Consider the following 411,207-nt stretch of genomic DNA (forward strand, 5'->3'; position numbering starts at 1 on the left):
CACAGGAGCCCAGAGGTGGCTTTTCATCAGGGGACAGGACAGCTGCAGTCCTAACCCCTGCCCCTGCCAGGCGATGTCAGTCTACAAGGGCAGGCAGGGACCATTGCGCCCCTTGGCACAGTGTGTGCAGCTCAGTAATTGCCAGAGATGGAGTGGGCAAGTGACCGCGTGGGGGCCGTGGACTGCAGCTCATTCATAATTAATAAAGCCAGCTGCATGGCCTCCATTCATTTCCGCAATGGATGGTGGCGAAAATGATTCCTGGGGGACAGAGAGAGAAAGAGCTACAGCAAACCTTGGTCCTTTCTTCCCAGTGCTCTGATTTAGAGCACAAACTTCAAAGGGAAACAGCTGTGCTTTGGAACTACAGTGAACCCCAAACCTGTGGGAACAGGTGAGGCAGGGAAGGTGCTTCAGTCTCTGCCACTTCCGTTCTCGTTCTGGGTTTTCTGGGAACAGAAGTCTCACCTGCTCTCCTCAGGAAGGGAGCAGCTGTACCTGTGGTCACCAGGGCAGGTGCAGCCCCACATAACAGCCTAAGGGAGCAAGACCTCCAGGTAAAGGGGGCAGAAGTGCCAGGCCTGAGTGGGCTCGGGCAGCCTCTCTGCACTCAGCAACTGCCACAGAGGGACGGGAGGAGGTGGAGGCTTGTGTTGTGAGGTGGCAGCCAATGGCTCATTCATACAGGTGCTGGGTACAGGGATGGCTGAGGGAGCACTGAGGCTGGGCAAAGAGACAGCCTCCCAAGGGCCTGACTACGGGTCTCAGCTTCAGCCCTCCATGGTCCAGAAGTCTTAATTTCTTCATCTGTATAATGGGAATAAACCTCATAACATTCCTCCGTGTTGTGAAGAATAAGGATTACACACTGTGTGAGAGATTTTCCAAATGACGAATGTGAGTTTCGCCAAGATGTCTTCGCTGCTGTAAAGGAGTCAAAGTTCTACACCCAAAGGTCAAACTCTAGTCAGAAGCTCCTCTGTGCAAAGTGCAGGAGAAGGTAGCATGCAGATGTAAGCGGTCCAGGAGCCTGCTGTCTAGGGCAGGTGAGGTACATATTTTAGTTCTAGGCATCCCATAACCAGCGTCACCTCATGTGAGATAGGCAGGGAAGTGTGGGCTCAGAGAAAGGACTCCATTTGATTGGGAGAGGTAGTCAGGGAAGGCTTCTTGGAAGCAGTAGCTTTTGAACTGATCCATGAAAAGTGGACAAGATTTCAACAGGAAATTTTAGAGAAAATGGGAAGGAAAGGATTTCCAGGCAGAAGAAATAGCAGGCTCAAAGCCCCAGGAGTGGGGGAACGTGTGTGTTGGGAGGAGACATTAGAGTATTTGCCTCTGAGCTAACCAGGCTCTGTGGCCTTTTCCCCAAGCCTGCCCTCTGAGGCTCTGTGGGGCCACTGGGTCAGGGCAAGGGCTAACCTGGGCTCTGCATGCAAGGGAAAGGCTAGTCCGGTCTCACATCATTTCCCAGTAGGTAGGGCTGCTCAGGGAGGAGGAGTGGGGGAAGGAGAGCAAATGCTGGTGGAGGCTGTGGAGGGGGTGAGAGCAGATGGACTTCTCGTCCCTCAGACCTGCTGGCCTCTGGCTGGTGATTCTTCTGGCAGATTTAACATTGCTGAGGCTCACAGCAGTCTCTGGAAGAGACTGGTGACCTGCCGAGCCTGAGGGGAAGGGGCAGCCAGCTCGGGAGCCCCTGATGGCCTCTGTGATTTGGGACCATTGTGGACATTAACAACACCCTGTGATGTTTTTGTGATTTTTTTTTCCCCCTTATTGGTATATACTGATTTTTTTCTTCATTGATTATGGCCTTATGCACAATTTTAAAATACATTTAAAAAAATAACATAGTTGTCTTGGCTTAGTCTCACCAGCAACACAAGCCCACCTCAGACCTGCCCTGAGGGCATTTAACAAAGAGCCTTCTGGTATGGTTTTCTTGGCTGCATAACGCAGTTCCACACTCAGACTTAAGCAACACCAATTTGTATTCTCACAATTCTAGAAGTCTATGACCAAGGTGTGGGCAGTGTTGGATCCTTCTGAGGCCTCCCCTTGGCCTGAGGATGACTGCCTCCTCTTGTGCCTCCATGCGGTCAGCCCACAGTGTGTCTGCATCCTCCTCATCTCTTCTTATAAAAGCACTAGTTGTACTACATTACGGTTCACCCTACTGACCTAGTTTTATCTTAGCTACCTTTTAAAAGATCCTGTGTCCAAATGCAGTCCCATCCTAAGGCACTGAAGGTCAGGGCTTCAGTGTGGGAATCTGAGGAGGACACTATCCAGCCCGTTGCACCACAAGAATAAAGACAGCCCCAGATCCAAGGCCAACCTGGATGTGCTCTTCACACACAGACCCTACCTGGAGACCCTTGCCATCTCCACCCAGGAACCCCCATTCCTGTCCATCCACGCTTCAGCCCCCCAGTTCTCAACTCCCCAGGAAGACCCTTCCCTCCCACTTTATATTCAGATAAATTCCTGCTGGATTAAAGAGTTACTTTAAAGTTGTTAATAAAACTAGCAGGGTTATAAATACCTACATATCTTAGATGTAAGAATCTATGAGTACTTACCTAAGAAATGCTACTTTAAAAGCTTAAGCAGATACGAAGTCTCAAAGGAAAAAGATTGACCTATTTGGCTACTCAATTTTATCTTTATGTGTCTTTAAAAAAAGAAGAAAATACAAAGGTAAATAACTTGGAAAAAAAAATGTGTGATAATGTCCCAAACGTGAAAAATATTTGTGTCCTCCGTAGATACAGGTGAAGGACATGTACAGAGAGTCACAAATGGACAATGCTGAGTACTAACACACATTCACTCCAACACTCCAACACAATTCAACTTCACAAGGCTCTTTTTGAAAGAATCCCTGGGAGCCAAATATGGTGGCACACATCTTTAATCCCAGCACTCAGAAGACTGAGGCAGGTGGAATACCAGTTCAAGGCCAGGGTGGGCTACATACGTGGCAAGACCCTGTCTCAAAAATGAAAAATAAATAACTAAACCCCATCAGTCCAGGCTGGTGAGGGTGCAGAGAAATGGTGCCCCCCCTTGCTGCTACTGAGCCTCTGACAGCAATCATCTCTAGGCCCAGTGCTGTAACCAGGGTCACCGCAGGCAGCGGGACTTCAAAGAGGCAGAGTAGGGATCCTGTGCTTTAGCTGATCACCGCAAGGTCTATGGATTTTTCGCAGGCTGGCTGCCCACGGTAACAGCCCAGGTCGGGAGGGAAACCATGGTGTCTCAAGCCCAACAGCGTCATCTGGAAGGGCACGGAAGCAACAGCAGTTCCTACATTACCCACAAACATGTGTAAATATCACGACGGCTGTAATGTAACCAAGAAAATCACTTCCCGTTGTTTCCCCTTCAGTGATATTTTCTGCTTGGCTGAGTTTGCTTAGCACACTGGAAAGGCCAACTCATCAGTTCTCGTTGTTAATCAAGAGCAGTAATTGTCCAAGTTCAAAGCCTCCTGACTTAGACTCTGCTGAAGCATAAGTGCCTCAGCATAAGTTCCAAAACTGCTAAGTAGTACTTTCTATAAATGGTGCACCCCCCCCTCCCCCCCGCTTTTTTTTTTAATAGGGAAGGTCCTTGAAGAGGGTTTGGAAAGAAACCCTGTCTGTGAAGTGGAATTAAAACATTGTGCATACTTTACAGAGCATGGCAGATAAACTCTGCAAACTCCCAGAAATTCTGAAAGTATGGCCTGTGTGGGTGCATGCTCATTTTCTCATGTACAGTGTGAACTTGAACTTTCATATTGGTTAAGACAATGCCAGCTGATGTAGCAAACATATTCCATAACTCCAATGATCACAAGATAAACACCTGGTTTTCACTCACATACCTGGCCTTTTAGGAAGGCCACACAAGGTGACTCAGGGATCCAGGCTCCTTGCTGCTTTGGGTGTTGTCATCTTAGAATGCAGCTTCTAAATCCACCTTGTTTGAGAGCATCAGAGGAGAGAGCTGGGGCATGGTGCCTTGGGAGGTTCTCACGGGCAGGGCTGGAAGTGGTACACATTCCCACTCTCTCTGTTGGCCAGAATTTGGTCCCCCGGTGGCCACATGCAAGTGCAGAGGAGACTGAGAAGTGTAAAGTAGTCAAGAAGAGGAAAGGGTCTGGGGGAGCACTAGTGTGCTGTCTGTCCTTGACACCCATGAATTCCAGGGAATTTCAGCCTCAGCTTCACTCACATCTGGGGCAGGGAAGGACAGAATAGAGGAAACAAAAGAATGGCACGAATATGCCCTGCTCTGCCCAGCTCCTCACGCCTCACCTCTGCCCCACCCTCGGCAGAACGCGAGCAGACACCAGGCTGGGACAACAAGCTGACTCCTGTCCTGGATGAACTGAAGGTGTCTCGTGGCTTGCTATCAGCAACCCTTCCCCCCAGCCCCCCTGTCCTAATCTGCTCTGATCTTCCCTGCATGTAAACACAGGACTCTGGTTGATCTGAGAACAAGAATACCTGTTAAGCATTTATTGAACACTAATTGTTTACCCGACACTTAAGCTTAAAGGAATTCTTCCTGTTGTCCCAGAATTGCACAGCCAAGGCCACAAATTGAAGCCAAAAGTTCATGGAGCCTCCAAAAGTTGGATATAGACACCTCCTACAGTGCTGAGAGGTGACAATTCAGAGGCTGGATCTGGCCACTCAACAGCGCCCCCCTCTGACCACCACCACCATTACCACAAATGCAAGCAGACTGAGGACAGGGAGGCAGGTGCTTGGGGAACTGAACCCTTCCCTCCCTGTAGGCAGGGCTGCTGCTGCTTTTCTCCAAGCTAAGGGACGATGGCTTTAAGAAACTCCCGTGGGAGTGTGGAGGCCTCTCAAGAAGGGGAGACTGGAATTTCACTTCCAATGCACACATCTTTGTCACTAGCTGATTTGGTGACCTGCCCTTTGTTTACCAAAGCAGGGAGGATGGGTAGCTACATGCACATGCCTTATAGGCCTGGGGACTTCACTAACCATTTTTGCACATTTTTTATGCTGCTAACCATTTTACACTGCAGTGTAAAAATGGGATTGGAACCCAACCCCATAGAGCCTTTCCCTAGCAAGGGGACATGTGAAAGCTGCAGTTTGTAGGGTGGACAGCCTTTGGTGGGGGTTGGGAGAAGGAATAGAAGAAACAGAGCAAAGAGATTCTGCAGAGGTAACTAAAGACCCTAATAGGTTGACTTTAAGTTAAGAAAAGGACCGGGCCTGGTGGTATGTGCCTGTAATCCCAGCTACAAGGGAGGTGGAGACTGGGAGGATAGCAGTTTGAAGGCAAAAAGTTATCAAGACCCAATGCCTGTGGTCCCAGCAATGCAGGAGGCAGAGGTAGGAAGATCATGGTCTGAGGCTACAAAACCCCATCCAAAAAATAACTAAAGAAAAAAGGCTTGGGGGCATGGCTCACATGGTAGAGCATCTGCTTAGCATGCATGAGGCCTTGAGTTCATACCTAGGGCTGCAAAAAAAAAAAAAGAAAGAAAGAAAGAAAGAAAGGGAGATTGTTCTGGGTGGGCCTGACTTAATCAGACTGTTTCTATAAGACAGAATGTGGAGGTGGGAGGGCAGACGCCCTCCTTCTGGCCCTGAAGGAGCAGTGCCATGCTGTGGACAGGGTAACATGGCAGGGAACGGTGGGTGGTCTCCAGGAGCTGAGTTCTAGAAATCAAGTTCTGTCATCAGCCGGTGAATCCAGTTCTAGCAGCACAGGTGAACGTGGAAGATGACACAGCAGCCACGAGCACCTGGCCTCTGGGCCTTGGACACCAGCTACGTCACGGCCAAACTCCTGACCCACAGAAATGGGAGAGGAATTCCGTGCGCTGTGGTGCCGGTCACGTAGCAATAGGAGATGAATGGCTGGCTTCTCCTCAGCCCTGGGAGCCGCAGAAAGGGCCGGCTGGCTGTGGAGGAGGAAGAGACACTACCGGCTTTGCATTACGTTTCAAAACAAACAAAACTGAAAGCTAAGTACCCAGATGAAACTGTTCTAAGAACTGGAAGTTACTAGAACGTTCTGGAATCTGACCAATATGTCAATAAAAGTCACCATCCAACCAGAAATGGGGAAGGGGTTGTTTCACGTGGTACAACTGGGAGAGCTGAGCTGAAAAATTAATTCATGTTTTTTATACTCCAAAGAGTTGGGCGCCTTAATAAATCTATATCACATGTGTCATCTCACTTAATTCTTACCAGAGCGCTGTGAGCTCGACTGTTACCGCCCTGGCTTTTACACGTGAGCACACTAAGACCTGTCACACAGATAGCAGGCGGTGTGGCCAGGACTTGAAGCCAGGCAAGGTGACCACAGATGGAGGTCCCTGACTGAAACCCCGACCACACCCACACTGCTGGAGCGCAGCGTGCAGCCAAGACCTGGTGGGGAAGCCAGGGGCTTCTCGTCCTTCCCGGGCGGAGTTCCCACGGCTTCTCGTGGGACACACCACTGCTGTCCTTGGCGTGGCTCACAGTTGGAAGTAGGAAAAACTAAAATCCAATAAAAATCATGAATCAGCTGAGGGTTCTTTCTTTCAGTTTTTTTTTTTTTTTTGAAACACGGTCTCACTTATTGAGCTCAGATTGGCAAAATGATGATCAAAATGGTAATCCTCCTCCCACAGCCTCCAGAGCGCTGGGATTACAATTGCACACAACCACACCCTGCTGGATGTGCATCTTAAATGTGTTACCAGTTTTCTTCTTGTTTCTCCAGCCAGCACACACTCTTTGATCTCCACTTTATGCCAGAATCTCCTCTGGGCACAGGGGCTTGGAGGACAGAGGTGAATTGGGCCTGGTCCCTGCCCTGGAGACACCCCTTCTGGCGGGTGGGGAGGCAAGTCCGAATGAGGACAGTGGTTCAGGAGCAGAGTCTCTGAGGTACATGGGAAGGCAGGACCAGCCTGGAAGGATATGTGGCAATAGTCAGCACCTTCATGGAGCAGGTAGGATGTGACACACCTGCCAGGGGCTTTTCAACAGCCCTGTGAAGATCACCTATATCTCCCCAAGATGAAGAAATGGGTTTAAGACGCCTGGCATACCTGTCATTTTTCTCCTTTTTCAGGTAAAGCTGTCTGGGGAGATGGTGAGTGCCCTGTCACTGAAGTGGATATCCACTTGGTGACTGGGGCCTCTAAGGTGTAAAATGAGCTTTCATTTGCTTTTTAATGTTTGTGGGGTTTTTTTTGTTTTTTGTTTTTTTGCTACGGTACTGTGTCTTGAACTCAGGGCCTATGCCTTGAGCCACTCCACCAGCCCTTTTTTGTGTGTGATGGATTTTTTTTTTTGAGATAGAGTCTCACAGACTATTTGCCCAGGCTGCCTTTGAACTGTGATCCTCCAGATCTCTGCATCCTGAGTAGCTAGGATTACAGGCATGAGCCACAGGTACCCAGCAATGTTTGTACATTTTTTAAAAAGAGAGAGAGAGAAGAAAGAAAGAAAGAAAGGGAGGGAGGGAGGGAGGGAGAGAGAGAGAAAGAGAGAGAGAGAGAGAGAGAGAGAGAGAGAGAGAGAGAGAGAGAGAGAGAAAGAAAGAAAAAGAGAAAGAAAGAAAAAGAGAAAGAAAGAAAAAGAGAAAGAAAGAAAAAGAGAAAGAAAGAGAAAGAAAAGGAAGGAAACAACACGTGACAAAAAATTCAAACAGAACAAAAAAGTAGGCAGGTGGGTCTCACTCCCTCTCCAACCCTGAGACGCCCAGACCTGTTTCTCATGACTACAGCCTCTGTGCACCCTCCCAGAGGTGATCTATGCATCCATTAGATAAGCATATGTCGAGGGCGTATGTGCATATGTACACAGATCACTTTATTGAAAATACTTTCAGCTAGAATCTAGTTTATTAGTAACAGTTCCTTTTGAAAAAGTCCAATTTTTTATTGGCAAAGCTAAAAAGCATAGGACTTTTCTTCAAATCCTCGTTAAATATTTATTTTACTGCCTGTGATCATTAGAATTAGATCAGCTATGAACAGCTGGCAAATCCAGAATAACAGTGGCTTAAACAAGACAGATTATCTTCACTCACATATGGAGTCTGCAGGTCAGTGACCCGTGGCTGATATAGCAACTTGGCTGAGGGGCCCGATAGGGAGCAGACTCAGTCATCCTTGGCCCTCCTGAGGCTGCATCCCTCAGCCCTACAGCCCAGGATGGCACATCAGAATTCCAGGGAGCAAGGCAGAGGAGATAAAAGGAAAAAGAACCAGCCATCCCTTGAGTAAAGTTCCAGGAAACGGGTAGCTGTCACTTCTGTGGGTATCCCAGAGCTGAATCACAGAATGTGGTGACATCTAGCTGCAAGGGAGGCTGGGAATGGGATCTCTAGCTTGAGTGGCCCTGTGTGTCCAGCTACAAATTCTTTTGCTTTAGGAGAAGGAGAGAGAGGCTTTTGAAACATAACTGCCAGTCCCTGCTGTATCTCCATCACCTAGTTGGTTCAAACTAGAGACACGTTCCTTCATTTATTTAATCATTCATTATTGAATAAATGTTGGTGGAGTTCATTGCAGGGCAATGGAAGATGGGGTGGACTGTGTGAGGATGTCAGAGGACCTGGACCTGCTCAGAAACTCACAAGGAGACAGCTGAGATCTTTCCTCCAGAGGACTGTCATCCTCTTGCCTGATTCCTCCCACAGCTATATCAGAATGTCCTCACCCGTGCCTCTTCATCTGTGGGAAGAGGGCATGAGGTTGAGTCACACCATCACCAGTCTTTCCATCTCAAAAGCCCAATGAGTCTGTGGTTCTAAATGAATCACAAAGGACCAAGCATTCACCATGAGGACTCAGAGTCAAAGGTGATAGACCTGAAGGTCACTTGGATCTGGGATTCTCTGCAGTGGTCCTAAGACACCCCTCAAAGACCCTCTGCAACCCCAACACACTATCTTGCTGAGGGAGTGAGAGGGCCCTCAGTGAACACTGGCAACCACCAGAGGAGAATGCAGTGGCAGAACCCTCCACAATGAGGGACCTGTCATTGGAAATAACCCTCAAGCCAAAGTGTTGGGGTGCCAGTAGCACTAGACTGCCTGTCCACAGATGTTTGCAAGAGGAACCATTAAAAATGGTGACTTGGGAGTCTATGAAGAGCAAGCTTTGAGGAGCGAGGAGGGTGGCTCTGCAAAGGTTCCTGATTCTTGAGGCTCTTTGGAGGAAAAATGATGTCCAGAGAAGAAAAAAACCAAAGGATGTTATTGTCCAGGCTTTGGAGACATTCCACAGGAAATCCACTAAAACCATCAAGCTTTTCAAGGAGTAGGGGACATTTCCTTGTGACTAACCAACTGGCCTAGGGAAAGAAAAACCAAATGTACGGATAAACAGACACTTCTCTGAATGGAATAGAATAACATTACCTACTTCTCTAGAGACTGGGATTAACTCATTTTAGATTTATTTGACAGCTATTGGGGGAGAATTCCTTGTGAGGAAGTTAATCCAATTGCAATTAAATCCTTGGGAGAGTTCCCAGGCTACCTGGAGGTTTGAAATGAATCAGATGAGCTTCAGGGGACAAAAGAACTAGCCTTGGATTTGGACAAACAGAAGACACAGCTCAGGAGCCATGTGGCGATTAAGGCTGCTCAGGAACTGCCTAGTCAAAGAACTTTAAAGATGAGGAACATTCTTTTGCAATGTTTGGCTAATCGTGGCCCTGTACATAGACAATCACAGAGGACAGGAGACCTACTAACACCTGCTGTCCGTGGTCCTGAAGCATCCTCCAGTCCCAGGCCAGACAACACATGTTCTTCCTTTTGCCAGGACACAAAGGTTTCTGTCCAACTTTCCCAGCAATTCTGAACCTGGCGAGGGTTTTAATTTTCTATCTTGATGAAAAATGTGTGGTTTATACACTGTCACAGAACAAATAGAATTGGGATTTATGTTCTGCAACTTACATGGTTTGTTTGGATTTTTTTCCATATGTCTTTGACAGTCCTATCACATTTCTGACAGTTACAATTTTTTTTCTTTCTGGGAAGTTGGGAAGAGGCAGGGAATGTTTTCCCTCTTTCTCCACACTTAGTCTTTCTTGGGAGTGTCTGTGCACAATATATGGGCTTATGCATGTGTGTCTTGTTGAGAGAATATTTGTACATATGTGCTTGGATGTGGGGTTGTACATTTGTGCGTGTTGTGCTGGAGTACAGTATACCCACAGCCACGTGCATATGCTAGGTATAGCCTACATATTTGAATATGTGTTTGTGATGTGTGGTGGTAATGTGTGCACCTACAATAAAAAATTAGCCAATTAGATACTATCATAATTCAGATGTCGTTAATGACAAGCCTTTTTCCTCACAATGTCAGGCACTGATTTGTATTGGATTTGCCAGCAGTTGGGAAGGAAGGGTCAAATTGTTCTCTATGAAAATTCCATGAGTTTTCAATTAATTTCACATCTGTGTTTGTAAGTATGGTGCCTTAATTACAGAGGTGAAGAAAATGTCTTACTCCCAATTCTTAATGGACGCACATTCCTTCCCACAGGCTGCAGAGTCTTCATCACGGAGTGCTAGTAGGCATGACATCAATCCCAATAGTTTGACTAATTCCATTTTCATTATTAGAACAGATTTACAACTTTGGAGTCAGGGTGTTGGGGTTTTTTTCCCACTAGAAAATTCATCTGTATCCTAGAATCAGCTTGTAGCCCAATGTAAATTCAGTGTAGAATTTAGTCAGTTATTAAGTGGATTTAAGTGGCTGAACCCTGGTGTAATCTGACCAGCAATGCATGAAGGAAAGAGTTGGAGGTGTAAAAAATGTCAAATAGCTTTCTCAGATGCATTAAACTATTAATAAAGATAAAACGATCTTTATGTTTGGGGCTTAGAACATCTCTTTTATGATAGCAAGAAGCCACTTTGATTCACGACTCGTTGGTTTCAAGGTCTAGTGTCATAATTCACAAGGTGTCAGGAAGAAACGGAGACAAGCTCCTCAGCAGGGGGAGAGGTGAGAAAGAAACTGGGAGTGTAGTGCTGCTCTGGACCAGCCGGGTTGGCTGTGTTGACAGTGAAGACATGAATACAGAAGGCAGCTGATGATGGTGTCCACACCGTGTGGGCATCTACTTTTGGTCTTGAGATATAAATTTCTTAGGCTCCTCTTGGATGAACATAGCCTCCCTATAGAGGGACTGGCCTGAAGCACCATGTGGGGTGGGTACCCTCCACTTACTTCCCACCTGCTCCATCACCTGCTTTGCCCTGCCCCGTATCCCAGATTGAACTCCATGGACTACATTACCCAGTCTCCCCAGCCCTCTGGCTTCTGATTGGATGAGTCTAGTTAACGGGAGTCATCAGCAAGAGACTTGAGGGAGAGAAGAATAGGAGGTCAGAGGATGAACCCTCCACTCCCTCCTTGCCTCCCCGCGATTCTTTAGTGGGCTGCCTTCTACAGTGATACCTTCTTACCGCTCCTCTTCCTAGGTTTTCTCCAGGTTCTCGCTACCACATTCCCTGCCTCTGGCCCTCAAGCCTGGGGGGGGTCACACCTCCCCACTGATGCCACCCCATCCCGTGTTGTTCCCTGAACCCCACGTGGCTCATAATTAAACTCTTTCTGCTAAACTCTTTGAGAGGGGCTGCCATTTTCTCCAGGGATCCTCACCGAATCAGAGAAGACTTCCACGTAAGCACCAGGCCCTGATCTTTCCAGAGCTGTCTGTGTAAGTAGAGGACAGATAGAGGCAGCGGGGTGAGGAAGAGTGGAGTCATATTATTGGCAAAATATGTTTGTCCTGTGAGGAACACTGCTGCATGGCAGGTGCCTTGCTGCTGTGCTTTCTCTATTGTTTCAGCAAATACAGGCTGGGCACCTTTCAGGGCCAGGTTCCATGCTAGCCATGCTCTGCCCTCATAGAGTTTACAGTCCAGCAAAGGATGCAAACTAAGAGCCGGCTTGATCCCATGTGTTAAGAGCTACTGTAGGGAGGGCTCAGGCTCTGAGGAGCACATAGGAGGGGAGGCACATAGCAGGCCAGGAGAAAGGTTCCCTGGAGGAAACTGAGAACCTGCAGGATGAGAAAGCTGTCTGAGGAAAGGAGTTAGGGGAGGGGCCTAGGGACAGTGGTATTCCTGGCAGAGGAAACAGCATGTGCAAAGCCCCAGAGGTGAGGAGAACTGGGGCGTTTGACAGCTGCAAGGGTGCTGGGAGCTAAAGTGCAAAAACAAAGGAGAGGCTGCCAGAGAGAGCGCTGGAGGGTGGACAGTGCTAGACCCACAGACCTCTGCCGCCCCCCTGCTCAAACCCTAAGAATTCTGCCTTTATCTGGTGCCACAAGGGGCTTTGGATACAACCAGTTTTACATTTGCACAAGAGCTGTAGGTCTACAGTATGCAGAATAGACACAAGCTGGAGGCTGAGTGAGGCAGAAAAGCTGGGGTAAGAGGGTGTTGGCAGGCAAGTGAGGAGAAGTGAAGCGGCTGACTTGATCTGATCTGAACCCTTCACTTTCCAGATGGGACATGTGGCCCAAAGAGGGGTCAGATTTTGCTCAGGTCACAGAAGGAGACAAGTACCTCACGATTTAGGCTGCTGAAATCAGGGCGGGAGGGAACAGCCAGGGTCTGTCTAGAAGTTGCCTCATTCTGAAGAAAGACTCATGAAGACGTGCACAGTAGAGGTGGGCACTGAGGCTCTGACCTCTGAAACGAGTCCTGGCAGAGCCAAGTGGTCTTTGGATCAGAGAGATTGCTTCCTGGCAGTCTGGACCCTCACCTGCATGCGCCCTGGGCACCTCTACCCAGTGCCCAGCTTGGCATAGGTGACTTGTGTTTCCACCGAAATCATGTGAATATTAAGCTAATCAAAGCCTTGCTTCGGAAGAGATGGGGCAGGGAAGGCGGCCCTAACGAGCTGCGTGTCACTCCCTCCACCCCGCGCGTCTTGCGCTGTCCCATTTGTCTGGCTGTAATCTACATTTCAAATGATTACATGGGAAGCTGAAGTGGTAGTGACAAGGATAAACGAAGCTTGTTAAACTAATAGCTGCACTAATGCCCAAATATGTGAACTTCCCGACGCAGGCCGCATCCCAGCCTGGCGGAGCTGTCAGCCTGGCTCCCCCGGGCTCCGCCGCCAGCCGCGGCCACAAGATGAATGGCCCTGTCGACCAAACTCATCCGGGGCCCAATTAAACAGGCAGAAATGAACTGGAGCCGTCAGGCAGCCGGGGAGGGGGGAAGCTGGATGGGGGAAAGCTGAGCCAGACACAGAGAAAAGCTGGGGGTGGGGAAAGGAGTCAGAGCAGATTGAGACAGGGAAAGGCAGGGAGAGAGGGGTGGAGTGGGCCAGGGACTAGGGGGTGGGAGAAGTGGAGCGGCCCAGGAGAAGGGAGGAAAGAGAGCTTCCAGAGAGAAGAGACAGCAGGGTGGGAAGGGGAGGAGAGACCGACAGACAGGCAGAGATAGAATGAGACAGAGGGACTGAGGGACTAAGAGGGCAGAAACAGGAATCCACAGAGACACAGAGAGGTGGAGAGACAGTCCGAGACACATGGAGACGAAGTGCACACTGCAGAGCGACAGCAAAGGAGAGGCACCTGAGACCTGTGGCCCAGCAGGGAGGGCAGTGTCTGGGATGGAGGGAAGGATGGGGGTGGGTGGAGGAGAAGAGCAAGTGAGAAGAGAAAATATGTCCCCTGGCAAGTCATGGCAGCTCGCAGCGGCAGGGAAGTCGTTCTGTCAGAAAATGGTCATTTAATGGTTTGCCGAGCCTGCGACAGATATGTCATGTGAGGCTGCTGGGCGGCAGTCCCAGGGCATTTCATTTATTAATTACCAGCTTCCAGCGGCTCCCTCCATACCTGCCTCATGCTCAGCAGAAGCTTGGCACCCTGACTGGAGTCCCCCCTTTCCCCACTGCCAGGCACCTCGTCCCATTTTCCGGAGGAGGTGGCCCAAGGCCAGAGAGGGACAGGTCGGATGGCAAGCCTGCCTGTGGGCCAGCCTCCTTTCCTGCCCAGAGCTGACTGAAAATGAACTTCCTGGGACAAAGGGTGGTGATCCCAGTTCCTCCCCACCCCAGGCTGAATGAAGCAGGTGGTCTTGGCCAGACTCTTCATTTTTCTTCAATACACATTGCACTTCTTAACTGACAAATATAACCATATATTGCTTGTATTATAATTTTGTGCCTTTTCATTTATTTATTTATTTTTGGTGGGACTGGGGTTTGAACTGAGGGCTTTGCACTTGCAAAGCAGGCACTCTACAGCTTAAACCATACCTCCAATCCATTTTGCTCTGTTTATTTTGGAGAAGGGGTCATGTGAACTCTGCCTAGACCGTCCTCAAACAACAATCCTCCTCATTTCAGCCTCCCAAGTAACTAGGATTACAGGTGTGAGTCATTGACGTCAGGCCATGCTTTTTTTTACTTTTTATGTAAATTCAGTTTTACATTTTTTCCCCCTTCTCCGCAGTTCCTAAGCTTTTTAAAGGTCCTGAACTCTAATTTCTTTTCATTAGACCCAATGAGCTAGTCTCCATTTTTAGGCAGAAGTAAGGCTAGTACTTGCTCAGGTGGCCCCATGTCCACAAGAGTGCTTCACTAGGAATGTTTAGTTAACCAGAAACGCCCACTCACAGATGTGCTCATGATAAACCTTACTCCCTGGGCAGTCTGCAAGAACTGGCACCTACATGGTCAGCTTCTTCTCTCTCTCTCTCCCCCTCAACCTCCACCCACCTTCCAGTGGCCCAGAGCTGTCACGGAGGAAGGGACATTGTAGGAGAATCTCATTGTTCCCAGAGAGTTGGCTCCTCTTCTGAGCTGCCCAGACCCTCAGTCGGCACCCCCCAACATAGGCCCTACTAACCCTTCAGGACTGTTTGAGCAAAAGCCCTCCTCCCAAAGGAAGTTCCAGAAAGGAAATGGAGTTCCCGTTTTAAACAGAATGCTGCTCAGAAACCAGTGGACCCAGATGAGTCTCTCAGAGGCCCAGGGGAGGTAAGACACTATGGAAGCCTCTCTGGAGCAGACATGTATCTGGGGATTGGTATGATCCTCTTACCTCTGCTACTGTCTCCCAAATAGCCAGATAGCAGCATGTGCTTCACATGTGCCCTACGTGCCCAAATAAGCTTGCCTCCCTAGGTTCTCCTTCTAGCCAATGGTGCCTGGCTCCAACCCGGTACTCTATCGGATGCTGCTCTCCAAACTTTCAGTCTCCTCACGGTCTGTCTCCATCCACCACCCAGTGTAGTGTTCGTTGTCCCCCCAGGTGTACACATGGTACTGAGAGCTAAGCTTCCAGGCACCAGCTGGGCCTTCCCGTCCTCCTCGACACCACAGCCAGGGCCCTGCCAAGGGTTTCCTTCAGGGGACAGAGTTCAGACTCTTCAGCATTTGCTGCCCTGCCTGGTTTTCCTGTTACTGCCACTTGGTCAGTGTCACAGTTGTAGTGACCTTTTAGTTCCCTGTGGCAGGGGGGAAAATGGGTGTCCCCTGCAAAGTAATTTAACCAAGACAGAGCTGGTGCTACAGGAATGGGTCCTAGTCCATGAGATCTATCAGCAGACCCCTCTCTCACTTTGATAAATGGGTAAACTGAAGGCCAGAGAGAGGAAAGGATTTATCCAAAATCACAGCGGGAGCCTGAGGCAGGCCCAGAGCCCAGGCCACTTTTCTACCAGGGCTCCTCCAACATCACAGAACACAGTTTAGTTCCTTTTGCATTAAAACCCCACAAAGAAATAATTAGACCCCTACAGAAAGCAGAATTAATATCATCATATTCAAATTCTTGATCATGCTTGCCTTCAAAAGATCATTAAAATATATACACTATATGTAGTGTATATGTTGTCTATATGTAGTATACATGGCATATGTATATATTTTATTAATGTATAAATTATTATTGTTCTCTCATTAAATGATCTGGACCCCTAGACGTCTGGATGGGACAATCTTCTTTGTAAACACTCTCCCCTGAATCATTTCCTCTACAGTAGAAGCCTGAGGAAAGAATCGGGTGAGCTCTTGGGTTATTTTTCTCAGCTCAGATTTGCTTCCATTGTTGCTCTGCTCTCTTTCACTGTGGGTGATTTTTCTGGGGCTGCCAGTCAATCTTAGGACAGGCTTGACCAACTGTGTTTCTTCTGGCAACAGTGATTGTTCTAAGAGATAGGCATGTGACCTATCAGAACCAATCAGAGCCCTTCCCTGGGATTTATATACATATAAACACCCTCTTTCTGCTGTAGTGTAAGACAAGAGCTTTCAGCAGGTCTTTTCTTTACCTGAATAAAGGAAGTTTCACTACAGTGGGGAAAATAAGGCCAGTATAAAAATGGAAGCAAATCCAAGAAATGGAGAGAGAGAAAGGATACAGAGAACTTGATTTAAGCCCTGGATTCAACTGCACCTGAAACCAGTGCCATCCTCTGGAGGTACCCAGTCCCATGTGCCAATTGATTCTCTATTGATTGTGTTGGGATTTCAGCACCTGAAAAAGTCACAAACGTAACACAAGACCCTTTCTTGTATCAACAGCTGACATTCACATAGTCCCTCTGCTGAGCCACTTTGAGTACAATGCTCACTCATACATTTGCTTGTCACTGGAGAAGAAGGCCCCAGTAGAGAAACCTTAGCACTCCTTCCTTTCCTGCACTGTCACCTCAAAGCCTTGGGACAGAGGAAAACTGACCACTGGGGCCCTCTTCTGGGCTCAAGGGTAGCCAGAGGCTCTCAATCTTTGGGGTTATGTACAAGGCTGTCTTCAGGGAAGGTGGTGGAAAGCTTTCTCATCTGAGTGCTACAATCATATCATGCTCCCATTCCACAAACTCAGTGACTTCCTACTGCAATAAGAGAAAATGCAGACTCCTTGACCTGGCATTCGAGGCTCCCCATGGTAGGCTCTAGATTCCTCATCCTCTTTTCCCTGCTCCCCCTCCCCACTCTTAAGTACCACCTATGCAAGTCCTTCCTGTCCTTCTAGGCCCAGCCCAAGCAGCACTCTGGTAGGCCTCCTTCTCCCCTCCCTTAGAAACACCACAACTGTCCTGGAACCACTCCCTGTGTATGTCTTCCCCTCTTTTGTGGCTCATCATACAATATGTCTCGTATTGAGTGCGTTGTTTCTTTTGCCAGACTCTCTTCTCCCCCAACACCATCCAACCCCCAGACTGGGGAACTCGGAATTTATCCTTTGGGTCTTATCTCAATGTCACTTGCTCAGAGAAGCCTTCCTTGCCTGCCTTCCCCTAACGAAGTCTGTTACTTTTATTTTCTTAAGCTTGCAGCAGTCTAAATTACTCTTCAGTAGTGCTTATCACATTTTATGATAAAATATTTATTATCATGAATATTTGATTCATGTTTATATCCCTCTATTAGAACATATGCTCCCTGAGGGCTGAGACTTTTTGTAGCTAGAATGGTACTTGGAATATCAGTCAGTCTTAGTGGAACTGACAGTGGTAAAATCAGTGACTGAATAGATGTATGAATGAATGAATGAACGAGGTAATGAATGAATAACTGTCTCTCCTAGCCTTTTACTTGCCGGAAGCTAGCTGGGCAGGGACTATGTAAGCAATTGTCACACTCCTTGTTATTCCCAGAATATAGTCACTGTAAGTGGACAGAGAGCATGAGTTTAACCATTGTAGGTGCATAGTTTATGGGAATTCCCAGGCTCTATTCATAGCTATATCAGGAGCCAGGAAACCAGAGCCCCATCCCAATCTGGGCCAAGAATCCAAACATTTTAATAGCCACAGAGAAGATTTCCTAGTCCAGGCAAACTAAGGCTGCAGAAATGACTGAAACAAGCCCTCTGCCCTTGGGGAGCACAGAGCACACATTTCCTGAGTGAGTTGTTCTGACCCATCACCTCTCCAATGGGCTATGACATCGTTCTCGAGTTTTATTGCTACAAGATGGGCTTATTCAACTCCTCAGTAAACAGCATTACACAAGCACCATGCACACACATGCAAATCCAGAGTGGACAATAACCCCAGGCGTGTTGGAGTGTTTGATGAAATGACCACGGGAAAGCAAGCCAGGAGCCAGCTTTAAAAAACAATATTTATTTACTACAATTGGTAGAGCAATGGAGAAAATTGCCGCTTAGATAGAATTTTACATTTTGCAAAGCATTTTGTAATCAGCACAATTTCTCCCAGCAATTCTTCAGGACAAGATCTCTTTGTCATTCTCATTTGCAGGCAAGGAGAAGGTGGTGGAGGAAAGGGAAGTGCTGTGCTTTTAATTATGCAGAGCACATCCTGAAAGGAGAACTCTAGCTTAATTGAATGCAAGTTATCTTTAATGTCTACCATGTGCTGGGCAGTAGAGGTCGTTTCCACACAAGAGCTGCATAAGAGTCTGGCCTCTGGCTTACTTTTGGTTTCCCTGGGGGTGTATACCCTTTGTCTCACCAGAGAAGAAAACAATGTGCTGTCTTACATTGCCTCTACTTATCCCTTTGCCTGGGCATCTCTCTTTTGAAACTTCACGCAAGTTGTGTGAGTCAGGATGGGACAGGTGATGCTGCTGTAGCAAAGAACCCCAAATTTTCAGTGCTTTCAAGCAACAAAATTTTACTTCTATCTCAAGCCACATGTCCATTGTGGGTAGTAGGAGTTCTGCTAATTACAGGTGCTCAGAGATCCAGGCAGATGGAGTAGTTTCATCTTAAGCATCATTGGTTAATGTACTAGACAAAAAAAGGTTGTGGGAACTCATTCAATTCCCTGGTGCAGAAGTGACACACAGTGCAGCAATGCTCACTTCTTGGTCAAAACCAAACACAAAGATCCACCCAGCCACAAAGCATCTGGAAATTGCAATGCTTTTTGTCAGGTGAAGAGGACTGGAGAAACTTGTCAATGAACACTAATAACTTCTATGTAAGTTAAATCTCATCCCATGCCAAGAAGAAAAATTAAAGCCAAGTTTCTGAGCTTTTCTTAAGTCCAGAAAAATGCCAACTCTGTGAGTAGAAGGGATTTTTGAAATCTATTAGTTGTAAGTTTTTTTAGGGAGGCACAAAAAAAAAAGAAGAGAAAGAAGGAAGAAGTGAAGGAAGGGAGCAATGATGGAAGGAAGAAAGGAAGGAAAAAAAGAATGGCAGAAAAATAACCTGAGACCTCTGAAAAGACTGACTTTCACCAAATCAAGATATTTTATAGGGGAAAAAACCTAGGTAGCACAATATGACAAGAAAAATAAATAAAAGACATACATATTACAAAGGAACAACTAAAATTGTCTCTATTTGTGACTGACATGCTCATGTGCATAGAAAAGTCTAAATAATCTAGAAAAATATAGTGAAACAAGCTTACTAATAAATGAATTTAGAATATCACAACATACAAAATCAACATAAAAATCAATTGCATTTCTATAAATTTGGAGCAAACAATTGGAAAATGATGGTAAAATAAATACCACACATAATAGCATTCAGAAACATCAAATACTTCAGTGTAGACTTAATAAAAGATTGTGTAAATCTATATTGAAATAATAAAATAATGAGGAAAGAATGGTGTTAAAAAAAGACCTAAGTTGAATAAATTAAAAATTGAATTCAAAAGTCATGGGTTGGAAGACTTGACATTTTCTGATATCAGTTGTACTCAAATTGACCTTAAGAACCAATATAATCTCAATCAGATACATTTTTAAATATTTTTGGAAAGGCAAAGGACCAATAATAGCCAAAACAATTTTGAAAATGAATTACAAAATGAAGAGATTTATCCTATAAGGTTTTAAGAAATGCTATAAAACTGTAACAATCAAAACAGTGTGATTTTGGTGAAAGGATACACAAATAGGTCAATGGAACAGAAGAGGGCCCAGATCTGGGTCACCATGTATATTGTCACTTGGTTTTTGACAAGGAAGCCTAAGCAGTTAGCAGAGAAAAGCAAATGCCTTTGACAATGGGACTCGAGCAATAGATATCGATGAGAAAAACAAAGAATCTTGACCCCATCTCGTACCACACACAAAAATCAATTTAAGGTGGATTACAGTTCCAAAAGCAAAAATAATAAAGTTATTGAAAGAAAATATAAAATATTTTTGTGCTTTGATGTAAGCAAACATTTCTTAGAGAGGACATACAAAATATGAATTATAAAAAGAAAAATGAGAAAATGAATGATCAAGATCAAAATGCATATCCGTCAAAAAGTTCCGCAAAGAAAATACTCATGGCACAATTATCTCCCAAAAGGCTTGTATCTAGAATATTGACTCCCACAAGTCAATAATAAAGAAAAACAGCACAAATTATAAAAAGAAAAGAGCAAAAGACTTGGACAGACTCTTTATAAAAGGGATGTGTGTGTGTGTGTGTGTGTGTGTGTGTGTTTAAATGGCTCATAAGTGCACAAAAAGTCATTTAACACTAGTTATCAGGAAAATGCAAATCAAAACCACAGTGGCCAACACTCCATATCATCTCGAATGGCAAAGATGGTAACAAGTGACAACTCCAGATGTTGGAAAGGATGTAGCGCAACAGTAACTCGCATACTTTGCAGTTTGAAGTGTAATATGGTGCAACCACTTTTGAAAACTATTTCATGATTTCTTCTCTCTTTTTTGTTGTCAGTACTGGGGTTTGAACTCAGGGCTTCACACTTGCTAGGCAGGTGTACTGCTTGAGCCACACATTCAGCCCAGAGTTCTGTCTCAATATGCATTCATAAAACTGATGGAACACACACTTAAGGTGTGGAGAGTTCACAGAATGCAGATTACACCTCATTGGTCAGCCCCTATCTGCAAGGGAAGCTGGGCAGTGACATCCTCTAGGTGCTCCAAACAAAATTATCCATTCTATCACAGAGCACAAGGGAGAATGGGTCTCAGACAGGCAACTGTACACTCACTCATGATGCCACACCTTGTTCTCAGAGCATCATACATCAGCTCATGTCTTCCTCATGAGGACCATTAGCATCCCCATTGTACAGTTGACAGATCTCTACTACAGACAGTATTGGCACATGGAGACTGGTTAAAGGGCTGGGAGATGTTTAGTCCCCAAAACCTAGAAAGACTCAAGAGTTGATTTCAACATGAAAGTTCCTCTGGGTTCCCCCACAGGGTGGAGTGAAGATCAATGAAAAGAAGAAACATGGTATCAGAGTCCGGTTCAATGAGAAGAAAAACATTCCCATGAGCACAGCTACCCCTTCCTCAGAGGCCCCTCAAGAGTCCAGGGAAGGAGATATAGCTGATAGTATCCTCATTCCACCGACAAGAAGACTGGAACCAGAAGAGGTCACGTGAATTGTCACATACTCAGTGAGAGATCCAGGGTGAGAGCCTAAACTCCTTCTTGATCACTCAGCCTGTCCCCACTTGGAGTCAAGGAAGCAGTATTGCTCGGGAGGTAAGTGTGGAGACTCTGGAGTCACACAGCCCTTGGCTAGTGCGTCTACTACTAACAAACTAGGGGACTTTGGCTTAGAGACCTTCCTTGGTTTCAGTTTTCCCATCTGTAAAATGGAAGTGATAGTAACGGCAGCTATCTCTCAAGATTGACATGGGGACTAATAGAGAAGACACAGGTGAAACAGCAGAGCATGTGGCACAGAGTAAGTGCCCAGGAAATAAAGTTTGTTCTTATTTGCCCTGGAGACGCAACTGGTGGCATAGTATCCAATACTTGACCTGGCCTTAAGTTTACATCCTACAAGATGGAAAACATCTGGAACCTGTGTGTGATGTTTGCCATACCAAAGAGGGCTGGAGGCCTAATTAAAATTGCTACTCTGTTTGCATTATCAAATGTCAGGGTGGTTTTTTTTTTTTTTCTTCCCACAGAGCAAAGATTTTTCTTATCAAAAATCTATTCACTAAAATGCTAATGATCGTCAGTGATTAGAAACTGCTGCTCAAATTTTGAAAGTTCCCAGTGGGCCTCTCAGACATGGCTTGTAACTTGTCAGTTGAAGAAATGTTCTCAACAAATCAAACTTTGCTGTATATGTTAAAAAAAAAAAATTTCATTTCCTTAACGCTTCACTGTGCGGGTCCAAGAGGGACTTTTGAGTTAAGTGACAGAGACTACGTTATTACTTGTGGACTCAGTTCTAACAGAAGTCTCTCAAGGCAACTTATTCTCAGATAGGCCCCAAAAACTGCTCACTAAAGTCTGTCAAGCTTATCTTAATTCCAGTGCGCATTTGTTTTCCAAAAAGAGGCACAGTGAGCAGTTTGCTTTTTCTTTTTCTTCTTCCTCTTCAGGAGGAAATATCTACAAGGCTGTGTCCCTCAATATGTAGACAGGATTCCAAGGCCATCAGCTGTCCTATGTGGTCAGACCTGGATACCAAGTCCACAGAGCCCCAGCAGAATTGGATGGGCTAGTGACATGTAGCTTGACTTGTCCTAGGCTCCTGGCTACCCTGCCCCATGTGGACACCATCAGAAGTCAGAGGACTTGCCCACACGTTACATCACATACTGCTCCCTTGGCCTCTCCAGTTTCTTGTAGCTCCCTGGATGTACAATGGGATATATTGGGTTGGTGTCTGTTTACCTAATGACCCTAGGCCAGTCCAGCTGGCAGGTGTGGAGTCAGAGGGTTTGGTACTCAGCAGTGTGTAGAATATGGATTCAGTAATCAGACAGACTTGGGTTTAGTCTCAGCTCCACAACTTTACTCATTCACTCAAGAAATAGTTGGCTGGTGGAATGGTTCAAGTGACAGAAGGCGTGCCTAGCAAGTGTGAGGCCCTGAATTCAAACCCTAGTAACCACCACCACCACCACCACCACCAACAGCAAAAAATTCTGTTAGGTTCCAGAAATTATGCTGGGAGCCGGTGATGGAGAACTGAGCAGGAGATGTGTCCTTGCTCTTCTGCAACGTACGGTCTGGTGAAAGCGACAGTAGTCAATGAAGCAAACAAGTGCATTACATAATTACAGACTCAGAGTAGTATTTCAGAGGAAATAAACACTGTTATGAGCAATGCACCACGCTGTACCAACAACACCTGCACCACTGGGTCCCTGTTAGAAATGCAAATTCTCAGTTCCCATGGCAGACCTGCTGGACAGAAACTCTGGAGTGGGGCACCTTAATAAGCCCTCAGGTCACTCTGGCACTTGCCGGGCTGTGGAATCCCAGGCAATGAGGAGCTGCTTGGCTGAGGCTGGTCAGAGGAAGTGGCACTCAGTGAGGAAAAGCAGTGCTAGCTGTGTGGATTTAGGCCTCCCATCCTAAGGTCGCGTGAGGACTGGGAAATGCCAAAATGTGAGCTCTCTGTTAAGAATTATTTTGATCATTTAGAACATGATTTCACTAGGTCCTAGCTCTTGAGTCCCCAATATTAAGAAGAGGACAAGAAAGCTTTTGGGAGGCCCCCATGCCAGCCTGAGGCCCAGCTCCCAGCAGGTATGTGATGGAGTCAGGGCCACAGACAGAGCAATGAAGTTTCCAAGGCTCTCACTGCAGGGGTTAACTGGGCTGCTTCCACCAAACACTGCCCCCCCACACCTGCCGCGATTTCTTCTGTTTGCAAAGAACTCCAAAGTACCAGAGACCTTGTACATTTTTAAAGCAGCACAGATTCTGGCAGACCATCCCAACGAGATGGCAGGGACATTTCCACCTTCAGCAAGAAGGCTTGGTTAAAAAGCCGAGACGTCCCCTCCACCCAGCCAGTCAGGTGCCACCATGTGAATCTTGCTGGAGAGTCTACCAGGTGCACAGTCTCTGACTTCAGGGGGTTTGTGACCTGGTTTGGGGCACATAAGTCACAGGAGCAGCTGCTCAGAACACGAGGTAGAAAATGCTATGAAGGTGATGTCGGGCGTTCAGGGGACAGGGAGATTGATTCCCGCTGGGGATCTGGGGATACCTGCCTGGATAGATCTTCCCTTGGGGGACATCCATCATTTCTTACAGAAGCTTCCAAGTCTAAAGAGCTTATTACTTCCTCCTGTACCACGTTGCTCTTGGGACTGTAAATCAAAAATTCCAGTTAACAGAAGTCCTCAATTTTTTGAGCAGATGACAGAGAGGCTCCAAGTTGGTTTAACCTCGCTGTCTGCCCTTTGGAAGGGGAAGAAGATATTTGAAAGCCATGTGTCAAGACCAGGAGTTCCTTAGGAAATAACCACGCAGTTCTCCCCCTGTCCAGAGGAGGCGCTGTGGCCAGTGAAGGAAGGGATGGTGCTGAGGATTTATGTGGGGCCAGGACCTGGGCTGGGGACCGGGATGCTGGCCTCACATGGCGGACGAGCTGGGAGGGAAAAAGTCTACTTGCAAACACTGATCTAGACTTGTCCCCAGGAGCTCCTGTCCACCTGTGCTGGGTCTTTTTGCTGTCAACTATTAGTTCCGATTTCTCACCCTAAATCCAGAGCCCAAGCCTGCCCACCATCAACTGTCCCTGCACCCAGACAGCCAGATGAAAGCCCAGAAGCTGAGGCAACAGCCAAATCTCTTCCAAACCATCCTTTCTGTGTTTGCCCTGTGATGACACCTCTCACCAATCCCTTACCTTTGACCCTGGGCATCAACCCCTAAGGATCTGGACCCTTTGGGGAGGAATGCTTTTAGGTTTCCCATTTTACAGATAAAGCAATTGAGACTTGAGTTTCACTTGGTTAGTTTCACATTTTACAGATAAAGCAATTGAGACTTTTAGGTTTCCCATTTTACAGATAAAGCAATTGAGACTTGCGTTTCACTTGGTTAGTTTCCAACTATTTCTGTTCTCATTTCCCTGTGGAGACAGTCTAGACTAGTCTGGGCAAGTAAAATCTAGAAATAAGCTGAGTCACTTTAAGAGCCAGGAAGTGAGTCACCCTGCCCTTTCCACACTGCTTTGGTCATTGCAGAAGCAGGAAACAAAAGAAGTTTCCATGACCCTGTGTTCTGGAGTTACTCCCATGAATAGAACCTCCAGCAACCTTTAAAGAACAGGTAGCAACCTGCTGCTAAGGCATCTGTTCCATCCACACCCAAGCTCATCTGATTCATGCCCCTGCTGGATCCTCCTTCACCCATTGCTCCCACTCACCCCGAAGGACCTTGGCTCTTGCCTGGCTCTTCCTGCCCCACAGTGATGTGCCACCTCCCTTGCCTCCTGAAGGATAAAATTCTACTCAGAATCAGAAAAAATGACCCCACTTAGCATTGCTTTAGACTCAGGGAAATTAACAGAGTTACAAAAGAAACACATAAAGTTGCAGGTTTAACTAATGAAAATTATAGTACTTAGAATCGATGGCGTGAACTAAGGTTCATTGATCGTCCAGGTAACAGTAATTATTTGCTTCGTTATCATGTGTCAGATTAGCTTTGGTATGAGTTTAATTTGATGCTGCCACTGGCCTCTGGTAAAGGACCCTGGGCCTTCACATTTGCCATGTGGCTTTGTCATCTGCTCCCAGTTTTCAGTAAGGAGGATGCACGAATGGAAAAACATTTTGCCATAACCAGTGATCAGATGTCACATCAGTTGTTGTTTTCAGAAAATCGTTCTGCAGAAGCTATCTGAGTGAACTCAAGACTGAGGAAGGAATCTTACCACACCTCTCTAAGAGTGGTCACCTGGTCCATTCTTGAGGATTTCTGGTGACAGAATTTTACTACCTATAAAGAACTCTGTTTGGGCTTTGAGCAATACCAGTTGAGGGGACATTCTTTCTTAGGGAGAGTCAAAATTTGCCTCTTTGTGGCTTACATCATGGGCCCTGTTTCTTTTGATTTAAAATTTAGTTGGAAGTATTCCTGTCATTGTCTTCCTGTGACAGTTCCTCTATTGTTTTAAGACATTGAGGTTGCTGGGCCCCAAGATGCAGTATGGTATAGTGGCTAAGAACCTAACTACTTGGAGTCTGCACTTTTTTTGGCTGGGGAGAGAGGGGATGGGGGAGATACCAGGGTTTAAACTTGGGCTTCATGCTTGCTAGGCAGGCACTCTACCACTTGAGCCACTCCACCAGCCCAAGTACCTAACTACTTGGGATCACATCCTGGTTCTGCCACATACTAGCTGTTGTTAGCTTGAGAGAGTTATGTGATCTCTCTATACCTCAGTTATCTTAACTGTAAAGTGGGGATAAATCTTGTGTGGTCCCTGAGAGGATCAATGAGCTTGGGTGCCTGGGTCATTATAAACACCACCTACCTGTTAGCTGGCATTCTTTCCTTAGCCTCACAGTCTAAATATCCTCCACTTATTCACCTTTTTCCTCTCACAGATTGCTCAAGACTCCTTTATGGAAACAAATTGGGTGTCCTATAAGTTTCTGAGATCAGGTACAAAAACCAAGAAAAGGTTGTTATGAAAATTAAATGAGTTATTTCAGTTGGGTACCTGTGGCTCACCCTTATAATTCTAGCTACTCAGGAGGCAGAGATCAGAGGAATCACCGTTAGAAGCCAGCCCTTGGCAAATAGTTCGTGAGACCCTATCTGGAAAAAACCCATCACAAAAAAGGGCTGGTGGAGTGGTTCAAGGTGTAAATCCTGAGTTCAAATCCCAGTACCACACACACACACACACACACATACACACACACAAAGAGTTATTTCAAAGAAAGTATTGAGTGCAGTGCTTCATCCATGGTGAGCATGGTACCTATTTAACTATTCTAAAATAGAGATGAGAAAGAGTTTGATGATATACATGTCTGAAATCCGACTGACTTGAATAACTTGGATGTGTACCTAAGTGAAATGTCTTAAATAAAGATTAGGCATGTGTGCCAAAAACTGCTCTAATTACTCAGCTCATGCAGACACAGCCCCTCTTTGGAGACTTGCAGTCTCAGTTCCCGTTTCCCCCCAGGTAATGCGCTTCACGGTGATGAATGGGAACTGATTCTTGGAATAGAAACGCTACTTCCACGCGGCCTCCCCCGCAGCAGGAATGTTGTTAGTTGGTGTTTGAAATGCACAGGCTTGGTGAGAAGCCTGCCACAGCCTTGGAGAACGCCCCCAGCTCAGCCCGGGACTCTCGGAGGACAGGAAAGCTTTCCACTGGCAGGAGTTTCAGCAGCATCGGGGACTGTACGTGGGTCACACATAAAGCAGCAGCTCCCACTACAGCTGTTCCAGGCACAGCAGGTTTTCCTGGGCCAGTCAACCATGCTGTCTAGGAAACCCCGAAAGCAACAAATGCTTTTCTTTCCTCCTCTGGTTGCCCACGCTTGTTCTTGTTTGGGGCTGCCATTGCTCCAGTGTGACTAATTTCATCTAGTCTGTCGTATGCATTACCTTATTAGGCTTACGGTGCCCATCTGCAGTTGGTGAGTTTATTCCCATTTTAAAGATAAGCCAATTGAGACTTGAGTCTCCTTTGGGTTATTTGCATCTATTTCTGTTCTGGCTTCCCCACACCCTGTGAAGATAGGCACAACCAGACTAGTTTGGGCCAGTAAGATTTGAGTCGATCACTTTAAGGACGATCACCTTAAGAGCCAGGAAGTATCATCCCGCCCTTTTCACATAGCTCTGGTCATTGTAGAAACAGGAATAAAAAAGAAACTTCCACAATCCTGTGTTCTGGAAGCTCCCGTGAATGGAGCCTCCAGCAAACTCTTAAAAATCAGGTAGCAAGAGATGGACCTCTGTCATTTCTAAGCTACTTAGATTTCAGAGCTGTTTGTTATTGCAGCACAACCTAGACTATCCTGACTGATTACAGAAATGTTGAATAATATGCCTAAGGTTATAGAGTTGGAATCTGGAGCCAGGTTTGTGTGATTTAAAGCTTGTGCTCTAACCACTACTTAATACACTGCCTCCCTTCTTCTTGCTCCCTGGTTTTCTATCCCATGGCCTTCCAGGCCCCACCCTGCTGATTGGATAACTGCTCCCAAAGGTAGAGTGGTCGTGCTCCACTGTCTAGAAGGAAGAAATTCCTAACTCCCGGAAATGGTTTTTACAAAGGCAGCCTGGATCAGGTCAGGGAGAAAGTGAATGGAAGTGCCTTTGGGAGAAAAGGCTGCAGACGGCACACCACGAACTGGTTCCTTCTTCCTTCCTAGTTATTACTCCTGTCTTGCTTCTGCATGGGCTACCATGCATGGAGAACTCACATTCCCTAGACCTTCCAGGCACAAACGTGTAGGAATTGCCCCCTCTCTGATCCTTTCATCTTCTTTGCTATGCACATACGCCTGCACACATGCACACAAGCACATCCGTTGTTCCCTTTCTGCATCCCCCAACCCCTTCTCCACCACAGCATCAGCCCCTCTGCACCTTTCTCATCTGGGCATGCTATTCCCCCCCCAAGACTGAGGCACTCACAAGAGGGACCACATCTGATTTATTTCTGAATCCCCAAAGACCCCCCTCAAGGCATGATCCAGAATGAAGGCTTCTATCATTGCAGTATAGGATGTTAAACACCAGCTACCCAAAACCCGAGCCTCCACAGTGGACAAAAAAGGGCCTTTTGCAACCTCCTGTCCACCTCCTTCGAACAAGATCCAGCTGCAACAAACAAAAACAAATAAAACGTGTTCTTTTTTTCTGAGCCTCAGACTGGGTCTCCCCTGGCACTGTGCTCTCAAACATCATCTGCTTTTCCACCCCAAGGTCTATCTATCATCTTTGCCAGAAGCTGTCCCTGAGGGGCTGTGGCACGAAAATAGTCAACATTTAACACAATCAGAGCTTGTTCCATCATGGTGAGAAGTGTGAGGTGGGGGAGGCTGGCAGGCTGAGCACAGCTCTTGTCTTCTCAAAGGAGCACAAATGCCTACAGATGGGGCTTCTCTCACGTGACCCTCTTCTTTCCTCTTTTCTATTCTTCTCTTATTAAGGAGATAGGACACAACAAATGCAAAAGAAAGGAAAGAAGGGAAGGAAGGAGGGAAGGGAGGAAGGAAGGAAGACCCCTCCAACACACAATGGCCACACATCCTGATTCTGACATGTTTTGGCACTGTGTAAATGTTCTCACCTGAATATAGGCTCTTTGCACTTCCTCGTGCCTTTGGTAGCAACTGTGGTACCTGAACATTCAGTTCATAGAAACATAGCTCACAGTGGAAAGCCCTAGCCTAAAGAATGCCCATGGAACTCCTGCTTGGCTGGCATGCTGAAGGAGGGAAGAGAATGGAGTCAGGGATGGCAAAGGGAGAGGTGAGGCCTTTTACATAGTATCTATGTTGAGGATCCGTTTTCTTCCAGTCTCTGGCTTCTGGTTCCAACACCTGTGTTTGTGGGCAGGGAAGCAAGGACAAATAGGTACTGGAGACTCCCCTCTAGCATTCCTCCACAGCAACACCCATGTCCAAAGAAATACTATTTCTGCACTTGACCATGGCCTGGAGCGTGCTCAGGAGCAACGCAGCGTAAGTATCATGAAATGGGGTTTGGAGGGAAGGTCTAGAGGGTCTGTGGCTGCCTCCTGGAATTCCCTTCCACCTGCTCTTTGCCTTTCATGGTAGACATAGCCCTATCTGCTCAGGAGTTCCTCCCGCAGCACTGAGATGTGTCCACAGAAGCACCCATAGCACACCCTCATCTGTCATCTGTAAATATCCCCAAACATAAGGCTGAGACTTTTCCTCCTCCTCCTCCTTCTTCTCTGTCTTCTTCTTCCTTCTTTCCTCCTCCTCCTCTTCCTCTTTCTCTTCTTCCTTTTCCTCTTCTTCCTCTTCTCCCTCCTCCTCCTCCTTTTTCTCCTCCTCCCTTTTCTCTTCCTCATCTCCTCCTCTTTCTCCTTCTTCTGGTATTGGGGTTTGAACTGAGGGCCTTCTGGTTAGTAGGCAGGTACTCTAGCACTTGAACCACACTCCCAGCCCCCGAGACATCTGCTTAAAGCTACTCCTTCCTTGTAGATGTCTGTTTTGAGAGAACAGAAAAAGAATAAGGCAATCAGTGAAGCAGGTACTATCCCCAACTTTTCTGCAAAAACAGGCAAGTTCTCACAGCTCTGCTCCAGGTGAAGCTGAGCCTGGGTCTTTAGAGAGGGTGGCTTCCCCCAAACCACCCAAGCACTGGCTGATTGATCGAGCTGAATTCATTTTCCCTCCTGAATACAGAGACAAGTGCTGACAAATTGAATGAAATTGATGCAAAGTCTGCAAGTGAAGTTATTCAATTTTCAACAGCCTCATTCTGAGCCTTTAACATGCTCCTCACAGTTTTAGGGCAAATAATATTTGTTTTCTCCCTGCACAAATATAAAAATGTTTCCAGCACTTCGAAAGCCCCTCTTTTGAGTATTTGCACTGAATCCCATTTCTGTGCGCATTTGAGCAGGCGTTATTAGTGCAAATACCCAGCAGTTGGCTGACATTCCTTGAGTTTTATGTGCCAGGCATTTTTACTTGTGTCATCTCATTTAATCCCTAAGGGGACATTGTTTCTGCTTTGTGGATGAGGAAACTGAGACCTGGAGAGATGGAATGACTTGCCCAAAGTCAGAGCCTATCTGCAAAGCCACAGCCTCTTGGTGGCAGCTCCCCCATGAGACTGTGCAAGGCCACAGCAGGAAGTCATCCAGCTACACTCCAGCTGATAGTGAGTCATCGGGCCCTGCTGGATGAACGACCAGTGAGCGAGTGAATGAATGGACAATTGACTGAATCTCTGCCTCTTAGGACAAAGCTCCTGTCTCTTTCACCCCATGCATCTCAGCCACTACTCTAGAAGCCTTGGACCCAAGACACCATCACAGTCACATGCCTCACCTTACAGGCCACCAAGTGGTTATGCAGCACACAGGGACCTGAGCGCCAATAGCCCCACTGGAAGGAAACCTGTGAAGAACTGTCTCTACTCTCTGGGAGCTCACTGTTACATGTGATGAATGGCAGTCCCAAGACTGTGGTTTGAGGGTGGGTTGTCCCCTCAGAAATTCATGCTGTGGTCTGGGGGTGAGACCTTTAAACGGAAGTGATCAATACATTTCTCAAGGGAGTGAGCTCTTGCTCTCACAAGACTGGATCAGTTGTCAAGAAGGCAGGTCGTTAAAGTGAGACTGCACCTCAAGTGTTGCCTCCGCTGCATGTGCTGCTTGTCCTTTCACCTTCCGCCATGTTGTGACACCCTCACCAGATGCAGCACCATGTCCGTGGACTTCTGGGTTCCAGAACCAGGAGCCTAAATAAACTCTTTATAAATTACCCAGCTTCAGGTATTACTTTATAGCAACAAAAAAATTGACTAAGACGCTGGGACAATGTGGCAAGCTCCTTTAGCCAGGCCCTAACAGAGCTTTCCAACAGCTTGAGGCAGCAGGAGAGGAAAGTTTCCCTGTGTGAGCAGAGGGGCAGCCACCCTCAGAGGAAGGCCAGGTCACAGCCCTGGGGCCAGGTGTTCTGATGCCCACCATGCTCATGCAGGCCTCTCCTTCATGAGACTTCTTCTTTTCTGATTACCAAAATCATGAAGACCCACTTGCCCTAGTCCCTGGCTTGCAAGTGGCTTATGTTTCAGTTAATAAGAAGGATTATATGATTGATTAGTAATGTCTGCCATGAGCGAAAGCCAGAGTGACACTAGAGGTGAAGTATATTTATGGACCTTTCTCCAAACCCTAAGCAATATGCCTTTTTCTTCTCCAAAATAAAACAGTTTTGAAATTACCTCCTTCTTCCTGTCTCTAGCTCAATAAAATCTTCTGACCTAATGGCCAGGAGGTGGGAAATTTCACCTGAAAGCTCTGGGAAGGAAGGGTCTGGTAAACAATTTAACATTGACTGCAAGATTGCAAGGGGAGTGTTTAATTTGCTCCAGAGACTCACTGTCCTCAAGGGCTCCAGTCCATTATCTTTTGTCCAACTAATGACAAGTGAGTTTTCTATATTCATTAAAGCAGACTTGGGATTTGGCTTGAGGGGCAGTGAACTGGAGAGGAAACAACGCCAGACTCAGGAGGAATGTTCTTGATTGCTTGCTTGTATGTTTTGAAAAAAGAATAAAATGGTGTTTTCTAAAATCCTTGAAAGTCAGACTTCCCTCTGATACAGATTGGTGGAACTGCCAATGGAAACCAGGGTTCACCCACGAGAAGGTTTTCAGGTCAATTCAAACCAGCTGAGCTCAGCTCAAATGACCTCACCATCTGCTTCCTGTGTCCTCCCAGCAGGCTGTGAGGGCAGAAAGGTGAGAGACTGAGCTTTGCCCTGGAGAATTCACAATCTAAAGGAGAAATTGAGGCAGCACCCTCACCTCACAGGTGAAAGCAGTGAGGGCAAGCCTATGCCAGTCTCTGCTACTTGAGCCCTGAAACCCTGCCTCTCCTGCTTAGGCTCCCAGAATTCAACTAGTCTCAGCGCAACACATATTCACAGAGATCCTAGCAGTCTAGGTGCTAGAAGTCTTGAAAAACAGCACAAGATGGCACCATGCTGCCCCTGGCCTATCCTCTGCCTCTTTGCTTTTGAGTGGTGGAGTCTGGGTTTTTCCCTAACCCCCTCTGCTCATAATAACTCCCAAATGCTTACAGAATAAGCTCAGGGGGTTGAAATTGATGGTAGTCCAAATAGTTTTTGCGTAATGAAACTGCCCCAAATTATCAGGATTTGGGGGAACAAATGACTTTCTCAAAAGAATTTATTGAAGACATTATATTTTTGGTGTAGGGGGGCTCCAGCATAAGCCAGAAAACCTGCTGGACAAATTCTAAAAGAGCTGTGACACCTTGAAGACATTTCTTATAAAGGGGTGGCATGGTTAGTAAAAACCAGCAAAGGATGGTCAAACATCCTAAAACAGAGGGGAGCTATCCCATTCTTAGACCTAAAGGGACATCGGGGGAAAGCAGTTATGAAATCCCACCACAGACATCTGGGGAGGGGCCACTGACACTGGGGTGCACTGTCAGGCCAACAGGAAGGAAGCCAGGGACTAAGTGTTCCTCCTGCCTCTTGTGGTGCCTCCTAACAGCTAAACAAGGAGTCAAAGAGCAGGGAGGCTTCCCATGCTGGCCGTGGTGGCTAGCCTTGCAGGGCACAGAGCCGAGGGGAAAAGGGTAGAGAGCAGATCTAGGGGCAAACAGAGATGGCAGGACTAGCACCCCTTCCTCCAGACATCTGCTGCCATCTGCCGGAGTGTGATGATATGCAGTTCCTTCTACATTCCCTTCTACTCCACGATGCTGTGGATGGAGGGCCAGGGTTGGTCTGCATGATCCACAGTGGGAGGTTTGCTGCAGCAATTACGACTGACCCTAGTCTTGCTTCTGCCCCACTCAGCCTGTTCTCTGCAACTCCAAACACCTGACGGAAGCCTACCAGGTCCTTCCATATGTCCACATAAGCCAATCTAGAAAGTCTAGACTGGGACAAATGCCTCCTCCTTGAAGCCTGCCTGATTCTTCCAACTGAGAGCCATGTCTGCTTCCCTGGGGGTGAGCCAAGCCTCCCACAAACTCCTCCCTCTGCAAGTCTATGTCATGATGATGATTCACAAAGGGCCTCTCTACTCTGCTGCTTCTCTCTTTCTCTCTCTCTCTCTCTCAAACACACACACACACACACACACACACACCCCTGGCAGCTCTTTGGGAGTAGAAAGTGGGGCTGGCTCATTCCTGAATTCAACTGAGTCCCTTCAAACAGCTAAGGCTCTGTTCCAAGGAGAACATCCAACAGGCTGTTTGTCATTATGTTTCTGTCCACACCCCCTCCCAGGCCCATGTGGTGATGGGATAGAAGGAGCCCTACCGGTTTCCCACTGGCTTTAGAGTCCAACAGACAGGATGTGAGCCCCCGGCCAAGTAGCCTTTGGTTTTGAACAGGTCATTTCACCTCTCTGAGCCCCAGTTACCCTCTCATGGGAATAATATGCCTAATTTATTATTTCATGTGGCATTTACTCAATGACAGACTAGGAGTACCTGGAGGGCAAGGAGGGCTCCCCATGACTTTCTCAGGTGCTTCAGCTTTCACAGGGCCTGCCACTCTGGGGGTGGAGTGGCATAGTTCAAAACCTCTGGCAGGTTCCTGCATCACCTGTGTGCCCTTGGACAGGTTACTTGGCCTCTCACACTCTGCTGCCTCATCTTTAAAGCAAATACTAGAAAGGGTGGTTATACCCCTAGCTAATCCCATGCAGGACTCACTGGGTGCTGGCTCCCCTTAAGGGCACAGATTTCATGACCTCGTTGGATCCCCAAGCACTGCACCAGCTGATATGGTCGCCTTTCCTGTTCTCCTAACACTTCCAGTTCTCCTTCGGGGACCTAATAGAACCACCTCTTCCTGCCCCCTTGGAGCGAGATGTGGTCATGTGACTTGCTTTGGCCAATGAAATGTGAGTAGCAGTGCTGTCTTATCACTTCCAGAGAAAACCTTAAGAGTCCATGCACGATCTGCCACTCTGTCACAGTGCCCAGCACTGTTCCACATAATGGTTGTCCTGTCAGTCTAGGCCCCTGGCTGACAATGACAATAGCATGGACCAGTGCCCCTGGCTGATCCAGGAGGGACACAAAATGCAATTGAGGCCACTGAGACCAGGGTGGTGCTTATTACCACAGCATAACAGAGTTGACCCTGACTGATCCCACGGGGCCTAAGGCCATCCTTCTTTATAGGGAAGAAACTGTGTATGTCTTGCACAGATGTGACTAAATGTTACACAGCTCCGATCACATAAGTGGGAATATCATCAGTCCTTGAAAAATGTTTATTATGTGGATACCCCTATCCTAGAGAGCCACAGACATGTCCAGCAAGTCTTTCCAAGATACTGCCCAGGATAGCCCTGAGCCCTCAGCCTGGAGGGAAGGCCAAGGTCTCAACAGGCCCCACGTGGTTCAAGTTTGCTGCTGTACTGGAGGCCAGAGCTTAGGAATCAGCAAGCCTAAGTAAATGCCAGCCCTTCCTTTGGTTCTTCACATCTGTCTGGCCATCGACCTTGACTCTAGCAATTGCTGCTGGCTGTGCTGTGAGCTGGCAGTCATGGATTTTCTTTCCTTCTGGGTTAAATTTCTTCCATCAGTGGGTGAGGTCTATTACCTTCAGCTCACCTGATCTGGCAGAGCCTGGAAGAGCTGGGAGGTTGGCGGGGAGGGGTTGTGACAGCCACAGAGGCAGGTACCCTGGTTACTTTCCCAGACCCACATTCTCTGGAACAGGCTGTGTTCACACATATTATGTCTTACTCATTCTTGATTGACGAAGAAGGACATGACTGGCCATTATATTTGTGTCATGTCCCCCAGTGTACCATGAAACATTTTCCTTTTCTTTATGTGCTCAACCCTCTCTGGGCACTGGGCACCATAGTAGGCTGTGGTCTGGGTCCCCACCCACTCACAGATTAGTAACCACAGCAGCAGCACCAGTAGCTGACCTTTTGAGTGTCTCACCTGTGCCAGGCCTTGGCTAAGTGCCCTACAGTCTCCTCCATTTTATCCTCCCAAGAAGTATATCAGATACACGTCAGGGATGATTAGCATCCTTTTATGGATGAAGAAACTGAGGCACAGAGAGCTTTTGTAACAAGGCCAAAGATGACTGGAAAGTGGTGGAGCCAGGATTCAAACCCAGCTTGGTCTGACTCCAGAATCCAGTGTCCTAACAATAGTGACTCTAAAGAGCTGCGAGACGAGGAGAAGGAAGGTGGCATCTTTTTTACTTCCCACAACAGATTTTATTGTTATCATTTTGCAGGTGGAATTATCAGAGCCAGAGATAGAAGGATCTTACGCAAAGTCATAGGCAAGCAAGTGAAGGATGAGGAGTGTGCATGTCACCAAAGCCTGCTCTTTCTAGGAAGTCACCAGCTATCAAAAGTAGAGATGAGTTCTGAGTGCCAGTGGCTCACGTCTATAATCCTAGCTACTCAGGAGGCAGAGATCAGGAGGATTGAGGTTCAAAGCCAGACCAGGCAAATAGTTCATGAGACCCTACCTCGAAAAAATCCATCACAAAAAAGGGCTGGTGGAGTGGCTCATGGTGTAGGCCCTGAGTTCAAGCCCCAGTACTGGAAAAAAACAGTAGAGATGAGCTTGTCTTGCAGAAAGGCACCACAGGCCAATAAAATGTTTAATGGGGACATAAGCAGAGTTTTAGGAGTGGATAGGAGTGAGTAGCTAGTTCTGGGGTAATCAAGGAAGGCTTCCCAGTTGAGGTGGCATTTGAGAATCCAAAAAGAATGGTGCAAAATCTATGTGCTATCATACCAGAGTCTAACACCTGGGATCAAGGTAACCTCAGGTTGGCATTACCTGTGTCTCATAAAGGCTGCCACTCTAAGAGCCCTCTTGCTGATTTTCTTCTTTCCTTCATTCTAGATATTCAAACCACACCAATGAGAGGGGACATCTCAGGCATGCTGATCCCCTGTGCCCAGGGCATTGAAGAGAGGGCTAGCCCTGGGGGGGGGGATACTGTGAAAACTCAGAAACACACCTGTTGAGACCTGGACAAATTTTCCAGCCACATCCACTTTCCCCACTGCATCCAGATTGATCTTCTTGCAATTTAATTCCAGTTTCATTGATTTGATACCTGCCTGTCCCCATCTGGAAGGAAATTGGGCAAGAGTAAGAAGGGAATAAAATAATAGGCACTTTCGAGTCTGGAGCAGTTATTAAATGCTCTCTTCACCCATCAGACTGGTATTTAAATGGAGGAGGGGTCTGGGGTGGGCAGAGAGCATTGTTAACAACTGCCTCAGTGTGGCAGCAGGAGACAAGAATAATAGACTTAGTGAGTGTTTTCCAGATTGTGCTGAGGTGATGAAAAACACTGGGTCCCAAAATGGAAGCACTGTGCACAGAACCTCTCCCTGGATCCAGCAGGCAGCGGCAGAAACTCCCAGCCTTGCTCCTTTTCTAACAGGACTGAATTAATTCAGGGGCTGCGTGAGCCTTGTACTCCCATTTCGATTACAGACAGACCTAGTTTTTGCAGAACTCATTAACTTGCAAGTCTGTGGGGACCTGGGCTTCCAAGCCTTGCTGGACAGGCCTCAGGAGCCGGCTTCTGAGGAATCCAGAAGGGTGTGGGCCCGCCTGTGTGGAAGGCTGGGCCTCAGAGGGCCCCTTCCTCTGATCTTGTGAGTCTGAAGGAGGTCAGTGTGTGCAGAAGGCAGGAGGACCCTGGACAGGTTGCTTCCCACCAGCACACAGGCTGGGACCTTAGGGTCTCACACAGGATGGCTTGAGCTTTGAATTTCCTGTAAATGACATCCTTACAGTAAGTGACCTAGCTTGTCAGCCCAAGGAAGGAGGACACTGAAACCCAACAAGGGCACATGTGGAGACATTCAAATGCTGCCTGGCTTTCAAGGTTCAATCTAGCATTACATTATCAAAGAAGCTTCTGTGACACATCCCTTGGCTAGGGTCCCTTTGCTCTTCTGTTTCTGTTTCTGTTCCTGTCCTAGACAGTACACCCTTCATATTATACAGTAGTATTTCACCCATTTCACACCTCCCCACTGAACCATAAGTTCCCAAGGGCAATCTCCTTGGTGGCTCTGCACATAGCATGTTGCATATTTGCTTGTTGAATGAATAAATGAATGAAAAGACGTAGTGACTGTAGGAAAAGAAGTTAAAAGAATAGAATATTTCACCTAAAGCTTCCCAACAGCTTCATACTAAACCAGCTGAGTGGTCATAGACATTCCAGGGAAGACTCTGGAACCAGATAGGGGCAGGATCTCCATGGGGGTAACAGAGCATAACAGGCAACCCAGACTCCACTGTCTGATTGCTTAGTACATTTCCCAGCTCTGAACTTCAGAGCTCCGTGACTTTGGCCAAATTATCTATCCAAATTATCCATGTCTTAATTTCCCTCTGTAAAGTGAGGGTGATAAAATGTACTTTCTTCATAGCGTTGTTATTTGCAAAGTACTTAATGTGGTGCTTAGTACCAAGTGCTGAGTCATTCTCTCTCTCCTGGGTAACCCACTCATAGGCTGCTGGGTTTCTCTCTCATCCTCCCTCTGACAATCACAAACACCCTGGGTCTAATGCCTCAGAAACCAGGCTGCACTGTGTCAGTGGGGACCCCTGGTGGCTAGGACTGGAACTGTCGGACCATTGTTTCCTCACCACCTTCCTTCTTTAACTCCAGGGGAGAATGTTGAATTGACGAAGCACCCCTTCTCCTTGCCTCTTTCTGAATTGTGAAATTCAGTTTGTTACCTCAGATGCCCTCTTACACACAAAAACACACCCTCTCAAACTTTGGTTCAGTTACCTTTAATTAAATGTCTTCCTCTCTTCCTACCACATTGTTTCAGGCCAGAGCCCCAAGTCTGTCAATGCTAACAAGCTAACAGCAGTGCCATACTACAGTGCCCAGCATGGCAGCCACCAGCCACAATTGGCTATTTATATTTAAATTTAAATTCCACACATTTAGGTAAATTCTCTAAAATTAAACAAAATTAAAAATTTGGTTGTAAGCCAGGCACCAGTAGCTCATGCCTGTAATTGTAGTTACTTGGGAGGCAGAGATCAAGAGGATCATGGTTCAAAGCCAGCCTAGGCAAATAGTTCAAAGGCCCTATCTCAAAAATACCCAACACAAAATGGGTTGGCAGAATGGTTCAAGTAGTAGAGCACCTGCCTACAAGGGTGAGGCTGAATTCAATCCCCAGTACCATAAAAAAAAAAAAAAATTTTCAGTTGTTTTACCACCCATATTTCAAGTGCTCAATAGTCACACTTTGCTAATGGTGACAGGATTGGACAATGCGGTATGGAACATTTCCATCATTACAACACTCTCTATTGGACCACACTGCTCTATGTTCTTCTAAAGTAGACAGAAATACAATTTTCAATTTCCAACTTCCAAAAGGAAAAAAAAACAAAGAACCAGATGTTTCCTTATATATCTCTCTGTGCATATATTTATATATACAATATATTTTTATACATTTATATATTTTATATATTTATATATATTTGGTACAGATATATATGTCATATAACATATGAAAGAGGGGTTTCCATGCATGATAACCTTGAATCCTTTTAAAGACATTTGGAGGCCCTCCAGAACTTTGTAAAGATATCTATCATCTCTCATCTAATTCAACCTCCTTTTTCTTAACTATTGATATTCAAAATAAACAACACTGGTTCTTATGTAGCTCTGTGGCCTTACAATTCTGTTTCCTTACTGGTGTTCTAGCTACATTTTTAGTTCAGTTGCAATCCAGCCCGAGGATTTTGAGTATATTCCTTACTCCCCTGAGCTCACAGAAAAAGGATGATTGCAGAGGATTATGAAGAAGAGTTCCTTTTTAGCTCTAAGAAAAGTTTGGCTTCTAGATTTGTCCTTGTCATCACATAAATGCAGAGGAGCTTGTATTAAATGACCATTAGGGTCCTCAAAGGATTTATTACATAGCCTGTGGGCTGGCCTGAGAACCAAATGACCATTTAATATCTGTTTCTACAGGAACGTGTACTCTGGGGTGCAAAGGCTGACTGTGTCTCAGTTGGGGCAGTCAATACTTAGAGTCCAGTGCCTTAACCTCAGGCACCTGGGAACCCTAGTGAGGATGATTAATGGCTCTGCCTGGCAGGGAGGAGGAAGGGAAGAAGGCCCTCCCGTCATTCCTACTTCCAACATAGTCTAAAACATTCTATTAAAATTGCCTGATTTGCTCAAGAGAGAAAAAGTGTTTTTCTCTATCACTTTGTTAGAGAAAGACAGCTGCTCCTGCCCTTTTTAAGGTCTTCATGGTGTGTGAATATTCATTGCACTGACCACAGTGCTCCCCTGGGGAGCTCAAATCTTTAAAAGGCAAATGTAAGGTCCACAGCACACATGGCAGCCCAGGAGATGATGTTCTTCCTGCTGGAGAAGCCTGGCATTTCCTCTCTACCTTTTCTTGAAAAAACTGCTTGGAAGGGGACAGTCTCACAGTATATGAGGGCCTGAGGCCTCCCCTGCTCCCAGCTGATTGGACTAGCGGTAGACATTTCACCTAAATTGACCTATCAGTCTCTCCCCTGAGAATGTGAAATCAGGACACTTGGCCACTGGTCAATTAGCTGCAGGGAATGGAACAGGAAGCCTCGCAAGTGTGAGGGCTGAAACTCCCCTTCTGTGGAAGCCCTGATGAGCAGATGAACAGCAGAAAAGCCAGTGTTCCAGCAAGCAGAATGAAATGAGAAGCCAAGCATTCCATGGTGGAGGGTGGCAAAGTGAAAATGTGGGGGGGAGGGGTTCAGGTCCTGTGAGGTTCACCTGTGCTTCTTGTAACTGGGGGTCCCCAAAATTCCCATTATCTTCATGATCCCCCTTTTCTAACCTGAGCTCCCAGTGGGTTTCTCTTTCTTTTTCTCTCTTTCTCTCTCTCTCTTCCATTAGGTGAAGAACCTCCATCACACACCATGGGTTCAAGCAAGCATTGACTTAACCCTCTGAAACTGTGAGTCGAAATAAATAATTCCTCCTTATAAGTTGTTCTCTCAAATATTTTGATCACCAAGATGTAAAAGTAACCAATACAGTCTTCAACAATGCCATGACATTAAAAATCAAGTCTCCAGAATGCTCCAGAGTGTAACTGGACTCAACTCACTCATTTTACAGATGAGGACACTGAAGTTCAGAGAGTAACTGATGGATGTGCATTGACTCTATGTCTCCCACACTCCTGGAGTGTGACTACCCTCACTCTCCAGGAAGCCATCTCTGGTGTCCTCAGTTGAAGTGAGCATCACCCCTTCCTGGGCAAGGCCTAGCTCTTTGAGACGTTATTCCCTGCAATGACAGGCAGGGAGGGAGTCCCACATGAAGAAGCAAGAATTCCCAGTGAACTCTAGATGGCCAGTCTGTATGGAGATTCCTGAGCAGGGGTTTGGGCCAGTTTCATGGCTTGACCGATTTGCCCACTGGAGCAATTGCTGAGGCATAATTTCTCATCCATTTGGGTCTATAATGCGGGGAGTTCGAACATTCGTCTATCTGCATTTTCTCATGGTATTAAGGGGTAAGGGACAATTCAACATGACCTCCAAGAAAGTGGGCCATCTGCCGGCCCTTTAAGTTTATGTTGTTCTAATTAAATCATTGTACACATGATCAAGTGTTTATCACCAAACACTATGAAACACTGTCATGACAGGGGCCAGACAGTCCCAGAACACAGACCCTGGGAAACCTATGGCATAGTTACGGTGTATACTGAGTCCTAACATCACTCAAATACTCACGCTGGTTAAATTTTGGCTGCCTGTTCTAGATCAAGTGTGGTAAATCTGTCTCCCCTCACTTGCCAATGGCAGTCGCTAGAGCCTGTGTTGAGGATGCTAAGGACCAGAGTAAGTGATGATGGATGACTTGGATATCAGGGTGAAAATTGGGACATTGAGGACGGTCACTCCAGGCAAAGGGGCTAAGATAGGCAAAGGCTTGACCACATGGTCCATCTATGGGAACATCCACACCAAGCACCCTGGGAGCATTTGGTTCTTGATCCAGAAAAGACCAGGAAGCTGGGTATGGACGTGCAGAGCAATGAACAACAGCTGGGAAATTTGAAGTGAGAGTTTCTGGACGTGAAAGCACGCTTGGAGGACAGTGGTGGCTCTGAGGCCCCTGTCAGCTATGATGGCGGGAAACCCTGAGGAAAGCCAGCTGCAGTACAATTCTGCAAGGTCACTGTGACCCCTCCTGCCAGTGGCTCTCTCTTCTAACCCAGGGGGTACAAGCTTGTGCTTGCTTCATCAAGAAACTCAATGTTCATTAAGGCTGCAATTCCCAGCCTGGCAGACAGTGCCAGCGTGGTGGTCCCCAAAGCCCTTCACACGTCTGCCTATCCATCCCAGAAACTGTCTACGTCCCCAGCTCAAAGAAAGCCAGGACTATGGCACTGTGGCCCAGTCCCCAGAAGGCTGATGCGGCAGAGGATAACCTCTCACCTTTGACCCACAGCACTCTTTCCTTCCCATCACTTCCCTCCACTCTCACACCTACAGGGGAATGTTCAACTCCAGGCTTTGAATAAAATAAAAACTGACAGTGTCGAGCCATGTTTAGGACTGAGCTACAAAGGAATCCTGCAATTATCTTTGTCAGAATTCATTTTGTCACTGCCCCTCTGCTCTTCAGGTTGCATGCTACTAATATCTTTGGGAAATTTGAGGAGACTGAGAATAAAATGAAGGAACACCAGGAACATCTCTATGAGGAAGTGGCTCCAGAATGGAACAAGCCAGGCATAAAAAGGGACAGGGGAAAGGTGCTAACACAGAGGGGTGACAAGAGAGGAGCCTACAGAGCCACAGGAAATCCCAGAACTGCTGCGGGAAGCAAAACCTTTGCCCCAATATCATAATCTCTTTCACAATCTCCCCCCAGTTCAGGGACCCTTGTGCCATCAGAGCTCAGACCACACTCATTGGGCAGAGTGTGGTTACAGTGTTTCCTCAGAGTCTGGCCTAAAAGTGACCCCTTCCCACCAGGATTCAGCCCAAATCTAGAACAATCCAGAAAAAGGCAGGCCTATGTCTGAGATAGCCACACATAGGGTATCCCAACCATTCCCCATATCTTTCACACATGCATGTGTATGCATGTGTCCACTTCTGCATGTGTGCACATGCACACACACAAACATCCCTCCACCAATGGAAAATCTAGATGCTCATGTCTCCCAAACCCATACATCTAGCCGGTACGTCTACCCTGGATTCCTGGCTTGTGTGTCCAAGTGTTCTGGCCATGCCTCCTTAGATAGCTAATGGACACCTTAAACCTGGCACATGCAAAACTGAGTGCCCAACCTTCTCTCCAACCTCCTCTATACCTAGGCTTCCTCACCTCAGGTAGTCATGACTGTCTTCAAGTTACTCATGCTAACTTCTAAGTGTCACCCTTGCTTCTTCTGCTTCCCTCAAACCTCACACCAATCCTACAGTTCTGCTTTCAAGACAAATCCAAAATCTAACCACTTCTCACCTGGTGCTGCTACCCTGGTCCAACCATCTCTCACCTGGATTGTGTGCAACTGGCTCCCTGCAGGTTCTTCTCCACCCTGCAGCCTGAGAGAGCCTTTAAAAACCAAAGTGCAGCTGTGCCACTTCTCTTCTCGAAATCCTCCAGTGTCTTCCTGTGTCACTCAGAGTAACACTGGGGTCCTCGCATTGGTCCACAGGCTATGGTGGATGCCATGACACACCTCTAGGTCTCCCCTTTGGGAGTAAAGAAATAGTGACCCCCAGATGCTAAGAGTAACATAACCAAAAGCCAGCCCATCATCCCATCAGCTAAAGAAACTCCCTCATTGAGGACACACCCCCTTCCTGAGGCCACCTTCACACAGTGCCTGATCTGCTCAGAAGTGTGAGGCCTGGGTGTCTCACCTCACTCTGCATCTTCACACCTCCCTTCAGGGTTGGCTGGAGACTCTACAGCACTGCTCAGCTTCTCCTTCCCCTCCTCCACTTCCCTTCCCTCGTCCCTTCCCCTTCCCCTTCCCCTTCCCCTTCCCCTTCCCCTTCCTTCCCTATGAGTCTATCCCAAGACCACTGCTCTTGGCCCACTACTCTTTATTCCCGGATCTGGGTTCCAGTAAACCCAGCCTATAACAAAGACCCTATGAGACCGGTCCCTCTTTTTCCTCTCTTACCTTTTCTCCACCCCTCTTCCCTCACTTACCCTGCTCCAGCCACACAGGCTCCCTCGCTGTTCCTCAAACATGACAGACACACACTCGCCTCAGGGCCTTTGCTTTTTCTCTCCCCTCTGCCTGGGAGGCTCATCTCCTAGGTATCCACATGGCTTACTCCTTAGATCCATCATGCCTTTACTCAAGTATTTCAGCTGGAGAATGGACCAAGGTAGACTTCTTAGAAGAGCTGCATTGTTGCTGTACCTGGAAGGACAGGAGAATTTGAAAAAGGGAAATGGAGGGAGGACACCCAAGCCAAGGGGAAGATAGGATTGGGGAGGATAACTTGAAAGGGACAGAGCTTTGGAGGACCCTAGAAGAGACTACTGGAGAATGTCATGTCAGCAGATGAAGACATCAAACATTTACCCTTTGGACTCTAAAGGTATGTGGCAAAGGACTTAAGTAGTCACAAATACTCCATGCTCCATGCTGACAAGGAAGTCATCAAAGATGGAGGAGAAGGCCTAGAAGGGACATCAAAAGTTGTGTGGAAGTGGGCACTCTGGTGGCTCACACCTGTAATCCTAGCTACTTGAGATACTGAGATCTGGAGGATCATGGTTCCAGGACAGCCTAGGCAAATAGTTCCTGGGATCCCCCATTTCAACCAAAAGTAGGATGTGGTGGAACATACCTGTTATCCTAAGCTACTGGCAGGCTGAGAATGGAGGAATCACTGTTCCAGGACGGCCTGGGCCAAAAACTTTTTGAGACTCCGTCTCAACTGAAAAAAGTTGCACGGGGTACCATGAGCCTATCATCCCAGCAAGGGTGGGCAGTATGTCGGAGGATCACAATTCTTGCCAGCCTGGGCAAAAAGTGAGATATTATCCCCAAAACGGCCAGACAAAAAGAGCTAGAGACCAGCAAGTGTGAAGCCCTGAGTTCAAATCCCAGTATCACCAAAAAATAAACTAACACTTGGGAGGTGGATTGTATAAAAGGAGCACAATTCAGGGTCCAGAGAGTTGTGCTGCAGTCTGGTCTCCCTCTAATTACGCAGGTGATATTTGTTGATATCAAAGCACCTTTCCATATTCTTGGCCCCATGGCACCTGTCATAGAGTTCCAGAATCACTGAGCTGCAGGGACCTCAGAGGTCATCCAGTCCAGGCTAGGAAACTCCTGGCTAGGAAATCAATTTACTGAGCTGAGTGTTTTTAAAATGAAATAGAAGAGAAGGGACAATGTCAGAGTGCATCACGTTCAGTAAAAGAAAATTGCTTTGCGAAACTTTTGTTTCAAGTATGTGGGGAGAGGTATGGGGGGGTGTGTGTGTTGGTTCACATTATAAATCCATGTCTGTGGTCAACATTTCAAATACTTGAAAATCACTGATTTGCACCTCTTCACCCTCATCCCCCACTCCACACCTTGTAAACTGCCTTTATGACTTTCTCAATGAAATGCATGGCAGCTCTCATTCACCTCCAGATAGGAAGCCAACAGCCTCCTAAGGGCAAACTTCCTCCACTGTCCACTGCTCTCTCCCAGGATGCCCTTCCTCAAAGGGAACTCAAATTTGCCTCTTGTTCTCCCTGCCAGTGGTCTTCTCTCACTCTTTGACCACCCTGCCCAAATAAACCCAATACCACTTCAGTGATAAAGACGTTGAGGACAGGCCTATGGGAATCTCAACCATAGTCTTTGGAGGTTCTAGTGTTCATCATTTTTTCTCACCTGCCCAGAACCTTTTCTCCAGGAAGCAAGGCCTGAGGCTTCATTTTGGACAACTACCTCTCCCCAACTCGCAATCCACATGATTTGAGAGGGACTGAGCCAGGCTCCAAATTCAGAGATGGCCAGTGTGAGTACCACAGAGTCTGGCTCCAGAATGGACACCTGGTCCAAGCTGAGCCAGACAGAGCCAATCATGGACTTTTGATGAAATTTCTAGAAAAAAATGGTTAGATGCTAAGACAGCAGACTGTTAGCCTGGAACTCCAATGACCATCTTGCCAAAGCCTAGGGAAATCTGCTGATACAAAGAAGAGTAATGAAAGGGGATGGGGAGAGAGAGGCAGAGGGAGGGAGAGAATAACAGGGCTTTCCTATTACAAGCTGATTGTGCTCCCCCCAAAAAAAGATATGTTGAAGTCCTAACCCTCCGTTCCTGAGCAGAGGGTCTTTACAGAAGTAATCAAGTTAAAAGGGGGTCATTAGAGTTGGCCTTGATCCAATATGACTTATTAAAAGGGGAAATTTGGACACAGAGACAGACACAGAAAAAGAAAAGATAGTGTGAAAGCACCCAGGGAAAATGCCAGACCATGACAGAAGGTTGGAAGCAGGTATCTTTAAGCCAAGAAAGTCAAAGTTCACCAGATCACTGGCAAACTCAGAAACTAGGTGGAGGCAAGAGGGGATTTCTTTACAGGTTTCAGAGGGAACATGGCCCTGCTGATACCCTAACTTGGGACTTGAATTATGAGACAATAAATTTCTACTGTTTTAAGTTACCAAGTTTGTGTGCTTCGTTACAGCAGCCCTAGATACTAAAACAGACCCTTTCACTTACACAGGGCCTAGTATGTATGCCACACTGGACGTTCATGGGGCACTTTAGGGAACTGGACATGAACAAAGATAAGGGGATAGATTTGGAGAAAATGTGAAGAAGAGGAGAAGGAATGGAGAAGAAGGAGGAGATCTCTTTAATATCCTCCCTCCCCCACAGGCCTCTCCAAGCCCTGCCCACCATTTCTGCCCAAGCATCTGTCCCGTCTGGTCCTTTATGTCCTACAAGAAACTCAGAGGATGAGAAGTCCCACAAAAATCCAGTTAAAGTGCTAAAGGGGAGGGAGGCTTTCAATGGGCAGTAGAACTTTTCCACTGTGGGCACCACAGGCTGGAGAACACAAATAAGATCACTCTGCAAAACCCAGAGAGCTACAGAAGAGCCACGGGGAGCCTATCACCAATCCCAAGCCCACATGAGTAAAAGATCAAGTTCCAAGACAAAAAGAAAAAAAAGCTATGAATAAAACACAGGTGATTCATTTTAATAACTCAGGATCCCATGCTGTCAAACCACAGTACGTAGGACTTAGGGGTTTCAGAGGCCTCTGACCAAGATGGTTTGGTAAAACCTCCTGGTCTTAGTGTTGGTGACAGATAGGGGTGGATGAAAGGCCAAAGCAGGGAAGAGGCAGGAAGCCAAAAGGGAAGACAGGAGACAGAGGTAATGAGACAATGGAAAGAGAGGACAGAAGGGACAAATGAAATGAAAGGCAAAGACAAGAGGTAGAAGGGGACAGAGGGGCTGGCAAAGTGACCCATACTATAATTTACAGGGCAGAATGACACATAATGACCAGACAAAAGGAGGCATCCACCCAACAGGGGTACGCGAAGAGAGACGTGGGTCCCTTAGGAATGGTGGAGAGGGGTGTGGAGGACGACAGGTGCTACTAACACACGACTGTCTCGGTTGATGGCCCTCCCTAGACAGAACTTCACAAATGGGTCATTTGAATTTCCAGTACTTAATAGATTTCAAACTAGAACAATTATTTCTGATGTAAAGGATCGAAACATGGTTTCCTAAGTGGACTCCCAAGGAAGTGGGGACAATTCCAAAAGGACAGGTAGGATTAAAATACCTTCAACACCAAATAAACACGGACATTGGGCATTACTTTTTAAAGTACTTTTTTGTAAGGCAAAGGTTAGCATTGTAAGGAAAAGCAGGATGAAAATTAATCTAACTCCCTGTGACCTCCTCGAGCTGGGTTTGAATTACATTTCCACGTGGCCCGTGAAGATCTTTCTTGTCTCTCGCTCCATTAGTTGGTGTACTTAGCAAAGGTCAGGGAGGAACGGACGCACTTTTCTAGCCAGAACTGTCCAACAGCCTTTTGCTGCCTTCTCTGGTGTGGTTCTGCCAGAGGTCCTCCGTTGTGGGTGTGAGTCACCTCTGCAGAACCCTCATCCTGAGGGTTCCTGGGAAAAATGGATTTTAACTACCATTGTCACCACAGTTTGGGGTGGTTCCCTAGTTGTTCTAGCGGCCAGGAAGAATCTAAGAGATGTCTTCAAGATTCTTTTATTCCTAGGGAAAATCCAGTACTTTTCAGGGGACTTCTTTATTTCAAGCCAAACTCAAAAGTCAAAAGGAGGAATTGGGAACTTGTAGACTGGCTCAAGCAGTAAGAATGCTTGCATAGCAACTGTGAGGCCCTGAGTTCAAACCCCAGTACCACAAAAAAAAAAAAAAAAGGAGAAGACAAGGACAGGCACGGCACAAGGAGGAGTAGAGAAAATGGCAAGGGAAGTCAGTGTGATTAAAAAAAAAAAGCTTAGGTCCCTAAGAGCTTTCGGGTCCTCCTTGTTCTACTCTTTAACCTTTAGAGTAAGATCAGAATTCGCTCCTTTCACAAAGTAGCAATGACCAAGAGGAGGGCAAAGCTCTTGGTGACAATAACAATATACTCCTGTTCTTCAGGAACTAGCCCTTCCTATTGGAGGGATACACAGAGAGGAACTCAGTTTGGTCTTGCCCCCAAGAAGCTTAAAACTGAGGGAGGCAGAAGGGTGAATCTTTGGCACATGTGAGCTCTGGGTGGGCTGTTCGGACCTTCCCAGTTCCCAGTTCCCCTGAGAGGCTGTACCCCAGACTTTCTGTGGCCAGGTGACAATGTTCAACCTGTTCATGAAATAAAGTTCAGCCTTCTCTCGCTCTCTTTCTCTGTTACCTGCTAAGGACTGTCTTAAGTCAAAAGGGAATGGGTTTCATTTTGTGTGTGTTTGGAGGTACTGGGGTTTGAACTCAGAGCCTCACGCTTGCTAGGCAGGCGCTCTACCACTTAAGCCACTCTCTCCAGCCCTGGCTTTTGTGTTGTGTATTTTCAAGACAGGGTCTCATGAACTATTTACCCAAGCTCGCTTAGAAACACAATCCTCCTGATCTCTGCCTCCCAAGTAGCTAGGATTACAGGCATGAGACACCAACACCTAGCTTGGGTTTGTTTCTTTGTTTAAGACAGGATCTTGCTATTTACCTTAGGCTGGCCTCACCCTCACAATCCTCCTGCCTCAGCCTCCTCAGTACTAGGATTCCAGGCATGAACCATCATACCCAGTTTGAGAATAAGCATTTTTATTCTCCTGCTTTCACAGTCCCCGCATCCCAAAACTCTTTACCTAGACTTGTAGTTTCCAGATACAGAAAAGGCATTGTTATTTGTTTAGTTTATACCTGTGTGAAGTGGTAAGGAAGGTATGGGTGAGAAGATTGTACAGAAAAGAACAAGGACAGGAGACTGGGATCCACTTGCAGATTACGGTTCAATGGTGGATTGTTGCCAGGATAGTGATGGATAAGTGTACTAGTCAGCTTTACATTACTATCACAAAATACCTGAGATAACCACCTTAAAAAGACAACAGGTTTGTTTGAGCTCACAATTTTAGAGGTTCCAGTCTGGGATTGGTTGGCTTGGTTATTTTTGGGCGTAGTGAGGCAGCATGTCATGGCAATAGTGTATGGCAGAGAAAATCCCTTACCTCATCAGTCAGGGAACAAAGAGAATAAGAGGAAGGGGCTGAGTACCCACAATCCACTTTGGGGGAACATTCCTCCCCCTTTTTTCTTTTTGGCAGTATGGGGCTTGAATTCAGGGTCTCACACTTGCTAGGCAGGCACTGTATCCCTTGAGCCATGCCCCAGGCCTTTTTGCTTTAGTTATTTTTTGGATGGGGACTCATGTTTTTCCCTGGGGCCAGCCTCAAACTAAGATCCTCCTACCTATGCCTCCTTACTAGCTGGGATCACAGACATGTGCCACCATACCTGGCTTATTGATTGAGTTGAGGAATCTCGCTAATTTTTTGCCCACACTAGCCAGGAACCAAAATCCTCCCAATCTTGGAACACCCTTAATGACCTAAAGACCTCTCGCTAGGCTCTATCACCTCCCAATAGCATCACCCTGGGGACCAAGCCTTTAACAGTGGGCCTTTGAGGGATATTCAGTTTCCAAACTATAGTGATCTCAAGAACCCAGGCAAAATCTGAGTATTCAGGTAACCAAAGACCTTGCCACTCAGCTTGCCACTCAGCCTCCCAATCTTAAGAGAGAGTGGAACTTCAGGTCACCTGCTTCCTGCGCTCTGGCTCCTACCAGTCCAGTGACTACATGAAGAGTTGCCCTCTTGAGAACACCTCTCCACCATGTCCCAGTGACCCAGCATGCAGCAAGGAGGGACTCCAGGCTGCTCTCTAGGATGGGCACACCAGAGCAGCCAGCACTGAGAGAGCTCAATCGACATCAAAGATCCTGAGCTCTCTCTTTTCCTCTCCATCCTTTGCCTTTCCGCTTTACTAGGCCAAGGATCACACCAGTGGCAAACACTCCCAAGGGAAAGAGCCACTGTGAGATGAGAGGTGAAATGAGATAAAAGGCAGAACCAAAGCCTGGGCAATCTTTCATCCCTTCCAGAAAGCCCTTTGGAGGGTCTACCTGAGGCCCCAGCTTGCCAGCTCTTCTACTAACATTTGTTATTCTTATAGAGAAAATGGATATAAAATATGTCTTAATCTCTAACCAGGACCTAGAATGATCTTTTAAAAATGTACTTTGGATGGTTCTTCCCCTGTATAAATCCTTTGATGGCTTCCTGTGTCCCTTAGAATAAAAGTCCAATCCCTGTGCCATAGGGTGCAGTTGGTTGCTGTCTGCTTCTCTCACCTCATGGCAAACTATGCTTCTCTTTCTCATCACATCCAGCCCTACATGGTGGTTGCTCTGTACCCTCCACCTTCTTCTCTCACTACTGGTTTGCACCTTGTACACAAGCTGCCCACTCAGCCCAGAATCTCCTCTCTCCTCTGTTCTTGCCCTGGCTCACTCTTCATCCACCTAATTTCAACTTCAATGTCACCTTCTTAGGGAAGCATTCTCCAGCCACCTACTGAAATTATAGACTCCCTCCTCCTCTCTAGTTTCTTGGCCCAGCACCATCTTTTTTTCTCCCTGGAGCACTTGCCTCAACTGTATGACCCGTGCCCATTTCCATCTTTCCATGCTGAAAAAATCCTACTGTTTCCCCAGCACCTAGAACAAAGCCAAGTACATAAAGTCTACTTGATAATTATTTGTTAAATGAATGGACTAATTTATTAAATAAACACTCATTGAGCATTCCAAGGTCATGATGAAGATCCAGTGAGATAAAGCTATGAAAATATGAGCAGTTATCACCAGCTGCTATTTCTACCTGCAATAAACCAGCAAGCAACAGCATGGGCCAAGCCAAGCCTGTTTTGGGTTATTTCCAGCACAATCTGAACAATAGCAACTGTGGAAAAGGTCAAGGTTTCGCCACACTTTGCACAACAAGGATCATTTACAGTCCAATCATTTGGATTAATCTCCTGACTGAGGTCGGATCTATTTTTTTGTCAAGCAAGCAAATATATATTGATATTTGCAAAGAGGCTCACGCATGTGGTGTTTACTAAAATATGGCTGCATTTTCCATAGTAATTGTCTCTGGAAGCTCATTCCCAGCTGCGCTGGCTCATTTAGCTAATCTGCAGTAAGTATGGTATTGATCCAAGCAGCCAGGGAGGAGCACATTAGCCTGGCCCAAGGAACAGTGATTACTTTGGCTGAATGGTCACTTCACAGACTTGGCTGAAGTCTAAAAGCCACGCTGAGACAGTCTAGAAGGCAGCCCTCTGCCCTCACCACCCCCAGTCCCCCAACACACACACACACACACACACACACACACACACACACTCACACAAGCAGGATCTGAGCTGGTCACAAGAGATGGGAGCATCCTAAGGAGATATTGTCACTCCCACGAAAGGCTCTTGTCATTCATTCCTTCATTCATTCATAACCAATAATATTTTACCAACTTGATAATACTCAATGCTTGCTAAGATGAATTAAAATTGATATTCTTATATGCTGCTTATGAAAATGTAAATCATTTGAAAAGCCAATTTAGCAGAATATATCCAAGTGTTCATACTCTCTGACCTTGTGATTCTACTTCTCTGACTACATTCTTAGTAAGTAGTCATGGATGTGCGGTATTGCTTTTAGTAATCATAAGTGTTCCAAAATAAAAAATTGGTTAGCTGAATAAAGCAATTTTGTGTCTTTTCAAACAACACTTTTTAACTATGGAAAGTATTTGTGATTGATCAGGTGAGGAGGGAAGCAGCTTTCAAAACAGCATAGACAATCTGCCCATCAGCATCCCAAAGTGTTTAAACTAACTTTGCAATTAGACATAGAAAAACTAGTGGATTGGTAAAAGGAGGATGGGTATGCTGAGGAATGTCACACCATTCTCTGTTCTGTCGGTGCTCGAAATGTTTCATAATAAAAAGTATTGGAAAATACATATTTAAAAGATATTATATACATGTATAGAAATATCACAATGAAAACCCTTTGTACAATTAATTAACACTAATAAAAAAAGAAAGACAAGATATATACCAAAACTTTGATAGTCATGTAGGATTTCAGGTTATTTCTACTTTTTTTTCCTGAGATTCTGAAGATTTTCCAAATTTTCTAGAATGAACTTGTGTTCTTTTGGGGATCTAAAAAGAAAAAGAATAAAACCTCCTTTATGAACAAGGCATACACACCTAGCTCATGGGCACTTGCCACCTTGGGCCTTAGACGAGGCAGAGAGCTAGAAGGGGAAAAAGAATAGGTATCCCTGAGAGGAGGAGGAGATTAGGCAAAGGTCTGGAGAGGGGAAAAGGCGTTAAATAGAAAAGGTAGTGAGTCCTTCTGTTCGACTGGCTTAGGATCCAAGAACGGTATGGTGGGAGATCAGACTAGAAGGATTGGGAGCACCCAGAAATTGGACACTTGGGTGCTGTAAAATGAGGGTGGGATAAAGGGCAGCCGTATATTGAGGCCTCTCTGGGTTAGCATAGTCCTTGCAGGATGGAGTAAGACCAGTGTCTTGATGGTCCATTCCTTGCCCATCAACCTTGACCTGGCACAGGCTCCCTGGGACAAGGCGAAGACTCAAGCTGAGGCACCAGACTGCCTGAGTTTGACCCTGGGTTCCCCATTCACCAGGCAGCAATTGCAGCAAGCTATGTAATCTCCCTGCCTCAGTGTTTTTCTCTGAATGGTGGGAATAATAACACTGTGTCCCAGAGCTGCTGTGAGGACATAGTGATTTTATAGTAGCAACAATTCAGGTTAACCAGCATTGTTCCCTTGGACCTGAAGTCTACTGGTGGTGCCCTGAGAGAGGCATGTTGGCTGCAGGACAGCTGTATCCAAGGGCACACAACTTGAGCTGTGCCTTTCCAGCTCTTCTCCCAAAGTTGTCAAATAGTTAAAAGTGTTGACAAAATCAAGATCAAGGAAAGGCTGGAAGGAAGCTGTAGAAACAGTTGATGACCCAGCTTCTGGTCCCAGCTTTGCCATTAATTCCCAGAATTAGAAGTCAGGGTGAAGGTCAGTGCCCTGGGACAGAATTCCTCAGCTCCTGCCTAATGGAGTGCCCTTGGACATGGCCTCCTATATGGGCTCAAAACCCATTTATTGTGACTCCACCATCAGTCTGTGGCCACAAAGAAACTTCCCTCATTGAGACAGACTTTTAACAGCACTGTCCTGGACCAAGTTCCATCCATTCCTAAAGAAACAGACAACTCCAGTTACCAGCCATGTACCCTTCGCATCCACTAGTCCCTAATCCAAGTTGTAAGCAGCTTCTTTAAAAATAGAAAGGTTAGAGGCAGAGCTGCCTTCAGTCTCAGTAGACAAGAGAGGCGAGTGACAGGAGCCACACACCCCCAACCTCATCTCCACTCCTATTTCCAGAACCACAGAAGTGATAAACAGGCTCATTACCAGCCAAAGGATATGCACAATCAATCCACGCCTTTAGGGCTGGGCTACAATTTAAAGAGAGGAGAAGAGAAGATAAATAAAAAGGCCTATTTTCAAGAGAGCCATTTAAGCCCAGAGAGAGGCAGTAATAATGTGCACACCAGCTCTGCTTAATTCGTCCCCAGCTCTCTCAAAATTGCCCTGAGATAATCAAAAGGAAGTGAAGAGGAACAACCCAGACTCTGATTCAGAAAAGGATGTCGTAATTAGCACCAGGAGCCTGGCCCTCCTGTCAGGCAGAGCAGTTGGCCACTGCCAGGCCTCCTGCTGGCTTCCACTGGCAGAGGGCACTTCAGTCCTTCCTCTCTCACCCTTAGACTGGAAAGCACAGAAGTGACACATTCATGACTATATTTCTAAAATCATCTCTCAAAGAGATAAATGACTTCCTCCAGCTGATGTGGTCCAACCCGGATCTGGGAATATATCAATTCATTTACTCGGGGCCTCCGTTTTTCTCTTATCGCCATCCATAATCCCATCTCTTTCCATGTTTGAGACACTCACTGTGATGAATGTGCCCCAGTCACAGGGAGGGAGGAAAATCCTTCAGGGGAGAAGCGGGTGGCCAATCACAGAGTTCAGTTCATGTGACAACTTGCTTTCAGGGCTTGTTGGGCTAAGAAGCCACAACGCTTCCTTCCAAACAGGAATTCTCTCCTCTCCTGACCAGGCCTCTCTTCTTGGGGGCCTGGGCAGCAGAAGCCTGCCCCAAAGAATGTCAGGGCCCCTTCTATGTCACCTGCAGCAGGAGACAAGGGCTGACTGGGATCAGAGGAAGGCAAGACAGGCAATCTGATCTTTGCCAGATCTTCCAAACCCTGGGCTCCTGCCAGAATTAACTGGGCCTAGAGAAAGATTTTCCAGGCTGGGCATGGTAGTGCCTGGCTATCATCCCAGATACTCAGGAGGCAAAGATCAAAAGGCTCAGATTTGAGGCCATTGCATGCAAAAAGTTAGCAAGACCCCATTTCAGCCAACAAACCGGGCATGGTGGTGCCAGCTACTCAGGAGGCATAAGTAGGAGGATCATGTTCAAGGCTGGCCATGGGCAAAAAGCAAGACCCTATCTGAAAAATAGTCTATAAAGCAAAAGGGACTGGAGGTAAGCCTCGATGGTACAGAGTCTGCCTAGCAAGCACAAGACCCTGAGTTCAAACCCTGTACCACCAAAAAAAATTGTTTTCCATTGCCAGTTTTGTTCCTGGGAGGACTCACAAAGGAAAGTGATCCTCTTCTGTCTCTTCACTTCCTCAGTTTGCTCGAAAGCCTCAGTTTCCTCAGCCATAAAGAGGAGATCTTAATTCCTACTCTACGAGAATGTGATGGAACCGAGGCCATACACTGATAAGACATAAGGGCTCTCATTATTCTGTCCTAACCAAGCAGGTCATGGTAAAATACTGACCTGGTCCAGCATGTCCCAGCCTGGGCTACCTGTAACGTCACTGGGGAGCTGTAAAATTAATAAATAAATAAAATATGATGCCCAACCCCAGTGTGTACCAATTATACCTGATCTCCACCAGTAGAGCTGGCACCAGTATTTTTCCATGTGCAGCCAGGGCTGAGAAGCTCTGGCCAAGTTCACTCACCACACTCATCCCTTTCCCAGGCCTCAAAATCAGCTCCTTGCCAGGAACTAAAAGGGTAATTTGTGATTGGGTTCTGTGGGCAAGGGGCAGTCCCAGCAGTGACATTCACAAGGAGAGGCAAAGAAATGATGACATCCAGGTTATGGTGCGTCATCAGGGACCTGAAGCAAAGACAGTGAAGCAGATGTTTATTGAGTCTGAACTGGGTTCTGGCCACTGTGCTGAGTGAGTGTTTGGCGTAGATGGTGTCTCTTTTTATCCTCATCTGCATACCTGAGGTGACACTGTGAGGACGCCAAGTTTACTGATGTGATAACTGAGAAGGATCAATAGTTACCAAGGGTCACATGGATCCTATGTGGCAGAAGATTTCACCTCTGGCCCTTGGCTGGGACACAATCCTCTCCTTACCTCTGAGTGTCTGCACCTCACCTGGGTTAAGGAGGGAGCACAGAGGAGTCACAGCCCAGAAAGCTTGGAAGTAGCTACACTGTAGGGGAAGAGCATGTGCTTAGTTGGCAGTCCCATATAGACTGACACCCTGCTCTTAACCTTGCCTAGGTGCTGGATTTCAGCAGATGGTAGCAGAATGAAGAAGATTGCAAATTGGTGACCCAGATAGCAAGGGGCCTGACCCCAGAGGCCAAGATCCTAACTGTTGCACACAGACTTGGGCAGAGATTAGGCTATGGAGGATCTTCCTTATCAACCCTTGACACTGGCCCTACTGTGAGTGTGTGTGGCGGGGTGGGGGGGAGAACGGGAGGAGTGGGGCAGTTACCAATGGAGCTGGGAATCTGAAACACTGGATTCCAAGAACAGTGCACCTGTTCTTAAAATAGGGCAGTACGAGAGCCTTTGGCCAATGACAGGTCCTCGCCTGGGCAAGTGGTTCATGATCTAATTTGGTCACTGGACTCTTGGCCTTAGCTCAGCCTCATGGTGGCATGGTAGAAGTGGCTCAGTACTCAATATGCTTTCCTTCAGGTTGACTTTCCCATACAATGAGTCAAAAACTACATTGCCCAGATGCCCCAGCAACTAAGACATGATTTATGTTCAGCCAATCAGATGCACTTTAGTAAACACATTTTGTAGGTGAAGGTGAGGCAGGGCCTGCACTTCTGCTGCTTCTGCTCCTTCAGCAGTATTCAGAAGTATTTGCAGGAGCTCCAGTACATCTCGAAGCAGAGCCCTGGCTGTCCCATTTTATTCTTATAGATCTGGCTGGTGACTGCTCCCAGATTCCCCCACTTTCCTTGTTGTGGCAAAGGTGGGGGCTCCCCTGGTAAACCAGTTTGCAGTATGATTCCAGGACTCATTTCCAAACATCCAGCTAAGGCCTGCTCCTCTAGCCCTTCTGAGATTTTGTAAGCACTTAGTCCTGTCTTAAATTCCCTTTCTTCTTAAGAAACAAATGTTACTTCTACTATCTTAAGCAACTAAATGAACTCTGATTCACAGAGGTACACTCCATCAACTTACCTGGCATTGCACTGAACCAGGGGCCAGAAACAGAGAACTCTGCTCTAGCCTGCAGGGCACGCTTGCATGAGCCACTTGCCCAATATGAGCCTCAGGCTCCACAACTGTGCAGTGAGGACAGCTGTGTGCCCCACACCCATCAGGTTTTCATTGGGCCAGAACTTTCAGATGCTTAGTCTGAGAAGGGGGCTATACATAAGACACAATCTTTTTTTATTATTATTGTTTTATTATTCATATGTGCATACAAGGCTTGGGTCATTTCTCCCCCCTGCCCCCACCCCCTCCCTTACCACCCACTCTGCTCCCTTCCTCTACCCCCCACCCCCTCGATACCTGACAGAAACTATTTTGCCCTTATCTCTAAGTTTGTTGAAGAGAGAGTATAAGCAATAATAGGAAGGGACAAGGGTTTTTGCTGGTTGAGATAAGGATAGCTATACAGGGAATTGACTCACATTAATTTCCTGTGCATGTGTGTTACCTTCTAGGTTAATTCTTCTTGATCTAACCTTTTCTCTAGTTCCTGGTCCCCTTTTCCTATTGGCCTCAGTTGCTTTTAAGGTATCTGCTTTAGTTTCTCTGCATTAAGGGCAACAAATGCTAGCTAGTTTTTTAGGTGTCTTACCTATCCTCACCACTCCCTGTGTGCTCTCGCTTTTATCATGTGCTCAAAGTCCAATCCCCTTGTTGTGTTTACCCTTGATCTAATGTCCACATATGAGGGAGAACATACGATTTTTGGTCTTTTGGGCCAAGCTAACCTCACTCAGAATGTTGTTCTCCAATTCCATCCATTTACCAGCAAATGATAACCTTTCGTTCTTCTTCATGGCTGCATAAAATTCCATTGTGTATAGATACCACATTTTCTTAATCCATTCGTCGGTGGTGGGGCATCTTGGCTGTTTCCATAACTTGGCTATTGTGAATAGTGCCACAATAAACATGGGTGTGCAGGTACCTCTGGAGTAACCTGTGTCACAGTCTTTTGGGTATATCACCAAGAGTGGTATTGCTGGATCAAATGGTAGATCGATGTCTAGTTTTTTAAGTGGCCTCCAAATTTTTTTCCAGAGAGGTTGTACTAGTTTACATTCCCACCAACAGTGTAAGAGGGTTCCTTTTTCCCCGCATCCTCGCCAACACCTGTTGTTGGTGGTGTTGCTGATGATGGCTGTTCTAAAAGGGGTGAGGTGGAATCTTAGTGTGGTTTTAATTTGCATTTCCTTTATTGCTAGAGATGGTGAGCATTTTTTCATGTGCTTTTTGGCCATTTGAATTTCTTCTTTTGAAAAAGTTCTGTTTAGTTCACTTGCCCATTTCTTTATTGATTCATTAGTTTTGGGAGAATTTAGTTTTTTAAGTTCCCTATATATTCTGGTTATCAGTCCTTTGTCTGATGTGTAGATGGCAAATATTTTCTCCCACTCTGTGGGTGATCTCTTCAATTTAGAGACCATTTCTTTTGATGAACAGAAACTTTTTAGTTTTATGAGGTCCCAATTATCTATGCTATCTCTTAGTTGCTGTGCTGCTGGGGTTCCATTGAGAAAGTTCTTACCTATACCTACTAATTCCAGAGTATTTCCTACTCTTTCTTGTATCAACTTTTAGTTTGTGGTCTGATATTAAGATCCTTGATCCATTTTGAGTTAATCTTGGTATAGGGTGATATACATGGATCTAGTTTCAGTTTTTTGCAGACTGCTAACCAGTTTTCCCAGCAGTTTTTGTTGAAGAGGCTGCTATTTCTCCATCATATATTTTTAGCTCCTTTGTCAAAAACAAGTTGGTTATAGTTGTGTGGCTTCATATCTGGGTCCTCTATTCTGTTTCACTGGTCTTCATGTCTGTTTTTGTGCCAGTACCATGCTGTTTTTATCGTTATTGCTTTGTAATATAGTTTGAAGTCAGGTACCATGATACCTCCTGCATTGTTCTTTTGACTGAGTATTGCCTTGGCTATTCGTGGCCTCTTGTGTTTCCATATAAATTTCACAGCAGATTTTTCAATCTCTTTAATGAATGTTATTGGAATTTTGATGGGAATTGCATAAGACATAATCTTGACAAATGATCCTACAGTACAGAGGAGGCACAGTTTCTGGGAGTCAGGGACGCATTCGTAGATTGAGGAGCCCATCATCGAAGCCAAGACACCCAGTGTGACAGTCCTGGGAGTTGGGAAACGGTGAAGTGTAGAGAAAGAGTAAGGGCTGCTGGACAGCAAAAAGTCATCCAAGGGACAGAGCAGATCCTCTGGGCCAGGCTGCAGAGCTCAGACTTTATCCTGAGAGTCTCAGGAGCCACGGTAGCACCAGATCAACAGCCACGGTAGCACCAGATCAACAGCCACGGTAGCACCAGATCAACAGCCACACCTGCCAGCATCCCAGCCCATGCCTCTTCACAGCCTTAGTACCCAATTTACTAAGTGTTGCAACATCTGCAGCTAACTATGAGATGGGAAGCAAGTCATAGGTATGGAAATTGAGGCTCAGAGGCAGGAGGCTGACCAAGTTCACTCAGGCAGTTCATGGGGGAGAAGGATGAAGCCAGATCTCTTTGATGTCTGGTCCAGCTCTTCTCCACCAGGTCCCCATCAGCTCTGCAGAGCCTGGGGACAAGGGGTGGGGCTGCTTTCACTGTGTTGGCTTCAGGCACACAGAGACCTGATTTCAGGACTTCCTGGGTTTCTGCACGAAAGCCAAAGCCACAAGGACTGAGTGACCTAGAGTGAGAGCAGCATAGGGCTCTGTCTAGCCCTGACCCCAAAGTCCTGCAAGTCTCATGGTTTTAAGAACCTGGAGGTAGAAGATTGATCCCAGCTGATGCTGACACCAGGGCAGGCTCATCTCTTCTCTGAGTCTCAGCTTGTGCATCACTGAAATGGGTATGGTAAACCTTGCTTTGCTTACTCCTGAGGTTTTTTGGAGAAATGAAGTTATAAGGGACATTAAAAGCCCCTGGCCAGCCATCAGAAGTCTAAAGTCCTCAATTGAGGTCTGAGTGACACACCCCAGGGTAGTAAAGGCTGTGAAGAGGCATGGGCCTTGATGCTGGCAGGTGTGGCTGTTGATCTGGTGCTACCATGGCTTCTTTCTCCCCCAGAGTGAGGCATTTTCCCCTTTCTCCTTGTTTCCTTAATGACCCCCTTCCCCCACTCTGTTTGGCATCTCCCTGATGCCTCCTTCCTGTCCTTGTCTTTGTCCTTCCTCAGGACCCTTCCCTGAAGGGAGAGGCCAGAGTGCAGAGGCAGACGGTTGCAGCCAGACAGTAAGAGGAAAAGCGCTCCACAGAAGATGCTCCTTCCTGTTCTCAGGCAGCAGAGCCTAAAAACCCTGTAAGCTGGGTTTCATGGTGACCCTGAATGGCTGAATTGTCCCCTTTTTGTCTTTAGCATCTCAACACCGTACAGCCAATAATGCCACTTCTCCACCAGCCCTGTGAGTTCCATCCCATTAATTCCTCCACATCTCCGTGGCAACACAGGCTCCCAACTCTCCCAAAGACAGGAGTCAGGAGTGCCAGCAACACCAGGGTGGGCCTGCACCCTATCTTTAGACAAGTGGGGAGGGTAGAAACCTTCCCTTGGGCAGCCAATATCCTGTGCTCTCACTATGTGCCCATGGCCACTGAGTGTGTCAGCAGATGGCTTTCAGCTTATTTTAGGTTTTCTTCAGGTTCACATACCTGCCTTCTCTCTCCAAAGCACCAGAATCTGAACTGGTGCATCACACACCAGGCACTTATACCGTGATAGAACATAGCAGCAGTAACTCAGATTTTCTCATTGACTCGCCAGTGTAGACTTCTCAAATACATATTGTGACTCCTTTCATTTTATAGGGGAAATTGAAGCCCAGAGAGGGTAAGTAACGCGCCCAAGCTCACAATGCCTTAAGTGGAATGCGTAAATTTTGAATTCAGGACTGTATTTTACTCAGTATATTTAATACATATGTAGTTCTTACAATGTGCCAGTTTTGTGCATATTAACTCTTTCAATCCTTGTAATAATCCTATGAAGTCAGTATTATCAATCCTCACCTGACAGATGAGGAAATTGAGGCACAAGTACATTGGATGAATTGCCCAGAGTCACAAAAGATGGAGCATGAATTCAAGCCCAGGCAGTCTGGCTCCTGAGTTTGTGACCAAAACGACAATTCTCAGTTTGATTAGAATTTGCTTTACTCCCAGCTGCACCCTACTCTACCCAGAGGTGAAAAAAGTGACAACTTGACCATCTCTCCCATAGCCACACCTGGCTCTCACTGACTTGGCTGGGCTCTCAAACTGACCGGCTGGCTAGTGTGGAGGAGTTTATCTCCCAACCATCCTGCTGTTTTCTTTTCCAGTTTCCCCTGCTCTCAAAGGGAGCTTGGGTTTCCACTCATTGCGCTGAGTTTTTAAAGGCTTCCATTTGGAACAACAACCAGGAATCGTCTTCCTTCCAAAAGAGCCTCACAGGGGAAGTCCCCTTGTCCTCCCTGTCTCCAAAGACCATTAACGCAATCACTTAAGAGCCCAGCTCTAATAGAAAGGAGAGGAGGAGCATTGTTAGTGGTTTGAAGGAGAGAACAAATCATAAAATCCATCAAACCTGTATTTGTCTCATTAAAAGTGTTTCTAATTTATAATGTCCTGGAATGCAGATGCCGCCCAGCTGTGCAGGCCTGGAAGTACTGCCTGGTGTACCCCCCCTTCACACTCCTGAGCCCCCTCTCCCACCTCACTGGGACTGCCATCAATTTCTGCTCATCAGCGGCACTTACAGTAAATGGATTCATTTGTGGCAATGGGAGCTGAGAGACAAAGGTGACAATATAATTAAGGTTTTTAATTCTATGCCTGAACAGTTAAGTCCAGAACTCATGATAATTAGCTGGCTGTAATGAAAGATCTTTAATCGTTATTTTCCCTTTGTTTCCTATAATTGTTCATTTTGGCCAACTACATTTGTGCTTTCATTTGAATCTGGCTGCACGGTTCTGTGTCACTTCTATTATTCCTACGAACTCCAAAGAGCTGGTCATTTACAGAGGCGGTGGCGAAATGGTCCTGGGAGTTCGTCTTTGCACAACTGCTGATGGGATCCATGGCTACTTTCTGGAGAAGAAACCTGGGCTCCAGAGATCCATAGGGCTGAGGATATGTCTGCACGAGAGCAAGCTCTGGCGGGGGAATGAGAAAGCCATGGTCCCTCCAAAGCTGCGTGGGCCACAAGTCTCTTTGCAAACTGGTTCTGGAGGGATGTTTGGGATTACATAAGTTTTTGATTCTGAAATGCATGTGTTGTTGCTTTTTCACATTTTAGAAAGCTGTTATAAGGATGTATCTTTTCATGGCATATGCTTTGCATTTCCTGAAAATCTATAAATGGATTGACAGTGTTTCTTGCAGTTGATGTCAACTTGGAGTTGAGAAAGCCTGGTGGAAGCACCATTCACAAGTGAATATTTATGGAGGACTTGCACCCTTCCAGGCAAAGGGCTGGGGATGATCCAGTGATGGGTAGAAACTGACCAGCCACTGCTCTCATGGTCTCTGTAATCTGGAAGACCATCTACTCAGCCTCCTTTCAGCTGCTGCTGACTGGTTGGACACCATGTTTTTCCATGAGCTGTTTATACTCTGTTTCAACCAGGAGTCCCAGTGGTCAGATTTCTTATAGGTAAATCCTTCTCAGAAACCAGAACATCAAAGCAAGAAGGCTTCCAGCAAGGAAATGGAGGAAAATGAGAATTAAGAGTTTGATCTTGAAGTGGCCCAAGACTGGAGAAGAGCCCAGAATTGTGGGATTGTGATAAGAAAAGAAAACTGATCCCAGACCAAATATAAGGAATACATTGGGATGGGGGGAGGAGAAGACCTGGGCAGACCTGTGTAGCTTGTGAGACACCCCAGGCCTTTCTCCCCTCCCTCCACTCCTGATCTAAGTCCTGACAGTTGCTTGCCAGAGGTCACATGGTGAGCTCGGATATTTCTGGAAAGGATAAGGACCACCCAGCACCTCCTCTGAGGCAGTGCCTTTCAACCCGAGCTTCTAGATGTTGCCCCAAGTTCCCTTTAATTACCATGAAGAGGAAAATTAGACCACCCCACTAAAACGTTCTTGCTGTTCCCCAATCTGTTCTACATACAGAGCGATTGTGTGAAAGTCACATGGTGCTTCCCTGTAAAAATCTTCATTGCCTTCCCCACATCCTGAAGGGAAAAAATCGCAACTCCCTGAGGTTAGCCTGGCCCAAAAGACCAAAAATCGTATGTTCTCCCTCATATGTGGACATTAGATCAAGGGCAAACACAACAAGGGGATTGGACTATGAGCACATGATAAAAGCGAGAGCACACAAGGAGGGATGAGGATAGGTAAGACACCTAAAAAACTAGCTAGCATTTGTTGCCCTTAATGCAGAGAAACTAAAGCAGATACCTTAAAGCAACTGAGGCCAATAGGAAAAGGCGAACAGGAACTAGAGAAAAGGTTAGATCAAAAAGAATTAACCTAGAAGGTAACACCCACGCACAGGAAATCAATGTGAGTCAATGCCCTGTATAGCTATCCTTATCTCAACCAGCAAAAACCCTTGTTCCTTCCTATTATTGCTTATACTTTCTCTACAACAAGATTAGAAATAAGGGCAAAATAGTTTCTGCTGGGTATTGAGGGGGTCGGGGGAGAGGGAGGGGGCGGAGTGGGTGGTAAGGGAGGGGGTGGGGGCAGGGGAGAGAAATGACCCAAGCCTTGTATGCACATATGAATAATAAAGGAAAAAGGAAAAAAAAAATCGCAACTCCTGACAACAGTCAAAGGAGCTCAGCAGCATCCTTCAGGCTCAGCCCAGCCCGTAGCAAGCTTCAAGACTTTAGTCCATGGAGGGTGGAGAGGGGAGGTGGCCCAAATAATGCATACACATGTAATTAAATGTAAAAATGATAAAGTAAACCAATTAAAAAAAAAACCTTGGTCCCAGACGTTGCTGCTGCCAAGGGGAGGTCTCCCCCTCCCCCCACCCAATCACCCTCTGCTTGGTAAATGGTGTCCTTCTCTCCAGTCCTGCTAAAATGTCACTTTCCCAGTACTTTTACTGAAATTAGGGCACTATTATTTTGTTTCTTGACGAGCTTCTAGCAATGCGCAGTTACAGAGCAGACTGAGAGAGTGTTTACTTTCTGCTTTCGGCCTTGGACTATGAGGCCCATGAGGTCAGGGTCTGAACCTGTAACCTCAATAGAGCACCTGGTACCAGAAAAGCTGGATGCATTTGTTAAGCAAGACTCACTAAGCTAACCCTTAAAGGCCTCAGCCTAAGTGACAAGGCGCCAAGATGATGGAGACGCCCCCGAAGGAAGGCAGGTGCTGTTGCCCAGGAAAGCAGCTGAGCATCCAGGAGCATCCCTGGAGAGCAAGGGAAAAGGGGTCCACCCCATGCCCGGCGGGGCCTGGGTGCAGCTTCACCAGCGGAGCAGTGCAGACCAATCAGCTGAGGGCAGTGCCCATTTCTGGAGAGGCTCGGCCACAGTTTGCCTCCTCATTGGTCACTCGCCTGCCCAAGGAAGCCCCACCTTCTGGACTGTGGGCGGAGGCTCTACCCACGTGATCCCCGCATGCAATGTACTTCCTCCTGCCCAGAGTCTCCTAGAACCACACAGCACCTCATCCACGAAGTCCAGGCAACCTCTGGACCCCAGTTCACACACTAACCTCTGTTTCTGCCGTCTTCCTGCTCTAGCTCCTTCCCCTCAGGTAGGTTAACTGCAAGGGGAAGAGTAGGTTCATCCATTAATTAAACACTCAACACCTCCTGTGTGCCAGGCTCTGTACTAGGCACTGGAGCACAGGTGAAACCCTATTATTTTTGTCCATTCTCTCTTTGGGCTAACTCGGACACTCTTGGCCCAGTACTGCTGACCTGCAAGTGTGGAAGATTCTTGTTTGCCCAGCTATCCCTCCTAATCTCCAGTCCAGCAGGGTACTTGTCCCACATTCCCTCTTCAGCAAGCAATCACTCATTTATTGGAAATATTTAGTGATCACCTGCTATGTGCCAGACACTGCTGCAGGAGCTGAGGGCAGTGCTGTGAATCCCTACTTTCTTCTTTCCTACTTGGGCAAAGACAAAAAGGAAATGTGTGTAGTCATGGTGAAGGAAGGAATGCTGAGCCCACGGAGGAGGCCATGTTTGAGCAGACATTTCTGGTCAGAGAAATGTCAGCTCTTCCCAAACTTGTTCCTCTTCTATCAGTGACATCTTCATCTCTGATTTCTTGACCAGAAAGCCCAGAGTCCCCAGCTTGGCCTGTTGGCCCTAGCCCTCTTGCAGCAGCTCCTTCCTTGCTCTCTTTCCTGTCTTTATTACCTGGTCTCACCCCTCTCTTCCTCCTGTCTCATCCCTATCCCCTTCTAATCAATCTTCACCCACCGCTGCCAAATTTGCCTTCCAGAAACGTGCTTCAGAATGCATCACTTCAAGCAGCAGCTTGAAGACAGCAGTGGTTAACAGGGTCCTCTCAGTTCCTAGCTTGATAATCAGTGTCCTCCACAATCTTGCTCTAATCAAACACCCCAACCTTATTTATTTATTTGGGGGGGGAGTGCGATACTGGGGTTGAACATGAACTCAGGACCTTGCCTTTGCTAGGCAGGCACTCTACCATTTGAGCCACTCTGCCAGCCCATCCTAGCCTTATTTCTCATGACAATATTTTGTTCCTTTAACACTCCAACCAGTATACTCAACCAAACAGTATATTCACAATATTTTACCACCTCTGTCCCTCTGTTCATGCTGTCCTCCTTGTCTGGAATGCCTACCCAACCCTTTGTGGCTGTGCTCCTGTCACCTCCCCCATGACTCTTTCCTCATACACACCACACACCACATACACCCCCATATCACCCCACCCCACATCACACCCCACATCACACACATACACACACGGACACACACCATTCCTGTCATTGTGGTCCTGCTTCTTTCTTGGAAGTCCACAGCCCTTCGCCTGTACTTCTCTCAACCCCCAACAGAGGCTGAGCTGCTTCGGGACACAGCACTTGCTGGTGCATGTGGCCCTCTGTGTCAGTGGGATGGGAGGGAGTGACCAAATGGTAGGAGCAGACTCTTGATTCTGCTGCTTGTCAGCTGTGTGACATTGTACTATTTCAGCCCTCTAGGCTTCAGTGTTCCCATCTATAAAATAAGGGTTAACTGGGTTACCATCTAAGTACTTAAAACAGCACTTGACACACCTGCTAACCAGTGCTATTCTTGGAACTAACTGTAAGCATGAGTCAGAGAGACTGGACAGGAACAGGGCGCCCAGACCTCTGGAAAGGCCTTGAGGTGGCTGTCCCCAAGCCAGGGTCTCAGAGGTTTCCCCTCCTGGATGACAGGCTGATAGGTCAAGGAAGAGACTCAGCTGGATGTCCGCCTCCCCCTAAAGAAACTGGGAAAATGTGTGTTTACACACACACACACACACACACACACACACACACATTCTGTCTCTTCCCTATTATTGAGCCCTACTCTCCCACTCCCACCAGCCCCCTTTAGCCTCCTCCAGAGAAAATGCATCTTGAGCAGCTGCAAGCCAGGCATTTTCCTCAACTGTTGGAACTTGAGGAAGTAGCCACTCCACTGCCAGTACCTGGCCCACTTAGACGGGTTATGCAGGTGAGGGCTTGGGCTTCCACCCTCCCCTGGATAGATGGGGTCCATGCACCAGCAGCCAGGAACTCAGGCCCATCTCAACTGAGTGACAGAGGGCAAAAGTGCTCTTGTTGCTGCCTGCCACCCTTTGTGTGACAGAATCTGCCACAGGTGACTTCAAGGTCCTCTGGGATCCCCACAGAAGAACTCTGGCCTGCCGCCCACCTCCAAAAGAAAGTTTAGCAAGTCACATTGTCTCCTTCTGTGAAAAAGGAACACCCAACAGCCTTGCCTCCCTCCCCCACAAAGTCACTGGAGAAAGCTGGGGAGTTGGAGTGGGTGTGGGGTGGGGTGGGGGAGGTGTGTAACAGAGACTCTATCAGAGACCACTCACCTTAGAGGATTGAGGTGCCAGGTCACTCCAGTCCCCCATCCCAAATCCTGCTTTGGGAGACAGAGAGCTGATGTTCAGGGGAGGGTGCAGTCTGCAGCCTCCTCTGTCCTCAGAAGTCCCAACCCCCTGCACTGTCTGCCTGTGAATACTCAGCAGGTCAACAACAGTCCTTTGCAGTTTCTGAATGGTCTGCTGAACACTCAGTGTGTGTTTGTCCCAATAGGAAGACAAGGCGATGAAGATCCCAGGAGTGACCAGTAATTGAACACCTCTATGTGCCAGACGTTTTCTAAGCTCACATAGGCTTCATGGCAGTTGTAAGAGCTGCATCGCTATCAACCCCACTTCACAGATAGAAAACTGAGGCTCAGAGGTACAAAGTCACCTGGCTTCTGAGTGGTGAAAACCTGGACGGTCTTATTTCAGAGCTTCAGGATGCCCTGGGTGGTCTACTGCCCTCAGAGCACTCTTTTCAGAAATCACCTTGAACAGAATCAGGCAGAAAGTAACAAGATGCCTGATGGAGGCAGTGATTGAAGACTAAATGTTGTAATGTGTGTGAGAGCAGTCAGATAGTGCCAGGCATGAGTGTGTTACCTCTCCTAAGCAGCTGCTAGTCCCTGTCCTGGAGCAGCTCCCTCAGGTAGACAAGCACACCTCATGCTCCTGACAGTAGTGCAAAACCAAGAGGGACGGCTGCTGATTCACCCCGGTGGGACTGCAAGCCCTGCTCCACCACCTGGCTCTATGACTTTGAGAAAGATACATGAGAGACCATTTCTCCCCAAAGTCAGTAGAGCCTCCAGTTTTCCATTAGAACCAGTGGGGAGGAAAGAATAACTGTCCTGCCTGGATATCAGATGTCAAAGTCCTTTGTGGGCTAAAGAGGAATTATTCTAATCACAGCCACCAGTCCAGGGAGTCAACTGGGTAGGCTGAACCAGGTTTGTGTCTGCCAAGGACTAATAGTGGAATCGGACACAGAGAGAGGGTGCGGGATGAGCAGGGTCACAGATGTCACCTGAACAAGCAAGGCTTCAGTGAGTTTGAGGGAGTGAGGGAGAGGGTGCAGACTGCTGAGGTCCCACCCTCTGAAGGCCGCTGCTGTGTCCCCAGGGCCTGCCAAGATCACTATGACAGTAGGTGTCGCTCGTGACGACTCACCCTGGCCGCAAAGCTGTTCCTATGCCCTTGAATCTGTTAAACTGAGCAATGTAATTAATTATTTTACTGTCTTTATGGCGTCAACTTTAACTGGCTTCACATTCAGATTTCCAATTACATAAGCCAGAGTCTTAAGCTTGGGAGGACATGTATTATTGAACTATTTATAATCAGAGTTTTTCAGAGCAGAAAAAGCTCTGCCAGGCAAGAGCTACGCAACCAAAATTAATGATTTGGAGACTCAAAGACAATCTTTCCATGATCAGAAGGGTGTGGGAGGCAGGCAGGGAAGAGCAGAGAGGTTAAGTCTGAATTAATGATTGCAAGTCATTTTCCACTGAAGGACACAGACCCCCAAGGGGAAGACAAGATGGATCAATTGGTGAAGGGAAACCAGGGGAATACCCTCATGCAAAAAAGCAATCAAATGGCCAGGTGTGGTGGTTCATGCCTGTAATCCCAGCACTTGGGAGTCTGAGGATCATGAATTTATGTGCAGCCTTGGCTACATAGTGAGTTCAAGACCAGTCTGGGCTTCATATCAGCCTTGACACTCAGGACCAAGCTCCCAGCTCATGAATCCTTGGGAGACACATTCAAACCATATCCTAACCATAGCAAGTACTAATCCCATTCATGACGCTCCACCCCTGTGACCTAGTCACCTACCAAAGACCCCACCTCCTAACACCATCATCATAGAGATTAGAATTTCAACATATGAATTTGAAGGCCTTTGGTAAGTTCAAAGTTACGAGTCTCCCTCCTGTTGCTTGTTTAAGAACATAAAACTCCACAGTTCTTACCAGGATTTTGCCTAGGAAAAAATACCCTCAACAGAGATGAAAGAAATTCTTGTTTGCTTGTTTTCTGCAAAGGAAGCAGAGAGAAGGACCATCATTAACAAACATAGGTTTGTGCCATCCTAGAGTGTGTATTTCCTGAAATAAAGCTGTAGTCTTAAAAAAAAGAAAAAAAGTGTTCCTCAAAAATGCATTGTGTTGCTGGGCATCATAGCACAGGCCTGAAATCCCAGCACTTAGGAGTCAGATCACGAGTTCAAGACTAGTCTGGGATATGTAGTAAGTTTCAAGCCAGAAAGAAAGAAAGGAAAAAGAAGAGAAAATGCATTACGGCTTCTTTTAAAAGCCCCTCCCTCCTTTTTTTCTTACTAATTAGCTATGCCCGAAACTCCTTCTACTTCTTCCAGAGTATAGAGCTAGCCTGCATTTCCCAGCCTTTCTTCCAGTTACACATGGCCATGAAACGAGAGCAGAGCTATGCATGCCACTTACAGCTCTGGTCCATAAAACCCTCCCCCATCTGATCCTCTGAGTGCCTTCACTTTTCATCAGTTTGATGCAAATGAGTGTCATGACCTTGGATACAGGTTGAAAGTGGCAAAGCCAGAAAATAAAGGTGCCTGAGTTCCTGAATCAAAATTGAAGGAGGACCACTCACTATCTAGAGTTGCCAGGGTTAGCAAAAACCAAAACATGACACCAACTTAAATTTCAATTTGAGATAAGCAAAGAATACCTCATTAGTTACAACATGACCCAAACCGGGCACAAAGGCAACCCTGCCACCTTTCTGGACCAGTTCTAGGTCTGTAGGATCCTTTGGAAACTACTTGAACTTTTAAAATCATGCACTGTTTACCTTAAATTCAAATTTAACTAGGTTGTACTAGTTTTATCTGGCAGCCCTCCACCTATCAGAGCCTCTGTCTGGCACTTTATGAGTGAGACGTAAGTGTGTGTTGAATTTGAGCCATCACATATCTGGGAATTTGTCACAGCAGCTAGCATTACCTTAACCATACAACCTCACTCTCTTGAGGCAAATGAGCCCAGCCTACACTGGTCAGTATTCACACAGGCAGATATCTTGTCACCAGTTCTTCTTGCCTGGCCTGTACTATCTGAGTAGACCTGTGGAATTGTCTTCCTTTCATGGACACATTTGGAGCATGAGGAAGGAAGAAAGAGCAGACTGTATTTGCCCCAAGAGTCCTCCACTAATAATTCTGGTAGGTCCATGAACAAGTGCAAACTTAGGCTGAGAGAACCCAGAGTCTAAGTAGTTCAAGGATAAAAGGGATGTGGGAGGGCCTTGGGAAAAATAGAAGCAGTACTGAGTCCCTCCTGGAAAATAGCAATAGTCACCAGCTCTGTCACTCACAGCAGAAGCGCCTTGGTGGGTAAATGACCATCCAGTACATGTCCATGCTGGGACTGGAAGGATTAGAAGTGTGGCAGCTCAGGGCATTGGGAATATGGAATCTTGTAGTCAGATCCTGGGGCTGTGGTGGGGGATCTCAGGGAGTTATCTCCAGTGTACCCCAGAACAAACAACCAAGGTTTGAAGCTACATAGACATAGGTTTGAGTCCTGGCTTTGCTTTTTAACTAAATGGTCTTGGACAGGCTATTTTGCCTCTCTGAGCCTCAGTTTCCATCTCCATAAAATGAGATAACACCAAGCCAGTGTTATAAAATCACCCAAGGTAATATTACCTCCCAGTTGATACCTAGTAAATGAAACTTCCTTCCCTGATGGTCTGGCAGCCCTTGGAGAAAAGGGGTGAAGAGGAGTCTACCTTTTCAATCACTCTCCAGTTTCCATTAATATGCATGTCCCCCACCTCCACTTCTGTGGACAATCGCCCAGAGACCAGTGCAGCCAGGGTTGGATTGAAGGTATCTCCATCTTTCTGTCCCATCAGGAACCACAGACTTTTCATCACCATAGAAACAGGGTTTCTCCCGGTCAACCCCAGCACCAGCCTCATTCATAGTATCACTAAAACCTTGTCCCTTTACTTCAGAATAGACTTGAAGTGGGCTAGCCTTGGAACCAATCACTATTTCTAGCCTTGTGTCTCCAGGCCTGAGCCTGGCTCCTTCAGAAGAGGCCCCCTGGGAGCCTCACACCCCAGGGATAGCAGGAAGGACCTGAGCTCCAGCATCCAGATGCTGGTTTCCAGTACCCATCACTTACCTGCTCCTGGAAACGCTCTCATCAGCTCCTCTGGAGCCATCACCATTCGTCATGTTTATCTGCATTTAAGTGCAGTGGGGATTCACACACTTCGATCTGTCTTTGCTCATGAAGCAATGGCCCAAAAAATGGTAATGACGCCTCTGACACTGCAGTACTACTGCGTTCCTCATGCCTAGGGCCGCCAGACTTAGTAAATAAAAACAAGGACACCAGTTACATCTAACCACACAGAAGCAACGACTCCTTTCTTTGGTATTTATGTGGCCCGTGCTTGTGTGGGGCATACTTACCTTACCGTCCGAAGTTCAAGTGTCACAGGATGTCTGGATTTATCTGCCTGTTGCCTGGCTCATGTCCAGCTGAGAGCAAGACCTGGGGTGTCGGGAGTGTCCTCTTTGGCCAGATACCAGCCTTCTTTCTCTGATCTCCACACTCACCCTCCACTTCAGCAACAAGACTGTCTTTTCCCTAGAAATACATTCACTGTCCTGCCTCCAGCCTTTGCCCACACCGTTTCCCCTGCCCAACTGTCTGTTTCTCTCTCTGTGTGTCTCTCTCCTCCCTGTTCCTTCAGAGCTGTTTTCCTGGCCACCTTCTCCCAAATACGCCATGTTTCCCAGCTGACTGACTGCTCTTTTCTCTGTCCCTCCACACATGTATCTGCCACTCTCTCAGGGCAGTGAGCATTCACTGGAGTGGCTTCTCTGTACTGTGCTCTGTGCTGGGCTTTGCAGTACTGTGAGAGCGAGGAGGAATCAAAGCTTCATTTCATGGGGGGGGGGCAGAACAATAAAAAAGGCTTCCTGCAGGAGGTGAATGGGTTCTAGTAGGATGAGTAGGCGCTTCAACAGGCAGGGAAGGTCGTTCTAGGAAGGAAGGCAAATCAGCAAAAGTGAGGAGATGCTGAGGACTTTGGGCAGGGTGTGCTTTAGGCCTGGAGAAGTGGTTTGGGAGGGGTGGAGACAGATGGGTGGACTGACTGAGGGCTAATGTCACACCTCACATGAAGACAAAAAGCTCCCAACTGGAGCTGGGCAGTAAGAAAGGGTTTAGTTAGCCTGCCTGGGTGGAGCCCAACACCACCTGAACACACAGCTTCCCTTGCTTCCCCCAAAAGCACCAGCAGGCTTTGGAGCATCTTCCCTGAACACTATCAGCCTCACCTTCCTCCCTCAGCTGCCACCGTGCCTGTGAGGGGACAGAGCTGTCCTTGAAAGAGAGGATCCTGACCCCAACTTCTGCCCTTAGGGTGGCCAGAAATCCTGATTTACCATGACAGGCAGTAGGGAGGTTCCCAGGACTTGGATCTTTCAGTGCTACCACCCAGTGAAGACACCTGTAAAGGACACCTGTACTCAAGGGTGACAACTGGCAGGCACTAATCATTACAGGTGTCCCAGCCCTCAAATACTTTCACTTCCTGATGGTGCCTGGAAGGAAGGGTCTGTTTTTACTGTATCTGAATTCAAAGTAGATGAGCTCAGTCCTCAGCAGTGAGGTGGAGACTGTGTGTGACTCTGTGTGTTTCTGTGGCGTGTGTGTGTGGTATGTGTGTGTGTGTGCATGTGTATGTGTGTGTGTGTCAATGAGCACAACAGCTGTGTTTGGGATGATGTGGAAATATTCTCAAGTGTTCATGGGAAATAAATATCCTTATTTATTCTAAGGTAATAAATAAATGAGGACAATCTGAACATCCAACAAGAGGAAAGTTGTTAAGATATGAAACTCATATGTCATTAAAAATTATAAAAGAATATGTGATGACAGTGGTAAATATTCATGATGCATAAAAGTTAACAACTCAGTGTATTTGATACTATCCTACTTTTTAATAGACTCTTTTTCAGAAAGGTTGGGTTCACAGCAAGATTAGACAAAAACAGAGATTTTCCAGGCATAGGATAGACAAATAAGTTAGGGGGTGAGCATGACCACCCACCCCCGAATTAGTTACTCCTCACACACTGGATAAAGGCACTGGGCCTGGAGAGAGGAGAAGGAGCTTACAAGTAAGGCTGTAGTCAGTTGTTGGGTGGGAGACCCCTGAAATCTGCCATCTCCCACTTTGGGTCAAATCTCATGGGAAGGTGGAAGATGCTAGAAGCCCCAGGGCAGAGAGAGCTCCCATGCTATTCACAAGGCAGCCATTGGAGAACAGAGGGGACCATAGAATGTGTAGATGCGAGATGTAAGAGGGGCAGAATTTCTTTCACTTCAAGAAGTTCCCCGTGACTCCAGAACTGCATGAGAAGGCATTCAGCACATCCTTGTGGCTCTCAAATGTGGCACAGATATTGACTGGAAGAGGTCATGGGCCAGAGAGAGGTTTATGCCTGAAGAGCCCTCCTGAGGGAGTCATAGGCAGGTACAGCCACACCTGGGGTGTTTTCTGGTCCAAAGGGGCGATGCTCTTCCCTGTCCTCCCAACTCCCTGCCACAAGGAAAGAGGCAAATGGCACTTAAAATCAGCCCAGAAGGAAAACTGTGACAGGGAAAGCAATCCTGAGAGTGACAGAGCGCCTGAGTGATCACAGCTTCAATGATGACCTTCTGCATCAGGCAGAGCAAGGGCACAGATGGGGAAAAGCCCAATTAATGGAAAGAGCAGGTTATAGCATGGTGTTCCTGCCCACGGATCGCCCATGCACGCACTCACCTCTCACTGGGCAACCTGCCTTAAAAGGTCAGCTGTGATTGGTGACTGACTCCCCAAGGAAGGCAAGTTTCCAATAATTTTATGTATTTTTTTCTTTTTTCCAGGACCTCCTTGCCATCTGGCTTCTCTGAAGTCTCCAGAGTATGATGTCAGGACAGAAGCCAGACTGACTGTTCTGCCTCAGCCTACAGGAACAGGTGTGGTCACACACAGACACACACACACACACACACACACACAGAGGAGTGAACTTTCCAGAAGGATTATCTAGGCCTAACCTCTGCATAGCATCATCTTTTCTAATTCCCACCCATGAACTACCAACCCACATTCCATAATAAGCAATGGGAAGTATCAGCAAGAGAAGCCAAAAGACTAACCCAACAAATGTAGCCTTCATCCCCAAATCAGAGATATGTGCCCTCCAAAGTCTTGACCAGTGACCTCACAGGACCACATATCACCTTGTACCATCGTGATCAGAAAGTTCCAATCGGGATGCTCCAGAGCTATGGGGATCATTCTCAAAACCTACACTTGGAGAAGAAGCACTGCTAGAGTTGCACAAAGGTAGCCCAGAACAGACCACTTTATTCCCCTCTATCTCCAAAGAGGGCCACACAGTGTCCTAAAATGAAAAGATGAGCCAAAATAACAGTAAAGCTGTCTGATATTGAGAACCAGGACTCCCAGGTCTAGGCAAGTTGCTCTGTGCACTTGACCGTCTCATCCTTACAACAGCTGTTACTGGCATTTCCATTACCACTTAAGTGCTCACATCTTCTGGCTTGCCAGGGCCATCCTGGCTCATACCTGTTGTTTTCCCATGCTTGAGAGTGCCCTCTCTCAATAGTGTCCCCATCTGGATGACCTTAACAGTCACCGTAACTGTTATCCTCCTTCAGAGATGAAGAGATGGAGGCTCAGGTCATCAGTTAGATGAGGTTGAGACTTGGACCCTGTCTGTCCACCTCTGGGTGACACTATGGAGTGCAGGTGTTAGTAAGCAGTAGGAGAAAGTCAGGAGAAGGGCAGGGAAAGGACCACCAGCCAAGTGGAAAGACAAGGACAAGGTTACTTCCCTTTTGGCATCATTATCCCAATACTTCAAAATTGATATGTAACCCTTTCTGTAAATCTCCTCATGAAAATAAAAACCTGTACAGTTAGTGATGGGAATGCAGACAAGAAGAGGGGACATTAGCGGGAAGAAAGGAATACCATGCAGGTGCGTCGCCTCAGGAGCTCAGGTCTAAGATGATGTGAGCGAACTGCCTCCTTTGCTCAGCTCAGGGCACCTGGCAGGGCCCAGAACCCCCATGCATCTCACAGCCCATGCTTCTCCCCTACACCTTGGTGGGGAAGAGATGTATCTGAAAGCCCTACAGGATGGCCCTGCAGGGTCCCCTCTACCCCTCCTCTCTGGGCCACATCTCCCCACCTGGGAAATGGGCATGATAATCCAGGTCTGACCTGCGTCCCTGAGTCCTACAGAGAAAACCCAAGTTTTCTCTGAGCTTAGTAAGGGTATTCTTTGGGAGCTCAAGTCACATTCATTGCCCAGTGGACAACAGCCAGCTCCTGTGAGCAATCACCAGGGCCCATGACCCCAAACACGCTCAGTGCCTAGCTGTCAGGTGCAGTTGGTTTTTAACCTTGGAGTCAATTTAAATGTGGGCCCCACCTGGGAGGAAAAGAAACTGCAGTACTTAGCTCAGGCCAGAAACATCAGCCTCCAACGTGCAAGGGGAAGTAGAGCTGAAAGGAGGTCACTGATGAGGACCGGGTGCTACAGAAATGGACGTGTGACCCCACTTCCAAACCTTCCCCTGGAACCTGGCCTGCCAAGCTGAGGCAATGCACACAACAGTGGCCAGACCTCCTGGAGATAGGGTTCAGGGACCCTGGGCTACTGCTGGAGTATCTCTCTGCTTGAGAGATAGCCTTTGTTTCTATAAACAGCAGGTAAGGCTGGCAATGATGGGAGTGCTTGGTTAGGAATCCAAAACCCCAACTCTGGAACACAGAAGCTGTATAACTTGACCCTGAAGCCTCAGTTTCCTCATCCATGAAATGGAGTTGTTACAATATGCCGACTACATGCCGGAGTGGCAAAGACTCTCTGTAGTCATTAACAGGTAGGGAAACTAAGGCACACTGGAAGGGGTTGAGCGATCCACCTACCCCCTTGTCCCCCTCCTCTTTTCATGTTTGCAAAAGAGATGCCCTGTTGCTTTTATCCCCAGAATACTGTTCCTGTCCTATCTGTCATTTGTTTAAAATTAATTTAGACAGAAGATCTTCAGAGCCATTTTGTTTTGTTTTGTCCCCTCAAAAAGAGTGACAAAGTCCCACTCTTCCCACTCACAAATTCCACACTCATTCAGTGAGAACTGGCTTGCCCCTTCTCACCTGCAAACCACCTGAGGCCAGACTTTGCGAAGATCCCAGTACCACTGCAAGGGCAAGGCTCAAAAACAAAACCCTGTGCTTTTACCTGCCAAAGAAGTCAAGAGCACAGGGGGATAGCTCCAAGGCAACACCATTACAGACAGCCCTTAACAATGACAAGAGCAGGGCAATGACCTTCCTAGAAAGCCCTCGTAGTAACATTTCAGCCCTGGCCCTTGACAGGCTCCACTGACTCCTGGACATAAATTACTTGGTCATTATCAGCCCGACACGGGAAAGGACGTAGGCGGCTTGATTGTGTCCGTGTTCGGTGGCAGGCATTTGCATGCTGGGCTGCCCTGTCCATGGTCCTGTTTTACATGGTCCCATGCTGCTGCTTTCAGGCCTTAAGTCCCCCACCAGCTTCGTGCTTCACACAGGCAGCCAGAGAGTCTTAGGTGCTGGGTGGCAGGCCTCACATAAGTGCTTACAATAGGGGCCAGGGGTAAATGGAGATGAAAATCTAGCACCCATTTCAAGCCACATAGAGGCTGACTTGAGCTACTACTGACAGCAGTAACTTATTGAGCCCTTGCTGTATGCCAGGTACTGTGCTGGGCGTGTGTATTAGCTGGGATTCTTTGGTTGCAAGTGACAGAAATCCAACTCCAATCCAAATCCAGCTTAATCCAAAAGGGAATGTTATGGCACTCACTCAAGTAGTGAAACCTCAGAAGCACAGCGTGACTCTGGACTAAGCTTATAGTCGGGGCTATCTTTCTTTTCACTGCTCCGCTTCTTCCAGTTGTTTTCTCTGGATGCTCAGCTGCACTCCCCCCACCCCTGGCTGGAACCCTCACCATATCAATGTCAAGCCTACGTGGCGGCGTAGCTTTGCAACAGAAAAGAAAGGGCCCTTCTTTGCTTAGCTAGAGCATAAAATCCTAAGGATAGACACTGATTGGCTCCACTTGATCACATGTTCTGGCCAGAGAAGAGTGGAGCTGCAAGCTGCAGCCCTGAGAACAATGGGGAACACTTTTCAGAGAAGGGTGACACTTGGCTGGGCAGAAAAACAATAGAGGTCCAATCAGATGTCAACACACATCCCATTAGGCACTAGTATGGTCCCCACTTTGCAGGTGAGAAAACCAAGGCTTAAGAAGATTCAATGATCTGCCATAGAAAGTGGCAGAAGCAGGGATCAAATCCAAGATCAAGTCCATGTTCTTTCCCTCCACACATGAATCATTCACCTTCTCAGCCTTAGGAAGGCAAGGGGTAGGGAGGCGAGACAGTTTGGCCCAGAGACAGGAGACAGCTTGACCAGTGTCCTCTCAGGCTGCAGGCCTGGCCCATCACTTCTGGATTGGGTCTCTGCTATTTGCTCTGAAGGGATTGGCTGGCCAGAGATCAAGCCCAACCGATAATAGCAAAAAGGAGCTGTGGTCTTGATTCTGTGGACTCCTCCAAGCTCTGCAGGATATGGCCTGTGTAGAGCAGAACTTCTCCCACTGAGCACCCTTTGCCTGCTGGAGGCCTACTGTGTGAATAAGAAGTGCTCCTAAGAGGTAGGCTGAGATGAAAATAGGAAAAGCCCACCCTGTCAGAACCTGGCCACAAATGCTAGGATGAGCAATGCTGTAACCCACCCCCATCTCCACCCACAAGATGTCCCAAATTGTCACATCTGCCTCCAGCCAACCACAGGCTGAAAGAGTAGGGCATAGTTCCTTTGACAATTTGGCTATGACTTAGAAACTGTCTCTTCCACCACCACACCCTCATACCCCCTCTCCTTCTTGGTCAGCTGTTTTCCTGGAATCAGCACTTCACACAATCCCAGGGAGGATTCTATAATGGAGAAAACTAGGGCTCAGAGAGGGTGTGACTTTCTCAGGACATAAAAATAGTGAGTGACTTTGATATTTTTATCATCTTCTCTTCCCAGCCAAAATACCAATAATGTATTGGTCACCTTTTCATTTCTATGACAAATACTTGAAATAATCAACTTAAAGGGAGAAAAGCTTTATTTTGGCTCACAGTTCTGGTGGCTTCAGTCCATGGGCACTTGACCCTGTTACTTTGGGCCTTTGGCAGCACAGTACACCACAGTAGGAGCACATAGTGGAGGAGGCCTGCTCCCCTCTACTATGTGCAGAGAAGAAAAACAGAAGGAGGCATGGTACCCAGGAGCCTCATGGGCTCCCTGCAGGTGACTCCTGACCACACTGACCCTCCTAAGAGAGCTGCCAACAGTGGCCACCCCACATTGTGTGGCTGGCAGAGGGTGTTATCAGAGAGTCCCTGGGCCAAGCAAACCCCACAGTCCCCAAACTTTCTACTTCCATAAAGTGCTCTGATCTTGTCAAATTGCTACCAGAGGAGTCATAGCTGAGTGAACACTTGCCAGGTTCCTGCAGCTCTCTTGAGAGCTGTCACTGTTCTCATCCATCATAATTGAAGCAGTCCACCTGCTCCAAGCCCATCTTTCAACGGCAATGATGGCTGAGATGCGATAGATGTGTCTTGTCATCACCTTGACATTTTTTTTGGAGAACACAAAGGTCAGAAGGGATCGTATAGCAGGTGAAGGTGCCACAGGCCCACCTTGGTACAAGCCCTGATGTCAGGGTGGAGGGCTGGCTGCTTCCCCACTGAGCATGGCCATCTGCTACGGACCACTGGCTACTTCTTTCCATCAGGGCCAGAGGAAAACTGGAGACTACCTTTGCCCCAAGACAGGTTCCCATACCTGCCTGCCATATTCAGTTCTGCAAAAAGGGAGGCTCCAGAGGGTCAATGGGGATTGGGAGATACTGGCTTCCATTATACCCAGACATGGGACCAACCTAAGATACAAGCTTTTATATTTGCCTCCTCCCAACCCATACTCATAGTCACTGGCCTTGGACCTGTGTGTCTGGGAAGAGAACCGGTTATTACTGGTTTTCTCCCTTGAGGTTCATGAAATAAGGCAGTGGTTGTAAACAGGTACAGAGAGAGAGATAGACAGGCCTCAGGTGGCCCTGAATCTAGGACTCAGCCAGACTGGCCCTGTGCCATGTACTGGTCATGGTCCTCTTGCTCAGAAGCTGCTGGGGTCCCCTCTGCATGCAGAACAAAGACCAGACACCTTGCCTTGGCACTCAAGACCCTGAGCAGTGTGGCACCAAAGAAGCAGGCAGTTTGAGTTGTAGCAGAGCCTTAAGGGAAGCTGTGCCCACCTATTTGAAGAAAGAAATTCATTTTTATCCATCAGAGATGGCCTAAGGCTCAAAGGGATGTCAAGGAGAGAATGAGCTCCCCGCAGCCAGAGACATTCATGTGTGGCCAGAACATCCCCAGGAAGGCCACTGCTGAGGCTCTAGAATGGGCTCAAAGAGAGAAGAGACTTGAACTGGGCAGCTCTTTATGTCCCACCAACCCTCAGCTCCCTGGCCTTCTCTCTTCAGCCTCATCTCCCCCTGACCACTTCCCATGAAGTTTTCTCAGTCTGGAGAGGTCCTTCCCCTCCTCTGCTCCCTGTAAAATCCTATTCAGCTGTCTTTTGATTCAACAATCCACCATATCAACACTGAGCCAGGGACACAGATCACTAAAACCTTGTCTCTGATCTCAAAGCCCCCACCCAGCTTTCTTCTTCTGCCCTACTGGGGGCTGTGGAACACAGCCAGCCGATCTTGCAGGCCTAAGCAGTCCAGAATATCCCTTGTTCTGCCCACACCCTTCCATGTGGAACCACTGGCCCTCTTCTGACATCCCTCAGGGTGGGAGGAGGCAGAGGTTCAGGCAGAGGTGGGCAGGAGTATGGCAGGTGGCAATTTAGGTGGGATTTGTCACAGAGAGCCAAACAGCCCCATATCTTGGGTTTATATTGGGTCACTTCCACGCCTCCAGATATTCAAGACCCAGACCTCTGGTCACACTAGTGGTTCAGTGACAGCAGGCAAACCCTGGTTTCTTCTCCTCAGATCCGGGTCCCAGCCCCTTGCTTTGTCTCTAGAGCTCACCCCCTAATAGGCAGAGGAAACTCTGAGCTTTAAAGACACAACATCTTGGGAACTTGAGCAGTTTCTCTTAGCAGTAGGATTTTCATCTGTGAAAATTTATTCTCATTGGTGTCACTTCCTGCCCACTTGTGCTACCCAAGGAGACACCCACAGGCTGGTAGAAGAGGCAGAATAAGAGGGGCTTGGCCAAGCAGTCTCTTTCCCTCCTCCCGTTTCTGGTGAGAATCACTTACAGCACAGCCCAGGAGAAGATTCACATCTAGAAGACCAAACACGTCCAGGCCAGAGCTGTGCTCCTGCGCCTTTTGGAGACAACTGGGGAAACCTTGACTGCCAGCTGCTGTACCTGTGGAGTGAGTTCAGGATCCCTGGCATGGAAGCTTTCAGCTGGCCTTGGAGAGGGGCACAGCAATGCCCAAAGTGAGACTGGAGACAAATGAAGATGGGTGAGTGAGAGGGTGGCTTTGAGTAGGGACTTTTAAAGTGTCAGCTCCATGCCTTCTGTCTCCTTTTGATGTGATAGACAGAATGCTCAGCAAATTTTCAGAAAACAAATTCAACAGAATCTACAATTCTTCTGAACCCTGACTATCCCACCCACCCAGAGTCTACATCCCAAAAAGGGAAGCCTTGACATTCACTCCCATCTCACTCATTGAAACAGCAGAACAAGTCATCTGGCCATCTCTGACGGTCCATAACATACTTCAGAAGCAGTGTCTGACTCACACAGTACTTAATACATTCCCATGATTATTATTATTGTCCCCACTTTTAAAATTGGGACATTGACGTTACATCTAACCTGGTCTGGGATTGCACGATAAGTGGAGGAGCCAGAATTTGAGTCAGGTCTGACTCCAAGCTCTAGACTATGCTAATAGTTCTGGGAGCACAGGTTCTTCATGTGGTCAGTTCCTCCACTGATGGCATGACGGGAGAGATAGACACCCTTTCCAGGTGCAAAGGCACGTGTGAATGCTTATCTTGGTCCCTGCCATTTTTTCAGGACATACCGCTGACCTTGTCTCTGCCCTGCTGAGAACACTGCATGACTGTCACTCTCGGCAGGGTCTCCAAGACTGCACATCTGGCTCCTATCTGCCTTTCCACCCCTGTACCACCCTACTCTCCCACCACCAGGCCTTCCCCTTGCTGTCCCCTCTACCTTTGATACTCTTCCTGCCATTCCAATCCTCTGTCCCTTCAGGAGATGATGCAATGCTCCCTCCCCCACAAAGCCTTCCCTGCCATGACTCTTTTGCCTTCTCCCAGGCAAATACTACGTCCATATGATGGATGAAAACACTGAAGTTCAGTGAGGTTAAATGCCCACCTCCTGAACCCCTACCCACCTCACATAGCTAATCAGTAGCAGGGCCTGGCTAGCCCCTTTCCAATGATAAGTTTCACCACAGCAAACTATCCAGGTATGGGTAGAAATCTTTGAGAAACACCAAGGCACGGGAATGTTGGCTGACAGCGGTAGTCTAATAAATAATATTCTTGGGTGGTTTTGTTTGGCTGGTTTTTTTCCTTGCTGGGACTAAGGTTTGAACTCAGGACTTTGCGCTTGCAAAGCAGGTGTTCTACCTCTTGAAACATGCCTCCAGTTCACTTAGCTCTGATTATTTTGGGGATGGAGGTCTCTCAATCTCTTTACCTGAGCTGGCCTTGAACCATGATCCTCTTGATCTTGGCCTCCTAATTACCTAGGATTTATAGCCATGAGCCACCTGTGCCTGGCTTATTCTTATTTTTTAAAAGGGAAATAAGGGGCCAGAATTGTAGTTCAGGGGTGGGGCTCTTGCCTAGCATGCACACAGCCCTGGATTCCATCCCCAGCACTGAAATAATAATAATAACGACAGAAATAAAAGGGAAATAGGGAAGTTGGCCTGAACTACAGACCAGTGACCTTGACGTTGGTTGGAAGCAGCGAAAAGTGGGTATCAGAAGGAGGTGGCAGGGCCTGGGTGAGACCTCTGCATCCACATGACCCAAAGTCAAATTTCACTGATGATTACAACCACAAAAATCTGTGACCAGGAAATAGAATTAATATACTTTCTGGTCAGTTACCTTTGGTTTCTCCAAGTCCCCCGGGTACTGTCCCTTCCTGCCTGCTAAATGTTCTGTGTTTCTCTCGGCCGACTTCATTTAACTGTGTCTGTAAAATCCTCTAAATTACCTAGTGCTGGCCACCCCCACCATGGGCTCAGGTTCTGTTTCTTAATGATGATTGATGGCTTTGAAGATACAGCAGATCAATAGGGTCTGAATTCCTAAACTCTTGACAGGAGCTGAAGAGAACACACGTCTCAATGCCTGCTGCAGGAAAGCAGATGGGGGCCCAGTCCCTCGCCCTCCTGCTTCCTCCATGGTCAGATCAGCCAGAGATGGGGCCTTATGGGGTCGCTGAGAGATTTGCTGCACTTGGTCCACAAAGTGGCAGTCAGCTGCTTCCTTCATTCAGCAGACATTCAACCATGTTATCTACAAAGGATTGGGCTTGGTGTTAGGGGTCAGGAAGGAAATGGGAGCTCCAGAAAGAGATGGTGAAGTCCTGGCCCCTGTTCTCAAGGGCCTCATCCAGGGCAGGCCAAATACTGGCCACTCAGAGTTTCTCGGTGGCAAGCGCCACACCCAGCTCTCTGCAGTGTCCTCTCATTTGGTCCTCAGGACACCCTACAAGGAACGAACCCAGAAGACAGAAACCCACATGAGGTCATTTGGCCAAGGTCACAGGACTGGTGGTGGGGGGCAGGATTGAGGCAGGGTCTTTACCCTGGCACAGAGAGAGCAAGCTTCCCAGAAAGTGAAAATTACCTGGATGTGGAGGGAAAGGAGGTGTAATCAGAGAACACGGAGCTGTGAGCCAGATCACCAAGAACAAAATGGATTTCGAAGAAGAAAAAAACAAAAGCGAGAGAGAGAGGGACAGCACTCTAGGTCGGCCCAGTAACTGAAGCAAGGGCAGGTGAGGCAGACATAAAAGTTCAGGAAGGAGGCCAGTAGCTCGGTTAGTCTAGAACAGAGGCCACCCAGACAGCAGGACAGGTGATTTAAGGGTGAAACGAGACGAGATCCTCCTCTGGCGCCGGCGGGGAAAGGGAGGATATTTTCCCTAGCGGGGACTAGGGAGCCACAGAAGGTAAGGTCCCTGTGCAGGAGAGGGTCACAGAACAGAACAAGCTGAAGGCGGCATCCACGGCAGGCTGCTAGGAGAGGCGCAGGCTGCGGGCGCGGGCGGCGACCGCCCCTCGACAGGTAAGTGATTGGATTAAGAGGCCTGTCTGACAGGGTGTCCGTTCTGCCGCAGAGGCTAATCAACTTCCCCATCCTGTCTGCTAATAAATCCTGCTCCGGGGACCACTCTGCCTGATGATCTGTCCTCGGGGACCGCCGCCGACTCCTCTCCCGCAGTCTATTAAGGCGGCAGCTCGCGCCTGTCAGGGCCTCGGTCCCGGGCGTCCCGCGAGGTGCCCATCACCCAGGTGCGGCGTGGCACCAGCCATTGTTCCGCCGCCGCGGGGGTCTCGGGTGGGCCCCGTGCGGTCCGACAGCTCGCCCCGGGGGTCCCGTGTCCCCCTCCCCCGCGCCCCCGCCCCGCAGGCTGCGGCCTCGGGACCCCGCGCTCCGCAGCCCGAGCTGCCTGCCGCAGGCTCGCGCGCATCAATTAGGAGGCAGCCGTCGTTGGATCCAGAATATCTGTAGAGAAGATGTATAAATAAATTAAAACTTTAATTATTTTCTTGCATTCTCTGCAGCTCAGGAGAGCTGGCGAGCAGAAGGCTGTCGGGGAAGCGGCTGTCCTGTGCTTAGTTAACTATACCTTCTTTTTTTTCCTTTTCTTTTCTTCCATCTCACCTCACCCCAACCCCCATCCCCAAATGGCACAGGATGAGGAGTGCAGAGAAACAATTTCCTTTGTTGCTCAAGATAAAAAGTACAAGTCTTTTTTGACTTACAGGCCCTGCTGCTTCCAAAATAGGATCATCCCCCTCCCCCCACCCAACACACACACACACACACACACTCACACACACACGTCTGTAAGCAGGGTCCATAGGCAGAGTTCAATCCCACATTTTCATCAGACCTGGAAGAACTTCCAAGGGCATTATTAAATATGTGAAATACGCCAGAAATATTCAAGCAATCCCCATCTGGCCCTGGGAGGGAGAAAGAAAGAACTGGGAAAGTAATAAAGTGTGTTTATTTTTTAATCTAGATGACATGTTTTACATCATTAAAGAGGACAATTATTTTTAAAATTCAGCCTGCACGCTTCGATAGTTCCGGAAGTCTGCACCATGGAATCCATCAGAACCTTCCTCCACAGCCAGGCTTCGGTCCACCTTCAAGGCCAAGTTGTATTTTTAAACATTCAGAATCATAGATGCAATTGTGAGTCCTTTAAAAAGGAGCGGGAAAGGCAAGGACCATTTTATTATTGATTTACCTTTCCCGAAAAAAAAGAGGGCCTTCTCATCGGAAGGCTCAGGGGATCTTAAGCTCCCACAGAGTTTCAAGGCTTGAGGGAAGGGCTCAAAATGCCCAAGCCTTTGCAAAACAATCAATGTCTTGGAAACAAAATACCATGGTCCCCTCATGAAATCCCCTCTGATTGCTCTCCAGATCATTCATGGCTTCTCTGTGCTGGAACTGGTCCTGGGCCATCCCTAATAAGAGATGCAGTTTGGACTTCTGCTAAACCCAGAACCTAACAGCCAGCTCCTAAAACTTACCTCCTCTCTCTTGATCTGCTTTGGACACACACCGGAAGGTCAGTGTGCTAAGGGTAGGCTTGCTTAACAGCATGCATTGCTTTTGACTTCCAAATGTAATCCTAGAAGTAATAAAAAAAATTTCAAAGATTAGTATTAAGGATATTCATCACTGTGTTATTTATGTCAGAAATTGCCATTTCTTAGGTCTAGAAGAGTCAAACGTCAGAAATTTCATAACAAAATTAAGACTTTAGGAATACCTAAGTGTCCAATAATAGGGGATGGTCAGCTACATGTCTGCACCTACTGGAATACTATGTGGCTGTTGGAAATAATGTTGCAGAAGTGTATTTAATAAAGATTTTAGAATTATAGGAATTGAAAAATAATGTATGCAGTCTGATTCTTTTTCTGTAAAAATGAAAAATTCATATGAAAGGATAACGTTAGACCTTAGATACTAAGCAAGGCTTTCTCTTAATATTAGCATTGTGCGTGATTTTAATTTTCTTCTTTTTGCTCATCTGAAGGACTAGTTCATCTTTGGTTGCAAATACCACAATACCAGACGAGGCTTTCCTTTGGCTCATGATGCTGGTCCAAAGTTGAGGGGTAGAATCTGGTGGCAGTCTTGCTGGCAAGTCCTGAGGTGAAAGACAGGGAGTGTGTATATGAGTGTACTCTCTGTCTCTTCCCATAAAGCGCCAGGTTCAATCCAAGATCTCCACACTGAGTACCCATCTAATGCTAATCACCTCCCAAACACCCCACCTCCAAGCACCATAGTAAGACTAAGTTTCCACCCTCTTCCTGTCACACAGGAAACTCCAACATGAGTTTCAGAGGGGACAAACCAAATTCAAACCATAGCACAGTATTCTCTGACTCTGTTGTTTTGTTTTGAGACAAGGTCTTGCTTTGTAGCCCAAGCTGGACTTGAACTCATTTTGTAGCACTAGCTAACCTCAAATTTATGATCTTCCTGCCTCTACCTCCCAAATGTTGGGATTATAGACATGTACCACCATGCCCAACTTTTTCTAACTTTTTTTAAACAAATGTAGCACTACTTGTATATTAAAGGATTTTTTTAATTATAAAAAGAAGTGTGGAGCCCAGAGTAGAATCTGAGGTACTGACCTCAGACCTGTGCAACTGAGGAGAAGACCTGTGCAACTCCCACCTGAGCTACATCTCCACCCCTTTATGACTGGCTGGAGGAGTCTCTTTATGACCAAGAGTCTGGATGAGGGCAGTAGGTAGGGGACATGCTGAATCCCCCTCTTTGACCAAGTTATTTGGGCAGCTGTCAACCTTATAGCAGCCCAGGTTCTGGCCTTAGAGGAGAAGCAAGTGGAGTTAGGATGTACCTGAGGGAGGATGAATTCCCCTAAAGAAAAGTAAGAAAAGTTGAGCTTCAGGCACCTTGTCTTTTTTGTTTTGGTTTTTGTTTTGCAGTGCCAGGGCTTGAACTCAGGGCCTTCACCTTGAGCCACTCCACCAGCCCTTTTCTGTGATGGGTTTTTTCAAGATAGGGTCTCATGAACTATTTGCCAAGGATGGCTTCGAACTGCAGTCCTCCTGATCTCTGCCTCCTGAGTAGCTAGGATTATAGGCATGAGCCACCGGTGACTGGCCACTTCATGCATCTTAGAGAGAAAGGCAGAGACCTTGGACCACCCAGCTCCCAGGGCCAAAAATGCTCAGGCCACTCACTGGGTGTCCTACCTGTTGTTTTCTTATAACTTTTGTCTTGCCTCAGTCAAATTTAACCACAGACGATAAAATTGTTTTAGTAGAATCCGAGAGCAATGACAAAGACAGAAAAAAAATAGGGCATGAGATAAAAGGACTGAGAGCAATGCATCATTTGTCAGGTCAGGTTTTCCCCACCCAAAGGACATTAAGAACTCCCACAGCCAGGAGGATCCAAAGCTGTGGAGGGCATCCCTGAACGGGGGCCTGCAGGGAGAGCAGAAGTCTCAGTTGAATTTGGAAAGCTCTGAAAGTAGGAGAGACCTGGGCCACTTCCCTGAGGAAGCCACAAGCCAGGTGAGTGGAGGGAGGGACCAAATAGAAATGGCTGTGAGAGGCTGGGAATGCCCTGCCATAATGCTGGCCTTGGGGGAGAGCAGCTGGATTTCCATGCTCCTGAGTAGCCAAGGTAGCTGAGACGACACCACTTCTGGGAGAGGCTGGCCTTGGGAGTGAGGGACCTGAGAGTGGGTAGTGAAGCAGCAAGACTATGACTGAGGGGCTGCTAGCAGGGATGGGTGTCTTCTCCAGAACACGAGCTACCCCCAGCTCTCCTGCCAAGGCACTAAGTGAACCAAAAGCTGAGACCCACTGTGGTGGATGAAGAGGGGAAAGAGATCACTTGCAGTTCTCAGATGACCTTCTTGCTGGGCAGGTGAATGACTCCAAAGAGAAAGCAAGGCCAGAGAGAGAAAGATAAACACCATTCTCACAAACCCAAGTTCGTGGCCTGAGACCGGTGACAGGATGGTGAGGTCCCAATGAGCACCTCATTCTGAGGCTCTTTGCCTTCCAGGTATTTAAGCAGCCAAGAGGCAAAGAAAGACAGAGGCAGAGAGAAGAGGCCAAGCAGGCCTCCACCTGGAAGCTCCCTTAAACTATTGTGTCCAGTCTTCTGGCTAGAGAGGTGAGGAAACTAAGGCAGAGTGGAGCAGGGAGTAAACCCATGCATAGCCTGATTTGGGTCCCAGCTCTTTCTACTCACCCCCCACCCCCAAGCACCACAAGTGGCCACAGAACAGAGTAGGAAAGAGGGCTGGGTAGACAGAGCCATCCAGAGAGCTGTGGCTGGCTGGATGACAGCCCCCCAGTCCAGGCTGCTTTCAGGGTCCAGGCCCTGGTTTAGAGTCCACGTGCTCACATGCACGCTGAGCCAGCTCATTTGCAGCCATGGTAGCCTGTTAATAATGGCACTGTCTCCACACACGTCAGCACTAATCTCCCACACAGCCTTCCAGGACCTGATTTATCAGAAGGAAGGACCCACTCTTAAAGGGTCACAGCCCACCGTGGATCCAGCTCCTTTAGCAATAAGTGGAGGACCATATTTTCTCTGCTAACTCCACTGTATGTTACAGGATAGATTATTTTAAGAAGCAAGTCTAAATTGAAAGCAGGCAGGCTTGATTTTCTTTTCCCCAGGACCATAGGAAAGATCATCTATCAGTGTGATTCTGGAGAGTGACTCCCGGGCTGAGGGAGTCCAGTGACCTTGGGCAAGTCACCTACCCTCACTGAACCTCAGCTTCCTCTCGACAAAGTGGGGATCACTATCTCCTGTCCTGGCATACCAGATGGTCTAACAAATCTGCCCGAGACACCGAAACCACTGATGAGTGTGCTGGGGACATTTCCGCAGGAAATGTACACATCCACATGGCCTATAGACACAGAAGAAAATGCTCCAAATCTTTAGTAATCTTAGAAATACAGATTCAACCAGTTGGAGACCATTTTTAATAATCAAATGGACAAAGGTTCCAAGGAGACAGAAGTCAGCATGGGGTGACTTCTGGGGAGCATGGGGAGCAGACACTCCCGAATGCTTCTGCTGGGAACAGAGATTAGCACAACCTTCATGGGGCACAGATGTGCTGCTAAAATGAGCCTGCCCTTTGCCACAGCAACCACAAACCCAGGAATTTGGAAAAAATAATTAGCTGAGCAAAGAGGTAAGAATTTTAGGAATTTTATTCCAGATTCTGCTTATAGTCATTTAAAAAAAAAAAAGATAAAGGACCTGCTTTGCAAGTGTGAAGCCCTGAGTTCAAACTCCAGTCCCACCAAAAAAAAAAAAAAAAAAAACCCAAAAGAGAAAGGACAAAGGAAAAACAATCTGGTCATTAGGGATTGACTAACGTATGACATGGGATGGTATATGTGTCCACCTTAATATTTAGTTCTAGAAAACCCGATCATTAACTAATCATTGTTCGGTTTTCTGAGTACAAACTACAAAACAATATACAGAATGAAATCCATGGGGAAAGTTGTAACAGAAGGAAATACTGAAATACTGACCAATGGAGTAGTGAGATTACAACTGGGCTCTGGGATGGTAAATGACTTTTATTTTCTTCTTTTTGCTTATTTGCATCATGTACACATTCTGCGCTGGTCATTACAGCCTTGATTTTAAAACAACTGGAGTTATTTGTGGTGATAATAATGGTTCTTTCTCTTTCTTCCCCAGGTGAGGTGTGAAGAGCACCCTGGAGGAGCTAATGACACCGGAGCCCACAGAGGATTGAAGTCCACTGTGCTTTTTGAGACCATCTCGTTGCTTGTGTCTGTCTGCCCGTTCTCACCAAGCACTGCCTTGTCTTAGAGTTATTTATGCCCCCCATCCCACCTTGTGGCCTCAGAGATCATTGAGCATTTGGATTTCTGTGCCTTGCCATTATGCCCTGATCATTTGGTACCCGGAAAATGTCTGTTGAAGTAACCGGCATAGTCACCAGTTGCAGCTGGACAGCTTTAGATGCACTCCTGTCTACTGGGCACCTTTGGAGGAGGCAGGTGACCTTCTCTGTGCCAGTGCCAAGCAATGATGCCACCCACAGCCCCTGCTCTACCACCACTCTTCCTAGAAGGCCACTCACAGCCTGAACTACCTCAATTACTATCCCTCCTCTGGCCAGTGGTGTACAAAGGCTCTTCCAGATCTGTCTTCCTTGGAGCCCCTTAAGTAGGGGACAGGTCAAGGACTCTGAGCTCCATTCTACAGATAAGGAAATTGGAATTCCTTGCTCCCTGACTCAAGTGCGGTGCTCTGAGGATGTGTGCCATAGCACACTGTTTAGCTCAGAGCAACAGAACCTCAGAAGCCTTCAGACAGTAGTGGATTTGCTTCCAACGTCGCCAGACACTTAGCTATGTAGTGTTGGGCAAGTCACTCTCCATCTTTAAGCCTCAGTATTCCCATCTGTAATGTGGTCCTAATCATCTCTGTCTCTGAGGGTCATAGACAAGCCTCTTTCAGAGGGGCTGCTCCTTGCACAGGGTTTAGCTGAGTATTGCAGTTTCTTTCCCTGGTTGGATGAACCTTTAACAAAGGGCTTCCTCGAGACACAGTTGCAGGCTGGGTCCTGTTCCATTTATCCACAGGAAGGTTCTACCTTCCATGTATCTTGAGCTCAGAAAGATACCCAGAAGGCTGATGGTAGACAGAGCCTCCTCTTCTTTCCCTGCCTCTATTTATCACACAGAAAAGGACTCCAGATTCTTTCTCTAACTTCTTTTACTGTCTGGAGAGGAAGAGTGGAGACAAGAACAGTAAGGGAGGAGAACACCAATGGACAAGGCCTCTGCTAAGAACTCATTGTACACGCATTATTTCTATAGCAGGCTGGAAAAAGGCCCTTCAAAATATCAGATTTCTTGTGGGTATGATTAATTAAGAATTTTGAGAGTCTCCTCAGTTCTCTGGAATAAGTGGCCTAAAAATAGTAACACAATGTCCTCACAAGAGAGGGAGAGGGAGTTTTAACACAGAAGATAAGGCAATGTGATCACAGAGTGAGTGGAGGTTGCCACAAGCCAAGGAATGCTGATGACCACCAGAAGCTGACAGAGACAAGAACTGACTCTCCTTGGAGCTTCCAGACAGGCTGTGGCTCACACCTTAATTTCCACCCAGTGACGATGATGCCTGCCTCTCTGGCTCTCAAGACTAAGAGAAAAAATTTTGTTGTTTGAAGCCACCAGGTTTGTATTTGTTACAGCAACTACTGAACACTGATGTGAAGCCCATGTGAAAGTTCCATAAATCCCACATGCTAAGCAAAGTTTTTGTTTTGTTTTGTTTTTTGGTGGCACTGGGGTTTGAACTCAGGGCCTCTGCGCTCTTACCACTTGAGCCACTCCACCAGTCCCTAAGCAAAGCTTTTCATTACGTAATGAAGCAAGTCACTCACTTCTTACTTCTGGATTGGTACGTATAATTGTTTGACAGCAAATGTCACCCTTATTGGAGCTAAAAAGCCAGTGCAGGATGGAGCACAACCTCGGTGTCCTTGAAGCAGCCAGGAATTCTCAAAAGGACTCCACTAAGCCCCAGATCATCTGGCTGGCACAGCTTATCTGTACTCATTTTTTATATAAGGCTTTATATTTATTTTCATTTTTAAAAAATGCGTTTCGGTCCTTCAAAAAAGAAATTGGTTTTGACACAATCCCAATGAATGTGACATTTGGAAGTTATTCAGCAGTAGAATAAATAACAAAAAACCACTAGACTTGTCAATGCCTTCCAATCCAGACCATGAAACTAGTGCCCAGAGAGGAGAAGGAACTCCTTAAGGTCATACAGCCAGTCAGCAGCTGAGATAGTGCTCCAACTCAGGCCTTGCTACACACACACACACACACACACACACACACACACACGGATTCCTAGTACAGTGAAGTTCACCAACTTTTATCCTCAGAGAGTCAACTGTCTCAGTTCCCTAAGGCTGCTGCAAAATTGCCACAAGCTGGGCAGCTTAAAATTACAAAACTTACCATCCCACAGCTCTAGAGGTTGGAAGTCCAAAGTCAAGGTGTCAGCAGGCCACGTCCTCTGTGAAGGCTCTTGGGAAGGAACCCTTCCCTACCTCTTCTTGCTTCCCCTGCTCCTGGCGATCTTTGCCATTTCTGGCTTGCAATGCATCACTCCATTCTCTGCCTCTTCCTCCCATGGTTTTTCCCCTGTGTCCCTCTGTGCCTCTGTTTTCTCTTATTAGCAGGACACCAGTCATTGAACTAGGCCCACTGGGACGACCTCACCTTAATTAGCTTACATCTACAAAGACTCCATATCCTTTTCACAGCTCTGGGCAAACAGCATTGCCCAATGGCTGGGGGCACTTTTCTACCCAGTGCACTTCTACTAGAGATCTCTGTGTGATCTACTAGAGATCAACTGTGAGTGGCGGGGGTTTGAAAGCCCCAAAATGCCAAACAACAAAACGTCAGAAGTATCTTTTCCATATCTCTCTTTCTGCATGATATTAGCCTGTGGCTGGTTCTTCTGCCCCTTCTAGTTGTACATGTCTCAGGACAAAACTGGAGTCCCCAGTCCCTAATGTAGCCCTGGCACAAAGGAGAACTGGCAATATTTGCTGAACAAATGAATGAAATGAGACATTTGGGAGCACAGTCCAAAGAATGTAATTTCTGGAAGTGAAGTGGCAGATGAGTGAATTGTAACAGTGACAGCACTCACTTCTCAATCTCTTGTCATCTGCTTGTTTCACAAAGAGCAGTTCTAACTCCCCCAAATTTCTCAGGAGCAGGACTGGCATCTGGCAACAGGCCAGTAGGGGGCAGTGTGATCTCAAGGACAGAACCCCAGAGTTGCACTTGGCTCCATTTCAGCAAGCCAACTGCCAAAACCAGAGCATTTCTCACTGCAAGGACTCTGAGAACATGGCTAACCCAACTCCCTTTGTACAGATGGAGAAACTGAGGCCCCAACAGGAGAAGGACCTTGCCCAAGCTCACAGAGAGAGTTGGGAACCAGATCTCCAGACTCCATTCCCTGGGCCAGTTCTATTGCTCCCTGCATGTGTTGCTCTCCCTGGGACCAGTCTTTCACAAAGTTTAACAAGCTTCTTAGTTCAACCTGGGGCCTTTTAAGAGACCTTCCCCCCCCACACTCCTGACTTAATTACAAGAACACAATGTATATCCACTTTGACCCAGTGATGTCCCTTCCAGAAAAGTGCTCCAGATGTGCGTGAGGATGTTCACTGTGGTGCTGTTTATAGGAAAGAAATATGGAAATGCAAAACTAAACCAGTACAGGGCTGGTTTAATAAATGACGATATATCTGCTTTATGGAATATTGTATAATCAAACAAAATTCTAAAGCAATATTTATTTTAAAAAATGTTTGTGCTAGAAAACTGGAGGAAAATATATTAAGTACATCCCTAATATTGTCAAATTCCATTTATATGCATATACGTAGCTAGGTAGATAGATGGCTGGATGGATTGTGGTTCCAAAGATACTACATATGTATAATTAGACCTGGGCAAGTACAGTTCATGCCTTTGGCGCCACGGTCAGGGTCTCTGTATTTATAAACCCACACAGACAGTGGTGATAGAAGACACGGGCTCTTCTGCTAGCTGGGATCTGGTTGCATATGTTGCCTAGCGTAACCCTAAACATCGACTGAGGACAAACATCACCCAAGCCCCAGGAAATGTCTCCTACTCCCACTCTCTGTCTTTGAGATGAAAGGGACCAAATCCCAATGCCACAGCCCTGTGTGGCTTGCCCTGCTGCTGACACCTGAGGAAGGACAAGGCTTCAGAGTTCAAGGAAGATTTAAGCAGTGGATGTGTATAAACACATAAAAGGCAAATTAATTTGTCTAATACCTTCTCTCACATAGCATGAAATGCAAGATTTTCCCACATAACAAAATATCATTTCCCAATAGAGCCAAGTGTCCATTTCCTTGCTCTTCTTCAAGTTCTAATTCATGGTGCCAAAGTTACCCACTAATTAGCAGGATATTTGCAACAACTGCACACAACAGCTGAGGAAATTTTGCAACAGCCAACGAAATTTTGCAACAGCCAACAATTCATTTTCTCTTCAATTTGTCTACACATAGGTCCAAAATGCATAAAGCCCAATACCAATTCTTTATGCTGAAAACTAGATTGACCCTGGCAATCAAATAGCCCAGAGTTTTGCTATTTTTAATATTTAATTGGATTTAATCAAATGTTTAAAAAATAAATTATAAATCTCAGCTCTATTGAAATAATTTTGATCTAAATTTTTAACACTTAACTAACTCTAATTTGAATTTTGTCTTTTCATCTTCATAGATAAGCTTTGACTGTTTTAGAAAAAAAATGACCCTTTAGAAAAAGTATTTAGATATTAAACATTTAAACATGATTGATAGGACTCCAATCGTATTCTTGCCCTGAGCTGCATTTATGGAAAAAAGGAGAGTGACTAGATTGTGGATTGTAATTTTTTTCTTTTTAAATTTGTACTTTCCTTGATTCTGTGCAATGAAAAGTAGCACTGTAGTAAGGGGAGAAAACCCACCAAAATGAGTATTTTCAAGTGTCACACCAGCCCTCCAGCCCTGGACCCCACCTCAGGCTGGAATGAACTTCTTCCTCAACTAGGGTCCTGGAACAGGTTTCTACCTCTGTCCCCAGTCCTCACAACCAGCCCAGACCTGCAGCAGGAGGGCCCATGGGAGCCCCTCTTAGCAGCACTCCTCTCCACCCCACCCCCATCTCTGTTTTGGAGTCAAAGATACAGAAAGGGCCTCTAAGAGCCCCGAGGACCAGTGTCTAGACGACAGCCTTCTCAGCCTGGGATTGTTCTCCCTGCGCTCTTAGCTCAGGGAGACTTGAGGGCAGACAGTGGCCACTGTCCCCCACGTTTGCACTGACCTTACACACCTCCATCACGGGGTGGAAAGAGGTCCAGATTTGTTGGAGCCCAACAAATAGGGTTTCCCCATAAAGGGAACCACGATGAAGGAAAAACCTTCATCTGTGTGAGAAAAGGCAGGGGGAAGCGAGGTAGGGAAGTCGGGGCGTTTTCACTGGTCTCCTCTGCACCCCCTCTCTTCCCAGTGCCAGCTTCAATCTCTACTGGGAGTCCCCCATCCCATCCCCACCCCATCAACCTCCACCCTCCCACTCTGGCAGTGGGTGGCACTGCCCCAGGAGAGCTACATTCCCTTGTCAGACCATGTGACTTGTAGGAAGCTCTTTTGGAAACTGGAGGAAGGTCCTCTGCCACCCTGTCACCCACAGAGCCCTGGAGGTGGCCGCCTGGAGGGCCTCAGAACTAGAACCGACCCCCCTTTACACAGGAGATTCATAAAGATCACTGTTGGGAGGTCACATAGCAACCCTGTGGCAATTGAGCCAAGAACTTTCTCTTCTGCACCTACACACAGCCTGAAACTTCCCCTCACATGGTGACATTTTAAATTGAACACAGGGTACCTGCCACCTTCCTAACAGTCTTATTTACACTTCAGGAGTTTCTAGAAAAGAATCTCCATCAGGAAGCTTGCACTGAGCTGCAAGTAGAGCCAAGGAGGAGGTTCCCAGTGCTATCCCTGGTTCATTTTTCTAAGGTGGTAATTTTTTCACAGTTTAACGTCTCTGAAATTGAGCTATAACTTGCGCATCGGTGTATAACAGGTTCAAGTGTAACTGGCAGCATCTTTTTCCTTAGTAGTAGCTCAATCTTTGTGCAGCATACAATTAATTGATAACATCATATATTAATCGATAGCATGTTAGGTTAAATGAAATACAGTCACAGTGACCAAATCACATTTGTCAACTGAATGAATGTGCCAAGCACTACGCTAAGGCTTTATATACATAGCATTTTAATCACCCCTCCCCAACTACCTCATATGAAAGAAGCATTGCTATACCCATTTTACAGATCGAAAGACTAGAGCCAAGAGCAGTGAGGACACTTGTCTAATATCATCCAGCAATGTGGAGTGGGAATCGACATCCGACTCTTGGTGGACGTAGTCTATGCTACACCATAGATACATCTATCTTTCCAGGAGACCACAGTTCCTAGTCTCTGAGAGGGCTGACCAACCATCCTGGCTTGCCCTACTCTCAGCAAGTTCCTGGAGCGTGGGACTTTTCAGTACTAAAACTGGGAAGTCCCTGACACAACGGGAGGGCTGGTCATCCAAGAGTCCTCCACTCCTCCTGCCCATCTGCCTGCTCGCTCACACTGCCTGTCTCTTCCGGGGTCTCCATCTGAACAGGCCTGAGACTCAGCTCTTGTGCCCTGAGGTCTGCCCGCCCTCTCTGAACGAGCGACCCCTCATTCTTCAGTGCAGAGAAGTTGTCATGTCCCGCCTTTGTGGAGTCTCCACCAATGCAGGCCACATCCACAGCGATGGAACATCTGGCCAGGTTCTCACAGCTTCACTGAAATTAGGTACCAGGCTGGAGCACCTTCATTCCTGTTTCTGCTGTTACATGGATTTGACAAGAAGCTTGGTTGTTTCAGGTTCTGGGGCACTGCTAATATAAGCACATACAGACCTGGCAGGGAGGATCCTGGCCTTCCAGAAGCCTCCAGCTTCCCTGAGCTGCAGGAATCCAGAGAAAACTCAGGTTTATTCAAAAGACCAAATTGCCACCGCGCAGTGCTTCTCTAGGGGAGCCCCATTCCAGAGCTCTTATGACAATGTAGGTTTCAGGACTCGGTCTAAACTTGGCTGTCAGTCTCCAGATCTGGAAGCCAGATGCCTCCTGTTTCCCCGGTGCTTCGGATACACACTAAAAGCTATGAAGCACAGCAGAAGAGAGTTCCGGAACATCAGAGTGGCCCCTGCTCCTATGTGCCTCATCAAGACCCTCCTACAACTGGGCCCCTTTCAGGTGGGTGCAGAATCCTAACACTTCCTCCCTGGGACCTTAACGCCAGCTCCTTCCTCCTGGGCTTGTCACTGCTGTCCCATGTTTAGACAGCAGGGTGTGGCAGTTCTGATCCCACTGTGGGTGCGATGGCCACAGCCAGAATTCACAGCATAGTGCAAGTACTCATGGGAGAGTATTTGCTTTACTTCCCACACGCAGGCATCTCAGAAGTCCTTCTCCTGCCACGTTTCCATGAACATTAATGGGGCTTCCCACCCACTCTGCCCCAGCCACCTGTCTCTGCCTACTGCTCTCTCCCTGCTCCTCACCTGGGGAAGCCCAAGAGATCCCTAGATTCAGGACATTGCAGAATGACACAGACACTAGACTTTAGAGGGTGCTGAGAGTCTTGCCACTAGGCTTTGTTTCTGCTTCTCCTTCTTGGACATTTTACATGACTAATAAATGGACATATGTCACCATACCATGCTCATAATGCCACAAATACAGAGACAGGGTCTGGATTTTGCTGTCTACTATATCCCCATGCTTACTACAGAGTGCGACACATTGTAGCGCCCTAATGAATAACACAATATATGAATATGGAAATAAATCCTAATATGACCCTGGGAAACAGGAACTATTATCCTATTTTCAGAGTAGAGGAACTGAGGCACGGAAAGGTTAAGGAATTTATGCACGGTGCTCAGCTGTTAATGGGTGGAACGGAACAGGAACCCATCCCCCGCAGTTCCACCCTGCTCCAATCCCCCCTGGGAGTTCAAGACCTGGGTCTCGTTTGGCAGCTGGTTTGCTTCTGGCCTGAATCTACACACTATACAATCTCTTCTCTGTTCCAGCTGCTAGACTCACCGTTCTGCTTCCCTTTTTCATCTCTCCCCTCTCTCTTCTCGGATCTTCCCTGCCCACTGTGTCCACACCCTGATAGGGTTGCAAAGACCCAGTGAGACTTTCTGGGTAACGTCTCAGAATAAAGGCAGACTCATGCTAGAAACAGAAAAGGCCCAGTGTCACACCCAGGTGATTCACTAGCCTGGGTGAATTGGAGAAACAAAGGCAAATAAATATCTAAAAGAATTGGTACGTTTTTTCTTTTTAAGTCTGTCTTCCACAAGAAGGAGAAATAAACTGAAAAAATAAATAAATAAAAACATCTCCCAAAGATGAAGGAAATGAATATTTGGGAAACTGAGAGAAACCAATATAATAATAATAATAACTAGAAACTGGTTTCCAGCCTTTATAGCAAATCCTGATGAGATTCATCCTGAAGTGTAAACAGATTTGAACAATAAACTTATTGAACCATATACAATTATTTCTGGAGAGAAATGGATGAGCGGTTGGTTAGACAAATGGAAGAGGTATGAATGATTCTTAACACTCTGATCTGGCAAAATGGTCCTTGGAAATTAATGAAACAAAAAATTATACCGGGCAAGAGAAGCATCATCAGGAGAAAGCACTAAACATAGGAACCATGAAATGAAAATGCATTCTTATGAATAAGAAAATAATGAAATGAATTTAAGAAAAGGTCAAGATGGGCTACAGCTCCACAAAGCCCCTAATTCACTGTGGCATTTGAAACACAGGACTTTGGATATACAAAGTCCCTGAGAAATCATCCATTCCATGAGCTTTGTCTATTCACCAGGGACCTCCACTCCAGCGAGGGTGAGTGACTTGCCCAAGGCCACACAGCTTGCTGGGGACTTTATCTGCAGTAACAGGACATGAGGACTGGGGGAGTCACATGCCTCCATCTACCCTGGATTGTTTTTAGAGACAGCTGCTATATTTTAGAGAGGGCTGAGATGTAGTCAACAAGCTTGCTCCAAGTCATCAAAGCCACACTTTCTAGAGTCAGTGAAATCTGGGTTCAAATGCTGTGTCTACTAGTGACCAGCTGAGACCTTTCTGAGCCTCAGTAAAATGGGGCCAGAATTACTGGCTTTGCAGAATGAAATGAGATTCCCCAGGAAAAAAAGCACCTAGTACATAATAGAAACTCAGTAAAAGTCTAGCATCCAATTGCCTTAAAATTCTAAATTTACTCCCCAAAGAAAAACATTAATTGGCAACAAAAGGAAATCAAAACATCACAGCATAATGAGGAATATGACCAAAAGAAATCAGGGGAGGGTGGTCCCAAAGCATCTTACCTTTCTTCTGTGAAGTTGAATGGCCCAGGATTGCAAAAAAAAAAAAAAAAAAATAGAGTTGGTATATACTTACAACACAGGAAGAGCTGTGGCTACTTCCAGAGTGGTTCCTAAGATGCTGTCCTTCCCCAGGTCCTGCCCCTGGGAGACCTGGGGAAAAAACTCCCTCTATGGAACATTCCCCTCATAACTGGTAGTAGAGGAGTCTTTGTGTCAGCCCCCCACTTGTCTGACAGTGGTTCAGGGAACAGGAGCAAAGGGCTCTGGTGAGGAGGCTCCACTTCCTCCACAAGGGGGCACCAGAGAGGCACGGTCCACCCAGGGAACCACCCAGGGAGCTGTCCTGCACAGGCTACCTGTCTAGAATCCAGGATTGTGTGGATGAGTTTGGTAGTACCCCTGGGGCTGCTTCCATCTCCAGGTGACAGCTTAGCAGTTTCCCTGAGTGCTCCTGCTTGCAAGGGAAGTGAGGAGAGTGACCTGGTCAAGAACTAAATCTTGTTCTAATCCTACTAAGAAGCCAAAGTGCATTTAGCTGAAATTATTTTCATAAAATGATACCATGAACTGCATAGTATTTTATCACCTGGTAAATTATTTAGCTCAGAGATCTGCATAGCAGAGCCCAGGAGTCACTCAGTCAGCAGCCCAGACAGGCTTGGGAGCCACAGTTCTCTACATCCTTCAGATCAAGCTGCCTGTTTGGACTGAATTAACTAAACAGCAGTGACTTCCTGGTTCAAATCCTGCCATGATGTTCCCTGTCATCACATACTCTTTGTGATTTGGGGCAAGTTATTTGATAGCTACAAGTCTCTGTTTTCTCATCTGTGTAATGGGAATAATCGTGCCTACTTTAAATTGTTGAGGGAAGGATTAGGTGAGATTATGAAAAAGCTGAGGATATTGCCTGGCACTTATTCAGGACTTAACACACGGCCACTATTATTATGGTCTTCCTTAGTCTGGAATGAAGCATCAATCAGGCTCACAGTTAAGGTCAGGCTTTGTGTTGGGCTCTATGGATTTGGGGTCCTAGCTCCAAAGGGGAAGAAGATTTGGTGAATAATGAAGAGCTCCCCAACTCTGTCTGGTCAGCACCATGGACAGCTCTGGCAGCACTGTTACCCCACTGTGGAGCTGTCCCAGAGGTCACAGCCCCGCACACTTTTTAGGGGATACTCAGTACAGATAATCTTAAAGGAATCAATATCCTGGTTCTTAATTTCCATATGAGTTCTTTTGTAAAACTACCTGCCTGTGCAGAAGCATCACCCCTACTCTCCATTCTGCCTTTCCCATAACACCCTTTCCTCTACTGTGCAAACAGACTCACCTTTTTCACCCTGAATCTTATTGCTGTGAATTTTCCTGTTGAGTCACAAGTTCTGGGTTCAAATACAGAGAAAATTTGACAACAGCTATTCTCAATGACACCTTTAATCAAGGAAATATAACCACTACTCCCCAAGTCCAAGGCTACCACACACCACTGTGGAAGTTGTCCACTGTGAAACTCTAGAGGCTACCATTTGTATCACAGTCAATGTGAATGGCTGTCTTTGGACTTGTGCAGCCCACAGTCCGCATGGTTGTGTGAGGCAGTCCCTCACCACAATGTTTCTCATTAGGAGAAACATTTTTAATAAAATTTAACTGTTTCATAATTATTTGTCAAAATTTGCAGTAAGTTTATGCCATTTTTATCATTTGTGTTACTAATACTTGAGAAGATAACTCAATCTAGAAGAATTTGTTTTAATTCGTGGAGACTTACATTCTTAGATGAAATAAAAAAAAACAATTTATATACATCTTTTTGTTGTGCAGAAGCATGATAGGAAATCAATAAAAGACTTTCAAGCATAAAAATACATTATATTACAATAGAATTCTACAGAGGAAGTGGATTGGAAATACATTTCCTACTGTTAAATAAGCTTATTTGTATATTTTTCAAAAGGATGGTAATATCAAATTGCTTCGATATTTGTATTTTATTGGATATATTTAAAACAACAATATTAGAATTTTATCTTATAAAGTCCATATTCATAATGTACTCTATGTTACAGCCTTTGTAATTGTTTAAAATATTCTAGATATCAATTTTTAAATGTTTAAGAATGGACATAACCAGGCTCACGTTATGGACATAACCATTCATGGCTCATGCCTGTAATCCTAGCTACTCAGGAGGCAGAGATCAGGAGAATTGAGGTTCGAAGCCAGCCAGAGCAAACAGTTCACGAGACCCTATCTTGAAAATACCCTTCACAAAAAGGGCTGGTGGAGTGGCTCAAGGCGTAGGCCCTGAGTTCAAACCCCAGTACCGCAAAAAAAAAAAAGGAAAATAAGAAAAGTATGGACATAGAGCAGGGCATGATGGTTCACACTTATAATTCCAGCACTCAGGAGGCTGAGGCAGGAGAATTGTGAATTGAAGGCTGGCATGAGCTACATAGCAAGATTCTGGCTCTAAACAAACCATGAAGAAGGGAGATAGATTTTCAAAATTATTTTCAGCCAAAAAAAAAAAAAGTGATTAGCCCCACTGGGGCTGCCAACCCATTTTAAATGTTGGCCTGGTCCAACAAGTGGATGCGGCTTCTGCACAGGTGAACACTTGTCCCCTTTGGGGAGCATTTGTTCTTTGTTTGTCTTGTGACTGATCTCAGGCTCAGGGGCAGGGATGCTGCTTTGTGGAAGGATGGTCTTTAGCTACTAGATCTGCCTAGCTGTCTGTCGTCCTTCCTTTCCTTGATGAAGAACTTGGGTTTCTTTCTGTGTGACACTGAGCAAGTGCTTGCCTCACTTTCAACCCCAGCAGTCTCCCTGTCAGAGATGAAGGGGGCAGCCAGGCCTCTTTCCACACCTACCCAAGGAGACTCATGTGGCAGTTTGGGACTCTGGTTTCTCCTCCCCCTCACAGGCTTCCTCACTGCACATAGTGACACCCCTAGCACATAGTAGGTCTACAACGAATATGCCTAACTAGATAACAACCCCTTATATGGACAAATCTACCTTTTCCCAATGGAGAATTCCAAAACAAAGCTTTCAACCAACTTGCATATATAAACTTTTAGGAACAGAGGTGAATAATCAAAGATCCATGTAATCTTTAATTAACTGAAAATGTATAGTTATACATGCATTGAAAGTCACTTACATAAAATATATATGGTACATCAGCATAGGGACTATAAATTAATATGATCACTGGAAATCAACATATTAATATAAAGTCTTACACAAATGACAAGCATATTTTGAAGAATCTCTTTTTTGCCATGTTCCCTTTGAACTCATGAAGCAATTGTATTCACTCTTCACACACATCTTTGACATTGGTATCTTTGTCACCACCAGAGCCACTTCTCTAGTCATCTAGCACAGCTTTCCGGAGCACAGCGTCTTCGCTTTCATCTAAGTCATTTAAGACACACGACGTTTTGCATCCACGGGTGATGCTGTCACTGGAAATTACACTCCCAGCCCCAAGTACCCATTCTCTATTCATGAGCTCTGCAAACTAACCACTTAGTGCATTGTTTTTCAAGGGGATCTTTAAAAAGCTTGTTTACAACAGCCAACATTTGCAATTATAAGGAAAAAATGACTAAATCCGTGTGTAGTGTTTTTGTCTCTATTTTTGCTCCAGTGAGTGAACTTTATAATCATTTGAAACAGCAATGATTGAAGCTATTTTGGAGTAATATGTTGTTCCCAAATAGTGCTTTGTGGGTCAAAATTAAGGGCTGGAGAGTAAGCCCTGAAACATGAGGAATTTAGTCAGAACTGAAGTAGAAGGCAGTCTCTCTTTTCTGAGAGTCAAGGGGTGAGTGGATGAGCAACCCCTCCACCAGCTTGGGGGTCAGGGGTGCTGCCCTCCAGGGACTCATATCACCACCACCACTCCACTCAGCACACACTGGGCTCCAGCTTGGGCAGAGGCCAGTGGCAAGAGCTGTAGGTCCTACCCAGGCCTAAAAAAAGGAGCCTCGGTCACCAGGAGCTTCCTCTGTACAAACTATGCTAGAGCCTGCTTGCTTTCTCCCAGCTCAGCCTCCCTGAAGCCTGAGGGCTATTTACCTAACCGTGTTTTGCCCTGAGGAAACTGAAGCTCTAGGCATTTTTCAACTCCATTTATAGAGACATGAAAAACTGGCCAACAGTCAATCTCTCAAGTGGTTACCAACTTCTTCCCAGTGGCTCAGAGCTAGCTTTGGAGTGAGTCACCCTGGGTTTAAATCCTTGCTCTTCCACTTACAAGACATATGACCAGCAGCAAGTCATTTAATCTTCCTGGGATCCGCTTCTGTTACTTATAAAATGGGAGTGATAGTGTCTACACCATAGGGTTGGCATGAAAATTAAAATAATGATTCCTGGGCTGGAGATGCAACTCAAAGGACGAGTAGGTGATAGCCTCTCCTTACCTGGGGGCAGGGCAATGTGGGACCACTCCCTCCACTTGACAGATGAGAAAACCAAGGCTCACAAAGAACCAGTGGCTTGCCCAATGTCACTGGGTAACTGGGATTCCTGCCTCTCTCTGCCTCCCAATCTCTGACAACCAAAATACCTTCTATGGGTTGGTCCTATCCCACTGAGAGTCACTGAAATACATAGAAGACGCAGCAGCACCCAACCCAAGTGTTCTGCGCCCCCAGCACACCAACTTCCTGAGCTTCCTTTGTCTGTCCTTGTGGAGAAGTGAAGCTTTCAAAAGATGCTGTTGCCTCTTTCTCCAGGAGTGGTTGGGCTTAGAGGGAGCACTTAACCCAAACTAGAAACTCTGATCTCCTGATCCAAAGTCTCTCTTTATCCTGCCTCCAACTGAACGCCCAGTCTTTTCTCTTTTCTTTGCAATGCTTGGGCTCAAACCCAGGGCCTCATAAAAGCTAGGCAGAAAACCAAGGCAATTTCATTCTGATCACTGAAATCTTGAAACTATTGCTATTTATTTTCTTACTGTCGTTCATACAGTTCAGTGGTGACAGTGGGGTAGAAGCAACCTCAAGAAGGAATTTTGGCAGAGATTGGGAGGAAGGGGCAGGGTGCTAGCCCCTCCCTGGCCCACTCCCCACCCCATCTCACATCTTCACAGCAGTTCAGTTTTAACAAGAAATCCACGTAGGTCAAAACCTTTTAGATTATCTAAATTTAGAATTGAACTCCATCTTATACAAACACAAAGGATAGTATGGTTGGTTTAATTTATAATGACTTTTCCAGGAATGTAACCAACATGGAAACTGGGTTTTTAAGAGATCATTTGATTTTCTTCAACTGGAGTTTCATCATTTCAGAAAAATTACATAATTAGCAACACCATTTATGGCATTTGCATCACAGATACTACTTCTGTATCAGTCTGTCTTTGTGGCTGTCACATTCGATGTGATTCTAAGTCTGTTTACCAATGAGTTTTTTTAGCCCATATTTCAAAATGTCAAAGATAAAGAGAAAATGTCATCAGCATTCAGGTGGATATTATCTTTTGTCTTAAATTTAACATTCATTGTAAGTAAGACTAAGTGCCTGAGTGTTCTACTGTGCTTCCTTGCATGGTTATCACCAAACATTTAAATACTGAAGTACATATTATTTTATTAAATTACTCTCCTTTTCTTTGTACATTATATGACAGGAAAAATGCTACATTGATTTTTAAATTATGTGAATAAATGGAATATCGTGTTTATGAATTTAATCTCAGGACATTAAAGGTGAAATTCAGAAAAATTATGTAATCAATGGTCCAACTGTGTTGAAATCAAGATTTTGGCCACCCTCCTGGCTACAGGACCATCTCCATGAAGGCATTTGCCCAGCATCAAGAGTTTCCCTTTTCTGGGGCCGGTGGCTCACGCTTGTAATCGTAGCTACTCAGGAGGCAGAGATCAGGAGGATTGCGATTCAAAGCCAGCCAGGGCAAATAGTTCCATGAGACCCTATCTCAAAAAAAACCTTTCACAAAAAAGGGCTGGTGGAGTGGCTCGAGGTGAAGGCCCTGAGTTCAAGCCCCAGTATCACAAAAAAAAAAAAAAAAGGAAAAAAAAAACAAAGAGTTCCTCTTTAATGATGAGAAATGAAGAATGATGGACACATTCAAGGCCCTATAAAAGAATTTGAGTACAGAAGATATTTATAGCCTGACACGAAGTGATTAGGTAAGTTTCGTGAAATTCTTTTTCCCCAGGTACAAATCTGGGTAGAACCCTGATGGGCCTGGAGGTGGAGAGGACTGCGGCCCAGTGCCTGGCAGAGGGGAGGGCTGAGTCACCATGGTTGTGGTTGTCATTATTAAATTCCTCAAGCAGTAAACCTTAGCTCTCTATTTTCAACTCCACCTCCCTTCTCTGTTCACAATCTGTTCACTGTTGTTATTAATCTATGTTCCTAAGCGCCTTTTATCCATTTATTTCCTCCCACCTCCCCTACCCCAGGCCTAGGCCATCCTCAATAATCTCGCCCTAATTGGAAATTGGGGCTGTCAGGGATGACCTTCCTCTCCCCTTCCCGATTCTCACCTTAGTCTCCGTCTCTGACAGATGCAAACCTCCCCACAGCTCCAAGCAGAGACCACAGGCGCCATGGTGGGCAGGTCTGTGCCCCAGACTTCAGCTGCCACACAGGGAGTGGACCTGGCACTGCTTGGGTGATGAAATGCACCATCCCACGGGAGCTGTCTCTGGCCTTCCACAGTGGCTCTCAGGCAGGTTTATCACGCTGGCTGAGAGAAGACATAATCAATTCCCCAGCTGGCACTTTGCACTGAATACCCACTTTTTCAGCTTGATAGCAGGACTAAATTAGTTATTTAGCAACTAGGCCCTAATTTAGAGCGAGCGAGAGCCTTGACAAGGATCATTGTTCAAGGCCATCCCCCCTCTGCCTTCAGATAGGAGGCCCACAAATCCCCAGAAGGTGATAAATAGACAATTAGAAAATAGATATATTTGGTTAGATCTACAAGGCTCCCCAAGTGCTGTCAGGCTCACAATGAAGGGGGCCAGGGTAAATTGGTGGCCAATGAACACCAGCTGCACGGCAATCCGTCCTGCAGACACTCAGCCATATGTGGCCATTTACAGGCCATCCTGAAGAATAGATCGGACCAATAAGACCAGAGGGAACTAAAAATACTTGACAAAGTTGGCTGCTCTTCATTTAACAAGAATAAAATATCTAATGGGGTGTAATGGAAGCCATCAATCACCTACTCAGATCTGACCGTAATACCACACTCTTAACTATTAATGCAACTTTTTTCTTGAATAAGTGGGACAGACACATCCAGTTTGTACACCGGGTAGGTGTTGGGGGGGGGTGGGCAGAGATGAATAAATAGGAGATGCTGGAGGGCTGTGCAGAGGATGAATTCCAGCTTAAAAATAGGGGCGAGATTGTAGACTGGAAAATGGTGCAGCTGCTTAGGACAGCACTGTGGCCACCCTAAAAGCTAAACATACAACTCCCATATGATACGGCAGTTCCACACCCAGGTAGAAACCCTAAAGAATGGAAAGCAGGGATACACGCAGAATTTGCATACCCAAGTTCATAGCAAGACTACTCACAATACAAAAAAGGTGGAAACAGCTCACCTCGCCTTTTCCCTCCATGCATGAGAGATACACAAACTGTGGTATATACGTGCAAAGGAATATTATCCACTCTTTAAAAAGATGGCAATTCTGACACATGCTACAACATAGATAAACCTGCAAGACGTTATGCTAAGTGAAATAAGCCAGTCGCAAAAAGACAGATACTGTAAGATTCCGTTTACATGTGGTACCCAGAGTAGTCAAGCTCATAGTCATAAAAAGTAGAAGAGCAGTTGCCAGGGGCATGAGAGAGGCAGGAATGGAAAGCCTGCATTTGATGAGTACAGAGTGTCTTTGCGGGGTGATGAATACGTTCTGGAAATAAAGATGGTGATTGTAAAACACTGGGAATGTACTTGATGCCACCAATTATACACCTAACGTGAATAAAATGGTAAGTCTTATGTATCTTTCACTGTAGTAAAAAAGAAAAAAAATCCATAGAAAAGGAAGTGCAGACAAGACATTTGAATCTCCTGCGCAGGTGGCAAACGCCACACTCAGCAGCTCAGGACTGTTTGGTTATTTGTCCCAAGCCCCCCTCTGCGGAGAGCCAGGTCCTAGGATGCAGGATGCATGTGCACCAGGCCATGCCTGCCCGCACCCACTGTCATTCTGCGAGAAGAAGCAGACACAGGCACAGAGACTGCTGAGAATTGCAGGGCCCAGCAGAACTTGGAAAGTGAAACTGGAAAGGGGCAAGGCACCTTGAGGAAGGACAGAAGAGGCCGACGGGGAAGCCCTGGCCCTTAAGGACAGGTAAGATCCACCCTGAAAGAGCAGAGGAGAGGCTCTTCCTGCAGAGGAAAAAAATGCAGATGACAGGAAGAGCCTGGTCCGCCTGACACACCCTCCCATTTGGCTAGGTGCATAGGGAGGAGAGGAGGAGCAGCCCGTGAGGTGGATGAAAAGGCTTCAAGTCATCAAGAAAGCCTTCGTTCATGCTCATTTACTCTGCAAGGACTCTCTGACTCTGATTTATCAGATACTGAGATTTGTGGAAGAGAAATACAGATATTAAAAAAAAGGTTTTACTAGACAAGGCAGTACATACCTTTAATCCCAGCTGCTCAGGAAGCAGAGGTAGAAGAATTTCAGTTTGAGGCCAGCCTGAACAAAATTAGGGTAAGACCACATCTGAAAAATAAACTGTACAAGCAAAAGGACTGGGGTGTGGTTCAAATGGTAGAAATGATAGAGCACTTGCTTAGCAAGTGGAGGCACTGAGTTCAATCCCCACTATACACACACACGCACATATATATATATTTTGGCAGTTGTGGGAGTTGAACTCAGGGCCATGTGCTTGCTAGGCAGGCGCTCCACCACTTGAGCCACTCTGCCAGCCCATAAATAACATTTTAAAACAAAGGTTTCAATTATTTTTAATAATCCTCCCTCTTGGCTTTATGACATCAGATTTAAGAATCATCTTATGACACACACTGTCCCATGACTCCGTCAGTAAGGAAAAGCCTAGAACTACTTGACCCTCCAAAAGAAAGCTGGACCCTGAGTCCTGCAATACAGCAGGACTCAATCTTGGTTAGTGTGGAGGAGGAGGAGGTAAGAGAAGCTTAACCCAGCATGGGTTGGGATGCTCTCAGCAGTACAGAACGAGCTGGCTTGAACAAGGAAAGGCATTGGCTCCCATCATTGGAAGCCAGAGGCAGAGCAGGCTCTGGGTGGGACCAGCCTTACCAACCCATATCCCAGACCTCTCTGTCTCTGGTGGAGCCTTCATCCATTTTCTCTTTTCCAGAGTAAATAGCTAGAGGACATTTGCTAGCCTTCCTAGTTGCGTGTGAGTGGGTTCCAACTAATGGAAGGTGGGTAGAAGTGTGTACCACCTGCAAGCCTGGCACACAGAAACCTCCTCCCCACATAGTCCTCCACTGTGCTTTCCCTCGTCTGCCAGCCAGATCAGAGGACCCTACAATCCAAAGGGAAAGGAGGAGGGGTAGGTAACTCCCTGTATTACCTCACACATTCCTTTGCTAGGACTGCTGTAACAAAATACCACAAAATGGGTGATTTAAGTACCAGAAACTTATTTTCTCAGGCTGGAGTCTAGAAGTTCAAGATCAAAATGTCAGCTGGTGTGTTTCTCCTGTCTTGTAGATGACAGCCTGCTGGCTCTATCTTATGTGGTCTTCTCTTCTGTGCACGCCAGCCATATTGGGTAGGACCCACCCTAAGAGCCTCATTCTAACTTATTCAACTTTTTAAAGACCTTCTCTCTCCTATCTCACTTTCTGAAGTACTAGGGGGTGGGAGTTCAACATGTGAATTTGAGAGGGACAGAATTCAGTCCATAATGCTACATGAAAGTCTTTCCCAGGCTTCCAATTGGTGCTCCCATGATTGAGAAGTAACCGGCTGTTAAGACCTTGAGATTTGAGGGGAGGGGAGGGGAGGGGAGGGGAGGGGAGGGGAGGGGAGGGGAGGGTGAGTCAACCGAGAAGACTGATCTTTGGGCAAGTTGTACTTTCTTGAAGCCTCGATTTCTTGTCAATAGATGATGGATAATAGCTCCTGGTCCCTCTACCTCCCATTGCTGCTGTGAGGCCTATATGAGTCATTAGGCATCCTCTGTAAACTAGAAAGCTCTATTGTCTCATGTCAGTCTACACCCCCTTCCAGCCAGCTAAGAAATGTTTAAGAAAATCCACTGCAAATGCTTCATCCATACAGACTGAGCTGTCAATCTGAAAGATCCATGGACTGGAGAGCCGGGGCCCCACAGATGGAGGCCAGACCCCGTCCTCAACCCACCAACCACTCGGGAGGACCCACTTGGCTACTGCTGGTTTCATGCATTATTCAGTCATAAGAGTCACCCTACAGTGGCCTGGTAGTGTCCTTCACACAGTCTGAAAGTGTCTCCAGGTAGGGCAGACAGGAAACAAGGAGCTGGATGACTCTGAATGCACCTGCAGAATGCAGATGAGCCAGGTGCTTTGGCAGCGTGGGACTGAGCATTCTTCGTGGGGAAGGCAGATGTCTGGGATTTAGAGGGGACAATGACAGCTACAGAATGTGGCCATCAGGTCCTTGGTATGTCCGTGCTTTGGACTTTTTATAATCTTTGTTCCCAGAATGACTCTTTGTATTTGTTAATTTATTTATTTTGGTGAGTTTTAATTTTTTTTTTGGAAGTACTAGGGGGCTTTGACCTTGCTAGGTAGGCAGGTGTTTTACCACATTAGTCATGTCTCCAGCCCTGTTTTGGTTTTTTTGAGACAGTGTCTCACCATGTAGCCCAGGCTGGCCTCAAACTTGTGATCCTCCTTGTCTCAGCTTTCCAAATGCTGGAATTTCAGGCATGCACCACCACACCAGCTAATCTTTGAGGTTATTGTAAAACTTGACTCTGTTTCAGTTTTACACCTATTGTATTTCAGTTCACATTCACACCTCTTACCTCACTTGATCCTCAAAACCATCTTGAACATAAAGATTGAACATTTTCTTCTCCTGAATCCAGCATGCTGTGTTTGAGACCGGGTTCACTCACTCTGAATTCTACTCAGTCCCTCTGCTCACTGTTTTGTGTACGTTCATGAACCCAAATGCCCTTGGTCCCTTTGCTCTCCACTTGAATCATGCTTAATAATTAATTCACTTAGTAAATTATTTTGGTTAAGACTCACAAGAGGAAAACCAAGTCCAATGAAGAGAAAGTTATTCTAGAGATGAAAAAAGAATTTTACGGAGCTCAAGAACAGGACTATGCAAAACCCAGGAAGCCCAGACACTGCCTGGCTGGGCTAGGTACAGTCTCTCCCTCCCTCCCTCCCCTCTTTCTCCATTCTTCCCTCCCAGATCAATCTTCTCCAGTTCTCTGGTTTGAAGAGAAAGAAATACAAGTTCCTAAGCTATGCCTCTTATATTTCTAGCCACTGAGAAGAAATAAATATGGCTGTCCTTCTCTCCCAAAATTTTAAAACCCTGAGTTGCTTGAACCACACCTCTAACCCAACATCTTATACTTTAAAAGTCCAAGATGGATGGCCAGGGTTGAGAATTGAGCTAGTAAGGAGTTTTTTCACTGTATGTAACATGTAACACAGCACATTCTCATCCAAGTGCTTATTCATAGTGAGTCCAGAGATGGACCGTCAGAGGTGGGCTAGCATCAATGTAATTAAGGGCTATTGCCATACTCACCTGCTTTTTGCTTTAACTCACAGCATTGGTGATGTGTCTGCTCGTAGTCACAAGATGGCTGCAGCAGCTCAGAGCAACACATCTACTGTTAACAGAGTCCAAAAGCAGGAAGGGAGAGCAGTGAGAGAACTCATCCTATTAGTCTTCCTTTATGTTAGGAGCCAAGTCTTTCTCACAAGACTTCAAGTAGACCTGACATCTCACTGAAAGAATTGGGTCACATTTCCAGGAGATTGGAAAGTGGTTACCTTGGATCTGCAACCTTTATCATGCCAAGAAGATGGGGAGAGGAAAGGCCTGTGGGCACTCTAGAGAGTCCAGACTCTATTGTTAGTAAGCAAGGACCATGGGCAGGTCCCTTAATCTCCATAAACTCATAGTTTCTGGACAGCACTTTTGGTCAAGTTTGAAGGCCTTACTTATAAAGACTTGTCTGGAGATTTCAGGACATCACAGCATACCAAAATCCAACAAAGTCTGCAGTAAACAGAACACTTTATCTTTTTTTTTTATAGTCAGTCCCACTTTTCCAAAATGTATTTGACACAGGACCTTCTTTATCAATCAGAACCCTGTTACTATGCTATTGACCCAGTGTTCTATGGGATTCTTCAGGAAGCACTGTTGTATGGAAAGACAGATTTCCCATCTTTACAGTTTCAGAGCACTCAGTAGTGTCCTGCTGGCTGCAACTCATCCTTCAGTCCCACCTTCAACCTCACCTCCTCCAGGAGGGTGTCCATCCATCTCATCCATCTGGACTCAGTCAGATGATGTATCGGTCTCTCTCTGTCTCTTCTTCCATCTCCTGACCTGGCACGGTGGCTGTCCAGCCTGTCCTCCTCTTCCATAACTCCACAGTGGCCATGCACTGTCTGACAGCAAGGGTAGCATCTTGTTCTCTGCATCCTCTCCAGTGCCCACCACAGTGTCCAGGACATAACAGGTGCTCAATGCACACTTTTGAATGAATGCATGTCTTACACATGGTAGGCTATAGAAACATCTGTGTAATGGACATGTTTGTTTTGCCTCCTAGCACCAATTCCCCACTCTTCCAAGATTTATCTAGGATTACTCCCTGAGTTCAAACCCCAGTCCCAACCAGATGCTGGTGGCTTATACCTGTAATCCTAGCTACTCAGGAGGCAGAAATCAGGAGGATCGTGGTTCAAAGCCAGCCCAAGCAAATAATTCGAGAGACCCTATCTTAAAAAAAACCCACCACAAAAAAAGGGCTGTTGGAGTGGCTCAAGGTGCAGAGCCTGAGTTCAAGCCCCAATACTATAAAATAAATAAATAATCCATATGTTAATTGAGAATGTCAGCATTTTTACAGAGCAACAATTATTCATTTGTTTTCCATAAGGCACTGATCCACCTGTGGATTTTAAAAATATAGTTGCTTATGCCCTGACCTACACAGATTGAACAGAATTTCTGGGGGTGTTGTTCACTCATCAGTACTTTTTTTCACTTCCAAGATTATTCTAATGTATAGTCAAGTTTGAGAATCATTGTTCTAAGAACTTAGAAACAGGAAAATATTATGATACATGGAGAGCAGATTCTGAAAAGCCTATGAGAACTGGACGTAAGCAAGGCTTAATTGCTTTCATCTGTAGGCCAAGATAAGCACAGCCCTGGCCACGAAACAGAAAAAGCAGAACAGCTGCGTCTCCTAAGTTTGCGTTCAAAGAAGCAGGAACGCTGGTTTCTCCTGTTACAATGTCATGCCCTCCCCGAGAGCCTCTGCTCCACCCTGTTTGCCACTGTTTATAAAAGTCCCGCTGAAGGAGGGTTTCAGGCTTTTTGCTTTTTTGTCTTGGGCTTTTGGGGTTTGGGTTTTGGGGGGTTTTGGATTGGGCTTTGGCTTGATTCTTTTGCTTTGGGCTTTTTGGTGTGGGAAGCTTTGGGAAGGGAAAAGAATTACTGAAGGGAAAAGAATTGCTAAAGGGAAAAGTATGGCTAAAGAGGAGTTGATAGGAAGTCTGCACAAGAACTTTAACACAGGCCTTAGAAAAGCAAAGCCAAAGAAAGAATTTTAACATAGGCTTTAGAAGCTAAAGAAAAGCCAAAGAGAACATGGGACAGTGCAAGATAGAGGACCAAGACATTGCAAGTCTGAGCACAGAGGCTTTAAGAGAGTTAAAAGAGAGAATGCTAAAGAAAAGCTGCAAGCCTGGGGGCAAAAGACTTTAAGAGCGATTAGGCTAAAAATAAACTAAGAGAAAACAGGGGAGAGTGCGAGTCTAAGGAAAGAGGTTTGAAGCAAGGTTTTAAAGAGCTGCAAGGAGTAAGGCCTTAAAGAAGCAAGTTAGAGAAAAGAAGCAATTAGAGTTCTGACCCCACTTTCTGTCTGTCTATCCTGTGTCTTTTCAGAACCTCCAGTCACCTCTAGTTAAGCCCAGTTAAGTTCGGTAATAACCAGGAGCAAGTGAGAGAAAAAGCTCGCTCTAACAAAGGAGGGAGCGAAAAAACAGTGCCCCCTCCAATGATAGCAATAATTATGAAATCCTCTAATTTCTATTTTATCTTGGCTACCAGGAAGCTCAGCCAAACTTATAGTAACTCTCTTGTCCCTGGCTTTTACTTCAATTAACTACCTCCTTTCTCCAGATGTCCAACACTCCTTCTAGTATCTTAATTTATTTGTATTTCAATAAGGTTCTAAATTGTCTGTGCCCCATTTCCCAACCCCACCATACACACACTGCACACACATCAGGATTTTGCTTACTCCTCGAAGTCCCACATTCTGCTTTTGGCTTCATCTTTTATTTTCCCCCATCCTCCAACAGTTCAATTGCCTTAAGTATGTTCTACAGTGGTTAAAACCTTAACTAGGGCTGACAGAGTGGCTCAAGTGCTACAGCACCTGCCTAGCAAACATGAGGCTCTGAGTTCAAACCCCAGTGCCACCAAAAAAATTATGTGCAAAAACCTTAACTAATCCAATTTCCTAATCAGAAGTATCAAATATTAATATCAACCTACTTTCTGTGATGAAAAAAAAAAGATAACTTTACTTTGGGGACAAAACATATGGGCTCACTTGAGCCTGAGTTTATCAACTCAGTTAAATTTTGTGTGTGTGTGGTCTTTTCATTGGAGCTGACAAAACGATGCTGAGTTAGACACCCTGGGCACTGTTTCTTTGCTCTAATGTGTAAGCTGTGCTCCACTAGAGGGAATAAAATAATCCACTGTCATTTCTGTTTCTGTCATGTTCATGTTGGCAGGGAATCCATTCATTCTGCACTACATAGTCATTTATGTGCTACTTTCTCGCATTTTTGCATTCCCTGGAGGATGTGCCATTAAAACTCTTAATGTGACACCTCATATTTTTAGTAGACTAGAAAATAGTTACAATTTTAATTTAAATTGAAATGACTCTGTAATAGCTGGACAAATCAGCTTGAGATCCCCAGAGCTCTTAATTGTAATTCTCCATTGTTTTCTATGCATAAATTTCTCTTCCAAAGTGCTCATTTCTGAAATACTCACTCATTTTTTTCAGCTGTTCTAGCTCATTCCAAACTTACTTACTTAATAATTTTCTCTGGTTAACAATTTCATGATTAAACTTTAATGTTAAATATAAATGGTTGAAATAATAAGCTTTATTGGAGTGTTTAGGAAAGAAAGGGGATTCGGCATTTAAGGAATGATGAATGTAAATAGCGAGTGTAAGAAAAGGAGGTTCAGTCTGGCTGAGAACAAAGCAGAGACATATTTGATTTGGTGTACAACAGTAGACAGGAATGTCTAAGGTTCCTCAGGCAATGAGGAGATCACACTCAGGCATAGAAACAACCTTGAAAATACCTAGTGTGACCCACTCATTTAACAAGTGAGAAAAAATCAAATTCAGAAAAGAGAAGTGATTGTTTTTTTTCAAAACCAAATGATTTCTTAGCCAAGACTGAGAACCATGTAGTAAACTAAAAAGAAGAGAAAAGAATTCTACCAAAGGCAGTCAGTCAGGCGGCCTCTTTCCACTGTCCTACATCTACCAACGCTAAGCGTCAGACGAGCAATACATGTCACAGCCTCCCACTGGGGTGTCCTGGGCAGAGAATGTGTTTCATGGCATCTGATTCTTGGTTTAAAAACAAAACCACGGGCTGAGGATGTAGCCCAGAGGTAGAGCTCTTACCTATCATACGCAAGGCCCTGAGTTCAATCCCCAGTACTGAAGAAAAAAAAACTAAAATAATCCTGGAACAATTCTTGAATAATCCCTAGAACATGGCTGAAAGCAAGGAGCATCTATTCTTCCCCTTGGTGCCAAACTCCAAACCCCCAGGACAGGACACAGACACACAGACACACACACACACACACACACACACACACACACACACACACACACACACACGAGGGCCTAATGGAGGCTGACTTCTGAGCTGTCCTTCTGCTTCCTGAAGAAGATTTAAACCCCTAGAAAAGCGCCTGCAGTAGGCTTCTGGGGAGGTCTCACGCTGCTTTCCTTAACTGCCCATGTGACGACCTGGGTCCATTTTCCACAGTGGGCCTCAGTTTCCTCTGCTGTACGGCCGCCTCTCTGACTTTCCACAGTGTCTAATTCTATCCCTTAATTCCATTTTCATTATTATTTATTTGACATTCATTGAGCAATGCTGTACTTGGCACTGGTGAGTCAGAGCGGATAAGACCCTGCCCCCACCCTCCAGGGGCACAGAAGTGAGACAATGCAGAACCTGGCGGTAAGCCAGAGGGAGTTGAGGATAGACGTGAAGTTTCTGGTGTGGGCCTTCCAGTAGGTGGTCATGTCATTATCCAAAATGGATAGAGTGGACACTTTTGAATTAAAAGGGGGTACTTGATTTTTTATTTTAATTTTTTCCCATTTTTATTAGGATATATTCATTGTCGGGGGATTCACTGTGACAGTTCCGAATAGCATTACATTGCACATTGGTTTGATCACCCCCACCGTCAACCCTTACTGCCCCACTTAAAGCAATCGCAAGAGGTTTCTTTGTTCTATTTCATATTTGAAACCCATCAACCATATATCCTCACCATCATCACCTTCATTCACCTCCCTGCTCCCACCAGTAATCCCCTCCCAACTGTACCTATTTTACAGTCCTGTTTTGTGTCATTAATTCCAAAGTCAGTTTTCAAAGGGGTTTCTCGGTGTATCCCTGCTGTGAGTGTACTTTGGTCAGTTCAACCCTTCTGTTACTCTCCCTTACCCCTTACCTCCCACCCCCCATTACTCAACAGCTTTCGATACCTATCGTTATATCCTCCACCTGCACAGAGGTAATGCGTTTCAATATTGTTGACCCTCTACCATTCTCTTTTCCTTTCAAAAGGGGCTATTTTAATAGTGATAGTGATGCTGGGACAACAGGCTTAAAGTGAGATTATCCCAGGCAGCCCAGGACGCATGGTCACTCTACAGGTGGGGCCTATGGAAGAAAATAGGCTGGTGAGGACAGTAACTTTGGGTCTAGGAATGTGACCTGGTAACTGCCTATGGAACTTCCAAATGGAGCCAGGCAGTGGACGTGGGCTTGGAACTGAGCACTGAGGTCTGGGCCACAGATACAGATTAGAAAGCCGTCAAGAGCCAGAGGACAGATTAGATCACCCAGAGAAATGAGAAGAGGGCCAGAGTTGGAAGACTGGATGGAGTTAACCTTCAAGGGCCGGGCAGAGGCTCCAAGGAAGCCAGGAAGGAGTGGTAGGAAAACCAAGAAAGAATAAGATCAGAAGCAGGAAAACCTCCATACAGGGGACGCTCCATCAGTGGCAGGGCCATGAAGATTGACTGCCATTCAACAAGTGAGTCACTGGAATCCTGGAGGCCTCTGGGCCGCCTCCTCCACAGTCACCCTAACATCCCATTACACCAAAAGACTTCTTGCCCTCCCTTTTGCATGGAGTCTGTGCATCTGAAAAATGGAGATAGATCATAGTCAAAGGCTGCCTAGAAAAGCACTTTGCAAACTATGAACACCGTCCTGAAGTTCTCCCTCTCTCCCCAACCCCCAAAAAGTCTTCCTACCTGTAATGGAAAGTAATGGCTCCTTGTCATCTTCCTTCCCTCCTTGCCTGCAATTTCCATCGGTCTTACTAGTCTGACCTCCACCCAATCATTTTTGCAGCCAAATCCACGCAAATGCTCTAAACTTCTGGGATCCACTCCCCAGCTGTTCTCTTGTCCTTAGAGGTTGAGCTTCTGTCCCTCCCACACTCCGGGAACTGCCCTGCCTCCTCCTGGACAGCCTCAGGGCCCTCTTCTCCTCCCTGAGCCTGCTTGTCCTCTGCTGACTCTCCCACCTTCCAGTGTCTTTGCTCTTGGCTGTGATGACATGTTGTTCTGTCTACTTTTTAGAGCCATGGTTTACAATGGCTAGGTCAGCCATTGTTCCTACAGTTTATTTCCCTAGGGCAGGGGAAATGCTTGACTTTTGGAAAGGGCACTATTTATTTCCCCTTCCCAAAGCCAGAGCCGAAACTTGAACTTTTTTTTTTTTAAAGAAACCCCAGAGGCTTCCATTTTACAATCCTAAAATCTCAAGTTAAGAACCTCAAATAAGCTGGGCACTCAGCAGGCGGGTGCAGGAGGATCTCAAGTTTAAAGCCAGCCTGAGTTACATGGGGAAATTCTGTCTCAAAAACAAACAAAACCCAAACCAAATCACCACCACTACAACAACAAAAAGGCTCAAATAATTATTGCCTCTCAAGGTTCAAGGGAAACCTCAAGTGATTTAAACCAAATGTCACCAAATCCTTATAACTGCTTATCAACAGTCCCAGTGCAGAGACTCTTCTACTTCTGGGTGAGTACCCCGGAACAAGGTACGTGTCGCTTCAAGGAAAGTGTCTTTCCTTTCCAGATAACTAAGGAAAAAATCCTGCCTCTTAGGAGCAAAACCTGGCTTCTTATACCCATGTGTTTGATCTTCTTTACACCCATCGGTGACCTAGCCAAGGTCAAATCCCTCTTCTACAGGTTTTTAAGATGCCTCAGTCACATCTCTGTAAAGCTGGGCCACCTCCATTTCTTCCATCACTCCTCATACCAACCAGCTTCAAATCCCCACAAAACTCCAGCCCACTTAGCTGAGTGTAACCATCTCCAATAGTGAAGAGTGTGTGTGTGTGTGTGTGTGTGTGTGTGTGTGTGAAGTGAACAAAGGGAATTTCTTTTAGTTTTCCTTTAAGTAGTTCATTTTTGCAAACATCAAGGAACAATTTCAGAGAGACAGCATGACATATGGTGACAAAGGAACAAGGTTATCCTGAGCCCAGCAACATCAGACAGTCTGGAAAACTCTTAAGTGAGGAATGCTCGTCTCTATGAAACCTTGATAATTTAAAGGGGACACTGACTATTTGGAGCAGTCAAGGTCTCCGTTAAATCTGGCGAAGCTAGGTGACTGGAAGGGGGGAGACGGCTCATGCAAGGGGACCCTTTGGTCTTTAGCGACATCATTATCTGTGGGTTATTATCATTACTACAAATACTAATACACTTTTATTAAGCACTGGCAATGACCCAGGGCAAGTGAGTTTAAGTTCATATTATATCCATTTTCATTATCCAGAGAAAAGAGGAGAATGAACAAAGGACAATAATGTGAAATTGTAAAGTAGGAAAAATGAAAAAAGGTTAATTAAAAAAAAAATCTCACAGAGTAAAGAGAAAGGCTCCAACTGTTCGTGGTCAGGAGCCATGATGGATGGTGGATCTTGTCACCCTGGACTTGTCCCCTGTGATTTCTTTCCATCTCTCTCTCTAAAAAAAAAGATCCTCGGCTCAGGTAAGGACACAGCAGGACAGGAGGGGGCAAGGAGAAGGGAAGTAGACTTTCCTCTCCAGGCCTCCTTTGGACTCTGAAATACCACAAATCAATGTTTCCCACTTCTAATATCCAGCACTGAACAAAGTCAAATTTATTATTAAACATAAATGTTTAATAATATGTAAGTAAGATAAAAATAGAATTAAACTAGGCCTGGTGTCATGGGCTTCTGATTCCAGCACTTAGAAAGCTGAGGCAGGAACATCCCAAGCTCCATGCCAGGTCAAGCTGCTCTACATACAGAGACCCAGTCTCAAAAAAAAAGAAAAAGAAAATTAAAATATTAAACCTTGACAGACAGCCCTTTCCCTGGAGCCTTTGTGTGTGTGTACTTAAAATATTGAAGTACCCTGGCCTTCTGGATAGTTTCTATGTCTGAGGACAAAAGTGAGACATGTCCTACTAACCTCCATACCTCTTTGAAAGATAGAACTTCCTGTGCAGTTATGTGGCTCAATGGTAATTCGGATTCTGTTTCTATGCAAGTTATTTTTCTCCATGAAGCTGAATGGCTGAAGTTCTTCCGAGTGTATAAACCGGTCTGGGAATTCAGAACATTCAACATAGAAGAAACAAGATGTCAGGCCAGAGGGTCCTTGACAGGAATTTATGTGCTGAGTGCCCCTTTATGTCACATAGCGAGGGATTTGGAGTCATCTCAGCAGAACCTTTGATCCACCGTTCCAAATTCCCAATTACCTTGATGTCATCTGTGGTGTCACTGGGAGGGGCCCTAGGCTAGGGGTGTATGAGTTTGTGAGTATATGTCATGTTTATAGAAACCTGCCTAGACTTAGGTGGTGGCCTTTCTGAGGTCACACAGCAGAACATACAGGGCTCTTCTTGCTAAAGTGTGGTCTCATGACAGCGCTACAAAAAACTACAGCTGGGCTTGGAGAATTCTTTACAGTGCCTCAATGTGGGAGGCAGAGGTCACACCACAAGCGCTTGTCTTCATATGCCACAGGAAGCACATCCCTTGGAAGGCTGGTTCAGAGTGAGGATTGTGTCAGATAGAGACGCGTACCCCTCCCTGCCACCGTGTGACCGCGTTTGCATGTTGGTGCTTCCCTGACTGTTTCTTACTGAGGTCCTAAGCACTTTGGCAGCAGGATAATGCACATATCCTTCCCTTACCCCACCTTGAACCAGGTATGAAGTTCAAATTCAATACCTGTTAACTGAATAAATGAAGTTAGAAGTGAGTTAACCTAGGTGGTGGTGCACAGCTGTAATCCTTCACTCAGGAGGCTGAGGCAGAAGAATTGTGAGTTCTGGGCCAGCCTAGCAAGGCCTATCTCAAAACAAAACAAAAAAAAAAAAATGAAGAGTCAAGAATGAATATTCAACCAATGGTACTGGGTTAACTGCTAACCATTTGGGGGCAGTTAGGTTTAATAATGAAAGGATTAAGGGTGGGAATACATATCAGATTTGTGTTTTGGAAAGATAACTCCACAGTTAGGAGGATAACTGTGACCTTTAGCAGTGAACCCTGTTCACTTACATCTTCACTAGTCTAACAGCCACTATTTGAAGAAGGCTTTCCATCCCATAACTGAGAAATTAAAACATTACAAAGACCCCCAGTTGCTCAAAGTCACCCTGCTTGGTGTGATTTAAACACCTACCAACAATACCATGTTCTCTTCCACTTAGGACACACTCCCGTCATTGTGGGTTTTGTTGTTTTTTTGTTGTTGTTTTATAGCTTCCATACTTTTTTGCAGTACCAAATATTCCAGGCTTATCTTGCATATTTTGTGCTGTAGTCCTAAAATTATCCATTTCTCTAAGGACCCCTGATTCCTTTTACTGGAGAACGGTACTAGAAACCAAGATGGTGTCACTAGGTGTGATTGTTGATACAGGGATGTCTTTTAGGCCTTCTCAACAGTGTCTACTACAGTGTTTAGCTACATGCCTATCAATGTCTATGTGTAGCCATCTGTGACTGTATTAAACTAAACATGTGGTCTTACTGATATTGTCTACTGAAACCTATCACCTCATAGGTCATTCTAGCCTCCTTCTCTTATCTATAAAGTCCCCTCCCTCTCTTATCTGTAAAATCCCCTCACCCTTCTGGTGAACCTGGCTTCCACCAGCTCCCATCTTTTTACTTATTTACTCAATTCCATATATATATAAACTGTTAACCTGGACGCCCATGTGAAACAACCTTAACAACTAGAGTGCAGTGTGGCTTCTTTTGCCTAAGGACTCATTTCTCCAACGTTGCTTAGGTCAGTACCCTTCTCTACTCTCCTCAGTGAGGTTTTCATAGAGTTGTACAGTTAGATTATGTATATTCTGTCGTCACCATGCATAGTTCTTCCTGTTACTGGGATGACAAGTGTGTGCCACCATGCCCAGCTTTTACCACTGAGATAAGATCTCACAATTATTGTTTTGTTTTTGGTTTTTTTTTTTTTTTGGTCTGTGCTAGCCTGGAACCACAATCCTCTGGATCTCAGCCTCCTAAGTAGCTAGGATTATAGGTGTGAGCCACCAATGCCCAGGTTATGGGACATTCTTACACATTCTAATTTCTTCATAAAATTACTGCCTCAAGGACATTAGTTTCATATGTGAACTACAGCAATTACAGAGAGATAAAGAGACTCAGCCTCTTCTGACTAATAAATTGGCAGGTACCAGCATCACGCCCTGCCACATAATGTCTCCGTATTCCTTACACATCAGTCCAAGATCAGAAAACTACCAAGGAATAAAAAAATTCAGGACTAAGGAAAGAACTTACCCAGGATCAACTGATCCTCCTGTCACTGTAGCCATGTCAGGTAACATCAAGTGTTGAAGGAGGTATCCAAGTGACTGGAATTCCTCTTCCTCACTCCATGTTCCTCTCCTTCACCCCCAGACTTATAGTTGAGCCCATTTCTCTAGATGAGTATTGAGGGGTATGACCTTAAGCATGAGGTTAAAGCCTAGACCTGACTTCCAGATGCGCCAAGCCATTCCATCTGGGTGTATGAAGTTTTCCTCAAACTCCCCTGCTCAAGAAGAAGGTTTCTTACTCCAGTTCATCTGAAGATCCAAGGCTGAGAAAGAACCACTCTGGATTTTGATGATGCATGATCCTTTCCTGGAATCCTAGGTCCTCTTCCTTTTAGCTTTGGTTGGACCAGATGTCATTTTAGCCATCCCCGGGCACCAGTTTTTCCCAGAGGCAGCATGTACTTTTTCTTTCAGGTCCTTACTCTGAGCCTCTTCCACTCCACCATTCTGAATTTTCTTCGTTTGAGCTTCATCCCCCTGTCTAATCCATTTTCTTCTAAGTTCCCTTAGTTTTTTAGCATTTTGCCAGCACCACCAGGCTGCCTGGTTCTGAGTATATATATCCCCATGACATCAGGACAGACAGACCCTCCCAGGGTTCAGAGTTCACAACTGCATGTTAACTATCTCCATCACCTTATCCTCCTGCTTACAGTGTGTGCTCCAGGTGCCTCACTATGGATTCAGAACCATCTGGGATGACATTATTCAAATATATTAACCTTCAGGCCCTTGCTTGGGGTTACTCCAAATACTTTTTTAGAAGTAGAAGTGGGGGAGGTTGGCAGAGGAAGAGCTTTTGCCAGAGTAGCAATCAGGAGTTGTGTCATAGCTCTAGTAATAAGCTTACTCTCCAAAGAAAGGTGCCTCACAACCTTTAATTCTAGAACTCCATGAATACAGCTCCCAGTATCATGGCACCTTCATTTCAATCTCTTTTCAAGTGTCTCTCATGCCCTTCCCCATATCTTCTTTCAACTCCCTCAACTCAAAAACAAGCTAAATATCTGTCAAGTTTCACTCCAAATCCTGCTGGAGAGCTTGCTGGGTGAGCATTGTGCAGTCCCACCTACCTAGGAAAAGGAAGCAATTGGGCAATATCTGTATCTCAAGCACAAACTAGAGAGGTGAGAAGTTGGCTTGAAGAACAATAACAAAAAACTAATAATGCCACCAACACCTGATATTCAAATATCTTCTTTATCTTTGTGATATTTAAAGTATCACTATATTCACTATCTTGTTTGATAGGGAAAAGATTGTTTTTATTCTATTATAGAGTTCAGAAAATTGATGAGGAAAGAGATAACTTATTTAAGATTTCAAGGTAAGGGCTGGAGACATGGCTCAAGCAATAGAGTGCCTGCTTAGCAAGCAGGAAGCCCTGAGTTCAAACCTTAGTACTGCCAAAAAAAAAAATTCCAATAGTAAGTGGGGATCAGAGCTAGAAGTTAAGTCTTTCTGACTCCTTATCAGTGCTCTTTCTGCTGTTCTCTGCTAAATCTGTTCTTCTATGGCTTCCTCATTTTGTTTGTAGAGCCCCCAATATACACTTTCATTCAGATGTATGTATACATATTTCAGAGTCAGTAATAATTATCTGAATTATCAATATATTACCAACAGTGAGCAAACTTTCTCTCTTCAAAAAAGAGTGGAAGAGGGCTGGAGTACTAGCTCAAGACCAAGGACCTAGTTCAAACCCTAGTACCTACAAAAAAAAAAAAAAAAAAAAAAAAACCTGAAAGAACTGCCAGGTTACATTTTTTCCTCAGGAGGCTTATAGGTAGCCTAAATAAATGAAATCACAAAACCTTACTAGATTTTAAGGTTAGAAAAAGAGATAAATCAGACACACAATTAAATATTTAAATTACAAATCATCAAATAGTACTTACTTAATTTTAAATACATAATTCCACACAAGATCTCTGGAAATGCATGAAATTATGGTGGAAACCAGAAGCTGAAAAATCTTGCAATTCTTATTTTCAGAGCAGACTTTATTCTTATTACTCAGAGGAAGACCCTTTGGACTTGTTATTTACTAAGAGAAACATATAACACATTGAGCTATAGTAAGAGTAATACGGTCTGAATTAGTGAACATTCCTGTATCTGAGACAGTTTGTATAAGGCCACTGCTAGGAAAGGTGACAGTCATCATGTACTTATGTGATATTTCCGAAACGCTGCAGCTTCAGGAGGGAGTAGCTTTCTGTTTCTAGTACTGGAAAGAACATGGACTTTGAAGCCTGCCGCACCTATTGGAAATTCGATGTACTTGCATGACCTAGGACCTTGAGAGACTTACCACATTGGACGTCTGAGCCTCGGCTGCCTCCTCTGTAAAAAGGTGTGCCACCTACCCTGCAGTTAATGTAAAGATTAGTTAGCACATGTAATACGCATGGTTGTGGTGGTAGCTGGAAAGCACCTACCTAAACCACAGCCAGCTGTGTAAAGGTCCAGGTAGTAAATACTTTGCAGGCCACACAGGCTGTCAAAAACACTCAGGTGTGCTATTGGCACAAAAGCAGCCATAGACCATAAACTCTTACCACAAAGGCCACAAGCTAGACCCTGAGATACAGTTTGCTGCCGTGATGTAAATCAGTAGTGTAGTGTCTGCCACATAGTATGTGCTCAATATATGACAGTTACTGTGATCACTACTTTATTTCTCCCCATTACAGCCAACAGACACAGTCTTTCACCTGTCACCAGCTTCTCACTGAATTTAATTTTCCTGCTATACTGTCACCCAGACCAAAAAATAAGTTCAATACTCTCCTTCAGGTGACGGCAGTTTAGATATTTGAGAGTAATGCTCTAAATCCTCCAGGATCCAAATTCACAGATCCCTCAACTGTTCTTTACAAGTTTCTTTATCACCCCTTCACACTGTCTTCCTCTGAGTATAAATTCACAGACAATCTGTAAAGAAGCTGGGGGTTGCTGGTCAACAGGGTGGCACAGACCAACAACTATGCAGAATCTGTGCAACACCAATGACCTTAAACCATATTTGCTTCTTGGGAACTAACGCAGACTCATTTATGTGGCTAACACCTATATCCCTTTGATTTTTCAACTAGTCCTATGCAATGAGGGCAATGATAGATTTCAGATGATATGGCAACCACTGACATTTTGTTTTCCTAAGAGAAAAGCAAGTTTTAGTTTAAATAGCAGTTTGAGTATCCATTTTTACTTGCTCTAGTCCTGTGGGTAGTAGAACTAATAAAATACCATTTCTAGGCTGAATTGATGTTGCAAATAACTAAAAAATTCATGAAATTGACTTGGAAACTTCTTCCTATTCATTAATGAATAACAAACTCACATCTCCAAGTCTCATTTCTCTCATGGGTTTCAAATGTTTCTTTCTGCATACTAGAGATGTCTGCTCAGGAGTTGGGCATGGTGGGGCAATTCTGTAATTCCAGCACTGGGGAGGCTGAGTTAAGATGATGTGAGGCCAGTCTGGGCTATGTAGTGAGATCTATCTCAAAAAAAAAAAAAAAGGTTGAAATCATGAATGCTTATAATCCCAGCACTTGGGAAGCTGAGGCAAGAGGAACACAAATTTGAGGACAGCCTGGGCTAAATAGTGAGGCCGTACCTCAAAAAAAGGGGAGGGAGGAGGTTGGGGACATGGCTCAGGTAGTAAAGCACTTGGCTAGCAAGCACCAGGCCCTGAGTTCAAACCCCAGTACCACCAGAGAAAGAGAAAAAAAACTACTAAAATTGTTTATCTATCTATCTATCTATCTATCTATCTATCTATCTACCTATCTATCTATCTATTTATTTTGGCAGGCTGGGGTTTGAACTCAGGGCCTTACATTTACTTGGCAGAGCAGGCACTCTACCACTTGAGCCTCTCTACCAGCCCTGTTTTGTGTTGGGTATTTCCAGATAGGGTCTCATGAACTATTTACCAGGACTGGCTTTGAACTGTGATCCTCCTGATCTTTGCCTTCTGAGTAGCTAGGATTATAGGCATTAGCCACTGGCACCTGACTAAAAATTTGAAAAAAGTAAAATAAAAGAATGTCTCTCTTAATGTCATATGGGCATCTCAAACTCAATGTGTACAACAATGAAATTAATCTCAAGTCTCTAGAATAGATCCCTCTCCTATACTTATTCCACCATCTTGGTGGATGGCTTGCCTATCTACCTAGACATGTGAGCTAGAAACATCAGTGCATTCTTTTTTTTTTTTTTTTTTTTTGTCAGTACTGGGTTTTGCACTTACTAAGCAGGAACTCTACCACTTAAGCCCTAGTCTCAGCCACAGCACATTCTTTATTACACCATCTCATTCTGTTGACAACCAATCACTTGTTAAATTCTGGTAATTTCACCTGCCTCTTGGATTTGTCTCACTATAGTTATCCTCTACGCTACTTCCTAGGCAAGAGCAATAGCTAACTTCCCCATTCAAGACCAGAAGCGTCTCCAGCAGTGTCTCTCTAACTGGATAAAGCCCGAGCTCATCTCTCCACATCTCTCCTCTCCAGTATTTTAGTTATTCTAGTGCTCTCTGATGCTTTTAAGCAAAAGCAACAACAAACACATTTAATCCAGTTTTTCTAATAATTTTCAGGAACATTAATCTGCCACAAACGGTTCCATCTTTCCTATAGACAGAAGTCCTATTTTATTCTTAAATCTGCATGTTTAAGCTATTAAACTTATCTCATCCCAGCACTCAAGAGGCTGAGGCAGGAGGATTGAACTTAAGGCCAGCTTGGAGCACCTAGCAAGACTCTGTAATGTAATAAAATAAAAATATATGTGTAATAAAATAAAGGGGGCTGGGATGTACTCAGTGGTAGAGCACTTACCTTGCATAGGCAAAGTCCTGGGTTCTTATAGGAAACACTAGACTCACAGGGCTTGCTAGTCAAGGTAGAAAAATCCACTCCAGCATGCCCTAGTCACTGAAAACAGTGACCTCTGCAAACAGAGCACAAATGAGCCAAGGGGACAATTAGAATAGGTAACAGACCTTAGAGTTCCTCCGTAATATGCTCCAAGAAGTTCACAAGTAAGCAAGAAGCAAACAAGTCAAATCCTGGAAACTTCACACCCTTCTTCATTGACCTAAAATACCTGCTAAGTTCGCATGCACTGCTTGCAAATAAAATGTCCGTGGGAACTGTGGTTGGGGTTGTGGTTGCTTGATTAGCCACAGCTCTGCCTGGTTGCTCGGTTCACTTGCTTCTGTGTCTGTGTCCATCACATCAGAGTCATCATGGGTTCTATACTCAGTCACACACACACATGGGTACACACACAGGTGCACACACACATATATTTGCAAATTCTGAAGAGTACAAAACTGGAAGCAAAAAAATAAAACCAAAAAATAATCCAAACCAATGGAACAGGTCTGAGGAGGAAAAACATAGATTTTGAGACCTGCGTGAAGCAGGAGTCCTGATGAACACAGGGGTTCTAGGTAGAAAGGCCTGCATCAGCTCTGTCTGATGCAGTTGAGGTGATGACCCTTGACCATGGCTTCCTGAGAAAACAATGATGATCTTTGAAGAAGGCATCCTCCAAGGCTTTGACAATCTTTAATACACATACCTAGAACTCAATAAAGAATTACTAGACAGACCAAGCAACATGGTTTAAAAGTGGAAAAAAAGAAGATTCTGGTTTTGGAACAATTAGACAAGGACTTTTTTTTTTTTCAGTACTGGGGTTTGAATTCAAGTCCTACACCTTGAGCCCTTTTTTGTGATTTTTTTTTTAATAGGGTCTTGAAAATGCTTTGCTCAGACTGGCTTCAAACTGCAATACTCTAGGTCTTTGCCTCCTGAGCAGCTAGGATTACAGGTGCAAACCACTGGTGCCCAACAAGAACTTTTAAAAGTTCTAATATATAAATTCAAGAAAACAGAAGACAAGATGAAGAAAATAGAGGAAAAGACAGAGACTATCACCAGATAATTGAAACACATTTTTTAAAAAGAATCAAAATTTAAAATTTAAAAATATAATTACCACATTTAAGAATCAACAGATAGACATTACTGTGCATTAGGCACAACAGAAGACAAAACTAATGAACTGGGAGACATGAGAGAGAACAAATTGAAGAACATGGTGAAAAACAGTGGAAATATACAAAAGAATATAAACAATATGAGGGGCACAGCAAAAAGACTTAACTGTAACTGGAGTTCCGAAAGGAAAGAGATATTGCAGCAGAAGCAATATTTTGAAAGATAGGAGTTGAAAAATACTTAAAAACCTGCATCATAATCAACTTACTGAAACCAAAACCAATAAATAAATAAAATTGTTAAGCAGCCAGAGGAAAAACAACACCTCTCCAAAGAAACAAGATTGATGGCTGATTTCTCAAAAGAAATTATGGAAGCCAGAAGATAATGGAATGACATCTTAAAATTGGTGAAAGGAGAGGAAAGTCAATGTGCCCACTCAGAATTCTGTTCCCAGTGGGAAAAATCTTAAAAATGAAAATACAACTAAGATGCCTTCAAACAAAAATGAAACAATTCACCACTAGCAGAACTACACTAAAATTAATATACAAATGAGTTCTTTAGGCAAAGGTCAAAGGCCAAAAAATGACCACAGATGAAAATATGGAAATGCAGGAAAAAAGAGCAATAAAAAAAGGTAAATGAAGCCAGGCATGGGAGCTCATGCCTGAAATTCTAGCAACTCGGGAGGCAGAGATCATGAGGATCATGGTTTAAGGCCAGCATGGACAAAATAGGAAATCCCCATCTCAACAAATAAACCAGGCATGATGGTGTACACCTGTGATCCCAGCTATGCAGAAGGCTGCAGGTAAGAGGGTCATAGTCTGTAGCTAGTCTTGGCAAAAACTGTGCAACTCTGTCTGAAGAGTAATTAAAGCAAAAAAGGGCTGATGGAGTGGCTCAAGTGGTACAGTACCTGTCTAGCAAGTGTTAGACCCTGAGTTCAAACCCCAGTGCCACAAAAAAGAAAAGGCTTAATGTGTGAGTAAGTATGAATGAGTAGTGATTGTAAAACAGTAATAGTATTTTGAAACTTAAAATGAAGACAACACTAATGCAAAATGCAAGAGGGGATAATGTATTCACACTAGATTTTTGCTCTGTTTGAAAGGTGCTATGGCAGACCAAACTGAATGGTAGATGCTTGCAATCTAGCAGATCCACTGAAAAGAAAGTATGAAGTATCTGACCCAAAGCAAGACAGGAAAGAAGAGAAAGATGGATATAAAACAGGTGTTAAAGGAAAAGAGTAAAGTGGTAGCTATAAATCCAACTGTATCAGTACTTACATTAAAAGTAAATTTGCTTTTATTCACCACAAATTTAAAAGAAAAAGCTTATGACCACCTCAGTGTATGTAAGAAAAGCATATGACCTTGAATTCTGCACACAGAAAGAGAAAACAATCAAAACCATGAAAGGGTTGGCAGTACCAAACAACCAGAGAAGAAAAGCAAGAAAGTGGAGAATAACATTGATTCAGCTACACACAACCAAACTAGGAATAGTGGTGTTCTTCCTTGGCCTGATAGCAAACACCCCCGAGAAGCCTCCAGCTGACACTATGCTTAGTGGTAAGATCATGGCTTCCCCCGATAAGGTCTCTCAATATTTTATTTCAACATCATAGATGTGGAATGGGGTTTCTGGCCAATGTGATCAGGTAAGAATAGAAATAAAAGCATATGGATTGAAAGGGAAGAAAATGCCTTTATTCACAAATGATGTAATTATTTACACAGAAAATCCTTAAGAATCTATACCCCCCCCAAAAAAACTAGAACTAATAAATAAGACTAGGAAAGTCACAAAATCATGTGGTCAATATACAAACTCGATTGCATTTCCATAAATAATGAAATAATTGAAACTGAAAATTTTAAATACCACCTTCAAAGCATCAAAAACCATGGACACATTGATGAAAGAACTGAAAGACCAAATACCAGTTCATGGGTCAAAAGAATCAATATGATTAAGATGCTAATTCCCCCAAATCAATCTATGATTCAATACAATTGTAAACAAAATCCTAAACTCCTCTCCTCTCTCTCTCTCTCTCTCTCTCTCTCTCTCTCTCTCTCTCTCTCTCTCTCTCTCTCTCTCTCTCTCTCTCTCCTGGGGTTTTGAATTCAGCCCTTGTGATTGCCAGGTAAGTGCTTTGACACTTTTTGCTTTAATTATTTTTTCAAATAGCATTTTAAACTTTTGCCCAGGTCAGCCTCAAACTCCAATCCTCCTACCTCTGCCTCCTGTATAGCTGGGATTACAGACATGTACCACCACACCCTGGCTTGTTCTTTGAGACACAGTCTTCGTAATTTTTTGCCTAGGCTAGCCTCGTACTTCAATTCTCCTGTCTCTGCTTCCAAGTAGCTGAGATTACAGGTGTGAGGTATACATCTGGCTTGATAAGCTGATTCTAAAATCCATATGGAAACACCAAAACAACTTTGAAACAGAAAGTTGGAAGATTCCTGCTAGTTGGCTTTAAGCTTACTGTAAAATTACAATAATTAAGACACTATGATGCTGGTGTAAAGGCAAATACTAGAATACAGAATACAGTCTAGGAAGAGATCCATACACATACACGCAATCGATCTATGACAAACATGCCATGTTTTAGCACCACCAATTGGTATTAAAACAATTGAACACTATGCAAACATAAAATCAACCTTGACACTTACAACATCTATAAATCTCAACTGTAAATGTATCACAGACCAAAATACAAGAACTAGCATCATAAGTATTTCTGGAAGAAAAACAGGAAAAAATCTGACATCTTTTCAATAAATGTGTTTTTCTTTCTTTCTTTCTTTTTAAACCTTATGAATGTATTTCTTTCTCTAGAAATACAATGCCACTTAAAGGGTTGGGGGAGTGGTTCAAGTGGTAAGAGCACCTGTCTAGCAAGCATGAGGCCTTGAGTTCAAATCCCAGTGCAGCCAAAAAAATAATAATAATGCCAATTAAAGAGTGTGTCTAAAAAGAGGGAAAAAAAACCCTGCTAAATTGTTTTCCAAAGTGGTCATACATTTTGCATCTCCATATGCAATGTGTCCACAACACCCAGTTAGAGGTTTCTCTGTTGCAACTCTATTCATGCAAACTCACAAGTATGCAGTCATATTTACATTTGCACTTACATATATAACATTTGCATGTTATGGTCTCTTATCCCTTTAAAAAAATTAATGTACTGGTGCCAGTGACTCACTCCTATAATCCTAGCTACTTGGGAGGCAGAGAGCAGGAGGATCGTGGTTTAAACCAGACCAGTCAAACAGTTTGCAATACCCTATCTCCAAAACATCCACCATGAAAAAGAGCTGGTGGAGTGGCTCAAGTGGTAGAGTGCCTGCCTAGCAAGCGTGAGCCCTTGAGTTCAAACCCCAGAGCCGTGCAAAAAAAATTAATGCAAGTGTACTATCAGCACTGTTCTCTTCCTTGCTCCTCTCATTCAGTAATATACCTCAGAAATTATTCCTATCAGTAAAAATCTTCCTGATTCATTTTTACAACTGGATAACACTCCACTATCAGGATTCCTTCAACTAGTACTGTATTTGGGTGTTGGCTCATTTGTGATTCTTCCTGTTACACAATGCTTCAACACACGCGTTATTACTCACAGGCACGATTTTTTATAGTTTCTTCCACACACACTGACCACATGATTCAGCAATTTTACCCAAGTGAAATGAAAACATATGCAAACACCAAAACCTATGGCAGGCTATAAAAGTCCAAAATGAAACTCAGAAGTCCTTCAACTCATGACTGGATAAACAAATTTTGATACAGGTTGAGGATCCTTTATCTGAAACAATTGGCCTTAGAAACATTTCAGAATTTGGAGTGTTTTGGATTTGGGAATATTTGCATAGAATTTACAGGTTAAGCATACCTAATCCAAAAGTTAGAAGCCTGAAATGCTCTGAGATCCTAAACTATGTGAGCACTGACAAGGTGCTGAAAACATTTCAGATTCTGGGGCATTTTAGATTTTCCAATTAGGATGCTAACTGGTAGATCCAATTGTTGGACTATAATTCAACAATAAAAAGCAAGATACCATTAGAGATGACCACACAAATAAATCTCAAAATTGTCATGCTAAGTGAAAGAAGTTATGTAATGGCCCACAAAGCATGATTACTTTATATAGTACTCTGGCTGAAACTAAACCACTGAGGCGGCTATCAGATTAGCAATTGCCAGTAACTGGGAGGGGGAAAAGACTGATGATAAAAGAGAAAGATGAAATCTTTTGGGGTGAGGAAGATGTTCTAATCTTGACTAGGGTGGCAATTGCATAACTACATATGTCAAAGTTCATCAAACAGTACACTTAAAAGAGTACATTATGCTATATGTAAATTATACTATATGAAGTCAATGTAATTCAAAGCCCAATTTAAAGATTACAGTTGTCAGACCAGATGGTTAAGAGATAAAACAGAAAACAGTATCATTAGCTGGGCATGATGGTACATGCCTGTAATCCCAGCACTCTTGGCCTGAGGCAGGAGGATCAAGAGTTCAAGGCAAGGGCTGAGGGCATGGCTCAAGTAAACACACTTGCCTGTAAGTGTCAGACCCTGACACTTCAAATCCTACTATTGCCTGCCCCCCACCTCATCGAGGCCAGCTTGGTCTACAGAACAAGACAAGGTCATAAATAAATGAATGAATAAATAAACAAATCACTTGTAAGTAAAGCTAAGCAATATCTCTCTCTCTGTGTGTGTGTGTGTGAGAGAGAGAGAGAGAGAGAGATCACAAGTCATTAGGGAAATGCAAAGTAAGACCAAAATGAGAAACTACTAATCTACAAGTGCTTATGTTTGTGCACATGTGGTTTATCATAATACATTTTGAGACTCACTCTTCCAGACCATGCCATCTCCCACAGTTGGAAAAGTGTTCCTTCCCTTATGTTTTTTGTTTTGTTTTGTTTTGTTTTTTTAGCCATACTGGAGTTACGAACCTGAGGCTTTGCACTTGCTAGGCAGGCACTTCACCACCATGTCTCCAGTTCTTCATTTCTTTTTCTTCTTTGTGGTAGTTGGGGTTGAACTCAGGGCATTGAGCTTGCTAAGCAGGCACTTCACCACCTGAGCCATGCCCCCAGCCCTTTGTTTTTGTTCTTTTGAGACAGGGTTTCAGCATATAGTCCATACTTGCCTTGAATTTATGATCCTCCTGTCTCAGAGTCCCAAGTTTTTGGGATTACAGGCATGAACCACCATGACTGTTTTTTTAAAAGGGTTCCTCTTTCCCTGCATCCTCATGAGCATTCGTTGCTCTTATTTTTTTAAGCACGTATCGATTGTACAGGGTGAGGGGTTTCATGTACTGTTTCTGTGCATGCGTGTAATACACTTTGATATATCCTTCCCCTCTGTTACTCTTTTTTAAACATTTAATTAGCATATATTAGTTGTCCAGGAGGGGTTCACTGTGACATTTACTATGTGCTTACAATGTTCCTTGATTAAATTTGCCCCCTTATCATCCTCCCTTGTCCCCATTCCCTGCTTCTTAAAACAATCTCAACATACATGAAACAAAGTACATTCGCCCTCTTTCACCTCCATTTACCTTCACTCTCCTGCTGGTACCCACCCTGGACAGGACCTGCTTTACCTTCCTATACTTTATGTTTTTAAGTGTAGATTAATTGTTTAAAGGGGTTCAATGTGGCATTTCACACATGAATATATTGTACTTGTGTTACAGGAGGGCTCAGACAGAGAGAAGGGGCACCAAAGCTTCCAGGACGCAAGTTTATTTATTTATTTTTATTATTATTATTAATTTAAATTTTTATTTTATTCATATGTGCATACAATGTTTGGGTCATTTCTCCTCCCTTCCCTCTGCCCCTCCTTACCTCCCCACTCCCTCCCTTATACCGCCTTACCCCTCGCTACCAGGCAGAAACTATTTTGCCCTTATCTCTAATTTTGTTGTAGAGAGAGTATAAGCAATAATAGGAAGGAACAAGGGTTTTTGCTGGTTGAGATAAGGATAGCTATACAGGGAGTTGACTCACATTGATTTCCTGCACATGTGTGTTACCTTCTAAGTTAATTCTTTTCGAACTCACCTTTTCTCTAGTCAGGATGCAAGTTTATTAAGCAAGCCAGCAGTGAGGTAGGGAACTCATGTCCAAAGGCTGAGCCCCGAGAACAAAGGGGGCTTTCCTTATATACCATTTAGAATGGTTTACCGAAATGGGGGCAGGGTACAGCTTGTCCCATACATGGTCACATCCTATTTCATTGGCTATTTTAACCTCTGGGGCGAGTTGACCCTGCTCTGGTCTCACCCCAGGTGCTACTTGACATTCCTCAAATCGGGTTTTTTTGTTTCACTGTTGCACTTGTTATCTCTCATTAATCTCCCTTCCCCCTCCCTGCCTTTCTGCCATATTCTCCCCTTTGATGCTTGGACCCTCTTCTGGGTCAAAGAGCTTCATCTTGATCTGGGGGTTTATTTATATTTTCACAGCATCATTACATGAGCAGCTGTCTTCCCGGCACATATACTTATCATTTGACATGTAAGTTTTCTCCTAGGCTAGACCTCTGCAGTTGTTTCCAATACCCTGAGGTCAGTAGAGTTTTTAGCTATTATGGTGCACACATCAAAGTACATAGATATTGGCCTTTTTGGGTTGTAAACCTGTGTCTGGCTAATAAGCTCCCCAGTGCTGGTGAAGCTTCAGTCCTCTAACCATTGCTCCCAAGGGCAATAGATAGTGTTAAAACAGACATACTGACTATCATAAGAGCACATTGAGGAGGTGGTTTGGTTGTGGGTATATGACCCAACAACTGTGCCTGCACAAAAAAAATAAGTATGGAAATCCAGAGTTTTGGTAACAATACCTTCTACTCATGTAGTGCACATACATGAGTCAAAGTCCAAGGCCTGGGAGTCCCCAGGTAGAGAGCTGACCAAGATTAGCAAGAAGAAAACACAGAAGGGACTCATCCTCAACGGTGAGATGGGCGACTCCTCAAGCTTCTGCCATGTGTAGACTAGTCAGCTTCCAGAGTGACTGGTGCAGGGCTGACATCTTGTTGTTCATGGTCTCCTGTTTTCTCCTGGGAAGCAGGGTCCTGCTGGGGAAGGGTGTAGGTGTTCTGGAGGGTGATCCTTGCATGGTGAGGCTGGGTCAGGGATGCACTCCCACTCGGGGGAAGCTGGCTTCAATCAGCTGTGGTGGATCCAGGGAACACCTTAACTGTGGTGGGGGTGGTTAAAACAACGACAAAAGGGCCCCTCCAGTGGGGCTTTAGTGGTTGAACATTCCATTTCTTTACCCAAACAGCATCCCCTGGTTTATAAGGGTGTGTGGGAGTTGTCAGGCTAACAGAGAGTCTCTCTCTTACCCAGTTATTGATTTTCAAGAGAGTCAACCCAAGAGCCTACACCTGTTGTCTCAGGGTGAGGTCACCCATTTCCTTAAGGTACCCTCACAGGCCTTTGACTAAAGGGGTTGGGCACCCAAAAAGAATTTCAAAAGATGAGAGACCCATCCATTTGGTGGGGCTGGACCTGATCCTGAGCAAGGCTATGCGCAGTAACTGATCCCATTGTAGGTGGGTTTCCTAGCATAGTTACCCCAATTGCAATTTTAGAGTCCTGTTCATACATATTACTTTCCTTGAAATCTGAGGGCAGTAAGCCATGTGTAGCTTTCAATTTATTCCTAAGCCCTTAGCCACCAACTGTACCACCTTAGCCACAAAGGCCAGCGCATTGTCCAATCCAAAAGACACAGGTATTCCGAACTGAGGGATGATTTCCTTTAACAAGGCACCTGGCTACTTCCTGGGCTTTCTCAGTCTGAGTAAGGAAGGCTTCCACCCATCCTGAGAAGGTGCAGACAAACACCAGAAAATATTTACATTCTTTGGCCTGTGGCATCTCAGTAAAGTTCACAATCTGGTTTTCAAAAGGAGTTCCTCCAAGACTTTGTACTTGGGGTGGTGCTCTTGACTGTTGTCAGGGATTGTTTTTGGCACACAGACTTCACCTTTCACATACTATCTTACATATGCTGGAGAGCTTGGGGACATAAAAATGCTGAGCCAAGGTGGTCTCCAGAGCTGTTCACCCTGAGTAAATTCCTTCATGGAACTGCTTGACAAATGTGGGAGCTAGCAATTCTGGAACTGCATCCGCCCAGTAGAAAATTTCCCTCCTCAGTCTTAAACCAAGCCTGTTCTTGTGATAAGTACCATGGGTCCCATGTAGCTAAAGGGCTTGGGAACAAGGCAGCTGTCAGTGAAGTTGAAGTTTGTCCTCCTGTGAGAGCTGCTCATTTGACTTTCCTATCAGCTTTTCAGTTTCCCTGAACAGGTGTTGTCTCCCACTTCTGGTGCACTTGGCAGTGTATGACTGCTACCTGCTTAGGGGCCCATACTGCTTCTAGCAACTTTTGAATTTCTTGTCCATACTTTAACACTTTTTCCTCTTGAGTTAATGAACCCCCTTTCTTTATATAGGGCTCCATGGACAATTAACAGTAGTAATGGCATATTTAGAGTCCATTTAGATGTGTAACCACACTCCTGCAGCAAGCTGGAGTGCACGCGTGAGAGCAATGAGCTCAGCTTCTTGTGCAGAGGTCCCGACTGGCAGATGCGCTTCAGTGACAGCGTCCTGAGTCACTACTGCATATCCAGCAAAATGTGTGCCACCCCAGACAAAGCTGCCGCCATCTTTGAAATGCTCAATATCCAGATGACTGATGGGCACTGATCAGTCAAGTCCACCTGGCTGGAAAACACCTAACCCATAATCTCTAAATAGTCATGTTCCAGGAAGCCTGAATCAACCAGCAATAGGATGGCCAGGTTTACAGTCTTAACAAACTTCAGTCAGATATGCATTTTTTTACATAACATGCTTTGATATCTGACCATTTGGGAGTTTATCAGCCAATAATTTCCTTTATATTCCATAAGACTTAAAACAGAATGGGGAACTTGGACTGTGAGCTCTTGTCCCAAAGTAAATTTGTCTGCTTCAGCCACAAAGGTGGCATTGGCCACCAAGGCACACAGGCAGGGCAGCCAGGCTTGGGAAACTGCATCAAGTTCCTTTGATATTAGGGTGGTGCCAGGAACCTAGCAGCCAGGTCAAGACTCCTACAGTTGTCCCCATATAGGAATAAGGGCTTAATCACATCTGGCAGGCCCATAGCAGGGGTGTTTGTGAGTGCCCTCTTAATTTTTTAAAGGTTTTTTTTTGATCCTCTCCCTATACCATAGGTTCCCGTTCTCTTCACTATGTGGCTTCATAAAGGGATTTTGTCGAGAGAGCAATTGGGGATCCAGATCCAGCAGAAACCTGCAGGTTAGATATTCTCTAACCTGTTGACAGGTTTTGGGGCCAGAATGGAATAGACAGCCTGTTTATTCTCAGGGCCCAGTCTACATTGTCCTTGTGACAGGTGAAACCTGAGGCATTTAACAATATCCTGGCAAATCTGGACTTTCTTTCAGGAAACCTTATATTCTGCCTTCCACAAAAAGAAAAGAAGGAGGTGAGTCCCTTCCATACAATCCTCCTGAGTTGGTCCAGCCAACAGAAGGTCATCTATGTACTGGAGGAGTGTGCAGCCATGCTGGTGGGCCAAGAAAGCCTTTAGGTTGGATGCCAGGGCAGTCCCAAAGATGGTAAGAGAGTTTTTGAAGCCTTGTGGCAACTGAGTCCAAGTCAATTGTCCCTTTTCTCCAGTACAAGAACTTTCCCACTGGAAGGCAAAGATGGGTTGGCTCTGTGGGGCCAGGCAAGTGCAGAAAATGTGTCCTTAAGGTCCAGGCAGGTAAAGAACTTTGCTTCAGCTGGGATAAGGCCCAAAAGTGTGTATGGGTTTGGGACCACAGGATGTAAAGTGACAGTTTCTGAGTTGACTGCACAGAGGTCCTGGACTGGCCTAAAGTCTTCAGTCCCTGGCTTTTGGACAGGAAGCAAGGGGATGTTCTAGGGAGACTGACAAGAGTGAAGAATCCCATACTTTAGATGTCTGTCAAGATGCTTTTGCATCCCAATTTGAGCCCTGCAAGGAATGTAGTATTGCCTCTGGCTAACAGGAATGGCTCCTGGCTTTAATTCTACCACCACTGGAGGTATGTTCTGAGCCAGTCTGGGGGAGTTGTCCTCAGCCCATACTTCTGGAATCTTAAAGGGAAGCTCAGGCATCTCAGGAATCTCTTTCTTAGAGGCACAGAGTCACCATTCCTCCTTCTACATAACCGTGAGAGTTAGAATCTTGGCTTCATCCCCTCTCAGCTTTAAGGCTGAGCCAAAAGTTATCTCTGCCCCTAGTTTACACAAGTCTCTTCCCCATCAAGGCCACAGGACAATCAGGAAGGTAGAAGAATTCATGCCTTACTTCATGCTTTCCAAGATTGCATTTTCTGGATATGAGGAAGAGGCGGTGAGTCTGATCTCCCAAATCCCTGACAATGTCTCTGTGAGAGAGGGCCCACAGGTTGGGTTACAACTAAATGGATCATGCCAGTGTCCACCAATAGGTCAATGGGACAGCCCCTTATCTACATTTGGACCATAGACTCTTGGGTCCAGTAGAATGGAGCCTGGTCCGTCCTCATCCTCCTCATAATCCTGAAAAGTGTCTAGCCAACAATGTCTTCCTCCTAAGGGCTGTTTCTCCCCTAAGCAGGCTGATACTTTCCTTCAACAACTCAGCCTCTGCCTCTGGTCTGGGGGGGCCTTTTGGGGACATTCATTTGTCCAGTGTCCTTCCTGATGACAGTAGGCACAGTGATCTTGCCTCAGTTCCTCTCTAAGGTGAGGCCATTCTGGGGGCACTGACCACACTGTCCACAGGGATATCTTTTTCCTCTGCCATGGCCTGCATGCCAGGGCCTGCCTGACTGTTTGGCTAGAGCTACAGCAAGAAGATCCATTTTCCTTTTCATCTTCCTATCAGCCTCCTGTTTGGTCTCCTGATCTTGATTGACAAAGACTTTTGTGGCCATCTTCAGAAGCTGGCTGGAGTTCATACCAGCAAATCCCTCAAACTTTTGTAATTTTTGCCTTACGTCCCCCTGTACCTGGCTGATAAAGGCTGCATTAATCATCCTCTGGGTTTTGGCCACCTCTGGGTCAAAAGGGGTGTACAGGTGGAAGGCCTCACATAGTTGCTCATAAAACTGGCAGGGGCTCTCATTTGGCCTTGGAGGACTTCTGTTGTTTTACTCATGTTTATGGCCTTTTTTCCTCCTTCCTTTATGCCTCCTAATAATGCCTCCTGACACCATTCAAGCCACTGGTAATCTCGGTCATCATTAGGGTTCCAACAAGGGTCCTCCTCAGGGAAGTGACCTTGAGTGTAGGCTTGAGCCAGTTTAGAGTGCCCACAGGAGCATGATCTTCCAGCCACCTTAGACACCAAGGTTATATGGTGTTACTCAGTATTAAATAGAGTCAGAAGTTGTTGGAAGTCTGTCCAGGTGAGTTTGAGTTTGGATGATGGACTGCACTAGATCAATCAGAGCCTGAGACTTTTCTGTGAAGGAGGGGTATGGTGCTTCCAATTTAGGAGGCCTGTGGTGGTAAAGGGCTGGTAGACAAATGTCTGCCTTCCTCCTTGTATCTGACCATGCTGGTCACATCAGACACTAGACCTCTCTCAGGGGCATCTGCAGGGCAGTGGGTACTGGGGAAGAGGCCAGTCCCATATTAGGATTGTTCAAATGTTCCTGGTTGAACCTAGGGGCCAGTATTGCAGGGAGTTGCAGAGTGAGGCTTGGTGGGCTCGGAGTGAGCATGAGGTTCATGGGGCCTGAGGAAGATGAGGTTGTTTCAAGGACTCCTCAGCCTGGTCTTGTAGGCATAGTTGCTGCTGGGGCTTCCTGGTCTGATGCTACCTCCCTTTCCAAGGGTGGAGGCGAAGGGGCAGAAGGTGGTGGGTACAGTGGCACATAGGGGGGTGGGGTCTCCTCAGGGTCCCCCACTAATATGAGTTTTTCTGGCTTTTTACATTTTTCCCTGCTCCTGCAAGCTGCTGCCACCCTGGCTACCATGACCCTACATGCTTTTCCTAGGTGGGGCTTTAGCCATGTGGGCTAACTGAGGACTGCATCCTGCCAGCAGTCAATAAGGAAATTGATCAGGGTGTCCAGGATCCCCTACAACCACTTTAAAAACTCTATTGACTATGACCTATCTACTGATCACTCCAAGGGCTGTCCTATACCAAAAGCAAGCCAGTCTATTTCACAGACGGTCCTAAACTTGTCAGGTGTCAGCTTGACCCTGTAATTTCCATTAAATACCCTTTTAAAGTTCTTAAGCATGCACTCTAGGGGGGTGTTCTTACTCTAACCTCCTCCCATTTCTCCTGTTACCAGATGTCAAGATGGAAGAGATGAGGGCTGTGGCAAGGAGGTAAGGGGTCCACACAGAGGAAAACAAATAACATCTCTGCTTTATCCATCTCTGACTACTCCCCTCACAGGGATTTAGGTGTTTCTTAGCCATAGTGAGGCTATATAAGCCCAGAGGCCCTGTTAGGGCTCACCCTGGACCATGAGTTCACCATGGACCTGAGGATCAGGACTCAATATTCACTTTGCAACTGGGTTGCGTCTCAGGTTCACACTTTCACACATGCTCACACAGCACAGTACTTCCACCCCACTCCCTGAACCTGAGAGACATGGTTTCACCCCAAAAGGTGGTTACTAGGGTGTCTTACTGGAGTTGATCAGACTCCCCTTCTGCCTCCAGAGGCAGGCTTGAATTCAAACCCAGGTTCTCACCAGTTTGATGAGCACAGGGTTTCCAAGTTGGTTCCCAAGACTTTCTGGGTGACTTTGTGTGACTGAAACTTGCCTCTTTGGTTCACTGGGAGAGAGGCTTCCTCCCCTCAGATCAACATGTCCAGTGGTGCCCCTCCCGGCAGGCCGGGGATGCTGAGCCAGCAACAGGGAGGTGAAAACACCATCCTCTGAATCCCAGATGAGCCCACAGAAATGTAGGATGGCTCAGAGAGACAGGGCACCAAAGCTTTTGGGAAGCAAGTTTATTAAGCAAGCTGGCAGTGACTCAGCAGACAAGAGTTCAAAGCCCAAGAACAAAGGGGCTTTCCTTATATACCATTTAGAGCACGTTACAGAAATGGGGGCAGGGTACAGCTTACCATTGGCCATTTTAACCTCTAGGGCAAGGTGACCCTGCTCTGGTCTCACCCCAGGTGCTACCTGACATTCCTCAAATCCAGTCTTTTTTTGTTTTACTGTTGCACTATCTCTCATTAGCTCTCTTCCCCCTCCCTGCCACACTTTCATCAGATTCACAACCTCTATTATTCTTTCTCTATTACCCTGCTTCCCAATCACCCCCTCTATTACCCTTTCTTATCCCTCCCCTCTTCCACTCTCCCTTTTAAATCTTTCTTGCAATATTTTAAATGAGTTTCATTGCAATCTTTTCACATACACATATGATGTACTTCGATTATACACCCATCCACTCTCTTTTCTTCCATCTCCTGCTGGCCTCTCCCACTTCCCTTGTTTTACAAAAATAGATAAATTGGACTTCAGAAAGTTAAAATTTTGGTTCCTCAAAATACATCAGCAAAGAAGTCTAAAAATCCACAGAATGGGGAAATATTTGGATATAATTCACAATCATATCACTGTCGTGTACATTACATATTATGATACAGTTGACAATGGATTTATATCTAGAATATTTAAAGAATTCATACAACTCAATAAAACCACAACTAAATATGGGCAACAGATCTGAACAGACATATCTTCAAAAACAGTATACAAATGGCCATTAAGTATATGAAAAGATACTCAATATCTTTAATCATTAGGGAAATGCAAAGCAAGCCCACATGTCGCAACTATTAGGATGGCTAAAATTTTTAATTTTAGGATAGCAAGTGTTGGTGAGAATATGAAAAAATTAGAACCCTCATCCATAACTGGGAGGACTGTAAAATGGTACAGTAGCTTTAAACACAGTTTGATGATTCCTCAAAGTGTTAAATGACCTAGTAATTTCACTCCTAGGCATATCTGCAAGAGAACTGACAACATGCCCACACAAAAAGTTAAGATACAAATGTCCACAGCAGTAGGATTCATAATAGCTGAAAGGTGGAAACCAAATGTCAAGCAGCTGATAAATGGATGGGATACAGCCACCCAATGGAGTTATTACTCAATTGTAAAATGGGATGAGGGCTAATATATATACATGATAAATTCTTAAAATGTTACGTTAATAGAAAAGGCCAGACCCCAAAGGCAGCATACTGTATGATCCCATTTACACTAAATGTCCACAAGAGTTCATCTGTAAAGACAGAAAGTAAATCAGTGGCAAGTTGCCAGAGCTGTGGGGTAGGGAAATGGAGGGAGTGTTTCCAATGGCTATAGGGTTTCTTTTGGGATGAAAATCTTATAAAATTGATGGTGGTGATGCTTACACAACTCTGAATACACTTAAAAAAACACTGAATTGTAAATATTTTGAAGGGGTGGATCTTACAGTATGTGAATTATACACCAGTAATGCTGTTATAAAACAATTTAATACCCTTTGAAGCTTTCCCTTGCCAGAGCATTTATTCAGAGACCATGACTTATTTCTACATACACTTTTAAGCCTCATCTCCTATTTGCCCTGCACCACCAGCTACATCTACAGCGAACATTAATGTCACTTTACAATCCCATGCTTCTGCTATTACTCCTGTTAAGAACATCATACTCCCCTCTTCTCTTTCTGGCAAACTACTGTGTGTTCTTCAAGAATAAATACTGTTTCATCCAAGAACTCATTCCTGCCTTCTGACATTCCCTCTACACTATAAATACTATTTTGTACATCTGCCCTCAACAGCACATCCTTGAACTCCCTGAGTTCACTAGCCAGTATCATTTTCAGCTCCAGAACCTAATGCTTGTAAGCACTTAGTAAATGTTTATTGAATAAATGAATGACAAAACACTCCCTCACTGCTGACTAGAAACTGCTATTTTTTTCTCCAACTAGTTTAATTGGTAAAAATCCATACAAATGTAACTTGAGTTCTGGCCTTTAGAGACCAATAAAATGAAATAAAAATACAAATTTGGGGCTAACATTGAGACTTAGGAAAATTAACATAAAGTAACATTTCATGGGGGTTCATAGTTGGGAGACTTATCATTGTTGACTGAATATAGTTACTGAAGTCAATACTCTTTTATACAACATATTAAATGTGTTGTTTAACTCTGGTAACCACAGCTGTGACTTAGTTAACGATCTCAATAAATCCTACTTAAATCAGAGACAGGAAAAAATTATGCAAATGAATTCTTATCTGTTTTTCTGCCCAAGGCATAGTTGGTAACAGATAAAACACACTCCAAATAGTCTCTACTTAATAGTCAGGAAGCCATTTGAGGTTATTTTATTTGGATCAAAATCAAATACAAAAAAAAGAGAAGCCTGGTATATTCACTCATGGTTTTATTTCAGAAAGAAATCAGACATTAAAAGGAGTTATAGTAAGAACTTACATTCTCTTATGGAAGTCAATTTAGAAATGTCAAATTACTAATACACAAAGTCACATGATTAGAAAAGACAGTGACAGATAACGATGGATAGGCTTGTCTTATATTCACCCACAAAATAATACTTTTTGTTTAACAACAAAAAGGTATCGGTCTTTAAGACAGCTCTTTAGAAATGAGTCTGTAGTTCCAATGGACTTTCAAATCAAACCAGTCATACCAGTCTCCACATAGGCTGCATCATGCCCACATTCATTCTGGCAGGATGGAAACCATCCATCAATTACACCTTGCAGCTAGACAGAATATCTTCCACTAATCTCTTGTAAACCCAGGCATCACCCTTGAGCCGCTGTCTCCTGATACCCACCACATCGGGTTTTTGAAGTTGGCACACTTCTAGTTCAAATTGCATTGTCACTTTGCCAAAATCTGACTGTGTTTGACACTTCAGTGTATAGCTGTGAAAAAACAAGAAAAGATACCAGTTAGTAAGAGAACCATGAATATTCTGGATAATACAAGAGGTTTCTCAGCTTCTAGGAGGCTGGTGGGGAAATGAGGCATTATTTTACATTAAGCAATGTATTACTGTTTACAGTATCCAAATGGCCTAGCTACGCTTTAGTGATGGAGTATGACTGGTGTTTTCCCAGGAGCTGAGTAAGGATCCTATGAAAGAATAAGGATGAAAAGGCTTTACCAGGATTCTCTCTTGCTCCAAAAACAGCTCTTTCATGGATGCACATGCCATTCATATTCAGGAAATTTGGCATTTTTTTTCTTTATGCAACCCTTTCAATAGGGTAATCCAGGGAATGTGAGCCTGTTTCCACAATGTTCACAATAAAGGAAAGTTCAGGGAAGATTAAGAATGTTTTGTGTACATGCACCTTATCAGAAACTTCTGTCTTTTGAAAGGGCTGGAGAAATGGCTCAACTGGTAGTACGCCTGCCTAAGCAAACATGAGGCCCTGAGTTCAAACCTAGTACCACAAAAAAAAACAACAACAACAAAAAAAAACCCTGCTGTCTTTCATATAAAGCCAAAGCCACTAACCTGTCAGAAAGCCCAAGGAAGTGGTACATTCCCACTGTACATTTACAGTTACAATAGCCAAATTACCTCCCCTGACAACAAAAGGCCCAATCCAGTGAAACTTTAAACTCCTCTTAAGAGTAAGACAAGTTTATAAAAATGAGTTCATGTACTAGGAAAGTCGAATAAATTGAATTCGTGTAAATAAAATTATTTTTAATTACATTATAGTTTTGTCTTACTGATCTTAAATAAACAACATAAATAATAAGCAATAGGATTGATTTTAAATTTCAGTTCTCTAAATATTTAAGGGCATATGTTTGGGTACTATTCCTGAAAAGGGTAGAGAACTGTATTTTATTTGTTATATATTAGGAGGTTTCACCAAATATCACTCACTGTTTTCCTTAGTTACATGTTTTGGAGGTGTCATCCCTTAAAAATAAGCAGTCATTATCAGAAATACCAAAATGAACACCCATAGCTAAGTTCTTGATAGGAAGAAGCAGCAACTTCAATTAGAACGATTTAGTTATATGGAAGATTAACAGCAATTCATCCTTATTAGGAAAAAAAACATGGAACATTTACAAAATTAATAATATCACACTACTGAAATACAACTTTTGTTTTTCTGCTTTGTCACAAAGAAAGTAAAAACAAGTAGAAAGTAAAGGAAAAGAAAGGAGCCAGGACAGAGCCCTTCTGGTTGTCAAGAAGTTAAGAGGACAAAGTATTAGTTAGCATCCAGGTGGTGATCTAAGGGAGAGAGCTCAGGCTGAAGAAAATTCATCCAAAGGCCTGTGATAGAGATTAGGTCAGAGGTTCTGGGGCCATAGAAAAGCCTATAAGCATAAAGACAAAAATCAGAGCGAGATGTGTTCTAATGAGGCCAAAAGAAAAAAACCAGGATTTACATAAGTAATGTTTGCCAACATTTACAGAGAGCAAAAAGTAAAATTATATTTGCAAAAGATTGTAGACTCTTCTATTTACATGTTTTTGGTAAATTTATTAATGGTTCTACTTAGCTGCTTTAATAAAGAAACTTTAGAGACATAAATGAGTGGAAATGCTTAGAAATATGAACAACTTGAGTTACCAGAAGAGGTCTAGCTACTCAGACCACGTAGCCAAAGGGCCTTTGATAGTAGTTCACACTACAGCAGGAAAAGTATAGGGGTAAGAACTTCCTTTACTTACTGAAAACCTAATTCTGTAAGACAGTCAGTCAAAAAGAGGATTCTCTAAAAATCTTTGATCAGTTCAAAGTGTCCCACTCATTTAGATTATAATTTATAGATATTATTGTAAAGCAAAAAATTAAAGGAAGTTGAGCACTTATAGGAAAACTGGAAGTTCAGATTTTCCTATTCTGAAAGTGGTGACAATATTGGCGTTTAAAACTCAAACAAAAGAGAATAAATTATGAACAATGACACTACCATAAAAGCTTTTTAAAAAGCGGTAGGAGAAAAGTCCAGGACCTGATGGATTCTCTGCTGAATTCTATCAGACCTTTAAAGAAGAACTGATACCAACCCTTCTTAAACTGTTCCACGAAATAGAAAGGGAAGGAAAACTGCCAAACACATTTTATGAAGCCAGTATTACACTTATCCCAAAACCAGGCAAAGACACCTCCAAAAAGGAGAACTATAGGCCAATCTCCTTAATGAACATTGATGCAAAAATCCTCAACAAAATAATGGCAAACCGAATTCAACAACACATCAAAAAGATCATTCACCACGACCAAGTAGGCTTCATCCCAGGGATTCAGGGGTGGTTCAACATACGAAAATCAATAAACGTAATAAACCACATTAACAGAAGCAAAGACAAAAACCACTTGATCATCTCAATAGATGCAGAAAAAGCCTTTGATAAGATCCAAAATCATTTCATGATAAAAGCTCTAAGAAAACTAGGAATAGAAGGAAAGTTCCTCAACATTATAAAAGCTATATATGACAAACCTACAGCCAGCATTATACTTAACGGAGAAAAACTGAAACCATTCTCTCTAAAATCAGGAACCAGACAAGGATGCCCACTATCTCCACTCCTATTCAACATAGTACTGGAATTCCTAGCCAGAGCAATTAGGCAAGAAGAAGGAATAAAAGGAATACAAATAGGTAAAGAAACTGTCAAAATATCCCTATTTGCAGACGACATGACCCTATACCTTAAAGACCCAAAAAACTCTACTCAGAAGCTTCTAGACATCATCAATAGCTATAGCAAGGTAGCAGGATATAAAATCAACATAGAAAAATCATTAGCATTTCTATACACTAACAATGAGCAAACGGAAAAAGAATGTATGAAAACAATTCCATTTACAATAGCCTCAAAAAAAATCAAATACCTAGGTGTAAACCTAACAAAAGATGTGAAAGACCTCTACAAGGAAAACTATACACTTCTGAAGAAAGAGATTGAGGAAGACTATAGAAAGTGGAGAGATCTCCCATGCTCATGGATTGGTAGAATCAACATAGCAAAAATGTCGATACTCCCCAAAAGTAATCTACATGTTTAATGCAATTCCCATCAAAATTCCAATGACATTCATTAAAGAGATTGAAAAATCTACTGTTAAATTTATATGGAAACACAAGAGGCCATGAATAGCCAAGGCAATACTCAGTCAAAAGAACAATGCTGGAGGTATCACAATACCTGACTTCAAACTATATTACAAAGCAATAACAATAAAAACAGCATGGTACTTGCACAAAAACAGACATGAAGACCAGTGGAACAGAATAGAGGACCCAGATATGAAGCCACACAACTATAAGCAACTTATCTTTGACAAAGGAGCTAAAAATATATGATGGAGAAATAGCAGCCTCTTCAACAAAAACTGCTGGGAAAACTGGTTAGCAGTCTGCAAAAAACTGAAACTAGATCCATGTATATCACCCTATACCAAAATTAAGTCAAAATGGATCAAGGATCTTAATATCAGACCCCAAACTCTTAAGTTGATACAAGAAAGAGTAGGAAATACTCTGGAGTTAGTAGGTATAGGTAAGAACTTTCTCAATGAAACTCCAGCAGCACAGCAACTAAGAGATAGCATAGATAAATGGGACCTCATAAAACTAAAAAGCTTCTGTTCATCAAAAGAAATGGTCTCTAAACTGAAGAGACCACCCACAGAGTGGGAGAAAATATTTGCCAGCTATACATCAGACAAAGGACCGATAACCAGAATATACAGGGAACTTAAAAAACTAAATTCTCCCAAAACTAATGAACCAATAAAGAAATGGGCACGTGAACCAAATAGAACTTTCTCAAAAGAAGAAATTCAAATGGCCAGAAAACACATGAAAAAATGCTCACCATCTCTAGCAATAAAGGAAATGCAAATTAAAACCACGCTAAGATTCCACCTCACCCCTGTTAGAATAGCCATCATCAGCAACACCACCAACAACAGGTGTTGGCGAGGATGCGAGGAAAAAGGAACCCTCTTACACTGTTGGTGGGAATGTAGACTAGTACACCCACTCTGGAAAAAAATTTGGAGGCTACTTAAAAAGCTGGACATCGATCTACCATTTGATCCAGCAATACCACTCTTGGGGATATACCCAAAAGACTGTTACTCCAGAGGCACCTGCACATCCATGTTTATTGTGGCACTATTCACAATAGCCAAGTTATGGGAACAGCCAAGATGCCCCAGCACTGACGAATGGATTAAGAAAATGTGGTATCTATACACAATGGAATTTTATGCAGCCATGAAGAAGAACGAAAGGTTATCATTTGCTGGTAAATGGATGGAATTGGAGAACATCATTCTGAGTGAGGTTAGCCTGGCCCAAAAGACCAAAAATTGTATGTTCTCCCTCATATGTGGACATTAGATCAAGGGCAAACACAACAAGGGATTGGACTATGAGCACATGATAAAAGCGAGAGCACACAAGGAAGGGGTGAGGATAGGTGAGACACCTCAAAAACTAGCTAGCATTTGTTGCCCTTAATGCAGAGAAACTAAAGCAGATACCTTAAAAGCAACTGAGGGCAATAGGAAAAGGGGAACAGATACTAGAGAAAAGGTTAGATCAAAAAGAATTAACCTAGAAGGTAACACCCACACACAGGAAATCAATGTGAGTCAATGCCTTGTATAGCTATCCTTATCTCAACCAGCAAAAACCCTTGTTCCTTCCTATTATTGCTTATACTCTCTCTACAACAAAATTAGAAATAAGGGCAAAATAGTTTCTGCTGGGTATTGGGGGTGGGAGAGGAAGGGGGCGGAGTGGGTGGTAAGGGAGGGGGTGGGGGCAGTGGGGAGAAATGAACCAATCCTTGTATGCACATATGAATAATAAAAGAAAAATGACAAAAAAAAATAATAAAATAAAAAAAAAAGACCAGCCTGAGCTACACAGCAAGACCCAGTCTCCAAAAAAAAAAAAAAAACAGAGTAACAATTTGTTAAAAATGAGAAAACATCAGACTGGTAAACTCAGGAAATTTGCATAACACTGAAACAGTACTTATAAGACTAAATGTGTAATTTTCATAATCCAGTAGTGCTGCATATTTATGTTATAATGCAAAAAATATTAGGAGCACAGTGCATATATGAAATTTTTATATTGAAAATGTTTAATAGTGCACATTTTCTTTTAAGGAAGTGCAACTAAAAAGCAACATGGTATAAAACTTATATTCCATCCATTTTGACTTTCTGTTTCATAAAATTAATATGTATCCAATAAAACATTAAAAAAAAAAAAAAAGCGGTAGGAAGGTTTTTTTTAAGTGGCAAGGCAGGAGGAGAGAATCAACCCACATATGTTTCAAGTCCATAAGACAGTAAGTATGGTTCTTACCCCTTCTGTACAAAGTCAACATGCTTCTTTGGGAGAACAGACATTATTTCATTTAAGAGTTGATCAGGATTCACTAATTTGGTTGTAGTCACATTATAGTGAAGCTTAAAAAAAAAAAAAAAAAAAAAGAGGTGAGAAGTAAATCCTTACATCAACACAAAAGACCACTCTACTGGACCCAGAGTTGTAAAACTCCTCAATGTAACACCTTTTCAAACAAATATTTCAAGAAAATGAAGGACTAGACAGTCAGCTCTCAGGTGGATTAGGACAGAACTGGGGCCATCAGGAGAAATGACATTTATGAGGAACTCCACCCATATTATCCACTTTATATGTTCATCTTCCTCTCCTCTTCATCTTCTTTTCAGTGAAGTAAATATTAAACGGCATCAAGCTATCCATCTGTCTGAGATTTCCCTGTTTCTCCCTTCCCACACCAGGACAGAGACATTAATAGTCCTGAAATGTAAACTGTGGGAAGATGAAACAAATGCCCTAGAAAGTTTGCTTTGTATATAGTCGGATATGTTTTCTGGATTATTTAAAGACTATTACAAAATTTCAGGAGTTGACTCTATGAAAATTCTACAAGGAGGTGAATATAACTTTTTAAAAAGTCAAGTTATTTTCCTCTCATTGAGAACACAAGAGAAATAATTTTTCTTTCTTTCTTTTTGTTGTTGTTGTTTTTTTAAGACAGGGTCTCACTATGTAGCCCAGGCTGGCCTCAGACTCCTGAGTCTCCCTGACTCAGCCTCCCAAATACTGGGAATACAGGTGAATGCCACCGTACCCAGTTAATTTCTTTTTGGTGGAACTGGGGTTTGAACGCAGGACTTCATGCTTGAAAAGCAGGCAATCTGCCACTTGAGCCACACATCCAGTTCATTTTGGCTTGGTTATTTTGGAGATGGAATCTCTTGAACCAATTGCCTGGACTATTCTTGAGCCACAATTCTCCCAACTCAGCTTCCCAAGTAGCTAGGAATATAGGTGTAAGCCACTGATGCCCAGCTTAATTTCATTCTTAACTGGTATCCATCCTTTAATTCATTCAACAACCACTTATTAGCTACTTACTTACGTGCCAGGCACTGTTTTAGTAGGTCCTGGAGAAGGACAAAAATCCCTGCTTTCCTAGTAGTTGACTACCCAACAAAATCAGTTTCTGTGACTCTACTTTTTTTAAGAAAGAGTTACTCACACTGTGATATAAATCATCAGTGATATACAAGAAAACTCTAAGTGGCAAAAGGAAACATATTTTTTCTTGAATATTTATGTATTTGTTCCAAACTGACTTATAAAAATATAATTGTGAAGAACTAATGATACATGGTTTCCTTTTAAATAAATTTAAGTTTAAAAAGTTTAACTGTCTTGACAGTGGTGATTGTAGTGCTTCATGTGTGTGTATGTGCAATATCAAAGAACAATTGTGCATTTTAAATATATAGGTTTAGTGGGGGGGGAGAGGGAGGGGACAGAGTGGGTGGTAAGGGAGGGGGTGGGGGCGGGGGGAGAAATGACCCAAGCCTTGTATGCACATATGAATAATAAAATAAAAATAAATAAATAAATAAATATAGGTTTATTGTATGTCAATTATACTTTTATAAATCTCATTTTATAAAGAGGGCTACCAATGTATTTCAGGAGAACAGTGCTTGCCAAGCATTCCGAAGGTCCTTCATTGTACCTCCCAAGTACAGGAAAATAAACAACAGTGGAGATGATGTGCCAATGTGACAGACATTGTGAAGGTGTGGCAAATGGCCACACTCATTTTGAACTCAGCCTCAAGTTCAAAAGGGAACAAGCAGCACAGCCCAGATGGAACTGACTTCTAGTTTCACCAAACTAAATTGGCTCTATCAAGAAATAATTAATTGAATGCTTCTAAATCACAATTTAAATTATGCTTTTGTAAAGTAAAGAATAATTCCTAACTGAGTATGTAATCCCAGCATTCAGGAGGCTGAGGCAGGAGGATGGCAAGTTTGAGACCAGCTTGGGCTACAAAATGAGACCCTGCCTCAAACAAATAAAACAAAGGAAGAGGAACCCTAATTAATTATTCAAATTTTATATTTTTATACACCACTTCCTAAGAGAGGGCTTAAAGGCATATGATTTGTGATCTTAAAATCTAAGGTGTTCATCATACTATTCTTTCAACTTTTCTGCAAGTTTATGATTTTTTAATGTTGGTGGCTAGTGGTGTGGCTCAAGTGGTACAGTGCCTGCCTAGCAAGCACAAGGCCATGAGTTCAAACCCCAGTATCACCAATAATAATAACAAAAATAATAATAATAATAATAATATATACAGAGGTTGGTGGAAAAGATGAGACTAGTTTCCTAAAGCAAGTCCTTCAGTTCTGCAAAAACTTAAAGCATTAAGATGAGTTAAAAGTCGGACATGGTGCAGTACATCTGTAATCCCAGCACTTGAGAGGCTAAAACAGGACAAGTTCAAGGCCAGCCTGGGCTATACAGACTTCTTTCCAAAGTTAGATCAAGTTTCAGATCTTTAAATTTGTGTAATTAAGACTGTGGCTCTTCTAAATTGGGGTTAAAATACTGAACACTGAGGTAATAATGATCATTAATGTTGGAACAACATGTTTTATCAGTAGTGTTTTAGATGCAATACAGCAACCTGTTTGTAGATGTCTCTGAGAGGTTGCCCCAGTAGTCACTAGCTCCAGATTTCACCAATGGAAAAGAAAAAAAAAAAAAAAGGAGAAAGTCAAGTATAAAATGCTACTGCTAGAACCCTATATGTAGGAAGTACTGAGCGACTACCTAAAAAGTCAATTAAGGCTGGGCACCTGTGACTCACACCTATAATCCTAGCTACTCAGGAGGCAGAGATCAGGAAGATCACTGTTCAAACCCAGCCAAAGCAAATAGCTCGAGAGACCTTATCTCAAAAATACCCAATACAAAACAGGGCTGGTGGAGTGGATCAAGTGGTTAAAGCACCTGCCTAGCAAGTGTGAGGCTCTGAGTTTAAACCCCAGTACTGTCAAATATGTAAAAATTTAAAAAGTCAGCTAACACCACAGCAGTCCCTACAATGCATTCAGGTTCCAAACAATTTACAAAGGGGAACATTTTTAGAACATTACCTATTAGAATTTGATAACTGCTTAGGTTCTCAGTAACATATATACACACACACACACACACACACACACACACACACACACACACACACACACACACACACACACACATATATATTTGAGCAAGTTTCCTTAAATTTATTTAATGTTTTTCAGTGAAATGGTACCATGGTTTCCTAAATCTCAAAGTTAGGTTTTGAAATACTTCCTGTTTCCAACTACAGATATCTCAGAATAAAAGGATAAAATACACCTAACAGCCACATATAACTTAAAACTCCTCAGTGCGCTACTAAATTCAACAAGGCAAGGAAAACTAATGGGTAAGTGCTACCTTCTATTTTGAGATGGGGAATAAGTGGAATCTCAGAACATTCTCTTCTCAAGCACCCTTCTGTCCAATAGCTCAGCATTTTCTATTCTCCAAACCACTGAAAATTGCTCAATATGAGGCTTGTGCAAGAACTAATAAATACGGGCCCATCCCCCAAATCATAAGAACCCTACTACAATCTTAACCCTTTTCTGGGATCCACCCTCTTAGAACATGCTTTTATTATTCAGCACCAAGCTAAGGGTCAGAACAATGTCCTGGCCTGCTTTCATCGCTTTGCTATGAGTTCCTCAAGCGCATGGGATGCGTTTTATTTACCCTTTCACCTCTTTCTTCCTCCACTTTCCCCAGACACAAATGTCATTCATTTGATGTTTGAATGAATGCTCAGAGAGAACTCAAGAGGAGAGGAAGTATTTTATATCTTCTAAAAGCTTATTTCTCCTTTCCTTCCCCACCAAATTTATTGGGAGGGGAGGAGAGGGAAGAAAAGAATTCCAGTCCACTTACCTTTAGCCTTCTTGGCCCATCTTTGACAGAGCCCTTCCTTTTGCTCCTGGTAAGCACAGTGATAACCTTATCCAATCCCCTTTCAAGGCTCCCAAACACTTTGGTTCCTTTTCTTTTAGGAGTATCCTCCATATGTGCCTGGTTGAGATCCAATTCCACTGAGCGGCACCTAAAAAAAACAATAAAGCATGAGTAACTCTGGGCTTCCTACTTTTATTCCTTTAAAAACAATGGTGCCCAGTCAGGAATGCCAGGACCAGACCATCTCCTCCTCAGGGGGAATAAAATCATCTCCCACTAGAGAGGACCCAGTCCTTTCCCCCACCCAACTGTCACTTAGTAAAACTATTTTGCCCTTCCTTTTTAAAATTCAAATGTCAAATATAGAGAAAAGTGGGAAGACTATTACAATGAAATTCGTATGTGCTCCTAGATTCAACAATTGTTAATATTTGGCTACACTGGCTTTCTTTATGTATATAGATAATACATAAAATACATATATATTTGCTGAATCATTTGAAGATATTATGATACTTCACTCTGAAATACTTCAGTATACACCTGCAATGAAAGAGAACTTTTCCTTTTTTTGGGGGGGTTAGAATTCAGGGCTTGTGCTTGCTAGGCAGGTGCTCTACCACTTGAGCCATACGTTTAGGCTTGAACATTTTCTTATACAACCACAATACCATTGTGGCATCAAGAAAATTAATATATTTCATAGTATATATTACGCAGTTCACATTCTAAACCCCTAAATTGTCCCCAAATGGACCATGATCAAAAAAGTTATGAAAGACAATGAAGGGTCATTGATGCCTTGGAACTTTTCAGTCAAAATATCTGGGTTTTCTTTGAAACAACAGTTAGTACCTTTTTATCACTGTGACAAATACCTGAGAGAAACAATTTAAAAAGAGGATTTATTTTGGCTTGTGGTTTTAGTCCATCATGGCAGGGAAGCATGGCAGAGTGTAGCAGCTTACCTCATGGTAGCCAAGAAGCAGAGAGACAGAATGTCTACAGTAACAGGCTTTCTCCCTTTCCCACTTTTGCCTAGGGGATGGTGCCACCCACATACAGAGTGGGTCTTCCTTCCCAGTCAATTCTCTCTGGAACACCCTCAAAGACACACCCAGGGTGTGCTTCACTAATCTAGGCACTTCTCAATCCAATCAAGTTGACAGTCAAGATTAGCCATCTTAGTGCCTTACTATTTGGGGAATGCCGTATATTAGTGAATACCTATACACTACTGACAGAAAAGTAGAGGAGGGTGGGCCTCAGAGAGGGAACTACATGGCTGGAGGCAGAGCCACTGTCTTGCCAGCTTGCCAGACCAACTGCTGATCAGTTTCATGATTTTGTTCTGTAAGGATAGCACAGGCAACAGCTCCAATAATGATCATAGACCGTCCTCATGCAACAGACATTTGTGTAGTCTCTAACAACATCTATGTCATGGTTCTCCTTAATCAGGTTTTCATACATGAAAAATCTCATTACATACACTAAAGAACAAAGAGTCTGAAAAATAACACTTACCGCCTCTCAGGGCTAATGACACCTGTCATTAACTTGTCTGTTACTGCTGAATTTACTGGTGTTTTAATTGGGGTTTCTTTCAGGCACTGGTTTCGAGCTATTAGAAAAACAAAACAGACACAAACCATATGTAGCTGACATATTATGTTCCAAAATTTCTATAGGATTCTTCTTTTACCATAAATTGAAGCCATACTTGTTTTACTATAAATACCATGAATACATCTAAATAGATCATATAAATATAGATTTCATGATTAATGATTCTCTCTCTCTCTCTTTTTTTTTTTTTTGGTGGCACTGGGCGGGGGGGGTTGAACTAGGGCCTTGTGCTTATTAGGCAGGCACTTTACCACTTGAGCTACTCCACTAGTCCTGATTCTCCTTTCTATAAATTAAAGTCAATCTGTATTTCTGTAAAGGCCCAAGTTATGCCTTTAATTGATACAGTATCAAAAGGTGCTAATTCAAATTCACAGCCCTATTTAGCTCATGTTAGGCAAGGAGATCAATCCCCTGGAAAAGCTTGACAAATTATTTAAGAGGTGTGAACTTTGTTTGGTTTTTTTCTTTTTGTATGCACTGTTCCAGAACTTTGCTCTAGTATGGTATTTTCACCCCAGATAGTTTGGAACAAATCTGGTTGCCAGTGATTAATTTTTGTTCTTGATCTAATGGTTTTATACACTTTAGAGATATTTACTTTATAATAACAAAGATATGACATCAAGTTTTCAAAAGGAGATTTTTTTAAATCTGGGGTTTGGTGTTGTTTATAGCTATTAGGCTCTACTCTATTCTCCCTAGTTTTATAAGTACTAGAAAATAAGAGCCATCAGAAATACTTGCAAAAAACAGTCCTCATCTTTGCGTATGGGAGTGTGTACTTCCATCCAGATGCTCTCTGACAGCTACTATTGACTGGATTGTACAGGAGTCACAAAAATGAAATTAATGCTTATGTCAAAAATAACTCACAGCAAAAGTAAAAAGCACTAATGGAAGCTATCTATTATAGCTTCAGCCACTTGCTCCCTTACCCAGCTCTTATGTTTAAAGAAAAACAGCCAATAATAGCTTTTGACCAACACAATCTTATAGGGACAAGATGTGTAAACTGATGACACTTCAAAGATTACAAAGTAAGTTCTAAACTACCTACATACATTTAAAATCTTCAGTAACATAAAAAGTTATATTTACGTACGTATGTATAATGAAAGGAACTGTATTGTCAAAAGGTTAAAAAAATCCCTAAGGTGCATCTTATCTCCCTCTCCAACTCCATGACTCATAAAGGATGTTGTACTTATATTAACAGAAATAACAAAAAAGGGAGAACACCTCACTGGCAAAAGATAAAATAATAGCTACTCGAGGCCCTACTGTGTGTAGATGTATTATCTCAATGAACCCTCATAACAAGCTCACATACACAAGGACCCAACATCATACCAAACTGGCCTCACATTTGGGGGAAAGTATTAAGAGCTTATGAAATAGAAAATGCCATTTACCATAGTAATGGAACCCTAGCAAGCATCTAGGCAAAGTCTTCCATAATATCTTCATGTGAAAATCGATCTCTTGAACTGCCTATGAGTCCTGTTAGCAAACTAGAAGCACAATGGTAGGAAGTGGCTTAGCTGTAGTTCATATGGCAATGCTAAGAGTTTGTGTTCATTAGTATTTAATATAACTCAAGAGAAGGCCACAATTGCTGGGGAAAGGGGTAATAAAGCTTAAGTGTCATTTTAAAAGTGACACAAGCTAGATCAAGTATTCCTTCATTTAGCAAATATGACCCTACTACATACAGTGAAAGGCTGAAGTAAACATGGCAGAGTCTCTGCTGTCATGACGTGTATTGTCCTATCTGGGTGAAACCCTATCCTAAAAAACAAAGTTTACTTCTAGACATTGTATTTTAAGAGGCACACTGACAAAGTAGAATGTGTCCAGATAAGACCAGGAACCACAAAACACTAAGTGCTATAAAGGAAACAGTTTAAATAACTGGTGATCATTACACTGAAGAGGAAACCAAAGGAAATGAGAGTTGTAATATCTGGGAGAGCATCACAGCTTACTCTGCCTGCTGAGTTTAGGCAGTATTCCAAAAGAGCAGAACAGAACCAGAATCCAGATCCATCTCAGAGATCCAGATGAGTAAGAAGGACTCAGCAGATACTTAGGCTAAATGGGGTAAATAAGCAAGCAAAGCCTAAACCTGGCTGCATGACCTTAAGCAAATCACTTCAATCCTCTGAGTCTCAAGACTCTAATTAGATAAAACTCTAACTTGCCTTTCAGTTTTAATATCCTGTGGTACTATCATTCAATTTTATAAATGTGAAAGAGAAAAACAGTATCATTTGAGAAAAATCAGAAGTATTATGCTTCCATTCTAACTAATGCATATAACATGCTAAAAAGGCAAGCTGACTTCCAAAAACCCCTAAGAGCAATGCTAGTAATCTTTGGCCCACTATTTAACAAAGTAAGAAAAATGAAATTTGAAGCTGCTGTGTGTGTGTGTGTGTGTGTGTGTGTGTTAGTGTTACCAGGATAGAACCACTTGAGCCAAGTTCCCAGCCCCTTTTAAGTTATTTTTTGAACAGGGTCTTACATTTTTGCCCAGGACGAACCTGGACCACTATTCTCCTATGTAAGCCTTGCCTCATAGCTGGGATGATAGGCACAAGCCACCACACCTAGCTTTACTAGTTGAGATGGGGTCTTGCTAACTTTTTTTGCTTGAGCTAACCTCAAACCTGATCTCCACTTCCTAAGTAGCTGGGATTATGGACATCAGCCACCACACCTGAAGCTTCTTAATCATTGCTTAATTCATTTAGCAAATACCTTTTGAGGGTGTAGTGTAACGATTTGGTGTAGTGAGTATTTCTCTTTTTTGCTGGTTCTTACTAGCCGGAGTCTTTGGCTCAGGAAATACAAAGTACTCTTCATTCTTTATAGCCGATGTAGGAGTATATACATTCTCTTTGTTCTTTAATTTATTTGCAGATGCTCTACATAACACAGGAGTTAATGATTTAGACTCCTGACCATTTGGTTCTGTCCAATGCTTGGTAAACTGGAAAAAAAAAAGTTACTGGATAAAGCACAGTGAAGAAGAAAAGTCAATTTCTTTACAACATGCCTTAATCATTTGCAAATTACCTTGTACTGTTCTTATTAAAATTAAATATTATCAAAAGGATGTTGTTGGCAAGACCAGGAAATTTGAAAAAGTATATTCCATTCCCTCAAGTAGATCACTTTAGCTGTTTTACTAACAGGTAACTTTCTACATGTTTCAGGCTGAATATTTAAACATACTCAGGATACTAGACAACACTGAGAACAGCCTAAAATAATCCCTAAGAAATACTCCCGACATCTAGATTTTATTTTTTGGTACATTGCCCAAGCAGGGCCTGGACCACAGTTCTCCTACAGAACAAGTTGGGATGACAAACACAAGCTACCACACCACCTAGCTTTACTAATTGAGATGGGGTCTTGCTAACTTTTTTGACTAGATTCAAACTTGGATCCTCCTGATCTCTACCTCCCAAGTAGCTGGGATTACAAAAGGGTAATAGGTATCTAAAAATAAAAGTTTAGTCATGTTAAAATATTCTAACAGAAGATAGATAGGGCTGGAGGCGTGGCTCAAGTAGGAGAACCCTTGCCTAACAAGCATAGGCCCTAAATTCAAAACCCCAGTGTCATCCCCAAAAAAAGGAAATGATGGGCAAAAAATATATCAATCCTTTAAAATTTAGAGCTTATCTTATAAAAGAGTAAAGAGAGCCCTCAGAGGCCAAACTAAAGGCAGGTGCATGAATACAAAGAGGTAACCAAGGTTGAAACTGCTGCCCTAAGTGCATCTACCTACACTTTGATAAATACACCCTGGGTTTTAAGAGCTGGGGCAACCTTAGGTCTCTACAAAATAGTTAAGTTAGAGCCAACGCCCTCATGTGGAGACAAAACTAAAATGAAAAGGTGAATTAAACAGAAATATCCTCTTCAAAGGGAGTCAGCAGGGAAAAATATCTTTCTTGGCCTTGGCTCTGGGGAAGAGATGGGGGAGAAAAAAAAGTCTTCTTTAATAATGAGTAAGTAAGTACAGGACAATTGTCACATAAACTTAGGGTCCAAATTCATACTAAATCTAAGGTCTCAGAAATCTTCAGCCTAAATTTAGTATAGTCCTAATTGGTTGTGCCCCGGGAAACTGGTAAGAGCAAACATGATTTCTATCTTTAAAAAAAGGTTAAATCCAATCCAACCCACACCTTCAACACTTAACACAAATCTCAAAGAATTCCCTGAGTTCAAAGAAAAAGGAGGCTATGAAAAAAATTCCAGTAGAGCTGTAGTAAGGCATGTGTATAATCCCACCATTCAGGAGGCTAAGACAGGAAGCTCTCGAGTTTGAGGCCAATCTGAGCTACATAGCAAGACTGTATCTCAAAAAACAAAACTAAAACCTTCAGAATCAGGCCATAAAAATGTTAGCTATTAAAGTTATCAAATACAGAACATTAATATGCTCACATTTAAAATCATGAAAGAAATCAAAAATATGAGAAGCGACTAATAAATATGTTCAAATAGATTGGAAAAAGAATTTCTAGAAATAAAATACATAATGGAAAAACTCAATGGACATGTCAAATAGCAGACTAGATAGAAATGAAAAGAGACTTTTTGAATGAGAAGATAAATCTGAAAAAATTATCAGGAATGTAGCCCAGAGGGAAAAGGGGATGTATGAAAGATGGTATAAGATAAACAGAAAATGAAGTGGGATGATCTACAAATCCTTACTGATAGGAAGCACAAAGAATTGTGCTGTACAACTCCAGAGGAAACTAGTCACCCAGACACCACACGGGTGGTGGATGGTGTGTACTCTTTGGAGTTGTGCAATACAACAGCCCTAATAGTGTAACTATAGAGTGCCAAAAATGAAGAAGATCCTAAAAGGAACCAGAGAGAAAAGACAGACAAACTAGAAAGGAATACTGACACTGATCTTTCACTAGCAATGACAGAAGCAAGAGAGGATCTTCAATAATGTCTTGTGGATCCACAACTGTTTCAAAATAAAAAGCTATCCAGGCATGGTGGTACATGGTTGTAACCCCGTGCTGGGGAGACTGAAGCAAGAGGATTGTGAGCTTGAGACCAACCTGGCCTACGTAGTGAGACCTTGTCTCAAAAAGCAAAAGCAAACAAACAAAAAAGGATCTAAAAAAAATTAGATAACCTAATACTGGACACATCAAGTGGTAATTTAGAGATTCAGTGTTCTAAGGACTTCATATTGCTTAGAGAGGAAATAAAAGTACAGAGTAACTCTGTATGTGGCTAAATTAAACATCATGTTCAAAAGTAGAGTAAACATTCAAACAACTGAAATAAAACAGAAACCAATGGAATGAGGAAATTTTACCTTAAAAAACAAGAAATACGAAACAAGGAGAAAATACAGACAAAAACGAGGGAATCAGAAAGCACAAGATAAGGTTGCAAATACATGTTAAACATATCAGTACTTAAAAAAATAAAGTGGTAAAGCTCTCAAAAGACAAAGATTTTTAATTTGCACACCCAATCTTGCTATGCTATTTTTAAAAGGTAACATAAAATATAAGAGTAAAAAACATTTCATTGGCTTATTTATACTGGTAACTATATACCTTACCTTCTCTTATTCCACAGTAGCACTTACTTCTGCTTGGTCAATTTCCTTCCATCTTGTTCTTTGTTTTTTTACAGTACTAGGGTTTGAAGCCAGAGCCTACACCTTGTGCCACTCTAACAGTCCTTTCTGTTTTGTGAAGGATTTTTTTTGAGATAGGGCCTCACAAACTATTTGCCCAGGCTGGCTTCAAGCCATAATCCTCCTGATCTCTGCCTCCTGAGTAGCTAGGATTGACAGGCGTGAGCCACTGGCACCCAGCCTCATCTTGTTCTGGAATATTTTAGTGATTCTTGTGCCTTTGCATTTGCACATACATTTCAGAATCACTTTGACAAGTTTCACCCAAAAACTGAAATTACATTGAATTTAATATGTCATTTGGGAAAAAAAATGAAATCTATACTTTCAAGGAAAACAGCTAAGTAGGAACAGCATGCTTTGTGATATTCTAACTTGCCCTATGTCCATCCTCTTCTCTCCAGCTCTGTGATAGCCTTAGAAACCAACAGCCCACAGTCATAATGAAAGCCAGCAGTCTGGAGCTGCTGGAAAGGGCAAATCAGACTAGAGTTCCTTCACAGCTTTTATACTGAAAGAACTGTCATTATCTCATCTATCTGGTAGTTCCCTAGAAGACCCCACTCTGCAGGGTCCATTTATTTGACTTTACTCAGAGCCTGCTCAGTGTGAACAGCCTTCTCCTTAGAGGCAGCTGTTAAAAACAATTACAGGCAACTGAATGTAGTGAAGCAGTAGGCAATAGAAGGGAGACAAAACCTGACAAACCAAAAAGCTTAAAAGGAAAATCTACAGAATGAATGGGCTGTGCAGAGTGGCTTTGAAAAGCTCCAACATATACCTGGGAATCTAGAAGGCCAGGTATATGTATAGAACTGTGCTCATACCTAGAGCTGTGTACTTGCTTCTACCTCCCACAGACCTTGAGGCTCTATGCAAACAGGAAGTGAAAGTTAAGGCAGAGCTGAGAGTTGTAAAAGTACCCCTAGATGTACACAGAAACCCTTGCAAAGACTGGGAGACTTACTGATTCCTGGCATCTAAGAAAATCTTGACCCAGGCATTAGCTGATCACTACACTAACTGAGCAAAAACTTCAACAGCCACATATGACAAAGAACAGACTTTACAGAATTAGCTCAAAAATATCACTAAATACAAATACTAACAGCAACAATCCTAGAGAGGGAGGTAACTTAAATCTGATTACCAGAGTTGCCACATTACCTTATTTAAAATGTCCAGTTTTTAACAAAAAAAAAAGATTTTAAAGATGTAGTATGTGGGAAAAAAGCAATCAACAGAAATTGTCTTTGAGTAAACTTAGATATTGGACTTACTGGGCAAAGACTTTATATCAATTTTTAAATATATTCAAAGAAAAAAAGGAAAGCATGTCTAAAGAACCAAAGAAAAGTATAAGAACAAAGTCACAACAAATGGAGAGTGTCACTAGAGATAAGATTATTTAAAAAAACGATTCAGAAATACCAGTATTGAAAATACAGTAACTGTAAAGAAAAATTTGTTAGTAGTTCAGCAGCCAGAAGAAAGGAAATCAGCAAATTGGGAAACAGGTTCAATGAAATTATCTAATCTGAGGAACAACAAAAAAAAAAAGAATAAAGAAAAATGAGCAGAGCCTCAGACACTTGATAATAGCACCAAGTGTGCCAATGTAACACATAATAGGAGTCCTAGAAGAAAGGGGAAAGGATGGGGCAGAAAAATTACATTTGAAAATTAATGGCCAAAAACTTCCCAAATTTAATGAAAAACATTAATACACATACCCAAAAAGCTCAACGAACTTCAAGCAGAATTAAAAGATTATCAAAAGGAGAGAAAAACAAATTGGTTGCTACCCAGAGATAAGAGAGGAGAGCATGAGAGAATTCTGGGGCGAATATGGAAATGTTCTATTATCTTAATTTTTATGGTGGTTACATGTTGTCAAAACACATAGAACTATGCACTACAAAGGGTGAGTTTAACTTTCTAAGCAGATGTAAATTATATCCTTTTTTTTTTTTTTTTTGGTTAGTGCAGAGGGTTGAACTCAGGCCCTTTTTGCCCTAGATTTTGGGGTTTGTTTGTTTTGGTTTTTTTTTTTTTTTTTTTTAAAGACAGAGTCTCACTTTTTGTCCACAATTTTCCTACCTGTACTTCCTGTGTAGTTAGGTCCATACACACAAGCCATTATGTCTAGCTTGTTTGTTGAGATGGGGATCTGGATAACTTTTTGTTCTGCTGGCCTCACACCTCAATGCTCCTGATCTCTGCTGCCCAAATGAGCACCAAGTGAGACACCATGCTTGGCTTATATCTCATTTTTTTTTGTTGTTGTTTCTTAAAAGAAGGAACAATAAAATGCTCCAAAATAGAATCTTGGCTTTCTTAAATTTGGAAATAACTGACTTCCATTTCATTCCTATTTCAATATTCTCTCATTAGAGTTTTCAATACTTTCGAAATCCAGTAAATTTTCAAGCACATAACTGATTTCATGTTGGTCTAAATGTTTTTATAATTGACACATATATTCTACTTTAAATAGTAATAAAAACGACCAACCTGTGGTGTATGCGGAGTTGATAAATTGTCCTCAGACCATTCACAATCTATTAATCCAGCCACATAATTTTCATCACTTGTAGTCACATCTTCCAGACTCAGATTCTTTGACTATTCAATTAAAAGACAGAAGTTAGAGGAACACAGAAACATAATTCAAATTTTAAACCAATATGTTATAGGCACAGGGCAAGTCCCTGGAGGCAGAAGCAAATGGCAGACAGGATACAGAATGACCTCACCATCTAGTACAGAGACCACAAGTCAAAAGATTTTAGTTCCAATTATCAGGAGACTCTGACTCTCAATGTGTTGGGAACTTTCTTATGCTATATGATGTACTACTTACTTAGCTTAACAAAATAACTATCACACAATAATACCAGACAACTCATTGGTAACTTTGCAAATAAAAAGCACTGACAAAGCATAAGATGGGAAAGAAATGACTTGAAATTTAGATCTTTTAGTTTTAAGAACATTCAGAGCAACTAATCATTTCTACCAGGAATAAATTAGCCTTGTAGAAAGTATCTCATGGACAAGACACTCGAGGTACCATACTAACACCACCACCACAGTAACTTACTTCTCCTCATTTTTTTCCCCTCAAAAATAAGTAAGAGTATACTAGAGATTTCCTAAAGTCTAAGACTATGGGGTATTACTGGATTTATTTCTCCCTCCTTCTTTTCCCTGAACATCTTCTTAACCTGGCAAAACAGGTTTATTTGAATTTCTTATACTTTATCCTTCTTTTTCAGACCCATTGCTATGCCCTAGTTTAAGGACAGTTCTTCTTATAACTAGACTACTCAAACAGACATGATCTCTACCATAAACCTCATCTTCTCAACTAGCAGCAACAGAGTTTAGGATTAGCAGTTACTGTCGATTAGTACTGGCTGCATGGAGAGCTGGGCTGAGAAAAATACTAACGCTAAGTCTAGGCTCAGTAGAGAGGAGCTCAGAGTTGTATAAACAACGGCCGTCATGGACTACAGTAAAAACAACAGCTCACACACCGTCACCAGTTGATGGTTGTGTACACCATTAGATGAATTTTCCAAAAGCAGTCCTGTTTCAATCTTGCTCAAAAAGTCAATGGTTTCCTACTACCTAATGCACAAAGTTAAAACTCAAGACATGGCAGTCCAAGTCTTTCTTACAGTTCCAACTCACTTGTTTTTTCTCTCTCACTCTTCCCCTGCTTGAACTCTTCATTTTAATCAAACTAGTCTAGCCACTGTAACAGAATATAGCAAGGTCCCTGACCGTCCCACTAATTCCAGTTAGCTTGCCCTGAACACTGTGCTCCTTGCTGACTTTTCTAAATTCAAACTCAACTGTTGGTACAGTTTGGACCTCTAACGGTTATCACGCTCATCCTCTAAAGTCCCTGCAGCACAATTCTAGGCACTTATCTGAAACCCATGATCTGCTACAATATTGTGTGTGTGTGTGTGTGTGTGTGTGTGTGCGCGCGCGTGTGTGTGTATCCTGTCTCAGCTTGACTGCTAAGAAAGCACGTACCAGCCGGGTGCTGGTGGCTCATGCCTGTAATCCTAGTTACACGGGAGGCAGAGATCAGGAGGATCACAGTTCAAAACCAGCCTGGGTAAATAGTTCTCAAGACCCTATCTTGAAAAGACCTATCACAAAAAAGGGCTGGTGGAGTGGCTCAAGGTATAAGCCCTGAGTTTAAACCCCAGTACCACAAAAAAAAAAAAAAAAAAAAAAAAAAGAAAGCAAGTACCACACTTTATACAGATTTGTTTCCCAGGATCTACCATAAGACTTGACAATGCTAATGACGTCAATGAGGTATAATCTTTTGTGGCTCTTGGGTCAGACTGTATTATTGTTTCACTGAAAGCATCATCAACTGACTTATTGACAATTCAGAATTACTACTTTCTTATGAATAACACCCCCCCAAAAAGGGGATGATTCATTAAGGGACAGCATGGTAAAAGAGATTATGTGGCTTGCTGCAAAGCCAAAGCTCAATGATTTGTATAGAGATCAGAAAAATGTTGATTCCTACTTTATTTCTTGTCATTAAAATGTGTCTGTTGTAAAAGTTGACTCAATAATGAAGTTATTAATGTAAAGACTCATTATGTAGTAGATGGAAGACAAGAGCAAATATTGTCCCAGATATCTTCCACCTGGATACTTTACAGATCATATAAACAGCTCAACTGAGACCATGCCAATCGATGTAAGAAAATCCAATGGCTCAGGAAAATGCCTTAGACCTCTTAGCTGCAGTGTTCTGAGTTTAAAATTTTAGCTGAAGTGATTATTTTTAGAGTTATCTGATATGTTTATCCAGTTACCTTGACCAGAAGCAAAGCTCATGCTTTTGTGTCATCTTTGATCCAAAAGAGTCTGAAAGTTTAAAGGGTTTGACAATTCAAGCAAGAAGGACAAGAAGACTGATTCACTGAACTCTGGGGCAAAAGATCTACCTGGGCATGGGGTATTCGTTCACCAGCCCAATAAAACTTCCAAGATAGATCAGAATGCCATTCGAGGAAGAAGATTACCTCACATCAGCTATTTCTTCACGCAACAGCCGCTTATACTACTACCTTTTTTTTTTTTTTTTTGGCAGCACTGGGGATTGAATCCAGGGCCTCACACTTGCTAGGCAGGCACTCTTACTGCTTGAGCCAGTCTGCCGTCCAATATTGCTACTTTCAGTAGCAGACCAACTAGGGAGGCAAGATGGGAGGCAGATAAGGTCTGGAAGAGACACAAGACCCATGATACTGATGAGGGTCAAAAGAGGTCAAAATGAGGTGTTAAAGAAATTTGAGGAGAGGGAGGATCCAACTAAAAATAATAAAAGAGGTGGCATTTTAACATTTTTTACAGTTTTGAAACCTAAAGAAAAAAAGTCAGCTCATTCATATCATCATTGTGAATTCTACAAGAGGCCCAACTACCTCTCTCTGAGGATAATAACGGTAGTTTCCTAATGCTAGAGTCATTTAAATTGCAACCTGAATTAATTTAAGGGAACATTACATTACAAAATTCCATACCCTTCTGACAAAATATTTGGCAGTTGAATTTGAGGCAATGGGAGCAATAAAGAATCACACAGAAAACAGACTAATCCAAGCAGTTAGGAATGACATGTTGCTTCCAATGTGTAAAGCTTCTCCACCATTGTAAATGTCCATGACAGGGTTGGACATGGTAGTGAACGCCTGTAATCCCAGCTACTCAGGAGGCAGAGAGACAGAAGGATCACAGTCTGAGACAGGCCTGGGCAAACTCAGCTTGAGATCCTATCTAAAAAACAAAAGGGCGGGACACCAGTGACTCACACCTATAACCCTACTTACTCAGGAGGCAGAGATCAGGAAGATGTGGTTCAAAGCCAGCCCAGGCAAATAGTTCAAGAGACCCTAGCTCAAAAATACTCAACTCAAAAAAGGATGGTGGAGTGGCTCAAATGGTAGGGCACCTGCCTAGCAAGCATGAGGTCCTGAGTTCAAATCCCAGAACCACCAAAAAAAAAAAAGACTGGATGCACAGCTCAAGTGGTACAGCATGTAAAGCCTCGAGTTCAATCCCCATACCACAAAAAGAAGTCCATGACAAAGAAAACTGAGATAAAGGCAAATCATATAATAACAATTTATATACAACCAACTTTCATGGAAGGAATCTGAATTGCATGAGCTATAGCTACTGCAAAAGCCTAAACCTAAATTTTATTTAAAATTTAATTTTATTTTTGAATTAACATATTAATAATACAAGTGGGGGGCTCACTGTGATAATTCCATATATGTGTACAGTGTACTTTAAAAAGTTCACCCTTTCATTATATTCCCATTTTCCCCTCTCCTTCCCACTTTTTCCAAACAGTAGGATGTTTTCATCTCTCTCTCTCTCTCTCTCTCTCTCTCTCTATATATATATATATATATATATATATAAAATATTACTTCAATCCTCTTCATCCCTAAACCCAAACTCTTAACATAAATTATCAAAATATTTCGTGTCATATAAAACCTCTTTCACGGGTCTTATTTCCAACAATTTTTAAAGCTGTTCTCTACAATTCAGAAATACTGTGTCTGCATGTACTTGAATTATATAAACAAGCACATAAAGCCTTGAGTTCAAAACCCAGTACCATCAAAAAAAAAACCAGGAAAGAAACAGTAGAATATTAACTATATGATCTATAGTGTAGACTTATAGGTAAGTCCTATTTTCCTTTTAGCTTATCTATTCTACAATAATCAGGAACTAGTTTATTGGGGGGAAAAAAGGAGTAGTAGTTTTAAAATGCCATGTTAACATTCAAACTTTTAGAGTTCAGGTTCAGAACATCCCATTTTTCTCAAATCATCCAGGCTTGGTGATACATCCCTGTAATCCCAGCACTATAAACGTTGAGGCAGGAAGATCTCAAGTTCAAGGCCAGACCAGGCTACATAACAAGACTCTGTCCCAAAAATAACAACAACAATAAAATGCCTTGCTTCCTTGACATCAGAAAGTTAACATTTGCAGTGATGTGTTCACTCACGGACAAGGTAATTCATGGCAAGACTAGCAGGTCAGACCAAGGATTCTAGCATTTACCTTTGGTGTAGCACTGGCAGGTCCACAAGCAAAAGAAGGAAGCTGTAAACGAACGGGTTTTCCCCGTGCCTTCTTGGCTAGAAGCAGAAGATAGGTGGCCGTGAGGTGATCATATTGCCACTGGAGGAAAAGGAAATCAAGCTGTTTAGAAAACTAAAATTGTTTGCTGAAATAACGTTCATTGTAAAATTAACTTTTTCCTCAATGTAGACATTCAGAATTTTAAAAGTCAACAGCTTTACAAAGATATATAATGACAAATAGTACAGGTCTATATGCCCACAACTCTGTATGCCCACAACTTCCACTTCACAGAAAGAACAACTTCTAAACACTCTGAGCTATGTCTTCTGCTATTAATTCCATCATTTTAAATTCACTGCTTACACAGCTTTAAGTTTTTTTCAGCTTCAGATATTGCTGATAGATGTTGTAGTGTAGAATGTGAGAATTTAGCTCTAAAACTCCCTCCCTTCCTTGCATGGCTCCTCCATGCATCCTCCCACTTTATCATAGTTTTTAGCTAAATCAACATTTACATTATGAGTATGTAAACAATATTCACAATTAAGTAATGTTCTAAATATTTAATTGGTATCCTAATACCACCAACCAGAATGGAGGCCAAGAGGTAAGTAGGATTCTGGGGGCCTCTGGCTATGGCAATTATTAATCTTTTAATTGTGAAATGTAGGGCTAAAAACATTAGTTCAGTGTAGAGCACTTGCTTAGCAGGTGCAAGCCCTGGGTTCAACTCCCAGCACCACAAAATTAAAATTAAAAAATTAGCTGGGCACCAGTGGCTCACACCTGCAATCCTAGCTATTCAGGAGGCAGAGATCAGGAGGATCTTGGCTCGAAGCCAGCTCAGGCAAGTAGTTCAAGACACCCTAATTCAAAAATACCTCACATAAAAAGGGTTGGTGGAGTGGCTCAAGGTATAGGCCCTGAGTTTAAGCCCCAGTACCACAAAAATAAAAAGGCTGGTGGAATGGCTCAAGGATAAGAGCGCCAGTGACTAGCAAGCATGAAGCCCTGAGTTCAAACCCCAGTGCCGCCAAAAAAATAAATAAAAATTAAAAAAAAATAAAATAATTGTGGGATGTGGTGCACCGGGTGTCTAGGAAAAGTCACAGAGAGTACTCACAACAGTCTATTTACCAATCATTATATAAGTATTCCAATATTTTAACAACCAATATGACCATCCTGATTATAAACCCAGCAGCTAAATTACACAGGGCTAAAGGGAAAAAGATGCAAAAACAGAAGAGAAAGGGCAAGAAAGATCCAACATTCTTTTGTTTTGCTTTTGTTTTTTGAGATGGGGTCTCACTATATATCCTAGACTAGCCTCAAACTCATAAAGATTCAACTTTCTTAAATTTCCTTTTTTGAGAACTTTAAAAATTAAATAGACCATTATGCTGTGTACTAATTCAACCCACATACTCCAACACTCTTGATCTCTCAATGTATTCACAGGACATCAGCTAGCCTGCCTCCTTCCTTCTAGAGACATTTCACCTGATACCTTCATTTCAGGCTCCACCCTGGATGTCTTCTTTCCCACCTGCTACCTAACAGTCAGTTTAGTAATTCCTTTCACTTCTATCCTACAATGTATCCTGTTTCCTAGATCCTAAGTCTTCCTCTTTTCGGATTTACACTCTCGCTCTGCAGAATACATCCTCAGTAACTTTCTGAGGGTGCACCCGTGGGAGGTAAATTTTTGAGATCAGCATTCTGTCCTCACACCTGATTCCAGTTTGGTCAAGTATAGAGTCCAAGGTTGATAATAATTTTCAGTTTAGAAGGTACTGTGGTCCTTTTTATCCTAGTATAGCTACTGATAAATCTATTTTTTGACTCACAAGCCTTTGTATGTGACCTTCTATTCTTGTCTTAGAAAACTTCTTGGATCTTTTTCTCCAGTTTTCTGAAAAGGCCTTCATGTAGGATTTTTTTTGTCCATAACTAAGCCTTGGATAATCCCTGCTTCATTCTTAGAAAGTCATGTACTTCAGTTCTGGAATATTTCAGTTTTTTCCCCCTCTTTCCTCTGATTTATCTTCCCACAACTTCTATTAATTTTATGTTGGCTCTTTCTTGTCCCTTCTCTGTTGTTCCATCTTTTTGTCTGTAGGTTCTACTTCGGAAAGATTTCGTATTAGCTTCATTTTCAAATGTCTCTTTTGAGTTTCATTTCTGTTCAGATTTGCAAGAACTGTTGCTTGGACAGTTCCTTAGTAAGTCATCATATTCCTATTTCAAGAATAAATTAACTTCTCTTTTCTACAAATTATTATTTTTTTAGCCAAGTTTTCCTATTCCTTTTATTGTTATTATTTTTTTAAGAATCTTTTCATTGTCTTGCTTCCTTCTCCTACCCTACTCCATTCATTTTGGTCCCTGATTGCCTTCCTTTTTGGTGCTGGGGATTAAACCCAGACCTTGCACAGGCTAAACCACTAAGCTACATCCTGAGATCTTTGACTTCCATGTTACAGAGGTTTTCCTCAAATGTCTGTTCAGTTTTGTTGTCTGTCCTATTTAAAAATGAAGAATTAGCCAGGTGCCAGTGGCTCATGCCTCTAATCCTAGCTACTTGGGAGGCTGAAATTGGGAGGACTGCAGTTTGCAAAAAGTTAATGAGGCCCCACCTCAAACAACAGGTGGGCACAGCGGCAAGTCCATGCCATCCCAAGCTATTTAGGAGGCTGAGATTGGAAGGATTGTGGTTTCAGGCCAACCTGGGCAATAAAACTTGCAAGACCCCATCTCAACTGTCATCCCAGCAGTAATGAGAAGCATAAAAAAGAAGGATCGAGGTCCAGGTCAGCCTGGGCAAAATAACCAGAGCAAAAAGAGTTGGAGGCGTGGTTCAAGTGGTAGAGCACCTGCCTAGCAAGTATGCAGCCCAGAGTTCAAACCCCGGTACAACCAAAATAATAATAATAATAATAATAATACAAAAAATAAATAAAAGTGAAGAATCGTATTACAGTCCTGACTAGTTTAACAGTCAATGGGTGGGATGGGATTGCCCATCACTTCAAGGCTATTTTATAAGGTGAATATACAGGAAACTGAATTCCCTATCACTAGCACAGTAGGTCTTTTCTCCTGGCTGTTCCCTAGAGATAAATCATAAAATATTTTCCCCAACTCACTACAAATAGGATAAAATTTGATTCCAGCATTCTCAGAATAGATAATAGAGACGAGGGTGAAAGGCAGTGGTCTGGTATTCAATATGAGGACTTTGTGTGTCCCCATGCATCTATTTTAGAATGGTCTGTCACTCCTATCTCAGTTATGTCTGGTTCAAGAGTACTTCTTATTAAACAGCTTCAATCTTCTGCTGGGATGAGGAAGAAGTGGCTGTGCATAGCACAAGACAGAGAAAACAACCTAAGGTTGCTTCTAAATCACACTTTCCACCAACCTTCCTGTTTCCAGCCCTCCTCACTTCATTGACTTGAGAGGGTCCTGGTACTTGACTCCTGAGCCTCTCTAGAGCTCTAGGGTACTCATCAGATTGCTTTTTGCCTTTTCCCAAGCCCTTAGCTTTCAGCTGTCTCCAAAATGCTATGTTAGCTACCATTTGTCTATTTTATAACTTCCAAAATTCTACTGACATTCCTTTGTGTCTTCTTTTATTATCGTATCCTTGAGAGGTTTTGCTTTTCTACATCCCTTTTTGTTGTTTTAGTGGAATTTTAGGAAGTATTGATGTAAACACAGCTATTTCAATCTACCATGTTTAGCTAAAAATTTCTAAACCTGTAATCTCAACTTGTTGGGAGATGGAAGCAGGAAGATTGTGAGTTTCTGAGGTCAGTCCAAGCAAACTTAGCAAGAACCTACCTCAAAAATAAAATACGGGCGGGGGGGTTAAGGGAGGGGGTGGGGAAAAGGTGGGAGAAATGACCCAAATATTGTATGCACATATGAATAAAATAAAAATTTAAAAAAAAAAGCTGGAGGCATGGCTCAAGTGAAAGAGCATGTGCAAGGAGGCCATGGGTTCAATCCCCAATATGCCCCCAAGAAAGGAAAAGAATAAGACTGTAAGACTCTGACCTCCAGAAGTGTTAAATTTTTAACAATACTGAATGATACTTAATGCTATGGAACTCCCTCACAAAGTTCATGACCCAAATCTACTACCAGCACTATTTTATTAACAATTTTCATCATTTAATGTTTGATGGCCCCAATCACAGTACATGTTTTGAAATTTGCATGATGGTCCTATCAATCTAGTGGAGGGAGTATAGACACTATGATAAATTATGATGGAATGTTGCCTTTAATCCAGGGGGGCCAGAGGGAAGGAACGACGGACAAGGCTTCATGGAGCGGGTCCCTGGAAAATGGGTAAAAACTATGGACTTCTAATCACACTCCATTTTCCTATCTCCCACACCTATTGTCATGTGTGTGTAAAGAGATGCTACAAACTGATTAGAGACAATGGATAAGAAACAAGTTGTCACTTTCTTATGAACTATCCTGGATAGTGAGTGCTAACAGTTTTAGGTGAATTTTCTAAACATCCCTAGGAGTTTTACAGCCAACCTCCTTTTTTTCCCCTTCACCCTCTTTTTTTTTTTTTTGCCGCTGCCACTGTATATTTCTCATTACAGTAAGATGCACCAGGAGTTTTGTGTTTAATAACAGATCAATCGACACATTAGTTACACTTTCAGCTAATGTCAATCCATAAGTCTAACACAATTGTCCCTTATCTTTTAAGAGCAGTTCCCTCTCTTGAAAGTCAATTTTCTGAAGTTTCTAATTTCAATTTTCTAAGTTTACTTATTAGAAAGAGCTACTTTTAGCTCCTCAGTTACATGTGATGATCACAGGCACCTGGACTAAGGAGCGGCAGCTACCTGCACGAGAGTCAGATAGATAAGTGAGAAGTGGCCCACTACCGTTCTGTAGCCGGTCTTCCTCTAGAGACACACAATCATTAAACACATGGATACTAGCATTACAGGGGTACAGAAAAGGGATCTGTCCTGGTCTGAATATGCACATGTGATCTTCAGTGAAGTTCCCCAGATGACTGGCTGCATCCACACATGCAGAGCCACTCATGGCTGGAGGAATGAGAAGAGTAAGGAAAGCAGTGAGAGGAAAGCTCACATACTCTCAAGAGGCCTCAATGATACCGCTCAAATCATGAGTCATAGGAGACTGATTACTCGTATAAAAAAGCAGTTCAGGAGTGCTCATACATAACAAAAGTGGGACTTCCACATGGGGCGAATGCTTGGGAATCATACTGTTTCTATGTCTCTGAACAAAGATCAGCAGCACATAATAGCATACAATGAACTGATGTCCCTGTGTCCTGTCAAACCAGTTCCAAATGTAAAGGCAGAGTTCCCAAGAGGTCATGAGAACTATAACAGACCCTCACTGATCTCAAACTTGGTTTTCCCAGGACTCTTCAAACTATAAAGTACAAGTCAGGAGTGGTAGTACATGCTTATAATCTCAACACTCAGGAAGCTGAGGCAGGAGGACTGGTGTTGAAAAGGAAAGTACCTATAGCCAATATAACTTCTCTGAGACCACCTAGACGAGGGGCCTCAACTTTGGCACTACTAATATCCAACCTTGATAATTCTTTGTTGTGAGGGGATGCTGTGTGCTTTACAGTATATTTAGCAGCATCTCTTGCCTCTACTGGCTCGATGCAGGTTAAGTGCACATACGTATTCCAGTTGTGACAACCAAAAATATCTCCAGACATTATCAAATGTTCCCTAAGGGGCAAAAATCACTCCTGAGTTAGCAGTCTGCAAAAAACTGAAACTAGATCCATGTATATCACCCTATACTAAGATTAACTCAAAATGGATCAAGGATCTTAATATCAGACCACAAACTAAAAGTTGATACAGGAAAGAGTAGGAAATACTCCGGAGTTAGTAGGTAGGAGTAAGAACTTTCTCAACGAAACCCCAGCAGCACAGCAACTAAGAGATAGCATAGATAAATGGGACCTCATAAAACTAAAAAGCTTCTGTTCATCAAAAGAAATGGTCTCTAAACTGAAGAGAACACCCACAGAGTGGGAGAAAATATTTGCCATCTACACATCAGACAAAGGACTGATAACCAGAATATACAGAGAACTTAAAAAACTAAATTCTCCCAAAACTAATGAACCAATAAAGAAATGGGCAAGTGAACTAAACAGAACTTTCTCAAAAGAAGAAATTCAAATGGCCAAAAAGCACATGAAAAAATGCTCACCATCTCTAGCAATAAAGGAAATGCAAATTAAAACCACGCTAAGATTCCACCTCACCCCTGTTAGAATAGCCATCATCAGCAACACCAACAACAACATGTGTTGGCGAGGATGCGGGGGGAAAAAGGAACACTCTTACACTGTTGGTGGGAATGTAAACTAGTACAACCACTCTGGAAAAAAATTTGGAGGCTACTTAAAAAGCTAAACATTGATCTACCATTTGATCCAGCAATACCACTCTTGGGGATATACCCAAAAGACTGTGACACAGGTTACTCCAGAGGCACCTGCACACCCATGTTGATTGCGGCACTATTCACAATAGCCAAGTTATGGAAACAGCCAAGATGCCCCAGCACTGACGAATGGATTAAGAAAATGTGGTATCTATACACAATGGAATTTTATGCACCATGAAGAAGAACGAAATATTATCATTTGCTGGTAAATGGATGGAATTGGAGAACATCATTCTGAGTGAGGTTAGCTTGGCCCAAAAGACCAAAAATCATATGTTCTCCCTCATATGTGGACATTAGATCAAGGGCAAACACAAGGGGATTGGACTTTGAGCACATGATAAAAGCGAGAGCACACAAGGAAGGGGTGAGGATAGGTGAGACATCTAAAAAACTAGCTAGCATTTGTTGCCCTCAACGCAGAGAAACTAAAGCAGATACCTTAAAAGCAACTGAGGCCAATAGGAGAAGGGGACCAGGAACTAGAGAAAAGGTTAGATCAAGAAGAATTAACCTAGAAGGTAACACACACGCACAGGAAATTAATGTGAGTCAACTCCCTGTATAGCTATCCTTATCTCAATCAGCAAAAACCCTTGTTCCTTCCTATTATTGCTTATACTCTCTCTACAACAAAATTAGAAATAAGGGCAAAATAGCTTCTGCTGGGTATTGAGGGGGTAGGGGGGACAGGGAGGGGGCGGAGTGGGTGGTAAGGGAGGGAGTGGGGACAGGGGGGAGAAATGAACCAAGCCTTGTATGCACATATGAATAAAAAAAAAAAAATCACTCCCGATTGAGCACTGACCTAGACCAATGCTTCTTAAGCTTTAATGTACCTAAGAATTCCTTGGGGTGATTTCATTATGATGTGGATTCTGATTCAGTAGGTCTGTGGTGTAGACACTAATGTTGCTGGTACAGACTATAGTTTGTTTACAGACTGGAGAAGAGTGCTTCTTAACTCCTAGCTGCAAAATGAGATCATCTGGGAAGATTTTAAATGCTATGATGCTTAGGTCACACCCCACACCAACTCAATCACCATCTCTGCGGGTAAGGTTGAGGTACCAGAGTAATTTTTTAAATCCCCAGGTTCTCCAATGCACAACCAAAGCTGTGAATTTTGGATCTAGAGAAAGTAGACCATATCCTACTCATCTCTAGGACTGAGCCCAAATATACACAGGCAGCAGTTAAGAATGAGAAAATGCTATAAAAGAAGAGGAACTATTACTTTTCTCATTGTAGTCTCAATGTAGGTCATGCTTAACTTTTGGAGTGGCTGAGATCTGCAGAGAGATGTAACACCAGAAAATAACCCCTAATATGATTTAATTTCTATGTTTTCTACGTTAGAAATTCATATTTTACTTTTAAGCTTGAAAATTGTATATAGAGACCCTATAAAGAATACCATTTGAGCCAGGGGCTGGTAGGTCATGCCTGTAATCCCAGCTACTCAGGAAGCGGAGATTAGGAGGATCAAGGCTCGAAGACAACTTGGCAAATAGTTCAAGAAACCCTATCTTGAAAAAACCATCTTGACAAAAAGAGCTGGTGGAGTGGTTCATGGTATAGGCCTTGAGTTCAAACCTCAGTACCACAAAAAAAAAAAAATGTTTTCCAATTATTCTTGAAACTCTGAGAATGTTACTTTTAAGATTCAGATTTTTTTTAAAGTCTGTGAATAAACTGGGTGTATTTGTGCACACCTGTAATTCTAGCACTCAGGAGGCTCAATGAGGAAGATCGCAAATTCAAGGCCAGCTTGAGCTACATCTTGAGTCCCTGTCTCAAAAAGCAAAAAAGTTTGTGGATATCATACTACAGTTTCCTAAAATCACATACTGCCTCTGATTTTTCTCTGAAATATCCCAGTTGGAAAAGGTAAATGGGAAAGGATATTGGGATATAATTAAAATTAGAAAAATGTTAGTAACTGTTGAAATTGGATGATGGGTACATGGAAACTCAATGCTAACGTTCTATACTACTTTTGTCAGTATTTTTTTTTTATATCAAAATAATTTTTTTTTTTGGTATCTCAAATACAGACTTCTATTAAAGATCATCCCAAAGAAAAAGGCATATAAGTTTTTTAGGTGACATGAGTGGTAATTTCAAATTTTCCTTGCTAAAAGACGTATCTGGCAACAATTTCCAGGTCTTGCTATTCCCTTAAAAGGCATTATCCATGAAAAAGTAAATTATACTTCCATCTTCCAGACATATTCCAGGATCTTCACTCATTACACGATTCAAAAAAAAAATCCCTTTATATTTCCTCCTCTTTGAAAAGAACTATGCTTTAATAAAGCTCTGTTTAGTTTAGTTTTTTTTTGTCGTTGTTATTACTTTGTTTTGTTTTAAATCTGGTTAACGTCTCTACCTTTCAAGTTGGAGGACAGAAAAAAAAACAAATATAAATCACAGGTGATAAAAGACATAGTCCTGAACCACAAGCAAAGCAAGGTGTGGCTCGCGCCTACCACATTAGATTGCACTCAAGAGAGAGCTGTGAATTCCTCTATTTTTAGGAACATCCACAGGTATTAAGTATCTAAAAGAGCTACCATGGTCCAACACCAGAAATCTTGATAATGAGTTCATGATATCTGGTTCATATGCTTGGGGACACGATGCTACAGGAGTTCTCAGGAAAGAAGAAAACTGTGTTGTAAACCAAGCATGGTGGTAACACACCTGTAATCCCAGCACTCACAGGAGACAGGAAGATTGCAAGTTTGAAATCAGCCTGAACTACACAGGAAGACCCTTTCCAAAAAAAGTGTTTACTTCATTTCTACAGCAGAACATACTTCTATTTTACAGAACTTTAAAGCAGTCAAAATTAGAACTGCAATTCCCTGTGGACTACTTTGTTTCTCAATTATTTAGTCGTCCTAAGTCTCTTTCATCAATGTCTTAAGTGTATTCATTCATGTGTACAGAGGATACTTCGCAGACATCAGAAAAGAACTGCTTTGAAATCATACATAAATATAAAGTAAGTACAACTATTTACATTCATGATAAAATCATAGATCTCAAAAATGCTGTATTATTTTTAATTTTATGAGAAAATAATTAGACAAAATATGTTACTCTCAGATTCATGTTGTATTTCTTACCAATGAAATTAAATCCTCCATTGTTTGCCTGTTGTTTCTGTGATGTACCGAAAGTTCTGTTACACAATCATCATCAAGGTGAATAAACTACAAAAAAAAGAATTTTATAAAATTATTAAGACAGTATTTGATCTATTTAACATGATATTTGATATAAGAACTTCGGTTAATACTACAATGTACTCTCACCCCAGCACAATAAAAAATAAACAAAATTAATACAATTTGCAAATATATTGTTTTTTAAAAGCTTTAAATTGGCATAATTATTTTATAAAATCAAACAGCAATATGTAAAACAACATGTTTGTCAAAGGTGAATATACAAACTAACATTCCTTATAATCTTGTTTATTTTGCCCCTCTAGGTATCGAACCCAAGGCCTCTCTCATGCTACACAGTGCTCTACCACTGAGCTACATCCCCGAACCAATATTCTTCACGAGTTTTTAAGATGTAAATTAGATGACAATGGGCATTTCAAGAAGATGAGCTCTTTCCCAGCTCTTCATATCCCCATCACCACCTGATGGATTACTAAAGTATCTTTGTGTGGAAAGGGACTATTTTTCCTTCCCTTCTGCAAGATCTGCATTGGCATTTTCATCAAAGAGCAGTCATCTGAGCACTGAAAACCAGTGGTTGTTCAACTGGTAAAAGAGCAGCTCAGATGTGTAGCATATTATACCTCAGGTTATGTTTAGGTCAGCACAATCCAGTGAGTCTTTTAATGGTGTCATAGATGTTGCACGGGCATCACGCTGAGGATACAAGCCACAATTCTAAAGAGTGAGATGCCTTATATAAATTTCATTTTGCTTTAGAATAGAAATTATCCAAATATTCAGATCCCTGCATGATGGGACCTTACAAACATGGGGCTGGAAATGAACTGACTAAGGATCATTGAGAACAAGTCAGGAATGGCCTGGCCTGGACCTGGAAAGGAGTTCAGAAGATCAGACGTGAAGAGAATCCTACTTTAAAGTTCATCTTTCCTAAGTAAGACATTCTCTTCACAACAGACCCAGGAAGTGGGATGGTTCAACTTCTCCCTGTTACCTTATGTCTATCTCCCTGTGATCGATACCCACTGTGAGTCAGTGCAGCCTGACAGCTAACAGTCTTCAGGATTAGACAAACCTTGGTTTTAATTGTGTTATCACTTTATAACCATGTGACCTTGAGCATGTCACTACACAACTTGGAGCCTCACTTTCATCATCTGTAACAGAGATGGCCCATGCCTTGCAATCTATGTAGCACATGGGGTATACTTAGTACAACATCTAAACAAACTAGGCTCTCATCTAGCAAACACAAAATCTTCAGCTAGAACCAATACCACAAAAAAGAAAAAAAAAAAAGCTGAGGGTATGGTCAGATGTCTCTATACCTACCTAGCAAGCACAAGGCCCTGAGTTCAATCCCCAGTACACCAAAAAAAAAAAAAAAAAAGAAAAGAAAAAGAGAAAGATTTAAACAAACTAGGCCCTCAAAAAATAACCATTGTGGTAGAGCACCTGCCTAGCAAGTGTGAGACCCTGAGTTCAAACTCCACTACTACAAAAGAAACAAAACTATTTTTACTAATATTCATAATCCTATTTTTCTCTTTGATATAAAAACATTTCAGAAATCTGAATAGGCAACTTTTCCTCTCCAAGTTTTCTCTTTTCCAGTTTCTTCAATCTGTTTTTTGTTGCTGTTGTTTTGTGCAGCACTAGAGTTTGAACTCAGGGCCTCATGCTTGTTACACAGGTGCTCCACCATGTGAGTCATGCCCCTAATCCTTTTTGCTTTAGTTATTTTTCAGATAGGATCTTAAGATTTTTTTGTCTGAGCCAGCCTAAACAGCTGGGATGACAGGTGCGCACCACCACATCTAACTTTTCAATCTCCATTTTAATGATCACTTCCCCTAACCCCATGCCACAAGTTGTCATTGACCTTCAAGATGAAACATTCAGAACCAAGTATGATATGAAAGAAAGGTTTTCCCAGCACAAAGCAGAACAATATCATGACCTTGTTTAGGACACCACACCTATAACAATGGGCTCAAGAGAAAGTCATTCTGCCATCATAAAAGAAAGGGGGGAGAGAGAAAAAGAGATATGTATACACACACACACACACACACACACACACACACACACATATGGAGAGAGAGAGACAGAGAGAGAGAGAGAGAGAGAGAGAAGACAATGACCTTATGGTCTTAATGCTTGTCTCCCTTAAAATTCCTATGTTGAAACCTAATCACCAATGTGTCAATATTAGGAGGTGGAACTTTGGAAGGTGATTAGGTTATGAGTGGGATTCTGTTCTCATGAAAGATTAATACCTTGATAAAAGAGGCCTCAAAGAGATTCCTTACCCTTCCACCACGGAAGGACACAATGCTAAGGAACCAACTATGGATAAGAATGCAGGTCATCACCAGATACAAAATGGGCCAGTGCCTTGATCTTGAACTTTCCAGCCTCCACAACTGTAAAAATAAATTTCTGTTGTTTATAAGCGACCCGATTTATGGCATTTTGGTATAGCAGCTCAAACAGACTGAGATGAATATGCACTATTGGCTGGCACAATAGGTTCCCTGTAACCAATAAATTTATGGTTGCTTTGTGCCAGTGACCACAAAGGTTTACACTAGTAGTACTGTGGAAGTTCAAAGTGCTATAAGTTTTCATTGTGCTGCTTTGACCTGGCCAGCTCCCAGAACTGTAGACTCCCCAACTAGGATGATCTCAACTCAGAAGCCTGAACACTTTAACACTCAGTTGGGTATCTTCTTGTTGATGTCACCATTGCTCAAGCAAGAACAGAACCATATTTGGGGTTCCCTCTGTTATCTTCCTTTAAAAAATACTTCTTTCCCATACCCTTTTGCTCTGTATCTTTACCATAAGGTATATATGAGGTAAGGGTAGGAAGGAGATACTATCCTTTCTGCTGGGTTGCTGAACTAGAAAGAATGAAACACAGCAAGGTCTGAAAAACATGGCTTGTCTCAAGCTGGGTTTTTCAAAGGGGCTCAATGCTTTGTATTATGTGTTCTGATTCTCAGCCACACATACTCAAGTTAGATTAAGAACAAAAATACATACCAAAAACTAGCCAATTATTTTGGATTATCCGTGCCTGCTATATTTCCTGTTCACTAGGGCAGAAAATGGAACTGAATATAACTTCTACTTGATACGATACTTGGGTACTAGAGCTGTGTATGAAAATGGCAGGAGATCATGCATAGAGTTATTACAGCATCTATGTCTTAAATATCCAAGCAAATGTGAATTGTTTTTTTTTTTCATTTTTCTTTTATTATTCATATGTGCATACAAGGCTTGGTTCATTTCTCCCCCCTGCCCCCACCCCCTCCCTTACCACCCACTCCGTCCCCTCCCTCTCCTCCACCCCAATACCCAGCAGAAACTATTTTGCCCTTATTTCTAATTTTGTTGTAGAGAGAGTATAAGCAATAATAGGAAGGAACAAGGGTTTTTGCTGGTTGAGATAAGGATAGCTATACAGGGCATTGACTCACATTGACTTCCTGTGTGTGGGTGTTACCTTCTAGGTTAATTCTTTTTGATCTAACCTTTTCTCTAGTACCTGTTCCCCTTTTCCCATTGGCCTCAGTTGCTTTAAGGTATCTGCTTTAGTTTCTCTGTGTTAAGGGCAACAAATGCTAGCTAGATTTTTAGGTGTCTTACCTATCCTCACCCCTTCCTTGTGTGCTCTCGCTTTTATCATGTGCTCATAGTCCAATCCCCTTGTTGTGTTTGCCCTTGATCTAATGTCCACATATGAGGGAGAACATACGATTTTTGGTCTTTTGGGCCAGGCTAACCTCACTCAGAATGATGTTCTCCAATTCCATCCATTTACCAGCAAATGATAACCTTTCGTTCTTCTTCATGGCTGCATAGAATTCCATTGTGTATAGATACCACATTTTCTTCATCCATTCGTCAGTGCTGGGGCATCTTGGCTGTTTCCATAACTTGGCTATTGTGAATAGTGCCACAATAAACATGGATGTGCAGGTGCCTCTGGAGTAACAGTCTTTTGGGTATATCCCCAAGAGTGGTATTGCTGGATCAAATGGTAGATCGATGTCCAGCTTTTTAAGTAGCCTCCAAATTTTTTTCCAGAGTGGGTGTACTAGTCTACATTCCCACCAACAGTGTAAGAGGGTTCCTTTTTCCTCGCATCCTCGCCAACACCTGTTGTTGGTGGTGTTGCTGATGATGGCTATTCTAACAGGGGTGAGGTGGAATCTTAGCGTGGTTTTAATTTGCATTTCCTTTATTGCTAGAGATGGTGAGCATTTTTTCATGTGTTTTCTGGCCATTTGAATTTCTTCTTTTGAGAAAGTTCTATTTGGTTCACGTGCCCATTTCTTTATTGGTTCATTAGTTTTGGGAGAATTTAGTTTTTTAAGTTCCCTGTATATTCTGGTTATCAGTCCTTTGTCTGATGTATAGCTGGCAAATATTTTCTCCCACTCTGTGGGTGTTCTCTTCAGTTTAGAGACCATTTCTTTTGATGAACAGAAGCTTTTTAGTTTTATGAGGTCCCATTTATCTATGCTATCTCTTAGTTGCTGTGCTGCTGGGGTTTCATTGAGAAAGTTCTTACCTATACCTACTAACTCCAGAGTATTTCCTACTCTTTCTTGTATCAACTTAAGAGTTTGGGGTCTGATATTAAGATCCTTGATCCATTTTGACTTAATCTTGGTATAGGGTGATATACATGGATCTAGTTTCAGCTTTTTGCAGACTGCTAACCAGTTTTCCCAGCAGTTTTTGTTGAAGAGGCTGCTATTTCTCCATCGTATATTTTTAGCTCCTTTGTCAAAGATTGTGAATTGTTTTTATAGCTCATCCTTGATAAAACACAATACTGAAAAAGAAAGGAAAATATTCAAAAACCAACAACAATCCTTTATATCTCTTCCATATGTAACTCATTTTACCCTGCAATAGCTTTGTAAGGCAGGTAAAACAGATGGGTGACCCAATATGTAAAGACACTTCATAAAAGACAAGACATGACCCAAAGATGTGTAGGAGACTGACATTACAATACTCATGTTAGAGGTGATAAAATGAAGACTCAGAAAGGTTAGTTACCTGCCCAAAACTGGCATTTTTCATTCCTAGTCAAGGGTTTTGGGCTTTTTTTCCCCCTACCTCACCACAATGCCACCTCTCTATAACTCTCCTCCAGTAAAGACCAAACAAGCAATGTTTACTACAAAGGTTGCAGATGCACAAGACACAGGCCCTGAGCTTGAACCAGATGCTCTACCAGATGCATTCCATGCTGCCCCACCTGTCTGGACATAAATCCTAGTTCTACACACCTTAGTAACTTGTCCACTGTTAAATAACTAAGATTCTGTGTCCTAGTTACTCCATCTGCGAAATGGGGACAACAATAGTACCTACTTCAGAGAACTAATGTGAAGATTACATGAGTTAAGTTAAAAATAAAATAAAGCCCCAGAATACTTTCTGACTTAAAGGTACTATCCCGACTTCTTTTTCTATTATTCTGCAGTATACTATGTAGAGAGCTCTTACGATAATGGCACATTAGTCTAAGTACTCAACAAATATTAGAAATCATTATATTAACTCTTTTTTTTTTTTTTCCTTTTCTTTTCTTTGAGCCAGGATCTTGCTATGTTGCCCAGGCTGGCTTAGAACTCAACCACCCTCTAGCCTCAGCCTCCCAAGTAGTTTGGTTTACAGGCATGTACCACCATACCCAGCTAATAATTAATATAAGATGTAAAGAAAAATGTATTCTAAGAACACCCAAAACTTTAGGTTACTTTATATTGTGTCCCAAATTAAAAAAAAAAAAAAAGCTATGGGATTGTTAGAATCAGAGACTTTCTTCATTTTAGTATCTGTTCTATCACTAACAGTAGTGTGTCCCATTAGGACCATGGCTGCAAAGACATGAGAAGCCCTCCACACATGGAGAAACGATGACCCCCAATGGTTGAACACGCATTTGCACCACCCACTCTCTCCACTTCACAAGAGGCATGACAGTTTTCCCTGACCGTTCTGCTGCACTACTCAGACACCTGAACAGTTCTTAGACCCTCACTGTTGATAACCTCTAGAATCAAGTTGCATTTGCTCACTAGATACCAAATACATCACAGAGAGTTAGGGGAACATAAATAAGAGAAATGTTAACAGTTACTCAGAAGAGAATCAAGAGGGATTCTCAGCTAAGGCTGTTGGCCAAAATAGTGGGGAGAAGAGTGAGAAGAGGCATGAAGCAAGTAAAGCCTATTTTTCTTTTTCTCTTCTTTTTTTTTCTTGTGGCAATACTGGTGTTTGAAATCAGGGTTTCACACTTGGTAGGCAGGTGCACTATTGCTTGAGCCACGTTTCCAGCCCTTTTTCCTCAGTTATTTTGGAGAGAGTGTCTCTTGCTTTCTGCCCAGGGTGACGTGGTCTGTGATCCTCCTATTTTAAGCTTCTTGCTGTAACTGGGATAATAGGCGTGAGCCAGCACACCCAGCTTTTATCCATTGAGATGGGGTATTGCAAACTTTATTGCCTGGGCTGGTCTGAAACCATGGTCCTCCTAATCTCAGCCTCCCACATACTTTGGGGTCACAGGCATATGTCACCATGCCCAGCTGTTGGTCGAGGTGAGGTGTCACAAACTTTTTGCCTAGTCTGGCCTGGAACAACAATCCTCCCAACTTCAGCACACCCCAAATAGCTAGGATTACAGACATAAGCCATGGGTGCCTGACTTACTTAAATTCTATTTCTTTAAGACCAGCTAGCCACTAGGAAAGAGTACTTACATTTATCTGTGTGATGATTACAGACAGCAAATGCCTCACTACTGTGGCATGTCTGAGACATACCTCCAAGCTGTTCTGTTGATCTATGTTCATGCCCCACTCCACTACAAAAGCTTTGGTGGAGTATCAGAGAATATCCCCAATTATCTGAAAAGGCTATTAAAACACTTTTCTCTGTGTAAGGCTGCATTTTCTTCACATGCTTCATTCAAAACAACTTATCAGAGTCAGGTGTGGTGGTACACACCTGTAATCCAACAGTTGGAAGACTGAAGGAGGAACATTATGAGTTCAAGACCAACCTAGGCTACAGTGAGACTGTCAAAACAAACAGAACTGAAGCAGTTGAATGCAAAAGCAGATAAGTAACCAAGTGTCTTCTATTAAGCCAGACAAAGAAATTTGCCAAGATGTAAAGCAAAGCAACTCTTCTCACTAAATTTCCTAGTTATTTATCACTTCTCAGTTTCCTTATCTACAACAGATTGCACTAATCCAGAAGGATACATCTTCCATACAGGCTATGAGTTTGGCCAACGTGGTTTGCTTTGGCTATTGAGACATTAGTAAATACACTGCAAGCAGAGGCTTCAAAACTGCTTGGTAGTAAGCTTCTCCTCTTTTCTTCCTTCTTTTACAATCCAGCCACCATATGAACTAGCCCATACTTGCCTGCTGGATACATGTGACCCAAAATAGCCAGCGTAAATAGTCTATAAATCAGGCTTAGATGTTTCAGCTCCAAATTATCAGAAGAATCCAGCTGCACGTATAACCCCAGGCAAGACCCGCACAAGAACTGCCCAACTGAATCCAGCCCAAATTACTAGACCCCAGAATTGTAAATTAGTATTGTTTTAAGCCACCCAGATTTCTAGGTAGTCTTTTACGTAGCAACAGTTAAATGATACACAAAAGTATACATATCCTTTGGTAATGTCCACATTTTTACCAAGTTCAAGTTCCCATTTGTTTAAAGAGTATTTTTAGGACATTTATGTAGGAAGACTATTATATTCATTACTTAAACTTGAATAGCATTTTGTATTTAAGTTCTTTCCCCTATATATCAGGCCAGTTTTCAAAGTGTGGTCTGCAGACTCCTAGGGTCTCCATAGTCATAATAATACTATTTTTCATTTTTCACAGTGCTGACGTTTGTACACATAGCACAAAAGTAATGGTACTTGGTTACAAATCAATGCAGTAGCGCCCAACTGTACCAAGACATTGTATTCTTTGTCATGCACTCACAGTTCAAAGAAAAAGAAGCAGTTTCAATTAAGTCTGTGATGAAACAGTAAAAAGGATTAATTTTATTAAATTCTAACCTTGAGTACATGTGTTTTTAACATTCTGTGTGATAAAATAGGGAGTACCCAATACATAACACAGAATGAGTCCATCTGCAAGAAGAAAGCCCATGTGACTGAGTTACAAGCTCAGTTAGCCACTTTATTCATAGAATTCAATTTTTACTTGAAAGGTTGTCAACAAACTATGGTTTTTAGACTTCAATATTCAGCATTTTGTAAAAGATTAACAAAGTGAACTTGTCACTTTTAAAGAAATTAACTGACAGTATTTGCAGCCAATCTGTTATCTTTCAAGCAAAAATTAGAATTTTAGAAAACTTGCATGTGCCACCCTTGAACCTGACATCTTTCCAATACTTACAGACTTTTCTGATGAGATCAGAAGTGACTTTTAGGAATGTGATTTTTTTTAAAAAATAGTATATAGAGAAATGTGTTATGATTTGGAAGATTTGTACAACTCAATGGACAAGTATTTTCCAAAGGACATAATGTTATATGAGGAAAGAGCCAATGGGCAGAGCAGTGGATTTTACAGGATAGAGTACAAAGAGTTCATTGATATGGTCTCAGATTCTGCATACAACTAATCTTCAAGAAACTGCCACTTGCCAAATTTTAATGACTTATCAGAGAATATCTGAAAAAGCTATTAAAATACTACATCTTTTTACTACTATAGGTCTGTGTACAACTGCATTTTCTTCATATGCTCCAATTGAAATAATATCAAAACAGACTGAAGAGAAGCAAGTGACTATACAGGTATATTCTATTAAACCAGGCTTTATTTTTTTTTCTTTCTTTTATTTTATAATTTTTACATTTACTTACATGTGTATACATTGTTTGGGCCACCTCCCCACTCCTCCCTGCCACCCCGCTTCCAGGAAGAACCTGTTCCACCCTCTTGTTCTCTGATTTTGTTGAAGAGAAAACAGAAAATAAGAAAGACTCAGTGTTTTGCTAGTTTGAGGTAAAGATAGCTATACAGAGAGATTCCTAGTGTTGTTTCCATGCACTTGTGTATCAAAACCCACATTGGTTCATTTCTGCCAGACCTCTTCACTACTTAAACCAGACTTTAAAGACATTTGCCACTCTTTTTACAATTTATTTTCAAATAAATTTTCCTCACAAAAATAATTATTTGTGACATATAACAGATTTATTTCCTTCCTTCCTTCTTTCCTTCCTTCCTTCCTTCCTCCCTCCCTCCCTCCCTCCCTTCCTTCTTCCTTTCTTTCTGAGGAGGTCTTACTACATAGTCCAGGCTGGCCTTGAAGTCACAATCTTCCTGCCTCTGCCTCAAAAGTGCTGCGATTACAGGCATGTGCCACCATGCCCAACCCTTAGTATTACTTTAAGCGAATTAATAAATAAAGATTAACAAAAAATTGGTCCTCAAACTAAAAAGTTTGAAAACTGATGTAACTTCATAACTACTCTGGGAAGTAGAATTGGTTTAGCCTACTTTTTACAGATGAATAAATAGGTTTAGCAAAGTTAAGTAACTTGGGCACTGTTCACAATCCTGACTACACCTGAAAAACACCCAGGAGCTTTAAGAAGTGCTCATTAAGTGTTCTAGGATGGGAAGCAAGCATTGCTTTTAAGGTCCCAGGTGGTTCTCATATAGTCCAAGTAAAACCACCACTCACTGTCCTAGAGATGAATAGCTAAACATGATTAGGTTACATAAGTCTCACAAATATCAACCTAGTAAGTCTACAAAATACATTTTCTTTTATATTTAGACCATTTCATGTAGGCCCCTAATTCATACAGCATTTTAAAAACAAAATTCTACTGGATTTCATTTTACTTACAGGATTCTTGCTTTGCCACTCAACAGGACAGTTGTAATCTTGCATGATCCAGGGATGGTTCAATAGATTTCTCATAGAAATCCGCTTCTTTGGGTCCACCTAGTGGCCAGGACAAAGTAGAGAGATTAACATTTCAAATACAGAACACAGAGCATCTCTCTTCCTGAGAACTCTAAATGCACAAGAACAGATGTAAACTTTATCATCACAAAAATGCTGTCAAAGACCTTAAAATGGCCTTGGAATAAATTCTTTTAAAAAGGTAATAGAGGCAAGAAAACTATAGCAAGCAACACAGGCTCAGAAGATAAATGTTTAACAAACATGAACTTCATTGGCATGGACATTATTCATGAGGTTCAGTCCATCTATTGTATGATGTAATAGTCTCTTTGCTGGAAAACCTATTCACAGGAAATATTCACCAATTTAATATTCAAGCAGCCACAATGCAGGGCATTCATACTGAATATGCAATCTCTACCTCCCATGAGCTCACAATCACATAGAACAAGTTGAAAAGCACACCTTTCTTTTCCATTTGTAATTTTCAAATGGGAGGAAAGAAAAATTAATCAACAAAGATTAAGTTTTTGGAGTCTAGAAGAAAGGGTATGGCATTTTCAATCTCATTATGGAGATTTGGTGTTCTGGCCCTACTTAATCAAGGTGGGTGAGCCTGAGGTAAATTTTGAATAAAAGGTAGAGAAGGCTTAATACATGGAAAAACTGCAAGATATTCTGAATACATAATAACTAAAATACCGCCCTAAAAAGATACTTCTATTTTCACAGTGTTTCCTATCACTTTCATTTTATCCTTATAACACTACACAACAGTGAGGTAGGCTCAGACATCCCCATTTTATAGATCAGAAACAGTTTAGGGGATAAGTCTATTGATTGGTAGGGGAGATAGGTAGACTTCAGCACTCCTTGTTTTCACCCTCATTCTAATAAATGAGTCAGTTCTCAAAGTGTGCTCCTGAGAACAGCAGCATTAGCAGCATCTTGGGGCTTGTTTGAAATGTGAGTAGTTAGTCCGGCTCCAGGTCAACTGAATCAGACACCCGAGGATAGGGCCCAGTTAGCCGTTTCACCAACCCAGTCTGGCAATTGTGACACATGCTAACATTTGAGAAGCACTGCACTAGATCACAAGGCCCACTCAGTTAAATATCAGCTCATTCAAGCATTTACTCAGTATCTTCTTTATACCTAGTGGAACAAGAAAATGAAAGATAGAGCAAGGGCTGGTTGGAGAAAATAAGAAATGCTCTAAAAAAGCAAAAGTCACATCAGCAAGGATATTGTCAAGGTCTCTAAAAAAATGGGTTTACGGGAGGGGGTGGGGGCAGGGGGGAGAAATGACCCAAGCCTTGTGTGCACATATAAATAATAAAAGAAAAAAAAATGGGTTTACAACATAACTGAGAGGATCTAGTAGAGAATATCTGCAAAATAGATATGATGCATGAAATCCTTTTTAAGCTAATAGATAATGGTAAATGTAGGAGTCCCATTATATATCTTAAAAGTTGGTTCAAACAATGGCAATAGACTTCTATTATTTAAGGACGACAAGGTTTACCTGCAGCATTTGTTGAAGAAGCAGAATGCTACTGGGAGACAGCCACTTAGGAATATCATATTTCCCTCTCTATAAGAGCAAAGAAAACATTTTAGAGAATTTAGGCTCAATCAGCCTTGACACAAACTTCTAAGGTAATCATAAGCTAGAAGTTTATTCCCAAGCTTGAACCCTTCACCCAACTATAAAATTCAGTAAGTACTGCTGCAATAAAAAATCCATTTCTTGCCTAAAAGAACAAAATCCAGTAAATTAAATGCTATCATTGCCCCCAAATTGTCCACATATCAGAGAAGGACTAAAGCACAGAGACTGTAACAGTGGCAAACCTAAGTGCTAAAGGGCTTGGGACTCTATAGTGTGATTACATGGACAGCAAGTATACCACCATACTCAATTTGTACTGCTGAAGCAAATTGGAGTTTATATCTCAGTAATTATCAGCTGACACAATGAAGCAGCAGAAAAGCATATTTAGTAGCAGGGCATGGGCTATGACTAAAAGCAGGTCACATACAATTCACAAAGCAGAATTCAAAATCACTGAGACAAACTGATAAAAAGTCTTTTTGTATGTCAAATACCTTTCGGGGGGTAATGGAAAAGATTCAGGAGACAAATATCTACAACCTAAGTACACTCAGAATTATGGCCACTACAGTAACCAAAGAAGACCTCAAATTGCTATGCTAGAATATCTCTTTACAGAACCTGTCACACACCTCCTCTTTCCCAATTCACAGCTGATGATTTCTCACAGCTGGGCATCAGTGGCTCATGCCTGTAAACTTAGCTACTCAATAGGCAGAGATTAGGAGGATCATGGTTCAAGGACAGCCCCTGCAAATAATTCAAGACCCTATTTTAAAAATATCCAACACAAAAGGTTGGCAGAGTGGCTCAAGTGGCAGTGTACCTACCTAGCAAGTATGAGACCCTGAGTTAAAGCTCCAGTACACACACACACACACACACACACACACACACACACATACACACACATTCTTCCAGCAGACAGCAATGTTTTGTTTTGCTTTTTTCTTTTTTGGTGATACTAAGGTTTGTCACATTGTTTAATGGTGCTAGGATAACAAGATATTTGAGAAAAATCAATGTTGAACTGTAATTTACAGTATACACAAAAATTAACTTTGCCCAGATTAAATGTAAATAAAAGCCATGAAATTAATTAAGTGAGGGAGATTTTAGAATCTTTCTAGACATGTCTGCAAACCAAAAGCTATAAAATCTAACATATGAGAAAATAAAAACTTGACATTTCTGGATAGCAAAACACCACTAATTAATTAATTAATTAACCATTAATTAAACACTAGATTAATTAACAACAAAAAGACAAAAAAAAATAAGGGGAGGGGGGCTGGTATGTAGCTCAGTGGAAGAGCACTTGCCTAGCATATACAAGGTCCTGAATTCAATCCCAACACCAAAAAAAATACAAGATTAACTAACAAGAAGGTGAGGGAAAACACGTTCTTCCTAAATGACACAAAATGAACATACTTAGTCACATAAAATGGTCTCACAAATCATCAAGATGTCACCACCACACCAGAAGTCTGTCCTCACATTTCTCCCCATCTCAGTAAAGGGTAACAGCACTCTACCAATTGATCCGGCCAAAAACCTTAGAGTTGACTTTTAACTACCCTTTCTCTCATACACCACATTCAATTCATCAACATCTATTGGCTTTGTATTCAAAATACATCCACAAAATCGCCAGCCCCTTTCTCTACCATCAGCAAGTTCATCCAAGCTACCAGCATCTCTCATGCAGCATATTATAATGGGCTGCTACATAGAATTCCAGATTCACCACTGTCCCCCAAAGCCTAGTATAGTCTCCACTCACCACCAATGTTCTTTAGACACACTAGGTCAATCATTCCGCTTCACTACTCAAAACCTCCAGTGGCTCCCCATCTCACTCAGAATGGAATCCATATCCCTTAGCCAAGCTCCAAGGCTCTTGGAGCTGCCTCCTCACATCTACCTCAATCCTTGCTACCTTTCAACCTTACTCTTTATGCTCTCTCTCCCTTGCCAAACTACAGGTACAGGTGAAAAACAGTCTTGAACTAGTATTTTTATTTTCCATCGTTCTCTCTGCCTATCATGCTTTTGCCAGGTGTGGACAGAACTTGGGCTTCAACCTTCTTCAGAGCTCCACTTAAATGCTAGTAGTGTCAGTGCCAATCCCCTTGACCTTCTTTAGAAGACACCCCCACAATCGCCCCTCATTTTCTTTACAGTGCTTATTACCTAATCTTCACAGTCCTTATTACCAAGGTCATATTTTATTTATTGCCTGCCTTACCACATTCAAATATAAGCGCCTCAATTACAGGGAGTTATGACTATTTTGTTCATCTAGAACAGTGTCTAACCCTAACATATACATGATGCTCAACTGTACTTTTTTTCACAAATGAAAGAATGAGATAAAAAGCATACATTCCAAAAGAAGATGAACAAAGCATATTCCTAAGAAAGAACTTGTAGATGGCCAATAAACATGAAAATGTATCCAACTAATCTAACAAAATCAATTTTAAGAATATGGTATCACTTGTCTATCTAGCTGACAAAAATATTTTTTTTTTCTTTTTGGAGATAGGTCTCACTATGTTGCCTAAACTGGCCTTGAACTCCTAAGCTCAAGTGATCCTCCTACTTCAGCCTCCCATGTAGCTGGAACTACAGGCACATGTCACCATACTTGGCTTTCAAACTGATAAAGCTGCAAAACATGTATGCATATATACATACATACATATATGTATGTATGTATGTATATATATGTGTGTACACACATATTCAGTATTAGTACGAGTTTGGGAATGCTTATATATACAGCCACAGGGTATAAACTTTTCTGAAGAGTAATTTGGAAATATGTATTAAAAGCATCCAAAATTACATATCCTTGATCCAGCAGCTTCATTTGTAGCAATTTATCCTAAGCAAGTAATGTGGCATACAAAAATTTAAGGATGGTAACATTCACTACAGAACTGTTTATAACACAACTGAGAACTAAAGAACTAACCTATGGCAAACTCCAGAAGGTCTCCAGAACCAAAGAAAGAAGACAAAATGTGCTGAATAAGGATTCTGAGTTAGAAACATTAAGTCCAGAGAGATAAGGACAAGTACCAAAAAGAAAAAAGAAAGAAAGAAAAAAGACAACTGTAATTGAAGTAGGACAGATAAAAGCCATCGACTAGCACCAGCAGTGCAGTTCTCTGTTCTTATGAACTGTCTAGGATATAATTCTTACAGAAATCAATCCAGCTTACAAGTGAGATAAGTATGGGTCATTCAAAGTCCTAAGACTATATGGTATTATCAAGTAAAGAACTTAACAAACGGTATCAACATCAAAACAACTCAATCTCTCTGACAAGAGCAAACAAACTGATTTTCTAGAAAGGACAACTGCTTTCATTTTACAAATGACATTTAATTTTACTAAAATTTTTATTCCCCTTCTCTCTAAAGCACTCAATATGTCGCAGAGAGCCCATACTTATTTATACTTTGCCGGGGGCCTTAATGCTTCCATCATCAGAAACTTGACAAAGTTAGTTTCTGAACTATAGTGATGAAACCCCTAATTTGTTTCTCCCTATGTCCTTCCTCTATGGTCAACTGAACCCCAATCTGAAAGTTCAGGGCTGGACTCCATGCCTATTCTGCCTTCCAGAGGAAGGAGGGATTTTTTTTCAATGCTTTAGCCAGCTCTTCGGGACTTGGCAGTAAGTTACAGCTGCTGTGTAACTGGCCCTGACCTAATTGGCTCCCCTCTCATATCTGGGCTTTTCCTTATTCCTGAGACCAAGGCTTCTCATGGTGCCAACCTGGTGACTGAACTTGTTCTCATTCTTGGCAAACTGCCCATTTGCCTAGTCTCTCAAATGTACAGATAACAGGCCCATAACCAAACCTACCAAAGTAAAACAAGTATGTCTTTAGATTCTGAAATTAACCTCAAAAACAAAAGGAAAAAAAGTAGGAAAGCTCCACAGATGCAAAACTACATACTCAAACCAAAGCACTGAGTAAAGGGCTTGACCAGAATGATTCCAATTCTTTTTGTACCTTTTTTCAATCACTCCATTTTGAGTTCAAATGCAACATCTTTTAACAGACCCCTGTGCTTCACTAGGACCATGCTACAATCCTATCCAGAAAGAGGCAGAGCAAGTAAGTGAGGAAATGCAGAGTTTGGCACATTAGAAACAGCAATGGATTGGAGCAATGCATTGCATCTGGATCCTAGCTCTACCTCTTATTAGCTCCATGAACGTGTACAAGTTATTTCATCTCTCTGACCCTGTTTCCTAAGACAGTGGGATCTAACACAAATTGTCTAGATTCAAGTTTAAAATATAAATAACACTTACTTGCCATGTCACCACAGAGAAGCTATTTAACCTTGCTTGCTGTAGTTTCCTCATCTATAAAAGGGATAATAATATTTAGCTGGACACCAGTGGCTCATGCCTGAAATCCTAGCTACTCGGAAGGCTGAGATGAGGGGGATCACTGTTCAAGGACAGCCCAGGCAAATAGGTCACTAGATCCCATCTCCAAAATAATCAGAGCAAAATGTACTGGAGGTGTGGCTCAAGCAGTACAGTGCCTGCTTTGCAAAGTGTGAAGCCATGAGTCCCACCAAAATAATAATACTAATAATTATAATAATGCTTACTACATAGAATTGTCACTTAGCACAGTGCCAGGCACATAGGAACAACTCAATAAATGGTAACTTCTTCTGCCACTGCTATTGCTGCTGCCACTACTAATACTAATGTTACTAGCTATAAAATAATTAGTGCTAGTTATAAGATTCTAAAAGGAGTAAAAGGAGTATTATGTGGAAACACCCAGCACAATGTCTCGTACAGAAGAGACAGAGGTTTATTTGAGTAGGAAACAAATAAGAGATGGAAAAAGGTATGCTCAAAAAATAAGCAGACCAGAGAAGGGCAGGTTGACCAAAAGCCATGTATGCCAGAGTGCTAAATACTCAAAATAGTAAGAAAGGATAAGTCTGTTCTGGGAACTATCACATGTCATCCCAATGGAGCTATGCCCCACTGCGTTGCCAAGGAATCTCAGGATTGCCTGGTCAGGAAAATATCATCCGGTCAAGCTCTGGTCACATCACTTTCTGAAAGGGACTCACCCATTGTCCCTATTGAACAGAACACCTCTGTAGAGTACTGTCCTCAAGCATGCAGGGAGGCCTAGGACTTATCACCATGCCCTGACATTCTCAACTTTATTCTCTGCTCTAGAATTTTAGCAGAGATAGAGTCCACAGCCTAGTTCTACTTCCAGGCTTAATACAACCACTTATTTGTACACACTACTTTAAAAATGCACAGAATACTTGTACATATCTTTTATCTTATAGAACAGGCAGGAATTACTAACCACATTACACAAACAAGGAAACTAAGTCTCAGCAAGAGAGATTAAACACTTCTTCGGTATTATAAGGTACTGGTTCTCACTTCTCCCAGAGGAGACACCTGGCAGTGTCTGGAGACACTTCTGATTGTCAGCTTGGGGGCCACCACTAGCATTTAGTGAGTAAAGGCTATGAATGCTGCTAAACATCCTACGATGCACAAGACAGCCCCCCTCACTTCTAACAAAGAATTATCTGGCCCAAATTGTTCATCAACAGTGCTGAGGTTGAAAACACTGTTTTAGAACAAAAACAGGGCTAGAGACAGGACCAGAAAAATGATACAGTACTTCTTACATTGTACTGTGGCTGTGCTAAAGGTCCAAGAGGAAGCCTACAAGCAGACTAATGCTACTTATTTAACTATTAAAATATACATCCAAAGATCAAACAGAAAAGACCTCAGGGAATAATTCTTTGGAAGAAGAGCATCTCCACAAAAGGTCCTATATCACCCAGGGCTGTGCCCCTTAACCCTTGTTTCTGCTCTGTCTGTGGAAAATTCTTATTTCTTTATTTAAGGGACAATTACTTTGCAAACGACAGTAAGAGCAATAGTGGTAAAAGCCAAGTGGGCTTTTACCACGGGCTAAGCAAGATAATCCTGGGAATCATAGTGGGTTTGAAATCGTTCATTTTTCATGTGGTTCTAAGAAAGGCAGGCAATCTTTCTCACACAAAATCACAGTACTGTAGTCAACTTTCTAATGTAAAAACCTCATAGAGACAACTTGCTTATTTTCTTTAAAATGTAAAACTGTTAAGCAGCAATTTTACTTTCAAGCCCCTCAACTTTCACTTACTACATTATTGATACAGTATCAGAACTGGAATACAGTTATGCTTGCCTTTGAACACAGTGGTGGTAAATAAATATAGTGATATTAATGAGATCAAGATGAACTCTATTAGCAATCATGCTGGAAACTGAAGCTAAGCATCTTGGTTAAAATAGTCAACAAATGCAAAAGACAAACGAAGTCTGCCTTTGAAACAAGACCTACATACAGTGTGTCAAATATTGCTGGGTTTTTAATCAAGCCAAGAACTGAGGGAAGTATTATTCCCAAGTGAGGAATTTTAGAACATTCTAAGCAAAGATACATACTGCATGCAAGTGATACGACACCTTAATTAGATTCAACCAGCAGACTGTATTACACTGCGACTCGGAACAATAGTTCTGAGCCAAGATTACAATAAATTTCAAAATCTATAATGTGTGAAATTAAATTTCACAATAATGCATAAAAGTCCTAATCTGAATCAATTTTCAACTTGCAAATACATGAAAAACTAAAAAATGAAATTCAGACTAGGAGAAACAAAGAATACACAGTATTAATAAATAATATTAATTAGGAAGACCAAATCTCTACTGAACAAGAATTAGACATTTTCTACCATATTCATCCCACTGCAAGACACTGTATTTGCCAAAAACATCAAAGTTCAGATCTAACATCTATCAGGATATAATACTTTTGTAGTAACTTAAGGTAAGACCCTACCTTCAAAGGATTAATTCAAAACCCACTAGAGCATTCAAATAAATAAACATATTAATGAAACAATATTAATAAGATGTTCACATATGAATACATTAAAAATATTAATACATCATATGACTATGAACTTGCACTAACAAGTGAAGACAAACAGCATAGCAGCTGAAGGTCTATACAGGTGAAAATGCAGCATAACTTGAGGTTAAGTCAGTATATAAGGAATATTATGGATATAATGTAACTCGATTTCAATAGGGTATGAAGAGCAGCTTATTTTATCTGAGGACAAGATTATAGAAATCTTGGTTATGTGTATTTGATATAGACTAAAAACCTATACTCAAACACTTAGGAGTGGTGTCCTTCTTCATTCAGTTTTTCTTTTGTTGCAGTTTTTATGCTTGATTTAAACACAAATAAAATGCACACAAGCCGTCTATTCATTTTCTTCACCATGCAGCCTGGCATTTGGATTGGTGACTCATGGCCTGCTATGCTGCTCTATCCACAAGGGTGTATAGTTCATGGAGGAAACACAAGCAATCTTAACATAAGAGGATTTCATTGCCTTGCACTATGGACCAGAAACTTCTGAAGTCACTGGGAAGCATGTGCTTTGTTTGTTTTTTTTTTTTTCCCATAACCAACATTCAGCATCAAGATGCAGCCCTTGAATCTTCTCTGTACTCTGTTGCCAATATTTCTTGGTTTCTACCAGTTATGCTTAAGTCTGACATATTGGTCTGATAAGTGCTGAACAAACTTCTTGATCCTCTTTTCGACAATCTCGGACTTCACAAAGATTCTGAGGGCAGCCACGATGCAACAGGATGTGGTTGCTACCACCATAAACCACACCAAGGAAGAGTCAATTCAGTTTTTTAAAATCAACTTAGATTATGGAGATATTTAAGAAATGTAAAAATGGTACAATGTTGGCAGAGATAACTGTTATTACATGAGAGAAGAATCTAGATTCAAACTTTCAACATTTAAAAGAATGCTAGGCTGAAACAAATGAGAAAAACTGAATGTGAATAAACAGGAGTCAAAAAACTTAGAGCAACTCAGAGCTGGAATGGATCCTGGAAATAACTGACTACTGCAATACTCTAACACTACTGATAAAAACCAGAACCAGTAAGTGCTCTACTGAGGTGACATTTAAATTGAATGGAAACTGATGCACAGTAAGACCCAATACAAATTAGAACTAGCTTGAGCACGAAAAGCTTGGGATGGTAGCCACCTCTCTAGACATCTATGCTTCTCATGAGACTAGAAACTACAAAACTGAACAACAATACTTCAGGGTACTTATGAGAATGGGATCTGAGCTTGAGTAGCTGAGTTCAAATCCTAGCTCTGCTACTCACTAGTTATAAGACTCTAAGAAAGTTACTTCAGATCTTTGTTCCTTATTTTCCTCAGAACAAGAAACAGTAATAGCAACTGCCTCACTGACAGCAGAAGTTGCCAAATAATCATGGCTCAACAATGAATGAGAATATGCATGCCAATAAACATTTGATATTTTTCTGAGGAACAATGTGCAAAAGTCACAAAGATATGCAACATATGCACTTCAGAAAGTTCTCTACCCTTGGAGGGGTGGGGGAGTAGAGAAAACAACAAATAAATCTCAGAAAAGCCTGATGCAGATGCTCTAGGCAGAAAGAGCCACACCTCAAAAAAGCAGAGAACCCTTTTTCTGTACAACTACACTCAGAGACTCAGTACTGGTCTATAGAGTTGCATCACCCACTCTTCACATCAGTTTTTGGGACTCGAAACTCACTCAAAATTTTATCATTCTGCTTTTAAAAAAACAGTAATGCAGCAAACCAAATTCAACAGCACATTGAAAGGATTACATACTATGACGAATGGGATCTATTCCTGGAATGTAAAGATGGTTCAACAATACCAATCTTTAGTTTTTAAAAAACTAAAATCTATATAAAACATACCATATTCCTACAATGAAGGAAAAAACACATGATATTCTAAATTGATGCAGAAAAAGCATTTGACAAAATGTAATACCCTTTCATAAATAAAAACACTCAACAAACTAGAAATAAAAGAAAAATGCCTTAACATAATAAAAACCCACACTAACATCACAATAATAAAAGAATGAAAGCTTTCTTTCCAAGAGAAGGAGCAAAACACAAAGATGTTCACTTTCACCACTTCTATTCAACAGGAATGGAAGTTCTAGCCAGAGCAATTAGGCAAAAAAAAAAGTAAGATTCTATATGATTCAACGGGCAAAAGAATGAAATTTACTTTCCATCCCTCTCCTTTCCTCCACAGAGAAAAGCAATTTCCACTTGTCACAGAGCCTGCCATAGGTAAGCAAACATAAACATGCTTCCCTCTACTACCCTTTTCACAAAATGGACAGTAACTACACACACTGTTGTACATCTTGCTTTTTCACTTAATACATCTGATATCATTTCATTATCAATACTAGAAAAGGTTCCTTATCCCTTTCTATGGCTATAAAGTACTCCATTATAAAGTTACACTGTAATTAACAATGTTTTCTAAAGAAAAAAGGAAAAGTAAGACACATAGGCCACTGAATTAAGAAACATAAGTCATAGAGTATTCAGCCCTGTTACTATGCCATGAGAATACAGGTCCTTGCAGGAGCCCTCAACCTCACACAATGCAAAAGATCACAGCAGACCATGTCTCCGACCTTGGCTCACTCATCCAACATTACCAATGTTACAAATAGGCTAGCAAAACACTCCTTTTAAGAAAATGGAATAGACTTTATTCCATTAAATTATGGATCCCTAGCTTCCTAAACACTCTATTTTGAAAATACACCTGGGTCAGAGAAATGACCCAAGCCTTGTATGCACATATGAATAATAAAATTAAAAAAAAAAAAGAAATGTTCACAACTAAAAAAAAGAAAATACACCTGGGTCAATATGGTGGTCCATACCTACAAATCATAGCACTGAAGAGGGTAAGGGAGTAGGATCATGAGTTCAAGGATGGCCTGGGATACATAAGATCTTGTCTCAAAACCATCAGGGGAAAAGAATCATAGCAGAACAGCCAAGAAAAGAGGATAATTTCACCACACACAAAAACATGTCCTTAGCACATACAAGAGTTCAATTCTCAGGGGAGTGGCGGGGTGGAGGGAGAGAATGTGCAGGCACAAGTGAGCTGTAAATAATATGATGAAACTATCATTTCAAATAATTGAAAAAATAATGAATTACTGGTATATTGGGACAACCAGGTGAAAAAAATAATACTGGATCCCTAGAAACTATCACAGACCAGAGGAGACTAAGGAGACAGGATAACTAAATGCAATACGATATTCTGGAAGATCCCGAGATAGAAAAAGGACATGCAGGAAAAATCTAGTGAAATTCAAATAAAGAACAGTTACTTTAGTCAAGAGTAATGTACCAATGTTAGTTGCTTAGTTGTGACAAATGTATCATAGTAATGTCAGACAATAACAAGGGAAAATTGAGTAAGGAGTAAATGGAAACTCCTTGTACTATCTTTAAATTTTTCTAAAATCTAAGGCTATTTCTTTTAAGTTTATTAAAAAAGAAAAAAGTCAAGCTGGGGGTATAACTCAGTGATAGCAGACTTGCCTAGCATGTGCAGGCCCTAGATTGGATCCCCAACACCTCAAAAAGAAAAAAGTAAAGGAAGAAATGAAAAAGCTGGGTCCCTACCAGTTCTTACATCAATTTCCTGGTGGGATCAAAGAATCAGTATTAAAAAATGTAAATGTACTAGGAAAAAAGCCTTAAATATACAGACTGCAAAACACAGGACACAGTGTTAGCGCCCTTGGATGCTCTATAGTATGACAGGAATACAGGCTCTGAATCCAGATCACCTGAGTTCATATCCCAGTTCTGCTAGTAACTAGTTAGGTAGCTTCAGACAAATTACTTCCTTTCTCTGTGCTTCATTTTCCTCATCTTTAAAATGAGGTAATAGGAGCTGGAAGTGTGGCTTAAGTAATAAAGCACCTGCTTTGCAACTGTGAAGCCCTGAGTTCAAACCCCAGTCCCACCAAAACAAAAAAAAGGGGGGAAGGGGGGTGATAGTAGGACCTACCTCACTGGATTATCATCAGGTTAAAATGATATATACATTGCAAATAGCAACACTTGACGTACAGTAAACACTCAGTTAGTGGTAATTATTATTATTCCTTAACACTGATGCTGTCTTACAACTTAATAAGAAAAAGATCAACAATATACAGCAAAAAAAGGCCATGAAAGGCATTCACAGAAAAGCAACATAAAACATAAATATTGGCTGGCAGAGTGGCTCAAGTGGTAGAGCACCTGCATAGCTAGCATGAGGCCCTGAGTTCAAATCCCAATGCTGCCAAAAAAATAGTAAGTTAGAGCTATATATATTATGGTATGTACTAATGAATATAGAAAGGAAGATATAAAATAATATACATATATTAGTGTGATACTATTTATGCTAAGAAAAACACAAAATACTACTATATATATACTATATAGGGATAATTATACACATATCAATACAAATAAAGCTAGTGCCAGTGGCAAAATGTACTGAAGATATGGCTCAAATAGTAGAGTGCCTGCTTTGCAAGTGGAAAGTCCTGAGTTCAAACCCCAATCTCACCAAATAAAAAATTAAATGCAAATAAAAATCTACAAGAACCAAAGTGATAACAATAATTAACCATGTGAAAGGAGACAGACAATGGAGTAGTGCTCAAAGGAACTTTAGTTATGTATAATGGTTTACTTCTTTGTAAACAATGTTTTTATGTACTACTTGCGTAAATAAAAAACAATTTGGGGGGGCAGTACTGGGTTTGAACTCAGGGCCTCATGCTTACTAGACAGGCATTCTACCACTTGTTTTGAATTGAGTATTTTTGAGACAGGGTCTCACAAACTTTTTGCCCGGGCTAGCTTTGAACCACAGTCCTCTGGATCTCTCCCTTCTGAGTAGCTAGGATTACAGGTATGCACCACTGGCACCCAACTAAAATTTTTTTAACTATACACACAAACTAAAAATAAAGGAAATATCATATAACCACTAATAGTGAAAACTGAAAAAAAAAAAAGAGCACACATTTGATGTCAAAAATAATAATGATGAAAACCTATACATGCTATTACATACCAATATGAAACAATCTTTAAAAAGGAAGAGGAGGCAAAAACCATTAAATATATGGGTTATATATTCCCAAAGAATATGTATACATGAAGATTTATATAAATATAAATAGCTCCTGCAAATATATAGAGAAAAGAGAAGTCTGGGTGGGAGAGAAGGAAACTTTTTTTTCTTTTTAACTATATACTCTTCAGCATTAATTACCATACATACTTTTGGTTTTCACTGTAAGAAAACATTTTTTGCTTGATAAATGTCAGGCCTGGGCCTTTCAGGCCAATATGCTAGGAAAGGGGCAGGAAAGGATCACACTACTACAGATCACTACTCTGTATCAGGGTCTGCCAATTTCTTCTGTAAAGGGAGAGATAGCAAATATTTTTGGTCTTGAGGACCACACTATCTCTTGTCACAAACACCCATCATTGTTGCATGAAAGCAGCCATGACACTACACAAACAAATTGTGATGGCCGTGTTTCAATAAAATTTTACTTACACAGATGATAGGCTTGATTTGGCTCACGTGCCAGAGTCTGCCATCCAGTGCTCTTTATCACCTTCCCAAGAAGACTGATGTGCTTTTAACCAACCTTCCCTTGCCTTTAACACTCTAGAAAGGAATAAATTAAGCTACAACAAAGACACCTAATTATACACACATCCATAGGAATGTGTATTGTGCTATTTGCCCTAGAGTCAGGGTTGACAGGAATGATCTTGTGACAGATCACTCAACACTTTCCAATAGTATAAGACAGAGATATGCCCCCTCCACACCCACCCTTTCTGTTTAATACCCGATACCTAAATATTAAATGGAAGAGCTGAACGCATGGCCTCCTAGCAAACATTCTTACACGTGAATTACATCATTATAACATCATAAATCAAAGATTATAGCTCTGTATAATCACCACTCTAAAGAAGATATATCATTATTCTAAAATCAAAGTTTATAGTTAATAAATCCATACAATTATTTTAATGAATATATATCCAAAGGATATATGGAAGTTAGACTGCTGAAGTCATACATGTCTATTGAGAGTTTTGTATGGTCAAGGTGTATATTCGAAATTTTAACTGAGGGCTGGGCATTTTGGCACACATCTGTAATCCCAGCTACCCGGGAGACAGACGCAGGAAGATCAAAGTCCGAGGCCAGACTGAGCAAAGTTAGGCAAGACTCTATTTGAGAAACAAACTAAAACTAAAAATCAAAGGTTAGGGGCCAGATTTAAGTGGTAAAATACTTGCCTAGCAAGCTCAAGGCCCTGAGTTAAAAAAAAAAATTTAAATAAATAAAACACCTTCTCTAGATAAAAAGGTTATAGTCAGTCAGCTTATATGACATAATACATTATTGCAGTTCCCAAATATTCAATGCCAACAACTATTGTTAGAAAATTCTATTTTCACAGAAAGGTGTCACTCCTAGCCTCATATTAAATTAATATGACTTGATTTATACACTACTTTAAAGTCTTCCCATAAAAGAGACTCAGGTGGAGATGGACTTAAAAGCACATTCCATGAAACATTCAAATAGACAATTCTATCTTAAACACTCCAAAACAAACAAACAAAAACAGTAAGAGGAAGAACACTCCACAATTAATTTTACAGTCTATTAAAAGTAGACCAAAACAAAACGAACCAACCCACTTCAAGAAAAAATACATATTAATCTTTGGACAAATTTTAAGTCCTGGACGAAATACTAGCAAACCAAATTTAGAAATGTGTGTTAATAATAATAGCTCACATACACTGAGCACTACTTTTTTAAACCCTTTTCACAAATTAACATATTTAATTCTCACAACAATCCTGTGTTGTAAGCCTTTGTTTTTACATTGCTGGGGATCAATCCCAAGACCTTCAGCATGCTAGACAAATACTCTACATCTCCAGCCCTTTCATTATACCCATTTTACAAATTCTGAAGAAACTAAGACACTGACGGGTTAAGTAATTTGCCAAAGTCCACAGACAGAAAATAGAAATTCTCAATTTTAAAAATACCAATGAGATTCTGAGTCAACTGCTCTAAGGATTGGAATCCGTATTTTTTAGAGCTCCACAGGATTCTAATGTGCAGGTAGCACTATGAGCCACCCACTCTTCATTACCTAAGTCCTCCCCTATGGTAAGGGAAGCAGCATGCATGTAGGCAGGCGTTTTAACGAGGATTTAAATATGAAACAAGTAGAGAGGGTTAGAACACATGACTTCCAGGATTCTTTTCAACAGTGAAATCCTATGATTGTCTTTCTAGACTTGTGGGAGGTAAGAGCTGGGAGTGCAGTTCAGACTTGGAGCACTTACACAGAACTCTGGGTGGTGTAAGGTTCTGTACTGTATCAGCCGGCAGATTCAATCAGTTCATCACTAGAGAAATCTGTCACTTTATTTTTTTGATACACAGTTCCCAACAGGAGTGGAATAGAATGTACTAGCTTATAATTCTAAAATTACTTTTTCAGAACAAGAAACACAGTTTGTACTTTATAGAAAAGAGTAGCAAAAAAAAAAAAGGACAGAATTCACGACCAACCTAGTATTTACTAAAAGTATAACTGGAAAAATGTTGCTAAACACCAACAACCAAGGATCCACTGCCGTGGACTGAAGCTGAAGCCTGGAGAGATCCTAATACTACTCTTCTCTGTACCCTGCTGCTGTCACAGGGATGTGGCTCTGTGTAGCCAGGAACTGCTGCCAGTCAGCAAGCAGGAGTCAAAGCAACAACTGCTACCAGCAAAGCTTAGAGGAGGCTCAAGAAGGGATGCGAGGATATACAAACTGGCAGCCAGCAGGCTCTAGAAGTCTGGCCTCCAGCCCTGTGCTGGTCTATTTACCCTTCCCAACAAGGAATATTGAGCACACGCAGCTCCCAAGGCAATGCTAACAGCTATTGCTTTCACAACTTACTGTTGATCCTGTAGAATGAGAGCTCCTTGGCCTTCAAGGACTTGAAATGACTGCAACTCCACCTCTTCCCAAAATTACTCTCTGTAGTTTGGGCATCAATTTTAAAGGTTTTTCCAGGGTGTGACACAGGAAAAATAAGTCAAATAAAAAAAGCCTGAAAGCCAGGTGCTGGTCGCTCACTTCTGTAATACAGCTACTCAGGAGGCAGAGATCAGGAGAATTGCAGTTCGAAGCCAGCCCAGGCAAATAGTTCACAAGACCCTATCTCAAAAAAACACTCATCATAAAAAAGGATTGGTGGAGTGGCTTGAAGTGTGGGCCGTTAGTTCAAGCCCCAGTACCACAAAAAAAAAAAAAAAAAAAAAAATGAAGATAGAATCCAGTGCCCTTGGACTTAGTGTACTATAGGGTAAACCACAAGTCAACTAGGACCATCATTTTCAACTTTGTGTGCTACCTCCAGAAATGAGAGTTGATTTAGGTAATCTCCTTACCCATAGTTGTATCCAGCCACTTAAAACTTCTCACCATTCTTCCCACATTTCTCCCATCTTTGTATTTGTCCATACTATCTATTCTCTCACTCATGTCTTTTTCTGAAGCTTCCCTTCTTCTCATAAGGCACTGATCAATTCTTACTTCCTGTAAGATTTTGACAGATCCCATACCAATACTATATTAATTTTATCTATATTTCTACTACATGGCATTCCTTACTCTTTGCTCTTTTTAGATAGACTTATAACTGTCTCCAATAAGAAATCAAGCTCTGGTAGATGATGATCAAGTTTCAAAGATCTTTCTCTGTATCTTTCAGTCTTACACAAGCAGAACAGATATTCAAGAAGTATCTACTAAATAGAATTGGTTACAAGAACCTCTCAAAGAAACTCTGCTGGCCTGATCTTGGCTGCAATGGGACACAATACAATGCTCTTTGTTCCTTTTTACATGTTTTTCTCTTATTAGCTTGCTATGAATATTAATTCTTTAAAAAATTTTACTAATAGCTGGGCACCAGTGGCCCACGCCTATAATCCTGCAATCCTTGGGAGGATGAGATCGGGAGGATCACATTCAAGGCCAATTCAGGCACAGAGTTCATGAGACTCCATCTCCAAAATAATCAAAGCAAAATGGACTGGAGATGTGGCTCAAGCAGTAGAGTTCCTAGTTTGCAAGCATGAAGCCCTGTATTCAGATCCCAGTCCCAAAAAAAAAAAAAAAAAATTTACCCTTGTGTACAACTCAGTGTATATTTGTATCATTTGTATCTTCAAAGTTGTTGGGGATGGGGTATAGCTCAGTGGTAGAGCACGAGCACGTATTTTGCATGCACAAGGCCCTAAGTTGAGTAAAAAGAAAAAGTTGTACAATCATCACCCACTACCAAATTCCTGGAGGTTTTCATCATCACAAAAGGAATCTCATTACCATTAGCAGTCACTCCTCACTCCAGCCCCCAGGCAACTTCTGTGTCTAATGTCCACACGATTTTTAACAACACTTACAGTACTCTTAACTGTGACCTTATTATACCTTACAGCCAAATTTTTCCCTTCCCAAAAAAAAGAAATCAGGATTCTTGTTTATCATAACTCAATCAGAAAATGTGGTTTAACACAGCAATTGAATAAGGTATTATTTTTAGATACAAAACAAAATCTCTTACAAGGAAAATTATCTTACATGTTTACTTACTTCACTTTTTTTTTTTTATGATGAATTCTTTTTTTTTTTTATTTTTATTTTTTTATTATTCATATGTGCATACAAGGCTTGGTTCATTTCTACCCCCTGCCCCCACCCCCTCCCTTTACTTCACTTTTGAGGCAGCCTAAAATACAGTTTCTATTTCTGTTTTGTTAAGTTTTTGAAGAACTATAATAAGAAGTGCACACCTTAGTAAGTTTTCAAAAACTGAAAACATAAATGTAACTAGCACTCAGATTGAGAAACACAAGTCTCCCTTCTACGTCCCTCTTAACCACTCCCAAATAATAACTACTGACCTGAGACATCTAACAGCACAGACTTCTTTTGTCCATTTTTGTATTTTTATACATGGAAGCATACTGTGCAGTATAGAAAACTTTTACATTGAAACTCTATGCCTTGTAATACTCACCATAATCTTCTTATATAAAGCCATAATATTATCATCATCAAATGGCAGAAATCCACACATAAGTACATATAAGAGTACACCCATGCTCCAAACATCTGCCTGGGAGAGAGAAAAAAAAGTCATTTAAAAAAATACATATAACATGCTTGAATTCTAGCTACCTGGGAGGCAGAGAGCAGGAGGATCATAGTTTAAAGCCAGCCCTGGCAAATGGTTTAGAAGACCCTATCTTGAAAATAACCAAAAAAAACAAAGGGCTGGTGGAGTGGCTCAAGTGGTAGAGCACCTGCCTAGCAAGTATGAGGCCCTGAGTTCAAACCCCAGTAATGGAAAAAAAAAAAAAAAAGACATTCCAGAATGGCAGGATACCTGATAGAATGACAGAATCTTCACAAAGCTGGACTAGAGCTCAGAGACCATCCAATTCAGCGTGCACATTCTAAAGACAGGGAACATGAAGCCCAGAAAGGAAAGGCTTGTCCAAAGTCACCCAGTCAAGGGCAGGCCACCAGGAAAGACTCCTGGCTTCCAGTTCAGTGCACTCTCCTGTAGCTCCATGTGAACACTTAATAGAAAATAATTTCCAGTTGGCTAAGCCAGACTGGGCATAAGGAAATGAGGCCAGGTCTCTGATTCTGAAAGACGATTCTACAGGGTTATTAAGGGTTTCACATTAGGTAACATATTAGGATCATATGAACAGATATGAGGATGTCAAAACAAGTCTGAAAATTTCCAGATAACCTGCACATTTAACTAAGCTGCATTGTAAAATCCTCTCTATGTGGAGAAATCTTAATAATATTCAACAACTGACTTTTCAAATAGAAGCTAGACATTACCCTGGCAGCGCAAATAACCCTACAAATCTCAAAATCCAGAAAGGAGCTTAAACTTTGTATGAGAGATCCATGTGTCCCATGAGCCCTAAGCAGGAACTATTTATTTAAGCTGTATTTACTCTTGGTCAATAATGACAGCACCATTAGAAGTCATAGCTCCCTCCCTCCTTTGATCTCTAGGAAAATCTAAAGAGATAAAGGAGGATAGTATTTTTATGAAGAGAAAAAAGAGGAGGGAGAACAGAGTTAAAATAACGTAGGGCAGCATCACACATCTAGACAGTACCTATACCAGGTAACTCAAGTCAATTTGTTATGATCCTAACATATTGATAATATTGATCATAACAAATTACCAGGACTCTATTATGACACCTCAAGTGAACAATTTGCTTTTCAAGCTAATACCTAATTTTTGTTCCAAGTTGGACAAGATCAGAAATTAAACATTTAACTATAAATTGAGGCACGATGACATGATATTCATGACCAGGATGTTAAATGCAAAGCAAAGATGCAGCACAGGAAAGAAGTCAACAGAGATTTTGTCTACAGTTAAACTAAAAGATGAAGGAGCCAGGCATGGTGGTACACCCCTGTAACCCCCGCTAAACTCAGGAGGCAGAGATCCAGAAGACCACAGTTTGAGGCCAGCCTGGGCAAAAAGTTAGGGAGACCCAGCTCAGCAAATGAGCCAGGCATGGTAGTGAACACCTGTTATCCCAGCTATGCTGGAGGTGTAGGTAGGATAGCGATCTGAGGCCAGCCTGGGCAAAAAACATGAAACCCTATCCAAAAAATATAAGCAAAAAGGGCTGAGGCCATTGCTTCAATGGTAGAGTGCCTGACTAGCAAGCATAAGGCTGAATTACAATTCCAATACCACCCCCCACCAAAAAAAGATGAAGAAAATAATTATAATACCCCATAGAAATCTACTCTATTTGAGAGAAGAAAAAGTGTTCTTTAGTTAACTCATCAGGTACCTTCACATTACTTTTTCTATTTAGAATAAAATAATCACTAAAATCGTAAGCTGAAGCTGAAGCAGATGCAAGTAAATCCATAAGCTACCAAGTGCCAAATAAAAACAACTGAGAACCAGGCACTGGTGGCTCACACCTGTAATCCTAGTTCCTCAGGAGGCAGAGATCAGGAAGATCGAAGTTCCAAGCCAGTCCAGCTAAATAGTTCAAGAGACCCTATTTCAAAAAAAGCCATCACACACACAAAAAAAGGGCTGGTGGAGTGGCTCAAAGTGAAGGCCCAGAGTTCAAGCCCCAATACCAAAAATAAATAGATAAATAAATGAGAGAAGTGTTTGAAACCATTTCCTGTGAGAAATTACTGAAAAACTTAGCTATCACTGTGGAACATGTTGTTAAATAGGAGCTGGGGAATAAACATCAGCATCACCCAAATTCCCAGCAATATTATTCACAATAACCAAAAGACAAGTAACCCAAATGCCCGTCAACAAATGCACACACTAACAAAATATGGCATAGACACAAAGAATTTTATTCAGTCTTAAAAAGAAAGGAGATTCTGACAAATGCTACAACAAGGAAGAACCCCAAAGACATGCTAAGTAGCTAATCACAAAGACAGTATGTTGAAAGATTTTGTTTATATGAGGCACTGAAAACAGTCAAGTTCATAGACACAGAAAAAGGGCAATTGCCAAGGGAATGAGGCAGGAAGGAATGGGGAGTTATTATTTAATGGGTATAGGGTTTCAGTTCTGCAAGATGAAAAGAACTTGTGGAGATTCACTGCATAAAATGTGACTGCTAACACTACTGAACTGTATACTTAAAAACAGCTAACATGGTAAATTCTGTTATATGTATTTTACCACAATTAAAATTAAAAGTAGGGGCTGGTGGAGTGGCTCAAGCAGTAAGAGCTCCTGAATTCAAACTCCCAGTGCCACCAAAAAATAAAAAGTAGGCTAGGGATGAAGCTCAGTGGTAGAGCGCTCACCATCCCCAGCACCAGGAAAAAAGTAAGGATCTAGTAGAACTATGATAAATACTCTTTGGTACCTTTTCTATAATGAACTAAAATAAGGTCATAATATCACTTCCATGGTATGAACTAAAATAAGGTCTTAACATCACTTCCATGGTACTTCTGCCAAGAATGCCTACATGAATCAAATCATAAGGAAACATCAAACAAACTCAAATTGATACATTATACAAAGCAACTGGCTTTCTCAAAAAGGTTACGGTCAGGGAAAAAAAAAAGCCTAAGGAAGTTCTGCAGATTAAAGAGGACTAAAGAGACACAGAACTAAAAGTAACATGTGATCCTGGACTGGGGGGAAGACAGAGCTATATATTGGTATAAGTAACACATCTGAATACGGACTGTTGGTTAAATTATTGTGTCAATGTTAAATCCTTAATTATGATAACTAGAGTGTGATTATAGAAGAAAAGGTCCTTGCTTTTAGGAAATATATGTTAATATTTAATGATAAAGGCATATGATATCTCCAGTTCACTCTCAAACGGTTCATATATGCGTACATATTCAGAGAAAGAATAAAGCAAATACAGAAAAATGGAAACTGTGAATTTGAACAAAAATAGACCAAAGCGCCTCATTCTGTTTTTGCACTCTGAGTTTGAGATTATAACAAAATAAAGTCACCAAACACAAGTTAGTTCCCATCTTCTCATGTGACAATTAAGTAACCTGAACTTCCCAAAGTCTCTCCCACATATACTAATTCCAAAAGCTGTTCCTCATGGAAATGGATGCTGTAGGCAAATAAAATCAGGACCAAAGGCTAAATGGGATAGCTCCCTCTCAAAGGATCACACTGCACAAGAGCACAGAAAGATCTGAAGATGTCCTGAAACAAGAAAACATCCAAAAGCACTTCCTTAGCTTTTGACGACTCAAGTTACTTTTTTACTTTACGACACTGATATTATCATCAACACTAGTACTCTAGAGAACAGGAAGAGATGACAGGCTTAAAGTAGCAAGTGTAAAGCAGGGTAAACCCATGTCATTTTCTCTGTGCTAATCAACATTTCTGATGTTGATCAGGCCAGGGTTGCACTCCACCCAGCTAGACTAACCAACCCAACCACAAAAGTGCCTTATATGTAGCAGGGCGTGGTGGTGGACACCTGTAATCCCTGCACTCAAGAGGCTGAGGCAAGAGGATCAAGAGTTTGAGACTTAGTGAGACCCCATCTCAAAAACAAAAGTGTCTTATATATTTTATGTCTATTAGTTTATAAATCTCACTCTCCAAAAAGACTACATTCTTGGATCAATAATAATATTGCTTACTTCATTGTTTTATCTCCAAAATGCAGTGTGTGATTCACTACAGGTCACCAGAAAATGTATGCTGACTATATAGTGAATTAATCCATAAATAATTACCTCAGATCCAAGATATGATTTTCCTTGTATTAATTCAGGTGCTGCATAAGCAAGACTCCCACAGCACGTCTGTAGATGGTAATCCTTGTTACCCTGTCAATAAGATAAAAATGAAACACTTTATCATTTAAACTCCTGAAATATTAAATCTTGATAAACACTTTCTGATCACAGACGATGAGAATCTAGTGAAGAACCACTCAATTATTATAAAAGCCTTCTGCAACTAACCCAATACTCTGCTTAACATGCATGCATGCACAGGGACTCTCCCCTCTAGATTTCCAACACCATTACAACGTCACTCAAACAAAATCTGTTTCCCCTCAGCTCAGTCAAGTCAAGTTCATACTTCGCTACATATCCAGCCACATAATAACCAACCTAGAATACATCCAAGTAACCACATCCTCCCACTCAAGTATTCAAGGAAAAAGGATTATTTCTTGAACAGTCACAATCTCTAATAAAACATTTTTGTTTTGTTTTGTTTCTTTGAGACAATGTCTTGCTATGTAGCCCAGGCTGTCCTCAAACTTGAAATCCTCCTGCTTCAGCCTCCCAAGTGCTTGAATTACAGGCATGTGCAACCATGCCCAGCCATGGAGAGTCCGTATTTCTCTGACTTTATTTTGTTTGGTGGTACAGTGGATTAAACTCACAGCCCTGTACTTCCTAAGCAAGTGGTCTAACACTTAAGCCATAGTCCTAGTCCTCTATATGTCAAAACATTACAAATACAAAAGTTTTCACTCTTTTTCTTTTATTCATATGTGCATACAATATTTGGGTCATTTCTCCCCACCTCCTCCCACTTTTTTTTTTTTTTTTCTTAAAGGGAAGACAGCAATGTGGTACATAGAATGATGCCTTGACAATCTATCTTCTAGACTCAGTTACGAGACAATCACCACCTCAACTACCAGATCTATAAAATGAGAAATTTCATCCTCCTCTGGTCTCCTACAGAAATACAAAGACATAATAAAAATGAAGCTACTGCCAAACTCCTATAGCTGGCAAAGGAACTGTGAAGCTAAGATTTCATTTATAACTGAAACATATCCAGAAGTGAGCTCCTCACAGAGGCTGAGGCAATTCTCTCCCGGGCCACCCCCACTTTCTTACAGGGTGTCTATGTGGGTTGAATCTGTGTCAGCCATTAAAAAAAATAAAAATAAAAAGAAGGCTAATGAGTCTGTCACAAACACTCCCCATTGTCTCCCATGGAAAGAGTGACTTAAGCCAGCTATCTGTTGAAAATATGATCATTTATGTTTTTATATGTCTGGGGGGAGTAGCGGACTGCCTTCTAGCATTGCTTCAAAGGCACAAGGCTCCACTGACAATCTCTGAAGAGCCATGGAGGGAGGAGAATCAGGAAGAATCAGACATTCAGTTGAAGGGGCGAAACCCACTTCTCTTTGCACCAAGATAATTCTGATTGGGGCAAGAAATAATCACAGAACTACAAAGGGCTGAAGCAAGTCTGAAGTTTCAACATTCTTAATGAGTGTAGTCAGCTCATTTCAGAAACTGTGAGTACCATCATTAGAGAACTCAGGATGAAGTCTCCAATAGGCAGCCACAGAAGATGTGCTGCAGACAGCAGAGCTGGGACATTCAAAGTCACCTCAAAGAGAAATTATGCTGAAGAATGCCAGTGCTTAAGTGTGGAATGCAAATTACAAAAATACCTAACAGTATGAATTTAGAAGTGCATATGGATATTTCCCTTTTTCTTTTGTAAGGAAGGGGGATTGTCTCACAAAATATAACTAATTCTTAGTTATATACTCATTTGGATAACAAAAATAGATTTGCACTAAATTCTCAACTCCTATCTAAATGAACAAAGGCATCATCTAGTGGTAACATACTCAAACAGCAAGCACATGATCAATTTAGTATTCATGCTGCAACGACTTCATGTGACCTCAGCACTACAAATTCTCTTACAGCTTACCCAGGGTCTTCAATAGGAACAACCCCTGACCTGACCAGTAGCTCTCAATCTTGGCTACATATCAGAATCATCTAGAGAACTTATGAAAATCATTGATGCCAGGGATGAAATTTAACATTCTTCACAATGGATGCAACCATACTCAATAAAGACTACGTAGAAGTTAGTGCAAGATAGCACACTAAGAGCTGCATTTTAATGCATTTTTATTTCTGACTTACCTTGGGTTTTGCACAGAGACCAAAGTCAATCAGCTTTAATTTATGATTCTCATCAAACAATAAATTTTCCTGTGAACAACAAAGATATTTTGATAATTATATTTTGACTTCCTTGCATCACATCCCACCTTCTGAACTTCTAAAAATGATTTAAGATTGTTTATATTTGAAAGCCTAGACTCAGTAGAATGAAAATCACTAAAAACTAATGAAAAGACAATTATAAAAGGGTGGGAGAAGGCTGGGAATATAGTTCAATGGTAGAGCATTTGCCTAGCATGTGCAAGAACCAACACCACAAAAAAAAAAAAATTAATTAATTAATAAAAATAGGAGAGGAATGCTGATAACTATAGCATTTCCCTTGAAGGCACGGTACCATAAATTGAAGGCACGGTACCATAAATTATTCCTCCTTGAGTACTAACTACAAGCAAACACAATTTGTGCCAAAGGCAAGTGCCTAAACTAGTGAGCTCAAATTGAAGAGCTGGGCATAAATGGATGAAAAAGGACAGTAACACTGCCATATCTTCTCAGACCAATTCTAGGCCCCTGACTGTGGTACAAAGTAACTTTTTTTTCTTTTTTGGTACTGGGGCTTGAACTCAGGGCCTACACCCACTTTGAGGCACTCCACCAGCCATTTTTCATGAAGGGTTTTTCGAGATAGGGTCTTGTGAACTATTTGCCGGGGCTGGCTTCAAGCCTTGATCTTCCTGATCTCTGCCTCCTAAGTAGCTAGGATTACAGGCCAGAGCCACTGGTGCCCCACTACAAAGTAATATTTAAAATCATATTCACTATTGCCCACATCCGTCAGAGCCTACAGACTTAGAGTATTTGCATTTTTATTCAGTCCTTAAAAAGTGGAGTCTAAAAAAAAAAAAATGAAGTCCGTAGATTCCATTGAACTATTCCCTTCCGAGGAACATAAAATGGGTGGGTTAGTATACACCTATAATCCCAGGACTTGGGAGGCTGAGGCAGGAGGATCATGAGTTGCAGGCTAGCCTGGGCTACACGGAGTGCCCTGCCACAAAAAAGAAAAGAAATGTAGAGTTAGATGCTGGGCATCAGTGGCTCATGCCTGTAATCCTAGCTACTCAGGAGGCAGAGATCAGGAAGATCAAGGTTCAAAGTCATCCCAGGCAAACAGTTTGAGAGACCCTATCTTGAAAAAGCCTATCACAGAGAGGGATGGAGGGGGTGAATTCAAGTATGATATGTTTGATATATTCTAAGAACCTCTGTAAATGTATCCTCACCCAGCACAACAAAAAAGAAAAAAAAATTACAAAAAAAGGGCTGGTGGAGTGGCTCAAGGTGTAGGCCCTGAGTTCAAACCCCAGAACCACAAAAAAAAAAAGTAGAGTTAGGAAAACAGCACTGGACTTCTCTCTTAGAGATAAAATCTTAATTACAAAGACATTTATTTTATAATGTTACATATAACTGACAGATAAATAGAATGCTGATCCATCCAAAAAGCCTATCAAAAGTCAAAAGGAGGAAAAAAGAAATGTGATAGATTCAGACTGAAAACAAAAAACAAACAAACAAACCCAGAGAGAGACTCACAAACAGAACACGTGGAAACATGTAGATGCCACTGAGCTCCCAGGTGAACATGTAAGTGTACACACCATCACTTACAGGTTTGAGGTCTCTGTGAGCATAGCCCTGGCTGTGCACGTAAGCAACTGCAGACACTATCTGACGGAAGACAACACGAGTCTCTTCTTCTGACAGGCGATCCTGGGAAATGATGTAATCAAATAGCTCTCCTCCCGGGCAGTACTTCAACAGCAAGAATTACACAGATACTGTTATATCTTACAGAAATCACTTCCCAGGAATGAACAATACAAACTACACTGAACTCAGAGATATTATTCATTCAACTTTAAAGGCAAGGGAACTGAGTAAGCATATTCAGAAATACTCTCTCAGGATCAAGCAAGTCAATAATTATTCCAAGAATGAGAACAGTAACTCTTTCCTCAAACAGTTTTATTACCAATAAACAGAAGTAGAACCAACTACCACTGATTTTAAAAAGCTCACTAGGGGTTTTATATTTTTATAGCAAAGCACTAAAACCCAAGTTAATGCACTCACATTTAGTACAGTTACCTAAATTTTTTTTAAGTAGAAGTAATTATTGCTTCCCTAGTAATTATTGCTGGCCATTGCCCAAAGACCAGTAATTTCCAATCTGCATCAAAAGGAGCCCAGTTACACAGAGGTTCCTCAGGAGTTGTGGGCACAACACTCTAGGCTTTCTATCCCTTCTCCAAAGCTGCCCCACTTTCCCGTGAACTGGATTTCCATTTAAAATTTCATTTCATTTCAGCAATGTTATTTAAAATTATATATGCACATAGCCTCTGATCTCCTAGTTCTATATTTAGCAATGGTTCCTACAGATGTTCTCACATCAAAAATGAGCTCGGTAAGCCAGGCACTGGTGGCTCAAGCCTGTAATCCTGTAATCAGGAGGCAGAGATCAGGAGGATTGAGGTTCTAAGCCAGCCTAGGCAAATAGTTCATGAGACCCTATCTCAAAAAAACCCATCACAAAAAAGGGCTGGTGAAGTGGCTTAAAGTGTAGGCCCTAAGTTCAAGCCCCCATACCGCCAAAAATAAATTTTAAAAAAGAGCTCATTAAAGACCATCCCTGAAGCAGCATTGTTTATAAAAGCAAAAGACTAGAAACAATCATCTTAACCTATTCGTGGTGCTATAATAAATACCTTACCAGGAAACATAAGCCACAAAATATTACTACTCACAGTCCTAGAGGCTAGAAAGTCCAAGATCAAAGTGCCAGCTGATTCTGTGTCTGCTGAGGACCTGTTCTCACAATGCACATCGCATGTGTCCTCCCATGATGAAAGGGAGCAAACAGACCCCCTCAAGGCAAAGAGGGCACTAATCCCATTCATGAGTGCACAGCCCTCTTCCTAAAGGCCCCACCTTTTAATACTATCACACTGGAGATTGTTTCAGCATATGAGTTTTGTGGGGATACCAACATTTAGACCATAACAACAACCCAAACGCTCGCACAACTTACATTATGTCATAGCTATAAAAGGGAACTTATGCAAAATTTTTTTAAATATGAGAAAGTTATTTATAAGTTGATATAGAACAATGTCCACCATGTAGTAACAAAAGCTAAGTGTAAAAGAGCATCCTATATTGATGTGATGAGTTGTAAAAGCATTATGCTAAGCAAAAAAAGCCAGACAAGAAAGAATAAAACTGGCACAAAGGTGGTGGCTGGAGAGGCAGTGGGCGCCTCCCACCGGGGTCCTGGCCCCGCCTCTTCTGCCCATTGGGAAATGCCTTCCCCACAGGAAGTGGACATCAATGCAAGTCTAAAGAGAAAGCAATTTCTTCCTCCAGAGCCATGACACATCAGCTATACAGAAATACTACTTTGGGAAACACTTTTCAGGGGAGCCTAAGATGAGCTCATACAGTCTAACAGATCACCTCCCAACTTGCCCTTCAAGTTCTACTTCAGTTTGACAAGGTTATAAATTGGCTCCAAGGGTCAGGAACAGAATCAATTTCAGGGGCTCTCGAAAGATGTACAGATTCTGCAATAATGTATGGACTTTTGTATTAAATGATGTTGAATTCAGAGAGGTGACAGAACTTATCAAAGTGGATAAAGTGAAAATTGTAGCCTGTGATGGTAAAAACACTGGCTCCAATACTACAGAATGAGTAGGAAAATGGCTTTTTTATGCCATCTTCTGTTGTTATTCATTGCCTTTTTTTTGGTGGTGGTACTGGGTTTTGAACTCAGGGCCTACACCTTGAGCCACTACACCAACCCTTTTTTGTGAAGGTTTTTTTGAGATAGGATCTCAAGATGCTATTTGTCCCGGCTGACTTTGAACTAAAATCCACATGATCTCTGCCTCCTAAGTAGCTAGGGTTACAGGTGTGAGCCACTGGCAACTGGCTTATTTATCGCTTTTTTAAGAAAAGCCTAGAAGAGACTTTTTTATAATTGATTCTAGCATTGCAGAAATGACTACACTGTGCTATACTATCAGAGAAAACAAGCAAAAAGAAGCTTGTAACTGTATTCTCTTATATTACCTTTTTATCAGCAAGAAACATAATTTTTTTTAAATGACAAATCGAAAGTGGTTACCTTCCTAAGAACATTCTTTATTAAACTCATTTTAAACTCAAAGTGAAAAAAACTGACAGACATTGTGGCTCATGCCTGTAATTCCAACACTTGAGAGACACGGGCAGGAGATCAAGGTCAAGGCCAGCCTGAGCTACACAGCAAAACCCTGTCTCAAAAAAACAAATGACAACACAAGCAAACAAAAAAACAACAATAAAAAACCCTTCGTACCTAATGTATGCATTTTATTACATGTAAATTACATCTCAATAGTAAATTCTTAAGAAGCTATCAAATAAAAGTTATTTATATAAAGATGGCTGGTGGCACAGCTCAAGTGGTAGAGTGCTTGTCTAGCAAGCACAAGGCCCTGAGTTCAAGTCCCAGTACCACAAAAAAAAAAAAAACCCTATCAATAAAGAGAAACAAATAAGACTAAAATTTCTATGACTGTGCATAGATCATCTCCAAGTTAAAATGTTAAGCAGGGAGAATAAAGGAACAGAGTAATATTATGTGACTATCTGTATGAAAGAAACCAACAAGCTACACACACACACACACACACACACACACACACACAAAAGGCATATGTATTTATCTATAGGAAACACAAGAAAACTAGTGAATAATCCAGAGGGAAAGGAATTATATGAGTAGGACACAGTGGAAAGAGGATTTTATTTTCAGAATATGCTTTTTTGTACCTTTTAAATTTTGTCCAAAGATCAGGAATGTTGGGGGGAGAGGGTATTTTTAAGAACTATATGGCATGCACATATAGTCTCCAGCTACTCAGAAGACTGAGGGAGAAGGACCACTTGCGTCCAGCAGTTCAAGTTTGAAACCACCCTGGACAACACAGTGAGACTGCCACAAAAGGAAAAGAAAAATTAATTCAACTTGAGCAAAAGGATCAGATTGGATGGAGAACATCATTCTGAGTGAGGTTAGCCTGGCTCAAAAAACCAAAAATGGTATGTTCTCCCTCATATGTGGACATTAGATCAAGAGCAAACACAACAAGGGGATTGGACTATGAGCACATGATGAAAGCGAGAGCACACAAGGGAGGGGTGAGGATAGGTAAGACACCTAAAAAACTAGCTAGCATTTGTTGCCCTCAAAGCAGAGAAACTAAAGCAGATACCTTAAAGCAACTGAGGCCAATAGGAAAAGGGGAACAGGTACTAGAGAAAAGGTTAGATCAAAAAGAATTAACCTAGAAGGTAACACCCACGCACAGGAAATCAATGTGAGTCAATGCCCTGTATAACTATCCTTATCTCAACCAGCAAAACCCCTTGTTCCTTCCTATTATTGCTTATACTCTCTCTACAACAAAATTAGAGATAAGGGCAGAATAGTTTCTGCTGGGTATTGGGGGGGGGGAGCGGGAGGGGGCGGAGTGGGTGGTAAGGGAGGGGGTGGGGGCAGGGGGGAGAAATGAACCAAGCCTTGTATGCACATATGAATAATAAAAGAAAAATGAAAAAAAAAAGGATCAGATTGGACACAATCATGTGGATAGATACATGGTGCAGAAAGTGAAAACAGCTCTAAGTCCAAAACTTTCAACATTATAAATTTTAAAATATATTCTTAAAGCAGTGCTAATCTGTGAAAGTGATGTGCAGTTACAGATTATTTGGCTGAAACTAAGGGAAATGAAGTAAGAGATGAATAATTCAAGTTCTGAACACTTATCTTTTCAGGCTTAACAGGAGCAGGTTAAAACTTGAAAGAGTTTGGTTTGCATAACACAAGTACTGGAATCTAACCATATGCTACTTGTTGAACTGTGACACCTCCAAAAATAGGTTCAAGTCCTAACATGTGGTACCTATAAATGTGACTTTATTTGTAAAAAGGGTGTCTGTAGATACAATCAGGTTAAGAATCATACTAGATAAGAATGAGCCCTTAATCCCTTTGTAAGAACAAGAGGGAAGACTGGGGTATGGCTCAGTGGTAGAGCACTTGTTTAGCAAGTAGAAAGCCCCGGGTTTGAGCCACAGCACTAGGGAAAAAAAAGGAAATTTGAACAGAGACAGAGACAGAGACAGGAAAATTCCACGTTAAGAGGAGGCAGAGGTGGGAGTGGTCCATTTATAGGACAAGGAATGCCAAGGATTGCCAGCACCTGGCAGGAACTACAAAAGAAGCATGGAACAGATTCTCCCCCAGAACGTCTGGAAGGAAACATTACCCATGCCTTAATTTTGGAGGACTTCTAGCCTCTAAGACCCTCAGACAATAAATTTTTGTTGTTTAAACCATTTGTTAGCCCTAGGAAATTAATATACCATATGAAACTGAAATGGGTCTAACATATTCTATCCACAAAAGTAAACCACCCTATTACAAGTACGTTAGAAACATTTACAATACATCTCCAGTTCATTATTTATGTATGCTTTTATGATCTAAATTGTTAACAGAACTCAAACAGGTAAATTACTAATTTTTCAGATGAACCAATTTTCTCTCACTATTAATAAAGTTACCAAACAAATGCTAACCTCAAGAACCATGAATATTTTGTTGGCTGTCTCAAGCACATGGTAGAGTTGACATATATGCTGATGTCTCAGATTCTTCAAGGCATCAATCTCTGTTTTGACCCTGGGCAAATCACTCTATGACAAAACATTTCAAATGAACAATAAATTTATTAGGAAATGTTCCAAACATCATCAACAGCTTTAAGGTAAGTAGCAAAATTTATCAACCCCCTAAAACAAGTTGTTCAAAAACACAGAAAAGGAACCAGGAACCACGTGCTGGTAGCTCACACTTGTAATCCTAGCTACTTGGAAGGCTAAAATCAGGAGGATCTCAGTTCAAGGCCAGCCTGGGCAGGAAGATTGCAAGTTCAAAACTAGCTTATACATAGTGAGTTCCAGGTCAGCCTGGCTGTGCTACACAAGACTGTCTCAAAAAAAAATTTTGCTGAGCTAAAAAAAACAGTGAATTTAGGCAAAAGGTATGTAGGTATTTGCTGTTCCAGTCTTCTAACTTTTCTGAGGGTTGCTAGAAATTTTTCAAAATAAAAACTTGATTGAGAAGAAGGATGAGTCAAACTGAAAAACTTTATTTATTTAATTAGTTAGTTACTTTGCACAATACTGGGCTTGAACTCAGGGACTACACCTTGAGCCACTCCACTAGCCCTTTTTTTGTGATAGATTTTTTTTTCAAGATAGGGTCTCATGAACTATTTGTCCAGGCTGTCTTTAAACCACTATCCTCCTGATCTCTGCCTCTTGAGTAGCTAGGATTACAGGCATGAGCCACCAGCTCACAGCTGAAAACCTTCTCAGACAAAAACTTAGAAATCCCATGAAGTAATAAGTAAAACCTTATTATAAAAAGGGACTCAGAGCCTGTGGGGTAGCTCAAATGGTAGAGTGCCTGCCTAGCAAATGTGAGGTCCTGAGTTAAAAAACCAGGACCACCAAAAAAAAAAAAAGGGGGGGGGAAATCAATCTAACAGTCAGTGGCTCAAAATCCAATTACCTAAGACAAAAATCAATTTCAACCAGTCATGACATGAAAATTCTTATTCTTTTTAAGAGGGGGAAGGGGCAGTCAGGCAGAGGAGTCTGATAACTAAAAACTCAGAAGTAACTGAGATAGTATCATTAAAACCTTAGGAAATAACTAAGCATAGTAACAGAAAATTTAAAAACAAGCTGGGGGGGGAGGTGGCACAAACAATGTATACACATGTAAGTAACTATAAAAATGATAAAATAAAAGGAGAAAAAAAAAGCTTAGAAATAATTAATGTCATAATATTGATGCTTTAGCATAAGCTTTGAGTGTCAGTGTGAAAATACTTTTTGTAATAACATTTTTGCTATTTAAACATTTAAAAGTGTCCAAGTGAATTTGTCATACTAAAGTTAAACTTAAATGTAAACTGCTTAGGAGAATTAATCAAATTTGTAATCAATATTTAAATGCTCAAGAAAAAAATTTTTTTTTTTTTTGAGGTTTTCGGGATTGAACTCAGGCCCTCATGCATACGCTCTACCACTTTAGCCACACCTCAACCCTTTCATTTGTATTTTTTGTTTTTTTGGTTTTGTTTTCTGTGTGTGTTGTGTTTTGGGGTGTTTTTTGTTTTTTTTTTTTTTTTTTGGCAATACTGAGGCTTGAACTCATACTTGCCAGGCAGGCACTATACCGCTGTTGGGTATTTTTGAGATAGAGTCTCATGAACTATCTCTCTGGGCTGGGCTTCAAACCTCGATCCTCCTGATCTCTGTCTCCTGAGTAGGTAGGATTACAGGTATGAGCCACTGGCACTCCACCTTGCCTTGAACTTTAGATACTCCTGCCTCTACCTTCCACATAGCTGGGATTACAGAGGTTTGCCACCATACCTGACAAGAAAAAATGCCTTTTAATATAACAAATATAGTACTGAATCCTGATAGACAAAAAAAATTGGGAGAGCATGAATTATTAGTTGAAAGATTAAAAATAATTTTTTCACATGACACTGTGATTTTTAGCAAAAAAAGAATTCAAAAAATTAAAATATATATTGAATAGAATTCAAAAAAATTAAATGACATTGCTATAACAAAATTCCTTACATTTTCTTTGATTTATGTATGTTAATCAGCACTTATATCCATAAAAATAGACAATAAAGGGCACCCTCTCTTGGGAGTGCTACTCTTTGCTACTTTTCTATCTCAATAAACTTTCCTATTTTACTGGCAAAAAAAAGAAGGTAATAACTAATTGTAAATCCTGACTCATTCCATTAATAAGGAAGACTTTATGCTTGATAATCAAGAACATTTATAAATGCTTGTGTTGGTTTACTCAGTTGCATGCTACCAGTAATCATAATGCTAACTCAATCTAGAAGAAAAACTGTTTTCTAACAGAGATTTTTGGTCAAAGGAAACAAAATTTTTAAGCTTATCTTCAAAAAAAGAAACAGCCATATATACATACTAGAGGCTTGTGAACGTTCAGCAAAAAACCAGAATAAGAAAAAGTCTACAGCCAGGCGACAGTGGCTCCCTCCTATAATCCTAGCTACTCAGCAGGCAGAGATCAGGAGGATCATGGTTCAAAGCCAGCCTGGGCAAATAGTTCATGAGACCCTACCTCGAAAAAACCCATCACAAAAAAGGTCTGGTGGAGTGGCTCAATGCGTAGGCCATGAGTTTAAACCCCAGTACCAAAAAGAAAGAAAGAAAGAAAGAAAAAAAAAGTCTAGAAACAAACTATATGAAGGATAATAGAAAGAAGATAACTCAATAGTCACACCTGTAATCCTAGCTACTCAGGAGAATCAAGATTTGAGGCCAGCCTGGGCAAATGGTTCTCAAGACCCTATCTCCAAAATAACCAGTGCAAAATGGACTGGAGGTATGACTCAAACAGTACAGCACCTGCTTCGAAATGCATAACCCTAAATTCAAACCCCAGTACCACAAAAAAAAAAGGAAACAGCCTCCCAGAATTTGGGAGGCTGAGGCAGGAGGCCAATCTGGGCTATATAGCAAGTTGAAAACCAGCGTGAACTACATAGCAAAACCCTGTCCCAAAACAAGAAAAATAGTAATTTCAAACTTACCCCTAGTGCACTTTTATCCATGATTTTTATAGCTACCATTTCTCCAGTGAGAATATGGCAGGCAAGTTTGACCTTTGCAAAGCCACCTAAGTGCAGAAAAACATATAGTAAAGAAATAAGCAGGACCCAAGCACAAATACCTTCCCATATATGTTGAAAAGGCTCAATTGAACCACATTTTCCTGGAAGCTTGTGAATCACTCTTCTTTTTTTTTTTTTTTTTTTTTTTGGTGATACTGGAGCTTGAACTCAGGACTTTATGCTTGCTAGGCAGGCACTCTACCAGTTGAGTCACTCCACCAGCCCAAATTATTTTTTTTTTTTGTGGTACTGGGGTTTGAACTCAGGACTTCACACTTGATAAGCAGATGTTCTACCTCTTGAGCCACTCCTCCAGTTGACTAGCTCTTCTGTCACTTCCAAAGTGTTAGCCGTAATTCTAGCCACTTCTCATTCAATGTCTAGGTGAAGATTTTTTTTCCTATCATAACAGTGTACCTCTAAGTTTGTAATAAAGAAGTAGGAAAACAGTACTTAATCTTCAGAAATATGCTCTATGATTAACACTACATTTAAATTTGCTTCATAATTAACATTGCTAGAACACAATATAGAGTTGATGAGACCAAGGACAAATTATAGAAAACTTCCATCAATTTTAAAACTGTGAAGATAAGCAATTATATTTCAAAATTAGGTTAAAAGCTAAATAAATATCTCCACTTAAATATCTAAAAGAAATCTTCAACTTAACATTTCTAAAAAAGCTTACTCTCTCCTGAGGACTACCATAAGAGCAACTCCATTTTCCCAGGCGCTCAGCCCCAAACCCTCGAACTATCCTTACCTCTTCTCTTTCTCTAGCACCACATATTCAACCCATCACCAAACCACACTGGCTTACCTCAGGGAAAATGTAGCAATGGTTACCTCAGGAGAAAGGAAGCAGGTACTAACTAGAAGAGGTCTGTATCTTATCTGAGCAGATAATATACAGGTGTATATGTGTACAAAACTCCACGGACATCAACGCATTGTGTTTTTTGCTGTATGTGAAAACTTAATAACCACCTCATTACCTTCACTTATCACTCTCTCTCACTCCAGCCACCAGCATTACCAACATCATCCATCAGAATACCTGCAGCAACTTCCTAACACCTTTCTGCCTCTGCCCTTGCCCTCCCCCACCTAATGCTTTCACTACAAAGCAGCCAATGTGACCCTGTGAACACAAAGGTCAAATCACTCCTGGATTCAGAATTTTCCAATAACTTTTATTTAGGAGAAAACTCAAAGTCCTAGCAATTACCTACAAGGCCTCTCCTACTATTCTACTCTATTCTGTTCTACATTTTCTTACTTAGGTAGGGAGAAAATTTTAAAACTACACAAGTTAGATTAAAAATCTCCCAACTGTCAAATAGGGTATACTCCAAAATAGGTGATCTAGCCTCTGCTTCCAAGAAATAATAAAGAGAATTACCTGTCCCAATAGTTTCGTATAATTCATAGTATTTGAGAAGCTCGTCATAATCTTTCATAGTCTACCTGGAAGTTTATTCAAAATGGCAAAAAGAACCTGTAAGATAGAAATAGTTATATGACCACTACAAGAATTATTACCAGATTCTTTCCTCCATTTATAACTTCAGATTTAAATGTTAAGTCATATAAATGATACTGGAAAAATTGATTAGCCTTATGAAAAAAACTGAATTCCTTTCTCATCCCACACATATAAATGAATTCCTAATGAAGACAAACATGAAAGATAAACTTTTAAAACTTTTTAAAGAATATTGTCATGATTTCAGGATAGGAAAGAATCTTTTAAATAAAGTGCTAATCATTAAAAAAATTAATGAATAGCAGTGGTACAGTGGCTTGAGAGGCTGAGGCAGGAGTATCAAGTGAGTCCAGGAATTCAAGTCCAGCCTGGGCAACACAGCAAGACCACATCCCAAAAAAAAGAAAAAGAAATTAATATATTAAACAACATTAAAATTAAGAACTTCTGAACCAGGTGCTGGTGGCTCACACCTGTAATCCTAACTACTCAGGCGGCAGAGATCAGGAGGATCAAGGTTCAAAGCCAGCCCCAGGCAAATAGTTCACGAGACCCCATCTTGAAAAAAACCCAACATAAAAAAGGGTTGGTGGAATGGCTCAAATGGTAAGAGCACCTGCCTAGCAAGCATGAAGCCCTGAGTTCAAACCCCAGCAGCACCAAAAAAAAAATTTCTACACATCCAAAGACACCATCAAAAAAAGAAAACCATGAATGTGAAGACATTTGCAACAAGTAACAATGGATTTGTATGCAAAATATATAAATTCTGACACAACAGTAAGAAAAAGATAACTCAACACGAAAACAAGCAAATGATATAAAAAGCACTTCAGAAACACAAATGACCAAAAAAGACATGGAAAAAAAAATTCAACTTCATTATCAGGGAAATGTAAACTAAGACTCCAGTGATACATATCACGGCAAATGAAGGCCTGTTGTGTTGTAGTCACCCCAGCTACGTGGGAGGCATGAACAAGAAGACTGCAGTCCAGGGTAGCCTGGGCAAAAATGGGCAAGCCCCTATTCAAAAACCAACTACAGCAAAAAGGGCAGGAGGACATGGCTCAGGCAAAGCACCTGCCTAGTAAGGAAGAGACCCCAAGTTCAAACCCCAGTACTGAAAGAAAAAAAAAAAAAACATAGAAATAAGATCCTGTGATGCAAATCAATGCTTTGTCCCTTTGTCTTACATGTGGGAAGATGCTCTTAATAACTAGACATTGGCCCTAAATTTGTATTTAATCACTCTTTCATTTGCATGTGTACGGAGCACCCATGACATGCCAAACCTGCAGTTGGCACGAGGGCTGTAATGAAGAAATGTGGTTCTGTCAACATAGAATGCACATTTAGTGGAGAGGACACAAGGTAAATAAACAAATTAATTACAATTTATAATAAATACTGGAAAGAAGAACAAGCAACAGTGGTTAGAGTAGGTCGCCAAGAAGGCAACATTTAAGCCAAAATCTAACTCAAACAGTGAGAAGTGAGATAAAGAAAATCATCCTTGCTGGTAATCAGACTGTAATAGTCCTGCCAAAACCAGGCCAGGTGTGATGGCTCATGCCTATAATCCTATCTACTCAGGAGGCAGAGATCAGTGGATGGCGGTTAGTGAGACCCCATCTCAACCAATAAAAAATGGGCATAGTAGCACAGATCTGTCATCCCAGCTTCATGGGAAACATAAATAAGATCCCAGTCTAGGCCAGTCTGGGCATTAAAAAAAAAAAAAAAAAAAGCTGGGGGGTGTGGCTTATGTCCTGAGTTCAAACCTCAAGTCATGGACATGACATGATTATGTAAACGTTTCTATACCAGGCTGTTAAAACGATAATGATCCTCTATTTCTGTTTTCTCACCATGACATCTTCAGCCTCACCTCAGTCCTCCCTCCTCCTGCTTTCTAACATGCCCAAACACAAGCAGTGTCCTCACTCTCTGCCAGCATCCACTCCAAAACTGTTCTCTGCTTCCCTGAGCCCTTCTTAAAATCACCCAGCACAAGCCCCTCCAACTTGTTCTGAGATGTCCCAAGACCCCCAGAAGTATGGTTTTTCATACAGCAAACTAAATATATTTTTCCTTCCTTTTTTGGGAAGTTGCTGGGGATTGAACCCTGCACCTCACACATGCTAAGCATGTGCTTTACCACTAAGCTACACTGCAGCCCACACCTAATATTGTTTTATAAGAGATGTATTCTTCATGGTCTTTGGTCTCCAGCTTTAAAAGTTTTTAGCCCACAATTAAAGGAAGAACACTCCAGAAAAAGAGAATTTAGGTGCAAAGAACCCAAAGAAAAGGCTAACAGGTAATGGACTGAGATTGCTTTTAGATGTACCACCAAGCAGAAATGCTGATTTGAACTTGGGGCAACAGGTTAACAAATGGAAAAAAGAAGACTGGATCTCTATTAATTGCTGGATCTCAACCAATTACAGATATAAAAGCTTGAAAGTGAAAGACAATTGAGTACTGGTGGCTCATGCCTATAATCCTAGCTACTCTGGAGGCTGAGATCCAGAGGATCATAGTTCCAGGCCAGCCCAAGTAAACAGTTCAAGAGACCCTATCTCGAAAAATACCCAATACAAGCTGGGCACTGGTGACTCATGCCTGTAATCCTAGTCAGGAGGCAGAGATCAGAAGAATCAATGTTCAAAGCCAGCCCCGAGCAAATAGTTCAAGAGACCCTATCTGAGACAAAACCCATCACTGAAAAAGGGCTGGAGAAGTGGCTCAAGCTGTTAAGAGTGCCTAGCGAGCATGAGGCCGAGTTCAAACCCTAGTACCACTGGGGAGAGGGGAAAGGGTACAAGACAGGGATTGGGGAATAACTCAAGCGGTAGAGTGGCCTGCCTAGCAAACATGAGGATCTGAGTTCAAACTCTACTATCACGCACATATATACAAAGTGAAAGACAAATTTTTTAAATCTTCAAAATGTAGATAGCTAAGGCCTTGACCATACCAAACCTATAGCTAGGAGTGGTGAAAGAGGCAGGAAGAGAACACTTAGAAAACTAAGAATTAGAAGAATAGTTTCATGGAAGCCAAGAAAGGCAAAACTCAAACTAATAAAACAAAGTTTCTAAAAAGAGATATCTTCATTTTCTAAAAGCGCTCCTACATATGTCAACTCCTAGGACTAGAGATTCAGTGTCACAAAACACAGCTTTCTTTACAGCTAAATATGGGTGAAAGCTCTGTGAACCTACATAGACATGGTTTCTCTAAGGGCTCTTCCCAGAGCTGGTACAGACAGATAGGATCTCAAACACTAAGAGAGGTCCCCATATCCCTTAGAAAGCCAAGCAGGAATCCCAGGAGATCCAGGAAAGTGAAGAATCTCCCAGAGTCCAGCACAATACACCAGAGCTATAGAGATCACAAAGGGGTTTGAGGCCAAGGCCAGCTGGTGATGAACTCCTCCTTTGCCTGGTCTGTTCCTTAAGCACAAATCCCCGTTGGTAACCTAGCAGTGGACCAGCTCTGCCAGGACAGAGCTCAGGATCCCAGGACCCCATTCTAACACTTTGTGAGCACATACATAGCCAACGGGGACTCAGGAAACAATTCCACCTGTAAAGAGCAAAGCCCTTGTATCTTGATCACTGCCTCTCAGTAGCAGAGACTTGGTGCTATAGCCAGTCTCACTTCATAAAAAGGCAGAGCTCCAGCAAGTCCATGTAAGTGCTGGGATTGATGGATGGCAGGCACCACGTTGACTACCTTCAAGTTCTCTGTTCTTCATCCTGTCTCAATCCCGAGTGAATAAATAGCATATGACTAAGCCTTAATAACTGTCATGAATTTCAAATACCCAGCGTATAATTTCAACCTCAGAAGTGTAGTGAGATTATAAAGGAAGACAGTAATAAGGCACTCCCTTCCTATAGTGAGGAATAGGTCATCTTAACTTGAGGTGCATAAAAATCTGAATAAAATTATCAAAACTCCAAGGGCTATAAAGGGTTAGTTTTTAAGTATCTTTTTTTTTTTTTTTAATGGTACTGGAGTTTGAACTCGGGGCCTCACGCTTGCCAAGCAGGTACTCACCACTTGAGCCACTCCACCAGTCCATTTTTGTACTGGGGATTTTCAAGATAGGGTCTCATGAACTATTTGCCCAAGCTGGCCTCAAACTGCTATCCTTCTGACCTCTGCTTCCCAAGCAGCTAGAATTATAGGTGTGAGCCACCATCACCCAGGTTAAGTATCATTTTTTTAAATGACTAAAACACTGATTTCATCAGTAAGTAAAAAGCCTTGAAAATTTTGGCCAGTGAACAGAAAACTAGAAGCTTTGGAAAGAAAAATATCAAAACTCAAGGAAAAAAAATAGAATCAGAATTTAAAAAAAAAACAAACAGGCTTTTATTTCAACACCAAAGCAGAAATAGGGAAGAAAAAAATAATGATCAAAAGACATTCTGATCCAATAAAAGACCTTATTCACTTCCTAGAAACAGATGGCACTGGACCAACTTAATAAGAAGGTAGAATTTTTAATCGGGCTGAGGCTGCAAGAATGGGTAGGTGAACACTAGAAGAAAAAGAGTCAAGTCCTGGGGCTGAAGGAAAATTGGCGACATGAATGAGCATTTCTGCTTCCCCTGGAGTGACAAAAGATAAAGCAAGTTGAATGATGCAGGAGGTGAATTCAACTTTCAACTATGATATAAGAACTTTTGTAAATGTCACAATGTACCCCCGGTACAAAAATAACAAAAATAAATTTAAAAGATAAAGCAAGGAAACATCGAAGAGAACACATTTATTCTCACTGGACATCTAAAGACACAGGATTAAAAATACCCTTAACAGCAACACTAATTCAGGAATCTTTTAAAAGGCACTTGCTGTGGGGCAAATGTGGGAGTGAAGTGGAACACCAGCACCAAAAACTGCAATCACCAAACTAAGAAATTCTAAAACAAGCAATAATAATAGTAAAGCATAGAGATCAACATAAGGCTGAGAAACCTCTAGGATCCTGTTGAGGAAGAAAGAGAGTGGGAGAATAGAAATGGAGGAATGTTGGGCTATAAATCTAATTAAAAAGTTGTGTGCTGTAAAAGCAGGCTAGCAGGTTCATAAAGTGAAGACCCAATTAAAGCAGAATTGGGCTAATAAGGAAACACAAAGAGACATTTCAAAGACTGAAGCCAGCCCAGGCAAATAGTTCGAGACCCTATCTCAAAAAAAGCAAAAACACCCATCACAAAAAAGGGCTGGTAGAGTGGCTCAAGGTATAGACCCTGAGTTCAAACCCCAGTACCACAAAAAAAAAAAAAGAACAGGAAAGTAGCAGACCTCAGGAAGAGTCCTGACTGCCACTAAAGCATGCCATAAAAAGAACTAAGCTATTTCAAAGTGTCACCCTCATAAGAGAAAGCAATCTGCAGTATACTGGAATTCACTTCCCCCCGGGATATAACAGTGTCTTAATTAGCTTCTCATTTCTCCCAAATGAGTTTTAAACTTCCAGATCATGACCTCTGGCCAACTAGCTGATTGACATACACTGCTTTTTTCTTCCATTTTTCTCTACCTCCTTCCCTCAAATTATACCTGGACTTTGGGTGAGTAATAGCCATGTAAGCCTAGATCATATCTATTAAATCTGGGAACATCACTATATAAGAAAACTAGTGCTTACATTACAAACAGTCACAGGTACTCTATTCATCTATTGATAGCAGATTATACTTGATTTTAAATTTTATAAGTATATGGACTGGCGGAGTAGCTCAAGTGGTAGAGCACCTGCCTAGCAAGCATGAGGCCCTAAGTTCAAACCCCAGTACAATCAAAACGTAAATAAATTTTTTTAAAATGTATGTAAATTTTATGACTATGGAGCTGATTCTAAATATTCTTTGGCATGCTGTATTCTCTAAAGTTTGGAATAAAGAACAAAGATAGTTTTATGATTGGCGTAGCCCGACTATGGGGAAGGCAGCCTCTCAACTATGGACAATGAAAAAGGAAAACTAGACCCCGATCAGACAGCTAAGTGTCCTTCTGAGTGTGATTAAACAGAAGAAATGGGGACATATGTAACTGAGGTCTCAAACCTCTCTGAGGAAACAAGGAACTGCTAGACAATGGGATGTGCTTTACAGTTCAATTTTATAGGATAACAACAAATTGGGGCACTTTTGTTACTAACAGTATTATTTGAGCTATACTATTACTTGCTACCAAACACATTTACCTTGTCTAGTGAGCTTGGTAAGGTACTGGTGCTGAGGATAATTTAAACAAGAATACAAAATGGGAAATGGCTGGACTGGAAGTATGGCTCAAGTGGGAGAGCCTTTGCCTGGGAAGTGCCCAGGCCCTGAGTTTAATCCCCAGTACCACCCCAAAAAAAAAAAAAACTCATAATGTAGCCTTGGAATACAGCTAATTAGCATCCTGCCCTGCTCCTTTGCGGAAGTGTCTAGGGGCACCAATAAAGAGGTATTTCACTGCTGAAGGCATTAAGGAATTGATTTGCCCATCTGGTTGGTCCATAGTAGTTATGCAGGCAGGACAGATCCACTGATGCTCATGAAGATACAACAGGAGCTTTTCTGATTTCTCCCACACCCCATGGACAACAGAAACCAAAATGTGAACGAAAGTTAGGAATACAGGCCTCTTAACCAAAATAGTAGGCACCTGCCTTCCCTCATTCCATTAACCATGGAAATACTAAAAGTGAAACTCAAAATAGGTTACTGATCAATTCTAGGTGCGAGGGGCCTAGAATCCCACTGTCCTGGGATGCCTTTTCTGGGAAGTTCCCCTTTTTTCCCTACAGACTTCTTTGCTGCTCCTTTTAGTATCCCTTCCGTGCACCCTTTTAATGTGAGCCTCTTAACCCATTTACTTTAATGAGGCGAAAGGGGAGGCAGGATTTGGACTCTGAAAAACGGGTAGTAACACATTTCCTTTTTTTTTTTTTTTTAACTGGTGTAGCCCAGGAAACTGAGACGTAACTAGAAATAACTCAAAAGTCTTTGAACTTCTTTCGCCGACAATCTGGAAATTCACGTGCATCGCCGCCTCGCGGATGATAAGCACTGGCTTGTCAATAACACGGGGAGGTAGGTCCAATCACTGCCCTCGGAGGAGAAAGCCGGGTGGCAAGGTCGAAGAATCTCACCCAAGGAACGGGGCCGGCCTGGTGCGGCTCCTTCAATTCCTCTGTCTCCCAGCAGCCAGACGCAAGCCGGGCTAGGGCGACCTCCGCCCGCGCCCCGCACAGCCCGAACCCAGCCCCCCCGACGGCTGCGGAATGCAGGCCAGAGAACTGACCTGAGGGGCGAGGGACAGGCGGGGCGGGGCCGGACAGAAAGACAGAGGAGCCGGCCAGCCGTCCCGAGCGAAGGTGCGGACGCCGAGAGTGCCTGGAAATCCTCACGATCGCCGGGTCCTGGCCGCTTCCGCCCGCCAAAGGAATCAAACCTCCCGGGCCGGAAGGGGCGGGGTGCACGGGGGCGCGCGGCGCAGAGTTCCGGCGGGGCGGAGCAGAGCGCTCGGGGACACGCGGCGAGGGGCGGGACGCGAGGGGCGGGACGCGAGGGGCGGGACGCGAGGGGCGGGACGCGAGGGGCGGGGCGCGAGGGGCGGGACGCGAGGGGCGGGACGCGAGGGGCGGGGCGCGAGGGGCGGGGCGCGAGGGGCGGGGCGCGAGGGGCGGGGCGAGCTGGGCTGGGCTCTAGGGCCCTCTAGAGCGTGATTCAGACGCATTTGGGTTGCCGAGGTTTGACTTAATGCCCTGCTCTTCTAACTGGAGTATGTATTCCCCCACAGGGCACAGGAAGATTTCCTAGGTGCCATGGACATGCGAAGTTACTACATACTCTTTTCTTAGGTTTTGTGTCCTGAATGTGATCTTCCTGAGACGTCCCTAATAGTTCTCATTTGCGTCCTCCCCCTGTCCAGTGGCCGGTTTCCTACCCTACAAAGACAGGTACAGCTCTTGCCCCACCTGAATCTTCACTAAAATCTGTTACCACGAAGAACAAAATCCCTCGTGGCCAAACGAGTTGTCCTTTAAATAACTCTTGGCACTGGCCTTGCATCCCCATAGGAGTTTTTTGATATATTTACTCTTTAGTTATTATGTAATTTTTTTTGTTTGCTGTCTCTTTGTTTGCTTGGTCTGGTTTTTGGTTTGTTTTTTTGGTGGGACTAGTGTTTGAACTTAGGGCCTGGCTCTTAGTAAGCAGGCCCCTCTATGCTTGAGCCATGCTCCCAGCCTTTTTGCTTTAGTTATTTTTCAAATAGGGTCTGGCAGTATCGTCCTATTTACACTTCCCACGTAGGTGGGATAACAGACGCACCACTGTGCCAGGCTATTTATTATATATACATGGTGGTACTGGGTTTTGAACTCAAGACTTCCTGCTTATTTATGTAATTTTTGATCAACCGTATAATAGTGATAGCTAATAGCCAAAAGAAAAAGTTTAGAATTACAGCGACAGCCAGGCACCGGTGGCTCACACCTGTAATTCTAGTTACTTGGGAGGCCAAAATTGGAGGATTAGGTTCCAGATCAGCACAGGCAAAGTAAGATCCCATCTCCAAAATAACCAGAGCAAAATGAACTAGGGGTGTGACTCAAGCTGTAGAGCACCTGAGTTCAACCACTAATCCCACCAAAAAAAAAAGAATTACAGCAGCAGGAAAGTAAAAATATTTAACTTATATATTTTGTATTACACAGATAAGGTGCTGGGTAAAATATTTTCAAGCAGAAAATAATAAGTTAACATTCTGTGGAATGGAAATAGGAGTAAGGAGGGAAAAATAAGTGAAGGTTAAAAGAGGTATGGGCTGGAGAGGGTTTGACACCACAAGAAAAGGAGAAGGAAGGGGAAGAGGAGAAGGAGGGGGAAGTGGGAAGAAGGGAAAAAAAGGTATATTTTAGGGTTTTGATTTTTGCAGTGTTAGAGATCCAACAAGCAAGTACTCTCCCACTGAGCTACATTCACAGACCTTGGATTTTGTTTGCTTTTTTTGTTTTCCTTTTCTTTGACTTTTATTTGAATTTATTTTATGCTTAATTTCTTCCTATTCCTTGAGTTTTTGTTTCTTCAGTTTTTTTTTGTGGGGGGAGGGCAGTACTGGAGTTTGAACTTAGGACCTCAAACTTGCTAGACAGGTGCTCTACACTTGAACCACTGTGCCAGCCCTGTTTCTTCAGTTTCTTCTGGGATATCTTTTTCTTCTGTGCAACCTCCTGTTCTGGTTTAGAAACAATTTGTTCCAGTTCAGTAAGAATCATCTCAGTGTAGCAGGGGAGCTTGTGCATGGGTTAACCTGACCATGAGCTCTGTAAGTAACAGAGGTGCATCTTGGTTGTTTTGTTCGCTGGAATGTTCAGTGACCAGAGACTCTAGATCTAAACCCTTAAGTTCTGCATTTGTAAGCATATGCAGCAAAATTCAGCACTTTTTGGGCCACCAACCTGTGTCAAGCCCTACTGTTTACACCTACCAACACCACCTTTGTAACTCTGTAACCCTGAAATGACACCCATCACTTCTTTAAAGTGATATCTTTCAGATACTTAATGGCTTTTCCGATATACCTACCCTTCATAGCGTGGGCAGTTTCTCCAGTGTTTTGTTTTGTTCTGTTTTTTTTTGTTGTTTTTTTAGTTTTTTTGTGGCACTGGGTTTGGATCAGGGCTTCTTGCTTGCTAGGCAGGTACTCTATTATTTGAGCCACCCTCCCAGCCCTTCTTGGGTTCTCAGGTGTTTGTAAAGTGATCATGATGGTTTAAACTTCTTTTTTTTTTTTTTTTTTTTTGCAGCATTGGGTTTTGAATTCAGGACCTCATGCTTGCTAGGCAGGCACTCTACCACCTGAGCCACTCCACCAAATATACTTCTTGCTATGCATGATTTTGTGGGGTTTTCTGAATCAAGAGAGTAATGAACTATTTTCACAGGTCACCTCAGGTCACTTACAGGCAGAGAAGCCAGTGATTTTTTGAGACAGTTTCACTATATGGTTTAGACTGGCCTTGTACTCAGTATGTATCCCAGGCTGACCTCCAACACTTAATCCTCTTGCCTTCACCTTCCACCAGCTAGGATTATAGGCAAGCCACCTGGCCTGTATATATTTTTTTTTAAAGATGATGGTAGGTATTAAATCACTCTGGTGTTTCCAATCCATTAAATTCCTTTGAACAAGTGATGTTACAGCTTCATTTTAAAATGTTTACATTTAAAATATATATATTTACAATACAAGCCTAGCAAACTTGGCATGGTGTTACAGGCCTGTAGTCCCAGCTCTTGGGAGATTGAGGTAGGAGGATCTGGAGTTTGAGGCCAGGTGGGGCTGCATAGTAAGACTCATTCTCAAAAAGACTAAATAACCCACTGAAGTACTTGTCTCTAACCTGCTTTCAAATGGTTCAGGATATGTACATACATATATACATATTTTATACATATATACATATTATATGAGAGAGAGAATGATGTAAAATGCAAAATTAATTTCAGCTACTTGGGAGACAGAGATCAGGAGGATCATGTTTTGAGGTCAGCCCAGGCAAAAACTTAAGGAGAGCCCATTTCAACAAATAAATCAGGCATGGTGGTGCACATCTGTCTATAATCTCAGCTATTTGGGAGGTATAGCTAGAAGGATTATTATCTAGTCTGGCTCTGGGCAAAATCTAGAGACCTTATCTGAAAAGTAGCTAAAACAAAAAAGGGCTGGGGGTATGGCTCAAATGGTAGAGCACCTACCTAGCAAACAGGAAGCCCTGAGTTCAAACCCCAGTACCATCTGGCGGGGAAGGGGGATGTAGAATTAAGTGAATCTGGGGAAAGGATATGTGGGTACCCTTGCTCTATTCTTACAACTTTCCAATGTTTGAAATTATACCAAAATAAAAAGTAACTATCTGGGGATGTAGCTCAGTAGTAAAGTACCTACCTACCATCTATGAAGCCCTACCTGGGTTCAATCCCCAGTACTGAAAAAAAAATTTTTTTTAATAAATTAATGACTTGTCACAAGAGGACAGGTTGACTATCAGATAGTAACAGGGACAATTCTGAGTCTGACCTCTTGAGAGCCCCAGGGGAGGGAGGGAACAATGACCTTGCACAGGCTCTAAGCTTATACAATCTAAGCAACCTTCTGGGCAGTTGATGGTGGCCTGTTCCCAAAGGTCTGGCATTCTCATGTATATTAATCCACAAGCTCTGGGAGTGTAGTGACTTCTGTGAGCATCCCCAAACTGGGGGTCTTCTGAATCTGCAAAACCTGAGCCTTGGGTACTAGAACAATGCATACATGCCTTCCCTCTTTGACTGTGCTCAAACAGCCTTACCCAGCCTCAAGCAGGCCATGAACCAGCACAAAGGCTCATGGTCATGTGGTGAAGAGTTGCTCTCCCAGATAACACTCTTAACATTGGAGGTGTCTGTGTACCTGATCCCCACCTGGTACATGGTAGGTGCTCAATAAACTTTCTTTTTGAACTATGACATGTATGTATGTGAAAACTCAACTTCTGGGCTGGGGTTATGGCTCAGTGGTAGAGCTCTTGTCCAGCATGTGCATACCCTGGATTCTATCCCCAACACTGCATCAGAAAGCTATTGCTGCCTTGGAGTCGGGGTGGCAGGAGTGGATGATGAAAAGTTGTCAGCAAAATCCACAGGATATGCTGAGGGATCTTGGAGAGTAATAAGAGTCAATGATCAACTCCAGTTTTTTCAGCTGAGCAATCAGGTGGACAGGGATACAGTTAACACAGTTATATTAAAGGTAGGGATGGGAGAAGGCCTGTTAACCTCCATGTCAAGTAGGTCTAAGATTCTGGAGCTCAGGTAATAGGTTGGGGACTAGAGAGTCATCAGTGTAGATGTTGGATTTAATCCAGGACTGGATGAGATGGAAAACAGTAGAGATGGAGAAGAAGTTTTTGAATTGAACACAGAATCATGTCACCATGATGTGGTCAGGAAGAGTAGAAAGGTACCACCATGAAAAGATGCAAGAACAGCCACACCAGAAGCCTGGTCAAGGAAGAGCTTCAAGAAGGAGGGCATGGGCTGCACTGGTGGCTCACACCTATAATCCTAGCCCTGCCAAAGTGAGACCCCCATCTCCAAAATAACCAGAGCAAAATGGACTGGAAGTGCAGCTCAAGCGGTAAAGCACCTACTTTATAAGTGTGAAGCCCTGAGTTCAAACCCCAGTCCACAATAAAAAAAATAAAATAAAGTGGAGGAGCATCAGAAGCTGCTAGTAGATTGAAAGTCAGATGAGACAGACAGCCATTTTACATGCAAGAAGGAGAGTGTGGTGACCACTCAAAGAAGTGCTAGGGTGCTAACCTTGCTATGGACTCGGGAGAACATGAAAGGCAAGATATGAAGAGTATAAGTGAACCCTAGCAGGAAACAGATGACAACGCTCAGCTGAGTCTTTTTAAGAGACATCTTTTTTTGTTTGTTTGTTTTTGCAGTACTGGGTCTTAAACTCAGGACCTATACTTCAAGCCACTATACTGACTCTTTTTTTCTGAAGGGTTTTTTCAAGATAGGGTCTCGAGAACTATTTGCCTGGGCTGGCTTCAAATCAAAATCCTCCTGATCTCTACCTTCTGAGTCACTTGGATTACAGGCATGAGCCATGGGCACCTGGCTTTAAGAGACAGCTTAATGTAGGTACTACTTACTGAGGTAGGATGGAGTTCAGGATGCTAAAGGGAAAGTTGAGACTCTCAGGGAATAGCAACATCAGGAAGCTATTTAAATCCTGAGGTCTGGCCAGGTGCCAGTGGCTCACACCTATAATCCTAACTACTTGGGAGGCTGAGATTGGGAGAATCTCAGTTTGAAGTCTACCTGAGCAAATAGTTTTGAGACCCCCAACTCCAAAATAACCAGACCAAAATGGACTGGAGGTGCGACTCAAGTGGTAGAGTTCCTGCTTTAAAAGTGTGAAACCCTGAATTCAAACTTCAGTCCCACCAAAAAAAAGAAAAACAAGAACATCCTGAGGGGCAAGAGGAAAACATTGTAGTAACTGAACATGGGTGAGAAGCCACCAAAAAGATACAACATATAGCAAGAGTTGTACTTGTTGACGGAAGTGGCCAACTAAAAACATAGCAAAGAAGTGAAGAAGCAAGAAGAGTAAATTGGGCTGAACTCAGTTGAAGCCAGTAGTTCTTGCAACCTGATGACAGAGAGCACCGAAGCCAATCTTTCAGGTCAGAAGTGTAAAGAATGGACAGGGGTGGAGGAGAGCAGGACAAACAGGAAAAAATCAGCACAGTTATAAACTGGGAGATTGGGAACAGGAATTACAGGTGACTACAATGCAGAACCATGGGAAAGGTTAAGAGAACAAGTCTTGACATTGAACTTCAGCCTCCCCTCTGTTTTACTATGAACACAGTGACTGGATGTTGTGAGAATTAAAGTTATGAATGTAAGTTTCCTGGACTTAATATCGTGTAACTATTATAATATGCCAGAAAGACACAGCACTCATTTATTTTAAAAAGTAACTGGTAAGTATCATATTTAAAAATCACAGTGACTATTGGTTCAAAGAGGAAAATAAGTTCCACTTCCTGCAATCTCTGGTAGAGTTCCTGTTTTTTGACTTGGCCCTGGGACTACTGCATGCCTTTACCACTCGGTGGCAGCATACCTCAATCATGGATTGCATTGCTTGGAGAGATGACTCCTGTAAAAAGATTATGGACACGTAGGGCACTGGTGGCTCACACCTGTAATCCTTGCCACTTGGGAAGCTGAGATTAGACCGGGACGATCAAGGTTCAAGGCTAGCACCAGCAAATAGTGCATGAGACCCCAGGTCTAAAATAATCAGAGCAAAATGGATTGGAAGTGTGGCTCAAGCAGGACAGTGTATGCTTTGCAAGAGCAAAACCCTGAGTTCAAAGCCAAAAAACAAAAAGAGATTATGGATAGAGAGACAGCCAGATGTTATGTAAGTCCTGATGGAAGTGCACAGCACCATCTCCAAAAGGGGAAGGAAGGAAGAAAGGAGGGAAGGAAGGAAGGAAAGAAATCAAACCAGAGGGCTGGAGGTATAACTCAATGGTAGAACACTTGCCTAACATACTCAAGGCTCCAGCATTAATTAATTAATTAAAAATCTGAATTTGATTAAGTTCTGGATCCAAATATCAACTTATAAAGAATAAAGGAGAGAAAAGGACATGCTAAACAATGTCATTAGGAAATGAGCTGAAAAATCTGGAATATGACAAAGTCTACAAGATAAATACCTGGTTTATTTATCAAAAAAAAAGAAAAAAAATCAAATGCTACAAGACAGCGAGGTCTTCCTGGTTTCAGAGGTCACTCCCAGATGATCCTGTATGTGAGGGACAATATATGATTTTTGGCTTTCCGAGCTTGGCTGACTTTGCTTAAGATGATGTTCTCCAGTTCCGACTTCTAAAAGTAGTCAAGATGAGGCTACTGAAAACTCACAGACGTGGTTTATTTTGCTTTTATTGAACAGCTCTGGTTTAACAGTGTGGGCTCTGGAGACAGACATCTGGATTTGAACTCTGGCTCAAGATCATTGGCTGTTTGGCCTCAGGCACAGTGACCTTCAAACCTTCCACAGACACCTGCTACAGTAATTTCATCTTATAGCACAACTCTGGGTGTACATGCAAACCCATGTGCATACTGCAATAAAATTAAGGAAATAATTTTTTTTTTAAAAATCAAGGGAAGAAAAGTTGAAAACAATGATTAGATTAAAAAGGAGTAAAGAGGCAAATTGAGCTGGGCGCCAATGACTAATGCCTGTAATCCTAGCTACTCAGGACATAGAAATCAGGAGGATTGCAGTTTGAAGCCAGCCCAGGCAAACAGTTCTCGAAACACTATATTGAAAATACCCAACATTAAAAACAAGGCTGGTGGAATGGCTCAAGGTGTAGAGTGCTTGCCTCCCAAGCATAAGGCCCTGAGACCAAACTATTACCACTAAAAAAAAAAAAAAAGAGAATCACTGTTAAACTCTAGGAGCTGAAATGGTGGGATTGTGGTTATATGTTTCAAAGGAAGTACTTTGAAGTGTTTTTAAAAGATATGTTCACAATGTATCCATGTATGGAAACATATGCATTGTACCCATAAATGTTTACAATTATGTGTCAATTTAAAAAGAAAAATACAAGCTAGTGGAGTGGCTCAAGCCATAAGAGCACCTGTCTAGCAAGTGTGAGGCCCTGAGTTCAAACCCTACACTGCCAAGAAAAACAATAAAAAGAAATAAAAAAGAAATATACTATAGAAGTAGAATATAATAAATCATAGGCCTGCATATTTACTAATATTTATATTTCCTCAAAAATCCAGTGTCTTCCGGATATGAAGCCACACAACTATAACCAACTTGTCTTTGACAAAGGCGCTAAAAATGTATGATGGAGAAAAGACAGCCTCTTCAACAAAAACTGCTGGGAAAACTGGTTAGCAGTCTGCAAAACACTGAAACTAGATCCATGTTTATCACCCTATACCAATATTAACTCAAAATGTATCAAGGATCATAATATCAAACCACAAACTCTAAAGTTCGTACAGGAAAGAGTAGGAAATACCTTGGAATTGTATAGGCAAGAACTTTCTCAATGGAACCCCAGCAGCTCAGCAACTAAGAGATAGCATAGATAAATGGGACTTCATAAAACTAAAAAGCTTCTGCTCATCAAAAGACATGGTCTCTAAACTTAAGGGAACACCCACAGAGTGGGAGAAAATATTTGCCAGCTACATATCAAAGGAGTGATAACCAGAATGTATAGGGAACTCAAAAAACTAAATTCTCCCAAAATTAATAAACCAATAAAGAAATGGGCAAGTGAACTAAACAGAACTTTCTCAAAAGAAGAAATTCAAATGGCCAAAAAACACATGAAAAAATGCTCACCATCCCTACAATAAAGGAAATGCAAATTAAAACCACACTAAGATTCCACCTTACCCCTGTTAGAATAGCTATCATTAGCAACACCACTAACAAGTGTTGGCGAGGATGTGGGGAAAAAGGAACCCTCTTACACTGCTGGTGGGAATGTAAACTACTACAACCACTCTGGAAAAAAATTTGGAGGCTACTTAAAAATCTAGACATTGATCTACCATTTGATCCAGCAATACCACTCTTGGGGATATACCCAAAAGACTGTTACTCCAGAGGCACCTGCACATCCATGTTTATTGCAGCACTATTCACAATAGCCAAGTTATGGAAACAGCCAAGATGCCCCATTACTGACGAATGGATTAAGAAAATGTGGTATCTATACACAATGGAATTTTATGCAGCCATGAAGAAGAATGAAATGTTATCATTCGCAGGTAAATGGATGGAATTGGAGAACATCATTCTGAGTGAGGTTAGCCTGGCCCAAAAGACCAAAAATAGTATGTTCTCCCTCATATTCGGACATTAGATCAAGGGCAAACATAACAAGGGTATTGGACTTTGATCACATGATAAAGCGAGAACACACAAGGAAGGTATGAGGATAGGTGAGACAACTAAAAAACTAGCTAGCATTTGTTGCCCTCAACACAGAGAAACTAAAGCAGATACTTTAAAGCAGCTGAGGCCAATAGAAGGGGACCAGGAACTAGAGAAAAGGTTAGTTCAGGAAGAATTAACTTAGAAGGTAACACACATGTACAGGAAAGCAATGCGAATCAACTCCCTGTATAGCTATCCTTATCTCAACTAGCAAAAACCCTTGGTCCTTCCTATTATTGCTTATACTCTCTCTTCAACAAAACTAGAGATAAGGGCAAAATAGTTTCTGCCTGGTAGTGAAGGGTTAGGGGGGTAAGGGAGGGAGTGGGGGGAGAGGGGGTAAGGGAGGGGGCGGCGGGAAGGGTGGAGAAATGACCCAAACATTGTATGCACATATGAACATAATAAAAAAAGAAGAAGAAATCCAGTGTCTGGTTTCTCCTCATCAAATCACAAACAAGAACCTTTCAAAAAACAATTTAACTTTTAAAGAGAAAAAAATGAAAGACAACCATAATGAAATAGAGGTATAATGATAGGAAGCCTGATATTTACTTCAAAATAATCTCTGAAAGGGGAGATGGAAATAAAATTGGCCAAGAGTCCATCATCATTAAAGCTGAATTGTGGTACTCGCTCATGACTCCCTTGCTACTCAAAATAGCAGCAGACCAGCAGCTTGAGTTTGTGAACTCAAAGCTGGGAGTTTTGTGAGGTGCAGGATCACAGGGTCCTTTCCGGACCTCCCAATCAGAACCTGCAGTTGAAAAGATTCCTATTGATCCATACTGAAGCTTGAGAAGTGCCAAGGTGTGCTTCCTACTTTTGCAAATGTTTGAAATTTCCACAATAAAAAAAATAAATACCAAGAAATTCTAACAATAAAATTGATCATTATAGCAAATATTGCATAAAAGATAATCATCAAATATTAGTTGGGATGAGTTGGAGACTATCCAGATAGTAAATACTTCTAATATTTACTATCAATTTCTATCAATAATTTTATCATAATTGCAATGTGTTATGGTTAAAAATACAATGTAAATTAATATATTTTATCTTCACAAAAAGGTTCTAGCCCTCATTATAGATTTCAGGGAGAATAAACTGAGGTGTGAGAGGCCAGATAACTCATCCAGGATCCCATAGCTCTCATAAGTGAGAAAACAAGGACTTCTAACTCCAAAGTCCAGGTTTTTTTTCTATCACTGAACCATATTTCTAAAAATTGAAATGTATCCCAGGCATCTGTAGCTTGTTTTTATAGAATTCAGTTTTATTCTTTTACATGTCTATAACAGTTTCTTCTTAGAACACATCTTGTTAGACCAAGGTCACTTTTACTCTCCCTTAGAGATCTACTCACATAATATTGAGAACGTAATACAGCTCTGGCTTTGAAATATTATCTTATTCAAGAGATAAGTGCCTTAACCCTAGAATTCATTGGACTGAGTAACCGTGCGAACAGTGACCCCAACCATGGTCATATGGAACAGAGGCACTGTACCTGGACTTCATTTCTGACTCACAATGCCATGAAAATACTATGTTAGTTTTTTGGGTTTTTTTTTTTCAAGTTGTTTGAAAAAACAACTGTTTTCTAAATAGCTCGAGACATTTCCCCTGAAGGAAAACAAATACTATTGCTTTTGATTAAAAAATAAATTTAGGCCTGGTATTAGTGGCTCACACCTTTAATCCTGGTGACTTGGGAGGCTTAGATCAAGAGGATCACAGTTGGAGGCCACTCTGGGCAAATAGTTCTTGAATCCCCCATCTCCAAAATAATCAGAGCAAACTGGACTAGAGGTGTGGCTCAAGTGGCAGGGCACCTGCTTTGCAAGCATAGAGCCCTGAGTTTAAACTCCAATCCCACCAAATAAATAAGTTTAAAATTCCCCTCTTAATGTAGATCAGACCATAGTTCTCATTTTATAGGACAAACTTTCCAATACCTTACAAAACTTTAATATCAAATTTAGACTATATATTCTGTAAAACTGGCAAATAGACTGCAAAGCCAAGACTGAGTAAACTGGACCAAGACATCTTTAATAGCTGAGCCACTTCTGAAGACCATGATGTACATGCAACAGCAATTTAAAGGACCGTGGTCCTCTGCAGCATCCAGGCCAAGACTGGACTCCATGTCAATATGTCATTCCAGTTAGGGAAACTAGGTCAATAAAAGGAATTCTGGAGGCTGGGTGTAGTAGCCATGCCTGTAATCCCAGCACTTAGGAGGCTGAGGCAGGAGGATCATGAATTCAAAGGCCAGCCTGGGCTATATAGCAAGACTGTATCTTAAAAAAAGAAAAAAACTAAAGAACTGCCAAGCCCATTTGTTCATTCTCCCTCTCTCTCATTCAGAGAATATTTATCTAAACCAAAAGTCATCACACCCTTTCTATAAAGAATCAGACAGAAATATTTCAGGCCTATAGCCATTCAGTTTTTATTACATCTACTCTATTCCATCATTAAATTACAAAAACAGCCATAAATAATAAGTAAAGACTAAGCACAGCTGTGTTCCAATGAAACTTTGTTGATAAACCCTGATTTTCATGTAATTCTTTTTTTTTTTTTTTTTTTTTTTGCAGTACTGGGGCTTGAACTCATGCTCACCCTGAGACACTCTAACAGCCCTATTTTTCTGAAGGGTTTTTCAAGAGAGGGTCTTGTGGAACTATTTGCCCGGGCAGGCTTTGAACCGAGATCTTCCTGATTGCTACCTCCTAAATAGCTAGAATTACAGGCGTGAGCCACTGGTGCCAAGCCCATGTAATTATTATTCTTATTCTCATTTTTTTCAATCATTTAAAAATGTGAAAACCATTCTTAGCTTACAGAAAAACATTCTTAGCTACGAAATAGGCAGCAGATTGGATTCAGCCCACAGGAGACCTGACCTTACTGACTGCAGCATGCCAATCCTTCCCCTATATTTAATTTCTGCACTACCTTTTCCAAATTTAAAATATAGCTTTTCTAGGGATAGAACCTGGAAGTAAATTACAAGTACATGGAATGTCTCCAACTTAGCTTAAGACAAGAAATAAAGACAGCTTTTCTATACCATTCTAAGTGCTGGGTGAATGTGTCTAGAAAGAACTATGAGGATTAAATCATCATACTTTCAAATATGAGTATTATGGATGAGATGAGGCCTTGAGAGAATTATGAAGACAAGAAAGTAACTGATCATGGTCACTATTCCATCACTGATACTTAAGGTTCATAACTAAAAATCTCTAGCTCTTCAAGTTTATTTATGTGAAAAAAACACTTAGTATTTGTTTAAATTAGCTTGGTGGATTAGCAAAATGGCATAGCAGATGCTTAGTAATGAGTATCTTTCCTTTTAGATCAGTGATTCTCAGCCATGGATGCATATTACAATCACCTGAAAAGCTTTTTAAACTCCACTGCCCAGACTTGTATCTCCACCAATTAAATCAGAATATAGGGCCAAAAATCCCCAGGTAATCCTAATTTGCATCCAAGGTTACCAACCTCTACTGTAGTACAGTCAGGAGTTCTGCTCTTTATACAGGTGCACTATGTATGTGTGGTGTTCAATGCCAAAAGACACAATTTGCAACACTTGCATAATCCTGTGCAGCCTAACTCTTAAGTAGGTTCAGATCCTTTAATTATGCACACCTAGTCTTTCTTCTTGTCTTGAACCATGTACCAGAGCAAGGTGAATTCCAGGTGGGCTTCTGGATTCTTTCTATAACCTTCACAACAGAAGCCATAAGTATAAATCAGTTTTGTTGTTGTTGTTGTTGTTCTCTTTCTTTTTTTTTTTCTTCATTTTATTGCTCTTTCAATTTTTTTTGTACTAGTGTTTGAACTCAGGGCCTCCACAAATCAATTTTTAAAAATTAGCAAAAGACATGTACAGATTTAAAGAAAAAAGTCATGTATGGATACTTTACAAAATAAGATATATGAATAAACATATGAAAAGGTTCTCAACATCTTTATTCATCAGGGAAGTGCATATTAAAACCATAATGAACCAGGCACGGGTGGCTCATGCCAGTAATCCTAGCTACTCAGGAGGCAGAGATCAGGAGAATCGCAGTTCAAAGCCGGCCCAGGCAAATAGTTCATGAGACCCTATCTCGAAAAAACCTTTCACAAAAATGGACTGGTGGAGTGGCTCAAGGTATAGGCCCTGAGTTCAAGCCCCAGTATGGAAAAAAAAAAAAAAGCCATAATGAAATACAATTTCACATCCACTGACAATAGCAAAAGACTAACAATACCAAATATTGGCAAAGGTAGAGCAACTGAACTCTCATACACTGTTGGTGAGAGCATAAAATAACTATTTAGATAAACTGTTGAGCAGTTTTTATAAAGTTAAACATCCACTTATCCAATGACCCAGCATTTCTACTCCTAGGAAACAAAAAACATTTATCTACTGGTAATGTGCGAGGATGTTCATGCCACTTTATTCACAGTACTTCAAATTTTGGAACAAGGGCTCAGGGCGTGGCTCAAGTGGTGGAGCACCTGCCTAGCAAGCAGGAGGCCCTTTGTTTAAATCCCAGTACTACCAAACAAACAAACAAACAAACAAAAACTACTGGGAACAAGGGAATAGAGCCAGGTGTGGTGGTTCACATCTGTAATCCAAGGTACAAGGGAGGCTGTAGGTAAGAAGATCACGGTCAGAGGCCAGCCCTGGGGCAAAAACTCAAGACCCTATCTGGGAAAATAACTAAAGCAACAAAGGGCCGGTGTTGTGGCTTAAGTGGTAGCACACCTGCCTAACAAGTGTGAGACCCTGACTTCAAACACCACTACCGCAAAAAAGTAAAGAAAAGGAAAACAAACAAACACCAGAGGAATGGAAAACTGCATGACAGCAGATACATACTTTATGATTCCATTTATGTTAGGCTCAGAGCAGTTGTTTTTCTGGGAGGTTGATGGTGGGTACACAGTAATTGCCAGAGGCAGGAGAATGAAAGAACTTTCTGGAGTGATAGAAATATTCTAAAGCTACATTGGGTGGATAAGTGACCCAGGTGAATACAATTGTCAAAACTCAACAAACTATATACTAACTGCCTATACATCTTATTGCATACAAAAATCATATAAGAAGTCTGCAGGCCTGTATCAGTCAGGGTTTCTAGACAGCATGTAATTATCAAAGGGGATAGATTAGTTTATACTATCAGAGGCTGAATAGTCCCATAATGGCTATCTGTAGGCTTGACAGGCAGAGAAACAGCTGTTCTATCCAAAAATCTGGAAGCCTCAGAACAAGAGAGGCCAATGATATAATCTCAGTCTGAGGCTAAAGGTCTGGAAGCTCCCTGGACAGTTGCTGGTATGAGTCCACGTTCAAAGAATGAAGAATCTGGAGTCTGATGTCCACAGACAACAGCAGCAGCAAGAAACAAACCTGCTCAAGAAGAACCAGAAAAGCCAAACATGGTGGTTATGCCTGTAATCTACTCAGAAGGTGGAGGAGGAGGATTGAGAGATTGAGGCTGACCTGGGCAAAGGTGGCAAGACCCAGTCTCAAAAACAAAATAAAGAAGAAATGAAAGGAGGAGGAAGAAGAGAAGAGGAGGAGGAGGAGGAGGAGGAGGAGGAGGAGGAGAAGGCATGTGTGAGGATCAGTTCCTTCTTATTCTGCTTCTTTTTTTTTTTTTGTTCCATCCAAGCCCCCAGCCTATCGGACAGTGCTGCCTACATTCAAGGCATCATCTGTAGTGCAGGTCTTCCCCCTCAGCTTTCTACCCACTTACCAACTGTCTCTAGAAACACCATCACAGACACACTCAGAAGCAAGCTTTACCAATTTTCTAGGCATTTCTCCATCAGGTCAAGTTGACAATTGAGATTAACCATCCCAAGTCCCTAGAACTACTCATTATTGACCCCCTCCCAAGAGGCTTGGATACTTTGGCTGAATGAGAATGCATGCAGACTTTGAAAAGCACTGTGATACTTCCTCCCCATGAGGTCAAAGGCCTACAGGTGGCAAAAGGAAAGTTTGGAGAACATCAAGCAATGAAGTTATCAAGTGGTGCAGTTTTGCTAGAGTGTGGGATACAGAAAGAAGCCCCTTGAATGCCAATCAGTGTCAGAGGCAATGCAGACTGTTTTTCACATAAATGTCTTCTTAAGGGTTTCATTGATACCTTTGATTTCTTCCTGATGCCTCTTGGAACCAGAGAATTTCACAAAATCTGTTAGCAGAAGCTCTTCCTCCTGAAATCTATCAAACTCACAACTTTAGTCCTCTGATAGATCAGCAGAAGAATGAATGGCTGCTGTTTGCTTTGGATTACTCTTTTAAAAAAATTCTTTTCTAATAACAGGGAGAAACTTTCATGGAAATTTGCCATGAAAAAGCGTATTTTACTTTCTGGCTCTGTTTTTTTCATCTCTCATTCACTCCTTATACTCTGCAATCTTATTTTCCATTCCACTGTTCTTAAAACACTCTCACATGAAACACCAATTCTATTAATGAAGGTTCTGTATTAGTTTATCTGTTTCTGTGGGACAAATTATGCCCCCCAAACTTAGTTGTATAATATAATAAGTATTTATTGTCTTTCACATTTTCTGTGGTTTGGGATGTCAAACAGGGCACACCCAGAATGGCTTGTCCCTGCTTCATGGTGTCTGTGATCTCAGCTGGAGGACTGGAAGGCTCATTCAGTCACATCTTTTGATTGATTCTGGCTGTCAGTTGAGACCATGACTGGGATTATTGGCTAGAACACCTGCATGTGCCCTCACCAAGTAGCTATGTTTTCCTTACAATATGGTGGTTAGGTTTCAAAAGCAAGTGTTGAGAGAGAGAGAGAGAGAGAGAGAGAGAGAGAGAGGATGTAAGACAGAACCTGTACTTTTTCATGCTGTAACCTCAGAAGTCCTGTTAGCATCCTGATGCAATACTCCATTGGTTAAAGCAGTCATGAGCCCCACCCAGGCTTAAGAGGTAGGAACACAGATCTTACCTCTCAGTGGGAATGGGATAAATATCTTGATAGAGCCCACCTTTGGAAAGTGCAAACTGCTATAGATCCTTTTTGTTTCATTTTACAGAAAATCCAAGCCTAGGCTGGTGGAGTGACTCAAATGGTAGAGTGCCTGCCTAGTAAGTGTGAGGCCCTGAGTTAAAACCCTAGTACCATAAAACAAACAAACAATAAGAATAAAACAACAGAAAACCCAAGACTAACTGGTTTAAACAAAGAGGAAATTTGTTGAGTTCCATATGTGAAAATTCCAAGAGTAAGGCTAACTCCAGATAAGGGTTGAATGATTCTCAAGCTATGTGACCAGAGCTCAGTTTCTCTTCATCTCTGGGTTCAGCTTTTTTTATGTTTTCCAGAGCCTCAGACAAATTCTTCCTCTCATGGAGGCAAAAAGCTGCCAAAGCTCCACCCACTTATATTCTCTTGTTCAATTACTGCAGCAAAAGAGACACCTTATTTCTCTACTGCTCTTTCCAGGACATAGTTCACACAACTGTCCTGGAACATGAGTCTCTTTGGCTCTAATTGTCCTGACATGGCTATTGTGCCCATTCCCAAACAGTTCATTGTCATCAAGGAAGTGTTCTGTATATATTGGCTTATGCCTGAGTCACATACCCACCCTTGGAGCTAGAGACAAGGTCAGCATCAACATAAATCACAAGTCTTCTCTAAGATGAATTCAGCTACAAATACAGAATTTACATCAGGCGTTAACATCATAAAAAGTCTAGAGTCACATAGCTCCTGGCATTGATTTAGAGGCTCAAGGATTCAGGAGTGGTCCAGCTGTGATTCTCTTGACCTTTTTATTTTTTACCTTTCTCACAAGATGGATGCCCCAGTTCTAGTCATCATGTCTATCTGGCATCATGTGTCTTTTGTACCACATACCACACTGCCACTGCTTGCCATAGGGTGGCCAGAATAGTGAGTATGGGTAAGACAAGCAAGGCACAAGAGAGCTGGGAATGGGAACTAGGTCATCCAACCTACATCAGTCCTTGGACATGGAAAGACATCCACTTCACATGAACCACATGGCTGAAAGTAAGACAGGATGCCTCTTCCATAGCAAAACCTGGAGGGCACATCATAAGAATGTCAACAAAATACTAGATGACAAACAAAAGAAATTGACAGTACTCCAATGTTTTTCCTTTTTAGTTCTGCAAAAGTATTTTCTTTCTGTAGGAATCTCAGAAGTGACCTTATTGTCTTCCTCCTAGTAATTGCCAAATTCTATAGAAATTTAAGTCATTTTCTTATTTGTATCTTTGAGAAGTTCTTTCTCCCCCGTCCCACAACCATGACTAGACTGCAAGCAAATACTCTTCTCATTCCATCTGCTCCATTCTGCTGTTGTTGTTTTCAGTAGTGGGGACTGAACCCAGGAAGGCAAGCACTCTACCACTTAAGCCACGCCCCATCAGTCTGTCACATTTCTTAAATTGACTGCTCAATCCATTTTTATTTCCACAATAGGAAAATTTAAAATTATTAATCTTCTTGTAAAAGATTTGGCCCATTCCCATAAGCTTTGTTATGTAGTACTCTTCTTTTGGTAAATATCTAAATAGATTTTGCTTGCCTTGGATTTGTTTTGTAATATGAATAATGCATATTCTTCTTTCTTTTTGTTTGCACTTGCCTGTTGTCTTTTCCTAAAGGTTATGTTTAATGTTTCTGCTTATTCATATGTTGCACACATTTGACTTAAGTACACACTTGACTTCTATCTAGTACACACATGGACTTTCTTGATTTGTCATGTTTATTAGTTTAAATGCCAGAGGCTGCCCACCCAAGGATTTCTGAACTTGTGGCCCATGACTTAAAGCACTTTGGATGTTGCTGATATGCCTCATGGAAGAGATATTGAGGGGCTGAACTATGACAACTGAATCAGGACAAACTCCCCATAACCCACGGGTGAATATGCAATTTATTAAGTATAAAGTTGAATGCTCTTCATTCTTTTCCCTGGGCCAGAGTCCTTTCTAAGCACTAGGAAATCAGTGGGAACATGATAAACATGACCCTTGCTTTCAAGACCCATATATCATTGATCTAGCCCCATGCATTTGGCTTAACAGCCACCTTTCCTGTCACTTTCTAACATGTACCCTAAACACTCCAACTGTGCACCTTCTTGGTATACCAGAATCTGACTTTTATTATACTACTTTTTCTTTACTCTTTACTGTTTCCTGTAATGCTTTTATAACAGGTACTTACAAGGTGCTTTTGCTAAAAAAGAACTGACTCCTCAGTTGGGCCCACAAGGAACTAAAAGCAGGATGAAAGTCTGGCACCCCTGTCTTCATTCTGCATCTGTCTCCTTTGTCTTAAAACTTTGGGTCAGACTCCTGCTTAACTCTGCATGTAGGCGTGTAAATCACTCAAGGGTGTCTGTGTAAAAACCAATGATACCTAATCTATCTCATTCCCCTTCAAGGCTAAAGATACAAACAGTATCTGAGGTATCTTACTGTCAGATTTTACAATGTCCTGTCCCACACCCCCACAGAGGTGCCTGAAAGTCTCTAATCATTGTCCTAAACTTGAAGTCACCATGGACTCCAAGAACAATGGAGCCTCCTTGCAGACAGATTACTCCATGATGAGACACCCCCCAAGTAGGAGCAATCATCTCATGGGAATCAGATCGTCCCCTCAAGCAATATGAACCTCTTCGGGCCACCTTGCAGAACCAGAACTGAGATAATGATCAACCAGACCACACTTCAACCAGGACTACTTGGTCAAATTATGCACAGCTCTCACTCCCTGACCCAATTCTCCCTCTATTTAAATTTAAAGCTTATGCCAGTACCCCAGAGATGGTCTGAAATGCATGCTTACCATCGTCCCAAAATGGTCTTTTGATTAAACTCCTTTCCTGCCTTTTCACCATTCCTTTTGTTTGCTTCCTTTGTGACAAGGGGCTGGATCTGATTTGTTATTACCCCTGGAGTTGGGCCTCTGGTCTAGGTCTCCCATTATGCTTTCTTCATATAGCCCTTTTTAATACATCCCCTTGACCCTCTCTCATTCAGGTCCAGGCAATCATTGTTCTCTTATAATACTTTAAAGAAACAGATTAGGCTGTAATCCCAGCACTCAGGAGGCCAAGGCCATCCTGGGCTATGTAGCAAGACCCTGTCTCAAAAAACAAACAAACAAAAAACCCATCTCCCCCCTCAAAAGAAACAAATCAGAATAGAAACCAGTTCCAGGTGGGCTTGTGCCAAAGAAAAAGAGAAAGAAGTAAATGGGAAACCCTGTATAAGCCATTTCTTCTTGCAGACTCACCAAGTACCTAAGCCACTCTTTCCTTAATGGAGGTCCCTCCATATGAATACATGGAACTTTGGATAAAGGGTTTTGTGCTCAACAATAGTCCCTGACATGCCTTGCTCTCAACTTCTTACAGTCAGGAATTCTTTTACGCTCCCACTTCATAAACACCTCTGTACCACGATGGAAAAAACATTTTCAGCAGAATTCCTGGAGGACTGCGAAAGGACTTATTGACACTGCTCTCCATCAGAAAGACATCTGGAAATAGGGTGAGAAGTTGTCAGAAAAGTGGTGGGATGTCAGAAATGGTTCCAGAGACAGCTACAAGTTGCATTCTGTGTAATAGCATTCCGCCTCCTTTTACTCTAAATAAAAATTCTGATTGTATTTTTTATATGTGTTAAAAATAGGTCTGTGGCCAGACCCAAGATCAGATTTGATCTTGGAGGGGCAGGAAAGACGCAGTGAAGGAACTGAGGAACAGGCTAAGGGCAGAACACTAGTACTGAGTTACCATAAAAGGACAGAGAAAACCCACCATTTAGTTACCCAAAGACTGCTTTTTTCAAGGTGCATTAGAGTAACCAGTCTCCAGGATGGCTCAGTGATTCCCTTTTCCTTCTATTCACGAATTCTTCCTTTCATCTGAAGAGCGCTTACCTGTGTAACCTACAGGAAATTACAATGATGGAGGGTGACTTCTATGGCTAGGTCGTAAAAGATAGTGTGGCTTCTACCTGGTTCTTTCTTTCTTTCTTTTTTTTTTTTTACAGTACTGGGATTTGAACTCAGGGTCTACATTTTGAGCCACTCTACCAGTCCTTTTTTTTGTGATGGGATTTTTTGAGTTTGGGTCTCAAGAACTATTTGCCTGGGCTGCCTTGAACTGCAATCTTCCTGATCTCTGCCTCCTGAGTAACTAGGATTACAGGCGTGAACCACTGGTGTCTGGCTAAACCTAGATCTTTTAATAGCAATGTCCAAGGGAGAAACTGACTTTCACAAGCTCAGAAAGACTACCAAACCTCTCCAAACAATTGGGGAGAGAGGGAGGATTCTTAAAGTATCACAGAAAGAAGAGTCGTCACCTTGAGCAATTATAGATGGCAATGCAAGAGTAAAGAAAGGAATGGAGACAACTTCCCATAAGCATTTCACTTTATAGCTATACTTTCCAACAATCTTGTAAGGCATTCAGAGACAGGATCATAGCTCCATTTTTGTTGAAGAGGAAATTGAGAAGCAAAGAAGGAACTCTAACCAGAGTTCTAGGCCAGAGGCTCAACTCCAGTAGTTCCAACATGGGAGGTCTAGCTGCTTGTCAAATAGAGACAAGTAGTGAAAGGCAGAGAAAGATGTATTAAAAGGGGCAAAGTAATCACTTCAGCACATCTTTAGAGACAGAATGAGCTTAGGTTTCAAGAGACGAAGAACTGGGGCAGGGGTAAGAGGTATGAATAATTATTAAATAGTCCTAGTCACAGACATGGTGGTCTGGTGATCAGAGTGATCAGAAGTAGTCAGAGGTGTGGCCCAGTTAATCATCTCAAGATTGGTCACCTGGGACCTGATCACCATAAGAAACTCATTGGTGGTTAATAGGTAATTTCTACTCTTGTTATAAAATATTCTCAATCAGCCCTGTCCTTGGAATCTGAGGTAGCTATAGAGTTGGATAGAGTGGCTCAGAGCAAAGACAGATACAATATGGAGGCAAGGATGTCAAGCTTTTATTCTGCTTTTAGTTACCCTTTGGACATTTGTAGGCCCAAGTGAGGGTCAGTGCTTATTAGCAAAAGAAGTTTCTAAATACCTGTTATAAAATTAACCCAAGGAAGGAAGGAATGCATGGGAAGGAAGTAGTCCTTGGATTCTAAACCTAAGAGCTCTTCTGAGACTCTCCAAGGTCTTTTTGGGAAAACTGTTTTCTGTTTCTCCTGAGGCTTGTCCTGAGCCTAAACCCAGGGAAGACTCCTAGCAGAAGAAAGGAGGAGGAAGTAAGAAGAGTAAGAGGAGAATGAGGAGGAGAGGAGTTTGGCCTCAAGAAAGGGAGGAGCTGGAGGCTCATGCCTGTAATCATAGGTACTTGGTGAGGCAGGAGGTTTGAGGTTCAAAGCCAGCCCCAGGCAAATAGTTCACTAGACCCTATCTCAAAGATACCCAACACAAAACAGGGCTGTTGGGGTGGCTCAAGTGGTAAAACACCTAGCTCTGAGTTTAAGTTCCAGTAGGGCAAAAAAAAAAAAAAAAATGTGGGGAGAAAGGATCAAAGAATCTTCTAGATTAAAGAATTCTGCTGAAGGTCATTTGGGCCTCTCCCTCCTATCAGAACCAGCTGCAGACCACACCTCCCATGAACTCCTATTGCAAACCCTGGAAGTCACTGAGCTCATTGTGAAAGTTGGGGAATGGTGTGTGGGGTTGGGGGAAAAAATGGGAGGAAAAGCAACATTGTCTGGATTTCACCAACTTAAACACCCATTGTGTCCCCATCTCTATATTCCTGCTGTAATTTCTACAGGCCTTTACTATGGCTCTTATCAGCCCAGCCCACTCCAAATTATAAGAACTCTTTTCTGGAATACCTGTCGGCAAGTGAAGAATTCCTGGGCTTTCTCGGGAATCACTCTGCAGATATTGATTGAGATAAGGATAAAAGAGAACATTGAATGGAAACATTTCAAATTCTTCTTCCTGCTTTCTGCCCTCTCTCTAACCACGGGAATAAAAAGTTGAGAGTGAGTCAGGCTACTTTACAGGGAATGAAGAAGAGGGCAACCAGTAGAGGTTGGGGTGAGAACAGAGGATAAAGATGAAATGAGCTGTGGCTGCCAAGAGTGGAACTCTGGTGAGCCTGGTGTGGGGTGCATACCTGTGATCCCAGCATTTGGGAGGTGGAGTCGGAGGGATGCTGAGTTCAAGGCCAACTTGAGCTACATAGTGACAGCCTATCTCAAAAACAAAACAAAACAAAACAAAAAAACCTGTATCATAAAATTGTGTAGTGGATGTGAAATTACAAGGAAAAGTGTTCAAAAGATAGTCTGAGCTTTAGCAAAGTGAGTCAAGCAGTTGTGTTTTGGGCTATTCGACCTGCTTCCAGCTATAGCTGTTTTCTGAGCTAGTTGCTATTGGGAATCCAGGGGAGAAATGCATTTCTTGCAATCCTTTGACCTGCACTCTTGTTGAAGCTTTGCATTCTAAGGCCAGAGGAATGGGAGAGGGATGGGGGAAGGAAGCAATGGGGGCAGGGGAAAGACAGGGAGATTTTTTTTTTTTTTTTTTTTTTTGGTACTGAGGCTTGAACTCAGGGCCTACACCTTGAGCTATTCCACCAGCCCTTTTTTTGTGGTGGGTTTTTTTCCAGATAGGGTCTCTCAAACTCTTTGCCTGGGCTGGTTTTGAACCATGATCATCCTAATCTCTGCCTTCTGAGTAGCTAGGATTACAGGCGTGGGCCACCAGCACCTGGCATGCAGGGAGATTTAAATTCTCCAACCCAAATAATGTCAGAGCAAGGAGGGACCTTAGATAGTAGTCTAGTCCAGTTTTAAAATATTTTTGTATTTCTTTATACTATAAAATTATAATATAGTTGTGGAAATGGATTGCTACAGATAGAAAGTAGACATTCTTGCTCTGCTGCCTTCATTTGTGGGGAACAAAACAAACTCAGAAGTGACTACCAATGTTAACCAGTTATGGAGTTGAGGGGTGCACCTTGAGTGTGTAATTCAGCACTTAATATGCACCATACCCTGGGTTCCATTCCAGGCACCACCAAAAAAAAGAAGAAGAAAAATGAGCGCAGGCAGGAAAGGCTTCATGGAAGCAAATTCAGGTTGAGCTGGATTGTTTCCATAGAAAGGGAAAAGGCTAGAATGTTTGAAAAGTTTATTGAGTCCCTTTTTATATCGGAGGAGGAAAATAAAAAGACTAGGGGTGTCTTCTAAAAAAATATTAAGTGCTTATTATAGTACTGTGCTAAGAGCCTTGCAGGCTTTTTGTTTTTGTTTTTTTTAGTGCTGGGGATAGAATCCAGAGCCTAGCTATATCCCTGGCCCTATGTGCTTTTTTATTTAAATCTTACCACAGTTTTGGGATGGAGGGGTAGTTATTCTCACGTTAAAAATGTAGAGACTGGGGCTCAGAGGGCTAACTGACTTGCCAAAGTCACACTGCTAGAAAAGTGCTAGAAAAGAACCAGGCCTTTTCTGTCATCCTACCCCAAGCCTCAAATCCCATATGTCACCAGTATGCAAATTAAAAACTGGCGAGACTGTCTCTAGGAACTTAAAAACCTTATACTGATGAACATTAGTGTAAGTCAGTGGCTTACTCAAAGAATTATGTTATCTTCATTACAGTAAGTCTATAATAATTCTCTAAATTCTCTCTTTAATTTTTTTGTTGTTCTGGGGATAAAACCTAAGGCCCCACACACACTAAGCACATGTGTACCACTTAGACCCTCTTTTTCAATTTTTGTTCTGAAATGAAAGAATTCTGAAGGAGAATAGAGGTGCTTCCAGTAAGACTTGACATAGGAAGGAGAGTACCATGCTGCTCAGGCCTGGGGGCACCCTATTTTGAGATTAAGGGAACTTTGGGATCTAGATCCTGGTGTGTCTCAACCATAATCTTGTCTCATCTGTGGATGGGGCTAAGGTGCAGCTCAGCAGTACAGCACGTGCTTAGCATGCACAGGCTCTGGGGAAAGGGGAGGGAGGGGAAGAGGGAGAGAGCAAAGGACAAGGAGGAGGAGAAACTGGTTTCTGAGGTTCTTTCCAGCTCTAGGGTTCTACAAATGGGTAGAGATCCCTAGTAGGGCAATGTTTTAAAATTAGTCAGAAACCCAAAAAGCAAAAGAGAAAAGACACATATGAAGAGTACAAGAAAGCTAGACTACACAGATGATCTAATCTAGTGTCTGGAACTTCTTTTTTTTTTTTTTTTTTGGTAGTACTGGGCTTTGAACTCAGAACCTCAAGCTTGGTAGGCATGTGTTCTACCAATTGAGCTATGTCCCCAGCCCTTTTTTTTTCCTTCTTCCTCTTTAGTTATTTTTCAGATAGGATCTCATCTGGATCTGGTTTCAGACTTGATCCTCCTACCTATGCCTCCCACATAGTTGGAATTATAGAAGCACACCACCTCACCTGGCTTGTTGGTTGAGATTGGATCTTGCTAACTTTTTTTGCTAAGGCTGGCCCAAACTGTGATCCTCCTGCTCTTCATTTCCCAAGTAGCTGAAATTACAAGTGTGCACCACCATGCTCAGCCCTCCAGTGTCTGGAGTATTGGTGGCTCATACCTGTAATCCTGGCTACTTGGTTGGGAGGCTGAAATCAGGAGGATCATGATTCAAGGCTAGCCTGGGAAAATAGTTTGAGAGACCCCCATTTCCAAAATAACTAGAGCAAAATGGACTGGAGGTGTGGCTCTAGTAGTAGAACTCCTACTTTGCAATGATGAATCCCTGAGTTCAAACCCCAGTCCCACCAAAAAACAAAAAACAAAAAAAGAAAGGTGGTGTCTACTATCTGCTTAAATGAGCTCATGTCCCCTTTAGATAGGCCATGGCATTACTGGACATTTCTGATAGTTAGAACTCTTTTTTCCTTTTTAAAAAATTACTTTTTTTCCTTTACTTGATTACAAGTTTATTTATCTTTATGTTTTGAGTGCTCTGTCCCCAACTAGTGGTGCTATTTTGGGAGTTTCTGAAAATTTTAGGAGGTGGGACTTAGCTGGAGGAAGTAGGTCACTGAGGACGGGCCCTTGGGAGAATCTCCTTCCTGGCCATTCCTTATCCTCTTTCTGCTTCTTATCTGCCGAGAAGTGAAGGGCTTCCACCACAGGCTTCTCTGCCAAGATGTTCTGCTCAAGCAACCATGGACTGAACCCTGAGACCCTGGGAGCCAAAATAAATCCTTTCTCTCTTAAAAAAAGATATATATATAAAATGTATATATATATATACGTATATATATATAAATGTATATATATATATATATTACATATATAATACAAGACATGATGTTTTGAGATATATATATATTGTATAACAGCAAAATTAAACTAATTAACATGCATTACCTTACATACTTTTTGTGTGTGTGTGTTAAAATGTACTCTCCTAGGTTAAGCATAAGGGCACATGACTATATTCCCAGCATTCAGGAGGTAAAAGCAGGAAGATCTTGCGTTTGAAGCCAGTCTAGAATATATAAAAAAAAACCCACCTCAATAAATAAATAAAGTAAAATGAGAGACCCTGAGTTCAATCTCCAGTGCTTCAAAAATAAATGAATAAATAATAAATAAATATCTACCTACTCTCTCAGCAATTTTCAAGAATACAATGTGCTGTTTTTAACTGTAGTCACCTGCTGTACAATAGAGCTGTTAAGATTTGCTTGCTTTGTTTCAGCTGTGCTTTGGGATCACCGAGCACATTTCAAATACCCATCCTCAACATGGTCTTTCAAATACTGGATAACAGTGAGTAGATCTCCCCAGAGTTGTCTCTTTTCTAGGTTAAATGTCCTCTAGACTTTATTTATTCCTGGAAAGTCATGACTTTAAGTCTCTAGACCCAGGCTCATTCATTCAACAAACAGCTACTAAGTATATCTTACATGGCTGGTGCTGTGGGAGGATTTGGGGATACAGAAGATGAATAAAACACATTTCTAGCACTCAAAGGTTTTCTTACCTGATGGAAATGACAGACGAACCTCCTAAACTGTTAAGCCAGTCCCAGTGGAAGGTGTGAAAATACAGCAGGAGTCCAACAAAGAGACAGTCAATTCATCCAGGAGGTCAGGAGGGCTTCCAGGAGGATGTGGGACTTCTGCCTCCCTGGGTCCATATATATAATCCCTTTATCTTTCTCTTCATTCAAGGACTTTACCTCCTTCTGCCTTCTTTTCTTGGCATTTCTCTAACACATCCTGTTGGAGTGTTATGTTTCAGGAAAAAAATTTAAAAATATATTCATCTGCCACCTTAGAAATGTTTTCATAAGAAGAAAATTTAGCAGCTTGTGACAAGAATGACTATTTCAGCTCATGAAGTCTGAAATAATTTCACCAGCTCCCATTCTTCTTACAGTCCCTCCAACCTGGCTTCTCCTCCTTTGTCATCTCTCTTTCTCTTCCAATTTTTCATTTCCTCTCTCAAAGCATTTTGACATTCTCATAGTTATTCCTCACAATATAGATTTTTCCCAAACTCAGGGGGGTTAAGTGACTTGGCAAAGGCCATAAATTATTTTATTTATTTTTGGTGGGACTGGGGTTTGGACTCAGCACTTTACACAAAGCAGGTGTTCTACTGCTTGAGCCACACCTCCAACCCCCAGAGGCCAGAAGCTAATTGACAAAAGAAGGATTCAAACCCAGCTCTTCTGAAAGTCACATTTGATTACATGGAAAGAAATCTTAGGGTTCCTACTTGACTCTTTGCTAATCTAAGACTGTGTATTTGGAAATATAATCATTTCCATTTCATGCCGAAACACAAGCCTAATCTAGTTGTCTTCTACTCTTACTGAATAAAAAATCTACTCCTTGGCTCGAGCAGTAAGAACGCCTGCCTAACAAGTATGAGGCCCTGAGTTCAAACCCCAGGGTTGCCAAAAATAAAATAAAATACCGGCTAAATGTGCATATCTCCAACTATTTAGCCATCACTTTTGCATTAAAAAGTTGTCTTCTCAAAATGTTTATCTTATCTTGCAGGAATTAGTGTAATAGTGAGTGCAGTATGTTTGTGGGCATATCCTTTCACCTCTGTGGACCCCAGCTCCCAGATCTGGAAAATGGGAGTTGTTTGGAGGATCTCTAAATCCCCTTCCAGTTGTTATAGTCCTTCTGTGAAGAAGTTCTGCTATTGTGAACAACAGTCTACAGCTCTCCCTATGTTTTAATTTTACAGGAAAGCCTTACTGCTTTCATACTTCAGCCATATAGATTAGGTATGTAGAGGCTGAGAATAACTTCCTTTGCTATTGTTCTTGGGAAATATGATCAGGTAAGTCATTCAAGGTGGGATTCATGGTGGACAAGAGGACAGCTCAGAGCAAAATAGCAGATTTGATATTATTGTAGAATGTCACGTGTTGTCACTGTAGTCATAGAAGTTGTGACCTTTTCCCCTCTTAGCTAGAGAGTAAATTCTTTGAAGGCAGAACCTGAAATTCTTGTAGTGCATTAATGCAGTAGGAGTTCAATAGATGTTTGAAATTGGGAACAGAATGGGAAGGAGAAGAGAAAGAAGGGAGCAGAAGGAAGGAAAACAGGAGAAGGACTGAAGGGCTTACCACTTTAATTAATTAGTTAAATTTTGGAAGTACTAGTGTTTGAACTCAGGGCCTTGTGCTTGCTAGGCAGGTGCTCTACCACTTGAGCCACTCCGCTAGTCCTGAGCTCATCATTTTATACCTTAGCATAAACTAAATTAGTTTGCTTTATCACAGGAGTGATCCCTAGATGTGAGGATGGATCACCTCAACTTTTCTTTCTGTTTTATTTCTCAAGAATGCGTTATTTCATGTAGTACACACTGCATGTAAGATATTTTTCAGCCTTTTCACTACAGTTAAGAGTATTTTATTATTTCCTTTGTGTATCTTTGCTCTATTTTGCATCAATACACCCTATTTAAATGACCCAAATGCAATGCTAATTGTTATACATTCCCATTAATTAATTTTCTTATTTAAAAAATACTTCTGAGCCCCTACTATGTGTCAGGAACTATGCTGGGTATTGTTGAGAATATAATGGTGAAAAGACATGTCTTGTGATTTCAGTATCTTCAAAGGCTATTTTGGGAGGCAGACAGGTAAATTAGAATAGACCCTTCACGTTGTGAATTACTATTCATTGTTTCATCTACTTACAAACAGCCTTAAAGATCCATGACAAGAATTTAATTGTATTGAGAATAATTATACTGATATTGTGGGCTGTTGAGAGGATTAACCGAGATAATGCATTTTAAACACCTAGCATGAATTTGAAACAAGAGCAATGTAAGACTCCTGTGCAGGAGGGAATCACTTGGTTAGGAAAGCCAAGCACAGGGTAAACTGCTGGAATGGGTTGCAGGGAAGAGGGAGATACAGGAAGAATATCCCATTCTCCAAACTGGGGGGAGAGGGAACATTTCTTGTAATCAAAATACCCAAAATTAAGTCGGGCACTGGTGGTTCATGTTTGTAATCCTAGCTATTCTGTAGGCACAAATCAGGATTATCTCAGTTCGAAGCCAGCCTGGACTAGTAGTTCTCGAGACCCTGTCTTAAAAAAAAAATCACAAAAAAGGGCTGGTGGAGTGGCTTAAAGTGTAGGGCCTGAGTTCAAATTCCAGCACTGCAAATAAATAATACCTAAATTAGCTGTATGAATTATAAAACATAAAATCACCATACAAATTCTATGGCACCATTTTTATTTATTCATTATTTTATTGTGTTTCTGGGGATTGAATACAGAGCTTTGTGCATGCTAGGCAAGTGCTGTGCCACTGAGCTACAATCCTAGCCCCTGTGATTACTATTTTTAAAATCACATACTATTGATCAAGATTGATACCACAGGAGTGGCACAATGCCTAACAAGAGTGAAACCCTGAGTTCAAACCAAGTACTGCCAAAAAAGAAAAAAGAAAATTAGAAACACAAGCATGCTGGTGAAAATCTAGTGAAAATCACTCTTCCTACCATCATACCAAATATAGTTGTTCATATCAGTACTGTGCAGCTTTGCATCACTGAAAGCACATATTTATGACTCATATTTAGCTGTCCATCTCTCTTAACTCTGATGACATTCATGAAAATACTTTTTCTTTTTTTGTATTTCTTCCCTGGCCTACTTTCAGTGACTATGCTCTGAGCAACCTCTGTGCTTGCTTGTCCCTCACAATTTCTCCTACCTTTTCCTCTTCCTGGGTTAGTCAGATTTCTTCAGAGAAGTTGGTCCAGTGTAACCAGTATCTCAGAGATGAGAAAACATCTGTGTTGTAATTTGCCTAGAAAGTTCAGGACCTTGGACAGCAACACGAGTGCCCTCCCCATTTAAACTCTTATGGTGCTTTGCCTATGCAACCAATAGTGGACAGTAACCATAATGTGTGTCAGAGACCTGTCATACAGCTCAATCTGATCAGTGTTATCCTAGTGAAATAACAAAGTGCTGAAGAAAAACCAAGTATGGATAAATTGAGTTTTCCTAAAGAATCAAGATTGGAGGTGTGGTTCAAGGGTAAAGTGCCTGCTTTGCAACGGTGAAGTCCTGAGTTCAAACCCCAATCCTACCAAAAAAAAAAAATTCTAGGAAAGTTTCATATAGAAGATTTCATCACCTAGGAGAATTATAGAAGTGTCCAGGTGATTGAGCTAAAAGAGATCTCTGTTGTCATTTTATGTAATCTTAGTTTAAAATGTTTTTCTTAGCTAAAAACAAAAAACATTTTTCTTAGTATATCAAGATTAGGATTGGTTGCACAAAACAGAAAACCTAATGTATAACAAAAATAATGTAGAAATCATTTATTTTGTGTAAGAGAAGTCCAGAAACAGTCAGTCTAGAGTTGATATGGGGACGCTGGTCATTAGAATACAAGATCATTAGATCTTTTTCTTTCACTATGTTTAATGGCTCCAATCCTAAAGTGCATCTCATGGTCCAAGATGGCATCTAAAACTTCAGCTATCACTTTTTCAGCTTCAGACCACTCAGAAAGGGACCTGTGGGTCATGCTGCCTTCTGTATCCCAGAGTCTAGCATAGAAAACAAATGGATGCATGAATGAACTATATTTTAGGAAAAGCTGGCAGTCATGGTCGTGCATGTCTATAATCCCAGCACTTGGGAGACTGAGGCAGGAGGATCATGAGTTTGAGTTTTGTTTGGGTTCCATAGTGAGACCCTGTCTCAAAAAACAAAAAGGCTGCAGGCATGGCTCAAGCAGTAGAGCACCTGCCTTAAAAGTGTAAAGACCTGAATTCAAACCCCAGTACCACCAAACAAAAAAAAAAAGAAGGAAAACTAAAAAACCAAAACAGAATGAAATGAAAACAAAAATCACAAGGTCTCTGATCTTCTATAAAATGTTCTCCTATTTCACAAAACTTCCACTCATCAGTCCTTCTGCACTTACCTAGGAAAACACTCTACCATTGAGCTACCACCCAGCCCACATCTGCTTTTCTCTTGCACCACAGACCTTCAGATATATGAAGACATTTCTCATGCCCTGTCCTTTTGTCCAGATCTTTGCATCTTCAGGACAATAGCCTCTATCCTTTCACACATTTCTCAGGAGATATGACTCCTGGGTTTTCCCTTTCAATTTGGTCTTATGACAGAAGTTTTGTCCCCTCCTAAAGCCTAGAATTAATTAATCCATCTCAACAAGAGCAAGGCCTAATTTTGGGCACTGTCTGGGCTCTAAACTAACTAAAACAAGGCGTTGCATATTGTTTTATTAAATTATCCTGTAATAAAAAATCTATTTGGGACTGAGAGTGTGGCTATATTGGTAGAGTACCACTTAGTATGTGTGAGGTACTGAGTTCAACTCCCAGTACCACATTAAAAAGAAAAATTAATTAAAAAAAAACTTGTTTGTCATTGTTGTTTGTTTTCGTTTTTGAGACACAGTCTCAATATGTAACCCAAGCTGGCCTTGAACTTGAGATTCTCTTGCCTCAGCCTTCTGAGTGCTGTGATTACAGATGTGAGCCATCACATCCAGCTCCGAGCCATCACATCCAGCTCCCTACAATTAAACTTTTTACAAAGTAGATGGAGGAGAGAGACATGAAAAGTCAAATACCATTCCAAATGCTGTTACCTGATATTCACAAATTACTTCTCTTGTGTTTTATATTAATAGCCTCTTGCATAGTGGAATATTTTTGCATTTTGGTTTTGGTCCCAGGCCCTGTTTCCCTTGGGAATTGAACATCTAGGTCTTCTGCCCTTATTTCTCCTCTCCTCAAAGACTTAAGTGGCTCATATTGAAATACTATTCACACACCTTACCCCAGGGCTCACGTGGATGGTCATTGGAAACTTTTTGTGAAGATGTAAACTCCAGCTCAGGGCCTCGAATCTCCATTTAACACCCCTACCCATTTTGGGGTCCATTTTATTTTTCTGCTGCTACATTCCCTGATGAAGGCTGTCTACACGTATTTTATGACTATTTTCATCTACCCATGTAGCCACCTCTCAAATCAAGATGAATATTTATAGCTCCTTAGAAGGTTCCCTTCTGCCTTCAGTTAGTACCTGTCCCTCTATGAAAGCCACTATTTGGGTTAGTTTTGACTATGTTGATTTCAAGTAAGTGGAATTATACAGCTTGTACTATTTTTGTGTCTGGCTTCTTTCCTTCACCACTATGTCCGAGAGGTTCATCTCTGTTGTGTATAGTAGTATTTCTTTCTTCTCATTCATTGCTGTGTCCATTGTTAGAAGTGATTCAATATTATTTCAATGTGAAGCCAATGTGTAGCTAAGATTGAGAATCATGGCTCTATAGTCAAAACGGGGTTGGAATCCTATCTTTAAAACTACTTGACCTTGATTTGGCCCTGAAATGTCCATGATCAGGTGATCTTTGAGCTCGACTAGACATTTAACCTCATACAAATACCATAGGCCTCACTTGGCATCATTAACAGAAGGGTCCAAGATAAGAAGCATCATGTCAGCCGGACAGCATGTGGTGGGTCCCATTCGCAGGAGTTCTAGTAGTTATCCAGTGATTAGTCTTCTTTGGCCCTTCAGGTGACAGCTCAGGGGCCCAGATCACATCAATGGTCTGTGCCAAATGGGAATTGAAATCTTGTGTCCATAGCTTTCCAGATCCCCATGGAAGATGAATCTAGTTACAAGGATCATTGCAATTAAGGAGGCCCAAAGCCGTGGCGTCTCACCAGGTACTTACAGTTCACCAATCAAGAGTTAATTTTAGCATAAGCAACGCTGCCCAGTATATAACTCACATCAACCCTTCATTAGATTTCTAGAAAATTGATCCAAATTTGTCCTAAGGAGAAAGGGGGGTTAACGGGATGGCTCAGGGGCAGAGCGCCTGCTTAGCAAGTGTGAAGCCCTGAGTTCAAATCCCATACTGCCAAAAAAAAAAAAGAGAAGAAATGGAAACTCTTTTAGTCATACATCCTTCAACTGACACATTGGCTTTTGTTGGTTAACTATTAACATTCTTTCTTTCTTTTCTTTTCTTTACTCTACCACTTGAGCCACACCTCCAGTCCATTTTGCTTTGGTTATTTTGGAGATGGGGTCTTGTAAACTATTTGTGCATACTAGCCTCAAACCTTGATCCTCTCAATCTCAGCTTTCCAACAAGATTATTTCTGAAAAGCCCCTGTTTCTTGACTTGAAAACAGTATTTGATATCTGAAGACAAAAGACATAAAGATGCAAAAATAAATGTTAACAATAAAATTAATGACAAGGCTACATTAAGAGGTTGCATTAAAACCAAACCAAACGATGTGATTACTGGGTTACCTTCAACAAGTCTTAATCTCTAAACCCCTGATAACTCTTTTGTAAAATTGGAATAGTAAGAGTTCCCACCTCATTAGAATTATTATTATAAAGATCAAATAATATAATGTATGTAAAAGACATTATAAAAAGCTGTACTCAACTTTACTGTTATAGTTGGTGAGAGGAGGCCTAGAGGGACAGAGGGGCATTTGTACCAGTTCATATAAGGTGGCAGAACTGCCCAGGTCTCCTGACTCTAATCAAAGTGTCTTTTCCACAATGCCATGTGGCCCTATTATACTAGTTATTTTACCCAGTTAATGTTGAGGTATTCAGAAATCCCACACTAATCAGGACTTTTGTCCCAGAGAGAAAAATTTTGTGAAGGTCTGCTTTGCTCTGAGGTCTCCTCATCTACCCTTCAAAGGACACAGTCCATCCAGGGGGTCTACTTCCAGTATTAAAGGGAGAAATCAAGATGTTTCTTAAGGGCATAAGAAAAAGTGAAAATTATGTTCTCAGCTTGCTGCTGATTAGCAGACAGGGCAAACAGAACCTCTAAGCATTCCTTCTTGAAGGCTGTGGCTCCTTTTTCCTTCCCAGCAGCCACTGCAGGGAGGGGGATGTGAGCAGCAATATAATCAGAATGTAATGAAGGAATAAATCTCACTAGGAGTCAAATACCATTGTTAAAAAAACAACAAAAAAGAGGCACTATGGGCAGAAGCCCAAAAATCAGAGGCTTCCCCCAGGGTTCCTTGCATCCAATTTTTAAGCTGTTAAAAACACCCTTAAAATAAACCTGCCATCTTGTAAGGACAGGAGGAAGGTTACCCGTCTTTCTGCCACCATCTGCAGGACTAGCTTTAGGCTTTCTTGAGCCATACACCCCCTCCCTACTCCCACCTCGGTTCTTTTTTTTTTTTTTGGCAGTACTGATACTTGAACTCAGGGCCTCTATAGCTTGTTAGGCAGGTGCTCTACCACTTGAGCCAGGATCCCAGCCCTCCAGCCTGTTCTTTATTACATGTTAGGGTGGGGGTTGATTGTAGTCCCCTTAATGCAGTCACAATTCCAATTTGAAATGCACTGAGGAGACACTATTGAGATCATAGTTTGCTTTAGAATGCATTTTGTTCTTGCAGTTTCACATTTTCTAAAAATTTCTGACATAGTGCATGGCCCATTTGTGTTTGCCAGTCTGAGTTTGGATCGGATCAGTTTAAACCTTCATCTGGGAGCTGAGTTCAGTCTGTTGCTGGAATCATGGCTTGTACAGTGTTGGGATTGGGGGGGGGTCACCCTATAGCTTTGATCAGGGCTCAGTGTGTGATGGGCTAAGAGCTCAGTTTGTATTGAGACTAGTCTTTGATAAACATTAGGCTTATCCTGTGTTGCAATCAACCCTCAACCTGTGGTGGAGATCAGATTTGTCTGTGGTGAGCACTAGGAATTGGTCAGGTGTTAGGATCGTGGAAGGATGGGGTTCTATTCCAGGAAAGAACAGGCAGGAAAGGTGATCAGGCATCCCAAGACTCTATTGAGGGCTGTCATAACAGAGGGCTGAGCAGATGGGGACCTGCAGAACTGAAGATGGGGTCAAAACAGAGTTTGCAAGCCTCACCAAAATGGGTAAAATAAAAGGATTGACAGTACCAAGTGTGTGGGAGAATGGGAAACAACTGGACCTTTTACATTGCTGATGAGAGTTTAAATTGGACAACTATTTGTCAGAATATATAAAGCTAAATAGATGTACACCCTGTGACTCAGCACTTCTAGTTCTGCAACAATCAAACAATTGCTACACACAACAATGTGGATAAATCTCAGAAAACATTGTAAGCAGAAGAAACTGGAAAGCAAAGAGGAGACACCATGTGACTCCATTTATATGAAGTTCTCAAACAGGAAAAATTAATCTGTGATTCTAGGAGTCAGAATAGTGGTTATATTTGGAAGTTATTACAGCCTGGAGGGGGGCCTGGTCTATATCTGGGTGCTGGTTACACAGATAGGACATGCAAAAATTCACTGAGCTGTTTGTTTAATATTTGTATACTTTACCACATGTAAGTTATACTTCAAGGGGGAAAATGAAACAATATAGAATGTGGTTGGCTAAAGACTATTGGTAAGTTAATTTCACAGTCATGAGTTCTCTGCTAAAAGTGAGACCATTACTGCCATGGCGTGTTGAGTCTGGGGGACAGTGGGGTTGTGAGGATGCAGCCCGTGAAGCAACCACACTGGAAAGTGGTGTAGTATTAAAAACCATCGACTTGGAGTCAGAAGTCTGGAAGTTGAATGTCAGTCACTCTGCTTAGTGTCCAATCCAGGAGGAATAATGGTGTGTTTTAATAAATCATAAGGTGAGTTGCAAATTATTCATTGGTAATTATAAATCACTGAAGCTTTTAATAATTTTCTTTTAATTTATTTAAATTCATAATAAATGCACTTGGTTGAAAACAAATTAAATCTTATAAAAGGCTATACAGTGAGAAGTCCATTTTCCTTCCATCCCTGATTCCAAACAACAGTCCCCAGACTTCCTCTCTAGAGGCAACCACTGTCATCAGCTTCCTGAATATCTTTCCAGAGACAGCCTATACATATTCATGAATGAGTTCCTTGAAGAAAATCAGAGTAGATTCAAGGTCTGCCTATAATAATGTTGCTTGCATACCAAACGCTTTATTTTTTTTCAAAATAGGATTAAGTTTTCATTATAAAAATAACATATGCTTTTAAAAATTGTATAAAGTAACAGTACAAACTCTCTCTCCTGAGTCTACCACCTTTGCCCTCTCAATTTCGGTTTACCACTGTTAACAGTTTCCTGTGTGACCTTTCTGTGTGAACTTTATATGTGTGTAAACATACGTATGTGTTATTTTTTAAATTAATATACCTTGTATCCCTTATTTTATTTTATTTTGGTACTGAGGATTGAGCCTGGAGCGCCATGCTTGCGAGGCAAGCACTCTACACTTGAGCTATGCCCCTAGTCATACATTTCTAAATAGATGTAGTAATAAAATATTACTACAAATAGTAAAGTTTGAATTTGATTTCTTTTCATTCATGATATATCAGAGACATCTTTCCACATCAATTACAAATAACTCCTCTTACCCATCTTAATGGCTGCATAACATTACTTTCCAGGGGAGAGAAAGGATAAAGATAAGGCAGGAATTGCACATGGGAGTATATCTGTCTGAAAGCATCATCTGTTATATGTGTCCCAGAAGAAAGAAGCCTTGAGAGAAGCTGATTGAACCCAGCTGGGTCTCAGTTTCTTGTCTGCAAAATGGCAGCAAAAATGACAGCTCTGATCACCTCATGAGATTGTCATGAAGACTACACAGAGGAAAGGAGAAAGGATGACAGAGGACTGGGAAAACTGGAAAGTACTATGCAAAAGGGAGAGATTGTTATTCCTGGAGGGAAGGAGAGAGGCACTAAAGTATAAGAACAAGCACTAATATAATTGCTTCTTCCTAGCCAAATAAATTGGTCATCTTTGCAGAATAGTCATGAACCTTTATTGAGTTGCTTTGTCAGACATTCTTGTTTGTTTCTTTGTTTATTTTTTTGAGACAGTGTCTTGCTGTGTAGTCCAAGCTGGCCTTCAACTCACCATCTTCCTTTCCAATCTCTGAAGTGCCAGAATTATCAGTGTGTCCCACCAAACATTCTTCTCTGTCTTTCTTTCTTTCTCTCATACAAACAATCCCTCTAATAATTCTGTGAGATACACATGTAAATACTCTTAGTCTTATTTGATGAGGCACTAAGGCTGACCCGGCTATAAATGACAGCCATAGTTCTGAACCATTCCAAACTCTATGCTATTCATTTTATTTTATTTATTTATTTTTGTGATACTGGGGTTTGAAATCAGGGCCTCACACTTACTAGTGCTCCACCACTTGAGCCACTTCAACAACCCTTTTTTGTGTTGATGTTTTTGAATCAGGGTCTCACTTTTGTTCACTGTGCTGGTCTCAAACCAGGGTCCTTCTGATCTCTGCCTCCCAAATAGCTAGGATTACAATTGTGAGCTGTGCTCTGGATTTTATAGCTGGGCTGTGACTTAAAGAGGCAGCTGAAGAGTATGCATTGGAAAAAAAAAAAAGTGGCTCATTGCACTGGCACTAAAAACCCTGAGTCTCCTATGTTGTCACACTGCTGTCTGCTCCAGGACAATTTGTGGCTCCCCTCTACTAAACAAAAGGCCAGATCTTCTTCTTGGTATTCTAGGACTTCTTAGTCTGGTCAATTAGCCTTTTCAGAGTTTTGTCTTACACTCTAGAAATTTCTAAAATCATCTTCTCAGTTGGGGATGTGGCTCAAGGGTCAGGCACTAGCATTCTCAAGGCCCTGGATTCAATCCCTGGTATCACACACTAAAAAAAATTTTCCCAACATTTCATATCTGCCTATGAGCCTCTTATGGGTTGAACATATCCCCTAAAAAAGACAGGAGGAAGTTCAAACCCCTAGCATCTCAGAATGTGACCTTGTTTAGAAATGGTGTTATTGCAGATGTAACTACCTAAGATGAAGTAATACTGGAGTAAAGGTGGGCTCCTAAACTAACATGACTAGTGTCCTTATAAGACGGCCACATGGAAATAAACAGGAACAATGTCATGGTGAGTCTGAAAGTAGTGATAGGAGTGAAGCAGCTGCAAGCCAAGGAATGATGTTGATTACCAGCAAACCACCAAGAGCCAGGAAGAAGCAAGGAATGATTCCACTATAGGTTTCAAATTGAGCATGGCCCTGTTGACACTTTGATCTTTGACTTTTAGCTTCCACAAATGAGACAATAAATTTCTGTTGTTTTAAGCCATCCAGTTTGTGGTATTTTGTTTCAGCACTCCTGGAAACTGATACCAAGCCTCAGCTATTTAACCCCGACCCTGGAGATCTAAGCTCAAGATGCATGGCAAAACCTTCTTTCTCTCTCCCATTCCTGTTCTTAGTTGGCATCCTTGACTGTTTGATTGCTCAACATACAGACAATCACACTCATGACATTCCCCCTACCTCTTATGCAGGCAGCACACCAGTAGTCCGTTTACTTCCCAACATGCCCTGCTCAGGGCCAGTCACGTCCCCTGCCCCCTACCTCTTCCTGGCTCAGGGCCAACCCAGTCCCTCTGGGGACACAGTAGATTGAAGCCCCCTTCTGGGTTGCCTAGGCGACAGTGCCGACTGAGTGCCCTCAAGCTAGGCAGCTGTGGCTGCAGGGAAGCAAGGGGCCAAGGGAATCAGGGGTCAGGGAGGAGGATTAGGAGAAAGACTAGGAGAATCCTTAAAAGTGGCTCTAGTGCAAACTCAAAAAGAGAAATTAAAACCACAGCCTCACTATAGCCAGCATTATAATGCAATATGCAAGACTTTAGAAAGACTTCTTAGGGAATTCTATACAAAGCTCAGCTCTATGGGACTTTAGTCCAAACCCCAGTCAGACCTATGCTTTGAGGCCTTTTGACTACACAAGAGATCAAAACATGACAAAATTCAGGCAATTGGGGACTGATGTTTTGCTCAGTCAGGACAAGTCTTCTGTAAACTGTAATAAAAGTGCACATCGAATGAAGAAAATGTTGCAAATTTTTGGTTTACACTAACCAAGAAACACACTGACAGTGGGGCATGTAGGGTAAAGGTAGAGAGAAGAATGTAATGCTATACTCACCCTCAAGCAGCACACACTCCTCTGACACTCCAGTCATTCCCCCCCCCCCCAGGAATGGATGTCTACAATAGCATTTTAGAAAGCTCCAAGGCAATTCTTCTCAGTCCCAGGGTTAGGTAGGGCTTCAGGGAGGGAAGGGACTCATTCCTAAGTCAGTTTGTCACATTAACCTGGCCACAGGTCAGCACCAAACAGGGCCTATCCCCAAACTTAGAAAATGAACAGTAGTGAAACTTTGGCTTGGATTGCCTGGAGGGATACATGTTCTCTCCTCTGTGCCAGCAACTGCTGTCACTATCCTGTTACCACATGAGTCTAATTTGAAGTCAACCTGGTGATGAGCACAGTTAAGAGATGGAGGAAGATTGGGAAGGTGACAGCATCATTCAAATTTTGAATCAAGCCATGCCAGATCCATCCCCAGACTTTGGATTATATGAATCAATAAATTCTATGTTTTTCTTTCTTTTTTCATCTTCTCTCGTCTTTTCAGTACTGCAAACTGAACCAAGTCCTTGCACTAGCTAGGTAAGAGCTCTACCACTTCAGCTATGCCCTTAGAACTTTTGGTGTTTTATTTTTTGCTTTTCAGATAACATTTTGCTGACTTTGCTCAGGGTGCCCTTGAACTTGAAATCCTTCTGTCTTCACCTCCCAAATAGATGGGATTACAGGTGTGGTGTGCCATACATGTTTCTTAAGGTGGTTTATATTACTTCGAATCAAAAAGTTCAATAAGCTGGGTGCTGGTGGTTCATTCTACTCGGGAGGCAGAGATCAGGAAGATCATGGTTTGAGGCCAGCCTGAGCAAATAGTTCATAAGACCCTGACTTGAAAATACCCAACACAAAAAAGAACTCAAGTAGTAAAGCACCTCCCTAGCAAGTGTGTCACCAGAACTTGACTTGAAAATACCCAACACAAAAAAGAGCTCAAGTGGTAGAGCAAGTGTGAGGCCCTTTGTTCAAATCTCATAACATCAAAAGATTTCAAAAAAGGCATTAGAAACTTTTCACTGGATATGCCAAATCTCAATGCTCAGGAGGCTGAGGCAGGAGGATTTTGAGTTCAAGGCCTGCCTGGACTACATATCAAGATTCTGTATAAATAAATAAATAAAAGCAAAGAAGAAAGAAAAAGAAACTCCTTTAACTCTCTAACCAGATTAACCAATGCCTTCCATACTTATATAAAATATACTGATTAATACTGAACTTTCACAGCAGTGGAGAGATTTGTCCCCAAATTTGTTTGTTGTATTTATTACTGAAATTACATTACTTAACTAAGTATTAAATAAACTGCAAAAATACAATGCAAGCCAGGTGCTGGTGGCTGTTATCCTAGCTACTCAGGAGGCAGAGATAAGGAGGATAGTGGTTTGAAGACAGCTTGGGCAAATAGTTCATGAGACCCTATCTTGAAAAAATAAATCTATCACAAAAAAAGTGGTGGTGGAGTGGCTCAAGGTGTAGGCCCTGAGTTCAAACTCCAGTGTCACAAAAAAAAAAAAAAATGCAAGAGGAGGATAGGTAGTACTTGCTTCAGTGAAAACTAAGTTAAGTGTTTGCAAAAGAAAACACTTGATGAATATTTCAAAATCACTTTCAGGTTAGAGATAGATAAATACACCATTTAAAATGAAACAATAAAGCCTAGCACAATGGTTCAAGCCTGTAGTTCTAGGTACTTCAGAGATTGAAGCAGGAATGTCATTTGAGTCCAGGTGTTTAAGACCAGCTTGAGCAACATAGTGACAGCCTGTCTCCAAAAAACGAGAAAAGAAAGGAAAAAAGGAAGAGAGAAAGAAAGAAAAAATAAAAACATGGATGGATTTTACACTTAGCTTTAGAAAAGAGAAGGGAGAGAGGAAGGAAGGAAAGAAAGAAGGAAGGAAACAAGGAAGGAAGGAAGGAGGAAGGAAGGAAGAAGGGAGAAAGAATAAAAACATGGATGGTATATGGTAGATGGACTTCATATACTTATATGAAATAGAACAAAGAAACCTCTTGCAATAGCTTTGAGTGGCGCAGGGAGGGCATTGAGGGGAAGAGAGGATGGTGGTGATCTAACGAATATACAAAATATGCCTAATCAGAACTGTCACTGTGAATCCCCCCACCAGGTATAATGAATACATCCTAATAGAAAATTCTTTATATAAAAAAAAAAGGATGGATTTTCCACTTAGCTTCTGAAGATCTTTAAGTTCTTTTTCCCCTCTAAAGACACCAATGTTGGAAATAGAGGATGATGCCTCTATTGGGTAAAAGAGAGATCATTAATTGTCTCATAAGAAGTCTTGCTGCTTCTACCTGTGACACTTGTTCTGGAGGAAGTCAGGCACTATGTACGAAGTCTATCTACCCTGAATCTACCATGCTATCAGGAAGCCTAAGTCATCCACCTGGACCATCCACCCACTAAATTCGAGCTGTTCCAACTATCCTAGCTGAGGTACCCACAAAGCAATGAAGAAGTCATCTTTGCTGCAGTGCTTGCCTAACATGTGCAAGGCCCTGGATTCAATCCCCAGTACTGCAATACTGAAAAATTTTTTTGATATCTAGCCCAGATGAGTCCAGCCCTACCCACCATCATACTGCAACCTCATCAGAGATTCCAAGTGAGAACCACCCAATGGAGCTTACTCTACCATGAGAACCACGAGACATAATAAATTGTTGCTTAAGCCACTAAATATTAGAGTCTTTTGCTATATAGCAACAGCTAACCAGTCTTTTGGAGATGAAAGGAGAAAAGGGAAGTGTCCTCTAATGTCAAATACCATGAAGAGATCATGGCAGATGAGAACTTAGAAAAAGCCATTGTATTTTAGCAATTGAGAAGTCATCATTGTCTTTCAAGAATGCAGATTCAATAAAATGAAGGGAACAGAAGTTAAATTGAAAGTGTTTGTAGAGAAAGTAAATGGTGAGAAAGAGATACAATGGCAGATTGGTCTTTTTTTACTTTCTTTTTAAATAGTTTAACATTCAATGATGACACTTGCCTGAATCAATTATCTCTCATTGGAGATTGCAAAATGGTGATTTTTCTAATTCTATCAATCCTAGTACATTTACCAGCTGATATTCTTCTTTAAAGAAGTTTCCCCTCATTAAATGAAGAAGAACCCAATTTCTTCCTAAAATGGCAGGTTAAATGCTTCATTCTTTCTCTTTAATTACCAGTTTCCTGACAAAGGAGTTGGTGCCATAGTATTTCTGATAGCAATAAATGAGGTTTTACCTCTCTCTCTTTCTCTCTCTCTCTCCCTTTCCCTCTTGCTCTCTCACTCTATCTTTAAGTATCATTATTATTCATGTGTGCACTCATGTAGTGCCTTTATTCAAAATATTATAATCAATTATACACCAAGCTAGTCTTTAAAGAAGCAATGGGACAGGCACCAGTGGCTCATGCCTGTAATCCTACCTACTTAGGAAGCTAAGATTGGAAGGGTCATGTTTCTAGGCCAACCTCAGGCAAATATTTCTCCAAAAACAACCAGAGCAAAACAATCAGCAGACTGGAGGTTTGGCTCAAGTAGTAGAGCATCTATTTCGAAAGCATGAGGCCCTGAGTTCAAATCCTACTCCTACAAGAAGAAGAAGCAGCGGCAGCAGTGGAATATAGAACTGATGATGTAACCAGAAAATTCCTAGAATACAGTAGTTAAACACACACACACACACACACACACAACTATTCTTAAAATTAAAAAATAAATACCATGGGGTTGGGGGATGCATAGCTCAAGTGGTAGACCACCTGCTTAGCAAGCAAAAAGGCTCTGAGTTCAAACCCCAGTACTGCAACAAAACAACAAAAACAATCAACAAAACCATACAAGTGAGAAAAAAACTTATAAAATATCAAATTCTGCTACTGTATTTAGAACTCAAAGAAATTCTTACACATTTCTTATCAGGGGCATATACTAAAATATTCATGGTTATGTTGTTTTTGATTATGGAGAATTGGAAGCAATTTGGGTGTCTATAATTGAAGAATTCCTTGGGCAAAATGTGGTGGATGGGGTATTATGCAGAAGCAATGGGCCAGATCTTAAAAATATGTTGCTGCAAGGAAGAGAAAATAAGGGGTATGTGTGTGTGTGTGTGTGTGTGTGTGTGTGTGTGTAGAATTTTATAATACTATTTACATAAGTAAAAAATAAATGTATCTAAAACAATAATGCATATTCTGTTTTTTCCTTAGTAATGCATATTTTATGTATACATCTATGAACAAAAGAAATGCAGAAATTATGGCCTGCAGTGAGAGAGAAGAATAAGATTGGAGAATGTGGATAAAAGAGAAAGAATAAATAAGAGTTGTCCTGTGTGTGAGATTCGAGCTTCAATATTTAAATAAAAATAAGTAAATGATTAAATAAATGGCTATAATCCCTCTGGAAAGTAAAACTTTCAAGAACATTGAGTTGGCAACTCAATTTACAGTAATCTAGCCTAGGGAAATAGAAGTACAGCTTTAGTGTTATAATATGTGAAAAATGGTCAGCGTGTGTTCTTCCTCCCTCACTCATATCCTAAAGCATCCATCCACAAGTACTTCAGGGAACATCAGAGGTGTCTTGTGTTTGTGATGTGCTTGTGAACAAGTGTCGTCATGTGGTATTGATGGCTCAAGTCATCATCTCCTGCTCCTGCCCTTTTATTTGGTCCAGCTATGTCCACTTCCTTGCTGGGCATGGTGATAACTTCCATTGGGTTCCACCTTGCCTGGACTCCTTCAGTTGCTAAAGCTGCAATGTATTATTTTGTAATACTTGTAAGACCATCTTGCTCTTCTTTTAATTTTACATAGTATTAGGGGTCTATTATTGTCTTATACTTTTTTGTGAACTAGCTGGGGGTGTAAGTTAGTGGTGGAAGCGAAACCAGCAGAGAGAGAGAGAAAGAGAGAGAGGGAGATCTTTTAGTATTTCCCTCCATTTCCCTTTGCCCCCACCCCCGCCAAAAATAATAATTTGCAAGCTGTGCTGGGAGACGAATACAAGTAATAGACCTGATGCTGGGCTTGAAAGTGAACTGACAACTGTGAATCAAATGTGATACATTTTACACATACTAATATGGTTATTATGGGGAGAGGAAAATAACACGTGTTCATAAATACAGGGAGAAATTGGAACCCTTATGTATTGCTGATAGAAACGTAAGATGGTGCAGCTCCTGCAGAAAATAGTTCGATGGTTCCTCAAAAGCTTTAACATAGAATTTCTGTATGACATAGCAATTCTACTGCTAATAGGGACTTGGCATATAAGCCAATGTTACAGCAAGAGTGAGTTCATAACTCAAAAGGTAGAAGCAGCTTAAATGTCCATCGACAAATGAATGTATAAACAAATTGTGACACGTACGTACAATGGAATATTATTAGCCTTATAAAGGAAGGAAATTCTTGTATGTGTTACCACGTGGATGAATCTTGAAAACATTATGCCAAGAAAAATGATTCAGACAGACATAAAAAGACAAATATTGTGTGATTCAACCTGCATGAGGAACCTAGAATATCCAGATTCACAGATACAGAAAGTATTGTGTTGCATATGCAAGGCCAGGATTCAGTCTCTAGGACCACATTGAAAGGAGAAAAGGCATTATGATTTCATAGACACAGAAAGTCAGAATAGATGTGCCAGGCCTGAGAGGAGGAGGCAACTAGGTTTTTATTTAACAAGTACAGAGTGTCTGTCCAGAATAATGAAAATGGTGATGGATAATGGTAGAAGTTGCACAACATTTTGAATCTGGTTAATGTCACTTACAATTGTATACCTGAAAATGGTTAAAGTAACAACTTTTTATGTTAGAGATATCTACCACATTTAAAAAAAAAAACATGGAAAAAGTGAAATGGGCATTCTATTATTTTGCTTCTCCTTTGCAAATCTTTGGATCCCAATCTCAGAAGAACATTAGTAATTGTATGGTAGTGACTCTAGTCCAACTTCCTCAGTCCTTCTGCCTTAGGTGGAAGATCAAAGAAATAGACAGACTTAACCAGTCATAGTTCTCTGTGCCTCCTGGTTCTCAGTACTGTATTCCCTGTCTTCAGGAATGGTACTGCCATTACCATATTATCCTTGACTCTCATCTTCCCCAACTGTAATGCTCTGTTGATTCTACCTTTTTTTTTTTTTGGCAGTACTGGGATTGGAACTCAGGGCTCCACCTCCTTAATATCTCTCTATTCCTACCATCTCTGCATTGATTTGGATCTCTTTTATCCCTTGCCTAAGCACTTTTGAGTTGGGTTTTCTTGCTTCTTGTTTTGTTTCCTTCCAATCCACTTTCTACACAGTAGCTAGACTCTTTCCAAAGCACATTGTGAATCCTTCAATGACCTCCATTTACTTACTCAGGTTAAGTTCAAATGCCTCAGGATGGCATTTAACACTCTTCATAATCTGGTCTCATCTTTTTAACAACCATGTATTAATTGTACATATTAATGGGGTTCAGTATGATCTTTCCATACATGCATACAGTGCACACTTATTAAATCAAAAGCACCCTTCTTCTACCCTCCCTTCCTCTACGCTTCCCAATTTCCAGTAAACACTATTCTACCTTCAGGTTGATTTTTTTTTTAAAAGACAGGGTCTCTCTATGTAACCCAGGCTTGCCTTGAACTTGTGATTCTCTTGCCTACGTGCACCCCCACCTCCAGTGTGGGAATTACAGGTGGGCACCACTATCCACAGCTCTCAGGTCTACTTGATTTTAGTTTTCACATATGAGAAATAAGATGCAGTATTGTCTTTTGGTGTTTGACTTATTTCACTTAACTTAGTATTTTCCAGTTCCATTTGTTTTACTGCAAATGACATTTTATTCTTCTTTATGGCTGAGTAATATTCTATTGTGTACTGTACCACATTTTAACTTTCCAGTCTGCTCTCTTTTTACCATCTCTTCATCATTCTTATCTGTTCACCTAGTCTGTACTCCAACCCTATTAAACCTGTGGATTTCTAAGCCTATGTTTCTCTTCCCAATCATCACTGTAGGATGGAAACTTTAAGAGCTAAGAACCACAGTAGACAGGACATGGTGCATTCTTTCTTTTGCTCCCCTGGGTTTGCCAACTAAGGTGAGGTGACCCAAGGCTTTGCCTGCCCCTCTTCCATATTTCTTCCTGTTTCTCTCTCCCATCCCAGGTTGGGCTCCTTTGGTTAACTGGATTAAACTGCTCCTTTTCTTCTAGGCCTGGTAGTCAAAGCATTTGCTCAAATTGGAGTTATAAGAGCTGAAACTAGGATTTGGGCTTTAGGGGGTGGATAGCCCAGATTTTGCTCAAGGCTGCTGAGACCTACTAAAGAAAGACAAATTCTTCATATTGTAGTTTACAGGTGCTCTTCAGTGGGCCCTGGGATGGAAGCCCAGGCTAGCAATATATTATCTGCCTCCTCTGTGACCAGAAATTCAAGAATGGAATTTAGGAAATTTTAGTCTCATGGTCAAAGATGATTTTCCCCAATTTGGTAGCACTAGGACTTGACTTCAGGGCCTTGTGCTGTTTAGCTAGGTGCTCTATCATTTGAGTCATGCCCTCAGTCATTTTTGCTTTTGGTAACTTTTGAGATAGGGTCTTGTATTCTCTCCCCCTCCTCCCAGCCAGCCTGGACTTCGATCCTCCTATTCCCACCACCAACACCCATAGCTGGGATGACAGGTTCATGTCACCACACCCAGCTATTAGTTGAGATGGGGGTCTCTGAACTTTTTGCCAGGCTGGCCTTCAGACCGCCATCCTTCCGATCTTCCCCTCAGGATTATCTAGTAACTGGTAGAGTGAAACAGCACTACAGCCGGCCTTATTCTTAAATTCTTAACTTCTAAGACTATTTCACTGTCCTCCAAGGAGACTGTAAACTCTTTGAAGGCCTGGACTGTATTTTCATTATCATTGTATCCCCAGTGCTGAGCATGACTGATGATGGATGGACGAAAGACAATGCACCTAGTAAGCGTTAAGGCAGAATTTGAAATGTCTGTGCCAAAGATTCATTCACACCTCTCTTGGGATCTACCCAGTATGTGCCTTGTCAACTTGCAGAGCTCTGCTCTCCTCCCCAACCCCTAAGTGAGAAAGGCTGAGGATAATTCTGCCTTATTGAAAAGATCTACTCTGCACCCTCATGCACATGCCTGTACTTAGAGGCACCCCCAGCACATAGCTGAGTTTGTTTTGCTCTTCCGAGGCTTTGATACGAGTCAGAGGAACTAGGGGCGGAAATGGGCTGAGTGTTCAACATCCAACTGGGAGGAGGACTGGCCGGAGCGGGGGTGGGGGGTGTCATGAACCCGCAGAACTCCCCCCTCTTAGGAAAGCCGTCAGCACAAGCTCAAAACCTTCCCTCATCTCCCTGCCTCTCCCTCTTTTGAGATTAGGCCCAGCTGGGCGGGATGGCTTCCTCTGTTTTTATCAACAAGGCATTTAAAGTGAGAAAGAGGAAGAGAAAAGTCAGAGAAGGGGGTGAAGGGTCGCGACGGATTGGTGCTCAGAACTCAAGACGGGTCTGCAGGACTCAAGGGAGGCACCTCCTCTCCATCGCTTTCGTTTCCTCTCTGCCGTCCTCCCGGGGTCCTGGCGATTGGTTAATCACCGAAACAGCCTAAAACAACAAGGGACAGCTTCTTTGCTAAGTGTCTGAAAGGCAAAAACTTTGAGGAAACAGTCAAGGGAGGGAGGGCTAACTGTGGCTAGGAGCGGGGAGAGGAAGGAGGCCGAGGGGGAGGACGCCAGGTCGAGGGGCCGGCGGGCGCCCCGGCGGCGGGCGGCAGCCTCCCGGGCCCAGCCCCCGGCACACTCGCTGGCGCAAACGCCCGCGCCGGAGGCAGCCGCCAGCGGGGCTCAGTCACAGCGCGGGCCCGGGCAGTGCGAGGCCTGGCCGGGGAGGCCCGCGGCCGCGCCCCGGGGGCGGGGCAGCCCTCGGAGCCCCGCTCTGCGGGCGGACTGCTGGCCCCGGGCCTCCCCGCTTCTGCCAGCCGCGGCGGCTGAGGATACCCCTCGGCGCCACCCGCCCGCCTGCTCGCCAGCTCGCCAGCCAGCCCTTGAGCCGCAGCCCAGGAGCTCGGCGCTTATTGGCCGCGCGGCCCAGCAGTCCCGCCCCTTTCGCGTCCCCGCCCCCTCCGCTGCCGCCGCCGCTTCCCGGCTCCGCCTCCTCCCCCTCCGGGAGCCGCCTCCGTCGCCGCCACTGCCGCTGCCGGCCGGGGCCCAGCCAGCGCCCGCCGCGCCGGAGTCGAGTCGCAACCGGAGCCGCTGCCCGCGGCCCCCGCCATGAGCGGAAGCGCCGCCGCCGCGGTCGCTGCCGCTGCCGCCTCAGCCGCCGCCGCCGCCGCGCACTTCCAGCCTCTGTCGTCGTCTCCCAGGCCGGGCCCCGCTGAGCTCGGGCCCCCGCGCCGCCCGCGCCCCCTGCCGCCACCACCGCCGCCGCCGCCGCCGCCGCCGCCGCCGCCGCCCCGGCCCGAGACCGCCGCCGTCGACCGCCTCAGTCCTTCGGGCCACGGGCCTCTTCGGGCGGGCGCCCAGGGTGGCGGCGCCTGCGGCCGAGTGCCAGGAGCAGGTACGGGGTCCAGGAGCGGGCTGGGCGGGGAGGGGCGTGGGCCGGTCCCGGGACTCGGGGACCCGAAGGCGTGTGGTCCCGGCCCTGCCGAGGGTAGGGGAGGAGCGTGGTCCGCCTCAGCTTTGTCCGGCCCCGGAGCCCCTGGGAGCCCCGCGCTGCCGCCGCACCGCCCGGCTCACAAAGCGTTTGCCCACCCGGTGGGTATCCTCCCTCCCCAAGGGTGGGCTGGGCAGGACCTCTATAGGTCTCCGCCGAGGAGGAAACTGAGGCTCCGAGGGGGAAGTGACTTGCCCAAGGTCACATAGCCGGGGAGAGTCGTGTCCTGGCTGGGACCCAGGGCCACCCCGGGGCTGGCGTGGGCCCCGAATTGGGAGTGCTGGGAGGAGGCCGTGCCCTCCGGCCCCTGGGAACCGAGAGAGATCGATCTGCGAGGAGGGGGCTAGGGCCTGATTTCTGGCACACCCACCTAGCTGGTCCTTTCTGGGCTGCCTGAGAGAAAAGATTTCTTGGGGAGTGGGACCCAGGGGCAGGGGTTGCTTGGTAGCTTGCTGGTGCCCTGGGGAGCAGATTCGGGGAGCCGAAGGGGGAGCGACTCCTGTAAGGGGTGTGCTCTTGGGGGAGAGATTTTCTGGAGTGAGTAGGGCAGAGCTTCGGAAACTTCTTATCCTGGGGACCGCTTGATGTCTTCCAGGCCACCTTCCTCACCACTGCACGGACTAAGCCAGTCCAGCTGGAATTAATGGGAAGGAGGCCAGCCCGCTTTTGTGATCACGCCCGTGGAGGTGTCTTTTTCACGAAATTGCCCGAGTTTCGTTCATGCCAAACCCAGAAATCCATACATGGCCCTGGTAAAGGCATTTATGCCTCAGAAGGCCATATGAGTTTTTTCCAGGTGGTCTGGACCTACCACACTTCGAGAACTCCCCGAGAAAGAACAGCTCTCCCAGGCGGTGAAGGGGGAAGGGATCTGCGAGGGTTGGGACCAATCACCTCCCATGCCTGGCATGTAATACATGAGAAGTGCGTTTCTATTTGGGGTTGTTGATTAGGTGGGTTGCTTTTACTGCGGGCGCATCTTGGGAAGATATCTGGCTGAGGGCAACGTGTTATAGGCAATGAAGAGGGTCTCATGGAGCTAGGAGATAGAAGCTGTGGAATGGGGAAAACGGAGAGGGTGTTCAGTCATTGTGGGGGAAGGGAGATGAAAGGATTGCTGAAGGGAGGGGGAGGATGTCTAGTCTAAGAAAAAGATCGGGATGTTTCAAAGAGGGAGCCAAACCTGATGAGTTTGAAGAGTCCGTTAGAGGTGGATGATATCTTACAAAGTTGAGTTTATGTATTGGTCTGCAGTCATTTCATTTTCTTTAAGGAGAGTTGTGCTACTTTTATAGAAACGTTCTAGCTTTAGCACACAACCTCCCCCCCCCCCACTTCAGTTCTGAGGATGCAGGACCTAAAGTGTCTGTAGTATTGTCTTGAAACTAAGACTTGATGAAAGAGGTGTGGGAAAAACTAGTTAGCAGATGCACCAAATAAGGCCTTTTGTTCAGGATTCCTTTTCTAAGTCTGCTGTTTTCTTCTTGCCCTCCTGCTCCTCAGTTTCCAAGTGACTTTTGGTAGGGTGCTTTGGGAAGAACTGCCCCATGGACAAGATGGGTTAGGTGTTTTTCTAAAACACTGTAAGAAGCGGGGCATGGTGGTGCTGCCAGCACTCTTTGGAATCCTAGCACTCTGGAGGCTGGGGCAGGAGGATCAGGAGTTTGAAGCCAGCTTGGTCAACTTAAGCAAGACCCTGTCTGGAAATATAATAAAAAGGGCTTGGTAGAGTGCTTGCCTGGTGTGCTCCATGCCCTAGATTCAGTCCCCAGTACCTCAAACAAAGATACAAAGAAAAAAACTACAATTGTGTAAGACATATATGTGACAGATACACAAACACACACATGAGAAAATTTACTTGTCAAAGATTTATAATCAGGGAACTGCAACTTGAAAGCCCAATGGATGCCATTTCACACCCAGCAGATTGGGCAAAACTTAAATGCTGTGGTAATTAGTAAGATTGTGGGGAAATATATTATGTACTGTTAGTGGGAATGTAAATGTGTACAGTAGTAGTTTTGTCATGTCTTGTTGAAGGTGGGCTGACATACCTATCCACCTAAAATGTTCTTATATACTTGTTCAAGAAAATAAGTACAAGAATGTTCAGCAGTAGGGTAATACATAGATCTTTAAAAGGATCAACACAATTGAATACTATAAAACTGTAAAAAATAAATTATAGTGAATGAATTAAAATTTCAAAAACAATACAGGATAAGGGAGCAAGTCCCAGAAGAATTCTTACAGAAAGTTTATACTTGTACAAGATCTGAAAACGTGAAAAATAAGTTTGTGGTTATTCACAGTACGTAGAATGTAAAAACATTCATGAGAACTACTAACATCTGGTTAGGAAAGATGAGGAATGGACAGTGGTATGCAAAGGGCTTAAAGAAATGGGAATCAGGTAATTGTATATATTAAGGTTTGCTAATGTTGAGTGTGAGGTAGAGATATTAAGTATATTATACTAAATATTATTTAGATGTTTGAAATATTTCTCACGAGTAAAACATTTTCTTGTTTATAGAACACAGGGTTTTTGTCCCATAATAATGAAACTGTAGCTACAGGCTCCATTCTAGCACAGCCTGTTGGGTATGCAGGCTGGTGATCCCTTTTCACCCCTTTCTGACCTGCTAAACCTAGTTTTGCCATGGATCACTTTTAGTTTGGAACTGTTGATCACTGTGGAGGATTTTCCAGTCTTTTTAAACTTTCTCGTGGACCTACATCAGCAGTTTGAGCTGTGTCAAAATATAAATGCTCCAGCAAATTCTGATTTATTAGGTATTGGGAGGAGCTCAGGCATCTGATTCTGATGCCTACTAAAGTCTTAGGACCACTGTTTTAGCTTTGCGCCAGCTTAGGCCTCAGGCTGTTCCTCAGGCTGTGCTCTGTCCTGGATGACTGGTACAGAATTTGGACCCATGTGATGCTTACTTTTTTTTTTTTTTTTTTTGAGGTAGAGTCTTTGTAGTCCAGGTTGGCCTTGAACTTGACATCCTCTTGCCTCAGCCACCAGAGCTCTTTCCTGGAGCCATAAAGAATGATAAGGATAGGATTGGATTACCATACCCATTTTAATCCAGGTATTCAGTTCCTCTTATTTTCAGGCAGGTAGTTAAGGAGTCCACCATCTACCATGGCTTTTTATCAGAATTTACAGGTTTCTACCACGTGTGTCAGCAATATGATTTTATAATAGGATAGCAGAGAAGGAAAATTAGCATATTTGAAGAAAGTAAACCTCAGAAGGTAAACTTATGTGATCATGCCTTTTTTTGGAGGTTCTAGGGGTTGAACCCAGGGCCTTGTTCGTGTTAAATATGCACCCCACCCCTGAGCTATACCCCAAGTCCTCATGCCTTAAGAGAAAGATGGTTTATCCTTCTGCAGATGAAAGTGATTGTCTTAGTGTTTTAACTCATGTCTTACAAGGTTCAGCTGTTTGAACCTGTGGTCAGAGATTTGGATCTTTAGGAAACAACTGGTTTTCTCTGAGTTGGAAGAGTTTCCTTTCTCCCAAATTTACTAGTTTGCCTTCTCTGCTAGACTTTGTTTTCTCTAATCCCAACGTGCTTATGGTTAGGAATGAATTTATATTAAATGTGAAACTTTCTGATAATATTTGTGAGATGCCAGTTTTTATTGAGGTTCTACTTTCTGAGACCCACTTTAGAGGTGTAGTGTTGCCCCAGATACACTTTTTTAGCTAGGATGTTTTTATACAACTGTATAGATTGCTCAGAACAAGTATACCTGTTTCAGGTGACAATCTGTTTGCCAGGGTGAGCACCTAGAAGGGATCCTCAGAAGGGGCATCTTGCCTGGTGCTGTTGGCCCATGCCTGTAATCCTAGCTACTTGGGAAGCAGAGATCAGGCAGATCGCAGTTTGAAGCCAGCCCAGGCAAGTAGTTCATGAGACCCTGTCTTGAAAATAACCAACACAGAAAAGGGCTGGCGGAGTGGCTCAAGTGGTAGAACTCAGGGCTTTGCACTTGCAAAGCAGGTGCTCTACCACTTGAGCCACACCTCCAGTCCGTTTTGCTCTGGTTATTTTGGAGATGGGGAGGTCTCATGCACTATTTGCTGGGGTTGGTCTGGAACTGAAGTCCTCCCGATTTCAGCCGTCCAAGTAGCTAGGATAATAGGCATGAGCCACTGGCACCAGGCAAGATGTCCTTTCTGAGGACCTCTTCTAGGTGCTCATCAGCATCCAGTGACATTTGCTGTTATAGTCTTACAATGCTCACTTTGAGGGGGAAATGTTATGTTGCTCTTTCTATTTCCCTCTACACTAGCATTCCTGAATTTCTGAAGACCTGAGGCTTTTTAGCCAGTTTTAAAAATACTTACCCATTTGTATTTCCCATTAAGTTTTTTTTTTTTCCTCAGTGCTGGGATTTGAACTCAGGGCCTACACCTTGAGCCATTCCACCAGCCTTTTTGTGATGGGTTATTTCAAGATAGGGTCTGGCAAACTATCCTGATCTCTGCCTCCTGAGTAGCTAGGATTACACACGTGAGCCATGGGTGCCTGGCCATTAAGTGGTTGTTTATGCTTCCTGCTATTTCATTTTTTTCTTGGAGAGGAAGAGAGAAAGAAGGAGTGTATACCAAGGACAAGACTGGACTTCCTACTGCTTGTGCAAATAATGGCAGAGTGTTTTTCAGAACAGTTGTCATGGACAAGTGATGTTCTGGAGGCGCAAGGGAGAGTGCATTTGAAGTGGTTTCTGTTTTCCTTTTATTATTTTAAAGGATGATTAAGGGTAGTGGACAGAGAATTCCATTGTGCTTTTCCTGCTGTCTATAAGGAGTTTTTTGATGAAAGTATATGTAAATAAAACTAAAAATGTTTAACAAAAATGGCCTTGTGCTCATACAGGAGAATAAGTAGACCTTGCCTATAGACCTTACCCAAAGTGGTTTGAGTTTGGGCAGAATAGTAACTGAAAGTGATGTTGGGCAGGTGGAGTAGGATGGAAGTACACTACAGTATGTATATCAAGTCATGATATAGAAAGCTGTTGCTATATTTACTGCTTTTTTTGAGTAAAATATGTGTAGAGATAAGAGTAGGAGTGAGTTTTGATGTATATAAACATTCAATTTCGTTGAAAGAAAAATGGAGAGAAAAAGCAACAAGAGGGAGAAATATACACATGAAAGAAAGAGTAGCAAGCAGGTCAGTCATAAGCCATTCTGTATAGTTCTTTTAGGATGCTCCTTGAGTTGAAGAGAAGTTCTCTGTCCATTCTGCTTTAACACCTCTGATTGCAGTGTTTGCAGATGGTGCTTGCTGAGCTTCTGTAAAAATCTGTTTTATTGTTACAGAATTTAAAAATCAGCAATTTCTCGATGAAACTGAAGTGGGGTAGGCTGAAAATAAAACAGGTATTCATTTCATAGCCATTTTTCCAAATAGAGAGGAGCTGGAATTCTCATAATTAACAAGAAATAATAGATTTGTCTTCCTTTGTAGATTTTTTTGTAATTTTTATTTTTTTATTATTCATATGTGCATACAATGCTGGGTCATTTCTTCCCCCTGCCCCCACCCCCTCCCTTACTACCCACGCTGCCCCCTCTCTCTTCCCCTAACCCCCTTGATACCTGGCAGAAACTATTTTGCCCTTATCTCTAATTTTGTTGAAGAGAGAGTATAAGCAATAATAGGAAGGAACAAGGGGTTTTGCTGGTTGCTATATAGGGAGTTGACTCATCAATTTCCAGTGCATGTGTGTTACCTTCTAGGTTAATTCTTTTTGATCTAACCTTTTCTCTAGTTCCTGGTCCCCTTCTCCACGGATTTTTATTGCTCAATACATGTTGGAGCATCTACCAGTAATGCCAGTGATGTCATTCTGAACCACTGATTCATTAGGGTGATAATGTTCACTGTCAGAAATTTTGCTACCTGAGGTCCTGGGAATAGCACAAAGGGGTATGCTTCAGGACAGCAGTTGCTTACTTTTCTCCCTTATTTCTTGCTTCCTTCTGCTCCCTGGTGTTCTGGGCTCTGTGGTGACTATGCCCATCTGTCAGGATAGGCTCTGCCTCTATCCCCATGGGAGTGGGTACAGAGACTGGGGAGAACCTTTGCTGATCACCCACAAGAAAAACCCCATAAACTATATTGAACCAGAAACAAGGGCTGCCATGGTGCATGTAGCTCCTTTTCCTCTGTTGCTGCCACTCATCCTTTGCTGTGGAGCCCGGAAATCACTCCCCACTCTTCCATACCATACAAAGAGGCTTTGTGCTCTGAGGATGTTCTAAAAGGCGGGATCACTGTAATTATAACTCCCTAAGCACAACCAAGTAATGGGGGCAGGCAGGGTAAAGATGGTATCCAAGTACTTGTTGGTAGGGGGAAGTCAGGTGGGGATTGAAAAATCATCTGGAGACAGTATCCAAAAGTGGATAATGGGAGTCTTTGCTCTCATTTCCTGCATGAGGGCAGGAAATGTTTCTTGTTCTCTCTCTTGGTGTGTGCCCCCTTCCACCCTGTACTTTATCCTGTTACACTAAAATAAATCCTTGCTAAAACTTAAAAAAATAAAATCATAAAAAAAAAGTGGATAATGGAGCATTGTTGGTAATTCTGACTGGAAGGTGTTTTAGTACATTTCAGAGTTTTATATTCAACTACTTGCAAGATACTTGAAACTATAAGAAAGTAGGAGACAGACTGGAACTTTTTTTTTTGCTAGTCTGAAATTGTAACTGAAAAGTACTTTAGAAGAAGGTGTGTAGAAGTCTGATTTGCTTATTCTCTGGGGTATGCTCCCACTAATCTATGTTTCTTTCTTTTTTTTTTTTTTTTTGTGGGTCTGGGGATCAAACCTATGACCTTGTGTATGCTAAGCAAGTGCTCTGACACCTTCATTTCCAGCCCTATTTTTTAAAGTAAGCAGTGACCAATGTTTTTAGGAAGTTGATTTCCTATTGTTATCACCAGAAGAAAAGTCAGTTAATTTTGGATATGTACTTAATAAGTTCTTTTAAAAATTCAACAAATATTTTTTCTAAACACTTGTTTTTATTTAAATTTATTTATTTGAGATAGGGTCTTGTGTAGCCCAAGCTGGTCTTGAACTTTTAACCTTCCCACCTCAGCCTCCCACATGCTGTACTACAAATGTGCACCACTATGCCTGGCTGTGAACTCCTTTTGGGGGAGGAGTGGTTGGGGTTTAAACTTAATGATTCATGCTTGCAAAGCAGGTGCTCTACTGCTTGAACCATGCCGCTAGTCTGTTTTGCTCCGGTTATTTTGGAGATGGGGGTTTTACAAACTATTTGCCTGGGATGGCCTCAGACTGAAATTCTCCTGATCTCAGACTCCCAAGTAGCTAGGATTATAGGCGTGAGCCATAGGTGTCCAGCTCTGAGCTTTAAACTCTTACTTCAAACATCATATATCATAATGTGTTTCTAAGAAGCTATATTGGCAGTCTTTTAGTGAAAATACTTTTTTTTTTTTTTGAGGCTGGTCATTGTTGAGGGTTGAACCCAGGGCTTGGCTCATGCCAAACTTAGGTTTTTCTTAATATGTTATCTATTATTATGTTCCACCTTATTAGTAACTCAGTTGGCAGAGGAAGGAAAGTATTAAATAACTGGTTGCAGAAGTATCTTTGGACTCTAATATAGTGGACTGTATTAGTCCTTACTCAGGGTATGAGGAAAGGGCCCTTTCTTTTGCCATAATTAGCACTGACATCTGCTGTACACAGGTAGATAGTGTGTACCCCATGGCAAACATGGAAATCTGTAGCTACTGTAAGCAGATTTTTCCTCTTATTCCTTGAGGTCAAGAGCTGGACTTTAGCTGGGTGCTGGTGGCTCACGCCTGTAATCCTAGCTACTCAGGAGGCTGAGATCAAGAGGATTGTGCTTAGAAGCTAGCCTGGGCAAATAGTTCGAGAGACCCTATCTCGAAAAGAACCTTGACAAAAATGGGGTTGTGGCGTATGCGGCTCAAGGTATAGGCCCTGAGTTCAAACCCCAGTATCAGTGCAAAAAATAAAAGCTGGACTTTTACTATTGCTGTCCAGCATGATTTTGTCTTGCTTTGAGGAAATTTTCTTTAAACTTATCTCTACATAAGACTGCTGGGTAGCCCATTATAAAGTTCTTGCCCAAATAATCCTTTGAAAAGGCTCTACCAATTTGACAGCTAAATTTTTTTCTTTTTCAATTAACATACTATTGCTGTACTGGGAGTACATTGTGACATTACAAAAGTTACTTACAATATGTCATAGTTAAATTCACCTCCTCTGTCATTCTTGTTTATCATCCCTTCCCTCATTCCTGGTCTCATTTTTCCATTTTTATACATGAGTACTTAATATTTCCACCATATTCACCCTCCTATACCCTTTCCTTATATCCTCCCCCCTTCTACTAGTACCAACCCCCAAACGGGACCTGTTTTTCCTTGACAGCTAAATTTTATGAGATTTAAATATATACAGCAATCTATTTTTATCAACTTTTAATGAAAAATAAGGTTGTGGGATGGTGGCACATGCCTATAATTCCAGCATTTAAGAGCCTGGGGCAGGATGATTTCAAGTTTGAAGCTAGTCTTAGCTGCATAGTGAGTTTGAGGCCAGTTTAGGCTACATATTGAGACCCATAGAACATCAAAGTTGCATTAATAAGAGTGATATGATGTGATTGCTTTGATAATTAACCTTTCTAAAGCATAGGATCTGATCGGACCAAAAATTTAAATTGGCTTCCTTCTAAGTAAAAGCCATATCTTTTGGTCTGGCATCCAAGGCCAGCATAATTGAGTCTTAATAAATCCAATCAACTGTTCTTCCACATGAATAATAGAACACCTTGTGGTCCATGTGCATATGACTTTTCCATGTCTGTTCTTTTGATTATTATTTCAGCTTGGAATACATATCTTCTTTCAGTTGCTTTTCCAAACCCTAATTTTTACTTACTTAAAAAAATGTTAAATTATCACATTGTTGTATTGTGGGTACATTGTGGCATTTACAAAAGTACTTGCAATATATCTTAGTTAAATTCACCCTCTCCATCATTCTCCTTTATCCCCTTCCTCCTACTTATTTTTTAATATCTAGATAATAGTTGCCAGTTACTGTGTGCTTATTATATGTGACGGTCTAGTCTACGTAAACTATGTGGATTCATTCATTTAATCCTCACTTTAATCTTCTAAGGTAAGTACCACTATCATACTTATCGTGTGAAGAAATTAGAGGATAGAGAGGTTAAATAACTTGCTAGATATGATACAGTTATTTAGAATGTTATTTGGGGAGTGGAGTGTAACTCAGTGGTAATCTCTATCATTGCAAAAAAAAAAAAAAAAAGTTATCTGGGATAGGGACCCAGACAGCCTAGTTCCAGAATCTGTATTTTTAGCCATCACGCTTTATTGCATCTCATTTATAGATAGCCTCAAGTGACTAAGCAACTAGTTTTGACAGCAAAAGACTGAACATGAATATAAACTAAGTGATTGCTATTTTAGCCATAGAAGAGAATTTGTGTGTGTGTAAACTTTGTCTCACACTGGATGCTAGTAGCTAACGCTTGTAATCCTAGCTACTTTGGGAGGCTAAAATCAGGAGGATCTGGGTTTGAGGCCAGCTTGGGCAAATAGTTCTTGAGACTCCATCTCCACAGTAACCAGAGCAAAATGGACTGGAGGTGTGGTTCAAGTGGTTGAGTGCCTGCTTTTGCAAACACTGAAAAAACAAAGCCCTGAGTTCAAACCCAGTCCTCCCCCACACCTAAAAAACTAAAACCCAAATCTACCATTATGTGCTAACAGAGAAGCAGACAAAATCAAAATCCAAAATACAGCATGACAGTAAGTCAAAAGATTTGACTTCTTTAAATGAATTTCTTTGCAAAATTCCATGAACTTGGTTGAGATTAAAACTGAAGTGGGTTGAGGATGTCAGTGGTAGAGCACTAGCATGTGTGAGGGCCTCACCACCACCACAAAACCCCCAAACCTGAAGACAGAATTTGACTCTAGAATATTTAGGTAATATTGTACTTTTTTTTTTTTAATCTAGGAGAGCTTACTAGGCAAGCACTCTACCACTTGGGCCACTTAGCCCTGCTTCACATATTTGAGCCTAAAACTTTTATTAGGACAAAATCTTTTTCAAAAATAAATTCTGACTCAGTTGACAGAGTAATTTTTTTGGGTGAGGGGAGGAGAGATAGAGGGAGGAGGTTGAGACAGGGTTTTGCTGTTGTAGCCCTGGCTGACTTTGAACTCATAATCCCCCTGAGTGCTGGGATTACAGATGTGCACCACTACACTGGGCTGACAGAAGCGATTTTAACAGAGTTTTGGAGTTACGTTGAAGTTTAAAAAGGGTTGGGATGGGAATAGAAATCAAACGTGTTTTCCATACCACACACTTTTAACAGCACATTTGAGATTTAAAGATGTTTCCTTCTGAAATAGTTTGATAGTGTAGTTCCATTATTTTTCTTGATACTATGTAATTAAAAACCCAAGTCCCAAGTTTATTTTAAGGTTTCAGTAAACCCCTTTGTTCTATGAAAAAGAGAAACGGTATCAAATTGACAGTTCTAAGATTACTTTAAGAAGGGAGAGGCAAATTAAATTGGGTATGGTCCCCACAGAATTGACCAGGCTACTTCCTGGGTCTGGGAAGCTGAGAGGGTGACTGTTGCATTGAGGTGGGGCAGAAGCCTAGTAGGAGCTAGAAGTGAAACTGGAAGTGCTTCAAAAAGCAGATCATTTGGTTCTAATGAGTCGAGCTGGGTCGAGCAGTGTGACTTTACAAATGTTTATTGGGCACAAGTATGTATGTAGCTCACTCATAGCTTTCTTGAGAGAGTCAGGGTGTTTGCAGTAGAACAGACTGAGACTCAGTGGAGCAAGATAAGGGAGACAGAGGAGGGGACTTTAGCATGTATGATAATCATGTGGTGGGTTTGTAGGAAGATTGCATGGCCCCAGCACCTTACTTTACTATTCACCTCACTCAGGTGGGGACTGATAATTTGCCTTTTAAACCAATTCCTATATGATGCTAATACAACTGAGGGGAATTGGAAATTTTTGAGAGCCACAGAGATAGAATATAAAAACCCAAAGGAGAATCAAGCTATTCATCTTTATTTTTGAGCTTTGTTTTCTAACTGGACTGAAAATGGTGGGAAAAAAGTTGAAAAAAATCAGTAGTGCCATTCATGTTAAACAAATATATAAATCATCCTATAAATCAATTCTCTATATTTTATTACAGGGCTTATGTCTTTCCATCTGTCTAGAAGAGGATCAACAACAAACCTTACTAAACTGATGATAACAAAAATGATTCTATCTGGAGAAGAGAAAGAGCCAGGATTATGGAGGGCATAGCTTGCTATGTAAGGTCTTATTCCCTCTTTCTAGGAATCAGTCATGCTAGATAGGCAAGCAGTCTATCCTGAAATACTTCCAGCCCTGTATTTTACTTTTTCTTTCTGTTTTTTTCCTCTCTTGGTTGGTATTGGGGTTTGAACTTAGGGCTTTGTGCTCTGCCATTTGAGCCACACTTCCCCAGCTCTTTTTCTTTTTTTTGCCTTTTGGCTATTTTTTAGATAAGGTTTCATATTTTTGCCTGGGGCTGACTTAATCTTGACCCACTTACCTGTGGTCTTCCATGTAGCTGGGACCACAGGTGTGAACCACTGTACTCTGCTTATTTGTTGAGATGGGGTTTTGCTAACTTTTTGCTCCAGATCTTCCTGATCTTAGCCACGTAAGTAGCTAGGAATATAGCTCCTGGCCTGCATTTTACTTTTTAATGAAGAGATTGTACTTTTACTTTGCAATTAATTTTATAAAAGAAGTCTGGGCCAGATATCTTGCCCTAACCTCTCCAGATTCATCCTCTGTTTTATGCCTGGTTCTTTCCTCTAGATAAAGAATTCCCAGGCCCTCTCTATTAAAGGGTTGGAGGAGAAAGAGGTCAAAATATTTATCCCCTTACCTCTTGGGGCAGCAAATATTATCCATCACCTGGGTTCTGGTTATCTGTTTCTTCTTTTGGGGTCTCTAGGAGCAATAATTGTTTGGCTTTCTTAGTCCTGGTTCCTCTTCCATCCCAAGTGGTTTCTGTAGGCTCCAGCCCCCAACTTTTTAACTATTCCTTTTATAAGTAAGTGCTCAGATTATTCTAATTTGTGCTTGTCATTTCTTTATTGTTGAGACTCTAGAATTGCAGTGAAGTTCCCTTAGAGTTGGTGACCATTTTTGTACCATTGGTGTGTTGGTACCATTTTGGTGTGTTTTCATATGTAGATATTATCTATGTGTAGTATGTGACTCTCATATAAGTATTTATAGAAATGTGTGGGTTTTTTTGGAACAGGGTCTTGCTGTACCAAAAGTCCAAGCCCAGTCTGGCCTTGGACTTGAAATCCTCCTGCCTATCTCTGTCTCCTGAGTGCTAGAATTACAGGTGTGTCATCTTTTTTTTTTTGTGGTACTGGGGTTTGAACTCAGGGCCTCACACTTGCTAGGCAGGCACTCTACCACTTGAGCCACTCTGCCAGCCCTGTTCTGTATTGGGTGCTTTTGAGATAGGGTCTCACAGATTATTTGCCTGGGCTGGCATTGAATGGCGATCCTCCTGATCTTTGCCTCCTGAGTAGGATTGCAGGCATGAGCCACCAGTACCCAGCTCGGTGATATCTTTGATACCATTACTCATGTCAGGATTTTGCTAGTATAGAAAAATATTTGGTGGTGGGATGTAGAAACCATTTCTATGTCTTTTAGTTTGTTTAATTTAAATTTGGTGAATTATATTTTTCTAGAAAATTGAATCTTTTTACACTTTATAGCATGAATGAATTTATTGCATTCTTTAAAAAATTTCCTATAAAGCCAAGCTTTGGTGGTTCATGCCTCTAATCTTAGCTACTTGGGAGGCTGAGATCAGAAGGATCATGGTTTGAGGCCAGGCCAGGCAAATCGTTTGCGAGACTCCATCTCCAAAATAACCACAGCAAAATGGGCTGGAGTGTGGTTCAAGTTGTAGAGCATCTGCTTTGCAAACATGAAGTCCTGAGTTTAAACCCTAGTCCTTTCCTTCCCGCCCTGCAAAAAAAAAAAAAAAGCAAAGAAAAAAGAGCAGATTTGCTCATGCATGATCAAACTTCGTGGATTTTCATGGGACCCATGTTCAAAAAATGGTGTTGTTAGCCAGGTGCTCATGGACTCATGCCTGTAATCCTAGCTACTTGGAAGACTGAGATTGGGAGGACTGTGGGTTTGGTTAGCCTGGGCAAATAGTTTGCGAGACCCCATCTGAACCAATAGTTGGGTGCAGTGGTATGCACCTGTCATTCCAGCTGCGGCAAGAAGCCTAAAATAGGATCACAGTCTAGGCCAACCTGAGCAAAAAGCAAGACCCCATCTCTAAAATAACCAGAGTAAAAAGGGCTACAGGCTTGGCTCAAGCAGTAGAATGCCTGGTTAATAAGCAGGACGCCCTGAGTTCAAAGCCCAGTACTGCATAAAACAAAGAAAGTGATGTTAATATGATCTAATGGTAGAGTTTTCAGCCTCCTGATACCACAAGGTTGTCCATCAGACATTTGTGTGGGCCTAAATGAAGAGCAGATGAATTACATAGAAACAGCCTTCAAGTTCCTGAAAAGCAACCTAGGCAACTGTTATCATAAGAGGTGTTATTTACAGCAGAGCTACTGGGAGACTAATAACATATATTTCATCTGTATGACTTCCACAATTAGTGATTTTCTTTTTCCTGGGTGGAACTGGGTTTTGAACTCAGGGCTTCAGGCTTGCAAAGCAGGTGTTCTACTGTTTGAGCCACATCTCCAGCCCATTTTGCTTTGGTTGTTTTGAAGATGGGGTCTCTTGAAGTGTTTGCCTGGGCTGGCCTTAAAACATGATCCTCACAATTTTAACCTCCCAAGTAACTAGGATTACAGGGATGAGTCACTGACAACTGGCAGAATTAGTGATTTTTAAAGCCAACTAAAAGCAAGTAACTAAAGGGGAGCACGAGGGCTCAAAGTCGGAAGTAAAAAGTACAAAAGGGTTGGTTAGTATAAATGAGAATAGGCCCACTGTGTTTGTCAGCTGGTAACTGGTGAAGTTAGGATTATGTATGTCCTTCAAGACTGAAGTCTTATTCTTTTGATGGCTGTTGGTCCTTGAGAGATGCTTCTGAGGATTGCAAAGGTTTCAGTTCAGTTCATCCTGGTAGGGGAAGCCTCCTATTATTATTTTTTAAGTTGTTGCCTTTTAAAGAATCTATTCTTGGGGATGGGTGTGTAGCTCAGTGGTAGCATATATGCATGAGGTCATGGGTTCAATCTCCAGCACTGCAAAAAAAAAAAAAATCTATCCTTATATATATTATTTCTATATGTATTCTAATTCAGAAACTTCTGTTCTTTCTCTCTCTCTCTCTCTCTCTCTCTCTCTCTCTCTCTTTTTATTTGATAGTACTTGGGTATTGCAAAAAATCTCAGGGCTTCATACTTGCTAGACAGGTGCTCTTACCACTTAAGCCACTCAGCCAGCCCAGGAACTTGGTTCCCATCCTTATTAAATTCCTTCAGTATGCCTTGTTAAAAGTCAATTAAAAAGTATCCATTTATTGTCTTCCTGTTAACAAAAACACACATTGCAAAAAAATTAAACATTATGTATCAGAAAATAATAATAAAATATTAGATCTCTAGGGATTAATGAAAACAGTTATGTGTATATTCATATGTGTTTTAAAACTGTATGTGTGTAAATTTACAGAAAGTGGGACCATACTGTCTTTATCTAAGGATTGCACCCAGGGCCTTGTGTGTACTTACCATGGGATGTCCCTCTGAGCCCAGCCTGTGTGTATTGCTTTGAAACTTGTTCTCCCCTCCCCCACCCACATGCCCCATCCCAACTTTATATATAGTATCTGTATCTCTTTCCAAGTCAGTATTTACAGACTTAGTTACTTTTTTAAAAATATTTGTTTGACATGTTTTGTAAGTTTGCAGCTCAGTGGATCATCATACTATGCTCACGCTTATGTAACCACCAAGCAGGTTAAGAAATAGAATATTAGAAGTAAAAAAAACCCATCACAAAAAAGGGCTGATGGAGTGGCTCTGAGTTTAAACCTCAGTACTGCAAAAATAAAAATAAAAAAAGTATCATAGAAGCTCTCATTGTGCTCACTAGTCTTTTCTTAAAAAAATTAAATGCTTGATATTGAGATATAAATTCACATACCATACACTTCAAAAAAGATAAAATATACAGGTTAATTTTTTGGGTACTTTTGGTATATTCACAGTTGTGCAACCATCACTCTTATTAATTCCAGAGTATTTTCATCACTCCCTAAAGCAAGTGACAGCACTGGCTGTCACTCTCCATTTTTTTCTCCAGTCTTAGGCAACAACTACCTACTCTGAATCTAAAGATTTGCCTGTTCTGTTCCTTTTATGCAAGTGTATTTATACAGCATATACTCTTTTATAAACAGTACTGTTTTTTTTTTTAGTTAGCATAGCATTTTCAGTTCATCTGTGTTTTAACATATATTAGTACTTCATTCTTTTTTATGACCAAGCAGTATTCATTGATGGATATGCCACATTTTGTTTATCCACCCATCAGTTAATGGTAATGGGGTCGTATCCACTTTTGGACTATTATGAATAATTCTCCTTTAGTGTGTAAGTTTTGTATGGACTAATTTTCATGTTTTTTTTTGTATACACATACAAGCCACATGGGAGTGGAATTACTGGGTCAAATGGTAACTATGTTTAATCTCTTAAGGAACTGCCATACAGTGTGTGTTGGGGGGGGTACTAGTGAGAGAGGGGAGGGTGAAGGAAGGAGATTAAGGTGACGTTATATGGTAGTTGGACTCCATATACCTATATGAAACAGAACTAAGAAATCTTTTGCAGTTGCTTTAAGTGAGTTTGGGAGGGGGTTGAGGGGAGAGTTGATGGGGCAATGTAAATAATGTACAATATAAGTCTAATCATAATTGTCACTATGAATCTCCCCCTATATAATGAATATATCCTAATTTAAAGAAAAAAAAGGAACTGCCAAATTTCTTCAAGGTGGTTGCACCATTTTACATTCCCATTGGCAATGTTTGAGGGTTCTAATTTCTCCATATCCTTACTGACACTTGTTACTGTCTTTTTGATTATACTCCTCCTTGTGGGTTTTGATTTGCATTCCCTAATGACTAATGATGTTGAGTATCTCTTCATGTATCATTGGTTCATGTAAATCCCCACCCCCACCCCTTTGACAGTTCTGGGGGATTGAACCCTTGCCTGGGGCTAGCACTTTACTACTTGAGCTATGCCTCCCATCTGGCTTTATTTTGGTTTTATTTTTTGTTTTTGAGGTAAAGTCTGGCTAAATTTGCTTGAGTTGACCTTGAACTTTCCATTCTCCTGCCTCCAGAGTAGCTGGGCTGGTAGGCATGTATCACCCCACCCAACACATGTAGATTGTTTTTTTTTTTCTGGTATTGGGGTTTAAATTCAGGGCCTTTGTCTTACTTGGCAAGTCCTCTACCACTGGAAGCCACTCTCAGCCCTTTTGTCTTTAGTTTATTTTTCAGTTAGGTTCTCACACTTTTGTCTAGGATCTACCTTGGGTTGGGGTCATCTTCCTACTTTCACCTCCAGAGTAGCTGGGATTATAGTTATGTTCTTCCATGCCTGACTTTTTTTGTGGGACTGGGGTTTGAACGCAGGGCTTCATGTTTGCAAAGCAGATGCTCTACCACTTGAGCCATACTTCAACATTTTGCTTTGGTTATTTTGGAGATGGAATCTCATGAACTGTTTGCCCAGGCTGGCCTTAAACCTTGATCCTCCCGATTTCAGCCTTATAAGTAGCTAGGGTTGCAGGTGTGAGCCACCAGCACTGGCTCCAACTTGTTTTTGAGATAAGGTCTCATTTACTTTTTTTTACCAGGCAGGCCTTTAACCATGGTCCTCCCATGTCTGCCTTCTGTATAGCTGGGAATTACATATATGCACCACCATGCCTGGCCCTCAGCTCATGTAGATCTTAAGATGTGTTTTAAACTTTGTGTAATGGTCAGAGGCAGAGCTAAATAGTATATTTTTGAATCCTCATAATCTATACTTCTCTATTGTCGTTTTCTTTGTGAACATAATCTGGAGTTTTATTTCTATTATATATTACACATGCTCTTTGAAGATGATTTTTAAAAATGCTTCATGAAATTATGTAGCCAGATTTACAGTTATTTAGATTAATTTTCATTTTAACTTGTTTTGATGTTTCCTTCCTTTCTTAGCTATACATTAAATGTAAATTAGTTCATTGGGTGAGTACTGCAGTTTCAGGATCTGTGTTCCACAGAATACACTTATGTGAGTAGGTAGATGATCTGTGTGACTAATAATCTGATGCAAACATGACTTCAAAGCTGTGATTAAGGTTTACATTTCATTGACATAATCCAGAGCTTCATTTGTTCCTGATGTGTCAGGGATTACAAAATAATACGTGGAGGTTTTTTTGGTACTGGAGCTTGAATTTAGGGCCTCACACTTGCTAGGCAGGCACTCTATTTCTTGAACCACTCCATGAACCCTGTTTTGTGTTGGGTATTTTCAAGATAGGGTCTCTCGAACTGTTTGCCTGGACTGGCTTTGAGCTACTATCCTCCTGATCCTCTGCCTCCTGAGTATCTAGGATTACAGGCCTGAGATACCTGTGCTTGGCATAAGATACTATGTTTTATCTTTGAGGGGGCATAGCCTGAGCTGGGCAATTTGCATAGAATAATGTTTAGTCTTGGTGTTTAGAGGGATGAATAGGGACAGATTGGAGAAGATGGTAATGTTATTTGGAAGAATCACATAATCCCAGATCATAATACTTGCCTTTGTTCAAATGTAATATGTATACATCTTTGTATTTGTGTGATTCTTCATTTTTTTTTATTGTTTTATTATTCATATGTGCATACAAGACTTGGGTCATTTCTCCCCCCTGCCCCCACCCCCTCCCTTACCACCCACTCCGCCTCCTCCCTCTCCCCCCCACCCCCTCAATACCCGGCAGAAACTATTTTGCCCTTATCTCTAATTTTGTTGAAGAGAGAGTATAAGCAGTAATAGGAAGGAACAAGTGTTTTTGCTGGTTGAGATCATGTTGCTACATTATTTTTGTCTAGTGTTCTTTGTTTTTCCCAAAAGGTAAACAGTTCATATTGAAATTCAAATGGAGGATTAGGGATGTGGTTCTGGATAGGATTTTTGCATAGCATATACAAGGCCCTGAGTTTGATCCCCAGCACTGAAAAAAAAAAGAGTGGAAATTCTCTTTGAGTAGTTGATAGGGGATAGTTATCAGGATAGTATAATTGTGAATTTTCCAAAGCCTAAGTTTGTGAGCCAGTATTTAATTTTATGGGCCCTAAACTAGGCCTTCCCTGCATGCCTACTAGTGATCAGACTCACACTGTCTAAAAAGCAGATGACTTATATCCAAACTAAAAATGCAGTTTATTAATTTATAATGCAAAAGGGCCAATCTAATTATTTATGTGCAGCAAACGTGACTCTTCTATGGTAAGACCTATTTACTGAGTAGAGCAGGGTAAGGAAAGAATAGCTGCTATTTAAATCAGTTGATCAGCAGGGCTTGGTGGTGTACATTTGTAGTTCCAGCACTTGGGAGGATAAGGTGGGACATTCACTAGAGTCCAGGAGTTTGAGACAAGCCTAGGCAACACAGCAAAACTGCATCTCAAAACAAAACAAAACCTAATAATCAATCAGTTGGTCAGATGAAGCATCTTTGGTGTGGTAACATTTGAAGTCAGACCTGAAGGAAGTAAGGAATCAAGCTATACCAGTGCAGACACTCTGAAGCAAAAGTGTGCTTATTGTATTGGAGGAGCAGGAGGGACTTCTCAGTGGCCAGAGGAGTGGCTGGAGGTAGGGTGGTGACCTTCCAGGCTGTTAGACTTTCTTTATGATTTTTGCTGAATGAGATGGGATCACTGAACAGAAAAGTAGTGATATGTATATCCATTTAGGAGGATCATTCAGACTGCTGGGCTGACAATAGATACAGGAAATGCGGTTAGGTTGTCTTGGTAGAGCAGGAGAGATGAGGTGATTTACCTACTTTTTGATTATAGCTGGGAAGTCGGCTAAGTCAGAAATAGGCTGCTTCACCCTTTAGTTATTACTCTTCAGCCCACATCAGTTTGACTTCTCTTCCAGTTTCCCTGAAACTGCTCTTTCTAGGGTCATCAATGGCCGTGGTTTCCCAAACCAGTGGACATTAGGCCACGTCTCACTGCATCTCTTACCAGAATTCATCACTGAATTTACCTTCTTGGATTCCAGGTTCGTGGCTTCTGTAATCTCATAATCCTGACTTTTCTCTCACTTTTTTAATGTAGATTTTTTTCATTTAAAAATTTTTCATATTTGTTTTACTAGGGGTACATTGTGACAATATATAGATATTTTTGATGTTCTCTTCCCCCCCCCCCCCACTGCATGTTTGAATTCCTTAGAACTTGGGCCTGTGCCCTGGTCTCTTTTCTGGCTTCTCTTTCTACAAGATAGCATTTGTTCCCAAGGATATAAATACAATTTATATCCTGAGAATTCTCAAATTTGTATTTTACAGAGTGTTCCTAATTTACATGTCCAAAACTGAAATTATTATCCAACTACTCCCTCCCTTGGTGTTTTCCATTACAAAAAGGTACCCATTTGCTTACCCCTGGGTAACTGGGAGGAGGTTTTTTTTTTTTTTTTTTTTTTTTAACATGGTACTGGGCTTGAACCCAGGGCCTACACAACTTTGCCAGCTCTTTTTTGTGATGGGTTTTTTTTTTTTTTTTTTTTTTGAGATAGGGTCTCGAGAACTCTTTGCCTGGTCTGACCTAGAACCGCAATCTTCCTGATCTCTGCCTCCAGAATACATTGGATTATTAGGCATGAGCCTCCAGTGCCTGGCTTCAGCCAGTCTTCATACCACTTCTCTGGCTTCTCCCATTTTCTGTCTGTACAGAAGCCATAAGCACTTTTTTTTTTCTTTAATGTAAAGTGTATTTATTTAAAAAATACAAAATAAAGTACAAGTCTCTTTGTTTGTGGCCTTTCCCTAATCTCATTTACCAAAGAGGGGTGTCTCTTTCCTTGCAGCCCTAGGACAAAGAGCAGGGTGGTAGTGAGAACCTGTTCCTCCCATAGGAAGCCCCAGGGAGGACAGTGGCTCGGTCAGTATGAGCCTGGCCTGTAGCTCTTGGGAGGACCTGCTTTTGTAAGAGTAACAGGGTGAGAGAAGAACTCGGGACATCACCCACTGTGGATGCATCTTTCCATCTGGTTTGGGATCAAGAAGGCCAAAAAGAGCCAAGTCTTGGAAAGTTTGATGGAGCGAGCTGGCAAAGCTAAAGCGAGCATCCAGGCCTCCCTGTGGTTGGGGTCGTAACTGCGGTTACTGCTCCTGAAAGGGATTGTCATGGGACATGAGCAGTTCTCTAGTCCTGGTGGTTGAGAGGCAGTTGGGGCTTAGGCTTAATTTATGGGTACTTCAGGGGCCTCTAAAACTGGCCTAAACTATAACCATCTGAGAAAGTACCAGGGGCTCCTACATTTTTGCTCACCCCCACTTTCCTTTTTCCCCCACAATAAATAGAAGACACTGGCCTCTTCCTTTGATTTTTCCCAAATGACAGCTTCTTGGTTTCTTTTAAATAGGTATTACATGGCTAAAGAGGCTTTTTTCCCTTTACCGAGAGAAGGGACACATTTGGTTATGAAGTAAACAAGCAACACAGGATGGCTAAAATTCTCCAGGGACAGGTGAAGACTACTAGGCTCCGGGACAATACTTTGTCATTGTCATATGCTGGTGTGGGCCTATGCCACACAGGTGCCTGCTGGTCCTCCAGAAAGCAGAGGCCTCTGCTCTTGATTTGCTCCATCCCTCAGCTTTAAATGGGCAGCTGACACCAGCCAGTGGGACAGGCTGACTGCTGGTCCATGAGCACTTTTAAAAGAAAGGATCACATGGTTTCTTAAACTCATTCACTGGCTTCCTGTTGCACTTGAACTTACTCAGTTTTTTTTTTTTCTCTGTCTTTCCTTCAAGCTGTTTTCTTTGCATAGCATATTCTCTCTGTCCCCTTTGACCTTTGAGACCTCAGCTCCTATACATCCATGAGTTCTTAACTTTCCTCTGAGGCCTTTGACTGCTCTGTCTAAAGAAGGTTTAATCTCCTTGCTGTCTTATTGTACTGTTTTTTTCCTTCATAGTACTTAGTTAAAATTTACCATTGCCCATTCTTGTGTTTATATATCCGGTCCAGACATTTATCTCTCTAGGTCTGCCAGGACAGATGAGTCTGTTCTTTAGCAGAAGAGTTTGGTCTTTTGTTATTGTTTGGTAGAGGGTCTCTCTATGTAGCCCAGCAGCCCTTGAATTTATGATCTTCCTGCCTCAGCCTCCTAAGTGCTAGGATTACAGGCATGTGCCACTACACTTGGCTGTGAGTGTACGTTTAAACTACTGACTTGTTTGTTAGCTCTTTTTCTACTGGAGACAGTTGAGAGTTGACTCCTTTGTAGAGTTGTACTTACCATAAAAGAAAATTTTATCAATTGAAATAAGTATACATAGGAATTTATTTATACATGTGAGAGTTGATACTGATAAGTTTAATTTTTTTACATATGTAGCTAGTGAGGTTTAGTTGGATAAAATACACAGTTTTTGTTAAGTAGCATGTAACCTTAAAAATCTGCTATTTAGTTAAAGGATTTAAAATCAGTGTCTAATGGCTAGGTGTGGTGTCACATGCCTATGGGAGATGGCAGGAAGATTGCAAGTCCAGGCCAATCTGGGCTACAAAGACCTTGTCTCAAAAAAAGAAATAAAGAAAAATCAGTGTACAAATGATGCTGTCATTAGGCATAATTTTTTTTCAGATTTAAAAAAATACTTGAAATAATATATTTGTGTAATATTGATGGGTAAATATAGCAGGTATCATATTCTATTTTCTAGCATTTAAAAATGCATGAAATAATCTCATTTGTAATATTATAATTCCATTTTAATATTTGTTATGGAAAAATTCAAACAGAGGGTTGACAGACTAGTATAATGAATTCATGTGTATCTATCACCCAGGTTCAATAGTTGTCAGACTAGTAATTTTATTTCTTCTACACCTCTATCCACTTCTCTCAATCTTACTTTATATTATTTTGAAACAAATCCAGATATCATGTCATTTATCTAAGGATATCTAGTATGTAGCTCTAGTAGTATAGATGGATACTATATTATTGTCACACTGAAAAAATTAATACTTCTACTTCATACCTACTAGCATGATTATAATAAAAGACAGACAACAAATGTTGGCAAGAATGTATAGAAGTTGGAGCGTTCAAACTGCCAGTGATAATGTAAACTGATGCAGCCCCTTGGAAAACAGTTTAACATTTCCTCAAGGTGAAACATAGTTACGACATGATCCAGCATTTCCACTCCTAGGTATATATATCTCTAAGAAAATTGAAAACATAAGTCTATGCAAAGCAAATGTTTGAAGGATCATTATTCATAATAGCCAAAATGTGCATACAACCCAAATGCCCATCAGCTGGTGAATGGATAAACAAAATATGGTATACCCATACAATGGAATATTTGTAAAAAGAAACAAAGGCCAGGCATGGTGGTACATGCCTATAATTCTAGCACTTGAAAGGCTGAGTCAGGAGAATTGTGAATTTTTGAGGCCATGCTGGACTACATAGGGAGAACTTGTCCAAAAAAAAGAAAGGAAAAGAAACAGAAACAGGTTTTGCTACATGCTACAACATAGATGAACTTTGAGAACATGCTAAGTGCAAGAAGCCAGGCACGAAAGACCACATCTTTTATGCCTGCCTTTATATAAAATGTCCAAAATAGGCAAATCTATCACAACAGAAAGGAGGAATTGGAGAATAGGGGGAGTGACTGTTAATGGGTGTGGCACTTCTTTTTGGAATGATGGAAATGCTCTGAAATTAGTTGTAAGCAGTGCACAAGACCTTGATTATACTCAAAACTAATAAAACTCTAAAAGGGTGAACTTTATGACATGCGAATTATATCTCAGTAAAACTGTTATTAAAAGCTAACACTTATATCAAGTATTCCATCAATATTCTGTTTTTTTCTTACTGATTTCATTTCCAAGGGATGTGTTAACACATTCCTTGCAGTCTCTTTGCTCTGAATTGGTTGCTAGAACTAGAGGTTCTGTCAGACTAGGCATATTTTTAGGATTTGGGGAAAATACAAAATACATCACAAAGAGGGTTGGGAGCATAGTTCACTTTGGTAGAAGGCCTACCTAGCAAGCATGAGGCCCTGAGTTCAAACTCCAGTACCTCAAAAAGACAAAAAAAAAACCCCCCAAAACCAAAAAACAGTAGAGTTTTGTGTTCTTTCATCAGGAGACTAAATGTCTGATGTCTCACATCTTTTCAATGACAGAAGCTATTGATCTTTGCCTAGGTATATTAATTAGGGATTGTTAATTCTTGTTCCTTCTAAAATTAGGCATACTGCATTTTTTTAAAATACTGGTGTTTAAACTCAGCCTTGCACTTGCTAAACAAGTGGTCTACCACTTGAACCATGCCTCCAGTCCTAGGCATACATGCCTATATATGTATATATACATATATAAAAACCGTTTTTATTAGCATACATACGGTTTTTTGGTGCTGGGGATTGAATTTAGGGCCTTGCACATGTTATGTTAGCACTCTATCACCGAGCTGTATCCCCGCCCAATAGTTACTATAGATTTTTGAGGGGAATTGAAAAGTACAGAAATTTATGGTGGTTTTGGTGGGTGAGGTTGCCATTCTAATTCTTAGTGAAGGCACAGGTCTGTGCCCTCCCTCCCAATCTCAGGCAACCATGATACTCTCTTGCCACCTGGTGGTAACATATCATAGTTTGAAAATTATTAAGCCTTTTGAGAATTTAGTTTTTTAAAAAAGGGTGGAGTAAGAAGTTACTGTGTAATGATTATAGGGTTTCTGTTAGGGATAATGAAAAAGTTGTGGAAGTAAATTTTGGTGACGATCATACAACATTGTAAATGTAATTAATATGCTTGAATTACGTGCTTACAATGGCTAAATAGTAAAGTTTTACTACAATTAAAAAAAAAAAACCAAAAGGCAACTCCATTGAGAGTACATGATAGCATATAAATATGTGAGAAGATCTAGTAGTATGGTTTTAGTGAAAAGAATTAATATGCCTTTTGTTACTACCTACTGTCTGGGAAGGAAGACTTAGACCTGCCTTTAAATCAGTGGATTTCCAAAATTATACAGCAAAACTATCATAAATAAAATATTATGGCATTGGCACACCTCTGATAAAGTAAGGAGTTTGGAAAGCTTTTCCATTAACTACATAACTTTCACCCCATTGTAAGACCCTAAGTGTTTTAAACTATAGTTTAAAAACTATAATTTTAAGTTCCTTTATTTTTGGCAGTGCTGGAGTTTGAACTCAGGACGGGTGCTGTACAGATTGAGACATACCTCCAACTTGTCCTTTATTTATTTTTTTAACAAGATAGAAATAGTCAAGAATGGCATTTAATGCAGAATATCGTAATGTAAATCACAATATTTATTATTCTAGCATATACTTTGCACAGTAATGCTGGGTTCTACCAAGGCACATTTCTATTAACATAAGAAGCTTTGTGGAAAGCCTTCACACATTCAAATTATTTTTAATTTTTAAAAGTTTTTTTATTGTTCACATGCGTGTACATTGTTTGGGTCATTTCTCCCTCCTGCCCCCCTCCTCTGCCCTCTCCCGCCACATTCAAATATTTTATACGGATATATTTTATTCTAAGTGTTCAGTGAACTATCTTTGTGTGTGATAAGGCATTCTCAATTTGTTGCAGTTTCTCCATGATTGATTTATTCATTAATGGTGATAGAGGAAAAAAGTAATTCTACCAAAAAGCCATTATTAATCAGAGTTACAGTATTTTGTGGAGAAGATTCTGGTCAGTTGTGTGTGTGTGTGTGTACGTGTGTGTGTGTGTGTGTATTTTTGCAGAGTTACTGGGGTTTGCATTCAAAGCCTTGGGCTTGCTAAGGTAAGTGTTCTGTCGCTTGAACACATCCCCATCCCCAGCCTTTTGTTTTGTTTCTTTTCCTTCCCTCCTCCTCTCCTTTTTCTCTTTTCTTTTTTCTTTCTCTTCTCCTCCTTCCCTTCCTGCCTTCCTTTCTCCCTCTCTCCCTTCCTCCCTTTCTTCCACTTTTCCTTTTCTTCCTCTTCTGTCTTTTCTTTCTTTCTCTCTGTCTCTCCCTGTCTCTGTATTTCTGTCTCCCTCCCTACCTCCCTTTCACTTTTTGAGACAGAGTATCTCTATGTAGCCCAGGCTGGCCTCAAATTTGTGATCCTCCTTCCTCAGCCTTCTGAATGCTGGAATTAAGTTGTGTGCCACCATGCCCAGTGTGTCTTTTCATTTTACGGATGTGAAAACTGAGCTGTAGAGAGTTGACTTGAATAATGACCCATAGTCAGTCAGTGATAGGGTTGGACTATATTTGTACTATACCGGTAGAATTTATCAAAAAGAAAATATGTCTTTGTGTCTAGGGAATAGGTATAGTATTTATTTAGTCTGTTTTTTCCTTTTCTTATTTTCTTTTTCTTCATAATTGTGAGTTTCTGTTTTCAATATCAATCTCTGGTAACCAGAAAATTAAATCAACTAGAATATACAGTTTTTCTGAGGAAAGTTAGTAATGATGGTTTTACTAATATTTGATCAGTTCAATTTGCATTTCATTTTCATGGTACTTTGATAAAGTTTATCACAGAGAACACAAATATAGTAGCTGCAGGGAGATGATTTGGATAGTAGACTGGTGGCCTAGGATTTGTAACACCTGTTTTGCCCTTACTCTGTTATTAGCTTTCTGTGAGCCCTGGGGCAGGTATCTTCTCTCCTGCAGGACTTTTAGGCTTGGTATAAAATGGTACAGCTTTAAAGGTTTAGATCACTTATGCACTGGCATCCAGGACTGTCGAGCTGCAGGTAGGCTTTGCTTCAGTAGTTCAGTAAAGAATCACCCTCTCTTAAGCTTCTTGTTAAGAACTCACAGTGTAGAAACTGCTGCTTTTTTGGTGTCTATGATAGTAGTTATAGACATAAAGAAACAAAACCTACTTAGGTTCCATTGAGTGGATTTTTATTTAGGTCTTTTAATACAGTTAATAAATTTTGCCCAATGTTAAAATCTCAGGTTTCAGAGCTGGCGGAGTGGCTCAATTGGTATAGCATCTGCTTAGCAAGCATGAGGCCCTGACTTCAAACCCCAGTACCACCAAAAGGAAAAAATAAAAATAAAAAAAGTACACCTGGTCAGCATGTTTGAAAAAAAAACAAAAACCAAAAAAAAAAATCTCAGGTTTCTTCTTGTCTGGGTCCTAAGGTCATTGGGTTTGAGAGAATGCAAGTGGTAGTTGGAGTTTGCCATTCCTTTCTTTTGTTTATATTTTTATTACTTATTCAATTTGAATACCAGTTATGCTGGCAGAACCTTAAACATTCAGATTATGTTTAAAAAACCTTTTCATTTTAATTCAATAACTTGTATTTCATTGAAGTTCTTTGAGAACCTTTTCTTGCCTTAGTATCTATTGTAGCAGAGTTTTTTTGTTTTGTTTTGGTGGTACTGGGGTTTGAACTTGGGGTCTCCCACTTGTAAGGCAGGTGCTTTACTCTATCAGCCCTATTGTAGCAGGTTTTTGTTACTGAACATTTATTAGTATCATGTATTTCCTAATGCCCTCATATCTAGGGCTTGAGACATATAGCCATTTACTGCTAATTTGGAATCCTCAGAGATAGTAGAATTTTATGTCCTAAATTCATAGTGAGTGAATGGATATTGTAGTTTTACATTTAGAAGTGTTTAATACCTACATGTGCCTAGCACTGTGCTACATTAGCTATATCATGACATGTAAGTCTTGGCTTCTGCTCTCAAGCAGCTTTTGGTCTAAAAAGAGAAGCTAAGCATTGTGGTGTATGGTGACAAATGTACATGGAGGTTGGTAGCAACTCTGAGAAGAAGTGGGTAAATTGGATTATTTAGTGACAGTGATGAGACTCTAGAGTCAAAATTTCTAGCTATATTTAATTACAAGAGCTTAATCTAACTTGATGCATATTTAAACTTAAGCAGTTTTTAGATTTTAATTTTTATTTTAATACAGAGAAATTAATAGGTTTTTTTCCCCTAAACTATTCCCTGTTCAAAATTTTCTCTTCAAGAAGTACAGTGAGGAAAAAAAAATTATGTAAACTGTAGTATTAAGTTCCTGTTATCCTCAGCTTTTAGAGATTGTTGTGAGAATCCTCGCTATTTATTTTAAGTTCTTCCCCTCAAACTCCAAGAACAGAAATTAACCTATGTGATACAAATTTGTATACCATTATAGAATTTGTACTTGGAGGGTGAGCAGTCCTGCTTGGCATCTGTGAGCACGGTTAGCACTTGGACAGGGCTGATCCATTGAGAAACTCCTTGACAACTGCGGAGGTTCAGTTGTGCACGTGGACTACACAGAACAACATGATGGTTTTTAGCGCATCACCAAGCTGGTGGGCTTTCCTGTGCAATAGGCAAAACTCTGGGTGAAGGGAAAGTGGGAAAGTCAAAGACTAGATAAAAACAGAATGAACGGGGTAGAGCCAATGGAAGTCGTAAGGGCTGCACTGTGAGAGTATGGCTCATGTTCTACTTTAAGGTGAAATGTCTCATAGTTGAAAGAGTAAGAATCTCAATGTGTATATCTTTTCCTAAGCTGTCATGTTGAAGTTGTGGGTTGTTCCATAAGAAAAGTGTTAATTGATAATATTTTTTTCTTTTTAATGACACTTCTTGAGATCAACTGACAATCAGAAGTACTAAAACAAAAAGCTGGGTTATGAAGTTTATAGGCTGACTTCAGAGAGCCACTTGTCTTTCACCACCTGGTTTTCTCTCCCCTTCACCATCCCCAGGTCTTTCTGATCATTGGTTTGACTCCTTTGTTTTAGCATGGACTGTTTTCTTGCACTGCCTCTCATCCCAACTCTAACTTACTCATGACCATTTCTATGCCAGTGTAGTTTCCATTGCCTTCATACTTATGGTGACCAGTTAATAAAACTCAAATTGTATATAGGGTCTGATGAAGGGATTTCTTTGTAAATTCATTAATATGGAAAATGAAAATTAAGTCCATTTTAATTGTGCAGTTAGCAAATAACTGTTAGTAGAAAGAAAAAAATTACATGAAATCATTGTTTCAAAAATTAGGGATACATGGGCGTTTAGTTTATTTAACCATCTCTTTATGTACCATGTTCAAATTTTCCCACAAAGTATTTCATAATTAACTTCATTCTTTGTGGATCTTTTCCTGTTCTTTTGTTTTAATACTTACTGTTTATTGCTGATAAGTTGTTCTTAAGTGTGTACCCTGTCTGTCATTTTTAGGGTAGAAGCATCATGTCATATAGCATGCTGTCTATGATAAGAAACATCAAGGTGGTCTATCCTTGTGGTTTCTTCTTTTTTCTGCTGCTGGAAATTTAACTCAGGGCCTCGTGCATGCTAGGCAAATGCTCTATCACAGAGCTCTACCATGAACCCAGGGATTCTGAACCCTGGCACACTGTCCTGGGTAGATAGTGTAGGCAGTTTTTGTTGTTGTTTGTTTTCTTTTGTTTTTATTTTGGGAGTGCTGGGGATTTAACTCAAGGCCTTGCTAAGTACATACTCTACCACTGAACTATGCCTCCAGCCTTAGTCTAGGAAATTTGAGCCTTTGCATTTGTACCTAGGATTTGCTTGGGCCTGGGGGTAATGGCTTAACCAGACTGTATCATCTGTGACTTTTAAAGATGACTGAAGGAAAAGGAGGAAGGTTCTTAAAGTTGTGGTATGGAATTATGCTATGATTTCAGTTTAGTAAAGAGCACTAAGAGCATTTTGGGGAAGAGGATGGAATTCCCTTTTTCCTATTTTTTTCAGCTTTTAAAACTTTTTTTCTTCTGAAAACATAAACTGTAGCTGTCGTATTTCTAAAGCCAGAGTCAACTTGATTTTAACCAGGGATATATAGATAATTTTATAAGTTTAGCAAGATTTTTCTAAACTACATGTTCTCTAAGTTCTCAAAAATGTTAGCTTTCTAAAGACAAAGTAGTTGTCTGTTCTCACACTTTCTGTGGGACTGGGATTTGAACTCAGGCCTTCACACTTACAAAGCAGGTGCTCTACCATTTGAGCCACACCTCCAGTCTGATACCTTGCTCTTGAGGGTTCTTATGTAGGGTTTAAAAGTAATTTATTAGGAACATTTATAAATTTGTGTTTTAAGGGGGTATACATAAAACAGTATGTTACCATTAGCATCTAAGAACAGGCTTATATTCAGTGGTAATAGCTAATAGGCTTACAATCTAATGTTCACTGTAATTCAGTTTGGAAGTACAAAGGTTTAATATACTAGGTAATAACCTTTCTTGGAGTTAGTCATTCTTTAAGTACTTGTGATTTGTTTGATCAGAAGGCGACTTTCCAGGCTACTTTAGTAATCTTGAAATCTTTTTTGAGCGTTGGTATTAACTTTCCAAAGCAAACCTTTTTAAAGGAGGTGTACAAGATTTTTTTTTTTTTTTTTTTTTTTTAAATACTGGGGTTTGAACTCCAGGGCCCAGGGCCTCATGCTTGCTAGGTAGGCACTCTACTGTGTGAATCATGTCCTCAGCTCCCTTCCCTCCCCTTTTTTGCTTTAGTTATTTTACAGATGGGGTCTTGTGTATTTTGCCCAGGGCAGCTGATACTGTCATCCTTCCTCCTAGCTGGGATCATAGATATGCACCACTATGACTATATTGAAATGGACTTTTTGCCTGGGCTGGCCTCTAACCAAGATCCTCTGGATCTCTGCCTTTCAAGTAGCTGGTATTACAGATGTGAAAAACTATACCTTTCCTTCTCTTTTGTAACTGAAAAGTATGAATGTAAATGTTTTGTTAGATGTTTGTAGTATCTAGTGAAATAAGATGAAGTGAGACAAAAATAGTTTTGGAGTACATCCTAGGTGAGGTAATCAATATTAAAAAAAAGATTTAGCAGAGTAATTTAGTAACCCTAAATAGATTAAAAAAAAAACCTGCAAAATAAATTGTATAAATTTTATCTTTCAGTTATCCTTGACATTCATGTAGAGCTTGGCTGTATTGCACATAGACAATTAAGGTCACAATAAGCAAAAATTATTTATAACCTCAGTAGTACATGGTAAAATAGAAAAGGTTGTCCCTTTTCCAGTGAACCTTTTCTTTCTCATCTTTCCTTCACCTCCTTCATAGAACTGATGGTAGAACCCAGGATCTTGCACACATGAGGCAAACATTCTACCACTGACTATTTCCCTAAACCCCTCCCATCTTTTCTTCTGCCCGTTCCACTACTAGCATCCTATTCTCTCACCTCCTTAACTGAGGTTAAGGAGCCATGCTCAGATTCACTGTGGTTGTGTTAGATTATCTGGCGAGTGAAACCAAAAGTATGTCTGCTCATGGGTTTTTCAAGGCAGGCAAACCGTGAGGTCCTTAAGGAATAACAAAAAGGTTGATCAGAGCAGGTACCAGTAGCTCACACCTGTAATCCTAGGTACTTGGGAGGCAAAATCTGAAGGATCACAGTTCAAGTCCAGTCTGGGCAAATAGTTTGAATATCTTGAAAATACTCAGCACATGAAAGGGCTGGTAGGGTGGCTCAAGTATTAGAGCACCTGCCTAGCAAGAGTGAGGCCCTGAGTTCAAGCTGCAGTACTACCAAAAAATGAAACAAAGAAAAGGTTGATCAGGAAGTTTAAGTTAGTACCTGAGGTAATACTTTTTTTTTTTTTTTTTACTTTTGTTACTAGTTTTTAACTATACAAGAGCTTGCAATTATAGAAGATGCAAACAATACAAAATACACAAACATGTCTCCAGTCCCATTATACTTTTCAAAGTTAATTATTGTTAATTTGTTTGTATTTTCAGTCTTTATGATTAGATAAATAAGACCTTAGTTTATTTATTTACTTTTTCAGTACTGGAATTTAAACTCAGGGCCTCTTACCTTGAGCTGTTCCACCAGCCTTTTTTTGTGATGTGTTTTTTTCAAGTTAGGGTCTTGCAGACTGTTTGCTCGGGCTGGCTCTGAACCACGATCCTCCTGATCTCTTCCTCCTGAGTAGCTAGGATTATAGGCATGAGCCACTGGAGTCCAGCCCAATAGGTTTTTTGTTTTTTGGGGTTTTTTTTGACAGTATTGGGGTTTGAATTCAGGCCCTTGCACTTGCTAGGCAGGTGCTCTACCACTTGAGCCACACCACAGGCCCTTATTTATTGTTTTGCAGTTTGCTTTTTCGTGTATTACTGCATGTTGGTGGCTTTTCCATGTCAGTAGTTCAAATCCTGGTATTACCAAAGAAAAGGAATCTTCAATTTATAACCAACCACTAAAGGTTAGAACAGGACCAATCTCTTCTGAAATATTTTTTTGAAAACATAATATACTAACATTGTTCAAAATTTTGAAAAAGATTATGTAGTAATTTACATACCTAGCACTAGCAATGTTTGAGTGCCTGGTTTTGTTTTATTTTTTCGAGACAGGGTATCAATTTATAGCCCAGGCTGTCCTGTAGCTTGCAGTAATCCTCTCAGCTGCTTTTTTTCCTCCCTTTTTCAACATAGTATGTTATCAGACTTTTAAAAAATATTGGCTTCTGTTTTGGGCACTGGGGATTGAACTCAGGTTTATGTATGCTAAGTCTCCAACCTTCAGATTTTTTTGATCTTTACCAATTTGGGTGAGAAAGGTGTCTCATTATAATTTTTGTTCGCCCTTTCCTTTTTTTTTTTTCCTGCCCCCTACCCCCTTTTGGTGGTATTGGAGCTTGAACTCAGAGCCTTGTGCTTGTTAGGCAGATGCTCCACCACTTGAACCATGCCCCTAAGCCTTTTTGGCTTTCATTATTTTTCTGAATAGGGTGTCACTTTTATGCCTGTGCTAGCTTGAACTTCTCTTATTTACACTTTTCGAGTAGCTGGGATGACAGATGTGTACCATCATGCTAGCTTTTTATTGGTTGAGATGGGATCTCATGGATTTTTTGCCCTGGGTGGCCTCCAACTGCCATCCTACTGATCTCTGCCTCCTTAGTATCTAGCATTATAGGCACAAGCTACCGCACCTAGCTGAATTTTTTTTCTGAGGAAAGCTTACCATTTGTATTTAAAGTCATTCAAAGTCATTCTTTTTTTTTTTTTTGTCTGAAACTTTATACCCTTTGGCCATTTTTCTGTTGAATTTTTGGTTTTTTACTTGTAGGATCTCATTTTATAAGTTCTTTTCTGCTCATTTATTTATTCATTCATTTCTGACACTGGTAATGAAATTTTTTATTAGCCTTTTCATATCGTTCAATAGAATGTTACATGTTACTATCAATGTCACTACACTAGAAATCACAGCAATAATTTAACTTCTCATCTTATGTAGGAAAGATAATAGAGATTTCAAGTTTTTTAAAATTTTTTTAAATTTATTTTGGTGGTACTGGAGTTTAAACTCAGGGTCTCATGCTTTCTAGTCAGACACTCTACCACTTAAGCCACTCAGCTAGACCTTGATTTCAAGGTTTTTAACCTAATAATTTAAATTTGTATAAGACATAGACTGTAATATAAGTGTATTAATATCATTGTCTTTGGTTATTATGAATTGTATTTAGATCATCACCCATGGTTAACATATGTGTACCCGGTATTTATTACTGAATAGTTAAAATAGCATTTGTTGATTATCACCTTTATCCTTTGTGAAATGAGAGGTAATGAATGAATAAGGAAGTCATTACTCAGATTAATTTTAAGCTATGGGAGAAAACTGAGAAATCACCCATTAGATTACTTATTTCACAACTCACGAGTGGGCCACTGTGATATTGTGACATAGTATATATTTGGTCTTCATCCTTAGTGTCTGGCACAAAGCTTCTAAAACCCTTACAATTTCCTGAGTCATAGATAAGAGGAACGTCATTTATTATGCATATTTATGGTCTCCCTTCAACTGTGCTTGAGTTGATGCTAGTGTTAAGAGTCTTAATGGGCCCCTAGATAACTTTCTGTCCCCCTTTGGGGAAGAGAGCTGGAGATTGGGTCACATTGCCAGTAGCCAGTGATTTAATCATAAGGAAATGTCCATAAAAATCCTAAGCAGTGGGTTTCGGAGAGCTTCTGGGTTGGTGAAGGCTTTGAAGTGCCAGGAGGGTGACAAGCCTGGAAAGGGCATAAAAGTTCTGAGCTCACACTTTGCCTCCATATTTGCCCTGTGTCCGTCTCTCATTTGATTTCCATTTTTATCCTTTATAGTAAATAGGTGAGCATAAGTAAATGTTCCCTGAGTTCTGCAAGCCAGTCTAGAAAATTGTCAGACCTGAGGGAAGGGGTCACGGGAACCTATGATTTGTATCCAAGTTGGACAGAAGTTCTGAGTAACCTGAAGACTCACTACTTGCCTTGGCATATGAAGTGAGAAGCATGGTAGATTTGAGACCTTAACCTGTGGGGTCTGTATTAACTCCCAGTAATTAGTGTCAGAATTGAATTATAGGACACCCAGTAGGTGTCTATAGAGAACTAGAGAATTACTTGATGTGGAAATCTTGTACATTTGGTGCCAGAAATGTTGTGAGAGTATAGAAAAAGTTACATTAGGTCAGATTTTTATTCCAGTTCAGAATGTGTGCATTCTTTTTATCTCCCTTCAAAAAGAATAAGGTTACGCTCTGCACATTAGGCACCCCCCATCTGAAATTCTTATATCCTTATATTTCTACTCAAATGGAAAAGTTAGTACTTAAGAAGATGAGTCAGATCAGATTTTTCCTTCTTGCTTCTGTTTTGTAGCCCTAAAGATATTACTTTTATTTTCTTCCTCTGGCTCTTTCTCTTCCTTTAGCTTCTTATTAACTACCCCTCCCTCCAGTACATTTCAGTACTCAAAATATTTCGGTCCATGGTCTTCTGCTTTCTTCTGACTACAACTTCTTCTTAGGAGATCTTTCCTGTTGGGGTTTCAGTAACCATCCTCTTTATAAAAACACAAAATTTGACATAATTATGTTGGAAAACTAGATGAGAGAGGTGGATGGTAGAAGGGATTGAGTAGTTTAGTCCTCTGATAGCATAACAAATTCAGTAAATCATAAAATTGAGCCAAGAAATAGTCATATAATCTAATTACTTAGGAGAATTGAAGTCAGTACTAGAAGGAATGTCTAGAAGATTTGAGGATATTTGTCTCTGGGAAGGGAAACTGGGAATTAGGAAGGAAGATAATGGGATTCTTTTTCCATTATAATCCATCTCATTTTTTTATTGAAAGATTTTTTTTTTTTTTTGGCTGTACTGGGGCTTGAACTTGGGCACTCTACTGATTGAGTCGTACCATCTTTTTCTTAAACTTCTATAAATGTGTTATTATTAAATAATTTATTTAGAAGTAGAGAATGTGTGTTTTTTCAGACATGAATTATTGGCTGGGTAACACATGTGTATAAAATTGGTTAAAATATAAATGTCATGAAGAGCAGGGACCTTGTCTTGTCCTTCTGCTCCAGTGTCTAGGGTAGACTTGACACATAGTGGGGCTTGATAAATATTTATTGAATGATTGAAGCAATTGTAGAAATGAAATTTCTGAAGCAAGAATGAGATTAGAACCTTTAGGATAGCAGCAAATACTCTCTATTGGGCTATAAGCTGCATAGAGCAGCCTTGCTTGTTTTTGTGGTGTCTTATATACACATGTCTGGTACAGAGTAGGTACTAAGTCAATGCTCAGGGTTCTGTTTCGAATGGGCTATTCAAGAATTACAGCCCTGAAAGTAAAGAACCATAGAGGAGGTGGCTTATAAACAACAGAAATTTATTTCTCACAGTTCTGGAGGTTGGAAAGTTTAAGATCAAGGCACCAGCAGATGCTTTGTCTAATGAGGGCCTGCTTCTTGGTTTATAAATGGAGACAAACATGTAACTAAACCAAACTGAACAAAACAAAAAACATTTTGATGAGTGCCTTGAAAGAGTTTAAGCAAAAATTTAAGGACAGGCAATTTCCTGTAGTTTAATCAGTAGCCTTAGTTTGAATGGAAGTGTAAATTAGTTAATAGAAGTGTCACACCATTTCTTTAGTTGCTCCCTGCCAGGCACTGTGTTGTAAGCTTTTTCACACATTGAATCTTCTTTACCCTCAGAAGTCCTCTATGAAGTCTATATAAATTGGTAATATCATTCCCATTTTACAGTAAGAAAGGCATATGATTTGTTAAGTGACTTACATATAATCACATAGTCTGAAATACTTGAACTCTATTCATGTCTGACTTCAGAGTTGATTCTAATAAAAAACAGCTAGGAATACCCTTCTGTGTTTTTGTGAGATTGTAAAATATTACAGTCAACTTTGGAAAACTGTTTGGCAGTTCTTCAAAAGGTTGAATAGAGGTGTTGTATGACCTAGTAGAAGAAATGAAAACAAACATTATCCATCCACAGCAAAACTTGTAAATGAATGTCAAAACAACATCATTCATAATATTACCAAGTGAAACCACCCACATGTCTATTCACTGATGAATGGATAAGCAAAGTGTGATATATCCATATACTAGAATTTTATTTAATTAGGCATGAATTGATATATGCTACAATGTGTCACTCTACCATCTTTTTTATTTCATTTATATGGAATGTTAAGAGTAGGCAAACACACAGAAATTAGATTAGTGGTTGTCAAGGGCTTAGGGAAGGAGGAAAGAGGCAAATATTCTAAAATTGTGATGATGGTTCCACAACTTTGTGAATATATTTTAAAAATTGAATTGCTCTTGAAATAGATGATTGTACAGTATGTGAATTGCATCTCAGTAATATTATTTAAAACAAAACAACTCAAGATTCTGAAGTTGAAATTTCTGCTCTACATAGCTAGAAGCATCAAGATCTTATTGTAATAGTAAGCTACACTGATAGAGCAAGAGTGGCTTTTAGCTTACATGTTACTTATCAACATCTACCTAACATTAGTAATGTCCTAAGTAAGGTGTATTATCTAGTAGAGCCAGTAATTTGCCCTATAAATTGTAAGTAAGATTTCTAAAAACAATGTAATTTGTTTTGTTGTAAGTTCATTTAGAGAAAACTAAAAACATTGAGATAAGTGAAGTGAGTTTTACCAGTTGGATGGTACTTGAATCTTGGGAGCAGAAATCTGGAACGTATTAGTTGATTGTTCAGATTTGGAATCCCCTGAGCACACTTCTTTGCAGCCATGCCATAAATCCTGGTATTCCAGTAGCAGTTCTGTAGGCAGTTAGCCTGCAAGTTATGTGATTAAAACCCAGAGAGATCATGTGCCAGAATTTAACAATCTCCAGGCCAAATATTGGATAAGGCTCAACATGTTTTCATGTCCTGCTGTAAAGCTGGCACTTAAAAAAAATTACTTCTGCTAGAGTGAAAGGAAAAGAGCCCTGGAAAAGCAGTAAATGGGACCAGAACCAAAAAATTTGACTTAAGTGCTGACTCTCTTTTTCGGCAGTAATTACAGTGACAGTTACTTTGAATAGGCAAGGTTCCTGTGACTGGATTAAAAAAGAAAAGTCTACTTGTTACTGTTAGTATAGGAAAAACAGTGACTGGTTCTTCTTTTTAAAAAATGTATTATTGATTGAGTTTACATACTTTGTTAAGGCATCCATATTAATATCTATTATTTGTATTATGGTAACTGGTTGATTAATTACATTTTAAAAAGACTGATTTTGGACAGGGTTGTTAATATCTTAGAAAACAGGACCAGGGTTCAGACTGATCAAGCATATTTGTATAGAATACCCACTGTGTGTAAGGGCATGTGCACCAGTGTCCTAAAGAAGCTATAAGATTTATCTTTAACCTAAATATCAGTTTTAGCCCAGGGGGCCTTATAAATTTGTGTGTTAACAATGTATGGTTGAATTCTTCTTTCATAGCTTGCCTTTGTATTAACTGAGGGAACCCAGTCTGGGATATGATTTCTTTCTTGGCCCTCATGGGACTCCAAGTTAACTATTTTGGCCTTTTGGGTTATATTGAAAGCAGTTGGTCCAAGCCATGACCATCAACTTATGTACTTAGTTGGTATATATGAAACCCTGGTTAGATTATTTAGGCATCGGGTTCCGTCCTTACCCATACTGTGCTGTTGTAGTGCCAGTCCAGGTCAGTAATTCTGTCTGTACTTTCTAACCTCTGTGTACCTTAGGGAAAGGTAGGATGGAGGAGTGAGAGACATTGGTTCTGAGGAGTTTAATGGAAAAGGCAGGCAAGTGCTTATAGTTTAGTCTAAACTGCCTTTCCCAAAGGCACTTTTGTCAGATATCACTAGGGGTCTGTGGCCATAGCACCTGAAATATGCCCAGTTTTGTCTGATCTCCATAGCTAGGCATGGGTGTGGTGTGGTGCTTAGCTTAGATAGGAGAAACCATTAGGGATATGAACTGGAGCTTAGTAACAAAATTAATGGAGTCAAAATATCTCTGCCTAACCTTGTGCTAATAGTTGCCTCCTAGCAGAGAACCAGCTTCCACCAAGATCATTTTGTAAGGAGGGTCTTAAAGAGAAAAAAATAGGTAATGGATCATTCACCTCAAGGATCCTGCTCATGGTCATGGATGCTCTTAGAGTCCTCTGTCGTCTTTCTTAAAGTTGGTAGTCTTATCAGGTCCAGTGTTCTAGGGATGTCAATTTTTCATGGGTACCGTGGAAAATACAGTCAAGCCAAAGTAAGAAAAAGAAAACATTTCCTCTTATCATCCAGGGACTACAGTTGTTGATTTCTTAGAGTATATATCCTTCTGCATGTTTCTTAACATGTATCTGTATACACATAACATGTATTTTTAACCCACCCACCACTCAAAATCATAATATTCATTTTCTGCTTTTTAAGTTAGCATTTTATTTCAGTAAATTTTTATTTCATCCAATGTTACCGTATTCATATTTCTCTAGTTCTTCCCCCAAACATAATTTTCAACTAGTTTATTCAAATTAACATACACTTTATAACTGCACATCACATCTGATTATTTTCCTTAAGTCTTTTTTTTGTGTGTGTATGATACTTGGGTTTGAACCCAGGGCCTTGAGCTTGGTAGGCAGGTGTGCTACCACTTGAACCAAACCCCAATCCTCAAGTCTTAAAGCCTTGCACAGTCCCCATCTTTTCTCTTAAACATAATAATAGAACTGGCATATTGAGAACCTGAACCTTTTTTTGCCAAATAACTTTTGGATGAACCAACTGCTTCCTTGTGATGTGTGTTCATCTATCTCCTGTGTATCTTTTTTTTCCCCTTCTATATATCTTATAAACTGGAAATTATATCCAATGACATGATGGGATCCAGGTGAAACCCCCATCTCACATGTACACATTGGAGAATAATTCTTACAGTGCTCAAAATGCCATACTTGTAGCCAGGCATGGTGTTGAACACCTGTAATCACAGCACTGGGAGGCTGAGGCAGGAGGATTAAGAGTTCAGGGCCAGCCTGGACTGGCTACACACACACACACAACACACACACACACACACACACACACACATTTTCTCAAAAAACTGACAAAAACAAAAAAAACTACTTACACACACACACACACATTTTCTCAAAAAACTGACAAAAACAAAAAAAAACTACTTACACACACACACACACACACATTTTCTCAAAAAACTGACAAAAACAAAAAAAAACTACTTTTTCAGTGCTGGGAATGGAACCCAGGTTATTACATATGCTAAGCACATTCTCTACCACTAAGCTACATACCCAACCCCAATACCATACTTGCATGACAATTTAAAGAGAAATTTATCTTTAAAGATACGTGCAGATTTTGATGAAGTCTTCTGCAGTTCAATTTTGTGGTTTATTTCCACTCCCCCCTCCACTCACACTTTGGAGACAGGGTCTCACTGCATTGGCCTAAATTGGCCTAGAACTCATGATATTCCTGCCTTAGCCTCCTGAGTGATGGGGTTATAGGCCTGCACCCCATGCCCTGGTGCTGTCTCCTATTTATCTGAACTAAGATTTTAGGGACTATGTATGTGTCTCAACCGTGTTTTTCTGCTGTTTATATGAGAAGATTATAGGTCTGGGTTGTAACTCAGTGGTAGAACACATGCTTAGTGTATAAAGCCTTGGGTTCACTCCTCAGCAAAAAAGAGAAAAAAATTGTGTTTCACAAACTCAACATTTTTTACTTTGCAGTGTACAGAAATGTCAGTTACATTTCAGCTATCCTTGATAGAACATATCATTTTGAAAAGCATGCTGCATGTCAGTAGAGGACAATGTGAATTCTGGTTGGGCCTAGCACTGAGCGAGGTCATACTACACATATAGAGAACTGTTAATGATATTGTTTGGTGATGTTTTAAGTATATTAAGTACTAAGTGTGTTTACTGTGTTTTAGTTTCCTTGTAGGAGAGGAGAAGTGATAGGAGATATCAAAAGGTATAGGGAAGCCAGATCATATGAGACCTTGTAGACCGAGGTAAGGACTTTAGACTTTATTTAAAGTAAAAGGAGGAACTGAAGTTTTCAAAGGAGGGGTAAATAATATGATCTGCCTTAACATTTTAGTTTGGGTTTTTAAGGTTTATTTATTTATTTTTTTGGCAGTACTGGCCAAAATCCCTGAGCTCGGGTTTCAGCCCCAGTGTTAACTTATTATTATTATTATTATTATTAATTTTATTTTATTTATTTATTTATTGCGGCACTGGGGCTTGAATTCAGGGCCTCACACTTGTTAGCCTTGCGTGGCTGCACTCTACCATCTGAACCATTCCATCAGCCCTCCCAGTGTTAACATTTTAAAGGATGTGGAGAACAGACTGGAAAGGAAGTGGGAGTTAACAAGGAAAGAATGGGGAATCACTCTTCCAGTAGTTCCAATTAGGAACTACTGCAATAGACCAGGTACTTTTGACTTGGTAGCAGTGGAGAAGATGAGAAGTAATGTGTGAGACATATTTTGAAAGTGGAGCCAACAGGATTTGCCAATTGATCAAATGTTGGATCTGGCTGAATGAGAGGAAATGAGAATGAATAATGCCAGGTATTGGCCAGCACAGCTAGTGAATAGGACTGCCATTTATTGAAACTGGAGGAGGAGCAGGTCTGGAAGGGAGAGACCAAGAGCTCTACTTTGGACATGTTGTGTGTGATATGCTGTGTAAATATCTAAGTGATACTATGTGGGTAGTAAGATTTAGAAATCTGGATTTCAGGATGGGAGAGAGTCAGGGCTTAAAAATATAAATTTTGGAGTCCCATGAGACTATTTTGGATCAGTAAAGAAAGGAATAAAGGTTGATAGAAAAGAGAAGTTTGAAAAATTGATCCTCAGGATATAAGAATTTGGAAGATGAGAATTCCTCAAAGTTGAAGTCAGGTGTTATAGGATGTTTCCCTGAAGCAAAAGAAAGAAAAGGGCTCCAAAGAGGAGAGCAGGATCAACTGGATCAAAAGCTGTCAATAGATCAAGAAAGATGAGCATTCAGAATTGACTATTGGATTTTGCAGTGTAGCATTCTTCGTGAACATGATAGGTAATCTCACTCCTTTATGTTGCTACTTTGCCTCTGTGGACTAAAAACATTAACTGAGATTTTTTTCTGCCCTTGCTCTGAAATTTCTCCCCTTCCCCATTATTTTCTCAACCTTGATTTCTTTTTGTTTTGTAATTTTTTATACAGTTTTGGCTCCCTTCCCTGATTTCAGTTTCCGCTATTGCTATCTTCCCTGGATTTCACACACTTTTATTCTTCATAGAATGTTGTGTATCTGTTTCCTTATAGTGTTTCTAATCTAGTTTGTCCTGTGGTCCCAGCATCTTTTGCTGGGTAAAAACAGGGTTTTAAAGCTTTTTGTGTATGTGTACCTTTGACTCCTTTAGCAATCTTGTGAAGCCTTCTCTCCTCTCTTCTCCTCTCCCCTTCTCTCCCCAATTCTTCTACCTCACCCTCCCAAGTGCTAGAATTACAGATTTGTACCACCTACATTTGGTATAGGAGAATATTCTTATTTACATAAAACAACATACATGACATCACAAAGGAAGCCAATTAATTATGTTGGAATGTAGTTATTAAAATATTAAAAACAACATTGGGTATGGTGGCTCATGTCTATAATCCTCACAGGAGACAGAGATGGGAAAGAACTCTGTTCAAGGCCTGCCTAAGCAAAATGTTAGTGAGAACCTCATCTCAACCAATAGGTTAGGTGTGATGATGCATGTCTATAATTCCAGCTGCTGGGAGGTAGGTAGGAAGATCATAGTCTGCCAGTCTGAGAGAAAATGTGAGACCCTATTTGAAAAAATGCCTAAAGCAAAAAGGGCTGGAGGAGTAGCTCAAGTGGTAGAGAGCACTTGTAAGCCCTGAGTTCAAATCCCAGTATTACAAAAAACAAACTGTGGTATAATAATATATTTGCTTCTTAATTCAAAGTAATGATAAGTACACCTACAAAATTGTATTCATAGAAATTATATGATTTTATTTACGTATTTATTTTTAATTTTGCAGTGCTGGGGAGCCAGTCCAGGGCTTCACACATTCTAGGTAACTGCTCTATCACTGGTACCACTGTACTCCACAATGCCCCCCACCCCATATGTGATCTTTACCAGTACTGTTAACATATAGTCTGGTATGTTGCTAATTTCATTAAGAGTGATTTCTTACATTTCAGTTCTAAGTTAATGAAAATAAAGGTAACATTTTATTCTCATGTAAGTTCTTGGGCCCCAAGTTAAGAACTCATTTTCTAAAGTGAGAACTGTGGTGCTGGTCAGTGCAGACCACCAAAGGGGTCACCAAGAGGGAAAAAAGAAACCTTTGACCCTATGGAATCATACTAGTTTGGCCTCTTAGAACTAGCAGGAAACATTCCTTCTAGGGAGTTAAGAATTCAGGCATGGACTTCATAGTAGAATATACTGCCTTGGGTAGCAGAGTGCCAATGTAGGGTGAGCATGAATAAGAACTATAAATGTGGTGGTCAAAAAAAAAAAAAAACTTGTGGTAAATACTGTCATTTAATGTACATTTGGTTTGTTTTTCACTGGATCTTTTCAAAATCCCAAGAATTGCCTCCTGGTTGTAGTATGTTTCTTCTTTTGCGGTGTGTACCTTCCCTGAAAGTGATGTTAAGACCAGTATTTTGTTGTTTATGAGTTCAGTTTGAACTGTCTGTATTCTCGTTCTTTGTTTTATAGGGCAGGGATAGCTGGAGAGGGAATAAGAGGTTTGTTCATTCACCTGTAAGGATATTGCTGTTATTTTCCAGCAAAGGGCTCTTCCTGTAGGGGGACATGAATGAGTTCTTATACCCAGGACAAAAGACCAAAGAGAAACTGCCCATTTTAAAACTGGATTGTAATGTTCTTGTTGAATTTAAAATTTTTTTCAAATATTTTTAGATGTGAGTTCTTCATTAGATTTGCTTTTCGCAAATATTTTCTCTCAGTCTATGGCTTGTCTTTTCATTCTCTTTAACAGTCAGTGTCTTTCATAGAACAAGTTTTTAATTTTAGTGAAATCCATCTGATCAGTTTTTGTCTTTTATTAATTGTGCTTTTAATGCTGTGTCTAAAACTTACTATCAAATCCATGGTTATCTAATTTTCTCCTATGTTATCTTCTGGAAGTTTTTGTATTTTACATTTAGATCTGTGATCCATATTTAACTAGTTTTTGCCAAAAGTATAAGGTCAGTGTCTAGGCTCATCTTTTTCTTTATTTTGTATATACATATATTCTTTTTTAAATTGTCATTCTGGGGTGCATTGTGCCATTTATAAAAGTTCTTACAATATATCAAATATATAATACTTGAATTTACCCCTTCATCATTCTCCTTTATCTCCCCTCCCTCATTACTGGAATTGTTTCAACAGGTCTCATTTTTCCATTTACATACATATATACACAGTATTTATGCCATATTTACCCTTCTATACACTTTTCTCACATCCTCATCCTTCCCAGTGGTACCACCCCCCCACCCCCTGTTCTGCCCTCTTGTTCTCTGATTTTGTAAAAGAAAAAAAAACGACATTTTTGTTTGTTTAAGATAGCTATACAAGGAGTTCAATTTGTTTTTAGAGGCAGGGACTCACTATCTTGCTTAGGTTGGCTCCAAATTTTAGAGCTCAGCTGATCCTTCTACCTCAGAATCTGGAGTAGGTGGGACTATCGGCATGCACTACCACTCCTAATTTGCTTGCTTGTTTGTTTATTTTGAAGTTTTGAGACAAGATCTTGCTATATAGCCCAGGCTGTCCTGGAATTTACTATGTAGCCCAGGTTGGCCTCTCTAACTTTTTTTTTTTTTTTTTCTCTCTTCTACCCTATGTCTCCCGATCACAATACAGATCAGGCACAGGGCATAGGCTGAGGTGTATATGGAGTGGGTTTACTTTCCCTCCTCTTCCTAGACAGTCAGTGCAAGAACACAGCCTGTGGTAAGCACCAGGAGGCCCCGGCCTCTAACTCTTGATCCTCCTATCTTAGCCTCTTGATTGCTGTAATTACAGGCATGCATTATCATTCAGGGCCTTCACCTTGAGCCAATATTTTGTGATAAGGTTTTTCGAGATAGGGTCTCTATTTGCCTGGCTGATCTCTGCCTCCTAAGTAGTTAGGATTACAGGTGTGAGCCACCAGCACCCAGACAAGAAGATTTTTTTTACGTAGGTAAATAATCTAGTTTACCCTTCATTTTTCCAGCTGTGATGGAGGCCAAGGTTTCGGTAATGGTCCCCAATATCTCTCCTATAGTCATTAGGTGGTACTATATGAATTGTTTCCAGCTCAGTTTTGTCTTTCTGTAACTGTGTCTAATAGAAACAAGCCTGACATGATAGATTAAATACATAGATTTTATATAAGAATGAAAATGACATCTGATTTGGTACCCCTTTGGAAGTACCTGATAAATGCTTATGTTTATCAATTCTTGGGTTTTTTTTTTTTTTTAACCAATCTTACTTTAGTTATAGGAATATAATTTAATTTGAGTACACTTTTTCCTGACTCCCCCTTGAAATACATCTACTGTATAGTTTGTTTTGGTTTGTCATTCCACTATCCCAAAAGATTAAATGATAATTAGAATCAGTATCAGAAGGCTTTTTGGGTTTTTGCTTTTGTTTTTGTTTTTAAAACATGAGGTCTCACTGTGTTGTCCCACAAACTTGTGATCCTGCTACATCAGCCTCTGAGTGCTGAAATTACAGACTTAATGGTTCAAGTGATTCATACTTTTTAAGGTGCTCTTCTGACAGCCAAGATTCAAAGAGATGACTTCCATATTAGGTGAGCTCAGAGCTTAATTCCCACAGAGAAGACACCTCTTGTAAGAACTCTGTAAGCATTATTTCCAGGATCCTCTGAAAGGAAGAGAATTAGAGGGGTGATTCCCAATTACAAACCATAACTCTTAAGCAAGCTCAAAAAACATGACCTCCTACTAGATGTTTATTGTGCTTCTCACCCAGAACCAGTTTATCAGAGTAATTTCCTTCATTCCTTCCATTCCTTCCCCCTTTCCTGCCTTCCCTTTTCTTTTTTTTTCTTGCTGGTGCTGGGATTTTAACTCAGGGCCTCATACTTGCTAGGCAGGTGCTCTAGTACTTTCTTTGCTCTAGTTATTTTTCAGATAGGGTCTTGTGTTTTTTGCCTGGGCTGGCGTTGACCACTATCCTACTTGTACCTCCTGTGTAGCTGGGACCACAGACACTTGCTTCCCAATCTCTGCCTCCCAAGTAGCTGGGATTATATAATGTATGCTGAGAATTTATAGAATCAATTTTTGGTCAAGGTATGTGTAGCTTGAAAAGGAGTATATTTATTTTCTTCATTAATAGGAATTTGTTTTATTGAAGTCTGTGTTTATTTAGGTGGCCTTATTTGGTTAACCCTTAACTGAGTTAAGGGTTTGATTGACAGGGTTTTAGTTTCAGATATGCCATTTCATTGACTGCTGCTTTGTGTGATTCAGCCTCTGTTTTGTTTTCTTCTGTTAAAATGCATGAATAATAATCCCTCCCCTGCAAGTATTATTGAAGATTAGATGGGATAATGGATGTAAAAGCACTTTTAATTGGTAAAGCAGTTTAAATGTAAGGAATTACTACATCTTAACTTTTCCCTTTTTCTTGTAGGTAGTGTTGGTGCTTCTTTTCAGTGCCAGTCCATCCATCACGATCACATTTGTCATGATGACAGTGACAAGGTGAGGTCCATGTTGATGTCTACCATAGTGAAAATGCATGCCACCCTTATATTGTTGGACTCACTCTCATAACTGGAGCTAGAGCCAGTAGAGTGACTTGGTGGGCACAATGTACAGGTGCAGAGGGCTTTCTAGGTTTGTATGTCAAATTATTAGACTGCACCAGAAAAACCTCAGGTGGAGGTAGGCTGGACTCTTTAATTACCCTCCATTTCCCTCTCTGTGCTGCTGCTTCTCCTACACAGTCTGGATGTTTTTTTGTTTTGTTTTGTTTTTAAATATGAACTTGTTTCTGTAGTTATCTCAGCAGCTAGTATTTGTTTCTAATTGAAAATATCTTAAACATTCCAGTTTGGTTCCCCTTTTGTAGTTCATTGATTATATTATACTTTGCCTTTTCTTTTTCTTTTTTTTTTTTTTGGCTGTCTACAAAGCTCTAATTAAACCTTGGAAATTGAGAATGAAACCTGTCTGATTCATTGGTGGGTGGAGCTGCTTTAGGCCTGAGGGGTTTTTGTTTGTTTGTTTTGCTGTATTGGAGTTTGAACTCAGGGCCTACACCTTGAGCCACTTCAACCAACCCTCTTTTCTGAAGGGTTTTTTCAAGATAGGGTCTCACGAAGTATTTGCCCAGGTTGGCTTTGAACTGCCATCCTCCTGAGCTCTGTTTCCTGAGTAGCTAGGATTACAGGTGTGAGCCACAAGTACCTGGCTCTGAGTTTCATTTTATTTTAAAATCATGCCAAAACTGTTGGTGGTTTTGTTCCACTGTATTCATTTTTGCTTCTGTTCTTTTTATCTCTAAAGAAATCTGGTCTTTGGGACTTTCCAGTACTTGCCAGCAACTTGATGGCCCAGCCTTTGTGGTAGATATTTCTGTGGATTGGATGTTTGGAACATCTGGCTGCTGATGTACATGGGCTTAGTTAGTGTTTTCCAGTATTAGTTTCCAGAGGCTTTTCTCCTGTTTCCTGAATCTTTTATGCAGGGCCTTTTATGCCTTGGTAATTTCCAGTGCAGACCAATCCAAGCAATCTTATTCTCCCTTGTTTTGTTCAAGAACCTCCTCCCTTATCCTGCTGGAGCTACATCAAGAAGTTGGTTGATCATTGGGATTTCCTAAATGCCTGTCTTTGTTCAGTCCGTTGGTCTCACTGTCTTTGTGAACTTTGCTCAAACTGATTTCACTCTGTTTACAGAGAGTGTTATGCTCATAGCATTTGAGTCTTTTATTATTACAGTAATTCAGAGGCATTTCATTTTTAGCTTTCTTCAGAGGCAAGCCACTGAAAGAGACTTATAGAATATATAGCTGCCTCCAGAAAAAATTTACTATACTACAGTTTAGAAGTGAGCTTTTGAAAATGAGAATGATGATAGAGGGAAAGCAAAATCACTTTAAGTTGTGATACTACAAATAATTGTACTTCATAATCATGAAGATGTTTTGAGTTATATTTTCATTTCTTGTTTATTTATTTATTTTGGTGGGACTGGAATTTGAACTCAGGGCTGCAAGCTTGCAAAGAAGGTGCTGTACAGCTTGAGCCACGCCTCCAATCCATTTTGCTCTGCTTATTTTGGAGATGGGGTCTCGAGAGCTATCTGCCTGGACTGCCCTTGAATAGAGATCCTTCCGATCTCAGCCTCTCAAGTAGTTAGGATTACAGGTGTGAGCCACTGGTGCCTGGTTTGGGTTACATTTTCTGTCTTATGCTTCTGTCTGTTCACTCAGGGTGTGGAGGCCAAACTAAGCTTTATGCCATCTCCAGATTTTAGAGTCTGGGGATGAGATTTCTGTCCACCTCTGCCAAATACTTCCCATCTCCCTCAAAATGGTTCTTCTAATTTCTCAGTCTTTATATATGACTGATTTTGTGCTTTTGGGAGGTGAGATTTTTTTTTCCCCCCCAGAAATACATTGGTGGAGGAGTTTAAAGAATTACTTGATCAGCGTACCAGAAACAAACAAGCAAACAAACAAACACTAGAGACTGCTCCCTTCTCTCCTGCTTGCTATGTATACACTTATAATTGTTTCCCAGAGTGAAACAGAGAGGATGGGATAAGAGTCTTCAACTCTGTACCTACAATTTATTCTGCTGTTTCCATCGGGAAATATTTATTGATTGGTAGCTATGTATAAGCATTTAAGGAATGCATCACGATACAAAATGGATAAAAGGGTTGGAGGTGTGGTTCACATGTTGGAGTACTTGCCTAAAAATTACTTGTGTTAGGGGAAAAAAAAAAAGTTAACCATCTCTGCTTTTCCATGATTGTGTAGTCCAGCTTGGGGAGGCAGACTATAAAAATAAACATAATAAGTCAATTGTATAGTATGTTACAATAAGTGAAATATATAAAATAAAAGGTAGAGCATGATAAGTAGGAGGATGATCACCAAGAGATGGATGATACAGATTGCAGCTTTAATTTGTTTTGTTTTGAGAAAGAGTCTTTGTCTATGGCCATACCACCCTGAACGCGCCCGATTTTGCCTGATCTCGGAAGCTAAGCAGGGTCGAGAAAGAGTCTTACTAGCTTAGGCTGGCCTCAAAATTTTTTTTGTGGTACCGGGGTTTGAAATCAGGGCCTCGCGCTAGGTAGACAGGCCCTTTTTTTGTGTCGGATGTTTTCAAGATAGTGTCTCTTGAACTATTTGCTGGGCTGGCTTCAAACTGTGATCCTCTTGATTTCTGCCTCCTGAGTTGCTAGGATTACAGGTGTGAGCAACTGGCACCTGGTTATTCTCAAACTGTTGATCCTCCTGCCTCCGCCTCTCAGGTACTGAGATTATATCCCTGTACCACCATACATGACTGTTATTTTATTTTAATTAATTTAGACCATGTCTCACTATGTTGCTTAGGCTGGCCTCAAACTTATTATTCTTTGGGACTTCAAGCACACACCACCTTGCCCAGCTAAGATTGCAGCTTTAAAATAGGATTAGCAGGCATTCTGGTGGGAAGAATGGTGTATAGCATGCTTAAAAATCAGATCTCCATTTACAGTCATTCACAATATGTTTATATTCATTCACAGAGCTGTACTACACAATTCACAGGTAGCAAACATTTTTTCATTTGTTATATATTTGAGACCTCCTATATACCAAGCACTGTTCCAGGTACTGGGGACCGTGCATTGAACAAAACAGACAGAGGTCTTTGCTTTAATGGAGCATACTTTCTGCAAGGAAAGAGGTGAGACCATAAATAATTTAAAGCTATTATTAATTGGTTACCAGTATTAGGAAGAACAGTAAAGCAGACAAGGAGTATTGAGAAAAGGTTGCCTTCTAAAACAGGGTAGTTGCAACACCATTTTAAGTAAGCACTGCCTTATTCCCATTTTGTAAGTGAGGAATCTGAGACACAGATTAAATAGTTTGCTTAAAATCACATAGTTAATAAGTAGTACAACTGGGATTCAAACCCAGGCTGGCTAGTTTGTGTCTGTACAGTACTATTTGAAGAGAGCCATCCCTGTTTTAGTTCACCCAGTTTCTGTGCCATGTTCAGGCAAACACCTGTCTATAAGCGGTGGAGAACCTGGAGAGTCACAGTGAAATGAAGTCAGTAGGTGGACAATTTTTTCATTTTTTTCTTACCCAGATGCTTTTGGTCTTGATTCTGATTCATAACTATTTGCTATTCCAGGCTCTTTTTCCTTGACACCTCTGCCCCACTTCATGTCAGAACTCTCTGCTTCTTTATAAGAAGAAACTTCACATTATATATTGCTATACTGTACTGTTCAAATGTGATAGTCATATAGAAGTACTTTTAAAATGTAAAGTATAATATAAAAACTGCGATTGTGATAATATCTTTATGTTTCACCTAGAAATTGAAATTAACCTAACTAATGTCAGTTGGGGAATAGACATTTTCACTGTGAGAACAAGCTTGATATAGAGAATAGATCTGACCTAAGAATGAGATTAAATATTTAAACAATTTGAAAAAGAAGAGACTATGTCCTCGATGAGGTGATTTAATTTGTAGTCTCAGTTATACACCCTTCCAGAGTACTCTATACTCTAGTACACTGTCAGTAAGGCTGGCCATTTGAGAGGGAAATGGGATGATTCTTTTTAAACTGCTTGTATTCAAGCAGAAGTCTTTTTGAAACAAAATTTCTGGTAGGCTTGGTCCATTTGTTTTGGGAGGAAGGTACCAATGCAGCTTGTGTACAAGTGATCTCTGCAGACTGCCTTCAGGGAAGGTGGGGAGTTTACTACTGGCTGTTCTTCCATGACTACACACTTCCATGACCAGATACTTTATCTTGATCTTTCAGCTTTGTTTTTTAGCTTTAAAAAATTGCATATTGATTGTAAAAAGAAATGCAGCACTCCAGCTTCTCTCCCCAGAAGAACTTCAGTGTTAACAGGTTTTTTAAAGTTATATTTCTGTAGAATACTTTTCATCATTGCAAACAATATTTTTGTGAACAGGATTGCATATATACAAAACACATGTTCTTAGGAAACATAAATATGCAAACACATTTGACTTTAAATTTTCAGAGGTTTTTTGGGAGTACTGGAGTTTGAACTCAGGGCTTCACACTTGTTAGGTAGGTGCCCTTACCACTTGAGTCCCTCTGCCAGCCCTAGAACCCTCCTTTTTTTTTTTTTTTTAATTGTGCTAGGGATACATTGTAGCATTTACAAAAGTTCTTAAAATATATCAAATAACTTTTAATTCACCCCTCCATCATTCTCCTTTATCTCTCCTCCCCCCATTCCTTGAATAGTTTCAGCAGGTCTCATTTTTCCATTTACATACATGTGTACACAGTATTTGTACCGTATTCACTCTCCTACACCCTTTCCCCACATCCTGCCCCCTCCCACTGGTACCAGCTTCTCAGACAGGAATTGCTCTGCCCTCCTGTTCTCCAATTTTGTAAAAGAAAAATATGACATTTTTGTTTAAGATAGCTATGCAGGAAGTTGCCTTGTGACATTTTTCATGTATATATGTATTATAACCCATATTGCAGAACCCTTTTTAATAGGCTTTCAAGGTAGTTAGAATGAATAGGTTGGTATATGAGAAACCTATTTGTTATCTTTGCATTAGATGGTGCCTAAGGTCATTCTAGGTCTGCTTCTTTATGATTCTAAAATGAACAGATAATTAATTTTGATAATAATTAGACTGTGAGGCTTCTAACAACCCGAAAGAATACTGGTGAAGAAACAACTTAAACACACAGAAAATTGTTTTGTAGATAGCTTCTTAGGGATATGTGTATGAAACGTGATTATGCCTTGTTAGAGAAAGTTGCACTAGCTTAAAATAGGAAGTAGATTTAAAAATTGCCAGCAGTGTTTCGCTGGCACACTTTAAAAGTGGTAGGACAAGGTCCAGGCACATTCAGGGTGGCATGGCTGTGGCCAAAGTGCAGTAAGAGTGGGGCAGATCCATTTTTTAGAAAAATAGTTCAAGTGTTAAAAAATAAAAGTTCACTACAGATTGAGTATCCTTTATCTGAAATGATTAGGACTAAAAATGTTTCAGATTTTAGAGGTTTTCAGATTTTTGGTGTATTTGCATGGATTTACTTGCTGAGTGTACCTAATCTAAAATCTGAAATGCCCTGAAGTTGTTGGGCATGTCAAAAAGTTTCCGATTTTAAAACATTTCAGATTTTTTGTTTAGGGAATCTGTAGAATATAAATAAAAGTTATAATTTAAATTAAAAGAGGAAATAGGAGAGGAACAGAAAACTTTGATCTATTAATAAAAAAACTCATTAAAGGTTTTAGTAGCCTTTAGAAAATGGGTAAGGATAAACAAGATAATGAGATAAACTAGTTAATTGGTTATAAAAGATGTGAAAGTCAAATTTGTCTATTAATTGTTAGACTGAGTTAAAAAGTGTTTATTCTTTTTCTTTTTTGTTTTTATAGTAGTGAGATTTAAAATAAGGGCCTCACACTTGCTAGGCAGGTGCTTTACCACTTGAGCCCCAGCCCTAGCATTTTTTTTTTTTTTTTTGCTCTTGTTATTTTTCATGTTAGGGTCTTTCATTTTTGCCTGGGGTAGGCCTCATGCTGTCTCCTTTGTAGCTGGGATCATAGGCGTGTTCTAGCACATCCAGCTTATTTGTGTCTTGCTAACTTTTTGCCCAGGCTGGCCTTGAACTGCAGTACTCCTGATCTTTGCCCCTGAGTAGCTAGAATTTTAGGCATGAGCTACCTCATCCAGTCTTACAAAGCAAAATTTAAGCCATATGCTTTATATAAAAGATTGGCTTAACACAAAAAGACACAGAAAAGTGAAAATAGGGCTGGGTGTGGTAGTGCATGACTATAATCCAAGCATTCAGGAGGAAAAGGGAAATGGATTGATAGTTCCAGGCCAGCCTGAGTTACATAACAAGACCCCCAAAATACAAACAACAACAACAAAATAAAGGGTAATACCAAACATATATAAACAGAAAGAAAGCAGAAGTGACATTTTTAATAGAATTTAAAGCATAAGTTATTAATCTGCATAGTAAGATATAAAAAAAAGAACCAAAATATCTTTGATATTATGAAATAATATTTTTTTTCTTTGTTCATGGTTACTGGCTTATAACTAACTCCCCAAGGCAAGTCATAGAAACTGTAATTTTGCTCCTGTTTTGGAGCTGCACATAAAAGAATTTCTTGACCAGGTTTGTCTGATTGGAGATAAGACCCCCCATTTCAGAAGGGGGCCTGTCTTATACCCATGAGGAGAGAATGTTAAAGAATCTGAACAGACAGACATTGCTGGATTTCTCTACTCAGTCTATTAATATTAGATCTGCTTCATTCACACCCATACATTCACAGAAACCCAAAGGGACAGAGTTCAGAGAACTTCCAGTTAGCTGAGCACATGGAGGTTCCCTTTTTGGTGTGCCCAGAGAAGGTATAGAAGTTCCACACCCTTCCTTCATACCTTACCCTATCCATCTCTTCATGTGTATCCCTTATAATGACTGGATACGTGTGTTTCTTTGAGTTCTGTGAACTGCTGTAGCAGATTAATCAAAACTGATGAGGAGGTTATGGGAACTCCAGTTAATGGATGGTTGTTTAGGATAGATAACTAACTAGGTCTTGTGATTGGCATCTAAAGTGGAAGAGGTGTCAGTGTTTGGGATTGAGCCATAAGCCCATGGGATTTGAAGTTAACTCCAGGTAGATAGTGTCAGAATTGAATTAAAGGACAACTAGCTTCGGCATTGCTTACATGGTGGTGGGGAAAAAAAATCCCCACCTTTCAAGAAGTCTTCTATGTTCATTATTATGGTGTGAGAGCAGAGAAAAAATGTTTTGTTTTTTTACTCACCCCCCCCCCTAATATTTAAGCCACAAATCATTAGAATTAAAGGAAGAAATTGACATAATCACAACTGTAGAGGTACTCAAATGCTGTAAAAGAAGGAATACCTTACTTTTTCTTCTTTCCCCTCCCCTAATTATGTTATGAATAACATAATTAGCAAGTTGATTTGTTAGACTTATAAATGTCAGAAAACATGCTTTAAGTTTTAAAATAATGGTTTTACTGAGATATAGTTCATATATCATAAAATTCATCCCTTTAAAGTATATACATATTTCAGTATTTTCAAACAATTGTACAGCTGTCTCCACCATCCAACTTTAGAACAATTTTATCACCCCTCTCCCCCCAAAAAAACCACTCCATACTCAGTAGAAGCCACTTCACATTATTAATTTCTTCAGCTCCTGACAACTACTGATCTATCTGTACATAGATTTGCCTGTTCTGCGCATTTCATATAAATGGAATTGTATAATGTGTATAGTTTTTTGTCTGGCTTTTCTCACTTAGTATGATCATTTTAAGGTTCATATTGTAGCATGAATCAGTACTTCATTTAATGGGTAAATAACACTCACTTGTAGAGCTATAACACATTTTGTTTAACTGCTCACCAGTTGATGGACATGGGTTGTTTCCATTTTATGGTTATTATGAATAATGCTACTATGAACATTTGCATATAAATGTGTTTTTGTTTACTTGATCAGTAATAGATTCTTGTTTGATATTTCGAGGGACTGACATTTTCCAAAAGGACCACACCATTTTATATTCTCACCGGCAATGTATGGGTGTTCCTATTTTTCTACATTTTTACCAGGGTATTTAGATGATGTGTTTCAGGTTACAGACATTCTAGTGAATATGAAGTGACATTTCATTGTAGGTTTTTTTGTTTGTGGCCCTGGGCCCTACACCTTGAGCCACTCCACCAGCCCTTTTCTTTGAAGGGTTTTTTTGAGATAGGGTCTTGTGAACTGTTTGCCTGGGCTGACTTTGAACTGCGATCTTCCTGATACTTGCCTCCTGAGTAGCTAGGATTGTAGGCATGAGCCACCCACACCTGCTTCCATTACTTTGTCTGCTATTCCATTGCCATCCACAGTTGCCCAAGGTTTATGTAGTTTTTGTTTTAATTGAATTTCTGAAGCGATTAATATTTGAGTGTCTTTTTATATGGTTATTGGCCATTCCTAAATCTTCTTTGGTAAAATGACCTGATTTTGTTTTTTTGAGACAGGGTATCACTATGTAATCCAGGCTACCCTCTTGAGTGCTGAGGATGTAAGTATGTGTGACTGTGCCTAGCTTAACCTAATTTTTATATGTGGCCTTTTAAATTTTTTTGGTAGTACTAGGGTTTGAACTCAGGGTTTCTTTTTTCTTTTATTATTCATATGTGCATACAAGGCTTGGGTCATTTCTCCCCCCTGCCCCCACCCCCTCCCTTACCACCCACTCCGCCCCCTCCCTCTCCCCCCCACCCCCTCAATACCCAACAGAAACTATTTTGCCCTTATTTCTAATTTTGTTATAGAGAGAGTATAAGCAATAATAGGAAGGAACAAGGGTTTTTGCTGGTTGAGATAAGGATAGCTATACAGGGAGTTGACTCACATTGATTTCCTGTGCGTGTGTGTTACCTTCTAGGTTAATTCTTTTTGATCTAACCTTTTCTCTAGTTCCTATTCCCCTTTTCCTATTGCCCTCAGTTGTTTTTAAGGTATCTGCTTTAGTTTCTCTGCGTTAAGGGCAACAAATGCTAGCTAATTTTTTAGGTGTCTTACCTATCCTCACCCCTCCCTTGTGTGCTCTCGCTTTTATCATGTGCTCATAGTCCAATCCCCTTGTTGTGTTTGCCCTTGATCTAATGTCCACATATGAGGGAGAACATACGATTTTTGGTCTTTTGGGCCAGGCTAACCTCACTCAGAATGATGTTCTCCAATTCCATCCATTTACCAGCGAATGATAACATTTCATTCTTCTTCATGGCTGCATAAAATTCCATTGTGTATAGATACCACATTTTCTTAATCCATTCATCAGTGCTGGGGCATCTTGGCTGTTTCCATAACTTGGCTATTGTGAATAGTGCCGCAATCAACATGGGTGTTCAGGTGCCTCTGGAGTAACCTGTGTCACAGTCTTTTGGGTATATCCCCAAGAGTGGTATTGCTGGATCAAATGGTAGATTGATGTCTAGCTTTTTAAGTAGCCTCCAAATTTTTTTCCAGAGTGGTTGTACTAGTCTACATTCCCACCAACAGTGTAAGAGGGTTCCTTTTTCCCCTGCATCCTCGCCAACACCTGTTGTTGGTGGTGTTGCTGATGATGGCTATTCTAACAGGGGTGAGGTGGACTCTTAGCGTGGTTTTAATTTGCATTTCCTTTATTGCTAGAGATCATGAGCATTTTTTCATGTGTTTTTTGGCCATTTGAATTTCTTCTTTTGAGAAAGTTCTGTTTAGTTCACTTGCCCATTTCTTTATTGGTTCATTAGTTTTGGGAGAATTTAGTTTTTTAAGTTCCCTATATATTCTGGTTATCAGTCCTTTGTCTGATGTATAGTTGGCAAATATTTTCTCCCACTCTGTGGGTGTTCTCTTCAGTTTAGAGTCCATTTCTTTTGATGAACAGAAGCTTTTTAGCTTTATGAGGTCCCATTTATCTATGCTATCTCTTAGTTGCTGTGCTGCTAAGAAAGTTCTTACCTATACCTACTAACTCCTGTTGATTTCCTGTATCAACTCCAGAGTATTTCCTACTCTTTCCTGTATCAACTTTAGAGTTTGAGGTCTGATATTAAGATCCTTGATCCATTTTGGAACTCAGGGTTTCTTTCTTGCTAGGCAAGTGCTCTACCAATTGAGCCATGCCTCTGGCCCTATTTGAGGTCTTTGAATATGGATTTCACTGCATATTATATGAAAATCAGTTAAAGGCTTCTTTTGTCAAATCTTCCTGTGCCCCCAGAAAGAGACTGTGTCATAAATAATCTCACCATCTTTCAATAATAGATAACAATTCTGTTTTTCTTTTTTTTTTGGGGGGGGGTGGTACTGGAGTTTGAAATCTGGACCTTGTGCTTGCCAGACAGGCATGCTACCACTTAAGCCATGCCCCCAGTCTTTTTTTGATTTTTAAAATTAGTATATATCAATTGTACAAAGGGGTTTCATTGTGATATTTCCATACATGCATATAATGTACTTTGATAAAACTCACCCCCTCTGTTACTCTTATCTTCCCTTCCCCCACTTTTAAAACAATTTTAACAGTTTCATTAAATTCTTATATATATTTATATTCTATTTTCATGTTAAGTACTTTGATCATATTCAGTCTTCTTCATCCTCTCCTTTCACCCTGCTCCTACACCAAAGAGTCCTCACATTTTTACACTTGTGTCATTCTTTTTTTTTTTTTTTTTGGTAAGGTCTAGATTCTACATATGAGCGAGAGCATTCTATATTTGTCTTTCTCACTCTGGCTTATGTCATTTAATATGATTTCCAGTTCCATCCACTTTCCTGCAAATGACACAATTTCATTCTTTTAAATGATTGGATAACACTCCATTGTGTGTACACACACACACACCCCCCACATTTTCTTTATCCATTCAGTCTTTGTCCATCAGTTGGTGGACACCTAGCTGATTCCATAGTTGCCAATATTATGAATAATGCTGGTATAAACGCGGGTGTACTCAGACTTACATCCCTTCATATATATATATTCCCAGGAGTGGTATAGCAGGCTCTTATGGTAAGTTTTATTTTTAGCTTTTTGAGGAGCCCCTATACTGATTTCCATAGTGGCTGCACTAAGTTATGTTCCTATCAACAGTGGATAAGAGTTCCTTTTCCCTCCTGCATCCCTGCCAACATTTGTTATTGTTTGTTTGCTTGATGATAGCCATTCTGACTGGGTTGAGATGGAATTTCAGTGTAGTTTAATTTGGATTTTCTTTTTTTAAATTTTTTCAGTACTGGGGTTTTATTTTATATTTTGTGGTACTGAGGTTTGAACTGAGGGTGCACACCTTGAGCCTCCACCAGCCCTTTTTTGTGATGTTTTTTTTGAGATAGGGTCTCGAGAACTATTTGCCTGGGCTGGTTTCGAACCATGATCCTCCTCATCTCTGCCTCCTGAGTAGCTAGAATTATAGGTGTGAGCCACCTGTGCCTAGCTGATTTGCATTTTCTTTATGGCTAAGGATGCTGAACATTTCTTCATGTATTTATTGGTCATTTGTACTTCTCCGATGAATAGCTAGCAAAGATTTTTCTCCCGGTTTGTCTCTAGATTCTGGAAATTGTCTCCTTGGCTGTGCGGAAGCTTTCTGATTTTATGCAATCCCATTTGTCAGTTTTTGCTTTTATTTCCTGAGCATTTGGCATCCCATACAGAAAGGCGTTACCTGTGCCTATACCTGCAAGTGTTTTCCCATAGTAGTTTCAGAGTTTCAGGCCTTACATTTAGATCTTAGATCTATTTTGAGTTAATTTTTGTTCAGGGTGAAAAATAGTACATGACCGTTCTTTACATTTTTTTTCTCTCAGTATTTGTCTGCATTCTCAGCATGGTTGGAATCAGGAGGAACGGTACTGGTTTTCTAATACTGTATAATGAATTACCCTAAAACTCAATGTCACAAAGCAACACTACTTTTAGTATTGCTGACAGTTGGTTACTCTAGATTAAGTATTGGGAAATGCCTTTAAAAAAATGACTTAGGCTATGATGCTTAGGCTAAGTGAACACAGAGTTTCCTGTGCTCAGCTGGGAGACTCTTGGCTTGGAGTCTGTCATATAGTTGAAGTCAAATGGTGGCTGAGACTGGAGTTACTTTGAAGGCTTCCTTACTCACATGTCTGAATGCGACTGTCAGTGGGACTCAACTGGAGTTCTCAGACTCTGTACCTATGTGTAACCCAGGCTTTGTCACAGCTTGTTTCCAAGAGTGGGTTTCCCAAGGAGACAAACTAGGCCTTTTATGACCTACCTTCAGAGGTCACAAAACATCACTTCTAACCAGTCACAAGCCTGCCCAAATTCAGGGGACAGAACTCTTATTTGATCACTGAGGAGCAATTTTAACATAATGTCATAAGAAGAAAATATAGGATGTGAGAAGTTGCTATATCCATCTTGTAAAGTATAATTGGCACACTAAATATGCATGAAACTTCAGTTGATTTATTTAATCTCTCTTTAATTGTGATGCTATAGATCATTTTAAAGAAACTATAATGCATGTATTCCTTCGTTAAATATTTACTGTGTGTCAGGTACTATCAAATCACCAGGATAGAGTGAGGAAAAGATTGACAAGAAGGGTCCTTGTTCTTGAGGTGCTTATTTTTTGTAGAAGGGGCAGAAAATAAACTGAACATATAAACCAATAAGCAATTGGATACTAGTAATTAGGCAGTTGGTTACTGTAGTGTTGGGGAAGGCCTATAAGAAGGTAATACTTGGGCTGTGACGCTTAGACTAAGATCTGAATGATAAGAAGGAAGAAGTTAAGTAAAAATCAGGGCCAGCCTTCCAGGAAAGGATACAGCTATGACAGAAGCCCTAAAACTAAAAAGATTAGGGAAGAAAAAGAAGGCTGATGTATGCAAATCAGGTGGGTGAAAGTAGGAGTGACATGAGTCAGATCATATAGATCTTTGTGAACCAGGAAAGAACTTTAGATATCTTTCTGCTTATTATGGGAAGCCACTGGAGGGTTTTTAGCAAAGGAATAGCATATATTCTTTAAAGATCTCTTTAGTTTCCCTGGTGAGATTTTTTTTTAAATTATGGTAAAATACACATAATATAAAATTTGCCATCTTACGCATTTTTAAGTGTGCATTTCATAGTATTAAGGACAGTAACATTGTACAGTCTTGAGCTCTCAAGAGCTGAAACTGTATTCATTGAACAACTGGCCCTGACCACCACTATTTTACTTTCTGTTTTTGTGTATTTGATTATCCTGCATAAATATACAAGTAGAAGCAATGATTGTCGTTTTGTGAGTAGCTTATTTCACTTACCCAAGTTTCATCCATGTTGTAGCATAAATTAGAAGTTTTTGCTTCTTAAGGTTGAATGATATTCCATTACTTAATATACCACATTTTGTTTATCCTGTCACTTATACATAGATGGACACTTGGGTTGTCTCCACTTTTTGGGTTGAATTCAGAGCCTCGTGTTTGGTAGGCAGGTGTTCTATCACTTGAACCACACCCCAGACCTGTTTCCACTTACAGACTATTGCGAATAACGCTGCTATGAACATGGGTGTGCAAATATCTTTTCATGACCTTGCTTTCAATTTTTTGGGGTCTGTACCCAAAAGTGGAATTATTGGATCAACTGGTAATTCTATTTTTAATTTTTTGAGAAATTGCCCTACTTTTTACCACAGTGACTGTACCATTCTACATTTCCAGTAGCACACAAAGACGTCAGTTTCTCTACATCCTCATTAACACTTGTTATTTTCTTTCTTTTCTTTGCTTTTGTTTTTGTTGGGACCATCCTAAAGAGTATGAGGTGATATCTCATTGTGGGTTTGGTTTTCATTTCCCTAATGATTAGTGATGGTGAGTATCTTTTCATTTGCCTCTTTGCCATTTGTTATGTGCATCTTCTTTGGAGATGTGTCTATTCAAATCCTTTTTTTGTTGTTTTTTAGTTGTAGAAGGCCTTTTAGGGTATTTTGAACATTAACCCCTTATTAGACATGATTTGTATATATCTTCACCCATTCTGTAGATTGCCTTTTCATTTTGTTGATTGATTGTGTACTTTGCACAGAAGTATTTTAGTGTAACTCAATTTACTTTTGTTGCCTTTGTGTTTTCACCTGTTTTTTCCCTAAAAGTTGTATAGTTGTTCAGTTTAGGTATTTGAGTTAATTTTTATGTGTGGTACAAAGTAAGGATCCAACTTCAGTTTTCCCAGTTGTTAAAAAGATTGTCCTTTCTTCTTAGCATGTTATTAGCACCCTTGTGGAAAATCACTTGACCATATACCTGAGGGTTCATTTCTGATCTCTTTAGTCTGTTCTATTGATCTTATCTGTCTTTAAACCTATACTAGACTATTTTGATTACTATATCTTTGCAATGAATATTAGTACATGATTTCTTGAACCTATATTGTGTAGTCAAATTACTGAGTTCAAGGATATGGACATTTTTTAGTCTTTGTCATTTATATACTTTTCACATATTCATATGTGTCCATTTTTTCCTCCTACCTTCATTATGTGAGCCTGCTTGTCTCACTCCCTTTGCTAGCACTGAATATTGTCTTTATTGTCATTTTGTAAATGTGATTGATAAGAAATGGTGTCTAATTGTTTTAATGTTTATTTCTTTGATAACTACTGAGGTTTTATAGCTTTTCATATGTTCATTTATTAATCACTTATATTGTTTTTGTTGTTTTTTTGAATTGCATCTTTTTGCTTGTTTTCTTCTTCTCTGGGAATATTCCACATGTCCCATCATTTTGTGTGGGAACATTAATCATCTTGCCTTTAAATTTTTCATGAGTTTTTTTCCCAAAGAAATTTCTCATTTAAAGAAATTTAAAATTCTTTGAGGGAGGAAATCTAACTGGTATATTACTTTGAAAAGTGTTTCATTGCTTTTATGTTTAGGAAATCTGTCTCTATTCAGATATTTACCTGGATTTTCTTTATATTTTAAAATTTTTACATCATCCTTTCTAGTCTGCCTGGAATTTATTTGGTACATGGTATTATGTGACTGAGGGTGTTTTTACATAGATCCTCACCTTTATTGTGAGGTAATTAGAAATATGATTATTGATAGACATCTTGAGATTATTGTTGACATTCTTTTGATGGCTTTTAAAATACAATTTATTGCCTACTAAATTTATTTTGTCATAATAGGAACAAGCAAGTCAGGAGAGTTAGGCTTCTTGTGGGAGCTTAAATTTTATATTTACTTAAAATTTTATATGTACTAACTTTAAGTGTTTTTATTTAATGTTATGATTTCTATTTTGTGGTGCAGATTAGAATTCTGCTCAGGCAACACATTTTTTTCTTTCCTGAGATGATGTCTAGAAAGACCTGTGATTGTGGCATAGGCAAAGGCTACAGGGTTTATGGAGGGAGATGTCCCATGTATCACACATGTCTTTGCAAAACCACTCAGGTTTAGCAGAGTCCTAAAAATGTGTCATCAATGAAGGCTACTGTGAGGCATTAGCAGTTTCAGTGAGCTGATCATATTTCATAAATTGTAAGATAAATTCATAAGATGTTACAATTCTATAGCAGTGTGTCTCATCTGGAGCAAGTTACTGATTATGTAGGTACATAAGGTACACTAGGATTCCCTAGAGAAAGTATTCCTCATCAAATGTAATGCATGTGACAAGGCATTCATGCGGTCTGGTCCTCTAAGAGAACCATCTAATGTTTCTTTCATCTCAAACATTTAAAGACACTCTCCCATTCCCATGTATTCCTTTTCAGTGACTACTTTTCATTTTCTTCCCCAAAATGAAGGAGCTAATTGTCTGTGCTTCCGTGTTTCTTAATGGTTAAATCATCTTTTATTTTCTTGAAGTGCATACATAAGTAAATATATTTATCTACATAAGTAGATATATTTACATAAAGTAAATATATCTCAATCCCTGTTTTACTGGATTTCAGATTACATTCTCCTCCTTTAATGCCCAGTTCTTAATGATTTAAGCCTTTGCTCTTCTTGTCTGTAGCTGACTGGTTTTGTCTGGCTTTCCTTCCCAGATACTTCTGGCACTTCTTAGGTATGTGTCCTGAGGCTTGCCTTTCCAGCCAGTCCTTTGACCCAGGGCCTTTCATAAGCTGTTGCTTGAGTCCTTTTGGCTCAAGTCTGGTCCTGTTCCTAGGTTATTGCATTTAATAAACCATAGTAAAGCCTTGGAAATTTGATAGGTGGGCATTATAACGAACAAATTTATAAGCTTGGATATGAAATATGGCTGCTCTCAGAGTATATTGGCCTAAGTTCAGCTTCAGGGCTTCTTTTTCCCTGTGGTCTGGCCTGCTGCTGTCCCTATGCTTACCCATTCTTTTTGAAGGGAGTTCCCTTAAATAAACATTGCTGTTTCCCACTGCAGATTTGACTAAACTACTTTCATTTACTCTTGGTTAGAGTAAAAACTGGTGTAGCCTTTTCAGAGACAACTTAGAATATATCTAGAAAAAAAATTTTAAGCACATAATATACCCTTTGAACCACCAATTCTGCTAGAAATTTACTTTCATGGATACATTTTCAATGCATGCCAAACTATGCGTATATACAAGAACATTCCTATCTTTGTAATACCAGAACTCTGAAAACAACCTAAATGTAAGACAGGATTTTAAAAAGAGATGGTTCCTACCTAACAATGAAATGATAGACTTTGTTGAAAAGAAAAATCTAGATTTGTGTGTGCTTAACTTTTTTCTTGCCTCTGGCTGTCAAAATATGATAATCCCTGAGGTCAAGCTGCTGAAGTAATATTGCAGTAAGAATTGTTACAACTATGACTGCTCCCAAGGATGCTTTTTTGGTCCCCAGAACAGAATGAGGAAGAGCCCTGCTTTAAAAGGTATATGTAAAGGCAGGCCACACAGAGGAGGCCTTAACTGCCTCAGGGCAGCTCCTGCCCATACACTGTGCTCTAGAGATTGAATATACTAGAGTATGCAGTACATACTTTATTTTCACCCTTTGCTCTTTACTTCTGGTTTGATGTGGGTTTTATCTTCACCCTTGGTTTTATGTTTCTGACTCTGCTTATTTTAGGCACTCAGGTTTATTCATTCTTACCTCTTGAACTACTTGGCAGAAGGCTTTTCACCCTGAATTTATTTTCACCCCTTCACACCTTCACTGCCATAGGAGTTTTCCCTGTATCACCTCAGTTGCCCTAATGCTATCACTGTAATCTCATGTGCACTGTAGGAACAGCCGTCTGACCACCTGCATGCCCCAAAGATAAGCAGTATGTACTAAGGAGGCTTTCAGTGGACTTAGATCTGTGTGAGCCTTTGCTGCTCCCTTCTGGCCATTAGCAGTTATAACTAGCAGCTACTGCTAACTTACCTCTCCCTCTTTGATAGTTTCTTATGCTGGCTGTTTGCAGTAGATCAAGTCTTGGCCTGCTTATAAATAACTGCATAGCACCTTTTCCTGCAATGCAGTTTCATCTTATTAGGTTCTTTTAGCTGGTTTTGGTGGAAGGAAGAAAACTAAGGAGTTGGAAACAGGAAGAGCAAACCTTAGGGGGAAAGTGGAAATTTGTTTTTGCAGGCTTTTCCCTTCTTTTTCACTGTTCACTTTCCTCTATTTTTGTATTCAGTTTTTCCTTGGGAGCATGCCTATTGAGAAAAATGGAATTACCACTGCTATGAAATTTTTATATATATTAATCGAACTGTTGAACGCATGACATGTAATTCTTATGTTCTCTTGCTAGATTGAATAAGCTTAGTCCTTGGCTTCAGGATATTTACTGTCAGTTGGGCAAAAGAATCAGGCAAATCCAGAACAGGAAAGCCTACTAATTCAAGAAAAGAGTTTGGGTTGTTGGAGTGGATGTGATGGCAGAATAGCCCTATTCTTGACAGTGTTAACCAGTGAAGAACTGGCTTCTCATTAGGAAAGTCCTTGTCTATCCAACATGTATGCCGGCAATTTCCCTCCATGTGAATGGTTCCTCAGCATCTGAACAAGTGATTTTGTGTGTGTGTGTGTGTGTGTGTGTGTGTGTGTGTGTGTATTTGGCACAGAGTCTTTGTAGCCCAGGCTGGCCTTGAATTAGTGATCCTCCTGGATCAGCCCCTGGAGTGATGACACCATAGACCTGCAGTGCTGGGCTTGGACAAGTGATTCTTTATCTGCATCTCTTTAATCATGCCTGTCAGTCATGCCTGCAACATGGGCATCAGTAATAAACAAAGTAGAAGTGTGAACAGCCCTCAAGCACTTGCGATTCAACAGGGAAAAAAATGCTGAATAAATACTACAAAGTATTATGATAGAAGTGTGTAAAGGGACAAGAAAGATAGCCTATAACCTCATAGTCTCCATTTGTAAAATTATTTGGATATTCCTTGATGTTCAGAAAAGCAAAATTGATCAAAAATACAAATTTCGTAATTACCATTTGACAGAGTATTAAGTAACATGTTAAGTTTATAATTATTTTTTTATGTATTTACAGCAGTAGTACCTTTCAAATTCACACAGTTGGAAGGTGGTTTTCTAAAAGCATATTGTGAATTTCAGAATGAGATCCTAAAGCTACAGTTGTTTTTCCCTAGTTAGAATAAAGAAAAGATAGAAAATCTGACTATCTAAAGAGATTTTTTCCAAATAGTTGGCTAACCAATGAATTCTCCCAAACATTTAAAGTTGGCATAATACCAGTGGTACAGTAATCCTTCTACAGATTAGGAAAAAAAAAAAAACACTGCCTGATGCAGTTTCTAAGGCTAACAGAAATCTTTGTAATAAAGCTTGGCAAGGACATTTAAAAGTGGAAAATTATTCCTAGGCAAAATATTAGCAAGCCAAACCCACCAATATGTTAAAAGGACAATACAGTAAGACCAAAATGAATTTATTAGGAATGTAAACTTGTTTAACAACCAAAAACCAATCAATCTAACAGATTAACAAAAAATCACAATTATCTCAGATACAGAAAATTTTGATAAAATTAAACATTCATATACATAAACTTTTAACAAATTAAAAATAGAACTCTTAATTTGCTTAAGGGTTTTTATTCCACATTCCCCCCCCAAAAAAAAAAATCCTTGCAAACCTCTTACTTAAATGTTGGAAGTTTTCCAGTTGGGACTTGGAAAAAATAAATAACTGCTGTCACCAATGTAGTGTAACAGTAAAATGAGTATTTGTTGGAAAGAAAGAAATTGAATTGTCATTATTTTTGCCAATTACACAATATTTAAGCAGGATTATTTTAAAAACCTCAAAACAGTTGAAATAAACTATTGTTAATAACTGAATTGTGTAAAAACCTAGAATAAATCTATAAACTAAAATATGCAAGATCTGTGAAATATTGAAAAAATTAAAGACAAGTAAATAAATGGATGCCATCTTACTCATTGAAAGACTCAATATTGTAAAGATAACAATTTTCCTTTATTCATCTCTTCTTTATTCAGCTCAATCCCAATTAAAATCTCATCAAATTTGCTTGTTCTTTTCTTTTTCCTGTATTCTTTCTTTTGAATTCTCATTCTAAAATTCCTATGGAATTTCAAAAGGCAAAAGGTCCCTTTTTGTTTTGAAAAACAGAACAGACTGGCCTCAAATTCTTTTTTATTTTTCTGGTGGGACTGGGGTTTGAACTCAGGGCTTCATGCTTACAAAGCAGGTGCTCTGCCACTTGAGCTACACCTCTTGTCCATTTTGCTGGTTATTTTGTAGATGGAGTCTTATGAACTACTTGCCTTACCTTGACTTGAATTGTGATCCTCCAATTCTCAGCCGCCTGAGTAGTGAGCATTACAGATGTGAGCCACTGGCACCTGGCTGGCCTCAAACTATTGATCCTCCTCCCTCATTCCTGAGTGCTGAGTTTACAGGCATGAGCCAGCTTCAAAGTTATCTTTAAGGGGGAAAAGATGATTTTCTAACAGATAAAAAGAGGTCTGATCAAGCAACAGTAATTAAGTGTGGTGTCAGCATAAGAATGAATAAATCAGTGGAACAGACTTCTGAATCCAGAGACAAACCTGAGTAATATGTGGACACTTGGGTTTTAACAGAGGAGCAGTTGGAAAGTCTTTTCAACATATGATGCTGTGTCAAATAAATGTCCACATGGGGGTGGGAATGCAACTTTTTTTTTTTTTTTTTGAGATTGTTTCCTATGTAACCCTGGCTGGCGTCTAACTCTTGATCCTCCTGCCTTAGCTGCTGGAGTGCTGGGATTATAGGCATGAACCACCACACCAAGCAAAAATAAGTTGATTGCCACCTCATCAAAACAAAAAACTAGTTCCAGGCCATGAATAGATCCAAATGTGAAGAGGAAAATATAAAATAGGAAAATATCTTAATGACCCAAGTGCAGGAGAAGACTTTTGGTGCTGTGAGAATCCAACCCAGGGCCCTACACATGCTAAGTCAGTGCTCTACCACTAAGCTACATCCCCAGCCTGGAAGATTTCTTAAAGGGGATAAGGACAAACCCCAAACCATTAACTATAGTTAAGATTTAAAGGTGGAAAAAAAATTAATGGAGTGCTAGTATGTTCTGTTAGGAATAGTCCAGTAGAGAGAGAAAAACATGATGGCATCAAAGAGAGAGGGAGAATTGCTAGAGTCACATCCTTGAGAAGGTGAGAAGATAAGATGTAGAATTGAAAATAGTGTGATTTCAGTTCAAAAATCCTATGTAGTTGCTGTTTAGTGGCAGATGCCTAGATAAGTTTTGTGATGGCTACTGTTATTTCTACATATTAAAATGGTAGGACACCAGGGTAGACAATCCCTATTAATATCTACCAGACACATTTGAAGGCATTTCAGTATTTTCCTGCTTGGTAAGCAATGTTTTGTTACTATAATGTATTTGATATTGTTATTTTAGAAGGGAACTTAAATGACTTTAGTTACCTCCAGAAGAAGAGTTTTTAGTAGTCATTCATAATTTTCAGTTCTGGTAAGAAAACTAGTTGTAAAGCTAGAGTTCTCAAAAAGCTCTTGGCACAGCAGTTACTTTTCCTCCAAATGCTGTGCTGGCCCTTAGTCCTCTGCGTTAATTCACTGGTGGTTGTGCTAGCCACTTCAGCTAGTGGCTTCCATTTGGATGGTGCGGATGTTTTACATTCCCACCACTGCAAACGTTTTATTAAGACAGAGTTAATTCACTGGTGGTTGTGCTAGCCACTTCAGCTAGTGGCTTCCATTTGGATGGTGCAGATGTTTTACATTCCCACCACTGCAAACGTTTTATTAAGACAGCTTTCCAACAGAGCTTTCTTCTACCTTTATAAGAAGGCACCAATAAAATTTTAGCTAGACTACTGTTGAGCAACTTCTCTGCCACCTTAGGTTGTCAAAAGTGACCCACTTTAAAAGCCAGACCATTTATTGGGTCTTTACCATTATTAGATTTTATGGTTAAGAAGTCAATTAGAAAATAAATTGCAATATGAATTTCAAACTATCTAACCTGGAGTTGCGGCAGCATTGTTTACATTTTTGACAGACTTCCTACATTAAGCTCTCAGACCCCAGTTAGCTGAGATCCTACCATTTGAGAGGTTCTCAGGGAGTTTGCCTCACAAAGGATTGGCAGAAGCTCAGAGGGATTCACATAAACTCATGGATGAGGAACTCTGGAGGAGTGTTAGAGATTAGCACCTGAGAAATCTGCCTTGCATAATTAGCTCCCAAATGGTTAAATTCATTCACTTTTCTCAATTTTCTTCTCCCTTTTATCACATAGTCCATATTCAAGCATGAAGGAAAAGCTGTTCCAAAGTGGTCTGCATTATGTAAGGAAGCTTTTTAGCTGAGATTGTGGTGGAAGATCTGTAATGCAAGGTGAATCCACAGGAGCAGAGTGGGAATTGTGAGGGGTCTGAGGTTAGAAATGCACCAGAAGTGAAAAAACAAAACAAAACCAAAAACTTAAAAAAAAAAAAAAAAAAAAAAAAAGGATGCTATATCCATATTGGTCGCTTTGGAAGGCTGACAGAGGATTTTGGGGGAGAGTCAAATATATAAACGGGCTACATATTGGGAAGTTGGGCTGGGGTGAGGAGAGTATGTCATAGAAGCCTGTTATCTCATTGCAACTTCCCTTTGTCCTAGAATTATTGCTGCAACTTTGATTCAGCAGTTGCTAAGCATCTGCTGTTTTGTTTAGGCACTAATTGTGGGCCTTAGAGCTCAGTCTGATATGGGAAACAAATGTACACAAATAATTACCACATAATTAATAAATAGAATGTACAAACTTCAGTGGGTCCTGAAACACATTTTAGTTTGTTCCTCCATTTCCAACTTGAGACAGCTGAGGCCCAGAGAATGGAGGACACAGGTTTAAGTAATGTCCAAAGAACTAAAGACTGGGTTTTCTGGTGACTGGTTCTTAATTTTTCTCCTTAAAATATCACTTTTCCTGGAGTAATCATCTAATTACTATCTGCTTTAAAAACCCACCTTTCCATAATGTCCCCTTGGCTTCCGGCTCTCCTTCACTTCAATACCATTTAACAGTCTTTTTCTTGTACTTAGTGTGCGTTTAGTAAAAGGTCTTACTTCCTCTCTTGGATCTTGAACGTGATCAGGAACCAAGCCGGCTTTAGTCTTCGAACTCATTTGACATCCCTCAGCAAGGTCCTAATAACTGTCAGGTTTACGAAGCCTGAGGGCTGGACAATTTGGGATAGAACCTGCTTGCTCCACTGTGAGACCCTTCTATCCACATAAATAAAAATTCCTACCTCTTGGGCCACATGAATATTTCTTATATTGTGAAAATTAAGTGAGGTTACTGCTTGGTTGCTGAGGTTGGAGTGGGAGGCACAAAGTAGCAGCAAAAAACACAAATCGGGAAAATCTCAGCCCTGCCACCCTCAAGCGAAGTGGCGGCGGACCTGGCGCGAGGGGCAGGCGGAGGTGAGCCCGGGCGGGGCTGCGCAAGGCACCGCGGAACTGTCTGTTGCCGGAACTGTCTATTGCCGGAACTGGTCGGAGTGGCGCCCCAGTACACGGGCAGCCCCGCCCCACGCGGTGGAAACAAAGGGGGCTCAGCGCGTGAGGGGAAAGGGGCGGAGCACTTTGGCGGTTCTCCATCGGCCGGGCTTGCTAGGTTTGTGCTGGCGAGGGGGTGGGGCGACCAGAACCCAGAAGTGGGAGGGCCGTGTGCTCGCGCATCTTACGGCCTAGCAGCTGGGGGTGTCGCCTGCGCGCGCAGCACAGGACAGGGCAGTGCGCCGGCGCGCCGAGAGTCCCAGTCCACGAGCGTCCAGGCGGGGCGCTGCGGGGCGGGGCGCTGCAGGGCGGGGCTCCCCTCGTGCGGAGGTGCCGGACTGGGCAGAGGCCTGGGCGGTTGGGGCGCGGGGCAGGAGGATGGGGCCTACGAGGCGTTAGCCGACTGTCAGCTCTGAGCGTGCAGCCGTCTATTCCTGATACGACCCGTGTGATGGTGCCTGGAGGAAGGAAGCGCCGTGACAGCGCCTCAGTCGAAGCCCAGGTTCCGGGGTTGAGGAGGCCCGAGGGCAGTGGAGCTGGCAAGCTGGCCGCTGGCTGGGCAAGCGGTCACAATAGGAGGCGGCGGCCAGGCGAGGAGCCGCGGGAGCAGCCCCGCAGGGCTGAGCCTCCCGTCGCAGGTACTGGCCGCTGTGGCCGTTGGCTCCCGCGCGAGGGCGGGAAGGGCCGCGGGCGGTTGGGAGCCAGCGGGGCCGCGCCTGGCGACCGAGCGGAGGTTTGGCCCGGTATCCCTGCACTCTTTGTTCCCGTGGCGGCAGAGGGGAGGTGCGGCTGCAGTCAGCGGGAGAGCTGACCCGCCACCGCCTGGCAGATGGTCCTTCTCTCTCGCTCCCTTCCTCTTTGCCGAGACGCAGGTGAAATGATGTCACCAGGGAGAACGCAGAACCCGGTCGGAAGGGTCCTTTCTCATAGCCTTCTGCCCCCGCGGGCTTCTGGACAGGCTGCGTTTTGTTGTCAGTGGATGGAAGTTCTTCCTTTCAGGGCTGAAGAATGAGAGAGGTTGGTTTTTGAAACGGGAGTTTTTTCAGGTTATCGGAAGCCAAAGAGAACAGAGTTTTTGTTTTCGTGTGTGCGGCTTGTAAGGGACAGCGCTTTTCTTTGTTTTGCAGAAATGATTATTTCTGCTATTATTATTCAGTAAAAGTTGGACATGCTATTTTTTCTACCATAAATAGAAGTGAATACTTAAATGTAATTATTGCTAGCATCCTATGATTTGCCATTCCTTTTTTCTTAAGAGGCTGACTTAAGATTTTAAATGTATTCAACGATTATACACAGTCATTTGTGTGTAATCATTTAGAAGTTCAAGTCTGCCTGGACTTCTTTGATCCTGATAGCAGATACTATTGTAGTAAACACATTTACCATAAGTTCCCTTTAAAATTCACAAAGTTTTTGTAGGGACAGTTGAAGTAAAAATTGTTCCTGCTTTAGATTGGAGCACTACTGAGAAGAAAAATAGAACTTGTGTAGAAATAACAAGAGCAAATATAGCTGTCAGAATGGGTGCAGCAAAATGGAACACTTGAAATCAAAAGATAAAGTTTTAACTTGATACCTTTTCCTCCAGTTCCATCTTGCTTATAATGTATTTCACTTTTTGAAAACTTACTAATCATAACAGTATTCATTATAGGGGCCCACTTTAAAGATGATTCCTATAATTTTCTGCAATACTTATTCCTAAGAGAATTGGAGACTTTAGAGGCTATAATTAAATAACTTTTGCTACAGACTGGCCGTGTGAGTCTCAGATCCTCCTCTGTAAGATCTGAAGGAATGGACTAAAAGAATTGTACTTAATTGGTCCCTCCACCTTTAATATCTTCTCTGATTCTAAAAGTTAGATTGTGTTTTTGTACTTGTTAAAATTTATATACCCGTCTTGTTTTTATGGCTAAACTAAATTAGTATGTATGTATTGAGAGTTTATTATAGCAACCCGGTACAGTCAGACTTAAACTGAGTCTGAGAGCATCATAATGTAGAGTGTAAATCCATTGTCTTTCCTTGCCAACAGCAGCACTGAATGAAATGGCTAACTTGTGTTACATTGCCAGGCTGTGTCCATTTGTGCTGTTTTTTTACTCTTAGGCAGAATGGGAAGTGTGAGTGAGACCTTAAAATAAATCTCTGAAATGATTAGGCAGTTGATCAGTATGGAAAATCACTGGTCAAAATTATCTTCTACTTCTAGTTAATTCCACATATTCATGTTCTGTGCTGCCCCTTGTTTGGTTTAGAACACTACCATTTTGTGATTCATCTTACTGGAAAGGTAGTTTTTGATTAGTTTTGATTGTTGCATGGTGTCTGGGTTTGCTTACTAATTTTCTGGTTGTTTTCCTACAAAAAATATATACCAACATGACAACAGTTTTCACTTCTACTCTGCCTAATTCATAGCCTACCTTTCTTTTTCTTTGCAAAGAGAAAAAACATTGTAAATATTCACACCATATAATGCTGGTATAGTTCACACATCAGCAAATGCCTAGTATGACATTGTCTAGAGTAGATAATGCAGATGCTTGAATTCTGTTCCATAAATTAATGAGAAGTTTAGAGTAAACAGGTGAAGAAAGGCCACATGTACAGTCTTATTTTTTCCCAACTTTTGCGTCTTTTCATGTTCTTTAGTTGCATGTCTTTCACTTCCCCCTTCCTTACAGTTAGACTGGGGAAAGGAAATTGGGGAGCCTTTGGCTCTTTTCACCAACCCTGGTTTCACTGTTTCCAGAAAGACATAGGTCCAGTTAGATTGCCTTAACTCAAGAATGAGAGTAATAGCTTAATTTTAGAAATAATTATCCTGGTGCTGGAGAGTAATGATTCCCCCCTGAGGTAGGTAGGTATATAGTACCAATCCTTGAAAGGTTTTCCTCTGATGGTATCTGTTGGCTTTTTGAAATTAATTTATTTATTTTTGGAGTTTGAACTTGGCCTCATGCTTGCCAGACAAGCATTCTACTACTGGAGGCACTCTACCAGCCATGTTTTGTATTGTGTATTTTTGAGACAGGTATGAACCAATTGTGCCTGGCAAAAATGCCCATCTCCAAAATAACTTGACCAAAATGAACTGGAGGCATGGTTCAAGTGGTACAAAGCCTGCTCTGCAAGTATGAAGTCCTGAGTTCAAACCCCAGTCCCACCAGGAAAAAAAAAAAATCTAAATTGTGACAGTTGCATAAAGGCACTGGATTTTTATCTTTTTATTACCTTATTTCAATTGTGTGAATAATTGAAGCTTAGAAAAGACAGGAGATTTTCATCTTGGACCTTGTATCTCAGAGGGTCATCACTGTCCTGTTTGAACTCAGCTTTTCAGAATCAGGTCCTTGATTTTTTTGTTTTTGTTTTGTTTATTTGAGATAGGGTCTGTCTATGTTGTCCAAGCTAGTCTCAAACTTTGATCCTTCTGCCTCAGTTCTGGACAATGTATCCTAAATTCTGTTATTTTTAGCACAATAACTTATAACTACAACAGTCTCTTAAGAAAAAGGTAAAATTGTTGATAATAGTATCGTTATCAAAACAGAAATGTCGCATTAAACAGAAAAGTATTGGTGCTTAAAAGGTAAAACTCTTTTCTGTAAATACTAGTCTTGTGAAAGAGTTTTTTTTTTTTAAATTATGCTGGGTGAATTAGTCATGCAGTTATATGTAAATACAAAAATGGGAAGTTAAGGGAGTTGTAGATTTAATCTCTTCAGGTACATTTCCATGGAAGGACTTTTCAAATACAGGTTGTATCCTTAGAATGAGCTAAAGCTACCAAATCTTAGTAATACTGAAGAGTTGCCAGGCTAGAGAAAAATACAATTGTGTCAATATTCCAGTGTAGTACAAAAGTAATTTTAACTGAGGGAGAATCAATGGAAAGTTAAACCCAAAACAATTTACAAGGAAACAACCTTAAATAACAAAATAGCTTTAAATAGGGCTTGTTGAGTAGTTACTAATAAGACTAGATTATAAAGAAGATTGTTACTTTTAAAATTCTTTAAACTACAAAGTGATTTAGTGAGTTAAGATGAACCCAGACTTGGGTTCAAATTACATTTTTGTCTTTCTGAGGTGTATGGCTTTAAGCAAGTCATTTAAACCTGATATACACTGTTAAAATCAGAGAGGCAGTTCCTGGCATAAAGTTAGCCATTACCAGATTGGGTTTTAAAAACTGCTATAATGCTTAAATAAAAATGTCTTAATTTATAATCTTTCAAAATTAAATTCTGGAGAAGCTTTCCTTGTATTTAGCACAATACATTTTATTCTAGTTGTATGCACATACACAACATACTGTGTTGTTTTTTTGTTGTGTATATCAAATTATCACAAATTAAAACTACAAAATCTGTTTTCTTACAATTTCTGTGTATCAGGAGTCCTGATAGGAGTTAGCAGAGCCTCTCTGCTTGCCGTCTTCTTACCTGACTGGAGTTACAGTTTCATCAGAGACTTGGCGTTCTCTTCCAAAGCTCACTGGTTGATGGTAGAATGTGGTTCACGTGATTGTAGAGTATTACCCCATTTTCTTGTTAGCTATCAGTTAAACTGCTGCAGCTCCTACAGGCTGCCCTCAGGTCCCTGTCATCTGGCACCCTTCATATGCCTTCTCACAGTGCAGCAGCTTAGTTTGAATGGTTGATGGAGACCCTCTCTTTTAAGATCTTTCTGTAAGTCACTCCCACACAGGATAATCTTCTTCTTGATTCACTTAAAATCAACTGATATGGCATCTTGAAAATCCCCCACTTAGAAATATGATTTAACCTAATAACTGAAATTATCATATTCACAACAGTCCTGCCCACACACATAAAGGGGGAGGGATAATATAGGAAATAATACACCAGAGTGAGAATTTTTGGAGACCATTTAGGTTGCTAGCCTGCCTGTCATACACACATACACACAACACACACACGTACAAATAAAAATAAAATGTTTGATTTTATCTTGGGGAGGAGGCTGATTTTGATTAAGTCCATCAGTGGTTTTTCCCAGACTTAGTTTATGTAATTTGAATGTAACTTTCTACTATATTCCTTATCCTCCCTTTTTAGATAAGTGGAGCTTTTGACCAAAGGAAGGTATTGTGAATAGGAGAGGATTTATTGAAAATTATTAAGTTATAACCACAGGAGCCAGGTTGCCAGTTTTTGGTGTTTTTTGTTTTGTTTTTTTTTTTTTAGTATGTAACCAAAATTTTAAATTTTCAAAGGAGTAAAGAATGAAGGAGAGTAAACCTGACCCTAGCCACCTACTTATACCTGTGATTTGTAAGACTCTTTGGAAGGCAAATGGCCTTACTAAAATACACTACAGTAATTACTTACCATACAAGTTAAAAGCATAGTAGGATTGCCAAAAGATTATTAAATGTACCTAAAGGAATAGACCATTTTCAGAGAGATCATTGCTTGTAAAGTCTTAACAGCAGTCCTTAGATTGAGTGAAGAGGTAAGGATGTGAAATACATCTCTTTGGATGAAATCTTTTCTTACTCCCCTTAGGGCTCCTACCTGTGCTCTAATTTTTGCCTGTATCACAGCATTTAAGTATATTGTAGTCGAGTAGTCGAGTGCTTACATGTGTTCTGTTTTGCTTTTTAATTAGAATATGCTCATTGAAGATAGGAGCCATGTTTTATCTTTACATCTTTTTTCTTTACATATAACTCTTGGCTTGTGGGAGGTACTCAGTAAATATTCCTTGATTCAGCAATGCATGCTTCTTCATGGTGGTAAAGGATATTAGGACATTCATGTTTGTACTAGAGAGATAAGCTTTAGCTTATCACCAAAACATTTCATGTAGCAAATTAACAAATAACTAAAGTTCCTGACCCCTTGTGTTTTGCTTTTACTCTAAGGAGAGTCTTGTGAAGTATTTTTACCCTTTCCAGTGAACATAATTATCCATTTACCAGGCTCATAGCAAACCAGAAACAAAAAGTTATAAAAGACTAAAGAAGGTTCTTACATCAAGAACCTTGAATGCTAATATAATTAGCATTCAACTTCTGATGTCTCTGCTTTTCTCACAGGCTTCTTCATTACTGTCCAGCTATATTGAAGGTTTGCCATTTCCTCACTATATTGCTGTCTCTTGCAATTACCTGAGCATAGTATTTAGTGTCATCAGCACATTTATATTGTATGATGATTTCCTTTTTTTTTTTTTATTGGTATATACTTTGGTTTTTTTTAAAAAGCATATGCTTCTTGAAGGTAGGAAACCATGCCTTTCTTTTTGGTTTAGTGCCTGTCACTTTATGGACACTTAAATGTAAGACTAAGAGAATGAATGAGGTAATGAAACTAAAAACAAGACAGTGTCAGAATACATAATTTTTAGTGTAGGGACAAGCAAGTTCATAAACCTCAACCCCCCCTAGAGGAATTTCACTGTCACAACATAGTGGAACTGATGATGTTCATTTTTAAAATGCTATTAAGTATATTTATATGAGTTTAAGGAGATTAACCCAAAATCAAGTCAAGTATTTAAAAGATACAGTCATTTACTTTTGGGCTTATAATCTTGTCCTTTGTTCTTAGAAAGGTTGCTAGTTTTTGTTTTTGTTTTTAGGAGACAGGGTTTAACAGGTCTGCCTGGAACTTTTAACCATTCTGACTTGGCATCCCAAGTGCTGAAAGTTGCTAGGTTTTTTTGAGTAGAGTGAAGATGTCCACAGTTAAACATAGGTTGCTTTATGTCTTTCAGTGTACAGTCATATGTATGATGGCTACAGAAGTTTTACCACAAATATTGTCAGTCTCTCATCTTCTACACAATCATTTAGAAGCTTAACCAAAAATTATTGTAAATGTGCAATGAGAACAAATGACAATCTTAGTCTAGGGAAACACTCATCATTCTATACTTAGGTGATTTTTACTTCATGTTTTCTTAATGTGAATATGACCTTTAGGATTTTAGAATTAATGCCTACAGAAAAGATACCAGTAGGTATTTGAAAAACACAGGGGAGTTAGTTTTCTGAGCTGTATTGTTTTGCCTCAGAATGTTTTTGTAAGAGACATCTATTGCCGGAGACAGCCTTTGCCATCCTTATGTTTTCATGTTTAAAGTTAATTTTTCTTTCCAGTCTGCTAACAGAATCATCAAATACTAGAAAATCCAGACTGTCTTTCATAGGCATGATTCTCCATATTGGTGCCGCTAGCCATGAACTATCCTTTTCTTCTCCCTCTTTTTCCCAGATATTTCCCGGGGCCAATTCAGCACCTCTACCTGGCCATCCTAACAAGGTGATTTGTGAAAGGGTGAGACTTCAGAGCCTGTTTCCTCTTCTCCCAAGTGATCAGAACACTACCGTTCAAGAGGATGCTCACTTCAAAGCTTTCTTCCAGGTTCTTATATATTTACCCTTTCCCTACACAGGACTGAGAGTCACAGATACATTCTAGGTTATTTCTAGGAAGGCTTAAAATAATTCTCAATATCTTCTTCTTATTTTCTGTTGTATATGAGAATAAGTATTCTTCTTTAGAGGACTTCTTCAATATAAATTTCAGCCAGCTTTTCTGAAGAATGTTTGACTTCTCTTGAGCTAATTATTTGACCATTTTTCCCCTGTCTTTTGGTCTTAGTCACTTATCCTAATAAGCCAAGTTCTGTAGGAAAGTGGAAGATAGAGAATATTTGCGGTATGTAGGAAAGAAAAATGAAAGTATGTAAGACAGTTTTTAAAGTCATCACTACTTACTTGATCAGTGCCCAGAGTTATATAGTAATATGTATTTCTGAGAGAAAACATGGTTATTTAATTTTGTGTCTTTTGCCATACCTTTAGGCAAAATGTGATTTAAATTTTTTTTAATATAAAATGAAAACAAAGTAAGGTATAAATAAGTTAAAACCATCACTTGGTTATTAACAAGATTACTGGGGTCTACTCACATAAATCATTGACTACCAAACTTTTAATCCATACTTAGTAATGAAAATCAGTATTACTATTAACATAGAATAAACCAAATTATTGAGTTGGTTTTGGATGATTGGCTTGTCAGCTGAGTCTTGTGTTTGTAAATAGGTCAGCCTGAGGTACTGAGATAGTTGATAACCATGGCTGGATCTTTTGTATAGAGGCAGCTCGTTTTCTGTTTGTGTGGGAGTGACAAGTTGGGGCCTGGTTTAAAAAGGAAATGCTTAGGGCACGTTAAGTTGGGCATGTGAAATTTCTGGGGATAGTTGTTTAGGTGATTTAGGACTCTTAATCTGGTATTCCTTGTTGGAATTTATGCCAGGTGCTCTGCTTTGCATGTATTATTTCTTTTTGTTTTTAATCCTCACAATAAACCAGACATCTACTTCTAGATGAGGAAATAGACTTTCAAAAAGTTACATTGGCAGAACAAATTTAGCTGTATCTTGTTTACTATACCATACTGCCTTTAGACATCAACAACTATTTCTGCAAATTATGTAAATACCTAACATATAATAGTGTGTATTAAGAGGCATGTTTGTACAGAATGGCATATTGGCTGCCATTTTGATGGTAGGATCGGTTTGCCTGCAGTAGCTCAATATTCAGTTGATGCCCAGTAGTTAAGGAAAAATACTTTTAGTACTGCCTCCAGTACACTGTTATTTTACATTTTCTGTATCCTCCTTATTTAAACCTAGAAGATAGCTGCCAAATGCTGTTCTTTTTTTTAATGTTGTCATTGAACTCAGTGCCACTCATGCTAGGCATGTATTTTACTTCTGAGCTACATCCTCCAATCCCTGAATTTGCTGAAAAGTGAAAAGTAGAATTGTTAAATTTTTGCTCAAGTATTAATTTAACAAGTCTTTCCTCTAACTTTAAAAGAAGGCCCGCACTTTTCTCACAGGGAAGACAAGGGATTTTCTTCTGCATGAGACAAAGTAGATATTTGAGATAATGACACCTTAATAGTTCTCATACCAAAATTAGGTATAATTTGTTAGTTCCAGCTATATTTCTCACCCTTAAACACTTGGCTTCAGCCAGGTGTGGTAGCACATGTTTCTAACCCTTTAGGAGGTTGAAACAGGAGAATCATGAGTCTGAGACCAGCTTCAACTACATAGCAAGTTCCAGGCCAGCTTGAGCTATGTATTGTGAGACCAAACAAACAAAATCAACAGTAACACCAAAAAGTCCCAACTTGGTTACCACATGAAAAGAAAAATCTACATGGTCTCATAAGGCCGTTCCCTTCACGTGTTAGGCTTTCTTATCCTTGACTTTCCCCACAACTCTACTTTTCCTTCTTTTTAGAATAATCCATTTTAAACTACTTACCCTCCCTCTCTTCCATTTTTTTTTCTAAAGCACCCTCTCTATTTCCTTATCTTAGGTAAAACTCCGAGCACTCCCCTGCAGCCTTCTTAAGGATAAGGAACCTTTTTATTTTTCCCCTCACTTGTAAGCATGGGATTGGATGTATGGCTCATAAGTAGGGCAGTCATGGAGGAGAAAGAGCTAATCTCTTGGATCCTTATTGTTTCTGACCACCAGTCTTCTCATTGAACAAAAAGGTCATCTTCTTTTTGAGTTCTTTTTGCCATTCATATCCATTGTTTTCCATTTTTTTTTTCCATTTTCTTTGTTTATTAAAAACTTCTGTACTTTGTTCCTGTTTTATTTGCTTGCTTTATATATTGTACTATGCCTAGTCAAGACTTCTTTTTTATCTGTAAACATTTTGATGTTTCTTTAAAATTTTACATGTATTATTTTTAACATTGTGAAATATATGCCTGTTATAAAGTACATGTTTAGAAATCAGATACCATCCAGCTTAAGAAATCAATTACCACCAGTAACTTTTGAAGCTCCTATATAGCATTGCATCTTATTACACATCTGTTGTTCCATATTTGTGGTTAGTAAACCTCTGTATTTCTGTATAGTTTTGCTACTTAAAATATGCCTCAAATACTCTATTATTTAATTTTTCTCATTTCTGAACTTAATGTAAATGATATACTTTGTGTACTTTTCATTTTGAGATCCAGTCATATTAATGCATGTGGCTGTGTAATTGATTCATTTTACTGCTAGTCCTTTTTTTTATTGACATTTGGGCAGGTTTTTTTTTTTTTTTTTGTCTTGTTTTGCCTGGTTTATTGCTATTATAAGCACTACTGCCATGAACTATTGTTTCTTTTTTTTTTTTGGTAGTGGTACTGGGATTTGAACACAGGGCCTAATACTTACTAGGCAGGTGCTCTACCATTTGAGTTACTCTGCCAGCCTCGTGTGTGTGTGTGTGTGTGTGTGTGTGTGTGTGTGTGTGTGTGTGGTGTGGTGTGTTGTGGTGTGGTGTGGTTTGTGTGTGTGTGTGTGTGTGTGTGTGTGTTCGGTATTTTTGAGATAGGGTTAGGGTCTTGAGTTTTACCCAGGATTACAGGTGTGAAATACTGGTGTCTGCCTGTGTTTTTTGATATGTATCTAGTTGGTATTTTAATGTTTTTAGAAAAGTGATGGCTTTGTATGTTTATTATTCACAGAAGAGGTATACATACAGGCATATTTGTGTACCTATGAAAATAAACTTATTTAAAATTAGAATATAAGTGCCTGCTGTGTTTTTTGTTTTAGTTTTAAATTAAATAATACAGTTTTTAAAAAATTTTTGAATTAAGGTCTAATTAACAACATATAATAAAACTCAGTCTTTTAGTGTATAGGTCTATATTTTCAGATAAAGAGCCACCAACACAGTCAAGAATAGAACCATTTCATCACTCCCCAAAAAAACTCTCATGTGTCTCTCTTTCAACCCTGTCTAAAAATTTTAAAAGTAGCAGTTTCTTTACTATCATCTAGTTTAATGATGGTGGTTGAAGATGTAATGTGCTTTCACAAAGTAAGTATACATTGTGGTGATCTTGAATCTCAAGTCTGGTATAAACGCTGATTTCAGAGATGATTGTGTTATTTTAAATGGCAGCTTATGTGATGGTTTGTATTTTGTAAACTTGCTAAGTTAAATAATTGAAATTTTGAAGATTTATAAACAGAAATATAGTAGGTATTTGAAAGAGAAGACTATTATTTTAAAAAACTGTTTCAGCTTGTTAAAAAATCAAGCGTGGTAATGTGTAGAGATCATTTCACAACTATATTTTGATTCAAATATACAATTTCCTACTTTTTCCTGTTAATGTTCTTCCATTACAAAAGAAAAAAGGATCTGACTTGGTTATTGCTTACTAGCCTACTGCTTGTTTAGAATGTGTTGGTTTTCTAAGTGCTTTCACATTTATTATTTAAGATGCATAAAATTCAGTGAGAGTTTCGTGTCTCTGGCCATGTACAATTAACTATTTTTCCTTAGTTGTAGAATGAGCAATCTCAAGTTTTGGGTTTTTTTTGTTTTGTTTTGTTTTGTTTTGTTTTTCCTTTTTTTTTTTGGATGGGACTGGGGTTTGAACTCAGGGCTTCATGCTTACAACGCAGGCAGACCTTAAGTTTTGTTTAAAATAGTTCAGGCCGGGTGATGGTGGCTCATGTCATCTATAACTCGAGAGGCAAAGATCAGAAGGATCACTGTTCAAAGCCACCCCGGACAAATAGTTCTTGAGACCTCCTTATCTCAAAAAAATCCATCACAGAAGGGCTGATGAAGTGGCTTACGTGGTAGGTTGCCTGTCTAGCAAGCATTAAGCCCTCAGTTCAAACCCAGTACCACCAAAAAAAAAAAAAACACTGAGGCTTGTTGAGAAAGTCTAGTAGTTTTAAAGGAGAATTGGAGACTTTAGATAATGCTGTGCTTATTTATAACTCTAAGGTGAAAGGTCTGAATAATGACTGGAGAGAAAACCAGGTTACTGAAGGACTTTGTCCTCCTACTTAAGCAGCTTCCTTACTCTTTTGGGAAGGAACTGTTCTGAAGTCAGAGGCACATTTTAGTCATCAACTTAGTAGAACTTGGAACTGGTTTCCATTTTGGGGAAAGTTTGGCACATGTTCCGTTCTCAAGACTTCTTGATATACATATACCTGTGATATATATAAGACTTTTTCTTTACCATTTAATGACTTCTCACTTGCTTTTCTACAGTCATAGTGCTTTCTTACTCCTGCCACTATGTTTGTTTTCCCTTCTAATAATGATACTTTGATTATAAAATGAGTTAGTGTTAATAGAAGTATAATCCTACTTTCATTTATCTGATGCTTAATGCTAAGTGTAAAACCTACCTTCCTTCCTGCCGCCTTCTCTCCATTTGATCCCTGTTTTGTACCAGCAGGGACAGTAATTGTACCTGATTTGAATCAATATCTTATTGTTTGAAGTTGTCATCATCTGGTACTTTGAAAAATTAGCCCATTGGCATAGAATCAACAAGGACAGAAAAGAAAGAACCCCCCCCCCAAGAATTCAAAATGTAAATATTTCTGGTATGTATATATATATATATATATATATGTATGTATACATATTTAATATTTTTTATTGTTGTACTGGGGGGGTATATTGTGACATTTACAAAAGTTCTTACAATATGTCATAGTTGGATTCACCCCCTTCATCATTCCCTCCCCCCCATTCCTGAATAAAAATTTCTTTAATGGTAATTTATCATTAGGAGCTTTTTCTAAGACAGTCCCTTATTCTCTTAAGGCACTGTTCAGTGTTTCTCAAGGTTTGGTTCCGTAACATCAGTATCAAGCATCACCTGGGATCACATTAGAAATGCCAGTTTTGGGGCCTTCAGACTTTCTGAATTAGAGACTAGAAAATGGGGCTAGAAATCTGATGCTTTTGAGGCATGCACAAATTTTTTAATCATTGTCCTAGGTAATAGGAGTATCCCTCCAAATTTAATTTCTAAGTTTAAAGGTTCACAGATAGCATGGGTAATGAAAATTTGAACCCCAAGCCTAGTATGAGGAGTGAACCTGAGTTTGAATTCTCAAATCCTTCCTCCACTCAAATTCTAGAAAGAGCAGATAACATTTTCTTGTTGACTATGCTAGTGGAATGCCTTTCTGTTTTTCCCTTTTTAGTGGCACTGCTTAGAAATTTTGACTTCATTCCTATCTTCTGCCCTTTCTGAGAGCATCAAACCTGGTTTTCAGTTTTCCTGTTTCTGGATCCTTGATTTCTGTTTTTTTTGTTGTTTTTCCCCAGAGTTCAACAGTGCATTTAAAGTATATTTGTTATATGTAAACCGTTATTTTTAGATCTTTATATCATGATTTTTTCACAGCCTATGATTTTGTCACAACAGAAGTCTTTTGAGTTATTTCATCAATGTTTACAGTACTTATGTTCTATTCTGTAACTGTAACAGTGATCTGTCATGGCTTGTCTTAGATTGATTTTAATTATTGAAAAACCAATAAACATTTTTCATAGTGTTAGGAATATCCATATAATTTGTTGCAAAATGCAGGGTATGTTAGGCCCATGGAAAAAGAAATGTAATCTTGACTACCTGTTCCACTGAAGGAATGCTTCAAATGACAAAGCCAGATGAATTTGCCTTTTTTTTGGCCATGCTAGGGCTTGAACTCAGGGCCTACACCTTAAGGTACTTACTCCACCAGCCCTTTTTTTGTGAAGAGGTTTTTTTTCCGAGATAGGTCTCGAAAAGTATTTGCCTGGGCTGATTTTGAACCATGATCTTCCTGATCTCTGCCTTCTGAATAATAAAGATTACAGGCCTGAGCCATTGGTTCCTGGCTGCCTTTCTTTTTGATATACTTAGACTCTCATTGCCTTTTATATTTTTTATGGCAGTTTTTTTGTCATAAAAACTTAAAGCCAGGTGCTTAAATTTTACTAATGACTTCTTAGCTCACAGTCATACTGTTGCTTTGGTGGTTTTTCTGGAGACGGGTCTTGCCTTGTAGCCCAGGGTGGCCTAGAACCCACTATCCTGCCTCAGCCTCCTGAGTGCAGGGAGTGTGTAGCACCACACCCAGCCCATACTGTTTGTTTGTTTTGGTGGGACTGGAATTTGAACTGAGAACTTCATGTTTACAAAGAAGTTGCTCTACCGCTTGACCCACACTTCCAATCTGTTTTTGCTCTGGTTATTTTGTACATATGGGTCTTGAAAACTGTTTGCTTTGCCTGAGCTCAAACCACAATCCTCCTGATCTCAGCCTTCCAAGTATATAGGTTTATAGGCGTGAACCTGGCACTTGGCTGGTTTTTTTTTTTTTTAATAGATTTTATGTAGATCCTTTTTCGTAGAGCCCTCTGACTTCTTTCTCTAATTTGGAAGTATTACTTTGCAGACTTGATGCACTACCATTCTTGAGATTGCTTTTTGTTGTGCTTCTGGATTACTCTTACCTCACGTAGATTTGGTTCAAATAAGAGAAAGGGAGTGTGGAAGCATACATATAAAAATCAAAATTTTCTAATACGTGAGAAACTTTTAAGTTTTTATTCATCTGGTAAGGTGTTTGGTTTTGCTTTCACACTAGATTAAAAGGTTGATGGGGTAACATTCCTGATTCAGCATTATTTTCCCTCAGCACTTGTAGCATCCTTTGTTTCTGTGGAAAGTGTGATGCTGTTATTTCTTTGGAGGTTATACCTTCCCTTTTTCTGCAAACTGAGGATTTCTTTAGAGTTCCTTAGAGTAGTAAAATTGATGAGAGATGTGATGAAATCATATTGTATATGTTAAACTACTTTTTAATGGTTTCTTGTCTTTATGTGTCCATCTTAAGTTTCCTATTATTTTGAGTAAAATAAGTCTTACTAGTAGAATGCTAATGAGTAGCTCACCTCTCTTTATTTACTTTTGTTTTTTTTAATTTTATTTTTTTTTGGTGGTCCTGGGATATGAACTCAGAGCTTCACGCTTGCTAGGCAGGCGCACTACCACTTGAGCCACTCCACCAACCTCTTTATTTACTTTATCTTTTTTTTTTTTTTTTGGTGGTTCTAGGGTTTGAACTCAAGGCCTTCTGTGCACTAGGCAGGCACTCTACAACACTTGAGCCAGTGTCCTCTGCCCTACTTCCTATTCTATTCTTTGTCTCTTCTTTTTTACCCATGTGAAAACCATTACAGCACAAGGAGGTGGGGAACTTTCCTCAGCCATCTTTCCTTCTACTCTTTAAAGCATTGCATTTGTTGTAAAATAAAAACATTGTTAACCCATAAGTTGAGCACCACTGAAATTATGTGAATCTTCATAGCCTAAGTGCTTTCTCATTTCATTTGACCTTCATCATTTGGATCTGTAGCACTTGCCTCAATTTAGGCACGAATTCTTTTTTCTTTTTCATGAGACCTGGGACTTGAACTTAGGGCTTGAACTTAGGGCTTCACGCTTGCAAAGCAGGCGCTCTGCTGCTTGAACCAAAATTCTAACCCTTTTGCTTTGGTTATTTTGGAGATGGAGGTCTCCTGAACTATTTGCCTTGATGGCCTCAAACCACCATCCTTCTGCTCTCAGCCTCCCAAGTAGCTAGGATTACAGGTGTGAGCTACCTAGACATGAATTCTTTGAATTCAGAGTTCTTTACCTTAGTTTGCATTAAGCTTTGGAGAATAGCACACGCAGTGTTAGATACATATGAAGGCTAATGATTAGTTTCTGACTTTTTTTACTTTAGAAAGTCAGTGCTAATCAAATCTGTTTTACTAACTGTAGAGATAGCCTATTTCAGATGCACATGCATAGTTCATGTATGAGTTTGTCAGATCTTAGTTCTGTTTTTTCTTTTTTTAGTCAAAATATCTAAATTTTGATTACTGTTGATTAAGTTTGAGGACTGCCAATATAAAAATTGGTCTTATTAAAATGAAGGAATTAAAAACAAGCATACTTTTAATATAGTATTATTAAGAGGAAATAGGGTAGGTAGGGAGAATTGCAAGAGCATGCTTCATATGTAGTTCTGAAATTTATTTCGTATTTTAATTATAATGACAAAACAAAGCATTTCTTAAGTACAGTAGGAAAATGTCATGGCTTTTGGAATACCTCTCCTAAATAATTAGGAATGATCAAATGTAACCATTTTGGAAATTGCTTTGTTTTTTCCAGTTTAAATATATATAATGTGTATAATGTATATTTAGTATATATGCTTATCTCTTAAAAAATCTAGCACTGCAGTATATAGCTCTCTATATTCTCTTTTACTAATGATTGTGCTCATAGCAGGCATCAGTTGTTTTGCACCCAAAAGTACTCTAATGCCCAAAAAGTTAGAACTTATAGAAGTAGATTTGAGGTGGGAGAGGTCTATTAGAAAACATGCTGCCTTAGGAGATTTTCAGCTAATTTATAATTTTGACAGTTTTAGTAAAATTGAACTGGGTGAGAAATCCTGGAGAGTTAATTACGCAATTTTTAAATGACCATATCAGTTTTATAGCTAGTAAGCCCATACTGTGATCTTTATGAACTTGACAGTACTTTCAAAATGCTATAATATTCTGATTAGGAACTGATGACTTAACTTAGTGTGGTAGCTCATGCTTTAATCTTATCTATTTGGGAGGCTGAGATAGGGCAGATCTTGGTTTGAGACCAGCATGGGCAAAAGTTAGAGACACCCCATTTCCAAAATAACCAGAGAAAAATGGACTAGAGGTGTGGCTCAAGCAGTAGAGTGACTGCTTTGCAAGCATGAAACCCTGAGTTCAAACCTCTGTCCTACAGAAAAAAACAACAACAAAAACCCACTGATGATCCAGGTCAGTTGATTCTTCATCTGTTTTATATAAATTTTATTTTATCCATGTAACCCTCATTAAAGGAAGTATGTGTAATAGTTTAAACATCAAAAATAAGAGGGAAGTTTGGGCGTGAGAGCCCTGAATCCCAGCTACTCAAGAGGTGAAGATTAGGGAGGATACAGGTTCAAGGCCAGCCCAGGCAAAAAGTTAGTGAGAATCCATCTCAACTAACAAATCCAGCGTGGTCATTTGAATCTATAATCCCAGCTATGAGGGAGGCATAGGTATGAGGATTCAGGTTGGAGGCTGGCCTGGGCAAAAGCATAAGACTGTATCTGAAAAATAACTAAAGCATTGGGGACCTGGCTCAAGTAGTAGCGCGCTTGAGATCCTGAGTTTAAACCCCAGAACTGCCAGAAAAGAAAAGAATAGGGAAGAGGAGTGTGATTTAGAATCAAGTTGAGGGTCTATTCAGGAGGAAGTCTTCCTCCTAAACCAAACTTGGCAGATAGTTGTTGCCTGTAAGATTAGCTGATACTGACAGAGAACACAGTGGAATTGCTTAGGTGGATTAGGCATTAAAAGAGATGGTCAAATACTATATAAAAGCTTACTGCACTATTATATACCTTATTGGTATTCAATGTATTTTACGATTTTTAAAAATAGGTCACTTTTAATTTGATACTATTTATTGTGCATCTCCCCAGCAGTTGTTTAAGATTTTTAATTTGTACTGATAGTGCATGTATGCCCTTCTTTACATTTTTGGGGTAAATATATTTAAACACTTAATGCATATTCAGTTGATCAATTTTGTTGCACCAACAGAGTGAAGATAGTCCAAGTCCTAAGAGACAGCGCCTCTCTCATTCAGTCTTTGATTATACATCAGCATCACCAGCTCCCTCACCACCAATGCGACCATGGGAGATGACATCAAATAGGCAGCCCCCTTCAGTTCGACCAAGCCAACATCACTTCTCAGGGGAACGATGCAACACACCTGCACGCAACAGGAGAAGGTTAGTTGATTACAATTTATTTCTTAAATTTTCTTCCGTTGGTAAGTCTGCGGAATATTTTTTAAACATCAGAAAACACATTTCTGTAGGCATTTCACGGACACATCAACATATCTACACATGTACATTCACACATAAACAACATTATGAGGTGTTTAGGCTCCTGTACTAGGATATGAGTTCACTTAGCTTTTAAGTGACAAGTGAACAAATTGAAAGAGGTTAAAGTAATTTGTCTAAACTCAAGCTGGGCCACTATGTATGAATTCAGCTACATTATGGTTTAAGACTTTATTTGCTTGCTTTTTTTTTTTTTTTGAGACAGGGTCTCATCGTATAGTCCAGGCTGGTCTCCATCTCTTATCCTTCTGTTTCTGCCTCTTGAGTGCTGGGATTCCAGATGTATATCACTGTGCCTGACAGATTTCAGATTTCTTGTGGGCTAGTCTACAGTCCTGATTACTGTAATAAAATATGAAGGTCCTAGAAATGAGTTACCTGTTCTCTACTCCATTCATATTCCTTCTATATCCTCTTAAGGCAGTTAACAGCTGAATCATGTTTCTTACAAAACTGTGGTATGAAAGAATGAACTTTCAGTCCCCTTCTCTCAAAGGAATGCATTTCTTGCTCTTTAGTTGCCTAAGATTGTGCATTCCTTATTCCAGGGAAATCAGTAACTCATTAGGGTGAGATACCTGTTTCCATGTCCAAGATACTAATAACCAAAGGAATAGTAATCATTTAAGCTAGGAAAGTGTTATGGACTACATGTTTTTGTGCGCTCCAGAACTCATTTTTGAAACCATAATCTTCAGTGTAGTTATATTTGGAGATGCGACCTCTAGGAAGTTATTACAATTAAATGCAGTTGTAGGGGTGGGTCCCTTATTTAATAGGGTCAGTGTCCTTATAAAAAGAGACATCAGAGAGCTCACTTTCAGCCATGTACAGACATCATGAGAAAGTGACTGCAAGCCAGAAAGAAAGCCCTCTCTAGAAACAAATCACAGTGACACCTTGATCTCAAACTTGTAGTTGCAGAACTTTGAGAGAGTAAGATCTGGTTTAAGACCCAGTTTGTAGTGGCATCCTGAGCAGATTAATACAGAAGAGATTTTAAAACCACTGTTGTGTATTCCAAATGAAACAAACCTTATATCTAAGCTATATTCTTTTGAGACACTAAGACTCTTAAAAAACCCATTACTGTATTAAACAGTTACATGGAAATATTTAGTAAAATAATGCCTAGTTACCAGGTAAATTATTTTATAGCTATTAAATAGAATGAATATGAGGAAATGTAGTTGTTTATAAAAGTTACAGCTTAAATACCTGCTTATAGTCTTTATTCTTTTCATATTTTATGATGAACTGTGTCATACATTCAGAACATGTAAAACAAATGTGTAGTCAAAGGCATAACAAACATGTTCCTAATACCTGTGTTAAAATAGAATATTATTGATCCATCAAGACTGCCTGCCTCCCCCTACCTGCCACCTAGCTACCATTCCTTTTCCTCCTTCCTAGAGGGTAAACTCTGGAGTTTGAAACTCAAGGCCTCATACCCACTTGAGCCACCCACCACCCCTTTTTTGTGTTGGGTATTTTTCAAGATGGGGTCTTGCAAACTGTTTGCCTGGGGTTGACTTTGAACCTTGATCCTCTTGATCACTGCCTCCTGAGAAGCTAGGATTGTAGGTATGAGCCATCAGTGCCCAGCTTCATTATAGTTTTTAGTACCTATGTGACTGTGTTTTTAAAATAATATAATTTGTGGTTTTGCCTATTTTGTCTTCATTTAAATGTAGTCTTCTTTGATTTGTTTATTAAGCATTCTGTTTTTAATGTGGGTGGTAGTAGTTCATTTATTTTAATATAATAAAATCTTCCCATTATATTAAGGTACCACACTTGTATGTTTCCACCTACTGTTGGTTAATAGTTGTATCCAGTTTTTTATGATTATAAACATTGTGATCCCAATACTTGGAGGCATGAGGTTTGAAAGTTCAAGGGCAACCTGTTTTACATAGTGAATTCCAGGCCAGCCTAGGCTATGTAGTGAGACCCTGTCTCATGGTCTGGGCGGCAGGTGGGGGGCTTGGGGGGGGGAAGGAGGTAACTGTTAGGAACTTTTGTACATGTACAAAAGTTGCACCAGGACATAAGCCTAGGTGTAGACTGTAGAATTACTAGGAAGTAGGAAATGCCCTGGATCAGGAAGGGTATGTTAGAAGTGCGTTTCCAGATGAGATAGCAACTAGCTATGGTTTCTGAATTGGCAAGAAGCATTATGCTTTACATTCATGGTAATACAAAAGAGGAATGGGAGCACTTAATACCCAGACTAAACAAATAAATTCTTTATGGAGGAATTCCATTTAATAAATGTAGACAAAAGAAGGGGAATAGATAATTACCATTAGAACAACATGGTAGTGATTCCAGAGAGCCATCCATGCTTGCTAAAAATTATTGGTGAGACTTATATTTAAATTCGTAAGTTTTTAGAGGAAATGGGGAACCATAGCCATTTTTTAATACTTAAGCTTACCTTAGCATATATTACTGCTGGGTAAACAAAGAGAGATAATACAGAGTCCTGATGATGAACCACACCAATAAACATTACGGTAATGACCTTCTTTTTGCCATTTACTATATTACAGTCCTCCTGTCAGGCGCCAGAGAGGAAGAAGGGATCGTCTGTCTCGACATAATTCCATTAGTCAAGATGAAAACTATCACCACCTCCCTTATGCACAGCAGCAAGCAATAGAGGAACCTCGAGCCTTCCACCCTCCGAATGTATCTCCCCGTCTGTTACATCCAGCTGCACATCCACCCCAGCAGAATGCAGTCATGGTTGACATACATGATCAGGTACAATACCAGAATGTCCTAGAAATACAAATAGTAGAAGTTAGTGATAGTTTATTGAGATTGCTTGATTCTTTGTTGGAGATTACTTTTCATTTTAGCTAAAACGTAGTTATTTGAGTTTAGTGCTGCATTCCTTTAAGAGTTAAAATTTAAATTCTACGCAGAATAAGAACTCAAAGAAAAAAAATGCCACAGAATAATCAAAGTAATACAAAAGAGATTAAGAATTAACAAAAGTAGCTTAAGGACCTCTATGTAGATTATAAAACATTGATGAGAGTGGGAGAGTGGTTTTTTTTTCCAAAAAATAAGTGATAAGCAATTTGACTTGAAAGATACAATTTTACAAAACCTGTCAGTTCTCCAAATTGGTAGACTATATAGAATTAATCTCAAAAAATTCCCATTAGATTTTTGTTGTAACTTTAAAAATTGATCCTGTAATTCCTGTGGCAGTTTAAAAGACTACAACATTATCAGGAGAAAGCAAACTATTGCTGGTTGTTTTTATAAAAAGTTTTATTAGAATACAACCATATATTCATTTGGTTTGGGTTTTGGGGTTTTTTTGTTTGTTGGTTTTTTGGTTTTTTTAGCACTGGGGCTTGAACTAAGGGCCTCATGTGTGCTAGGGCAGGTACTCTTACCACTTGAACCACACTGCCAGCCCACTCATCTGTTTCTTGTCTATGACTGCTTTGTGCCTACAGAATCTACTTTCTGACCCCTTAAGAAATAATTAGCCAACTGAAACCCTGGTCTACAGACTAGACCAAATGATTTGGTCTAGAGTACCAAATAGAGTTTGATGTGAATTAGCTGAGTAATAGCAGCAACACCTAGACATCTGTTACAAATGCAGATTCTGAACTTTACACTAGACTTACTGAATCAGACCCAGCAATCTGGTTTAACAAGCCCTCAGGTAGTTCTAATGTACACTACGATTAGAGAGTCACTGTCATAGAATCCTGAAGGAAGAACAAGACGCGCAGAGCAGCACTTCAGCTTTTAGGACTTATTATAAAGCTGTAGTAAAGAAGTCATTTATGCTATAGTCAGATAAGCTAATCAAATAGAATATAAACCAAGAAGTAAACCAATGAATTTTTTAATACACTTGATACATGATTGTGGATGAGTTGGAAGAGGACAGAATTTTTAATAAATGGTGCCGAAACTATTGGGTATCCAAAAGAAAACATGAAACTAGACCCTTTTCCACAAAGCGTTCACAGAAGTCAAGTCTAGATAGGTTAAAGAATTAAATATATGAACTTGAATTTCTGTTGAAAAACTTAATTACAGATCTGGCTTCTGAGATAGACCATAAGAAAAAAGAATTAAGTGTAAAAGGCAAAACTGTAACTTTTAAGAAAGTAGTGTGTGAATAGCTTTATGGCCTTCGGCAGGGAAGCCTTTCTTAACTAAGAGAAAAGCACTAGCAAAACAGAACCAATGATAAGTGATAAATAATTAAAATAAAGAAATTGTGTTTGTTATCAGAAATTAACATATTGGTCACTTAATTTTTGACAGAGTTACCAAAGGAATTCAGGAAGGGGAGAGGAAGTTCTTTTAAAGTAATGATACAGAAATAATCCTACTTAGATCTTTTTTTAACACAAAAATTAATTTAAGTTGGATTCTTGATGTAAATGTGAAAAATAAAACTTTAATAAAAGATTGTCTTTATTATGAGATAGGCAAAGTTTTGGGTTTTGTTTTATTTTTGGCAATACTGGGGTTTAAACTCAAGGCCTCGCAGTTGCTAGGCAGGTGCTCTACCACTTGACCCACACCCCTACTTTTGGCCTTTGGTTACCCTGAGGCATCCTATGTGGCTGGGATTACAGGTGTCTGCCACCATGCCTGGCTTATTTGTTGAGATGGAGGGAGTGTCCTCCAAAACTTTTTGCCCCAGGCTGACTTTGAACTACAGCTCCCTACATCTCTACCTCCTCAAGTAGTTGGGATTACAGGTATAAGCCTCCATGCCCAGCTGGTAGGCTAAGTTTTCTTAATCAGGATATATAAAAGACTAATGGATTTCATTAAAATTAAAATTTTCTACTTACCGGTAAATGATACTTAAAACATAAAAAAACAAGCTACTGCCTAGAAGAAAATATTCACAGTAACATATTTGAGAAAGGAGCAGGATTTAGAACATAAAAAACTCATAATTTTTTTAAAAAATGTCTAATTTTTGAAATGGGCAAAAATTTAAATAGGCACTTCACAAATAAAAAGGAAAACGAGCTCTAAAATCATAAGATAACTGTTACAGATCACCATAAAAGATAAGGCTGAAAGACTGACAACCCCATTGCTTTGGAAGTAAAAAATAATATAATTACTTTAGAAAACTATTGAACAACTTCTAATCATATCAAACAGACATCTGTAATCTGAAAATGTTACACTAGGTGTACTTGAGAGAAATGAATGTGCATGCCCACAAAATAAGCTTGTGCGGGGTCTTTATAGTCACTGTCTGTATCAGGATTTTTTTGTTTCTTGATTGTTTTGAGGCAGGCTCTTGCAATACTGCCTCGCCTACCAAGTGCTGGGATTGCAGCTTTTTGCCACCATGCCTGAATAGTTTTTTCACTTATTTTTGAATTTTACTTATTTGACAGTACTGGGGTTTAAACTCATGGCCTTGCACTTGGTAGGCAGGTGATCTACCACTCGAGCTATACTACCACACCATTTTGCTTTAGTTACTTTTTAGATAGGGTCTTACTTTTTTTTCCCAGGGCAACCTCAAACCACAATCCCCTACTTCTGCCTCCCACATAGCTAGGATTACTGGCACACACCATAATGCCCAGTTTATTTGTTGAGATGGGGTCTTGCTAACATTTTACCTAGGCTGGCCTTGAAACTCTTCTCCCAGTTTCTGCCTCCTGCATAGATGGGATTATAGGTGTGAGTCATCCACACCAGCTATTTTAAAAAAAATTTTAGACCCTTGTATTTTATCAAAATATCACTAGAAAGTCAGTGATAAGACATTTAACTAAAAGAAGACTAGGTTAGGGTTCAAATCTAGATGGTTACCACAAAAATCAGGTTAGTGGTTCTTTTGGCAAGGGAGATCTGGGAGTGGTTATGCAGCCACTTTGATCAGGAAGGACTCTTAGAAGACTCCGTAAGGGAACCTGACAGTGTTCTGCTTATTGACCTAGGCAATGGTTATACGTGTGTTCACTTGATTTTTTTTTTTTTTTGGACTTTTTTTTTTGTGGTACTGGGGTTTGAACTCAGGACCTTGTTCTTGCTAGGCAGGTGTTCTACCACCATTGAGCCATGTTCAAACTTTCATGTTCAGTCTTTGATGTTCATACTTTATTTCACAGCAATTTTCTTTTTTTTTTTTTTAGAAAACTGCTATATTTCTTTGGTTCCAAAATGTATTATTTTCTTATTTTAACATCTCTGAAGTTAGGATGCTTCACAGTTAATTCAGTCTTAATCTTGGTGTCAGCCACGTAGCAGTTGTGATACAGTTGTCATTGCTGGCACTTGTGCCAACATCAAACCTCCTAGAGCACAGGAATTAAGTAATTGTGTTCAGCAGAGAGGGCGAGTTAACAAGATTCTCCAAGCAGAAGTCAAATGCGGACTTGCTGAGCTAGGCATGATGGTTCATGGGTAATTCCAGCTATTCAAGAGGTGAAGGCAGGAGGATCTCGAGTTTGAGCATTACCCAAGCAAGACCCTATCTCAAAAACAAAATGCAAACAAAAGGGCTAGGGGCATGGATCAAGTGGTAGTGCACTTATAATTTAATTTTTTTTTTTTTTGCAGTACTGGGATTTGAACTCAGGACTTACAGCTTGAGCCACTCCACCAGCCCTTCTTTTTTGTGATGGGTTTTTTCGAGATAGGGTCTCAAGAACTATTTGCCCAGGCTGGCTTCGAACCACAAACCTCCTGATCTCTGTCTCCTGAGTACCTAGGACTGCAGGTGTGAACCACCAGTGCCTGGCTTAATTTTCTTTTTATGAATGCTCAAGCGTTAGAACATCTGTGGAGGGGGTGAATTTAACTAAGATATATTGTAAGCACTTTTGTAAATGAACCCCCAGTACAACAATAATATAATTAAATCAGTAAATAAAATGAAAAAAAAGTTAGATGATCTTAGTTAAAATATCTTTAATAAATCTATAAATACAAAATTTCTAGGTGACAAAGCATTGTGCCTAGAGCATTTTTCTTAGTGCATAAAAAATAGTCGTGCAGTTGATGACAGTTTAGACTCAGTAAAATATTGTACTTAAGTGCGACAAAGACTGTTTATCAGAAATAAGTAGTTAACTTTTTTTTTTTGGATTTTGCTTTTTTGTTTTTTCCTTTTGAGACAGGGTCTCGCTCTATTGCCCAGACTGGCCTGAAACTCCTGGGCTCAAGTGATCTTCCCAAATAGAATAATTTTTTTAGGCAGTACTGAGGCTTGAACTGAGGGCCTCATGCCTGCTAGGAAAGCACTCTACCACTTTGAGCACACTCCAGTCCAAAATAGTTAATTTGTATTGGTAAAATCTGGAATACATTTGTATGCTGTCAGACAGATGCCTATAATCATATACTTTTGAAGGTTCTGCCTTACTGTAAAAAAGATAAGAAAAATAAATAATTAAGTTAAATCTTAGTAGATTTAATTGTATACCCAGGAAAGGAAAGAGATTGTAGTTTTGAAAAACAGTTGATAAGTTGATAGATTCCAGATGCATAAATAAAATTTGTATGCTAGTATTCATACTCACTTATTTGACAGAGAAGACCTATTGACAGTGTGACAAAATCTACAGACTTGGAACATTGAGGAATATGAATAACATATGTTGGCTAGGGGGTGTGGCTCAGTGATAGAGTGCTTGCCTAGCAAGCTTGAGGCTTTGGGTTTTGGTCCCCAGCACCATGAAAAACAGAATAATTTATCCTTATGAAGAAACTAATTTCTCCTTGAAGGACAGGACTCTAGAGGCATAATCATCCTAGATAAAAAGGTTTCAAAGGGCTGGTCCATGGCTCAAATAGTAGGATGTCATGCTTAACAAGCATGACATTCTGAGTTCAAACCCCAGTACCACCTAAAAAAAAATTATTTTAGGCCAGGCATGGTGACTCAAGGCTGTAATTCTAGCTACTCAGGAGGAGGAGATTGAGAAGATCACAGTTTGAGGCCAGCTCAGACGAAAAGATTGGGAGACCCAACTTAACCAGTGGTTGCTCCTGTCATCCCATCTACTTGGGGAAGCACAATAGGATTGGTTCAGCCTGAGCATAAAGTGAGACCCTATCTCAAAAGTAACCAACACAAAAAGGGCTGGCGTAGGGGCTCATGTGGTGAGGTACCTGCCTAGCGAGTACAAGGCCCTGAATTCAACCCACAGTACTGCAAAAAATGGTTTAATATAAAACTGAGTCTTGTAAAATAATACAAAACTTCATACAATTACTGTTTAGGAGCATAATTGTATAACCTCATCAATAAAGGAAACCCAGAACCTATACTGTTTACTACACAAAAAATACAAGATCATGAAAGGATTTAATCAAAAGATCAGACTGGAACATTATTTTTGTTACACATGACAAACAATAGATTCCTTCAAAAAAAATAAATAAAAGTACAAATGGTCAGTGAGCAAAGGATACAGATTATTTACAGAAAAAATGTAATTGGTTAATACTATGATGAAAAATGTTTACCTTTTCTAATCCAAGAAAATTTAAAGCAAGCGTGCTGATAACACTTTTTCCACTCTCCAGATACACTATAGCATGCTTGTAATGCAAATAAATCTTTGAGGAGAGATGCTGGGAATTGGGCCCTCATTCGTTACTACTAGAGTATGGTTTACTCCACCCAGTCTTTTGCTGGTGATTTGGCAATATCTCTAAAAGCATAAAATACATTCACCCTTTACTCAGTAATGTTTTCAGATAAATAAAGCTACTAACAGTATAGTTTTTTAAATACTTGTGTTTGCGTTGGCAAAAGAGCTTGAAAACAACTTGAATGTCCATACCATGATATGATAAGCAAGTATGCTTGAAAAGTCTGGCTAGTATCTAAAGGAACAAATTGAAGTCATATCTATACTATACTACAATATTAAGTAAAAAAGGAAAGTTGCAAGGTAATATCTCATTTCTGTTAAAAAAAAAAACAAACATGAAAATTTATGTGTAATTATGCTTAAATATGTTTGAATATTTATGGAGAAACAGAATATGATGTTTTTAAAAAATTTTGGTTTTGGTGGAGTTGGGCTGGAACTTGGGGCCTCACATATGTTAGGAAAGAATGCTGTCACTAAGCTACACTCCCCAGCCCAAATTTAAGTTTTTTAATACTTACTATCCCTTGTTTTACTAGTTGCAATTAAACAAAAATCTTTTTACATTGGATGTGAACAGGTATTAGAAAATAAAGATTTCATCTTTACAAAAGATTCCTTTTTAGAAGTTTTTGCTCTACAAGACAGACTAGAAGAGGTAATACAGTATAGATTACTCTCCTAGGCTTTTCAGGTCTTTTTGAGGGAAGAATTTAGCTCTAGATATGCAGGGATCATACATACTCTTGATAGAGTCAACTTTCTTAGACAAAGACAATAAATACTCTGGTTGAAATTACTGGAGGAAGTATATTGTGAAAATCTGTGCAGGTGAAAGAGAAATCATTAATACTGAATGTTAATTTTTAATAGTTAACATTTTATCGAAACAGCTGAAGTTTCTGTTTTTCTTTCTTAATAGCTCCATCAAGGAACAGTTCCTGTTTCCTATACAGTAACAACAGTGGCTCCACATGGGATTCCACTCTGCACAGGCCAGCACATCCCTGCTTGCAGTACACAACAGGTCCCAGGATGCTCTGTAGTTTTCAGTGGACAGCACCTCCCTGTCTGTAGTGTGCCTCCTCCAGTAAGTGTGGGCCTTTGTTCTCATTTGATTTTACTGTTAAGCACACCATCCTAGATTACTTTTGTAATTTGCAACTCAGAAATCCTCTTTAGAATGGCTAAGGGCATTATATAAGCAAACAAAATTTAAGAGATGTCTTTGTAGCTTCACTTGCAAGTAAAAAGTTTTTTTGCAAATAGAAATCTCAATAGCATGATTATAGTGACCATTTAATAAAATTACTCTTAAAACATATATTTTTACGTTAATTAAATTATATATATTTATCTGGAGTGTCAAACCCACTTACTGGGTTTTAATGGATACTTTGAGTGCTCCGTCTTACTCTTCACTTTAGGAAGCTTGTGATGAAAATAGTATCTTCCTCACTTTTTAGATACTGAAACTGGAAAGTTGAATGACTTGGTTAATGTCATAGAGACAATTGGTATGGAAGAGCAGAGTTTCACTCACTATTTTGCTTCTAAAGCTTATGCTTTATTTTTAATCTACCAACCAGAAATCTAATCACCTTATTTCACAAATGAAGGTACGGAAATCTAGAGGATCGAAATGATTTAACTAAGGTCAATAATTTCTTTAAAGGAAAGCACTTAGCAAAACCTAAATATAATGGTCTGAATGTGAGGTTAAAGCAAACATACACATACCAATACCAATTTAACAGATTAATTTACCAAGCTTGGTTTCTCAGTAACAGAACAATTGTGCTAAATTTGCCATCTAAAATAGTGAGAAGACTGTAAAGCAATTAGGTGTAAGTTATGTTCTTACTTTAAAAAAAAAATCCTAGAAAGAAAAAAATTTCTACACGGTTGAAAAAAGTTTTTTAGAATAGCAGTACTATGTGCTACATCTTAGGCCAGCTATGTAGAATTCCTCCATCCTCAACTTCATACATGTTGGAAATACTAAAATGTATTTTGAGGCTGGGTACCGGTGGCTCACACCTGTAATCCTTGCTACTCTGGAAGCAGAGATAGAAGGATCAAGGTTTGAAGCCAGACACCAGCAAATAGTTGGTGAGACCCTATCTTGAAAAACCCCATCACAGAAATAGGGCTGGGCTGGCAGAGTGGCTCACTCAATGAGTGCCTGCCTAGCAAGCATGAAGCACTGAGTTCAATCCCCAGTACTGCCCCCTCACCCCTCAAAAAAGGTATTTAGACCGATTTAAAAGAACTACATAAAATGCAGAATAAACTAGTTACCAGCACTTCCTAATGAGTGCAAAAAATACAATTGTATTTTATTATTAATGTAAGCTATTAAAGTGTCTTTATATGAGTTTGGGGAAGGTATTACAATGCTCTTAATCTTTATCATTTTTTAAAAATTTAATCAAGAAATAATGATTTCTCTTACAGATGCTTCAAGCATGTTCAGTTCAGCACTTACCAGTACCATATGCTGCGTTCCCACCCCTTATTTCTAGTGACCCATTTCTTATACATCCTCCTCATCTTTCTCCCCATCATCCTCCCCATTTGCCACCACCAGGCCAGTTTGTCCCTTTCCAAACACAGCAATCACGATCGGTAGGTATCTCTACTCATTTTATTTTCCCAGACTGTTTAGAACAAGCAGTTTATTTAGTAAATGTAAATTATTGCCGTAACAAATATTCTTATGGTTCTTAAAAGAATTAAAGGCATCCACAAACATACAAATTAATATAAACACATTTACCTTGAATTAGCCTGGTTTCTTAAGTTTTTCTAGCTATTTTAATCTCATAATTTAATATGAATTTGTATTCCTTCATATCTGCAATTCTTCAGGAATTAAAGCTGTAGCAAAATTCTTAGTTATATTGAACTTTCTTCCTTTTATGTATCTCTAAATTGGAAAATGAACATGTAAAATTGTCGATACTTGTTAGGATATTTGTATTCATTACAAATTCATGCACTAGAAGTATTAATTTTTTTTTCTTCACAGCCTCTGCAGAGGATAGAAAATGAAGTGGAACTCTTAGGAGAGCATCTTCAAGTAGGAAGTTTTACTTACCCCCCATCAGCTCATCCCCCAACATTACCTCCGTCAGCTCCTTTGCAGTTCTTAACACATGATCCTTTGCATCAGGAGGTGTCTTTTGGAGTAGTAAGTTTTCACATACTGTTTTATTTGTTACTTGCTTTGGCAATTTGTTCTGAGTTGTTTGTTCATAACTCTCAACATGTTTAGCGTTTTAAATGTGTTATTGAAAGCATTCAGTTGGAAAATTATATTTAGAAGTACACTGGGATATATGTTTTAAACTAGTTGTATCTGTACTAACATTTAAAAAACAGTAAATCACACTTAAACAATAAACAACTTTGTAAGGTCTCAAAAGCTAAGTGACTTTATTTGACAGATTGTAAATTTAGAATGATCTTAAATTCTTTCAATGTTCCCACCTACAGCCTTATCCTCCATTTATGCCTCGAAGGCTCACAGGACGTAGTAGATACCGATCCCAGCAGCCAATACCACCTCCCCCTTATCATCCAAGCTTACTGCCATATGTGTTGTAAGTTTGTTGTTCTTTTAATGAATTCTGAATGTTGAAAACTTTGAGATTCTTTTCTTTTATGAATGCCTGTGTTACCTATTACTTTTGCTTAATGCTAAGGAGTAAATTAAGATTGGGTTTAAAAAAAAAAGCAAATGGGGGAAGAGGAAATCTGTGAACCTCTTGATTTAACAAGTGGAGAGGAAGAAAAAGTTGAGAGTTTTGCCACTTTTATAGCTGGCATCTCTTTTGATTATTTTTTATGCTGTTTCTTTCAGAATATAGGAGACAAGTTATTTGTGTCTTAGAATCACTCTGTTAGGATTAAGTTTATCTGTAATAACATCCATGGATTAAGTATAACACTTCTTTATTTCTCACATAATGTAGTCTAGAAGTAGGTCATTTCAGCATGGTTTGTGAGCCCTGTGACTATGAGGAATGGTTCTATGCTCAATCTTCAGGCTTCCTCCACGTGATCTAAAATAGCTTCGTAGGCTCTAGCTGGCCTAGCCACATTCTAGCTAGCAAAAATGACCCTCTGGCTACCTGCTTCTCTTGAGGATATTTCCCACTAGTAGTACATACTACTCTTGTCTATATTTCATTGGCTATAATTTAGTCATATCATAGATCTGTAATTATTTTCTAGGAAAGTTAGGAAATGGAATCTTTATACTAGAAGGCCATATGCCTGTATTACATTGTTTTGATAATAGTAGCTCCACCTCTCTGCCTCTGTCTGCTTTTTCTTTGTCTGTCTTAAAAGCAGATAGTCTAATCCCCCAACTTTGTTTTTAAAAAAGATTTCTGTGTAAGTTTTTTTGCGTTTTCATGTAAAAAGTCAGCATGTCAGTTTCTACTTAAAAAAAAAAAAAACAAACTTGCTGGTCTTTGGTAGGGGTTATATTAGATCTACAGATCAATTTGGGAAGAAAGTTGGTGTCTTAATACTGAGACTTCTAGTGTACTTACACGGCATGTTACTGTTTATTCCAGTAGTGTTTTTACAGTTTTTATTAAGTAGATCTTACATTTATTCCTACATTTGTGTGTTTTATGCTATTGTGAATGGTGTATTTTTCTTGTTAATTAATGTTAGTTGCTAGTCAGTTATTGTTAGCTGCTATTTTTCATTCTTGTAGTACTGTGTTCTTCCTTCCCTGTTCATTGAATTAATGTGCTGTCATATTAATACTAATGTGTTTGTTTTCACTGCAGATCAATGCTTCCAGTGCCACCTGCAGTGGGCCCAACTTTCAGCTTTGAATTGGATGTGGAAGATGGAGAAGTAGAAAATTATGAGGTTAGTAGATGAATTTTGAGTTAATATGGGGAGTACTGTATATCTAGAAGTATTCTAATCTCTTTTTAAACACTTATTAGGTAGACACTTGGTGCATTTCAAAATACAATATGTCATAAAAATTATTCAGTACCCTTAAGGATATTTAAACATGTGCCACATATCTATGATAGCAAGTAGCTAGACTTTGTTCTGTTAGAGTTAAAATTCCAGTGAGAGAATACAAATGAGAAAATGGTGAGTTTTAGTTAAGTATTGTGAAGATTTGGTGGAAGCAAAAATGTTTGAGCTAGATTTTTAAGAATAGGGAAGTTTTTTTATGCATAAGGTTGAGGGAAGGAAGTGCAGAATATTTTTGAGCACATCAGGTAGTCTGACTAAAGTTAAAAGGGAGAAAATGGGCAAGGGTTGTGGAGCACACTTGTGGTCCCAGCACTTAGGAGGCAGAGGCAAGAGGATTGAGAGTTCAAGGCCAGCCTGAGCAACATATTAAGACCTGTGTCAAAAAAAAAAAAAGGCAGGAGGTGGTGGGGGGTAAAGGGGGTGGGATAGAGATTTGATTGAAAAGCTCAACTGGATGCTCTTGAGTGCCCTGCTAGATGTAGCTAGATGGCTTTTCTCTTTAAGAGTCAAAACCCTGCTAGCAGTGTGAAGGAATAGATGGAGGTAGTACCTACAAAAAGAAAAGGCAAGCTATGGACTGAAAGAAAATCTGCTAACCATATATATGAAAAAAGGTTACTATCCAAAATACATAAGAAATTTACACAATTCAAAAGAAGAAACTAAGTAATATGATTAAGAATGGACAAAGGCCCTGAATAGACATTTCTCAAAAAAAGGAATAAAAAATGGCCACTGAGTATATCATCAGAAAAATGTAAATCAAAATCACATTGAGATACCCCTCACACCTGTTAGTATGACTGTTGTCATATATGAGATAAGTACTGGTGAGAGTGTAAAGAGAGCCTGGAGTGAAAATTGGTATAGCCATTATGGAAAACACAAAAAATAGAAAAAGAAGTACTGACAAGGTGACCTACGAATCTCCCTGCTGGGTATTTCCTTTTCTTTACCCAAAGGAAATGAAGTCAGTATCTTACCGACATATCTGCACTCTCTTGTTCATTGCAGCATATTATTCACAGTAGTCAAGGTATAGAAACAATTTGTGTCCACTGATATATGAATGGATAAAAAGAAGTTGTTGTGTATAGAGAGATGCACTGGAATAGTATTCACTCTTTAAAAAGAAGGTACTGCTAATTGTGATTTGGGTAAACCTGAAATACATTATACTCAGTAAAATAAGCAAGACACGGGAAAAAAAACTACATGATCTTATCTGTGGAGTCTTTAAAACAGTCAAATACATACAGAGTAAACATTGGTTATGGGGGTGGAGAGAAGTAGGTCAAAAGCACAAACTTGGAGTTTTGTAGAATGATCTAAGATGTACAACATGAGCATTAGCTAATAATAATGATCATATACTGTAAATTTGCTAAGTGAATACATTTTAGGTGCCCATACCACAAAAATAAAAATAAAAATCCACAAAGTAACATTGGAAGATAGTGGATAGATTAATTTTCTTGACCATGGTACTCACCTATAATCCCAGCACTCAGAAGGCTAGGCAGAAGGATAATGAGCATGACTGTGTGTGTGGCGCACACACGCACATATGGGGTGGGGATGGGAGATACAGCCAGGGTGAAAAAATAAAGTACAGCTTTAAATGACACTTTAACACTAGACTCAATAGATTTTGTTCATTGAATGGTTGGTTGTGGTGTCAGAGGTAAGAATAGGAAAGTTGCAAAAGAAGGTGCTCTGCATAAAGGACTAGAGCAAAGGCACAGTTAAATATGCCATGGATAGCATCATGTCACTGACATGATGATCTTATATGAGTTAGGAATAGAAGAGGTACAGTTTGAGGTTTGGATTTGGATATGTTCGATACAAGTTTCATGCGACCTTGTTTTGACACTACCTGCCATCTTTCTTATTTCATCTTTGTCTCTGTTTTCACAGTATCAACACAGGAACAGTTTTTTAGGTGACTTCAAACTGGGGACAGTGGAGGAGACATACAATCTTAAACTACCTTTGTTTTTGTCTTTAAATGCACATGGAAGATATAGATATGTGCCCAATGCTATATTCTATAGCTTTTCAAAGTGCTATTATGTCATTTTCTTTCTACATATATAATCATATTGTAGTCCTTTGGATTCTTGTCTTGATACCTTTACTGCCCTTAATCCTGCTAAGATCTTCCCCTGTTCTCTATCTTTTAAAAATGTAGCACAAAAACTGCCATCTCTGTGAACAACACAGTCCATCTCCTAGATTGTTTAAGTGAGTCTCTCTCTCCTTTTTGTTTTTCTGGTTCTTAAGCACTAATCATGTCCTGCCTTCAGTTGTTCTTCCTGCTGCACCATGTAAGGCCACTGAGGGCTTCTTCATTATACTCATCATCCAAATAAGAGCCTAATGAGCACATTTTATTTTTATAAAATTGTATTCAGTGACCTTTGTGACCTATAATGTATACAGTATAGGTATAAAGATACCTATAGCATGAATTTGGTGTAAATTTTGTATGCTAATTGTTAATCAGCATCAATTAAACTTAACAATGGACTTTTCTATTGTAGCATTTAGAAGTGTTGGGGCAATGAAAGGGGAACAGTTTATTTAGATGACCCAATTCTCCAAATAAATCTGTCCCAAAGCAAAGCTGTGGTATTATCAAACGAAAACACACAAAAAAGTTATCACAGCATTAGTTACTGAAATTTAGGGAAGTTCTGTTCCTCTCATTGTCCATTGTGATTTCTTTGTTACCCACTTCTTTAACTGTGTGGCAACCTAAAAATGGAAAAAAGCAGTCTACAAAAGGCAACCTAATTGTGGAATAAAGCAAATAAGTAATTACTTAAAAACTGGGAGAAAAGGAGATGCTGGTTTAGAATCAATAAATATAACTGCGACATTTAAAAACACATCATGTACTTTAAAATTCATGAATTCATAGTAGATACTTCAAGAAAGAAATTCATTAGCCTTATCCTGCCTTTTATTTAGTACTGTATAATTGTAGTATGAGGAAGTTGCTCATTATAGAATTATTTCCTTTGATAAAGAATGATGAAGTTAGAATATCATCTTTTGCCAAGCTTGATGAAATAATGGATCTAGATAGTATTCCATCACTGCCTGCTGATATAACAGCTGGATATTATGGGCCTTAGGATAGTAATAGTTGGATCTACCCACTTACAGAAAGTACTGTAGAGGTGAGGAGGTATAGTTAACAAAATCACATGGAATTTCTACAGGTCCTTGACCTGGTTTCTTCACCAGACATAAGGCATATATTTTATATGAGACATACCAAGACATAATGTAACATAATTTATTTGGCTCACTATTCAAATAAACTGTCTGTTTTGAAAATAAAATAATGACAGATGAGCATTAATTGGATATTTGATGTTAAAGAATGTTAATTTTTTAGGTGTGATGCTATCTTGTGGTTGTATGTTCTTTTGAAAAGTCTATCTTTTAGAGGTTGATTCTACAGTAGAGGTGACCCACCTCCCTGAGACTCATTTTGTAGATTGAAATTGTCCATGAAATTCCAAGTCATTTCTAAACCAGTCTTTGTGACTGAAGCAGATAGTCAAATTGCATGTTCACTACTGTACAGTACTGCAAATGGATCTGTCTTTGTTAAAGACCATCCTATAATTCTTTAGCTGTTGGCGCTCACTCCCGTGGTGAGTGTCCTGGATAGTGTCCTAATTGAAATGCAAGATGTACCCATCCTCTCCTGAAATATCATTACAACAGATGAAAAGATTGCCTTCAAACACTTGGTTGTGGCCTTCTTGTGGGTTCCATGCTACCAAGAGGAAGCATGGAGAGAAAAGATTTATTCAAAGTAAATGTGAAAATCTTCAAAAGCCTGGGTGTAGCCTCATAGAAATATGCCAAGAAGTCAGTTAAGGTTGTCATCCTGGGAAACCCAGCCAATACTAACTGTCTGACTGCTTCCAAGTTAGCTTCATCTATGTCCAAGGAGAACTCCATTTGGTTGACTGGTGTGGATTACAACCAAGCTAACTCTCTGAATGTTCTTAAATTTAGTGTGTGTGCAGATGCTATAGAGTGTCATATAAACTAATCTCTCAGTATCCAAGTGTAAACTATGTCAAGGTAAAACTGCAAGGAAAAGAAGTTGGTGTTATTAATGCTATGAAAGGTGACAGCTGGACCAAGGGAGAATTCATCATGACCTTGCAGCAGCATAGTGCTGCTGTCATCAAGGCTGAAACAAATACCCGGTGTAATGTCTTCTGTGAAAGCCATCTCTGACCACATCAGAGACATCTGACTTGGGACCCAGTTGAGGGAGAGTTTGTGCCCATGAGTATTATCTCTGATGGCAGTTACTGTATAACCAGTGATCTTTTCTATTCATTCCCTGTTGTCATCAAGAATAGGACCTGGGATGTGAGGGCGATCTGGCTGCAACATCTGTCAGCCCATTAATTGCCAGGGTTGATTCGGCTAATCTGGCTGGCTAGGTGGGTGTCCCCTTTCTCCCTCACCGCTCCATGTGTGTCCCTCCCGAAGATGGTCAAAGAGGACAGCCATCCCCGATAGAGGAGGACCGTTCAGTCAAGGGTATACGAGTAGTTGCGCTCTCCTCCTAGAACCTCCAAACAAGCTCTCAAGAATAGGACCTGGAAGTTTGTTGAAGGTCTCCCTATTAAAGATGTCTCACATGAGAAGGTGGATCTTGCTGCCAAAGCATTAGCAGAAGAAAAAGAAACTGTTTTTGAATTCCTTTCCTCTGTCTACGTAGGCAGTCATTTTGATGTTACTAAATGCCCCAAAGCTGAAAGTCTATTATTCTATTTTTAGTGCTGCTTTCTAAATAAAAAATAAATGCATATTTTGGTGAAAAAAAAAAAGATTTTTTTAAAAGCAGTGCTTCTCAACCTAGGAACAGTTTTGTCCCCCAAGGGATATTTGTCAATGTCTGGAGAGGTTTTTTGTTTGTTTGTTTTTTATTTATTTATTTATTTATTTTTGCAGTACTTAGAGTTTGAACTCAGGGCCTCACACTTGCTAGGCAAGCACTCTATCACTTGAGCCATTCCACCAGCCCTGCAGACACTTTTGATTGTTAAGACTGGGGGGTGTTGTTGGCATTTAGTGAGTAGAGACCAGATATATTGCTGAATATCGTACAGTACCTTGGACAGCTCCTACAACAAAGAATTATCCTGCCCAAAATGTCAAAAGTGCTTAAGTTAGTAAGCTGTGTTACATAACACACAGAAATGTTAGCAGTGAAATAATACCATCTTTTCACTTTGTTTCAGAATAATTTGGAGTTTAGAGTAGGTAATAATAGAATTGTTAAGCCTAGGTATTGGGTATAGGGGTTCATTATACTATTTCTCTACTTTTGTGCATATTTAAATTTTTCTATGTAAAATGAAATATTTAAAAATTACTTGAAGGTTGAACATGCAGCCCAGTGTTTAAATGCTTACCTTATATACCCATGGCCCCAGGTTTGATCCCCAGCACTACAAAAGGAAAAAAAAATGAATAGAAAAAATTTGTAATAGTTTCATTATATTTTTAATTAGTTTGCATTTATAATATGAGTGAGTTTCATTGTGGTAATTCCATACATGCATTTAGTGTACTTTGAACAAGCTCACTCCCTCCATTATATTCCCATCTCCCCCACTCCTTTTCAAACAGTATTTGGTGGGTTTCATTATGCTATCTTCACGTGTATGTGTACACATGTGTACATATACACAAATACAGCAAACTTTTGTTCTCTTCACCTCTCAGTATCCTGTCTTTTTCCCACCCCAGTCCATCCCCTTTCACATTTATATCCCATTGTTATCATCATCATCATTTTAGGCCTAAGTTCCACAAATGAGCAAGAGCATGCAATATTCAAAGCAGGCACTCTAGAACTTGAGCCACACTTAGGTCCATCTTGCTAAGATTATTTTGGAGATGGGGTCTAGGTAACAATTTGCCTGGGCTGGCCTTGAACCAGGATCCTCCTGATCTCAGCCTCCCAAAATCACTAGGATTACAGGTGTGAGCCACTGGTGCCTGACTGTTCTTTGTTTTCTTGATGATTGGCAATCTGATTGCAGTGAGATGGAATCTCAGTGCAGTTTTGATTTACATAAGGATGTTGAACCTTTCTTCATGTATTTATTCCCCAACTGAATTTCTTCTGAGAACTGTTCAGTTGTCCATTTATCAATGGGATTATTCTTTTGCTATTTAGTTTTTGAGATCTTTATATAGTCTGGATATTAACCCTTTATCTGTTGAATAGCTAGTGAAGAATTTCTCCCATTCTGTAGGTTGTTTCTTGATTCTGGTAATTGTTTCTTTTGATGTACAAAAGCTTTTAAATCTGATATGGTTTCATTTGCAAATTCTTGCTCTTATTTCCTGGAAAGTTAAGAGTCCTATTCAGAAAATAATTATGCCTATATCTTCCATAGTTTTTCCTGTAGTAGTTTCAGAATGTTAAGTCTTAAATAAAAACAAGATCTTTGATCCATTTGGAGTTGATTTTTGTGAGATAGGGGTCTGATTTCAGTCTTCTGCATGTAGATAATCAATTTTCTCAGCATCATTTGTAGAAGAGGCTGTCTTTTCTCCAATGTATGTTTTTTGGCTCCTTTGTCAAAAATCAGATGGCTGTAGCTGTGTGGTTTTATTTCTGGGTCCTCTGTTCCATTGGTCTTTGTGTCTATTTCAGTGCTTGCCTTTTTTATTACTGTGGTTCTGTGGTATAATTTGAAGTCTGGTGTTCTTAAACCTCCAACATTGCTCTTTTTGCTTGAGATTATTTTTATCAATTGGGATCTTTTATTCCATATGAATTTTAGGATTGATTTTATCTTTCTGCAAAGAATGATTGGGATTTTGATGGGTATTGCATTGAATCTGTAGATTGCTTTTAGTAGTACAGCCATTTTCACAGTATTAATTCTGCCAATCTATGAATATGGGAGGTCTTTTCAATTTCTTTTTTTTTTTTTTTTTGTGTGTACTGCCATGAGCTTCAGGTTTATTTATTTATTTTTTTTTTCCTTTACCCTAGTGTTTATTTTATTTATTTATTTTTTTTATGTTGTGTGATTTTTTTTTTTCATTTTTCTTTTATTATTCATATGTGCATACAAGGCTTGGTTCATTTCTCCCCACTGCCCCCACCCCCTCCCTTACCACCCACTCCGCCCCCTCCCGCTCCCCCCCTCAATACCCAGCAGAAACTATTTTGCCCTTATCTCTAATTTTGTTGTAGAGAGAGTATAAGCAATAATAGGAAGGAACAAGGGGTTTTGCTGGTTGAGATAAGGATAGCTATACAGGGCATTGACTCACATTGATTTCCTGTGTGTGGGTGTTACCTTCTAGGTTAATTCTTTTTGATCTAACCTTTTCTCTAGTTCCTGGTCCCCTTTTCCTATTGGCCTCAGTTGCTTTAAGGTATCTGCTTTAGTTTCTCTGCGTTAAGGGCAACAAATGCTAGCTAGTTTTTTAGGTGGGAATATGGGAGGTCTTTTCAATTTCTTTAAGGTTTTTTTAGTTTTCATTGTTGAGGTCTTTCACCTTCTTGATTAGGTTTATATACCTAGGGTTTTTTATTTTGTTTTGTTTTTTGAGGCTATTGTGAATGGAATTGTTTTTCTGTTTTCTTTCTGTTCATTGTTAATAATAGGAAAGCTAGTGACTTTTGTATGTTTATTTTTATAAACATACAAAGTGTTTATCAGATTTAGGAGGGGTTTTTTGCTAGGATCCTTACGATTTTTCAAATATAGAATCATATTATCTTCAAATCGGGATGATTTGACCTCTTCTTTCCCTGTTTGAATCTCTTTTATTTCTTTCTCTTGCCTTATTGCTCTGGCTAGGAATTTCAGTACTATATTGAGTAAGAGTGAACACCCTGTTCTCATCCCTAACTTTAGAGGAAGTGATTTCAGTTTTTCCCCACATAGTGGTATATATAGCTGTCATATATAGCTTTTACTATATATGAGGTTGAGTTGAGGTACTTTCCTTCTATTCCTAGTTTCTTCTGAACTTTTATCATAAAATGTTGTTGAATTTTGTCAGAGGCCTTTTCTGCATTGAGATGATCATGTGATTTTTGTCTTTGATTCTGCTTATGTGCTGTATTACACTTACTGATTTACCTATGTTGAACCATTCTTACATCCCTGGAATGAAGCCAACCAGATCATTATGTATGATCTTTTTGATGTGTTGAATTCAGTTTGCAAGTATTTTATTGAGAATTTTTGCATCTATGGTTATTAAAGAGATTGGTCTACAATTATCTTTGTTGTGTCCTTCTCTGGTTTTGGAATGAATGTAATATTGTCTTCATAAAATGAATTTGGTAGTATTCCTTCCCTTTCTATTTCATGGAAAAGTTTAAGGAATATTTGTGTTCCTCTTTAAAGGTGTGGTAGAATTCAGTGGATCCATCAGGTTTATTGGGAGACTATAACTGCTTCAGTATCGTTGCTTGTTACGGATCTGTTTGAGTGGTTTATATCTTTGTTCAATTTTGGTACATTAAATGTATCTAGAAATTTATTTCTTCTAGATTTTCTAGTTTGTTTGAATCTAGGTTTTCAAGGTATTCCTTCCTGATCCTCTGGATTTCATTGGTATTTGTAGTGAAATCTCCTTTTTTAACTCTGTTAATTTTGGTGTTTTCTCTCCTTCTAGTCAGATTGGCTAAGAGTTTATCAAGTTTATCTTTTCAGATAACCGACATTTATTTCATTGATTCTTTGTATAGTTTTCTTGTCTGTATTAATATTCTGCCCTAATTTTTGTTATTTCTTTTCATCTGCTAACTATGGTTGAGCTTGTTCTTGTTTTTCTAGGAGTTTGAGGTGCATCATTAGGGTATTTATTTGAGATCTCTCTTTTTTTGATGTAGACACTCATAACTATAAACTTTCCCCTTAGCACTACCTTTGCTGTATCCCACAGTTTCTTGTAGAGTGTATGAAATTTTCATTAGATTATAGGAACTTTTGGATTTTCCCCCTTCAGTGACCCACTGGTCATTCAACAATATGTTGCTCAGTCTTAATGTGTTTGGATATTTTCTGTCATTTCATTTGCTGTTGTGGTCTAGGTTGGTTGGCTTGTTTTCTCTTCTGGTCTGATAGATTGCAGAGAGTTATTTCAATGTATATTTGCTAGGACTTACTTTGTGTCCTAAAATGTTACCTATTTTTGGGAAAGTTCCATGAGCTGCTAAAAAGAATGCATATTATACAACTGATGGATGAAAAGTCCACTTGGTTTATAGCGTCATTTAACTCTTAAGGTTTCTTTTTTTCTTTCTTTCTTTCTTTGTGTGTATGTGTGTGTAGATGACCTATTAGTGTTAGAATAGTATTGAAATCTCAAACTATCATTGTGTTCAGGTCTGTGTGTGCTTTTAAGTCCAGTAGTGTTTGTTTAATGAAGTTGGGTGCACTGATATCTGACACACATATGTTAACAATTATTTCCTCTTGCTGGATTGTTACCTTTATTAATATAAAGTGATCTTCCTTATTTCTTCTGATTAATTTTGGTTTGAAGTCTACCTTATCAGATAGGAATATTGCTCCTCTTGCCTGGTTTTGGGGTCCATTTGCTTAGAAGGTCTTTTTCCACCTATTCAGCAGCCTAAGCCAATGTTTGGTTTTGTTAGTGAAATGTATTTCTTATAGGCAACAAATGGTTGGTTCTTGCTTTTTAATCCAACTTGCCATTCTATGTCTTTTGATTGGAGATTTGAGACCATTAACAGTCAATGTTGATACTGAAAGATATGTAGTAATTCCTGCCACTTTGTTGTTTTTATAGTGTTTTGGTTCTTTCCTACTCTTCATTTACTTATCTACTCGTCTAGTGAGGTTAATTTTTCCCATGATTTCATGGTTACATTTATCTTCCTCTTCTGTATGTACAATTCTTTTGAGTATCTTCTGCAGTGCTGGTTTAGTTATCATAAATTGCTTTAGTTTTTGTTTATTTGCTGCTTTTTTTGGTGGTATTGGGATTTGATCTCAAGGCTTCACACTTGCTAGGCAGATACTCTACCACTTGAACCATGCCTTCAGCTCACTTTTTATCATGGAAAGTTTTTGTTTCTTCTCAATTGTGAATGGTAGATTTGCTGGATAGAGTAATCTAGGTTTGCAGTTATTTTCTTTCAGCACTTGGAATACATCATTCCATGACCTCTTTGCTTGTAAGGTTTCTGTTGCAAAATCTGCTGTTATTCTGATGGAGTTGCCTTTATAAGTGACATAGTACTTCTCCCTGGGAGCTTTTCATATTCTTTCCTACTATATTCTCTTTAGAACATAGTATTATGTTCTAACTGTAATATGCCATGGAGAGGTTCTGTTTTGATCTTTTTTGTTTGGAGTCCTAAAGGCTCCTGTAATTGGATGAGCATCTCTTTCTCAAAATTTGGTAAGTTTTCTGCTATTATTTTGTTGAATCTGTTTTCTATGCCATTAGCTTGCATCTCCTCCTCTTCTTTAATGCCCATGATTTATAGGTTTGGTCTTTTAATGGAGTCACAGAGTTCTTGCATATTCATTCATATTTTCTCTCTCTCTCTCTCTCTCTCTCTCTCTCTCTCTCTCTCTCAGAATTTTTCTGTTACATCTACTTTGTCTTCAAGCCTGAATAGTCTGTCTTCTATTTGATTCAGTCTGCTGGAGAGGCTTTCAAATGAATTTTATTTGATTTAAGGAACTTTTCATTTCCAAAGCTTCAATTTGATTTTTTTTTCAGGTTTTCTGTATCTTCATTGAATTACTCTTTCATGTCTTGAGCTAACTTTTTTTATTTAACTGTTTATTTGTATCCTCTTTGAGTGCATTTAGTTATTTGTATTCTCTTTGAGTTCATTTAGCTATTTATTTCATTGAGGTGTTTATGTGTACCTTCTTTCATCTCATTAATCATTCTTAGCATTCTTTTGAAATCATACATTGAGATTTCATCCCCTTCAACTATCAATCAGATCCTTTGTTCTGTAATTATTGAGTTTTCAAGGTGTCATATTTTTTATATTTTGTGTGCTTCTATGTTGAGATTTCTTATCTGAATTCAGTTCATTGATTGGAAGTTTTAGTCACCTAAAGTCTTTACCTTGAATTATTCTCTATGTCATGGCAGAACTGGTTTGTGGCAGGGTTGAGGTGCTGTTTCTCACCACTGGCCTAGGGATGAAATTCAGCAATAGCGAATTCACCTGTTCAATACTAGATCAGATATTTATGTAAAGTAAAATACCATTGACAACATTATCTATACAATTAATCATGTTATATATAAAGGGGATTAGTGTTCTTACATAGTACAGTAGGGAATTGGAAAAATAAAACTTGTTTTCATAAGAGTTAAAACTTAGGTAGTAAAAATAAGGCAAGAGGGGAAGGGAAGAAATAAGATGGGGAGAAGGAGAATGAAGTTTGAGAGCTGCGGGTAAACAAAATACTAGTATGCAGGAATATAGGAAAATTTAATTTTAATTTTTACTTTTTTGGCAGCAAGGGGTTTGAACTCAGGGCCCTGCACTTGCTAGGTGGGCTTGAACCACTTGAGCAACTCTGCCAGCCCTAGGAAAATTTAAAGAATGATGAAAATGTGTCTCCTTTTCCATGTACAGGCCCTATTAAACCTGGCAGAGCGACTGGGAGAAGCTAAGCCTCGAGGACTGACTAAAGCAGATATTGAACAACTTCCTTCATATCGGTTCAATCCTAACAACCACCAGTCAGAACAGACCTTGTAAGTATATTTTTCTGACATCACTTTTTACTTTTCTACCTTTATGAAATAAAGCTTGAGAAGTAAGAGATAACTACTTTATATTCTGGATCTATGCTGACCAATAAGGTAACTCTAGTCACATAAAGCTAGTTAAGTTTCTTAGTCATGCTAGCTGGCGACTACTATATGGAGAGATATCAATGTAGGCCATGAGATCTAATTCACATACCTTAAATTTAACCCATTTAAAGTATACATACATTTCATTGGTTTTCAGTACATTCAGAACAACCATCACTACAAATTTAGACCCTTTTTATCATCCCAAAAAGAAACCCCTTAACCCACTAGCAGCCACTTCCCAACCCTCTCCACCTTGATGCCTCCCCCAACATCTTACCTACTTTGCATTTCAATAGATTTTACATAAATTGGGATCAGATAATACATGGTCTTTTCATGTCTGCCTTCTTTTACTTAACATAACTCTTTCAAGGTCCATTTATGTTGCATCTCCTATCAGTAAGTCATTCCTTTTTATGGCCACATAATAGTGCATTGAATATGCCACATAATGCTGGTTTGTTTGGCTATTATGAATAATGCCACTTTGAACATTTGTGTGTAAGTTGTTCTGTGGTTATGTTTTCATTTCTCTTGGGTATATACCTGGAAATAAATTGCTAGGTTGTATTATAACTGTATGTTCAAACTTTTGAGAGCTGCCAGTGAGTTTGTCCAAAGTGACTACACATTTTATATTCCTGCCACCAATGTACAAAGGTTTCAGTTTCTCTGTTTCCTCCAGCATTAGTATTATTTATCTCTTGTTATTATAGCCATTTTAGTGGTATCTCATGGAGTTTTTTTATTTTCATTTCCTTTATGGCTGCTAGTGTTAAGAATCTTTTCAGGTATCTTTTGGCCAATTGTATATCTTCTTTGGAGAAAATATCTACTTGAGCCCTTTGCCCATTTTTAAATTGGATTGTCTTTTTGTTACCATACTGTAGAGGTTCTTTGTATATTACAAATCCCTTATCACCCTTATCAGAGCTATGATTTTCCAAAATGTCTCCCATTCTATGGCAGTTTCTTGTTTTTTTCTTCCTTTCTTCCTTCCTTTTTTTTTTAATAGTACTGGGGATCTAACACAGGGTCTTCCACATATGCCAAGCATGCATTCTACCACTGAGCTATATCCCTATATCCCTATCCCCTTTTCAGTTTCTTGATGGTATCCTTTGGAGTACAAAACTTCTATTTATGTATTTTTGCTGCTGGGGTTTGAACCTCAGAGCCGCACGTTTGCTAGGCAGGTGTTGTACTGCTTGAACATATCCTCAGCCCTTTTTTTGCTTTAGTTACTTTCTGAATAGGGTCTTAAATTTTTGCCCAGACTGACCTGACCGTGATTCTCCTGTATCCAGCATGACAGCCATGTACCACCATATCGAAATTATTATTTGAAATGGGGTCTCACTAACTTTTTGGGCTGGCCTCAAACTGTGATCCTCCCAATCTCTACCTCCTGAGTAGCTGGAATTACAGGTGTGAGCCACCCTACCTGGCAAAAAAATTTTAATATTAATTTCATTTTATCTCCTTTTTGTTATTTCTTTTTGTTGTTTTAAGTTCATCTCTAAAAAAGTCTAAAAAAACCATTGCATAATCCATGGTCACAAAGATTTATTTTCTTTTAAGAGTTCAGTAGTTTAGTTTTTTTTTTTTTTTCCTTGTCTTTAAATGGTGTGAGTTTGGGAGTCCACCTCGTTCTTTTTCATGTGGATATACAACTGCTCCAGCATTTTTTTGAATAGTAAATATCTTTAGTTTTAACACCAATTTGGGCGTTAATCAGGTATTTTGTGTAATGTCAATAAAGCCAAGCATTCTTATTAAATGACTTAACATTATTTTTCAGGATATTGATAATTTTTCTAAACATTTAGGTGGTATTTTGAGAACTGAGAATAAATGGTTTTATAGGCTTCAGTAGTCCTAACAAAATAGCAAACTACCCAGCTTTATGGTTAAATGACCTTTTTGCTTTTTTCAGGTGTGTAGTATGCATGTGTGATTTTGAGTCAAGGCAGCTACTTAGAGTGTTACCCTGTAACCACGAGTTCCATGCCAAGTGTGTTGACAAGTGGCTTAAGGTAAAGTGATGGCCTCTATAAAAGAAATAACAGTGAATTTTCTGTTTTATTGACTATAGGTTTATTAGAATAAGTCCATGGTTTATGGAGGGTGAGCACAGGAGATAAAATCAAAAGACAGCTTTCAATGGGATCTCTTCAGATAAAAAGAAAAGGCTAGTAAAAAGTGACTGAAGGGACTGAGGCATAGTTCAGTGGTGTAGCATGTGCTTAGCACACATGAAGTCTGCATGCAACAGTAAAATCACTAGTCATCAACAAAGAAGTGACTTCGATAATCAGTATGTGTTAATTTTCTCATGATACACAGGGACACACCTGAACTCCCCTAAGAATTTAGAATGGTACTGGGGATCTTTTGCCAGACATTTTCATGGAGAACAAATTGTGTTTTTATTTAATGCTAACCAGTTCTCCTCTTACGTATAAAAAAAGTCCAGAGATCACATTAATAACAGTGGCGATGCAAGGATGATATTATTGCAGCAGCTTCTTGTTCTACTGGGGATTAAACCCAGGGCCTCATGCTTGTTAGGCAAGTGCTCTAACACTTGAGCTATACTGCTAGCCTCTTTGTTGTTGCTTCTGAGGTAGCGGTCTTGCCATCTTTGCCTGGACTGGCCTTAAAATCAATCCTCCTACCTCTCTCTCCTGAGTAGCTAGAATTATAAGCATGTACCACCATGCCTGGCTCTAGACCACATAATTTCATGTAAGAATAAAATAGGAATAAAAGTGTGATGCAGTAACATAATTTAAGTAATCTATTTTTTAGTAGAATGTTCTGATTTACAGATAACTTTATAGCTCAAAGACAACTTAAAGATGGAACTTAAGCATATATAAAGAGAATTCTTTAGATAACTTTACAGATTAGTAAGTCAGATAAGAGTTAAAATTGAGAAAGTTGGTTTCTCTGAGCATAGTTGAGAATTACCCAGCATAGTCCAAACTAAATCCTGAGACAATAAAACTTAACTTTTTACAAAAAGAAAGCGTTATATGTGCAAAGCCCTAACATGTGTGATTAGAGAATGATAAGAAAACCACAAGTTTCATTTGGCTAATAGCTCAAGTAAGGGAGAATGATAATTCAAGGATTATTCAGAGCCTATTGTGAAGGAGTTTGCACTTGATCCTGAGAGCAAGAAGAAGGAATATGGCTGAGATTGTATTTTAGAGAAGTCTCTGGTCATTGTTTAGAAAGTAGAACAGGAGAGGTAATTTCTGAGACAGGGATATGGAATAAGGATGGGGTTAGCCACTCGGAATGTGTAGCAGCAACTGGATGTTGGATGAGGACTTCTTTTTCTGAGAACCTTCATAATGTAGAAATGAGACTGGTGAATAATGGATTATAGTAAACAAGAGTGGGTCATGCTTATGTTTCTGGTTTTAGCAACTTGACAAATGTTGGTGACATTGTTGAAACGGAGAAAGAGCACATTTAGTAGATCAGGAAAGATTGTAAGTAATGTCATTAGTGTAGATACAGTTGCCTGTGTTACAATCAAGCTTTCCTAAGTATTACTAAATGTGGCTTGACCTCATTCCATTAAGAGGCTGGTGTGGTAGTTCATTTCTATAATACCAGCATTTGGGAAGGTTAGTCAGGAGTATTGTAAATTCAAGGCCAGACTTTGATACATAAGACTCTCAAAAACAAACAAACAAAAGAATGGCCAATGTTATACTTATACTTATAGTAAGTATAAGACCCTAGGTTCAATCCTCAGCTATGCTGGGGGAAAAAAAGAATAGCCTAACCACTGGTATTAGGTAATCTTATTCACACATTTATATATATATATATATGTTTAAACAGACTTTATTAAAATCACTCATGGGGGGCCAGATGTGGTGGTACACACCTGTAATTTCAGCTACTGAAGAGATAGAGATGGGAGGATCATGCATTTCAAGGCCAGCTTGCCCCTATCACAAAAAGCAAGCTGGGCATGATGAAACACATCTTTAATCCCAGCTATACAGGAGACAGAGGTAAGAGGATCAAGGTCTAAGGCCTGCTAGGGCAAAAATAAAGTAAAAGGGGTTGGGGTATGGCTTGCCCAGCAAGCACTAGGGCCCTGAGTTCAAACCCACTACCCCCAAAAATATATATATGCTTATAGATCACTCATGGCCTTACATTAAATCATTAAGATTTGTAGGGGGGTTTTTTTGTTTGTTTTTTAAGCAAATGATTGCTTTGTAACTTTGTTAAAGGAACAATGAATGTTAAAAGTAGTTCCTGTTCTTAGTATAGTTTTCATTGTGTAAAGTCACAATTCAGATAAATTTCCTTCTGTTTTTTAGGCAAATCGTACCTGCCCAATTTGCCGAGCTGATGCTTCAGAAGTACATCGGGATTCAGAATGACCAACCTAAGAGCACAAATTTAGTTTGGGTGTTCCTCATCACGTGTATATACGGACTATCCATTGAACTTAATCTGTGTGGCTTCCAGCCCTCCCTTTACCAAAAGGGTCAATGGACCTTTCTTTGCACTGTGTGACTTAATCAACTATAAAAGCTTACAATTAGTCTTCACAATTATGGGATTGTTATACTAACCGTGTGATTGGAACTCCAAAGACTTTTTCTTTAGCTTAATTTTGTGTGTGCACTAACATTCCCTGGTTTTTGTGTGATCATTCCGAGTGTTGCTGCAAGATTACCGTGGACGTGATCTTTTAGCATGTGCTTTTATAAAAAGTGGTAGCTCCAGATGATATAGCAATCTACCTTCTATAGAGCCTTCAGAAACTGTGAGTGGAAGTGAATGCAGTATGTGATTGGTGACAATGGTAAGTGTGTCTGTGTGAGAGTGTGCAACTACTTGTGTGAGGGCATGGTAGCTGACGTGTGTATGAGATCCTATATACCAGCATGTACCGAGAATGTGTGTGTAGTTTTAATTATGCTGCAATGTATAATCTGGTGTGTTATTTAAACAGCACTAGTACTGTACACTGGTTCCCCTTGTGTTTGCTGTTGCACACTGATTGCTAAGGGTGCGTCAATTATAAGCATCGGATACTCCAGCCCTTCCCTCCCGATGAATGGAATGAGAAAAGCCTTCTCCTTTGCTTCAGGCAGCTGTCACCTTCTCTTCACTGGTGGTCCTAAGTGGGCCACTTAAGAAAAAGAGTGTAACAGATTCTCACTCCATGACCTAATTATTTTTATTCTGTTGTGAAAAAGAAAATTTTTAATCTCCAACTTGCTATTTCCAAAAAGAAGGTGCAATATCATACATCATCAGTTAGCAATATTAGCATTTCAATCAATGATTTGAATGTTGATACTTTCTTGTTTTTTCCTTTACATTTCCAGTAAGCTTCTTACAGAAAGTACCTGTGATATTTTTTTTTTAATGTTTAGATTTGTAGTCTATTCTGAAGATATTTGAGTAATATATTTCTAAGAATACCACTGGTCCCATGAAGTCTCACCTCCTTGACTTCCACCAGAACAAAATCTGTTCGCTAACTCAGCTTGATTTCTGATATATGTTCTTTGTTCAACCTCCCATAGGCAACTAAACTGTTTTAAGAAAACACTATTTCTGTTCATACTCACTCACTTGCCACACTGCAGTTCTGCAACTTGTTCTTCCCTCAGTAAATGTGCTTCTCATCTCCACCCTTGTTTCAGGATGGAGCAAGTGCTGTGACAGCTAGCTTTGATGTCTTACTGCTTTTCCTTTTAGTTTTTGTTTGAGAAAAGTTTAACGCAATGGGTGTCCAGAATACTTGCAGTATAAATGAAGATTTCATTTTTGTATAAAAAAATAATGCTGTCAAACAGGAATTGGTCTTCATTTAGTTGATCTGTGAGGTTTTTTTATGTAGGTTCATTGAGCATATTTCAGATTATTTAAAGTCGCTTTTCCAGCAATATGTAGATTTCTTTCTCGTTCTTTCAGTACATTCAGCATTGCCCGCCTCTTCCTGCATTGCTTTGTTTGCAGGAGCACATGCTGTGTTCTTCCAGTGGGGACTGTGATGACTTACTGTCAGCCTCACTCCAGTCTCAGTTGGCCCTGGGCTAGTTTTGTACCCAGACAGTGTTAACTAATTTACTGCCATGCTGCTTGCCCTCCCTTGAAGTCTCTACAAGCTCATCACAGCCTAGAGTTCAGTAAAGTCAATTCACATAGAAGCACAATTTTGTCCTCTTCCAGACACTGTTGCCTCTATTTAGTCAAATAGGATTTTGTCTACTTTCTATTGGCCCCTAGATTTGCCAGTGCATCAGAAATACTTATTAAATAGTGGTAAAATGCACATGTTGTTTTTAAATCATTAAAAGGTGTGTTAAAGACCAAAATTATTGGCATACAATAATCAGCTACAATAAAAATCACATACAGTTTAATCTTTATTTTTTAATTGAAAATCATGTTTAAAATGGCAAAAGCCCATCTTATAAATAGACTCTTTTATATAGCTGCAAAAAATTTGTATCTGTACAGATCTAACATAACACAACTACACTCAGTATTCATTTTATTGAAGCATGCAAATAAAGCACTTTTTCTAATTTATATAGAGATACCTAATTAACAAGGCACATCGTACTAATAACTAGGAAAAGTAGCTTTTCTTTTCTTCCTCTGACTATGAATTTTGTCATAATGTCCCTTCCCAGTAAATTTTTGAGAAGTGGTTGGCATTGTAGGAGGCAGCAGGGTCTGTTTTGGTAAATCCTGAGTTCGCTGTTGTGCTGTTGTGACTGATCTCTCTTTGGGAATATCTTGTCTTTGCACAGGGCTCTTAGAGATTTACCCAGACTTGCTTACTAAGTGTTTAATGTGTACAGGAGCACACAGGCACAGACTGGCCACAAGTAAGCAACTTCAGGGCTAGGAAATGAGAAAGAACAGCTGATCCGTGCCCAGCTGTTGTCACCTTGGGTGATACACAAGATAGCAGGCAGATGATGTTTTGTTGCCTTTGTCCTCTTTCCTACTAAAACAAGATTGACTTTCCCATCAACTCAGCTGTGGGGTTTTTTGTAGGGTTTTGGGGTGTTTTTTTGCTTTTTGGCATGAATTGTCACATTGGTATTTTTTAACTGCCCCCCCAAGGGAAAAAAAAAAAAACCTCAAGGCCTCCAAGTATCAAGATCTCACATTAAGATTTTCTGTCCTGAATTTTTTTTGAGCAGAATCTGGAAAATGTGAAAGCATAACTAGATTTTATATACTCTCTGAAATGTGATTTGTTAAGATTCTTAAACTTGGGCCTCTTGTAATAATTTTGAATGAGCTCTACCAACTCACTTAGAATATTTTTCACAGATATCTCTAGGCCTTCATTAGAAAGCTGTTTTCCCCTGTTGGTTCATTTGGTTACCTCATTTTGCTATTTGTTTCAGATTATGAAAGCTTGCAGGGGTGTTTGTTGGAATCATTTGCTGAGTCATTTCCTCAAATCATATTCCATTGTATCAGTTAACATATAGTTTTAAATGTGCATATTATAAATATCTGTAACCAAATCATTTGAAGGCTTGATAAATTTTTAACAAAGTTTGTACATTTTTTATGAAAGTTACTAGTAATGCTTTACTAAGTAGTGCAATGAATTTTTATTTTTAATCCCTGTGCCCAATTTTGGAGTTGAGAGGGTTGTTGGTAATAAATGTATGATGTACACTTAAAACGTGCTGTGTTTGATGTTACTGTGTTAGGGGAGAGGGGTGGGGAGTGGCTAGGACTCCAGCAGGAAGGTGGAACTGGGTTGAGCTAGCGGCCAAATTTAATTTTTAAACTGTGTATCACATTTTATGTTTCAGCATTAGTGTAAACAATTTAGAATCACAGAAATAACTGACATTACAACAAGGTTCATATTTAAATCTTTTAAAAGGCCAAGGAAGAAGAGTGTAGCTCCACATGTAATTTATGCATATCAAGTGACAGCATCATATGACGCAGGGCACGAGGTTCCATCAGGAGCCAGGCAGGTCTGTCCACATAAGGTAGTTTACATCCAGTTCACTGTCGGCGTCATAAGGGAAGAGGAAGCTCTGCTTACCGTTTTCTAGACATGCCGTATAATAGCTCTTTGACTAAAAAGGACAAAAAAAAAAGCTGCCTGCATATTCATATATATGTGGGTTGTGTTACTTGAGAAGAGTGACTGGGTCCAGGAAGCATTCAGAAAAATGACCAAGGCCTGATTTTTTTCTTTCCCTTCTTTTTCCAGCACACTTAAAAGAGTATTTGGTCATACTTTAAGAGGGTTGGAGAAAACCCTAAACTTGTGCTGTCCTACAGCAGAGGCATTTACTGCTCACTTAGTACCCGTGTGCTCTCCCAACAAGGCAAGGAGGGCCAAATGCTTAAGCAAAGGCTATGTGGCCTTTCCATGTGAGAGCAGTCAGAAAGCAGAGGTCCTTCGCTCCACCATGATAATGGCAGCCCAAGAATCTCGACTCACTACCTGGGAGAGAGCTGTCCTTGCAAGCCACTGGACCCTCCGCAGATACTTCTGTAAGCAACAAATAGGTATCCTCAAATAACATGAAATGTGGACACTGTGTCAGGACAGGAGCAAGGACTTCATCCTTGCTAATTCGTTTCTCCCTTTTATAAGCCTTTTTTTAAGAGTTCTAGGCTTTGATAACAACCAATCCACAGCATCCCAAATGTGCCAATAAACACTGGCAGCATTTAATAGGTCACTACAGGATAAAATTCTTATGAATGTGGTCAGATCATAGCCAACTGTTTCGGGTCTCGTACACTTCAGACTAATGAAGTGGGTGGACAATACTGTCCAATAGAATTGTAGTCACATAAATTTTTTTAAAATTTGGCCACATTAAAGAGTTGGATGTAGCTCAGTGGAAGAGTGCTTGTCCAGCATGTGCAAGGCCCTGGGTTTGATCTCAATTAAGAACTGACATTTTTAGTGTATGCAGTGGACATAACAAATTACTGAGATACTTTGTATTTTTTCATACCAGGTCTCGTCACTGTGTGTTTGTTACACTTTAAACACATCTCAATTTTGACTAGCCATGCTGGACATGGTGGCACACATTTGTAATCCCAGCACTTGAGAAGCAGAGGCAGGAGAATCATGAGTTCCAGGCCCATGTCAGTTACACATTGAGACCCTGTCTCAAACCCCTTCCCCACCCCAAAAAAAAAAAAATTGGACTAACCACATTTTAAATGCTTAACAGCCACATGTGAATGGTGGCCACCATGCTGGATGGCACAGTTCACCAGAACTGGCTCCTAAAGAATGGAGCTTACCCTCACTAATCCAAGACATTAACTTTATCATTGCATGCTTTACACTACAGTCTGGCCGGGCGCTGGTGGCTGACACCTGTAATCCTAGCTACTCAGGAGGCAGAGATCAGGAGGAGCATGGTTAGAAGCCAGCCTGGGTAAATAGTTCATGAGACCCTATCTCGAAAACCCTTCAGGAAAAAGGGCTGGTGGAGTGGCTCAAGGTGAAGGCCCTGAGTTCAAAGCCCAGTATCATAAATAAATAAACTACAGTCTGATTAAAAAACACTTTGCTCCGTATAGCTGAGTGTAACTTGTTGCTATGATCCATATCACCAAAAGAACAGACAACTTCTGTGCACTTCATTTGCTGCCCTAAGTAAGACTGAAGAACGGAGTTTCTTCCTTGTCGGTGAATTCTCCAGCCATGCATTATCACATTAGGATTCCCACCTATTAAAGAGCAATCACAAGATTGGGCGTTCTGGAGAATTGAGGGCAGGTAACTTTGAGATGGTGTGGAGTGGGTCACTTAGAGTGCTCCGCAGGGTACATTTGTATGCAGTTCTGCCTCCCATGCTGGCAGGAAGCACAGGAATAAGAAAGCCTGAAGAAAAAAGTTAACCACAGTGACAGCCAGGAATGCAAAATGTGTCCTTACAATCTGGAGATGGAGCACAGGATCAGTATGGCGAGTCCCCTTCACACAGGAAGTGAGCTGTTTGGGAAGAAGATACCCACATTTCTTTCAAGCCCCTGCTTCGTGGTCTACCTGTGGAAACGGAAAAACAAGGTGTGGTCGTGGGGTAACAACCTATGTAGCCCCACACCTAGCAGTCTGCCAGTAATCACCAGTGTGCACAGAAAACATGTCAAGTTTTTTTTGTTTTTGCAGTACTGATGTTTGAATTTGGCCTCATGGGTCCTAGCCGGGTGCTCTATGGTTCAAGTCATGCCCTCAGCTCTTTAAACTGGAGTCACCGTACTAGTTTTTTGTTTGTTTGTTGCAAGTTGGAAGGCAACCTGAGCAACATAGCAAGCCCTGTTTCAACAAACAAAAATGGTAGGCTCCACTCTGATCTAAATAGACACATAGCTATATGATGCACAAGGGAGACCTGGCACTAGTGACTCACAACCGTAATCCTAGATACTCAGGAGGCGGAGATCAGGAGGACTGAGGTTTGAAGCCAGCTTGGGCAAGTAGTTCACAAGACCCTATCTCAAAAATACCCAACACAAAAAAGGGCTAGTGAAATAGCTCAAGGTGTAAGCCTGAGTTCAAACCCCAGCCTGAGGAAAAAGAATGCACAGGGCAAATGAATTTTTATCAACTTAAATAAACCACAAAAGGTACATTGCTATCCCAAGTGTTGCATTACATAAAGCCTAAACAAGTCCCTCAAATCAAACATTTCCCCCGTTCCAAAACAGCTGTTCTGAATTTGCTTTTTTAAGTTAAAAATATATGCCAGGCATGATGGTTCATGCCTGTAATCCCAGCACATGAGAGGTGAAGGCAAAAGAATTCCAAGTTCAAGACCAGCCTGGGCTACCTAGTGAGACCCTGTCTCAACAACAAAAAGCAACAGTATTTCTATAATACTGCCCTGTGCTAAGGAAAGATAAGTATTCATGAAACGTACACCAGGAGGTGCTGTTGTACAAAAACAAGTGCCAACTGTAGGCCTTTTAATGCACAGGTAAGGGTTGATGTGGATATAAAAGTCTAAAATGGGGCAGGCATGGTGGTGCATCTCTGTAATCCCAGCACTCAGGAAGCTGAGGTAGGAGGGTTGGGAGTTCAAGGCCAGCCTGGGCAACATAGTGAGACCCTCTCAAAAACTCAACCAAAAAGGAAAAAGAAAGGAGAAAGTCTACAATGTGCTTTAATGTTGCTTTCAGTCACAGGGTACATTAGAGAACTTCACCAGTATAGGGCAGGACCACTGCCGCTCAGAGATTCCATCCTCCCGAGCATGGCTGTGTGTGTTTCCTAAGGTGCAGCTACTTTTAAAAGTCATATTCTCAAATACAGCTTGGTTTAGCTTTAAAGTCAGGCTCCCCTGTCCTGAAGCAGACTGACCCCTGCACATGAGCTCAGCTCCCAGCAGCTCCCAGCTCCTCCCAGGTGCACAAGGGTGAATGAGCCTGGGCCTGTTCTATCCTCCAGGACCTGCCCTACCACCCAGAGGCTTCCGAAATGTCACGTGTAACAAGCATCTCCAGCTGCTGCGTGGCCGTGCTACAACATTGTTCATTTCTTAATGCTAGTCTCATAAAGCTGCTTTCATGGTTCTCTTGTCACACCATCCTCCCTGTGTCTCTCGGAGCTCCTGCTCTCTCCTGTCTACAGGTCTTTTCCTTGGCCCAGAGCTTTAGATCAGGGCTGCCTAGGACAGATTCCCCACCCCATTTTTCCATTCTGCACTCCTTCCCTGGACTGACTGACTGTCTCCACTTCCACCTTTCCCCAGAGCTCTGCCTTGGCTTCCTGCTGAATCTCCTCCTGTCCATCCTGTATCACTCACATTCTCTCTAGCCAAATATGAACAAGTCACACGTTCCCCAGTCCTGCTTCTCCTGTGTCCTCTAGTTCCACTGCTGGCTTCCCATGTGATCCACACCCAGCCAGAAACAGGGACATCATCCTTGGCTGCCCCATCTCCTTCCTCTTCGTCCACCCTGAGCGAAGTGTCCTTTTGTTTTCCCTTCCTCCACAGCCCAAGTTCAGGTCCAACATCTGTGCTGCCATGAGCTCATGCCCAGCTGACTTCAAGCAAGTCCTCTACCAAGCCTCCAAAAGGAGTCGTTCAAGTACAAATCTGACCACCTACTCCCATCCATGGCCCCGAACCCTTAAATGGCTCTCCGCTATCCACACAACAAAGTCCCATCGCATTTGATGCTCCTCTAGAGCCTCCTTCACACGCTCCTAATTATGGCTCCTGCCTCAGCTCCAGATGCCTCTTGCCCCACGTGCTGCACCTAGCACCTCCAGCTGCTCACAGCTCCGCAATGTGCTGCCTGACACCCTACCCCCTTCCTCTCTTCTCTCTGGACCCAATCCTAGATCACCTCTTCCAGGAATCCTTTCCTGAACCTGCAGCCAGCCAGTGAGCCACCTCCTGCTGAAAGGACCTTGCTAAGCTTGTCCTCTTCCTTCCCCAGGCTGCTTGTGTGTTTTCCACTAGCCTGGGAGCCTCCTGTCTTTACCTCTAGGGCCTAGCACAGTGCCTGGCCCAAGGGAAGAGTTGAATAGATGTTTTCTGAATGAAAGTGGGAGAATAACTCCTGGGCCTGAGTGGTTAGATGGCTGTTGGGGACCGTCGCCCAAGGAGTGAATATTGGAGAAAGAGCAGGTTTTGAAGAGAAGAGTGTGTGACTGAGGAGGACATCTGGGGTGCCAGGGACAAATGTCCAGTAGACAAGTTGGATGGCTGGGTCTGGAGCTCCAGAGAGAAGCCTGGCTCTAGCTGGGGGTCAGGACCGTTCTACTGTGGCAGCTACGACAAGGCTGGCTCATAAGGAAGTCTTTGTAGAACTGCACCCCACTGCCTTCCCCCAGGAGGGTTCCTTACTCCAGATTGGAACCCAAGTGAAAGCTTCTTCAGAAAGGCCCTTGGCCTCCTGGGTACAGGAGGACCAGCTGGGGGCCTGGAGCCACCTCCACCTTCTGCAGGAACTGGGCCTCGTGTGGCTTGGAGCAATGCAGTGTCTGGCAGAAAGTGAACAGGCTCCGCTGGGCGTGCAGAGGGAGGCTGTGGCTGCCAGCGTGCTCCCAATTTGAGGTGAACCACCTTGCCTAGATTTGGGTATGAAGTGGATTAGGTTCAGGATGTATTAACCCAGGCAGGGTGAGAGCCACACCCACACCATGTGTGCAAAGGGGCGGCTATCAGAGCACAAATGTCATCGGTTCCTTGGCTGTCCAGAGAGGCCTTGCTGTCCCACGGGGACAGTCATGACTTTTCCTAGGAATCCATCACCCAAATCCCACCTGGACCAAGGGCAATGCCAGAAGAAATGCGCCAGAATTTCACCTTGCAGAGATGTGGAGGGTGACCAGGCTTGAGCAGCTACCCCATTAGGGTGACCAGTGCACTGTGAATGCACATGAACAGCTGCAGGGGTCTGGACAGATGTCCCCAAACAGGAAAGAGGTCCAACCACAGAAGCTGCAGCCTTGCAAGTTCATGACTGAGCTTTGCTCCCTGAGTATCCTCTGGATTATTGTCCTGCTCAGCTGACTCAACTGACATCTACCCAGAACAGGGCCTGGGCACAAACCTTCTGTATAATGTGACTGACTGACCACCATCCCAGGGCAATGGTTGTGTCTTCTCCTGGATTTTGGAAATGTCCTGCCACAAGACCTGGAGAAGCAGAAAAAGCTGTCTACAGAAAGGGAGAAGAACGAAGCAGGAATAAGAGGGTGGCACTAGAAGCAGAGCAGCTGCTGGTCCTCAGCCCTGATTTCCGGCTTACCTGCATCTCAGCCCCCATGCTCCAGCAGGTATCCTTGCATCCTTATCACGTGTGTTACTGCCTCCCGCTTTGTCAAGCTAACTCCAATTCACAGAAAATCCTGATAAGTGCCATTGTTCAGCTACAAGCCCCTAAGTAATTTTTAACCTCATCCATCAGGTTGGGATCATAAGATTCTTCATATGATCAAAGAAACCAAATTAAATCATTAGTGCAAGTGGAAGTGCTAACTACTGAACCATCCACATGGCAGGCTCCAACCAAGGTCTGTCTTGAGAGACCAAAGGCCTAGAGAGAAGATTCTAGAATCATTCACAGATAGATGGTTGAAACCCAGCATTGGATGAAAAATCAAGTTTTGTCCCTTGAAAGAGGACTAGAGCGTTGCATTTCTTCTAAAACCGAAGCCACAATACATCCCTGTGGCCTGGGCTCCTGGCCTGCAGCGCTAAGCAGTCTCCTGTCTGAGGAGATTTCTTCACTAGATCCCCATCCGTTCCCTGGCTCCCTCTCCCTAGAAGTTCCAAGCCACCCACCCTTTGCACTGCGCATTCAGCAGTGAAGCAACTGCAATCCTGGAGTCAGAGAGGGCCCTGGAGATTAGAGCCAATGAGTACATGTACACAAAACACACACACAGAGATACAACATATACCACAAACACACCACAAAACACACAGAGACACCACACACACACACACACACACAAAACACACACACACACAAAACACACACACACACACACAAAACACACAGATACCACACACACCACACAGCACACACAGAGACACTCCCCCCTCACACACAGACACCACATACCACGTACACACCATAAAACACACATAAACACCACACACACAGCACACACAGAGATACCATACACACACACCACATACAGCCACACGCGGACACTGCGTTACAAGCACATAACACACACACATTCTAGAAGCAATGTGGTGTAACTACATGTACCTGGACACAAGGTGGGATTTTCTCTGTCTCCATTTCAGCTGAGACCTCAAAGTCTGAGAATACTAGATGCCTAGTTTCCCTCCATTTCCACATTTGCAGGACAAACTAAGATATTATGAAACCAGAGTGGCTGGCATTAATGTTGAGCCTGTCCTGTGAATGAAAGGACACAGGGCTGGCAGGTTGGTGGAGTGCCAATGCAGGGGACCTGGGCAGCTGGCCACGCTGGTGGGAAGCTGATCCCCTTCCACCCCCGTCAGTGCTTGGTATTTTAAAGGCTGAAGAGGGGAAGAACTCCCTATTTTTAAATAAAATGCTTCGATATTATCCAAAATAAACATGTTTAGATGTGACAAGAAAAGAAGAAAGAAAAAAGTATATACAATGAGCACATAATAATAAATGGTTTGCCCTAAGAAGCAGTGCTTGGAAAACACTTCCGGCAATTTCTTATGTTTGAAATTTTTGCCACGAGTACATTTTAATTTTAGAAACAGAAAAAATATCCAAATATAGCATTCTAAAAAACAATTAAATAAAGCTACTGGAAGGACCAGTTCTTCACCCATCTCCTCCTCCTTCTCCATTTCTGCCTAACTAGCTGGGTAGGACTGCAGTCCCAAGTCCCCTCCTGCTGTGGAAGAGCTACAGCAGCAGAACTCTTCTTGTCTCTGGCTGCCCATCCCCAGGATGGGGCTCCAGCCCAGACAGGCAAAAGGTCCTGCTCAGGACCAGGGATCAGTCTGACACCGGCCTTGAATACTGAATCCCTCAGGTTAAGACTCTGCTACTGAACCAGCACACCCAGCCCGCTATGCTCCCAGCTTACGTCTGCATCTCTGCACTCCAGCGGCCTGTCCCTTCCTCCCTCTTCCCAGGCCTCTCATCCTCAGCTATGTGTAACTTACACCCCTTAACCTGAGGAAACTGAGGCCCACTGGAAAGAGAGAGTTGCCCAAGGAAAGAGAGAGTTGCTCATGGGCTCAGAAGCAGTCATAGCCAGATACCAGTGGTATATGCCTGTTATCCTAGCTACTCAGGAGGCAGAGATCAGGAGGATCAGGGTTCAAAACCAGCCTGGGCAAATAGTTCATGAGACCCTGTCTAGAAAAAAATCCATCACACACAGAAAAAAGGGGTGGGGGGGGCTGATGGAATGGTACAAGTGATACATGCCTGCCTAGCAAGCATGAGGCCCCGAGTTCAAACTCTGGTACCACCAAAAAACAACACCATCTTATTCTGTTCCTTTTTCCTATGTTACCCCAGTTCTTGACTGTTAAACCTTCAGGTTTCCCTTTATCCATACTTTTTTTGTGAAGCCATCAGTTACCTCCAGGCAGCCTTGGCTATTCCTTTTCTACATTGTAGCAATGATAACTATTTTTTTTCTCTGTTTGAGATAGAACCCCAGGTCTTGCAGTACTGTACCACTGAGGTACATCCGCACCTCTGCAGCAATTATTTGTAGCGGTATTACTGTTAATGAATTAGCCTGTGTCTCCAGACTGTGAACTTTAGCAAGTTATTAAACTCATTTTCTTAGTTATCAAGTGAAGAGAAAGTATGTTCTCTTCATACTGTTGCTGGAGTTGAATGATTATCATAACTGAATATTGAAAAAGTGGATGTAACCCCAGTACTGCAAAAAAAAAAAAAAAAGAAAGAAAGAAAGAAGAGAAAAAAAACTGGATGTAAGGTACTTAACACAGTGTTGCTCATGGTACAGATTTATAAATGACAATGATGATGAATGGATGACTAAGAGGAGAATGGCTGGCAGAGTGGCTTAAGTGATAGAGCACCTGCCTAACAAGTGTAAGGCCCTGAGTTCAAACCCCACTACTGCCCATCCCCCCCAAAAAAGGAGGAGGAAGAAGAGAAGGAGGAGGGCCAGGACCCAGATTTCCTAGTGCTTGAAACGAAATACCCTAAAGGCCACCACACACCTTAACAGATTTGCTTGCCTGCCTCACCATCACTGTGCTCATTAATGAGAGATTAGAATGTGTGACACACAAATCAGAAAACAAAAAAGGAAGTAACAGGCTTTAAACAGACAAGAAACTGGAAAGCAGGGTACGTGTAGCAGAAGCCAGTTTCTCAACTTCTCTAAGCCTGGCCTTGCTCATGTGAAACATGAACGCAAGTTCCCACCTCACAGCATTGGTGTGGGGGTTAATGGAAGGGTGGAATGCGGCAGGTGCATGGCACATGGTGGCCAGGTTAGTTCTCTACAACCAGCCACTCTGTCCCTAGCCCCTTGGAAGCTATTTTGAGTGGTATTCACCTGGACCCCCCTAGCAGCAATGTACCTATTTGCTCTTCTGCAAGGAAGTGGGTTTGGCTTTTTTCTGTCCAAGCAGCACTGGCTTCCCAGGGGAAATGAAGACCATCCTTCCTTCTCACTACGCCCTATGCAAACGTTGGCTTTCCCAAACAGGAAGCCTGGGGTCTCTATTCACAATGTAATCATCTCCTACAATCCCGCTTCTCCTTAACCTACAGCTTAACGGGTCACTCAGTTGAAGACCCCTGTGTAGGAAATCTGATGGCAGATCTCTGCGGCCCGGAGGGTCACCCTCCCAGATCTCAGGACTGAACCATCCAAGCCAGCACTAGGGTAGCCAGCTTCTTCCACAGCCTCTGCCCCGTGGTCATGCCCCTTCCTTTTGGCTCCTGGTCACACCCTTCCATCACCCAGGACCAACTCGGAGAAAAGGGATTGCCTCAAGAAGAATTGACGTGTCCTTGACACATGGCAGGACTGAACAATAGGAAACTGTTCTTAAGAAAACAGGGAAACTGTGGGTGTTGAGTTCTGAGCCTTTGTTCACTCAGTGATGATGATTATGGTGATCAAATAAAGACTATCAAGTTCATCTTTACCTTCTCAGATGTTTGGGGTCTGAGAGCTTTTCAACAGGCAGGGCCGCTCTCCTCAGGTGATAGAAGGGGCCAGGTAAGAAACCTGTGCCCTGGTGCTGGGAGGCAGGGAGTGGCAGCATTGTCTGTGACCTTTCCTGTTGGCTCTGCATCTGTTCCTCACCCACAGCTCCATCCTGTTCTCCAAATGGCCTCTGATCAACTTTAGATGACAATAAACAGGACAAACAAAAGGGCTTTGTGTCTTCTGAGAAGGGGGGTTTCAAAGTGTCATTTGGCAAAGATTTGATAATACTGTTGGGCTCAGAAAACAACCTTCTTAACAACATCTCTATAGAATTGCCTTTCTGACAAATCTGCATTCAGAACTTGGCTAATTAGCCCAAGAAGTTTAGCTTTTTTTGTATCTCAGCCTTCGACTGGCCTTCCTCACTAAACTTAATCATTTCTAGCTTTGAAAAAGTGGGAGATGTGTAACTCTTCACTTGAGTACTAAGAGGTCATCGTAGGGGTATAAATTGGCCTAATTTCAATATTGTTGAGTCTCAGGGAATGGGGAAGCCTGAGGAGAGGCAGAGAAATAGTGGAGTGGCTGGAAGGTGGAGCAGTCAGAACACATGCTACATTTATTGATTAAAGTAGCAGTGTTACATGAATGAGGCTTGTGGTGCCTCAGAACAGCTACAATAGTAATATCAAAGATCTCTGATCAGGTGGGTCTCAGTGGCTCATGCCTGTTACCCTACTTGGAAGACTGAGGTCAGAAGGATCACAGTTCCAGTGCAGACCCGGGGAAATAGTTCACCAGACCCCCATCTCCAAAATAACCAGAGCAAAATGGACTGGAGGTGTGGCTCAAGCGGTAGAGCGCCTGCTTTGCAAGTGCAAACCTCAGTCCCAGCCAGGTGCTGGTGGCTCACACCTGTAATCCTAGCTATTCAGAAGGCAGAGCTCAGGAAGATCGCAGTTCGAAGCCAGCCCAGGCGAACAGTTCTTGAGATCTTATGTTGAAAAACCCTTCACAGAAAGAGGGCTGGTGGAGTGGCTCATGGTGAAGGTCCTGAGTTCAAGCCCCCAGTACCGCAAAAAAAAAAGCTTTAGTTCCACCCATACCCCCCAAAAAGATCTCTGATCACCAAACAGCTATAATAATAATTAAAAAGTTTGAAATATGAAAATTACCAAAATGTGACAGAGACACGAAGTGAGCACACGAGAAATGGTGCCAACAAACTTGCTCAATGTAGATTGCCACAAACCTTCAATGTATAAAACACTCAATATCTGTGGAGTGCAAAGTACAATACAACAAGGCGTGCCTGTGTATGAAGTGCTCAGAACAGACAAATTCTCGGCAACAGAAGTGGGTTGTCAGTTGCCTCAGGCTACATGATGGGAGGAAGGTCAGAGGTGGGGCACATGGGAAGTGACTGCTATTGAGAATGAGTTTCTTTTGGTGATGACAAAATGTTCTAAAGTTCATTGTGAGGATTATGCCATTGAAGTGTGCACTTGAAGTGGGTGAATTGTGTGATATGTGACTTATATTCCAATAAATCTGTTATTTTGAACAGTTGGAAGGGCAGGCAAGAAAATGGTGACTATCATTCAGAAAATCAAGCTGTGCAGAAACTGCTGATGTCCTGTGCCTGCAGCACTGAAGGGGGTGATTTTGCAGGAGGACACCTATAACCTGGGACAAAAACCTTATTTCCAGGTCTGCTAAAGTCCGCTTCCCTGCCCACCGCTGCTGGAGTGCCAAAGAGGATCTCTCTTTGCTCTCATCCTCCAAATCTCAGACTCACTGTTCATAGGTGGACACTAACCTGTCCAGCTCCTGCGACACAGGGAGGCCACAGAAGGACACAGGAGTGGCCCTGAGAAGTCTGACAGTCAATCCAGCCCAGGAAGTGAAATCACCTCCTTATAAAAATGAGGAAATAGAACTCAAAAATGTTCAAGGTCATATAACTTTCCAGTGGTGCTGCCATCAGCCTAGGGCTTTCATTAGAGAGAAATTAACTATCTGTGTGAATTTTAGGGGGCAAGTCAAAGTGACTGTTAAGTTACTACTCTGACTTCTACCCAGAAAACAAATATACCCACCTCGATTTATGTAGTAAAGATCCTGGTGCTATAGATGGTGTTAGAGCTACCCAAACATTACACTTCAGATCAAAGAGATGCCTGCAATTTTGAAAGAAAAGCTCATTTCACAGGCTTAGTGGTTTTCAAAAAAAATCCTGTATACCGTGAACTGGTTTTCAAGAAAAATCCCATATACCGTGAACAGAAAAAGTGCAGCACAGGGCTTTGAACGCTGTGCTTCCTAGGAAGGTGCTCTATCATTTAAGCCATGCCTCAGCCCTTTTTTGCTTTAGTTATTTTTCAGGTAGGGTCTAGAATTTTTGCCTAGAGCCAGCCTCAGACCATAATCCTCTTGCTTACACCCTCCCTAGTAGCTGAGACCACAGTTAGGTGCCACCATGCCTAGCTTATTGACTAACATGGGGGTCTTGCTAACTTCCAGCTGGGCTCGAACCGCAGTCCTCCTGATCACCACTGTTAGAAATGCCATTCCCAAACGATGATCAAAGAAACACTCAGGGGTCGCTCAACAAGGCAAAAAAAAGTTTTACTTCTGCAGAAGGGTGCAGCCCCAGCCCAT

At 41.2% G+C, this 411,207-nt stretch overlaps 2 protein-coding genes, 3 non-coding genes and 2 pseudogenes across 16 annotated transcripts; 4 read left to right on the plus strand and 3 right to left on the minus strand.

The window, feature by feature from the left end:
- Nucleotides 1–32,617: 32,617 nt before the first annotated feature.
- On the minus strand, nucleotides 32,618–32,677 carry LOC141415957 (U7 small nuclear RNA). The gene has a single exon (XR_012440899.1). It is a non-coding gene; the product is annotated as a U7 small nuclear RNA (small nuclear RNA).
- Nucleotides 32,678–142,231: 109,554 nt separating this feature from the next.
- On the minus strand, nucleotides 142,232–256,729 carry Melk (maternal embryonic leucine zipper kinase). Of its 5 annotated transcripts, XM_074051450.1 has the most exons (19): nucleotides 256,575–256,729; nucleotides 255,956–256,076; nucleotides 222,861–222,956; nucleotides 221,375–221,460; nucleotides 218,292–218,408; nucleotides 213,267–213,410; nucleotides 211,611–211,679; nucleotides 209,424–209,516; nucleotides 205,171–205,269; nucleotides 187,912–187,980; nucleotides 186,321–186,419; nucleotides 176,316–176,402; nucleotides 166,666–166,785; nucleotides 162,049–162,159; nucleotides 156,600–156,831; nucleotides 153,735–153,831; nucleotides 152,187–152,355; nucleotides 148,209–148,312; nucleotides 142,232–142,756 (listed from the first exon to the last, which is right to left on the minus strand). In XM_074051450.1, the coding sequence occupies exons 3-19, from the start codon at nucleotides 222,916–222,918 to the stop codon at nucleotides 142,579–142,581; spliced, it is 1,932 nt and encodes a 643-aa protein (XP_073907551.1). In that variant the 5' UTR covers nucleotides 222,919–222,956; nucleotides 255,956–256,076; nucleotides 256,575–256,729; the 3' UTR covers nucleotides 142,232–142,578. The 5 variants fall into 5 exon arrangements, with proteins under 5 accessions (XP_073907551.1, XP_073907552.1, XP_020021891.1 ...); XM_074051451.1 differs by lacking the exon at nucleotides 255,956–256,076; XM_020166302.2 differs by lacking the exons at nucleotides 255,956–256,076; nucleotides 256,575–256,729 and adding an exon at nucleotides 230,265–230,413.
- Nucleotides 215,029–215,436, plus strand: LOC109688067 (transcription initiation factor IIA subunit 2 pseudogene; annotated as a pseudogene).
- Nucleotides 256,730–278,435: 21,706 nt separating the features above from the next.
- LOC109688069 (E3 ubiquitin-protein ligase RNF38) lies at nucleotides 278,436–398,610 on the plus strand. 8 transcript variants are annotated; one of them, XM_074051454.1, is made up of 13 exons: nucleotides 278,436–278,721; nucleotides 324,342–324,412; nucleotides 354,788–354,937; nucleotides 365,057–365,250; nucleotides 367,929–368,142; nucleotides 374,923–375,090; nucleotides 376,458–376,628; nucleotides 377,032–377,193; nucleotides 377,499–377,605; nucleotides 378,809–378,893; nucleotides 390,679–390,800; nucleotides 392,842–392,941; nucleotides 395,258–398,610. In XM_074051454.1, exons 1-13 carry the CDS (start codon nucleotides 278,436–278,438, stop codon nucleotides 395,318–395,320), a joined length of 1,893 nt encoding a protein of 630 aa, XP_073907555.1. In that variant the 3' UTR covers nucleotides 395,321–398,610. The 8 variants fall into 8 exon arrangements, with proteins under 8 accessions (XP_073907555.1, XP_073907556.1, XP_073907559.1 ...); XM_074051458.1 differs by having other exon boundaries at nucleotides 278,619–278,721; nucleotides 354,788–354,850; XM_074051459.1 differs by having other exon boundaries at nucleotides 278,619–278,721; nucleotides 354,788–354,835.
- On the minus strand, nucleotides 322,527–322,657 carry LOC141416002 (small nucleolar RNA SNORA51). Its single transcript, XR_012440940.1, has one exon. It is a non-coding gene; the product is annotated as a small nucleolar RNA SNORA51 (small nucleolar RNA).
- Nucleotides 369,405–369,466, plus strand: LOC141415969 (small nucleolar RNA SNORD50). The gene has a single exon (XR_012440911.1). It is a non-coding gene; the product is annotated as a small nucleolar RNA SNORD50 (small nucleolar RNA).
- LOC141415404 (malate dehydrogenase, cytoplasmic pseudogene) lies at nucleotides 378,901–383,834 on the plus strand (annotated as a pseudogene).
- Nucleotides 398,611–411,207: the final 12,597 nt, after the last annotated feature.

The sequence above is a fragment of the Castor canadensis genome, chromosome 13 (assembly GCF_047511655.1).
Source record: "Castor canadensis chromosome 13, mCasCan1.hap1v2, whole genome shotgun sequence".
Taxonomy (NCBI): Eukaryota; Metazoa; Chordata; class Mammalia; order Rodentia; family Castoridae; genus Castor; species Castor canadensis.

Excerpts from the sequence above, each read along its gene's own strand:
- Melk (XM_074051451.1), bottom strand. The coding sequence starts at position 222,918 with ATGAAAGATTATGACGAGCTTCTCAAATACTATGAATTATACGAAACT. Across the intron at positions 218,409-221,374 it reads TGGATAAAAGTGCACTAGGG|AGTGATTTGCCCAGGGTCAA; the intron begins GTAAGTTTGAAA and ends GTTTTGTCATAG. Across the intron at positions 166,786-176,315 it reads TGGAGGATTTAATTTCATTG|TGGCAATATGATCACCTCAC; the intron begins GTAAGAAATACA and ends CTTTTCCTCCAG.
- LOC109688069 (XM_074051454.1), top strand. The coding sequence starts at position 278,436 with ATGAGCGGAAGCGCCGCCGCCGCGGTCGCTGCCGCTGCCGCCTCAGCC. Across the intron at positions 354,938-365,056 it reads ACTTCAAAGCTTTCTTCCAG|AGTGAAGATAGTCCAAGTCC; the intron begins GTTCTTATATAT and ends TTGCACCAACAG. Across the intron at positions 368,143-374,922 it reads TGGTTGACATACATGATCAG|CTCCATCAAGGAACAGTTCC; the intron begins GTACAATACCAG and ends CTTTCTTAATAG.